At 41.7% G+C, this 477940-nt stretch overlaps 8 protein-coding genes across 40 annotated transcripts; 3 read left to right on the top strand and 5 right to left on the bottom strand.

Annotated features, from left to right (window-relative positions):
• The first annotated feature begins 4336 nt into the window (after positions 1–4336).
• tspan9a (tetraspanin 9a) lies at positions 4337–149200 on the top strand. Of its 3 annotated transcripts, XM_058644313.1 has the most exons (10): positions 4337–4655; positions 18535–18591; positions 43264–43325; positions 87949–88028; positions 129744–129935; positions 132288–132362; positions 141666–141767; positions 141892–142023; positions 143442–143525; positions 147770–149200. In XM_058644313.1, exons 4-10 carry the CDS (start codon positions 87966–87968, stop codon positions 147839–147841), a joined length of 720 nt encoding a protein of 239 aa, XP_058500296.1. In that variant the 5' UTR covers positions 4337–4655; positions 18535–18591; positions 43264–43325; positions 87949–87965; the 3' UTR covers positions 147842–149200. The 3 variants fall into 3 exon arrangements, with proteins under 3 accessions (XP_058500296.1, XP_058500297.1, XP_058500295.1); XM_058644314.1 differs by lacking the exon at positions 18535–18591; XM_058644312.1 differs by lacking the exons at positions 4337–4655; positions 18535–18591; positions 43264–43325 and having other exon boundaries at positions 86917–88028.
• A 7212-nt stretch (positions 149201–156412) lies between these two features.
• tspan33b (tetraspanin 33b) lies at positions 156413–187777 on the top strand. Its single transcript, XM_058646203.1, has 8 exons — positions 156413–156606; positions 162100–162157; positions 162729–162856; positions 163020–163094; positions 182664–182759; positions 183162–183290; positions 184952–185113; positions 187616–187777. The coding sequence occupies exons 1-8, from the start codon at positions 156511–156513 to the stop codon at positions 187682–187684; spliced, it is 813 nt and encodes a 270-aa protein (XP_058502186.1). The 5' UTR covers positions 156413–156510; the 3' UTR covers positions 187685–187777.
• A 96-nt stretch (positions 187778–187873) lies between these two features.
• On the bottom strand, positions 187874–200766 carry ttc38 (tetratricopeptide repeat domain 38). Its single transcript, XM_058646202.1, has 14 exons — positions 200654–200766; positions 198945–199022; positions 198759–198840; positions 197791–197962; positions 196309–196482; positions 194268–194343; positions 193725–193844; positions 193495–193554; positions 193206–193244; positions 192603–192684; positions 191853–192018; positions 189750–189909; positions 188612–188685; positions 187874–188243 (listed from the first exon to the last, which is right to left on the bottom strand). Exons 1-14 carry the CDS (start codon positions 200681–200683, stop codon positions 188156–188158), a joined length of 1401 nt encoding a protein of 466 aa, XP_058502185.1. The 5' UTR covers positions 200684–200766; the 3' UTR covers positions 187874–188155.
• Positions 200767–201366: 600 nt separating this feature from the next.
• Positions 201367–292220, bottom strand: mical3a (microtubule associated monooxygenase, calponin and LIM domain containing 3a). 27 transcript variants are annotated; one of them, XM_058645733.1, is made up of 50 exons: positions 291974–292218; positions 270355–270693; positions 248852–249264; positions 247523–247730; positions 246665–246781; positions 246411–246512; positions 245178–245333; positions 244552–244652; positions 242655–242912; positions 242399–242514; positions 241891–242017; positions 240950–241043; positions 240802–240831; positions 240160–240307; positions 238037–238233; positions 237807–237925; positions 237629–237691; positions 237334–237507; positions 236067–236168; positions 235607–235690; positions 232658–232768; positions 232133–232195; positions 231109–231222; positions 230895–230993; positions 230384–230497; positions 228918–229013; positions 227822–227929; positions 227267–227453; positions 226505–226599; positions 226309–226402; positions 223261–223456; positions 222282–222556; positions 221914–222006; positions 221109–221270; positions 220615–220677; positions 219471–219545; positions 219226–219336; positions 219052–219131; positions 216945–218964; positions 216765–216859; positions 216175–216354; positions 215172–215222; positions 214204–214311; positions 211702–211795; positions 210877–210927; positions 209868–209918; positions 207035–207100; positions 204509–204608; positions 204004–204077; positions 201367–203378 (listed from the first exon to the last, which is right to left on the bottom strand). In XM_058645733.1, the coding sequence occupies exons 3-50, from the start codon at positions 249128–249130 to the stop codon at positions 203194–203196; spliced, it is 7686 nt and encodes a 2561-aa protein (XP_058501716.1). In that variant the 5' UTR covers positions 249131–249264; positions 270355–270693; positions 291974–292218; the 3' UTR covers positions 201367–203193. The 27 variants fall into 27 exon arrangements, with proteins under 27 accessions (XP_058501716.1, XP_058501688.1, XP_058501692.1 ...); XM_058645705.1 differs by lacking the exon at positions 216175–216354 and having other exon boundaries at positions 237629–237694; positions 291974–292216; XM_058645709.1 differs by lacking the exon at positions 216175–216354 and having other exon boundaries at positions 291974–292216.
• A 4157-nt stretch (positions 292221–296377) lies between these two features.
• Positions 296378–327280, bottom strand: si:ch211-1e14.1 (UPF0606 protein KIAA1549). 3 transcript variants are annotated; one of them, XM_058645667.1, is made up of 22 exons: positions 327114–327280; positions 325786–326075; positions 313510–315546; positions 313288–313376; positions 312048–312207; positions 311826–311956; positions 310607–310799; positions 310458–310517; positions 310203–310348; positions 307449–307626; positions 306261–306448; positions 303213–303442; positions 302566–302702; positions 301763–301777; positions 301165–301370; positions 300412–300635; positions 300168–300312; positions 299741–300064; positions 298051–298103; positions 297330–297478; positions 296770–296924; positions 296378–296617 (listed from the first exon to the last, which is right to left on the bottom strand). In XM_058645667.1, the coding sequence occupies exons 2-22, from the start codon at positions 325916–325918 to the stop codon at positions 296378–296380; spliced, it is 5193 nt and encodes a 1730-aa protein (XP_058501650.1). In that variant the 5' UTR covers positions 325919–326075; positions 327114–327280. The 3 variants fall into 3 exon arrangements, with proteins under 3 accessions (XP_058501650.1, XP_058501652.1, XP_058501651.1); XM_058645669.1 differs by having other exon boundaries at positions 296378–296575; XM_058645668.1 differs by lacking the exon at positions 301763–301777.
• Positions 327281–328512: 1232 nt separating this feature from the next.
• Positions 328513–402756, bottom strand: hipk2 (homeodomain interacting protein kinase 2). 3 transcript variants are annotated; one of them, XM_058644765.1, is made up of 15 exons: positions 402368–402756; positions 383777–384953; positions 351728–351851; positions 350924–351043; positions 349012–349098; positions 344871–345055; positions 344609–344771; positions 342395–342620; positions 341096–341217; positions 337775–337905; positions 336638–336820; positions 336198–336518; positions 335663–335910; positions 335377–335537; positions 328513–334573 (listed from the first exon to the last, which is right to left on the bottom strand). In XM_058644765.1, exons 1-15 carry the CDS (start codon positions 402384–402386, stop codon positions 334109–334111), a joined length of 3732 nt encoding a protein of 1243 aa, XP_058500748.1. In that variant the 5' UTR covers positions 402387–402756; the 3' UTR covers positions 328513–334108. The 3 variants fall into 3 exon arrangements, with proteins under 3 accessions (XP_058500748.1, XP_058500749.1, XP_058500750.1); XM_058644766.1 differs by having other exon boundaries at positions 337775–337902; XM_058644767.1 differs by having other exon boundaries at positions 342395–342524.
• Positions 402757–462349: 59593 nt separating this feature from the next.
• tbxas1 (thromboxane A synthase 1 (platelet)) lies at positions 462350–468437 on the top strand. The gene is made up of 14 exons (XM_058646398.1): positions 462350–462411; positions 462914–463064; positions 463208–463301; positions 463456–463508; positions 463644–463740; positions 463867–463983; positions 464157–464245; positions 464338–464486; positions 464741–464871; positions 465516–465866; positions 465964–466052; positions 466137–466274; positions 466664–466826; positions 467577–468437. Exons 2-14 carry the CDS (start codon positions 462964–462966, stop codon positions 467664–467666), a joined length of 1662 nt encoding a protein of 553 aa, XP_058502381.1. The 5' UTR covers positions 462350–462411; positions 462914–462963; the 3' UTR covers positions 467667–468437.
• On the bottom strand, positions 468435–470211 carry LOC131470518 (protein mono-ADP-ribosyltransferase PARP12-like). Its single transcript, XM_058646399.1, has 3 exons — positions 469938–470211; positions 469702–469853; positions 468435–469068 (listed from the first exon to the last, which is right to left on the bottom strand). The coding sequence occupies exons 1-3, from the start codon at positions 470030–470032 to the stop codon at positions 468812–468814; spliced, it is 504 nt and encodes a 167-aa protein (XP_058502382.1). The 5' UTR covers positions 470033–470211; the 3' UTR covers positions 468435–468811.
• Between the last annotated feature and the right edge of the window lie 7729 nt (positions 470212–477940).

The following is a 477940-nucleotide window of genomic DNA, read 5'->3' as shown; positions in this document are numbered from 1 at the left end:
ACTTTCTCACTGTGCCATTACACTTCCCTTGCCTGCAAGGTTTACTAATGTGGGGCTTGTTTTGTTGTTGTTGTTGTTGTTGTTGTTGTTTTAAAAAAAAAAAATGTTTCCACAAGATTGAGCAGTTCTAAAACAGACAAGAAATGCAAAGACCATAACATACCACAAACAACCAGTTCCCTGTACACAGCTGAACTAGAATATACACAAAAACAAAGTAAGCTCTTGAGCCACGCTAGCTGTTTTCCAATATTCCTAAATTCAACAAAGTATATCCACATAAAAGTATAGAGAACAGTATTAAAAACAAAAGACAGTGAAAGGCCAGCATAGATGAGAGATGAGCTTTATTGTACAGAGGCGTTACATGTAGCTTTAACACATAGCTCAAATCAGTCCATCCGTCAGGGATTTCATGCAGCATTTATGCTTTAATGATAATGTCTTTTAAATTTATCTCAGTAACACTCAGTTAATAGCAATGCAATCATGACGGCGGGGGCATCCACAGACACTCATGATGAGTGATGAGCTCAGGTTTCCACACCCAGTGGCATCATTATCATTGACGAGGAATATGAGATGATTAGGGTGACGACGGTCACATGAAGTCTGAAGAAGTTTTTGAAATGAGACGATCTAACTGCACTTAACTCTCCTGAGGGGTATTCCAGAAAGCGGGTTATGTGAGAACTCTGAGTTTGTTAACCCTGAGATGAGGGAAACTCTGAGTTATCCGTTCCAGAAAGAGAGGTAACTTAAACTCTGGGTCTGTTACTGCGGTAACTTACTCTGTGAACATAACCTGCTCGCTGGCAGGTTTACTATAAGAAACCCAGAGTTTCTACCTGTCTTCTCCCACACGAAGAAAGCAGTTAGACATGGATTGCCCATTCATTAGAAATCCAACCGACATCGAAGCCGTATTTATTAGAAATGCATTACGTCGTGCGAGAATCTTCCGGCCCAGATTAGACGTTTTGATTAAAAATAAAAGACAAATTCACATGTGATTTGGTTCTTCTTTATTCTCTAAAAGTACAAAAGCAACAGTCAGGATTTGTAATATAGTTCCAACTATTAACATATTTCACATATTCACCTGTTTCACCATGACAATGCACCCACCTCAACTGGCGTTCAAGTAATAGAATTTACAAGTCTGTTTTTCTGATTTGCCGGTCCAGGTACACCATTTCTTTCTCGTTTTTTTGAATGGTTTTCATTAGGTGCACCCTGTACAACTCTTTTACCGGCAACTCGGGAACATATGGACGTTTAATTTAATTCCTGCAGTTCTACATACAGATTTAACATGGTATTGACCCAAAATCTCACTGTGTCAAGCTGTGCTCTAGAAGTTGATGGACCCTCCTCTTGGTGATGCCCAGCCATGTTCTGTTGAAGGACAAGAATGTGCTAGTTTGTCCATTATCTATGCTCATCACTTCAGTGTACTAACCCTAACCCAAACTCCAAATTCCACTCAAGAATGTAAATGAATATGAATGGGTAGAGCAGTGCCACTAGCTATACATAATATTAAGACACACTTCAGTAGGCCCCTCCGGATCTCTCCCTGTGGCAGCAGACAGCGTCTCCTCCTCCATATACATATATATATATATATATATATATATATATATATGTAAAAGTTTTATTTTAAAAAAAGACAAGTATATATATATAAAAAAGTTTTATTTTAAAAAAAGACAAGTGTATACTTGCATCTGATGTATGCACTTGTGTCCTGGGGGTGACAGGCTCAGATGAGCTTCCCCCAGGGATGCCTTCAGCCACAGGGCGACCGCTGTATTGGCTGAGAGCCAGCTCCTCAGCCTCTGACAGAGGTGGTGGAGGTGGCCCTCCACCCGTTTTTCGGGCCTCTGCCTTCTTTCTGTTGGCAGAGCAGAACTCAATGTTTGCAATCTGAATTAATATTTACGTTACGTTTAATAGCCTTAGTCAATTAAAAATAAAAAAATAAATCAAAGTGAGGTGCAATCATAGCCTAGCAAAATATGCCTTACCTTTTTGAATGATGTTTTTATGTTTCATTTTGAGCTGCTTCCAAGTCCTCCTTTCTCCTGTTGGATTGCACCTAAATGAAAAACTCAGATTTCATTCCTACTTATATTCATAACTATAGGCTATGCTATGATCTTACGGTTAAATGTTACGTCAATGGAATAGTACATTCAAACTTACGCGTTGACTCGGGCAGCAATTTTCTCCCATGCGTCTCTCTCTCCTTCGCTGCTGCAGCTGTGTTGCATTCGCGGCGAAATATGTGCTCATATTCTCCGTAGGCCAGCAAAAGGATCTCCAACTCCTTCGCACTGAAATATGTTGATCTTTTTTTTTTCTCGGTTGTCATGGTGACTCGTGGTATCGGGGCTCCATTGATGATGGCTTTTTTCAGTGGTTGTGCACGCGCGTACCTCGAGGTTAACATACTCAGAGTTGATTGAACTAACTCAGATCAGCTGTTCTGGAACCGGATACTCAGAGTTTCCCGACTCAGAGTAAGTCAACTCAGAGTTCAGGGATAGACTCAGAGTGTGTTGAACCTGCTTTCTGGAATACCCCTCTGGTTTCTGTTCTTGAGCATAAGGACAACTTAAGTGGGACTGCGGTGGCTCAGACTAATGCACGACACACATGAAGATGTAAGCAAGGAAAAGTGCATTTTAATGGATGGGAATTTTAAATAGGGGACATGACTGTTTCCAGATGTGCTGCACCTGTGTGTTTGACGTGTAAATTTTTAATATTTTCCATTTTTAACCCTCTGCTGTGACATACGCTCAAAAAATGAAAACGCCATAACAGATTATGTTTATGTGAGCCTGCTTTTATGCTCCAGTGCAAGCGTCTCTTCAAAGGGAAAAGTTTTGGGCCTACGCACACCATCCTTTCCATCCTTTTTTATTTAATGGAATAATTACCCACATGGCAGTGGAGGCAGAGCTGGATGTCTCGCTGCGTGTTTGCGATCTGGGACACATAAACACTGCATGATCTTAGCATGAAAGCAGTGTTTTCAGCTTTTCATGGACTTAATCAAAAGCGGCACAAGGAGGGAAAAAATACCACATAAAGGTCCGGTGTGTAAGAATTAGTGACATCTCTGGTGAGACTACAGATTGCAACTAATGGAGGACTTCATCTTTATTAGTCAATGGGGGCGGAGCCATTCTTCATTTTGTGCAGGAAGCTTCAGCTTCTAAATATTCTCGGCCTTTGAAAACCAAGCAATATTACTTATATACTTATAAATGTCACTTTATTATCACTTTATTTTAAAATGAACATGCACTGATACAAACATACTTATGGGTATGACAAGGCACCTCACGATGCAATGCAATATGCGATACATGCATGAACCACGATACCAATAATATTGCGGTACAACGATTCTGTGATAATCAACTGAAGAAAACAAAATGTCTGCGAAAAGTGAATCTTTCACAACATGGAGAACAACGTGCATAAAGACTACGTATTGAACGTGGATGGAGTATCTCTTAACGTAGCTTTCTCCGCCATTGTCCCACTGTAAACTCCCTCTTCTTCGGCCAGGTAACTTGCCCCCAAGTTTCCCCTCATTCATTCGAGCGGCGCTGCCACGAGGAGACGGGAAGTAGCGACGCTCGGCAGGGACTGTTTACTTTGGAGCGCCTTCATTTAAAAATTAAAAATTTTTTTATTAATCCCCTTAGGGAAAGTATTCCTCTGCATTTGACCCATCCTAGAATTAGGAGCAGTGGGATGCCACACTGAGTAGCGCCCGGGGAGCAATTGGGGTTTGGTACCTTGCTCAGGGGTACCCCAGCCCTTTTGGCCGGGTGGGGATTTGAACAGCGACCCTCCAGTTACAAGCCAGGTTCCCTTTCCACTTGGCCACGGGCGGCCCATTTGTTCATTAAAATGTATGATATTTTCCCTGCATGCTATATCACCAAATCAATATTTTGACCCACCCCTAATATTTCATTTCTGCTGATAAGCTTTGCACACTGGACCTTTAAACACATCACTGGCAGACTTCACTTCCACATTCAGTCCACATTAGAATAAAACAAACGGATTTATTGATGCAGTGTGAGTCAAGTTCACATTTCTTACCACCTTAATGTGATTTGGCTCATAATATTTACATTTCCATGGCCATGCTGTCAAATCTTACCCTTTATTTTTCATCCACCACGTCATTATAATACAGTTAAACACCTGGGAGTAATCGTAAATCTCAGCTCCAGCCCTCTGTTACTCTCATATGAAGGTCCGAGGCTGTGAAGCGCCCGCAGGAGTCAGTAACAGCCTCTCCGCCCCCCCCCCCTCCTCTTCCTCCTCTTCCTCCTCCAACTCCTCAAAGTTCATTTCCTCCTTGTCCAGCCGAATGACATATCACCCACCACTTCATCACCAAACGGAGAAGTGTAGCGCGGACAGAAAGTTGTCACAGGGAGTTGTGTTGTTGGACGCAGATTAGTGGGTTTGTGTGGCAGCAGCAGCAGCAGCAGCAGCGGGATTAAACACTCCAGTCGAGTGCAGCTGGGGGAAAGTTAGCTGACGGAAGCCGTCGCGCTCAAGTTGCCCGTGAGTGATTTCTCTCTCGTCTGGCTGTCGTGTGGACGGTGAACAGTCAGGTAAGACACTCGTCTGCCTGTCTGACTTTGTTTGTTTATGAGTGTGTTGCTGACTTGTTTTCGGCTCATAACGAGTCAGCGCTGTCCTTTACTGCGTCACTGTGCCTAATATTGTGACCTGCTTGTCTAGTCACGTCAAAGTTTAGTCAAAATGAGAAATAATAACCACAACATGATGTCTCTGGAATGAGTGGGTGAATAATTGGCTGCCAGTTTTAGTGACTTACTGTTGTATAACCGAAAACTGTTTGATATTGTCCTTTATTGACTCCTGTTGAGACTGAACTAATATTATTTTATGACTAAAGCTACTCATTTCTGGCAGGGGGGTCATGGCGTTTGTCACATGCCAAGAAGTTTGAATACCAATCATTTTTAATATTGACATCTTACAAAATGTATGTATATATTCACTCTTCAGTCGATTCAGTTATTTTAAAATGCATTGGCACCTGTCCTGTATAGCACCAGAGCACCTAATTAATGTATTTGTTTTCAGTGAGTTTTCTTTGTGCCTGTCTGGTAAAGACACACAGTGTAAAGTGGCATTATGAGTTTATCTCATGAGCGTGAAGGAATGTGAAGAATGAAATGCACAAATTCAGGGGTGACATCTAAATAAGATAAGAACAACACTTGCTCAGTGATAAATGCCTCACTGACTGTTTGTTATGCCATATGCCACTATCTACCTATCTATCTATCTAGACAGAATTATCAGTCAGGGCCCATTATTTAAATAATATGCTGATTATTACTTTTTTATTATATTTTTAAAATTCAAGAACACTTCAGTGCATACACTAAATGTGTATCAAACTTTTTTTTTTTTTAATCAGATGTAGGGAAAAAGAAAACTGAGCAAACTTTCACCTCCCCCAAAATTGATTATTGGCCATCAGCTGCCCTGATTTCTAAATATAGGCCTGAAGAAACATGAACCTAAAATGGACCTAAAATGTAACCACAATGATTATTTGTGACATAAGCTTAACCAAATGTGGCTTGAAATGTTTATTTTAATCTGATTGCCACCAAGGCGTGAAGCTGTTTTTCCATGCAGACCTCAGCCAGAATCTGTGTTTCCTGGTGTGATGACCGCTGTGTTCGCCCCTGTGTTTAAAAAGCTCCTGTAAAACAGAGTGAGGGATTGAAATTGAGAAGTGAGTGAGGACACGTCAAGTTTATTGAGAAGGCGTTCTTGTCTGATTTCAGCGATGACTTTGTTACTGTAGTCGCACAGTGAGTCTCTATTCTCAGAGAAAAAATGACCCCTGTCTTCATCTATCACATGCTTTTGTTGATGTGCTATATTTCTCACCACCTCAGGGGAAGAGTTGACTTCATAGCGGACATACTTTTGAAAGAAATATTGTTGGCCATTAGACACAGCGCAGAAGTGAAGTGGGGCCATAAGAAAACAGCAGCTCCCTATGGTGGCATGCTGTGGATGTCTATTCTAGTGTGTGAGAGAGGAGCGAGATCTTGCACCGTCTGACCCCACATTCCTGCGCTCCTCATGGCATGTTCATGGGGGTCACCACCAAAGACCCCGCACATACCCTCTTACCCATAACCTGCCGCTGAAAAGAAATACATTTCCTCCTAACCTGACTCTTGTGGCTAATTATTTTTTACAAGCTTAACAAGCTGAGATGGCTCTTTGGCTCTTTTCTTTAAAAACAAGGCTTTGCAGTCGTTCAGATTTTCAAGTGTTGGATTCATTTCCAAGTAGTCACTTCCACTGCTCATACCCATAATCAAAACCACTTAAATGAACGATCTAAAGCCTCAGCTTCCTCTTATTGTGTTCAGCTCTTCACCCAGGCCTTGGTTTATAAAATGGAATCGACACGGCGTCACTGACATCAAAGATTACGTCAACATACGCGGTAACTTTGCGTGTGACTATTTTGAGTCCGTAATAATCAAAACCTTTGTCAGGAGGGTTTCCTCTCAGGACATGCTGGTAAATTCTTTGCAGGGGTAAACAAGAGCAACAATGTGAGCCTCTAATAGTGTTTACTTCCTCAGCTTTCTCTCTGTCCCACACAGTTACCATAGAGCTCAGCTCTATGTCCAGTCCCTTCATGAAAGTTCTTATTCTCTGGGACGAGGGGGCAGGAACGTCCGTGCCGGGCAGATCTCATTCCACTGGGCCTCACAATGGATGTGCTGTGCCGCTGTATCAACATTTATTTCTCTCTTGTAGCCCCCCCCTTTTTCTTTTTCTGCCACTTTAATCACATCCCTCCAGGCCAATCAGCAACAGGAAGAGCAAGGCTGTGTCTGTGTGAGATACTGCTGCTGACCAGTGGGCACCGTGACTCACTCTGAGTTTGCATCTTGTGTCAGGGAATCCTTTTTATTCTAGCCCGAATTTCAGGCCTGCAGGCAAGGCTTCCCACATTTATATGCAGCCCACTGAGGCTGTGCGTTCATGAAATGCAGATCAGATATCTAACTCCCAAATATATATACTCAGTGTGCAGCAGCACATTCTGTGCCTATATTTTGACCACACTGTGTGACTGACATGCAGTTGTTTACCGTCTATTTCCGAGTCGCGGTCCTGCCTGCAAGTGCGGAAGATTTATCAGCTTTTTTTTTCAACCTAAATGAAGGCCCAGTCCACACACAGGCAGGTATTTTCAAGAACATCACCTTCTCTGTGTCTCATACAAACTCAAAGTTTTGGTTTAGGTCTTAGCTCCTGCCAAGGTGAAGATTTCCACAATCTCTGTTCACAGTGCTTGTGTGTTGACAGTGAAATGTGAGTGCAGGCCTGTAAAGTCCCGCTGTGTGCCGTTGTCTCCTCTGCTCTCTCCTCTCTGACATTGCACACCGACGTCATTACAGTTGTTCGCATGAGGTGAGTTGTGTAATGGTGTCAGACGTAGCCAAACTTGCGCTCATATTAGCGTTACTAACAGGACATTTAACTTTATTACACCTATACATACAGTTATTTTGTACCTGAACAAGAAACTACATTTTGTTTATATCTCTTTTGACTTATCAACCAGGGTTTAAAATGATGGTTATTTATCCACCTGTTGACTTGGTATGCTTTCAATAGCACTTCAAAGTCATTCTTTTTTTGTTTTTCTCATGTGGACAAAGATAGTTTTTAGAACTTATAGAGTGTGGTGTAGGATCATTTTCAAAACTGAAGGCTGAGGGCGTGTAGGAAGAAGACGCAGAAGGGAAAACGTCACAAAACGTATTATGTTTCTGTCAGACTGTTGTTTCTCTATAGTTAGCTGCTCGCTATCTGCATTTAAAATATATTATCTCTGCTCAAACATCTCAACCTCTAAGAGGCAATCTGTTAAATCATATGAAGGCAATGTGAATCAATGTAATCGCAGTTCACAGTATATGGGATGCAAGAGTATGCTGTGTTTTCTCATATGTGGCCATTGCATGATGCTGTTGTGTTTCAGTGCCGTGCATGATTTGTAATGTCAGACTTGTTGATTTTAGCTGGCAGAGTTTTCTCTTCTGACGCCCCATGTAGTCACAGCCTGTGCCGTTGCCTTTGTCTGTGTTGTTGTAGACTTTTGTGCAGGAATGTTCCTTGATTTTCAGTCGTCACACTTAACCCCACTTTGCTCCTGACGGCGGTGCTGGCGACGTGTGAATGGGTATGATTGAGTGATAGAAAATGTGCTGCACATAGGTGCACTGTATCAAAGTGTGAGTGAATGGCAAAACTAGTGTAAAGCAGCTTTGAGTGGTCATCAAGACTAGAAAAGCGCTATATAAATACAAACCATTTAACTATTTACCAAGAAGCGCCAATTAAAAGTTTCAGGCGTGGATTCTCCTGCTAAAAAAAAGTAAACTAGACAATTAGTAGGTTTGCACAATCATATCTAAAGTGATCGTGTGATATTGAAACTGTGTGCTCCACCAACAGCACTCAAGTGCTCTGAACAGTTGCCTGATTACATGCTGAGTCATAGCTGCTGCTGTTTCCTTCACCATGCAGCTCCAATAAAGTGCAGTCTGGACAAGTAACGCTACATTTAAAGATGGATTATAGAACACATAACATACTGAGGTGCACACAGCTTTTTTCCTCTTCACTCGCACGCACTGTGTGTTTGTATTTGAAAGAGTGTGTAGACGTGGGGTAAAGAAAACTAGGTCACATACTGCAGAGTCTTTGAGACTGCAGACTGTTTTGGTTTTTACTCTGAAATCAACCGGGGGTTATAGAGGTTCTCTACTGGAACTTTAATGGCCAGCACACAGAGTGTCACTTACAAAGTCCGCTAAAATATAAGCTAGCTCCCTAGCTTCCAGTCAGTTGTCGCTAAGGGGGAACTTGGACTTTGTAAGGCACGTTAGTGATTAAAACTTGTGATATAGCTTTTTATAGCATAGCCACAAAATATTAAAATGTGTGTAGCTCTCTGTGTGTTCTTTGGATTTTTAAACAAAATGTTTTACTTCTGCTTGTGGTGAGCTTTTCTTGCCTGCCTTATCCAATTATCAACTATAAAAGAAGATTGCCAAGGGTGCAACACATTTCTTTCAAACAATTGAACAATTGTGCCTCTCAGATCAATCTCCTCTAACTTTTTCACTTCCCTGTCTTTTTGTGTTACTGAGAGTTGAACGTTTTTTCTGAGAAACAAAATGGAAGAAAGCCAGAGTCTGGTTGCAATTAATGGCAAGTGTGTCATGTTGTACATGTGGTCCTTGTCAATAGGAAATTGTCCTTTCGGACATTGTTTGTGTGACTGGTGAAGCTGCAGCGCTGTGGTGAAAAGACTCCTTTTTAAATGGAAAGGGTTACATTAATGTAGACATGTTTCATGCTTGACTGGCTAGTGCTGATTTCATTGGATTTTTATTCACTAGTTGACTTTTATTGCTTTCATTGCACGATAAATCGTGATTAGTTCATGATTGTAGAGAATCTCATTATCATGCCTCAGACCATTTGACCATTTTATGTGACATATGGCTCCAATGACCATAAACCAAACTTTCATCGTGGAATATTTTATTATATTCAATGTTTTCAGCTTTCTAATAACTGTATAGCCCAACTGGATACTATGTGACACTTTTCTGTGCTGTAGTCTGGAAAAGGTGACCACTCAAACTCAAAACTGTGTATATATACAGTATATTGTATCATATCAGCCTGTACTCTGTTGTTTTTGTAATTAAGTATTCTGCTCTGTTTTACATGCATAGATAAAATGCAGCCATTTCTGGGAATCAAAATCAGATACATGCCCAAGACTTTCCCCTCAGTGCATCATCACACATGGTTTTAGCTAAATCTTATCTCAGACTTTTTTTTTTGGTTTAGCAAGAAACCGCCTGTTGTTGTTTTTACTCATGGAATCCTTACCCAAATTACCAATTTTACATGAGTAAAGTAAATCAACACATATATACTGTGTTTGTGTATATATATATATACATATATATGTATACATTTCCAGTTTCCACTGCTTTATCCTCCACATGAGGGTCACGGGGGGTGCTGTGCCAATCTCAGCTGACTTAGGGCGATGGGCGGGGTCACACCGTGGACAGATCGCCAGTCCATCACAGGGCTACATATAGAAACAAACAACCATCACTCTCACATTCCCACCTACGGTCAATTTAGAGTGTCCAATTTACCTAATCCTCATATTGCATGTTTTTGGACTGTGGGAGGAAGCCGGAGAACACACACCCACACACAAACATGCAATCTTCATGCAGAAAGGACCTTGTTCCGACCTGGTCACAAACCCGAGCTTCTTGCTGCAAAGGCAAGAGTGCTAACCACAACACCAACCGTGTGGCCGCGTAAATCAATCAATGGAATATAATTCCAATGCTGCCAAATTTGCTTGCACATCTTTGGGGAGATGCCCTCCCCTGTTGCTTGTTGGTTCAATAAAAAGAACTACCTTCTTTTAACTTGCTGTGATTAATTGTACACATGGGAGCCTCATTGGCAAAGCAGAGGCAGCTCTCCTCGCAGCACATGCCAATGCTGTATTCAAAATCACCTTTGTGGGTCACAGCAGAGTCCATTGCTTCCCAGACTGAGACCTCACTATGGTAATTGAACTCTTAAAGATGCTCTTTAGATGCTCAGTGACCACTTCACTGGTTACATGCTGCTTTGAAACTTGGCTCTTCCATCAGCAGTGAATCATAATTTAGGGAAGAGGTCAGCAATAATTGACTTGTTGCTTTACATGTTTGGGAATCATTTCGTCTATGCTGCTACACATTACTGCCCTGTCCAAGTGTGATTGATTCTGGGGAGAAAAAAAATTGGAAGAGCCATGAAATGAATAATCGTATGACATTACTTTAGTGTTTATTTATTTATTTAACACCTTAAATTAGACACACTTGGTTTATAAACTTTAACCTTAGACTGAAGAAAACACATCGGTTGATCCTTTTATTGAGAAATCGTGCATCCACAAACCTAAATGAATGTTTTTTTTACTAAATTTCAAAGAACCAATTTACCTTTGTAAATTAAACTGAGGCAAATATTTGTCCGTGCTGTCGAATGTTCTGTTTTATTCATACATTTAAAAACGTCGTACGAAGACAAATTATAGTGGAGTTAGTTATTTCAATGCATCTGAAGCCAAACTGCATTTAAGGCTCCATTTTCTGTGGGTACGCTACACATCACTGAAATGTGGCCTTTTGCCTCTTTGGCTATTTGCTTTTCAGTCTTTCTCTGATTTGTATTCATGTCATGTTATGGCAAGCTGGACATGTGGTGGAATCATTTATGCCTCTTTTTAGTGGTTTACTGCCTGTGACAGTTGAACGCAATCATGCACTGGTTGAGGCTCCGACCCGAGCTTAAACAACCCTTTTTCCTGATGCTTTGTGTTTGTTTTAGCTACTAATTTTGTTACATATAGATGCATACATTTAGAGACAAAACCACCGTCTCTGAAGTCGTATAGTCCCTCCCTCTAGGTCCCTGATAGTCTGTTTGCCACAAACTACAAATTTACACTGTGATGATCCAAAGAGTAAAAAAACAGTTTTCTCAATCTTTTAACATAAAACAAATAAAGATTTTTGTGAAGGTTTGTTAGGTGTAAAATCTTAATCTTGTCATTAAAGTTGTCAAGTTTGACATTCTCTCAAAACCCTCAGGCAAGTAATTCCAAGATAAACTACAGTTTTTATTTATAGTTATTTCAGGGTCAGTAAACGGGGTTTGCATATTAATTTACGTAATAACATAATTCCCCGCGATGTTATTTGTATTTACACAAAAGCAGCTCAAGGGAAGGGTGAAGTGTTATTTCAGTGTTCTACTCTAATAGTCCCAAATAGAACTTGAAAGTTGTGGGTTCGATTCCCAGCTCTGCTAGTGTGCATGCCGATGTACTTTGGGCAAGACACTTAATCCCAACAGCTGTGAATGAGTATGAAAGTGTGAGTGATAAGCAGCTTTGAGTGCTCATCAAGACTACAAAAGTGCTATATAAATACAAACCATTTGCCATTATTTTTCCATTATAGGCATTATTTGACTGGCGTAAAAAAAAAAATCCTGAAAAGAAAATGTATCTCAGTGTCAAATAGATTCACAATAAAATCCTTTATATCTTCTTGCTTAATGCAGACATCAGAGCAAGCTGTAAATAAATATCTGGCATGCGCTTTCGCGTCTGACCTTCTCAATTTAAGAAGCATAGCATGAAATGGAAACAGTTCCATTTTGTGAAGTACTTTGCAGCCTTTTCACTTCCAGGGACTTTTGAGTATTCAGAATGAAGCAGTGGGTAGAAAAGCTCAAAAATCAAATCTCAGAATGTAAATTCTATTTTGGGAGGAAGTGATGCCTGTCTGTTCAGGGCAATAAACCAAAGTGGCGCTTTTGAATAACTGGCACTTTTACAATATGAGATTGTTCAGCCTGGCATGCATCAGTGGGACATACAGAAATTGATATTACACAGCAAATTGCACTTTTAATGCTTGAGGCAGACAAGCTTTCCACCCCTTGTCATGCTGAGGAGAATGGAAATGACTGGCTATTGCTGGATTTGAATTTGTCGGCCGCTTATATGATTTTATTCAGGACATTGTGGTGCTAATGGTAGGTTTGGTTGGTATTATGATGTCTTTAAAGACTTTTTTTTGAATGAGGTGAGAAGAGAAAGTTACTTTTTGCCGTTAGGGTCCTGGTTCTGACACTGGTGGAACTTGTCTTGGAGGCTTTTGTTCTTTCAGATCTGGCCAACAAACTGCTTGGCATTAAGTTGAAAGTGATGCAGTCTGCTTGACCCATGAACCTCCTCCCTCCTTCTCACTTTGCCTTCTCTCTAAGCAGCACTGGAGGGTTGTAACAGGGGACCCTTTTGCCCCTTCACCACCACTTGTTTGACACATGTGTTCACATATTCTGAGAGATCTTGCTTTGCATGCAAATTCAACACATGTATGGTGAACTGGCTTGTGTATTCTAAAAAGAATGGGCTGAAGGACAGCAGTATATAGTAAATGTGCTAATACATTTATTGTGGATTAAAGCTAAACTATTTAGTGACATATCGTAACTGCAATATCATTTTTTGTCAAGCTTTAGGTTTAGATTCAAAACATGACAACATTACATCATCATCAGAATATGAACACTTATAATGTAATGCAAGGATGAGAATTTGAATATATTTATTGTTTCCAAAATGTATTCATTTATTGCATTTTATAAAGACATGAACATAGAAATCAAAACAATAAAACTATTAAATTTAACCTGTCCTATTTGATAATTGCATTGTTGTAAATTTCATTTGAAAACGGCTAAGGGTTCAGTCATTTTGTGAATGTAAATAGACGAGTAACGAGATCTTTGAATGTGCATTCTTTTCAGGAAAGAACACAAGTGTCATGTGTGTTTGAAAGACGTGAATATTGTTCAAAATTAAGACTTTGTTGTCTATTTGTTTCTGAGCAAACTGAACAAATCTCTTCTTAATGCTAACATACACTAAGGAAAGCAAATAATATACACTAAGTAGTCCATTCAGCATCTTTCTTCCACTTTATTTTTTCCATTTTACTCCCAGAAATATTGATTTATAATCCGCTTCATACGTCACTCTGAAGAATCCAGGCTGTTTGCGGCTGTGTTTGAGATTGCCTATTAGCATCAAACTGGCACCATGGCGGACAGGCCTTTCTAATTGTATATTAGCAATATTTGATTTTCATAATGGTTATGAATAGAATAGATAGCATATGCAGGAGTGTGGGCAGTATTTCTGCCTTTGTTACAGCTCAGCTGTCACAAATGAGCCTGCTCTTAATATATCTCTCCAAGTCTCCGAGAGTTTCCATGGTAATTATGTTCCGAGTACGTGCTGATTCCTCCCAAGAAATGACTTAGAAAAAAAAAACAGTTCTTAACTCTTGGCAGACCAATAAGTGTACTTCTTATGAAAAGAAGTATTTATTCTTAGAGATGATACAGATGTTTTATATATCTTCAGCCAATTAATAACACTCGTTTAATGGAGGGACTCTATTCTGAAACATGGGGCTTTAATCAAATTAATTCCCACCAATCTTTGCGATTTCCGTTTGGATAAAGCAAAAGCAGGCTAAATGTGTCACACATCCATCTTCTACCACTTTATTGTCCTGACAAAGGGTGAAAGGCGGGGTATACAGTCCATCACATGGCCACAAAGGCAAAAGGGCTAACCACTACAGCAACCCACATGGCCCACGTGTCATACAGTACAATCAAAAATGAATGAAGTGATCTGAAAATAGCAGCTACTATTTTAGGATGCATGTGATGTTAAAGTGAAATTGTCCAGAGTGTCGTTTGGTTTGTCTTTCCATTAGCTGTAATAGAATTCTCTTTACTTTACTTTCTGCTTCTCTTTACCTTGTTTTAAGATCGGGATTTAGAAATGTAACTGTGCATGTGTACACGTTTGAAAAGCTGTTGTTGAGTCATACAATTGTGTTCCCACTCCACATTATGAACCAATACAATGCTCATACTAACAAAGATGCTGAGAAGGTCAGACAGAGCGGAACGACAGTGGAGTTTGTGGTTTAAATGCTAATCATTTGAGAAATGGTTATTAACCGTTTAAATTCACTTGTTATTCTCAAAGTCCAAGTAGTGTGTGTGTGACTACTAAGTGTGACTATCTTACTGAATACAGGTCTTATGCTCAAGCTCTTCATAAAAACATTGTAATGCTGTAGAGGGCTGAAATGTTTGGGACCAGTAAGGCAGAATATTTTTTCAGCCAGGCCACTTAAATGTCAGCCTGCATTGTAGAGGTCAGCAGTGGCTTCAGGCATCACTGTTCTCCAGTCTGACCTGTGACCCCCATTTTGTGTTGTGTGGGATCCAAAAAGCCACATGTTCTGAGACGAAATTGCAGTGACTAAAGTTTTCACTGTTAGAACTCTCAGCATCATTATCAAGTATTTATGGAAATGAAGTTCCCAGAAATTGATGTTGGGTCACACAGTGTTTGTGTGAACGCTCCAAGCTGCCAGCTAGCTTTCGGAATTGATCACCGCCACATTTTTGTTGGTGTTCATCCAGAGTGTGTCTGTGTCCAAGTCTCCTGCTCTTGTCATTGTGTCCGTAAAATTTTATGTTTTGTTCAACTGCCATTTGAATATTAATCAATGTTTTTTCATTGTGCTCCACCTCGTAGCAGCCCTGAAGTAAGATGAAGCTGTGCGATCATGCTTCACCTATTTCAGATTTGACATTTGTGTCTAAAATACACCGTAGATCATGATGCGACTATATTTGACTATATTTGACAGTCTGATCAGAGAGAAAAATGACTTTTTATCTTCCCTGATTTGGTGTCCTTGCACTGTTTGCAAGGACGACTGATCCTGAGGCTGGAGGGCTTTCTGGCTCAGGTCGACTGCACTGCTGCATGTTCTAAATTTCACTTTTAGAAACTGAGGAGTCAGGCGTGCAGATAGGTAGGTTGATGGGGGGGGGGGGACATAGTGGTCACATAAACTTTTCAGAAACAAAACCACATTACAAAACCAGTACAAGAAAAGGGAATAGTGGTGGTGCACTTAATGTTTTTATTATTGATTAATCTAATCAATTATTTTGAAGGCCTAGTTTAATCTATAAAATTTTAAAAAGCGGTGGTAAGAAATTGGCTTGAATTTGTCAGATATCACTTGTGGTTAGTATTGTGGCCTTAAGGATTCTGGTTCAGCCGGTTTGCCTGAAGGCCTCTCTCTATAAGTGGGTTTTTCTTCAGGTACTCTAATGGCGTATTTCCACCGGCTCTACACACCTTGGCACGGCATGACACAGCACGATTAGGTTGCATCTCCACTACAAAAAAAGTACCTACTTAACGTGGGCAGAGTCATCACTGCATGGCTGAGTGAAACTGCGGTGACTTCGTTTTATACGCGACACACACACATATACGAGTGACTAGTGACTTTACACCAGACTCCTGTAGTTGTTGGAGATTAACCCACGTTTTTAGGATTGTTAAGTAGTTTTAACTGATCTACAGTTCGGCGCTGTTCGGCTTGATTTGTGTGTGGGACGTCTCTTCCTGTGACGGCACTCTGGCCAGTCAGTGGCCGGCAGTCTGACCAATCATAGTTGTTGGTCCCAGCTGGCCTTTCAGGCTCTCAACCTGTCCAGAATGTAAATTGGTAAACACATTTTTAGACTAGCAGAGTCTGGGATCAAACCCCTAACCTCCTGGTTGAACCGTACCTCTTGCCTAATATTGGCTGACATTGGCTCCAGCACTCCTAAGACCGTAGAAATGTTTAGGCAAATGAATATTAAAAGAATGGATGCAGTGACCTGGAGTGGGATAGAAAGACCTCACAGAAAAATACGCTGGTATTCTGTTTCATTCAGATCCTGTTGGCAGATTCCAGTTTCGAGAACTTGAAAAGTAAAAGACTGATAAAAGGGCAGAGCCTAAAAAAAGAAGTTGGTCTTGGGATCTGGAGAGAGAGAAGGGAGAGAGAGGCAGTACTAAGAATAAACTGAAGGAACTTCTCACGCTCCTGCCTTTATCATAAAGCCCAGTGCAGACCTGTCTACTGCAGCCAAGTACTTGTAGAACTATGGTACCTGACCTTCAGAGTGCTGCATCTCACATGTCCAAATATTCAGAAACTGTTAGGACAGGTTCAGACAAATATCAGGCACGGACACCTGGGTGGTTGAGTCAGACGTTCTGGGTGATTTATAGGTGGTGCAATGACATCGAGCTTTCAAAGCACTCACAGTATATCCTTACCATCCGGACTCTTAAACTGTCAAGGTCATTAACCTATCCCACTTTTAAATGTGAACGGCAAACAAACAGTAGTTTCAGTCCAGTTCACACAGCCGTGTGGCAGGTGTTTCTTCTGTTTCCTGTCATTGTGTCTGCTTCAGATATTTGACTTCACACCTGTTTTTTTTTTGACATGTCCTCTGAATTGATACCCAGAGCATGGTGCTATGTACTGGAGGGTCCTGCAAAGTATTAAGATTACTTTGCAGTTTTGCCTCCAAGCCTGTGATGGAAGTAGTTGAATATTATGTGAAATGTCAGTTCCTGGTTCCTTTTTGCTTCTCTGCCACCACATTATAGTTTTGAAGCCAATAAAGAAACTTAGAACTGCAGTGTGTGACTTTTGACTTTGACCAGATGTCTCTTGGAACAGTGCTACTGTGCTACCAGCTGAAAGGTTGGTCCGCTTGACAGAGCCTGATTTCAGATAATAATGTGGCATCATTTCTATTCACAAATGACCAACAACTGAAAATAATCAAAAGTTATGCACTTGAAATACATGCCTTTGTTTTTGGCTGAAGCAGAGGGAAATGATGGTAACTACATGTCAGGTCTGTTTGGTTGTGCCTTTAGCTCTACTTTTTACTTGCCTCCTTTCATCCCATTCTTCCCTTTCTGCTACCTTCCTCTTCAGTTTATTTATTTTTTTAATCTTTCACTAATTCTTTTCAGCCGTCTGTCTGAAAGAGCAGCAGAACCAGACAGTCGCATGTTAAGTGGAGCACCTGCCATGGCATCGTGGTAACTTGTCTTCCTGACCAGAAATTCAATGAGTGTAGCAGTGACGGCACCAAAGGGCCACTGGCTCTGGTTCTGTACTAACTTGACATTGTGAGGCTGAGATTCCCCACATGAAAGCAGAAAGAAATGCTGCCTGGTGCTGCAGAGTCTGTCACAGCAGACAGAGGCCCACGTTCGGTGATTTAGTGTGAGCTCATGGGACAGATTCAGCCTACAGTTTTCCAATAGACACTGACTCACAAGGAACACGACCCTGCTGTGCTCATTATTCATCATCTAATATATGAAACATACTCCGAACATCTTGGATGCTTAAAATAGTTGTACATGACTATGTTTTTTAAGGCAGTTGGGCTATTTGATCTTGTGACAGTTCCTCATAGTGGTCAGAAATAGCATAATTGGGATGGGAGTCATTGGCGTGGGCTGTAATTTTCCTGTCCAATGGCAAAGATTTATCCAGATGCTAGTAGTGACTGCGCTTCGGAGCCTGTATACTGTCGAATACATTTTCCACGGTTTAATGTGTCACTGTGTTTGAAAGATGTGTTTTTAATGGCGACATAATTGTGCACATGTTCAGACAAATGTCCATATCTGCCACTGACAGCTGCTGGTGTTGAGCTGCCTTCACCACTCGCTGCTCTTTTCTCCACATGCTTCCATAGCTGCATACAACTGTGAACATCTGCCTGCTTTTTAGCAGCATGAATCATTATTGCTCTGTGATTTATTTTCTCAATTAGCAGATTATTGTATTAAAGAAATTGTCCTTTTTTTTTTTCCCTTCCTCTGTTTGACAGACTGTCACGGGTGAACCAAAGATCCCACTGCCACAATTTTAGGTCACATTGGACCCGGTAAGAAACTCTTTTAAATTTTAATAAACATAGGTGTAATATAGGGACGTTGAAACAAGTGTTCGAAAAAGTTCTACCAGAGGAAGCCAGCACTCTTCTATAAGAAATAAAGAAAGTATCAGGAATATTTCACACAGTCTTGACCCCAGTATTGTGTAAAAGTGTTTTTTTTTTCTTGGTTTACTCTTGGGTTTTGTAATAGAAAAGACAATATACATTCCAGGAAGTACACACCTGGGAGTGAATTACAGATGGTGCAGGCTGAGGACTGACTCGCTTGCTCTGGTATGGGTGTGCTTCCTCTCAACCTGCCTCCATACTTTAGGGTGGGTGACTACAGGAAATATCCCCCTCCCCCTCCGCTCTCACACAAAGAGCAGAGCCTCTTAAATTTCAATTTCAAGGACTTGACCTGCATGACCTCTAGTATTGCCTATCGGGGACGTAAATAATTTTTGATTGGAGAGACACATGAAATAGAATTATTACACCATCTGTTCACATATTTTAATCATTGTAAAAGTTAGGTAAACAGACTTTTTTGTCTAACACGTGATTTCACTTCCATCACAGTAACACGACAGTTGCTCTGCATTAGTACAACTTCAGTGTGCTGTGTGTGTGTGTGTGTGTCAGTGTTGCTCTACATTCTGACGCACACACACGTGTTGGCCCTGTGAAATCTACAAAGATGACTTACTTCAGCTGTGACTGATCAGTTAACACCAGCTCTGAGCTATAGTGTGCATGCAGACTGCAAACCTCAGTATGCTTGGAAGCACCGCTAGAGGCAGACGGGACAGATATGGTCCTGATTCAGCCATGGACTTTTATTTCTCTGTGTGTGGTTTTGCATTACATTAATATGCACACACTCTTTGCACTGTGGACGCTTTGGACATCCGAAAGCACTACGTCTGTGGGGCTTTTCTCTTACAGTAGCGGCAATTATGTGACTCCATTGCAAGTAATAAAAGGCCATTATTATTCTGTTTGAAAAGGAAAATAATTTTTTTCCTAACGCCTGATTAACGAAGATGAGGCGAATCGAAGATAGCAAATAAAATATTTAGAATATATTAATTCACCCCCGTTTAACAGTGCTACAAAGTAAAAGACCACAGACCTTGGTCAGCGTGAAGCCTTTCATCTCCACACTCTCCAGTTAACATTTCAGCATGAAGTAGAATTTATTGCTGGTATTAGACTAACCCAGTGCAAATGCACACTTGAAATATGAAAGCTAAAAAATGGAAAATGACATGATCCTGGGGCTATGCTAATATGAATGAGGAAGCAATCAGGATTTCCATGTAAAACAGGCACCACCAGGTGTCTGTCGGCACAGTGAGGGAAAGACTGCTGCTGAGGATGAAGCTCCATGTCAGCATCAAGCAGCAGTCAAGCCTCAGAGGACCCTTTCCTTTTAAAAACCCAGAGCCAGGAGTCTGCTAAATGTTCTGATTCCAGGTCAAACTCTTTGATTATATTCAGGTTCAGCGTCTTAAGCTCCAGTTGTTCACTATGGTAGTAGGCTGTGTGGTGTAGCAGTGACATCTGGCAGGCTCTGTGGGTTCTGCAGGCAGTTACCATGACAAATGCCCAGAGAAAGATCATGAATGCCTTTTTAAATTGTTATCTTAGGTAGGCATCATTCATCTATGAATGCTTCAGACAGTTACAGTGGTAGGATATTGCGTTGCGCTATTTTAAATCAGTCACAGCAACATCTGCGCTCTTCGTTAGCCCAGAGTTATAAAGAAGGTGGTCCATGGTCCGTGGAGACCGGTTGGTCTGAACAGGCTTTTTTTCTCTGGAGGGAAAAAAGAGAAATTAATAGCCCAGGGTTGTCACCATAAATCCCTGTGAGACAGGCTGGATACTTTGCCTCGGGAGAAGCTTTTATTTGTCGTGCCGATTCACTTTGCTTTTTTAAATTCTGCTCACCGTTTTCTCCTTTAAGACAGGTCCAACAAGGGCAAGAGTTAATGGTCGGATTTTTGCAATCCATCACACTGCTGTTTAAATTGGCTTGCCTTTTCAACTGGTGCAGTAAGGGAAGTCCTTTTTTTCATCTCCCAATGCAAATTCATGCGTTACTGAAACCATGCATCTGATACTTGAATCTAACATGAACATTGAGTCAATGTTGCAGTTTCTGCTTTTGAAGTGTGGACACAGGTGCTTACATTGCTGGTGGGGAAGCTCATTTCAGGTCCAGTTATTTATTCAAACATTCTGCAAACGAACAACTAGAACAAGGAAACTTGATAATTATGTAAAACTGAAATGCTTTAAAAGGGTTTTTATTTACAGTTTACATGCACAAATGGAAGTGTCTATATTACCGAGCAAATAACATCAGCTATTCGTCTACAGACCTCCTTGCAAAATCCAAAAGGTTCCGCTGTGGTGTATGTTTCTGCAACGCTGTCAATCAAAATCTGGTTCCGCTTTTTCGACAGTTCCTCCACTGCCCACTGCTCCATTGACTCCGAGAGAAGCTGAGCTTCCCTGGAAGTACAAGTACTAGTGACACGTTCTAAACGCGTTCTATCACACGTTTAGTATTGAAATGTCAATACAACACAGTACATATTTGATGACCTTTTAGCAGAAGCTGACCTTCCCTTAGAGCAATCGCCTCTGGTTGGATGTGGTAAAGGTGTTTGTGAAATCCCTCATAAATAAGGCAAAAAAAGCAGTTGGGAGATTTCTCTGACTGGAAAAAAATAATTGTCAGTTGGATCATTGGTAAAGAATTTCCAATTACATTAATCAGTTCATCAGTACAGTATTGAACTGCTGTCTGTCTACATATCCTGTTCTACCGTCATCATTCAGCCTCTCAACCTGAAGCTGGTGTAGCTGCACTTAGTTCGCTTTAGCTGCCCAGTTGGTCTTTGTCGTACTTTTGTAGCTGACGTCCATCAAGTAGCGATTTAGTGACTATATATACAGAACAGAATTATAGCTTAAGTCTAGATCTTATTGAATTCATATTATTGAGCAATTCAGGGCAAAAAGGAAGCTCGAATAAGTGTTTTCACGATGTGTCACTGGACTTCCTCTGACTCCAGCCAAGAGTGGTTTCAGGCAACATTACTCAGTACACAAAAAACATGAGTGTGGTCAGGGGGATTGAGAAAAGGGGAGCATGACGGAAGTGATGGAGAGGATGAAGGCAAGAGAAAAGGGCACTATATTTTACAGCCACAGTTGAGCTCTTTCTGTAAAAAAACCCCAAAAAAATATCAAGGTTTTGCTTCGCTGCACTTCACAGCATGGCTCCCCAGCCTCTGTGTTTGATGGCTTTGTTAGTCGACCACAGCACAACACATTCACTTTGGTACGGTCAGATGAGCTCAATGAGGATCCTGGCCTTTAATCAAACTTTAAGTGATGCTGCTGGATGTTAACTTTTGGTTCCTAAAAGAAATTAGTTTTGTGCAAGTAGCACAAATTAAAATATATGAAATGACATTTTACTTTGATTCTTTGGACGTCCTTGGAATTAGGTAGGACATGTTTGGGTCTGTCGTGTGTCAATGTCAGGAGTGTTTCTGTGTTTTTAAATTGCTTGCCAAATGTAATTATTCAAGGCCTACACAAATGAATCATTTTGGACCTGTTAGAGCTCATACATATTGAGCATGTTGCCCTTGGGAAGAGAGAGGTACCTTTTACTGAAAAAAGCAATTTGTTCTGTATATATAGTGATATTTTCCATTTTTTCCACTTTTTAAACCTTTTTATGGTACTATTTTCATATATTCTTTTCAGGTGATTTATTTGCACGTTCATAGTATTTTTCAAACCTCCTTTGACCTCCTTTGACTCCTTTTGGCTTACTAGTCCTAATACAGTATATAGCAGAAGAAGTCGAAGCAAGTTCCAATAGCTCTCATAGCTTTCTGTGATTTCAGACATTTATATTGGCTGTGTGCCAGCAACTGTACCTAATGATATATTGCAAGTCATATTTCCATATCTTCAATCCTGCCTAATGAGCTCTGAGAATGGACACAGATGAGCAGGTATTAATCTCTCACAACCGCTTCAGCTAATTTTGGTCTTATCAAATGACTGATTATCTTCCTCTGCCTCTGTTACAGAAGCAGAAGCAGAGGAGTGCTTGAAATGCCCACTGTGGATTTGACTCCAAATTGAACAAGTGTTTTAGTTAGGCCTATGTATTTAAATAAAGAAAACAATCAGGTGAAGATAAATTGAATTCATTAAAACTGTTAAAAATGTTCAAGGACGGTTATTCGCCTTGTAGCCGAGTGCCGCTCCGCGCGTTGCATTCTCTAAAACTTCACCTGAACTTTTACATTTGCCGCACACAGCTACATTCACCCCTTGTTCATTCAGTCCTTGTTGAATCAGCCGAGCTGAAAGTGGCACTTCTTTCAAACTCTGCCTCTTGAAACTTTCTCTCACAGCTTGTGTGCCAGTTGCCAGTGGTTGTTCCAAATTTAGGCTCCGTCCCCTGTGCGTGGACCTGAATAGCATATAAAAACCCCAGAGTTGCTGTTGAGTGACGTTTTAGTGGCTGGTGAAGAGCTCTTAACAATACCTTTGAGCATTTCGCTCCAACTTCTTGCGCTCTGTGTCACTCTGTCTCGCTGCAGTGAGAGACTTAGGATTAATATTCACGCTGACTGTGTCACAAGGCCTTCATACTCCCTGTAAATGATAATGGAGAGGTTTTTTTGTTCAGCATAACCTAATGGCTCTGCTCTCTAGTACCATAAGTGTATGATTTTACAGTGAAACCCTTTTGTTTACCACTTACAACACAGTGCTACAGCAGCAGATGAGACGTCGTATATGTTGACATTTATAACTGTTAACATTGTAGCAATCAGTCTTGAATTCCAGTCCTCTCGAGCTGAATTGACATTTGAAAGCATACATTTTAAAAACCGGGGATTGCACCCAGAACACCGTAAAACCAACAGCACGAGTCATGTTACGTATGGATCCTGAAGAAGCACCCTCTCTAATAATCAGAGAGACACACACACACACACACACACACACACACACACACACACACACACACACACACAGTCAAGCAACCTCTAAGACACATCTGTCAAACTGGTGGCCCGGGGGCCACATGTGGCCCTCCAATCGATTACATGTAGCCCGCCCACCACTGTGCAAGGTGATGGAATAGAGACAGAATATAAGACTAACCCTAACCCAATATTTTTATAATAGTAATAGGACATTTGGTTGTAATCATTGCTTTATTAAATGTATTACACTCAACATGAAATTACATATATTTAAGCTGTTTTAATCACAATTACCCTTGTCATTATTTGCTAGATTTTCAATTTAATTCTCTGTTTTTGTGCATCATAAATATGTTTTTATTGTGAACCATTTTATATCAAAACAAGCACTTTTACTTTGCAATTCTGGAGACAGCATTTAACAGTGACAATCTTATATGCCGTTGCTGCCATGTGGATTTTTACCATCACAGTTTGAGGAGGCTGCTTTTGACATATAGTTGCAGGACTTCAGACCTAACTTTGTGCTGGTGATGTTGATGGGGGGGTGGTATTACTGAATGTTGGCCTACTACTAGCACAATTTATGTTGAAGGAACAAAAGCACTGATCATTGTTACCTTGTTGCAGGCGCCATCTAGTGAGTCTTGAACACCATGGCACATATGGATTTGATTCTACATGACTAATGGTTCGCATATTATGTGTCACTGAGTTCTGCATTTACATAATTACTTGCAGCTTTGTTAACATCACGCTATGCTGGTGATTATATCAACATTGTCAACATCACACTACCATGCCGGCATACAATAATAGGATAGGGAAAACTGTTTGCAGAGTTAAATAAAGAAATCCTGAACACATGAACAATGTTTCTGAAGGAAATTCGATTACAGAATCCATGCAGCCCACATAGCTCTCTTAGGTTGCTGTTGTTATAAATATCTCGTAGCTTGCTCAGCACCGAACCTCTAACTTCATTAAACAACACTAAGAGGAGGTCACACTTTGATCGACTGGAAAGAGTGACTCTGAGGTCTGTCAAGGTTTTGCGGTAGGTGTAACCCACAAAATCAATATAGCGTTCAAAAAGAACATTTTCTAAAAGTATCTAAGGAGACAGATGGAGAGCTGAGGAGGGGGAGGGAGGAAAAGAAAGACATAGAGAGGGAGTGAGAGAGAGAGAGAGAGAAAGAGGTGTTCACCGGGGGATAATTGGAAAGCACAGGCTGTGTTTCACTCTGTGTTGAAACAAGCTATTCCCAGTGGCCATTTATCCATATCACCTGAGAGAAACTATACGGGTGTCACTAGCTTAAAATCAATTTTCTGATAAAAAAAAAAAAAAAAAACTTCAAGAACAAATTGTCTTGAATTCATGACCTGCTGTGTTCCTTTTGACACCACTAGAGGTCAGTGTGACCCTGGTGAGAGCACACCAGGGAGCGGGGAGGGTAGGAGTTAGGAGTCTGCAGCTTTCTCTGTGGTCATGTCTGCAGAGTGACTGCATGGCGCAAAGCTTTAGTTGTTTTCTGCTTCAAACTAAATCTCATCCTCTTTGCCTCTTGCTCTGTTTTCTATTTTCTTCCTTCGCTTTCCAGCCTGCGATGGGTTCAACTTGTTTATGCGATTTGCATAAGCTGGCTTCAGAAATCGGTGCTTACCCCAGTGTATTGCACAGTCGGAGTGAGTCGGCTGTTCAGAAGAAAAAAGCTAATGACTCCATTGCCCTCATTGACGCATGTCAGTCTATTTCAGTCTCAGTTACCAGCACTCTCATACATGGCCAAGTGAGAGCTGATGATCTACGTGCTGGATCAGCCGTGCGATGTCAGTCGTCCACTTGGTTAGTCAAGAGAGTGGTTTTCAGCAGGGCAGGGCACTTCATACTCGTGCCTCTGAACCATCAGTGAGGTGTATATTCTACCCTCGTCATGCTGCTGACAGCACTCCACCTAGGGAGGAGACGTTCTGGGATATCAGACATGTGATTTGACCTGATGCTGTATTTCCTCACCCCCTTCCCCCCCATCACTGCTCTGCCCATAACGGGAGTCAGACCCTCAGTCCCTTCTCCTTATTGATCCCTGTTTAGCTGGGGTTCTTTTCCCCCTCTCTCTGTTTCCCACTGCACACCTTCCTAAGGTCATCCACCAAAGAGTTTTGCTGTCAGGATCAGAGGAATGAAGATGGGGAGAGGGCATCAGGGTCAAGCCATACATGGGGTGAGAATGAGTGAGGAAGAGTTGAGATGGAGAGACAGAGAACTTACTGGGCAGCTGAGTATAGACGCACGGCATTAACTGGACTGAGCGTTGAATGCTGGGGCAGGATGGTCATTGCCAGCCGTGGAGGCTTGTGGCCGGCTTTCACATGACTCCCTGTATGCTGGGACGCAGGAGAGTAATAGAATCCCAACGTGTGCTGGGATGCTTAGGAGGAGGGATTAAATTTAGCCACAGCCGCAGGCAGGCAGGCTCTGCAGGGCTGAGGGGGGTTGTGTTCGCAGCTCCTGAGCCTTCTCTGGCTGTCCCTCTCTACCCTTCCGAAAGAATCATGGAGGGCACTGCTGCAATCACAATATGAATCACCTCCTTTCCATACCTTAGCGGGCTTAATGGCCAAATGTGAGATGTATCACATTGCAATGTGATAGCAGTGGGGATATGGCAGGAGACAAGTCAGCCGCACTTTATTTGCAGGCTCTGTTAGAGGAGCAGCAGTTGGCGTGTGCAGCCAGCAATAGACTTTCAAAAGCAATAGTGCATGTCATAAATTGATGTTAAATGATAGAAGGGATTTTTACGTGATAGATGTGCATATGTGTCTCTGCGTGGCATTCACTGGGCGAAGTTAGAATAAAGCCGTTTTTGCTGAGGGGAAGAGAGAGACGTGCCGAGGGATTTAGAACAGCACACGCATCCATTTGCACACGTCTTTTGTGAATCTTTTTTCAAATATCTTGATATCTTAAGCAATATTGGACGAATGTGTCCACGTTTCTAAAAACAAAACTGCATTTTGTTTTTCTCTCCGCATTTACCAAGCAATTCTCGTTTTTCTCCAGTTTCAGTGGAACCATTATGGTGGTTTGACAGTTATTATATTTTTTAGCAGTTTGTCAATGAAAAAGGCTTAATGTGCGTTCCGCTGGTGCGAAAGGGGTAGATATTAATGTTCAAAGGAAACATAATGAAGCTGTTGTTTTTATGTCTAGAGTCAAGCTTTTACAGTAACTAATTATCTAAAGGGGCAACAGGACGAAAGGCTGTTCCCTTTTCTCTTTAAAACCGTTGGGACCTGATTTAGGAGCGATCATAAATATCAATGTCGGCTTGCGATTTATTTTTGAACTGCTCAGTCATTAGGGACGTAAACACTTGTGTAGGTTAAAGGTGACGGGACATGCATCTTGTAAACATTACTAAAGAACTCATAATGAGCATAGAGAAGTCTGTGTCTTACGACTTTGCATTAGCAGCAGAAGTTCAAGTGGAACAGGTTTCCAACCTGCGGTCCAACCCCCCTATCAAGAAGTACTACCAAGCCCTTTGAGCTGATAACCTTTGTGTTCATGCTCTAAAACAGTCAAAAGACTTTCCACTTGTGGTCCCTCATCCTCATAGTATCCATTTTCACAAACGTCTGACAGGCTGCATGGTCGTTGTTTATAACTACGAGGTTTATGGTATACTGTAGCCGTATTATCTCACGAGGGCTGTAGTCCGGAATAACAACGATTGTCCATCTGTGCAGTTTTTCTGGAACTGTAGCACAAATGACTTCGCTGTCCAACATGAGTGATACTTAGGCCATAAAAAGTAATTCAGTGTACACCAAATGTCTCCCGCTTTGCTTTTTGTTCAGACATCTAAGGATTCTGCTATTTTCTGGAATTTTAGATGAAACACAGTGTGTGTATGTGTGTGTCTTATATAAGCCATGTCACACTTAATTTATATGTTCTTTTTTGTTTTTGAGTGTTTGCTTTGTCCTTTGATTTTGGGAATCGTGATCATAGATGTAAATGCAGGCAAATTCCTATAGGAATTAAACAATTATGCTTTGGATGTGGCCTTAATTGGTTAGAAAAAAACTAAACCTGGATTCTGTCTTTAATCAGTTATCACAGCATTCCTCCCATCAGACTACTTGAAAGAAAAGTTGGAGCCTCCACACTTGACAATTGTTGCATTTCCTCCACTACTTAGCCTTCAAACTCATTTAATAGTTTATATAGTTACATTTTAATATTTACTCTTTAATATTTACTGTGGTGAATTTTCTTTCTTATGGCCAAATGCTACAGGAATAAACGGCTAAGAAATATTTTTTTTCTTTTTGAAAAGTCCATTAAATGACTGAGTACTTAAAATGTAGTATGTTGGGTAACTTGTCACATCAAATAAGTAATCAAAGTACCCCAACACTGCCTCCAGTTGACAGTAAACTTGCTCACCAACTGCCTGTGGTACTTTTTTAATGTGTCTTAATGTGTAGCATCAGTTTAATCGTTCAAATAGTTCTTTGTTTGGATCCTTTAATAACTAACAACAAGAAAGGATTTACCCCCACGAGAATCTCTGCGTGCGTCAGTGTTGATGCACTTTTCGCGAGAACAAACAGTGCAATCACTTCGAGAGAAAAATAATGCATTACAGATGTTTTGGAAAACTTGTGTGTCTTAAAGCGTCGTTTCAGCGGACTAGCGTCGGTGTTACATTCTGTTTACAGCTGACAGCTGCGTGGTGATTAAAGGTGTCAATCAAAGCAAGGTCTTCATTGTTAGTCGAGGCAAGGTCGGAGAGATTACAATATTGGACAGAACGTGGAACACTTTCGGCGCATCCAAACCCATTTCTCTCCCAACCCTAAATGTTAAATGAAATGTTGTGCTTTACACCTTTTGTGGCACATGAAACAAGCATGAGACTCATTTGTCAGCACATTAACAGCACATTACTTGTCCATGCGAGCAGCATTGTGTCCATTACTTAATGTTACCTCACCTTGCCTGCCCTTAGCACTTGAGGTTGTTTTATTAATATTTCAATAAATGCTTTCAGGCTTCTTTTTTTTTTTTCCCCATAATGCTTGTCAACATGTGTCTATAATATTCAGTAATGGCCCTTTTACTGTATACATGTGTTTTCAACAAGGACCTGAAGTACTCTTTGACAGTTGTTCTCAAAGCTATTAGTATGTGTTCCTCATTTATTTGAATGAGAGGAGATGTGTATACACACACTGCAGAAAACGATGTGTTTGGGTGACCACACGATGCAATGGAAACATGAACTCGTACTAAAATGATGGCACATCCTACGTAAGTGTGCAGAACTACACTGTTGTAGTTGTTGTTGTTGATCTTTGTAATTTGTACTGTATGCTGGCCATAAACACAGTCGTCATAATAAACAGGTTTCGCCTACAGCAGTATAACACAAGGTCAAAATAAATCAATACAATTTTGAAACATTTGAGGTATAAGGTACATTTGCTTTAAATCTTTATCCTTTGCTATTTTGTTCCAAGAAGTAGCTTGAAGCCATTATTATTATGTTTAATTTTTCACAAGTGTATGATTGTTCTTTATTTCCCCAGAATGAGTCTTGTATATTCATATCAGGAGCCAGGATACATATTTTCTCCAACAGAGGTGAGGGATACTTAGCTGCAACATTCAAATTCATCAATTAATGTTGCTAAATTTTACACACTGTACCTTTTAAGGGTCAATCTCGATATTGATTGTTATCAAAATCCACTGACTTGACCTGAACATTTTTATTGTGATGTCTTTGCCTCATGTGGCTCGGCCATAGTTCATATTAGTGAGAATATTTAACTTGTGGGTCCAGTTGCTTCCGTCCAGATAGAAGTCATCACCTGTAAGCTAGTGTCGAACCTACCAAATTTACACAGCCCATCATGCTCCTGTCTCTACCGTCACACTGTGGGACGGCTAATTCCCCCCCCCCCCCAGTTGCTCTTTGTCTAGACTGAATCATCCAGACTCTGCACTCCAGCCTGAACAGCACTTGAGGCACAGGTGTGGTTGACTTTTGTCTTTAGATCACCAGCGCTGTCAGTTGCCTTGCCACACATGTGTGGTCAGTGCTTGTGTGGTCACTGATGGTCAGTCCGACTCCTGTCTGGTTCACCTGCTACTCTAAATAGACCGACTGATTTCTTCTCTGAAGCTGCAGTGCAGTGCTGTTCAGTATTTCACTGCGGTGCAGAATATGTTTTTAATAGTCACTTGGAAGAAGCCAATGTGCAACATGGAACAAGACCAGTTTGTAGTCAATAATGACCTTCAATGCACTCTCCAGCATTTGTGAACAAAAAATAAATATGACGCTCATGAAAAAGCAAATGAATGCACGAGACTGTAAGATCATTGATAGAAGGTTTGGCCTTTTACAACAAAGTCTTCCACAAAGGACTTTCTTTCATCACAAGGATGCCTGTTCAACGATCATGCACCTGGAGGTTTCCGGGTAACATTTCAAATCTGTTATGCTCTGCTTAAGTGTGAGCGTGTTCTACAGAGACACCAGACTTTTAATGCATACTTATTTCTGAAAGGGTGGACTCCGTCTATGACTCAGTGCCAGACAGTGGATTAATATGCATTAAAGCCAAGCGCTCAGGTGCGGAAAAGAAGTCCTGGCAGCATGCAGAGAGCAGTGTTGAGAAATTGGTCCCTGAATGATGAAGGATAGGACCTTTCCTTATACTTTATTCAGTGTGCATCTTCTGTCTTCATACACCTGCCAATTCGTTCATCTCTGTCATGCGGTGAATGTCATATCCACAACAAATACAGACACACACACACTGCTCTGTACTGTGTGTCTACATCCCACCTGGGGCCACTATTGTATGGTGTTAGAAGATACTCCAACAGGTCACTCCTAGATAAACTCTCTGCCTCTGAGAACATTTATTGGCTCCATAAGTCATCTTTGCATTCACTGCACATTTCATTTACCTTTTTTCTTTTCTTTCTTTTTTTTTTTTAATCGCTCCAAAAGATATTTATTCATGTGTTCTTTCTTTTACGATCACCGGGACATGAGACAGAATGATGAAGGGTTACACTTAGCTGCAGATTGAATGAGAAAAGCGCACACACACACAGAACACACCGAGCACACACACATGCCCTGTGTACTAACATACACATCTGGTTAAAGAATAGCCAACCCCAGTCACAGACATATGATACAGTCCCGCACAGAACGCTGTGTTTGGATCTCCCCTTTAAGAGCCCATGTGGAGCTCAGAGGGGAATTTTGGTCACCCTGACACCTAAAGGACAAACAGTGGCCAGGTGCCAGGGAGACGGCAAGGCGTCTAATTCATCACCACCCATTACTTAGTGACAGATTGGAATGACACTCGCATACAGTATAGTGTGTGGAACCCCGTGCTTCTCTTCCTGTGACACTTCTTTATCCGTCTCTTATTACATAGAATGGCTGGGATGAGACTAACATGGCAATATCATAATTAGCAGCGCACGTTAGAACGAAAGCAGTGAAGCGTGTCATTAAGAACCCCTCGGGCCGCGAGCAACCTCAATCGCTCCGCGTCCGAAAAACGAACGGGCCTCACAGGCTCGTTATGGATTTATCATTTCATCACTTAAATGTGTTTTTCTGGGCCTGTTTTCTTTCAGTCTCTCTCCTGTCCTCCTCTTACGCTGAGATGTTTGAACCAGTCGCTCTGTCAATCCTCAAGGGGAGATCAAAGCAGCAGAAGAAGTCCAACTTAATCTGCATCATGATTTAGCCATTAGAAGAAGAGGAGCCAGACATCTTTGTTCTTAATGACGTCTGTCATTGCGTGTGCTCGTAAATAAGAACCACGGAGAGAGTAGTATGAATGAAGAGGCTTGAAATGTCTCATTTTTGTTTAAATGGCTCGTTCTGGTACTCATTTTGCAAATTGGTAGGGAAAAGTTGCAATGCTGTGAGAACTGGACACTAGAGAACTGGATTTTCCTCAGTCGTGGCACTGCAGCAAACACTGGATGTGTTTTCCCTCGTGGTTTCCATCTGCCTTCTCAACACCCATCATCAAATCTCTGCCACCTAATCTCATGTGGTACTTTTCAGCCAGGCCCGCTGTCGTGACATCTATCTTGGCTCTGTCTCCTCTCCATGTGAAAAGTCACAAGGCAAACAAATTGACACATAATTATTTGGACTTCTTTTTATTATTTTATTTTACAATCGGATTATATCATTTTATTTTGTTGACGTTTTGTTGTCAAACGTCCTCTTCCTTTTTGACTTTGTTGACTGCGAGTACAAAGGACTTCTCTCTTTTGCTTCACTGTCACTTGCTGTATTTCCTGTCTTTGTCGAAGACTTTTCCTTTGAGTCAGTTCCTCGCCTCACTTTCCCTGTGCTTTACACAGTTTTTACCTCTGGTTCCACACCATGCTCTCTCTCTCTCTCTCTCTCTCTCTCTCTCTCTCTCTCTCTCTCTCTCTCTCTCTCTCTCTCTCACTCTGTGTCTCTCCCCTTCATTCAGTCTTGTTTAAATCCTACTCTCTTGTCTGCATGCACTTAATCTTTCCTCTCACATTCTACCATGTCTGCTGACACAGTGCCAAGCGGGTGCCTGACACCTGGGGCTGGCAGCATTTCCTTTCCTGCCCACCACGGCCTGGAGAAACGGGAGAGGAGAGGGCCTCGTGCCCCTGCCTCAGCCAGGAAGGGCCAGTAGGGATTAGTGTAAAATGTACATGCAGTGTATTTCTTCTGCACGTCAAAGGGAGATTATAACAGTTGTTAGATTAAGTAAACAGTGAGTTTATGTAGTCCAGAAGGCTTTCACCTGACAGGACTACACTCAATGTGGGTGAAATAGTGATCAATGTGTATTGTCCTCTCCTCTCAGCACTTTGTTCAGGGCTCTAATGCTGCTGCGAAAGTGTGTGAGAGGTCTTTTTATAGCTATACTCCGTGTACACATAATCCTCTCTCAAGACGTATGGAGCACCGAGAGGAGAAATTGTTGGATTACTTTCGTCTGTTGTATCTGGGTTCGTCCAGAATAGTAGTGCCATGGCAGCCATTTATGTCATTATGTACTCCACGCACATATTTCATCTGCTGTTCACTGTTCCCTGTCTGAGCTTATCATACCCTTATTCTCCGTGTTCATTTGGTCGCTGCGTTAATTCCCAAAGACTGCACCACAAGTTTGTCTGTCACCTTAAAATGAAACTGAAGGATTGAAATTAAACAATAGACGTTTTCTCAGCTGTAATTCTTACGCCGTAGAAGACAGACTCTCTGGGAGAAAACATGATGCGAGCCTAATACCACATCTCAAATCAGAGAATGTGTCTGGCCGTTCTTCAAGAATCATAATCTATTTCCTACTTTTTCTGTGACCCCGTCAGGGATGGGCCGCGTTGGGTTCATTTTCTATCATCTTCCTTTCACATAAAACCGGTTCATGCATTTCATACAAATCCAGTGAGAGAACAGGCTCCATGAGAAGTATAACATTTCATATCCGAGTCAAATGAAATCATCATAACTCGGATGTCTCGCATTTCTGGAATTTCTGGCAACGTTTGAAGTCCTGAGCTCAGTAGAGCGGAAGACTGTGAACTCTGAACCAACTGGTGATGACATGCCTCTGTCCACGGTGAGGTGGATTTTGTAAGGTCACTGGCGCTGACAGCTCACCACAGTAGCACTGCACCAATGTGTTTCCAAAAAAATGTGTGTCTGAGTCGATGGGTGCACAGCTGCACGAGTGTGCCCTAACAGATGCTGTAGCATGTCTGTGTGTGTGTTTGGGGGGGATGTTGGGCACTGCAGATGCCTCCGATTGCACGCTGGATCAGGAAGGAAATTCCTCTTGGACGACGACAGTGAACCACAAGCCCAAAAGTGCTAGTCTAAGTCATGGCCTCTGCGGTGAGCACAGGCAAACAGTATCTACACTGACAACCATAAGTCACCAGGGGCATTGCAACTGGATGCAATCCAAACCTCTGCTGATGCTTGTAAATGATGACTGCTGTTTGTGTACTGACTGAGGTGATAATCTGCTCTCATGGCTGGCTCTGGACTCTAAACCTTCTGTTGTGCACAAGAGTCATGATTGGCCTGGGAATGATGGTATTGCAGGCTTGCAGACTAGAAAACAGATTATTTGTTGAACCAGGGCATTAGGAAAAGGTTGAGAACTTCCCAGCAGACAGAAATCTGCAGTCTGGACTTTGTGCTTGCATTTGGGCGTGAGGATCAGTAAAATGGGCGTTTAGAAGATTGGTTCGACACTTTTTCTTCACTGCAAATGAACTGCAAATGATCTCCCTTAAAGAAGGGACTGACGTTAAAAAATAAATTAATTAGAGGTCAACTGATCGTGTGTTTTCGCATGGCCATTGGCCAATGCTGATTTTTAAAATCAGCCAATTTGTTTTTCTATGACAGATATGTTACTTAATAAAATATAACATTTGTTGCTTAAATTCATCAAACAACACTTCCGTGTGTTAAAATAAATAAATATTATTTTAAATAAAAATAATTTATAAACTAAATATTCAATATCTGAAATATGTCATCAGAAAAAAAACTAAAATTTTTTCAGATATCTTGGATGAAAGAAATTCAAATTTAGCAGATAACAAATATCTGTAAACTCACAATCAGCCTAACCAGTTTATCTGTCTGCCTCTAATTTTTAATCACAAATCCAGTTGTGGTTGTCAGTCATTCACAGAGATTGTTGGTTCATAATGGCAGCTGAAAGCAATGACTGTACTGTACAACTCCCCTGAGGGATACAGATAAAGAAACCACTTTACCTGAAGTTATCTTTACATTGACCACTCGCCCGCAAATCGCTTCACATGCTCTGCAATCCATATTGCACACACATCCTGCACCCAGTATCTCACCAGAACATAAAACAGGTGATGTTCTTGTGAGATTTATGGCGTTGTATACCAACCACCAAAACAGCAGTTGTTTACGACACGTTGGTTGTTTTGTAATGTGTCGACTTTGCTCACTTGTAAGGTTTGCTGCTGTCTGTGTCTGTCAAATCTCTGCAAAATTTGTGAAAGCAGTCTTTATGCCTGGTTTCCCAGGTTTCAGCTACACTTCCCATTTGTCCCTCGCTGGAGGCATTCATCAATGCATTATATGGTCATCCGTACCTGAGCACGGATGAGTCTTGTATATACTGTATGTTTTTTTTTTTACTTGAATTTACGATTGACTTTTGTTGCTTTTAATCATTCTTTAATGAACTTCTGTTATTGCTGTTTGTCACGTGTTAAGTTGCTGCATACTGAAAATGACTGGTACAATTTCGGGAAGGCAGAAGAGGCTCCAGATGTGCAGGAGTTATTTTAAGACGGGATATTTGTGTTTCACATTTGCCATTAAATATATGAAAACAACAGAGAACCGTCGGCCATGCCAGCTAATATTGCGTGGGTTGAATTGGCATTTTTAAACTGGGAAAACTGCCAGTGGGTTGGTGCTAAGAAGGTCAAGAACAGCATATGCAAGTGTAGACAAGCTAACATACAGTAGATGCATTTCTGTTCGGTTTGGAAATCAACAGTGTGCAGAATTGCAAACCTCCCCCGTGGGAGTACATGTCTGTGGTTTTGATATTTATTTGTACAGTTGTTGAATTCATTCAGTAACACTGGGTTGTACACAATACTATGTAGCCGATGAATCGCTTGGAATGAGCATATGGCGCATATACTGTATATTGCATGTGGCATTAACATGCATACATTTCATAAAAATGAACAACAAATTACTCCTGATATGACGTCTCTTTCCCTTTTCATCAGCCTCAATTCTTGGGGTTTAGCTTTTGATTAACTTTGCATGTATTTTGCATTTCGTATCCTTCCTCTGGGCCCATCTGTTTATTTAACTCCCACACACAAACCTGTTTCACACACAAACAAGGAAAACTGTTAGAAAACTGCCTGAAAACAAAAGTCTCTTACATCACACATCCTTATGGGTGATGATGCTTAACTTTTTAAGTGTACATTTTGGTCCTTACCTTTTAAATATAAAGATTCATTATTCTTCTTTTATTCCCATCCCTGTGGACCCACCTACATACATTCAGCATTATCACACACACACAACCATATTAAAATGACCAGCTATTATGTACTTTTATCCGTGGCTCATATGTCCTATCCGTTCAATTTGCAGACCAGTTTATAGCCTTTGTAGTGTAAGTGTTGTCGTGGGTTAACAACCCCCGCACACCCCTGCCCCCCCCCATGCTGTTGTGTCAACTACAAGGCTTTCACAGATAAATGAATCTGTGTGAGTTGAGCGCTGTCATAACTCTTCTATAATAGAACACAGTGAACCTTGGCACACAACTGACCCTCAAACTCTTTCTATAAGTGACAGCCTGCTGTATGTGTGTGTGTGTGTGTGTGTGCATAGTGTGTGTGTGTGTTGGGGCAGTAATTGTCATTTAAAATGTTTATTAAAGATAAGCTGAGAAAAGGAAACAGAGGTTGAATTAAGTACTTGAATGAACCTGTTATAGCTTCTTTTTTTTCATATGCAAAAACTATGAATTCAAATTTGTAGATACCAGGAAGCGTGTTATTACAATCACCTTGAAAGTCCATCCTTGATTTTCTTGCTGTTCTATGTCCAACTGAAGGTGCGCTTTGTACTGTAGCTTTGCTGACAGCTTTTTTCTCTCTCTCACGCTCCACACGTTGAAAGTAATTGCATGGTTAAAGCCGCCCAATGAATTTTTTTTCTGCCTCTTTACAATTGAGCGTCTGCAGGGCCCTCCAGGCTTGTATCTCATCAGTCAGCAATGCCACACAGTCTGGCTCACTGCCAGAGCTCATACTGTAGCTGCCCCGCAGCCCCCCCAACTTAACGTCCGCACACATCAGCCTGCAATCAGTGCATGGCCGAGGCGCCCACTGTTTTAAATTGCACAGCAATTCACTTTGTACCAGTGTCTAAGTAATCTAAATTTGTTCATAAAATCATTGCCTTCCATACTGGAAAGATGGCATCAAAAAACATCAACCTGGATCCCTACTTTTTTCAGTTTCTTGTGCGGCCGCATGTGTTAGATCGAGCACGTTGCTTGTAGACTCCATTAAAAGGGAAGGCTATCTGCTCTGGCTCCATTTCAGCATTCCTACATGGTGGTATCATACCCACCGTGTACTGTATGTCCATCCAACTGTGAGCGAAGAAGCAAAACGGGGTGAAACTAAAGCCTGTTGACAATGTAGAGAAATGGGGGACGATGAGTCTGATCTAGCTGATGCAGCTGTTGTAGATTTGAAAAAGTTAAGGTTTCTTCCCTTCAGTGCTTTAGAGAAGGATTAAGACCTGACAGCACTTACTGTGGAGTGGGTTTGGTTTCCACAATTATTCCCTCCTTGTATTCTCCCCCATGCCCATGACCAGTATTGTTTCTCAAAGTCAGGGAAGGATTCTTCAGCGGCTGAATCTTAAAGATGTTATGTCATCAAACCCAATCAAAAAAAAAACTGCTCCAATGTGCAGGATGCTTGAAATTCTATAGGAGTGAATCCTTGTTTTGCCAAGCATAGAAAAATGGCTAGCGATTGTGGAAGGCTCAATATGCATTAAAATCAAGTATTTTTGGTATCCTCCATAAAGCTCATGAATTTGGCCATTTCCACAGTTAGACAACACTGAATTATAGACATCCAATTGAGTAATGAATGAGGTATGATGGAATTAATAAGGAAGATATGGTAAAATAATAATAATAATCCTTCATATTCATTATTAGTTTCTTTTTTGTGTTTTGGAATTATCTCAATTTCTTCACCATTATCACTAATCGCTCGTGTGGCATTTATTTTATTTGATGTGCAGAAGGTGAAACTTTAACACTTACACAATGGACACTTGCTAGCCTGTTCCATTTTTTTGTTCCCAGAATAATAGGAGGAAGTCTTCTCTGTAGGACCTGACTTGGACGCATCCATTCTACCAAAGAGGGATGCTTGACTTTGACCAACGCCAACGATTTCTCTTGCCCATGACGAGATAAACCTTATTATGAGTGAAAACAGGGAGGGATTGATTAGACAGATATGGAAGGACAGCTGTTGGGGGCAGACGGTTACAGATAATAAAAAAAGAAAAAGAAAAAACAAGGGAAAGTGAGAGATGGAAAGCGGAAGGTGGGGGCGGTATGCAGAGTCATTTATATAGATAATGATCTTTTGGAGTAGCACTTGGACAGCAGAGTCAGCAGTATGGTAACTGTAGATTTTATACACCTACCCCCACACAGATTCAGAGGTGCAGGACTGTGAGGAACTAGTGAGACGTTATTTGAACCTCAAGGCTTAGCCAAGGAACAATCAATAACCTGTCAGTTCTGCAAATGAAGGCGCAATGCCTTCATTTTGTCAGGATGTGCTCCGTTCCACTTCCTGTCATTTCAGTGTTCCTGTCCTCTACCAAAACTGTTTGTGGAACACCGTTAGAGTGTCTCTCCGTTTGTGCAGGAAAACAGGTCGAGTGAAGAATGGACAGCATGTTCCTAGCCCTTACAAGGTCCTAAAACTAGGTTGGCATGATTCATGGAGGCACAGGAGCAGACAAAACAAAGCCTATACCTTGCAGTAATTTTGGTCAATGCATTGCAACTGTACTTTTTGGCTTCTTCTTCCTGGAGATTTGCTGGAAACATTCCAATTAGGCAAGTCTGCAGCAAATCCCCCAGGGCTTTTGTAGACCAATTGTTGTCAATTTCATGACTGACCGATTTCTTTTAATAAAAGCTTTTTTATAAACATTTACTCTCTAATGCTCATACTATCCAAATAATCTGTGCCTCCGGGCTTGTTCGGCAGTCCTGCGTTTCTCGAACACTTATTCACCTTGGTAAGCAGAAAGCCAGTCATTCTCAGCTGACTTGCCGATGTGTGCCGGCCTTGGCCGACACAGCCTCATTCACAGCTGTGTGAGCTCTGCATATGCCACAGCTGCAGGGAGCTGCTCTTTCCCATGAGATAAATGATACCCCATTACCACACACAGCACAGCAGTGACATTGAAAGCCACACTGTTTGCGTTCTTATTAAAACAAAGTTATTTGTTTGTGCTATCTGTCATTGTAGCGGCATATGTTTTTTTTTTTTGTTTTTTTTTAAGAAACCTCTGTCTAAACACCACATAATTCAAATACAGTGGGGGGGATTTACAGTCATGACTATGCCATCTCCTTCTGCCTTACCTCTACATTGGGCATATAGAGAGTCAAGCCCTAAACTCCATTAAGAGACACCAAGCAACTATTTCAAATATCAACACAAGCTTCCACCAACTTCAAAGTCACACAAGAGAATGTCAGAAAGAACAGCTTTGCCTTTGTTGGAAGGTTTTGCACGATGGTGACTGTGCTGATCTGCTGTATCTTTGCACAGCTCTGTCGTTCACACTGGATGTGTCTTCTTCTCACTCCGCACGCACATCCGGTGTGAAACCGTCCGAGAAGAGCGGTTTAATGTATGCAGTCTTAATGATATTCAAGAGATTAGACACAAACATGGTCTGTTGAGTTATGATATGTACAAAAACGATGTCTCACTTATTGTCTTACAAAGAACACGTATGTTAAATATGAAACTTCATGTATTTATTTATGTTTTTTAAAGACCTGACCTGACGATAAAAAAAAAATCAGATTAAGACATAAAAATACGTTCTGATTAAACTAAACTGGCCCAAGACGGAAGCAGCCAGCTCTTCGGAGCAACACTCAGCAGTAATTTATGCCTGAAACACAAGGAAGATGCCTTCAAGGACATAAATATTTTGAATGGGGGAGGACAGGTGGTCTAAAAAGGAGTGAATTAGGCTGCTTTACAGTCCCTTATATCCATCATTATGCAGAACCGTCCTTATCTCATCTTTGCTTATGCACACTGAACCGAACAGACAACATAGCTGCCTATAAACAGGTTGTGGAGAAGAGAAGCCATCCCTCATCAGAGAAGGTAGTCTTCAACTCCACTCAACCCCCCCAGTGTCCTTTCATCCTGTTCCAGTATATTTAACAACCATTCACACTTGGCCTCATGTGACTCCAGCAACTACATCAGCTGTCAGTAACAGGAAAAGACACTAATGAACTTAATGACATCAATGATATTGGCGCTACATCAGAGTCATAGAACTGAAGAAACCTCTTTAATGGAAGGTGAAAAGCTTTTGAGTCAACGCTTCCTGGATAATCATGAACTGGATTTCACACACATGTGTGTATATATATATATATATATATATACACGTACATGTTATGTCGTCTCATTCTTGAGAACCTAAGACTGTGTTGGAATGCCAAGGTCAGCTTCCTCACCCCGTCAGATTTTGAAGCATTGCCCGCAGAGCTGCGAGACTCTCCACAGTGTGAGACAGGTTGTCATGTAGTAAATGTCTCTCAAGAAGAATGATCTATCATCGGGTTGCTGCTGAATCTTACTGAGCTCTTTGACTTGTACACATGTGCTCCACGCGCCGTATACGACAAAAACCAGGTGGGGAACGTATAGATCACAGGATGATCATATCTCAAACTAAATTACAGCCTGTTTATGGCCATAAAAAACATTATTACTGCCGCTGCATGATGCCTGATGACCAGAAACCATCATCCCCTGAGCATGACCTACTGTGGAAATGTTCCAGTGTTCTGCTAAATCAATGCTGACAGCCATCTTGCTTTTTTTTTCTTGGCCACTGCTTCCAGTTGGCTGTCCAGTTGGCTGTCTTCGGTCCCCCAGGGATGAGAAAGAAGGCAAGCTTGTAATGATGAGGAGTAATGATGTAACTTAATTATATTTGTCTTGCTAGTGTGTCAATGGAACCCTAATTAATTCTGTGTGCTAATGAGAGTAACAAGCTGTCTTGTTTTTGCCAACTGTGTCACTCCTTGGTTTGTTCTTCCATTTGTACACGGTTTGCAAATTCTTGCTCTATTGATCCCTCTGTTTCTTCCTCTCTTCTCCTGGTAACATCTCTGTTTGTCTATCACTCCTGCTGCCACACAGACATTATGCCCATTTTCATCTCATAACTAATATTTGTCATCTTTCTCTCTTTCTGTTGTGTCTTCCCACTCAACCACTTTCTCTCCATGTCTGACCTGAGTTTCGTCATTTGGAGTGGCTTCAGGGCTTTTAAAGAAAATGCCACTTCATGCTGTCTTGTCCTCGCATTTAAAACCTTCATATGAGAAATGTGTGTGTGTGTGTGTGTGTGTAATGAAAAGAGTTTTGCAAAAGATGGGAGAACAAAAATGAAAATAGTATTGCAAATTGGACAGGAACAGTAAAGTCCACACTTTGTGCACTCATCGCTCTCTGTCTCGTTCATCTATTCATTCAATTTATATTGCTTTATCCTCCACAAGAGGGTCAAGGGGTGGCTGAAGTCAATCCCAGTGGAAAAGGGTACACCCTGGACAGTTTGCCAGTCCAACATACAGAGACGAACAGCCATTGTCACATTCACACCTACGGTCATCTTGGAGTGTCCAATTGACCTCTGAATGTTTTTGGACTGTGGGAGAAGGTCGGAATACCCGGATACTCCACACAGAAAGGCCCTTGGTTGAACCTCTGACCTTCATGCTTTGAGGCAACAATACCAGCCACTGGGCCATTGTGTGGTCTTCATCTCATTTAATCTGGCTCAAAAGATTTTTAGCAATCACACTTGAATGGACAATGGTATTACAGTGTCATCATCAAGACGTTGCAGGACATGACACTGTCGTGCAGAATTAGCAGTGACATTCACGTTGCAACAGCTTCTACAACAGATAGAGAGAAAGTTTAGCCCCCATACCTTGCAATAAAATGGAAATGAAAGCAGGCCTGTGCCCTCGTAAGTCATTTGGCGGGAAGAAAATTGACCCCTCTTGTAGAATATTGAGGTGCTAAATCAGCCTGCAGACACCTCCCGCTCCTCTCATCTGAAGGTGGTCCTGAAGAACCATCATTCATTGAGCTCTACTTTGATATTCTTTGTACTTGGCCTTGGCTGTGCAGCTTTGTGTGCCCATGAGTTTTTTGTTTTTTTTGTTCGAAATCCGTGTGTTTGATCTCAGTAGTGTTCTTGAGAAAAAAACAAACTGGAAGAAAGAGAATTCCATATTTGCACTGTGACATACTGTAGGTATGGAGAGGATATGGCCATGCATTTGCTTTCAGTTGCCTCTTCACCTCAGTAGGTTTGGACTCTCCTTCCATTGTACTCTGACCTTGGTGCATAATCTAAGGTCACAATAAGTGTTACTTTGTTGTGTTAACTAAGGCTCTGGCTTCATTCACACTTGTTTTTTGTTAGTGCTTGAGGCTGTGAATGCTCTGGATACACCTGCTGTCCATTCTTTTAAAGCGCTGCTAACATCAGCAGTGAATGAAAATCTCTGTTAACATTTACTTTTATTTTGTCATCAGTCTCATTGCAGAAATCCCTGCTCTGACTTTTCACCATTGTAATTTATCATCGGTCTTATGAAGCTGCAGAGGAGAGAATCAGTTTCCTCCTGATACACACTGTCAGATGTGTTGGTATAAGCACTGATTTGTTCTTATTAGGGACCGAACACCTGGTATGAAGGCCCCATTGTATCCACTCTGATAATATTTTTTTTCATCATCATCATCTTTTACTTTTGCTTACTCTTTTTTGAGGAGCTTGACGTACATGAAAACGCACCAAACCATCAGGATCTGCAAAAAGTACCATCTTATAGGGCAAAAACGCATTTTCACATTTTGTGTTCCCACTAGCCACAAAGCAGGTGTTATTTCATTTGCGTGAAGCTGTCAGGGTGTGGTCTACATTTGCTATAATCAGACATAACAAATTATTGGTGGCCTCTCGGGACATGCGATGGCTGTTGCGGTCACTGCAAGGGCCTGTTCAGTGCTTCTTGCAGCGTAGAAATGGAGTAGAAATGCTTGTCTGAAAAAAAGAAATAGACATAGACTTCAGGATGCCAATATTGTGGTAAAAACATATTGAATAGCCAACAGGAGGGAACTCAGCAAAAACAGCTTCATTTGAATAGAAGTCTATGAAAAATTGAGTTCCCACACATTGTTAAATGATGTTCCTGCTTAGAAGAAAATAGATGATAAAGTACAGCTGATATATGAGTGGAGTTTTTGGACTGTGGGAGGAAGCCGGAGAACCCGGAGAGAACCCCCACACACACACAGGGAGAACATGCAAACTCCATGCAGAAAGGCCCTTGTTCCAACCGGGGCTCGAACCCGGGTCTTCTCGCTGCAAGGCGAGAGTGCTAACCACAACACCATCGTGTGGCCCTGGTTGCAGTTGACGTCTGTGAAATTCTGGTATCAAAACTCGACATGGTGCTACCAAATTGTGTTTCTGGAAGCATTAAAACTGAAGTTCAGAATCTTATGGGTGATCTCACAACCGATTTGTCTGCATGCAGACACACTTTAGTTTGAAAACCTAGTATAGCCTCAGACCAAGTGGCTGAATTTCCTTTTTACAGACAAGTTTTCAGTGTCAGCATGACTCAATATCCACCCATTCTGTTTCTACAGACTTGTGACCTTCCTAGCCTGAGGTGCAGTCTCTCATCCCGCCTGTCGCCCTCCTAGAAAAGGTAAGACTTCTTTGTTCATCTGCCACACCACTAGTCCATCTGCTGCAACAACACGACAGCAAAATGAAACCGAGAGCCTCTCCTTACCCAGGAAATTGAAATAGCACTACTCCTTGATCATCTCATGTGTATTGCTCAGTCTTTTCTACAAGCCCTCTTTAGTTGAAAAAGCACCTGAGCTCACGTTACGTTTCTTTAATTTCCCACCATATTGGAGCAAGGATTGTTCTGCATACAGACCTGATTAGGTAACAGATGTACAAAGATGGATAATCTTGTCAATATTTCACTGGGGCTCCATAAATGTAATTCTGGCTCCATCCCCATGAAAGTGTACAGAGCACATTGATACCCCAGTACTCCCTGTTGCATGAGATCCATGCTTCAAAGAGAGCCGCAGCTTAGAGGGTCTAACTAAAATTAGCCGGGCAAAAGATAACCTGTGCCTTGAGATTAAAGTGGAGCTGAAGTGTCGGGCTCTTTGACAGCGCCTGTAGTGGCACACTGTAGAAGGATAAATGAAAAGAAAGGGAACACAGAGAGATGGGCAGAGATTAAGCGAGTCGACAGTGCTGTTCATGCAAAGGGATGAAAGTTAAAGAGGCCCCATATCGAGGTGTAAAGTTCCAGGGCAGGAGATTATTTATGGGTGTTTTGGATTGGAGGTCTCAAGGTCTTGTGTATTGCATGATATGCTCGCACTCCCATGGTGCATCTCTATTTTACAAGAATCCAAGCGTCCTGCACTAGGCTTTGCAATCAGCAGGGTTTCTATGATTTTATGCTTGCTTGTTTTACTGAACAACATAATCTAGCAGTTTATTGTTCTTTATATGTTGGTCATACATTTTTTTTTTTTTTCGGAATTCTGCATTTATAGTCCAAATAAATCTAATAATTATATTATTTTACGATCACTATTTAACCAAAGGGGCTTTCCCTCTCTCTTGGTTACCATACCATGTCAGAGTTTATAGCCTCTGTTCTTTTCAGTGATGCTTTGACTTGTTATCTCCAGTGTCACTATGGCTTTTTTCTCTGTCTGAATCTCTGGAAGCAGAGGCTTCTTTGCTACGGTAAAAGACAGATAGAAAAAGAGTGACATTATTTATTTATTTATTTATTTATTTATTTATTTATTTACCTATCTGTTATCTATACACCGTACTGTGCAAAATTCATAGGCCACTGTTACGACCAGGCCTAGAGGAAAACCTGATCGCAGCAAGAGTATAGAGGCTCTCTGTTCCCAACTCGAACAACAAGAATCCACCAGCAACACATTAAACAAACCATTTTCAAGGTTTATTAAAAACAAGTTCAATATGTCTGCTGGCGGTCTGGCTGTGAGTGGTTCAAGGAGTCTGTAATTGCTATAACAGGGTAATTATTTTCCAATCATTTTATTTAAACACCTCCAAAAATGATGTATGCAGTTTTAAAATAACAAATCTTTCCGAGAGAAAAGCTTCTACAAGTTTAAGTATCAAGTATTTAGTTTGACCAACCCTTCCACTTCAGCAATAGCACAAACCCTGGCTCTATTAAACCTGTAGTCAAATCACAATTCATGTTATTGGTAGAATTTAATTAAAATGCCAATGATCACAGAATGTGAGTATGTGACAGTGCACAGTACTTTTTTATTTGCTGAAATGTGCAATTAATAAAAAAAAAAAAGAACAAAAAAACATTTTTAAGATGTATTGTGTAGCATTTAAAACCTATATGTTACTGTGTGTGTGTGTGACTAAATAAAGTTCTCTTCAACTGACCATATCAGTCATGCTGACAGGCAGGGACACACACAAGCATGTCTCGACCTTTCGGTTTGGGTAACTGCTTCCTCTGGCCTCTCTGCCCATGAGTGGCCGTGTGTGTGTGTGTGTGTACATGCCTTTATTGGGCTGTGAGGACACATTTCTTTGCAAGTTCAAAAGGCCTTATGAGGGTTAAGACTCTGTTTTTAAGTTAGACTTAGTGTTAGGGTGATGGGCTAGGACTTATATCTATGAGTGTCCTCATAGCTAAACAAGAGCGAGTTGTGCCAGCTCAAAGATGTACTGACTTATGCTTTTCCACCAGTGAACCATTTACATATTTATTTCCCAGGCCAAATGGCTCAACATGCACTGGTGGCCACTTGAGACCTCATATGCCTATCTTTAATTGGCTATTGATTGATTCTGCTATGGCGGTGGGAGACAATAAACTACTGCCTGCTCAAGAGAGGGACGTGGCAGACAAGAGTGATGAGAGAGGGGGTGCTGGCAAGTGTCATATCTATGGTTGCATTATTTATACATATCTCATTTTTATTTATGTAGGAAGTATCGGTGATGCAATACGTGATGGAACAATTGCAACATGTGCTTCCTCGGAAGCAGTTTATTAGCATAGGTCAGTGCACATTGGTTTGCTTTTGGAGAAAGACGGTCGAAGCAATTCATTCTCCGACTCTTACAGATCCCATGTGACATGAAATTGGTACCTCTACGATATTCATTGCTGTCTGCATAAATCATGTAACATTTTGTGTCGTGTGCATGTGTGCGTGCTGTTTGCATGTGTGCTTACATGAGTTCAAGGTGGTGATTTTCCCCTCCGAATAAACAGAATTCGAAAATTGAACAACAGCATTTGCATTTCAGTGCAGATGTCTAGTAATAATGCCTGCGCATGACAGTGGTATTAACAAGGGAAAGAGATTTGCAATTTCTTTGCCAGGTGGGTAATTATTCTGCCTTAATGTGCCTGAGTGGAGTCTAGTGTTGAGGAGCTTATCACAGCCTTATTGCTGTAAAAAGTCCACATTTACCTTTCATTCAATGTCAAACCCTTAAACCTTAGTATTAAAAAAACAAAGAAAATCATCTTTTATTAGCTGATAAGAAATTAATGTTTTCAAATAATACAATACAATACAATGAAATGAACTGAATGCTATGTATTTTACATGTTGGGTGTTCAGGCGAATGAAACCTGACTTAAAACTATCACTGCACATTATGATCAATCAATCAATGAGTTGTCACTCACTCACACACAAAATGACCACACACAAACTCTGCCACAGAGGTTAATTGGGCACCTTAGCACACACACACGCACGCACAGACCCTTCACCCTCTCCATTGTCTCTTCAACCTGTTGCTTTGTTCAGTCAGTCAGTCAGGTCGTCTGTCCGTCTCTTCCAAACTGCTTAATTTAACCGTCCGTCGGAGCCAGTGGAATCTGCGCGCAGAATTCCACGGCTCCATCATCCTCCAACCACGCTGCTCCTCTAAGGCCGGGAACTATCCCAGGAATGTCCCCCCCATGCTGGGTCGCAAACATCCAGGTCCTGTTCCGGTAAATGCCAGCTGGCTCGGCCCGGGCTTTGATGCTAGCCTTGCACGTGAATGACAGTATGTGCATGTGCATGTGGGCTGAGCGAGCCAGTTGTGCATGTTTGGGTGAATACTGACAGGCAGCCAGCTTTGGTATTGATCTGTAGCCATTCCGACTGGAGCCCAAAAGGTAGGCTGTATCATCTGTCAGTCTACCCAAAAGGGCATTACGGCCACACTGAGCATAGAACACATATCCCAGTTAGGGAGTGAGGGAGGAGAGGGAGCTAGAAAGGTAGAGAGCAGGGAAAAGATAGAACATGACAAAGGAGTTGTGAAATACAGTGCAGTGTCTAAGAGGAGTGTGTTCGGTGGTAAATGCCCGCCCCCCCTCTCTACCACTGCTGTCTTCGTTGATTGAGACAAACAGATCCTCTTTTAGGACCCGTGGGTGAAGACAACAGTCGGTGCTGACCTTTTTACCTCCATGACCACCCACATTTATCAGCAGCACTTCCCCCCCTTCAGCTCCAGGCTCTGTCTCTGTCTCTCTCAGCAGCTTTTTCCACACCTCACTGACAACACAATTACACAATGCAACACTGATGCACATTAATTACATTTCATGCACATAAAGAGACGCATATATACGAATATGTATTCTACACTCGTGCATAAAGCCTTGGGGGACGAAGAGAAATCATAATCATGTGTGGAACATATTGCAGCTCTTTTAATAATGAGCGTAAAATGAAGTCAAAGGTTACTATATATTATTTATTATATATGTAATATATTATATTACTAAGATAAGGCGCAAATTGAGCTCATTTCAATGCTTTTTGTCATAAGAACTTAAATGCACAGTATGTAATTACTGCCGCGGGAGAGCTTCAGCGGCAGAAAGTGCATCAGGCGGCAATAAGTTGTGACAAATACAATAAAATGAAAACTCAAAAGACAACACTCGGCCTAACTAGAGGGAGTGGATATTCCTTTCTGTCTCAAAGGGAATTGCTCTGAAGGTTATAAGAGAGACAGTTTAGAGAGGATGAAGCCATTAAAAAGTGACCAAAATAAAATGGTCCGTTACCTTGAATAGAAATACAGATCTAAAGAGAGTTGGAAACACGAGTATTTCTTTTTTTATTTAGATATTTAAGACTTCTCTCATAGTTTTTAGTGTCGACATTAAACATATTTTATCATTCAAGTTATTAAGTTACTGCAAGCTGTCCCTCGTTGCTGTTGTTGTTGTTTTAATTCACAGGGAACTGGTGTAGAATCTGTGCATTGCGACCATGACTGGTTTCATTGGTTTGGATTTAGACTCATGTGAAAGGCAAAATTCTGTCAATACAATCAGCTGTGTCTAACAACACTGAGCTTCAGATGGACACAGCTGATTGCATTGACAGATTCCAACATCGCTACAAGTAGCCGTGCTCCTTCACAGTGATTATGCCACGAGTCCAAAAACCTCTGAATCAGTTCCCACTTTAACATGCTGATGGTGGCTTAAGTTTAAATGTTTCATGACACTCACCTCAGAGTGCTGGAGCCGCTGAGACTTATTAATTAGGAGTGTCGATACTGACACAGAGGTTTGTTTGTGTTTGTGTTTGTTTGTTACCTCTTTTTTTTTTTATCCCTTTAATAATCACAGCCTTCAGTGGGCTGGTGATTGTGGTTCTGTTTTGTTGACAAAGAATGATATAATTAATATCCGTAAAGATTTTGATGTGTGATTTAGGACTTCCTGTAACCCCTAACATGTTGAGCCGTAAAGGAAAAGTACACAAATATCAATTGATGTGTTTGCTTTGATACCATGAATAGTGAAACTGTAGGTTCAGTACACTTTCCAATATTTTATACAGTATAAAATATCTATTGTGTTTCAGAAAAATCATTAACTGCCTTAACTATCTTCATTTGCCTGTATTATTTTAGTGTAGCTTGTATTAGAATTCATTTGTATGCTTCAGTTTGTTTTGGGAAACTAAGTTAATATAATATAAGTCATTATTTTCCATTTGTCTCATATGGACAAACACTTACAATGACCTCATTGTATATATTCCCTGCTTTGATAACACTTCATGTTTTTGCAGCTCACATTTTGTTTTTTTAATATTTAGTGTTACTGCCTTCTATTGATATGCAATTTATCCCTAAGTGGTGGTAGTCTATAATTCAAACTGCCATCTGTTGAAGCTAATTATCTAATTAGCTGAGGGTTTTTTTGGGTTTTGTTTTTTCTACTAATAAAGTCTACTAATAAATGTTGTAGATCTTTTTAAAAGCAGACTCAAAAGGAACAAATGGTTACTTCCAGAGGGACGTTGTACATTTTTCACACCAGGTAACTAAGTCAACACCAATCTATTGCAGGGAGGTATCGACTGAAAACAAGTCGTTTGGAAACACCTCACTGGTGATTAATGTTACATATAGTGTTGCTTTTCACATAAGGTACTCGAGGATTAATTAATGTGTAAATTAGAGTCTGGAACTCTATGATATAAACATTATTTTAACCCTAAATCCACTATCATCAACAGCGTGTATTATGGCTAGATGTGGCTACATGCCGTGTGTTCTCTGTTGCATCAGTCCACTCGTGTGTTGACTCTCTTCATGATTGTCACTATTGGATATTTTAAAAAACAATGTCTTCACACTGTTATGACTGATCTACTCATGCATTACGGTCTCCCATGTTTAGATTTATTACACAGGCTTTGGAGGCAAAATAGCAGAGCCCAGTGATGTCTTGTAGCCAAGCATGTCTCAAACATTTCTATCTTCATCTCTCAGTGTGTGTCTGTGTGTGTGTAAGTGACAGAGAGGAGAGGGGTCACGAGTCTGCATGGTGTCTAAACAGATCTTAGTGTTGCCATGGTGAGGTGATAGGGCAGCCGCCACTGAGTTGCTGTGTGCTGTGGGTTTATTTGTTTGTGCGCATGCTGCATGTGTGACATCTTTTAGCCAAGCGTGTCTCAAATATCTCCAAACTTGTCTCTCAGGGTGTGCGTATGTGTGTCTACTTGTGTGTGTGTGTTTGTTTATGTGTGGGCGGAAAGGATGAGTAAGGATTAATGTGAGATTTTAGTTCCAAACGACCCAGGGTATTTTTGTGCCCTCTGTTTAAGTCTAATGAAACCCCCTCTAATGCAGCTAATGCCTGTCCCACAGGAGAGGATTTTCTAATCTGACTTGATTTTAAAAAAACGCGGCTGACCACAGACACAACAGGCTTTGTTTTAATCCTGAGAAAGCACAGACTCGACGATCCAGTCAAGACGCAGGACCACACATGTTTAATCAAACAATTTCCGCGAGGAGATTCCAGGAATTTGGAATCTCACAGAAACCCGAGTGATTTCATGTGACTTCAGAATATAAACAGACGTGGAGGTGGACTGTCTGCGTCTAAACAAAAGTCTGCTACAGCCATTTCCCGGTCAACTCCTTGTCATTGGTTATCGTCATTGAAATCTGTAAAATGTGTCTGTTAACCTCTTATACTACAGGATAATCTGTTCAAATCAGCCTAAAATTGGAACGTACCCAATTATCCTCTAGTGAGGGGCGGGGCTTAACTCCTAAAGGTGATCTGCGGGAGAGTGAAGAACAGTGAGGGGGTGTGGTCTGATGGTGAAATCTGACAAAGAGTTGCAGCTCACACTGTGCTTTGTATAATTTCAGTACTTTGCACTAAACCGTGAAGATTTGCACCTGGATTAACACATGGCATTACCAGATGTCCATATATGCTGTTTTACACCTGAACTAAGTGGTTTACGAGTTTAATTTAGCCCAAGGCATGGCAGCCCTTGGCCAAGAGGGATTGTGTGCACACGCACATTTACTGGCACAGTTAACTGGTTAAGGTTATTTTAAGGTTTAAGGTTAGCCAGGTAGTGGTTTTGTCTTAGGGTTAGATCCAAGAAAATTGATCTAAATATGCATGTGTGTGATAGAAATGTGTTTAAACCTGACGATTTTGGCTTCACTGTACACTCACCTCAGCGTTAATCCTCTGATAATACATTTGCTCTCTGCGCCAAAGCTTATGATGTGCCATCCTGAGGAGGATGTTGACACTGGCGTGATTTGATTTGTAATTTGCTGAAAGTCTTTTGAACAAAGGATTATGTGGTGATATTTGTCTCTGTCTGTGCCTTAATCTCTCACTTGGTTGGAATTGTGTTTGTGTGCTGGGTTAGAAGTGGGGGCTGCTAGATCTGAAACGATCATCCTATGAAATCCCAGAGGTTTGCATATGGACCATGTAAACGGGCAGATGGGTCATTGGCAGTGATGCTCTTGAATATTGCTGCTAATGCCAAGGATCAAAAGAGATCAGAGGCAACCTTTCATTTAAGAGGCAGTCTATGAGTGAAGGAAGCTGACCTGGTTGATAACTCCAGGGGTGAGCAGGAGCTGAACCCTGAAACTCCATGTCAACATGTAAAGCTCTGCATTCCAAAACCAAGACAGATGCACTGATATTTGATGGTTCTGAGTCATAGTCAGTGCCACTGCCACTCAAAAATCGAACGGCTTTTCGATGCACAATGTGTGTAGCAAAGAAAATGAATGCAAAGATGCACACAACTACACAAACGACATTATGTTCATTCTGAAACCTCCTTTATCGTACAACAAGCTGAACATGGATTGGTACAAATGGACTGGTGGTTTAAATTTGCTTCAAATAATTGGTGTTCTTTCTGAGCACGCAATAAAACACTGGGCCTGGACTTCAACTCTGGTCTCCAGCATCACAGTCCGACACGCTCATTAGCCTTCCCACGACCTTCACACCCTTATTTTGTGCACTTGTATTTGTGCCACACTTTCAAAAATGTCTTCATATATTTTCCTCTTTTTAAACAAAAAAAATAAATAAAACCAACTACCACTATTTGCAGTAAATGTATACATTGGTTTCAGATAAGGTAGCAACAGCTGGCATCAGATAGATCACATGGGCTGTGTCATACTTACTACTTGCTATGTTCGGACCGACGCAGAAATGGGCGAATGACGCATTTAACATCACATGGACACTAGCAGACCTCTTGGAAAGTATGACCACCCCTGTATATTAAAAGATGCACAGATACATGATCCAGACAATGAGACTCCCATCATGCACGCCACCCATTAGTGTCTGCCAGTTCCTCTTAACAGATGTACATGCAGTAGTCTATTTTATGAAAGGAGAGATGTTGGCTGTTGTTTCGCATTGCTGCACATGATCTGCTGCACGTGTGTTTGTGCAAGTGTTTTTTTTTTGTGCCGTGTTATTTCAGGGTTGGGGGAACAGCTACCCCCAATCAGAACGGAAGAAGTGAGAACGATGGGTATAAGGTATGCTGGGCTTTGCTTGTCCCTTCTAAGGCCCCCTTTTGTCTGGAGATCAACTTCTATCCCAGCCCTAAGAGGATTATAATGGTATAACATTAAACTGGAAGCACAGTTATCATCTCCTTCTGACGACAAGGCTTCCACCACATTAGCGGACAACAGGCAGCTATGCGTTGCTGAGCACATATATCATACGAGGCGTGTGTTCACAGTCCACCGCCGCCTCATTTTAGCTGCAATTTATTTTGTTATTTTTTTATTTATAATAGATTTCCTTGCTTGACAGTGTCACTCAAGTGTTACCACCACTGCTTATGCATGCAACCCTTCTAAAAAACTGTTTTGTTTTGTTTTTTTAGATTTATGGTGAGCCCCTACTGCTCTGTCTGTCTGGTGCACAGCATACAAAGGGTATTTCATCACCTCCTGGTCTTCTTTGAAGCATCACCTACAACACAGTTGCACTCATATCTGCTTAGAGCTGATGGGAATGGAGATAGAGGGGAGAGATGGATGACAGAGGGACTTGCAGGAATAAAAGTAGGACGAGGAGTGAAAGAGAGGCAGAAGAAGGAAAATCAATTGGCGAGTAACCAACATGTGTTGTGTGTGTGTGTGTGTGTTGGTATGAGCTACCAGACAAATTGGAATCAAAACCCCAGCTGGCAATGACAAATCCATTCTTTTTTTTTTTTTGTAAATTCACATATAATTTATTCAGGCTTGCAGGTGACTTATTATTATCTGCTTTTTATATAAGCCCTCCTCCCCTGTGGCCATTTAAAATTGGGTGTAAAGGCTTGTGGCCTGCTACAGAATGAGATTCTATGAGAGAAAAAGGCTTTGGTATTTCGATAAATAATGGTCTGGCTTCTCCCGGTCAACCTTCGAGGCTGAGTGCCTGGCATATAGCACCTCCTAATGTGTCTTCAGAATTTATCTGGTCCCACACTGAACAATATTCATCACAATGTAAAATGCCGGTCCTCTACAATACATCACAATCTAGCCACAGGGCCACTTTAAATCAAAACTACAATGCCCTTGACGTCTGCATTAGGCCCGTAAAGCACTTTTTTCTCCGTCTTGGCCCAATGGACACAGCGAGACCCTTGTTGACCACAGAAGGCTGTGTGTGCGAGTAAGTGTGCATGTGAAGCTGTAGGCATTTGCGAGGCAAATTATGTGTAGAGTCACAGCAGGTAGAGACTCGATGTCTATGTCTGTCCCTCAACGAGCCGTGATTTATGGACTCTGCTCGGTGGCTTTGGTCCAGGCTCAGTGTGGTCTTTGCTCTCGGTCATAAAGTGTGTTTCTGAATACATTTTTTTTTCCCAGTAAAGGCAGCGCTGATGTATCTGCCTGATGGCCAGTCTGGACACATGGTTGGTGCACACGTGTACAAACCTTGGTGGTCTTAGTGAATATGTAGGAAAAGGTCATAAAAATAGGAACCCAACGTAAAGCGTAATGTTCAAGTTAGCAACTTAAATGAAACTTCTATTTCATTATTTTTTTTTCCCATCTGCCTCTCTCTCCATCTTACCTTGGAGTTGTGACTGCAGCTGCAGTTGCTTGCCTTGGCCATGTGCCTTACAATGTGACCCCACTTCCTGTGAGCATTTATTTCAAATTAAAAGCACTCTGTCATGCAAATGTGACTTAATGACAATGCGGGATGTTCTGTACATACTGCTTTAACATTATGTATATTGTAGAAAAATGACTCATAATGAGAATTATGAGAGAGGCGGGTCTTATTTGCTACAGAGTTACACCAAGCTCTGTTATACTGTATGCGCACACAGTTGTGCACAGTGACAGCCACACCTGCGTATGTAGTAATATGTGCAGCCTTTAAACAGATCAGACGCATGCACAGACACGTGCAAAACCCATTGTGGATATAGCATTAAGGAATAGTTTCTGCAGAAGGCCTTTGTTTTATTAGTACTTAAGACTGAGATGGGAGTGTGTTTGACTTTTAGATTGACCGAGCAGTTAGAAATCAGTGACAGGACTCAGACGTATTCAGCAGGTTTCCACATACTGTATTCATCAACTCGGTCTGCTGCGTGCATCTGAGAGCACTTTTCCATCTCCTGTAGTCTCCTCTATTGATTAAAGATCTTGACCGAAAGTCATGTTTTAGTGTTTTATGGAATTACAGGAAGTAATACCTCCCGTGGAGATTTCTTTTGCTGCCTAGAAACAATGAGCGTGATTCATTCGCAAGAAAATAATCCATAGTCTTATTTGTCCGTGCAACAAGGATACACCTCAGCACAGAACGTGTAAAATGTCATCTTTCAAACCAGCAGTCAAAAATCAGGATAGCAAAGCAAAGCTTGAAAGATAAAGACCATCTTTAGCTGCTGACATGGTTGGTATTGGTTTAATAATTACCCTTATCTGACAAGTTAATCTCCCACAAGCTTTTGATATCTTAAGACTTTTTTGGCTTCAGGTTAGATGAGGAAGTCACCCAAGCACTCAGCAGTACACAGTGTGTGCTATGAATGAGATGGTGCAAAGTAAGTCCTTGATAAGTCTGGTGTAGTTGGGGGAGAAAAAACGAGCAGTGAGGAGGTTGTCTGTTTTCTCGGCATTGGGCAGGCATCAAACTGTAGAGCCTGTTTGTGATAAAAGGAAAAGGTAAATCCAGCTTTGTGACATGGCGTAGACTGCTCAATAGGAAACTCTGCAGTATTTCCACACAATGCTCAATGAGGTGACCTTGTATTGTAGCTTACTGGGTGGGTGAGTATGTGTTTATCATGTGCTAAGGGTGTAAGGGTTTATGTAAGTGGCACCATACCTACTTGCCCCAAAGTCTTAGATACTCCAGGATCGGCCTCTTCCTACTTGGATGATGCATCACACCCCTCAGCTGCTCAGCCTCAGTGAAAGCACAGTTGAACATCTCTGATGTGGTGTTATAGATGGTGTCAGTGATCGTTGAGTGTATAAGCTCCTCTGGAAAGAAGCTGGTCGAGTAACCACCACACCCTGGTCTTCCACTATCATCAGGGGCAGCACAAACCGTTCATTCTCCTACTGACCTTTTGCATGGAGCCACTGTCTCCTATAATATCTCCAGGAAGGAGATCGTCACTTCAGACATTTTGTTGGGGGGGGGGGGGGGGTAATGTCATTGCATTATCAGCTTCCAATTCACACTTCTATTGAGCCAGTTTGACCTCTTAACTTTTAGCACCTTGAATCTTAACACTCTACTGCAGATGAAGAGGGAAAATGATTGGTTATTTGGATATAGCTGCACTTTGCCTGCCCTGCAATTACCTCATCTCAGCACTTCCCTGTGAGCCTTTCAACACCATCTCCCCCTGCAACTTAGATGAAACCTGGTTCCCCACTAAAGTTTGCTGATGGTATGTTTATTACCATCTTTGGGAAATTACATAAAACGTCGACAACACTCCTGTGGCTGTCATTAGCTTGCTCAATTGTTGCAGAGCAGCTGAAAACCTTCTACAAGCTTGGGGTGAAGAAGCTTTGGCAGTGGATTAAATGCATAGCCGTGGGCATATGGAATACAATGCTCTGAATTGATTAGGCCTATGCTGTTTATTCTGCTAATAGCTTTTCAGTAATGTGGGTTCATTGCCTGTGTGCTTAGTGATAGTTCAGGATACCTCCTTTAAGAGGGTAGATTCATTTACTTTAAAGGGCTGTAATATTTATACAGGGTTGTGTAGATGTTGTATTACTTTGAGTGTTTCCAAATAAGTGAAAAAACAAGAACTCTTAGTCAGAGCAGAGAAGTCAGTTTAAGTGTTTTGGAAGAATTATATATATTTATATAGAGAGAGCAGTGGCTCATATTGCGCTGTTGTAAAGAATTACATTTAACACGTTTTGCACAGTTAAGTGTCTCAAACCATTTAACAGGCCTTATTATGCAGCTCTCGTTGTGACAAAACTAGAGGTGCAATAGTTCAACATGAAGTTAGAGGCGAAAAAGATGGACATGACTGAAATGGGAAGTGGTCAATGTGATGTGACAGTCATGGTGATGAATGTGAAAATATTTCTCAGTAGATTTAAGTATTTCGGTGAACATGAGTATCTTGACTAAATGACATGTCAATCCATCCAGCTGTTGAATGACTGACTGATCTGACTCTGTCCTGAATTGACTGGTCCTCTTGTAGATTAGATTTTTTTTAGTTTCCAAGCTTGTAAAATGCAGGGATTTCACAATTCCCCACATTGCAACTCAATGTAATCTGTTTACAGACTGTGCCCTTATGTAAAATAATCTTAAAACCCTTCCCCTCAGATTTATTACGCAGGTTTTCTGTCATTATATTTGAAGTCTCAAGCCTAGTTCAACCCAATGACATCAAAACAATATTACACACCTGTTTTCACAAGCTGAAGTTGTACTCCCAACTGACCTTTGTGTGCAGAATCAGTGCATGCTCCATTAAGATTCATAGCACAGTGTCTTCTCCATTTGAGGAAGACCAACTATCTGTAAAGGATTTGTGTGACAAGTCTGGACTTTGTCTTAAGTATGTGGAAATGAAGGATTACAACAAGGTCTCAGAATTAACCACTTTAAGACAAATGGGGTTGTGAGGCTGATGGTTTTTGTTCCTTTGGAAGGAGGGTATGTGTCCGATTATGTATTTGTCTGCCTGACACATAGACACCAAGCCTTGGTGTTGTTAAGATTCCACTTTATTTTCCTATCTTGACCACCTACCAGCACCACACATTCTCTGAACCCACACACCTGCTCCACTCTGAATGCTCTCAGCAGGCCTTCTGCCAGTTTCCACAGCAGTCAGCCAATCAGTCACTGCTCTGTAGTTTAGATCAGATGGTGCTCCCTTCATTGGCTGACTCAATAGCAGAGAGTCGGGCTTGCGGCAGCATTCTGGGAGAGTGGCTCTTGATTGTTTTGTTGCAGAATCAGACAGCCTGTATTCAGGGCATGGCCATTTCATTAGTTTAATGCCCCACCAGGTTAGAAACTTCATTTGCTAAATGCACTCTTTATTTTTTAATAAGATCAGTAAAATCACATCAGTTGTGCTGCGAGATCTTCTTCTCCACGTCTGTTTCTCACACTCTCCTTTACCCCCCGCCTCTCCCCCACGCGCTCTCTACTATGTCTCTCTGTGTTTGTGTGTTTCATTTTCTCTGTGTTCTCATTTATTCTAATCCACTGCTGCAGACAGTATTTCTCAGAGGATGAACCCCAAGGACAAAATTGAAAAGTCAACAGTCTGAAATGTTTTCAGTGCGAAAGGCAAGAATGACATGTGCTTTTTAAATGGAAAAATAAACTTTTGGGGGTTTTGTTTGGTAATTCTCTCCTAACAACCTCCACAATATCTCATTACACACAGAGAAAGTAGTCGATGCAAGTGCAAAGGAATTTTTAGGGAAATAACTACAAAAATGAGAGAAATTGTTCCAGCGTCAACTAAATATCTGACATCTGACAGGAGGATGAATTGCTCCAGCAGCTGAAGCTCAATTTAGCCTGGCTTTATCTCTTTAATGTGGAGCCCATTGGTATTCTTGAACCTCTGACCTTACTTCTCGTGATCCATGCTTTTCTTTTAACATGCCGCAGCTTTCCTCTTGGGAGATGAAAGTAAACCGATGTCCTGATAGATAAGTTTGTAATGTTGCTGGCTCTTCACTTTTTCCCAAGCAGGGGCGGCTCTGCGAGGCTTCCATCACTTGCCTCTCTGTCTTTGTCGTGCTGCTCAAAGACTCATGATTAGGAGGAGGTTTGCCTCATGTGTGCACACTGTTATTTATTTTTTTTTTTTTTTGCATCTGCAGGGATATGGAGATATTTGCAAGTTGTTATATCCACAAGATCACCATTGCAAGATCTCTCTCAAATCCCCCAAATAATACAGAACCAGATTTCTGGTGATCAGATATTTAAGGTTCTCCCATGCTTAGCTGTTTTTGAGCCTGATGGTTATCCAGAGTAACTGGGTGAGTTTCTACCACACTGTATTTTTGAAAATGTTCTTTTTGTCCATAAAAACCCTTAATGAAAACACAGACACAAGTTTGTTATGCCCGAGGGAGGTGGATAACAGATTGGAAATGGAAACAGATTCTGCAAACAAAGGATGAAGTTTAGAAATTAGTGACTGAAACCTCACTCCAGCTTCTGCATTCAACTGCACTGGGAACAATGAAAAATGGAGGAGGGTCGTGTAGACTGCAGAGGAAACCACAACATGCCTGCACTTAAATCAAGAGGCAAATAATACTATAATAATAGATGAGAAGCAGCAGTACCTGCTAGGGCCCTTCATTAACATCGTCAATTTGCACCTTTTTATTCTCTTTCCTGTGATTTTTAAATTTGAACTGCTTACCTTTTATCTTGGTGAAATAACTCCCAATTTTAACTTAACAGCAGTGGACGGAAACACACACGTTATTGAAACTATGTTAATGATACAAAAGAGAGTGCTTTGTTGGTTTTCAAAATGATTTGGTATAGTTACATATTCACATCTAAGTATCACATCCGGCATAAAAAGTGAGGAAACATGTCCTTCTATTTGCGGAGTGTTTCATTTTTGTATGTGTTCATAAACCTCACATGAGGGCGCCTCCAGAGGAAGAAAGTGATAAATAAGTCATATGAATGAAGCCTCCTTTGCTCTGTGCAGGGCTGGTGAACATGTTTAACTCTGGCCAAGTAGTGCAGCTCAAACGCGAACATTCATCCAGTGGTCATTGAAATCATTTCTTTATAATTTCTTTATTTTGCTAAATAATTAGCAAAATATTAGAGATTTTTTTTTTGTTTTTGCTTTTTTTTTTGTTACATGTGTCTACGTGTGTATGTGTGTTTGCTGCAATCCCATGGCGACTGTGTTGTCCGCTCAACCAATAAAAGGCACATGATCATATGATGTCTAATGACATAATGGTTTAAATGACTGAAGTTACAAAATGCACAACAAATCAACCACAGAAGAGGAAAATAGTAACATTAAGTCTTTAGCAGTCTGATCAGTTTAAATGAACAGACTGGTGCTTCTTGTTTGACAGATAATACGTGCGTCACTTACTCTTAGTTTTGTCAATTTTCTTTTTTTTTTTTCTGATTTATAATTGAGTCTCGAGAGGGTCCAACTTGGCATGAAATGAGCTACTTTCTCGATCTGCTGAAAATATGAAGTACTGCTTTTAACAACATGATTGTGAGGTGTCATGTTTCTCAGGGATTTAATGTCTGGCAGAGACACATTTCGTCCCTGTAGGTGTCAGGTGACTGACAGCAAGCAGGGTGTAATGTAATGCATGCGCTGATGTGAGGCCGCTTCGTTCTGGGAAACCAAAACTTTTGACAAATCTAAATGAAGAATACATGTTTATAACGCTAACTTGTCAAGTTGGCAATTTGCTAGTGTGTGTGTGTGTGTGTGTGTGATGTTTTTCATGCTTTACAAAATGAATGGTGCCAAATGGCCTTAATTGTCATTTTTTGATACAATGACTGGGACCTAAGTATCCGGAAAGTATTGGACCCATTTGAACTCAAATTATTGTGCTTTCTTCTGTGGTAAGTTTTAGGCGACTGGCAACTTGTTGGAGTTATATTGAAGATGTTACACATGTCATCATTCTAGAGGTTTCTTCAGTTCTGGCCCTTATATTTTACCCAAACATCCTAAATAGTTGGTGTCTCAAGAGGAAATGCACACAGGGATGTGGAAAACAGACGAGCTCTACACGGAACATTTGGAACAAGGACTGGCCAAACCATTCTTGATGTGAAGCAGCAGTGCCAACCACTGTACCACTGTGCCTCCCACGTTGTTAAATGTACATTTCACAGAATACTTGAATATGGATCTTTTCATTTTGGTCACCTTTTATCAAGATCGAGAGAACCCTAGTCAGATATAATATTTCTTAACAAGTTCAACTTTACTTGAATCCCATTTGCATTACTCAGCGTGTGGCTCCCATCCAAAAGACAATGACAAGCCCACTTCACCATGGGCTCCAAGTAGTGGATAGAAATCCTGCTTCATACGCTGTGAGGTTAATTTTCAATACAAGACTTTGTTGACATTTCAAGAACCAGGTCACAGCCATTCTCGAGAGCGAAATGGCAGCGGTCATATTATAGCCTTTAATGTGGCCAGAGCTCATCTGGAGAGTTATTTAAATACAGTGACATCAGAGCGGGTCACTCTGAGAAGCACTGTTGGAGCAATGAAGCAGAGCTCATTCTCTTTCATGGCGGTTACCTTTGTATTGCAAGGTTAATCTACCTGCCAATCTGACTTAGTTATTGTGTGTGCAAAGGAAAGGAGCAAGCACTGAAGCTGGCATAATGTTAGATGCTAAAGTCCCCAGTTAGCTTGAGACTGGTCCACGCTGTTGGAGCGAGCATTCATCCTGGATGGGGTCCAGCTATTGGACTGTTCTCGTACAGCATCCCAGCCAGCAGCTTAGCAACTGCCATTGGGACCAGGGCTGCCAGTAGCACTTCCACCATCCAGTACCTCATTAAGAAAAAAACAATACATGAAAGAACAGTGTGACTCTTTAGCCTGAGTATTCGGCACATAATGGTGTGATTGCGATAGTCTTTAAACAATGTCAAACAGCAGCTCCACCGGAAAGAGGCAGTTTGTTTACTCTCTATCTCAATGTCCATTGTGTTATATTTTCTTCTTCATAGATTTGATTATATAGCTGTTAAAAATACAAAAGTGTTCAGTGCACGTTTGTTAAATACACTCTTTAGACTCTTATTCAACTTTAATATTACTGCATCATATGAGCCAGTCACCACAGAAGCAATGGAGACTAACGACCTGCTGAAGTTTAAACGGAGCATCCCAATGGGGAAGGAAGGTGATTTAAGGGATTTTAATGCACAACCCTCGCTAGAGTTTGCAGGGAATGGTCCAAAAAGAGAGAGTATCCAGTGCGGCAGTTCTCTGAGCAAAAAAAGGTCTTGTTGATGCCAGAGGTCAGTGTAGAATGGCCCATACTCCAAATGATAGAAAGGCAGCAGTAACTCAAATTACTTGTTCACTTCACTTGTTTCAACCAAGGCAAACAAAAGACCATCTTTGGCTGCACAACACATCAAACCTTGAAGCAGATGGGCTACTTTATGAGGTACACATAACGCCTACACTAGTGGCTGCTGATAAGGCTGAGATACATATTATGTGGGACGACAGTGGCCCAGTGGTAGAGAGAGCCGTCAAATGGAAGGTTGGGGGTTTGATTCCTGTGCCAACAGCCTGTGAATGGGTAAAGATGTGGAGGATTAAGTGGTAGATAATGGATGGATGGATTTACCATATATATTTTAGCCAAATTGCATATTTGATCAAAGTTCATGCTTTGAAGCACAACAATAAGCAAACATTTGGTGTGTGATCTTATTAGGTTTAGCACCCTGTCCTACTTTTACTACACACATATTGACCTTTTAACGATATAATATACTTTCACATATCACAGTATGGCTGGAAAAATGACTTATGTCACCCCTCACTGGGCAGTAAATTGTGTACACTTAAATGTGAGAGTTGTTGACCACTGTTCGTATATCTTCTGAAGAAGGAACCGGATTAAGAGTCTCCAGTCATTGTAGCAGCGCTGTGAGGCCATACTTTGTGTTGCATCAGCTGAAAAGTGAGGGGATTATTGAAAGACATGTGTCTCTGCCAAGTTGTATGGCAGTTCATGCAAAAGCTCAGGAGGCATTTTACTCAACACCATAAATCTCACACTCAGGAATTCACTTTTATCGTTAGGATTCATCCTCTGGTCAACACTGATTATATATGTACCAAATTTCATGACATTCCATCCAATAGCTGTCATTTCCCACACTTTCCTGAATAGGGAAGACATCAACCTCCAGGGTGAAATGAAATGAGAGAGCTCAGCAAAAGACAGCTGTATTTATTTCAGGGGACTATGGATATCATTTCAAAACATATCAAATAGTAGTTGAGATATTTCAAATGGCACCAAAGGAATGGACAGATGTTCACCATCCATAGAACCTGGAATCAGCAAGGGAAGCTCTGCTTGGTCTAAAATGTCACAAAATAATTGGTCAAATATGTACTGTTTACATTTCATTTCTGAGTGTGCATTAAAATGTGATCAACTCTATGACTAGTTCGTTTGGAGTTTATTACAGGATGTCTGACGCACGTTTTCTTCTCATGCATTCTCGCAACCGCACGGCACATTAAAACCCCAACGACAGCGATGACTTCATGGATTCTAACAGTATCACAATTGAGGGGATTTGTTTTTTGTTTGTGGTGGTTAATACCCAAAATGGCATTCAACGAAAGAAGATAAAACAAGATGGCAAATCCGTAATGAAACACAATTAAACTCTGTGAAAGGTATTCAGACCATTTGGTACAAATCGTCTGCAGACATTAATAGAATGAAGCGAGAGCATGGAGGCAGATGGCTTCTCATCCAAATTAACTTGTAATTAATTCCAGTCATGAATTATTGCCAAGAGTGGATTTCAATAAACAATGTTATCTTCATTTATGTATGAAACATTTTGCCGTTGGTATGCATTAGCGCAAGAGCATACATTAGACAAGTTAGTCAGGCACACAGTCGGAGTCAAGACCATCTATCCATGTTTGTATCCATGTATCATCACCATCTATCCATGTTTATATCCATGTATCATCACCATCTATCTAATGTGGGTTTCATTGCAGGTCTGAAAAAAAGCAGTTTCCTTCACCTGTGTCGTGACTCTTCATGAGCTTAACTGTCTGCTGCTCCTGCTCCTTTTAAGTGAGCTAATATGCTAGTAAGCTATTACTAGCTCCCGTTTCCTCTCCCGTTTGTCTGTTTCTCACAGAAAGTGTGACATTCCATATTTCATATCCCACTGCAAGAGGATATTATTTTCTTGACTGTCGGTTGCCATGGAGCTTGTCAGCACTGACACGCAACAGCGCATATGTGGTTTTTGTTCACCCTGACCGTGACCTGACAGACATTTTGTCATAGAAAAAAAAAAGTATTTGCTCTCATGGCAGTTTTTTTTTTTTTTGTATTGCCAATGCTTGACACCAACTTTTACCACCATCACTACTGCCACATTTCCATACTTAGTACCACTATTATTATTGGGTAGATACACTGTAATAGCTGTATTACTAGGCAAACAAGGATTTGTGAATTTTAAAAGTTAACTCTTTTCATTAGATTTTGTTTTTTCCTGTTCCCTTGAGCTGTGTCAAATGATCTGGTTGCCAGAAATTATTCTCCATCCCTCACTTGGATGTAGTCCTTAACCTTTAATAATTGAATCAAAATCAAGAGATTGTCATCTTTTTCACTTTGTTCCAATTATTGTTCGTGTGACAGCACCTTTTTTTCTTTTCTTTTTTCTTTAGATTTCATGCATTTTTTCTGCTTTGCAGTCTAACTTGTTTAATGAGCCATGTCCCAAGTTTTCTCCAAGGTCTATTTTTATGCTGTCCTCTAGAAGCAATGAATCAGGACTGGAGCAAGGTAGATGTTTGCCCTTTGAACAGTGTCTCACCTTAAAATGAGAGAGTCACTTAGAAGTAAAGTGTGTAGTCAACTGCTTGAAGCCATAAAACTTTCAAAGATTTCCTGACTCCAGGTAAAGGTCCCTCTTGCCATCATCTTTCTTTTCCTGTGATGGAACTATCGTATATTCTTTTCCCTGAGTGTAGCACGCAAAGCGGCTTCATTAACAGGTGATCAAACCGTCCAATGTGATTGCAATTACAAAACATGTGGACTCTGATTTGCCCTGTGTTGCCTCGCTGATAGCGGGGTTTGTTTTACATTGCAGCTCACATCTCTCAGAGTAATGGGCTTACAGATGTGATTTGGCACATTGACAGAATGGTAGTGAATTTATCCGTCCACCCGGCACTGCCCTTTGGAGCATAAAAAACTGTAATGTGAAAGGAGAAGTGGACGAATGTGTAGTGGTGGTGAAAGTGCAGTTCTGTTTCCTGAGACCACAAATCGAAGTTGCTTTACACAATGTGATCCTGCCAGCTGGATTAAAAATGGCTCAGCCCCTGCCCCAAGATGACCACAGAGTTTTAGCACCTCCGCCACCAGGCTTTCCAAAGTTCCACATTCACGCAGTCCCCTTATGACACAAGCTGTCACTTGTTATATGTAAAACCACTTTGCCATCAGGGAGCAAAATCTCACTCCCTGTCAGCCTGAGACTCACTTGACTCCACATGTACTCGGGCATAAATGGATGTGTGCTCCCTGCTTCCAAGTCTCCAAATGAACCTGGACTCCGGTGACCTTTTCCAGCTGATAAGATTCAGGAAGTACATGCTGCATTATATCATGTCTCTTCAACTTTAGATCGCGGTGTCCCGTCAGCCCCGAAGACTCCCGTCACTTGTCATTTGTCACCATCTAAATAAGAACATGATTATCCTTTACACTGACTTTTCCTGGATTATTGACGACCAAGTCTGTCGCTGCCCTTTTATATGCTATGAATAGTAAATCTTATGACAGGCCAGGTGTCATGTTGCCTTTTATCATAGCTTATTACTGTCCTGCACATCCATCTTGGTTTTTCTGAGCTGGGTCAAACGACTCTTCGGTGAGCAGCCATTTTGTTTCTATTTCGGGTGCAATTTTATTTCAATTGAATGGTCCTAAAACATTTGTCATCTGACTTGTTTTTCGATAAAAAGTCAGGGAGAGACAAAGAGGCAGAGGGAAAGAGATATGCGAGTAATCAAGTGGTTGAGTGATCATGCTGATTGCAAAGAGAGCTCAGACTGAAACAGTATTCGCCACTTACGTAATGAAATTCTGTGGTTTAGCCGTGATGTGTTTGGAACCACAGTGAGAGACTGTGTGGATGCTGATTGTAGTCTCATAGGATATAGCTCAGCCTTTAGTGGACACACACACACACACAAGAATGCATGCAGCTATTTAGTGTTACAATAATATTACTATACGCATAATGAATAGACCGGGGGAAGTGGATATAAATGGTAGCAGTCCGTGCAAGGGAGGAGAAAACAGCCATAGGCACTCTCCGTGAATCACCCTGTAGATCCCTGAATGAGTGAGCTTCTCATCTCACCTACATATAAAACGTATTTCTATTTAGAAGATATATGCACGACGTAGCCATTGAGAGATTCAGTTATAGAAATGAAAATATGAGAGAGGGGAAAAAGACGGAGCCTCGGTCATGATTTCCGAACATCTTTTAAAGTTCACGTACATTCATCTCAAGTGTCGTGGAAAGAAAGGGACGAGCACCGATCTTCTGATAATGCTGGATGCTAGTGTGCATACCAAGTATGACAGACAATCATGAGCTGGGGTAATGAGGGCCTGCACTGGTGTGTGGAAACATTTCATGAGTGCACAATTGTCTTTCGTCAAATGAAACGGCAGAATAAAACTTTTAGAATAAAACTCACACTGAGCGTTGAGTAAGTGAAACCACGTAAACGCCGCTTGCTAAATACAAGGATGTCAAGATGATTGTTTTTAAATTAGTCATGACTGGTACCACGTGGAGAATGACACTCATTCTCTCCTCCTTCGAGACATTTCCAATTTGACGCGTTGCCATCGTGGAACGTTTGGACTAATTATGTCCAAATGAGCGAGCACGTCGGCAGGACAAAGTAGTGTCAGCAACACCTTAGAGCAGAGATGGCAGCAGGGATGAGGACAAGGATGCCTCCCTTTATGTTCATCCCCTGTTGTGCACGGAAAGGCAAAAGTACACGGGAGATAAACAGAGTGAGTCTTCTTAATGTGACAGTGTGAGACCTCCCGGGCACAGGCAGACAAAAAAGGGAAAGTCCACATGGATGCATATGCAAATCTGCAGCACACAGTGGTTAAACACAGAGAGTAAAGAAACGCGGGGCACAGAAGGGCTTACGAGCAGGCGCGCATTTCGCACAAACACACACAGTGTGACATACGACTTGTTTAACCAGCGGCTCACTGTGGAATAATTAAACTGAGTGCAGTTATAGCAACACAGAATATGAATCATTAAGTGTCCGCAAGAGAGACTTGAATCTCAAAGTGTGGTACCTCTTACAAGACGTCAGACAGCAGGACCACCGTCTTTCATCTCCAAACACACAGGACACCAACAGAGCTGACTGCAGGGGAGAGAGAGCGATGTCGGGAGAGAGAAATACCTACGCTGAAACCAGTCATGGGAGATGGGAAACAGGCTTGGATTGAGTGATATATTTTCAGGAGGGAAGTGAGATGAAGGAAGAACAATGGGAAATAAAGAAGGAATTAGAAGTGTAGGGCAGGGGCACAGATGGAGGCATGAGAAATGTTCTGTGTACAAACCAATGATTTGTTTGGTTTGCAGCTTGGCCAGCTGAATGGCAGTGGCGGTCGCTGTACTGGTCTCAGTGAACATTTTCTGACAGCCATCCACTTTACTCAGTGACCTGTAACACTGCACGGGGAGGCAGCCAAAATGTCCTTTAATCTGCCCAAAAAAAAAAAAAAAACCCAAAAAGCTGCTCATCCATAGGAGCCCCGCACCTCATTCACCGCACATACGCGTCCCCCTGTTTTTCCGGCAAAAATAGCAGCGTGCCGACTGTAATTACCAGGTCATACCCTTGTTTGACTCATCCCTGAGAGGCAAGCGTGAGGAGACATTTGAATTTGAGCAAAACAACAAAAACAAGAGTGACCGAATCCCAATTTTTCAGCACTTTATTTGTGATTTTCAACCAGTGTGTAGCTTTATATCAAACAATAAAATAATCGGCTGCAGTTGCCAGAGATTGTCAATGGATTTTGATTGAAGACGTTTGATTAAAGGTCGATAAAAGTTACTTTTATCCTTTGCCGTATTGGTGAAAATGCTCTGGTGGTTGTCCTCACCAGAGCATCCATCGCACATTCTCTGTCCTATGTGCGCTGAGGCCATCATAGATTCATGAAGTCCCACTAACATAGCTATACCTCAAATGACCCCATTCCAAGTGTCACACCAGCGCAGGCTCATTGGCAAATGGCAACACAAGTGAGAACACCAGCACTTCAGAAACCCACGGGTCACACAGTGGGAGATCTTAAAATCGTTGTGTTCATCTGAAACACTTATGGAGACATTCTTTTAAGCCGCAGTATGATTCTTTAACCAGCAGTATGATGCTTTATTGAGAGGCCAGCTGAGAGTATGTGGAGAAAAGGAAGAGATGGAGAGCGGCTAAGAGAGCAACTGCATGTAAACTATTGAGCCCCTCTAAAAAAATCTGTATTTTTTTTTCTTCTTTCTTCAATGGTGTTTTTGGAAAGAATGTGTTAAAAATACTATTTGTAAAAGAAAACCATTTGTATTCCAGAAAACGATGAGTAAAATGAAAACTTCGACCACAGTGTGTGATGTCAATGTCACAGCCATGATTTTGTGACCCTATCTTTTAGCACTAAATCCTTTAATTAGACAATACTGATACACAGTTTACAGATGGACAACAGAGCAATTTCTGCTGCATTCCACGTGGGTCTAATTATGTTGGATGATGCTCCAGGAATTAATACTGAGCATTTACAATTCTGTGTGTATGTATGCAAACAAACCGGGGTCACACGTGGTCAATCCATCTTGCAAATGCATTTACCCTTAAGGACCTTCGATGCAGATGAAGGTAACTGTACCATCTGCGCGGTGCTTTGTGATTTTAGCTGCCTGTAACTTATTAGTAATCTGCGACCACACAGACACACCTCGGGGGGAAAAGCGAGGTGATGAAATGTCCACTGGAATGAAGCAACAGCTGCTGCAAATCTACTGCCAAATATCATAATGGTACAGCCCTCAAACAACTATTTAAGAGGTAAATTGTCAAAGAAATTAGGCCAACTCCGGGCAATTTATCCTCCCCATGCGTGACACGGCCCTTTTCACTTTAAGTCGCTGCGACTGAAGAACAGGATTATATATATCATCAGCCGCAGAGTACGAAAAACAACATCATGAAAATCAATTAAAGTGGGGCCTTAAATAGAGAATGTCACTTTCCATTATGTCTGTACTAGTGATTGTGCAGTATTATAAAAAATGTCCAATAGTTTTCAGTGATCGATGTCTAATAAGGACAACGATTTTCATTTCGATGCATCCCTAGTCTTTGTTAATTACCTTAACTAAACAGCACATTGCCATCATTTATTCTAGAGTGCCCCAGTGTAAGGATTGGTTATTATGCAGTGGAAGGCGGGCTGGTGAGGAAATCCAGATGACTGTACTGCGCTACAATGGCACTGAGTTGGGGTACATTATTCTGGCGTCTAGCATTTACTGCTGAAGTTGTCAATACCTGGGCCTTGAAGGGGCCCCATGATCTGCGTGCTGGCTTTGAGTAATGAGTGTCCCTTGGGCCTGGACCTGAGCCAGAGCTTGGAAGTTGTGTTAGCATGGATGCATGGATGAGGAGGGCCAACTAAATGAAGGTGTTGGCAACACGCTGTCGCCCCAACTGTAATCACAACTCTATCTGACTCCGTATGCACAATGTGCTGAGCTCAGATGTCTCGTATCAGGGAAAGGCGTAGTCCAGAGGGCAGCCGGCTTAATCCCATGCATTAATCCTCTCATGTGGATGAATCTCTAGAAAAAACACTTGATGTGAACATGATGTGATCCCTCTTAGTTTGCGGTGATCACTTTTGGCTTACGTCTGGCGTCACCTAATGTTCTCATACTGTAGAAACACTGTGAATATGCTTGATTGTAACATAAAGATGGCGACTCAGATTATGTTAAATTAAGTGAACTGTATTTTCAAACTTGCATTTTGACCTTGTATTTGTTGTAACATTTCATTTAGCGACATAGGATATGAGTCACGAGGGCTGGCAACGCTAGATAATCAACCTTTTTACACACAAAAGTTCTACAAGATTTTGTGTTTCATATATATATATATATATATATATGTATATATATATATAAATACTGAATATCAGATTAAGAATGACCACATTCTAACAAGACTGTGTTGTCGTGTCATATCCCAACACGGTCAAATAAGTTCACACAATGATAGCAACAATAACAGCACCTGCAACTACGTAAACACTTCCTCAATCATAAAGCCCATGTTCAGATGAATGACACACGATTCAAATGACGGTGCACTGAGCCACTAAGCCAGAATAATAACATTATTATTAATCATACAAAAACAAATCACCAAAGTTACGCACAGCAGCTTTAAAATTGTGAAGGGTTTGATCAAAGGATAATACCCTATGCAATTGCCTTTCTGGTCATGGAAACAGGGGGAAAGGCACCATGAAAGCCAATTACAGTATGGGCGCACCTCTCTCTCGGTGAATAATAGCCATTACTCAGCATCTGTATAAATCATACAGGGAAATAAATTGTGTACATGGCTCATGTGTCAGGCAGGAGGGCAATAGCTGTAAGGAGCGAAAACTCCCGTCGTCTTACCTTTTGTTCATGCTTGGTTGCTTTTTTGCATTTTCCCAGTATGAGCTGTATGAAATCAGTGTCACATTGAGCATCATCTACATTTGCTTTACTTAGCAAAATAACAATGCCCTGCAGCTTTGTTAATGCCCACGAAAGCACTGTAAAGTAGAAATCCATGCGCGAAGGAGAAAGAACGCGTACAGCGTGTGCCACAATGATTTTAATTTCAGCCTTCAACGTGATGCAATTTAATTAGCATTATTTTCTGTTTGCACTGGAGCATCAAGCACATTGCAGACGGAGAAGCATGTCAGAGCCTCGCCTGTGTTTCCCCTTTCCCCTCAAAGATAATTTGATCTGTTCGACGTGCTCCTCGATTCAGTCAACGTTGGTAGTGGTGCGACTACGAGCAGAAATGTGGCGCGGGGGGGGCGGGGCGAGAGTCAAGAGGCTGTCGTAATACAAAATGGGAGTGTGGCGCAAAGCTGCCGGCTATGGCGGCTCAGACGGGGACGACCTGTGACCTTTGCTATCCCGACTCACGCATGTTGACAACCTGTGGTTTCAGCTCGTCATTGTCAAACCCTCAATGTCATCTCTGCCTGAAGTGTAGGGTACATCTTCTTTTCTTTGATTTTTTTTTTTTGAACACAAATCAAGAACACATTGTGGAGCTAATGTAATCATGTGGCCCAAAGATCAATCCCTCTATTCCTAGAATTGTCATGAATATGAGCCCAGATAATAGTGTGTTTCCCTCTCTTTGTCTGAGTGTGGAGCCTTTTCATGATTTCTGAAGCTAAGAGAAATCAACAGAGCAACGCAGGCAGAAGGCAAATATGGCACCTGTTAATGAGACTAACTCATGATAGACGAATCATAATTAGAATTCTTGCAGAAGTGCATTCTCCACTGTGGCTTTGACACTATAGTGCTTTCCTGGATTTTCACCTCCATGGGTTAGTGGAGGGGAATACATAAAGTATGTGAAACATTATGTTTACCAGCATGAGCTATTACTGCAGATTAAATTTCATTTAGCTCGGCACATAACCACACGGTGGAATTCATTGTGTTGTGAATATTTTTGCAAACGCTATCCTCCAATGTATGTATGCACGTACTCATCTCTCTCTCTCTCCCTCCCTCCCTCCAGTCACCTTGAGTAACAAAATGGTTGGCTCTAATGAATTGCAGTTGCAGTATGAAATTTGAACAGATATTATGCATATTAATGCAGATGCGGCACAAAGCCAGAGAGTGTGGAGTGACATTTTTGAAACCAGAAAGTCTGCTCTCTGCTCTCCCTATACTGAAAAGTAAGTTTGGATTAAGGGCAGCACAACCCTCAGCTCCTGTTTATTTCTGTTTTTGATTTTTTGTTAGCGACTTATATCATAGAAACTGCACCCTTATGTGTGTGTGTGTGTGTGTGTGTGTGTGTGTGTGAACCACTCAGATGTCTTGCCCACTACTATTTATCAGGAGAACCAAACGACTATGTGTGTGGCACCTCGTGTATTTCCAGCCACTGCACTCGCTGATGGACTCCTCAGCAGTCACAAACTGCCTTTTACTCGTCATTATGTGAGTCGCGGGCTCGTTAAAATGGATGAAGAGTGTGTTTTATGTTGAAAGAGTGAAAATGAAGGACGTGTCCTCTCCTCTTCACCACAACCCCCCCCCCCCCCCTCCCCCCAATGCTTCCCTCTGCTTTAACAGTCTGTGCAATGTGCAGTTGCTCATTGCCTCCACCTGTGATGTGGACAGAATACCACAGTGGAGACGGGCTGGAGCCGAGCAAACTCGGAGGAAGAAATAAAATTCCAGGCTAACTGAATTAGAAACGGCTGACCCACCTCCCCCAGGTTCCGCATTTTTACTCACGGTGCAGATAAGCCCTCATAAAACAGGGACAGGAATGGACTGGCATTACTCTGTCTGTGTGGGCTTTAATTTGACAGGTCAGTTTCTTGGCCACGGTCTGACCCATAAGGTCAGGACGTAATGATAACATTTAAAATTCCACTGTTAAAAGCACAGCAGGTCTCAACTTCCACTTCAAATGTATGATCGTCCAAAAAGGCTTTGATTGGAGCATAAAGATGGTGAATTACATTGTCGGTTCATGTCAAGTAAAGAGCAACACAGTGGCACCAGGTGAAAAACGTGATCTAAAATCACACTGGAAAGCAAGTTAGCCAAGTAAATAATGCTTTTTAATGGCACGACCAATTCTTCCCCTTTATTCTGACCACTTTGTCATGTCCTGTTGAGCCGTGAATGCAGCGTTAATGGCTTTTCCTGGGTTGAGTTACTCACTAGCACTGTGCGTTATGTTGGCTCTTGTCACTAGATGGACAATGTGGATTTTTTTATTATTATTTGTATCCGAATTATGTATAAGTGGAGTAAAAAAAACAAGTTAGTGAGGATGTTTTTCTGTCCAGATGAAGGTCAGTATGAATAGGACATGACAGGGCTTTGGAAATAGAATGTGTGAGTGTGTTTGCGAGAGATGGCTGCATAAAATATACAGTTTTGTGTGTGTGTGTGTGTGTGTGTGTGTGTGTGTGTGTGTATGCACTGAAGAGAAAAGAGATACTGGATTACATGTGGTGAAATTAGACAGACTGTGCCCTAGCCCATATCTGGTTTCATATGTGGCCATATAGAGTTGAAGGTCCTTTCTGTTTCTGCCACGCCGCGTGTGTAACAGTGGAGATGTGTGTGTTGGAAGTGATGTCGTCCTTATATTTTTGTTTTTTTGTACCTGCACTAGTCTTTCAGGGGCCATTATCAGGTGTTGCAAGGCTCGCGCTTGCTTAACAAGCAGCTATTTAAGGTGTCTCAAAGAGGTGATAATGTTGTGAGTAAGGTCATTTGTGCAGGGAACAGGGTGTACTTTCACCAACGCAAGTACATAAAGTCTGAAGATGCTTTTCTCTTGGTTTCAGAAAAAAAAACGAGATGAATTTCTAACCCATAATCTTTGCCCCACATGCTACGGCATAAACAGTTGCCCACAGCGAGCTGTTTGCGATGCAAAAACCTACATGTAATAACGTTCCTGTTTGATGTGTGCAGATTATAATTTCAACACTCGGGAAGAGGAGCCCTTATTACAAGCCGTTGCTACTGGTGATGGGTCAGAGGGAAAACAATTTTTTTTTAGGCCTTAAATCATTTTCCGCGAGACCTTGTGCTCTTGAAAGTGATATATAATTTATGATTGAGTCGCAGAGTGGCTCACATTTCCTTCCCAGTGGCCTCTTTGCCTGTCGAGTTTTGGGGCCATGTCACGGCTAATCTTGTTAGAATTCATATTCTATCATTTCCTTGGAGAAAATACATTAATTCACACCTCTGTTCGCCGAGAGTATTTTGAATAATGTTAAATTTGTTATTGCTGCACAAATTGCTCCCACCGTCTTCATTATTATGTTGTGGGATTTGTGCTGAAACCAAAATTTTTTTCATTTAAGTCATCTTACAGGCAATTTTGTTCCAGTGTCGCGCAGTCAAATGCCTGACTTAGGATGAATATTGAGATCATTTATAATTAACAATCCTCCAAGTGAATTTGCCGAATTTAGAGCCATCAGTCTGAAAGCCAATTTTACCTTGAACTCTTGAGAGACTTATTGTCTTTGTGCTTAATTATGAATATTTGAGCAAATGTTCTTTACTGATATCCAATCATGTATTTTTGGTGAACTCTGAAATGAAATTGTTTGATCACTTCTTTTTTTGTACATCAGGTTGCAGGATGGCTGCTATTTCATATCTTCTGCTTTGGGAACGTATGAAACCATGTGGGATTTCACAGGGCATTTTATCCATGTTGATATTCTTGGTTGGTTGGTGTGTGTGTGCTTGTGCGTGCGTGTGTGTGTGTGTCCATCTGTGCATTTTAGGTTGGGCAATGGTGGAGATTGTATGTGTTTCATTTTTATCTCCATAAAGTGAATAGTGTGCGTTGCACAACGTGATCAGACAAACATGCAGATGGACCTGGTTTTTGCAAAGTAAATTTCACTATTGAATGAGTTGTAAAAATAGTCTCTTTGTGGCTTGCTCCACTCTTTATATGCAGCTTTGGTGCCAGCTTTGGTTTTCACTCATTCAGTCAGCCTTTGTTTTGTGTTGTTCACGTCCATTCGCTCTTGTTTGTTCTCCACTCTGCTGTATCATGTAATAGTCTGTTTAGGCAATACCCTCCCTCCCTCCCTCTCTCTCTCTCTCTGTGATTGCAGCAGGAATACATTGTTTTATTGGAGAGAAAAAAGGGGGGCTGAGCAGACACTGGAATGACTTACAAGTGTTATGATTTTATGTATCATTTGGCTTTATCGATTTCTTCATTAGCAGGTGTTGATTAATATCTGGAGATAAAAGCAAGCACAGTGACGTGGCAGCTGCTTCTTTAGAGGAGGGCGTTAATCCGCGGCAGGGCAGTTCCTGTAAAAGGGAAGGGATCCAGGGCATTTGGCCACAGTCTGCTACCTTTATCGCTCCTCTCCTCTGTGACGTGACATTTTGCTGGTCTGTTGCCCTGGCTCTCTCTGGATGGCAGTGACAGGGCGGCTGCTCATGAATGACCATAACCATATTGACAGTGTCTGTGCCAGGGGCCATTCAGACCCCAGCTCCCTAGTTCAAACACACACACACACACACACACACACACAGAGTCCGGCCTGCCATATTGTTGGGAGGCACCACCCAGCTGGTCAGAATGAAGCTGAACTCTCATGTGCCATTTTTCTCCTCACAGCATGTTTTCATCCTTTTTGGTTTGACCTTTTTGCTTGGTTTGTTATTGTTGTTTTAGATTAAATTTCCTTCCTCGCTCACTTTTATTGGTTTCTGGTTTTTTTTTTCCTCTCTTCTTCTCACTATATGTGGGCATGCAAATCTATATTTTTTTTTTATGGCATTATGTTAATGACAAGATGTATATGTTACAAGCAGCTGAAGGTTGTGCATTGATCAATACCCCCGAGGTGCAAACAGTCTGGGAGATGGAGATGAGGTGCGTTCATTGTGCCCACGGTGGCAAAGCTCCTCAGGCGTCCTGTTGTTTCTTTAATCCATCCTTGCCTTTGAATCCTCACCCGGGAGCCTTATAGCACAGAGTAACATCGATTGCACACAGACAAATATTTTGCCAGGCCGTGCTTCATTTTTCTTCCCACATCTATCTTCCTCTTTGTTTTGTCCAACTCCAGCACTCTCCATCTCCATCTCCATCTCCATCTGGGAACAGCAGTGCAGCTTTCCCTTCCTTTGTTTGCGTTTCAGCAACAGCCAACTACAACATTGATGAACCCCCATCTGACGGTTTATGGCCACGTCAGCACCTTCTTCAACCTTCTATTCAGAGAGGCACTGCGCTCATATGCTTATTGACAGACACTCATGTTGCGACACACTTCACATGACGTGGACATGTGGTGTGTTTGAGCCGCCAGCTGTTTCCCAACCTCTTGTGAGGTATGGGGACGAGAGATGAAACTGTGATATTGACCCAGCTCCCTGCAGAGGGTGACCCTTTAATCCCACTGGATGGTTAGATAGAGATCATACGCTTATTTGAGCTGCTGGGAGGACAACATGCTGTCATACATCATATAGAGCATCAACACATCTGGTAAGCCGGGCCCACACTGGACGCTTGGGTGGTGCATCTGCGACACCGAACCTCTTGCTTTTCTTGAGGGGCACATTTCAAGCGGGGATGTCCTAATACCACTTTTTTGTGTCCGATATCAAAAGACTTGAGTAGCTACCGATATTGTTCCGATACAGTCATTTTAGACCGTTTATGAACTACGAAGCTGTTGTTGATACATTTGTGCTGAGGCATTTCAACGACATAATAGTACTCCCAAAATGAAGAAAGTAAACAGCCCAAACATGACTCAGCTAAAATGGTTTTGCTGATTTTTATTGACTGTTTTACTGTCTGTGCAGAGTGAATATGTAGGATTTTGGGCTTGTATCGGATCCTACATTTGTCCGATATCCGATCTAGTGATTCTGACCAATACCGATTCCCATCCCTAATTTTAAGTGATGAGAGCAGCCACACTGCGCGCATGAGACGAGTGTCTCGGGTGTGTGTGTGTGTGTGTCACGCCTATTTTTTTTTTTACCACCTCAGTTTCACGTGTCACAAACACAACACATCCCATTTCAAAGTGAGAGCAGTCTAGAGTTTCAGTTTCCCGAATCCATTCATTTTGTAAATATTTGGCAGCTTTATTGCAGCGACTCAGTGAAGAACAGAGAAGTGTTTTTTTTTTTTTACCATTTTCAAAAGCAAAACTCTACATAGCAAATGCCCCACAGCAGAAACACTGTCATCACGTACAACACAAACATCCAAGCTGCAACATCTAAGCTGCGTTCTACTAAGCAGAGCAGTTTGGTACAATGCTCAATTATTTTTTTGGATTGTAAACATTTGCAAAGGGCATCAAAGATAAGCAATCTGTGCTGTCCCACTTTCTGGCCCCATGCCTTTGGGGTAACGAGCACAGTGGTCTGGAAAGTGTGGGTGAAGACACACTTTAGTCATTGGTTGACTCAACGTTTTTGGGTGACAACAAACCATGTACCATGATCGCTGACACCACCTGATTTGTGTCACTACATAATTTGCATTGAGCTGGTATGGATCATGGCTTTTATGGACAACTTTTATTTAATAAGGGATATATAGATTTACTGCTACTGTTCTTAATTATTTGTTCAGACATTATGTCTATATTGGTCAGTGGTGCATGTGTTAATTGTTCTAGTATTGTGTGTTATATTGTTAAGCTCTCTGCTTGTTTTTGAGTTCTGCTTTATCGGTTTTAATGTTTCTTTCTTTGAAAAGCCTACCCAAGGACGAGGACTGCAAATAAACTAAGACATCCATCATGGGCTACACGGCATCTTTTACATTTTTTTTTGAAAAGGAAAAATGCTTGTTCCTCACAAATGAATCAGTAAAATCAAAGTCAAGCAAAACAAACTGGAAAATGAAGACGTGAAATTTTTTATTTGAAAAATTAATTAGTTGTTACGTGACTAAAGGAACGTTGTGCGTTATGCTATTTAGAAACATGTTGTTACATTTCTTTATCAAAAATCAGGTCATTTAGGACTTATAGCAGATCTTATATCTACAAAAGGGCAGCAACAAAGACAGAAAGAGTTTCTTTTTTAAAGAATAGCATCAACATGCATTAGTAACGTGAGAGTGTTGCGTGTGTCACGCTGGTATGATGTCATACTGAGCCGAAACCTCTCACCCTTTAGTATGCTATGGACATTTTTGTCTTTCCACCCTTCAGCATGCCCCACAGCCTGTCTCCTTGAAGCACAGGAAGAGATTCCAGTCCATGTTCGATTGCTTATAATGCACCACATGGACACCGCTCACCCAGAGAGCTTTGGGCTTTTAGAGGAAAGAAAGATCCGGCCACCATATATTCTTGTTCCTCCATAGCCCTAAATAGTTTTCATGTCGTGCCAGCGGCATCCACAGGTTATGGAAACCTGAGCTGTGAGTGGCATCACTTCCATTGCGGTTGCCATTTTTTCCATATGACTCGGACTCTCAGTGACAACCGCTTCCTCTTCATCCCGTCTCTCTTTCACTTCCTACAGCAAATAAAATACGCATCACCTGCTTCCCGCTTAAGTCTTGGCCCGTACACTGTTCTGCAAAAGCAGAATGATGATATGTTATCTTAGTTTCGAGTGTTAATTAAACCTCCTTCACTGTGGCAATAGAGATTGTGAATTATGTTAATGTCTTGCACATTTTTCATCTGACACCTTTTATTTTAACTTGTTAACTTCTAAACAAATGCTTTAAGTATAGCCTTCCAATGTGTATTTGGAAGTGACAAGAGCTGCTGAGGTGTCTATAAGTGCAGTGTCAGGTCGAGGACACGCTGCATGTGTTCCATCTGACTGTCTCCTTTTTAATTCCAGTGTCCATGTTAACGGCCGTTCTCTCTACCAAGGTTATAATAGCTTAGGATTTTTCATTGACTTTTGGTATTAGTTTTAATGTTAGTTTTTTTGCCAAGCAAAAAGGTCATCATAAGTATTGTGTGTCATAAAAACCCAACAAAAGATGCGATTTTAAAAATGTATTAGGACAGATGAACAACCATCCCTGAATCAAATATAACAGCCTAAGAGAAATTGCAAAAGTGCAAAATGTGCATCATACTGCTGAGGTTGGATGCAGTTTGTGTGTCAGGTAAAAATCAAATAGCCAACAGACTACGTTCGCTAAACCCAACAGACACACATAAACATAACATAATGATAATAATAATAATAATATAATAATAATAAATAACCCTCATGAGACACATCTACTAACCACATAATGAATGTTATGTTTAATGTGCGTAGCCTTATTTATGTCCCACAAAAACAAATTGAAAACTTTGTATTATAAAGGAAAATACAACCTTTCAAAATTGCCGAACAGAGAAAAAATTAATACACTTCATATGAACCCAGAATATTCATGTAATAAACTAAGCACATTTCCGCTACAATTTTTGTTTTTTTTAGTAAGTTTAGTAAACACACAATTCAGTTCTTTTTGAACTCTTGTTTTTATTTTTATTTTAGGTAACAGAAACGTTTATTCAATTTTAGTATTTGATATTTTGTTAGTTTTCTTTAACTATAATAACCTCTCTACATGAGATATCCATCATATTGATATTTTATCATATTAATAATTCAAGATGCTATATATATAGATATATATACATATGAATCCGGAAGCTCACAAAGAATAAGGTGGGCAAGTAGCAGGTACCTGGAATTATAGGAAAAACACTTGATCTGTTAACTTGATACCACCGTCTATATATATGTACATATATACAGTATACACATATACATATTTCTGGTCCTGATATTGATCTGAGTCTCTTTAACATTCTGAACTGATTCGCCTTGTGCTGTATTTATTGTATACACACATAATGTAGCAGTCTGCAATATTTATAAAATCGGATCCGTCATCACAAACTTAGATCTGGGGATATTCATTTTACTTCAAGACTACTCCAAGACCCCCCCCCCCCAAGTGAAGTGTAATTAAATCAGAACCAGCAAATCAATAGCTGAGCCCTGAATTGACCTGCTCCACACATTCTCTCTGTGCACTGAATATGATTCATATTGCTGACGACTCATCTTTTCACACATTGAGGGTTCTATTAAATATTACATAAACCTGAGGACACCGGTGCACTTAGCTATTCCACTGCTTTGATCAACATTATCAGGACACTTTGTCACCTCTGATTTATCTGCCAGGCTATTCAGGGATTCACATATCATACTGCATTTGACCCCTGTGCGATGGCCTTTATTGAACTGGGCTTTAGTGCACGATGATGCTATGTTGCATTTCAAATGGCAAGAGACACTTTCTGATCTAAATGCTAATGTATTGTTCTCTGGTTTGAGTACACCTGTCGTCTCTATGTCCGCCCGTCTTTCGTGTCCTATCTTATCTTTCCTAGCTTTAATGAGCCTGACTGGAGGAATTCGATTTATATTTGTGGTTTGGCTCCAGGACTTGTTGCTCTGTAGCTTTGAGTGTGTGGCCCTATGTGACTGACTAGTTTTATGGATGTCATTGCTGCTTTTGGTTTTCACTCATGTCCCACATTCTAAGAAGAGCCACACATGTGTAACATGTGTCAGGGGGGGTTTCCAAATTGAGAGGACTAATAAACAAACGGCAAACAGTTGAGCTAGTTTTTGTAGACCCATGAAATGTATCAGGGTGGAACAGTGTGTAGCTTTGTAAGTGACATAGATTTATAAAGTACTCAAGACCTTGAAGTACTCAAAAAGTACTCAAAAAAGTGACTTCAGTAGAAGTTGAAGCGTTCTTTAAGCACCACACTTAAGTGGAAGTACTAAAGTGTTCAACATTTTTTGTACTTAAGTATTGGAAGCAGTTTATTTTAAAATATACTACTTACGTACTGAAAGTAAGCGTAGAAGTATTGTGTTATGTAGTTATTAAAGACAGCAGACAAAAGTTTGAATATCATATTGGGTCAAAAACACCATCCAGCGTGACCTCAACACCACGATCACTTAATGAAGTTGAAGATGTTGAAGGTGGCGTTTCTAGTTCTTCTTCCATCTCGAAACAATCTAACAGGCAACTGAAGTGTTGTCCATGCAGGCAGGCAGCACGGAAGCACGCGCTGTCTTCTTATAGACAGCTGGATCGCTTGATTCGCTCAATGATGAGCCAGCTTCATCAAAAACTGGTGAGAGCCATTTACAGCTCTGGCAGTGATAATGTGGGTTTGGAATGAGTTTTTTCTCATGCCATTTTACTCCTGGATTATTTTGGTTGTGAGTGACACAAGAACAACTGAAGAATAGTTGCACTGGTTTGATCACTGCCTGATATACTATAATTGTTAGTATGTCTATGTTTTCACTGATCAGGAGAAGAAGCCCTCAGCCTCCTTTGAGTGTACAGATAACATTTGGCATGTTGTCCGTGGTGTCTCTTTGTGACCACAGCAACAGACTAGTCCAAATGTTCCAAAGAGGATCTAAGGGTCACTGGCAGTGACATATTATGTGGAAGGAAGCCCTTTGTAGTCGTAATCCTCTCCTTATGCTCAGGCCTTGATCATACATTCACACCATAATCATGTGCTGTTGCATGCCATGCACTATACTGTATGTGCCAGACATGTTGACAGACATCACATATCAAGATATCTCTCTATATCTATTTTAATTTGATGATAATGAAACACGAAGACAACGTGATCTTCATAACTGTGAAGAATACATTTACAGATTACAGGGACATCAAATATGCTGTGATTTTAAACATCACAACAAAGCTGGTGAATTATTTATTTTTTCCAGGAACAGTCAGTAAAATACAAATGATATAAATCAATTACATTACATCATAATTACATTATGGACAAATCATTTTTTTTAAAAAAAGGAACAAAGTGGACTTGCTGAAGCCTAGCCTGAAGTCAACCCCTCCTCCAGGAAACTGGATATCTCCCTGCAGGAATCTCCCTTGATGCCAAAAGGTGATTGTCCTTAAACTGTGTCCATGTCTGGGACAGTTGACCTCTTGTGCTCGTTTTAATTTCGCTGAAGGCTGAACCCGCACTCTGTTGCTCTCCGGACTGGGAATTGAAATTTATCAGCAGCAGTTTACAAGTCAAGGTACATTTCTCCCAGGGACGTGATCAAAAGCCAGAGGCCAAAGATTGCTGAATGTGGCATTTTCTAGGTCCTACAGGTGTTCACTTTTACAGGATGAATCCTGTCACTGTGCTCCAGGAACAGCAGAGACCATGGAGACCCATTAAATGTGACTCCATGGTCAAAGAAAGACTGGTTGTTAATATATTAATATAGGAAGATATATATATACACACTCCTTCCTGTTTGTTTCTCTGTGTGCCTGTAAGCAGTCTTGGCCAGTGGCAGTGTTTTATTTTTGGGATGCTGTCATGTGTGAGATCACCTTGTGACTAAGCCTGTGATTGTCATGATTCGATTACAGACAGTGAATTGTGGGGCATTCACTGGCAGGGCATCAAAGCCAAATAATCTGATGTTTTTCATTTGAAAGCAGTACTTCTGTTAATTTGGATAAAAGGTTGTGTTTTGGATGGATGGATGAGGGATGAATGGATGGATAGATTGCTAGATAGTAGTCTTAACAACACACCTTCACCATTGCTGCTCGTATCAGTCAGGTTCGAAAAAGGAACATCATTTAATCATTTAATAAACCATTAACCGCACGCTAAGCCAAACAGGTACCACCACGCACACATACACGCAAGAATGAGTCCGACACATTAGATAACATTTCACATTTCTGAGCCAGTGTCATCCAAACCAGATTTGCCACAGTAGGCTAAACATTTTCAATCATCACTCATTATTATGATAATGAGTGTTTTCAACCAGTGACATTTTAGGTAAAACAGGTTTCACAGATGAGCAAGCGGTGTTTAATGATTTCATGATAGATGCATCTATCAATTATGTTTTGTTTAATAGACTAATTATTAAGTCATTGGGAGCACTCATGACAGGTACAATCTAACCCAAACTTAATGCCTTCGGAAAGGAGCTCTGACACACACACACACACACACAGGTTTGCACAGCACGCAGACTCTGCTTTAATTCAAAGAAACTGTCTCTTTTTTTCCAGGCTTCACAAATGAAGTGCACCAAGTACACACTTTATCAAAAGAATGTTTCAACTCGTAAAACAAAGCATTCTATAACACAAGTGGGTTTTCAGCCTTCATATCTGTCCTCCTCTCTTGTGCAAACTAGCTGTAAATTATTTGGCTGCACAGAATGGTGTGCAGTGTTAGCACGCCTGTGATTGTATCCTGAGATTGTACGGTTATAGGGTTTCCTTAAAAAGAATGTGCTGTTAAAACACTGGATATTACAATGTAATCGATATCTGTTGGTCGGACTGAACTGTATTTGTTTGGAAACGTTGTAAAGAAATGTCCTCATGGTCCCAGACTTTGCAAATGTATTGTGTAGTTCATCACAGGGTGATGAAGAATAAAAGATGTTGTGCACAAATCTGTGATGTGCATTGCTGAAATTCTCAATGACATGCAGACAGTCTGATCACAAACCCATCCAGAATAATAGTGGAGTTTGAGGTGATTCCATTGGAGAAGAAAAGATAATAGTTTCCATCAACATTATTTATGTCTGACTGAAGGTCGGGTTCGGTCTCATCCCAAATTTGGTTATACAATGGCACCTTCTTACTGTCAACATAGGACATTATGAATCTAGACCCTATGGTTCTACGGTATTTACCAGGGTATGTGATCTGAGTGGAGCTGAAGAAAATGAAACAAAAAAAGAATAATTGAGTCATCTTTTCTCTCGCTCCATCTTAATCTAATTTGGCTATACCAGTGTGTGAAGTATATGTGAGGAGGAGGAGGATGATGAGACAGCAAATTATCTTATTGGGAGTAAATCTGCCTTTTGAACGTTGGTGATAGTGGTGTTACTTCAAGAGCTCAATGTCGGGACATTGTTTGCTTATTTTAACCATAAAAGGGCCAGTGGCCTGTGAGTAAGTGCTTTTGCTCATGTTTCCAGAATAACTTTCAATATCTGGCAGTTATTAACAATTGACTGAATGTTAAAATAGTGTATTAACAATTTCAAATGAAGAAAAACTAAATGTTTTATTAACAAGTAAGAAAAAAAAACACTGTAGAACCAGATTGTGCCTGTTATATTTGAAATTTGAACAGTATAAAACATTTAAAATAACTTTTTTTTTGTCTCAATGTCCAAAACCAGGCCAAAAAATGGAAACTATGTACAAGCATTTTTCCCACTTTTTCCCTTTCTGGTGATAAAGGCACTGATTCGCCGGCTTCCTGCAACAGCGTGAGTGAAATTACCATAATAACCACATGTTGGCAACTTCTCAGCTTTCAGCATAAACCGTTGTGTAATTACAGTAATGCAATGTGCACGTGTCGTCTGCGATATGCTCGGTGTTCAAGGGTTAAAGAAACACTACATATAAATACTAGCAACAATAGCACAGTCAGTTTATTCACAATTTGAATTTGAATGTACAGCCTGCAAATTCTGCTTATGCTTATTGTGTGGAAAAAGGGGGAATAAGTGAAGATGTGTCTTGTGGTTTATGGGGAATCGGTTCCTCAAGCCACATTATCTGCTAACCTGAAGTCTCTGGGGAGGAGCAGGAGGGCAAACATCGGTTTCCAATACCTTTCTAATTTGGATTGCAGTGTCCATTTTAAACTCTAGTTCCATATCTTACATATAGTCCATTTAAGTCTGAAGTGTCCCTGGCAAAGTGAATTCTATGGGCTGTACTTTGTTTTCAGTGTTATTATTCATGTTCATTTACAAGGTGCTTGTAATTCCAGAAAAAAAACACACACGTTGTATCATATTTGCATTTGTTCAGGCCCATTTGCTCATTTCCACATTATGCTTTGAGCGCGGCAGAATAAAGTTAGTTTGATGTGCAGTTGAACACTGGTTGAACACAATAGGCTGTGAGTGTTTTGCTCGAAAACAGCTTTTGTCTCTCACAGAGCCTCCACCTGTGCAACAAGCTGCCACTTTAGCTCTCTGTCACTCACTGACCGGAGCAGACCAAGCGGAAACTGTGCACCGCTCTCTTACAGGCTAATACTGACAACTATCTCCTGGATGAAAGTTAAGGGTCGATCAAAAGGTTAGGAGAATGTTTGCTTGGTGCTTTAATCGAAAAGAAAAGTGGAATAAAATAGATAAATAAATAAAAAAACTCCTCCTTCTTCTGAAAGAGCAATGCCCAGTGGAAAGAAACTGGCATCCCTGACTGGCTGATTATGTGTTCAGGACATTCAGGGATGTTCAAGAATAAAGCTGAATAAAAACACATTCAAGTCATGAGCCATTGTAAATTGATGAATTGATAGAAGATTAGCTCACTCTAAAACCACAAAAAAAGAGAAGATTATTTGTAATATTTTAGAGTAACTTAAAAAAAGTGCTGTGGAATAGGTTGCACTTACAGATTTTTAACCATAATGTTCATCTCCATTAACCACTGAGTGTTATGAAGCATATTTATCAATTTACATATACATATTTTATATATACATATAACACAACCAACAGGACGATTAAGACTGAATCTGGAGTTTAAATAAATTCCACATTTCACTGCAGTAAGGCTACATTATCTTGTTAGACAACAAAATGCAGTTGTTTAACCTTAACTACTGTGTTTCTTATCTTATATACACTGGCTGCATATTGCTCATAGCTATATTATATATTATAATCTTTACTTCTGATAGCTCTCCTGTGTCGTGATTGTTTCAAGGGTCTGACTTTTATCTCTCTTTCTTTACCGCCTCAAACAACGCGGCACAGAGCCACTTTTCTGTGGGTAGATGTCGATGGATGGGAATGGCTCAGATCCTGTGTCCTTCAGGCCACTCGAGGAATCACTGACATGCACAGCAGAGCCCCGCTGAGCTCAAGTCAATGTGTGTAACTCTCAGAGAGAGAGCAGCACTGACACCAATTGTATTAAATCGAGCATCTTTGCAATGTGACAGTCTTAGCAGTTTTTTTTCAAAAAAGCTGATAGAAAAAGCCTCGTCCCTTCTAACTGGTGAGCAGCTCTTTCGCCATATGTCTGTCTTTGGGCGCCAGATTTCATAATAAATATAGCTCAGTCACCGGGAGATACTGTCTTTTATAAACAGAGTTGTCAGTTTAAAAGTCTCCTTCAGTGTGAGAGTTGCCTTAAATTGCTGCAATCTGCTGGTTATTAAAAGCTCTTCAATACCACATAAAAGTCTCACACGCATGGTCAAGATGAAAAACAAGACACCTTTATTAGTTCCCCGAGCATTGGAAATGTAGAAGATGGCACTTAGTATTATACAAAGAGTTATATTTTACCATTTAAATGTCCTTCTCATCACCCAAACATTCAATTGTTGGACATTTTGGTCGACAGGTGTTGGTAAAATGAGATCAGTGTCGCTCTGATTTATGTAATTGCAAGTCTACACCCAGTGGCTGTGGTTGCTGAGCACAAAAAGTGGCCAAAGGGAGAATTGGCTCAGTCTGATGTTAACATGTAAATCCTGTAAAGCTCAATATTGACATTTTATTTGTCATTTGACCGATTGCAAAGTAGTGGTGTAAGAAAATATTGAGATATTTTATGGCATGATACTGCATCGATTCTTTGATTTTTCTTAAATAGACCATTTCCGGGGAATGTCACCCTTGTATTGTGATGCTTATTGTTTCGCCAGATCCTTGCAAAAACACCGTCTTTGTGCAAAAGCAACCAGATCTGGTCTGTGTTGATTAGGCTGTGAACAATCATCTGGTTTGGTTCTTTTTTTAATGACTGCACTCAGTCACAGAATTATCCCACACAAAACTCCGATAATTTCACCCAATATAATGTGTATTTTCTTAATCAGTGAGCATATAAAGGTTCTGGTGGGTGGACTCGATAGCCATGAGAGTGGTACCAACCACTGGCATGTACATGCAAATTAAATTAGAGCTACCGCTGGAACTGTGTGCCAGTATTACTTCATTAAAAAAAGGGTGTTTTTTTTATTTTTTTTATTATCATACCTTGAATTGTGCTGATTGTGTGCGAGCACATGATTTGATGAAAGCTGATTTTAGCATAATTGCTGTAACTATTCTTACTCCATGGTGAAACACAAGAGGGTTGGATTAGGCTGTTGATGCCAATCAGGTATTACAGGATTTACCGTTTAGTTGGAGCTCTCCCTCCGTCTGTCTGAAGGTTGATCCATCACTGGCATTCAGCAGACAGAAGACCATTAAAGACCATTACCCCAGGAGAACAATGAGCAATCTAGTGGTATACCTGTTTTAGCTGCAGGCAAAGGTTCAGGCACATTCACACAAACTGACTGAATATGGCAATACTTATCCTGCTTTATGCATTTTCGCTGCCGCCCTTTTGTTCTCTGGTGTTATGTGCGTGTAGCTATCTCGGGGAGCGAGATAAATTTCAAAGTCGAGGCTTTATGATATCTTGTCAGCTCGGTGTGTGAATCAGCAGGAGTGTTCAGCGTTTGACCCTGGCTTTGCGTTGGGGATTCTTCAACATCTTACGGCCACTATCCCCTTTCCATGCTTCACATGGTGCCATAATTCCAAAGGCCGGATGCTGCCTGTCAGCCGGGTTCCCTTACATGTTTCCGGCGTAGGTCTATATAAAATATAGTGTGTTCAAGGCATTTATATTCACACATGAGCAAACCCCACAAATGGCTTGCACGGTGTAATCTATACATAATAAATACATTTACAAACAAATTAAAACTGCTAGCACATGAGACAGTGCAGTGTCAGCACCTGCAGTCATGGTGGCAGTCAAGGCTCTTTGCAGATAAAAGACCCTGCCTGGGAATTTTAAACAATCTTACACACACAACGCTGCTTTTCACATATGACTCATTACTTCTCTACCTATACCTTTTTTAGCTACTTGTTTTTTTTTGTTTGTTTTTTAATTTTCTTCACTCACCACTGCTCTCCCAATTCCCCTGACAGCACAGATGAAATTGTTGAACATGTATAGTCAAAAGCAAACACAGTGATGGACTTATTAAAGACACACACAGAGCCAGAGAGGAGGGGCTCCAGTCTGGCTGCAGCTGCTGTATTGGCTGCTCGGCAGTGGGGAGGGGCAGAGGGAGCGAGAGAGAGGGAGAGAGAGAGAGAGTTGGGGGATGAGGGCAGTGCTCACGTTGGGAGATAGGGAAAGCCCGTCACTTGTGTCTGCTGATAATAGCATATCAGCCAGAGCACGGCTATCGGGAGAGCAGAGCACAAGGCAGTGCGGAGGACTGAGCTGCTGAGAATGGCACACTAGAAAGACAGGCACACTCAGAGAAACGCACACACACACACACACACACACAGAGAAATAAATCAAGGGAAGACAGAGCGCATCAAGACGCTCACTGAGAAGAGGAGGACAGAGAGGGGAGCCGAGCAGTTGAAAGAAGAGAGGAGAGGAAAGTGAGGAGGAGAGAAAAGTTACCAGGTCAGCAATAGAACGTGGAAGTGGAGCAGCTGGGACTCGCAGGGGTCTCATTCCCACAGGAGCAGTAAGCGGCACAAGAGGAGAGTGATATTACATGAGGGGATAGAGGGAGCACTGCAAGTTGTGTCTTCTGGAGAAAGCAGACCTGTCTTTAGAGGAAGGTAACGCTCCTCACAGGACGTCTCTGCACAGCCACTTCAGAGCGATCACAGCAAGACAGCCGCAGCAGCAAGACACTTGACCCTACTCTCTGGTCCATTTGTGTGCCCAAGTGGATGTAGTTGTGTTTCTCTGAGGGTTTTGCCTTCTTTTTTTTTGTGCTCCAGAGTGAGAAGCAGGGGAGACTTTGGAGAGCGAGTTGTTTTGTCCTGTCATCTCAGAGACTATGGTAGACTGTGCATCAAGGAGTACTTCATCAGCAGCTGCAGCCCTAGAGCATGGAGAAGTCCAGCAGTGAGGAGTCAGCCATTCACCGTAGCCCGTCTGTAGATAGCCAGGACTCAGATTTTGCTCAAGCCTCTACATCTGGCCGCCCATTTGGCGGCCGTGGGTTCACCGCCGGCGCTTTCTACGGCTCCACGGGGCCGGGCAAAAACACACAGCAGGGGCAGGCTGGAGCGGCAGCTGACGCCAACTCAGGAGACAAGTCCACCAACAAGCTGAGCTCGCCCAAGGGCAGCAAATACGTGGTCTTTTACCTGGATCTATCCTTTGTGTTCCTTTTAGAATTCAAGAAGTGCAACATGGCAAGAGGCTGCCTCTGCTGCTTGAAGTATATGATGTTCATCTTCAATCTCATCTTCTGGGTAAGTGGCAGATTGTTTTTGGTCATGTCTTTTCTCTTCATACTTGATCACACAAGTTTTTCTTCGTGCTGGCTGTCAGAGTAATCATGTGTTTCCAATTATTACATCTGTGTGTGTGTGTGTGTGTGTGTGTGCCTGTCCCTTGCTGTGGATGTTGCTATTCCTGAATGCCATGACATCGTCAGTGGCATTAGACCAGGGTTCCCTTTTGTATGTGACTGACTGTTGAGGTGGGGAGCAGTGTGTGTGTGTGTGTGTGTGTGTGTGTGTTAGGTTCATAAGGTTCACTCATTCAGATGGTTACGTGATTTACAGTGAACATGCGGCTGAAATGCCGCGTTTGGTATGCAAGTGAAATAGAATATTCATTTTTACGGTGCAGTTGCATTGATGGGCAGCACAGTATGTTTTCCGAGTACATGTGAGCAGAGGTGGTGGGCAGGTGATTATGAAGGAGGCGATTTGATTTGTGCGCGTGCTTTATTACAAACCCTCTATTTATGGTGTTGAGTAAAAGTAATCAGTGATGTAGAAAATCATCCTAATTGCAGTCCAAGTTAAGTATAGCTCTCTGTGTCTGTGGCTGCTTATTTAGTTTAAGTGTCTGTATTTGATAGTGACATTTACTACAGTAATAATATCTCAACTGAATTGCTTAATGCAACCTGCCCAGCGTGCAGCTTTCTCAGACTGCTCCCCATCCATGGGCATTTATTGGGCATCACTTGATGTGTTTATAGGGCTTGTAGGTTATGGCGCTAAGGCTATTGTGTGCATGCAGTGAAGCATGAATTAAAAAAAAAAAAAAAAAAAAAAAAGAATCCCAACACTGAGGTCTCCACCAACCACAGCCCACCATGTCGCTGTGCTAACTAGGGCACGTTGGAGGCAACAGAGTGGGCATTAACTGGAGCCCAGCTGTGTACTGGTCAGCTCTTTAAAACACTCACACGTACACATGCACCGCACAAAGCGAGATCTATCTCGTCGTCTGCCGCTGTGTATGAAAACGGACAGCCCAACTCGTGCCAGAAGCAGGCAAGGTCTCTGCCGCTTCAGGGCAATATCTATATATCAGCCTCATATCATTATTCAGTTGACAGAGGCAACGGCAGGAGTGATTGGCAGAGACACTGAAACAGCCCAGGGGCTCGAGCACACAGAATAGAATTGTTTGTTTAAGGGAATTAAGTGGATGGACAAGCCTGGCTGATGTTAAATTCATTAATGCAGACTCCGTCCTACCATGATGTGAGTCACTAGATGTGGAATACAAGTAAGTGCTCAGGCCTTGACTTGACATTACTGTTTGAATTGTGATTTGGAAGGCATTTTTTTTTTCCATTTCACTTACCAGCTGTAAAATATGCATACATACATATGCATTGAAACAAACAAATGGGTCATTTTATAACACAAACAGCCAGAGTCTCTGCATTAACACTGCCATCAGTTACCTGTATGTCAGTCCCTGCCATTTTTATTTATTAGTGTTGTTATTATTATTATTATTATTATTATTATTATTATTATTAATAATAATAATAATAATAATAATAATAATAATAATAATAATGATATATAGCTTTTGGTGCATTGGTATAGGTCAATCTTTAGCAGAGGTCATGGGGTTATTATTATTACTATGTGCTGTCTTCTTGAGAGACAGTGGCAGAGGATTTGTGTCAAGGCTTTTACTTCCCAGGTTCTTTCCAAGCTCCATTTGTGTTTAACCCCTCTTCAGTGGCAGACCCTGCCACTAATAACCGGCTGCTGCACACCACTAATAGGGAGGTGGAAAGAGGCTTTGGATTTCAAGGCTGGTGGCCTCTTATTCATGTAGAGTCGCGCTTGTTGGCCATGTATTGCGAGTATACCGAGGCAGAAGCTCTTCCTTTAGTGTGACTTTGAGGACTTTCTCTGTCATCGTGTGTGTGTGTGTGAACAAGTGGTTGTGTGATATGTGTGCATGGGGGGGGGGGGCATTGAAACCTTAAGTGGCTGTGGACGTCCCCAAGTGAAGAACATTTCCTGCTGTGCAATAATTAAATATATACTCTGGTAATGTTCCCTTAATTAACACCCATGCGTATTCCCTTCTATTCCTGCAGATTGATGTCTTTTTCCTCTCCGGCACTAGATCAAATTAATAGTAGTTTAATCAGTGTCCCATGGGAAGAGGGTGGGTTGATGTGTGGGTTATGGTGCACCCTTTTGCCTGGTGGCTCTCAGTCTGTCAGAATGTGACAGCTCGAGGCTCAGTGGCGTCTGTTTTGACTGGCATGCTGGTTTTCTGGGGCAGTGATGTGCCAGGTTGAAGGTTAGAGCAGGGAATAAAGGATTAACTTCTCAGTGAGGGGGGGCTCGGGACAGGGTACCTGAGCTTTCTGAGAAAGATGTAGGTGTAGGGTTAGCGGTATGTTGTATCTTGACACCCATGGGACATGCACCGTGCACCCCTGACACTCCAGGAATCACAAGGTTACTGCAGCTGGTAGGTAGAAGCTTTGGCGTCTCAACTCAAGACTAAAAGGGAGACCGGTCCGCTGCAGTAACCCGACACCAGGTCCAGCAGGGGTCTCCTCTTTCTGTGCACAATTGTCATACATATCCACACATTGTCGACCATCTTTGGTGAGTGCACTCGCCACCCACTCACCATTCACTTCACAGGACTTACAGTGGAAACTTGAAGAAAAGGTAAACAGTGGCAGACACTCCAGGCATCTCCAGGCATGTGCTCATCCTCAGGTTCCCCTGAGCAGTTGTTCATGACCATCTGGCTTCTCTTTCTTATGAGGGATTAGAAAAAAATCTGAGCCATAGTGGGGGTTTCGGGCAGATTAGAGTGGTATTGGGTGTTGTGGTTAAGGATTGAGAACACAGCTCATTCAGACAGCTCTATGCTAAAGCCAACAATCATCAAAGCAAATAGCCTTTGTGCTGCAACAATGTCGAACAAAGTATGTGCTCTGGAAGGGCGAGGGATCTGTTGTGCTCGCACACAAACACTCAGCGACTGTTTGACGAGTCTGATAAGGTGATTGATGTTAAGCCCTATTGCTGTCGGCCTTATGAGGATATCAGTGTTGGAGTTCTTGCTGGAAGCAGGGATTTCAGCTGGGTATCGTCTGCTCGCTGCCTCCTCTGTTAATCTTTTACATTCAAGATTCAATTTATTGTCCACTGTAATTATTTATTTTTGCCCAGGCAATACTGGGCAAGCGACTGTGAAAAATAAAAAAATGGGACTGGAGTCTTGTCTGCCAATTCACCACAGCATCACACACGGGCCGTGTGTGTGTGTCTTCATGAGAAAACCATTTGGAACCAACAGAACCGACCCAGCTGTGCCAAATCAAAACGGCTTGTTTGATATTCTTATTTAAAGGAAAAGTCTCAGCTCAGCAGTCTTATCCTACAATTACAAAGAGGGGTGGTTAGTATCAAAGCCGCTCCTTTTGTAAGAGCGGAGAAAAACAAATGTGTTTAGCCTTCCTGCAATCCCGTGCTTTGACAGCTTGCTGTGGGACTCATAACCTATTTGGTCCAAAGCAACAGAAGAGGTTTAGTTTTTTTTTAATTGATCAATGAATTCATAAGAAGTCTGTGCAGGTAAGCATCTGGGTCTGGCTGAATGGGTTGAACACATTTCACACAGGTTGTGCCTTTCCCATGGGATTTTTCAATCTAAGGTTTTTCAAGCAATTTGCCTGTTTCTCATTCTCTGGATCAGCACATTATTTATGGATCGATGTGAATTACAATGAACGTTTAATTTTTTTTTTTTTTTCCTCCTTCCCCTTTTTCCTTCTTCCTAACAAAGAGCCACAGCTGAACGTCATCAGTCACTGCCAGGTGAAACAAAGTTAAGGGGTGTCGGGGAAACAGATGAGGGTTGAACGCACTCCGTGAAATGATGAAACAAGGTTCGCTTTTGAATTAGCTTTGAGTTTTGTTTTTTTTGTTGTTTTTTTACACAGGGAAGTGCAGCAACATGCCCCCGCCAGCGTGTTCACCTAATTCTTCCTCCTTCAACGATGACGCAACATAGGCATTCCCTGTATTTAATCACCTCAGCTGGACACTTCAGTCCCACTAAATCTCTTTAAAATCGCCCATGTCTACCTCAGGCACAGACTGCTGCCTGTGAGCTTTCCGTCTTTTCTGTTTCTCTGTAGCATTTGCATTCAGAACATCATTATATTTCTTTGCATTTTCATTATAAGTCTTGTAATTAGCATCCCCTCGAGGGCTGCTGGGCCTTGATTCAGATTGGCTGACCTGCTTGGTAAAATATCTCCGCGACTGCCTTTGTCCGGAAACGTCGTCTCCGGAGATCACTGTAATTTACACATCTCTATCCGGCCGCTTCGATTTCCCAACCGTGTTGTGCAGTGCTGCTGAGCTCATTAGCTTATGTTGCAGATCAACAGGAATACGCCGCCGCTGTGTTTCACTCTTGGGGGTCAAGGTAATAGAGCAGTAAAGTGCATGTTTTTTTCGTTTTTTTTTTTTTCATGCTTGGTTGATGCGTGGTGCTTTCGCTTTTGTAAATTAAGACTCCCACCCCATCGTTCATCACCCTCTGAATGGGACAGGCTTCAAAATTGATGAGTTGTTGTTTTTCGCTGTTGGTTTTGTGAAAGGGCGATTATAGCACACATGAGAAGCAGAAAGCTGCAGTGTTTTTACTTCGCTGCGTTAATAACTCGCTTAGGCAGAGATTGACTAAACGCCCTCTCAAAACAACGATATAGTATTTAAATAGTATTATTATTATTAGCCATACAGTAAAAAGCCCTTTGGTGAATAAAGTAAGGTTTGAAGTTTGCTCGTCTGCAAAACGGGCTGCAGGTACAATTTTAACCATGATGTGTAGCAGCGCTGACTTCAAAGACAGACGTCTTGGGAACAAATGCAAAAAAAAAGAAAAAAAAAAGGGGGGGGGCTTCTATAGTTGCACTAATTATGTAAGTCTTTGATATGTGCAATGCAATGCAACCTCTTTTCTCTCTCTTATACACATACACTCAGTATGGATGTGTGATATGACAAAATATCATATCCAAGGAGAGGTCATCTCACATCCAGATCATCATTCACATCTCTTAACACATATTTTTCGGGTGTGTACATTACAGGCGTTATCTTGCGCCGTAATTATGATTTCTTTCCATATGGTGTGAAATGAAAACAAGCGAGAGCCAGAGTTTTTTTTTTTTTTCACATAGAGCATCACAATGAAAACAATACAATTTATTACTGTCACACAATATGCATACATGTCATCCTACCGCACACTGCCATCACGTCTGTGTCCCTTATTGTAGCTGCAGGAGGCACTGATGAAGGATAGGGACGCCTGCGTCTGTCATGAGAAAACAGACATGTGGCACTGTGGCAAAACATTTTTTTCATCATGTCAGATGGCAAATCACATCCAGACGTACTACAAAGTACCTCAGTCTTCAAATTCATCATCTCGTCTTTGCTTCGGCAACTGAAACACAGAGATTGCTCTCGCTTATTCATGATATTTTCTGTGTGGAGAGGATGTGAAAACGAGGGGGAAAGATGAGTGTCATTAGTTCTACATACATAAGCAGATCTTTTGTAATGACCATGTGCCAAATCGTGCACATCGGGCGACAGGAAAGGCAGCATCCATGTTGTCTGATGAGTAATGTGTTTATGTCGCTGGAATGAAAGAAAAAAAAAGGTCTATCACGTTTTTCATTATTAAAAAACACCTCGTCCAATTTATCCTTTATAGTTTCGGTGTATCTGACAAACAAGATCAACTGAGGAATTTCAGTGGCTAATGGAAATGGAAAACGTCCACAAGAACGAGGTTTTCCCCGCAGATTGAAGCTGTTGATTATTTCAAATTTCAAACGTTTAATTTATTTGCACTGCCAAGCGAATGTGCCACAAAAATGCAATTGTCTGGCTAAATCTGCGTTCGAAAACCAGTCCCATTACTGCAGCGTTTCAGTTGCCTTTGAACATTTCACACGTCATGTAGTGACAGTTTATGGCATCTGCGCCAGTAGAGATTCACTATCGCTGCAATAAACTAGACACGCTGTACAGCTCAAACTTTTGAAGGAACGTTGGAAAAAGATCTCTGAATGTTGCACTGGTTTCACACCAATATGCACCATCATCTTGACCTTATTATTTCACTATTCGGTCCACAAATTGATTTGAAACACACACACACTAAACACTAAAACAAACATGTTAGAGCTTATACTCCAACTACATTGTTGTGTCCTTTGTGCTGCAAAAGTGGAAAGAAACTGCTATAGTATCTGTTCTCGCCTTCTCTTTTTACCTTGAGGAGACCAGTCAATGCTAATTTCCACCTAAACAGCAGCTTACTGGTTCAACTGCGCAGCATACACCCAAAGGCAAATTACAGTGAAATCAATGTATCGCAGTGAGCCTCTGCTGCGGAGGCTTAGAGAATATTACACTCTTGGTCTTCTGAGAACAAACAGCATCTGTTTTGTATTACCCCGCTCATGTTTAGTTAACAGTATCAATCAAGCCACCACAAAACCAGTTAACCAGTTTTAATAGTCCGTGTATCAGTATATATGATCAGGATAAGTTGGGCACTATGTAGTTGTTTCAATGGTGCACAGGTTTGGATTTGCTGGTAAAAGAAAACCAGTTTCCTTAGAAATACTGGACGTCTTATTAAGCTGCAGTTCAACCCACCAGAAGACAATCTTCAGTGCCTTAGGTCCAACTTAGTTCTCCAGAGGTTATCTGCTGCGGGCGGATGATGCATCAATGACTCACTCCAAGACATTCAGTATTTCCCCAGACTTACTACCGCAATTGATTCAGGCGGGCCTGTTTTTCCCCACCATGACCCCACTCATTCAGCATGCATAGCCTCCTTGAGAGCTTGTTTCCACTTATTTATCACCAATTCCTCCTCCTTCTAAACAACATTTGCAGGCCCACAGCACACTGTACCCAGTGTGCCCACCGGTCCTCCCTTTATTTGTTTGTTATGACACTACTGTTTCAAACGTCCTGCATCGCTGGATGTACATAGACTAGGCCTACACAGACCAAACACTGAGTCATTATTGTGAGTGACGTGATGCCTGGGAAATACAAGTTTCCAGATATCTGGCTCACCAAAACAAATGGCAAAGACTGTCTTGCCCAAGATCCCAAGGACAATCACTTGTCCAGATGCAGATCGTGCATCTGGACAAGTGACCGCAGCGGTTCTTACAAGTTGCCCTCCCATCTTACGCCGTGTCAGCACATTCTGTCCTTGAATTTGAGGAAAGTGGTCCGTCCTGGAAAGTCCTTTAATAAGACCTTGAATTCGATGTCCTCCGAGGTGTGGGAACCCTGTGTACCACAATACAGTGAAAATAGGGGCGGCGGAGTGACTTTGAATCTGTGTATTTCGAATGTGCCATTTTGAATCTGGGTCAGGGACTTGAGGATTCATCGCCTGAATGATAATAAGCCCAGGACACCTCTCCGGCAGGGCCCCGGCACACGCTGAGGCACACACTTGTCCACAGTGTTAGCCCTGACAAATGAGAGACATATTTATGCCTTAAAAAAAAAAAAAAAAAAGAGCATGTATTGATTTATTTAGCTGAACTGCCACAGATTAAAATTGAACCCGGCCAAAAACTCCGACATACTCTACTGTAGCTTTTATGAAAGGAAATGTGTGAATACGTACTCAAACTCGATGATCGTCTGCATGTGCCTGATGTGTTTTGATTGGTGTTTTAATAGGACAGTGGCATGTCGCACACACACACACCATCAGCTGCTTTATTGGACTGTTTGTTGTGATTTGAAATTGATGCCTGTCTTGTATTCAGAGCAGAAACCCAGATCTTCATCAGAGCAGGTTGTTGCAGTGCTCTCGTTATGTCGGCTCCAATTTGAACGTCACTCTCATTTGATGTGCACGAGGTATGCTCACAACCAGCTCTAATATTCTCCCTGAAGAGGGAAATGCAGCAACTAGTCAAGAGCCGTCACTGCTACGGTGGCAAGATAACTGTCTGCCTGACAGGCTGTGTAAACCTAATAGGGATTATTGCTGGTCTCCCTGCATGCAGATTTATCCTCTCCCTTATTATAGCTAAGTTTTAAACAGCCGCCCTCGACTTTGCACATGTCTTATCACACAGAAAACACAAATTATTCTGAGTGTTTATGCTACACCAATTTGCAATAACCGCCATATTCCAAGATAGGAGGCAGCGTTTGCTTTGTGTATCTGCTCTGTTTCAGAAGATATCAGCGTTTTATGTGTCCTGGAATCGGAAATCTGAAGCCGCCCCGGGTTGCCTGCAGCATGCAAAGTCTTAAAACGGAAGCCCATAAAACCATCCTCTTTCCATCACTTTGGTATTCTATCTGGGCCACAGAGGGATGTTTCACATCTTACTTTTTAGAGAGGACTTGACAGTTTTATTGCACGGTGGGAATGCGAGAGCCGTACCGTAAAGTTGTCAGTAATTGTAGAAATACACCTAAAATGACTAATGTTCCAGAAGAAGGTGTTCGTGTTCACATTATAAATTCCCTCTGTCACAATATATGAGCTGCTTAAATAATACAGTGATCGCACAAACCTGTGCAAGTTTGCCATGAGCCCCCTGTTCATTAATCTTCAAATATTAAAAGATAGAAAAAGATAAATAATAAAAAAAATCCCACTGTTTTGTAGACTTCCACCCATTTCCTGTTATGGATGAAACAAACAAAGACAGACACCGGTGGTAGAGACCCCCCCCCCCCCATTCATCCGTGTGTGGTTTGCAGTCCACATCAGTGATCATTATTTGTGCACAGATGTCTCTCGTTCTCTTATTAAGCCACCCAGGCTTCTGTAATGGCTGACCCAGGATTGCAGTGGAATACAAAGTGTGGATCAGAGTGGGGCTCATGTGTGTGGGCACACCGAGGGCCATGGAAGGGAGGTCAATTTAATAAGTCAATTATGGGGTCACCATCGACCCTCAATGAACATTCTCATTCGCCTGTTGTGAGTTTTTTCCCCTGTATTTGCACTCACAAATCCCCCGTCCCTGTGTTTTCTCTGGTAATGCGGGCGCAGCAGCATGTCCGGGGTCAGCCCATTAATGCCCCCGCCATTTCATAGGAAATGTCCACTACTTCACGGCCAGCTTTTTGTCACTGTAAATCTCTAACATGACAAATGTTTTCAAATCTGGTTGCTCGGTTTGTGAGTTGTGAGGTGTTGGCCAGATTTATCTCCCCCCCCCAGTCCCCTTCTGAGCGGACAGACTGGTAGATCCACAATGGTGTCCCTTCTCCTGGTTAGAAGGAGGTGAAGCGTGAAGGAAGGAGGGGAGGGTGAACACATTGATGTTCGATGACAACTCCCCAAGAGGTGAGTCATTCTGCCACCCCCCCACTCCCTTTTCTCTTTCCCTCCTTGGCTTCCACACCACGTTGCTATTGTGTTTGTTTTGCCGTTTCCCATTTACCAAATAAAATACAATGCGATGCAAGTGGAAAGAGTTATTTAAATAGAAAATAATAGAAAATATAAAAAGATAGCACTGTGTTCCTGTCTTGTCACCATTGCATGAATAGCCATTAGTCCATCATTAATTATGTCAGGTAAGAGCTCCCACTTGATTACAGATCAGCTTCATAATAATAATATGCAGCCCTGTCATAAAGCTTATGACAGGTCACAGGTTTAGTGGCAGTTCGAGTCAACTACTAGTATGTAATGCTACAGCAGCTCTAAAGTGATGAATCATCTGAGCTTTCTGTTCCCCTCCTGCTGGTCAAGTAAGTCTGGCTTATAAAATCAAAGCTGAACTTGACAACAGACCAAACAAATGATATTAATCATATTCAGAAGAGGTATGGTCAGGATGCCTTTTAAAAGTAGAAGTTGTCATCAGTTGTTGACACAATATTGAGTTCCCACTGTACAACGGCCTTAAACGAGTCACTGGGCACACAAGTGTTCGCTTGGTTTCATCCATTCAGGAATCAGATGGAGATTAAAAATGAATGCAGATGTACCTCGTGAGTATCAGTCTGACAGCAAAATTAAAAACTAAACAAAATAACAAACTGCCCACCATTTTTTTTGCTGTGTGGGTAGAGCCCGGCACATTTTTGTTGCATTAGTCATTTAAAATTAATGGACATTAAAAAAAGTCTGCATTGCTGTGCCAGCTCTATGAGAATAATTAGCCAATCTTAAAGGAATTAACAGACCTTCAGTGGTTCATTCTTTATTCCCTGTATGTCCCTGTGCCCACGTGTACATCCAAAACACATCTACATATGCAGAATATTTAATTAATGTGCTGCAGTGTATGGTGTCTACTCCACTTTAAAATGAGAAGCCATGGAATATGTATAGCTGGCCTGCATTTTTATTTTTTATTTTTTCTGTAAGCAGCAGAATCAAACGGCAGTGATTTCAGATCTCTTGCCAGGACATGAATCTAAAATGCAGATGCCGATGATTACGTTAACAACGATTATGTATATCCGTGTAACGCAGGCGACACACAGTTACAGCCTCTCATGCAAATGCTGACGTGCCCATATGTTGCCGTCTGTCAATATTGTTTACGGCACAATAATTGGCACATAAAAGCACAGCGCTCTCTGCCTCAGCTGTAAAGCATTCCTCTATCTTAAGAGACCCGCCCCCTTTCTTTTTTCATTGAAGTGCTTACCGTGCAGAAGAGATGTGAGGGGGGTGGGGAGGGGTTGGGGGTAATATTGTCCAAAAGCATTTTATTCTTTTCTAGTCTGTGGCAGAAATGTCTTTTCTAATTAATATTACGAGGTGAAAACAAACGATCTTCAATTTTTTTATTTTTTTTTTAAACCTTTGAGGTCAAAGTCACACGTGGGCCGTAGGTGTCTGCAGAGTGAATAATCTTCAATCACATATCATGTTAGTCTACATCACTATGGTTTTATTAGCCCGCTGATCCAACACCACCTTAGAAGATAATGGCTGAGGCACCCGGCTGTTCTTCATATTAACTGTGGTGGGCGGTCGGCTTTATCGTCCGTGCAATTCCTCCGCGATCAGCAGTTTCGAGAATATCTTCATTCAAAGACACATTTATTTGCCGAGGATGTGCTCGGCTAAGGAGGGCAAAAACAAAACATCGATATGCCGCCGCTGTGCATCGCTGCTGTTTACAGGGACGCGGGGAGTGCGGCTGCGGCAGTTCAAATACTCATTATGACGGAGTCCGTCTCAGATGCTGGCTGCCGGTTTTGTCCATTGAGATTCACAGCACTGGAGCTGGCAACGGACATGAGAGCGGAGGCTCTGCAGGAGAGTGCATGTGCGGCGTGTGAGCGCAGAGCGACATTTTTGTGTTTCTGCATTATTATCCAGTTGACATGCAGTGTTCTAAGAAAGCAGACAAGGTCAGGGGGAAATGTATCCCATGGCTTGAAATTCAGGTTCATTTAGCTGCTACATATGCTGTCTGTAAAGAATATCCCAGTTAATGGCTTTGCTTTGGTGCTGTCACTCACTGACGAAGCTCACCCACACACCCTCCTCTAACTATACATCTAACTATTTATTATTGTCAGCCGGGTTGCTGATCCCCTGTTGTTCTTTTAAGTGTAGGCTTGACATTACAGCAGCATGCCAAACAATAGCTTCTTTCAGAGAGGATGTGTGACAGGAGGCAGATGGAGCGAAGTGAAGTGCCGTTAGACGCGAGATCTTTGTTCACGGTGCGGTGCATTCTTTATCGTTCGGTTCAGACCTTTGTGTCAGCTCCACTGGTAAGGTGACCTATTCTTCATTGGCACAGGTGTCAAGAAGTGGCAAAAAGTGTGTTTTCTCGTGACAGCACTGACAAAGAAAGAAAGAAAACCACTCATCAGGGTTTTTGAGTTTCTCATTTCTTTTTAAGCAGTCTTGTTATATTCTTTTTGGGAATGTGATTGGAGAGAATTCTAGAGACATTGATTAGTCGCCCATTGCTTAGAACCAGGTCCAAATTAACTGACTAATTAATTAGGGTTATGTGAGTGGATTAGATAAGGTAATGTGAGGTGAAAAAAAAAAGAGGGTAATTTTAATTCATTTTAATTTGATCTCACCAAGACATTTAATTTTCACAAATACAGATCAATACTCAACCCTCGGCTTACTGCTTCGCTCTCATAGTAGCAACACTGAGAAATCTGCTTTGTGGCATCTACAACTGCACATTAATTAACGCAGGTTTTCCCTTGTCAGAAATTCGAACCATTTATACTGCAGATTTCCAGACACATGTAGGTCATGCAGTGCACACTGGGTAACTCATAAGGAACAAATGGCTCCCATCTGCCACTGTCTTAATCACGTTTTCAGATATTAACTCAGACAAATGGAAAACAATCAGGGCCTAATCTGATATGTTCTTTCAGGAACATTTTTTTTATTATTATTTTGTTTTAAATGTAATGGAAAAGTAAGCGCTTCAATATTTCATCCGTGCACGCACTACACATACTGGCACGGGCTCGTCTCCGGCAATCAGCAAACCTCAAATTTAAAAATGGCCTCTGGATACAAGCGATAATGACACGGATCAGCTTTAGCTCGATCCTCTGCCTCATTTGTTCCTGTCAGAGCGAGATAGGCCTCGCTATCAGTTGGCAGCCGTCCTGTGGTGACACGGCGACAATGCGACAGCTCTTTAGAAGCGTCACCTGGGTGGTACACGTGGAGTGAAGCACACTTGTCAGTATACTTTTTTCTTCTTTTTTTTTCTCCCCTATCCCAAACCTCCGGGATGAAGGACAATTAGAGAACAAAGCAGACAGGTGATAGACCTGCTGGAGATGCACGCCAAGACAGCAGTCAGTCACCAAGCACAGTATCGGGGGGGGGGGGCACTTCTGGGGAGACACTTCTGATGTTGTTGCCATCGTTCGACAGGTGGACAGGAAGATATAACACTTTCCGATTGTCCGCGTCTCTTTTTTTGCAATCACAGGGGGAGTAAAAAATATGGAGCAGTGGGTTTTATAGCTGCTGCCTTTCAGCAGTGAGAGCTCTCTAACCACTCAATTTAGCTCGATCCATCTGTGGTGTCCTACTGGAGAGGCACTCCCCGTTGTTTGTTTAAATGTTTATATAATCAACAGACATTCTTTGGTAAACAACCTGCCGAGAAGGAGGCTTGTTCGCATGCTGAAGTAGGGGAACGGGAAGCGTGAGGAGGGAGGAGCGAGACACCTGTTGCAACACCGGCGTGTGTGTGTGTGTGTGTGTGTCTGTGTGTGTGTGTGTACATTTGCTTTGATTTATGGAGGAAAGCAAGTCTCAAGCTCAATTTCTTTCACGCGCCTCCTGAGACTTGAGAGCTTTTCATCTTTCTTTCTCTTTACCGTTTCCTTCTCGTTCACGTTGGCTGTGTGTGTAGTGAGTTCTGCCGAGTGCACATATGACTAAAAGAATTGTGCACCTTCAATGTGTCTGTTCACACTGCTGTATTCCTCGCTCTGTCGTCACTTTGCCGACGCTCAGGCTGTTGTTGAGAATTGCATCGACGGACGAGAACTTTTAACCTGTCACGTCATGCCGAGAACAGCGGCATGACGCTGTACAATCTCGGAATAAGGAAACCCTTGCCATGGATTTTATAGCTATGGCTCAAATTGACTTGTTTGTTATCATGTCACGTTCAGGGGCAATTAATATAATAAGGACAAGGAACGTCTTTGCTGCTCATTTGATCAGCCCCATGTGACTGTACGTCAACCAGAGGAGTAATTCTCCATGTGGAGACTGACGAGAAGAGTTTTTGTGGAGAGATTTGTTTCCTGTTGCCTGTGGGTCCAGCTGGGATCTTTTTGTTTTCCGACCACAGTAATTGGAAAATAGGAGAATGTGCTGTGCTCTAAGAGAGACTCAGCATTATTCTTGGAGTTTCAAACGACGCTTTCTTTGTTTGGTAGGCTCGCTGTTCCAAAGATCGAGGATTAAGCAAACGAAATACAGTATTTGTTAGTTTACTTGTAATAGCACAACAAACAGCCGGTGTTGTTTGTTGTGCTTCCCCTTCTTGTTGACTCGGCAGTTGCTGGATGAGCTCTCTCTCTCGCTCTCTCACCAACATGTTTGTTTGCTGTATGATGGCTTTGTTGCGTGTCATTAAACATTGTTCCGTGGCTGAGATATCAGATTGCACCTGGACAGTTGTCGGATAAAGTTCTGCTTGATTCTAAATAGATGTTACATTTCCAGTACCAGGAGACCGATGTGAACAAACACACACACACACATGCACACACGGGCATACTGAAGAAAAATATAGCCTCCTTTTCTGTTCCCGAGCTCATCATTATCTGGGAAAATGCAATATTCAAATAGCCATCACTTCCATAAGAGAGATGTTTCAATTGAGAACGTATCTAAATGCTAATTTCACCACGGCATTTTATGTCCGCTATAGACTCACGGGGCCATTTTGTTAGGTACACATGGTACACCAAATAAAGTGGCAGGAGTGACACTCGCTGTTTCCTTTCTATCGTTTTTCTCAAAGAGCTGCAGCTCACGCGATGTTTTCTTTTTCACTTCTTGGGACCATTTTCTCATGGTGATGGTTAGAGATGATTGTGCACTTTCTGAAATCCTCAGACCAGCACATCTGGCACCGACACCCTCATGCCACATTCACAGTCAATTAAATCCACTCTCTTTCCCCCGTTCTGATGCTCGTTTTGAACTTCGGCGATTTGTTTCATGCCAAAAGTTGAGTTGCGCTGCGGTAATGTGGAAGTCTGATTAGATGCTGTATACGTGTTAATAAGCAGATGACTATGTGTACCTAGTAAAGTGGCTGGTGAGTGTACAGTATGTTTATTCATAGTGTCCCCCAACCATCATCTCAATCAGTCAATGAAGTGCATAATTGTTCAAGCTCTTGAGTACGGATTATTGAATTAAACAAAAGGCTTCAGAGGGAGAACAAATGTTTGAAATGTAAGTGTGAACGTGGATCTAACCATTTGTAAATCAGTCTCTACTATCAGATTGATTTCTATGAAATTCCATCCAGAAATTCATGGTCATGCAGCGGATGAATTATGAATGACTTTGATGACCCTCCAGCTTTTGTTCTCATGCCACTAATAAGACTGAACTACCTGAGCAACTGCTGGGAGGATTGTCATGGAAATAGACAAACTGTGATGAATTTGGGGAGTGATTTTTCTACTAAGAATACTTATGCATTGTTTTAATAACTGCAAAATAATTTCATCCACCTTCTGCTGCATTTGTAACTTATTAGAAACTGGTAACTCATTCAACAACAGCATGTTCACATGGTCAAAGCATCATTTAGCTCATTGAAAAAAAGTCCCCAGTTGTTCCCTGTGGTTTTGTGGTATCGTACAAATACCATTGTCTGAGGAACTTATTTTTGTTCCTGATTTTGCATTACATGTTGCTTTAAATTGACTGTTTTCTGAAGTTTGCGGTCCAAACCACTAATCAACAAATCGAGAAAATAAGTCATCAGTTGCAGTTGGAGCCGTATCAGCCGTGCAACATTTCCCCCTGCAGAACTTTCTCATCGTAATTATGAATTATACCACAGTAAACAAAGCTTGATTGAAATGAATGAACCTCAAAGCCTGGTGTCACCCTTGACAACTGAAGCTCCAGCCAAAACGTCAGATGTTGTTTACCCAGGTCGGCCACATGAAGCCTGAGATTTTCTCCGCGTCTGAATTGAATATGAGATGTTGCCAGATCTGGAAGCTACTGTCGTGAAGCAGCTCACACGGGATGATGAACTGTCTGTGTTTGAGAGAGCAGTGTATAGTGTAGACAGAAGAGGAGACAGGTGTTTACATTAAAATGAAAAGCAAAAAAAGGGAAACAAAAAAAACGACGTGAGCAGACTTTAAAAAATCTGCCGCCTCTCCCTTGATCAAATCTATAAGCAGTCATTGCTTCCCTGCGTATACCTCTGTAGTTTCTTCCGATGTGCACCACATGGTTAGGTAAACACTGCTGACCTTCCCGTGATGGAGGTGCTAGACTGGAATAGACTCTGCTTGAAAGATATGTTATTTGTTACAGTTATTATTATCACGACCTCCGGGTGACTCTTTCCACTCACATTTGTTTGTCAGATTACAGCTGAGTGATTTCACATAATGGATGGGACAAAAAAAACAATCTAATTTTGTGTTTCAGCATCCAGGCTTCAACTGAGGGCAACATGTGGGCCCGGTGTCATTTTGAAATCAGTTTCCCTGCTATTGCGTGTGAGCCTCTTTTTGATTTACACTTATTTGTCACACATGTGGTTTTCACTTGAAAACATCCTGACGTAGAAATGAAAGACGATGTGATTTCATTTTCTTATTTGCTTTGATGTTCAGAGTAAAACGTTGCTTCTCTTCATTTTACTTGCGGACCTGATAATCAAAGTTTCTTTCGTTCATGAACGATTCACAACCTGACCTGCACATTTTTTTAAACCATAATGATTCTTGCAAAAAACCCTAACCATGTACTATGTATTTATTATTGTAACAACGGTGACAGAGGTCTGTTAGACCCGAGTGAGAATTTAATTGTATAGTCCTTTTCATGTTTTAGTGCTTTAGCTCTATTCTCCATGTGGCAAAGGGCAGAAAATAAAGAATTTCACTGAATAAAACACTTTTTAATACGCTTATAAAACGCTGAGATATGGTGGTGTCAAGGTCTGTCAACATCTTGAACTGCAAACCTTAGCAGTGTAAGGAAAAAAACTTTAAGAGAGTGTATAAATTATACATTAAAGTATTTTTAATTTGGCAGAAATTGAAGATGAAATTATTCTACTTAATATTTAATAAGTGTACAATCACCTACTTTTTGTCTCAGTGTCCAAAAGCAGGCCAAATGTACCACTTTTTCCCTTTCCGACGTCATAGCCACTGATTCGCAGACTTTCTGCAACATTACCAAAATAACATGTCGGCTTTGATGAGCAAGTTCTAATGCGTGTCTTGGAAATTGTAAATTATTTACCATAGAATAGAATATGTTTTATGTTCATTGTACTGTGTAGGTACAACGAAATTGAGGTTGTTCCTGCAGAACAAAAAATTAACAAGAAAAACAAACAAAGGACATCAATAACTTAAAGGAAAAAAATTAAAAATATATTTCAATGACAGGCTATTATTTCCAAAAAATCCTGCTTTATACTGTATGATATCCATTGATCCATAGTCTGATGATAACTAAAAATGTATGACAAATTTGTTAATCCCATTTTCTGTAAAGCCAGAAAGCACAACAGTATAAGGATCAGGTCACAAGCAGCTGTTCCGTCACTGAACCTGGCCTTTGAACTCCCGGCGAGTGACCTATTAGATCACACCATTTCTAATATTTCATAAATGACAATTAACCCTGAAAGTTTGTCTATATCTAGAGTTTCATGAGCCCCTGACATTTCCAAACAGAGACATAGAGTCTGGGTCATGTCCCCAGCTCAAACTTCTTTCTCTCTGACTCAGTCATCCTGTGGTTTTGGCTGACATACCTCGCCCTCCCTGCCTCATAGCAAAATAGTGTTATCACACAGAACAGCCCTCTGTTACTCCGTGACTCTGACACAGATGAATAAAGGCCACATAAGTGGATTCAAAAGATGATGCCTCAAACCAAGTTCATTCAACCTCCTCCAAAATTTGCAATGTCAACCCTTTTGTGAACCGTGAAGTGTCGACACTTTGGCGAATCAAATTGTATCCACAACACATCTGCCTTTCTTTTTTTTTTTAATGAGAAATTAGTATATGTTATTGAGAGTCATAAATATTTAAAGCAGTCCAAAGTATCTGGCATTCCATTTTCCAAAGGGGATTTGCCGACTGCCTAGAATAGAAAATGTGCTCTGACACAGGGATAATTGAATTGACTACCCTCACCACCCACTGCTATCCGCCTTCGCTTCACACCTCCTCTGTGTTGGTGCAACGGATAGTGATTTCTCTGAGCTTCAAAATATTTAAGATGGGAGTGTATCGATCGTTCGTCTTGAAGGCGCAGATTCACAGATCACCGTGTTTTCCGGGGCAGCCGATATTTTTGCACCAGAAGGGACGCTCTTCACATGCAGCCTCTGGTTATCTCTTGCTGAGAGCAGGGGCTGCTAAGAGGCTTTACCTTATCATTGTCCTGAATATAAATCGCCTGATATAAACCCATCCTCTTGTGAATAAACAAAACAGGGAGATATCAGCTACCAGACATTGGCTTCCCTTTTTCTTGCAGCCACATCACTTAGGCCAGGACAAGCATAATGGAATATGATGCGGGAAATGAAGTTTTAAGACAAAACGGTTCATTTGAGGCAGGTTCGGTTTCCTGTTTCCTGTACAGCGGTTGCTATCCCGCAGTGGAATATACCAAGGAAGGGGCAGAGACACACTCATTAATTATTGATATCCATGCAGGCAGATAGCACTGTCGGTGCAAGTGAGATCAGCCAGAGAAGAAGTGGTAAATAGATATTTCTTTCATTCCTCAGCCTCCTTTTGCAGGCACACAGTAAGGTTATTAAAAATGATGATATTAAGATAGGACTGAAATGTGAATGTTTCAGACATTACTTCTATACAATCTATTTCACATAATTCAAGTCAAAGATCTTGACACACGCAGTGTCAGACCTCGGGAACCTGAGAGCATCTAAATGTGTCTGCGCGGTCGTGTTTACTGAGGATAAGTTGTCCTTTTTTCACTCTTAGCACGGCAGTTAGAATGTCATTTAATATCACTTGTAATTTATGTAACGGTCAAAGACATTTGGAAGAGGACGGAGTGCAAAGGTGCCATCCGTACCTTCCTTTTCTGGCCCTTTTCAGCACTTTCTTGATTTAGCTACTACATTCAATGGATTGTAATCGTAATATTTCAGAGAGGTGAGCAGCTGTGCAAGCCTCCCTTTGGGCAGAATATGGAAACCATATGACGTGTCAAAGCAAGTTACTCTTACAGCCCACTAATATGGACTGTGTGTGCGCGTGTGTGTGTGTGAGGGTTTAGTTTGTTTTTCCATTGCAATATACTTCCTCCTCAATGAGGCCGGAGTCATCACTGCACGGCTGGATGAAACTGCCATGACTACACGCGACACACCACAACCTAGTGACTAGTGACCTGTAAAGCAGTTGTTTCCAGTGTACTGAATCATTAGAATCACATGTGTTCAGTACTTCCTCCATGACCGCGGCACAGTCACTGGACTGAAATACAGCGGCAGGATTAGCCCACGTTTCCAGGATTGTAGAGACTTTTTAATTGATCTACAGTTCGGCATTGTTCGCTTTGATTCTTGTGTCGGACGTCTTGCTCATTCCTCTTCCTGCTTGCCAGAGCAGGTACTTAAAAAAGGTACCAGGTGCTATCGCTAATCTGGAAATGCAAAATAGCCGTGCCGAGGCGAGGCGAATGGAAAAGGGGCTTAAGACAAAAACTACCCAAAAAAAACAGGAAATGAGGAACCCAGGCACAAAGAACTAAAAACCTAAGGTTACAGAATAACCCAAAAAATCCAATGACAATTGTCTGCATGAAAAAGAGTCTAGGTAAATCCTGGGTTCATGACAAACCACTTGAGGGTGTTTTCAATTTAATTAGGTCTACCAAATGCATGTCGGGGGAATTGGAAGCTTGTTGATTCTTCAGCTCAAATTTTAATTTTCATCCTTCATGAGTAGTTCTAGCAATTAATTTGCTATATGTCTCCGAGGAAAGGATGTGGTTCTGATCATGGTGGACCTCATCATAACAAAAGTGAGGTAGTGATGAGAAGAACTCACATGAACAGCACTTCATCATCCACTTGTTAGTATTTTAAGCCCAGTTCTTCCCTTCTTTGGCTCTTGCTACAACAGGCTGCTTCATCTTCAATCTCAAATCCAACCTATAATCCAAGTCACATATCAACTCTCAGAAACCTCTTGAGGAATTACCGTCTTAAAACGTCTCAGCCTGGCACAATAACAACATACTGGCGGTGCGGGCCCTTCACCAGAAAACAATTTGTTTTGAAGTCCAGTTTTGTCTAATAGCAGCAGAAACAGGAGGTGTAGCAGAGAGCGGTTATTAAAGTCGGCGAGTGTTCATGTGGCCACCATGTCTGCTCACTGTTTGGCACGCAGGTGGACAGGCAAACTGTTCCGGAGTCCCAGCCTCTCATTATCCAGCAGAATCCTAATGTGCACGCCGCTGCAACACGGGGGCAGAAATAAAACAAGAGCTGGTTCCTACAGTATCACTTAGCCTCAGTCAGTCCTCTCATAATCGAGATAAGGTACACTGCATGTTTTATTCATAACCATAAAGTTTACTTACCACAAAGAGACCTAAAATAGTAACCAAAACGATTCCAAGCAGTCTGTTAATTAACTGGTAGATAAAGTGTGCGTCTGGCCCCAGAGTTGCTGCTGGCTCCAGCACTGCCTTTCCCTCTCTGTCCCTGCTGTACCAAGTCTGAATAGCTCTAATAGGAAGGCTCAATCAAGAGGAAAATTAGATGTGCAAAACAATGGCAAATTAAGTGTTTCGCTCCTTAAAAGACTACACAATTCAAGATGAAGTAACGGTGTTGGCAACTAATGTGACAGTGTTATAGTGGCAAAGCTAATCTATACCGTTATCACCGGCGTGTAGGTTCGTTTTTTAATTGCATTTTAAAAAAAAATCATTTTCATTTCGTTTCTGTTTTGCATTTCATGGCATTGTCGTCAGTTCCAAATGTGAAAAGGATACAGACTGAGACGAAGAAGCCGTAATTTTGATTTGTCACCGATTCACCTTCGTCACAACGAGAACCAAAAGTGGTTCAGCCCTCCAAATTGCCAGCTCACCTGCCTGTCGGGAAGATCAAGGCAAAGAAAGGGAATGCACAGTAATGTGTAGGAGAGCTCCTCAGGTTTCAATTTATCCCCCATCTCTATACTAAGAGTCTTTATTTTTATCAGGGCCTTCATCTTCCCTCGCTGAATCATAATTGCTTCTCCTCCTCCTCCTCCTCCTCTCTAAGCAGCCCATGTACGGCTCTGAACACCAACACCCAGCCTGCGGCGGGAGATGTCATCTCAAATTGGATTTGGCAAAAGGAGAATATCAGGGAATATATTGTTCAGGTGATAAAAAAAAATACTGGAGGATATACATTTATGTGGGTTCACTTAAGGATAGGGCAATGTGAAAAGCTATCTCTCTCTCGTTCTCTCTCTGTACACCCCTTCTCACTCGCACTCGCGTATCCGCTGGGAAACTGACTCTGCACATTTTCAAGCAGCCGGGACAGAGTTGTCTTCATTAATTAAAATACATTAAGATGGTGTAGGAGGATTTTAAAAGGGGAAATTATGCCAGAAACTTATACACAGGTCCCTACAGTGTAGACATTTGTGTTCCCCCCGTTGCTCGGCTGAGCGTTTCCCATGTTGCACGCAGCTTTCACCAGAATTGAGAAGTATAAGTATAAGTATGTCTAAGCTGGGTTTACAGCTGGCTGATTCTTAATGTCAATCCATAAAACATCACTTAAGACCCAGTAGCTCCTCACTCAGTCCACTGTATAATGTAGCTTACTCTGTGGGCATCTTTCAGCTTATAGGCTGTGTGAGCCGCTCTTTTGTGAGGCCACCATTAATTACTGTGCGTCTGAGTGTGTCTAACTATTACTCTTTGTCGTATTAATCAGTGATGTTCAGTTTGAGACTCTCCTGCCTTAAACCTCGGCGTTATTTAATAAAAGCCTCAAGGTGAGCTGCGCACGCTGCAGCTTCTTCTCCGCCTTGACCTGAATCTGGAGCAATATTATGTGTTTTTTTTTCCATCTTATTCATGACTCCCCACTGTGAAGAGCCTTCTTTGTCTCTCTCTAGACTCCTCTTTTTTTTTTGTTAAAGAAAAGAGCTGCTCTCTGCCTTGCTTCCTTATGGGTTTTAATTAAATGAACAGCATGGATCAACAGCCAACTAGACTCTAATGAAGATGAAGATGGAATGGGCAAGTAAATAGACTAGACAGTTCTCGTCAGACAAATGACTGAAATATAGGCATCTCTCTCTCTCTTGCTCTCTCTCTCTCCCTCTGGAAGTCATTTTACTTTCTAATTTTCATCAATATGGTGGCTACCTTATTTCCTTGTTGCTGACTTAATTACCTTCAGATAAATACTGGTTTATCGTATCGCGTGTTTAAAGGCGTCACACGTAACAGGCATTTGGATAAAATGACTGTTTAAAATCTATGAGTTGTTGCACAGCAGGAACGGAAGTCTGTGCCGGGAATCAAAGCAGCTGCTTCTTCTCCTTATTTATGCAACTCATATGTCGGTGCACATGCACACGTGCTGTGAGAGCGTGATGTGGAGAACACCCGGGGACTATAAAAGTGTAGGGCACCGTACCAGCAGTGAAGTAGTAGGGGATAAGGTGGCCATAGATTTGCAGCGTCATGGAAGATGAGAGAGTGAGCGAGAGAGGCTTAGATAGTTGGGGGAGAGCAAGGCATTAATGTCAGCTCGCAAATATAGCTTGTGGGTTGTAGCAGCCCCAGCCACATGGGAGGGATATGGCAGTGTCAGGCCTCTGTGTGCCAGGCCTGATGGATGAGGTGGAGCAGCTCGTCAATCAAGAAGGCTCCCTTTTTTCCCCTAATAGATCAGGCCCCACGTTGGGAGAACCTACCCTCTATCACCGCTGCCACCACCTCTGCCTGATATCCAGTAGGAGGCAAGGAGCCAGTTAACCTGCAGCGTAACGGAAGTGCAATAACCCCCCCCCCCCACCCCCACCTCTAAAAACAACAAGTTGTGACACAGGATCAATATTAGGACTGTCAAGTACTTTTACCAATCACTTTTCAAAGGCTGACCTCTGACCAGTTCTGGTTGCGTTATCAGCCGCAGAGTACAGGTCCATGTCGCTGTAGCATGTGGCACGAAAGCAAAGGCCAGAGCAATTAACCTATTCCCAAAGGGTAATGAGAGTCTGTGTCTTAATGCAGATCAGCTGTCATTTGGTTAGTGTCTGTCCAGTGAATGATACTGGACTCCATATCAGAGGTTAACGCTAGTTCTGCTTTCAAGGCAAATATCACGGCTTGCTTGAAGTCCAACACCGCACACTGACTCCTCCACGTTTATTTATTTATAACACATTATCAGATTCACTCTTTTTTTATTACCTCAAGTGCTAATAGGTATTTTCCAAACCTTTATAGAATAGACTTTTTTTTTTTATCAAAAAGCAAGTGTTGCTTGACATGCTTCCAAAACTTGATTTTTACTCAGTCAAGAGAAAGTGAGAGAGGCACGCATTCAAAAATGTCTGTATTGTCACTTCTTTGTCACTTGTCACTTCTTTGGTGTTGCATACACATATTTTATACAGCATATTTTGTCTCGCAGTCGTTTCATCTTTAACTATTGGACCAAAACATATTTTCCTGGTGGCTCTCTGGATTGTGTCAGCTGACTCACTGACCACCTCATGTTGTCTTTGCAGTAAAATGGAAAAGTGACCTCCATTCAACATCACTTAAGAACCTGCTGGTTCTAAACTCTGGTAGTTGAAGTCACTGACTTTCCTTGTTTTTTGTTTTTTTTTACAAGAAATCTATTTCACTGGCAAAGACAACTCATTTATTGTCACTTTTTCTTCAGCTTGATATCGTTTACAGTTTCTAGTGGTTTCAGTTTGTTTTCAAAGTGGCCTCACGGTGAGACCCAGAAGAGCTCAGTAACTGACAACTCGAGGCAGGGCCCTTACCCTCGAGTGCACCCTCCATACCTGGCAAAAGAGAGCTGTAGTACTCAAAACAGCATCTTCTCTGAGCCAGACTGTGTTGGGTCTCCAAGTAGCCACATCCTGCCTGGTTTGCCCAAGCCGCTGCATTAAGAAGCTCCATCATCTCCACACACACACACCCAAATGCCACAATAATGCCCAGGACATGCAGTAATGGCAGTAATTACTCTACTTTCATTGTATATTCTGTTCAGAACATGATAGTTTGGAGTTAACAAAAATAAAACGTGTCAGGGCGTTAAATATTGACAGTTGCACTGCGGGAATAAGAGAGTTGTGTTCTACATACAGATCTTCTCTTTATGTCCTTTAAATATATTACGTGTTGTCTCATTAGATTCCTGTGGCTTGTTTTTTTATTGAGAAATATGTTATTATTGTTTTATTGGATTTTTTTTGGTGGTCTGTTTTCATTTTGTGATTTTGTTGATTAAACAAACACTGAAAACTGTCCCGTATTGAGCTCATTTAAAGATGATCCTGTGTGACATCGTCATGCACCTCAGGGACAAGCAGAGATTAGGATGCAAGAATAATGGCTTCATAATATTTCCACAACGTTGCTGTTCTAAATTCTCCAGTTCTCTCGCACTGTTTGTCTCCTCAGCTTACTTTGTCCGTCTGTCTCTCTGTCTCTGCAATTTAAAAGCCTTTTTTTTTATTAGTATATACTTTGTGCTAGTATACATGGGTTTAGCGACATGGATTGCATTGAAATAATTTGAAAGGCCTGCGCCAACACAATAGCAGCTCTCTGAAGAGGTGACGCAGGGGATGCAGCCTAACCTTTCAAGGAGGATCATAATGGAGGGCTCTGCGAAATGAAGTGATTATTGCCGTCGGTGTTGTAAGTCTGTGACTTGGGAAAAGGGAAAGCACAGTGCTGGGAAAAAGAATATGAAACCACTCAACTTAATTAGGCATGATTTTTTTTGTATAATTTAGCAAAGAGGTCAAGTGAGTCATTTCCCCTTGTGGTGCAGCCATTTGCCTCCTTTTTTTATTTGTTTTTCACTGATGATGTGAGCAAGTGCGGCAGAAAATGGGTGTTTCTTGGTAATTTCGTAAAATTAGAGCGTTGAGTTTCCGCAAGTGGCTATTTGGCGCGTATAGCTCTCGATTCTTGTAAAAATGTGCATGTTTTATGCCGAACTTACAGTGGCTTAAGTATTTGGATGCACAGTGTCACCCTTTCAGTCACACCACACTGTTCCATAGACCACAGTAACATTGGGTCATGAAATGCAAAAGATCTTTTTCTTTGGTTTGTGAGAAATGTGAGTTTCTGCTACAATTTTAATTAGATTGTTGTCTGTGATTACAAAAATACTCAACAACCTTAAATAAATGAAAGGCTGTGGCCAAGTGTTTTCAAAATCCAGTGAGCACTTCTCTCCCTCCTCTTCCTCTTCCGCTTCTGCATTGAGAATGAACGCTGCTTCTCATTTTTATTCATCCGTCAGCCACATGTGAAACCTTCACAAACATGAAAGGCTTCCTCTTTGCTCTGCATTTTTGGTTATAGAGAAATTCCATCATTTGCCCTCCAGTCCAGCTGGGCTCTTCAAGAGAGAGTCTAATCTACACACTGACCAGTCTGCTCAAAACCTTCAAAAGATTGGAATTAAAAAAAAACAGGTTTACTTTTTTTTACATATATATGTATATGTTTAAATCAAATGTAAAAGGAAACCACGGTCATTAAGAGGCCAGTCTTTCTTAAATCCCAAACTAGATTTAATCTTATGACTGGCTGCCTTGAAAGTCTCCAGCTATCTTAATCTCTTGTATTTGTGCTCAGGTAACAGGGATTACCACTGAAAGCCTGTTTACTAAGATTACTAAGAGCAGCACGGGTGACAGATGTAGCTTACATCAATTAGTCCCTGACTTTTAGAGCGATACACCTCTGCCAGCCGTTGTAGACACGATCCACACACATACGGTATACGCACACATGTAAAGGGTTGTGTGTGTTTGTGGTCGTACACTGCGCTGACGATTTAGTGTCACAGATAGATGATGTCTTTTCATCCCCTGGTGATTTTTGCTTTGCTGTGACCGTAGTGGGGAAAGAAAAAACTCCTGCTGTCTGAAGACATCACTGCAAATGTGCTAATATCTCTTTTTCCCCTCTGTTCCTATTTCCATTTTCTTTTATGAGTCATGCATGGAGCACATACACTTGAGTGAGGAGTGTGTGTGTGTGTGTGTGTGTGTCCAGAGTTGAAGCGCAGGCTCTGTTTTCCACCAATCACAGATTCCCCTTGAGAGGAATGAGATGAGACTGAAACGAAACAAAAACACTTTAAATACAGCACTTATGTCTGTTATTAACCTATGCCATGTAGTCACTTAAAATTGTATTCCTCCACTCACCTGGTTTCACTTGTGCGGCTGCATACTATATTTTTTTTTATTCACAGCAAGACATATTTTCCTTTCTTAATATATTTGATTTTCAAGGTCACTTTTTGTGAAAGTGCTTCCTTCCTTCTCTTAATGCAGAACCTTGAGTTTGCACTTTCAATACATTTTGCATATACTGTACATATCAAGTGACTTGTTTTAGCCGTAAACGAACGATTCATACTTTCGTTCTTTCTCCCAGAATAGTCAACATATTAACAACCTAATATGTAACATTTTTGCATTATATTTAAAAACTACTGAAGTCCATGGAAATATGTGTTTCTATTCAAGGTAACGTAGGATTATTGAAGGAAAAAGTTGGCACTACTAGTCAGCCACTGTGTGTCTTGTCACTAATGGATATCACATACAGTACGCATTGCTATTTGCTGCACGTTCTCCCACCGAAGCTCTCCCTGTAAAGCTTAAACACACACTGATACCAAAAAAGACAACAAAACAGCAATCCCATGATCCCTCGCAGCTTTCTGACATCATCAAACCCGGCTTGTTGCTATTGTTTTGTGGCAGAAATGATTTACTCTGCACTTAACTGTACATATGTAGCTATGAGCTAATAACAACAGTTAGCAAAACAGAAGAACCTATATGAAATGTAACGACATTTCATTCCCTGTTGGGATTGTGATCCAAATAATAACGTTTGTGTGTTGATAACAGCTTGAATGATCGTACTGAATGCACCCCTAAAACCGACCCGAAATGCCGTGTTGCCTCGCCCATAATATTTGTTGTGCCTGTGCTATAGAAAAGTATTATTGCCTCTTTATCTCGATGCTCCTTCTGTGGATCCATAACATCTCATCTTCCTCCGTTTATTTTAGATTGCTTCGCTTATTCTCCCTGACCCATGGGGACACGAACATTGTTCTGGTTTGTGTCATGGAAAAGCGTCTGCTCCATTACACCATTGGCTGATTTTAGATTAAAGATCTTGCAGTAAATCACAGCAGACCTTGTGACAGAGCCCCAGCTTGGTCCCCTGGACCAGTTAGCTTGCCAGCGCCATCTATATATAACCACTGCAATTAGTTCACTGGCTGGTTGGACTTCAACTGACCTTACTATATTATATGGGACAGAGGGACTCGCTGTTTTACTGACCCAGCATGGAGACCTAATGGTCTTTGTCATGAGTGGTAAATAAGGTTCTCAGTGACGGCGGCAAATGTCTAAACACACAGAACAGACATAAATTATGCTTATTGACTCCATTCTATGTTCCTCATACTTTTTTATGACAACCAAAATCAACATTGCCTCCATTTCAATATCTCTAAATCATTATTGTGGCCTTGGTCTTGTTCTTGCTGCTGTACATGGCCCTTACTGAGATCTGAGATGGATTCAGTGTCTGAAATCACTGCAACATCCAATGGGGCAAGGAGGGGAAAAAAGGATTTATGAGCCCCTCTTTTTGTCCTTTGTCTATTGTTTTATATTTTGTATAATTTGGGTATACCATAATCCCAGTAGCATATGTCCCCTCACCCCAGTAATGTTTGAGTCAGTGTAACACTTATGTTATATAGTTTCTATTGGTGCTTTTCCACTATGTAGTCCCAGCACGACTCGGTTTGGTATTGTTTTCCATCGCTGTAGTACCTCCTCAATATGGGCAGAAGAGGTTGTGATGTGGCTCGCGATCTGTTGCTAAATGCACCAGATGCTTCTGTTAAATATTGAGATTTTGCTAAATGTTTGGAGATTAACGCATGTGTTTGGGGTTTTAAGTCTTTTTAACTGATCTATAGTCGCGCTCATGACTCTTCCAGTGCTAACACTCACTGCCAATCAGTGGACAGGAGTCTGTCGACACCACGTTTCAGTATCGGCTCAGCTACTAAAAAAGTACCAGGTACCCGATACTGTATCTCTAGTGCAGTCAAATTTACATAACTGATATATTTGTATAGATTTGTGCTAGAATACTCAAAATAAATGTAGTTCTAAATGTTGAAAGGATTTGTATTAATTGAGGCATCCGCTTTAGTTGATTATCACATACTGCACCAAATGATTACAGTTTTGCTTGGAAAAAAAATGTGCAACTGTATTCATTAGTTTATCATGCGTTCAGGATTTTCATTACAAAATGCAATGTCACTGCACAATGCGGCTTTACCTTAGAAAGTCCACTAAGCTCTGTGCTTTTATGCCTGCGATCATTTAGTTCAGCTTCTTTTAGAACTGTGAATGTTTTTTGGTTGCAAATAGAAAATAGGACACAGTTTCACGTACCACTAAACTTCTGTTCTGAGCAGACTCAACATATGAATCCATCGGCTGTCAACTCCTTCATAAAACCCACAGCATGCAGGTTCTCCTTCTCCCCCATTTGTCTTTCATTTCAATAACTGGGTGTCACTCTAGAAGAAGAATTTAGCCTGACAGGAAGTTACACGGAAAGGTTTTTGCTTACTTGTCATTTCCTTTCCGGGGGGCTGACCTAGCTTAGCCTCCTGACACTGACCTGGATCACAGGCTTGCATGACAGGTCTCTAAATCAGCCCGAGGCCACCATATTCCCACAGGGACACCTTAACAAAAGCAGCCAGAGAGGCATGAAACACACACACACACACACACACACTCGTCACATACACCTCTCTATTCTTGGAAGCAGCAGAGACCAAAATGGATTTTTGCACATTCACATGCACACGTGTGTACATGAAGTAGCCTACAGCATAAACAGAAATTGAATCTGACGATGAGCTGCCTTGTTACGACATGTGAGGTGGAAGTTTAACGTGGCCTCTGCTGTAATATCTCCAACACGAGCCGTCACTGTCTGCAGCTTTACGCCAGCAGTATACAGTAGAGAGGAAGGTGTGAGAACATAAGGAAATACAGCATACTTCACACAGGTTCTGCTCTGCAAGACCGCAAACTGACATGGTTCTCGGTTACAGTGATACTTCCAAGAAACCTACAAATGTAATGCTTTCTATAGGAGTCAAGCGATTCCTCCCTCATACACGGGCACTCGATGGGAAACTGATTGTGGAAGATACAATCGTGACAGGTGTTTGTAAAGGTTATTATATCTGTGCTTGTTACTCTTGTCGTGTTTGTAGAGATACGGTGACTTTTGTCAGCGTGTGTTTAATCGAGGAGAGTTTCCCCGCGTGAAAGACGCTCAGCCTCAATATCAAATGCATCATCACCACATTTTGAAGCTGAGTAAACAAAATCGCCTAATTTCCAAATAATCACGTGACGTCATGCCTCCCCCAAGGATTGAATAATAAACCTTCAACTCATAAACGGGACTTTCTCATGCTTTGCAGTCTTCACTGCTAGTACTGGAAAAAGAGAAACCGTCTGACAAAGGGAGACTGAAACAGTTACATATTTAATGAATTTGATGTTAAAAAGGCCCTGTCCTACATCCGCCTTCCATGTCCCTGCTTAAACTTTTTGGCTGACGTAATTAGAAAATGGTCGCGCTTGAAAGTGGCTCTGTGGTCGTGCAACTTATTTTTGGCACCACTGCAATGTTTGTGTCCAGCTCCAGTGACTATAAAAAAGAAACTGAAAGACTCTTTGAGCACATTTCATAGTTGAAGGTCCTTGATAAAATGTTACACTCTCTGAATGTGATCCCGTGTTTTAGGTCACAACCAAGCTCCTAGCCAATATTGTGGTGTGGAAATCACATACAGAAATTACATACAATACTTTGTTGAAACCGATCCCCCAGTTAGGTTTGTCTTTGAACTTGCGTCTGATGACAAACTGGCCTCAACCCAACTGTTAGAATTCTTCAAGTGATGACTGAGGGGTCACTGGGAAAGGGAAACACATGTAACACGGTGACAGCACAGACACGCACGGCCCCGCGCGCCATTCACCAGTGGCCATTTGCTCTAAGACAGCAAGGGAAGCTCCGCTTCGTCGAAAATGTCGTAAGATATGTACTGTGTTGTATTTACATTCCATACGCAGAGACGTGCGCTAGAATGCAATTAGAACGTGTCACGAGATGACGGATCTATCTTACGTGATTTGAAATGATGAGATCTCAGTGCACTTAACAGCATTTGTCATGTTTCTGAGAACAGAAATAGGCCGAAATATGGAATAATGTAATCGGCAATTGCAGGTTACTAAAAATGCCTGTCAAAAAATATCAGCCATACCAATATATGAATCTACCTTTACCATATACCTAGTGCCACTGTAGGGTGTTTTTCTTTTTTTAAATACTCCAAAGCTCATATTCTTGTTATTCATATTTAAAAGGTTTGCTACTAATTAAATACCTGTTATAGAAAATATATATAGAGTGTAGATACATTTTCATTAAAATTATAAAAGGTTCAGAGAAACTTTAGAGATGAATGGGACGACTGCAAGAAAAAGGAAATTAGAAACTGAACACTGTAAAAGAAGATGAGTTAAGTAGTCATTAAAATGAATGACCGTAATACTTTTCATGCACATATTTGATGTCTCTGCTGGGCATTTTAGAGCCATAACTGGATAAGTGTTATAAAATGTGCACACTTTTGGGGTGTGCGGAGGCAGCTGAATGTGTGTGTGTGTACAATAGAGCAACTGAAACGACTGAAACCCCACCCTGCTCACCACCATGTGACCCAAAAGCTTCTCAGGTTGCCCAATTTTGAAACAGGCCCTCCATCTTGCTCATGTTTATTGGGCAACAGCACACACTATATAATGTTAAAAGGGTTCGTGTGAGCTCATGGCAACTTCTTGGAGTACGGATTATTTGTTTTCTGACAGACTTTAATGTCGATCTAATGAGTATTGATTTATTCCGGCCCTGTTCTCCGAGCCATGCATTGATCCCTATGTTCCTCTGACAGCGCGTCATCCATACTAGTTATCCCGTGCCTTCAAAAACATGAGCGCTGTTTCTACCAAGAAGTTAGGCTGTTCAACCTCATCTTATTGATGCTTTCAACCTTTGTACTTGTAATGTCCTTGTATAATTCCTGACGCTGGCATTTACTCCAGATGTAGAACTGTGGTAGTTGATGACTTAACAGTGGAGGTCACTGACGGATAGAGCGGCAACTAACGATTATTTTGCAACCAATCGATTAGTCTGTCGATTATTTTCTCGATTCGTCGATTAATCGTTTGGTCCATAAAATATCAGAAAACCTTCAAAAATGTTGGTCGGTGTTCGTCAGACCTGGAAATGATGAGGTTCTCCAATGTCTTGTTTTGTCCACAAACTAAAATGATTCACTTTTAATGATTTCTTTGTTATCCAGAGCAAAGAAATAAAGAAAATACTCACATTTAAGAAGCTTAAACAATTGGAAATATTGGTTTAATAATTGAAACTGATGAATCAATTATCAAAATAGTTGTTCATTTAGTCATCGATTAATAATCGATTCATTGTTCAGCAATACTGATGGAGTCGTATTACAGTGTCCTCAATGCAGATGAATGGAGCCTCATTTATCCTCCCTCTGCTGGATATCTTCCTCCTCCTCCTCCTCTCTGTTACAGCGAATACTATGGCTATGGTTATATCACAGCATTAATACAGGAATTGATGTCCTCCCATTATTTAGCCTCTCTTCTGTGCAGGCCAGTGTGCTGAGATGAGAGGCTGATAGGGATGCAGAGGTTGGCTGACCAGAAAAGAGTAGTTACACAGTCCATTTCCCTTCTGTGCTAATTAGTATGTCAACTGTAAAGACACTTCCAATGAGCCATTTAGGGCAAAATAGGAGAGGAGCGGAACACGGGCAGAGCCAGTGAAGGAGGCTTTTCGATGTCATCAAACTGCCACTAATGCATGACCCTTTTCATCAGGGGGGTGGGGATGGGGGCGTAATATTGCAGTTCTCCTCAGACCTACGTGGTTTGCGATAGCGGTGTGTGTGACAGAGAGATTTCACTTCTCTTATATGCTGACTGAAGGTCACTTCCTTTGGAAGCTCTTCCTGAAAACGTTCATATCCTCAATGAGCCAGAGATGCACACCATGCCTCCTAATTCTCGGCCACGTCATCCCACTCAAACTGGATGTGAATGACTATAAAAGAGGCAGTTGGATTCCGTTCGAGAGGAGCCAAACAAAGAGACTTTAAAGACTTGGGCTGCATTAAGCAATAACTGGGGTACGGTGTTTAAGAATCCTTTTGCTTGCGTCAATAGCTTCCTTTCTTTCCATTTTTTTTTTACCTCTCTGTCTTGTCTAGCATAACAATAGGTTTTATGAAAATGATGGATGCGCTTTTTGGCCTTGAGACAAGACTCCAGCTGTGATGCTAAAGATGAAATAGTATGACTTTCCTCCTCTTCGCCTCTGGATGAGGAGCAGATGCAGACGGAGTTCCATCCCACAGAGGCACTGCATCTGTAAGAATACAGATTGACGTTCTACAATGCAAGGTCCCTCCAAGTTCTCTCGCACTCTAAGTTTATCTTCCCCAAACTGAAGTCAGTTGAGGCACACATTCAAAGAATCAGGTGGATTTCCCAGGATTTGTGCTGCTTGTAACCTGTAGAAAGATCTAGAAAGAGGCAGTGTCCTTATTCCAGCTGACCTGAAATGTTCCCAAAGCTTTTTGTAGTGTAATACAGCTTAAATTATGGCATAAATTACAGGATTTTCTGCAACATGCTTGGTTAAAAATGGGTAGGAAAAATGTCGATCCACCTAGAGCAGGAAAGAATCGAGAGGGGGACAAACCGACTGTAAGAGGAGCTAGAAATGGACTAACAGGAAATGTATAGTAATAAAATGCATTATATGGCTTTCATTACTTGATAGCAAATGGTATAACATTAACAAACCTCTTCCTACATCTTCACTTACCACACCTCTAAACGTGTGGTGAGCAAGTTACGATAATGAAGAGAAAGGGGTTATTAAAAATCCTTTTATAAATGCAGTGAAGATGCTGTATACCCCGTGGCATTACATGCACAAGAACTATTGATTATTTGTCTTTCAGTGAAAATATCCCCAGTTCTTTTTCAGCATCCACCTGCTGCTGTAGTTTCCACTTAAGCGGATGTGCATATTTTGTGCCTTCATCTTCCTTTTTGTCTCTCCAGGGATGCCTAATGCCTTGAATTACATAACAAGAGTGTTGCCATTCACAGTACCACCATACATGCATGCTCCGATGTTCTCTATTTTACTCGTATTCATTTATTGAAAATTTGTTCCACTCCTCTACTAACCATCTCAATGCACAAATATGAATAGACGCAGCATGGTTTTTTTTTTTTTTTTTTTTTTTGCACAGTTACAGATTTAGGCTTCACTTTATGCCCTCCTATTTGTTTTGGGTTCCAGCCACTACACCCCGTGGCAAATGAATCCCCTCCTGTTCATTAGGAGTCAGAGTAATAAGCCTTTATGACATTGTGGTAAAGTGCTGCAGGCTATGTGCTTGCCCCCGTGTCCCTAATGGATGTTGTGTTCTAGTCGTAGCAGCAACAGGTCAGACCTTAGTGAGCTGTGCAGGACTCAGACCATCCCTGCAGCAAGGCCACACGCCCACTCCATGTGGTTTCCAAGCGAAATGAGATGATAAATCATCTTATACATATACCACTGCTAAACACACACAGGCACACATATTGCCACTGTGCTTCCCTGATTTGAAACCAGCAGGCTCGTTTTGCAGAAGGGTAAGACAGACTGACCGTCGCAATACGCTTTTGCCCAAGAGCTCTGCTTATTTCCAGGGAGAATTCCCATGGTTCCTTTTCAGCTCAATTTAGACCAATACTTGTTAGACACATGAAATACACGCATAATGACATGTTTTGTTCTTCTGGCAAGTTCAAACGTATAACCAGCCAAGGTCACCCCCATTTCAGCCGGCACAGTCCCTGTGCCCGTTAGTAAGAACAAATGATGCCGTGGTTGTTGATGTTGTCACTACTTATGTTGGTGTTTTTGTTAAAGTGGGGAGAGTGGGTGTATTAAGCATATGGACAGCTCTGTTGGGGGAACTCTCAGGAGCAGATGCCCCCATACACCACCATTTAGCTGCCGCCTTTCACGGTGACCTGGAGTCTTTGGCTCATTTTGATACAGCAAGGCATGAAAAGGAGCAGAGAAAATGTGCTGAGCCCGACACTCTCCCTTTTACTTACAGCTCACTAGCAGCCATGTTGTGCATTAGGGATTCCCCATTTCTTTGAGCCCTTTGGTTGCCACCTGCTCTAGGTACTGTGTGGGGAGCAGGTTGAGTGTCTAACCTGTCTAATATACAAGTCTCCTGCCATCCATAACCTCTGCTGAGGCAGCATAGTCATTAAGCCCTTCAACCGAAACTCAATGGGAGATTGTCCAACCGTCTGCCTGCCTCTAAGGACTTTCAGCATGGCTGCACTGGCGGACCAGAGTGAGATATTTATACCAGCCAAATGTTTGTTTGCCTCCACAGGCTTTGGAGGCAAACATGTCCTCATAAAAGCCTCCACATAAATGGATATTTGATTTTTTTTTTACCTCGAAGATATCCTCATAAGCACCTCAGATGTTAACAGCGAGTGGCAGTATTCACATTTAATGAGCACCTTGTGTGCGAAACTCTCCTTTGTCATAGGCTGTTTGTAAATCTATATCTCAATGTCGTCATTGGAGCATCACTGGCATTATTGCTGTCCTTCATCTCTTGAAAGAACTGTGCACGCTGGGTTTCGGAGCATCCGTTCTAAACTGACGAGAATGAGATGGCACTGAGTCACAGCAGCTGCCATCCTTGCAGCGGCACCACATCCATAACACGAAGAAGTAAATCTTTTCTCTCCCGTGACATTGTTTATTGGAATTTGGACCGGGGCTTTGTCCTCTGGCTCTCTGCTTTAGTACTCTGTGCTTCCCTTGCAGAGCCCATTTTACATCTCTCACTCCATCCACGCTCCTAGTCTCCCTGACTGACTGTGGCAAGAGGAGCTGCCTCCCTTTCAGCTCCAATCATGGGATGACTTTCTCCTTCACAGTGCTCTCATACTTGCTCTCAATGCATAATTGAAGTGCCTCTGGGTTTGCTGGGCTGATGGGAGAGTCTTGCTGGAATGGTAAAGAACTAACCAGAATTAGTCAGGGATGCTTGTTTCCATCATGTGGAATGGTTCGATGGTTCAGTATGGTACCGCTCCATTTTTCGGTACCCTTCCCTTGGGGTACCAGAGAAATGGTACGGTACGAGTGGAGCTAGACCCGAGCACAGCGCGGCACCCCGCTTACCATGTAAAGGTAATGGTCTCGATTGAGCACAAGCCTGACCAAGGGCTTAGCCGTTCCAAATCATACCGTACTGTACCATGATGGAAACACGCCATAATACAGATTTTTTCTACCATTGTGCTTACTATTTGTGTGTGTGTGTCTTGTTCTCTAAAGGGTAGAGGCTGTTTTCACGTGTCCAAGTGTGTGGACGTGTCAGCGCAGACAACAGAATAGCTCTGGACAGGCAAAGAAAGGCTTTTAGCAATCTCTGCCCAAATTGATTTTAAGTCACTTTGTGGCGAAGGGGCCTCTCAGCTCTTCTCGTTAGACCCCCGTGTCATTGACAGGTGTGTCGCTGAAGAACCTTAAATAGGGAAATCTAAGGCTCCTACCTCGGATGCTCTGGTGAGACCCGGTGTTAACATCTGTCCCTGGTGATTTGATCACAAGCGGGTAGCTTTAAGTGCAGGTGTCAACCGTGAACACAACTAAGCCACACTGAGGATCTGATTAGTGCTGTCGCAGAATAGGTTTTTGTCTTAGCACAAAAACTTACCAGTGAAACTAGTCACTAGTCGTGCCGTTGCTTGGTCACTGCTTGTTTTCCCTGGCTTGTGCAGCAGAAATGGCACATATGTAATACCCGGATAGTAAAGTAAATTAAATGATTCATTTAACTGATTAGCTGGCTGCATACCATTTATCGACTTCCTTCATGAAGGAAACAATATCCTTGTTTTTCATACATTGATTTATTTGTTGCTGCCCACACTGAATGTTGTGAATGAGTTGTCACTGGAGCCGCAGAACTGACGTGAGCTGTTCATTTGTGATCTGGTTCCTATGACACAGATGTGAGTGTTTGAAAGTGTACAACAAGCACCGCAGACTCGCACCGTTCTGAATGCTTGTCAGAGTGTTTGTCGGTAGGTGAGAACTCCACACTTGCATCATCTCAGGAGCACAAAAAACGAAAAGGCAGATGCTGAAAGTCAGTTAAGATGTGTGGAGAAATAAAAGATGGGTTGTTGTGTACAAACTCCATATTCAAAGAAAGCTGCGGACTGTGTGATCAGGCTGTCAGGCGGTGTAATTTTCTAGGTAATCTTTCACACTGTGTGAGTCTGCCAGGACCCCACTCGGTGAGTGGAACTTTAACGAGTCGGATATAGTTCTTTAATCTTACACTCCACATCTGTCTCAGCCCTTTGAATTCATGCAGTGTTTATTTTGAGCCTGAAAGCTCAGTTTCCCTGAGCCACCATCGCAGACTCTGTGAATAATTTACTTGTTATACAACTGGCATTGGCTGTGTGCTATCCACTGGGGAATATAGGATGGCCTTAGAAGGCCTGGGGAGACATGGGTAGGGGGTTTCATGAGCTTCATAATGTAATGGTTGAGGATTAGTTTTCTGCCAAATGGGCACTTTAATGTCACTATTACCAAGTCTGTTTCTCATCCTCGATATACTTTTGAAGCAGCGTTTTTGTCCCAAGTGTTGGTTAAGTGGTTATTTTAATATTCAAACTGGTTTATTACCCTGTAAGCTTAAAATGCCTGTAAAAAATTCTAGATTCGGTGGCACTGTGAAATGAAATACTACATAAAACCTCCGTGAAGCACGACTGCAGCTTCCAACTGTAATTGACAAGCACACACACACCATTTGTTATGTTACAAATACGTTATAGAGATGTTTACTTGAATTCAGCAGGCGAGTGAGGATTGGCAGGTTGATTCAAAGAGAAAATGATATAAAATTAAATATACTGTTGTTGTTGTTCTGTGTCACTGGAGCCTCTGTTTATTTTGTGACCACAGAGGACAACAGTAAAAAATATAGCATTTTCTTTTTCTCTGACAGGTACACACACCAGAGAGGTGAAATGGAGAATTTACTTTTAAAATGACTCTTTTTTTTATGATGTGCCTCAAACAGAACCTTTTTGCCGGGCAGAAAATACAGGTCTTTATTTCAGTGTTTCTGTTGTTGCTCGCTATTTGATATTTACAGCTGGCTTGTTAAGCTTATATTTCTGTGCTTCTGTTGGCCTCCCATTTAGTATTTATATCGTAACATAAATCACGGGCTTGTGGGATCACATGCTGAGAAATGAAAATCTTCTTTTGTCTGAGGTGAATATCCTCTGTCTTCATTTCAGAAAAAAATCAATGCTCCATAAGGCAAAGGATTGTGTTGTTGTTTTTTTTTTTATATAATGAGAATGAAGACTGAGGTGGACTAAAGGGCACAGGAGATTATTTAATGATAATGCAGAACCAAAACTTCACAAACACTTTCTCTGGACTATGTTGGACACCCTTGACATGGCAGCAGCCACAGAGCACAGGAGTAATTTGACATTCTTTACAACAGGACACATCGCCACTCTCCCACCCTTTTTCTTTCCGAGAGGTTTCAAGCTTGGTCCAATGTCAGGTTGTTCTGTGTCACTGAACCAGTTACTGCAGAAAATGATAATTCCCTGAGTCAGCGACTCTCTTGGACAGAGGGTCAGCCTCTCTTTTCTCCAACACACACACACACACACACATCACATCTGTGTGTCCAATCTCTCTCTCTTGTCTCTCCCTCTTTCACTCACCTCCACGGTTAACCTCCCTCACCTGTCCCTGCAGTTCAGAAGGGGTCCACACAGTTGCTTCACGGAGTATCATTGCAATTATTTCCACCCCGAGATTGTTACAAGGCCCAAAAAGCAGCATCCCATTCATTCAGCTTGATAGAGCCACCGTCTCATGTCCTCCAATTTCCCCCAACCTGACAGTTAATGTTGCTCTCCTCTGCTGGCCACCATTCTGTCCTCGCTCACAAATGACATTTAGACACTAGACTCCTTTCCACCTTGCCTTGGAGATGCTCTCACAATGTTACCCGACGTGTATGAAAAGGTCACGTTATTTCAGCCTCCTCCCAGCATCCCACTCTGCTGTCAGAGGTGCTGTTAACTTTCTAAACTCAATTCAGAGTTATAAACAGAAAGCAAATGTTTTAATCATCTCCACTGAACAATATGTTCTTATCAGCTTGGAATATAAAGTGAGAAATTGGCAGGAGGCATCTTGACACTGCACATGTAGATGGGAACATGACAACGTCAACAGTCGAATGTACTTTCCAGTCATATGAAATTTAAGAATTGGTGAACTTGTTAACGCTGCGATGGCTGTGGGCCTCGCGACAAGCATGTGTCACCCTCTGCTGCGTCAGCTGCCCTGCGACGTCTCAAACAAGGATCCAGAGGATAACAGCTCAAACACCCATATACTGGCGCTCTCTTTGGATAATTGGTGTAAAATCACACCATGTCCAGTTGTACAGAAATAGATTTTTTTTTGTTAGAATTAACGATCCAGTCAGATCACATGTGTAATTTTAAGGGATGCTCTTTGATCAGAAACAGCCTCGCATGAGTCAGTGTACTGACTGAAGGCCGTGGCACGGAATTGCTAATAACAGGAGTCAGCATGACGCGATGATTAGCTGATTAGGTGTTCAGTGAGCCAAGACTGAAAAGAAAAACAAGCACTTGATAGGTTCAGCATCTTTAGGATTTCAGTCAGACAGTTTGATGATTTAAAGAAGGTTATTAAGGCACAAATCTGGTATGCAAAGGCCACAGGTTAAAGAATAATTACATAAACTGCTATTTTGTCCCTATAAAAGTGGTAAAAGTCCAATTTGTTTCTAACTTAAAAGTAAATCATAACCCCACAGCATCCTCTAAGCTCTGATTGATGTCTTAATGATATAAGCCTTCTCTGTGACTGTTTCCAAACCTCATCAGCGGTTGCGGATCCCTGGATCCTTTCCTGCAGATGGGATATCAAAACATGACCGTCTCAGAATTGAAAGAAAATAAGGAGCTCAGCAGCTGGACTTAGGGTCAAGCCCAGTGGCACATGCCATGGTCAGATAAGATACGAGATCAGAGCTTACAATGGAGGAATTTCCTTTGGCTCTGATTAAAGTGCGTTGTTGCCGTGGCATTAGCAGCAGCAGCAGTAGTAGTAGTAGTAGTAGTAGTAGTAGTGGTAGTAGTAGTAGTGGTGGTAATGCCAATAGCGGTAGGACAGAGATTAGACCACGCTCCAACAGATTGAGTGTGGGCTGGGTGGTTTCGCAGTCACTTAAGGGAGTGACGCAGTTGGACGAGCTCCCTTCACTGGACATTAAGCACAATTACGTGAAGACACTGCATCCCTCTCATACCCCTCGGTCCCCTCACCCCCCGCGCTAGCTATAAATCTACCTGTGCCTCCCAAATTTATAAGTCCTCCTCTGCTTCCTTGAACTCCTCCTCATGCTCTATATAACCTGGGCTTCTGAATAGTGCCAGCTGTGATTCCATACATTAGCCGCTCTGTATGGGGGACGTGACCTTCACGAGCATTTTCAATTGAAGCTTTTGTTTTTCCCGTTTCTAATCAGGGAAGCGCAAATGGCCAGTCAGTGCTTTCGAACGAATACAGCTGCTTCTGAATTATTTAGATGATAGATGATTGGAAGTCTTTCGGGCACTCTCTCTTTCTCTGTCTCTCTCTCACCGGAGTGGCCTAAGACTCCTATATATTCTGGCTTTCGAAACCCTTTTGTTTACTTTATTTACTTTGTTTCTTTACTTCATTTATTTAAAACAAGTGTCCTCTCAAAAGCTGACGGGCTGTGTGTGCTCGCTCTCCCTGATTTTGACCTTGACAGCAGCGCAAACTCTTTGGCAGAACTTTCACAGAATCACACCACGGAATCTGAGCAGTCTTTTATCCATTGGCATCCGTTCACACACACACACACACACAGTCCTGTTTCTTTCTCTCTGTATCCTCACTTATTTACTTCTAGCCACATTTGAGCCTTCCACGAGAGCAAGTGTATCGTTTATCTGCCCGGTGGCGTTGGACCTCAAAAGGACCTCAAAAGGTCACAGGTTAATGAGGGTGAGTCGATGTGACATATGGGGGGGAGGGATGGGGGTTGCTTGAACTTTACATATCCACAGATCCCGGTGGACTCATTAGACCTGCGGCGTCTCTCACCACCTTGTGAGTGTTGCAGTAAAACCCCCGAAAGTTACAGTTACACATCACCTGACATCAATAAGAGCTTCCTTGCAATACAGTAGCCTTGTCGTTAGGTTGTTTGCCCGTGGTGCAACATAGCTGAAAAAGTGTGTTATAATTCAAACTTTAACTACACTTACAATATAGGTAATTGGACTTTTTAAGCACATTTTTTGTTATACTTAATACCTCTTTTTTTTCATCTCAAGAAAATCAATGACATGTGGATTCATTGTTTTATTGTGGTGTGTGTTGTTTGCTTGCACAGTAGGTGCACATTTGGGACTGGCAGAAACAAAGGAGAGGGCAGTGTGGACAAACAGGTAGCGCAGCGGTACAATGATTTAACATGGTGCCTTCCCATATTCTGCTTCATTTAGTTTTTCATGGCAGAATTGCCGTTACTCTTTCATTCTATTAGGTGGAGCCAAAAATGCCGGCACTTTGCTCTCAGACCTATATTTCACTAAGTGGTGGGCATGTTGTATGGCTCTTATCTTTGATAGATGGACTAACACATCAGCGAGTGGACACTCGACTCCACCAATCAAAGCCATAAACACTTTATTGCATTTAAGGATGTACATTGCAGACCTCACACACACACACATCACTAGAGACCTGGCAGGGAGCGAGGGAGGAATCAGGGAATTGCTCCCTTTGGTTAATTCCGACTAGCCTACATGAGGTTTTTGGAAGTTTTCATTATATGAAATGGCAGTAATTACATCTGTTTGTTCTGGATTTACCGTAATCAGCTCAAACGAGCCAAACCATGACGGCCCAAGTCCAATTTTTGCTCTAATCTCATGCAGAGCAGTTATTGGCTTATCATAGTTGTAATTGGTGTGAGCCCTCTTGTCATTTTGAGCAGTGTTGTGTAATGGATGGCTGCATGGGTAAATCCCCAAGGCAGCCAGAATGGAATTGAGCCTGTTGCTGTGTGTTTTCTGAACTAGGATTTGAGTTGTTTTCGACCTATACTACATACATTACTATATCAATGAGGAGGTTTTGTCATCATGAGCCTAATCTGTCAATTGAAAGCTGCATTGACTCTGATCGTTAAGCGCTAACCCTGAAAATATGGTGACTTATGTGTTTTCTCACCTTGTTCATCTTTTGTCTTGCAGTTATGTGGCTGCGGGCTGCTCGGTGTGGGCATCTGGCTCTCTGTGTCTCAAGGCAGCTTCGCCACCTTCTCACCCTCATTCCCCCAACTGTCAGCTGCCAACATGGTAATCGCCATTGGAGCCATTGTCATGGTAACGGGCTTTCTCGGTTGCCTGGGTGCCATCAAGGAGAACAAGTGCCTGCTTCTCAGTGTGAGTAGAATATACATGCCTACACAACGCCCCAGTCTAAATGAGACACACACGAGGGCCACTGTCCAAGCAGAAATACATACGACACTTGGAACTCCTCTCTTTTAAAATGTCTCTCACATGCCCCAACATGACTAATTCAAATATTGACAGAATTGTCGTTTGGAGATAGCATCTTGCATGCGGTTTGTTTGCACACCACACACGCTGGGTACAGGCCAGTGAGAACTCAGCAGCGTATTTCCACTCAGAACCTCGGTGGAGGACTGACAGGAGGAGATCAGTCTGCATTACATTAAACCTCAGGGGCTCACCAAGTAAAATTAAAGCTGAGCGGAGAGGTTCTCCCTCTCTGCAAATTAACACCACACGCATGCATGTCATTTTCATGGCTTTGGTCTCGGCCCTGTCAAAGAACACCAGCAGTCAGGAGTCCTTTTGTTGTGTGCCCGGAGTTGTACAAGTATTTTATCTTAAGCACAAGTTAATTACAAAACTTCACACAGTGAAATGAGGTTTGAATGAACCCACTGCAGGATAACAAAAAAACAACAACTTTAAATGAGAAGAGTAGTTGGAGCGATGGGTACTTAACATCACAAACAGCTCAAATCCTTGAAGCTCTCACATCAGTCAAAAGCCAAACCAAATACTCAATGTTTGGCATGGATTCTTTCACCTGCCCGTCAACTGTGAAGCAGAGAGAGAGAGATGAGCAGAGTGCAGGGAGGGAGGGGTCAGACAGAGGACTGGAATAAAAAAAACAGAGACTTAATGGAGAACCTAGAAGTACTAATGTCTCTCATTAAGTCTCTTGCCACTTCTTGGTGTGGCTGTGTTTTATATTTGGCTCGAATGCTTCTGTTAAGTGTGAATGTGTGAATGTGAATGAGTGACAGGCCTGTCCAAGCACACCCAGGAAAACAGCTGAGAGGTGCTGGTGGTGGTGGTGGTGGTGGGGGGGGCTAGAAAGATTAGAATGAGTTTAGATCGGCTCACGCAATCAGATCTAAGCTTTTACCTCGACATGTTACCTCTGAATTTCCTCTTGTGGATTAGCAGTATGCAAAGACGTCCTCAGGAATACGCTTCGGTTTCTTTTTGCTGCCAAAATTGTTTCCTGAGACAAAATATATATATTTTTTTTTAGAAACAATGGAGGTGTGTCTGCTACCAAATGAGAGCAAACTATAACGGCCCAAAGCTGCATATGCATATACATTCCACACAGAATCTTTATTGCACAACTAATTGACTGCTTATTGAAGCTAGGCCATTTCACGTGGGTATTCGCACAAATGAAGAACTGCCTTCCTCCCGCTTCAGGAATGAGTTTTGAACTAATTGGCTTTTTTCTAAAATCAAGAGCTTTATCAATATAGAGCTGAAGGGTAAGCCAAGAAGGGAGAGGAGAATAGTTTATGAGATGCAAGGCTGTCTTTGAAATTTATATCAGTGTTCACATCAGCCTTATTTTGCAGCATTTATGCCCCTGGTGCAGTTTGTGTGAGTGGGTGAGAACGCAGTTCAATTCCTCTGATGCAAACCAAAAAAAAACAAGTTGTTTTTTTAGGCAATAGTAAGTTTTCCTTTACCTCGTTAAACCTATTTTGAAAGGTATGGTCTCAGGATGCTTGTATGCAAACACTGAAGCAGTTCATCACTGGTGTGAACTCAATCTGCACCAATTACAGGAAGCACTTAGGCATTATTTTCTGTTTTGGTGACTGGATAAGTTAGAAAAATTAACAAAATTAGTGGCAGGGTACCACAAACTTGAGCATCTACTGATACTGATATCAGACCCACACAGTCATTTTAGACTTTTTCAACTATAACACTGTTATCAGCACATCTGTAACAGCCATGTCAACCTATTTCATAGACATAATTATCCAACTGTGTCACAAATATTATTCTTCTCTCATAAAGTAGAAATGAATGACTCATTTTTTACAGTCTGTGCAAAGTGAAGCATATATGGGACATTTGGATTGTGTTGGATCTTACAAAGACTAGTGAAAGACTTTCCTTGACAGTGTCAATGTTGACCTTACACCTACTGAAGAATCTCTCAACGCTCATCGTAAAAGCGACAGCAAATAAACTTATTCCACCAAAGGTTCAATTATCCTTTTTAACCTAAAATGACAGATAGGGAGGAGGGGACAATTCTCTCACGTTAAACATTTGTAATGTATATATTTTACTGCCATGTAATGTTTGTTCCTCACACTCAGTAGAGCTCAGGGACACAAACTTTGAAGCCAGTGTAATTGTCCTGACATGGTGGATTTACTGTACTGCTAGGGCAACTGTTAAAACTGCTCTCTCTCTCTCTCTCTCTGACAGTTCTTCATTGTCCTGCTGATAATTCTCCTAGCAGAGCTGATATTGCTGATCCTCTTCTTTGTCTACTCAGATAAGGTAAGTTCATTATGTTTTGATGTTAGAAATGATGTCTCTTTACTATTTCAGTCAACTTACTTTGTGTGTAGTGCACACGCAGTGTCAGCACTTTAAAAGCCCAACCCTCTCTCTCTCTCACACACACTCATATCACACAAAGCAATAAAAGGTGTTGGTGTGATAAACATGTGTTCCTGTTCCTTCCAGCCCTCAGAGATTAGCCTTTTTACATTTGGCAATTTTTCAGACAGCAGGCTGAATGTCTGCATTCCCGCTTTAACCCTTGCGTCAAAGGTGAGGCCTAAAAGCAATCCAGTCTCCACCAGTTGGCTCCCTGTAATTGGTCCCAAACACATTTCCCATGACCCCGGAGTGAGCCTGAGTCAGGTGCGCGTCTGTTGGGTGGCAGCACATGAGCATATGTTTTGTCCGTGCTAAATCAAGTCGCCCCACAAGTGTTTCCTCCCGCAGTTGACAAATGGTGGGATGAGTAATGAAGTCTTCTATCTGTTTTCAAGGACACAGTCTGATGGATCAGTCTATTTTTGTATCCAAAGTCTCTGTGTGGCGCGGTCCATGGGATGTCAGCTAATTCTCCCTCTTGGTACCGAGGTTGTTGCTCAAACCTTCTTCAGATAAAGGAATTCATTTAGCAGCCAATCCATTCTCAGATTCAGATCAGGAGTAGCAGGCGCAGCCTGTCGGGAGTAAATATGTCTGTTGCCTTATCTCTGTAATATTACTGGCTTAACTCTGAAGAAAAAATAAAACAAATAAAAAAGAATTAAAAAAACTCCAAATGCTTTCCCCACCTCTGCAAGTTAAATAGAGAGCCTCTTGACTTCACAGCAGTGGCCTCACATCACCTGTGGAGAGGGGAAAAGATAACCTAGTAGGGCTTCGTATTTAATGAATGAGATATAAAATGAGTCTGCATTAGTAAACGGGAGCAGGGTATCAGCTGTAGACAACTGCGTCATTCTATTCCGTTACTGTAGCAACTATATTTTATTTTGTTTACCTGGAATATGAATCCACGATAATGCTGCATACTAACAGATACATTTGTCTTTATCGGTCAGCAAATGTCATTGGAAAGAAAGTTATTGGAGTTGGTATTTTCAGACTGTTTCCAAATATGATGTTCTGCAAATATGAGGGATAGGGGATGGCGGGTGTTATCACTCAGTTGGCATTTTATGTTAAAGAACATTCGATTCAGTGGTGGTCGCTGGTCTTTGAGACAAGGGAAGCTCATTTCAGGCCCATTTACTTATACATAAATTCTAACATAAATTCTGCATTCTAACAACTACAACAAGGAAATGCGATAATTATGTTTTTGTTTACAGTGTATATGTACAAACGAAAATAACACAGCAACCAGCTGTGAAAAGATGTCTGTGGACTAAAAGAAGTGAACAAAATATATATTCTGTGCCGTCCCATAGAGAACAGTTGAAGCTGAGCTTTTAATGCGGAGGCTGCTACGGGAATACGAATATCGCGTAAGACAATCCGTCATCTGCAATAAACAGCTGATTCTGAACGAACGGCACATTCTCAGCGCGTTCTAGTGCAAGTTTAGTATTGAAATGTAAATACAACACAGTACAAATTTGACTACATTTTAGAGGAAGCTGAGCTTCCCTTGCTGTCTTAGAGCAATCATCAAGTCAGCGTCCATCACACAAGGCCTTCAGATATTGCTTAATGTTTTCCCTTCTCTTCCCTGGCTTCTCCCCAGTGAGGTCTTGTGTGCTGTGTGCAGATCTCCTCTTCCTCTGTTACAGGCTGTGATCAGAGGAATTGCTAATTCACATCTCCTATTTGATCTCCTAATCACAAGGCATTTATTAACAAGTCTGGAAGACATACAGTAGTTGGCCGCTTTTAAGTGCGAATCAACAGAGAGAGGCCTGCAAAACAGAAAGTTTTACCCTTTCAAATAGATCATCAAAAAGTCACGAGTGGCACCGACGCAGAACTGTGATGCTTTCAGGTGACAAGCTGTTGATAAGAGGCGCGGATGCAACGTGTGTCTGGTTTTGTAGCGGGAACTTATTTTGTCACTGCTTGCATTTTCTGTCTCCTTATATCCAACTGTTAAATCCCTCTTAAGAGGTGCAGCACTAATAGAGCATTTCTTTCTTGCCCATTTCACCCCAGCAGTTTTCCTGCAGGTATGGCTTATGTGTAGGCACTCCCTCTTTGGCTCCACAGCCCAGTGGTGTTAAGCTCTCTGATTAAATGCCAGGTAGAGGCCGTAGTATAACAAAGGTTGGCCCTGCAGTTAGCAACCAGCTGACTACAGCAGATGGCTGGCCCACAAACCAGATTAACGCCATCCGTCTTTAACGCTGTGACCTCATTGTGCCTCCATCGACCCAACACGCCAAGCCGTGCACCACTGAAAGTTTATTAGCTCAGATTGAGGAAGCAGAACCAGGAAAAATAGTGCCGAAACATAATGCACGGGAATGGGGCTGTATCTCTGGATGTCGGGGTGGGAGGTGGAGGTGTGATGGGGGGGGGGCAAAGCAGATGGACAAAGTGGGAGAAAAAGCGCACGTGAGAAATCAAAGCTAGCAAAAATTACCATGCATGTGTTATATTGGGGAAGGTGTCACTGTAGCGTGAGCAATCAAGAGACAGCTCGATTTGAGCTTAAAAAATGGTCCCACATTATCACGTTTAAGTTTTTATGCTTGAGGCAGATAAAAAAAAGTTGGGTCGATGCTAATTAGTGCAGTGCAAATAGACAACAGTTGTTAATGTTAAAGTTGTTGATGTTAAGGCATTTACACTGCACGATGAAAGTGACAACATGGATTCAGATATCGCCCGATCGGTTTCAAGCCTCATTTGTATGTGGCAACAAATCAGATGTGCACGTTTGCATCTGCCGTCTACAATCAGATTTGTCATTTGACATGATCAGACCACACAATCACATGACTCGCTTTAGACCAGTGCAATGGAGTACGAGGGCTCAAGCCACTGGAATCGTGCTGTTTTCAAAATAACACCACTTTAACTCCCATTTCACCAATTCCAGTGCAAATGCAGCCTTAGAAACACGTTTCTCCCACTTCTACATTTTGCTGCGCAGGAAACATGCATACAACGGGCAAGAGTAGGTATGTGCCAATATTACAATATTACTCCAACAATGAGTTAAAGCAAGACCGAAAAGCAATCATAATATTAACATATTATATCCCAGTATTTACCTCACAGCAGATAAATGCACATGTGTTTGCTGCATGTGAAAATTCTGGACAATGGACAATGGACAATATAATGGAGTCACATAACAGTCTCATAACAAACTAGGATGAAGTAGTAAAGCCCGATGGGTGGCACAGCATTTTGTTTGCAGATTTGTGTTCAACCCCTGGTCACGCTTTATCTCTCCAGACCAATTACAGAGTTGTAGTTTGGGGTTTTCCCCTCGCTCTGTCGAGCGCCTTGGCCTCAGGCTGCCTAGCACGGGCTTACAGAGCAACTGAGGGAATTGAGTATCCTGTTTAATGATGTTTTTTTGGGGACCTCTGGCTCCGATGCTGTTCCTCTCCACATCATTTATTACACTTCAAGGGCAGTTAGCAAACACACAGGGTGCCGTGTAATGAGAGCAACAGTAAAACTTAAAAAAAAAAAACGGAAAATGTCTCACACTTTGGGTCACAAGAGTTGAAAGGATATGATGATTAAAGCTCTGACAGTATCCATATGACCCAACAATCATTATCTAGCTGATAACAAGGGCACTAAACACTTCTATAACAGAGTGAAAGTAACACATTGAATGTACAGACTGTTGCAAGTAAACATTTCCTCAGCTGATTAGAGATGAGCCATCAGTGCGTCTGATCTGACAATATAGAGAAATAAAAGGATTCAATTTTAATCTAAACAAACAGTAAAACAAGTTATTTTGTTCTGGGTTGTACAGCTGTTTCAGACACTGGGTTTAGTTGCTCTGGGAATAGTTGAATAACCATGCCGAGACAAAAATTCAGCAGTTATCTAGTACAGCTGGATATGTTCCACAAAATACAATTGATATTCACTATATTCTACCACCATGACAACAACAACAACAACAACAACAACAACAACCTCCTCCAGCTACTGGGCTTTCTGTGTGTTGCCGTCTCTGCAGCCTGTACATACAGGGTTTCTTACCTGATCCGTAACAATAAATACACACTGGAACAATGTTTTCAAAGTAGAAAAACTAGCTTTTGTCACCTGGGCCATTTTAGTACTCATTCATCTTTTGGAACTATATGGCCAGTAAGTACTTTTCCAAACAAAGGTAACACAGTGTTTCACAAGATCCGGCAATTCAAATACAAACGCTATATAGAACTATATAATAAGATAATAATGATACAATAAATCACAAAAGTGGCATGTTGTTGTTTTCACTGACGATGACAACGGATCCGTCAAAGTGAAAGTGAAAATTCAGATGTGTTTTTGTTGATATCTGTGTGAAACATTAGTCTTCTTCCACTGCTGGGTTGATTGTTCCTCCTTCGTAGTGATATGTTAACTGCAACAGCTGCATCATCTGTTTTCCTTTCTAACGAACTTAGGCTATCAAGACTGTTATTCACGTGGAGTTCAACACTAACATTGTTTGGAGATTCTAACTGCTCAAACCGCATTTGGGTAAAAGTGAAAATAACTTGCACCCAATGCACAAATTGCTCTTCTACAAAATCATCAGACCACCCACTGTAAATAAGATTTTTTTTTCTTGTTAAATTAGGGATTCTAAATCCTTCACACGATCCCCAAACGGCCGTCTGTAATAATAATAATAACAACAACTTTTTCTTTTTTTTTAATTGCACCTTTCAAAACAGCCATTACGAAGCACTTCGCAAAGCAGGGCAGATAAAAACAAGACAAACACAACATTAGAGACAACCAATGAAATAATTCAATATATTTTAAAATAAAAGAAAGTAATATAATGCAACATTTAAAATCAGACAGCCAATAAAATTATACAGCGTACATTAACGTGAAGGTTATAAGTTGTGGTAATGGCTCAAAACGATAAAATAAACAATAAAATAAAAGCCTTTCGGTAAACGCGAGTCTCGAGTGTTGATTTAAAAAGAGGCAGTGATGTTGTTTGTTTTTTTTTCTATTACTGAGAGAATATGAGTTTCCTTGGCAGAATTAGCCACAGCTGTGTCTTTGCTGACTTAGCAAGAAAACTGGAACACAGACGAAAAAAGATCAGCTCTGTCTCTGTCACACATTTGGAAACGGAGGCTGTCAGCTTCGCTCAGCTGTGGTTAGGCTTCCTTGAAATGAGTAAGAAGAGTCTCTCAGTGCCTTCCCAGTGACAGGCCCCAGCAAACCTGGTCTCCAAGGTGTTTCCATGTCAACACATCCTGGGCCAAAGTCTGACAGTAACAAGTCCTTGCGATGGAAATATTATTATCACATCACAGTGAATACAGAGATATCCCCCCCGAGTAGATTTCTTTAGAAAATCTGAAAATTGCTAGTATAAAAAACCTGAAATCTGACAAAAATAGATGTAATGTTTCACCCTTCTTATACCACACCATTGTTTCCCAGTATTTCCTGCTTGTTTTATATATTAAGTAAAGGTGTTGGACTAACTTTAGCTTTGATGACACCGTGCTTTCACTGTGGCTTATGCAACATTTATTCCAGTCTTCTCCAGCACAACCCCAAAGATTTTCAACGAGGGCAAGGTCTGGACTCTGTGATGGCCGATCCATGTATGAAAATGATTCTCCCCAAACCATTCTCTCTCAGTCTGAGTCTTATAAATCCTGGCGTTGTTGTCTATGCCCAGACAAACTTGTCATTCAATATATTAAGGTAGTCATCTGACCTCTTTTTTGGGCACATGATATTCCTGAAACGAGGGCTTTCTACATGGAGTTTGGACAGTGGGCTTCCTCCCACTGTCCAAAAACATGCAATATGGGGATTAGGTCAATCGGTCACTCTTGATTGACCATAGGTGTGAGTGTGAGAGTGAATGGTTGTTTGTCTCTATGTGTGGCCCTGCAATGGACTGGAGAACTGTCCAGGGTGTACCCTGCCTATCGCCCTATGTCAGCTGAGACTGGCACAGCTCCCCCGCGACCCTCATGTGGAGGATAAAGCGGTAGAAGATGGATGGATAGATATTCCTGAACATAGACATGACCAATATCACAACCCAACATCACAACCCTGACCCCACAGGCTTGTACAGTTGGCACAAAGAGAACTTTCTGTGGCCAGGCAGTGTATTGCTAATGCTCCAGAGAGTCGACCCTATTCTCTGCTACTATCAGTATCACTGTGCCCACAGTTTGGATGCGAAGGCCACTTTGTCCCCCACGTTATCCACATGTACAGCACACACTATCGCACAGTACTCCCTTCAGCGTTTTTCTCCCTTTCTGAGCTCAAACCCTTTAGGTTTCCGTGATGAATGTGCTGTCCTGAATTGCTGAACGTGGACTTGGTCAGCCCAGAGGAAACCGCTGGCTTATTTATGTAGCAGCAAGTGTGAGCTATGTCTGAGGGCTTTGTCAATGCTCCCCCTCATGAAATATTGCACCAATGCCCGGTGGAAACAGAGAGAAGAGGGGCAAGGTGTTGCCGTAGTATGGCGTAATATAGGCCTTTTTATTCCTACAATTTCCCGTAACCAGCAATGCAATGTGAGGTTCAAGTCAAGAAGCGTGTTTTCCTTATTAGTAAATATAGGCTAATGCAACAAAGGCTGTGTTTGAATCTGCTCCTTTAGCAACAAAAAACTGGGTCAGAGTGTTGCGAGATCAAGTCCCTGTTTATTTTGAAGTCGTTTGTCTGCCTCTTGTTAGCAGTAAAAACGCGATCATTAAGTTTCAATTCGGGCTGTAACAAAGACTTCCACACATGAAATGGACGACACGCAGAGACTTATTGGAGATGGAGGAGACAGCTTTTATTGTAGGAGGAAGGCCCCTGTTCTCCAGTGACTGTGTTCCAGTCATTACCGACTTCTCCAGAGCGAGGAGTCAGTAATGAGCGAGCAGCATCACATGTAGATGGAGAGGAGAGGGTAGGAGATAAAAACAAAGTACGAGGCAGAGATTGATGATGCTGCTTTGTCTCATTTTCCTGCACGAGCACTGATATGGCGGGGCCTGCAGCCCGAGGTGCAACGCACAGATCTGCTTCCCTGCATCAGCAAAGTTAGACTGAGGAAAAAGAAATTATACCAATCTCATTTTCAAAGATTCTAGAGGATGCTCCAAATCGGTTTTGCCTGATTAATAAAAGACTTAATTGCCAAGGAAACTTTAATTACTCAGTTTGACTTTTCTGTGTAATTCTGCAAGTAGACTGCCTGTGCCTTGCAGCTTAGAAAACAAGGGGCGAGGCTGTAAATGACTTTTAAGCAAGAATTAAAATTCTAATTCTGTTTTCCTCACAGTCAGACAATGATTTGGTATGTCTTTTGTATATACTGTACATAAAATGTACTTCATCAAGTTGCATAAAAAAAAAAAATGCTAGTGGTGGTTTCCCTCAGTTGTGAATTTGTATAAATGCAAATGTATTTTTGGATTAATGTTCCTGCTTCTTTTATTTTATTAACTGTGGGATTTGCAGGCAGAACAATATCTTGCTTTACTTCATTCCTTTCACCCTGAGAAATGTGTGTCAGGGAGTCACAGACAGGATGATGCTTCTCTCAGTGGGTGTAGTTTTTTTATTCTAGGGCACAATTTGAGCCCTTCATCCTTAACTATAGAGGCAGGTATGTTCCATTTGTTGTAATATAAGATGTACGTCCTCTGATGCTATATAGGCTGGTTCTGACAGTGCATGTCATTTTTTTTCTCTCCAGTCGTAATTACCCATCATAACTAAAGCATCCCTCAAACTGCACTGGCAAATTGCACATCTCCACAGGCAACTGCGAAAGATCTAAAGCTCTGACTTTATAGCTCAGCACATCAAGTGATGTATTAATCTCCACTGGACAAAACACAACGGTGCGGACATTTTGGGGATTTAGTCAGGAGGAAAGTGATGTGCGACCTCTGTTAAAGGGCGTGTTGAAGCTTTTGTCTCTGTGTGTGCGGCAAAGCAATAACACGAGACGTGTGTCAGGTGTGCACTTATCATGGCGTCGTCCATGTCATTGTAGAAGAGGTAACGCAATTTGTGATGACAAGTGAAAAGGTTGCTTTGTGACCTGTGTCGTCGCTGTCGTTTTCCAGTGTTGTTATTTTTTAGTTTACGCGTGTGCACTCTTTATTATGATTAGTCAGGTCGATGCACAGAATAGACAAGCAATCGATCATAAACACAACCCTTAAAAAGTCAAGCCCTACGTGTTGTCCCTACTAGCATGACATCACAGTGTTAAACAGCGCAATTGGCAAAACACAAAGGCTGCAGTTAAATGTCCCTATTATTCATCGTTCTATGTTTTATACCAATTTAAAAATTGCTATACATTCATTGTTGCATTAGAGTATAGTAGTTTAGATATTTGATTTGACACAGCAAATGTTGTCCAGAAGCTTGGCTTCAACAGTTCTATCACTAATCTAATCACAACTGCAATATGTGTCCGAAAAATCCCAACAAACATGTTTCACCCAAACCTTGAAGCCCTACACCGCACACATTTTTTGGGCTGGAGCTCCCGACCCAGAACACTTTCAATGTCAACTGAAAAAGGAGGCCAGTAGTATTTTTTTTATGGGACTTTAAAAAAAAAAAAAGAAAAGAAAAAAAGAGCACTCAGTATTCCATCTGCACACAGTTTAGGGCGCAATGTACAGCGCAGATAACACTTAAGAGGGAACAGTAAAGAACAGTGTCTTTCCTCGAGGTTTGACGAACATCCCACCCTTCACTGCTCAAACACACCAAAGATGTTTCAATACACATTTAGACCCCGTGGAGTTATACAAAAGAAACATATGCCACATCAAGGACACTCCACTCTCAGAGCCTCCAACTGCACAAACAGTTATCTATCTATCTATCTATCTATCTATCTATCTATCTATCTATCTATCTATCTATCCATCTATCTATCTAGAGTGTAGCATGTTACCCTTTTGTTGAACCCCACTATAATGATAAAGTCTTTCACCATTTCCGTCTTTATATATGTATAAAGAAGCCGCGGAAGCTTTGAAAAGATCAAAATCAAAAATAATGTTATGTGTTCTCAGGCTTCAAATGTCTTCTCCGGTGTAGACACTACATTTTCCCCTTCCTTAACCATGGCTCTGTTGCTGTTTTCTGTCTCACCTTCAGGTGAGTGAGAATGCCAAGCAGGATCTGAAGGACGGCCTCGCTCTCTACAACTCAGACAACAACATAGGCCTGCGAAATGCCTGGAACATCATCCAGGCAGAGGTAGGAAGCACCTCAAATCATGAATCCCATCACATATTCCAAAGTACATTGTGTTCCCATCGGTGTCATCCACTGCCTAATGATAACATCTGTCATACTGAAGTATTAACTCTGTGTGTCACAGTGGAAGTGCTGTGGTGTGATAGCACACACCGACTGGCATGAGGCCCTGAAGGAAAAAGTGGTGCCTGACCGCTGCTGTCAGGAGCATTACCAGAACTGTGGACGCAACTCCACCAACATGTTCTGGAACACGGTGAGTTCACCTTGAATATAATTCAAAAACATACCTGTCTTTATTGGTTTGTTTTGTTGTTGTTGTTGTCATTGTATGAATGTATGTATGTATGTGTGTACACAACCACGGAATGTTTGTTGAATTGGTCCACAGGAAACAAAGCTCCTCTTTCTGTTTGGGCAGTTAATTAAATAACTTCAAAGAGAAAGAACATGTACAAAAGAGAGGAGAAACAGAACGACTACACACACACACACACACACACAAAGCTGACTGTAAGGAAACTCCAAACCACTACAAGGAGATGCAGAATAATCACAAAGAAAAAACCTCTACAAGGACAACTAAAGCCGCTAAATGAATATTGAAAGCCTCAAAAACAGAGCGGGAGAGAGGGGTGCAAAGCTACTGCAAGGAGACACAAAATGGCCACACAAACACAGAACTACTACAAAGAAATATGAAACGCAAAGACGGCACACGTCCAAAAAATGACTCGGACACTTAACATCATACTCAGCTTTGTATTATTAGGCTTTCATGGCTATAAAGATGTGGGACTTTTCTTCCAAGTCCATTATCTTCCCCTTTCATGTCACATTTAGAAATCCTATAATATGTGTTAAAAATGCTAATTATGCTAATTATGTTTCTCCAAGCTGGTATCACAGTAGAACATAGTGCTTAAGGCTTTAGTTCATCTGTGGAGAAGCTGCTTTTCACACATCCCCAGCTGTAGTTATGTAGCTTTAAACTTTCCCTCTATTCCTGCAAAATTATATCTGTCTTTCTCTGTCTTTTCTTTTTCCAAAGCCCTTTGCCGTACATTCACCAGTATCCCCCAATTACAAGCTTACACTGCTGTTGGTCCGGCATGCGGTTTGTTAGCAAGTCCAAAGTAGAGGATTAAGAGCTGTAATATAATGAGATTGAAAATGAGAATAGACCATTAGTGAAGTGGCCCGCAGGGAAGACTCGTGTGTAATCCCGCCCAGAGGAGACTAAGCAACACACTAAGCAAACGTAAAAGTTGCTTTAGCACCTACACTTTAGAGGAGGCACCGCTTTGCATCTGAAGCCGCCATTAAAACCCACACACACCACCTTTCTGCCAGTGGGACGACCTCCGAATGAACCCTGGTGGGAATACATTTAAGGGTTTAAGTGCTCACATCTGCGTCTGTACAGCCCATAAGTCTGCATATAAAAGTCATCGCTCATGGGTAATTCACTTCCTTAATACCTCACCTGGAAATGCATTCATGCAAAGTGTATCTCACATGTAAAATAAATGCATTTCTCTTCTGGGGGAAAAAAAAAAGTGTGAACTGAAGACGTTGTGATGGGTGCTACAGTAGAAGTGACATGACGCCTCAACCGTACAGAAAATACACATTTTTACTTTACTAAAAATAAAGTCTTCTCCTCCTTTACAGGGTTGCTTTGAGAAGGTGGAAGAATGGATGGATGAAAACAAGCATATGCTGGGAACTATAGGCATGGTCATCTTGGTAGTGCAGGTAGGATGTTTTCTCTTTCTTCCTCCCCCTTCCTCACATTTATCTTTTTTTGTGTGTGTGTGTGCTTCCTTTGTGTTGAGTCCGAGGGCATTTGTTTGTGTCTGGCAACATACAGTATTTACGTGCATCCAGTGGCCCCTGTGCCACCATTGTCTGCTGAGAAACTTATGAGGCCGGTGCTTTGTAGGCGTTCAGGGAACCCACACATCTTGAAATATTTAAGTCACTGTCTCCTGAACTATGATCCCGTCTGGGAGAATCAAAGTCACCTGGCTTTGTTCCAAGCAGACGATAGTCATGTACGAGGAGCCATTAGGAGCGAGGGAGCAGGGATACTGAATATGGAGGAGCGGGTATTGATTCACAGATCAAAGTCTTTGTTGTGTCAGATATTCCTCTGGTTGTTACTGTTTCTCTTTTTGTCCTAAACGTTGCTTTACATTAACCTCTCTTCATAGATTTAGTGTCTCACTTTGTCTCACTTTTTTTTTTTTGGCAGTTTTGAGACGTCTTCGGAGTGGAAAAAACACAAAATGCTAATGTTTCCCTCTTGGATTTGAACAAACTGCTGCTGTTAGACTGGGTTTGTAGTCTCCAGAGAGACTGTAAACATTATATTATATTAAGGATATGATCATGATATGTGAGCGTTATTGGAATTGCAGTGGAAAAACACTCGCAATAAGTTGATCGTGGGGAATTTATTTACATTATCAGCATGATTGTGAAAGGGAAACATAGTTAATATTTCATGTGAGTGGTACAGTCCAGTCGTTTCCGGTCATTCAGGGCCTCAGATTTGACAACAGTCTTATTCAAGATTGTTGTTTTTCCTCTTGAAAATGTGAACTCAAAAAGATTTCTCTTAGTAAAATGTTTTTTGTAACATTAGTAGCATCTCCTCCATCAGAAAATATGATAATATTGGTGTGTAAAATTCAAAAGGCACAACATTTCCTGCACAAATTAAAATGGTGCACTTGTGCTTTGTCTAAAACCCTTTTCACATTCAGTCTAAAAACCTTGAATAGTGATGCTCCGTGATCTCCACCATTCTCTGCTGCACTGCATCTCCTCACCAATGAGTAATTAAACGTAAGCACCTACCAAACATTTATGTCTGCACCTCACTATCCCGCGCTTATAATTCACTCAGCCACCTCCTATGGCACAAAGCGCATAAAACCCCTCCGACAGATCTACTGTCATAGTAACTTCCACCTGCTGTTCATAAAAGCTGAAGTTCAAACACTTAAATTCCAGCCACTTGTAAATATTTCCGTTGACGCTCTGTCTCATCTCCCGCACAACACGTCTTCGTATTGACGTTTCATGCTTCCGCCGTTCCCTCTTGGTTTATTTGCCTTAGACTGTCTGTGACGAGCATGACAAGTTGTCAGTTTGCCAATCTGTGAACCCGCGGTTTATTCGGAAGGAGGTGACCTCACCATAAATCCCGGAGGTTTTTAAGACCCTGCACATTTTTAATGTCCTTGGGGGAAGATGATTGGGTGTTAGTTAAAATTCACAGCCACACTAAGGGGAAGTAAGTGTTGAGCCGGATCTTGACTAACTTCAGGTTCATGTGTATTCACGACAAGATTTCATGAAGGCCCTTCATTTAAATTGCTGACTCTTCTTCCTGTCTGATCCAACCACTTCCTGTTCTGATCATTTTGATGTTTAAACACACACACTTTGCTTTATGTTTAGGGTTTTAGCTTCAAAATCAAAATAGCATCTTGTATAACAAGATTTATATATAAAAACAACTATAGAGTTTGTATTTTGTGAAATTTAAGAACTAAAAGAAAAGACCATTTGTGACATTTACTGTAATTGCAGTCCTCTCATCGTTTGTGGAAAGTGAATTAAATACATTATAATCCACTTTGAAATAAGTGTAACTATATTGGGGTGTATACTATTTTCCGCATGACTTCATTTAACACTTTAACACCTAAGCCTCAAAATGTTCGTCTGGACTTTTTTTTTGCTTATTTTAACCATAAAAGGGCTATTTTTTAACTTTCAATATCTGGCAGTTATTTACAATGTACTCCATTTTAAAATAGTGTATTAACTAACTATTAAAATAACATTTGTTTGAGTTTTTTTCTCAATGTCCAAAAATTGACATTTCAAAAAAATGTAAGCTATGTACAGGCGTTTTTCCCACTTTTTCTATTTCTCGTGACAAAGACGCTGATTCGCCGACTTCCTGCAAAAGCACAAGTGAAATTACCGTAATAACCACATGTTGGCTTTGACTTGCAACTTGTGCAACTTTCAGAAACGTCTGAATTTTTTCCAATAGCACAATACGTCACGTAATTACAGGATCGCAGAGTGCACTTGTGTGAACAGGTCGTCTGCGATACGCTCGGTATTAAAGGGTTAAGTGCTGGGAATGAATTTCCATAGTTCAAAAACAACTTTCGTCGGGTTTGGGGAAGTTTTCAATATCACATTTGACGTAGACATAGCACGTGACATATTTTAAATATTAAGATAGATAGATAGATAGATAGATAGATAGATAGATAGATAGATACTTTATTGATCCCACCAAAAAAACACTTTTATCACATTGATTGAAAAACTGGCGAACTGTCCATGGTGTACCCCGCCTATCACCCTATGTCAGCTGAGATTGGCACTGCACCCCCCATGACCCTCATGTGGAGGATAAAGTGGTAGACGATGGATGGATGGATGTTTTTGGTGGTTTTCAAAGCTGTAGGGAGCCAGTGTAGAGAGGCTAGAGCAGCAGGTCTCGGACATCTGACACCAACGCAACCATATAATGCTAAAAGGGAGCATGTAAATGCATGTAAACCTTCAGTCGGACCAGAGTTGAACTCAGCCGGGCCTGGTAGCTGCACCACAGTTCCCACCTCTGGCTTAGATCCAGAGATAACAGGGAAAACACATCACTCAGAAGAAGAAAATAACAGAGTCAAAAACATGGTGACGAAGAGACCGATTTTATGCTCCATCAGCAGCCGTAGCTCAACTTAACGGTGCATGGAAACACACTGACTGACGAATGTCAGCCCTGAATAAAGACCAAAACAGTCTTAGAAACTGCGACTTCAGCTTCCTTTTAATGATCTCTCTCGTGTGTGTGTGTGTGTGTGTGTGTGTGTGTGTGTGTGTGCGTGTGCGTGTGTGTGTACACAGAGAGAGAGATCCAGGTGGCGGTGACAGATCCAGAAACAGACCCTGAGCTGTCAGATTAGCAGACTAATAGACACAGTGAGAATCATGACATCATGATAAGCCACACACAAGTCGGCACTATTACACAAAATCCAGATGCACAGAGGAACAGGCTTATAAAGAAACTTGGGTTTTCGATTTATAAATGATTTAGCTGTGCTGAAAATGTGACATTTGGTAAAAGCCTATGCATGTATGCCGTCCTCCACAGAGGGTTTAGAAATCTCAGCGTATATCATCTGACACAAGCAGGGATGATTGAGCTTTAAAGAGTCCTGCAGGAGCATCTGTCACACCATTGCAGTCAAACTGGATGAAGGAGTGTCAAAGCGGCACAGATGCACCCCAGGTTAATAATTGGGTTAGATTTTGAAACAGTTTTTTTATTATTATTGTTGTTATTCCTAATTCCCTCTTAGCTGGATGCTTACAAAATAAAGCACTTCATGTTTTGATTGACAGCGGCTTAAGGTGTTTTTTTTTTTTCTTTCTTCCAGAAGCAAGCAGAATAAATTAGGTTGAAGGTGAAAGTAACGCAAAGCTAATCACATACCACAGGACGTTATCAGGAAGTTCACCAGAAGAACAGCTTTTTATTAGTGTGCCGTTCCCTCCACTATCCAGACGTTATCCAGATAATGGTTTTCGGATCAGCATCGTGGCCGCGTTTGATGTATCAGCGGTAATGGAAACTTCAAAGACGTGGCTGGCAACTTTGCTTCAGTGGCATCTCAGCTTGCTTTCATTGACTGAATGCTCGCGCACAACAAACACACTTTCCATCACAAAGATTCCCGAGCTCTCGTCTCAACGCCATCTGAGAAAAGGAGGGAACGGGAAATTACGCTCGTGCTCCGCTGCAGGAATTATCATGCATCAAAACACAAACTGGCCCAAGGCTCCGACATCAAAAAGATCACATGGAGACACACACACACACACACACATACTGTACATCGCAACACAAAAAACATATGATACATGCAAGTTCACTCACTCACTCCTTCTCCTCTCCTCCACAGCTCCTGGGCATGGCCTTCTCCATGACGCTGTTCCACCACATCCACAGAACAGGGAAGAAGTACGACGCTTAGCCGTGGGAGAGGAGCCCCACTGCCTGATGGGATAAGACTCTGATTCAAACCCCCCTGCTTGCCTATTCACCCACTTTAGAGCATCCACTGGCCCCGAGTCACATCGTAGACCTTCTGTACAGACTCCAGCTGTGTCCCTGCTCTTCCCTGCTCTCTCCTCTTCACCATTCATTTTGCCAAAGAGTAACACAACTGGACAACAAGGGACATCTACTTTTGGCAAAAAAGAGAATCCCATTGCTTTTCACTCCTCTTGAGTACCTTTTGGTGTGTTTTGTTTTTTTAGCTCAAACTAACAGTTTGCTGGAAGGAACAACAGACTTTAAGACAATGAGGACTTAACTAACGCCCCCCCCCCCCCCCCCCCGGCCCTAGGCAAAGCGAACATATGAAACTGATCACACCCTCCACCGACTATGGAGATGTTTTGTTCCTCCCTCTTTTCATTTGTATATGGAAAAAAAGTTCCAACATGGCATGCTAGTTTTCTACTTCACAGATTTTACCTTTGTCATTGAAATGTCAAAATGTATATCATCATTATTATTTTCCTGTTTTTTGTGGGTGAGTCTTCAGCGCTCCTGTGGGTTGTGAGTGTTGAACAGATCAGACTGTGTGTGTGTGTGTGTGTGTGTGTGTGTGTGTGTGTGTGTGTGGGGTTGGTGTTTGAGGTGGCATTGCTGCAGAGAGGGCACCGACATGTCGCTGCGGTGTCTAATGTAATCCGTGTTTCATACTTTCATTCATTTGGCTGAAGAGATTTGGTTAAAGTGAGCACGAGGAATCACGAGTGGAATTATGTTCATAGAAAATGCGGCAATATCCTCTGAATAATCAACTGTAAACGTAGCCATGACACACACAGACACACACACTTACACACATTGTGCTGCACACAGAGCAGCAGCGTTCCCATTCCCTGTGAGACGATACAAATTGTGTAAAAATGTGCCATTTATTGGGGCTCCAGCAGAACTGTCAAGTGCAGAGGTCTAGTGGGTGATGAAGTTTCCATTTTTAGAATACAGATCAAAATGTGCGCGTGTGCGGGGCTTTGCGCGTGTGTGTGTGTGTTTTATCACACTGTCTCCGCCGTGACAACAAAATAGGACGTATAAATCCTAAGAAGCCGGAGCACAAGGGGCAAAATCCGAGCTTGTGGAGCTGCCGCCATCAACTGTGCAAGCATGTCTTTTCTCTCTCTCCTCCTGTGATCTCGTACGTCTGCGCTGCCCTCCTCGTTTTCCTTTCTTTTCTTTTCCCGTTTTTGTCTCACAGTTCCTCTGGCGACATTCCCGCTCGTCACTGCAAGATTTCGACTTCTCCAATTATTGGCGAGCCTCCTTTTTTCTCCCTCTGCTGCCAGCAGAGGGGGGGGGGGGGGGGGGGCAGGGGGGGCTGGTGGGAGGGAGCGTGGGCCGATCAAAGCTGAGACAGATAGGTATCGCAACAGGCCCTGTAGTTATGTCTGCTTAAGTCTCTTTACCACCACTCCTCTGCAGGGGGCCTGTGCATCAGCCCTCCTCCATGAAACTGGAAACACTGTAGCACGAGCAGAGAAAGTAAATGTCCTCCGCTGTTTGCCGCGGGCTTCAAAATGTCTGCGTACAAGATAAGGAGCGGTGTGGAGGGCTGTGTCGTTGGGGAAGGTTTAATCGTTTGTTTGGTTGCGTTCGCTTCAAAGTAAATGAAGACGGCGGCGACAGCGTCCAGAGCAACATGATCATGTGGTTCACACTCGAGATGTCACTAATTACCTGTGATAACACCGTGTGTGTGTGTGTGTGTGTGTGTGTCTGGTTGAGGTTGAACTACAGAGGCGACATAAACACTTTGTTTTCTCCTGTAGGATTTTTATTTTGAATCTGTTTTCTGTAAACACCTGTACGAACACGTGACCGCTCATGTTTCCATGATTCATTCGTCATTACGACATTTACGTCCACGTCGGCCGTTTCCTTTATGATTTCTGTGTTTAATTAAGCTTGACTTATCTCTACGAACACAGCGGTGTCATTTTCAGTCCGCGCAGATGCGGCGGCAGGTGTTAGCAAGCACTTCACATATTTCATGTGAAGAAATGTTGTTTTGTTTCTGTTGTTTTGTTTTTTTTAAAGCCCTTTATGGCCTGCACAGGTGTTTCCGTCTACTTTGACTGATTAAACCTCCCGTCAGGTTGAAGTTATTTGGCGCTACTCTCTGCCTGGAATCATGAAAATGACGAAACTCTAATAACGGTGATGAAGTGAGCGGCTCGTTCTTAGCAGAGGCAACGAAACCGGCTGCAAAACAAATAACCATAACAGCCTTGTGAAGATCATGTGTACAAGATGCTATTTGTGTTATGTGGGTTCTAACGGCCGCTGCAACCGCATCAATCTCTTTGATTTCTCTTGATATGACTGTGGCTAAAATCTGCCCCTTGTTCACCCACTCACTACAAACTCTACTGACTTTGAGTCTGTTAAAGAAATGAGCCGAGACTTCGAGACATGAACTCTTAGAACTCTTAGATCAGAGCATTTCGGCTGTGATTTTCCAAACATACAGAGGGTATAAGAATGTGTAATATAGAGTGTCTATATTATGTCCTTTTTCAGCACGACCTACAGGCAATCTGATTAAAAAAAACTCTATAAACACACCTGAGAAAAACGTACTCAACATGTTTAAAGTCGGATTGAATTTGAGAAATTTGGAAATACGTCACAGTTCAAAGTTCACTCGTTTTTATGAACAGAGAGAAAAGAAAAACGCTCTATTTTGTGACTTCTGCACAATTGTCGCTACTTTATATCACGACTAAAAATGTGATGTAAAACGAATCATAACTTTGACTCGGCAACACGTAAAGCCTGCATATGTGACCTATAAACACACCCCCCCAGGATGTCCATATAAGGAGTTGTGTATTATTCGCACAACAAGTTACCATGGGTTAATGAATCATTGTTTTTTGCATTAGTGTCCAACTGTTAATGTATAAATTTACTCTTAACGTCGCACAGTTGACAGAAAAAAGGACGTGATGAGATGAGAGGAAATTCCTTTGATTGGGGAAACGGCCTTGATGACAATTTTCAGTAGGTGTAAATAAACAATTAAAAAACTGCCTTGTAGTTGCCAAATCGAAATGTTTAGAATCTGGTGTCCTGCCACGTCACACATGCCAAAACTCCACCATGATGTGAAGGAAACATCTCAGCAGCATTAGAGGTGGTGGTCATTTGTGGTGACCTCACTGGGACCAGAGGTGGCTGCATTCTAACTTTGATGAGTTTAAAGGAAACTCTCAAACACCTCAGACATTGTGCTTTGCTGCTTCATGAGCCAACCAATGACTGCAGAGAATAAATCACCCACCAACCAGATTACTTACCTGAGGTCAGTCTTAGTTTTTCTTTTTTCTTTAATGACTTAATCTGAGACACAGTTAAGGACAAGCAGGTGGGCCGCGGCTTCACGCATCGGGAAGCAACACATTTGGGCCGTGATGTGCAGCGACCCCGCGAGCGACCCCGCTGGCTGCGATTCATGCTTGGACTCTTGTCGCCGCGTCCACAGGGGGAACACGACTGCTGCTGATGTACAGTGACGTGCACGAGCAGTCGCGTCTCCCCGGGGACGGGCTTCCTCCGCAAACAACCCTTATTTACCGCCTCGCTCACCGCAGTGAGACACATGGCTCATGGTTAAAAGGAGGAATAGAGCTCGTGTGTCAGTAAATCAGACGAGAGATAAATATTTTTGTTTTATCTTGCTTTATCTTGTATCAGTTGGAAAAGTGTCAAACGGGCACGTCACAGAAAACGTCCTAAAGCAAATTCTGGTGTCTGTCTCTCAGCCTGACGTCACCCAGACTCTGTGACCCTTTGACCCCGCGCCGTCATTCTGACGTTCTACTTTCCGTGTCGGAGAGAATCAAAGTTTCTCCATGTTTTTTTTTTTCTGAAAGCAGGGATGAATGCCACTTTAACAGAAGCTGTTTAATGATGTTATTTTTGTATTTCGCTTGTCGCCCGTTCCCCCTGTTTTTGTATGTTATGATGTTGTTTTCCTTGTTGTAGAATTTTTCATTATTGTTATTATTATTATTATTATTATTATATTCATGACAGAGGCACCATTGTTGCACATTGTGAGAACATTAAGCTTTCTTTTTTGAGTATTAGTCTTCACGGCGTCTCCTCTACAAGGTGCAAAAACCACCTTTCTGTCTTAACACTGCCACGGGCGGTTGAAGCAATTAAGTCAGAATTGATAGAGATGGAAAAATGTGGCATTCATCATCGGCGGAAGCCCACAAAAGATGTACTGCACGCCTGTCAGCGTGCCTCTCTGTATTAAGATCAAGTTTAATTAAATTAGAACGTGCTGCCATCATTTGCAGTATGTCTTTTAAAACTGCCAGTGTCAGGCCCATTATGTATTTCTAGAGCATGTACTATTAAATGACTGTGCAGCACAGAGCAAATGTTACCGCAGTATATCGCCGCTGTATGTCAGCCCCCGGGTGTAAATATGCTAATTTTCTTCTTTCTTTCTTTTTTCTTTTTTTTTTCCAATTGACGTAACTTACTTTACCTCTGCCATGTCTAATCACATTTACATAGGCTACAGTGTATTTGCCACTTTCTTATTTTAACGACTCACTCACAGACACATGTTCCGCCTGCATCTCGTCCATCTCCTCACGTTTGACACATTCAAGTACAGGAGCGGTGTAAAATGTTGATGTAAAACTGTGTTCTTTTTGACGGTATGGTTATAGTTTTTCATATTTTTATTTGACTACAATTCACATCTCGTAAGTAAGACACGTTTTTTTTTGTCCTGATGTTTTGTTTTTGGAAGCAGTATAAAGTATTTCTAATACGCGGAAGCACTCGCAGTATAAGCCACAGGGATGGTGAAGGAAGAATGCACATGCAGTAATTGGTTTCTGTCTGCTGTGAAGAATTTTACAGACATAGAAACGGCTTCTTCTCTTTTTCTTTTCTTCTTTTTTTTTTTTGCCACACTCAACATATTATTTTTGTAATCTCCTTATAATCCTTCCCACATGCTGAAACTGAGTATCTGAGCAGTGGAAATGTATGCTCAAGAAAATGGTGTGTTTGATGTTGTGTTTGCTGGGTAGCAACAATGATGATACCTGCCAACCTTTGTCCTGTGGAGTTTTCTGCTACATGTGAAAGCACTCTGAATATCTATACTATAGGTGGTGCACTACTTTATCTTTATTCTCTAAATCAACTATTTTTTAAATAAAGCAAAAGTGTGTCTCAAAAATCCCCCACGACACCGAACACTCATTTGCCTTTTATATTTAATGACTCGATCCTTCCGATGTGTTCCTCTCTTTTCTTTTTGAGTGAGTCGCTGTCACGTCACATAGGCGGCGCTTGAACACTTTGGAGTTGGTGAGACATGAATTGGTGTGAATAGCAGAGTGAGGCTTTGTCACAGCAGATCCCACGGTGTATTCGGCAAGAGAGAGAGAGAGAGAGAGAGAGAGAGAGAGAGTGAGTGGCATCACTGCCTTCAAATGGCTCCTTTAAAAGAAAACCTGCAGGAGTTGTTTTTTGTTTGTTTTTTCCTGAAGACACTGATATGAGCTAATGGAAGCCAAGAGTTCCAGAGGAGGTTTTTTTATTTTTATTATTTATTTTTTTAAGTACAAAAAGGAAAATGAAAAGTGGGAACCGTCAACAATTTTTGTCTCGTATTTTTACAGCACGGAGTCAGTGTGTGAGTGTGTGAGTGAGTGAGTGAGTAGCACAGGGTTTTTATGTGACGCTCTGTTCCTTCCTTTTATTTCACCCATGTTGTCAGGAGGCCCCTCTGTGACAGTGAGTGAGATTTTATTATGCCATTCCATCTTGGCCCTTTGTTTTACACCTCTGTTCCTTCTATGCAAAAAATATGACATATTTTAGCCATTGTACAGATTATTTTGTATAAGTAACATGTATTGAAATAAAGTGAACAGAATCAACCATGAATACTTTTTTTTTTATTATTACTGGTAGTTATTATGGCATTTCACATTTATGTTTTGATGATAATGCTTAGTTTGTCCTAGCATGATTATTCACCTTGTTGACTTGCAGAGGAGGCGATTGTTGTGTGTGTGATTGTGATTGTTTTGCTTCCATAAGTAACTCTTAATAGCGCTGCAGAAAGACAATGGGCGGATTGTCAAGCTGTGTTATCCAGTTTACATACAATTTATTCTTTTTTTTTTTAACTGCACTTATGTTGGGTTTAAGCAAGATGCAGGATTTTCCCAGGAATAGGATTTTGGGAAATTAAATCAGAATTAGAATGACTTATTTTTGCACACACATACTAATTAGTGATTTCGCATTTGACCTTTAACCCCTCCTTTCTACACATTAGTAGTTAACACACACAAGCCGGGCTCAGGAGCAGTGAGGGATTCAGTGCTTTGCTCAAGGGCAAGTCAGCCCACGACCATTCTGGGAATGAGAAGAGGCAGTGGAGTGTGGAATGTGCTGTTATGTTAGCCTCATATAACTGCAGTGTAATAGTTTAATAACAATAATAATCACAGTATAATTTCCCTCAACAGTAGGATGGAGTATTAGGGCCAAACTGAAGAGAGAAAAAAAATGTAATCCTTTAAGAATAAAGTTGTAATATTACGAGAATAAAGTCGTAAAATGAAAAAGTCATAGTACGATAAAAAAGTTGTAATATTATGAGAATAATGTTATAATTTTACCAGAATAAAGCTGTCATTTCATGAGAATAAAGTTGTAATATTAAAAAGTCTTAATTTTACGAGAATAAAGTCATAATATAAGAATAAAGTTGTAATTTTATGAGAATAGTCATAATTTTACAAGAATAAAATAGTCATTTTATGATAATAAAATCATATTAAAAAGTCATAATTTTATGAGAATAAAGTCGTAATTTTACGAGAATAAAGTCGCAATTTTACGAGAATAAAGTCATAAATTTACAAGAGTAGTCTGAATATTACGAGAATAAAGTCATCATTTTGCGAGAATAAAGTTGGAATATTAGGAGAATAAAGTTAGTTTTCATTTCATCATTTTCATTATGTGTATTATTATGTATTATTACTTCACCCCACAGAGTTGGAGTGAAGTATTGTTTTTAGTGGCTCTGTGTGTCTGTCTGTCTGTGTTTCCGCACTTGCACTTGCCAAGATGACCTACAGAGGCCGACAGAGGCTTGTTGTCAAGTCTGAGTGTGAGTCTTTCTTCCAAACAAACTCAGTTTCTTTCACATACTGTTTAAAGTCCTGATGCTAAAGATAATGTGGCGCTGATGTGCCGAAAAGATTAAGTATTTGTTTATTTGTCAATCCCAAATCAAAATGTAACTTCACAAAATGCTCTGTGTTTCTCATCTTGGGGCAGGTTTGCAGCTGAACAATATCATTTTTTGCTTGAATAATAATTATGACTTTATTCTCATAATATTATGACTTTATTCTCATAATATTATGACTTTATTCTCTAAAGATTAATAAAGTCTTAAGTTTACCCTTACACTCAGTCATACAACAGAAAGATAGATTAGATAGCAGACGCTTTTATCGCTTTGGATAAAGGCGTCTGCTAAATGACATGTAATGTAATGTAATGTAATATAGATAAAAATATAAAGAATAAGTATGAAAGTTGCTTTAGGCTCTTTTAGAGTTCTTTGTAATAACACAAAATGTTGTTAAACTACACCTTTAAACAACACTACAGACAGTGTTCACGTATCAACAAACCGAGGTAGCTGTGGGAGGCTACGTTCTATCTATCACTCCACAGGAGACACTTGATGTATTGACAAAAATGGGATTAAGTATTCACAAACAAAATCCTCGCTGCCAAGGACAGTTCAGATTATATTTCACTACATTTTTATTGGCAAGCGTTTGAGAGCAGAGGAAGTGGAGATGTTTTTACATAACTCTCAGACTCCTGTGTGGTAATAGAGTATTCCTCTCTGGTCAATCTGACGTATGACAAATGTCCCGTTTTTTCCACCTTAATCTCTTTTTTTCCCTTATAGATGATTCTTTAAGATAAATGTGTATAAGGGTTAGGGTACTTTGTACTTGGACGTTTTCCTTCAAGTACAAAATGGCCTCGGCACAGGAGAGAACATCACAACACTGCCTGATGTCTCATAACTATGTTAGATGTTCTTCTGTCCATGAGTTTCATTGTGCGGACTTTGTCAACAGCCGCTCTGTTTTATCCTCTGCAGGAAATCATCTGACAATAAATGACATTAGATGATGCGGCAAAAAATGCTTTGAGGTCTTTGATACAGGATCGAGGAATTTAGGCGCTAATAGAGAGCAGCAGGTTGACAATACTCCAGTGCTCGTATAAGCCATTCAGTTGCAGTCAGCCAGAGATATTTTTTGTGTAATCTGACTCACTGGGCCACATAGACAGTTCTGGGGCCTCCCAGCATGGCAGGGCAGCATCACGTCACCATGCCCCCTTTTTTTAGACAGCCCTTCACTCACTGCAAATACCAAAAGACCCCCCCTCCCGATCTCCCTCCCTCCAAACAGACCCACGGTTATACAGTAAGTGTGGGCTGGGGCTGGATATGAGGACTGTTTTGAAGTAACACGTTCTCTAGATCTGGATTTAGGACACACTATGGATAGGCAACAGAACCTGAACCGGACGGAGACCTTCTCCTTCGTCAACCCCTGGATCCGATATTTTCTCTTCTTCTTCAGCTTCCTTTTCTGGGTGAGTAGAGCGTTGCACTGGTAAATGATAGTCGTCATCACCCCCCCCCACACACACACACACACACACACACACACACACAGCTGTTCTGCTCTCCTGCCACACAGAGTAATCCTCATATATCACAGCGTACGCGAGCCACCGGCTAACACAGAGTTTAGTTCGCTCCAAATTCAGATTAGTTAGAAGGAGAAGCAAAGCTACAAAAGACAAAAGTAAAAAAAAAAGAAAAAAGCGTATGAATAAAAAATAAGGGTAATAATTCAAACAGTATCGGGAGCTGCATGCAGCGGGGGCACCCATCCTCCCTGCTGCTAGCCATTTTAAATTTACTGCAGTTATATATTATGGACACTGACTACCCATGCATCACCGTAGCAAATGTTGAGCGGTGCACTCAGCTCACTTCTGTCTCACAGTGAACAATAAAACACCGAGTAATCCCGCCAAGCCTGCTGCTATCTGAAGGTCTCGATATATTTTCTGTCAAGTGGTGTTGTTTGAGAGCGGTTGTTGTCTGCACTGTTTTACAACATAACAGCACAAATAATGAGTCCATAACATGAACACCGGCGATTCCCCAACGAGGGGCTACTTTTATTCCAGGAAGTACTTTTTGTTGTTGTTGTGTTAAACAGTTGTTTAGTCGCTATAAGACAATGGGCCCTTTGCACGGCAGCCATGTTGACAGCAGGACAATCCCAGGTGTAACTGAAAACACCTCAAAACAGAGTGAGTCGTCTTGCAAATGGAAGGTTGTGGGTTAGATTCCCGGCTCCACTAGTCTACATGTGGATGTGTCCTTGGGTTCGAGACACTTAACCCCAAATTGCTCCTGACGGCTGTGAGGACATGTGCGAAAGGGTATGAAAGATGTGGGACAGAGAAATGCGATGAACATAGATGCTCTGTATGAATGTGTGGGTGAATGGTTGTGAATGAGTGAATGGTGACACTGTAGTGTAAAGCAGCTTTGAGCGGTCATCAAGACTAGAAAAGTGCTATATAAATACAAATAGTTGATTAACCCTCAGTGCTTACGTGACACAGATCCGTGCCGCAGGTGCACCCCTGGAAAATTGCCATGGGAATAATATACAACTACTTATATGGACATCCTGGGGATGTGTGTGTTTAAAGGCGACATAGAATGCTTGTATCACACATATATGTTAGTTATTGAGGTCTACTTACATATATTAACATGTTTTCATGATTAAAAACCTCCTAATCGCTGCAAACGAGCCGATCAAAATATCTCCTCACTGACGCTCTCGTCAGCCGCGCTGTTTCAGACCAAACAGTTGCTGTGATTGGCCAGCCAACGAGAGCTTTACAACTGTCCTGTGATTGGCCAGGTACCTGGAAGTGACGTAATAGATAGGCCAGCTCTCAGCAGCTACAACGAGACTAGTTCTTCTTCTTCTTCTGCGGTTGAATGTACGCAACCGGATGTGCCCGGACTAGTGCCCGCACCAGGAGGCGCTACGGTGGTGAGAGGAGTGGTGAGGATTTCTGATGATGACATCAAATTAAGGAAGTGCCGATCCGCTTCGCAGAGCCCAGGAAAACAATACAACACTATTTTCTCAGCAGTGGCTGAACTGTTTGTTCTGAAACTTTAGGGTTTCATAAACGAGGTAATGACGCAGATACACACACAAACGCAGCGTTAATTGGAGCTTCCGGTCTATGTCACCTTCAAAGGTCACATACTCAGGCTTTTAAAAAAGTTGTGCAGTCAAAGTTATGATCGCATTTTTCGCTGCGATAATTGTGCAGAAGTCCCAAAATTAGACCGTTTTTATTCGTATCTTTGTTCATAAAGTCGGAGCCAAGTGAACTTTGAACTGTGACGGATTTCCAAATTTCACAAATTTCACAAATTCAATCTGATTTTAAACATTTTGCGGACTTTTTGTTCAAGCGTGTTTATATGAAAATGAAAAAAAAAAGAAAGATCTTGTCTATAGGTTGTGCTGAAAAAAGGATATAAGACACTCTATATTGTACATTCTTATGTTTTAACATAGTAATGGGGAAAAGCAGCCAGGGTTAAAGCTAAATGCTAAGCAGTGGTTACTAAGTTGTAAGTCATAGAACAACGAATGCAACCAAACCAGCATAAACACTGACAGATTGAAACATCACTTCCACTCATGAACGCGTGACATACAGTAACATCCATTTTAAAATCATTTAATATGGAGACTTTTGATCTTTTGTGGCGCAGGAGACAGTAGAGACCAAGGCCTCAAAGGTTTATATCACACAAGCTCCACTAGTGGTTGATATTGTAGTTGTGAAGACACAAGTGGGAAAAGAGATATAAAAGTATATGAGATACTTTGATGCAGCAATTCAACCATCCATTGAGCCCTTTGCCCCTCATCACCTTCATTCACACACACAGACACACAACTCTGACTCTCACTTGACTGACTCTCTGACTGAAAAGGTTCACAAATCTTCATCGTGTCCTTGTTCACCCAGTCCTACACAAACACTCCGGCAGCAGCCGCGGCAGCCACGCGGCTCGGTTTGTGTTGACTTTGTTTTGCTCAGACGCGAACACTGCAGCCCTAATCCATCAGGCCTTTGTTCCCTCGGCTCAGTGCAGCTGGCGCTCACCTCCGCTCACAACCCGCCAGGAGGAGCCTGATTCATTCCTTTGAAAAGCCTAGAAACATAGCTGGAATTCATTCACTGTCTGTCTGTGTGTGTGCACATGTGTGTTGGAATTACATGAGTGTACAAAGTGGCAAACTTGCAAATTAACACACACACAAGTAAAAATACCCTTTAAAGACAGATTTTTTTGCTCTAAAAACCTTAAATAAATCTTAATGGCAGTGCAGAACGGCACTGGGTGGGTGGTTAAACTGTGTTATCCAACTTACATGCAATTTATCCTTCGTTAACAACTGCGCTTTCACGCAAGTGCATTTTGCATCCCCACAATTACGCAAATTCCAGCGGTTTCTGAAAGCTGACAAGTTGCACGTCAAAGTCAACACGTGGTTATAACGTAATTTCACCCGCACGGTTGCAGGAAGCCGGCGAATCAGCAACAGTGCAGGATTTTCTCAGGGATTTGGTGCCTTGCTCAGGGGCAAGGGTGTGGAATATGTGCTTTTATGTTAGCCACAGTATAATAACATAATAACAATAATCACAATGTAATTTCCCTCATCAGAAAGATGGATTAGATTAAAAAAAATACAAAATTAAAAAGTGTATTCAATAAAAAAGAAAGAAATCCCTTTAACGAGAGCTTTGTGTTCTAAAAACCTCTTGTAACAGAGACGTTCCACACAGAATGTGCTTCACCAGCATCTTTTGCTTTTACGACTATTGTCTTGTCAAGGCGTCGTGTCGATTCAAAACTGCGGGAGAGGAAAAACAGAAAGTTTCACTGCAATAATTTACTTTGTCTAGAACACGGAAAAAACTTTCTCAGTTAAGGCACATAAAACAACTAACACCTCTTCCATTGCAAATGTTGTACAGTGGATCATTATGACCTCCACAAATCTGATGCAGGCTCTTCACACAGAAACAAAACAACTCTAGGCTGAACAAAAGGTACACACACACACACACACAGAAAAAGACTAATCAGAAGAGTGTTTGTAAATCTGAAGGCTGAAAATAAAAGCCAAGCCAGGCCAAATTGTTATTCACGGTGGTAAAAACAATCAAGGGAAGGAGGGAAATTGGTGTTGACTATGATATAATCAACAGGAAACTCTAATTCCATCCATGTTCTCTCCTCCTTGCTGCTGAGGTGAACTCACAACACAACAGTCAACAGCTTCACAACACGTCCTCGAGCTATATCATTACTTACAGCGCACACTCGGCCGTCTGTTGTCACTGCTTTGAGACCTCATTACAGGGGGGAGGTCGGCTTCCCTTCATCCACTGCATGCCGCGTGGGCTGTTGCGGGCAACTTTTGAACTCTGTTCAACATTTTACACGGGAGAAACTTTTCTTCGTTTATTGGAAAGGGAAACAAGAGTAGGTCTCAGACAGTTCAACACCCTGAACTCCTCACACACACACACACACACACACACACCGCCAGCCTCTCCATAATTCTTCCTGTGTCTCACCGTCTCTGTTGTACACCGACGAAAAAAAAAAAAGTAATTATCTCTTCAATGGTGAAACTACAAAGCGCTACTCAGTCATGCTCAGGTGGATAATAATCCTGATTTTCTCATCAAGGCCACATTTTACTCAACAGGGACATTAATACAGATGATACTGGGGAAACAGAAAAAATCGGGAGATTTTTTGCTTGAGCCTGCCATCCAAATTAAAGCTGAGATCCATGTGTTTTGTCACATTCCTCTCACCAGCACCCATCTGTCTGTTTATCATAAACAACATAAACTGGCGTAGTCGCCATGGCTACAGGTGCTGTGCATATTTAGCACCTGAGAAAACACTCATCACTGCAAATCTGAACACACCTGTCCTGGAAGACAATGCAAATAATCAAAAAAGTGCAGTTTCCCCACGGAGAAATGAAGAATTTACACATAAATAACCGATGCTTTTCTTGTCGAGAGTTGGCCGAGAAATCGTTCTGTCCTGGAGCCAGGAGACAATTAGTTTAGCATAGCATCAAGATGCAAGAGGAAACAGCTGTAAAACAAAAACAAAACAAAACAAAAAGGAGAGGAGAGGAGAGGAAAAAGGAAAGTATTTTAAGAGCAAGTCTAGCCTAATCCCCTGTCTGCCTTCCTGTGTTATTATTAACCCTTAGAACACAGAGCATTCCGGCTGCTTTTTTGCATTACTATGTTAAAACCTGCAGAGGATGTGAAGAATGTGCAATATAGAGTGACTTATATCCTTATTTTCAGCACAATCTAGGCAATCTGATGAATAAAAATAAGTCATTTTCACCAACTCAAAAACACACCTGAGCAAGGTACTTTAAATGTTTAAAATCGGATTGGAATTTGTGAAATTTGAAAATATGTCAAAGTTCACTTTGGCTCGTTTTTATGAACAAAAACGTCAGAAAAATTGTCTATTTTGCATAAGAAGATGAAAAAAACCCCACATTTTTTAAAGCCTGAATATGTGACCTTTAAAGACACACCGTTTTATATTATTCCCATGTCAATTTACCATGGGACCTGCGGCACAGACATGAGTGTGGTATTTCATGGAGTTTGCATGTTCTCACTGTGTGTGTGCAGGTTTCCCCCGGGTTCTCTGGGTTCTCCGGGTTTCCTCCCACAGTCCAAAAATCTGCAGATTTGGGGATTAGGTCAATTGGACACTCTAAATTGATCGTAGGTATGAATATGAGAGTGAATGGTTGTCTCTCTCTGTGTCCCTGTGATGGACTGGCGACCAGTCCAGGGTGTGACCTCGCCTTTCACCCCATGTCAGCTGGGATTGGCTCCAGTGAGTGAGAATTAGCTCAACATGCTTTATGAACAACATTTTTAAAACTGCTCTCTCTCCCTCAGGTTTTCTCATTGCTGATTGTTGCAATCGGAGTGTATGCAAAAGTCCAGAAAGCTACAGGTGAATGAATATATGACACATGACACACTTCTGTAACATTCAGGTATATCACTCACTCATCAAAATACTAAATATGTAATAGTTCTGTGTGTGTTTTTGTGTATAGAGTAGATTTTTTGATGTATAATTGTGCTTACATAACCCCCGTGTGACACTAAAATCACTGAGTCTATTATCCAGTGTTATAATTACGGGAAGTTTTTCCCTTTTCCTTTTTAATTGTATTGTAATTTTTGTATTTGCACCCGTTGAGCCACCATAAAGCAACAGCTTGTCATGTCTAACGAGTCAACATGCGTTATAATCATTGCCTTCACATCTAATTAGTAAAATACAGGACGTGGTCAAAATAAAGGATTCGTTTTGACACTTCCCACTGGCTCTGTCTCTGTACAGTGTAGAATTCACAGCAGATAATTGTAGAAGGTCAGAAGGAGGTTAATTATAGGTTAGAAATTAAGGGGGAAAGAGATGTGAGGCTTACAAAAAAGGTGCAAAGGATTTAAAAAAAAAAAGGGAGGAATAGACAGACATGTAAACAGAGGCTGTTGTGTTCCTGTCTTTCTGCCAGACACAGTGCGGGACACGTTCCTCATCGACCCAGCTGTCATCCTAATTGTGGTGGGGGTGGTCATGTTCTTCATTACGTTCTGCGGTTGCATCGGGGCCCTCCGAGAGAACATTCACCTCCTCAAGACAGTAATAGACATAACAGACTCTTCTCTAATGCTGGGCCTGTGTTTTGCCTCCAATGTGTTAGATTAAATTACATTTAATCCAAAAGCCAAGTAAGAAGAAATCAGTCACTTACAATTCTGCCTCAGTCAGTCTGTGCTTTCACGTGTGTTGTCTGTGTCCATAGTTCTCCATCAGCTTGACGCTGGTCTTCCTGACACAACTAGCCATCGCAATACTGGGCTTCTTCTACTCTGATCAGGTATCTACCTCTTTGCCGTCAAGTCCATGCAGTAGCTGAGGTATTAGAGAATATAAAGTCGTTATAAGGTCACATTTTGGTCTCAAATTCTCCTCCATAGCGGCAATGACAACAAAATTGACCATCAATGCCCCTGAGCTCTATTCGCTGCCAGCTTTAGGACATTGTGTTCATTTGTACAATGGATAAAAACAGAGGTTTCCAGGTCATCTGAACACTCAGGTGAACCCACTGCCCACACAGAGGGGATGTCTGAGAATGAGTTTTCATCACATGTAACACTAGAACTTACTGTTGTTTATAAATCCTGATCAGATACTGTTATAGAAGAAAAGAGAGCAGACATTTTATTTCTCTCTTGAGGATACACTGGCATACTTATCATTATTATTATTTAATATTAGTATGTAATACATATGTAATAGTGCATATACATAGTTTACATTGGTGTAGTCCCCTTTGGCAGATCATGTGTGTGTAAGGTGTTGCATGCAGTAGCAAAACTGACAAGTAAAATTACACAAAAACAAAATCCTTTAGGCAAACTAAGGCATTCTGGCTTCAGGTAAAATGATATAATGAATTTATAAAGCCATGGCAACGTCATCCAAAGTGACAACATGATCAGATATTTTAATTCTAAGATGTTTAAGGCAGAGTATAACGACCTGTGTATGCACACACTTGTCCTCTGATGCTGCAAAGTGATTTTTTTCAGTCTTGATTTTATGAACGTTTGTATTCAATATGGCAGAATGAGCCTATAATTTCCAGTCGATATAAAATGAAGAATTATGTTTATTGAATTGCGTTTACAATACGCAGTAGCTTCCAAATCTGATAAGGTTTGTGCAAAATAAATAAAAACACATTTGATATCTACTTATAAGCGTCTGATACTTATTATATATCTGATTCGAAATGATAGTTTCTGAATAAGTAGCATCTCTATCCTCCAGAGCCCCATAAATAACCCCAGTGTCTGACTAAGGTCCTACAGGGAAAACAAGGCTTCCCCCGCGTGAGCATCCACTTATCTCCAAAAGTAGCGCTCCACGAGGGGTCCACAGAGAATAAAAACACAACAGCCCGTGGAGGCAGCGTTCCCTGACACTGGAGTCTAGTGGTGATGCGTCTGGTGCCTGATGATACCTCTCCTCTCCCTCGTGTTCTCTGTCAGCACTTGGACTGCCTGCTGCTAAACAGAGACATTTAACAACCCTCCCAGCATCCTTCCTCACTAAATGATTCAAATGCTTCGGCACTTCAAAGCGGAACCAAATGTTCCATTTCAACGGATCCCTTGAAGCAGGCTTTGCCGCTAATGATGTGTGGAGGTGTGGCGATGAGCTGAGGCCCACGAGCATGTACTGTAACATGAGTGAGGGGTGGGGTGAGGGTGAGGGTGAGAATCCTCGCGGAATTGGGGCTATTCTGATACAGCTCGCAGTGTTTATCAACATAACCTGTTCTAGCTCTCTAACACGAGCTGTAACACGGACAATTCACGAAGCCTCCAGCAAACCACGAACAGAAGTTAATTTCAAGCGTAATGAAATTTTAAAGTTCAGCAGCTTATTAGCATACAGTGCTCCCATTGGCATAATTCATCTGAAGTCAGCGTGTGAAACCACGTGTGGACCTCCCTGTTCCCAGAATATTTAATGGATGGAAATTTGCATTGAATATCTTTTCATAACTGTTTATATTGTGTTTGAGGATTAAAATGTGTAGATATTTACAATACGGGGTTTCATAGGAGTCTATAAAGTAATTTTATAGAACAAATATTAAAAAGCCAACACAATAAAGTAGCACAGATGTGTGTTAATAATTTAATCATAAGTAGGGATTTCAGAATATTCAGTAAAATCATTGCACTTCAGTTGTTGTTTTTTTGTTTGTTTTTAGCAAGTGACGCTAATGAGATTTGACACAAGTTTGTGCAACCACTTTTACTTGTCGAGCCATATTTTTAGACACATCCAAAAATGAATCTGTTACACTGGAGAGAAACAGACATGACTCTGCATATCATCATTGATTCCATTTACTCACCTTTTTCTCTCATGTTCTCCATAGTTTTAAACTTAAAATGTAGTTTGAAAAGGAGAAAGTCATGCTTTTGCTTTACACCCACCTTTTTTTTTTTCTGTGTGCTGATTCATGCACTGCCAAAGCGAACACAAGCCATTTCAAAAACATAATGCCCCGGCAGAGTGGCAGACATTTGCAGCCTCTAGTGTTCCTCTTAATAGCCTGTGCTTTGTGAAACATTTACGTTCATTTATGGTTAACAGATTGCATTAAATTTGAGGGTTTTTTTTCATTTCCAAGTCATTCTAAATAGTGCTGGACCATTGCTGAGTCTAAGCATCAGATCAACTGATCCATAACCACGGGTGAAATTTGGGTTAATTGATCTTGAGGAGTAAATGGTTTCATTAGTGCCTGCTGCTCCAAGGCATACTAGTCAGAACTCCCTAGAGTTCTCACTGTCATAGTTTACTATGTCGTCAAAAAAGTCATCAAAATGTCATAGTTTAGTACATCGTCCAAAATGTGACAAAATGTCATAGTTTAGTATGTGGTCCAAAAAGTGACAAAAATGTCATAGTTTAGAATGTGGTCCAAAATGTGACAAAAATGTCATAGTTTAGAATGTGGTCCAAAATGTGACAAAAACGTCATAGTTTAGAATGTGGTCCAAAATGTGACAAAAACGTCATAGTTTAGTATGTGGTCCAAAATGTGACAAAAATGTCATAGTTTAGTATGTGGTCCAAAATGTGACAAAAATTTCATAGTTAATATGTCGTCCAAAATGTGACAAAAATGTCATAGTTTAGTATGTGGTCCAAAATGTGACAAAAACGTCATAGTTTAGTATGTGGTCCAAAATGTGACAAAAATGTCATAGTTTAGTATGTGGTCCAAAATGTGACAAAAACGTCATAGTTTAGAATGTGGTCCAAAATGTGACAAAAACGTCATAGTTTAGTATGTGGTCCAAAATGTGACAAAAATGTCATAGTTTAGTATGTGGTCCAAAATGTGACAAAAATGTCATAGTTTAGTATGTGGTCCAAAATGTGACAAAAATTTCATAGTTTAGTATGTCGTTCAAAATGTGACAAAAATGACATAGTTTAGTATGTGGTCCAAAATGTGACAAAAACGTCATAGTTTAGTATGTGGTCCAAAATGTGACAAAAATGTCATAGTTTAGTATGTGGTCCAAAATGTGACAAAAATGTCATAGTTTAGAATGTGGTCCAAAATGTGACAAAAACGTCATAGTTTAGTATGTGGTCCAAAATGTGACAAAAATGTCATAGTTTAGTATGTGGTCCAAAATGTGACAAAAATGTCATAGTTTAGTATGTGGTCCAAAATGTTACAAAAATTTCATAGTTTAGTATGTCATTCAAAATGTGACAAAAATGACATAGTTTAGTATGTGGTCCAAAATGTGACAAAAACGTCATAGTTTAGTATGTGGTCCAAAATGTGACAAAAATGTCAAAGTTTAGTATGTGGTCCAAAATGTGACAAAAATGTCATAGTTTAGTATGTCGTCCAAAATGTGACAAAAATGTCATAGTTTAGTATGTGGTCCAAAATGTGACAAAAATGTCATAGTTTAGTATGTCGTCCAAAATGTGACAAAAATGTCATAGTTTAGTATGTGGACCAAAATGTGACAAATATGTCATAGTTTAGTAAGTGGTCCAAAATGTGAAAAAAATGTCATAGTTTAGTATGTCGTCCAAAATGTGACAAAAATGTCATGGTTAAGTATGTGGTCCAAAATGTGACAAAAATGTCGTAGTTTAGTATGTGGTCCAAAATGAGACAAAAATGTCATAGTTTAGAATGTCGTCCAAAATGTGACAAAAATGTCATAGTTTAGTATGTCGTCCAAAATGTGACAAAAATGTCATGGTTTAGTATGTCGTCCAAAATGTGACAAAAATGTCATAGTTTAGTATGTGGTCCAAAATGTGACAAAAATGTAATGGTTTAGTATGTGGTCCAAAATGTGACAAAAACATCATAGTTTAGTATGTCGTCCAAAATGTGACAAATATGTCATAGTTTAGTAAGTGGTCCAAAATGTGAAAAAAATTTCATAGTTTAGTATGTGGTCCAAAATGTGACAAAAATGTCATGGTTTAGTATGTGGTCCAAAATGTGACAAAAATGTCATAGTTTAGTATGTGGTCCAAAATGTAACAAAAATGTCATAGTTTAGTATGTCGTTCAAAATGTGACAAAAACGTCATAGTTTAGTATGTGGTCCAAAATGTGACAAAAACGTCATAGTTTAGTATGTCGTCCAAAATGTGACAAAAATGTCATAGTTTAGTAAGTCCAAAATGTGACAAAAATGTCATGGTTTAGTATGTCGTCCAAAATGTGACAAAAATGTCATAGTTTAGTATGTCGTCCAAAATGTGACAACAATGTCATAGTTTAGTATGTCGTCCAAAATGTGACAAAAACGTCATAGTTTAGTTTGTGGTCCAAAATGTGAAAAAAATGTCATAGTTTAGTATGTGGTCCAAACTTTCACAAAAGTGTCATAGTTTAGTATGTGGTCCAAACTTTCAAAAAAGTGTCATAGTTTAGTATGTGGTCCAAACTTTCACAAAAGTGTCATAGTTTAGTATGTGGTCCAAACTTTCACAAAAGTGTCATAGTTTAGTATGTGGTCCAAACTTTCAAAAAAGTGTCATAGTTTAGTATGTGGTCCAAACTTTCACAAAAGTGTCATAGTTTAGTATGTGGTCCAAACTTTCACAAAAGTGTCATAGTTTAGTATGTGGTCCAAACTTTCACAAAAGTGTCATAGTTTAGTATGTGGTCCAAACTTTCACAAAAGTGTCATAGTTTAGTATGTGGTCCAAACTTTCACAAAAGTGTCATAGTTTAGTATGTGGTCCAAAATGTGACAAAAATGTCATAGTTTAGTATGTGGTCCAAAATGTGACAAAAATGTCATAGTTTAGTATGTGGTCCAAAATGTTACAAAAATGTCATAGTTTAGTATGTGGTCCAAAATGTGACAAAAATGTCATAGTTTAGTATGTGGTCCAAACTTTCACAAAAGTGTCATAGTTTAGTATGTGGTCCAAACTTTCACAAAAGTGTCATAGTTTAGTATGTGGTCCAAAATGTGACAAAAATGTCATAGTTTAGTATGTGGTCCAAAATGTGACAAAAATGTCATAGTTTAGTATGTGGTCCAAAATGTTACAAAAATGTCATAGTTTAGTATGTGGTCCAAAATGTTACAAAAATTTCATAGTTTAGTATGTGGTCCAAAATGTTACAAAATTTCATAGTTTAGTTTGTGGTCCAAACTTTCACAAAAGTGTCATAGTTTAGTATGTGGTCCAAAATGTTACAAAAATTTCATAGTTTAGTTTGTGGTCCAAACTTTCACAAAAGTGTCATAGTTTAGTATGTGGTCCAAAATGTGACAAAAATGTCATAGTTTAGTATGTGGTCCAAAAAGACAACAACATGTCATAGTTTAGTATGTGGTCCAAAAAGACACCAAAATGTCATAGTTTAGTATGTGGTCCAAAATGTGACAAAAATGTCATAGTTTAGTATGTGGTCCAAAGTGTGACAAAAATGTCATAGTTTAGTATGTGGTCCAAAAAGTGACAAAAATGTCATAGTTTAGTATGTGGTCCAAAAAGACACTAACATGTCATAGTTTAGTATGTGGTCCAAAAAGACAACAACATGTCATAGTTTAGTATGTGGTCCAAAATGTGACAAAAATGTCATAGTTTAGAATGTGGTCGAAAATGTGACAAAAACGTCATAGTTTAGTATGTGGTCCAAAATGTGACAAAAATGTCATAGTTTAGTATGTGGTCCAAAATGTGACAAAAATGTCATAGTTTAGTATGTGGTCCAAAATGTGACAAAAACGTCATAGTTTAGAATGTGGTCCAAAATGTGACAAAAACGTCATAGTTTAGTATGTGGTCCAAAATGTGACAAAAATGTCATAGTTTAGTATGTGGTCCAAAATGTGACAAAAATGTCATAGTTTAGTATGTGGTCCAAAATGTTACAAAAATTTCATAGTTTAGTATGTCGTTCAAAATGTGACAAAAATGACATAGTTTAGTATGTGGTCCAAAATGTGACAAAAACGTCATAGTTTAGTATGTGGTCTAAAATGTGACAAAAATGTCATAGTTTAGTATGTGGTCCAAAATGTGACAAAAATGTCATAGTTTAGTATGTCGTCCAAAAAGTGACAAAAATGTCATAGTTTAGTATGTCGTCCAAAAAGACACCAAAATGTCATAGTTTAGTATGTCGTCCAAAATGTGACAAAAATGTCATAGTTTAGTATGTCGTCCAAAAAGTGACAAAAATGTCATAGTTTAGTATGTCGTCTAAAATTTGACAAAAATGTCATAGTTTAGTATGTCGTCCAAAATGTGACAAAAATGTCATAGTTTAGTATGTCGTCCAAAATGTGACAAAAATGTCATGGTTTAGTATGTGGTCCAAAATGGGACAAAAATGTCATAGTTTAGTAAGTCGTCAAAATGTGACAAAAATGGCATAGTTTAGTATGTGGTCCAAAATGTGACAAAAATGTCATAGTTTAGTATGTGGTCCAAAATGTGACAAAAATGTCATAGTTTAGTATGTCGTCCAAAAAGTGACAAAAATGTCATAGTTTAGTATGTCGTCCAAAAAGTGACAAAAACGTCATAGTTTAGTATGTGGTCCAAAATGTGACAAAAACGTCATAGTTTAGAATGTGGTCCAAAATGTGACAAAAACGTCATAGTTTAGTATGTGGTCCAAAATGTGACAAAAATGTCATAGTTTAGTATGTGGTCCAAAATGTGACAAAAATGTCATAGTTTAGAATGTGGTCCAAAATGTGACAAAAATGTCATAGTTTAGTAATTCGTCAAAATGTGACAAAAATGGCATAGTTTAGTATGTGGTCCAAAATGTGACAAAAATGGCATAGTTTAGTATGTGGTCCAAAATGTGACAAAAATGTCATAGTTTAGTATGTCGTCCAAAAAGTGACAAAAATGTCATAGTTTAGTATGTCGTCCAAAAAGTGACAAAAACGTCATAGTTTAGTATGTCGTCCAAAATGTGACAAAAATGTCATAGTTTAGTATGTGGTCCAAAAAGTGACAAAAATGGAATAGTTTAGTATGTGGTCCAAAATGTGACAAAAATGTCAGTTTGGTATGTGGTCCAAAATGTGACAAAAATGTCATAGTTTAGTATGTGGTCCAAAATGTGACAAAAATGTCATAGTTTAGTATGTGGTCCAAAATGTGACAAAAAATGGAATAGTTTAGTATGTCGTCCAAAATGTGACAAAAATGGAATAGTTTAGTATGTGGTCCAAATGTGACAAAAATATCATAGTTTAGTATGTGGTCCAAAATGTGACAAAAATGGAATAGTTTAGTATGTCGTCCAAAATGTGACAAAAATGTCATAGTTTAGTATGTGGTCTAAAATGTGACAAAAATGTCATAGTTTAGTATGTCGTCCAAAAAGACACCAAAATGTCATAGTTTAGTATGTGGTCCAAAATGTGACAAAAATGTCATAGTTTAGTATGTGGTCCAAATGTGACAAAAATGTCATAGTTTAGTATGTTGTCCAAAATGTGACAAAAATGTCATGGTTTAGTATGTCGTCCAAAATGTGACAAAAATGTCATAGTTTAGTATGTGGTCCAAATGTGACAAAAATATCATAGTTTAGTATGTCGTCCAAAAAGTGACAAAAATGTCATAGTTTAGTATGTCGTCCAAAATGTGACAAAAACGTCATAGTTTAGAATGTGGTCCAAAATGTGACAAAAACGTCATAGTTTAGTATGTGGTCCAAAATGTGACAAAAATGTCATAGTTTAGTATGTGGTCCAAAATGTGACAAAAATGTCATAGTTTAGTATGTGGTCCAAAATGTTACAAAAATTTCATAGTTTAGTATGTCGTTCAAAATGTGACAAAAATGACATAGTTTAGTATGTGGTCCAAAATGTGACAAAAACGTCATAGTTTAGTATGTGGTCTAAAATGTGACAAAAATGTCATAGTTTAGTATGTGGTCCAAAATGTGACAAAAATGTCATAGTTTAGTATGTCGTCCAAAAAGTGACAAAAATGTCATAGTTTAGTATGTCGTCCAAAAAGACACCAAAATGTCATAGTTTAGTATGTCGTCTAAAATTTGACAAAAATGTCATAGTTTAGTATGTCGTCCAAAATGTGACAAAAATGTCATAGTTTAGTATGTCGTCCAAAATGTGACAAAAATGTCATGGTTTAGTATGTGGTCCAAAATGGGACAAAAATGTCATAGTTTAGTAAGTCGTCAAAATGTGACAAAAATGGCATAGTTTAGTATGTGGTCCAAAATGTGACAAAAATGTCATAGTTTAGTATGTGGTCCAAAATGTGACAAAAATGTCATAGTTTAGTATGTCGTCCAAAAAGTGACAAAAATGTCATAGTTTAGTATGTCGTCCAAAATGTGACAAAAATGTCATAGTTTAGTATGTGGTCCAAAAAGTGACAAAAATGTCATAGTTTAGTATGTGGTCCAAAATGTGACAAAAATGTCATAGTTTAGTATGTCGTCCAAAATGTGACAAAAATGGAATAGTTTAGTATGTGGTCCAAAATGTGACAAAAATGTCAGTTTGGTATGTGGTCCAAAATGTGACAAAAATGTCATAGTTTAGTATGTCGTCCAAAATGTGACAAAAATGTCATAGTTTAGTATGTGGTCCAAAATGTGACAAAAAATGGAATAGTTTAGTATGTGGTCCAAAATGTGACAAAAATGGAATAGTTTAGTATGTGGTCCAAATGTGACAAAAATATCATAGTTTAGTATGTGGTCCAAAATGTGACAAAAATGGAATAGTTTAGTATGTCGTCCAAAATGTGACAAAAATGTCATAGTTTAGTATGTCGTCTAAAATGTGACAAAAATGTCATAGTTTAGTATGTCGTCCAAAAAGACACTAAAATGTCATAGTTTTGTATGTGGTCCAAAATGTGACAAAAATGTCATAGTTTAGTATGTGGTCCAAATGTGACAAAAATGTCATAGTTTAGTATGTTGTCCAAAATGTGACAAAAATGTCATGGTTTAGTATGTCGTCCAAAATGTGACAAAAATGTCATAGTTTAGTATGTGGTCCAAATGTGACAAAAATATCATAGTTTAGTATGTCGTCCAAAAAGTGACAAAAATGTCATAGTTTAGTATGTCGTCCAAAATGTGACAAAAATGGAATAGTTTAGTATGTCGTCCAAAATGTGACAAAAATGTCATAGTTTAGTATGTTGTCCAAAATGTGACAAAAATGGAATAGTTTAGTATGTGGTCCAAAAAGACACCAAAATGTCATAGTTTAGTATGTGGTCCAAATTAACACCAAAGTGTAGTATAGTGTAGTGGTTAGCACCCTCGTCTTTTGGCGAGAAGACCGGGGTTCAAGCCCCGGTTGGAACAAGGCCCTTTCTGCATGTAGTTTGCAAAATGTCATAGTTTAGTATGTGGTCCAAAATGTGACAAAAATGTCATAGTTTAGTATGTCGTCCAAAAAGTGACAAAAATGTCATAGTCTAGTATGTCGTCCAAAATGTGACAAAAATGTCATAGTTTAGTATGTGGTCCAAAATGTGACAAAAATGTCATGGTTTAGTATGTGGTCCAAAATGTGACAAAAATGTCATAGTTTAGTATGTGGTCCAAAATGTGACAAAAATGTCATAGTTTAGTATGTCGTCCAAAAAGACACCAAAATGTCATAGTTTAGTATGTCGTCCAAAATGTGACAAAAATGTCATAGTTTAGTATGTCGTCCAAAAAGTGACAAAAATGTCATAGTTTAGTATGTCGTCTAAAATTTGACAAAAATGTCATAGTTTAGTATGTCGTCCAAAATGTGACAAAAATGTCATAGTTTAGTATGTCGTCCAAAATGTGACAAAAATGTCATGGTTTAGTATGTGGTCCAAAATGGGACAAAAATGTCATAGTTTAGTAAGTCGTCAAAATGTGACAAAAATGGCATAGTTTAGTATGTGGTCCAAAATGTGACAAAAATGTCATGGTTTAGTATGTGGTCCAAAATGTGACAAAAATGTCATAGTTTAGTATGTGGTCCAAAATGTGACAAAAATGTCATAGTTTAGTATGTCGTCCAAAAAGTGACAAAAATGTCATAGTTTAGTATGTCGTCCAAAAAGTGACAAAAATGTCATAGTTTAGTATGTCGTCTAAAATGTGACAAAAATGTCATAGTTTAGTATGTCATCCAAAAAGACACCAAAATGTCATAGTTTAGTATGTGGTCCAAAATGTGACAAAAATGTCATAGTTTAGTATGTGGTCCAAATGTGACAAAAATGTCATAGTTTAGTATGTTGTCCAAAATGTGACAAAAATGGCATGGTTTAGTATGTCGTCCAAAATGTGACAAAAATGTCATAGTTTAGTATGTGGTCCAAATGTGACAAAAATATCATAGTTTAGTATGTCGTCCAAAAAGTGACAAAAATGTCATAGTTTAGTATGTGGTCCAAAATGTGACAAAAATGTCATAGTTTAGTATGTGGTCCAAAATGTTACAAAAATTTCATAGTTTAGTATGTCGCTCAAAATGTGACAAAAGTGACATAGTTTAGTATGTGGTCCAAAATGTGACAAAAACGTCATAGTTTAGTATGTGGTCCAAAATGTGACAAAAATGTCATAGTTTAGTATGTGGTCCAAAATGTGACAAAAATGTCATAGTTTAGTATGTCGTCCAAAAAGTGACAAAAATGTCATAGTTTAGTATGTCGTCCAAAAAGACACCAAAATGTCATAGTTTAGTATGTCGTCCAAAATGTGACAAAAATGTCATAGTTTAGTATGTCGTCCAAAAAGTGACAAAAATTTCATAGTTTAGTATGTCGTCTAAAATTTGACAAAAATGTCATAGTTTAGTATGTGGTCCAAAAAGTGACAAAAATGTCATAGTTTAGTATGTCGTCCAAAATGTGACAAAAATGTCATGGTTTAGTATGTGGTCCAAAATGGGACAAAAATGTCATAGTTTAGTAAGTCGTCAAAATGTGACAAAAATGGCATAGTTTAGTATGTGGTCCAAAATGTGACAAAAATGTCGTAGTTTAGTATGTGGTCCAAAATGTGACAAAAATGTCATAGTTTAGTATGTCGTCCAAAAAGTGACAAAAATGTCATGGTTTAGTATGTCGTCCAAAATGTGACAAAAATGTCATAGTTTAGTATGTGGTCCAAATGTGACAAAAATATCATAGTTTAGTATGTCGTCCAAAAAGTGACAAAAATGTCATAGTTTAGTATGTGGTCCAAAATGTGACAAAAATGTCATAGTTTAGTATGTGGTCCAAAATGTTACAAAAATTTCATAGTTTAGTATGTCGTTCAAAATGTGACAAAAATATCATAGCTTAGTATGTGGTCCAAAATGTGACAAAAATGGAATAGTTTAGTATGTCGTCCAAAAAGTGACAAAAATTTCATAGTTTAGTATGTCGTCTAAAATTTGACAAAAATGTCATAGTTTAGTATGTGGTCCAAAAAGTGACAAAAATGTCATAGTTTAGTATGTCGTCCAAAATGTGACAAAAATGTCATGGTTTAGTATGTGGTCCAAAATGGGACAAAAATGTCATAGTTTAGTAAGTCGTCAAAATGTGACAAAAATGGCATAGTTTAGTATGTGGTCCAAAATGTGACAAAAATGTCATAGTTTAGTATGTGGTCCAAAATGTGACAAAAATGTCATAGTTTAGTATGTCGTCCAAAAAGTGACAAAAATGTCATGGTTTAGTATGTCGTCCAAAATGTGACAAAAATGTCATAGTTTAGTATGTGGTCCAAATGTGACAAAAATATCATAGTTTAGTATGTCGTCCAAAAAGTGACAAAAATGTCATAGTTTAGTATGTGGTCCAAAATGTGACAAAAATGTCATAGTTTAGTATGTGGTCCAAAATGTTACAAAAATTTCATAGTTTAGTATGTCGTCCAAAATGTGACAAAAATGTCATAGTTTAGTATGTGGTCCAAAATGTTACAAAAATTTCATAGTTTAGTATGTCGTCCAAAATGTGACAAAAATGTCATAGTTTAGTATGTCGTCCAAAAAGTGACAAAAATGTCATAGTTTAGTATGTCGTCTAAAATTTGACAAAAATGTCATAGTTTAGTATGTCGTCCAAAATGTGACAAAAATGTCATAGTTTAGTATGTCGTCCAAAATGTGACAAAAATGTCATGGTTTAGTATGTGGTCCAAAATGGGACAAAAATGTCATAGTTTAGTACGTCGTCAAAATGTGACAAAAATGGCATAGTTTAGTATGTGGTCCAAAATGTGACAAAAATGTCATAGTTTAGTATGTGGTCCAAAATGTGACAAAAATGTCATAGTTTAGTATGTCGTCCAAAAAGTGACAAAAATGTCATAGTTTAGTATGTGGTCCAAAAAGACACCAAAATGTCATAGTTTAGTATGTGGTCCAAAATGTGACAAAAATGTCATAGTTTAGTATGTGGTCCAAAATGTGACAAAAATGTCATAGTTTAGTATGTGGTCCAAATGTGACAAAAATGTCATAGTTTAGTATGTTGTCCAAAATGTGACAAAAATGTCATGGTTTAGTATGTCGTCCAAAATGTGACAAAAATGTCATAGTTTAGTATGTGGTCCAAATGTGACAAAAATATCATAGTTTAGTATGTCGTCCAAAAAGTGACAAAAATGTCATAGTTTAGTATGTCGTCCAAAATGTGACAAAAATGGAATAGTTTAGTATGTCGTCCAAAATGTGACAAAAATGTCATAGTTTAGTATGTTGTCCAAAATGTGACAAAAATGTCATAGTTTAGTATGTCGTCCAAAAAGACACCAAAATGTCATAGTTTAGTATGTGGTCCAAAATGTGACAAAAATGTCATAGTTTAGTATGTGGTCCAAATGTGACAAAAATGTCATAGTTTAGTATGTTGTCCAAAATGTGACAAAAATGTCATGGTTTAGTATGTCGTCCAAAATGTGACAAAAATGTCATAGTTTAGTATGTGGTCCAAATGTGACAAAAATATCATAGTTTAGTATGTCGTCCAAAAAGTGACAAAAATGTCATAGTTTAGTACTGTATGTGGTCCAAAATGTGACAAAAATGTCATAGTTTAATGTCGTAGACATGTCGTCCAAAATTAGTTGTGGGAGGAAGCCACAGAAAACCCACACAGAGAGAATGCAAACTACATGCAGAAAGGGCCTTGTTCCAACCGGGGCTTGAACCCCGGTCTTCTCGCTGAAAGACGAGAGTGCTAACCACTACACTATACTACACTTCGGTGTTAACTTTGACCACATACTAAACTATGACATTTTTGTCACATTTTGGACCACATACTAAACTATGACATGTTGGTGTCTTTTTGGACCACATACTAAACTATGACATTTTTGTCACATTTTGGACCACATACTAAACTATGACATTTTGCAAACTACATGCAGAAGGGGCCTTGTTCCAACCCCCGGTCTTCTCGCCGAAAGACGAAAGTGCTAACCACTACACTATACTACACTTTGGTGTTAATTTGGACCACATACTAAACTATGACATTTTTGTGAAGGTTTGGACCACATACTAAACTATGACATTTTTGTCACATTTTGGACCACATACTAAACTATGACATGTTGGTGTCTTTTTGGACCACATACTAAACTATGACATTTTTGTCACATTTTGGACGACATACTAAACTATGACATTTTGGTGTCTTTTTGGATGACATACTAAACTATTACATTTTTGTCACATTTTGGACGACATGCTAAACTATGACATTTTTGTCAAAGTTTGGACGACATACTAAACCATGACGTTTTTGTCACATTTTGGACGACATACTAAACTATGACATTTTTGTCAGATTTTGGACGACATACTAAACTATGACATTTTTGTCACATTTTGGACCACATACTAAACTATGACATTTTTGTCACATTTTGGACCACATACTAAACTATGACATTTTTGTCACATTTTGACGACTTACTAAACTATGACATTTTTGTCACATTTTGGACGACATACTAAACTATGACATTTTTGTCACATTTTAGACGACATACTAAACTATGACATTTTTGTCACTTTTTGGACAACATACTAAACTATGACATTTTTGTCACATTTTGGACGACATACTAAACTATGACATTTTTGTCACTTTTTGGACCACATACTAAACTATGACATTTTTGTCACATTTTGGACCACATACTAAACTATGACATTTTTGTCACATTTTGAACGACATACTAAACTATGACATTTTTGTCACATTTTGGACGACATACTAAACTATGACATTTTTGTCACATTTTGGACCACATACTAAACCATGACATGTTTGTCACATTTTGGACGACATACTAAACTATGACATTTTTGTCACTTTTTGGACGACATACTAAACTATGACATTTTGGTGTCTTTTTGGACGACATACTAAACTATGACATTTTTGTCACATTTTGGACGACATACTAAACTATTCCATTTTTGTCACATTTTGGACGACATACTAAACTATGACATTTTTGTCACATTTTGGACGACATACTAAACTATGACATTTTTGTCACATTTTGGACGACATACTAAACTATTCCATTTTTGTCACATTTTGGACCACATACTAAACTATGACATTTTTGTCACATTTTGGACCACATACTAAACTATGACGTTTTTGTCACATTTTGAACGACATACTAAACTATGACATTTTTGTCACATTTTGGACCACATACTAAACTGACATTTTTGTCACATTTTGGACCACATACTAAACTATTCCATTTTTGTCACATTTTGGACGACATAATAAACTATGACATTTTTGTCACATTTTGGACCACATACTAAACTATGACATTTTTGTCCCATTTTGGACCCCATACTAAACCATGACATTTTTGTCACATTTTGGACGACATACTAAACTATGACATTTTTGTCACATTTTGGACGACATACTAAACTATGACATTTTTGTCAAATTTTAGACGACATACTAAACTATGACATTTTTGTCACTTTTTGGACGACATACTTAACTATGACATTTTTGTCACATTTTGGACGACATACTAAACTATGACATTTTTGTCACTTTTTGGACCACATACTAAACTATGACATTTTTGTCACATTTTGGACCACATACTAAACTATGACGTTTTTGTCACATTTTGAACGACATACTAAACTATGACATTTTTGTCACATTTTGGACGACATACTAAACTATGACATTTTTGTCACATTTTAGACGACATACTAAACTATGACATTTTTGTCACTTTTTGGACGACATACGAAACTATGACATTTTTGTCACTTTTTGGACCACATACTAAACTATGACATTTTTGTCACATTTTGGACCACATACTAAACTATGACGTTTTTGTCACATTTTGAACGACATACTAAACTATGACATTTTTGTCACATTTTGGATGACATACTAAACTATGACATTTTTGTCACATTTTGGACGACATACTAAACTATGACATTTTTGTCACATTTTGGACCACATACTAAACTATGACGTTTTTGTCACATTTTGAACGACATACTAAACTATGACATTTTTGTCACATTTTGGACCACATACTAAACTGACATTTTTGTCACATTTTGGACCACATACTAAACTATTCCATTTTTGTCACATTTTGGACGACATACTAAACTATGACATTTTGTCACATTTTGGACCACATACTAAACTATGACATTTTTGTCCCATTTTGGACCCCATACTAAACCATGACATTTTTGTCACATTTTGGACGACATACTAAACTATGACGTTTTTGTCACATTTTGAACGACATACTAAACTATGACATTTTTGTCACATTTTGGACGACATACTAAACTATGACATTTTTGTCACATTTTAGACGACATACTAAACTATGACATTTTTGTCACTTTTTGGACGACATACGAAACTATGACATTTTTGTCACTTTTTGGACCACATACTAAACTATGACATTTTTGTCACATTTTGGACCACATACTAAACTATGACGTTTTTGTCACATTTTGAACGACATACTAAACTATGACATTTTTGTCACATTTTGGATGACATACTAAACTATGACATTTTTGTCACATTTTGGACGACATACTAAACTATGACATTTTTGTCAAATTTTGGACCACATACTAAACTATGACGTTTTTGTCACATTTTGAACGACATACTAAACTATGACATTTTTGTCACATTTTGGACCACATACTAAACTGACATTTTTGTCACATTTTGGACCACATACTAAACTATTCCATTTTTGTCACATTTTGGACGACATACTAAACTATGACATTTTTGTCACATTGTGGACCACATACTAAACTATGACATTTTTGTCCCATTTTGGACCCCATACTAAACCATGACATTTTTGTCACATTTTGGACGACATACTAAACTATGACATTTTTGTCACATTTTGGACAACATACTAAACTATGACATTTTTGTCAAATTTTAGACGACATACTAAACTATGACATTTTTGTCACTTTTTGGACGACATACTAAACTATGACATTTTTGTCACATTTTGGACGACATACTAAACTATGACATTTTTGTCACTTTTTGGACCACATACTAAACTATGACATTTTTGTCACATTTTGGACCACATACTAAACTATGACGTTTTTGTCACATTTTGAACGACATACTAAACTATGACATTTTTGTCACATTTTGGACCACATACTAAACTATGACATTTTTGTCACATTTTGGACGACATACTAAACTATGACATTTTTGTCACATTTTAGACGACATACTAAACTATGACATTTTTGTCACTTTTTGGACGACATACTAAACTATGACATTTTGTCACTTTTTGGACCACATACTAAACTATGACGTTTTTGTCACATTTTGAACGACATACTAAACTATGACATTTTTGTCACATTTTGGACGACATACTAAACTATGACATTTTTGTCACATTTTGGACGACATACTAAACTATGACATTTTTGTCACATTTTGGACCACATACTAAACCATGACATGTTTGTCACATTTTGGACGACATACTAAACTATGACATTTTTGTCACTTTTTGGACGACATACTAAACTATGACATTTTGGTGTCTTTTTGGACGACATACTAAACTATGACATTTTTGTCACATTTTGGACGACATACTAAACTATGACATTTTTGTCACATTTTGGACGACATACTAAACTATGACATTTTTGTCACATTTTGGACGACATACTAAACTATGACATTTTTGTCACATTTTGGACGACATACTAAACTATGACATTTTTGTCACATTTTGGACCACATACTAAACTATGACGTTTTTGTCACATTTTGAACGACATACTAAACTATGACATTTTTGTCACATTTTGGACCACATACTAAACTGACATTATTGTCACATTTTGGACCACATACTAAACTATTCCATTTTTGTCACATTTTGGACGACATACTAAACTATGACATTTTTGTCACATTTTGGACGACATACTAAACTATGACATTTTTGTCACATTTTAGACGACATACTAAACTATGACATTTTTGTCACTTTTTGGACGACATACTAAACTATGACATTTTTGTCACTTTTTGGACCACATACTAAACTATGACGTTTTTGTCACATTTTGAACGACATACTAAACTATGACATTTTTGTCACATTTTGGACGACATACTAAACTATGACATTTTTGTCACATTTTGGACCACATACTAAACTATGACATTTTTGTCACATTTTGGACCACATACTAAACCATGACATGTTTGTCACATTTTGGACGACATACTAAACTATGACATTTTTGTCACTTTTTGGACGACATACTAAACTATGACATTTTGGTGTCTTTTTGGACGACATACTAAACTATGACATTTTTGTCACATTTTGGACGACATACTAAACTATGACATTTTTGTCACATTTTGGACAACATACTAAACTATGACATTTTTGTCACATTTTGGACGACATACTAAACTATGACATTTTTGTCACATTTTGGACGACATACTAAACTATTCCATTTTTGTCACATTTTGGACCACATACTAAGCTATGATATTTTTGTCACATTTGGACCACATACTAAACTATGACATTTTTGTCACATTTTGGACCACATACTAAACTATGACATTTTTGTCACATTTTGGACCACATACTAAACTATGACGTTTTTGTCACATTTTGAACGACATACTCAACTATGACATTTTTGTCACATTTTGGACCACATACTAAACTGACATTTTTGTCACATTTTGGACCACATATTAACTATTCCATTTTTGTCACATTTTGGACGACATACTAAACTATGACATTTTTGTCACATTTTGGACCACATACTAAACTATGACATTTTTGTCACATTTTGGACCACATACTAAACTATGACATTTTTGTCACATTTTGGACGACATACTAAACTATTCCATTTTTGTCACATTTTGGACGACATACTAAACTATGACATTTTTGTCACTTTTTGGACGACATACTAAACTATGATATTTTTGTCACATTTGGACCACATACTAAACTATGACATTTTTGTCACATTTTGGACGACATACTAAACCATGACATTTTTGTCACATTTTGGACAACATACTAAACTATGACATTTTTGTCACATTTGGACCACATACTAAACTATGACATTTTTGTCACATTTTGGACCACATACTAAACTATGACATTTTGGTGTCTTTTTGGACGACATACTAAACTATGACATTTTTGTCACATTTTGGACGACATACTAAACTACCACATTTTTGTCACATTTTGGACGACATACTAAACTATTCCATTTTTGTCACATTGTGGACCACATACTAAACTATGATATTTTTGTCACATTTGGACCACAAACTAAACTATTCCATTTTTGTCACATTTTGGACGACATACTAAACTATGACATTTTTGTCACATTTTGGACGACATACTAAACTATGACATTTTTGTCACATTTTGGACGACATACTAAACTATGACATTTTTGTCACTTTTTGGACGATATACTAAACTATGACATTTTTGTCACATTTTGGACCACATACTAAACTATGACATTTTTGTCACATTTTGGACCACATACTAAACTATGACATTTTTGTCTTTTCTATACTTCAGATAGCAGTTTGATTGATGCATCACGATCCAATTAATTTGTTCAGGCTGTTCAATATGATTGGATGGTGTTTTTACAGGCTTGTCCGTTCCACAGCTGACTCAAATTTTTTATTTTTGTGTCAATGCTGTTAAAAATGCCAGTTACATAATTACAACTTTTTTAAAAAGCAAATGTAAACGCTGACGCCTCTCTCCTAGACTCGGGAAGCTTTGGGAAAGTTTGCGAAGAAAGCTATCGTGCACTACAGAGACGACCTGGACCTGCAGAACCTGATGGATTACATCCAAAAAGAGGTACTCTGGGGCAATTTCACCCTAGAATGAATGTGATTGTGTGTGTGTGTAGCTGTCCACATTACGTCTTCAAAAGTGATTGCAGCACAGAGTTTATTTAATATATGTGAGCTTTAAAGCAAAAAAAAAAAAACGACAGTCATTGACCCGAGTTGTTTGTCTGATGTTTATTTTGGCCACGGTGAGTGTTATCCACATGACAGGCTACACATAAACACATAGTTCCTGTATCCGTGAGTCTCTCCATGTGATGTTCCTCTTCCATCTGCATACATTGGCAAAATTGTGAGCCTGGGTTTCCCCGTGTGAGAAGCCCAGTCTGGCAGGATGTACAGTTCAAGGCAAGACCGTGTGTCTAAATATATCTTGCTATGTCTCTCTTCTTCTCAACCCTTCATGCAGTTCAAGTGTTGTGGGTGGAACAACTACACAGACTGGTCTTGGAACCTGTACTTTAATTGCACTCATACAAACCCCAGCCATGAGCGCTGCTCTGTTCCCTATTCGTGCTGCACTCCTGTTCCTGGAGAGGTCTGTTGTTTTCTTTCTTCCATTTTTTTTTCTTTAATAAAAACCTAAACAGCTGCGATCAAATCATGTTAATGTGAAACAAGTGATTAATCATTTTAAGCTGCAAACAAGACTTGCATTTGGCTCAACTCCAATTAACAGCATTTGTTAGATCTGCAAAGAGGCTTCTGATGCGATGTATGAGAGCAAATTGTAACTGCTCCGTGCAATAAATCTGCAGATGTATCCATCGGTTGATGAAACTAGGTCTGTTTGTGATGCAAACTGCTTCAGGCTGGAGTTCTGAACCTGAAGGAAATGTTTCATATTCATCGCCTATAGACAAAACTTAAAAATTGCATGGTTTTAACTGAAGGACTCTCCTGGTCCCAGACCTTTCTGATTGCAGATTTATTGAACTCTGCCAGGTTTAATTGTTGCCTGCAAAACAATGAACTAATTAGAGATTAACAGTGTTGACACAGAGGATATCATCTCACTCACTTGCTATATGGCTAATGTGAAAACTGTCAGTGACAGTAGATGACGCCAATGCAGCTGAATATGTGTAAATCAACTGTTTACCATGTTTTTGAATCCCTACATTTACTATGAAACCTGTGAACTGCTCCTCTCACAACACTGCACCAACACTTCAGCCGCTCTCTCATGCTGACAAAGAATGACATCAACAGGAAAGAAACATGACTCACTACTTACTGCTCTACACAAAAGAAATAACCGGGAAACAGGCTAACATGAAAACGATGTTAGAAGTACAGAAAAACACGTCGCAATCTTGACTACTGTTCATTTAAACAGGGAAGAATATTCTAAACATTTCCATTTAACAGTTTATGGATGGAAGAGTTATTATTTTTGACATAGTTGGGTTGGAGGTCCCTAAAACCAGGCTAGTCAATAAAGAGTTACAGTGGTCATTAACTATATAGCATTAACAATACATTGATCATTGATAATATTTGATTTGCAGCCTACAGTTGCAACACCAACCGTTACAGCCGTATTGGCAGTGGTGACTTACAGTATGTCCTTCAAAATTCAAGTCCTCTTTCACGAGATTTATATTTTTGACCTAAAGCCTCCTATACCTGCATACAAACATGCATACATCCACAGTGAAATGGTGCACTTGTGCATAAATACACTAAGTACCACTCACAGAAAACAAATGCCTTCACCCTAATCCCAACACTGTGACTCTCACACCACCATTTACTAATCCTTCTAGACTGTGAGGAGAGGTGTCCATGCGGATCTGTCACACTGTGACTGACTAAACATCATTCTACACAGGTGCTACACACCGTTTGTCTACTACGTGATGGGCAAAGTCTATTAATTGAACATTATTAGAGCTGATGCAGCGCTGCAACCCTCTGTTTACAGTCTGCAACTAGTTGTCATATCAAACGCACGCCGTTGCATCGCACTCTTGTCGTTTCCTTTCTTTAACTCCAAATCTCTGCAATTAGCAGGCGCCTACAAAATGCTCCCCTTGCCACCTCAATGGTTAATTTCTTTGTCAATGGAAACTAACACAAGGTAAAGTCTGCGAAACAGCAGCCTGTGTTTGAGTGTTTTTGTGGAAATCAAGGTAAAAATCTATACGAGTCACACATCCTTTCTCTGACTTTGCCCATTGTCAATCCGTCTCACAGGCAGTGATAAACACCATGTGTGGATTTGGGGTTCAAACCCAGAACTACCTGGAGGCAGACAAGTCGATATACCCAGTCGGTTGTTCGGATCGAGCAGTGACGTGGGTTGAGTCTCATCTGTTGATGGTGGGGGCTCTCGCTCTAGGACTGGCTTTGCCTCAGGTAACTTCAACTGGTAACAGTCTTTTCCAAATAACAGAGATACACGTGATCATTGAAGCTGATAAACTTATTTGACCCTTAACATGAAAGCTCATACTGAGCAGCACATTTAATTTCATGTACATATATACAGTAGATACACTACATACACATAACTATGCAGGACTATTGGAGTTTTTTCCTCATCTATGGTAAATGTGGTCCACTTTGAAATAAATAAATCATCGCGTCAGCCTAATAGCTTAAAAAGGTTAAAGCAATATCTGGATTTCATGTCGTTCATGCTTGAGAAAACCTGCTCAGATAGGAATGTGCATCCAAAACTGGACAGGACTCTATAAACTTCTTCTTGTTCTCTTAAGTGTCCAGAGTGGCAGTCCAGCTTTTAAACAAAAAGTTTGTTAGGTTTGTGGAGCTTTTCAATATTGCTGGACAGGCGTCTACACTGTAGTCTTTCCCTTTGAAAGAAATGTGATTATTTAATATAAATAAAAGTAGCTTGTATGTATTTATTTCCTTATGAAAGGTGCTACTGCAGAGAGGCTGAAGGGCTGCATGCAGCTCCAGAGCAGTGGGTTGCAGATAAGTGGCACCACATTATAATCTGGACTTCTCTCTAACAAGGCCTCCAGAATAGCGATTGTGGCTGGCAACACCACGTTGCCGTTTAATGAATAAACGTTCAGAGGCTTCACCTGCAACTAGGCTTTGGTGCGCCTAATTGTCTATTTTCCTCTAAATGATCATTTAATTTCCAAAACTGACATGTTGTATTGAAGGAGACCTAGAAGTAGTGATTGAGACCATAAACGCCTCAGGAAAATGCTAACTGACGTTATAAATCAGGCGTGAAGTAGGCTCATTTTGCCCATAGACAAGCAGCAACGTCACACCCTGGTGGCTATTTAATTCATTCTTACTTACTGATTCACTTCATTGGGAAAACAGGAAGACTCCGGTCTCTGGTTGGAGACGCCTGGTGAAACTCTGCCTGCCTTAAAGGAATACTTCACTGATTTGCATTTAGCTTTGTATTACTAGAATAGGGGTAGTATTTTTGAAAAATTGTGCTTCCCAACCTTAGTTTCCCCTGAGTTGAGGTATAGGTCACATATTCAGGCTTTAAAAAACTTATGATAAAAATCTTATGATATCGCATTTTTAGTAGTGATATAAATTAGCAATAATTGTGCAGAAGTCACTAAATAGAACATTTTTCTTTTCTTCTTGTTCATAAAAACGAGCCAAGTGAAGTTTAAACTGTGACATATTTCCAAATTTCTCAAATTCAATCTGATTTTAAACATTTTGAGTACTTTTTGCTCAGGTGTGTTTATATAGTTGGTGATTTTTATCTTATTTTTTCCATCAGATTGTCTCGGTTGTGCTGAAAAAAAGGAAATAAGACACTCTACATTCTTATAGCCTCTGTATATACTGTATGTTCTAACATAGTAATGGAAAAAAGCAGCCGAAATGCTCCGTGTTCTCAGGGTTAAATAACAAAGACGTAAACATTATTTGATGAGCCTCCGGCCAACTTCCCTTCACAGCTTCTCCTCACCTCTCACAGCGTGATTTTTGATCTTAAAAAAAACATCCCATGAAAACATATTTTCGGTACAGACACCAGCAGGGTGTCGGGTTAATGTGAGGCCACTGAGATATAACTAATTCAAAACAGAGAGTTATGGGGAAGACGGCAATAACTAGGCACAATGGGCCACTGAAATTTTAACGACACATTATTCATTTATTACACACGGCTCTAGTTCGAAAGTGCAGGTTAATGTGCAACTGAAGCGGAAGCCTGAGTGCGATATTGTGTGATTATGTGTCCAAGAAAGGAAGACACTCTGTACAATATCTGACCCATTTCACGTGGCGCTGCCTGCACACGGCGCCGCAAATCCCAAAGTGCGAATGAATGCTAATAACTTGAGTCACCATGTTAGACTGGCCGTGAAATATCATTAGCGGCAATCAAGAGCTTTATCGAAATAATTAGTCCACTAACCTATCAAAATGATTCAGGTACTGTGACAGAGCATGTGGTTCTGACAGAGGATCTCTAACTTGATCTATCTCACTCTCATATCTGCCTTGATTGGGTCCCCGGTGATTCGGCTGAGACGCGAGCATGTAAATAACCAATGAGTGCTGTCAAAACAATTGTATTAGCATTACAGTTGCTCTGATGTGCAGTAAATCTGCGAGTTACGTTTTGTTTTTTTCCTCCTCGTGCGTTCCCAAAAAAATTTGTCTCACAATCAACTCTGCGGGGAATCACGCCATTAGGAATGATGAGCCTGTAAATCTTAATACGATCATTTTAAGTGACTCTATCCAAACCGTTTCTTCTTGTTCTAAAACATCCCCCCCCCCCCCCTGTGCCAAATGAGCATTACAACCCTCTGAGGGACCTTGAAATGCTCAGCACAGGGGATCCAGTTACCCACAGAGCCCGGTCTGTAATTTACATTGGCAGCTGCTGTCCTCCAGATTGCAGGGATCGTGCTGTCCCAGATCCTGATCTCGCAGATCCGAGATGAGATTACCTCAGTGTTGTGAGAGCAGGCCGACACAGGGGAAGAGGAGGGAAGAAAAGAACTGCGCTCCACTCAGCTCCTCGGGGATGTGCAAGGATATCTTCTTTTCTTTTTTTTCTTCTTCTACATCTCTGCAAATGTTTGAGTGCAATTGTTATTCTTGAGGCGTGGTGCACTTTATTCTGTTACGCAAATGCTCTTTCACATGAAATGTAAGAAGTGTGCATTTATTGGGTTTGATATTGGTTTTTGTAGTGCTGTTGACATGAAGACCTTCTCTCAGAAAAGCATTTCAATGTGCTCTTGATAAAAGTGAGAAAGAAATCAAGTAAAACGATTGTGTAATGTAGCTCATAATAGCAATGTTTAAAAAGCTTTTCATTGAAAACTGTGCTGTGTTGAAGGTTTGAGCTGTTGTGATAACCGAACATCAGCACGACAGATTGAAATGTCACTTCTGCACGGACACTGCTCTGCACAACTTGCACTCCTTCTAGGCATGAAGAGCCAGGGCTTTCTGCATGAGGCGATCAGTCAGAGGAGAGTTTGGCCTCACGGCATCACGCTCCACTAGAAGACATCTGGGAGAACACAAACACAGCGTATGGAGAGGAACACAGATTCAGAGAAAGTACAAGTGGAGAAGCTAACCTGATGAATAATGAAGGCACTACATGCGACACAGACCGAGGCTGTTCGTTACACAGCGAAAGCATATCGTCTGTGTTGTGTGTGTGCGTATGGAAGGACACGGCGGCTGAAGTAACAGGAGTGGGCAGGAGCCCCCAGTTGAGCTGCATCAGTTCTTCAAATAGTGCAAGAACTTTTCCCTTTTTTCGACTTAATCCACCGAGTAGAATCTCCCGTTAAAACGTGGACGACGAAACAGAGAGAAAATGAAATGAAGGAGGACTGAACTAGACGTTTGAAACCCGCAGTAACTGCTCACCTTCCCAGTTTCTGGTGACGCTTGTTCTCTGACTTCATGGCTGCATGTATGAGCATTTGACTGAAGACGTCTCTCTGCAAACAACAGTGAACAAGCTCATTAAGCACAGACCATTCCAGCAGTGTCTTCCATTTTGTGTTACACTTTCTACTGCTACTCTTTAAACTGTTGCACCTTGGGGAAGAGTTTCATGAACAGAAAGAACGCAAAATCCATCAGCATCCATCACAGGGATTCATTATTTATACACTTTGCTCCACATTCTCTAGCATGTTCTTAGACTGAAAGGCTTAAGCTCTCATGTAGAGTGTTCTTCACCTCTGGCCTATTTTCACCCCCCGACAGGGATTTCTGTTTTCCTCAAGAAAACACAAAACAATAAGATCTATGATATCCAGGCAAAAATAAAGCCTCAAGGCATTTAAAGGGTGCATAACAGAACTACAGTTGTGCTTGTTTTGGTCCCCAAAAATAAGAATCCCCCAAAAAATCTCCACACTAGCTTTAGTGTTCATTTTCTTCATTCTTCACTAGGGCTGCTACAATGAATCGATTCATTGATTATTTATCGGCAACTATTTATATTTAAGTGCTATTATTTTTTTCAATAATAAAAAAAACCAACTCTTTTTTATTGTAAATACTTTCTGTTTTCTTTGTTACATATAATAAAGAAATGTATTAAAACAAGACACTGAAGAACATCATTGTCTGACACTCTATGGACCAAACTACTAATCGATTCATTGAGAAAATAATCCACCAATCAATTACAAAAATAGTTTCGTTGAGTCAGACAGATGAAAATAAGGTTTTTGATGACCTTGACATGATGCGACCACTCAGAAGGGTCACATGAGTGTCTTCCTGTTTTATACAGGTTTGTCAGACAGCAGGGGACAACTACGCCCCCTGCTGTCTGATGTCCTGCATTAGTTGTTAGTTGCAGCCTCAGTAGTAAATGCCGGGGGAGATGGACTTACAGTCCTGCACCATTATGAACTACAGAAGCCCAAACAAATCTTCCGAAACCATTCATTTGAATGAACTGATTAAAAGCGATTAATCGTCCAGCCCTATTTTGCTTCATTCTTCTTATTTGCTTTGAGTTGACCAACTCTCCTTGTGTGGAACTTACCTGAGCATCACTGCCGCCGACGTCGACCATGTGGTAGCGTAAAGGGTACAAGAGATCCACGGCTCCACCGTAGTTGCCTTTGTCGTATTCAACGAAAGCCTGACACATGGGAACGCCTACAGTGCCGGCCAGCCGGTGTTGCTGATTGTCTCCCGGCTCCCTGTAGAGAAAGGCGATTGTTTAAAAGGAAGAACATTTCTGAGAACAATTGTTATTATTATTATTACAGTACATATATATATACTGTATTTGTGAAGCAATAAATCTTGGACCACAAATAAAAATAATTGCATACTTCCTTATACGCTACACTAGACCTCACCAAACAGTTTCATCTAGATACGGAGGACAAAAAAGGGTGAGACTATGAATTGGTATCGAAGCAAATAATAATAAAAAAAACCCCACAACACATTATTCATACAGACGTCTGATGTGCCTGATGTATTGCTGCGGTCTGACAACTGTGGCTGAGGATAGTGAATGTGATATTTACCATCTGAGAAAAGAAAATGTGAAGTCTGCCGACATGTTTTGACATGTGGGGGTAAGTGAGAGAGTGAAGCCGGGGCCAGAGTGGGCAAGAGAGAGGAAAACAAACTAAAAACAGCATTGTAGAGTGACTTCACCTGAGCTGAGACCCTCACATCATCACAACAGGCAATCATTCGCCTTTTCCTTACTTTCTGCTTGTTTCCTGCTGTGACTTCCTGCTTCACGTGGGTTAGGGTTAGGGTTTATAATGACTTCTAGCAGTTCAATGCCAGTTTGAAGCAAGAGTTTTTTTACATTTGCAATGGCAACACGTGGCTGTTCATACAGCAGTAAAACACGGTCAAATTAATTCCTTAGCAGCACTTTAAGGCGATCGGAGGAAACTGTAACTTTGCTCATTCACATTTAAATACCTAATCTAAAAAAAGTCAAAACAAAATGATGAAACCATGTATATGTTTTAATTAACATTTTAATTAACAACAAAGTCAGTACATAATTCTGCCTGGACACAATTTATTCGTTTCCTTCTTTTTGAAAATAATGCAAGGGGGGGATTTATATAAATAAAAGTGTCGCAGCTGCTTTAGAGACAATGAATGATGAAGGTGATACAACGCAGACTTTGCTATTAGCGCCGCTTCAGGGGCCAAATATTGACTTGCTGTCGTTTCGTGTAGGTCTGCACAATCTGGGGAAAATATCTGCATCTGACAGACGCTTGTGATTTGATTTACAATAATAATTTAAAGTGGAGCTTCAGCTGTGAAACCGATTCAAAACATGCAGCGTTACCAAATGAGATGCTGTCAGAATATCACCCTACGCTCTCATGTAAGGATGAGAAAATAGTATATGTAATTATTTCATTTTTTGAATAGGCATAAAATAAATGAACAATCATTCATCGTTTGAAATGATTATTATTCAGCTCTATTTCCCATTCATTAAAGCAATATTTGCATGTTAAAATATGAAAAATCAATGAGGTCTACAGAAGAGCTCCAGGTTGGTTTATTTGCACAGACTGACAAAGGTATTACTTATTATTTTTCCAAGGTGTGAGAGGCATGAATATCCGAGCAGAGCCAGATATGCCAAAACACTGTCAGAATTTCATGGATTAACGAACTGACACAGTGTATGTGAGCGACGGAAATTAAACAAATGCAAAGCTTTAACAAGTCTGCAGCCTGCCCGATAACTCAAAGTAGAGCTGTGTGTTTCCTACATAGTTTCCTGTGTAACTTCTTGTTATTTGGGTTACATTATGTCACGGTAAAAAAGCATGAGAATTTAAAGCACGGGTCTTAAATGGCAGCTTTCTGTGGGTTTTTCCTGCCAGACAAAATTGAGAGCACGGGCTGTGAGTGGTTGGCATGCCAGAACACATTATGACCACAGAACTCCACAGAGGCAGCAGCTGCTGGTGCAACATCTGCTGCAGAGAGAAGACCCTGGTCTCAGAGATGGACTGCAGCTCCGTATTCTCCCTCTAACCTCGACCGTCCCGTGCTCAGCTTTACGTAAGACCTGGGTGACTTATGTAACGCTGGCTGTGAGTGTTGAGGTTGTTCGTGAAAGGGAAAGAAATGGTGCGGAACTTACTTGGCCAATTCCTGGAGGCCCTCCAGCAGACGCTGAGAAGTCCTGCTCTCTTTAGCTCCGAGCGACGCCATGAGGAAGTGGAGGTCATTAAATATGGTCACGTGGTCCTCGCTGTGAGGCTGCGTTTTCTGGAACATCTCTCTCCAGCGATCGCTCACGCACACACCTAATCACGCACAGATACAGAGACGACTACTGATTAAAAGCTATATTCAGTCTCTGTTTTACATAGAAAAAAAAAGGAAAAACAAATCTTTCCATTGCGGTTTAAGTTACGACCACACATTTTACTTTATCTTAAAGGTGCAGTGCATAATGTTCGGTGATTGATGATATTATTCTGCCTCTGTTTTGGTCCTGGTGTACTTTTATATGCTGCGTCCTGCATCTGAAAACTGGAGGGTGTGTATACAGCAGCGATTTATCCAACCAAACTACTGTACAACTGGCTCCTTTAGGCCTCAGATTTCACTTCTGAAGCTTTTTCATGGTACATTTCTTTTTTTTTTTCCGGTCATACTCCAACCTATTTGCAGGCATCTTGCTTTATTCGAGCAATGTTGCTGTTGCATTGCAAATCACTTCCCGTGTAAGATCGATTTTAACAGCGAGAAACAGAGAGGTGTATGGAGCTGATTTCACTATGCAACAGACTTTTGTTTACATTTAAAAGTTACAGTTTCAAATACATAGCGGTGTTTTCATCAGGCCAATAAGCTCTACTCTGTGAAATCAACGCATGCATCTTACCCTCCATTTCCAGTCTGCAGAGCATTGAACTGGCATCGACGGTGTCCAACATGGATCCCGAGGCTTTACAGCGTCTGAATACCTAGAAAAACAGGACGTCATTCACATTTAACCCGCACAGAAGTAACATAACATCACAGCCTCCACACACTGACATCTTTCGGAGGAGAAAAATCATAAAGAAGACATGTTCATGTTTTACAGGAGTCCCCCTGGTATGAGCTGGTTAAACATTCATGGCTATCGGCTAAGTTTATGTAAGAATTTTTTTCTGCTGCGTTCAAAACTTGAGGCAAGCCTGAGTAACATTATGAAATGGTCTTGTATAGGTGAAAGACGTCAAAGAGCTTTACTTTCAGACCGTCCCACTCATTTTGAGAGGGAACAGAAAGCGCTTTGGCAGTTGACACTGGAAAAGGACGGTGGGTTTTTTAACTTCCATTGATTCACACTTGCCTTCTTGACTCACAAAAAGAACAACACATTGCTCTTAGCCTTTTGTCCCCTGTGCATTGGGACATACATCACTCTCGAGAGAACTCACAGGGTACTCGGACGGATATACCGTTAAAGTGTTGATGCAAAGTCTCGACACAAACCGACCTGAGAGTCGTATATTTGCAGAGCGGCTTCGTACTGCCCCTGTGGAGGAGGAGGAGGAGGAGGAGGAGGAGGAGGAGGAGGAAGAGGGGGCAAGAAAGACAAGTTTAAATAACTTCAGACTTGAGAGATAGGCCGGGGTTATAGATTGTGTTGACACAAATTAATCTCCCGATATAATCAACTCTCGACTTGAAATTACCCAGGGGAAAGGATATCATAAATACAAGTTCCATAAGCACTCCCACTGCCAACTATTCGGTTGACTGAGAAATCTCATTATAATCTTTACCTTCTCGATGAAGTATAGAGCCCAGTGCCAATAGTTATGACTCGCCAGGGCATCAGATACCTGGAATTAAACAATACATATTTCATTTTTACCTGGAGCTGTGAAAATCTGTAATTTAAATCTGCTGATTTTTGTGGAGAGTAACAAGGTAACTGAATTCGACAAGGTTATAAAAATGTGATTCATTATGAGGGGGAGAAAAAAAACAAAACAATTCCATTGAGTTGTACCTGCCAGTCCTTCTCTTTACTCTCCATAAACTTCAAGCCCTTGTCAATCTCAACCTTCATCTCGTAAACATGGGCTAAAGAGTGGACCGACCAAGCGTCATCTGGAACCAGGCTGAGGCCCTGCACAAGAGCAGCAGCCGCATGGATTAGGATTAGGATGCAATGGTAAGATTACATATCAAAAACAATGGGATTCCTTTTGTTTTTATTCCTGACGTTCCTACATCATTTTACTCCTATGTCGCAGCTGCTTTGTAAGCATTACACATACAGGTGAGAACATCTGGGCTGCTGACGTTTGGATGAGCTGTTTATTATGGCTGGGGGGGGGGGGTCGGCAGTAAATGACTTACAGTACTTTACTGCACTCATGCAATCAGCACAGGCACAGACTTCCTGGACCACAATAAAAGCAACACAGTGTTAAAAAAAAAATAAAAAATAAAAATATATATAATATATATATATATATATATATATATATATATATATATATATATATATATATATATGTGTATACTAAAGAAACAGAGAATATCTCACCTCCATGGCAACTCTTTCAGCCTGGTCATAGAAACGAGTCTCCAGAAGACCAAAGGAATATAATCCTTTCAGATAACTGCCGGCACAAACACAAACACATAAGAACATCATTAAAAACACAGGAATGACAAAACGTTTTATTCACTCACCAATTTTGTTCTTTTTACAGAATGTAATGTAGGTGTTGTAGAATGCAATAACAATGTCTATTAAATGAGCGTACGACAAGGTCTATATCACAATGGAAAGTGACAGTTGGAAAAACAATGCTCTGGTAAAGCAGTTTTTATAACTTCTTGGAATAAAGCATCTATTGTTCCTTAGCCTCGATGCTTTTTTAAAATGCATATCGATCCGCTGTGGTGACCTCTACTGAGGGAGAAGCAAACTCATCTGATACAGTTCAACTTAATCCCTGGGGAAATTCCAGCAAATTTATAAGAAATAAGAAATGCATATTAAATGAAATATATCAGTGACAGTGAGGGGGGGAAAAAATAAATAAATCTAAATCATTTTAACACAGTTGATAACCGCAGTGCGTTACCACCAACTCTCTTCATGCTGATAACTGCAAACTCGTTATTGCTGTGGGGGAGTATTGGATTTTATTTTCCCTTTGGACGGCGAACTGTAGATTTGTCTCCACACAGACAATCGCTTGTTACCATCGAGTGTTAAAATATTAAACGTATTTTGTTTTCGTCTGTCTGGAAATAGCGGAAGAAGGAAGGCTTTGCGGGAAAACAATCATTTATTCCCTTTAAGGGTTCCTCAACCTGAAAGGACACATGCATGACTGCAGGGTGGAGACTGAGGCTTTCCAGAGCAGTACGCCTCATTTACTGTCCTTTCTTCTCACCTCTACCAGCCCACGACCCGCAGCTTTGAAAGACTAAAAGGTATATTAACATATACAGTACGCCACTGGTGTGCCCATGTCCTTGTTAGATTTTGATCATTCTTTAATGAACTTCATATTTTCCATGTCATAATAAAGGGTAAGAGTAATAAATCACCCTTTTTGAGGAGATACATTTGTAGAATTAAAGGTTCAGTCAGCGTAAGAACAACTAGTGACATTCCAATCATGTCAGAGAAGTCATTCATCTGCGCGTGGTGTTGTAGACCTGTGAAAACATGACGGTGGCCTCTCTAAAGCAAGGCACTGTACTGCACATAAGCAAGGCTTATTCTGAGGCTATGGAAGGATTATTCACTTACATACATAGTTAGGGGGAGTATACAGTATTGCTATCAATAAACCCTCGTAATGTCACACACGGGACCTTTAAGTAACAAAACACCATCTCTCTGTAGTTTTTTTATTTTCTCTCTGGAGCTTTCCTCCGCAGCGCCGGCTAACAGTGATCTGTGGTTATGTGACGGTTGGTGCAGAGCAGGTAGCGTATAGCGGGTGTTTAGAGATGTGAGAGCTCATTACATGTGCAGTTTACGAGCGGCTATGAATTATTTTATTTATTAAGGCCCATTAAGTCCAACTGCACTTGTTTAGAAACTCAATTAAAATCCCAACAAGTTCTATATAGCCCAGTGATAATCTGTAATATTATTCGTTCATCATGACTCACACAAAGTCAATATACTATAAATTGTGTGTATCGACGCCTGACACGAGTGTTTTACAGTCCTCATTCCACTCCCATTATATACATTCGGCAATATACGGAGAAGACAAGGTTTGTGTAAGTATACTAGAGCTGCAACTAACGATTATTTTCATAATCAATGAATCTGTCGATTATTTTCTCGAATAATCATTTGGTCCATAAAATATGAGAAAACCTTAAAATGATGCTGTTCCCAAATGTCTTATTTTGTCCACAAACCAAAATGATTAACTTTTAATGATGTCTTTGTTATCCAGAGCAAAGAAATGAAGAAAATACTCACATTTAAGAAGCTGAAACAATCAAAAATCTTGTTTTAATCATGAAAAAAGCTTCAAACCGATTAATCGATTATCAAAATAGCTGTCGATTAATAGTTTCAGCTCTATAGCATACGCTGGTTTGCATACCTGGACAAAGGTATTTGTGGTTTCCAGTGAGGCAGCACTCTGGCCACAGAGTCCCTCATCTGGACTTGGGCTCCCAAGTAGAAGTAGGAGTCATGGGCAAACTTGAGAGCCAGCAAATCAGTGGGGTGATCGACCAGAATGTCTTCCCATGCATCACAGGCCTTGGAAAAGTTCCTAAATGAAACACGAGTCAGTGTTACAGATGCACAATCTTCTATGAAGACGCTAAGGACGAGAAAATGACTCCACAATGAGATTCATAAAGCGAGAATTGGAAACCCTTGACAAATAAATGATCTGCTCAGTATCTACTTATACCCAACTTCCACAGAAAAAGACACGGCAGACACAGAACACAACAAATATTACTTGCTAGACTGTGAGTCACCATACAGATGGATGCTGTGAATCCGAAGCATAATGCCTCCCAAAATGTCACAATGGAAAACATTGATGATGAATGAACAACAACTCTTTTTTAAAGTCTTTTGTTATTCTCATTATAATAATAATAATAATAAAAAAGAAACATTCTTCTTTCCCAGGCAACTTATAAAACAAAGCTGGTCTGATCCCTGCTGAGGCTTATTAATTAAGGTGTTAATCCTGGTGTGAACTGACAAACTGTTTATGCTGTTTACTTAACATTAGATCACGCAAGCCCTGAATAATATCAGGTATGAACAGGACTAGAGGACGCATTAAACACTGCCTGAAAAATTCATGGTTATTTATATATGTGGCTATTGTTGTAATTGCCCTCTGGCTTGTTGCTCTCACTCTCTCTCTCATAAAAGCCTGATTCACTGAGTGATACCGAGATGATTCTCCTATCTCTGCAAAGATATTCTGAAATTCTGTGAAAGGGACCAGAGGGTTTTTCTTCCTCGGACCCACTTTACAGTTAGTGAAACCACTGCACACCTGGGGAACGCTAAAAGCTTTGAAATGGTTCCATACCCTTGCTCAGATCTATGTCTAGCCACAGTTTTGTCACAGATATTCAGGAGTTCCTTACACTTCAGCGCTTGGTTACACCTTGATATGCAGGGGGAATTGTGGGGTCTTATATACACACACACACACACACACACACACACACACACAGAGTCCGTGTGCCTTTCTAAATGGCAATACATTTCCTTTCAAGGTCTATTTCAAAAAGCAAAAATAATGAACTGAAGTTTTTATTTCACTATCAGTCATTGTCATTCTTTTTTATTCACTTTTTTACTTGCACACCTATTGCTTTTTATTTTAGGATTTACTGTACGGCATTAATTTAAGTATTAACCTTCAAATACTTCCTTTTAAACCTACTTTCATATCGAGGAAGCACGTCTGTGCATGTTGTGCACACATCGGGAGAAAAATGTTAGTGAAACTCATGCTAGCCTGACATTTTGCACAAATATCACAAGATCCCCATTGATCCATGAGTTGTAAGTGCATTCCCCGTGGCCATGCAGCTCTGGACCTTACCCATGAGAGAAAAGCTCCATAGCCTTGACATGGAGCCTCTCTCTAGGAGAGATGTCCTGGCCGTTGGCCATCTGCACTGTTCGCCTCACTGCACTGGCAAGACGCTCATTCAGCCGAGTGGAGCTTCCCGTTGCCACCAGCTCAAGTCCTGTACTCATCACGTGGCCCATAACTACAGGGGGAAATGAAACAAACCAAACTTCTCATTGTGACATAGGAAACAGAACGGCCCTTTTCCTTTTTTCTTTTTGAACTGAAGCTGACACAAGCTCCATTCATTTGCATGAACACACTTAAATTTAAAATGCATGGTGCTCAAGCTGAGAGCCATTCATACAGTTGTTGAGTCTGAAGCAGATAAGGATCAACCTCTTGCTTCCTGATCTGTGGTCGGTCAACAGATGACACCTCTGGGTAAATAAATGACAGCACAGAATGTCATACTGTTGCAAAAGTAGTGTCCGAAGTCAGCGTATGTTGCAGTATTATGCAATAAGAGATTTAATCTTGACTTGTCTCAGTGGAGAAAACTCAGGTGTAAGATAAGACAATTGTTCATTTGTCCCATATTAGGGAAATGTATGGACTTGTATGACAATAGTAATGCTATAGTTTGAAGGATCCTGGTAATGGTTCAACTAAAAGGGCTGCAGTTATTAATAATGTTAGTTATAACACTTTCCTTTTCATATTCCATCAAATGTCTGCAGTGTGTTGTTTATCAAGGCTTGATATACGACGACCATCCATTAACGATGGAGTTGAGCAGCGTGTGTCTCATAGGCTGTTCTCCCATCAATTGATGTGCTTAAGATGACTCATTATGTTTCACCCAGTTATACATTTAATGACCTCCAGGCATAGGTTTTTACGACTGCCACTCGAATCTCCAGATACAAACATTCTAATAATAAATCAAATATAAATGAAATACAGGTCTGACGTTTGACCACCTAACTGGCATTTACCAAAGTTAGGATCCGCTGCCTGGATAGCAGAAATGCATCCATCAATTCCTCCCAAGGTTTCATCATTCCTCCACTTCACATACTGAGGGCAAAAAATAACACAGTCATTAAACGTGAATTTTATTTGGGGAGACATTATGCAAAATGACAAGCGTGTGAGGCGTGGGTTCGAGCGCTTGCAGTTACCTGTGTGAGTATGGCGTCATAGAGTTTGCAAGCCTCATTACTGCTGGTGGACAGTGGAAGACCCTCTGCCCTCCACGCCTGTCACAAACACGGTGCAGATATAAACACTGTATGCATATGCGTTCCTTTATGTAGCTGACATAATGCTGCACACCTACAGCACAGCATGTTTGTTAAAATCCAGTGGGCAGAGTAAGGTCAGTTAAGGTAAGCTATTTCCATAAACCAGCCTGCACCGGACACTGTCTCACTGATAACATGGCTGCAGGCAGAGACAGAAGGAAACACAAACATTCAGCCACTAAACAAAAGGCTCACCTAATAAAATTAATATATATATATATACTGTATATATATATATAAATAAAATCCTAAAATCTGCAATATCTTAAGCATATGTCCACAGCTTAATCTCACATAAAAGACAGCCTTTATTACCCGTTCACGCTGAGAACATAATTTTAGCCTGCAGGAACGCAGGACCTGCATTCACGTCCCAACAGTATGCAAACCTGAGCTGTTTAACAGTCAGATGGAGGGGCAAATGTATTCTGAAGATATCATTAACTAGTGCAGGTGTAGGTTTTATTATTGTTAAGTAGATACTGACTGCTGGCACCCATGTTCAGCCGGCATCAGTGTCCAGGTCCCTGGCCGGTTCACAGAAAGAGTGATGTGCTTGGCAGCAGGCTTGAAGAAGTCAAACTCCTCCATCTTTGACCCAGAAGCCCCTCACTTCTTCGATCAACTAGTATGATTACTTCATATCCAGCAATCCTCTAAATCCGTTTATTGGTTTCATTTTCAAATTATGCAGATGTGACCAAAATCTGGCAAAACTTGCATTAATACCAATATTGATATTAATAGTAATACCAGTTGATTTTACAGTTATTGTAACCATCTGCCTCTCTTTTGCATTTATGTTAATTTCCACATTTCTGTGTTTTAGGTTTCCTCTCTTTGTAAATCTGCTGAATTTGTTTCTGTACATGTGACACCTACTGCATGTCTGTCCCTCCTCTGTGGCTCTTCCTATGGTTTCTCCCATTTTTCCCCTGCACAAGGGTCTATGTGGAGTTTTTCCTCACTGGATGTGAGGGTCTAAGGACTGCTTCTCAAAATTCTTCCATTTACTAAATTAAATTGTACATTTCCTTGTCCCGGGAACATATCTGATAAAAAATAATGCCTTGGCAATTATGTATAATGACGGATAATGACCTGATTGTGGCCAAACGGTAAACACAGATATTGTCAATATTGAGATCATGTTTACTTTTATATGATTATTCACAGGCAGGAATAGAGTATTATAATTTCAATGTTAGCTGTTTATGTAAGTGCTGTGCTGCATGATCTGGGTGTGGGCCTCACACATTCTGTTGAATGTCTAAGGATTTCAAACCTCTTAAGTTTGGGAAGCTCTGGACGAATCACAAAAAGGACAAATGTAAGAAAAACTGGCATTAATGAGTAAGTACTTTTACAGCAACCCGCAATAATAGAAGGTGCCAATATGACACGGAGGTTAACACATTATTTTAACCCCACATCGCCATATTTATTTCGCTTACTCTCCTTTTTGCAGAAAAAGCTAATCACAGACCTAGCGCCAAACAAACTTATTTCCTTTCTCATGCAATTATTTATAAGTATTTATAGTTTCAATTGACGTCAGAAATTCATGAACGCATGAAAAGTCTCACCTGACAGTCCCTGAGACTGGCTGCGTTCATGTTTGATGCAGAAGGAGACGACTATGAATAATAAACATAAAACTGGTCGGACATTTGGGACAAGTGTTTACCGGAACCTCACGGTGGTTGGTGAATTTTCAAAGTAAGTGCATGGACAAAATGTATGATTTTATTCCGTACATTGACGACATGTATTTTACATTAAACGTGTTATTTTACGGACCTTTGTGTCTTTTAAAACGCAGTGAGAGTGTTTGGAATGTGCGGAGGGAGGGCAAAAAGAGAAAAGGGATGTATGCAGACTTTATTTCCGCGGTTTATTTTGTTAACCGTGCTCCCACTAATCAGAAGGTACTTGACGGGGACAGGGGCGGCTCCAGCCATTTTAACATCCTGGGCAAGATTAGGATTTGGGGCCCGACACTCACTCAAAACAATGTGAAAGTTTTGGTTTGCAAATTGTCTAAAATGCACAAGCTGTTTTTTTTCCTTTCTTTTTGATGGTTAAAAGAGAAAGGTTAGGATTAGTACATATAAAAATAGTATGTAGCCATTACGATTTACATGGTATGTGGGCAAACTATTTTAATTTCATTGTTATTTGTCCAAAGTCGTGCTACATTCTTGGAAATTTGGGAAAATTTGGCAGTAATTAAAATAAATAATTGAATAAATAATTTCATTTTACCCGAGGATTAAAAATAGATTCCAGTGGACAAACATTTAAAAGAACTGCATTGTTTTATTGCCGTTTCCAGCATACATCCAACACCCCTAAGCATTTTAGCTACATGAAGCATTTACATTTTTGAGTCATGTGTCAACAGAACAGTTTAAAAATTAGAATTCATTTTCTTTACATATAATACAGTTTGCACACATGTTAAACTAAAACACTAAAACAACAACCCTTAAAATTATGTAACACTTTGTTTATTTACAGCTCATACAGAGTCATAAATATAGCCTCTAGTGTTTCTGTGCCATAAAACAGTGACCACCTGGATTTCTTTACAGTTGTCAAAAAAAAAAGGCTGTAAGATTTGACTGCCCCCCAGATAAACCATAATGTTTCTGTCAGATGCAAGTTGCTCATAAAGCACTTTGCTTCAGTGTCCTATTAAAAATCTTTGTTCGCTTGGAGAACTGCTGTAGTGTAAATATTTGAAAAAGAGGGAAAAAAAAAAAACTTGAGTTCCAGTGGGATGCACAGACATGACTACCTCAAAAACATAAATTAAATATGGGTAATTAAAATGAAAAAAGGCATTTTGTTCAAGGGTAAAGGATTAACACTGCCATATACTGATCTACGTGTTATCTAGTGCGTGTGATCCTGCGGTGTACTCCTTAAATATTGCATATCCACCAGCAGAGACAGTCCTGTGGCACAGAATGAGTGACATGAGCTACACCGATCTGCCATTAAATAACAGTGAAATCAGATTCATGAATGATAATAGACATCACAATGTTAAATGAACCCGAAAACAGAGTTCTTCTCATTATAATCCTGTCAACAGTCAATTTAACTCGCTGCTGTTCATCAAAGCAGAAAACCTAAAGAACAAAATCCAATATTGAATAAGGGTGTTTGTCAACAGAAGCAGTCAGTGTGATATATACACTGAGCAGCATCCGACAACAAAGCCCATCATTACCCGAGTCATGTGAAGTGTCTTAATATTCATTTATAGTGTAGATCTGTATTCTGTCTAGCTGTAAAGTTCTCTTTTATGTCTGCAGCCTTCATTCCTGACATGCAGTGGCTAATGGATGCATGAGAGTTTTGCACAAGTGCAAGATAATGGGTTTCTGGGCACTCTGCTGTCAAAAAATCTCCAAAAAGTGTTTATCTGTCAAAAGCTAACAAAACTCCTAAATACATAAAGACGTGTCCATATTTAATGGTTGACTCAAGCGAGTGCCTTTCACATAGTGTCTTTGTGGTTCGTACGGATGCAGAAGTCAGTCCGTCGTCGGGTAGATAGGTAGCTTGGGCGGAGGACGTCCTTCCTACAGACGGACTGAGCAGTTATTCACACCTCGGTTGCCAGTAATGTTCAGAGAGAGGGGGAAAAACCGTCTGCTGAAAATGATCCGACTTGCTCTACACTACTGTACACGGAAAAAAACACAATGCTTTACAATTCCTTTACATCAGCAGGACCAAACTGCACTCTTCCCTTTAGATAGTCAAGAATGAAACAAGTCTTTTAAACGTCCTCCCAAAGGCCCTCACCTGTTTGAGAGGATCCGCTTCAGGCCTGTGATGATAACGTGGAGAATGTACTTGCCTCTCCACCCACAGACAGCGAGCACAAGCAAAACTGCAGGACTGCATTTCAGCGGGAAGTTATGTAAACGTGGCAGGTCGCCTCACTTTCAGAGGCAGCCATTGTGTGTGTGTGTGTGTGTGTGTGTCGGGAAATAATCGTAACACATTCACTGCTGCAGGTGTGACAGTTTCAGAACCAACTGCCAGAGTCCATGTTCAGCAGGCTACTTTGATCAAAGATGATGATATTAAGCTAGTGCTTCACTCCCTTTTAAGCCCAGTTGAGATTGAAGCCTTTTGAGAGCATGACACCCTCTAGGTCCTTGTCTTCCTCCTTCTCCCGAAGCCTCTGCTCCTCCAGGAGGGCCACCAGGGCGTCACGCTGCTCCACCACCTCCAACATCTCATTCAGAATCTGCTTCTCCTGAGCAAGCTCCTTCTCTGTCTTCAGGTGATCTGACAGAGGTAAAGTGGAAGGAGAAATTGGAGAAACAAGAAGAGAGCACATTGATATTGTATTGATAAGATTCAGAGATAGGAGACGGGATTGGTAGTTTAAGTGTATATACTATTATAATTTGAGGGTCTACTATGTTATAAATCACCATACACTGCCTCATCACCTTGTTTCAAACACTGCTGCCTCAGGCTGCTCTACTTAGCCAGTCGGCCAACTCTAATGTGACTGTGCAAACACTTAGAGCCTGAGAGCATGTTTTTGGAAATGTCATGCCCCTTAACTAGAGGCTTCCTGATCAGCTGTAAATACCACCGTTGCCACAATAACAAGAGCGTCTCATCAGTTGGAGTCAATCTCACTTACGTATACTGTGCGCATGTCGCGTGTTATTTACTGACAAGATGCTTTAAGAGAACAAGCCAGGAATGCAAACTTTAAGAGCAGAGTTTTCCCTGGGAGAGCGGGGGATTGCGCTCTGCGACAGACTCTGGCCTTTGTAGCTCTGCAGAAACTCTCACACGTGGACAAAAAAAAAATCAAAAAAAATCGAATGCACCAAAGGAAAGTGGAGACCCCTGAGAAACACAACATATGCCCTTCAATTAACATTCCTCTGTTTACCTTCCACAGCCATCCGTTCCCTGAGTTCCTGCTGCAGTCGGCTCTGTCGGTCCTCCAGCTCCAGCTCTCTAGCACTTGGGGACAAAAGCATAGTTTGGACAGGCTGAGTTTGCAAAGGCAAACACTTTAAGTTCTGAAGGGAAACTAGAGTCAGCATAAAAAAAAAAAAAAAAAGATTAGTTAATCCAAAAAAAGGGTAACAAAAAAAATTAATGACATAACAGTGGGTCATTTAATTACTTGTCAGAAAGTGTAATAAAGGTGTTTAATGGATTGCAAATGTGATCACTTCATATTTCATTTTATTATGTTGCAAAACGATTATGACTTTGCAAAGGGCTAACCGCCTTTTAAAACTAATGATGTAATATGCAGAACGATCACAAAATAAGTAAGCAGTCATTTAGGATGGATTCATCTTAGCTGCAATTCTTTGAAAGGAAAAAATACCTTGAACTAATTAGTTCCCCACTTAGCTTCCCCATGGTCAACGTCACATACTCACAATATCATGAGTTCTGACTCATAGCGGACCAGGGCATTCTTCTCTTGGACGAGCTTGAACCACTCTTGCATTAGTTTAGGGTCGTCCTTCTTGCCCATGCCTGGAGGGTGAGACGGAGCACAGAGGAACGAGTGAGAGACCACTCACTGGTGGGAGAGTCCGACACTGACGTCAGAGACACAGGACTGACACAGGCAGTGCGATGACAGCCAAGCCAGGATGTCCTCAATGAGGGATGGTTGGAGGTGGAGGAATGGACACGACGCCTGCGCGGTCAGTCGTGCGACATGAAAGATGGCGCACAGGCGACGGTGGGGAGCTATTTGGTTGATTTGGCGTCAATGCGCACTTACCAGTCCATGCTCTCCCACACACACACACACACATATACAAACACACACACACACAGACGATACATGTTATTGCAACGTTGAGTGTTACCCAGTTTGGAACTGTGTCAGACGTAGCTGCTCCGGGGAGCAACTACCTCCTCCTTTCTATTTTCCTTTCCCCAGAGAAAGTTCAAACAAACAAACAAACAAACAAACACACCAATCAGTGATTTCAAATCATAAGAGGAAAATGAACCCAAGGACCAATAAACGTTTTCCATCCTCCCCTGCTCACATTATCGATCCACCAACAAAAATAAAATCCCTTTAGACCATTCATGCCGAGCAGCTTGAGGGTATACAAAAATGTTATGAATCACTCCGCCACCCTTACATTTTTGACACGTTTAAATGTTCATGTACGACTCATCACAGCGTACACTCCTCTATTAATGTTGCCCCAGAAAACCACACGTCCGATGTGACTGGCGGCATGTACTGGTTTTTCACAATCGGCACAATAAAGTCTGAGCTCAGAGTAGCTGCAAACCTCCCCTACAGTCCCACTATGGGGGGGGGGGACCAGTCACTGTGGCATGCTTAGAAAGTTCTGCTGCTGTGGCGATGCACACTTTTGTTTATCTGACTGCAGCAGGTGGAGCCGAGGCAGTTTCAATGAAACGCCGAAAGGCAGACAGCGATGCAGCGTGACATACTTAGCTGGTGGGGACGAGGCGGCTCTTGTGAAACGAAAAAAGAAAAAAACGTTGTACACATATGTATTGCATGACTGTGGTCTAACTAATTAAGAGACAAGGGACAGAGAGAGAGGGAGAGGGAGAGGGAGAGAGAGGCAAAGCTGGAGTAAAGCCGCTCACGATGCTGAGGAATGCAATATGTGAAGACAAAGGAGGAACAAAAGGCAAAAGTGAGTTTTCCTACAATGAGTGTGTGGTTTTTTTCTTCTTTCGCTCTCTCTACACCATTTCAACCAAAACGATCCACCGGAACAAAGAAAGATTTGCAAAAACAAAACCAGTTCACCACTTGAAAAAACAAAAGCACACTTCTCTACATGGATTAGAAGAAGTTCGGGCGAAAAGTTCCACTGACAGGTGTTAGATTCAGGAACAAACCAGGTGATCAATTCAGCGTTACAAGGCAACAACACTGATTTACACCATCACACCATGCAAGTTGTCACTCGTTAAAACCGCAAACTTGGCCGAAAGCTAGCCACACCTCACTTATATTAACATTTCCCTGTTACACGACACTGCGGAAAATTCCTGAAACACCTGAAAAACAGATACTGAAAAAGGCGACGCGGCTTTCTAATTCATTTTATCCAGACAGAAAACACATGCTTGTTGACGATTCAGTATATACTGGGCCTGCGTACAACGAAAACCTACAACTTGTCCTATCATCATCACAGTAGCCACATTTTTAAAGGTTTAATTTGTTTTTTTTGTTTTTTTTTTATTATCAAGTATTTTTTTGTCATGAACCTAAACAGTTTTGACCATAAAAAAGTATGTGCCAAGTTAAAGTGTTCAGTTCAGCAGCAATAAATTAAAAAAACATTTGCCTCGACGGTCATCACTTACACTTATCAGCCACGCTGATCCTACTGAACTCTGTACCCTGACTTATCTTAATCTGACTTCTCTAAAGAAGAAGTATGGATTTCTTCATTGCCTCCAATGATTACAGAGTGTACTAAATCATTATGGCCTGCCTAAAAAAAAGTAAAAGACGCCGTGCTTTGCAGCAAACTGCTCGAGGCGGGGGTCACGTCACGGTTCATCTAAGTCGTTCTCTGGTTTTATAAAACTCATAAGTCTAAAAATGACCTGGCCAAATGTGGAACATTAACCACAAGGTAGCTGCTCTTATTTACTAGAGTATATTAGACTTTAGATTAACAATAGCGACACACGACTATCAATTCTAACAGCATGTGTTCTTATCCAGTGGACAAAATGTACATTTTTAATCAACTTTCTTACGATAAACGTCTGTAGTTCAGTGCGTTTTGGGAAGATTCCTGTGGGAAGTCTACTGAGCCCGATAACAACAAGGACAGGACAAGGAGGACACGTGTAGGGGAGAGGGGTAACCCGGATGTCCTTACAGTTGCCATGGTAACCCGCCACAACCGTCAGCCAAAGGCGGCAAAGGGTTACGTTACCTTCAGGGGAACAGCAGAGGCAGAAGGAGAGGGGTCTTCGGCGTGGCATCCCCACAAAGGGCTCAACTTCCACAAGACAGAGGGGGAAAGAGTGTGAGGGGAGTGATGTGAAAGGGTGTGTTGACGAGGGAGAGGGAGAGAGGGAGAGAGAATAATGGACAAAATGCAGGAGGAATAGCAGAGATGTAAGCGAAAGAGTGGAGGACACAGGGTGTGGGAGGACAGGTGAAGGGCAAGAAGGGTAGATGCGTGGGGGGGGGGTGAGGAAGAAAAAAACATTAAGGAGAAAATCAAAGGAGGGCAGGAGCACTGTGATAGGGAGAAGACAAATCACCTAGGGAGAGGAAGGTGGGAGAGATCATCTGTGTGGTGTGAGGGATGAAAAAAGGGTAAACATAGGAAAAGGAAACAACAGAAGGCAGAAAAACTGGGCCCAAAAAGAAAAATAATGCCTCCTTTTTGATCTTCCTTCTATTGTCTTTATTTCATCCAGAACTCTCTATGTCAGGTCCACAGGTAATTTCATCTCATTAAAAAAGCCATTACTGATCAGCGGCAGATTCATCTCTCTTCACACACAGATAATTGCTTCTTCTTTAAAAGACCTTTCAGCCTCTCCTTGTAAACATTACTTGAACATGTTTAGACCACTCGGCACAATTTGTCTCCAGAGTGGTGACTTTTTAAGTGTGTCTCCATTTTGAATTGCAAATGAGTACTTATATGCACCAGCAAAACACAGTTTTATCAAGAGGAGATAGTGGATGCTCCCCTAATAAGCCTCGAAATCAAGACTGTAAAGCAAGTGTAGGATGAAGAATATATTAGTTCAAATGGGGGGGAAAAGAGCTTCAGGGAGATTACGAAAATAATTATAGCAAACAGACCGTAGATAAAAAAAAGACAAATAAAGTATGCATCATTACATGACATTAAAATGAGATGGACACAGAGCGCTTCAATTGGAGCTGGAAGAGTGAAATGCTGCAAGGGACTATCACAGAGAAGAAAAACACAACCACAGCTCGGAATAATACCAGTTTGGGGCAAATCACAGCCCTAATGAAATCACGGCTTCACCAAATCATGCAAATATGGTTGTGAAACGCACCGTAACCACCAAACATTCAATAAATCAAGAACTGGATTATGTAATCGATCGAAGTAGGGGATGGAAATTGAAAGGAGAATCCTGATCTAAGTGTACAGACACACACTGACCCTGGCTATAGTGTTGGTGCCCCCTGCAGGGCTCAAGCACAGCCATGCTGAGACAGCAACTCTGCACCTTAAAAGTATGATGTTCGGTCACAGTGTTACAGTTCCTCATCCCTCGATCGAGCCAGACAGAGAAGACGTGGATGACACCTCGCAACACCGGAGTGAACCAAGTCATCCGCATATTAATATGCACATCAAAGCTCCACACAATCTCCTGTTTGATTAGTGACAACAACCGGCGGCGAAAACCCCACACAGAGACGCACAGGCCCTGATTAAATATGAGGGTACGCCCTTTTTCCTCCTTCACGCTGCAAGTACAATGACAAAGACGCCGTTTTTTTTTATGAAAAGCCTGCAGACATGAGGAGGAGGGAAAAAAAAGACGCCATCGACTCATATTCAAACAAAGCCACAGTCCACAGAGATAACAACGTATACCACGTGACGTCTTACCCAGACACAGCTGACTAATCACAATTAGACAAAGCAGCGGAGGGTCAAGGGATTACACATACGTACACACTACACACACGAGATTATGCGCACACACGCACACACACACACACACACTCATTAATACTCGTGGAGTTGTGCAACTGAGCAGGTATGAGAAAAGTCAAGGAAGCCTTTGCTAAGGGAAAAAGGACAAAACTAAAGCAGCACAGGAGGTCAGCGGGGGAGGCTGCAAGTCAGGCCAGCACTTCAGGGTGTGAGTCCGATCAGGGGCAGGTTATAAAAATACATGCACGGAAGACGTGGGTATTTAGGGCTCTGTGCGAGGAAAGGTGTGTGTGTGAATGTACAGTAGCTTTCCTTACTACAAACATAATACTGAATGAAATGCCAATTTTCCCTGTGACAAAATCATTGCTTGATTGATGGAAAATACAACTAGGTGAGACTTGAAAGTGTCAGATACACATAATCTTAGAGCAGAAATATGAGGCAGATTAACACCTGTTGGTTGATGGTTTTATGTCGTATGTCATTTTTAATTTAAGGGATAAATCACCATTCAAAACCACATTCAATTATCTCATGCTAAAACGTCTAATACTTATTTTTTTTTATAGGTAAAAGGTACACTGGTCTGAAAAAGTCAAGACGTCACAGCCACTTAAATCCTGTGCATGCAGTATTTCACTGAACCGCTCTTCAGCTCATGCGCCTCCTAAAGACGCTGCGGTTTGTGCCTCATCCTGCAGTTTGCACCGAGCAACAAATAAGTTACTCATTAATTTGTTCATTCATCATTCATAAGTTTACAGAGATCAAAGACAATCTAAAGAGGACAGCGTGAGGCCAAGTGTCTGATCTCTGTTTGATGTAAAGAGTGTCTGAACTAAAAAACCCACAGAGGGTGGAGGGATGGGGGGGGGAATTGGGAATGGGAGAAGGGGGAGGAACAAGTATTAAAAACAGAAAAGTATTGCATTGAGGCTACAAGCCAACCAACCAACCAACCAACCAGTCAGTCAGTCAGCATTCAAGGGAGATATGAGGGGTGCAAAGCTCAAGTAGTAAAAAAAAAATAAAAAAAAAAGGGAGGGAGGGGGAGATTGGATTAGCCATTAGGTTAGTTTCAAAGCGACAGATTTGAAATACATACCGCCCAGATGCAAGTCCAGGATTTCACTGTAATTAGAATCTCCCCAATAGTCTACAATGACAGGGATATATTAGAGATAGGAGTTATTTTACACAGCCCCAAACTGGGCACACAAACAAAATTCCTCAGCAAACCATGCATGTTCTTGCAAACACACACACACACACACACTGCAGCAACGATCAGAACAAAGTGAGTCCATCAGTATTCACCACAGTGCATAATATGGTTTGTGTTGTGCAACAGTACATGGCATTTCCCAAAAATGATGACAGGCAGTTACATAGATTTGCTGTCTCGCTGTGTGTTGCACTGGCGTCTGCTTAATTTCACACAATTAGCCGTTTGGCGCTGACAAAGCAGCGCGTGCACGTTTGCTCTTACCAAGTGCATCTGATTTGATTTGAAGTTGCACTGCGCTCAGACAACGAGAAAAGAGTTGAAATTCCACTCACGTACGACCCGATCCACTTTGACCAGGGTTTGATAGCAATGGGAGTCAATACTTTGATATTTTCTATTGATAAAAGAGTGGCTGAGTGTTAAATAAGACCTTCGAGTGCATATTATAGATTATATATTACTATTTATTTATTTTTTTCAAAGTAGAAGATACGATATTGGCAAACATCTGTATCACTCAGCTGTAGCAAATGCTTGCAGAATATTCTGATAAGCGTGATGTCAGACAGTAAACCAATTTTAATTAGATTTTTGATCGCATTTATAGAAAAAAGAAAAAAAACCTAACGTGAACTCTCCTCGTTGAGAGGCAGTGAAAATACATTCAGAATGGAAACACACAAATCTATGTTGGGACACACATTCCCCCGCCGACTGGCATGCAGCTCGGACTGACGGACGATGGCGGACATGTCATGAACAAACAGGGATCGACAACGTTCAGAGATGGAGAACTGTTGCAGTGTGTCATCACAGATGGAGCCATTGTCATTGATTGTTTTTTTTTTTGTTTTTTTAAAAAAGAAAAGAAAACTAAATCTAATACCTGATCTTCTTTTGTGCTGTTTGGGTAACGTATAAGTACCTTTATACAATCCTTTAAGAGAGTAGAGTGGTAAACAAGTTAAAACATAAACAAGTAATTACAGAAACAGCTGATGGGGGGGGGGGAGTAAAACGTTATTTGGTGGGTGAGGAAGTGGTCACATTAGCGGGAACGCTCCGTGTTCATCGCATCTAGATGACTTGCATTCATTTGCATGATACAATTGTTTTTAAATAATTTAGGAAGGAATAAGCTGTCAGGTCTGCAGAGGATAACGTTTCATACTCCCGTGCAAAAATGAAGAGATGTGTTATTGCTACTGAACACTATTTATGCTTCACGTGCTGATAAAACTGTACACAATAATGAACCGCGCTGCTCGCTGTTAAATTATGTATTCTTCATCTCAGAGGTACGTCGTCTGTGATAGTCCCCTGTCAGGAACAATTGGGGCTTATTACTTTGAAGTGACAAACCTGCGTTTGTGCTCGCTTTAGAACAACGGAATAAAATGCAGACGGTGACTTCGGCATTGATCTAAGTGATCGCAAAAGGGCAGCCTTTCTGAGGCAATGCATTTTTATGTTCCATCATCTTAATCTTTGATATAATTAATCCCCGCAGAGCACTAGAGAGGAATGAACTGGCATTATAATAACAATAAAAAATGTGTCTCACAAGGCCACTTACTTCACCCTTTAATTCAGTGGAAATAGGTGTTGGGCTTCTCTGCAGCAGAGGCAGCTGCTACACACTGGATGACCACATTGATTGTTTTCTTTTTTTTTAAAAAGGCATGAAGGTGTAAGTGACAAGTTGTTTTACCTGCTTCTCCTCGCAACGCTTTCTCCACAGCGACGCCCCTCTCCTCCAGCTGCCGCTGCTTCTCCTCCACCTGCTCCAACTGTCTCTGGATAATCTGAGCAGACACAGCGGGGCAGGGTCACATCGTTAATGAAATGCACTCGAGCGCAAAACAAAACAAAACACTGGCACAACGATTTATATAAAAACAACTCATGTTGTCTGACGCCGGCACAGAGAACAATAACATTCACTGGGAATTACAGCTAAACTCGTCCTTAAAAAACCTTCAACAGGAAGCAGCTGCAGAGCCGCAGCGATGCTAAAGTTTTCTTTCGTGAAAGTTCAATACGGGTACAGGTAATTCGACATGCGTTGATGTCTCCGGCCTCCTCCGATTGGCATTAAAAGTATGATTTCACAGATTTCACCAAACGTTCTCTTTCATCTCTCGACTCCCAAGCTCTCACTTCTTATTGGCAGTGACATGGAAGAGGAGGCAGTGATGGAAAGGACAGTTTGACTCAAGTCAGAGACATTTTCTTGCCGAGAGGTGATTTTGCCGCTGAATGATTTGCTCAATCAAAGAGAGGAGAAGAAATTGTAGCTGGATATGGACCATGTCCATGGAGGCAGTCAGGTAAAAAGAAAATCAGGTAGGAAGAAGTAAGAATTCTACGACAAACACTTCTAAGTACTAATGATAAAATATGAACTATGAGCTCTTAAAGTGGCAGGAACATTTTTAAGGCAATTACTATCATTTTAGAATACTTTGGTACCATTACAGTGATGGATTACTACAGTCTGCGCTGCTGCGGGTGCCATTAGATTTCTAATATAGCATAATAAAGGTGAAATAAAGGAAAATGACGTAAATCTAGGTTGAAATGATTCAATAAATTTACCCGTGACTGTGAGAGAGATTTGCTTTTTGCATAACACGTCATATATGGACAGCACGTTACTGTAGAATAATTGGTGGCTGATCAGGTTAAAGAGGTTCACAATGAGCAGAAAGTGCTTAGTTAGAGAAACCCGCTTCCCCCCGACTAGTATCACTCAGGGCTCGACTTTATCAGTGCGATGCAGCAACAGAAATGAGAAGCAGCGGTTGGGGCTCAGTAAATAACTACTAACTGGAGGCAACATTCAAGCCAGCTAAATGCAGCAGCTCCAGGAAAAGCGCTGAGTCAGTGGAGAAGAAGCCTGACTGTGGATTTACAACATCAATCGCAGATGATTTCCTGACCAAAGCATGAATATTATGGACTCATCCCAGGAGGTGAAAGGATTCGCATAGGAGTGGTAGGAAAACGGGAAAACTCACAGTGGCTGCAATAACAACGTCATCTTCCACAAGTTCTAGCAGGCTTACCTCATTGAACATGCATGAATTGAACAGCTGTGGTACTTAGGGATGTCCTGATCCTGACCTCAAGTCTCAGAGCCAACAGATCAACTTTTACCCAATCATTTACAGCAGTGGCGTTATTGTGATCATTTCTTTTGGCATTATTTATTTCATGTAATGGGTGTTTGATCCACTCGTCATGTGTTATTATTACATTATTATCTAGTTTGGATCCACTCCACTACATTATTGTCCAACATTCTGAGTGAGAACACCATTACAACTAAATGCCTAACCCTAACCTGGAACCTAAAACTAAGTCTTTACCCTCAAAAACTCCATAATAGATGTGAGGACCAGCCCAAAATGTCCTCACAAGGTCGGGTTTGAATCAAAACCATCACAACTAAGTGCCAAAACCATATCTTTAACCCCAAAAAAGCCCTTTAAAGATGTGAGGACCAGCCAGTAGGTCCTCACTTTGCTAAAATGACCTCACTCTGTATGGTTTATATGATTTGTTGGTCCTCACAAAGCCACAAATACAACACACAGTGCGTGCTTGTGAGAACACAGCTGTACCTCGAGTTTAAAACAATGACACCAGTATCAAAACCACCTGTTCGGCAAACACGTAGAGAAACAATATATCCACCATTCGGAGTTGCATTAAAATGACATGTTGTACACAAACAGTGTTCGTTTTGCTAAGAGAGAGCTGATGCCTCCACATTCTCTCTCTCTCTCTCGACCACCTCCTCACAACAGCAACAGGAGCAGTGCAGACAGATGACAAACAAGGCTGTTCTCTCTGAACTTCAGTCAGGAATATTATTTATTTTGCCGACAGTGAGTATTTATTTTTTTAAATCTGGGTAAAGTCTTAGTACTTTGACAAGTATCAAATGGAGACTCAATGTCAGCAGATGCTCAAAAGTAAAAAGGTTGGATCAGGATTCGGGGCCAAGAAAGGTGATCAGGACATCGCTAATGATACCGTGTCATATCAACACCCCCCTTTACATGTGCGAAAATCTATTCAGTCCACAACTTGATGACATTAAAATGACCTGGAAGAAGACCAAATATTACCACGGACACTAAAGAACCACGTCATCATGTGGTCTGGGTCTGAGGGAGAGAGTGGAGAGTTGCTGGCGGTCACTTACCTGGGCTCTGTGCAGCCTCTTGAGCTCCTCCTGCTTGGCTTGTCGCCGCGCAGCTTTCTGCACTCGCCGTGTGAGCTTGGCGTTCAGCTCTTCTTCTGTGTAGGTTTTCTGGTAGAACAACAAAAACGTGGATTAAGTAGGCTGGTTTTTTTCTTCTTCTTCTTTTTTTTTTTTTTTTAGGAGCTGCTAATCTGTACAATTGGCTCCGCAGGGCACTGGCCCTCCAGACTAGACTGAATGAGATGAGAGGAGAGGAGAGGAGAGGAGAGGAGAGGAGAGGAGAGGAGAGGAGAGGAGAGGAGAGGAGAGGAGAGGAGAGGAGAGGAGAGGAGAGGAGAGGAGAGGCATCTTCTAGAAAGAGTGGATCCAACATCAACAACACATTTTGTTCTACCTTCCATCTACACACGCTTCGTGAATCATGATTTCAAGGTAGCATAAACATCTTGGAAAAAGCATGTGACACAGACATAAGTCACTGTTATCGTCACACTGAAACCTTCTGTAGTAATAAGTGCGTGAATAAGCGAGAGCAATTCCCCATAAGGCTGGCACAAGTAGAGAGAAAGCGAGAATAGCTCTGAGGGAAATATGCGTGTTATTCCAGTTACCAGACTGGAACAGTGCCACAGCGACAGATTGGCAAGTTAATATCATACCAGTCAGACAGGAACAGTCCCCAATATCAAGAAATGCAGAGGTATCAAAGTCGCCAGAAAGGTGAGCACGGCTGTAAAAAGTCATTGTTTTTAACAGAGAGGGTTTCCAGCAGTGAGTGAGTGAGTGAGTGAGTGAGTGAGCGAGTGAGTGAGCGCCGCAGTCCGACTGTCACATGCATCCAGAGTGGACAGTTACAGGCTGAGGCCTGATGCACATAAAGTGTTATGATTGTAAAGTGGCACATGCGCGGGGGGGTGGGGGAGTGGGGGTGGGGGGTTTGTTATCAATGGGAATGTATGTAATACTACCTTTGTGGCGTATGATCTCTTGAACGCCAGTGCGTGAGGAACATAAACAGACTTGGGGACGACATAAAACATAAAAAAAAAAAAGGGAGGAAAACAAACATGATACAGGTGATATGATTAAAAATGGGTTAATGAATTATGTTAAATTGGTCAAAATAAAACAAACAAACAAACAATAACTTAGCAGGTATGATCACAACAGGCAATGTTAATACACTGTCCCAACATGTCCGTGTTAATTCCGAACGAGTCGAACGAGACGGACAAAAACTAAATCACAAATCACGAGATATGAACCAGACAGTCTAAAAAAACCGGAAGAGAAATCTAGAAAAGCATCATCATCACTGTACTAGACACTAGACTACTCCTCAGGGCTCTTATTGAGTTACACAACACCTGGCAGGCATGAAACACCTTTGACCTTGAGGTTCTGAAGGTGTATTTATCCAAACTCAGATCAATATTTGTGGGGAAAAATGTGCCTTTGTTACACATTGTCAAAATGAAGGAAAGAAAATGGAAACATGTCTGAGATTTGTCCCCCCCCCCGCCCCCCATCCTTCCCTTCATGCCTCTGGATGTGAGCTCTACTGGATCTATCTAAACCACCAGATACACATACACATACACAGAACACGAAGCAGTGGAGATGATCATTTTGAGTTTCCGCCGTCAACACGATCAATGCAAATTCATTCAAATATATGAGCTTATTTTATAGAAATGTGTGTGTGTGTGCTAAATTTCTGCAGAGTCCGTGCTTCCGGCACATTTAATGAATCGCGCCTCGTTTAGTGACTGATGCATATTTAAGGCATCGCAGTGTTCTTTTATTCAAATGCCACGGAATGAGAAAAAGGTTAATTTAATGTATAAATAAACTGTTTTTAGGTCAGTCTCAAAAGCCAAAGGACAAGCTAAGAAAAAAGCTGTGAATATTCACATCTCTAAGTAAGTGTTGAGATGAAATTCAAAATCATTCGCCACCACTGCACAATACCTCCTCGTCGTCTTTCTCCTTCTTTTCGTGATCAACCTCGTTTTCCCGCTCTATCTCTTTATGCCTCTCTTTCACCCTCCTTTTCTCCTTTAACTCTCTCCTTTTCTCCTTGTGCAGTTTCTCCTCCTGAATCGCTCCCTTTTGCATGTCTGACACTAGGTCAAAGATGTCCGTATGTCGCTAGGGGCGGAAGAAATTATTCAAAAGCAAAGTTTGTTCTGTTTGTTTTGTTTTGTTGTTTTTTTTTAAAAAAAGGAAGCAAATCAGAAACAGACATTTTGATTTTAAAACTTGCCAAACCTCGCAAAACCTGTCTGCAAGAGGTTTTGTTTTCATTCACTGTTGCTTGGAAAGGTCATACAGACTAGGAATGAAATTTGGACACTGAAAAGGTTCTGAATCTTTGTGAAAATGATGATTCATCCTTACTAGAGATTCCTTACTGGTTATGCTTTAAAAACCTAGTTTTTACTCAGTGTCAAGAGATGTTTACAAACTAAAAAATCTTATCAGATAGTTAGTTCCACCATCTAGTATGCCAGTCAGCTGGCTTTGCAATGCTTTACATGTCAGTGTTTGTTGTTACTCACGTCTGCCTTTGACTTCTGGGAGGATCTCTCCAGAACGTCATCACAGGAGAGGTCCGAGTCCTCGGAGAAGCTCAAGTTTCTGCGCGTTTTTAAGTCTGAAAACATACAAGAAGTAAAGAAATTCATTTCCACCCTCCGATTTTTATTTCCATCCTTCAAGCACCGGATCTCCTCTCTTACCTGACGATGTCCCAGGAGACGATGCTCTCTTTTTCCCAGAGTCCTGAGTGGTGGAGCTCGAGGACGGCGAACCCGGACACAATTTCTCCCCCTTCTTCTTCTTGTCCTTCTTGTACCCTGAGAACACGGCCTTCCATAAAGACTTGTGTTTGGGCGGCGTCTCTTCCGCACCAGAGAGCCTGCTGCCGTCATTCTTGGCTTTTTTCTCCTTCTTATTCTTGCGTGGCGAGAAGAGGGAGCTCCTTTTCTTGCTCTTGCTTGTAGAGGAGCCGTCAGACGAAACCACCGAGCTGTCGAGGCTCTTGCTGCTGCTGAAGAAGCGCTCTGGCAGAGTCTCCGCCTTCTTCGACTCCAGGGCTTTCACGGCCGATGTCTTGGGTGAGCCGGCTGACTTCTTACTTTTAGTGGCGGTATCTGGGGTCACACTCCATGCTACCTTGGGTATGGCACCCTTGTCGATGTCAGATTCTTTCATTTTGTTGAGCTGCTTGGCCATGGCATCTTTCAGTGCCTGGCTCTTGACAGACTTTTCTCTGGCCCTTATTCTTTCCTCGGCGATCTCCTTGGCCTCGGTGGAGAACTGAGTTGCCCTTTGTTGCTTGATAACGGCATTGCTTGCGATATTGGGTTTGCCGTTTTCCATTGCTAGAGCCAGGTGCAGCGGGGGTTTTTCTCTGCCGGGCCTGCTAGTGGGCGGTGTAACATACCTGTTCATGCTCGTCTCTGGTGTCCGTTCGTCATACGTCTCCTCCACGTCATCAGCAAATGGAATCTCCTCCACGGTATCCACAAAAGACTTCCTCGCCTCCGCCGGTCGAGGCTTCTTCTTCTCCCTCATGACAACCACGGGAGTTGGCTCTGGTTCTGCCTGTGGTGATGAGACTTTCCTTGGTGCAGGCTTGGGCGCAGACACAGGACTCAGCTGGGTCCTTGGAGCAGGGACTGGAGTCTTGGTTTTGGCCGGCTCTTTGGCACGCTCCGATGGACGTTTTTCTGTCCCGTTGCTCCAGGACACTTGGTGTCTCTGCTGTCGGAGCACAGCTGGCGACTGATTAGCAGGCACAGGCGGTGGCGGGCTGGAGGGTGGCGTGAGCATAGTGGAGTCAGACATACTGTAGCTGTCACTGTTCGCTGTCTGGCTGGTGGCCATGCTACCATTCAGGCCCAGGCCAGAGCTGCTGCTGAGGTCCCGCTTATCAGAGCCTTTGCCCTTGGGCTCCACAGGAGCGAGGGGTGTAATGACCTGACCCTCGAGAGTGATGTTCAGTCTGCGAATAACAGTGCGACCAGTAAAGGCAGGCTTCTGCCCCTCCAACATATCAGGAGACTCTGTCTTTACAGGAGTTGGGTCCTGTGTCGGAGCCTTTTCGACACTCTTCTCTAAGATTTTACTACTGCGATCCAAAGGAGTCAAACCAAGGCTCTTTCTTATCTCAGCACTCTTGAGCCAAAACTCCTCAATGATATCTGATTTTTTAGATGAGCTCTCCTCTGTTGAGGAGTCTATAGACTTTGGAGGCTCGGGCGTGCCCTTGTCAGTTTTGTTCATGGGTGTTGAAGTGACCGCGGGAACTGGCTGCGTTCTAACAGGTGAGTCTGAGGTGAGCGGCGACGACGGCTCATGACAAGGCAGAGGCTGGGCACAAAGTGGGGAGAGAGGGTTACCTGTGAGAGGGCAAATAGAGTGGGGGTAAACTGGAGATTTAGGAGTGCAAGCCTCTGGGAGCAGTATGGGCTGGGAGCACATGGGTGAGCCAACGGGAGACTTGACGGTGTAACTGACAGGTGACTTAATTCCTGGCGTGATTGGAGAGGCAGCAGGTGATTTAGTGGGAGAACTGGGTGCCAATGTAGTAAAGTCATTGACGGGAGAAGTGCCCAGAGAAGGAGAAGGGACATGTGAAGGGCACAGGGGGCTCCTAGCAGCTGGAGAAGGCGGCGTCATCCCCTCAGGCTTGGTTTCCTCAGGTATGAAAGGATCTGGGAAAAAGCGGGTGTCAGGAGATATCACAAGAGGTATCTGCAAAAGAAGGAGAGAACATTGATCAGGATTTACTCAAAACTACAATCGAATATCTCCAGCCTGTTAAGTCTGGAGCTATCGCACCTGTGTCTCAGGTTGTGGTGACAGTTTGAAAGGGGAAAGGACGACGTCGTCCTTCTGAATCGGGCCGATGCTGGACGGTTCTGTGTGCGCACAAACGGGAAAAATGTGCCGTGTCATTTTGTGTATTCTTCTAAGACATAAGCAGTTTCAAAGAAAGACAAGTGACCAATGTACCAATGCTGTAAGCTTTCCCCCCACTTTCTGATTTCTCGTCGTCTTCAAGAAGTCCTTCGCCCTGCTCTCGTTGCAAACGAGCCTCAGCCTCCGCATCTGAAGGGATGTCATCTGGTTTAAAAACATGAGAAAATATTTTATCATTATACAGCTTAAAAACTTTAAAACGTCCCTGTAAATCGCCATCACGGGCTCTTTCCGGATCAGAGGTGTTATTGCTCATGCACATTATTGCTCTAGTTTACCTTGATCCATCTCCGTGCCAGGCTCCATTTCCGGGGTGTCTGCCTCTGCTTCAAGGTCTTCGTCCTCACAAGGCTCTGTCGCAAACAAAGACGTGTCAAGGAGTGAGTGGAGAGGGTAAAACACGATGCCTTCAGCCATTAACAGAGTTCGATCCCTTTGAAACATCCTAAGCTCGACAGAACATTTGTGATTGTCTCAAAAGAGCTAAAAGTGAGGGGTTGAGAGAGCGAGAGATGAAAAGGCTTCTCAACTAAAATCTTTTCCTGACTGAGTGATTTAAGGAAAACGCTCTCGCAAATACAAACATGATATCATACAGTATGAATCTGCCTATGAATAAGAACAAAGGATGTGCACATAGTAGCATTAGTAAATGCATGCAGTTATCCATTTGGCGATGGATGCCGTTCAAACCAAGCAAAAGCACAACCAAAAAGTTAATGACATCAGTTGAGTTCTCGCGAGTAAATTTGTTGGAAGAGAGAATAATAAAACCGAAACAGGTCCAATATTCCAATGCATTTGTGATAAATGCTCTACAAAGGCCTTTGTTCAAGTGTGCACACACACACACACACACACACAAGCATGTACTGGAAGAACATGTGTTTCTGGTGAGCTCAAGCTTTTAACCCAGAACAAGTGCTGCCCATGAATCTGAAACAGGGCACTCATTCCATTCATTCAAGCTTTTTACCAGTTAATAAAGTACCAACAGCTTCATTCTCTGAACTTTATCCAAGTGCCATTAACGGGTTAGTCCAGAAATATAACGGTAACAGCTCACATTTTACCCATAATGGAAAGAAAGAATCTGTGGTATCGAGTGCTTAAAAGCCTTAATCGTTTATCTTGTTGTCTGTGGACAACGTGACACAGCAGGACAACACAAGCAAAGAGAAAAAAAACAACCATATTTCTGAGTGGTGAAAAGGATAAGATGAGAGACAGGGTTATGAAAGTTGAAATACAGACGCTCATCTGTTCCCAACTCTCAGGGGTGACAGCCATATAGCATGCATGCTTGTGAGTTTACTGGTCCCCGCACGTGTTTCTGCATGCTCCAGGAAAAGGCCAGCCAATAGACAGATAGAGTGCGAGTCTAAGACGGGATTGCAATGATCCCTTTGAAGTCTGAGCTACCTCCAGACATGGACTCCAACCAGACTCTCACTGCCTCGTGTCGGGCGGATGTGTGGGCAGGTGCTATGTTCAAACCCAAAGATACGGAACGACAGGGGATAGATGGCGGGGAAATAACGGCAAAGTAATTAGACACATGGGGAAGAAAACGGCAGAACACAAAAGAATCAAGCAGAACACAAATCAAAAAAGGAACTGACGAGGGGGTTAAATGGTGCACTGGGATGCGAGCGGAGAACTTTTAAGTTCATCCCAGCAGACCAACAGTGACTCTGAATGACATATGAAAAGGCTGGAACAAAATTAGACATTCCAAGAACACAAAAAGCAATCTGACAAACAACAACAACAACAACAACAAAAAAATACACAACATGTAACAGACACAAATATTACAACAGAACAGCAGCAGCCACACTGAAAATTAGACCCCGATCCTTAACAGTGTGAGGCCCACAACCTCCCCAGGTGTCCAGCTCCTCTGGGTGGGTTACCTGTGGAGGAGGGCTGTGTGAGTTCAGAGGGTTGCGAGAGTTGGGAGGCCGAGGCCAGCTGGCCGTCCTGGTCTCCCTCAGAGGCCCGGTGAGTTCTCACCAGACTCGGAATGGCTTGGGGATCCACCGGCTGCAAGAGCTGCTGAATCTGTAGGTTCCTAGCTAGATGAGCGTGTCACCGTATGTCGCACGGTTGGGTTTTATAGTCGCGATGAGGTTGTGCGAACCATGAAAGAGGACGCAGACGATGGGAGATAAGGGAGTAGTAGAGAAACACAGAGGAAGAGGAATATGAGGGGAAGGAAAAGACAGACATGAGGAAGAGGCAGAGAAACCGTTAGAATTCATTGGTATTAAAAAAAGAAATATCTGAGGCAATGAAGAGGGAGGCTGCATGCACTGGACTGCAAAACAAAGTCAAACCATGGTAGTCAGCTTCAACAATATACAGGGTTTTTAAAAATAAATAAATGTTATCATTCATATGCAGCACCTAGATGGAAAACACAAAAACGGTCTGGTGTTTATCAGTTTAGTATTTTAAAGCCGTGTACAAAATCAAATGTATTAAATAGCAGGTAAAAGTGATACTCGCAGTGAAAAGAAACACTCTTTCTTTCAAAAACACAAGGCAATCAACAAACCAAACCACAAAATATATACAAAATAATAATAATAAAAAGAGAGGGGAAGAAAAAGCCACACTCTTTGTAGATATTCTTTGAAATGAAACCCAAACCAGCCAGGATTAAACCACACACTCAAAGTTACTGCAAACGCATCCACAGGCAGGTTCTGCTGCTACCTTTAAATGTACCAACATCCTCTTCATCTGTGAGGTACTTCTCCAGCCAAAGGCCAGACTGGAGCTCTCTGTCCCAGGGGCAGTAATCTCCCTCTGCCAGCAGGGGGAGACACAGCCCCACCAGACAAAAAAGAAAAGAAAAACAAATGCAGACATGATGGACATGATGGGAGTTGATGAAGAGGGAGAAAGAGGTAGAAAAGGAGGAAGGAAGAGGAGAGTAATGTTTGACACAGTGAAAGTACACATGGAATATATTCTGATAAAAAGTAAGGAGAGTTTGTCCTACAGAGAGCAACAAAAAACACAAAACATACAAACACAAAAACATAGACACAGATAGCACAGAAAGTGAAATACAAATTTACCTTCACTTGACTCCTCATCATCTTCATCATCCTCTTCTTCCTCCTCCTCCTCATCTTCGTCTATTTCACCATCTCTGCTGACTGCGTCACCCAGAGCATCACCCTCCTCCTCCTCGTCACAGGGGTCTCCCCTCAGTTTGGCATGGAGCTCCACCGCCTCCTTCCAGGGAACACCGCCGAGGTCCGAGGGACTATAAAGCTGCTGCTCCACCTCCTCCTGGTCCTGATCCTGATCCTCTTGCTCATCCTCCTCATCCATGTCAGACTCTGAGCTACTGTTAAAAAACAAGGGAGTTTAAATACAGCATTAGAGCAAGTACTTTACAGGCAACAACCATCATCATGCCGTCTGTGTCCAGCACGTTTAGCGCCAAACATATTTCCAATCTGCAAATCGTCTTTTTTTCTGCATGTACTTTTCTAAATGTTTATTTATTTATCTAATTAATTAATTATGCATGCATTTCACCCTTTTTAACCTCTTCCCCAGTGTCTCGTTATCATATTTTCCGATGCTTTTACAACAAAAAGGTGCATTTAATGACTTGCAGTTTAGCATTTTTGACTTGCCCTGCTGTTGAAGTGCACCTTGCTTTGGACCTATATTTTCCATCTTATTATGTACGTACAGATTTTAGACTGTACAGCACTTTGGTGCAACTCTGTTGTTTTAAATGTGCTTTATAAATAAAGTTGGATTGGATGAACGAATTAATAAATCATGAGGAAAGACGCAGCTCCCCTGTGGCGCATTAAAAAGTAAATCACAGGGACTGTATGCTGGTGAACTGGACATGATTTTCAAGTCCCACACGTGAATGTTTGATTGACATTTTTATTCATGCATGATCATCACTATAATAGAAATTCCCTACGATTAACTTGTCGTAAATGCTTTTAATCCCGATAAGTGATAATCCCATATATTGTCCCATCACTAGCATATACATTAGTCTTGTGTGTGCTGTTGTGCTCCTACCTGGAGCCTAAGTCAGCATCTGTGGCCTTGTCCAGCACACTGCTGAGGTTGTGCTCTGCCAGCGTCTCCTCGGGCACCTCCTCCAGCTCCTCCTCCCTCTGCAGGGACAGACGGTAGTTCTCCAGCTCAATGCGCTCCGGCGTTCCCCGCAGTCGTTTAGCCAGGCTCGGCTCCTGCAGTCCATTGATCTCTGCTCCTGAGAAACCCAGGTGAAGGGAAGACGTCAGGGCGGGTCGGAGGTGAGAAGGCAGAGGAGAGAGAACACAAAACACAACTGAGAATCAGGACGGCACAACAGGAGGAGAGGAGCACACACCATCATTGCCTGCAGTGTAGGAGCCGTTTAAGTCTGGAGAAATCAATGTAATTTGTGAAAACTATACAGGAAAACCCCACTCTTTGAGTATAAAAATATATTTGCATTGATTGTGTTGCACTTTCTATGGCTTCTCATTTGCTTCCACCAATACCACAGTCGATTAGTACACTGCCTGGCCAAGAAAAAAGTCGCCACCTGGATTTAACTAAGCAAATAGGTAAGGGGTTGCTGCAGTTGGTCAGGTCTAGGTTCAGCAACATTGTGTGCCCAAAGAACGAGGTCAGCTGACTACCTGAACATAATGAATGACCAGATTATTCCATCAATGCATTTTTTTTCTTCCCTGATGACAATGTCAGGATTCATCAGGCTCAAATTGTGAAAGAGTGGTTCAGGGAGCATGAGACATCATAATCACACATGGATTGGCCACCACAGAGTCCAGACCTTAACCCCATTGAGAATCTTTGGGATGTGCTGGAGAAGGCTTTGCTCAGTGGCCCGACTCTCCCATCATCAGTACAAGATCTTGGTGAAAAATGAATGCAACACTGGACGCAAATAAATCTTGTGACATTGCAGTAGCTTATAGAAACAACGCCACAGTGAATGAGTGCCGTAATCAAAGCTAAAGGCGGTCCAACGATGTGACCCTTTTTTTTTTTAGGTGCCGACTTTTTTTTTGGCCAGGAAGGGTATTTTTAAGGACAAACTGACAACAACACACCAATTTTAGATCTATAGAATTTATTGCATTAGGTTTTCAAAAACACAAGTAAGTCTAACATTTTAAAATACGTCTATGATTCTACAGTTAGAGGTACAAGGTTGGTGCCTTGCCCTTTTCCCATCCTGAGAAGCAAATTTTAAAACTGCGTCTTAAAAAAAAGAATCACTGCAAACTGGCAAATACAAGTGCTTTAAAGTATTATATAAAAGTGCATTGCCTACTCACTTAAGCAGAGATACAGCTGCCCTTCAATTGAAGCAGTCAGAATTTAAATCACTCTACGAAACAAAAACGGTGTGACGGCAGATGTGTGATATTTGACACCGAAGCAGAGTGTGTCTTACTTTGTGAAAAACTGTGGCGTTAGGTCTTTTTTTTTTTTTTTTACTCCACAAGGCAATGTGTCTGAAAATGCACAAACTTGCCATCATCACCAACCAAAACACTTAAGGGCTTAACACAAGCAATTACCTTTTTACTTTCCATTACTTTTATACGTACAAGAAATCCGGTTTTTAACTATTATGGATAAAGGAGTGGAAAAAATAAAGAAATCACCCAGGGATGGGTCCTTAATTACAATATCAGTCAGGTTAGTAGTTCCAGCTAATTAAAATAGATTATGTATTACTACTATCAGGAGATAATCTGGTTATCTTTTGTAATGTAATTCTAAAAATGTATTATTTTTTATATACACATAAAAGCTGCATGTTTATTTTACTTTGTCAGCATCTATGAATAACTTTAACTTGAATTTATAACACTATACTTGCCACACAATGCAGCAGGCCTACATTTCACTTGCTTTAATTCCAATTATGCATTTCCCGTGCTTGTCTATCAGCCTACCCATTCAGCTCTAGTCGATGATATTATTTAACTACAATATGCAAAACGATAAATTCAGAAAACCGCAGCCACTTTTTCTTGGAGTAAAACCAAGGAGGGTTTTTGTCTGGGTGGTAGCTGCACAGTGTAGGGATGCAAGAGGACGGGGCAGCGACAGAGGAGTGAAAAATCACAACAAAACCAATCGCAGGCACTAATTCAAACACTAGTAAAGCTCTCAGTTTCAAACTGCTCTGATAAGGAGGGGGAAAGGTAAAGCTCACAAAAGCAGGCACTTCACCACAGTATGGCATAGAGGGATACAGAGGGCGGCAAACACAGTTTACAGAGAGAAAGAAAGGCATCAAAAAGCAGGCTCTTAAAGAAAAACAAACACATCACTCAGGAGGAGGTTGAGGTAATAAGAGAGCAATCACAGGCTGAACTGAAAGTTACACACACAAAAGAATAAAACTTGGCTCTTCATTAAAACACAGGCAGGCAAAAATTGGGATCAGGAAAACAATCAAACAGGGATATAAAGTTAAATAATAAATATTCAACTTTCACTGATATATCGAGTTCAGAAAGTTACCAATTGAGTAGCAGTGTTAATACTAATACTGCTGAGCAGAGGAGAGTCTGCCACACTCTCCACTGTTTTTCGTTTTTTAATTCCCAAGCCAAGAGAAAACAAATAAAATGTTTTAGATGCAACGTTCATCTCTAAAATGATTCGGCCAGAACATTCCTGAACCGTCTTGGCCATTTGTGGGCCATACAACAGGGACTAACAGAGACAGAAAGAATGCTGCATCTTAAAGAAATAAATCAATTACTGAGACAGAGACAAATTACAAGAGGCGATACAATCAACTACGTCTACACAGTCCACACAGTCAAGTTAGTTGGGCAAGGGTTTAAAATAAGACAAAATAAGAAAGAAGAAAAGAGAGTGCATGCTAGAGGAGGTTGAGCAGGACATTGATGGTGAAACAGCAGAAGAGGTAGATGCAGTAGATACACAGGAAGGGAGAATCTAGGGGGTTGTGTGCCACCTGGTGGCAGATCCACGGGAGTGTGCGGCAGACGGTACGCAAAGGAACTCCCACGACTGTGGCCAGACAGCAGGGTGTTACTGCCACAGCAAGGGAGGAAAGTGGGGTACCTGAGGGCTGGAGCTCAGCTGATGGGGCTGCGGCTGCCATCGCCCTTCCGGGGGCATCTACGGTCGCCACGGGTGTTTGGGGCATGAGGCTCTCCTGCAAAGGGGCGGAGACAGGTGTTCTTATCAATGCACAAAAGCAAGGAAGCTACTCCACTTCCAGAATATTCAGATACCATCAGTCAATAAAAACAGATACCTTAGCTGTGATTGGAGGAGGGGAGGGAGCAGGCCTCTTTCTCTGAGCATAGCCTGAGAGCCGGTAACAGTAGTGGGGCTTGCAGTAAAATTTCCCTGCAGGACAAAGGAGACAGACAAGAGAAAACAAGCAGACACGCTGAATATACCAATATAAACATACGAGTGAGTGTGAATATTCTGCAAATCTACCTCACAGCCTCCATATGCTGCGTCTGCTCTGCAGAAGCAGACTGTGTGGACTGTGACTTAGAATAAATAAATAAATAAATGCAAGAATGACTTGCTTTTTTTTTTTTTGTTTTGTCTTAGACCATCAGTGGGTTTGATGTCCCATGACAAATTCAGACAAACGAGTTATTCTGTCTCATTGAACAATCTGGTGTTTGTCCTTGAGCACAATAAAGACTTCACAGAGGAAGAAAAACTGTGGAATGAGACATGGCTCTCGGGGGCCACTGTGGCATGTCATAAGGTCACAACTGCACATTTAGACCTGCAAGGTGTTGACATTTGGTTTGGTTATTGCACTTAATGACACATTTTGTGCTCATCCTGTTGTTTGTGTGTCAGACGCATGAGTGACGTGGGAGCTTTTGATGTGACCACTCTGGGTTTTCAAGCCATGAACCCGTCAAGTGTGTTGATTGATGTTGTGTGACCGTTAAGCCAAAGACATGTTGATTTTGTCCACGTTTGTCGTGTGAAGTCTCTGACAGATGACATATACTGGATGGGAAAATCACAAGTGCTGCCTTCTTACCGTCCTCCACATCAAAGGCATAGGAGGACAGTCGTAGTGTGGTGCCACAGTAGTCGCACTTAAAGCAGCTGCGATGGAAGAACTTCCCCTCCGCGCTGAGCCTCTCCATCACGTACACGCGCTTCCGACAGAAGAAGCAAACGTCGCTGCCTCCGATGTTGACGGGGAACTCTTTTCGGAGGGAGCCCTATGGAAAGATAAATAATTTAAGCAGCCTTTGGGGGGGGGGGGATAAAAACAGGAACGGGACGGACTGTAAACATCATCAAGCCACAATCTCACCGGGCTACTGTCAAAGTGCGCTGGGTATCGAGCTATTTTATAATCTAATAACAACATCACAGCCAGCCAACGGGTTATTTATCATTCGAGACAATCAAAACTTTCATCACACTCTTCTTCTACGAGCACTAAACTTTTGTCACAAACACACTCGAGAGGTAAAGGGAGATGGTTCAGGGTATATTAGAGTGTATTAATCACAGCTCACTGTACATAACAACACTCTAATCACATGCTGTCCTCCATCCAGCACCGGGACAACAATGTGCTTACCAAATCCCTCTTTTCAGGTACGGGCTTGGGTTCTTCCTGAGACGGAAGCTGACTGGCTATCTGCTCAGCCAGTGAGCTAACTCCCCCAGTGTACATCCTTACATAGCGCTATAAACCAGCATTAGGAGGAAACAAGGAGAGGTGAACAAACATTAGAAAATGAGGGATGAAAAACAAAGAACAACAGGGGAAAAAAAAGGAAAAGGAAAAGTGTGGATTGTGTGAGGTGGTCACAGCGTTGACGAAAGTACACCGACGGGGCCATTAGACACGACGTAGCAATGTTTCCATGCTTGAGTGAAGAACTTGAGGGGAAAAAACAAACATGCTTTGGCCCATAAACAACTCCAGTGTGCTGATGAAATCACTGCTGCCTTCAGGCAAACATGTTATTTAAATGACAACGTGGATGTCAAAAAATAAGATTAACTCTCTGAGTATTTTGAACTACAGAGTGAACAAAACTACTGTATAAAACACATGTTAAACAGATGCCATTTTCATTCACATGCGCGCACACACACACACACACACAACATGCTGGAAAGCACCATTCTGATTTTTATTATCCGACGTACGAGAGTAACAAATGAAACCATTTTTAGTTTAATCCTGCTTTACTCTATACCAGGATTAGATTTAATCACAAAAGAAAAGACAACAAATCAGCTTTCTGATCCACAGCATGACAAGATGCGAGGTCACAAAAGCAAGCCATGAAATCTCCAAATGCAGATGAGATTTGAGCACGATTACGATTTCTTCTTTTTGTTTGGTGCTGTGGTCTCACTGTCTTAGCGAAGAGATTTTCTGCCTCTCACATCCAAAACAACAACTAGGCACTCCCTTGGCAAATATAAAATGGGAATTAGAATTCAGATCAAGCACAACCCATCTGAAAATATAATGACATCAGATCAATTATCACAGGGACTCATCTGCATATTTATCACAGCTACAGTAAAGGATTAACAATCACATTTTAAAGCGGGTCTCTAGTGAGCTCAAGCGGTGTTAAGCACTCTTCACAGTGCAGTGTAGGTGCTGTGTGTTAGCAACCACCGCACGACATTCCCTCCAGGCGTGAAGCGACTACCTGTCTCGAAGTGTCAGAGGAAGAGGGGGAAGAGATGGGGGGAGCTCGGACCAGGTGCCACTGATCCATAAAAAAGCGTGAGGGCTTTTTCTTAGTCTCAACAAAAGAGGAGGAGAGGAGACGAGTTAGAAATGTTGGAAAAGGAAATTGCAAGAGTACATGAAAGAATGTTCAGCTCATTATCAAACATGGATTAGAAAGTAGACTGTAGCAGTTAATTAGAGTTTTAGTAGAGCAGCCTGTTGGTCAGTTTATTTACTTTACCAACTTACTGCATCTGCAAGTTAAGACCTCACCATAACTCCACAACACTCTATATCAACATTCATCCAGAACTGCTGCTGACTTTCACAGGGCCAAGATTATCTGAGATGCACAAGCACAGATCACTGTGGTGCCTTCTAGCCCAAAGAGACCGTTAGGATTTCAAACACAAGCTTCTTCTATTGTAGTGTGGTGCACAAAAGGATGGTACATTAAGGTTTGGGGACAGAGTGGGCTGCCATCCAGACGGATTTTCTTCTGCTCTGTCTTTGAACAAAAGGCAAGCGACTCACCAAAAATCTTCAGATAATTCTTCCAAAAAACATACAGTACGTCTAACAAATGCTGTTCTCCCAAAGCGCTTATTCGATGCCTTAGCTTTCATAGAAAGTATGTTGTTGCAACCAAAATGGGGGCAGCTTATTACAGGAAGAACAGAATCTTTTTACACCAGGTCTTTTAAGGAACAAGTTCCTAACAATTTTGACAACAAGGACTGGACAGCAGTAACACACCACTTGTAAAAATAAATTGTAAAAGCACAATGAAATATTGTACCATTTTCGCTTTCGAGACACCAAGTATTGTGATTATTAGCATTAATTTTTTACAGGCCCTACAAATAAAAATGTAACGTTTTGTCGATCAGCAAATTACATTTCAGTCCACTAGATGGTGCCAAGTGCTCACTCTCACTGCTGTGCGAGTATATCGCAATGTATGATTTCGCAAACACTGCATTTTGCAATATCATGATAATATCATGCCGAGACTTAAATATCGTGATTATATCGTATCGTTGCGTCTCTGGCGATTCCCACCCGTAGTGGTAATAATGTGGTACAATGAGTGTGAGAGATAGTGTTTGGTACTATTAAATGGATATATTAATTCTACTATAATATATGATAAAACACTTCTTGACATGTCCTCCTAAGGGCTTTTATATGCCCAGTTCACCGCAGTCCTGTACTGGGAGGATGGGAATCTTTGCACCTATATTTGCTGTGACTGGCCAACCACTGCTGTCTTTCAATGTTCCAAATGCACAAGGCTGCTCCTAGAGATACACACACGATTATGCAAGCAATCTAAGCAAGTAAAGATGACCAACAGGGCTAGTCCACCAAACACTTCATACTCTTTTATTCATGTGTATAAATACCAGGCAGGCACTAAGCTGTCTGCATAAAAAAATTCACCTGTGGTCCAACTGGTTTGCCCTCAAACTGAGAGGCCAATTGCTCAGCCCTCTCCTGAATACTAAGCACATATAAGGGCATTTGGTCATCAGACTGCAGAGCTCTTGCCGTCTCCTGCAGAGAAATAGATGATTCAATCACCATAGGGATGCACAAGGAGAGAAATGTTTTTATTCTCCGCCTTTTTAGTTCAGAAACAACCTCTCCTTCCAACAAGCCTGTTATTGTGGCGCATACAACAGATGGTTTGTTAGCCATTGTTTGCATAGTTCTCGCTGACAGCCTTTAATTTATGTAGTAATGTAAGCCTGAGTGGGTAAACTATGTAATCAATGCCTTGCAGTTAGTAAGAATATCAAGCAGAAAATACCTAACAAATCAACAGACGACACATTTAGATAAACACGAGCTGAGCAATCCCATGCCTGAATGTAACGTCTTCAGCGCATTTCTCATAATGACAGAGGTTGATGTGTTAGAGAGTCTTAGTCCACAGCACAAGAAACTTAACCTTTCGTGAGGAGTCGGGAGAGGACAGTGGTGACCCAGGACTGACGCCTCGGGAACTGTACCACTGCTCTAAAAAGAAACGGGACGGCTTTTTCTTAGGCTCCATGGGAGAAAAGAAGGATTGTTGAGAGAAGCCGTTAGACTTGAGAGAAAATGTATACACCAAGTGTTTTTAATACGGGACACTATGTTCTACATCCATGCACGGTGTTCACCTTTGGTGGTTTGTCGGGTTTGCCCTTAAACTTTGCAATGAGGCAGTTGGCTCTCTCCTGTATACCAGGTATGTGAATGGCTCCTGGGTCTGTCAGGTGCAGTGGATCCCACTCCTGCCAAGAAAGCTCTACTGAGACTTGTTGCAGAGTGTAGCTAAAAGCCCAGTGCTTTTAATGACAGGACTTTATACTATATATAATATAGAATATTTCCAAACAAATGCTACAACAACTCTAACCAGTATCTTATTTCAAAAAATCCGAACAACAAACAAATGAGACGGCAGCCACAAGCTTAACACATGCCCATGCAACACACTAGGGCTGCACATGTATCGAAAACATGTGCAATATACAGAAATACGTATTGCAAAGAATTCTTGGACAGCTTTTGTTTAGCTAATGACTTTCCATTCAGGTAGTATTCTTCCAATATGGCAGCCTAGCATACTTAAATAGCCTCCTCATATGCCAACTACTTGGTGGGCAAAGAAATTAGAAGAGATTGTTTAGAGTCGAGAAATATCTTAAATAACTATCTGCCCACCAGTGACACTTGAAACTGCAACGCTAATTCCTAACACCTTTTAGACCCACTCGTATGGGGACGGGACCTCATTCCCAGAATGTAAACCATGTCCGCCATCTTTGCTAACAGTTACGCTAACAGGACCAAGTGTCACTGGTGGGAAAGTAACAAAGAAAAGAATGAAGCTATTTCTCAACTCAGGGGAAACTGAGGTTGGGAAGCACAATTTTTCAGAAATACTACCCCTGTTCTAGTAATACAAAGCTAAATGCAAATCTGTGACGTATTCCTTATATTGTTTTCCAGTGTCTGCATAGGCTAACTCCTGTCTGAGTCCATGTTAGCAGCGAACTCAAAGCAGAAATACATTAATACTGTATAATTAATATAGTATCTATTTAATTATCACAAGTCGACATCGCAAGCAACTTTATCACAACCAGTATCACATGTTTTCCTAATATCGTGCAGCCCCAAAGCACACAAACACTTTACCCCGTATTTCAGAGGCCTTTCGTAGTATTCAAGTTCCTCTTCCTCTGGGTTTCCATGTGAATTCTTTAGGGCAGAGACGAACAGACAGATGTGCAGGTATTAACACTAAATCAACAATAGCTAAAAAGCTTATGTTGTTGACTTTCCCTTTGGAGTACAGAGTGTTAGAAAGTCTCACATGAGTTTTAAACTACCCAAGGTTCCCTCAGTCTTTACTTACAAGCTGCCAAAGCATGAAAACAAACAGCTCGTCCAATAATGAAACACTCTCACACTCATGAGGGAGCACAAAAAGATGGGACATCTCTAGAAAATACAAGTGGGAAAACGCGGGCATTTTGTTTTTATTTACACTAATAACTCAGAGGTCAAATCTGAGGCACAGCAGAAATGATCAAGAGGCCTGGATGGGGAGATTAAAAAACGGGGAGTAAGGAGGCAGTGGCACTTTATGGGATTCTCCGTGGAATTATGGGACAGATGGGCAGATGAAAACAGACAGACACGGCAGATTTGGTGCATCACCTCAGTGTGAAGAGAGAGCGAAGAAGTGGAGGCAGAAGAAGGGAGCAGTATGGTTTTCTTTGGGCAACTTCGAGGGCCCGAACTGCACAGCTGGTCTGCACCACTTCTGGCCTTGAGGGATGAAGGACAGGAACAGCAGATTGAGCAGAAGATGACGATGATGATGAGGAGGAGGAGAGTGAAAATAATGAGCTAGTGCAAAGATTCACCCGTTTATTCTCTCTGCTTTTAGTTAACATTGCATAATACCACTTAATAAGCTGTCAACTAGAACAAATAATATCTGTGTAGAACTTTGACACTAAATTAGTAAATGTATTTTATTAAGTTTATAGTTTAGTTTATAGAATTCATGGTGAACTTACCTGGGCAAAGCAAACACATACCCCAACAAAAAAAGCCACCCACAGGGTGTATACAGCAAAATAAACACATTAACATGTCATAGTTAATAATTAGGGATGGGAATCGGTCAGTATCGGTATCGTTCCAATAGTGATCAAAATCACTAGATCGGATATCGGAGAGATTAAAAAACTCCAATACTATCAAAAATCCTAAATATGGCATGTTTCACTATGCACAGACTGTAAATATATAAATAAAAATCAGCAAAAGCATTTTAGCTTAGTCCTGTTTGGGCTGTTTATTTCTTCTTTTGGGGAGAACAACATTTGTTACACAGCTGGAGAATTAGGGCTATGAAATGACTCTAAACAAATGTGTTGTTAACAGCTGCATACGTTCATGCTCTAAAATGACTGTATTGGACTAATATCACTATCGGTAGATACTCGAGTTGGTGATATCGGTATCGGACACATAAAAGTGGTATCGTCCCGTATCGTAATTTATGACATAACGTTGAAAGATGATGTATAGAAACACATTTTACAATAGACTGAATGAGATCCACTAAAAGAAAAGAGAGCAAATTTAATTAAATAGTTGAACACTGGCTTTAAAAACCTCAACCCTTGACGCTGCATTCAGGCAGAATGAAATTTCCTGTGCAGCGAGAGAATATTCAAGAACAGCAGAGAATGAATTCCCTTCAAACAGTTTGAGTCTGAGGCTTTAATCAATGTCTGTGATGTGAATGTTTAATCTGGTGATGAGACAAAGGACAAGCTTTTTAGGCATCAGCAGGAGATAAATGGTTCTGGCACTCAACTGCACCGACTGTAGTATTCACAAGGGAAACAGTAAAGCGGGGGAAGACAAAGTAGGACGGACAGCTACAGCTGGTCCTCTAGTGGGCCGAGAGGAGTGAGAGCAGCACTGGAGCTTATTTCTTTGTGAGCAACACATAATGGATAAAGTGTACCTATGAGAGGGATGTATGGCTACCAAAAATAGCACATTTTCATCATCTTCTAACAAGAAGTGTGAAGGGGAAGGTAGACCTCATACATTAGGATTGTCTGTTCCATCTCTGCATGACTCAACTCACCTTATATTAAATCTGTTCCAGACAGCAGAAATATTAAATATAATCTACACTGTGTTATTGGCTTTTATGCGTCAACATATTTTAGAGAAAATACCTTTACCCACCATTGAACCTCTGCTGATAAAAGCTGCCCCCACACTATACTGTTATAGTGAGATACTATTTTGCATCTCACTCTATATTTTTATGACCATTTTCACAGTTTTACTTTGAACATAAAACAGTCCTCCATCTAAACAACACACAACCAGCCAATTCACTGGCAGTAAATGTCTGTAAATACGAATCTGTGTCTTTGTCACCAGAAAGGTGAGGGGAAAAACACCTGTACATAGTTTCCATTTTTTGGCCTGGTTTTGGACATTGAGACAAAAACTTACATTTGTGTTACTTTAAATATATTTTATACTGTTCAAATTTGTACAACTACAGTGTTGTTGTTTTTTTTTCTTAATAAAAATTATTTTGTTTTTCTTCATTTTAAATTGTTAATGCACTGTTTTAACATGTAGTAAATTATAGATAACTGTCATATACTGAAAGTTATTCTAGAAAAAATGCACTTACTTAAAAACACAGGACATTGTCTGGCCCTTTTATGGTTAAAATAAGCAATAAAAAAAAAAGTCCAGACGGCCTTTTTCAGGCTTAGGTGTTAAAGGGTTAAAGAGATTTTGACAAAAGTTTGTAGTGATGAAACGAGGTAAAGAGCTGAAACAAATACTCAATTAATCGATTACTAAATTGATTGTCCACAATTTTGATCACCGATTAATCGGTTTAAAGCTTTTTTCATTATTAAAACAATATTTCTGATTGTTTTAGCTTCATAAATGTGAGTATTCTCTGGTTTCTTTGGTCCAGATAACAAAGAAATCATTAAAACTGAATCATTTTGGTTTGTGGACAAGAAGACATTTGAGAACATCATCATTTCCAGGTTTGACAAACACTAATCCACATTTGCTAACGTTTTCTGACATCCTATGCACCAAACGATTACTCAATTAAAGAGAAAATAATAGCCAGATTATCATTAGTTGCAGCCCTACTTAAGTGTTTGATCTACTTGAGGCCTTTAGGTTGTTTTAAGTGAATGGTGTCCAGTGTGTCATCGATCTATAAATGCAAGGAACACCAGTCAGTCTTTTATTCGCTTAACTGTCCAATAGGTGGCTCAACAAGCTTCAAACATTGCAGGTGAGTTAATAAGGGCACCATTGTGTGCAGTGCCGACGTTGACATTGTTTGGATAAGAAATGCAACAATAATCTCGCAAAAAGAGTTGCTTTCTCTCCTGCTTACATAGTGCACATATTGAACAGGTACTGCGCTTGTGTAAAAAGATGATGATTGGACTTTGTAAGGCTACCTTCCCTCCTCACTAGCTTCTTAACACCAATCCATGCTCATGCATAAAAAGGAGATCCTGGATTTAAAAAGGATCATGTAAAAAGCAGTAGGGGGATTACTACAACTATGAATATACAGCATACCTGATCCCCTCTGTTGGGCAGTGTCTGACACTTGATCATTTCTTTGTAGCGAATGCTCAGCTGCTCCTGCTGCTGTGTGCGTCTCTGAGCCGGGACAGGGGAAGCAAGGAGAGAGGCCATAATGATGGTGCACGCTAATTATCTTTCTCTTTGACAAGTGCACAGCTGGGAATTTGCATCTCACACACACACACACACACACACACACACACACACTGTTGTTCTGTTAAACACACAACACATGTCCAAGCCCCCTGGACTACTGAGTTAAATCCACCAAATATGAAAGTAGTGATCTGTAGCCTGTTTACAGAGAGGATATGAATGAAGCAGATGACACTGCTGGTCAATACAAAGCAGCTTTGTCCACTATCACACACCAGGGAGACGTATGGTTAGATGGGCAGTCTAAGTGGTTAGGCTCTAAGGGGATTAAGGGTGGAATAGTTCTACTCTTTACCTTTCTCCATGCTGGAACAGGTGCCAGCCACATTGGCTCTTTCACAGGGGGTTTGGGTGGGGACGAGTGTAAAAGGCGGTCCAGATTGGGCAGTGAGTCCGCCTTAACGGCCAAGTAAAGATGAGTGACAGTGTGCGTGGCCAGTGAGAAGGCCAGAATAACCATGCAAGGAAGGCATCATGGTCCATGATGAGAGATGGAAACGAGGAGAGACAAAAAATAAAATGGAAAGAAGGAAGTGAATCAGGCACACAGTGGCTGTAGTGGCTGAATAATAAGGAAATGACAGAGAGTCATGAGACGATGATGCTGGGAAACGTTCTGTAACATTTATAGTAGTCAATTTATAGTGTATAATACAAAATACACACTGATAGTAAGTGAAAAAGAGGAAGTGCACCTATCTTTAGACAAGCAACTGCAACACTAGCCATCTAAAACATCTTCCTAAAAACCTTCAAATTACTAAGTATTAGACGGACAAAATCATACCATCTGTTACTTCCATAGCGGGGCTGTCAATGCATCTCCAAAAACCCATAAAACCCTGTTTGACTTCACAATATACAGCCTGGAGGTAAACCCACCCATTTGAAGTCATTACCATGTGATCCAGCAGAGAGCACTAAGTGCAGCCTGGTGTGTACTGATCCACTTTGGTTCAAATAACTTCAGAGAACAAACATGTCACACAGATTTCATTACAACTTGAGTAATGGGAAAAAAAAAGAAGATGACAGCCCTGAGTCATCCACATCTAAAGTCAAAAGCAACAGGATCATGTGTGCGTGTAATCTTTTTATATAAAAAACATAAGTATCAAAGCGGCTACTTTAAATCACAAAGCAACAAGACATTTTCTTCAGTCGGCTTTTCGTAAACACTGGCCAGTGTTCCTGCAGCCCACACCGTTCTCCCACAGCAACAAAAAGCATGATTTTTCAAACCAGTTCACCGGCAAACCAACTCTCCCTTCATGCTCCGTCAGCACCGAGAGGCTGCCCACATGCCCAGGGAACAATACCCAGCTTGACCAGTATTAGCATAGTGGATCCGAGCTCATTAATGCAGAGGCCTACAGCTTCTGTCATTCACCAGGGAATCTACATGTCCATCAAAAATATTCATTGTAGGAGAAAACAAACCACAAGTTTGCAAAGTATGCAAAAGTGATCTGAACTCCTACAAAGGCTAAACACCATTCCCCTTATGCCTATTCTTCCCCCACAGCGGGAAACTCTTTCCAAACACATGACTTCCTCCATACCTGTCGTTTGAGTCCCGACTGCGCAGGGGCGTTCTCCTCAAATTTGGCAAGTAGCTGGGTGGCCATGACCTTGACTTTGTTGTTGTTGCCTACGGCAGCGGAGTCCATTTTTCTCTCAGAGAGGATAGTGGGGACAGACGTCCTGTCGTCACGGCTCGCCCTAGAAACTTCCTCCTGAGAGGAAAAAAAAAAAAGTGGAAAAGTTTATGTAGGTGTTTTTTTGCCTGCTGCTGTCTGTCTAGGGTATATCTAGAGTTCAGATAGTAATCCCAGGCTCAACATCTGAGATACTCACATCTTCAGACTGACTGGTTTTCCTCCTCTTCCCCAAACTGTCGACATCCTTCTCCTTTTTGTCCTGCTGGTGACATGTCACGAGTTATTTTTTACTATGCGCAAAACAATGAAACAGTGACATGACCTTTAAGAGTTTTGAAAAAAAAAAACAAAAAAAAAAAAATCAAGACTCTAACCTTTGGATTTCGTTTCCTGGATATTGCTATGCTCTGACCAAGTTTGCTCAGGAATGAGATGGGAGACTTGGTGCTGGCTATGAGTGCTGCCTTCTCCTCGGGACTCAGGTTGTGGTTATCTGAGCAGAAATCCACAGAGAAAATGAGAGTTTCATTTAGAGGAGTGATTGTGATTCCCCAGCATCTGTTTGATAGATGACGCTCCTTCCTACTGTGTCTCCCAGTCTCACCTCCAGGTGGCACTGTGTCCCTAAACATCTCATAGAACTGGCTGAGGTACATGACCATAGAGAGTTTATCCGGCTCAACCACAGAAGACATCTCCTTGCCAGTCATGCAGGGCGAGATGCCGAATTCCCTCTCTGCCACGTCAAAGCCCAACTGGTTGTTCTTCTCCTGGTCTCGCTCGTCCAGCGAGTCAAAGTCACTGCAGGCAGGAGGATGGAGAAAGTGAGAGAGAGACAGATCTAAGGATAACGTGAGAATGAGATGGGATACGGGAACGTCAACAGATAAGGAACAAACAGAAAAACAACTAATCTTGACATCCAATTAAGTTGCAATTCTCCTGTTACAACAGTGGAATATGAAAGACACATAGTGAAAAGAGTCCCATGAGTGTTATGCTACAGAACGTATGGTGTACTTTGAGTTTCAACACAAAAATCCAATAAAGAACTATTATGCAGAGACTTGGATATGATGATGGATCAGGTATTAGTAAGAGTTACAAGAGTAACAGGATTCTTGAGAAGAGAATACTAAATATAAAACATCTTTTAAACTGTTCTATATGACGTATTGACTGACACTACACTCAAGTGTTTCTGTACAGCAGGCTACTGTACACAAGATGAGAAGCTTACTGTCAACATCATTACATCAACATTCCACATCAATACGTTTGAACTGCGCATACAGTCAATTGAAGAGCATTAGCGCTGGAACATCACATCAGAGGCGGAGCAAAAGCCTCCACTCAGTCCTCCGGAGCATCCGTCCTCCACGTACATGTGAACGCTGATTTCTCAAAAGGCCCCTCCACCCATCAGCCGCCCTGCCCCACTGCCATCATCGGGCCTCTTAAAGGCAACGGAGCACAACTGCTACAGCACTTGGTAAAGGTCAGACAGGACACAGACGCTAATAGCTTATAATGTTAATAGTCATGCTGCCTCCGGCGGGAAGAAAACTGCATTAGGCGGCATGGATGGAGAATGTGTTTATTCACAAAGTATACATGAGAGTAAAGGGAGTGTCTGTGTGTGTGTGTATACTTGTATTTGTTACCTCTTTAGAACCTTTTCTGGCATATACATTGACCTCGTCAGGACCAGTAGCCCTTATAGAGACCAAAACCTTGTCCTAATAAGGCACAACTGGTTAATTTTAGGGATAAGACTTAAACTGTGGTTAGACTGAGGTTAGAGTGAGGCATTAACTGGTTTGGATTTAAGAAACGGGATAAGGCTTTGTTTTTCTGTCGTGCAAGCCTGCGTGTGTGTGTGTTGTGTGTACAATAAAGGAGTGACGACATTTGCGGTGATGTGCAGCAGTCATTCCCAGAGACTGCCTCAGGACCCACAGAAGAGGTGCCAAATAAACATGCTGATTTTGCTCCCGGGCCTTTTACTTAAGATTTACACAAATATCTCCTGGAAATGGCTGCTAAAAACTATTAAAAATAACATACGGTGTAACAGACATGGCAGTAAAAACGGTCAGAAATGTTATGTTGTGTTTTATTTTGTCAATTTTTTTAATTTAATTCATATTTATTTAAATATTATACAGGAAAGTACCACTGTTAAACTGCCCTGGCTCAGTTAAAACCGCTTTACAACATGTCTTATCGTCTAGTTTAAAAAAAAAAAAAAAAAAGACATTAAAATACAGAATAAACCCCAAATCGAGAAAAATGAAGCGACAAAACAAACAAAAAAACACAGAATACACAGACACTCAAAAGAAGAGGGCTCAGGAGCAAGATGGCACATCACATTGCTGACTGCAAATATAATCCTCCAAGAAATAGGACTTATATGAGTGTAATTATAATTATGGTAGAGGATGTCATTCCAGATTTCAGTGTATACTGTGTATGAAAAACATGAAACATTTGTAGGATGCTACTAGAAGGACTGCAGGAGATAGATAGTCATAAAAAGTGGGTCCCCCATATAAAAAGTTTGGAACAGACTAATATGGAACAGTCCAAACCTGAGGTCCCAGAAATAAACTTCATTAATGACAAAAAAAACTCAGTCTTACAACAATGGGACACATTTGAAATGACTCCTTGAAATCATCTGTGCTCAGTGTGATGTACTGCGTTTTTAGTTCAGATACTCACATGAGATCAGGTCTGTATCGATGAATAAGGGCACACAGGGCCAGGCCGCTCTTCCACGACATGGTAAGGTCTATGACCTTAACATTCCTGTATCCCTCCGTCTGTCTCTGGCACCAGTTGAGCAGTTTACTAGAGCGAGCAACGGATTCTGATTTGACAAGACAGAGAATATTAAAGAATTTAAAAACAATTCAAAATGGCAGGAAGTATTGTTTCTGGAAAAAGACCACACATCTTCTGCTGGGCAATCTCATGGCTGAAAGTAACACTAGAAAGTCTTGTCATCCATGGACTCATCATCCCTGTTAGTACAAGTGTGAACCAGCCAGTGAGGACGCATTGTGTGAACCGTGAGACGTAAAAACGTCTCTGAATTATGCGACGGGAGGTTAGGAAAGGATGCAGAATTTACAGGCAACCTTTTAAACAGCTAGATAAGCACATGATGTGTTGTGTATAATCAGGGAGAGGATCACCGACTTGAGTTAGTGCACACGGGGAAAAAAAAAAAGTAAATTACAGGCTGCAGTCCGTCATTCCATTTCCAGTTCACGTCATTCTTTCATGAATACATGACAGTTAAGTGTTAAAACTATTAGGGGTCCCTGGAAAGCAACACCATGCATTTGGACTTTGTGTTACCTTGCAACTGCTTGTCAAGCAGATAATTGTCTAGAGTGGAAATAGTTCAGTGTTACATTTTGGCAACAGTGATTGCAGCAAAATCCTACACTGATCAATAAGCACACGAAAAAAAAATAAAAATAATAATATTCCAATAGATACAAACCATTCCTGGCCAACTTGGGTGTTGACGAGTTGATTACATTCTCTATTTCAATGCGCATCTCCCTCGACTCCCCCGTGTCGACGAGATGCCGCACCTGCAAAAACACAAACATACAAAATAACGTCACCCAAACTGTGTGATAATTAGTGACGTTCCATGGTGAGACTGCATAGTGCAACAAATGGAGGACTCCTCCGTTCATCCCTTGTCTGGGAACTTTTAAAGTCTCTCTGCCATTTCCTCAGTCTTCACCATTGGTTTCTGAATTTAGTTTAGCATTTCTCCATAATTTGTGAAGTTAGCGTCCTGTTCAAAATGCAAAAAAAAAAAAAAATGTTATTTAAAAGGATCAAGTTAAACTTATCTGAGCACTTTTAATGGCGTAAGTACGCATATTTAATTTCCTTTTAATATTCATTTTAATATTGTTCTCTATTGTCTTCAGTTCACCATCTGTCATCTTTTTTATTTATGTTGTCCATTTTGTGGCAGGACGCGGGAGTGGGAGCCGTGTCATGTGATCTGTGAATCTGAGTGAGAATTGCTGCGTTCAAGTGTCGCCGTTGAAATGGGTTTAAGTTTAAACACAAACATCTTTCTAATTGGCAGGTTAAAAAAAGCCTGAGCCCGACACGAGTCTAAGGTAATGATGTAGTAATCGGGGCTCCGGCGCATGGCTCTAACACAAATGTTCAGACTGCTGTAGAAACGTCCTCGGTAAAGCATGGCCCTTACCTTGTTTTAAAGCTACAAAAACCAAATGATTTCGATTTGGAAGCCGTTATACATACATACGTATGGGTTGTATATTCAATTTCTTCCAATAAACCGTGCTAAATGTAACAGACTGGACCTCTAAGCGTACCAAACAAACAAAGTGAGTCTAATATTAGAGATTCATTCATCTCTGTGTACCAGGTGACACCTGTGATCATTCTTACCTGGCTGGGCTTGAGGAAGTTAAGGCTAATGTTGGGGTAACGTGTGGTCGGATCCACACTGTACTGATTGAAGTTCTTACTGACGTTTTCTGGTGTGGTTTGAGGCAGTAGACGATAAATGCTTTCCCTGAAGAACGGAGAGCAAAACATTTCACTAAACGATAAACACAGTTGTATTCAGTGACTTATCACCAGCGAGACAACATAGAAGTACACTATGGGAGCACATGAAGGAAAATCATATAAGCAATTGTAAACAAAGAGAGTCACATTCCATTCAGTTCCTACGAGAGCCTCTTATCCCATTAGCACAAGAAGAGGTGGGCCTGATGCTTAAAATTGCACACAAGCACATTTTCTCGGAAAGCACTTAGAGATAAAAGGGTGTGTTGGAGGAGAGGGAAAATGCAAGTGTGTGTGTGTGTGTGTTTGCAAGTGTTACGGAGAGTACAGAGCAGAGCGAGTTCACTGTGTATATTCATGGCAGTTTCCACACTCTCTGCCTCACCTCTCAGCAAGCACCTCCAGAGGGGTTTTTCCCTGAGCCCAGCTCTTCACCATCCAGCCGGAGTCCATGGCTGCCAGGAAACCTCGAGCGATGCCAGTGCCCATGGGCCAGAAGGGCTGGAGACAACAGTGAAAAATTACATTCAACAACCAAATATGGCCACAGAAGAACCATGGATGTGGATTTGTATTTATTTTTGTATTATTATTATTTTTTTTAAATGAATCAGACTGTGACTCAAGATCAAATTCCTCACCTCCAACAGACTGTCTCCCACCAGCGCCACCAGCAGCTTGTGGCCATTGCGCTGCCGCACCATGGCGGCGTTCTCGGAGGCGTACATGCAGGTGAAGTCGAACATGGCTACGTCGGGCTGGCCGTAGTGGTTGATGGCGAAGTCCAGCGAGGGCAGCTGGTGGCTGGTGGAGAAATCTGCAGCTTCACGGGCATACGAAAGCAGAGCGACTTGGTCCACGTTAGCTCTGGAGAGCAGCATCTCCGTGTCCGCATAATCCTGCGGGAAAGATCGATAGATAAATAAATAGTGAATAAACAACACTTAACATTGCAGTACAGCAATGATATGGTAATATTGTGGAAATAATATTGTCATGATGATGTAGTATTAGCGTAATACCATCCTATTTACATAAGAGAGGATGAAGTTTGACTTTATAATGTGGTGATTATCAATTTCCCTACCTTATTATTACACTATTTTCACCATGTAAATGTGTGGAAATACCACAGAAAAATACCAAAGAGTCAGCGATTGAAAGAAATCTGCACTTCTAGAACAAGGTTTGTTTGCAGCAGTAGCAGAAATCTTAAGAATATTTAACAAGGTGTAAATAAAATAAAAATGAGATGCAAAGTTTCAGCTGAGGAGATGTTCATAGCATTAAAACCGATGTGTTTTAAGGCAGTTGCCCTTTTATTTATAAGATCATTGCACTAGGTAAACCCCATGTTGTCTGGAGAAAAGGAAGGCAACGTTCAAGGACAACACACGAGGAGTCTGTAAAACAGCTTGGTCAGTCTTTTAGGTTTGTCGGATTTCGCTCATTCTGTCCCAGATTCTTGTGGTAGCAGAGCTTCTGTAAAAATAGCACAGATGCACAAATTCACACAAACCACAAGGAAGACTGTGGTGAGGGGGGGGGGGGGGGGGAGTAAAAAAAGGAGGAGGCAGAGAGGAAGTGAAAGTGAGTGCACCAAACATATTCATGGAGCACTAGTTAAAAAGTTAACAAGAATAACTGTAAATGGAAGCAAATATAGGGACAAAAAAGTTTGTATTGTGATTACCTTGAACTTGAAATAATGTGAATAAATGTAGAATGACCACAGGCTGCTTATCTGGGAGAAGTGATCGTGGTAAAAAGTACTTTGAGAAATGGGTTTGGATACAGAGGCCAAGGCACCGGACTGAACCACACTGTTCACATGTCTCAAAGCAAATCACTGCATGCTTTCAGGGTGACATGTTTTCATAGAGGGTGGCGAGAGGCACATTCCTGCTTCTTCAAGCTTCCCGGTTGTCCTTGCCAGGCCAGGCCAAGCCAGGCTACGCCAAGGCAGGCCAAGCTGGCAGTGATGATAGGTAACAGGAAGGAGGGGGGTGGGACTGAGGGTTGTTTTCTTAAATTGCCTTGAACTGCATGTATCATTTTCATTGCCATAAAAAGCATCCGTCACACACCGGTTCCTGTAAATTGCACGTTTTCATTAAAACGTGCCTGCTGACTCTGAATTCCCTCAAGGCTTTAACAAAAATGTACACAACTATGTCATTTATGCCATCAGCTCACCATGAAAACAAACAGACCTGCACATACCTGATGCTATTTTCATGGAAATGTTTGTAGATAAAGAAAAAATGTAAAATAGGTATTTCCCTTGTTCTGTGGAACGTGGCAAATAAAGGAAAACGACTACTATAATTGACTTGGACTGCCATTCTCTTAACAGTGTTGGCTTTGTTGGCCATTGCCTGATACTATGAAAAGAATAAGACTGAAAAAATCTTATTATTATTATGATAGGTCATCATTCATATAGCCTTTAGGTCTACTACTACAGAGAGACAGTATAAGATCCTTTGTATCTCAAACACACACACACACATTATGCTGTGGTCTTTGATCACTCACATGCAGAATGACTCCTTTCTCCAGCAGACTCTGTTTTTTGGCAGTCATCACAAAGTAGTGCGTGTCGTCCTTGTAGTAGACGATGTTTTCCAGGTCAATACCTTGAAGGCCAACAGAAAGAGGTATTGTTTAATAACAAACGCAATTGTTTCCCTTATTGCCACAGCTGACTGTCGTGTCCCATTTGTGGGACAAGAGAGGCAATTACGCGACTCAGAGCACGGACCCTGAGAGAGCACGGACGTGTCAGCAATAAACTTGATGGACTTGGCATCGAACCTGATGTTAAGCATTTTAATTGGGTGAGCTCACAAATTGTTCCTTTGTCCCATTTACCTTTAATTGGGGTGGTATTTACTAAATCTCTAAAGTTCTTACAATTACCAATGCCAAACAATTTCTTTAATGTTTTAGGCTGAATCTTAAAGGTCTGATGTGTAACATTTACAGTATTCAATACACTCCTCATAGGTATGTTTGCATAGATGTATAATTGCTTTCAAATAAAGACAGATTTTTTTTTTCCATTTTTTTCTGCAATTCTTACACACTGGATATTATAACATATGAAATCCTATTTTAAAGAAAACACACAATCATCATCAACTTGACATAGTGTGACATACCTGTTGCTTCTCTGAGGTCTTGAAAAAACTTCTGGTTGAAGATGAAGGCCACGCCGCTGATCTCCTCGACTTTTGCCTCCGCCGTCGTGTTCCTGTTGATGAAGTTCGCCGTGATGGCAATCGCAAGCTTGCCCCGAAACTCCTTGCGCCGAAACCCTGAGGATTGCGGGGGGGGGACAAGCACAAAAAAGTGTGAGCTGAAGGTCATGACTCAAGGACAGGCTAGGAACAATAACTATAGCGTAAAGAAGTTTCAGGAAACAATTTATTGTGCCCATTTACAGTATACGTCATATATTACATCATAAATGCAGCCAGATGTCCTGTAAAGGAATTCATGTTTGCAGTTTTTCTAGCTGTGTACAGTGTGTATAATTTTCCCATGTTGCATCTCCTCTTTAACCCTTTAACACCTAACCCCCAAAATGTCCGTCTGGACTTTTTTTTGCTGATGTTAACCATAAAAGGGCAAGAAAATCACCTTGCAAAGTTATTTTGCCCATTTTTCCAGAATAATTTTCAATATCTGGCAGTTATTTACTATTTACTGCATGTTAAAATAGTGTATTAACAATTTGAATTGAGAAAAAAAAGAAAAACAAAGAAAAACAAAAAGTTTTATTTAAAAAAAAAAACAGATAGATAGACAGTATACAACATATTTAAAGCAATATTTGTTTGGGTTTTTGTCTAAATGTGCAAAAACAGGAAACTATGTAAAGGTGTTTTTCCAACTCTCTTCTCTCTGGCATCAAAGACGCTGATACGCCGGCTTCCTAAACGGCGCGAGTGAAATTACTGTTATAACCACACGTTGGAATTTTTCCGATAGCACACACCGCCATGTAATTACGGTAATGCAAAGTGCGATCTGTGCTTTTAACTGTGTTAAAAGGTTAAAGCTGAGTTAAAGCCCAAACGGAGAGCCACTTCTCCAACTCCTATTCTGCTGTGCTGGGAGAGCAGATCATCTCTTTAGTGGGACGTAGCCAGACACAAACAAATACACAAACAAAGACGTGTTCAAATGCTCATTCATACGCGAGTAACGGAGTGAGGTCAGGCACCCAGCCACAGCTGTATCCAAATGAGGTCATAATCATTATGACCTCGTGATTGAAGGTCCACGCGATTTAAAGCAACAACTAGTGCAGTTTGCATGTCCCTTGTTTTGTCAAGGAGAATCTGCACTACACTAATTCATTTCTCCCCGGTCTGTACATGCAGACTTGCCTGGTAGCGTGTTTCTCCTGCCATCTGCTCCAATAATGACATCAAACTCCAGCTCACTGGCAGGGTGTGTCCTGGGGTGGACCTCAGCCCTCCAGCCTATCCCTAAGAAAACACAGCATGTGTAATCAGACAGAAATGCATCGGCAGAGTCACGCTTAAAACCTTTTCACAGATTGTTCTCAGACAAAAACACATGTTGGCTTTCCATTCATTTTTCTTCCTGGGCTGGTCTGGCAGCAGCTTGACTCACTTACTCTCAGTCTCTTGATGCTCAGGGGGTTCGATAAGACCCTTGAACTCTACGTTGACATGGATCTCAATGCCCACCAGGAGAGCCACTTTGAGCAGCATCAGCTGAAGCTGACGAATACCTGCAATACACAGACAGAGAGAAACAAAACCTTAGGTAGTTAACAAGTACACAATCATTCAAATCCATCCACCGACACCAAAAACAAAAGGCAAAAATAAATAGACTTTTTAAAAAGGTACAGTGCGTAAAAATTAGGGATACAACAATTATTGCATTCATAAACGGTTACTAAATGAATCGTCAACTATTTTGATAATCCATTATTTGGTTTTAGAGTTTACCAAACTTTCTTATTTTTCAGCTTCTTAAATGTGACTTATTTCTGTTACCGTTGCTCCATTTGACAAAGAAATCATGAAAACTGAAAAATCTTGGTTTGTGGACAAAACAAGACAATTGAGAACATCAATATTTCAGGGTATGGGAACCAAACAAATACTCGATTAATCGGAGATAATGATGGACAGATTCATCGATGATGAAAATAATCGTAAGTTGCAGCTCTAGTAAGAATTTGTGCACAACCCACTGTTTTCCATACACATCAGGAAACTTTACAAATCAGAGATATTATCCTTCTCCATATGTATATTCAGATTCTGCTTCAAAATGCACATTCCTTTTTACCCCTACACAAATAAGAATAAATACAGCACCCCTGAAGGATCCACAGAGCACCTGTGTGTGTGTGTGTGTGTGTGATCACTACAAAGACCTAGCAGCACTTCCACTCTGTTGTACACACCGGGCCTTTAAATAGTAAAAGCAAAGGAGAGCAGCATTTGCCACGTGCACTCACTGATATGATCGATAGCACCAGCACAGAATTTCCCATAGAATTTCTTAGCCCCAAGGCCCCTGAGGTCCTGGATGGTGAAGGGCCAGAGGTGCAGCACATTGTTCCTGGAGAAAGCGTCTCTTTTCTCCAGCAGCACCACTTTGGCCCCCAGGAAAGCCAGCTCGATGGCTGTACGTAAGCCGCATGGCCCCGCACCGATGATCAGACACTAGAGACAAACACGGGCAGATGTTATGACTGAGCTATGGCAACCATTCACATGGAAAAATAAGGCAGGCACAGTCACTGTCCACCACTGACCACATGTTAAAAATCTACTCAGACTTTTTTACTGTCACACTTTCACCTCACATCTCACTCTTAAAGAAGAAAAAGGATGCTGTAATTTCACTTTCAGTCAAACTTTCATATTTAATATTTATATTTAACAGAAATGTTGGGGTTCTATTCTCAACTGTTAGTCTACAATTGGCAGCAATGACACCTGGCATTAAAATGTGTTTTCGGACTGCAATCGGATAGCGCCTGACCTCTTGTAAGTACAGATGTAAATGCACCCGAGGACGGATTGTTATCCGATCTGCGAAACCACTTCAGGAGGTGGTCTGAGGCGCATTGTAAGCAGATTGAACAGAAGTGTGAATGTGATGCGTTTCCAATGCGTCTTTGCTCCACCCACAACAGCCGAGTGGAGCAGGGGTACTGTACTTGGTGGCTCCGAGCACAGCTAACGTGACAGCGGGGAGTCCATTCCATAGTGTGACTTTACGTGCGGGGAAAATTGTTGTTGTTGTTGTTGTTGATATGGCAGCGCACAGGGTGAGGTGGGTGAGGTGACTGTGATTGGACAGTGATCAGATGTTGACGCGGACACCGGAGACACATATTAATACCAGGTGTTAATGCACGTGGTGAAGCGCAATCCGGTCCCTATCTGATCACAGAAAACACATTTTATTGCCAGGTGTAAAGGGAGCCTTTGTGTCGCTGAGCCAGACAGTTAACCACAAATTGCTGCTGAATTCTGTGCTGGCAGCGTGTACGAGGGTATGATAGAATGCATGTATGAATGCTTGTGAATGGGCGAAAGGCAAAAACTGTGGTGTATTGTGTTTAAGTGGTCATCAAGGCGAGGAAAAAAGCTCTATATAAATAAAAAAAAAACCTTTACAATTATGTTTAAATATTTCAAAACGTAAACAATGAACTCAAGAGGGGACGAATGAATATGAAGCACGGACACACCTATATTGAGCATCACATACATGATTCCTTGGTACACAAAATCAAGTTTTCACTGAATGCATCATTTAGTTTGTGCAGGCCTACCTTTGCGTTGGCACAGGCACGACCCTTCTTGTACTCCTTATGGCTGGCCCTCTTGTCTAGCTTGGCCCAGAGCGCCTTGGCCTTCCAGTAGTTGAGTTTGGACTTGAGCTTGTGATAAAAGACCTTGCAGTCCGTGGGTTTGACCTCCAGGTGGTCACACAGCTCCTGGAAGGCCTTGAGCGTGCCCTTAAATGTGGTCGCCTGGACAAATTTGTCGAAAAGGACATGGGACAGGTTGACCCCATTTCCTCCAGCTGCACAAGCCCCTCCATCCCCCATGGTCCAGATTTACACCGGGCTGTGAGGGCCCTTCAACCCCTGAGGTAGGGGTCTCTGGCTCCAGCCCCAGGCCTGGAACACACTCCTTCTGGTGGACTGGAGTGGCTTTAACTCAGGCCTCCGACATCTTCGTTCTGTCAGCGAGAGAGAGACGCATGAAAGTGAGTGAATCAGAAGGTAATTCAACATTCCGCTCCCAAGATTAGTGATGCACAAACATTACAACATTTTGCAAACCCAACACCACAGCTTCCAAATGATTAAATGATATCGACCTGCACAAACCAACAAAACCTGTAACTTAACCTGTAATCCGTAACTCGAGTATATTAACAAAAGACGCAAGGAGAAAATTAACTCTGACAGCTCCCTCATGAAACCACATGTGGCAGTTCAAAGAAGCAATCACAGCAGAAGTTTAGGATTGAAAACCAGATCATTTAAGCTCTTTATGTCATTCTAAAGCAGTGGCATGAGCTCTAACAACCGCTTATCTGTTTAGTAATGAGGTTGCTGGACACAGGACAGACATAGAATCAACATAAAGCCAAACGGGAGGAAACACACAGAGGTTTAGTCTGTATGGTTCACTCCAGAAAGACACAGGAAATAACGAGTTCAAAACACTGACAGAGTAAACACAAACTTATTGATTCAGGGAAATGACCTGCTGTAGTAGTGGTAATAGTCAGAATAAGTCAGATAACACACACAAATCTCTCCACAGTGAACAGTTCCCGGTTTGTTACAGCTTCTTCTGCAAATTCCATGTTGGAGTTGATTTTTGCTGGGGTTTTTTTTTTGTTTTTTACCTCCTCCTAAGTTGCAGTAGTTTTGCTTTATGTGTTCTGTTCTTTAATCCCCGGGGGGACGAGATCATTCATGTCCTCTGGCATCTGTAGCTCAGCTGTAATGACTGGAATGTGTTGATGGGCTCCCTCCAACTCCGGCTGCACTCAGCAGCCTTTTTAAGGTTAAGATTTATTCCACGTCAGAGCCAGTGTAAAGAGAAGATAATAGAGAAGGAAAACAGTGAAAGAAATGACACAAAAGCACATTGTCAAAAGTGGCCAAAAAAAAAAAACTTGATCACTTGATTTGCTAAATAATACATTTCCAATCAAGCAGAGGCTCTGGATTGCATTATCTCCCGGGGGCAACAACACAGAAACTTGTCTTGCTTGTTTGAAATTCACAGGGACTCAGCAAAAAGCAAACACAGCACACTGCAATTCCATATGTACAGAGGATCTCATTAGATATGGAGTAAACAAAATTATAAAGGGGGGGCCTCATATACTGATTTAAATCGCTCTGTGTTTATTCTGAGACTGCATGTTATTCTTCTTTATAAGCCCTTGTTTTGCACAAACCGCCTGTGATGCAGCCTCTCAGATAAACCCCGACTGATACAGACAATATTAGTTCAGACCCTGATAAAAGCGGGATTTCTTTTGATTGGCCAGACTTCTATAAGCTTGTAGAGGGGCGACATAAGTCAGTGCAGGGGATGTGATGAACATGAAGTGTTTTTGTTTTTTTCCAGCAGAATGATACTCACAATCTGTCAACTTGTGGTAGAGAGTAGCCAGTAGTATGCTTTCAATTTGTAGTGAAAAACTACAAATGTCCGACGGCCACTGAACTTTAATTTCCATGGCAACTCGGAGCAACTTCGTCAACCCTAACATCGGCTTCCAAGATGACTGCCACTGTTCAAATGATGCTACTTTGACTGTTTAACGCACCTCTATTGTATTTAATTTCACAGTAAATCAGTCATGCACATAGTTCTGTTCAATTTCTTTCCGTGGACATGTTGCTACGCTGTGTGCGTGCACAAAAAAAACAGAAAGAGTATAGTTCAGTAGCTGTAGATTGCTGGATTTTCTTGAGTTAGGATTAATAAGGATTTTTTTGTTATTTTTATACTTGATTTAGCAATATAAACATATGTTTCCCATGCCAAAAAAGCCCTGAAATTGAAATTGAAATTAAAATTAAAATTGAATTAGATAGGAGGTTTATACCACTATATTCAATTTTTGCAATTATTACAACAGACCTAGTCCACGAGGTAGAAAATATTTGGCTCCACATGAAAACGCAACTCAAATGACTATTTAAAAAGAACAACATTTAAAAATGGAGATTACAACTCCATTTTATTCATTTCAGTTTCACAATTTATTTACCTGTGCAGCTGCACTTGGTAAAAACACTTTACTGGACACAATGAGAAGCGTTGGTCCTCTTTAAAGTAGTATTCAATAATAAGGCATCAACATGATATCACTGATCAAAAGAGGTCAGCCAGTAATACGGAGGTTAAGCATTTTGTCGGGAATGATTCATCACCACTTAACAATGTCGCTCCCTCTCTCTCTCTGAAAGCTCCAGCTTTTGTTTTCAGCGGTCCAGGATACTCCTGGGCTAGTTGATGGAAACCAATGCAGTCCCAGTCCCAGTGGCAACACATCATGAAAGGAAGGCAGGTACAGAGGTCAGCTGGCCTCCTTTTCACACCCTGCCAACTCCTCACTGCAGTGAAAACAGCAGGCTCCGGGGTCTGGCTCGGCCTCAGTCACTCTGAAGGCTGCAGTGCCAGCACTGTAGACGGAAGGGGCCAATTTTTTTGATGACCAGCAACACCGTTTCCTCTGCCCACATGGATGCCACCTTAAAACGTACATGACAGAAAACTGTACGGAGCCCACGTGTACGCCAGCAGCGGTTGTGTAAAGCCTGTGGTCATGTATGTGCACTCACACATAGTCGTAACCAATAAATCATCTGCGACAACCCATTCTAGTATGATGCAGTTACATGACGTCACTGAACAAATAAGGGATGCTCTGATCGATTGGAGTGTCAGTGAGAATTGGCCTGTATTCATTACGAGCGACTCCGTCGATGCTTCATAATTCACCCGTCAATAATAATAATCAAAAGCGGGAATGGCAAATAAATGAATGTCACTCAAGTAGATATGAGCCGGGTGGGGAAAATGCAGCCTGGAGTCACAGTCCATGAGTCATAAGTATTTTTGTGTGTTATTTGTTATTATTAAAAAAAACTACTTATGTTTTTGCTGCAACTAATTCATTATTTCATTTTCCTTATATATTATTTCCTACTTAACTGAAAAAGCATTCCATACAAAGTCACACTTTAGAGAGATAATGTCCATCCTTCTTTACGCGAGCAAACAGTTGGTATATACTGTATTCACATACTCATTATAAATCAAGATTAGAAAAACACACTCACTTTGTGTGTAAAGCTGGAGACACTATTTATTTGCGTTGTAAACGGAAATGGAAAATAATGAAAATAGAGGTCTAAGAGTTTCCTGCTTTTACATGGTCTCCACTTGTTCGCCTCTCAGAAAATCTGTTTGAGTTATTGCCCTGCCCTGCTTGCAAGACTCAGCAGGGATTTCCTCTGTGGGATTTTTATGCAACTGTAAAGATATTACCACCAGTTATGGAGACGCATCAAGGGCCGTGATTGGGAAATGGGACACACTTGTGAGAAAGTCGGCAGTAAACATCTAACGTACTCTGAGGCACCTGAAGGAAATGGGGACGCAGCGACTGACAAGACACGCTGCGTCATAGTCTGCGTTTGTGTGAGCTGGTTCAGATCAGGCAGACTGCAGCTTAATGACAACAATAAACTTGGCCTATAATTTGAATAATAGTAGCCTCCTGCAGAGACACATATGCTCGCACAACAGGGGAGGTTGCAGCATGTTTTTCAGCTGAGGCAGATAGTGGTGACGAGAGAGCACAGAGAGGCCAGTTATTATGAAACAGCACAGGATTAATTCCCGTTCCGTTGCAAAGAGCTAAAATATTTTAATAAAAAGCAGCTTGTTTTCGTGGGTAATAAAAAATAAAATAAAAACAGCTTTGGCTCAGCGGGCAGTCAGACTCCCCTGACATCTGGATAAGCTGCGGGATTTCGCACATTCACTGGATTCACACAAGAATTACACACACACACACACACACACACACACACACACGCACACAGCACGTCTTTAATTCTTGGTTGTATTACATCATTCGCTCTAAAAATAGAGACCGGGATTAGGCCACTAGGCTACACACTCAAAAACACTGCTTTTATACTGTAAACATCAAGCAGCGAGGAAACTCTTGCACACGGTCTTGTCTGAACTTGCAGGAATACCTTCATTGCAGCTGCGACATGCAGATTTTTTTTTGGTTGATTTTTTTTCCTGACAAAAAACAATCTCTCATGCCATGTTTGTTTATTTTTGCCTAAATCTGATTCCGATGCTGCAGCCAGTTCATTCACTGCTGCCACTACATGATGCACATCAGCATCAAAACAAACCCTTAAAGTTACACTGTCACACTTGTCTGTCGGCACTCCCTCTGGACAAAAGCCAACATTCCCTTCACACCAAGGTGTTGCCTATAGCTACATCCACATGAATGTGGATCCAGAGATCATCCACTATGACACACCTGAAAATGCATATCACATGGCTGTTCCCTGGACATGTGCATGCTGGTGTAAACAAAAAAATGTGTTTATTTGCAGTTTGTCGCTAAAATTGCAATTAAGGACGGCTCTCAAATCGAGTGGCAACTGTGTGGCAGACATTTGCAGCCTTCCCTCGCGTCCTTGTCACACGACAGGGGTGATGGAAATCTCTCTTCACATCATCTCGCCTGTATTTATTAAAGCATGTATGTTAGTTATTTTGATTTTTCTTTTTCCCCCAATATCCAATCCAGTGATCCGGGCTAATATTGGACCGACACAGAGCATCATATTGGCTCATCACGAGTTAGAAACACTCCTGTGTTACTTCACTATATGATGGTTAGAAAGAAAAATGTTTAGAATTGTGTCTATAATGTACATATAACCTTTGCAATTACATATAATTGAAAGCAAGTGAACGACAGATAACATTTCATCTTAACCGCAATAAAACAGAACAGAATACTAAGAAGAATCAAACACTGACCCTGCCAGGACCAGCAGACCTAATGATGAGGCAGAACCTAATTTCGGAGGAACTGGTGAAGATTAGGGCTCAGAATTGAATTGAGGTTAGGTTGAGGTTAAGGTTAGGGATGATGCTTTGTTTAGATCTGTCCAAATGAATGAAACTCAGTGTCCTCATGTCCTAAGAAGAATAGCTGCACAAACCTGTGTGTGTATCTGAGTGTGTGTGTGTGTCCTTAAATAGAATTTCGCCCTCCATCAGTCTCAGCTCAGGCATGAAGACTGATGGTCAGAAGACACTCTGGAGATGAAAGTAATGTTCCGACCTATCTTCCCCGCTCATCCATCAGTAAACATGGCAGAGAGCAGGAGGGAGTGCAGGACGTAATGTGATCTTTCTCCATGACCACGAGATATCTTCACAAAAACCGTTATGCATGCATGCAACATTTAGTCGATCGAACATGAAGCTGCCTTATGCCTATGCTTGCATTTCATTTGGTCCATCTTGTTCCTGACACTTAACGACCACCTAAGTAGCCCACTTTTACTGGTAATGATCATCGCTTGGGATAGCTGCGTTACAGTATAACTACAGTTTAATGCTAATGACAGAGCACACCGCAGCAGGTGGGGTCTATTCCTGGGCCGCCTGTGGGCTGTAAATGCATCACGCCGACAACTAAATTTGAGTAATTACTCTTATTGCTCCATTACTTGTTGGTGATTATGTGCACAATATTTAAGATAGCAACCATATTCATCCATAGTATGAAATTAACTTTATTACATAATATGACTACATCCAGTCGTTACAGTAGTTTAAGAAGAACTATGCAGGATTTAACCAGCCTTGCAAGATCATGGACGCCGAGCCGAATTCCTGAGAATCAAGAGGAAAGACAAATTGCTTTATGGCACTACACACGTGCCTCCCAGCCAGGTACAGAGCGGGCGAAAAAAAGAAGCAGAAAAAACAATTGTCGGAGGAAGCGGGGAAGACGAAACCTAAGATCGGCTTTTTCTGAATGGCGAGAACTGAAAAACAGAAGTGTGCAAAACATGTGCACACCTGGCATTTTGGCTGTTGTTTACTGTATTTATGTGTATTTGCACTTCCTCAATGTTTGCTGTGATTGTAAAGGCCTTAATATTACTGGTTTGGTTTTGGTGGGTGCAGGCGAGGTGAGTTCACCTGCTCCGTTAAAAATAAATGCATATGGCCAGGAGAGGGGAAGGTAGGGGGGGGACTGAGAGTCAACGGTGAGTGTTTACAACAGTGATGACAAAGCGGTAGCATTGTAGAGAAAAGTTGCAAAGTTCTGCTTTAATGCCAGTGCTACAGCAATTATTAGACTGAATGGCCCCGTATGCAGAGCAGTTGTAGCACAAGAACCTTCTCCCACCATGACAGGCCAGGGAAAGTTATAAAAAAAGACCCTAGAGGGAGTGCAGAAGTTTCATTCTCTCCCCCAGATCATTTGATTTACATTACACCGAAAGATTATAAAGGAATGGAACCCAAGTAAACTGCATTCAAAATGTGACACTAGAGATAATCAGTTAGTCATTTTCAAATCAAAGTCGGAAATTGACACAATTAGTAAATTGCAAAGGCTGCCATTAAATTGTTCCATTCTGGCAATTTGACAGCATGTGCATAACAATGAAGACAGAATAAAACAACAAGAAGAATTCTGGAGGCTTCAAAATGGTACAGTATGTGGGATTCTTTCAGGTGATGTTCTGACACATGATTAAAAGAACCAGAGTCATTTATTTCTCAGACGTGTCTGTTTGCAAACCATACAACTAAAAAAAGATAAGGGCACATGGTGAAATGTTATGTGACTCTCGTCACATGTGAATCCGACAGCACAGCAGTCGACGATGATAAGATTATCAAAGGTGCGGGGGGGGGGGGGGGTGTTGTTCAAACACCAGTAACATGGAAGTATAATTACCTGAAATGACTGTAATAATAAACAGTCACGACAAACCTTATGACTGGCATAAAGATAACGCACGTGAAGCTAAGTAAGTAAACAGGGTGGATGACTCGCTCTTCTGAGGCTGGGCATTAAAAGTGCATTATGAAGTTCCAGGCTTCTAATCATCATATACACACGCTGGAGCGGAGACAGTTGTGTGTCTGTTCACCTCAAAGATCACAGAGTACACAAACACTACTCGTAGAGTGAAAACTCTACTTTTCTCCTGATGGAAGTCATCTCCAGACCATCTGGTATGTGAATCACTTCTGCTGCGACGTGCAGCTGAGCACTTGATTTTAACCAGCTGATAGATAGATAGATAGATAGATAGATAGATAGATAGATAGATAGATAGATAGATAGATAGAATTACTTCATAATACCATCAGTTATAGATACTGTATGTACCCTTTCAAGCATTGTATTAATAAACTTAACTAATTACTGCTGTCGTTTTCTGGGATACAAGGAATTGTAGGAATAGGATGTGGTGGTAAGATTATGAAAGAATAAATCATGTTATTCCTATAAAACATTTCCCCTCATAGAAAATGGTGTGTAATGTGTTATGCTGGTGTTTGTCAGGAACAAAACCCATAGAGGAATTTATTACATTGTGGTTATCCATTGACGATGCTTTTGAATTTATTGACACTGTGGGAAACTAAGTTCCCTCGGTAGAATGTTGCACTCTCTGTGGTGCCTTCTTTAAAATGATCTTGTTTTTAATCAGGCGGTAAATGCACATTACACATTACCAAGCAAGTAAACATGTAGCATTTTTTTGTGCTCCCAAATGATGCATGGCGGCTCAGGTAGATCCATTTGTATTTGCTCTATGCACTGTAATGATTTCCATCTCAACATGAAGACTATCATCCTTCCATTACAAGAACTTTCCAGGCATCTGGTAAATCTGGACAATATTGGCTTGTTTCCATCATGGTACAGTTCGGTTTGGTACCGCTTGGAACAGTAAAGCCCTCATCAGGCTTGCATTTCGACTGAGAACAGTAACTTTACTTGGTAGGTGATGTAAGCTGTGCCCGATGGCCATGTTGGCGAGATACGCAAGTGTGACATTGTACCAGTGTGTTGACAACGGACAACAACATTGAACGCAACAACGGACAACCACACAATGGACACCAATGGATGACATCCAGCATCTCTTTCTTTCCTGTTTCGTTTGTGGCTGTTTGTTTCAACAAACACTGGTCGTAAGGGAGTGACACTTTTCTGTCGCCCAATCAGCTGACTGTCGTGAGTCTAGTTGTACGTATCGCACCATACCACACCAAGCTGTTCCACTTGGTGGAGACGTGGCTCAAAAGTGCTTTACCATGATGCACATACAATAGAGGAAATGTTTCACCGTCTACATGCTAAAGGTTTATTCAAATTAATATCAACTTTTGATTTTGCCTTAAAATTAGACTTCTGAATCTACTGTACAGACGTTGGTTCAGCCGACGAAAAAAATGTAACCACAATCTCTTAACTACACAGGGGAATATTTTCTGATGACAAAATGTCTCTTCTTTTTTTTACATAATTAATATTTGTAGTGGCTGCGGGAGCGTCTGAGTCTGTGCCCAGGCTGCTTGTTTATGGCTGCCAAAACATAGTTGATTAGAGCCGCCTGCCCGCACTTGCTGAAGCTATTTGATTTCGGAAATCTCTCAAATCCCAACTCCCACTTTACCCACCTCCATACCTTCCAAGTAGAGCAGCCATGGCGGCCATGCAGTCATAAACACAGAGAACCACAAGAGGAGGGAAAAACTGTACAAACACTGTAAAGCACAGCTGTAGCTGTGTGTGTGTTCATTCGTGTCATCAATGGACATTTCTTGTCAAAATCTTCATGGGTTTTCACATTTGGATATCTGTGTTGTTTGTCATTTGCGTACCTCTTCACACTAGAGTGCGCAGTGAGATGTAGGCATGGATTTGGTTACTCATATACGCAGATGCATCCTTCCCTTGGCACTAGGAAGTGTAATCTGAGACCAGCAGGCAAACAGTCAACACAGACTAGTCTCTAAGGCTTAGTCATGACCGGTGTGGAATGGAGACATAAAGGAGAGAAAGAGAGGATGACCGGGTAATGGACCTGATCTTTTCAACTCGCAATGAAAAAACAACCAAGAATGATGTGTTACATTATTATAGTACACGTATCCAACAACATGTACACCGTCAGTTTAAAGTGGTTCTGCTTCTGTCTCGACAAACCAAACATTTAGAATTGATTATTTTTGGTTCTCTGTGTATTAAGACATGAGTGATGATGGACACGCATAGAAACGGCTGAGCCAAGACAAAGAACAAACCTTTGAGGCGTAATAACTTGATATACTTTCAATACACAGGGGTTAACCCACAGTATGTTTCCTATTCTGACAGGCCATGGGAAACTGTAGCGCAGCTCTGTTCACAGTTTTCAGTCATGCTCCTGTGCCTATATTAATTACAGAGATAATGTTTAAAACCTTCAGCCAGCAGGCAGGATGGAAGATTTACAAAGAATGCAGAAACAAACTGATATTGTCATTACAGGCGTCGTGTGGCTGCTGACCAAGGTTTGCCAGAACCGAGGGGATAAAACTGCAGTTATGATGTAATAAGTAGTAAAGGAATAACTCTCTGACATATGATTCTGACACGTAATTTACTGAAACGGCAGCATTATTCTGATGCAAAATGTTCATCTAAACAAGAAATGGAAAAATGAAGAAAAAAATGTATTGTATTTTGCCTACTATGTGGCCATGGACCTTCATATTCCAAAAATGTGAGATGGATTCTTTCCAGATACACAAATATCACTGGATTTCACCTTACTGCACTGTAGAATCCAAAGGCTGCTTGTCCGAGCTTTGATGAAACATGCAAAAGTGTCAGGCAGCCAACACAAGGTCGTAATCCAGTCCACATCCAAACTCTCTGTCTCTAATCTCCATGCGTGGACAATTCACATGGTAAACAAGTTCTGTGGGGATCGCAAGAGGAGGAGAATCAGCAGAGAGAGCAGCCATCAGCTCTCTCTCTCTCTCTCTCTCTCTCTGCAACAAGGCGGACGAGACAGCACTTCTGTTGAGACCTGCAAATGCGTCTCTCTGGCTCAAACATCCTCATATGAGAAATAATGACAGCCTGTCAGAGAAGCCATGAAGCAGCTGCAGCAAACTCGCAAACCCCGGAGGACCCAGTTACTCTAGAGAGGTAGCTTATGTTGACACGGAGTACTTTGACTTGAGTGAAGAGCAGGTCACCTAATAGGGTGGTTGTAAACTGAGGACTGCAGAGAGCAAGTATACAACTATCAGCTGGGCCTACACTTACCCTCTTTGGTATGAGGTTTAGCCAGTCAGTGCATACTACAAAAAAAACACATTATCCAGTGTTGGCTTTCGGCAACAAAATCTCTTGAGTGCACTGCTGCATTCACTCTTCAATTGACATTAAATCCGACTGACAGGTTGCACTTAGGGCTCAACAATTAATCATTCTAAAACCGAAATCGCAATTCAAATCAGTGAAATAAGCAAATCACAAAGGCTACAACTGACTTTTACCATGTTCTCTGACAATTTAAAGTATGTAATACATTATTACTGTAACTCAATTGTGGTCTAATAGTTAGTATTTTTGATGATCTAATTTTCAGTCTATAACAAGGTGCATATTAAACTGAAGCTTGATTATCACAAATCACATCTCAACCAATGCAGTACCTGCTGTGTAAGAGGGGGCGGAAGCAGCTCTTTTAGCTATTTCTAGCAATATCTCTTACAGTTGCACCATGGCAAAGCAGTATCTGTATGAGACTGGATGAAATGGGCACCTTGTTTCTTTCCTGCTCAGTTTGTGGCTTTGTATGAGAATAGACTGCAGTTGAAGAAACACCAGTCACACAATCAGCTGACTCTCAGGGGTCTACGTCCCCCCCGTACCATTACTCTGGTACCCCAAGGGAAGGCTACCAAAAAATGGAACGGTTGGGGCTGGTTATTTTGCTACTATTCCTAATGGAAACTCAAATAAATACGTATTGTGCCGAAGCGTTCAACTCAGTGGAAATGTGCAATAAGTCACCCGCCACGTTTGAAGCCTGTCAAGCGACCTGTCAGACAGTTATGCAACTAACAGACAGTATTCTCGATTTATAGAAAGAGTGAAGCATTTTTCATAAAAGTTGCAATATCTTAAGTGAAGTTATTGACATCTCAAGTCAAACTACATATGCTTCTTTCCCAGCCAATAATAATACAACACAATCATTTTATCTCCCTTGTGCCAGTTGTACTAACAGTACAGGAGCAGAGGAAGCTCAGCCTTCCTGCAGAGCTGCAGGCTCATCCAGTGTGAAGGTAACTGAACACCCACACAGAGCAATGAAGCATGCTGACAGATTTACAGAAGAAAGCATGACAACAGACCCCTACCAAATTACACTTAAACCCCTGTCACATATTACAAGATACAGGCGGCAGTCTGGTTGAGTGTCTGGCAGCTACTGCACAGAATTCTCTTTAACATGACATGAAAGTGTTTGGCTGTAAGTCAGTCATGTTTAAATAAATGAACACAAATCAGGGGTGGGGAGATACATAGATCGACTGGAAACAATGGAGACCATATTGGAGTTCACCTTGAATCCAGTGTGAGAAATACCACGTCCTCAACCAGTAAATGACTGTGGGAAATTTCGAGGCACGTTGTTGTTGTGGAACAAAGAGCAGGGCTACATTAAACAATGTTTTGTTTCATATTTCTCTCATTAAACCCTCAGAGGTTTCCAAGCCCCAAGAAAACAAGTTGCTTCAGAGAGTTACTTGTCTGAAACGTCCCTGAGGCAGCCGTCAGCTAAGCATCAGCATAAACTTAATATCACAGTGATATGACTAGAATGCTGCTTGTCACAGTGTTGCTTACCGAGGATCTGAGAGACATTTAGAAGGAAAACCTTGTGTATGTGCTTTGATGAGGTTGGTAGATTCAAAGGGGCATAAATGTAGACACTGGGGGTGCAAGAAAATATTGAAAACATTTGAATATTTCAGGGCATTTTGGTGCTTTTCCATTATACAGTTCTAGCACTACTTGGCTCTACTCTACACGTAGTACCTCAAGGTAGCCAGGGTCGTCATAGCTCGGTTGTCGTGAAGTTGTTGTTCACGCAACAAAAACACACAACTTTGTGACGAGCAAAGCAGTTCTTTTCGGTGAACGGACTCATTAGAATCACTTAATTAAAACAGATCAGTTCAGTACTTCCTGCATGACTGGAGCGCGGACTCCATCTGACACAGTCACTGGACTAACTGGTACTGGTCTGCCAGAGAAGAAACTGTCTCTTGTCCAGATAAGCAGATAACAAGGCTTGTCCACACACAGAACCTGAGAGTGAATGTGAAATATGATGTGGTCTCAAGAGAAATGAACGGTTTACTGGACTGAAAAGGCCTGGCTTGAAAGAAAGGTTAGCATCTATAGGCCGAGCAGCTGTTAAATGCTTCCTGGAGTCTGGTGGCTGAAAAGGACAAGCTGTTATATAGGTTTCAGAATATACAGCTGTAAGACCTGACTGATAACTGTATCGCTATCAGGCTACGCCAGCCTAGTGCTACTTACAACACCTGTGTGCTATGCTCATTCATGTCTGGGAGCAAGACATAGTCATTTATAATCCTTCATTTAATTCTGTGGCTCCCAGTTTATAGTTTCCAGAATTTAGACCTCATGGCTGAGACATGTGTGTGTGTGCTTCTCTGTGGCTTTTGGACTAGGTTTAAGTACAAAAGGCCAGAAAAAGGCTGACCCTCATGTAATTTGGCACCCATGCATGACTGTTAGCCGTCAGCACAAAGATAGCGGAGACAAATACTAAAGTATGTGAACAAAGGTTATGTTTTATTCTGTATGGCATTTGTCAGTGGTTTCCAAAAATTTACAAATTAATGGTCACAGTCCGCTTATCGTGATTAACATGAGCAATAATCGTTCAATTCGATGCTTGGTCCATAAAATGGCAACAATTGTTGATCGCTGTTTCGCAAACCTCAAAATGACGATGTTCTCAAGTGTCTTGCTCTGTTAAAATTTTAAATAGTGAACTATTAATTTAGTAAATGACTAATGATCAATTAACAAATTACAGAAACACTGGCCTCAGGGAAATATCCTAGCAAGACATCCAGTGTGCTGTGTTTCCCACAACACTGTTGTAAAACCTCTTGCTGAACTTTAACACTATAGGGGCACTTGCAAGTACATATCGTGGTCACTAATGCTTGACGATGGACACAAGGAGAAAATTCGGATTTTCCCAGTGCTACTGCTGTAGTTTTATGGTTCTGCAGGCTGGCAAAATGTAAACAGTCCAACTTGCTTCAGGAATGCATTTGTCATACTGACCTACTGCTGACCTCCAAATAAACAACTAAGAAGTAAGTATTTAATCTGAAGCTGTGAGAAATCACCACAGCACATGGTCCAGGAAACGCAAATAAACTACTACATTACAAGCAGGTACCAGTTTTATCAGTTTGCTTTTCAGTCACATGCTCATCGTCTGTCCCTGGCTTTGCGTACTACTCTTCATATTGACAGAGAGGGAGGTTCATTTGTAAGACCTCAAAGCCCCGGTAAAAAAAGTGAGTTAAACTTTGATACAGGTCTTGAATTTATAGTGTAGAGCTGCAAGATAAACTTAATGATATCTTAATGGCTTCTACCGAAGCTGTTTGCTTTTACAATGTCTGTCTGACTCAACTCTCAGGAATACAGCAGTTATTGTGACCTCATTCAGTAACACAGTTGAAAGGGCAACATGGTAATTGTCCATCAATACAATGATTTCCCTACAGTGTGCACGTGCTACACTTAGCAACATTCCATTAGCATCTGGTAACACACGTCTCCTTTTAAGGACGGACTGCAAACTAGTGCAGTTACAATACACATGGAGGGTGGATGTTAATGGGAACCAACAAGATACTGGTGAGTGAACCACAGAATCCGACCCCTGAGCAAAACCCTGACCGTTCTTTTACATCCACACAGCAGGAGCTGCCTTTTTAGAGGACTTCCTTCCCTCTGCCCTTTTAGCTCCATTACCAAATCCACTGTGCTTTATGAGGTTGTGGAGGTTCAAAGCCTGACAGGAACTTTCTCCGGTCGCCCTGTGTGACAGTCAGTGAGAGGTCACAGTGGCTCAGCCTTGCCCCACCCTTCTGCACATCCATACAACCTTCCACAAATGCAAATACATAAAACATGCTCTGTGTCAAATCTGGTACATGCCGACTGTGACTCATCATGCTGCGTAGTTAGTTTCAGGGTAAATGACTGATGACTGTTCTCATCATCAATAAACGGAAGCGTCCAGATTTTTATTTATATATGTTACAGCAATAATAAACACTTAACTAAATCAGACTAATGGTGCTTTTCCATTATACAGTTCTAGCACTACTCAGCTCTACTCAGTTTGGCATCAGGCACGTAGTTTTCCATTACTGTAGTACCTCCGCAAGGTGGACGGGCACGGCTGCATGAAACTGTCGTGACGTAATTTTATACACAACACAAATACACAAACTAGTGACTAGCAAATAGAGTTGTTCCGATTCCGATACCAGTATCGGAAATGCCTCCGATACTGCCGAAAATGTTGGCGGTATCGGCGAGTACTGGAGTCCATGCACTGATCCGATACCACGTAATTTATTAGAGCTCCGTTAGCTCTGACACGGTTCTTCTTTGCCGCTCTTGAAACAGTTGCCTTGTGCTGTTTTAATGGTGTGAAGAAGAACTGATCACCCGACACCTGTAGACAAGGAGCTACCGTTAGCTCATCACGTCGGTGGTTTGGCAGTATTTACCAGTTAGCTCCGTTAGCGTTGTTAGCTGCGTTAGCTCCGTTAGTGTGCCTACAGTCAAACTGGAGCGGCCCGTTTATTAAACGAAAAGAGCAGCGCTACAACTAACCAGCATACCTGTGTCCTGCGTATGTATGCCTCTGTTTTTAAAGTTTAGCATTACTTCAAAGACTCATTTTAACATTCTGGAGTCATGTAAAAATGATGTTACGCGCGTCCTTTCCCGGTCAGTCGTCATGGAAACATGAAGCTCTGCCAGTGCTGCAGCGTTTGGACCAGAGTCAAAACAAACGTACAAGCTGAAAAACGAAATAACATATCACTGGTAAAAATAAATGGTGTCCATTTTCTGTATTTGTTCATTTACAGAGGGGTTAACCTGAGGCAAACCTTACCACCAATGATAATCATATCACAGCACAAGTATCGGAATCGGTATCGGGAGGGAAAAAATGGTATCGGAACATCTCTACTAGCAAAGCAGTTATTTTCGGTGAACTGAATCATTTAAATCGGTTCATTAAAAAGATTAGTTCATTACTTACAGTCATTGAACTAAAATACAGCAAAAGGGGTTGTGATTCGGCTCACAACCTTTGGCTTTCGGCGGTAATGTCGCTAAATACACACAGACTCCTCTGCTAAATATTGAGATTTTAGAATTTTCCTCGCTAGATGTTTAAGTCTTTATAAACTGTACTCCAGTCTTGGAAATCGCGCTCATGACTCTTCCAGTGATGACACTCTCTGACCAATCAGTGGCCGGCAGTCTGTCGACGTCACATTTTAGTATCTGCTCAGCACGATTGGAACCTCGCCAGAGCAGGTACTAAAAAAAACAGGTACCAGTTACTATCTCTGATGGAAAATAGTCAAGCCGAGCAACTATATAGAGAAAAAGCGCCATAAGAATCAACACTGCCATGAATCAAGCAACTTTGCCACAATTAAGTTATTTCTAAACAAATCTCAATCTACAGTAAAGTGTTGTCATATTACCAAACCAAATTCTTGGTTGTTATGTGTCTTGTCCTCTTGTGTATATGCCCATTAATTTCAAAAGGACATAAAAATGTGAATTTTGAATCAAAGTTCATGGGGGAAGCTGGACCCTAATGCAGGAAAAATTGGGCAACAGTTAAGAGTCTCCCAGTAACCTAACCTTATCTATGAACACACAGAGATGCCATGCAGCCTCTATACATAAAAACCCTCAGTCTAACAGGTATTTGAGGAAGTGACCTTGCTGCGCTACCTCACTAAAGTCTGGCTCTGAAAAAAAATGTGTGGAAAAGGATTCAAGGCATTGTAAATAAACTCCACAGAAACTGCAAAAAATAGAACAGACACCAGACTGTCCTGGCACCTGTGTTAACAAATGCTGCAGACTACAGGTTAAACCTAGCTTCTCTCCAGAAAGCCACATACAGCCTTATTCAGTTGACGTCTGTGCTGAGTCAGCCGCCAAGCAAACATCCTCCTCCTTCACCGCTCCACATCCTGATCCCTAAAGGGAAACTGTGACTTATAATAACATAACTAAGGCAGGGCATCCCAATCAATGTCTCACTGCTTATCATTAGATTGTGACTTTAGGGAGGATGTCCAAAGTCAGGTATTAATTGAGTTACTACAGCCTTAAAAGGAGGTGGATGAAATGCAACAAAAAGGTCAGTACCAACGATCAATACATTAAATGTGCCATCACTCAACTAGGACAGGATAAAAGTCTTTGTCCAAGGGAAACGCCAGTCAGGTCAGGCCCTTACTGCTCCATTTAGCCACAGGCTGACTCTTGTTGCCGTGTGTTGATATACGGCCCAATCTGGGTCATTTGGAGTATTGTTATTATAGTTGAGGTCAATGAGGAGCCAGTCAAAACAAGTGTGCACCCCTCAAGAGTCTTCAAGAAGAAAACATAATCATAAACTGGCCTCTCTTGTTAGCCTTGAACAAACACAATTCACACAATTCTGACTTACACAAGAGTGTGGAAACAAGCTGCTCTTTTTCTCTTCAGCTAAGAAAATAAAAATGAAATGCAAACAGACAGTGTCAAGGTAACTTAGTTTGTCTTTTCAACAGGAGAACAGTAATTCACCTCACAGAGAGCAGCATATAGACATCTGCTGTACATTAGAGGACTCTGACACAACAATGGGACTTCAGTATTTATGTAATATCCACTTATCCATCCATCCATCTTCTACCGCTTCATCCTCTACATGAGGGTCAGAGGAGGTGCTTTTGCCATTCCCAGCTGACATAAGGTGAAAGGCCAGGGGTACACCCTGGACAGGTCGCCAGTCCATCACAGGGCCACAGTATCATGACTCAACAACTATTTGTAAAACATAATGCCTTTCTCAAATAAGTGTTTTATCTTAAATGTTAACCTATATTGTATAGGGATTGACATTACAATATTATCATATATCACAATAAAAAGCAGTCACAATAAGTTGATCAAGACGAATTTTCATTATCAGGATACTTGCGACTCATATCATATCATATCTTACAGTGACTCAGAAATGCTGTCTATCTCACCAACATACACATCTTAGTCATTTATTTGCAGGGTTGCTAGGGTTTAAGTAACCCCAACCCTAACCCAATGCATCTCTTATGCAATGCATAAACACTATCACACTAACACCATGATTTTCAATAATTATATGTTCCTACTGCCCCGCGAGGGACCATGTTGCACCTGTGTTGTTACAAAAACATCACAACTTCAGATCTATGTTAGGTGTTTGAATGAAGAATGTCCTTTTCAATAATAACCTAATAAACATCTGCAAATCTCTTCTGTACTGCACCTCCTGCATATAAACCCACATATCCATATCCTCCACATATGCGCTTGACAACTATTCATACCTTTACTTGTACTTTGATAGATGTATTTTATAGTAGGTGTTTTTCTTTAATCAGCCAGCTTTAATATCAATTAGTACCATGCCTCCTTTATTCTTATTTTCTCATTCTCATCAAGACACTACAGATATTTGCCTATAGGCAAAACATTCACTCTTGTATAAGCTAACGTAGTGAAAGGTCATGGTTGTTCAGTCTAAGTGATCGGGGGGTGAAAATAGCCACCATCCACCACATTCCACAGGCTGCCCCTGTATCTGCTCTGTGACAGGCTGTGAGCTAAACTGCTGCAGCGCCGGGGAGCTGGCAGATGACCGCTGATGAACCATTACAGCAGTGAACATGCACTATGCAGATTAAACTCTGATTTACTTCACCGTCTCGCAGTAAAACCGTAGCAGTTGCTCTATGAAAACCAGCGGACCGTGACATTCCCAAACGTGCACACAGAGAGGTGTAGTCCGCGGATCACAGAGTAACACTTGAAAAATCCACCGTTTGTCAAGCGATCGGGAGGAATATCACTGCTCACCTTTGGATCCAGTGTGTTTATAATCCACTCAGGTGTCGCCGGAATAATCCCATTTTCGTTTGTAGACCCAGATTTCCACGCAATAATCTTGAGAATTGCTCTATTATCTAGTGAGTAATGATTGTTAAGGCCAGAGTAAGGAGCCACACAGCCAAGGAGAAGGCGCAACTTGAAACTGACGGAGAGGGATAGGTCCAAACCATAACGACGACGGGGAGGGAGGAGAGAGCGAGTCTATAAATAACAACACAACAACAAACTGCTGTTTACATATTAGTTTCTACATACGTTCTTTTAAAACGATAGAGAAGCTGAATGTTATACGAATGAGTGAAACTTAAACGGTAACATTATCACGTATCGGACTTTCTCTGACAATGTTCGGAGCGACACCCCCACGACTCCTTAAAGTGAACCTGCTTGAATTAACTCAATTTAATCCCATTGGTCTTTTTCAACGTGACGCAGCAGTGCTGCTGCTGCCTTCACATGGTGTCAGAAAACATTAGGCGGATTCACACAACAGGGAAAGGCGGGCAGGTTTTTACATGATAGCCGAATTGCAGAGTTATTTAAAAGGTATTTTGTACTGTCGAGGTTTTTTACGTACCTGGTGCAGTACTGGACAGACACATTTGTTCAAATGTTGTTTAAAATTAGACGTTTAAGTGGGTAAATATCAACAACTGATTGCCCTGAAGGAGGCCTACTAATAAAATTGTATGAAAACTGTGTCAAGTACATCCCAGCTAACAATTATTGGTTCTCAGAACATTCTGGAAACATTACGTTTTGGTTGAACAGTTGGTTCCCCTAATGTTACTTTTCTACAACCTTCATACAACCTTTAGAGAACGTTCTCTAAAGGTTCCCACAAGGTAAAGCAGCCCAAGTGGACAAATGGGGTAGAGCATGCAATTTATGTCTTTTGTGCATAAGATTATTGTGACATATTTTCTGTCATACAAAGGCCACTGTAGTTCGCTGACACACTTGAGAAAGGGGGGGGGGACTGAGTAGAGACGCCCCCTGTTTCTTTACAGTCTGCAATTTTGCCGTTACATGTCACTCATTCTTACACACTTAACCTTAAAAGTGATGCCACTTATAAACAATGAGTCATATCGGGATCCAACATCCACACAGATGTTGATGTAATGTTTGTGGACCCCTGCTTTATGTGGCCTCTGTACTAGAACATTGAAATAAAGGAGAATTATTGGTTGCAAGACTTAAAGTAAAACATGTAATTTCTCAGCCAAATGAGACTGCTGACTGTGACTGACGGGAATTTACCTTTTTAATCCGTATAAATTAAAAAATACAATTCCCTCTAAATCCTTACGCCAGTTGCTTGTGTTCTAACAAAGCATAGACGTTTTGGATTGCGCCTGAATTGAGATTGCCTCAGTGGAAAACCACTTTGGGAAAATTATATGTTTGAAACAATTGCTTTCAAATGGCAAGACATCACATGGAAAAGAATATAGTGAGTGTTTGGCTGCTAGTTTCCGCAGACAGAAATATGTATCACTGATTCGCTGCTTTGTTCTGTCTCGCTCAAAATCCAAGACAACTCAGCGAACGGAAAAAACCTCCTGAAGCCGACAATGACCCAGTACGTCCAGGCTGCAAATTCCAAATCAGCCATTAAAAGCTGTAATGATTATACTAAGTGTTTGGGATGATTCAAAATAAAGGTCAGTGACATGCAGGCTGTTAGTAAAACCAACTCATCTATGAAAGTCACTGCTGTTTGTAAAAAAAGATAACAGGGTAACAAAAACAGAGCACTTTTAAACTGTGACGATAAAGTTCATGCAGTTTGATTAGAAGCTGGGTTTTATCTTCTGTTTATTTTTAGTGTGTTCAACACCATCAGTACTTCTGTGCTGGGAGGAGTAATCCTTCTGTTGCTATCAGTTTTCTGCAAAATAATCAGCCCGTCTCTCAGCTTTGAGCGTCCAGTAACCTTTCTGCCACTTCCTGTCGCTGAAAATGACTGTTTTTTTAGAGCATGAGGGTACAAGAACAATATAAAGCCTGTGCTACCATGAATATAATTAATTCATCATATAGCATTGGTGTATTGTTACAATGCTATTTGCCTCAAATAAATGTTGTGTAGATATGTAGATATCGCTGTTTCCCATCTTCCATTGTCACAATCTTTTGTTTTGATCCCTATGTGATGCTTTCTTTTACCATTGTTCTGTCTGTATTGTTGCATACTCGGCCACATGATCAGAGTCAGTCATCAAAAAGGCATATATCATATATGGAAACGGAAAGATTTCATCATATTACTCATGCATGTCACTGTGGTGCTAATACAGGGGTTTAAACCTATACGCTAATTTAGAACAGCTTTATTTTGACTGCTCAAGGACTTGCAGCCGGGCAAAAAATACAGCGTGCACCACCACAAGGACATTCCACGTACGAGGTCTCCACTCGGAAAAAAGCTGCCCTAGTTGGATTTTGCACAGATTTGCTAATTAGACAAACCACAGGGGGACACGGGATGTCAACCGCGTCTGCTTGTGTGAAAACGAGACAGAAAGGAGAGAGAAAATGAAAAGCTAGAAACTGCTGCTGGATCACAGGACATCTGAGAGAGTTGCAGCACATGATGATACCACCCCTAGTTGTCCTGAGCACCTCGGTTCCCACCGTTCCTCCGTTCACCGCTGAGTTTTGACATTACCCATTCATTGAGGATCAATAGACGCCAGCTGAAGCACTCACACAAGGGGCTGTCTGCCTAAGGTGAGGCAGGCTGCACACATTCTCAACGTAACAAAGGAATAACACATGATGTCATCCCGGCAACGTTCAAAGAAATCTGCCATAATATCACATCATCAAATATAGATGACAATGGAGCTCGGCGGGATGAAGCTGATGTAGGGAGGATAATAAAGATGAAGTACTTACTGTACTGAGTGCAGACAGCTGACAGGCAGAGGCTGGTGATCCAAGAGGTATCCCTCTGCCTGGGATTTGTTCTCTTCTATTCTCCTGCCTCCCTTTCTTCTTGCCTCTCTGCCTCTCCTCCCGCCTTCTTCTCCTCCCTCTTTCTCACCACAGCAAGATGCTGCCTGGACCACTGCTCGTTGTCATGGTAACCGAGACTTGGGGGGGGGGGGATTCTCACGCGTCACTGGGCACTGATTGGCCAGACGCGGATAACTAAGGAGGGAGTAACGGAGCAGGCTGGTGATGTCACACACCCACAGATTCACAGATGGGAGGGATCCTTCCGTCTGGCCTTGCCTGCACGAACACACACACACAGGGAGACAATGGGATGAGCTGAAGTGGGGCTGTTAGGTGGTTGAGGATGAGTCGACTTAATTGACTGACTTAGTGACATGCTGACTGACTTATAGGGTTTTCTGATCTAAGATATCAGCCTGTCTTCTGGCTCATATGCCCCCCCTCCCCTCCCCACCCCCTCACTGTGTGCTGTTATCAATGCTGCTGCTGTCTCTAAAAATACGTGCTCCATGCACTCGAAACAGGCGGGTCCAGGATTTAGAAAATCCTGCAAGTGTTACGAGACATATGTACCCACATGTGTCAGCCGGACCTGCTGCATGGCCTACCACATTTCAGCCTTTCCTACAGGGTGCTACAATGAGGTTATTTATAGCACAACTAAAACCAAACAGAAGCATAACTGCTGCTGTCTACATGTACACACACACACACAGAGTGATGTTTGTGGTACAAACAGCGGTGACATTTACACAGTCACACAGCTGAACTTTTAGTACCTGACAAACAAAATACAGGGGTGGACTGCTGCTTGATAATACGTGAGTGACCTATTTATAATGTGTACTTTCGATTAACTGTTGTTATATGTGTATTTATCTTGGTGCTTCAGTCACGGGGGTCAAGTTATGGAACGATCTGAATAATGATCTAAAAAGAGAACAGTATATTTCTTACTAACAACTTCCAAAAACTTCAAAATGTTTGTTTAACATTTAAGTTTGAAGGTAAACAGTAACAGTAATACTTTCTTTCTTCTCCTTTCGAACACATGGAGTTCTTACTTTTGCTCTGACATTGCAAATCCTTTGGATTTCCATATAATATTGATTATTCTTACCTTTATTTATACATTCCTTTTCTTTTCACGTCCTAATGAATCCACTCATCCTCTAGTATGTACCTAAATGTGCACAATGTATTCCATTAAAGTCATATTTACCTTAAAGAGTGATAGAAATACAAAACAATAATGGGGCACCAGGGGATTGTGCTGAACAGTCCACGTCATAATTGCGCAAGGATTTAAATGCACACACTTTGAAAGTTGAGGGAAACATTGGCAAAAGAACAGCAGCCGTGAAACCAGCGTTTGCTGTAGCTGTTGAGTGACTACACAAATGTTTTCTGTGTTTATTGAGGCAATAAAGAAAAAAAATCAATTTTACAGCCGTTTTGAAGGAAAATTAGGCCTCTGTCAATTTTACGCTCATTCCAAATGGTGACATGATTAATCGTGGCCCAGGCTTGACGTGCAACACCATTGTGCAACAGTTTGGGATTGGGCCAGTTCTGCCAGAGAGGGGAAATGTTCTTGTTCTCAGAGAATCTAATGTTGGCCTATTTTTTTTAAGCTGATGTCATTCATGTTTTGCCTTTGTAAAATATTGAGCAACTCTGAAATATGTAATCATAATCCTGAGAAGATCAGCCCTCAAAGTTTGCAAGATACTTTCTGTTTGACAATGACTTTTTTGGGGGGCCCATGTTGTTTAAAGGAATCAAGTGTATCAAGAATATATGGAATTCCCAGTAAGAGCACATAGAAAAATCGAATTTCTATAAAGAAATACCATCGTTTTATTCTGAAAAACAACAACTAAAGAGAATATGTAGCATATTCAAATGGCTGGATGCTTCAACAGCGACTGAGGCCATGCATTATGCAGCCGCAGTCTTACTTCTATAACTGGGCAGTGAGCTTTATTAATAAAACATGCACCGCTGTCTCCAGAGCCATTTGTTTCTCAGCAGACAATGCACATATGAAGGCATTATTTGCTGTAATAAAAACGTTTTCTGTTATAAAATTCAGTAATGTCAGACTTTCCAGCGGCCACAAGCTGCAGTGTTTCCTTCAAACTCATGTCCTACATTTGCTGTAAGAAATATTGTTGTATTGTGTTCACTCTGGATTTGTTGTGAATTCTAATGAAATGCAAAGGTGTGTAAGAGGAACTTAATGCAATAGCAGTGCTTGTGTAGAATCTAGGGGGTTTAACACTGACAGACACAAGATGACATTGCATAGGTCACCGTTAATGAATCCATGTGTCCGGCATGGAGAATGACCGCTTTGTCTTCACTTCAGTCAGGTATTATCTCAGCTGCATCTCTTCATCTGTGACCATGAAGATGATGAGAGCAGCGATAATAGGCATTGTCATAATGTTCACTGCCAGCCATCAGAGGAGCCTGTTACAGGCCAGTGAGCGCTGAGCTGCAGAAGACGAAAACTACTGCAGAGCAATGACAACACAATCATTTTTAAAATAAACTCAATGGGGTTCAGATCAAATTGTTGTACATTTATGACAATATATATCCTACATGGATCAAAAAAGATGTTTTACATAATTCAGACAAACTCAAAAAGTAAACATTCTGCCTCACATCACAATTGTGGGAACATGAAGTTATGTTCACCCGGCACATTGTTCAATTCGGATAATACAGATCAGATGGAATGGCTCACATTCAAAAGTGTTTTGCATGTGACGTTCTATTGTTGCTTGGCTTTGATGTGTAATGCTCAGCACGTGCGTATGGAGCGAGAAATGGCTTCTAAATCGACCATTCACACTCGTGTTGCACGGTGACGTATCAGATATATATCTGATCGAGGACCAAACACTGAAGTGACGCAAATCAGAATTGATTTCTGTGTCCACACTGCCTTGAAAAACATGACATAAGTCACTTCAACCTAGTAATCCCAACATAGCCCTTATTTACAATAAAATGCGTCTCTTATCAATGCTGAGGTTTAGCAGGTACATCATTTTAAATCATGGTTCTCCACTGTACATTTCTGGCATGACTCAGCTTGGCACAGCTTGACTCTACACTGTTTGGGCACCGGGCCAATCAGTAGCCAGCAGTCAATGTCACCTTTTAGTATCAGCTCGGCTCACTTGGAACCTCGCCAGAGCAGCTACTAAAAACAGCAACAGGTCCCAGGTAAAATAACAAGTAGAGCTGAGCCGAGTCATGCTAGAGCTGTATAGTGTAGGATCAGATTAACATCCGTACAAAATTTCAAGGCAATTCATCTCTTTTTTGTTTTGTTTTGTTTTTGTCAAACATTTTTTTAGTCATTTTTTTAGTCAAAACATTCAAAAATAATAATGAAAATCAACTTAACAGAGGCGCACAGTACAATAGACATTTTGAATAGGTGAGTAAAAAATACAGAACCAAGCACCATATGTTATATATGTTATATATATATATTGTTTTGCTTTGTCTTAAAGTTTGGAGCCTTGTATTGTTTTTATACCATCCTTTATTCATGTCCTTTAAGCACCCTCAGTTTTGTTGTACCTACACAGTACAATGACAATAAAGGCTATTCTATTCTATTCTAGAATGTCCCATCAGAAGTTGGTGTCTATCTGATTGATCATCTTGTCAGTGAGTGATTACCCTGTTTTCTGCTTAGCCAGATTAGCTCCAGGCATCACAAGATTAAGAGGAATGATGTGAGGGGACTCTTGCACTGACCGACCACATACGGTCACACAAACAACAACTAACAAACAGCAACTAACTTACCTTAACAAATACTCTGAAATAATCCAGTACACTAACCCCGCTTTCATAACAGAGAGTAATTGGTTTGATCCGCACTATATGAAGCCTCTCAGTGCAAACAAATGCTTGTAAAAAGGTTCTTCCACAAGTATTTTAGGCAACATGAATCCAGCCGGCTGGAACTTGAACATTTAATTTCCTCCAGAACGATGAGCACTAACTCTGTGCAAACACAGTTTAAATCAGCTCCAGTCAGCTGTCCCAGAAACATGATGGCTTAGAGGGAGAAATGAAGAGACGGAGTGTGTGTGTGTGTGTGTGTGTGTGTGTGTGTGTGTGTGTGTGAGAGAGAGAGAGTGAGTGGGTAGGGGCTCCAGCAGAGAGTAGACAAAGGTTAGTGAGTGAAAACACCTCAACCAGCAGAGACAGAGGGCAGAGTGAAGGCAGACTGGTCGTGTCTGTGGTTGATGTGAGCCAGTCTAAATTTAACTGTGTCTTTAGGAGACCTCAGACCAGAGCTGTGTGAGGACTGAAACAGCAGCAGTGGTCAGGGTGCGGCTACGCTGGAATTATTCTGACAGTGCTGGACGTTTACTGTGTCATGAATGGCTAGCGTGGTAGACTTATAAAGTTCAACCTACTGAGAAGACAAAAGGGTCAAAGATCACGGTTGTAGCCCTGTGTCTTTGACCCTCTCTGACCCTTAGCAAATCAATATAGGTAACAAATGTATTGAGACATAAAAAGGCTCAATACATTGTGAATCTGTGTTTGTTTGTTCCTGTGTTTTGGAGGGAAGTCTGAAGAAAGGGGCTTGGACAAGCCTGCACGAACAGATTTTTCCAGGATCTCCAACCCTACCTTTAAAAAGCCTTGTCACCCCTCTCTAAGACGTCTTAACCAGAAGAGAAGAAAAATGAGGGTCTGCAGGAGATGCATATGACAGGGGAATGTGGAGAGGAAGCAGAAAGTCTGCAATGACACGCTCCATCTCTCTCATACATGTTGTCAGTGGATGTTATAACGTTTTTATCAGTCTGTTATTGACACCTTGTCATCTCCTCTCATCATGTGCTAATTCTCCAGTGCTTCACTCAAGCAGACACACTTTCAATCACAGCCTGTTGCAGACATGATCAAATTAACCAGATAGGTTCACTCATTCATTATCTAGTGCTTTGTCCTCCACATGAGGATCCAATCCCAGCTAACATAGGGTGTTAGCCCCCCCCTCCCCCAAACAGACCCAAGGTCAGACCAGGTCGTAGACCCAGGTCTTTGTTCTGCAGGGCAACAGAACTAGCCACTAGTCCACCATGTGGCAAATAGGTTCAATGTTTATCGAAATAAAACAGCGCCACATCCCAACATACATTATCTCAAGACACTGTACATAGTATGGTAGAAATCTTTACAATATATAGAGAGAGCTATACACATTACACAGCACTATTGCATAAACACACAATCAGAATGCACACAGCTTTTTTCAAAATGAGGCCCTATGTTCCTTCATTTCTAAGAGTTTTTTTCAAAATTAGACCCTATGTTTCCAAATTTCTAAGAGTTTTTCAAAATTAGACCCTATGTTCCCTCATTTTGAAGAGTTTTTCAAAATTAGACCCTATGTTCCCTCATTTCGAAGAGTTTTTCAAAATTAGACCCTATGTTCCCTCATTTCTAAGAGTTTTTCAAAATTAGGCCCTAGGTTCCCTCATTTCTAAGAGTTTTTTCAAAATTAGACCCTATGTTCCCTCATTTCTAAGAGTTTTTCAAAATTAGACCCTATGTTCCCTCATTTCTAAGAGTTTTTTCAAAATTAGACCCTATGATCCCTCATTTCTAAGAGTTTTTCAAAATTAGGCCCTATGATCCCTCATTTCTAAGAGTTTTTTCAAAATTAGACCCTATGATCCCTCATTTCTAAGAGTTTTTCAAAATTAGACCCTATGTTCCCTCATTTCTAAGAGTTTTTCAAAATTAGGCCCTATGTCCCCTCATTTCTAAGAGTTTTTTCAAAATTAAGGCCCTATGTTCCCTCCTTTCTAAGAGTTTTTTCAAAATTAGGCCCTATGTTCCCTCATTTCTAAAATTTACGTAATCACACAAAGGATGTGTCAAAATGATGCAATGGGGCCTAATATTCAAAACATTCTTAGAAATGTGGGAACATAGGGCTAACCCCCCACTAGCTAGCTTTCTATGTAAGGAAAGAGAAGGAATGGATGATGAAGTTGAGGAGTGCAACATTAAGAATGACATCGTCCTTCTAAACCCAATCACCAGCAAACTTAAGAAACACAAAGGCTGCTTTCTGCACTTCTACACTAAATCAGAGGCAATGTTTTTTCTGAAGCATGTGTAACTTTATGAAAGATTAAGCCAATTCTTGTGACTGCAGAACTCTGACGACTGCCAAGATGCTTCAGACCACTGGCTCAAGTAAGGCTTTCAACATGATCAGTTACCACAGCAACCAATATTTTTCTCCTATGGTCTTGATCAAGGTAAGAAAATAGAACACAAAGCTTAAACATGTCAGATTTCTGTGTGGGAGGAAAGCACAGCTTGGTGGGAAATGACTAAACAAGTGTTACTGTTAATGATATTAAGGCTTGACACTGTTTCTCATTGAAATTCAGTTAAGCTCTTTGTTACACAAAGTGAAGTTAGTGAGTGAACTTGTTCGCTCTGCTCATTATGTGACGGTTGGCAAAGTGAGCTGCTCATACTGATTTCTCTGCCACAGACAATAATCCCATAATCATCTGTCCTGCCTGTTGTACTGAACTGAGTATAATATTGCCGCGTAACATCAGAGCAGACACAGCAGAGCAGGGAAATTGGTAAACGGAACTAAATCCACAGCATTAGATTGTTTAATAAGTTGAGTTATAGTGTATTACAAGGTTGTATTCCATCTGCGAGTTCATGTTTTTTTTTAGGTTATGTTTGTTTCCTTTATCTACAGCACAAAAAAAAACTGTGCAGTATATATGAACCATAAGCTGAGTGGTAACCATGGAAACATTATTACACTTGTTTTAGACATCCAGATATGTAATAATAACTCTTCCCCTAAGCAACATTTATATATTATTCTCATGAGTGAGATATTGTCACATGACTAATAAAGGCCTGTGTGCATTTCTTCATAGAAATGCTTACAACAGAAGAATACAATATATTTTATTTTATGTCTTGATTTTATACTGTTAGAAACTCTAAATATTATGTTTCACACACTGTCCACTATACCTCACTTAACATATTCAGTTTGTGATATACTATATATTCGCCATTTTCTGGTTCCTTTTTTTAAGGTTAGTTTTGAGATTGTACTAAGATTACATTATACTGAACAGAGAAGAAGGTTCCTGGATGTTGTTAAGAAAGACATGACAGAAGAGGACACAAGGGATATAGGACAAGATGGAGGCAAATGATCTGCTGGGGTTACCCCTAAAGGGAGAGGCCGAAAGAAGAAGAAGACCGAGTGATCAGGTAGTGGCATAAGGAAGGCGTTTAATTGTAAAGATAACATGTAGTTTTTTTGGAACGTCTGTGTCTGTCAGATTGTGTCCTGGTCACTTTGCTTCACTTACAGTTGCTGTCTCTCCGACGTGTCACTGTGCCATGCACACGATGCTGGGTCACTTTAAGGTCAAGCTGCACGCGCTCCTTGACTTTGCCACTTTTCTGCAGCAGCATTTTGGTTTGGTGGCTCTTTAGTTCAATAAAAAAAACATCAAAGTATGATTGTTTTAATTCCTTTGACTTACTAAGAGCGCCAGTGTATGTCAGTGTGGTCAAAATGTGACATACTGTACATCACTCAATGAGACAGTCGTGCCAATAGGGAGACAATACGTAAGGCAATGATGTCATGCACATGATGATGAGTCAGCTGAAGCCTGAGATGCAGTTGAAAACACAGTAATGCATGTGTATATATCCATATTCATGTGCACATGTACACACATGCAGTTAAGTCTGTGGGCAGTCCTCTCCCTGTGCTCTCCTCAAAGTATATACTACCACACCATATAAGAAGAGTTAAGGATGACCGTGAAACCCATGCAAATTAACATGTAGATGCATCATTTACATTCAAATATACTACAACTTGTCTGTTGCAGTAAATTGATCATTTTCAATATACTTCATGCAAACTGGATTATATTTGGTTGGATTGTTGAAGCCTGGTATTAAAGAAATGTGAAAGATTAGCAGGAAACATTTGCATTTTTCGCTTTTTTTTGCAATATATATTATTATTAGTTTTTCAGCCAGCCATCATCAAACATATCACAGATTAATTCATTTTTTTCAAGTTTTTAACCCTTAAATTGCCATGTTTTTGTCACAGTGCATGGATTTCAATGAGCACATTTTTGTGCGTAGGAGTGTTAGTGTGAGTATTTTAGTTCTAAAATAAAAAACACATGAAAGACATTGAGAGCACCTTCAAATATGCACAACCTCGCATAGATTATATGCATGAAAAAAAGGGATAAAATATTCTAGACATTAAAAGCCAAAAACACAAAAATGTGTCTCAGTGTGTTTAAGGGTTAATGAGTTGCATTGTGCGGAAATGGAGAAGCTTTTGGAGCCTGGTTTATTATAGGAAACGAAAAAAAAGATTCATCTGACTACACATGTCATGGAGTACCTGAACATCAACACTCATGACCTTTCTCTTTGTGTTGCCAGCATTCTGTCAAGTATCATCAGCGTTACCTTTCCTGGCTGCTTGGAGCATGTGGTTAAGTTTTCCTCTTATCATTCCCAGTACTAACTCTCAAGTGTCTGTGAGCAGAGCAGAATTTTAATTGTGCTCAGCTCAGCCACAGTTTCCCAATTTCTTTTCTCTGTCCTGTGTCCTCTGAATCCTGCACGTCATCCCCCTCCTCCAATAGAAACTATAAAACTATTTCCCCACTAGCAGCCGCTAACTGTATTCAGTATTCAGACTGGTCTCTGACTGATCTTATACACGCAGTAGCAATTTGACTCCCAATTGCATTATCTGAGTGTGTTACTCTGACTTTGTGAAATCTGGTTTTGTATCATTTCAATTCACGACACAGTAAACATGTTAAAAGTCTGCTTTTACTCAGACTAACACAACACATTTTATTCTATTTGTTGTGAAAACTTTTTGAGTTTACCCCATGTTTTCCTCACTGAGCATCAGAAGTGACACGTGCTCTGACCCTGACTTCACCTTGACTCGTGATGTGAAAACGGATCTGGACATTTCAGTACTCACTTTGCATTTTCCATGCAAAGTATACGGGGGCAGATGTTGACTCAGTGATTCCACAATGGACTGAGGTCATGGTTTCAGTCGAATCTTGAACCCGATACAAAGGGTCCATGATGATCGCACTCTGCAGACAGAGTGTGTGCACAAACACTGCCCAAGGACAGAAACCAAGCGCTCCTCTGTGACAGACACACACACACACACACACACGTACGCACACACTTTCATGCCTCAGAAACGCATACACATGCATACACAAAAACACTGTATCCTCCTGTAATTTAGTTCTTTTTCATCCTTCTGTGCTGCATGTCTCATTAAATCGTGTGCACCAGAAATAAAATACACAGAAATTAAAATGAATATAAGGTATTAATCGTGTGCATTTGTAGACCACTCAAAGGAGAAGAGACGTCACATTCCCAGCTCTACTCTGACAGGTGTTGGATAATGTTAGAAGTGAGACGTGACAGTGTTATTGGTGTCTAATCACAACATATTGATCTTTCTACAGTTAGATATGAGTTATACACATTTTCAGATCCTATTATTTTATATCATAATCAGTTTATCTACACTGTAATGTAATGTACTTATTTGTGACATGGTGTATTTTGATTAATGTGTTATCAAAAGAGAAGGACGAGTTGGAAACCTTAAACCTTAAACCAACGTTCTCTCATGCACTCACTCTAAAATTCTCACCCTACAACTTATCGGAGTACATCTCTGTGTCAATGGAGAAGAGCAAACACACACACACACACACACACACACACACACACACACACAACGATCACGTGCAGCTGTTCAAATATTGTGACATGTGATCCCCGGCTGGCACAAAGAGCGCTTGTAATGAACGACTGCGCCACAAAGACCGGGAGAACCGGGAGCTCATCTCTGTGGCCTCTCTCCCCCACCTCTTCACCCAAACACGCAGCATTGTCTTCAGTCGTGGACTTCGCCGCGCACTTTATGTGGCAGTGCTGCTGTCCCTGTCCCCTGAAATGTCTCCACTTCACCATCGACATGCATGTGAGAGAGTGTGAGAACAAAGAGAGAACAAATCGTATTTTGTTCTGCCGTTTGCCAATATTCATTTATTTACACTGTTGCTTTGCAGATTCTCTCACACACATGCATGAGGATGACAAAGTAAGTCCATATACACGTCCCTGATTCCAGCTTCGGTTAATATAGTCAGAAATGACTATTAGGATTGGCCTCACTACACATTTCTCTCTCAGCTTAATATTCGTGTGATCTTTGGATAGTTTTATCTCAAGAAAAACAAGAAGAGTCAGGTGTCAGAAATAAATAAATGAGAGTGCTGGTAATTTTAAACCCTCTTATTGAATTGAGAGCACACAACCAACCCCGAAGCTGCATGACTGACCTTTGTGTGAATGCAAGAGTCATTGTTCACGTAAACAAACAGGAAACTATCAGATAAATGGGATTTAAACACCGCAGTGTGACTACACTCAATCCCAGCCTTTATTCCTTGGTCTTTGTTAACTTTCACTGATGCTGTTTCTGTTTTTATGCTCTATTCTGTGAAGGTCATTTACAGAATTTAGAGGACATTTGGAGACTTGGATGTTAAAGCTGTAGTGTATAACTTTTAAATATAAACACATGTCCATTAGATTTCATCCAGTGTCAGATTAGTTCACGCGATGCTGATTACGGTGATGCTCAGCCCCCACGTGTGTTTCTCAGCGTAGCAGCGTTTCTGTGACATTGCGTCGCCCGGCAGGAAGTGATTCGTTTTCATGTCAAGAGAGACAGAGGCCAAAGCAACATTGCACTACAAAGCAAGGTGGAGTATTACTGATTTTTATTTAACTAGTAATTCAGCGGTTTGACTGAGTCAGTATTTCTTTTTTCCCGTCTGCTCCTGCACTGCCAGTATATACAGACATGCTCTCTCTCATAGTTTCTGTTTTCCAAGACTAGATAGTAGCATCATCCATCAATCCATCCATCCATCTACTGCTTTATCCTCCACATGAGGCTCACGGGGACGACGACAGTCCGTCACAGGGACACATACATGGCCCTTTTCAACTATGGTCGCCTCGACTCGCCACTGCACAACATGTTTTTGGACTGTGGGAGAAAGACGGAGAACCCGGAGAAAACCCACGCACACACGGGGAGAACATGCAAACAACCGTGTGGCCCCTGATAGTCGCATCCTTACTAACAAAAATCCCAAAAAGTTACACACTGCAGCTTTTGTCACTACTTTTCTCTTTACTTGTGTTACACATAAATTAGCTGAAGAGCTTTTGTCCAATGACCATATTTCAAGATGACTCATAGGTGTAGTCGCTGTAATCATGCGTCATATTTCGCTTCATGCTGATGCCAGCGGCTGTTGCAGAAGAGAAGTCATTTCAAATGAGATCTGTCTCAGTTTAGCCAACAGTTAACATTTTGGATTAAACTCTTCTTGTGTGTTATTACGCCGCCATCTGGAAAACATTCCCCTTCCAGGCACAATTTCACAAATAACAGGGGGACGGCGTCCTAACACGAATATGAGGGTGAAATGAGAAGCGATGGCAACCATCTTCTCTCATCATCTACACTGTATCACTCATAATGTAAAGGTCAATTTGATTGCAAGTGGAAAGAAAAACAGAACTTGACATTGGTATGTATCATCTCCATGAGAGATGAGGTTTCTCATGGGCGTTTTCAATCGACAAATATTACTCAGTGTTAAGTTCTATCCAGACACGCTGAAGCAGCCCAAATGGGCCAGAGGCTCCTCCGATCAAAGCCTTATTTCATACCTCTGAGCCTCATGAGGAGCCAAGTCTGCAGGGCCTCATCAGGACAAGAAGAAAAGCGGATATGACACAACGCCATACAAGGCCTCATCAAGTGAGGTCGTACCTCAGCCTTGGGATCAGCGGAATAGCTGGACTCTGATGTCATTCCCCCTCCTCGTGTTTTCTGTAATGGAAAGGCTGCATTTTCTTTTTCGATCTGTTTTTCATTTTACAGTTTGCTGCGTTTGGCTGCGATGATGTTCACAACATGTGTCCCTGACACATTCACCGCACAGACCATTGTTTCAGGGTTAGAGGGTCTACAAGTGGTATGTAGCACTGGGATGTGGTTTTTCGCACACAGGAACAGACAGAGCGGCCACCTCGCACGGGCATTTGAATTGAATGGGCGACAAGTAATAGCAGAAGACCACTGTGAGTTTACACTGCTGCCTCAGTCTTAAATAGCCAACAGGCTTGAGTTTGTAGTAAATTACCAAAGGAGAGCCACATTTTTCTATGGTTGTTTCTACAGCTTGCACATTTCTATGGGTTTTCAGAGAGAAAAAAAGATATACATACACTGTATTGCAGAGATGGGAGTAAATCACACATGTGCAAATCACAAGTCTGAAGTCATTCATGCAAGAATCAAGCAGATTACAAGTCGTATGAATATGGAAGATGAGAATAATTTCCCAGGTATTCCGCATTTAAATATGCTAAAAAAGACTAACAGAAACACTGTATTACAGTAATGTAAGACCTGCTTCATGGTCCCATACAAATGAATTGTTTATAACATATATTTATAGTTATATATGTATATATATATATATATATATAAATGTATACTGACATTGTAATTCCTACATTACACCATGGAAATTGTGTTTAAATTGTGAGGCTAAAAATTGTCACGTTTCAAACGCTAATCATAACCAAGACTAACTAACTAGTGTTACATTAAGATAGCAACTAACTGACTCTTATTGAGGGATTTAAAGTGACAAATTCAATTTCACGTAATGGTGCTTATTCTTAAACACTGGCCCTGTAAGTAAAACTCATTTCTTAAAATTTAGCACAATTTGACATCATATGCAAATAAGCTAAATGAAGACAAATGAGTGCATTCTAATCTTTTTCCTCCAGGAAATCAGCAGTTTAGTAGGTCGCAGTATAATGTCCATGTGTTACAACCCTTCAACCATGATCATATTCAGTTTGCAGATTTCATCAGGTCTGATCTGTGACCTCATGCCTTTGTTGTCTCTTCCCCACTCCCCCCATCATCATCATCATCCTCATCATCTCACGCAGCTTATTATTAAGAGAGGAAAGGAAAGGTCGCAATTATCACCTCTTAAAAACACAACCCTCAGGAACGAGGACCGATTCCACTGAGTCATTTCAACGATTACTGCATTTGAGAGACTGAGATTCTGAAACATTAACAGTTTTCCACTTAGCAAAAAGTTCTCACACCTCACCTACCATGCAGCTGGGTCCAAACGCATGAGAACATAATTACAGTGCGAGCGTCTTGTATACAAGCTGGACGTCACCCAAAGGCACAACATTCATTTCAGACACAGCAAGCATCCCATCATTTTCTCATCCGGTGAGGGTGTGGAGCAGCGACATGTAGAACTGTAAATCCTCCAGTCAGCGTTACTGTGGTGGGATTTAAGGGGTTACCACAGTTAACCGTGGCCCTTTCACACAGCGGCCTCTGTCAGCAGCTCGTCTCTGTGCGAGAGCTTCCACAGGAGCTGTGGACGCACGGCTCTCGTTGCCTGACCCCCAACAAAGTGTGTCCATAATGTGCTGTCAAATTTGAGTGCCTGAGGAGTTCATTTCATCAGTGAAACAATAAGCACGCAGCATCGTGTTTGATTGACGGCCAGAAACAAGGTTTCTGTCGCCAAAGGAGAAGAGAATGGACGAAGGCATGTCAAGAAGATCTAAGAAGACGACCAGTGAAACGTCATATCACGTCATTTTTAAGTCTCAATATGTCCATCTGGACTTTTTCTTACTTATTTTAACCATAAAAGGGCCAGAAAATGTTTTTTTTCCAGAATAACGTTCAATATCTGACAGTTATTTACAATTAACTGCATGCAACACCCGATTTTGTATGAAACATATTTAAAACAACATTTGTTTGACTCTTTGTCTCTGTGTCAAAGGGTTAAAACCGATTTAATAAAATTGGTATCGAACCAAGTATCGTTCGGGAATGTTCAGTAAATCCTCAGCTCTACCTGTGTTATGTGCGCTGGCTACTGTTTCGCTACCATGTCTTCTCCTCTTCTGACCTTCAGCAGTATCCCAGGCAACAAAGACAGTGACGCGGGTGGAGCAAACAGTAGAAACTCGACTGCTACCTCTGCTGACTGTCGTGCTGTAACCTGGAATGAACTCATTCTCCTCTTGCTGAGGGCAGAAAAAAAAAAACACCCACACCACGAGGACCCAACCACACTCGACTCTGGCTTCACGCAGGACGCATCTGGGGGGGAAAAGGTTCTCACAATCCATGTGGCAGGTTGGCTCAGCGCTCGACTGGTTCAAGGAGGCACAGAGACGTGAATGATGAGAATAACAAGGACATTATTCTCAGCACGATTCCCTTCTGTTGCTCATGCTCATGCTCGGCTCTCCCTCTCTCTGTCTGTCAGACCTGCATGAGTGCACCGCTGGAATCTTCACCAAAGCTGTCTTTAATTCAGTTTTTTTTGTTTTGTTTTACATTTACACAACAGCCGTGTCTCCTGCCAAGCTTCTGCATGCAACAATCCATTGTGTCAACATGGGAACTGGTGATTAGAGATAAATATCTGAAAGCAATAGGATTTTTCCTCATTCTTTGAAATAGAAGTGATAGCATATGTAGCGTTCAAAGATCTTGTGTCTAAGAATTGGGGATATCCAATTGTGAGCTTACTCTAAAGGACTGATGCACTCATCGCTCCCTTTCCAAGAGTTTCAGGGAACTACGGTGGCCTTTACCGACCAAAAAGGATGACATTCTTCTTTGCTTTCACTGTAAATGAATGAACGCTGGAGCAGATTTGTTTAGTTTTGGCTGCTGTAAGGCCTTGTCTAAAACACGTACTGTACATACATAAACGTCTATGGAAACTAAACCATTTTGATTTTTAAGTCATTATACTTTTATATAAATATACTTTTGGGTAGTACACAGTAGTTGTGATTTTTGCAGCTGTCGGGCAGGGTTGTAAAAATTCTGTCATAGTCTATTTTTATCCCTCATTTTAAGTTAGATTTTTTAGTATTTTTTTTCATAGTCTATTTAATAGTATTTAAATTTCAGGACGCAAAAATACAGAATTAGACAATTACAATTAGAATGTGAGCAAACTATTTACAAGCCTGCCCTGAGATAACTCGAACCTTCCTCCTGCTCCACTGGGACTTTAATTTAGTACGTGCTTCAGCATAATCATAAACTTAAGCCTGAACAACATCAAGATTGTCATCTTTAACGTTGTTCCACTGCCACACTTGACTGAACGAGGAACAAGGAATCACCAGCGCCCCTCAACAAGAGTTTTAAAGTCAGGGAACATCTCTCCAAAGGGAATGCGATTAAAGTTGGCGAGACTCTCTGAATGTGGGATTTCCTGTTCCCTCCAAGCACTCGCTTCACTGGGAGGAAATCTCGCAGCGTTCACTCTTCCTGTACCACTTGTCACAGACGTGGACACAGACGAGTTCCACGGCCTCCAAGTCTGTAGCTCTTCGCCACGTTGTCAACAACCGGACAGCAGGTCTCATTGAGTGTGCTGTCGTGGTCGGGGATGATGCCCTTTCTTTTCATAGATGCATGTTATCGCCGTGATATACTCCAGACTGCAGGTTGTGCATTCCATTTCCGCCATTATGCCCCCTAAATGTTACATACTGGACCTTTAATTTCTTTGCATTTAACATTAAGGTGCTTAAGTGTTAATGAGTTGACAGGAGCACCTGCTGATCATGTTTACAGTCATGTGATGGCTCCTGCTCAGCTTCCATATTAACCATGTAATAGGGTTAGTGTTGGAAGTGGAGTTAACAAGTTTGTTAGTTCTTGTACTTATTATTTAGGGTTATTATTTACATAGACTTGATCCTATGTGTGTCCATGGTCCTTGGTGTTCAGCAGATACAGTATAGTGAAAATGGAGATTTTTAAATTGCAACTGTTCTTGCAGCTTTTAAAATCTGAGGTGAGGGCGTATATCGGTATTTTACCCATGTCAAAATATGAGAAAGGAGAAGATGTAGACCAGGGGTGTCAAACATACAGCCCGGGGGCCAGAACTGGCCCGCCAGAGAGTCCAACCCGGCCCACAGGATGAATTTGTTAAAATTTCACACTACAATTACAATCTAAACGTAATGTCAGATGCAAAATTTTCCCTTCCAGATACCTGTGACTAAATGTTTGTGCCTTTATAGATCCAGTGTGATGTGTAAATAGTAAATTTAGGCATGATATTGTTGAAATTGCACTTATATTTCTCAAGAAATTTCATGTTTTGTAAAAATATCCTTCATTAAATGTAAAACAAAGATGAAAAAACAAAGGAGATCTTGTTGGTCATAAGTTATTGTGCTATTATTTTACTATTTTTACTGGTTCGGCCCACTTGAGATCAAATTGTGCCACATGTGGCCCCTGAACAAAAATGAGTTTGACACCCCTGGTGTAGACACTGCCAGACTGTGGTGACCTTGACATTATAGATATCAACTAAAATGAGAAGACACTTAACAACAACAACAACAACAACAACAACAACATCACCCTCAAACTACTGAATTTATAACGTGGCGTAAACAAATTCCAGCCAGGAAAACGACTCCAAAACAAATGTTTACAACCTCACAACCTTTCTTTCACAATATTGCAATAAAGTCTGTGCTGCCATTGCGTCTCGATCATTCAGTGAAGTAAAATCACTTTATTACAAGCACGACGAAGATAGTTTCACTGCGGGGTGACTCTTGTGTGACCGACATGCCGACAGTCCGATAGTTGATCTGGGGTGGGATTGGGAAGAAGAACCAGGGAGGACAGCTGTCCAAAACACCAAGTCCAGAGAGGAGGGGCAGCCTCCTCTTTGTGCATGTGTGTGTGTGTGTGTGTGGACATGAATCATACGTCTGAATGTGTGTTGTATCTATTTACGGACGGCTGACCCCGGGCCTCTCTGGCCTAATTCGCACACACGTGCATGTTCACCTGCGAACATACGGAGTGCATGTAGTCCAGTCACACACTGGCAAACATTTGGCTCCCCAGCCGCGAAATACCTCACTATCATCACTAGTTAGTTAACTTTGTCTGTCTGTTATCCAGTGCTGGGTCAGTTATAGCAAAACTTTATTGTTCTGCTTCACCAAAACGTCTTCAGTCACTGAAGACATGTAAGGTTTACTGCAGGCTGTAGTCGCCTCACTCATCACTCTGACCTTCTTTCAGTATACAAAGTTATTCTCACTGGATGACATTGATTAATAAGGCTCTTCTTGGCTTGGTTTGGTCTTATTTATACTCTCCGTTACAGAGACCTAAGAGTCCATTACGCATTACGTTCTCGTGGCATTTATTATTTAATTGTTCCCAGAGTTCGGACCGAATTGGGGAAACAAGCATTAAGTTTTGCTGCCCCCTCTGCCTGGAATACTCTAACCATACACAAACCCAACTAAAAATACCTGAACTCATCAAACTTTTTGTTCCATCTTAAATGTTAGACGACGAGAATCCATTGAGCAGCGCCTGTGTCTTTAAATTGTGACTGTGATCTGAACGGCTGCACTTTGTCTTCACTAGATTGTTTGGAATCCCTAAACTGTTGTTTGTGACCTGTCTTTTTGAACTTGTATTTCTTTTGATGTGCTTGGCTCGCCCTTGTTGAAGAGATCTCGATCTCAATGGGACTTTATTTACTGCTTAAATAAAATAAATAATGATGATAAAACAAAAAAGTGACTGAAAGCAGCTGTCTTTTGACACTTGAACAGGTCAGTTGGAGCCTGTTAAACCAAAACAACGAACGGAATGACATTAAACAACCTTTTACATTCTAATCTCTGTCTCATCAGACGAGAAGAGTTTGTTCACTGATTGTCCCGCACAAGACTCTGTATGAAGTCAATCATGGGTGCTGTTCTTATTGGATGATGTGTCATGAGTAGCAGGCAGCGGGTTTTTAATGTGATCACAGCTCTTAATTAAAGTTTGTTGTTTGTCCTTATTTTTAGACTCGTTTTCCTTCAGCAAATCCTTTACAATTGTCATTTTCTCCAAAGACTAAACATTCATTAGATCAGTGTTTCCTCCTGGACCTGCTGCCCTGCATGTTTTAGATGCTGATGATTGAGAAACACTGCATGAAAGTGTTTAATGGAAGTAAGCAAGGAAAACTACAGTGAGTGACTCTGCTCATTGCTCTGCTGGTGAGTTCATGGACAGAGTTTCATTCATTACTGTCGATTACTGCACAACCAAAATACTCGCAAAAAATTAGGACAATCTGGGTCGTTTTTGTCATAATATTTCTTTACACAATTCGTCATTTTAAGATTCATGTAACTTGAACACGAACAATGTTCGGCGACTGCTAAATTCATTCAACTCCACCGCAAATCTGGCAACCGACAACGACTTTTGGAGTTGCCAGATACTAGAGGAAATAATCTGTTCTCCCCTTTTTTTCCTTTTTGCTTCAAAACCTAAAATCCAATTTTTTTCCTCCTCTGTTCCCCTCCCTTTAAAACTCGTCTTCACTCAGCAGAAACACAGCACACCCCGTCTTTGCTGATGTCTGCAGCTGAACTGCAACTCTCAGCTTAGGGAAGAGCATAAAGGTGAAGCCAGAAACAACCTGCTCAGCTCAATGGATTTAAACCACACACACACACACACACACAGACCTAAGATGATCTACATCAGATCAGAACCAAATGTTCACGCCGTCGTGGAACAGATGAAGTGACCGCAGCTGCACCGTCAGACACCGTCAGACACCGTCAGAAAGAGATGTCATTTACTCCCACAAAACAGCCCAAAGGGAAACAAACTAATTACACCAGTTCATTCTGCTCTCACTGGAGATCAGACGAGATCAGATTGGTCAGACCCTGCAGTGTCCATCTGTTGACCAAAACAAAGCCATTAGAGAAATCACATCTTAACAGGATTATCTGCTGATCATAGTCTGGAGTCTTCGCGGCTAAGACACCATGTCTGAAACTCTTCAAGCCCCAAACTTGACATGTTTGTGTACGTCCATGCAAAATGATTTTGCCTCCCTATGTTGGGACTCCAGCTCTCACTCCCTCCAACATACTTAGTCTGTATTCTGTGTCAGGTTTGCAGTGGTTTCAGACAGTGTGGATCCTGCAGGAGTCCCCTCTCTTCACCTGTGCAATGACTGGTCCTGCCAGAGCTGCATTCTGCTGCTGCTGCTGTTGCTGCTGATACAGAATCTCCTGTAAATCACCACAGGCTGTGGTCTGCGACTCTGCGAGGCCGCAGTGCAGAGGGATACAGTTTCTGTACCGACATGGACTAATGCGGTCTGAGGATCTGCTGCCGTGTGCTGGGAAGCTTTCATTGGGATGTATTCAGTACACCAATTTCATTTCAACTCACGACCTAAATTATTATTATTTTTTAATGTGTATTCAGTTTCATTTTAAGTTGTGATTACTAGGTGTCACATATAACACTTTGTAACTTGTAAATTAAGTGTATTATTGTTATTTATAATAACAACAAAGCAGCTATTCAGATTTACAATCCTGTTAAAGTTCATGTTTTCCTCGTTAAAGGTCTAGTGTGTAACATTTAGGAGAATTTATTGGCAGAAATTGAACGTATAATCCATAGGTCTGTTTTTACAAGTGTATTATCGCCTTAGAATAAAAGTTGCATCATCTTTCAATACATTTCTTATATACATTTTAGACAACAGCCTTGCTTTATGTTGCTACAGCAGCCGGAAAGGAAAAAATGGCCACATGGTTGCATTTTTAAGTGGAAGCTTACCACACAAATGAAGAATAACGACATCTTTTCTAGGATGTAAAGGCCACCACGTTCCCTGACGCATTCTGGAAAGGAAGGGGTGAGTGGAGGAGTCCTCCGAGTCCAATCTGCAGTGTCATCACCATGAGTGTCACTAACTCGTACACACACAGGGCCTTAAAGTGAAGGTTTTTTCCCCCCCTTTGTTGCTCCACATATTTAGCATAATGTATGTTGAATGAGTCAGCCTTTGTTGACGGGGGACAACAGTTTGGCTGTGGCACAAGTGCAGCAGCAGCAGCAGCAGCAGCTGACCACCAGGATCGGTGTCTCGAGTCAGGGGCGGGGGGTGTGGGGGGGGGGGGGGGCAGCTGCCGAGCAAACGGGCAGCCTCGCATGAATGACAGCCATTCACCTCCCCCTTGAACATCACATGAGCGCTGCCTCCCACTCAGCACGGCGTGGCACACAATATCAATCTGTGTCTTCTGATACAGTGTGGCCCGGTGGGGAGAGAGCGGGGAGGTCAGCCTGCGCCGTGACCTTGATGACGGCGAGCGCTACCTGTCTTGTCACAGAACAAGTGTTAGAATGAGAGCAGTTACTTTTAGTTTGCTCTCTCCGTGTCGTGCAGCAGGAAGTAGGGCAGCTGTAGCCACGGGCAAAAAGGGAAGAAAACGTTTCTTTACCCTTCTCTACCCTTCACCTACATTTCCCACAGCTGCTTATTCATCTCTTATGAAAACAGACTCTGCTGGAGGTATTTGCCTCCTCTCTCTATTACAACAGATGTGCCTGCACATGGCGTTCACAGACGTTTCTTCACATCAAACGTGGAAATAAATGTCTTTTAAGTGTTGCCGTGTCAGGAAACACTGGAAGACGTGACCCAGTTACGGAGGAAAGACAGCCATGCACGAGGAGGAGGAGGAGGAGAGTGGTGAGGATGATGAGGCAGGAGCTGTGAGGCCAGAACTGCCCCATCACAATCTCGACACACAACAAGTGAGAGTGAGGGTGAAAACAGTTGACCTTAAGCTTGATGCTGCAGAAGATGCCCGAGCTGCTGCAGTGTCTCCGTTTGCCAAGCAATCCTGCTGCCATTGAGTCACAGGCTGACACTCTAATGCAGTTTGGCAGCAGCAGCAGCAGCAGCAGCAGCAGCAGCATTCAGAGTGTTGCATAATTTAAAAAGAAATAACAACACATGCTGGTAAACAAGAAGGGCGAGGACCACGTCGACCCATAGAAACACCACAACAACAACAACGATGTTTACAGCCGCAATGGACACGCGCCATCCAAGATACTTCATCATCACCATCATCATCATCATCGCACCATGACAGTGTCTGCTTCTGACAGAACAGGAAAAACAATATGTGCGGTAGTAAATAGAGACAACACACAAATACATTCTTCCACCCATGAGAAAACAAACACAATACCGTGGTTACCAACATAAGAAAAAAGGTTAACAACAAAACTGGAAAGACAGTCTGTCTGCGCTTCTAATGTTGAGAAACTGCTCTTACTGCATCCATACATTCCTGAGCTGTGACACTCGCTGTCACACTCACACCCACACAGCACGACACACATGGCCGTCAGAGTTGAGAGGAGTCTACTCACAAGTGCCTCTGGATCCTGTGCTGGGATTAGAGAGAAGGCAAAAAAAATATCCTCTTTTGTCATCTGTGAAAAGGATCTGTTTCACACTTGTCCTCATCCTCCTCTTCCTCCTCCTCCCTGCTCCCTTTTCTTGTCTTTCACCAGCAGGCTAAAAAAGTGAGAGAGTGGCTAAAGAGAGAGAGGTGGTGGGGTGGGGGGGTTTCTGCAGTACTGGAACTCTGTCAGTAGTAAGCTAATGCCTGGATCTGCTCTGCCTCCCTCTGGGTTTTTTCTCCTCCCTCCCCTCCCGTCCTCACAGTTTTCTCCAAGGTCAGTGGGTAGAGAAAGAACAGCCTGCTTGACTCCTCCCTGAGTGGACAGTCGCTCCCCTTCTCAACTGCTCCTACAGACTGGACACCCAGGCAGTAATTACCTTCATGATCCAGATTAACTCCTGGGTGTGTGCTCTCCCTGTTCTTGTTCTCCACTGGGCTGTGGTTGGACTCAGCGCCGGGACGGGACATCTCAGAGAGAGGATTACTGTGGAGAAAGGGGGGCGGTTGGTGGGTTTTGACCCCACAAGGAGGGTCAGAGGTAGCCAGACAGGATGGCACACTCTTAAGCTTTGGAGAACGAGATAAGACACAAGTGACACTAAATACAAGCATGACAAATCTCTGTGTAGTGGGATCAATCCATTTCTTTTAAAGTTAAAGATCAGCTGTGGGATTCTGAATTGATTTGCTTGACTGGAGCACTTTAATCTCCCGTGCTGGAGTCAAACATAGAAGAAGCCAGCGTTAAATAGCTTAGGAGTGACAGCAGATCAGACCCAGAGAGAGACGGGAAGTGTTCAACCATTCTCAGTGTTGGAATGGATACCTGTGTGTGGGTTCTGTCCACATTGCACCTGCTCTATGAACAGTGAAGTGTCTACTGCAGAGTGTGAACTATTTAATACTTGCTGACTTGTGCACAGGCCAATCTGGAGAGTGAAGAGTGACCTCCAGTGGCTTTAGATACTGTGATGAGCTTTAAAGAAGGGAAGCATCTGATGGGATGAGACAGATGTCTGTACGTGAGCACGACATTGCCCCTTCACACATGGAGAAGAGTAAACCCACAAGCCAGCACCGGCATTTGATAGCATTTCATTCATAGTGTGGGGTAAAAGACTGCCTTGTTTCTGGAAACTGTACAAAACTGTTTTTCTTGGTTTCAATAACTCTTTGTGTTTCACAACCTCGGCTGTCAGAGTTGCACAACCATGCATTTACTCTTTCATTACCAGCATGTTCAAGAGAGGATCACACAGAACAAGCTCATTTTCAAAGACCCAAACTACTCACAAAACATCTTTGGGAACTGGTTACATCATCTGCACCAAAGGAGTAAAGCAGATCTCACTTTCTGGCACTGTGCTGCCACCTCGTGGTGATTTGTCGCAAGTACAATCACCTGCAAACAAACTTTTATTTTTATTACGGATGGACGGCATGAGGCGACGTGTGTCGGACATGATTATGATCACTATGGAAACTACTTCAAATTCAAAGACACGTCAAGTGATTGTTTTCCTTTTGTATTTCACAAAATGTAGAACAGCATGCGCACAAACAAACAAAAGATAAAAAACAAACCAACAACTGAACATGCAGCATCGATCAAATGTAACGTTGGGCCAGCCAACAGATCCGTTTCACACAGTATGATAAAGAGAAAAAAGATTTAAAAAAAAACACAAAACAATGAAAAAGTACAATAAAAAGCATGTGAGGATGAAAACAATTAGATGGGCTGTTGTTACAGTACAGAGCCAGTAGGTGGAGGCATACAGTGTGAGAATGGTTACAAAACATGAACAATGAGGTGAGAGGGGGCCACTAGAATCTAACTCAACTCCTCATAAAAGCAAAGATTAATAACAATACTATTTTCTGGGTTACTGTGACCTGGATGTTTCTTCATTTCAGCTAATGACTGTTGTCTTTTAGGCTGTAATTACAACCGTAATGCACTGAATCTGTTCAGGAGATTCTAATAGGCACATGAAACAGTAGCATTTATACTTCATGAGCCACCACATAGCACTGGTAACACAGTCCAAAGACATATTTCCAGGCACTGCCTTTAAAGTCAATAGGTTTCTGTTTTATTTCATCTGGACAAAATATAACTTCAGGCCCCAAAAATGCCACAAAATATCAGGAGAAAAAAAAAGGGAACGGAGATTGATTTCCAAACAAATAAACCAACTGAGGCAAAGAAGGTAAATCCAAATAACATTGAAAAAGAACATAAACGCAACTTGTTGACGTAAACCATCGGAGACAACAAATACAGTACAGCTTTCTGCTTCCTGTGCTGTCCAAGAAAAAGGCAAAGTAAACATTAAATACTGCATGAAATACAGTTGGTAATTTCAGAAAATCATCAATACAGGATGATGTGAAAACAGAATGACTCTTCTCCATAAACATTATCCATCTGTCTTTTTCTTTTTACTGATTTGTCCATTTGCAATCTCTTTTTTTTGAGAGACCTGAGCTATACCAAGTAGTCCGCATACAGTGCATCAAGTACTACCAAATACTGTGTATACATACAGTCCTAACTGTACATAAGTGTCAAGCACATACTGTTAATATTTCTTTAATATTAGGGATGGGCATGAATATTTGATTATTTGCTGGGTTATAAAAAGTCGATCAGTTAATGAGACTATTCTCGAGTATATTATAGAAACATACAAAACTGAAAAACTGCAATAACAACCTAATTGGGTTGGGTGTATCTATTACCACCAGGTGGCAGCAGCAGCAAGCGTGGGAATGAATGTTAGAATTTGTTGTTTTTTTTGCACACACACACACACAAGTAGTGATAGTGAATTTGACCTCTGCATTTAACCCATCTTTTTTTTTTTCTCTCTACTCACTGTTAGTGATCATGTGCCTTGTTCAGGTGCACCCCAGCCCTTGACAAGTCCCAGGATTTGAACAGGCGACCCTCCGGTTACAAGCCCAAATCCTTTCCTCTTTCCATGGGCTGTCCAATGTGTCTTTCCAGACGTGATTCAATTTCAGGGGTTTCTCGAACACAAGTCACTGCTAAAAGTTCAACACACTATGAACCAAACATTTACCAGAGCCTCTGAATGCATTTCGTTAGCTTCTCTATGTTTTAGCTCCACACACCATGTTGACCCTGCATTACTTTCACTCGCTCTCATGCTCTGGAGGTTGTTGATTTTGGTTTTCTTATGTCTGAAACAACGCTTTGTGTCCCCCACCCTTATAAAGACCGCGGTGAAGTTAGTTTGATAAAAGCACATGCTGCTGGATCTGAAAGAGTCAAGGCGTGGAATAGACAGCATGAAACCTTTTGCACATACGGCTCACATATAATTAACTGTCACAAGGAGAGATGAGACATTTCTGACTGCCTGACTTCACTTTTCCAATAGCATTTTTGCTGGAAATGCCCATCCTTATCAAATACTTGTAACACATCACGTGTGTTTGTCTAGCCGTCCGTTAGCTACTGAACATAAATAAAAACAAGGTACAACACAGGACTTCAACATGAAAAAAACAAAACTACAGGTCACAAGGTCCTAAAATATTAACTCTGGTTAACTGTGCTACTGCAGTAAGTAAGTAAGTAAGTAAGGAACGAAAAGGATCATGTTTAGGACAGATATTAGCAGATTCCCCATTGTACCTACTTTCTGAACTGACTCACTGACTGTGAACTTTGACCTCACTCTAGGCTCGTACAGTAGTCTGGGTCGTTGTCAAGGCATGGCATGGCTCATCACGGCAGAAAACATGAAGTAGCACCTGATGGTTAGAAAGAGGTTAAGGGCCAAAACAACACACATGGTACGTAAACCAACACAAAGCAAGAATCTGCTTGTTTGTTTTTCACATGTGGTACATCTGTTAAGTGAAGGCAGCACGGGAGGGAAACCATGACACAGAATACTGAGTCTGAAGAAATGCATCAAAAAAAACAAAAAGAAGAGAACATGTGGATCTACAACAGACAGAGCTTGCTGTGATCCTTCCATGATCCACGGTGAAGCAACAAGGACATGTCCTTTCATCACATCCTAAAAGGTCAAGAATATGGAATACTGTCCATACTGTTCTTCATTTTACAACACTGTTTTTCTCATTTCACACACAGCTGCAGCTGATCCCAGTCCTGCGGTATCAAGATTCCTGTCATTCAGTGTTTTGTCGTGAGGAGGCCTCACGTAGAAATGTCAACAAGCCACTTCCTTTACCTCAGTTTAGCAGGACGACCTCTCTGCTGTACACCTTCAGAGACTTCCATGGGAAGCATTGTCACAATAGGCAAAGCACGCAGGCAGGGACAGTGACATTGACTGTTTGGAGCTACGGAGCGGAGCCCGGGACTTCAGCTGTGATAGCTGGGCATAGCTGCCTGTTTCTGGGAGAGACGCAACAGTTCCTCCCTGATGGCCTTGATCAGGGAGGCAGAAGAGGGAGTAGGAGGAGATATTTCCAGAGGCGGTGGGGCTGACATGTATCCCCCCACTGGGGGATCTAGGTGGGCAGGGGGTGCTGTAGGCTCCCTGATACCACTTCTAGGCATCTGGAAGATATGGGAGGATGAGTAGTCAGGACAGTCCCGGAACTGAGGCAGTAAAGAGAAGAATAAGAGGGAAGGAGGAGAGGGAAAGTGAAAGTGACTAAGGCAGAAGGAACCAAGTGGTAAAGAACCAGGACAGCACAAAAGTAAAAACACATTTTTTTTTTTTTAAATGAATAAATCTATGCTGTACTCACTGCCTCTTTTTCAGCCTCTGCTCTAGAGAAGTTGTCATCATGGTAGTGGCTCCAGCCAATGCCTCCATTCTGGCCTGGAGCAGGCCGGCCCCCCACTGGGTAACCATTCATCCGACTGGACAATCCCACCTGTGTAAGATGATGGAACTGGGCACCTACACACACACACACACACATATATCCTATCAGGGCTACAGTATCTGACACGTTATCCTCAGCAGCCCCTCTAAGGTACATAGATGCAATCATTACAGTGTGAAAATCATTCCGTCTGCGTGCTGCACTCTGTGCGCTAAATGCTAGAATCCATTTCTATTAGTCTTGTTATAACTTTATTATAGAAGCTTCATGCCAGCGCCTTTAATAATTTAAGACAAGACTCTTTTAGTTTGACAGGTTTATGGGATGAAGGTGTGGAGCAATTCTGCGACCCGCATCCAGAAGAGATCTAACATAAACTGTCCATGGACAAACACTGCATCAAGTGCTATTGTTGGAACTGTGTGTTTTTGATTTTCATTTGCAATTTAAAGCGAAATGGATGCAGTTTCCACATGTACCTGCAGTTCCCCCGACTGGTCTCGGTCTTGCCGATGACTGCAGCTCATCGGCGTAAAGGCTCCTGCTGGAGTACAGGCTGTCCGGCTGGAACGGATCGCCGAGGCCTGCTGCTTCGCCTGGTGGCAGGTAGCTGGAGCCAAGACCCTGCCTGAAACACAAACAAAAGAATCATCTGCATTCATTTACAGATGAAAAGACCCTGCACCATCACACCAAAGGTCACTTTGAAATACAGAACCTCTTTCAGAAAGTCTTCTTCAAAAGCAGCGACAACACTGACATCTACAGGATCTTTTTCAGTACAAGCATTCATTTATAGATCAGATTGTTTGACGGCTAATTATGATATTTTATTTGCACTGGGCTATCACTGTGGTGAATGAGCTTCATGAAAAAACTAGTGTGTGTGCTGTGACAAGAGAGCCTGCGTGTGTATGGGTACTTTGGTCTTTTTTGGAGCCAGTTCAGAGACCACAGCTCGTACCTGATCCATTAAACCGATGAAAAAAAGATGACATTTCCTTTCATTATTCATGAGGCCCAATGCACTTGATGCACCTAAAGAAAAAATATTCCCACTGGTGGAGTGGTGGAAATCGGGCTGCGCTGATCAATAAGAAATAATTTTTGGCGTAGGAAGAAGTGAAAGTCAAATGGAGTAAGCGTATTATTTATTAATTTATACATGGTTACTCAATTTTCCTAGACTGCTCTACTGACCTTGGTGTCAGGCCTTGGACTGAAGGAGGAGACATCACCAGCTCAGTGAACCTCTGGGGGAGGATGAGGAAAAATAGACAGTGTTTAGGAGACGGTGACAAAAAACATTCATGGGAAAGAAAAGAAAAGAAACAGACTTTTGATATTTAATCAGCTTAAAAAAACAAAACAAAAAAACTATTGAGAACAGCTTTGAAACTATATCAAGAGGTGATAATGTGTGTGTTTATAAATGCATGGTTATTCTTCTTATTGTACAACCGACCTCTTACAGCATGTTTAAGCACTGAACCTATAAAAGGAGAACCAACAACTGCCTTTTTATGGCTCCACTGCGCATTGTTAAGTATCTCTCTAGCAGGGATGAACATCGTACCTCATGGTAACAGGACAGTAATTGTCTTTACAGCAGTAAAGGGCATTTAAATACCATTTTTTAAATTCTACATTAAATTAGCATAGTCACAGTTCAGCTACAGTAGCGGTCCACGCTACTGTATGTCTGTCCCATAAAACATCTTAATATCAACATGACACCGTGCTTCTAGTTATCCTAATGAGAGAGAGTGGACTGCAGGGTTGTTTTGAACAGTGATGATGCAGTCAGCCTTTGTAAACATCACTGATAATCTCATTTTAAAGATTAAATGGACCACTATCTTTACAGTTTCCTGAACCACCACTATGATCGTTTTTATCTCTAATTATTCCGTGGCTTCTTATGTAATACCCATGGGCACCGAAACCCTTTATTTAACATCAGCTCAGCTCTCTATCCACCTCCATATAAATTTCAAAGCTACGGATATGCTATAGATAACTCATGTCTCTTGACACATGTAAGCTAAAAAAATAAATACAAATGTGAATACCGAGTTTAGTCAACAAACCAGAGCACGTCGACGGCGGAATGTTGTGTGAGACTAGACTACAATGACACGAGCTAATGCAGATCAAAGACAAGCATGCAGGGTTTATTTCTATAGAGTCTTAGGAGTTGTAGATAGCTGACGAGGGTTATAAGGTTGTAGCTCTGGGGGGCTGACAGATGGAGCGACGCTTAGCTGCTTAGTTTGCTAAGAGGAACGCGATTAAAATTGAAGTCATAGCCTTCATGCTGCAAGTGAATGAGTAAAAGGGGAAGAGACAGTGAATGCAATTAAGAGATTTGACATCTGTTTTTGTAAATTTGCACAAGCATAATATTTATGTTGGTGTGTCCACAGATTAGTGAGATAAACAAATGCATAACAGATAAGTTAGTCATGGGTCGAGGATAGAATATGGCAATGCAATTTTATTAATAATAATCATCGCATTGGCCAATTATTATTTAGCTAATTGTTCTGTTGTCATTTATTTGAGTTTACATCATAAATCGTGCGCCTAGTAATTCTGTGTATCATTTGTTATTATTTAACCGTTATATTTTATGAAATGGGTGGGGGACATACTTAAGGACATATATTATTTATCTGCCACTGACTGACTGCCCTGATTTCTCAAAATCAACATTAGCCATGGAAAAACCCATATCAGTTAACCTTTAGTTCAGGGAGAACCCACTCTTTCCCCCCCACACATCATTCTGCTTGGTGCAACATGAAAGCAGTAGGATTTGTGGTTTACTGAATCTTTGTTTGATCAAAATAATGTCAAGTAGACATAAATGCCAGTGATGGTTACTTACACTAGGGAAAGGGCCAAGAGGTTGGTAGGAGGGGCCCCAGGGTCTGGGGCCTCGGCCTGGAGGGCTAGAGCTAGGGGGGTTGCTGTTGACTCCCGGGAGTGTGATTCCTGCTGTGCTGCTCTGAGAGGTGGGCGATACAAGGGCGAAGGCGTCATCCAGCAGGGAGTGCATCTGCTGCCGTGCCTCCTCAATAGAGGGCTGTGGAGGCATGTAGGGCGGTGGGGGAGGGGCATGACCTGGAGGAGAGGAAGTCGGACCGAGGAAGACATCATCAGTGGGGGATGGGCTCCTGTGAGGGGATCCTGGTCCTTGGTCGGGGTCCGACTGGAACAAAAAACACAAATATATAGGCAGTGAGCGAGAGGTCATACAGTTTATTTACCAAATGTGCAAATACTGTATGTCAAAATGCTTCTGCACTACTCACTACGTAAGCCACATTGTTGACCCCAGGACACTTCCTGTAAGCAGCATCGCTGTCGTCAGTGATAAGGTGGTCCTTGTCTGCATCCATTACGCCTCCATTCAGCTGCTCCTTCATCCTCTGTTTGGGTGAGCGCCTCCCTCGACCACTGGGAGACAGATATTTAATCATTTATGAATAAAAGGAAAACACTATCACAGCCATATTTTCTCATCAGGTTTTCCACCACAACGCTGTGAGACCTAACCTTTTCTTGGATTCTATAAAGACGGGGGGCATCTGTGCGTCTGGATCCAGGATCTTATCTATCTGCATCTGTGCTTTCTGATAGATTCTATCCTGGTCCTTAACATCTCCGGGGCCACCGTCATCCATAGCAGGAAAGTCATAGTGGCCCTTCCTCTTCGCCCGCAGACGGATTTTGTTACGATGATGCTCAATTTCTGACTTGTGCCTTAAAGCCACTTGGATCTGAGGAGAAAATATACTTAATTAGAAAAGATAGAGTAAATATGTACATATTATACCCAAAGTAAATGGGTTAAAATAGGATAATAATGTCCATTTAAGTAAATTAGGACCTGCAACACTGTCATCTGCTCCTGTAAAGTATGACATTTATAAACGTAATCAAAGTCTTTGATTCCTTAGCCAATTTGGCTTAAATATCACAAGCTTCTCATATAACAAAGAAAATTCGACAGACGATAACAATGACAATCCAAATGCATTTTTTTTGACAAAATAGATGTGCGCGTGTTTTCACTGTGAAAGCAGGGGTAAAGTGGTCATCTATGTAATACAATCTTGTTTTTCTTTAAACAAAAATTAAGCTACTTTCTCTAGTAGATAAATAGATCCAATCCTGAAACTACAAGGTATCAAGTTGTCTGAAATCACAGCAAAGTCACTCAGCAGAAGGATCTTTTCCCAATCACCAGAACCTGTTTGTATTTTTGGAACAACAGACGAGTGAAGCCAGTTAATTCAAAGTGCAGACCTCTTTGTTAATTTGGTTGGCGTCGGACAGTTTGCTGTTGACAGGCGGGCTGTGCAGTGGTGGGACTGGAATGGGCTGCATGGCGATAAGCTGGACTTTGGTGGGGAGTCTCCTGCTTGCGTCCGTGGCACGAGTCATGCGGTCAACGTGGTCAAAGATGGTGGCTGACGACAGCTGTTCGTGTGCGCTGTTCATCGGCGGAGGACCTGAGGTAATGAGCAAACAAGGAAAACAGAGGTCACATCAAATCAGCACAGAAATTTAAAGGAGGAGTCCAAATATTAATGTTTACTTAAACAAAGGGATGATGGATGACTACAGTTATTACTGGGATGAATATATCTGAAAAATGTAAGCACATATTTCTGGTGATAGCATGAAATGGAAAGTGATGCTTGATTTCAAACATGAGCTTTGCCTTTTATTTGTGAACTTAATTGTTTCTACAAGTGAGTGACAGCTCAGAAGACAGTGATGGATGGTGAGAACAAGCCAAACACAAAGCTACCACAGAAACGCACTGACAACAAACAGACACAGCTGCTGGAGGTCAAGCTTGAGGTCTGGAGACACAGATGGAAAAAGAACAAACTCTTACCAATTCTATTCTTGCCTGCAAACCACAATAGAGAGGAAAGAGAGTTTTATTGAAGAAAAGGCAGTCAAATAAAAACAATCTAACAAGCTAGAAGTGGTTGTGGTGAGTTAATAGTAAAAAATTAAAAAAAGCTTAGCGAATTCAAGTCTGGCCACCAAAAGCACAACTTTGATTTTTAGAAACAAAATTGCAGCAAGGGGAGAAAAGCATAGAAAGAAGCAAAGGCAAGAAAAGGCGATCATTTTCCACAGCTGATAAAAGTTGTTCATTACACAATAATGAGCGTGCCTCATATTCATTCAACTTACAAACATAATGGCGGAGTATATATAGTCTCAGGCTGAGATTTATCACTAACAAAACAGAGACCATTCCTCTGTGGGTGAGTCAGGCTGAAGTCTCTGTGCCTGACTGCGTCTGGCTCCAGCGCGTTGACTCTGAATGGCAGTGCAGGCTTGAATCTATCAACAAGCTGTCAGGACAAACTTAAACTCTTTTCCCTCCTCTTGTTCCCTGCTCACTCCTCTCCCTCTCTCTGGATGTCTTTTGACCACCAAATGGACGTTCCCACCAGGTGTTTCTTTTACTTTCTTTGTTTTTCTGTGTCATTTTTATGTCCCTGCTTTGTTTCCTTCATGAGCTCACAGTTTCTCTTGCTCTCCATCTGACCCTCTTATCGATCAAATCATGCTCTCTCTCTCTTTATTTCAGCTAAATCCCTTTAACTTCCACCTCCTCTTCCCCCACTTGTAATCAGTGCCTTTGTTTGGAGGAGTGATATGAGTGTTGCCAAGGCCACTCACCATTTAAAACATTGATGGGGACCTTGCGGGTCTGCCTGTTGTCGCTGGGCGTGGCGTGCGCTCTCAGGTTCTCCTCAGTTGATTCCTGCTCACTCGAACGGTCACTTACCACCGAGTCAACGTCTGATGGCGAGATCCTACCAGGAAAACGCACAAACACTTACATGAATAATAGAATAATAGAAGCTCTGGAACACACCAATACGTTGAAATGCCAACATGAAAGAGTAGGGCAATCTTCCATTTGAAGCTTATAGATGGAATAATTCTTATTATTATTATTATGTATAATAATAATAATAATAAGTTCATACATGTGTTAAACAGTAACTGCTGAACAATTGTGATAAAAAGTGTGATCAACCGTGTTAACTAACTAACTTAACTAAACAGTTTTAGTACATTACACAGTATTTGTTTAGTATAACACATGTGGTACACACATTTTTCTGTCGTCAAATTAAGCGTTTTGACAATCCATTGGATTACAAAGAAGGAACAATTATTTGTCATCTGGTGACTGGTGACATAACGGAGTAAAACATAAAACAAAAACAGATGGGTAGGTCATGCTTTTTTTTTGGGTTTTGTTATGTCATCTATGAGAGCATATTTCCAATTCTAAATATTTGTTTGGACTCGCTGACCTTTCTCGCCTGCGGTCGCCCCGGGATGCCTTGGTGGGAGAGGCTGAGGTTTTGGTTAAGGGTGTGGGGATCTCGCCATTCTCAGATGGGCTGAAGCCATCTTTAATGGACATGGGGAGGGACCCGGGCCCTGGCGGAACCGTCTCCTGGATCACCATGATTTCATCCTTACTCTGCTGGCCAAGGTGCAGTTTGGCAAAGTCAAAGCCTTTCACAGTGGGAGCTTGCAACTAAGGAGAGGGGGGGGGGGGGGGGGGGGGGCAGAGGAAAAGAGGGATAATAAATTGCTTTGAAATTCTCTCAAGACCACGGGTTGCAGTTGAATAAAGTGACAGAAGGGTGGAAAGATTTTTGAGTTCATGACTGGGCTGCGTGACTGCCGGACAGGATGTCTAGGTGGGAGACGAAGACAGACAGATATGAATGAATACAAAGAAAGGCTGTGGGAAAGAAGAGGGACAGGGAAACATTGAGTTGCTAGCTCTCCTTTGAGGTGGTGGGGGATGGAGACTGGCAAAGGAAGCAGTGAGACTACTTGAGTGTAAAGCCCACGGGACTTTTCAACAGCAAAGGCATAAACAGAGGATGTCTGATCTCAGCGTATGAGAGAGAAACTCTGGTGCTGTGACACTGAAACGGAGCTAAAAGCGCAGAGCCAGGCTCCTGTTAATAAAACGGTTCACACACTCGCTGAGTTTACTGAGGCAAAATGGTGTGGCTTAGAAGTGGCTTGGGAGAAAACTGCTAATAGTCTGATGCTTGCATTCAGTATGAAAGTGCATGTGTGCGTTTGTTCTGAACAACTGCAAAATGACTGCGTTTAAAACACTATCACTATGAAAGCTATTTTTTAGTATAATTAACACTAAGGCTGAGTGAACGTAAACAGACAGCTATAGTGACACAACACTACTCAGTAATTACTACTTTGTGTATTCATTCATTCATTGTCTACCGCTTTATCCTCCACATGAGGGAGCTGAAGCCAATCCCAGCTGACACAGGGCGAAAGACCCTGGAACACAGGTCGCCAGTCCATTGCAGGGCCAACATATAGAGATGAACAACCATCCACTCACACATTCACACACCACACCGTCAATTTACTGTCCAATTAACCTCTGCTTGGTTTTGAAAGGCGCTCACTCGGACTGTGTCGCAAAATCCAGGTCGCCGTATGTCCCTATTAAGTGTATTCTAACAGTAAATTACGGAGTCACACACAAACAGTTGATACAAAATTACATCTATAAATATACTACTTTACAAGATATAAAGACAAAAACACAGAAGCTACATCCACATTTTCTATTTCTCATACTAATTTGGCAAAGCAGGATTCTCGAATACACTAATGCAAACAAGCATGTTGTGTCTATGGCTACTACCAGGTGTACCTCATCTTTGCCTATTCTTCCTTTATAAAACGCTTTAGTTTTCTCTTCTTTCTTCATCCACTCTGTTTTCTTAAGCATTGCTTTGCTCTCTTGTCTTCTTTGCACATCTGGTTTCATTCCTATATATTTTATTGTCTTCTTCTCCTCATGTTCCTCTTCTTCTTCTTCTTCTTCCTCCTCCTCTTCTTCTTCTTCTTCCTCCTCCTCCTCCTCTTCACTGCTCATTCTCTTGTCACCCTTGGAAGGAGCTACTGGTCTCTGATCAGAAGCAATGGTGGAGAGACAGTGAAGATGCTGTCATTTCTGTATCTGACACATCCTCAAAACCCAAAATCTGGACTATGAACTCTAGACTACTGAAAATAAACAATCACCAAAGAACGGCTTCTGTTTACAACAAACACACCAACAAGCAACATCTCCACTACAACTCCTACAAACCACGAGACACTGCTCTGTACCTTCCCCCATTTAACCTCCTCCTCTTCTTCTTCTTCTTCTCCCTCCTCTTCATCTTCATACTCCTGTTCCTCCTCACTAAACTCTATATTCTTTTTAGCCGGAGGGAGTGTGTGCTGAAGAGAGGTCCTTGATTCTCTGAATGACATAGTAGACTAAGAGAAGAACACTGGTGTTAAGTGACACATGATTGAATTAAACAGGCCTGCACATTAGATCCATTGCATTAACCCAAAAGCAGAGTGATTAAAGAATGTATGCGGAGGGGAATGAAAAAAGACCGACATAGAAGGAATGATGAACAATTCAGTCGGACTGTTTTTCATCCATTACACGAGAAATCTATTTTAGGAAAAGGCTTGAGTGGTATTATTACCAACATCAGAGTTTATGATGGCCCAGTAAGTTCACTCCAGGGATTTGAATGCATCTCGAGTAACCACTGATTGCATCTAACTTTCCCACTCAATTCGGAAACACACACATAGATCTATTAATGCTGTTTTTAGCCAGTCTCTCTGTACAGATACGTCTATGTCAATGTGTTTGTGTGCCAGGGAGAGCAAATAGAGAGAAGCAGAGAGAGGGGGAAGTCTGAATGAAAACAGAAATTAGCATATGGTGGTCAATGTTAATATTGTAGCATGTGATTAATAATTAAGTGCCAGTGCTTGCTCTGTGATTCTCTTGCAAATGCAGGGCTGCTGATGCAGAGCATGTAAGAAAACATATATATATATGAAAAAAGAGTTTTATATAAATTAAAACAGCATCATAGTCCCATCTCAAGTAGCATAATGACTTCTAATCGAACAAGTGTCCTGTAATAAGTCTCTCGACTGAGATCATTAAAGTTTAAGCAACTCATCTAAAAGAGGAACTGATTAAAAAGTCAAGATTCTGTGCATTCCTACAGCACAATCACGACATTGACTAATGGACCTCATTAATTAACTAACTCGTTAATTCATTAATTAACAGCACATTCAAATTCAGAGGTGGTCTTTTAACTTTTTTAACTTTTAAACCTTTTAATGCAGAACATATACAATATTTGACAGACAGTTCTTGCATTTATAGATAGAAGTGCTCCACAGGCATGTGGATATATCATATATTTTATGTCCAGAACACACTAGTACAATAAAGCCTTGGTCAGACACTGTACAGTAAATTCCTGATAGGACTCTACCTTCTGTCTCTGCTGCTGCATGGAGGTCATGGCGTCTGGCTGGAATTCCAGCTTGTCCGTCCGACACAGTTTCCAGTACAGGATTGAAATGATGATGACGACGACAAGGAGCGGGATCACCACGCCGATGACGATCCACACGTTGGTGTTCTCGGTGTTTGAGGGTAAAGTTGTCACTTTCTCTACAGCTTTAGGGCAAAGGGGATAGAAAAGTGTCAGTGAACTGACCCTAAAAAGACAGAACTTTGTTGATCACCTGTAAGAAATGACAGTATTGTGACAAAACAAAGGGCTGTTGAGCCTCATTTTACAGGGCTACAACATGTTTTATACTTTCTTTATACACAGCAAAACAATGTGTGAATCATGCTCTAGTTCTCCCTTCTTCAGCTCCAAACAGGCAGTGTGCTGGAGGCTGAAGGAATGTATGTAAAATACTGACTAGACACCCCCCACATCAAAAAACCTGAACTATCCATTTAAGCTTATTTGGAAATGCTTCTGTGGATAGTAAGCTAAACATGCAGTGTTTGTGGAGTGCTAGCGCCCGTCTCATTGTAGTAATCTCCAACGCAGACTTTCATTAGTTTTAATTAAAACTCATTTCGTCTCCTGGGAAAGTACCGTAGGAGAACACAGTCAGCACAGCACAAGAACTCCCTTGAGGTGCACTCATTAGGCCTTCATCTCTTGTTTAGATTCTTAATGAGGATGACAGACTTAAGGTTCCCTGTATAAGGGGAAGTCATTAGCTCAGATGTTACCATAAACACACAAAGGAACACATGGAGCCAGCAGCCTGTTTTTATTCTATTTTCTTCTTGTTGGTACCTGATGAGCATGTTTCATAATATTGTTCTTTCTTCGCTTCTGCTCCAACATGTTTTCCTCTCAACTCAGAAACCTAGAAAAGTGCATCGAACTGCAATGCACACATTCCTTCCATGCAGTACAATGAATTTGAAGTCAGAGTATAGCAGAGTATAGATGCAGTAACAACTGAATCATAGGAAATTAGGGGAACATTATTTCAACTCCTTACCAGCACTCAAGTAAATGGCAGTGACTCAGTGCTTTTCCCACCCTTCAGTAATTTACTTTACACATGTCAAGGACCATCTTCTTAATCACTTCATCATTTGGCTGCCCTTGAATGCCCGTTATCTACGATGCAAGAGAGATACTCACGCTCAGCTAAAATGCCCCGGACACGATATCCCAAGATGATGGCAGCCCGCTGAACATCCAGGTTGTTGAGCAGGCTGGCCGTTTGGACAGCAGGAACTCTCTGACCACTGAGATCCTCCACAAAATACAGCAGCTCCAACGGGTGGTCGTCACCCACGAGCCGGTTCGTACTTACAACCTTGAAGAGGACATTAAGGAAAGAAGGTACTATATGTCACTTGTATAGTACATACAGTACAAACAGTTGAAAAACACAGTTGAAAATACAATTTTTTTAATGACCAAAGTCATTAAAGAGACAACAATTGTGTCCAGGACATGTTCAGGAAACTTAAATCTGGCAAAATATTAGGGGAACACAAGTTGTGACACAGAAACCATTGTCTATGTGGAAAAAGATGTCAAAGCCTCTTCGCCTCGTTATTCAGCTGCACAGAGTGATCAACGTGTGTAATTACTACGGAGAAATGACAGCCTGTGCTGTCCATAATTCTCTTTTAAACTGTTGGCAGACATCATGGCATCTTCCAACATAAACACGTCCAGATGTAGCAAAAAAAAACACTTAATAGACCATATTCATTCTTTGCCCTGCTCAGAGACCCAGGCTTGCAAACTTCAAAGCGTGGCGAATGGTGATGTTTACTAATCATCTCGTTGATAAACTTTTTCCATGACACCACTTTTCCTATTTTTTTCTTTGTCCTCATTTGTTTCTAACTTTGAGAACACAAACACTCCGAGGTTCAGACGAGTGCGAGCGTAACACGAGTCCGTCAAAGTTGAAATGGGTTGTGCAAACTGTTTTAGTTTAGATGTTCCCATTTGTTGTTATGAGTTAGTAAATGTTATTTCCCCGCTGCATTTGTGGCTAACAGCTAGACAGTGCTCAAACAACTTGGAAATGAAACACTTTGGTAAATGAATATGTAGCCTATGAAAGATGTGGCACCACACTCTCTCCATTAAAAATTTAACAACATGGGCCCTAATGAACATAGTGTCAAATTACTTTATAATGGCGAGCATGGCACCTCATGTTCCACGGAATCTAGAAAAATAAATCCTTATTCCGTTTTTGTAACCAAATAAACTAAAATTAACCCATCAACTTCGGCCTCCTCATTTGCCCCATGTTGGACTGAAAGCTACTATACTGTACAAGATTCATATTCTTTGACATATTTTATACTTTATTGCACAGTTCTGTCAAGCAACATGATAATTGTGTTGTGTTATTTACACACACATGCACACATCCGGTATTCTGATTTCCCTGACAAAATATTTATTTTTTCATTATTTTTGCATGTTGCCAAATCATTTCTCTCTATCTCTCTCTGCCTATCTGTGTGTGTGTGTGTGCAGTCTCCCTCTGTGTGCCCTGAGGCATTGCACAGTCTGCTGTCTGCATTACTGGAGAGAGTAAAGCACAGGTCATGCCTGAGCTGACACAGAAAAATGGCTGGGCCAGGCCTCATCGGATCTAATCCGGTCCATGCATGGTTATTAGAGTGGAAGAGTGAAAAGACAGCAGTGCGAATGTGTGTTATTTCATGACCTCAATTCAACCTCCTCTTTCATCTGTCCAGACAAACTCATAAGCTATTCTCATAGGTGATAGCGCCACACTCATACCTTCTGTGTGTGTGTGTGTGTGTTTTCAGTCATTATACTGGATATAATGAGTCGCCACACTCTCAGTATATCCAATAGACACTCAAAGACGTCTTTGTGTCTTTGAAATGTAAAATAAAACACACTAGGCTTCCATAATGATGGTAGCCTATCAAAGCCGAACAAAAGGACATCAATAATATATATATTCCACATATAACACAGTCACAAAATTAAGTAAGAACCTAAAATTAGAGATATAATCTTAGCACAGAGGCAAACATAGAACGTTCATCGAAACTGTATGGTCTGCACATTTTTGCCATTGTGCTGTGGGTTTATGGAGACAATGACATGGGAGGCAGAGAGGTCGGAAATAGTGAGACTGATAATCAGCCAACAATGCCCCCTTGATTAAAGACCACCGTATGAACTCTGACTTTGTGATGTTGGATTAGTTATTCATCCCTCACAACGCCTCACTATTTCAAAGTGTTCTGCTCTCCCCGTTCCATGGAATTCCAATTCTTTTACCAACCCCGTCTCCGTCGCTCCCTGCTCAATGCTCACTGCTCACTCTCAGATATAAACACTGTTATTGCCAAGTTTGTTGATTGCAGGGTCCAGACGGAGAAAGAGAAAATGAATAATTGATCTGCTCTTAGTAGCTCTGCAGCTCACAGGAGCCATCAAGTAACAGGACCAGAGAAATGAGGAAGAGCAGAAAGAACAAGGACCCGTGAGGTTGTCGTCATCGAGTGGCTGGCCCCTGGGCTGAATGGGATGGTGTTGCTATGGTGACAGAACTCTATCCTGTCCCCTTAGAGATGAGCTGAACAGGTGCAGAAGGAGCCCACAAAAGCTCGAGCCTGATTAGTAAAGCAGTGCAGCTTTCACTGGTTACAAACACACATAATGAGCCCTCAGTACTCGGCCAAGGTAGTTAGAACGAGCTCGCATCAGGCAACAATGACATAAATGGTACAAGGAAGGAAGATTTTTCAGGATTTTTCTAAGCAATCCATCAACAAATTTCTACGTTAAGAGTTTTATGAGGTTTTGTCTTGAAAGAAAAACTATTCCACAAATAAATCTAATGTGGTGCATACGGTTTCCAGAGAAAGATAGGTAATGTACCTGTACGCTGCCATTGCCCATGGTGGTGGCTCTCTTAACACGTTTGACTGGTTCCTTTGCCTCCCCAAGTAACATGGCCACCCGACGTTCCATGTTGGCCTGGAAAGTTCTTTCGCCCACTTCCTGGTCAAGCACACCCAGTAACACTATGTAGGCAGAAAACAGAAATGTGTGAAAAACGTTCATCTTATTTATGCTGTCAGACAATATAAGAGCGTTTCCACCTGCCACAGTAAGAAGTGAACTCAGTCATACCTGTTCTAACCCAGGAGGAGCGAAGCAACTTGCTGGTGTTCAACTCTGGGTAATGGAAAGCTATTGTGGGGAAAAGGGGTTAATGACAGGAATGTTGCATAATGTCACATGGACATGACAAAAATATGAGTCAGACTTGTGGTACTTACGTTCAGCAATCTGCAGTACAGGAAAACCCATGTAATAGCTGAACTCTACCATGGTGAGCTTCATCAGAGCATTGCTGACCTCTGACCCTATCAGATAACCTCTTGACCCGCGGACAGTGAAGGTGATGTCCACAGGTTGCCTCAGGACTCGTTGTTCCTGATATTTTGGAATCGCCATTGTGATGTTTATAATCTGGAACACAATTAGACAGAGATGTACTATCCAGCAGATAATCCATCACATCAGACAATATACAAAACATTTTCCCACTCTGCTGTTGATGTAGCTCCAGGGAAAGCTTTTTTATCTCTTAGAGAGTTGCAATAAAGTTCCCAATCTGAAAAGGATTGTTAGTTGTTTATGAAAGATGTTTATGCTGTGACAATCCTCTATTCAATTCTTTATTTTTTTCCACTTAACTACTTTTGCACAGACATCACTGTAATAGGATTACATAAAGCTCAACAGAAGCAAAACGCATAGCCAAATTAGATCTTTATTCACATACAAGTCTTTAAATTTTTTTTAACTACAGCATGAATTGCCTCAAAAACCTGGTGTATTATTGAGATGTGAACACAAGAGGATAAATGCAGTGACCAATGTAAACAGATACAAAAATAAGAAACTTAAGCTGCATTATTTGCTGCATATTGACTGAAATACTAGTTGATGCAGTGATACAGTTGGTCAAAATGAACATCCTCTGCTGGATGTCTGTGCGTTGACGTTCAAAACAGACTTGACATAAAACAGCCTCTCTTCTGTGATGAAGGGACCAGGGAGTGGGTGTCTTACGATAGGATCCGATATCAGAATTTGAGAATGTGGATGGGGAGTGTAATGTCTAGGTTACTATGCTCACGATGTTGATGTTTCCCCTGCCCTCATAAATTATGGAAAAGGCTGGATAGAGTATAGAGCATATGTCTAATTCCATCAAACCCAAGTAGTAATTTAGATCTTCCAGAAAGTGAAACCATTTCTGCCACTGTTCATTTACACAAAATCCTCTAAATTGTGATTCAATTTCACAGCTTCTGGTAGCGAAGCAATAACCCAATTAAAATCAACCAGTGCGACAGCTATCACTGTCATCCATCAGTGAAGTGGGCAACATCTCAGTCAGCTACTTAGTTAGAGCATTACTTCTTCAACCTTGCTGAAACACAGGTGTAACTCTATGCATGCTTTCCCCGCATGATTGATCCCACTCACGTGCACTGTGAAGTTTGTTGACTCCTTTGAGCGACGACGCACTTCGGCAAAGGCCATGGTCAACCCCTTCTCAATGCTTCCACTGAAGTTGCAGTGCCTCACATCTATGTGACTGGGAACAAACTGGAGCACTGCACACAGTACAAAGACTCAGAATTTCAAACTCTTGACACTATAGTAATGCCGCAATACCCAAAAGTCAGATTGTGAAAGGTAATTTACCTGTGTGCACGTGATATTTTCTATCAGGCGTTGTCCAGTTGGGAGACACATACAGGAAGCGCCGCTTCGACCTTCGCAGAGTGTTGACGACAGATATGGCTGTGTACACAACTGGACCAGACACCACCCGAAACACAAACTTTGGTGGAGGGTCCACAACCTTACCGGACAAGAAGTAATACATCAGACAGATGAGGTTGTTTATTCACAGTCACAAAGCTCACTTGTCTTAAATAATCAGCGGTTGCTTTTAGAGTGCCTCGTGTGGTTTGTTTATTGCATGGCCACAAATGCACATCCACGCTATACAGTCTATATAATGTAACAGCCATTACATGACGGTCCATTCACTTCTTTACACTTTAAGTCTCTTATACTGTATATCAAAATGACAAGTCAGGAACTATTATTATTATTATTGTTATTATTATTATTATTATTATTATTATTATTAGGGAATGATTTGGTCCAATTCAATTCAATTGTTTAATAATTGTTGTAATTGTTGGTCTAATGTAGGCACTCCTTTTCAATTACAAACCAGAATAAGTCAAATCTACAGAAGTATCATTGCTTAGACTGAATAGATTTTCATAAAAGACCCAAATCCTATTTATTATTTCCAGATTTATAAGGCATCAAAAAAGGTGAGATGATGTGAATGGTGATGGTGTGAATGAGGGTCGTTAGTGTCACGTGAGAGACACAATTTGCTCGACATATCCCATGAGTGCTGCGATTGAGTTTTGAGCAATAGAGGGAGCGTTGCAGTCGAGTGTATGGAGCATGAGAAGACAGGGACTGGGCATAGTTAACCTTAGCAGAGACAATGTAAGGCACTAATGTGCTAATTCTGTGCCAGTGGGGAGAGATAAATGCCCAGACTCCTCCAGATCAAGCCAAGTGTCTGTGTGCTCATCGTCTGCCAGTCAAAAGTATGAGTGTTAGCCCAGAGTATCTACTGTACATCATCTCCCCTGTTTGAGAGCTAGAGCAGAAAGGTTTAACACCTGTGGAAGTTCGTATTAACTGATTTGAAGACACTGAAGTTTGAACAGCAAAGCAGCTTTATCAAACCGATTCATACCATTAAAAGAGGGGACATGGATTGATAAATGGTGAATTTATATATTCATTCAGTCAAAAGACATCTATATGTTCTTTATTAAAAACAAAAGAACCTGCATGATATTGTCTCACACCACAACATCTTCACATCACAAGAGGAATTTAAATTTACCTGCAGCTCCACTGACTTGTTGAATTCCATTTTCAATATATCTCTGATTTGAGACTTAGCATGTCCAACAGTGGCCCCAGAGGGAAAACCTTCAGAAAGAGAGAATATGCCTTTACAGTTATAGTTTTGCTCCATCGTAAGAAATCTGTCGTATTCCTACATTTCAAACTCATAATTGTGTAGTACATGCGAAGCAGTTGGAAAATGAAATGTCACACTTACCAATTTTTATCAAATAAGCAGAACTGTCAACATTGCAGAGGAACTGTCTTGACGGTGGTGCTGCTGTTGTTGTGGTGGTCATTTCACCGGTGGTAGAGATGACACTGATGTTAGTTGAGGCTTCATTGGTGGCAGTGATAGTTGTAGCTTGATGAGAAGTCGTGGTGGCAGGAGTTGAGGGAAGAGCAGAGTCTGTATCAGCTTCGCTGCTGGTTGGGATCAAGGTCATTGTGGCTGAGATGTCAACTCCTTCTTCAGTCACCCCTTGATCACCCAAAAGGACTGGGGGTCCGAAGGTGACATTAGATGTGATATTTTGAGTTAGTTCAGTTGTGAAAGTAGAGTCTTGGGGATTGAAGTCTGTTGTTTCAGCAGTCGTGTTAATAAAAGGTTCAGTGAAAACAGGAGAGAAGTCTATGGTTGCAGTTAAGACAGGAGTGGTGTGTATGGTACTTTGTTCAAATGGCTCTGTAACAAACCAGTGGACGTCTGTCAAAGAGGATGACATTACATAGTCTGGCAAAGAAGGTGTGACATGTGGTAGTAAAGCTTCTGTTAGTGCAGGACTATCCAGGCCAACAGAAAGAGCAGATGCAGACCAGTCTGTGGTGGATACCTTACCACCCCACATGGAAGAAGTGGGATCAAAGAAGTAACTTGGGACTATTGAAGGATCCAGTAAAGGCTCAGAGACATTGGCCAGTTGAGGAGTCTCCACTGTGGTGAATTCATCATAAGGCTCAAACCCTGACAGATCACTGGAAGACTCTCCCTCAGTCAGTTTGGCATCATCGGTGGAGCTGCTGGTGGGCGTGATGTCTGTAGTTGTAATAGACACGATAGTAATGTTCCCTCTGTGTTCAGCACCAGTGTCCGAACTATTGTTCTCCTTGGTCAACTGAATGGTATAATACTCCAAGCTGTTCATGTCTGGTAAAAGCACGTCTGTTGGTTGGATTGTCACAGTATCAGGCCAATCTATATCTGATGCATCAGGTACATCACTGTGAGCTGTGGCTGTAGGTTCCAGTGTGTTGTGAATTGTTGAGGAAAAAGAGGAAGGGTGGATGGATTTTAGAGGCACAACGGAGGAGTAAGCTGTTATGAGGCTGAGAGACGATTGGATGTGATGAAGATGCAAGGAGGAAGGAGATATGCCCAATCTGGAAGGGAAAGATGTGTCATAGGTTTCTGTATAGTCCTCTCCATCATCAAAATCAGAGGGCACCTTTGTGACCAGAGGGTAGCTGTTTCCATCTGAATCCAAGACTGACATTGTCTCCAAGTAGTCCCCAGAACCCCAGTCCACTTCCATTGTTTTGGTGGGGTAAAAGTCTTCTGGAGTGACCTCAGTGGGTTCAGATAAATGTGATGTCGAGTGGGGGGAGAAGTGGGGCACATTGTAGCCAGGGGCCAGAAATGTTGAGCTGTGTGGGATGTTCATGTCATGAGTCAGTTTATTCTCCTGCAGTGGGGCCCTGCTGGGGCTAAAATGGTTCATATCCAATACTTTACTGTAAGGTTCATCTGATGGTGAGTCAGTAAAAGCCAGATTAGGGAGTTCAATAGGCTGACTGGGTTGTGAGTTAATGACTGTCTGTGTTTGCTTTGACCCAACATTCTGCTGCATGCTGAAAGATGTTAGGGTTGATTTTGGAGCTTTCAGTTCAGAATTAAGATGGAGCTGAGGCGTTGCTGGCCTCACAGTGGAGAGGGTTGAGCGTGTTAAGGATATGTGCGAGTGAGCCTGGAGTTGGGTTTTTGTAAGAGTTGGTGAAGTAGAGGAAGACTGCTTGGCAGAATTTGTCCTGGCCAGCTTCCAGTCTGTTGATAGATTAGCCAGTGCCTCGAATTTTGGGTTAGAGCCCATGACAGCAGTTGTAGCTTCATAGTCAGGTTCACTTAAAGATGGCAGGGCACCAGGATCTAGGTCCTCAAAGGCAGTGTAATGTGCAGTTGGTAAGCCAGATGGTAATGATCCTGTTGAACTCGTATCATCTCCCACGGGGTGGTGTGTTGAGTCTAAAAGCAACTTATCTGAAAAAGAAACATCTTAGTTCAGTCCAGAATAAATGAAATATCTGATGTTAACTGGAGAAAAATGCAATGCAAGCAATACATTTCTGAAATGGCCCAGGCGACCTAAGGAAGTAAGACTCACAGGGTCATACAATGCAACAAGGAATTAATCTCCTGTGCAGGGGTCACAGATGGTGAATGAGACTATCTGACAAAACTGTGGTGGCTTTTTGGATGTTATATGTAACCATGAATTATATATAGAAACAAAAAAATCAATATGATATTGACAGCAACTATTGACACAACTAGAATGAAAAAGTGAGCATGACCAGAAATCAGTAGTGGTGCAGTATGTGAAAAGGGCCCTGATAACATTCATAGCATTGAAGTAGTAACAAAATGGAAACATTAATCTCAAAGAAAAAAACAAAAAGGAATTCTCCAGCTGCTATAGGAAAAAAGACCATGACCAAGTCAACACTGGGGAATCGTGAGAAATGCTGATACAGTATATTCCTCATTTCCAGTTTGCAAGGGAAGATGCTGACAAGCCTGCACTGACCATATGTTCCAAAAATGAATCAGTTCTGGCTCTTTTTTTTTTTTTTGATGGTAATTGACCTCAGAGTGATGGATGCTACAATTTCCAGCTAATCAAGAAGCAACACTGCGGTACCTCTGACACACAACACAGAAATCCGTGCTTTGATTACACAATAAGTTGAAAGTCTAACATGTTTCAGAAAAGCTACTAGACTGATGCGAACGGTACATCATAATTCCTCATCTATTCATGTTAATAGACCTTTTAATGGTTCTGGTTAGCTTCATAACTTTCACTCTTTTATATAATTTGAAATGTGTTTAGATTTTTCATAACAATAGTGTTCCAAAAATGAAGTGGGATGGATGCTGAAATGAAACTTTCACACATGGCTGGCTCCACAGTACTGGAGTGCAGGAGGCAACTGCAGATAAATGGGACAAACAAAGGCGGATGAGTTAATGTGCTCACTTGCGTGAAGATGCTGTGATTCTAAGCTCAATTTAGAATGCGTAACCAGAAATTTCCCTTCAAAGTAGGTCTAAAACAACGCAATAGGTCTCGATATTGCCATTTCCAGAAGCATGCCACCACCAGTAACTTTTACATTATGCAGCAGCTGGTAATGTTGATGCTCTTTGTAGAGAACAAGAGCTGCAGAATAACATACACTTGAAAACATTTACAGATTCAACTAAAGAACAATGCTATTCTTGCTCTTGACACAGGGACCACAGAACAGATCAATGTAACACAATAAAACAACATACTGCTGAAACTTCATCTTAAATCTACTGCATCACTTCAGTCAGACGGCTTCTGGCATGGCCCAGGAAAAAAAACAAACACCCAACTTAATTACAACCTACACAATACCTTAATTGACTCAATATGCTATTATATCAGAGCCAGTAGGTCTTTTTTCTCCGAAGGTTACTGTGTGCTGCACAATCTCCAAACAGCCACTCAGATCTTTGTCTGCTGTGTTTGAACACTGAGGGATGCAGCACACAGCTGGACAGACGCACACACATAAACCCACACCAGACAACATGCGTAACCATTAATAGATGGAAAACTGAAACATGGAAAATGGTGAATAGTCAGTGGAAATATGTGTGTGCAGTTCTCCATCTTAACTTATCGTCGTTCTACGTTTATAGTTCATCAGTTTGACTTTGCATTTGGCTGCCTGTCAATGCACATTTTAAGTGATATACTAAAAACAACTTAACGATATATACCATGTTTGACATAGGAACAAGCTGATTTTTTGGCGACACACTGTGCCACTGTACATGACCTCAAAATGCCACATGATGTCATTACAAACCTACAGTGATGAACTAATTCACTCCTGACCCCATTTAGGACAAACACACTTGCATGAAAGGTTGACACAGCATCCAGCTAATTAAGACAAATACAATCGCTGACAGGTGATTGATGATAACACTGATAACTGTACTGATATGTGATGTGAAGGATGAGGATTTTGGCAGCGGAGAAGAACAACAGCTGAACTGTGTTTGCAGAAATAACAGGCTGGTGATTCTTAACAATTAAGGACGCATGGTTTTATGAGTTGAAGGTTAATCTATGGTAATGAAAGTCAGCATGCAACAGACAGTAGCTAGGAAAAGAGTGAGCGAGAGCAGCTAACACTGGGGCTGACATTACAGTCGGCTAAAACTGACAAAGGCCTTGAAGACGCAGCAGCGCTGCCACCTGTTCCCCCGAAACACGAGTGTGACACACTCGGCTGGCCACTCATTGTTGGGCCCGACTTTGAAACTGAGCACGAAGACCATGGACACCTTCAAATATCAGGTCACAACAGCATAAATGCCAAGCACTTAGCTAATATAGATTAGTATTCCAGTAAAGTTTTATTAATCAACACCTAATTTAACTGTCTTGGGTACAATATAATGGAGAGAAAATCATTCACTAAGCACACAGTGCTTATTACAATGGCTTTGAGGAAGGTAGAAAACCTTGGTAGGAAAAGTACCCTACTGGCTTCTTGCCACTGCTGCATTTTTATGAAAGTGACCAAACAGAAACTGCACATTTCCTTCTGCATCGTCACAAGTTATAATACTCGTACGTGCATTTATGATGTAGCCAAATCCAAAAAATAGTAAGAAAAAAAAGGTTGCTGCACCAATTTTTAGTAATGGGTGCATTTTGGGTAAAACCTGCAATGAACCAATGAGTGTGATCACTAATTACACCTTTGCTTATTGGTTAATTATAAAGCAGAAACATCAAACAGCACTTTTCTACAGAGGAAATGAACTGATTTTGCTTTGGAATGTAAGGAAACTGTGCAGCGCATCTGCGACAACAAGAACAATGTTATGTACTTTGTTTGGCTGTATGTTTGGTGTAAGATAAGACCCCATGTGCCAGTTCCATATAAAATATGAAATATAAAATATGGCTCAATCAAGTCTCAATCTTCAGGCAAAACTGAAGAATTAATGCAGTAAGGATCTCATTAATTCAATAGACGAAGAGCTCCCAGCTAATGAGATTCTATTTCCATTCATCGGGCCGTGATGTGTCTTTTAGCCTACACTTGGATTAATGAATAGCTGCCTTGTACATGGCACTGGACTTATTTGCATCTGACCAATTTTGACAACTCTCTGTGCCCCACACTATATGTGCTTGTAAACAACCTGTTGCGGCATACAGCTGCATTGATTTATTAGATAGCAGCAGAGCGGAAGTATTATATGGGCAGCATACATGTTACTATATATCTTTTACTGTAAACCTATAACATTTAATGTATAAAATAACTGATTTAGTAACAAAAAAACCCTACCTATATAAATGTAAAACAATGCAGAAATAATGTACTGTACATCTTGTGGCTTGTATGGTTTATTTTCTGTATTTGTGTCTTTCTAGATCCAGTTGCATGCTTGGATCACAGCCAGCAATCATGTAAAAAGGATTCTGACAAGAGAGGGATGATTGCTGCTGTTAGCAGATGTGAGGTTCTTTTAGAAAATCCTTATAATGGAATAAAAAGAGATGGAACTGGGTAGAGAGCGACTCTGCCTCTCTCTGGAGACAGACACAAATTTGGTCATTGAAATGGCATTAACCCATTTACCCAGGATGGATATTGGCAGAATCTTATGTGATCACTGACTGGATCATCACTCCTGACTAATCCATGAATGTATGTATTATTTGAATAATGTGCGTCTGAATATGAACAATTTTAATTATGTATATGTAAATTAAGAAGGCACATTTTTCTATGTCAGTGTTACCATCAGAAGGACTTTTACTTGCTTACATTTACTTTTTTTTTTATTGTTAACAGTCTAGTGGCATGGTTTTGAAGTAAAGTCATTGTCTCCTCTATAATATAAATGTTTTGTAAATTTGAAAACAAATCCATCTTTGAAAGGGAAGGAGTAAAACCTATGGAGTAAACTATATACAAAAAAAAAGAGTTCAAACTGAAAACAAAGCACACATATTCTACTCTGTGCACAATGGTCACTGCAACAATAAACACATGTGAAATGTGATTTTGGCCTTACTGTCCTTTCATGACAACTGATCCCAAGGCTGAAACAGAGTTAACCTGATGAAGCCCGTCTGCAGACAGTGCTTTGCTGACGTCTGAAATTAAATCACAGAAAACACGTTCTCCCGGTCTCACTCTGCACTCATATACTGTACAAGGCAAAAGGGAACAATGAAAAACTGTTATAACAGAATCCAATACTGAATAAATATTTGGACAAAACTGTTGGTGAAGCCCAGATATCAATTAGCATGGTGAAAGCATAAGTAGGCTAATTTTTGATAGTGTTTCCATGGTAAAGGCAGCCTCCTGGTCTCAGTGCAAACCAATCACATAAGCAGAAAAACATAAAAGCACCACAAAGATATGACATCCAACTGCACTGTTCAGTAGTCGCTTGGGGACCAACCAGGGCAGATTGGAACACCCTACGTACCAGATTAAAATTACCTCAGCAGGCAAATGACATTTATTGCCCAGGAAACTGTTACCACAACTGCACCACAAACAATAATGTAGACAGCGACATATTATATGTATTTATTCCTATGTTGAGAAACCTGAGATAGCAATTACAGGGCCCTCTGATGATATCATTTCCTGTTCACCAGTCTGTACTGTAAAAAACAGAACTTAATGGTTGTATAATTTGAAAAAAAAAGAGAGAAATGAAGAGAGAAGAGAAGAAAGGGTCTTTTGGCAATAATGCAAGCTAACTGCAACCCCACACATGGTTCTGTTTTCAGCTGAGCCCCTTGCGTGACTGGCTCTTTTCAGTTGGCAGTGGCTGCGTATGCTGAGTGCAGTCCAACAATCAAGATATGGCTGTGTTGACATTTGGTTTATCAAGGAAGCTTTTAAGATGGGAAAGATTCCATTGTTTTTATCAGTTGGGTTCAATTAGATCAAGTGCTCCGTCTTTGAATTTTTTCTTTTTAAATTTATCTTCATAAAGGTTGCATTTATTATACTGTAAAACACCCCCAGCCTTGTTGTTGTACTCAACCTGCATTGGACATTGAATTAAAAGATTAAAGAACAGCTATGAATCAGTAATATTCATGTTATGAATATCAGTTAAATAACTTATCTAGAAAATAAGGTTTTTGCTCTGGTTATTAACATCTAGTGTAAACACATTCATCTGATTTAGATAAAATTAGTATGGGAATGGAGAGAAAACCGAGGTCATGTCTGCCCTTCATCACATACTCGTGTGATACTTGTTTTGTTTTCCTAAGAATACTTTCTATCAGCAAAGGGAGTAAAAGGGGTGAGCAGGATAAGGGGGAGGGGAAAGTAGTACAAGACCTCAATTGAGAAAGCGGAAGAGGGGTAATAGATGGAGTATGAGGGAATCTGAGTTAAAGGTTTAGTTCGCTACAAGGACAATTAACGTCCCCAAACATTTAAGAATAACTTCACAACAGACGCACAGACACACAAGGAATTTCATGGTGTGATCTGTTTTAAAGACTGATCATCATGGGGTAATGCCCTGATGTTATTCTATTCAAAAAAAGAAACCCTGCATGGCACCACATACACACAAATCCAAATATACTCCCTTTTTTCTGCAATGCTGAATTTGGGAGAAAGAAAGGAAAGCAAAAAGCTGTAACCAGAGAGGCCCAGAGGACTGTCACTCAGCAGCCTCCTCTGGTCTGCCTCAGTCCTCCCAAAACAGGCCACTCTCGGGCATTTAGTCCTTGGAGAACAAAAACTCAGTACGTTTACATGACATTAGAAAAGTAATTATTGTTGTGTTAGTCCAACCTAACCATGACTTTTAAAATACTTGTTAACATGTTACTCTGACTAAAATTGTACTCAATCAAATTTCGTCAGATTAACACACCCTAATACAGCTAATACAGGCCTCAAGCTGGCTTGGGTGCTCTGAGCACGCCCCACAGCTTATACCCACAAACAGAGGAATAAGACAACAGCAACACAAATATGGCAACATGCAAGCCAGTAAATTTTTTTAACTGATACAGAGACCGATTTTATGCTCCGTCAAGTTTATAAATGGTAGGAACACTCAGAATGGCACTTGACATGCGAACAACTAGCTGCATGCAGTTGCGTAATACTAGCTGAAATGGTGTGTTTCACCTCCTTGCGAAGCAGAGGCAGTCACACTTCAGGCAATAAATCGTTTCCAAACTTGTGCTTGTATACTGGGACAAGGACAGCAGATCAATTGAATGACATAGTCGAACTACAACTACTTAACTGTGCATGGAAATCTACTGACTGTCCACTTAAGGGTTATAAGGGTTAATTAAAGCCGTTTTGGCAAGAAAATATTCTCAATTTGTCTTCAATGTTACTAAGAGAGTACAAAGTGTAAATATCTTAGTAAGGCAAGCTAAAATTTGTAACTCCACACTAAGGATTGATGAAGGCTCCAGAGAAATTGATGCGGGACGATGCATTTGTTTAGAACATTTCCTTTTGGCGAAATCCAAAAAGCTTTTCCTGTCGTGTTTAGGATATGGCTCCAGGGGTCGTTTTGTAGGTCTTATTCTAGGGGCACCCTTGGTGCACTTGATTGCCGAGCCCTTGCTCATACCCTTATCATAAATTAAGTTTGTTCACCGTTGATGTATGTGCCAACAGCCATTGGACTCTGTCACCTCTGAAGCTCAAGCCTTAAAAAACAATATTTTAAGAGCTAAAGATAAGGAATATGAAGCTAGAGAAACTGTTTCTGTAATTAATGTACCCATTAAGTGATATGCAGTGGATCATACAATGTAAACAAATCAATAATTTCAACTAGTGTTATCATAATTAAATCCAATAATATTATTATGGTGACCCAACAGTGTGGAAAATGCAGGTAATCAATTATAATCATCAGGACTCCAAGTAAATGTTGAGATAAGAACAAAACAACATGAGAAACAACTTAAAAATGCTGTGAGGTGCAGCTAAATAAGACTGCGGTTCTAAACAACATTCATGCTAAGTTTGGACACTTGTAAGCTGCTGAAACTGTAATGGAAAACTTCCTTGGTAAAAACAGAGAAAAGTACACAAAATCACTAACAGATGTGCATTTACCGGCCACCATACCCTCTCTTCACAACTTACCAGAGTGAGATAGGTGACAGCAGGTAAGTGGGAAAAAAATATGTAACATCTAAACTACAATCAACCTCAGAATGGCTGACAAAATAATGACCTTGTTTTATGTATTAATGTAAGAATATTATGGACATTGACTATGGAGGTAGAAGAATAACATTATTACTGATATAACTGACCCACCCTTGACCTGCAGATGAGCTTCCCCCACTATTGCCACAGCCAAATAATGCTGGGACAGGCCAGTCAGACATACAGGTCAACCACGGGCTGCTCCCCAATACATCTGTTTATTGAAGCCAGAGGCATGGAGAGTGCAAAAGTAGCCTACCTAGGGTTTGGCTTTTGATTGGTTCTACCCATTGATCTGCAACTGGCTCCCAGTGCTAATGAATAATGAAAGGCCATATTGTCATCCCACAAAGATCACATTTCACATGGCAGTCGACTGGACTGGTAATTGGCCAGGATGTTGCTGGCCTGCAGCCTGGTGTATTGAACTTGCCAATAACTGCAGTGCAGAGATAGGGATTGTTAAGGCAAACCGCATGGGAACTTTAAGGTATGACATATAAAGTTCACAATTATCCAGTAAAATATGCGATGGTCATTTTAGATCTACAGGGTATACGTGTACAATCATTTCACAGTATTTCAGCAGAGGACAAGAAAGAGCAAGAATGAGAAAAATAACGTATGATGCTCAGTCTGGGGGAGCATCTGACCTAGAAACTACAAAGTGTGGTTTTCTGAGACGAGAGGGGGAAAGCTGTGAAACTGATGGAGTCACTGCTGCTAACACTGTGGAAGCACAGTTGTCATCTCACACATACTATGAACTGTATGGTTGTCAAAAGCTAAAGACAATGAGCATCCATTGTCTTAGAATAACCAAGGCTATTCTTACAGATTCCCACTTTAGAACAATAGGTTTACTATTAGAGTGTTTGTGTTAAATTCACCTCAGTGACTGAGTGGGTCTGACAGTAGGGTTAGGTTAGGGTTATAACACTGTTGTATAACTGCAGTATTGTACAACAGACAGAGCCAATGATATCCACCAAGAGTTTACAGGGCTCTTAACTTAAAATACTGATTCACTGGGACAAATGTCTTTGTTTTACATCACACTGATATATCACAAATGATATATCTTTTACAGCTAAAGTCAAGAGTTTATTAAACGTAATTTTGAGGTGAAAATATAACTTCTAGTGCTCTTGAACATCAAATGACTGCACTTACAAGGTCTAAATAATAATAATGAGGTGCAGAGGCTTAACATACCGAATAGTTCCAACCTGTATTTTAGACAAGCAAGAGACTCGTATTTTGGAGTTTGCAATGTTCAGACTTGTTATTCTTAAATTGAAAGAAAAAAAATACTCAAGGCCCATCCCTTGATTTTCCCATAATGTAGCAATATTGTTCACCCTAATTTGGAGTATTTAACAGAACAACACGCAGTTATTTGAAGTCTGTTCAAACCACAGCTGAAACACATGTGAAACAGTGGTTTGCACTCTGCCAAAAAATAACTGCCTGTGAGATACTCCTTAAGCTTGGTTTCATCACAACAGTGAGGACATATCTAGACATCCAGTCAAAACCAGCCACACTGCTTTGATAAAAGATATCTTCCAAAAACACACAAAACAACCCAGATCAACGCTGTCAGCAAAAAACCTCTGCACGGCACACAGTCTGTAAGACCAGCCCACTTCTTAGTCACCAGCCACATGAACAAGAGACCAGGAAGTCAGTGACACTGGATTCTGGTGAACGTTTAAAATGAAAAATAGAAAAAAAGCAAATCCTTCACAGACTTTGTTGTACAACTGTCATTGTTGCAAAGAGAGAACACAAAACATATCAAAAAAGAATGTGAACTTTAATCCCTGAGTAAAAGCAGCCAGATAAATGTCTTTCTGGTCTCTAGAAATAGAGCTTGAATGCCACAACTGTGCACGAGGCCCAGACAAATGCATTAGCAGTAAAGTATAAAATGTAACCCACATTAGTGGTGATGACAATTTAAAAAAGCTGCAAATTGAGGTGTTTTCATATGAGTTTGAGTTTAAGCTTTAGCAATGCTGATTTCCCGTACGCGGCTTTCATTCTGGCATTTGCTGCGTAATCCGTTTACCACTTAGTATTATAGGTTTTTGGCTGCCATGAAAATAGTTTCTTTCACTTTCTCTAATTAGTTGAAATTGGTTTAAATCCACTTCTGTCTGGGTAGGGAAAGAGATACTTTGCCTCTTCAGGTGAGAAACCTGACACAAAATGCGCTAGTGTGTGTGTCCACAGTGGGAATTTCATAGCTATCCAAGGACAGTTAGCAAGTGCAACCTTGGCTTTTACCATGAATATCAAGAAGAAGTTAATTTATGCTGTTGATTTAGCAAATACGACAAACATCTGTAAAGCTTCAGTAAACAGAAGGGCCACTGGTATGGCAACATGTCATCTACAGATGTATTTCTTCTGATTAAAAGCAAGGACTAGTTTTAAGTGGGAGAGCTGCCAACCGTCTTAAGGTTAGGACAGCAAGCTTATGATTGAAAGGTCACAGGTTAAGTTGACCATAAGCAAGAGACATAATAACCCCAACTGCCAGAGTGTAATTGTTGTGTTGTGACTGCATCTTGTAGATGCGACTGCATGTAATCGGGTCCGGCGTTGCTGAAAGTGTACTTTAATGCACAGTTCATTCAATAGTCAGGGAGGGAAAAGACTACCATTACCATTACTAATCTATCAAAACAGATCTTGACTGTGCCCAGACTGGCTCACATATATTAAGTTTAAGTAGACATATTGAAAAAGTAGAAATGTAAACGAGTATAAAAAAGTACTTACTAAAATGACCCAACATAACTGGGTATTTTTTCCGTCAATTATTCACAGGATCATTTTTGAATCTATGGTGTCCATTACTAGTCAAATATCTTCTTTAACAATTCACAGTACAAGATAATGATCTCTGCTGTTATGTAACACAAAGCACAAACTAGTGGATCACTTTGTGTGAGTCAGCGAAAAGGTGTCATCTTACCTGCAACAGGTGAGTCAGCTGCGATCAGTGTTACCAACACTGTCATCCCCAGGAGCAGTGCATGGTGGCCTTGGATGTTCATAGGAGCCTTGACCATCAGCACCAATCCCACAAAAGAGACTAAACCTGCCATGGTGCGGCAGAGGCAAGGTCAAGGCATTTCATCCAGTCAGAAAGAGCCGATTCATGCCGAAGAAGAGCTAGTGAAAGCTTGGTGTACTGACGGTTGCTTGTTTTGGTCTCCTCTAGTTTAAGGCCCGTCCTTCCAGGTGCTTGCAGTTAATTAATGGCTAAAGGAAAACAAAAGAGCAACAGTGTGACTCTCAAAACAACATAATCACATCTATACTGTTACACGTGCATCAATTTATCAATTATCTATAAAGAGAAGTATACATTAGGCACATGATCCTGTGAAAATAATCAACCTCTGCCTTTATTGGTCAAAATGTGTTGTTTACTTTTAAGTACACAATTTGATTACAGGAAGGAAGCTTAAGGAAAAAAGTTATATCTTGTTGATGATTCAGATACAGAAAGTGAATGGCCTTCGAGGAGGTTTTTAAAAAAAAAAAGAACGTTTAATCTAGGGAGTGTATTGACACTATGGAAAATTGAGCAGCCTTGGCAAATGATAGCACTTATGTTAGATTGATTATATTGATTATGGTATTGTTTCATTTCCAAAGCGCACAGTATTTCTATTTTCCATTTCAGCTTCTGCTGGATTTACATATTGCTTTGTCATTCCAGAAATTACATATTACATGTGTGTATATGCATATATTGTCACGAGATGCATCTTAAACGGCAATTAGATTAAAAAAAAGAACTTGTTCCAACATATGCAAATTAAAAAAAAAAACACCTGGGTAACCTGTGAGCACCGGTGTGTCTATGTATGTACTGTCAAACAAACTTCATGCACATGGCTAGACACGCAACTGTGAGGAAATGCAAAAAATGACGTCACTCAAAACCAGCATAAATGAGGGATTACCATCCCACTGGATGAACAAAACAGCCTTAATTACTCCACACAGGTCAATACGCATGTAGGTAAATGATAAAACGGGACTGTGTGGACATAGAGCCAGCACAGACTAGCTTTCCGTCCCTCTGTCCTACATCCCGTCCCGTTACTTTCACCCTTTAGCGGCCATCTCCCCGACAAGAATCACAGCAACATGGAACCAAAACAGACAGTTAGCTGTACGCTAATATGGAGCAGTGATTGATTTGAGTCCACAGATAACACAATTTTCCCTCTTTTCCCCCCAGACATTCCTGTCAACCAGCTCATGCTGTAGCTGCGCAGTCTGACTTACCCCCCCAAAAAACGGAGCTCAAACTGTGTCAGTTCGACGAGAAAATGTCCACGCGTGATATAAAGAGCTGCCTGGTGCTTCGTCATGAACACTCGTGTGAGCAGCCGCCTGCCTCCGAAGTTTTTTCACTGTGGACGTGATGAGCGCTAGCTAGTAGCTGCTCTTCATTTGACACTCTTTTGGTAATAGTTACCCTCTCTCGTCCTAAGGATTGGGTTAGTCCCGCCTTCTAAAAGATCTGGTTGGTTGCTGGTCTCTCTAGGCTCGCGCCCATTGGCTGCGGCTCTTTTCTGTCCAAGTGGGGTTTTAAAAGTAGGTTGGTCCTCCTCGACTGGCGTCTGCGGCTTCCACGGCAACGTTGCTTCGTGCAGTGATGCTTTCGCCAAGGTGTATTCACTGAAGGACACTGTCAACCTGTTAAGTGGCTGAGCAGCTGTTATGAAATGATTCACTTAATAATAAAAGTTACAAAGTGACAGTTTCTCAGTAAATGTATCAATTATTTTCAGAACATAACCTGCTAATTTCACGTCACTATAAGCCTGTTACGTTCCAGTGTTTGCGACTAGCTACAGTCACTTTCATACCGCATGATTCGTTTCCAGGAGACACATTCTCTAAATTGCAGGTTACATACATGTGATATGATCCATACATGTTGTAAACATAGGACAAGGCACGGTTTTGTGGTTGAAAATAGAGGGAGAGACAAACGGTCTACACATAAGCTCATCACGTCATTGCTGCTTCATGTACATCAACATTTTGGTGCACACCCCCACCTAGTGGCAGTATGAGATATAGTCTGACATGGATTTGAAATCTTTATGGTGTTGCCCTTGCCTAAACACGTTCATATATACCAATAATTTAGAATACACATTAAAAAAACGAGCTGTTAAATACTATTCATGTTATATCTGTACTTTTTAATGCAGGTATTTGCACTTTTATAAGTAACTGGGTTTGAATGTACATGTATATCTACTTTCACTTCACTTCTTTCTCTTAATAGTTTTACCCAGTGTCACTTCAGCAGCGTGTATGCTGTTCAGTGTAAATATGAACATCCAAAGAAGAACAGTCTTATTTAATCTTTTTTTGATGGACATCAAACCAGTATGTGAACAGTATGTGATTACAAAACCTACAATGTAAGAATTTACATTACAGTACAGTAACAATATGGTAATAGCTTATTAATACTTAATTCTATAGTAATTACAAAGTGTGAGACATAAGGGAGAATGGATTACAAATGATGATGTCAATCATCAATTTTGACTCACAAATATCTGAAGTTATTAGACTGATGCATTCTAGAGTAATCTTCATTTCCATGTTATATATAAATAACAATCACACACACACAAATGAGAAGGAAAGAAAAGGACACTGGTGCCGTGACTTAACAGTTTAATGTAAATCCAAGACAAAGTGTGATTACATTTCTACACATATACAATATGCATATGTGAGCATACAAATTCTCATTAATAACTCGATTCACCTCGGAGACCGAAAAAATGATCAAAAGTAACAGTGAATAACAAGCTATAACATAGTTCACCACAACGCGAGCCCCTTCTCACCCTACAGTTAGTAAAGAGGACAATTAAAATAGCTATATTCTTCTATTTTGATGAAGCTGTTTGCCTGTTAAAATTCTCCGGTAAAATTTACAATGCTATCATTAGTTTTTTTTTTCTGAAGCCTAATATAAATCCACTCCATTTTTCTACAACGAAAATGATTAAGAGAAGCACACAACATCATAATGGTAACACAAGCGCTTAGTAGCAAGTACTCAACTTGTTAGGAGGTTTAATTAATCCTTCTTATTGTCGTTACTATATTTATTTAGACATTCTATAAAGCCAGTAAAATATCCATTCTCATAACATACTTAAGAATATTAGGCTAAGGAACGGGGGTTTACATAGACCGCTACATCAACAGATTGAAATAATGAGACATCACACCCCAATAAACAAAAGTAAATAAGAAAAGACAATTAAAAGATTATTATATTAGGAAATACTGCAGCGCACATTAGCTTTATCGACAAAGAATGAAGTTTTACACCATTGAGAAACCATACAGCAATGGACACAAAAGGGGGTCAGGGTTTGATGCACTCTTAGGTCTTTAGAAAAAGAAAATAAACTGGCATATTACTTGTTTAAATGTTGTTGTTGTTGCACTCCAGCTACACTACTTTGCTTGAACAAATTTTGAGGATTACAAAGAGGGATTGTGATGGATATTTTGCAGTGTGTATATCTGTATTAAAACAGCTATGGTCTGCCACCTCCAGGTTCCTTGTATTCAATTTAACACTCTAGAAATAACAGACGTTGGCGAAGATTCTCCGTAAAATTAGGTGGAAATGCAACAGTTTCCCATCATGTAAAGTAGATCCAAATTGAGGTCGGTTCTTAAATTCATATGTCGCAATCACTTGACACCCTTTTTCAGTGATGGCATCAAACCTTGACCACCTCACCCTGAATTCCTCCAAGGAATAGCCAGCAAAAGGAGAGCTCCTTGAGAAAGGTTAAAAGAAAAAGAAAACATAGTCTCGTAAAAAAAAAGAAAAGAAAAAGAAATTGGCTTTGAGAATGCTTTGTGTGGCTATATTATGAATTTTCTGGTGAAACAAAGTACATCAGCATATGATTAATCCACATAAGACCTGCACTTAGTCCTAACCTTTTTGTACTTTGGGAAGCAGCTGTTACTTTGCCAAATGATATTTTTTTTTTTTACTGTATAGAGTGTATTGATTTTTGTCACTTTAGAGTCTGAAGAAGATTAATGTATAGCACTGTGTGTGTGTGTCAAGCTCTCAGGAACGTTTCCTCATGTTTCCATAGCTCCAGGAGGAGCAGGAGCAACACTGGAAGCTTGGGTGTATTCAACAGGCTTCCCAGAGCGCGGATGCTGCCTCATTCCATTTTCACTGATTCAAATGCCACCTTAAAGCTTAAGTGTTATTGTTGTTGTTGTTGTTGTTTAGAAGTTGCTTTACACTCTCCATAAGAACATTTTGGTAATTTAAAGGTCACTCGATCTACATTAATGCTCACATTTCTTATTCCCTCCTTTTTTTTTCTTTTTCTTTTTATAAAACACAAAACATTGGTTATGTGAAACAGTGTGACAGACAATTATATCATACAGGTCAAGTAATTTTCCACGACGTTGCGCATACAGGGCTTCTACTCGTTGGATGTTGCAATTGAGAAAATAGTGATTAATCTATAATCCCTGATCATGAAGACAGTGGTAATTACACGTTGTTTGTCTCATATGGGATTTTGCTGGAGATACGATGTACAATTATTGCATCATGCATGGCCACAAACAGTGTAGAGATCAAATGCATGGTCACCAGCCATGACGATCTAAAGCCATTTCAAATGTCGCAAGGTCACGTTACATTCATTTTGTGCAGGTGACCATGGTTTTAAAGGTATAGTTTTGTTTTGTGTTTTTTTCAAATTCATTTTAACATGTCATTCTATTTCATGGCACACAAATGTAAAACAAACGTTTTTGTTTTCTTTCAACAAACTCATTTTCTTACAACACCGATAAAGCTACGCCATGAACAACATAAAAAAAGAAACAAAAGAAACTGGCTTATCAAACAATTTGGAAAAGGTTGGATAATTATCGATCATCAGCCTAAGACGGGGGCAACGTTTGTGGAGTGATGACAGGAAAACAGAGTGATCCATAAACAGACTGCAGCACTAAGAGATGAATGTATATTCTAAACAAATTTACAACTGAACTGTATGCTCGGTAAATCCTCCCTGTGTACACAAATGCACTAGCTTGGGGGTAAAACAATATGACCAGGAGTTATTATTGCCTATCTGCTCTAGCAATGTTGTAGACGATTGCTTGTACTCTACTACTGTATGCTGTGCTGTAACATGGTCAATTTTGTTTCATTTCTTTGGTGGGGGGGGGGGGGGCGCAAAAAAAGTCAGAAGCGTGACAACACTGTCCATGTAGAGGAGCGAGGACAAGACAGCGTGAGTGACACCAAATTCCCTCAAAACAGTGGAATGTTTCAGTAGTCTGTCTCATAACGGAGGAGCCAAGTGATTCACACGGAAAATCATCTCCCTTATGCACGTGCGTTTAGGCCCCGATGAGCGAGAGGAAATAAAGTAGCACAAATAATAATAACAATAATAATAATAATAGTACAACAAAAAAAAGACAACGACGGATCAGAGAAGATGTAACCAGCAACCTACTATGTAATCACATCATTCAGTGCCCTAATACAGGGCTTGCATGCTGGAGCTGATAGAGAGTGGATACGTTTTTTTTGAGGGGGGGTGACAAGTACCAGGATGAAAGACCACTGTGATGTGTGGCGTCCTCAAACCAAAATACGCATCTATAGGAGCCCCATTGGGTCATCATCAACGCAACACTTACGATCGCCAGTAGTGTTGCGACACTTTACACAGGTGCACCCACCTCCACAGAATACTAAATATTACTGTACATCAATCCCCAGGTTATAAAATAGAAATGAGCCTGACATTTAATAAAAACACACACACACACACACACACGCACACATACAGATAACATCCACAAGAATTATTGCAACAATCTCTAAAAATAAACACAACATGTACTACAGCCATGTCAAAAAAGTTCAACATAGTTTTAAGTTAAAAAAAAAAGAAAGAAAGAAAGAAAACAAAATCACTTCAAATGCAAAGTACTATGGCATACCATGATGGAGAGGGGGAAGGCCTTCACTACAACTTTTCATGTGCCCACGTTCAGGAGGACTAATGAACAAGAGGAGATTGTTTTGAGTCATTGGCTACAAGGAATAAATGGAGTCTGTTAAATAAAGCGTCAAACACACAAAGCGACAGCCCTATTGGTTCTCTAGATGTCTGCGGTGCATCTGGCAACAAAGACAAATGGACAGTGGCAACAAAAAAGTCCACAAGGTGCCCTTCCAGGTGTATACTGTGGCTTTTCCCTTCTGTTCTGTTCTACACCAAACCTCAAACGCAACCAATAACGTCCAATTCTTTTTGCTGAAGAAATACACAGTTTAAAAAAATGAAGGATCCAGGTCGGAATTCTAAGTTTGCTTTCAGGCACGGTTGTGCCTCTGCGGCTCCTACCAACCACCCAGGCTCAGTGTCACTATCAACCTGCTCAGTGCCAACTTGCTACCATTGTAGTCCCATTTAAGATAGAGCGTTTCGCCCTGCCCTCCGCAGTCCCAACCTAAACTGACCTATGCCTTTAACCAGCCCCGCCCCCCCTCTCGTGCCTACACAGTATCTCTCTTTCAAACAACCATCGATATCTGACCTCGCAGAATCACTGTCATGGCAACAATCACTTTCTGTCAGGCCCTTCTTTTCTGACTAGCTCTTAACCTTTTTAAAAAAAAAACAACCTCTGCTGTGTCACAACACCTTGTTATCTGCAACTCATTCCCTGTGCGTGAAAAACTGAGCAAACATCTCTGCCCTGTAATCACACGTGCATGCATTCCCTTGTGCGATTACAAAGAACAAATATAATCCGACCTAAAGCCACGTTTTGGGTTCCACTGTGTGAGGTTTGCAGCTACAGCTTGACTGTACATTTTTTTTATTTACATAAAAATCCCGAGTGAATATGACAAGAATTTATCTATGACTTTGGTGAGTACCCCAAACAAGTTATTTCATGCACACGTCGTAAAATAGCACAACGTGGTACCGACTCTGACATTAATCCCTATTAATCTATGGTCAGCCGTCTTTAGGAACAACAGCAAGGGCTGAGCCTACACCTGGAAGAAAGCTACAACTGTCCAGACGAGAATGTCACACCAGGAAAACATGTCTCTCTACAAATAGCTATAGACTCTTGTGGCTTTCAGGATCCAAGCCAAGTAAACTGTGTTGTAAAATCTGTAAGGCACTACAAGGGAACGATGGTCGAAATCTAAAGACTGGAGAGGGTTTCGAGGAGAGGACTACGCACGCATGGCTGACAGTAGCACACACAGACAATCACGTTGTACATGCCTATGTTATTATAACCACTTTGTGCAATCACATTGAAAAAAAGGGGAACAAATAAATCTATTGGTATCAGGGGGAAAAAAACAAAGAAAAGGAAAAACCTTAAAACAAACAGGTGCTGACTGCTACATTCTAAGAACGGGGCCCAGCTAAGACACCTAGCTAAAACGCAAATATCATCATAAACGTGAAATCAAAATGAAAAAATTCTATAAATGCGCTAAAAAGTTTGTTGTCTTCTGTTGGTTATATTTCCAGAAGCCTCCTCGACTGGAGAAGGTGGAGTGGGGGAAGTTGCCTTTCTTTTTCCCCACACCATGAATGATTTGGAAATACTAAGACAGTTCAAGGCCATCAATATTTTTTTTTCTTTGAAGAGCAGCAGGTTTCCGTATTTCACCTTCTTCCAAATCTCTTGGGATTCCAAACTTCCAGTCAGTAACCCCTGTTCAACAGTCACATCCCAAATTTAAGAGGGGGGGGGGGATAAAAGAAAACAAAACAGGAAATCTCCACTGTCCCAAAAGGCCTCTTTCAAACCTCCCTGTTAAACTACTGAGACAATGCTTTTCACATAAAATAAAGCAAAGAATAGACAAATAAAAGCAAAAAAGAAAACAAAACTGGCCCTTTGAGGAATAAGAAAACAAAAGTGAAAGAAATCATCTTGAACGTACGGTACCCCTCGAAAATTCCTCCATCTTTCCCTTCCAGAGAGAGACTGTGAATCTTTTTTCTCTTTTGTCATTATATCTTCAAGTTATACGTGAAGTTTCATGAGGATTGCATGTTCCTCTGTCTCTGTTTATGTCTGAGGTTGAGGACAGGGTGTTCAGGATGTGGACAGGGTTTGGGGGGGGGGGGCAGGTTCAAGGAAAAGCAGCAGTGCTGGGTCAGGCGCTCCAGTGTCAGTCAGTGTCTTCTCTAGAGGTAAGGGTACTGGTTGACCTTGGTGGGACTCAGCGGGTATCCAGTGTAGACAGTGGAGGCGGGCGAGGCGCTGATGTAGGCCTGATGGGCAAACTGGGCCTGGTACTGACTGTGGTGCAGGGTGGGTGAGGGTAACACCCTGTGGCCCATGCTGACTGGGACCTGGTGGACGATGCTTGGTGGATAGCTTCCATGCTGGACCGCATGGCGCGCCGTGCCTTGTGACGCCACGAGGTGGGCCACTGTGCTGGTCGAACCCAGAGCAGCAGGAGTCGTGTAGGTGTAGAGGTGGGGTTGGCTTGGCAGGTGTGGGCCAGCCAAGTGTGGGTGAATGTTGGCCGTGTGAGAGGGGCTGTTGTGATGGAAGGAGTACGGGGCCTGAGTGGCGATGGTGGGAGTGATGTAAGCCTGCTGACGTCGATGACCCGCGTTTCGCTCTGCTACCATGTGCTGCTGGGCCTGGAAGAGGTAAATAGTAAGAGATTAAGAGGGGGAATACCGTACCTGTACTGCAGGTGAATATCGTATCGAATCACAGCATTAAAACGAGTTAAAAATGCTCCAGATATAGTCGGAAAGATATCAACTGCAACTCATGAAGAAGATCAGTCAAAGAATAAGTAAAATGGAAGATTCATTTGAAAGAAAGTGGAATAAAGTCATCTAAAATACAGTGGACAGTAAACAGATTAAATGTTGATACGTTTTTTCCTCTTTTACTTTTTATTTTGTTAATATTTCAGTGTACTATTTCACATTTTGTGTGCATTGAGGGGCCACACAGTTGGTGTAGTGGTTAGCACTCTTGCCTTTGCAGTAAGAAGACCCAGGTTCTCCCTGTGTGTGCGTGGGTTTTCGCCGGGTTCTCCGGGTTCCTCCCACAGTCCAAAAACATGCAATATGGAGATTAGTTAAAGTGGACACTGTAAATTGACCTAAAGTGTGAGAGTGAATGGTTGTTTGTCTATGTGTGTGTCTCTGTGATGGACTGGCGATCTGTCCAGGGCGTGACCTCGCCTATCGCCTTATGTCAACTGAGATTGGCACAGTGCCCTCCCGCGACCCTCATGTGGAGGATAAAGTGGTAGAAGACGGATGAATGGATGGTGTACATTGAGGAACCATGACTACTGAACCAGGAACTCACTGGAAAGCAGAATGTATGAAACGATACTGAAAAACATAAAGTCTTGAATAAAAATTAGGTTACGATTAGGTTTGGAGACACATTCATACACTTGAGTTTTCACGTTTCTCCTTACCTGGCTGAGATTGAGAGGCTGCTGCTGGAGGGGGTGTGGCCCTGAGCGCTGCTGTCGGTAGGACCCGCCTCCAGTGACAACACCTGGTATGTGATTATTGCCAGATACCACTCCATTGGAGGATTTAAACTTGTAAGCAGAGTTTTGATGGTTCATTACATCTGCAGAGCAAAGGACACACATTGGGTTGATGAGGGAATCAGCAACTTCACTGACAACAACACCTTACACCATCATGGTCAGTAGCTATTGCTTGAGGTTGAGCTTTAAGCTAGAACACCTTTACCTGGCATCAGGCGCTCACAATCTATCGGGATTTCACTGTTCTGGGTTTTGAGAGGGGGGATGATGATGGTGCGGGGGTTCCCATTGTTGTAGTTGTCCAGTATGGTGGTCTTTGTGTCGTAGTTGTTGTTGTTGTTGGTGTGTCTGGACGCCACAGTGTAGGGGCTGTTGTTGATGGAGCAGTCCGAGTCTGGTGAGTCGTGAACGGTCACACAACTGATGACATTCTTCCTCTGCTTTGACGATGAGCTGGAGGAAACGGGAAAAAAGGGAATGAGAAGGAAGAACGTTCATTTGAGTAAGTAAGAAAATCTAATATTACAACATCTAAATTGAGCTCTAAATTCTTTGCCTTGTTTTTGCAAGTTATAAATTCAGTGTTACATTTTGCACTTAACACAGAGAAGCGTTAGTAACAGTAACATGACATGACATCATGTTTGACAAATTCAAAGTCAGCACAGTTAGTGAATGAAAGCTTCATTGTCTTTACACCACACACACATTTCTTCATGCCCCAAACCCCCAGAACTGACCTGTTTTGTTTATGGTCATCGTCCTCATCTGTGTCACTGCTGATGGTGATGATGCTGACTGCGGGGCTGGGCGTGTCGGGGATGATGATGGTCTGTCTGGGGACGTGGTGCTGGTGCTGATGGTCATGAGTGGTGCTGGACGCCTGCTGTGCTTCGTTAGCCCCCCACCCGCCGCCTCCACACGTCTGCGGGGGCGGACAGTTGGAGGCCGAGCTGTTCTGTAGCACGGCACAACGTGGGGGCGTGTTCTCCTTCACCCTCTTGGAGCGCTGTGGGGACAGCACTGCCTGCGAGGATGACACCTCATAGGCTGACATGTTCCTGATAAAAAGAACAGAGACGGGGAGCCTGATGAGGACACGTGCTGAAAGACGTGAAAAACCATGCCATGTCATGGTCTTCTTGTAAAGCCTAGAGCCACAGGACTGTGACAGTGTTACCTGGCAGACATCTGGTGCTGTTTGTTCTTTTTGGAAGAGGAGTTGTTATTGGTCGAGTGCTGCCTCATTACATGTGCCACGCCCACATTAAGCGTCTGATTGGATGGGATTGTGACGTGGCCAGCCAACAAGGCTGGCTGCTGCATGATGGGATTGTAATGGCTGCCATGAGGGTGGGCATTCCTGTAACAAAGCACAGTTAACGTCATTACAATAATGTGAAACCAGTCACTGAGATTTTTCAAGTACGAAATGATGATAACGATCACTAAATCCAATATTGGTGTGGGGGGAATAGGAGGAGGACAGGTTAGTATTTCCCACAGAAACCAGTCGGTGGCAGCAGCTAACTTTTCTAAGACCTTCAAATGAGGAGAGGGAGCGAGCAGGGAGGGAGGGCAGAGGAGCTGACACCAGCAGCTGTGGAGCGATAGCTCTGCAGAGGAAGTGCGACACTTTCCCATCATCTCTCAGAGGACAAGAGAGCTGCCACTGGCCGGGGAAGGGAGGGAAAGTAGGGGAGGGGAGGGTGGTGTCTGGTCACAGATGGACAGCTTTGAATGAATCTGAGAATACATGACCCAAGCAGCCCGCAACACATACACATTACATACCTGCAGCCTCCTTGTCTCCCTACAGATTGCCCTCTCTCATCTACCCATCCATATATTAAGCCTTTTCCATGACAGGCTACACTCGACGTGTCGCTCCATACGGTACATATACATAGTGTCTATCCCTGAGGTAAATCTGCACTTCTACAAGCAGCAGTGTTCACATGGGGACGGTGATTCACCGAACATGAGGGACAAGCTGTCAAGGCGTCCTCGGTCAATCAGTCCGAGAGCACATTTTGACCTATAAAGCCATAAACCATTGAAACCTATTCAAGTGAAAGACTACAGGCTACACACTTACCCCTCTTACTATATTATCGGTTTTACAAAGTGCTGTGATTTTTGAAGCTTTAAAATGACACATATCCACCTCTTGGAATGATTTGTCCAACGAAACGCTGTGTGAAGAAGAGTGCTTTTAAGAACTCGAGGCCAAAATACTCAGACGTGAAGCTGCGTGTTAACGGCGAAGAGTAAAACTGTCTGCACGAACTGAAGCGTGAAAAGCCGAGTTGCTCACCTCCAATTGGCGAGAGGCTGTGTGCTGCTCATGGAGTCCGGGATGACAGTGGCGTGCTGGACTGAGGTGTGGGTGAGCTGCTGCCAGGCGGGAGGCAGCAGAATCTGCTGGGTGCCACTGGGCCAGGCCTGCTGAGGTACAAGAACACAGAGTGAGGTAACGTGGACAAGTATGGAAAAAAAAACAGGACACACACATACAAAAAACAATCAATTACTATGTAATGTTTGTATATTATATGGAATCTTTGCTAAAGTTTTTAATGAACTGCAAAGGTTTCCCCACATCAAATGTTTTTTTAATGATAACCTAAATGTGTGAGAATAAAAAAAAATGAGCTGATTAGTTTGTGGGTGTTGTGATGAATGACTTTATCTTATCAAATGTGCACGAGTGCTGGTTTAAACCAGCTCGCGGGCGTGCAAGATGAACTCCCACCAGCGTCAAGGACACACCCATTGACAAAAGAGATAAGACCCAAGGACTTAATGAAGATGTAGAGCATCTCCTTTCTGTCTGTGTATGAGAGACTGAGCCCGTGTGTTTGTCTCTGTGTGCTAGTTATTTTCATTGTTTGTTTAACTTACATCAAATCAACCTGTGTTCTAATTATTTCATTTATTGAAGCTGCTTTCAGATAAGCTTCTTTGTATGTCTGATGCAGCGCAGGAGGAAAATCAAACGTAATGTGCCCTAAGGTCGGTGTGTGTGTGTGTGTGGGTGTATGCATACCTAGGCAAGCCTGGTGCATTACTGTGTGTAATCCTAATAGTTTAATGCAGGGTTATTGATTGGCACTTTAATGTCAGGGCTAATGAATTGTTCCTTTAATACCATTTGCACATCTATTTACAACAGCATCAGTATGTGCTGCAGCACACGCGTTTAAGCAGAGTTAGATAAAGAGGGCGAAGGAGAGAGCAAGAGAGTAAAAGGACAGCACGCAAAAAAGTAATTTGTGCATAAAGTCTCCTAAGTTTTACTTTCGTTTCATCGTCAGTCGTTATATTCTGAGACATGTGTCCTGTGTCTGTCGTGCCAGCTTGTTGACACTGACTGAAGGTAGGTTGCAAGGTCCAGAACAGCCAGGCTGTTGCCGACGTGCTGCAGGGGGACAGCTGCAGGCCTTGTCTGGGCTCTGATTGACTGACATCTCTAATGGAACATTCTGCGGCTGGAGATGTTCTCTACATGTCAGAACACACCCATGGCCTTTTATCAACATGCCATTAGGAGTCACTAATACGTCCATCCGTCTCCTGCTGCTCCTTCGGCTCAATCTATCGCCATTCCTGGCACTCCACATACCTGTCTTACTGGGTGTCTGTGTTGTGTAACCAGTTTTCGTTCTTCTCCGAGCCCTGCCATCACTATCAACAGCGCACTGCCTCCCACTTTGACCTACACTCCTTGGGTGAAAACCCTTTGTCACCTCGGGGCTTTGAAAGCCTGGGCTCTCACTCCCCAATTGTTTCCACATTTTCTGCATTCCTGCGCCAGATAAAGGTCCTGCTGGTTTCCCTGCCTCCCTGCATGGTGCCTCCTTCACTCTGCTCCCTCTCTGCACACCAAAGGAGCTTGGGGTACACTTGTGCGGGGTACGAGGTGGTGTGAAAGGTGCAGGGAGGGAGACATTGAGCGGTGGGTGGGCAGAGGCACAGGTTCGGGAGAATGTAGCAAAGAGGCAAACAATGCCTCAGCCAAGCCTGGGAGACCTCCCACGGTAAAAGAATAAACACACACACTCGGCTATTAGGTGTGCTGCTCGCTGGTCTATAGAACCATCTGCTCAGGTTAACTACTGCCAGTCTTTGTTTAACGTGTGCGCAGACAGGGGTTGCAGTCAGCACACGACAGACTGGCAGTGGTATATGATCTGCACGTGATATTTTACACACAGATTAGCATGGATGTGCGGAAACCGACCGCTTATGGCATTAAAGCACCTGCCCTTTTGACCTCTGACCAGGTTAAAAGCCCCTTTTTTTTCTTTTTCTAATTCATATAAATTCACATTTTCCTGTCGTGGACCAAAGCATCAAATCAAATAAAAAGTGTGCAGTAATATGTATTTGATTAGTGATAGTGATTCAGTCATTTTGTGGAATAAGGCAGGCCTATTAAACATCTGTATCTGAGTGTATAGTTATTGAAATAATTCATATGTAAGTAAGATCTGCCACTGGAACGGTTTTTTTTTAATGAATAATTGTAAAGGATGTCCTTTGTTTGACTTGAGCCTCTGCCCCCTGAAAGGTCTGAGCACACTACTGCAGATGAGGGCTGCATAATGTGGACTTCAAATCCTATTGTATTTATTCTGACAAATCTTGACTGTCAAAAAAAAATCCCCCCAGAAAACGGATCCAAATCATGATGATTTGACATTTTTGGAAATCTATTAATAAACATATGTTCTTGTTTCTGCATTTCTGTGGCGCTGCTGAATTTCACCATCACGCCGTTTTGTTCATTTTAATCATATAACCGCAGTGCCTTTCAATTTGGATATAGCATTTTGATGATTTCAAAGCCCCGAACACAGATGTTATCTGGTCATGTACAGCCTCATCCAAGCTTCCCTTGACCTTCCACAATTCTCTTAGGCCTGCACTTTGGCGCGACTGATTTGGAACCAGCCCTAATCACCATTTGGTATCTGACAGATTAACTTGCCATAGAAATACAGCCGCCGCATGAACCCGTGCACACACAGAGCTTGCTTCCTGCCTGCCTACTGCATGATTAACTGGAGATAAGGGACCACTTCAAAACTCCATGGATTCTCAGGGATATTTTAAGCCTTCATGGAAATTTCCATAGGGAAAGAGACGTGTGCGTCAATGTCTGCAGCATGTGTGCGCGCAGAGTGAGCGAGAGAGTGATGCACAGTCACTCTCTGTTACTTCCAACAACTGTATATTAGGAGCTAGAGCTCCGGCTACGCTGTGCAGGCTCCGGTGAGGGGCCTTCTCTGTGTGAAAGGCTCCTGCCTTTGTAAGCATCAGACCGAAGCAGCCTCAGCCTCCAGGAGAGCGGAGCGCAGGAGAGAGAGTGAGGAGGAGAGGGAGGCAGGGAGCAAGGCACAGAGGAGCGCTCCGAAAAAAAAAAAAAACAGCTGCCAACAAGGAGCAGGGTCACGAACACTGAGTAATTTCCAACCTCCATCAATAGATACTATTCTTAGTGAAAGCTTATAAATAAGGGATGCAGAGGGCTTTGTTTGAATGTAAGCAGTTCCAAGTTGCACAGGCGAGTTACTGGAAAGACCCCCGCCCCCCCCCGAAGTATTTCTCGCACAGATACTCTAAATCTTCTTACCTGTGTGAGCAGACCAGGCTGGATCTGCAGAGGCTGGGGACCAGGGGCCTGTGTCACTATGGGAACAGCATTCTCCATACGCACTGAGTAACTGGTATGCTTGGAAGGGGACGCCTGCAGCCCTGTGCACAAAAGAAGCACATGCACATAGGAAGTCAATAAATTCAGCAGGAACCTTCACACATGACGTCCATTCTGGAAAAAAACAACCATTGTGCTGTATCTACAAACTTGTGTGAGTGAGAGTTCAGGAAACAGGTCATGGGTAAAAGCTGATTCATCTGCTTTCTGCTATGTTCTATTCAAATATAGCGATGCTGCTATGGAGAAACTAAAACAGTGGTCATGATAATAGCGTAAAATAGTAAGGAACAATACAATAAAATCACCCGTTCTACAGAAAGAATAAATACATTAAATAATGATGCAAACAGAAAGGATACAGCAAGGGGGAACGAGTTTGCATGAGACAAAGATATTTAATTTCCTTTCAAATGCCTGACTGTCTCATCAAGTTATCATTGAATAAAAACTGTGAGTACGGTATGATTGTCACTGCTAAAGAAAGGTGAATTCTGCAAAACCATAAAAAAAAAGAACGGCAGGGCACAGAGAGAGAGTTTATACTCTGTCCTTTTACATGACATTAGAACAAATCTTATTACAGTGCAAGTCAAACTAAAACCTTAGTCTGACAGAAACTGCACTAAATCAAATTTCTCAAAGACAGAATAACACACCCAGATGATGCCATCGGGGGTCGGATTACTATAAATTCAACTGGAACCAAAGTGGCCTTGGCGGCTCTGCGCACATTTTACGATTCCCACCCCCGTGCTTTGTCCAGGAAATAATAGAAGAAGACAACAGCAAGAAAAAAAAAAACAGACCAGTGCATTTTTTTGGACTGATGAGGAGACCAGATTTATGTTTTGTCAGCTTACAGAATAAAATGCTGATTGAGTTCATTGATATAAGAAAGATGGAATGGTTCTCAACTTGCTCAACGATTGGCCGCCAGCTGAAGTTGTTCTGGTTTGTGATGTAATGGGTCAACCAGACATCACCTAATGCAAAAAAGGTGAAAGGGGAGCATAGCACCCCCTAGTGTAGCGGAGTCAGACACACTTCATTCAGCCAATCAATTCCCTGTTGTTCATGGCACCAGACAAATGCTGGAAGCAAAGGCTGGTTGTGAGCGTCGACTAAAATCCCCTCGTACTGTGGCCGCTCTGTTGTTCACAGCCGAGGCCCAAAGTTCTTTGTGCAAATGCATACTGATTTATAGGACCTACTTACCTTGGAAGCCAGGTGGGCAGACAATGAGCGCCTGCTGAAAGGGGTCGGGCCGGGCAGCGCATAGCTGAGGAGCTCCCGGCTGCAGGGGCATGCTCCTCTGGGCCACGGCTGCCATGGAGGCAGCTGAGGGCTGGTAGAGTGCAGATTGGTAGTTTAGTATGGAGACATCGGGACTTGCAAAGGAAAGGGTGGCATTGTTGGTGGAGGAGGGAGCCAGGCTGGTGGCCTAAAGGAATGATGGGACCAAAATAAAAATCATGAGAGTGGAGGTACTGATGGGAGTGACGGGAAAGTGGAAGTGCTCCAACAGGGAGGGGAGGGGTTGAATAGCAGGCAGGGTAAAAACAGAGCGAGAAGACAGAAAACAACAACCGCAGGATGGATAGTGAGGCATCCATCATTGATGAAAGCTGAAGGAAGAATGAGGAAATTGGACGACTGATTTCAATCTTTCTTAAAATATGCGCATTGTTGATTTGATTAATTAAATGGAGAGAAGGGCTGTGAGAGGAGAGAGGCAATCAATGTGATGATCCATAGAATAACTAATCGTCAATGAGCAGAATACCACAAGTGCAAATTTACACCGAGACTCTGATCATTTTATATAATTTACAGGTTGTTTTTTTTTTTTCAGACCCCTAAAGCCTTCAGATCTGAATAATGCACCACATGACAGAAAATGTATTGATTCTTTTTACATCTCCGAGAGCACGATTCGAAAATCATTACACGACGGCAACATGCGCGTTCACCCTTATTATCATAATTAAAAGCAGTGGGAGACACGGGGAGATCATATGATAATATCATGTAAGTGTTTCAAAAAAAAAAAAAAAAACATAATGAGCTGCAGCAAAAACGTGATGTCAGAGTCTCACTACCTAGGCTCCAGATCAATACGTGGGACAGCAGTAATATTTCACAGCCAACAGTCATTCTATAATCATGTCAGCTTAGGTAACTTGGACATGTCTTAGCCATTAAGCAGACACGTGGAATACCAAGTCTTCCTGGGAAACAAACGCTTTTAAGAGGTAGTATTTGCTCCGTGTGACGCCGTCTAAATTTAGCCCTTTCATTAAAGTGTACACGGGGTGGAGGGAAATACGAAAAGATTCGCGCTTTCATTTTTCATTTGCTCTCTTTAGCGTGTTCAATGAACACCAGGGGAGGAAGCATAATCAATATGGCACTGTGGCACTCGTCATAAACAAGCACAGGAGCTGGGAAATACGAGCCAAAGATGCATCCCAGCCACGCAAGTGGAAATCATGCAGAATAAATCACTATCTAAAGCCTGTCTATAATGCCCCGAGAGTCAGGTGCAGCCGAGAGAGAATGCTAATTCATTTAAATCACAGCAAGATGGGAATGTTGTCACTTCGCTACAGTGTGAGCCGGCTTGATAACAGTTGACGACACAAATACAAGCTACAATGGGAGGACAAAATAGCAGCAGTTGGCGCTAAGTGTAATCTTAGCAACCTGATGCTCGGTGATTCCGGCGATAGCCAAAAGTCAGCAGTTTCGATTCACAGAGGCAGTGTGTGTGTGTGTGTGTGTGTGTGTGTGAATGAAGGAGGAAAAGCAACCACAGGCTCAACCCATAGACACGGGAGCACAGAAGAAAACAGACAGGAGAGGACAAGAGGCAGAGGAAGGGAAAAGAGAGGAAGCCTGGTAAAGGGGTTCTCAAGGCCCCGAAAGCTGCAGAATGCAAGGCAAGCAGGAAGTGGGGCTTGTCATGTGTGTAATCAGCACTTTGTGACAATCCCACAGGACCTGGGGCACAGACAGAAGTGCAGGCAGACAGATATAAACTGCATGCACCAAGGCAGGGCGGCAGGCCTGCGAGCATGGAAACGTGCAGACAGGCGGGAGGAGCGGATGGAAAAACATAAAACAAAGGGACAAATAGCTGCTCAAAGGCGGCTCGGACGTTAAACCACTGACATCTGGATGTTTTTGATTAAGACCATGCTGGACTGTCTGTCAGCAAATACAGCGTTATTATTATTTAGGTGGTGTTCAGCTGTAATTATCCATTCTGACATGTTTCACAATGGTGAAGTTATTATCTGTGTGTGTGTGTTTAACATATCACTGTCTGTATCATTATGCTTCACACTGCAGAATTACCACGAACCACAATTAACATAATATGGAGTTCACTATGAGTGTTTGTCTTTGTTTCTTTTTTTTTAGTCGTACCTGGCTGTGCACAGTGTTCAGCTGGTTGTTGAAGGTCATGGTGAGGTTGGTGGAGGTGCTGGGGGCCACATGGGTGATGAAGGGCGTCTTGCTCTGGTTGACGGTGTCGTACATGTTGACGCGGCGCTTGCAGATCTCCATGTTTTGGAAGCACGACTTCACGCTGCATGGAGAAAGTGAGGGAGAGGCTTACGATGGCGGCAGGTGTTACTTAACTGTGGGAAAAGTGGCGACTGTGGCCGCGGGCGTGCCGAACGCTTACTGTGTGCTGTGTGGGAAATCGAGGAGATGTGACATGGTGACAAAGGGGTGGTTGAGCGTTTCGATGGGGGTGACCCTCTTGTCTGCGTCGATGGTCAGCATCTTCGTTAACAAGTCGATGAACTCTCGCCTGTCGGCTTTCTCGGCCAGCATATCGCTCCCCTCCAGATCTGATGTCATGTTCACCTGGGCGCATGAAACAAACACACAAACACAGGATTTGAAACGGCTGATTGAGAATTCAAGGTCTCCGGTGTTTGTACAGACGACAAAAAAATCTTTCCCCGCAGTTCATTCCCATAGAGACCTATTAATACTCACAAGGCTTCATCAGTTAGGGTGTCAGAGTGTGTGTGTGTGTGTGTGTCACAGAGTGCAGTGATAACCTTGCACCTTAGTGACATTACAAACATTTGCACTGGTATTCATAGCACGCTTGAAATGTCTCCTGGCGCCTTCACTAAGATTTGTATCTTTTCCCAAGACGTTAAAGCAAACAGAAAACATGAACCCAGTAAATGCTGCCGTTAGCTCGTCTTAAAAGAACTCTTTCACACGACCAGTCGGAGTGCCTCAGACTTAACCTAAATATGTTCTGAGGGTGCTCTCTCGCTTTTTTTTAATCAGCGTTTAACACGGCAGCGCAGGTTTACTAGGAAAAGCAGCACATACAGTGTCTGTTTTAAAGGTCCAGTGTGTAAAACTGAGGTGAAATTATTCTCCTTTGGCAAATACTGAAGATAAAATATTCATACTTCATTTCTTTTATAAATGTGCGTATGAATTGTTGTTTTTCATAACCTCAGAATGAGCCTTTCATATTTATATCAGGAGCTGTGGCAAGTGATTTGGACCACAGTGTTTTCACAGTAGCCCACAACGGACAAACTTAACATGTTTTGAGTTTTGATAACTGAGAGCTACGTAGGTGAAGTGAGCTATATTCAGCTGTGACGTGCAACTCCACCCATAAATGTTGATAAATGCTACACACCGTACCTTTAATGCAAGTGTACGGCATGTGCAGGAATCAATTGAAGGTCTGGGGTTTACATTTAGATTTTTGTCATGTGGCGTGGGGAAGTGAGGGAAACAGGACAAGGTAAATTTAGACAAACAAGCCCATCTCCAGTTAGTGCAAGGACAGAGACAGGGACAGTGGCAACAAACAGACAGCCTTGTTTATTTTGACTGCCATGCAGAGGCAGCAGGTCTGTTTTTCATAAGGACGCAGCGCTTATCTGTAGGCCTGCTCCAGGTGCTATCAGATGTGCTGCCAGTCAACACCACAAATCTGATTACATTCTCTTTCTCCATGCAGGTTATTCAGACTCTGTAACCATTCCTCTGTGCTTGCCATCTCCGCTGGTCGTGATAAAGAAATAATCTGCAGAATGAGGTGAGAAATAATCACATTGTCCTCTGCTAGTGGAGGAGATGACTTTGGGGAAATGCACACATTTCAGTGGCCCCGTGCACAGCAGAGGCGCGCCACAATAATCACACTGGACAATAAGAAGTCTGTATAGGAGGAGAAACTTTTCATTTAAGTGTCTGGATTTACTAGAGAGACGGGAAATATTCATGTTTCAGGAACGGTCACTCGTTTTCATTACATCCATTTCATTAGCAAAACATGTATATCACCGAAACAGGTGATAATGAAGGGCTTTGTTAATGAACTAAACAATAATATTTGAGATATTTTTGTGTTGCGGTAATGCAGGAAATGAAATAGATAAATTCATGTTTTTAGAGATTCCTGCAACTCTACACATAAATCACAACTAATTATTTGTTTTGCTAAGGTTGCTACATTTTCAAGGAGATTTTTCAAGGAAGTGTTTGGTGGCGTGTGAATAAAAATGTAATGTAGTGTCAATACATGTATTAAGATCAATAGAACCAACTACACAAGACCTTGTTTTTCCTGTTTCAAAGGAAAACCACCTCATTCATGCCAACCCAAAAAAAAACTTTTGAAATCTTTGAAAGCATCATTTCCGGAGAGTGTCTCAGAGTGACAACATGTGACAACATGTGACAGTTCCAAACCTTGATTACAACTAGTCCATAGAAATCACTGGGGCTTCAACTAACACGGTCAACCTTGCGCGTCTCACATCCGTGCTCTTCAGAAGCACTGACACGCTGCTACGGAGTAAAGGCGGGGACAGCGGGTGTCCAGCAGGGGGACAGATAGGGCTGCACCTCAGGAGGTGTGGCGCTAAGCGTGCACGATGCAAGCCCATCACTTGCAACGCATCACAAACATGTGCAGATTCACCCCTGAACAACTTTATTTCCCAGTGGAAGGAGAAGAAGAAGTAGAAGAAAGGAAGAGTGTTTTACTGTGAGTGCATGTAATAAGAGAAAGATTGAGGCGAAGACCATGCTGTCTCACTCCTATCAGCGGAGATAAAAGTGATTTTTTTGCGAGCAGTTCCGGCCTTCCTCTCACCCAAGCCGGGTCTTGAATTTGCTCTAAGTTGGTGTCTGATTTACTCATATGAGACATACTTGTGACCAAAGCCTCCCAACATTTCCCACGACTGAAAGGAGGTTCATTATCTCTCTCTGGCACCCAGCCCCTCTGTCTTGCAGGGCCTTCAGCTACATCATCCATTATACACGCGGAGACAGATGTCCACAAGGCTGACTTGTTTATATGGTCGGGGATAGTGAGATGGGGGCAGAACAGGCCGTTTTCTCCCACATTAAGCCTGTGCCGCTCTGCTGTGTCTCCTCTGTGTTTTTGTAGTAAGCGGAGTCTGGCAGCAACAGTGAGAGGAGGATGGGACACAGAGCTTGAAGCGTAAGAGACAGAGATGACCCAGGGGATATCATACCAGTGTAGGTTGGTTTCATTAAACTCTCTCTCCCTGTTGTGTGTGTGTGTGTGTGTGTGTGTGTGAACCATCAGGGAGTGATATGATCTTCTGCCAGCCAACCGCATGTTATTCCAGACAGGCATGACAGCGGCCCTGGGCACTACTGGACAACCATAATTGTCTCCATCACTTAGGTAGTTCCATGTGTTGCGTGTCCATTTGGACACTTTCCAAACGCTGCTGCTGCTGCTGCTGCTGGTTTTTGTATTAAGATGACCATATTGCAAAATAATTATCCATGCTTATCTCTTGGCTCCGAGGCCAGACCACGGAGCGTGATGACAACAGAGTCCTGTCAGATATCTGACGGGGACCTGGGAAAAACATTGTAATTTTCCATCACCACTGCAATATCCGCCCCGCAGAACCAGTATTTGGCCAAGTGAGGGTGAACAAAACAACACTCACTATTATCTCACAGTCGGACACGTCCTATCAAAATGTCAGGGCTACATGTGAACTTTCCCATCGCGGAGAGATGAATTCCCTCTGAGTCACGGGGGAAGGAAAAAAAAAAGTGACATTAACATTAAGAGTTCAGTGACGGTGCTTCTCTATATATTATCCTGCTATATAAGTCACTTCCTGCGGTGACATGCAGGGCTTACGGGGGAGAGAGGGGCAAACCAGCTGAGTCATGCATGAGGGGAAAAAAATGGTAGCATGCATGTGTGTGTGTGTGGAAAAAAAGAAGAAAAAGGCAGCGAGAACGACATTGTGGACCCTCGCCCTCCAGATACGCTTACATGAACAACAGATGCACAAAGTGAGGACGTCGCCACAACACTCACTCCAGCTTAAGTAAAAAAAAGAAAGAAAGAAGCAAATTCTACTTATCAAACAAGTTAACCCGCCTCACCACATGTTCAGCTCCAATGTCTGTCTGTAACTTATTAAACAGTGGTTGAGTAAAATGAAGAGCAGAGGCAGGACTGAGGAGGGCTCACAGTGAACAGCTGCGTTCACTGCACTCTGCAAAATTCTGCGCAGCAGCAGCAGCAGCAGCAGCAGAGCTACGGCGCATCTGGAGCTCAGGCCTGGCATGGATAAATATTTTAAAACAGCTTCAAATATTTGATAGATAATTCTCTTGAGTGTGATGGATCAAACTGGACGAGGATTAGAATAGTCTCGCCGGGTGGAGGCTTCAAATAAGCGATGTGATTGAAAACCAAAAAAATATAAATCTAATATGTTATTTGTAGGAAGGGAAGAGTCGTGCTTTTGTGATACTAAAAACCCCCTCCGTACCTGCGCCATATCATCCAAGCAGTTAAAGATGTACTTGCGAGCCTCCTTGGACTTGATCCCCGTTTCACCCTCGTGGTCCTCTTGAGTCTGTGGGAGACAAGAAGCAGATGTTCATCTCAAATCCCATCACACTTCCCCTCTGGAAACACACTATTTACATTTGGCTCATTATAGCCTCTTGTTGTTGATGTGCAGCAGGACTCGGCTTGCCCTCTGAGCAACCCTGGGGTAGCGCACAAACACTGATCTAACAGCCAGGCAAGACTGGGGAGACTGCATGTGGAGGCTCACACTGTATCACACGAGAAACCCAGATGTACACCGCGCAGCACGGACTGTGTGCACGCACTACACCAGTTTCCCATGGTCGCGAATGTATTTTAATGTAAAAAAAAAGAGGAAACAGTGTGAATGGATGAATTGAAAACACACTCAAACAGACTCATCTGTGCTGACTACACAAACCTCCCGACTTAACACAAATGTTTTTTAATTACAGTCAGCAAAGCAATACAGCTGCTATTACATGGAAACACATGGCGAAGTCAAATGGATGCTGAGCAATCACTGTTCACAGAGGAAAGACAAGGGTGGTCAGAGCTGAGGTCCACGATGAACTGCTGCTATTTATATAGATACTTATAGAAATTGATAATATGATTAATTTATTTTCACTTTTTAAACATTGAGACAGTGAGAAAGACTAGGGTTTTATATCAGACAGTATTTCTTTCAGTTTTAATGCAGCAGAATCACTCTTCTAAACCCCCAATAAGCAGATATAGAGGTTTTCTATCTATTTGTTCACTACAGAATTGAATTGAAACTACTGTTACAGATACAAAAAAGGGGAAATGAATTGCTGTTATAATAATGCAGGATAATGAAAAACCTTGCTCGTCATCTATGTTGTGGGTGTGGTTTACGATACATACAGTATGTGACAGGCGCACAGTGACAGTGAGCAGATGGTAGGGAAGTTAAACCGCTATTGAATCACAGACCACACTAAATGTAAAGATTAACTGAGCGTGACTGTACATTGAACCAGCAACGGCCCTGGTTCACTCAGCAGCTGAACGAGAGCGAACTGCTCCAAATCTGTTAGCAGTTTCTGCAGCAGCTCTGTGTTATTAACAGCCTCAATTAAAGACCAAACAGGCTATAAATATAAATAAAATGTGTTTCTCCACTCCGACCAACAATCCGTCTCTGCCTGTCCAACAATGCCGCGGTAATCCCTCACAATATGTTTTTAAATGGCCTCATGAGTAACGTATATATCATCATCTATCGTAGCGTTTCACGTAAAAAATGTGAAATCCGTACATTTGAGAAGGCACATGGAGTAAAAGTTGAAAAATCTGACTGGATTGGAGTGTTCCTATGTCTTCATTAAAAGGCCAATCAACACAGTTGTTGTCAATGGGAGTTACAAGATAATGCACTCTTTAAAGCAGGCACGGGCAGAGCTGACGTGGTGCAAAACCATGTACTGGGGTAAATCAGTGTGTGTAATGTGATACAGTCGAGAACTCCTGGTGCAAATTTGTGGCGAGACAAACAAAGTTCAAGTAAATCAGCTTATAAGAGACAGGCGCGGGACCTCCTCGTTGGGCGACCTACATAAAAAGGGACAGTGGAAGAGGGTTAGGGAGCTGGACTCACCAGGCCCCGGGTTTCCATTTGCCAAATCCTTTTTTTGCACAGATGCATTTGTGCTCTGATTATCCCCTCACTTTGTTTATAGCAGCCATAAATCTGAGGCTCAAATAGTGTAACCAGAGTTTCTGGAATATCAAGGTTTTTGCTCATGAAATATGACCTTGTCCTAGAAGGATGTTCTTGTTGCTTCCAGCTGGGAGTGTTTGTGCGTATATATGCGGATGCATCCGGAGCACTGCAGCTGTACCTTAAGTCTCCAGAGAGGATAGGTGGAGTCCGGGTCTCTGTTGAAGAACCTGGTGGTCTTTGTCCCTGCACTCAACAGATACTCCGCAGGCAGACCCTGGGTCTGTGAGATGTACCGGATCTGTAAGACAAAAAAAAAATGCAATTACACCACGTTGCATGATTAAATCATACGTTGCGTGCTAATTATAGCGCAATGTGAATCTTTCCTGTCATAAAAAAAAAAAGAAGCTAAAACTTCAGGAAGGATGTTCTTCTGGCAGTTTGAAAGAAATCCAAACTTATCTGGCTGAAATATGCACAGCGCCCAAACATGACCTCAAGAGCTCCCGAGTCTAAGATTGATTTGAGACTTGCAAATTAGACACTTTGCTAAGTTTTAAAGCCTGTGAAAAAAGGGAGGAAAAATAAATAAAAAATCAGGAAGGCTTGCTCAGTGATGGGGCACAACTTGCTTAAGGTTCCCCCACTGAGCCTCGTCTGACTGATAGGGAGAAGGGAACGCGGCAATGTCTTGCTCTGGAGCACCGGGGCTGCGCTAATTGGACAAGTGGCTCTGTGGCATCTGTTCAGATAAACAGCGAGGCTGTACAAAACTCATAAGGAGTTGTCAGGGGGATGAGATAAGCGTCCCACCCTCCCAAACACCAGTGCGCGCTCGCGGCGAGAGAAGACGCACAAATACATATAGCGTATTTAAACATCACGGCACATGATGAACATTATTGTCAGCTATATATATATAAAAAAAAAAAACATCCGTACAGACCACCGTGAGGGGGACGACTGAGAACTGATGTGTTACCTGATCATACTCGGAGGCTCCAGGGTAGAGGGGCCATCCCAGGAAGAGCTCAGCGATCACACAGCCCAGGGACCACATGTCGATGGCCTCACAGAACGGCAGGCCCAGGATGATCTCTGGAGCCCTGTGGACGGAGACATCAAACAGACACGCACTGTAAACGGAACGCTTTGTTGTATGATTTTATCGTTTGATACAACACTGAAATCGCAACCTTGATAATTTACAGATACCCTTATTATAGACCAATTCCTCTCTTTTTTTTTTAACCTATTTTTAACACCGGAGCTGTTTGCAGCACAGCTGTGCCGGTGCCATAACCAACCATTTTGAAAACATAAATCTCCAACTGTGTCATGAATATTCTGCTTCCATAAAGGAAGAAATAAACAGGCTACGACATGACTCAATTAAATGCTGCTGCTGCTGCTGCTGCTTTTTATTCAAAGTTTTTCCACACAAGTAATTTACACTTTATTTCTTAAAATAAGTATTAACAGCTGACACGATTACTGCAGTACTCACACTCTGGTTACATGACGTGATATTAAGGATTTATAGACGTCTATTCCAGTGATTTTGACCAACGATACCCTCCCTGAGCATCTTAGCGGCTCATTCTTTCATATACTCTCAGCAAATAACTTCAGCTCCACAGTAAGACTGCACATACAGGAGGAAAAATCAGCGGACATGTTTGTTCAGGCAGTAGCAGGGCAACGAAGGGGGTCACAGATTAATGTCTGTGTGAAAGTGAGAGTCTCCGTGTTGAATGGACAAAGAAGCTGTGCTGGTCTTGTTAAATTTTCACAGTGTGAAACACCACTACACTATTTAAGGAAATCACACACTGGAGCAGCCTTATGACAGCTTTGTTAGTTAGTGTACACAGCAACGCACGGGCACATTTGGGGGTATTTTTTTTTTTTTTAAATCGCAAAACAGCAGTTTTTTTCCTTCTGTTTACAAGAGGCTATTGATAACAAGGGAGCACCAATCACTGGGCCCCATTCCTGGTAGTAGTCAACCACAGGGACTGTATAAGGTAGCTGTGCGTACTCTGTTTCACTCTTAAAGCAATGTGGAAGCAATTACGGGCTTTTAGTGGGCCACATTTGAGTTCATAACGGCAGTGCCTAATTCCCAGACTTCGACTCGACACCAGTCATCGCCACAAATGCTTGCGTTGCACCACTTCAGTGGTAAATGCGTGATAAAATACTCACGATTTTTGAAATGTTGTTTCAGTTATTTGAACATCAGCGCGGTTCCAAACAATTCCCACATTTCATTCAGCACACACCGCAGGTCCTGTCAGAAAGACTAACGCACTTCTTGTGAACTCAAGTCTCTGATGGATTTAAAATAAACACGAACACAGTGACTGCTCAGGAACAATCCAAACCACTTGCAGGAGGTTCTCAGGCTGTCGTCACTACAGAATATATTCCTGTTGACATTTAATCGCTTAGTGTAGCTTCAAAACATCTCTGCTGAGTGGAAACAGGTACGACTTCAACTTGAATCTGGATGGAATTAGTGAAACTGAAATCCTCTATCAATTAATAACACATTAACAGCAGGGCACTCTGATCAAAGGGGCTTAAGGCTGATCTTGGAAAGTTTCTTGTTCATAACCAAGTTCACAATCCTGATTACTGTGGCCATGGTAACGAGTCTAACACCCCCCCCCCCCCCCACCAACCTAAGCCTAGAGGGCTCTGACATGGTTTTGGTCACAGGGATAGAAACAGAGGGGGCCTGGCTTTAGGCCTGGAAGCAAGAGGACTAGAGGAATACACAGGGATACTAGCTGAGCCAGAAGAGTTTTCAAACTTGTCCATTTTTGGGACTGATTTCTTTGTGTAATGTGGATGCAGCCGTGGTCTGCTGAGAGGTGAAGAGTTTGAGGATAGCTGGCAGTCTTTGTGGAGGATGAAAGGACATGCATCATTCATATTTAAGAGCCAATCTCAAACTGCTGCCCACTCCAACTTATTCACTTGCTTGCTGACTTGTGGTGAAGTCAAAAGAGGGCACAGGAGATCCATTTGAACACTGAGCTGTGGTTGACATGTGGAGGCAGAAGATACCAAACAGGGCAGGAGGATTAGGAAAATAAAGACCGGAATGAGAGGAAGACAGGGAGAGAGAGAGAGAGAGAGCTAAAGAGAGGCAGAAATAAAGCAAATGAGGGAGAGCCACACTTTGCCCAGTGAAGAGCTCCTGTCACAGAATGTGGTTATTGGGGTCTCAGGGGCAGAAGCAGAACAGACACCAAGACAACACTCTAGCAACAGTATCTTAGGGCACGGCCAATACAAAGACACCTTCACACACAATGAGCCGAGGCGTCTATCACGCTGCTGCCAAGGAAGCATAAAGGCGCCTGCGAGGAGGCGATAGCAGAGGGAACAGTGAGGTCTACTGAAGGTATGGAAAAGAAAAGGACAACAGAACCAGGGTCAGCATGATCCTCTAATAGTGTGTTAGGCAGAGGGAACAATAACACAATAACACGGTATAAAATCACACGGAGAAGAAGGACAGCCCGTCCAGAATGTCACGTCCAAAGCCATAAGAAGTTGCCTCGTGTTCATTTCACCTTATGCACCCAGTCAAAATTGATCCATGAATTTACTTCCAGCTAAAAAAAAAAAAAGGGAGCGCTGTGACAATGTCATCACAACCATCGTGTTTGTTTTACTTATATGCAATATTTTCTTACCCTATAAAGAAATCAACATATTATAGCCTCCCTGCAGTTCTGCAAGGCAATTGCCTTCTAGGAGTCACACATTCCTACACAGAAACAGAAATACATACACCACCTCATTTGCATGACAATGAGATCTACAAAAACAACCTTATGCGACTTCAAGAAAATGTATGTATGAGTTATTGGACGCCGCAAAACAGAGGAGGCTGTTCTCACAACGTGAGGCTGGCTTTTGTTTTGAATCCGCTGCAAGGGAATTTCTCCCCATCAAATTGCATCGTGGAAACGAAAGCCACAGGCAACCCTTTCCTGTGGACACACGTCGTACACGTCGCAGGATCCTGCGCAACACAAATTCCACCATCACTGGCCATCTGCTCAAGTGAAGTTGACGCAGACTAATGCCATGTGAAGACGGCTTTTACAACAGCACAACTTCAATTGAGCCGACTTTCATGGGAGCAAAATTAGAACACTGTTGTGTTTATCTTTAGTGCGGCGTTTCTTTGCATGCGTCGTGGACCTTGCCCTTGCGTGTGATGGAGAGATTTGCTCGTGTTGACGTTACGCTCCTGATCTATTTCAGCCTGAACCTTCCCCGGGTTATGCTCCACTACCCCACTTCAGGGTGTTCTCATGGCCGTGTCTGCAGCGAAAGACCGAGAGTGAAAGAGAGACAGACCGACACAGCAAAGGAAGGAAGACAGAAAGAGGGAGTAACACATCGACGCTCATGATACCAAACCACAAATGCAAATGTGCCCCTACCAGCACACTGCTTCCATCGCATGCAAAGCGCCCCACAGCTGCTGCTGATGCAGGCCTTTCATTGGCAGTGATAAACAGCACACACATCTGTGCAGCTCAAAAACCCTCGCTCCTTTCCTGTCCCCCTTTCCTTCCTAAAGCAGCGAAGCACAAGAGACTGACAATTAATGCAGATAAAACATAAATTATTCAATTCAACTGTGAGTAAAACAAGAACAGAACAAATTACAGGAGCACAAAAGCTTTAGCAAAGTGCATTAATATAAAAAGTGAGCACAGAGAGGGCTGTTTTATTTTCTCTCACTTGCTCAAAGAGTGAAAAACTGCACTCTCGTAAACGGGTGAGCTCCAGAATCAAGGTACTTGGATGCACCGCCTGAGCATGCAACATTTGGGAGACAGTGCCAATGTATCACCTTTTGAGCTGCGCCGCACCTAGCTCATCTCCAGCTGGCATGGCAACCACAGACACTGCCTCTTAAAGGAGTAGGAGGTGAGCTTCTTGTTGCACGCCATGGATGTCAATGCTGGCTAGCCAAAGGCTTTTTTGGGTGTCAGTAGAAACCCGACTGCATGAGAGGCCTCAGTGTTCGGCCTGGAGGCTCCGACAGCACTGGCCCATGACAAAAGAAAGGAGGGTGAAATGGAGAGAGAGGGAGAGAGAGAGTCTGCATACTGACATCCTCCCAGCTGGCCTGGTCATTGATGAGTCCCGCAGAGATGGCACGACTCATGAATGGAGCCTTTCTTCTGCCACCCCAGCCTAACCCTTACACCTCAGCCCCTTTCACTCACCCCCTTTACCAGCCCGGCCAAGCCCTACACCTCACCCTGCTTCCACCTCCACCCCTCTGGCCCCCGCCCCCCCACACACACAACTTACAACCCCACTGCCAGCAAAATCTCCTTTGAAATTGCTAAAACTAGGGCACTGAGGCCAAGCTAGTGCTCCCCTCCCTGCTCACCCATCCGTCCCCTGCCCTGTTCAACTGTGCCCGTGCTTGGCTGGCCTGCCATCTCCCACACACATGTATAAACACACATGCAGACACACACACACACAGATGACAGTGTGGGCGTGTGTGTGCACGTCAGGATGTATCTATCAGGCTGACCTTCCCTTAGCTTGGCTCCAGACGGGAGACTGATGGATCCCTGGAACCCCTCAGTGTGTGAACACACACACACACACACACAGTAAAGTGCAGCATTGCAGAGGTAAATAAGATCTTATATGAGGCTATTTTCAAAGCACTGTTACGACATAGCTCTGGCTAGGGAGCGAGATAGCTGTCCAGTGCAAACAGGAAAAAGCACTTCACAAGAAAAGAGCCTGCCATTAACTTTTCTCCTCCCTATCTCCCTCTCTTTTTTTTCCCCTTATCCTCCCAACTCCTTCCCATTTCCCCGACTCTCCATCCCACGCTTTGCCCTCGCCTAATGTAAAAGGCAGGAGTTGGCACGGTGAATGACTCTCTGCCACCCCCGGGGTATTCATCTACATATTCATTCTCCTCAAAGGCTCCTCCACAGCCTCTTTGAGGATGCACCATAGAGAAACACTTTGCCAGATATATAGCACCGTGGTCGGCGACTGTGAAATCAATGAGTGGAGTGACATCCCCTGCTACACTGCACCTCGTCCACTGCTCCACCACTTGATATTATGTAGCTGCACAGCAAGGGATGCAGTGATCATGTGGTTGTTTAAATTTAGAGCGTGGGTGTTCCAGTTGGTTGAGGGGGTGGAAAAGGGGGAGCAGTGATGTCTGGACACGGCAAAGTTTTCGGCAGCGTCCTTGAGAAAAGTTGTCTCGCTCACGAAGCAGGAGCGACATTCCAAGTGTTCAAGGTCCTGAAAACAGGCCTCTCGTTCCCTTTTTTCCTTTTCCAGTGAAAGCGCTGATGAGGCTGTCCCCGTTTATGTATAAAATAAACCATTCCCCTCGAGGATCTACCATTGGAAAAGAAATGAATGGAAGTTTATGAAAGAAAAAAGGGGGGAGGATGTTTCATACGAGGCAGGTATCCCGTGTGAAAGACTCTCGAAACATTAACCGACATGGACGCTTAATGGCTGACTTAAGTAAAATATTGGTGACAGCTGTTTGCATGCTCACGCTGATTCAACATGAGCTCAAGTACAGTTCAGCTCAGCAAACTCAGACGGACTAAACTGTAACTGAGAGCTAACACGGGCAGCATTTGTACATTCATGAGCGCCCCCTGCTCCCAGGCTCACCATCTCACATTTAATTCCCAACTCCTCTCTGAGCTATTTTATATAATGGAATATCTGGTGGGCAGCGAGCCATCGCTGTCACTGTGGCACATGGAGTCTTCCTGCTGCTGCAGCATGGCACGGTCAATAGTAGCTCACATTATGTGATGCCACATTCTCCCATGGCATCACCTTATGTAGTCACATGCAGACTATGTTCACAGCCGTGGTGTAGATAACGTCGCGTCAGATTTACTGTTAGGTAACATAGATCATCAAACACGGATTATTTTACTGCCCCCCGGCAATGAATTGGCTGCTACGGTGACTTTCTCCAGATTAACACCCCGTTTCCTCACACCCTCGCTTGTTCTTCTCCCTCTGCTTACAAAAGCTCCCATTAGCAATGCTAACGTCTACACAAACCAAACAATGAGCGCGGCTAAGGAGCGGCGCAGTTGTTCATTTAGACATGTACACAGTGCGTCGTCGTTCCCGGCTGGTAATTATCTCTTTGCTGGGGTTAATATCATTCTGCAGCATGCAACCGATCCTATCAGTAACACGTCTCATTTCCACCTGCGCCCAGTGTGGTATCACTGGCTTCCAGCTCCAATCTCTCTACAGCCCCCCCCCCCCCCATCTCTTGGCGCAGGGGTCAAAGGGACAGACCTCCTTCAACGAGGGCTGAGGTGGGAGAAAAAAAAAACCCCAGACAGGTTGTGAGGCAGGGAAATGGGGGAGATGGTGGAATGGGAACAACAATGGAAAATGGAAAGACATGTATCAGCAACCACCCACCTACACACACGCACACACACATGCGCTTGCATGCCCTGCGCCTTCTGCCGCTCCTCTCAAAAGGGGAGAATTGCTGAGAAGGATTTGTGATCGGTAATTGATGGGTATCTGCCATACAGTGACACTCTGTGCACAGACAGCCTGAAGAGAAGATGTAGGGGATGCCAAGAGAGAGAGAGAGAGAGTGAGAGAGAGAGAGAGCCTGGAGTCTCTGCAGCCCTAATAGGGTCGCCGGCTGACAGTCAGACAGTATTAGGCCAGTTTACCAGCCACTGGCCACACTCACAACCCTGCTCTTTTGGACTGGAGTCTCTATAATAATCAGACCAAAGTAGAATCTTTAAATGATCATTTGCATCGAAAAACATCATCAAACATTTGCAACGGATAAGACTTTTCATTTTCCATTGGTGCCATGAGCAGACAGTGTTATTTAACAGGATACAACGATTATGATGGTCTGAAACTGAAGCTTAGAAAATGTGGCCACCAGTGGCTGCCTATCAACTCGTATTTGATCAGTAAGAACAAACTTGGTGCCAAATCAACAGTTGCAAATAAATGATACTGTAATGTTTTATTTTTCTTCTCCACTACATCAGACAACTTCAAAATTGTGTCATCGATATTATAGTTTGACGTGGTACTGAGTATTTTCCTGGGTATCAGTATCAAGTTTGAAAAGTCTAATCTCGTGACAATCCTAGTCGCAAATGTGAACATTCTCATCTCCCCCTGACAGTAAAATGTACGTCCCCTGCTGACCAATGAAAAAATGTGCTTTATCTCTTTTTTTTTATCATTCATAAATGGGCGAAATGTGCATATGCCGCTCTGTTTTGTTTTGTTTTTACTGTTGCATTGCGTTGGCACAAGCCAGTGAGGCGGAATATTTCATTTTCCCGTGCATGTGTACTCAGTGGAATGACAATAAAGTGCATCTCGTTAGTCACTTCACTCTCAATAAGCCCAGAGGAAATATGTGGGTCACACTGAGACGAGAGGTAGCCAGGAGTGAGGGTGAGGCCAGACTGACAGCAGAAATGCAGACAGACAATAACACATTCTCACATGCAGTCACTCAGTCAACCAGCTTAACTAGCTGGCAAGCCTGTCACTGTGGCTGAGACATTCACCGAAGCAGACAGCGAGGCAGCGTAACGGGCGGCGAGATGCGCTGTGCAGATGGGTGAAGGCGGTCAGTCAGGCATATGAGATTGTGAGGGATGATAAAACCCAGGCTTTGATCGTGTATGAGGGATTCAGTGGACTATACTTAAACCTCTCATTCGGCTCCGTCTCAGGGACACAATCAAGTCGGACATGGGGCGAAACATAAAGCAGGGTTCGCCGAAACTGCAAATATGAATATTCCAATTGTTTAAACAGCTTGCTTCACAATCCCACCTGCACAGTGCATCTATCGTTCTTATTTTGGTTGACGGCGCTCCCAGATATTTATTTGAAAATGCAGCAACTGAGAATGTACTATAGCGAGGAGCCACAGGGGCGCCGTAGCGCCATCGTAATGACATACGCCTCGACCTGCCATTCAATACGCACAAACATACGCACGAAATACACCGGCACAGAGATAGTTTCAATCATAAGCGCTGCTCTGGTTGACTAGGTCCTTATTTCTGGGGCACGCGAAAGAGCACATGGGGAGACATTTGCAAGGCAGGCTGAAAAAAAATCTCTCCCCTCCCCACCTCCAATTTACCCCCACCCAGCATGCACTCACATACAGTACATGTACTACATTTCTCTACCTTCACCCTCCCCTCCCCTCCTCTCTTTCACCATCCCTTGTTTGACTACCCTACCCCTCTACCTTCCTCCCACCCAGTCGGGCAGTAATACCATCTCCTGCCTAATCAAATTCTGCTGTGTGTGACATGAATTCTCGGTGCCCAAGGCTGTGCTGCCTCGCGACAAGATACAGGGCCATGGAGAGCTGTAACTAAACCTCACACAGGTCCTATGGAGCGGCTCCCCATCTCTCTCTAAAATTTAACACAGGGAGAGAGAGAGGGAGAGGGAGAGAGAGAGAGAGAGAGAGAGAGAGAGAGAGAGAGAGAGAGAGAGGGAGAGTCCTCCTGGATATGTTTCCCCCGGCTTCTTCCTATCTGCCTATACTTCTCTGCTCACGTCAGTGTTTGTCTGTCTGTCTGTCTGTATATCTGTCTGTCTGTGTGTAAAGTGCTACTCTCTGCTGTGTGATGTATGGTATGTGTGTGTGTGTGTGTGTGTCAGTGAGCCCCTGGAGTGCAGCAGACGCATGCTTAATTAGAGCGTTGGGCAGGATAGACAGACAGGCTGATTGTCACCCAGATGTGGTCAGATCTTATGTAAAAGAACAAAACAAACAAAAAATAAATTCCAATACCACAACCCCCCCCCCCCCCCCCCCCCGCTCTGTCACAATTAAATCATATATGCATGACAGCTATTGCTCTAGCATGCAAGGAAATACCCAGATCCCTAAACACACACATGCATGCACGCACGTACATACACAGACAGCGATAAACCACATGGGGGAAGATTTACAGATGTTTGCAAGCATATCGCGTAAACAACAACTGAGCCAGGTCCATGGGCTGTACATAAAAATGCACATAGGCTTCCTGTTTGAAAAGTAAAGCCCAGGAAATGGAAGTTGGCCACCAGGGGCAACTCTTCTTTAACAGAACATGATGTCAATTTTGAGGAAAATACACAATAAAGCACGGCACATGCGAGTGTGACTGACAGCTGGTATTGTCCAGTAGGTGCCTGGTTTCTATCCACAGCGAGTGTGGATTTCCTGTCACGGTACTGTCAAATTGTGAAATGTGAGGCATCAGAATGGGGGAACATTTTTACATACAGGTACAGCTTATTGAGTCATCAGCGCGTGTCACTAAACTATTTTCAGGTCACGTTCAGGGTCGACCATCTTGTGTCCATGTGAAGCACCATGCATGTTTTTATTTAACGCCATCATTTACCCTGCTCGTGTCTGTAAACAACGCCAACAGTAACCATGGTAACATGCTGCTTCTCAGGGACAGGCGAACGCAAACTCAGCTTTTATTTTCTTTTTTTTTTTTAACTGTTTGGACCACATTAGAGGAAAAGTGCAACCCAAGCTGCTCTCTAACTGAGAGGACCTCCCTTCCTCCCCATCCTCTCAGCTCCTCTCCTTGGTCTGTGATGACCACTGCCGTCCTCTCCACAGGTTTTGTGTATGTAATCAAATTCATACCCGGATCACACCTGCTATTGAGAGGCGGAGGATTTTCACCACAGAGCAGATGTGCACTTTTTTTTTTCATACATACAATGGAATATCTAATCAGTTGATCTTCATGCATCTCTTCCCAAGTTATGGGAAAAAAAAAAGACTCCCTTCTTTCCCCCTCTCATTTCCCATCGATGCATATGTATGAGCAAGAAAAGTGCAGTTCGCCTGTCTGTGCTCCTGCAGCTGCCAGTCTGCAGTTTTTAACCATGCCATGTTTTCAGGTGCACATTGGGATGGATTACCGCCTGAAATGAGCACACACATGTCTCATGTGCCCCATGTAGCTGTGTCTCTGTCGATTCAGAGGACATTACATTACCCTCACCTTAACCATACCTACTACTTTCATAATCCTTACCGTAGCCTTAATCCTACTGGACATTACTCGCTTCAAATTTGATGATTCGATGGGGGCTTTTGAGGGCTTTTTGTTCCCATCAGTGCCCAAAATGTGACCCCGAAAAAACGGCACACAGACAGACACACCCGCCATGTGTCCTTAAGAACCCTCGGCCCGTCGCGAGTCTTCTCCCCTCTCCTCACACTCGTGTCACTGCTGCCTTCACACGCTCCTAACAACGTTCGTTACACTGCATTCTTCCCTGACAAGAATTAAAAATGTCATCACGGAGCGAAACAACAACAGCAGGATTATCAAGGCTTAACAGAGGAATTTTGGACAAATACCCTACTACTCCCCTATAGCTCGAACAAAAGCCAGTCTCTTTTCACGAGACAAATTTTTTTTCCGACTTGTCTATTAGGGCTGTATCAAGATCAGCTGAAGCCACTTATTACACTGCTCAGGCTGAGAAATGACTACTGTTAATTCATAATGAATTGTTCTTTGTATTGTTGTGGCATGCATGCGCAATCTATGGATTTAGAAAGTGAAAGATGTTTATCGTGTTTATTCGATAAGCAATTATGTGTATCACTTGCTATTATAGAAGTGAGATGGAGGGAGGGGCAGGGACATACAGTCTATATTCCCTATATTCCACACTCCTTATAGCAAATATGGTTCTGCGGTAGATCTTGCAGCTGTGCAACACATGAATCATCACAAACACGTCCTTCTTCTGCCTATTCATGTTCAATTTTGTCATCATCAGAAATGTCTTCAAAAACAACCGGTCACAATGACGGGTAATTAATTTGGTCAAGCCATGGTGCCCTGCAGTCATTTGTACATACAGTATAGTCCCAGTTAATCACTTCTCCATGACAACACGCCTGTTCTGTGTTTCCTTCCCCCGGTCACACAGCGAGATCGTTTTTCTCGCGCCCCCTTTTTTACGGCTCGACCACGGAGCCCTTTTCATAATGTCATACACTGATAATAAACCGTCCCTCCACAGCAATAATCAATATGGAATTATCTTTTCCATGTAGCCACAATTGAAGATTGAATTATTACGGACAAAATGAATTTATTATGTTCACTGGTTTTATTCAAGGAGACAGCAGGCAATGAGAATTTCATACAAATTTGATATTTGGATATAAATGAAATCTACTCTGGCTTTTGTATTGCAAGGTAAGCAGAGAGGGACATTTAAGAGGTAATCATATGAAAACGCTGCTTGAATCGGTGCAACAATTTTCATTTCATCTTTGAATAATCTCATTGTTTGGTCTCATGAGATATCTCCACGACAATTACCCAAAGCCCAATGCTTTTGTTGTCAGATGAAGTCTCAAATAATCTTAATCCATCCATTGTCTTTATTCTCCAAATGCGGGGCTGCTGGTGCCAATCCCAGTGAACATGGGGCAAAAGGTGGGGTTGACCCTGCACAGGTCACCAGTTCATCTCAGGTCCAACAACCATTCACTATCACATTCACACCTAAGGGGAATTTTGTGACCGACGCACACGAGAAAGAACATCCGTGCAAACTCCACGCAGAAAGGCGCTTGTTCCGAGCGGGTCGTGAACTCTGGTCTTTTTTTGCTGCAAGGCAACAGTGCTAACCACTACTCCACCTTCATTTGTCACTGGGGTTTAAAACGTGTTTTTCATTTGTGTTGAATTGGTTTGAAACACACACAGATGAAATAATAGGACGACCTGTATTACCTGTTTACGCATGACACAAACACAAGACGGGAAATGAACAGAGATCACTTTGTATTTTTTCCCCGAACACTAGACTTTCTTCTCCAAGTTAAACGTCATTTCCATGAACACACACACACACACACACACACACACACACACACATATTCAGATGCGTGAAAAGGCCATGTTCACAAGCCAAATGATAAAATGTTCAAAAACATGTCAAAACTGACAGCCCCACCTGAGATCAAAGACTGTTGCTTGTGGGAATCTAATGAAAGACAAGCTTGTTCAGCTCTTTCATGGAAGTAGTGAGTGTTTTTCTTTCCATGACAAGATATACCAGACATATGCTGTCATAATGTGTGTGTGTGTGTGTGTGTGGGATAAAAACATTCCACTTAGATTTGCACGTCCTGTGACAGATACAGATAACTGATAGTTGGCTTCCTTAACCAGGTGTTTTCCTGTCTAAGCTTACCTTGCCCAGAGGAAAGACCGTCCCCTCTTACTGAACACACACACACACACACACACACCAAACAAATGAACGCAGCGCTGACCTCCCAGGCACCCTAACACGGCCAATCAGATCACTGCTCCTCACCACACAGTGCACCGTGATTGGCTGGTGAGCGGGAAATATGAGGAGTGGAAATTCCAGTGGCGGGAAACAGAGGGGGGGGGGGGGGACGAAGGGAGGGGTCCTACACATGGCTCCTGTGCTGCACTGCATTCAAACCTTTACCCCGCAATAGGACAGGAAATCTCCGGAACAAAAGTAAGCAGTGATGCTGGTTCTGATTCCGCCTCACTCAGAACAAAGCCGACTGGCAGAGTGACATATCCTTGAAGGAGGTGTCTTGTTGTTGTAATCTGGTCCTGTCTCACGTTCCAGACTTCTCCATGTGAGGCGAGAAGAGCGCTCCTCACTCAGGAAATGAGTCCGAAGGTTGTTCTTTGGGCCTCACCTGTAGCCAACATAAGGTCGCTATCAACGCCGCATGTGTGACACACATGCTTATGAGCCATAAGGCAGACAGAGTCAGTAACATGCGTGCATCCACACAACCTACAGTACCTCCCTTATTTCTTTCTTTCTTTCTTTCTTTGAACAAGTAGGAACGGACATGCACACATCCTCCTCCTCCCAAACACCACAGCTCACAGCTGCGTGCCCCAGGCCTTTGCTATCTCCAGCCCAAATGCAGACTCACATCAGCGACATTCCACAGCCTCCCCCAAACCCCAGGGGCAGCTCCACAGCTGGGCACGGAGCTGGGCTGTTCACTGCCTTGACTATCACCCATCAGCGTTCCCACCTCCCGCCCTCTGATTACCATCACACACACACACACACTCCAATAAAGAACATATTCTTCTTTCACCATCGCGTCTGCGTTTCACATGGCGATATTGTCCTGCTCTTGCTTCCATCGGCTCATTCTTTCATCTTTATTATCTCCTTCTGTGGCAGTGTTTTTTTTTTGTTTGTTTTTTTTGACATATGTCATGCTGACAGATGGAAATTACAAGTCAACAAACAGACTTCATACTCTGATAAATTCATCTGACTGCGAGGCTATCTTGTTGCCAGTGATCAACAACAGCAGGATATATATATATATATATATATATATATAAAAACAAAAAAGCAGCTCAGTGTAATGAATAAATGAATGTGACAAGTTGCGAAGCCTGACAGAAACCTGAGTTCACCAACGTGGCGCTGCTCTCCATCTTTCTCTACCAGTCTCGAGAATGACACGACTGCGAGAGACTGGCTGCTGCACGTATCATCACAGTAACAATCAGTGGTGACGATGAGTTGACTGACTGATGATTGAAAAAACAATATCAGAGCACAGTTTCACACAAAAGACCCAACGTCAGCGCTGTGCAGGGGGACAAGGCTGCAGTTTGGAAAAAAACGTCTTTGTTTGTTTAGGCCCCTCCCCCCCCCAAAAAGAAACGATTCCACACACACCTGTTTAGTGAAACTGGGTTTACTACAACTGCATGTGTGCAATCTTTACTGTTCATGCACGCGTGTGTGTCTGTAAACAGTTGAGTTGGGGCTCTGCTCCATCATTTCAGTAAATGCCACGCTGTATATCAGTCCAACTGCATTTACCTCGGGCCATTTCCATATCTGTAATAGAGAAAGCCCATCTCCAATCAGAGCTGCTCCTCCACAGTGCTCAGCCAGCACATTAACACACACACACACAGACGTCTCTGTACAAATGTACACACACACACACACACCGCATCTCTGATGAGCTGACACAGAAAACTAGATTTATTAAGGGGAGGGATGGAAGAGGAGACGCGTGGAGAGTGTGTGGGGGGGGGGTGTAATTTCAGTGCTGGGCACAGGTTGTTGGAGACAAAAACACAACATCACTCGCACAAAAAAAACAAAAAACAACCCCCGTAAAAGTGGCCGTAAAGTGCATCACTCTCCTCTAAGAGACCCTGTTTATATCAGACCTGTGACAAAAGCCACAGGCTTATCTCTCCACATCCCTTGAAACGCGGCGCAGCCCCCAAAAGAGCTCCCCGGCGCTCCACATGCCACTTTCAATTAGTTCCACAAAAAGAGTCTTCTACTACCACAAGGAAGATGGGAGCTCATTACTGAATTCTTCTCTCCTCTCAGCATTGAAATATAGATCAGGAGGCCTACGTCTAACTGCTAAGGCCCCCTGGATGTGCCACTCGCCAGCGATGCCACACCAGTCCAGGACGGATGAGCACAGAGCGCCGTCTCATGGATTAGCCACTCCTCAGGTTTAACAGCCCCTGCAGCTCACACTCTATCTCACCATTAGCTCTTTGCCTGTCCCTCTATCTCTCATTTCTTTTCTCTCTCTCGCTCTCTCTGCTCCGTCTTTCTACCACTCTCTGCTAAACAGGCTCCATGAAGCCACAGCTCTTTGCACTAAACCCACAAATGGGGAAACACCAGTGCCAATAATCTGATGAGAGCAGGGGAGAGAAGCCGTGGAGGCAGTGCAGTGTGGATATCATATCACACTGTGGTACTATTACAGTGGGCGTATAGACACAGAGACAGGTTGATAAGGCATGGCAAATTCATTCAGGTATTCTAATGAAACTTAATGCAGCAGACAGGCTTTTTATGGAAATTAGCCACTGTATAGAGTTGCACTTAGAGTTAGGCTGAACGCATACAAACAACACAAGTACTCACTGATAACACATATGAAGTGACTCCGGATAGAGAAATCCATGCCTGTTGTGAATTATTTGGACACATGGTAACAATAGTTTCATGTAGCTGTATCCAGTCCGAGATTAAACAGTCAGGTGGGATCTATTTCTTATCTGGCCCGGGCAGAAAACACAGGAGCTGCCGTGATGCTGCAATTCCAATAAATGTTTTCCCCCTTAGGTCCGAAAAAAAGCAGCACGCTCACCATCATCATCTCGCTGTTTACTCTGTGACTGATAATCTCATTAACTACACATAGGCCTCTGCGCTACTGCGACCGCATTCATGAACGCAGCTGTGTGTGGCCGGCGCGCACCAGAACTGGTGCGACACCTCCGTCGACGAACACAATGTTTATACCTTCAATTAACAACATCCATTAGCGCCGTCCTCGGTGGAAAAGCACCAGCTAGGTTACAAAACAGTTCATTAGAAGCCAGTGGCGGAAACGAGAGGATGACCATTAGGGATCGTGTAACGAATAAACATGTGACCCCGACGACACGTGTTTTGTCTCGGAGAAACAAAATAAAGTCATTGTGATATGCCCTCCAGTTAGCCGGTTCCTGCGCTGTCAATCAGTCACCAACAGGCAGAGGTAACAGACACTGGAGGTTCGGTTGCTAGGCCACTGATAGATATTCAGTGAAGCAGTGGGAACAGAGGGAGGGAGTGAAGGGAAAGAGGTAGGAAGGGAGGAGTGGGTGGCAGTAATGGCAGCGAGAGAAGAGGGGTATAGGGTCTTGATAGTCTCCCTGATTTCGCTCTCTATGCAAATCACAACAATCACAGGAAATGCCTGGGCCTTAGCTCCAGCTAATTGCCACAGCAATAACAAAGAAGGGCTTCCTTTGAGCAGAGAGGAAAATTAAACATTAGTTTAGAGTTTTCTTGGAGACCGAGGGATGTTATAATTACCCAGAAACCAACACATCAGCACTTTGCACGCCACGCATCCCACTCTCAAACGCCTGGTGGAGGAAAACAAACGTAGCTCATATTCTGGGAGAGAGGCTTTTGGAAAGTGGGAGGGAAGAGGTTAAAGACGGCGCGGCGTGAGTGTTTGAGGGGGTGTAGGAGGGAAAATAGCGAAGGGCATGGAGCGGGATAAGAGCAGGGGACGGGGGAGGACAGAGATGGAGAGAGACACCGTAGATAATGAGGGGAAAGGAGGTGGAGAATGATAGCCCATCTCTCCAAACCCCTCCATGCTGGTACTGAGGCATCTAAATGTACACCCACTATTAGCATATTGACCCCGCCCCTCTCCTCTGGCCTTCTTCTCCCTCATTATCATCAGGCGTGGTGCACGGGACGGTGGGAGACACACAGACCAAGTTAATTTCCCCGAAATGCCACCATGCAGCGACGAAACGAGAACGCGGAGCAAATGGCGTGTCTGTGCCGTGCAGACGAGCACCAGTGCGGCCACCCAGGGGTTAAGTCTGCGAGCACTTCATCAACGTGGTTCGGCGCGGCAGAGCATGTTGCGCACGAAACAAACAAGGCTGAATCGAATCAACGTCCTTGGATCTCCTTCCCTTTGGGGGAGGGGGGGCGGGCGGGGAAGTGCTCCTCCTGTCCCAGTCAGGAGGAGCACTGACACTCCGAGCCTTGAGCAATGTGATGTGTCCTGGATGGCTGGTTCACTGTTCGATCTCTGTCTGCGGGCAGTGGCACAGTCTAACATGTTCGCCCACTCTGTCTAACCTAAATGCTCACTCAAAGGCTCTGCATCACCCTGTGGCTGCAGACCCTGTCCTTGCTGTCAGTCCGTGGGTCTATCTGTCTATTCATCGTCAGTCTGGAAATTCGACCCACTTCTACGCCGTACTCTAATGCATGATCGGATATCATAAATACAGTATGTGTGAAATGTGTTTTCTTATCATCTACTCCACTTCTGTCTGTCCTGGAAGAGGTGGCTCTTCCTGATGCTTCTTCCATCTTTATTTGTTTGCTTAATTATATTCATGCTTGTACTTTTTATTGAAAAATCTACAAGTAAAGTTCCGTGTGACAGTGTTTTAACTGCTTCTAAATATTTTTGGCTGAAATGAGGAAATGGGGGGCGATTAGGTCAGGCTTAGGCACAATAAGCACCTGGTTAGGGCTACAAAAAGATCATGTTTTTTTCCCTGTCAACAATCAATACAAATAAAAAATGCAGCATTAAAACACACTGGAAGGACACTTTGACCTTAGGTCTCCAGCTGGGATGTGCTGCTCTCCAGACGTCGCACTAACTCACTTTCTTACACACTTATGCGCCACCACGGTCCCCAAAAATGTATGTTTTTATGTTGGATTCTTTATCTGCACGTGTCCTGGAAGCACTGTGACATTTTGCTTTCAGATGAAAAGTGCATTAAGAATGCGTCACTAGAATTATTGCTGTTATTTATTGTCGAGGCGAACATTCAAACTGTTTTATTTTGCACTTGATCTACGGCACGAACGCAGCGTTTCCCATGGTCTGTGGAGAAGTGGAATAGCAGCGTTTTCCTGGGAGACCAGGCCGCTGTCGTTCCGTGCGGATCCATCAGAATTTATCATGTGCGTATATATATATCTATATATATATATATAGATATATATATATTTGTCTGTCTGACTGTTTACAGGTCAGCTCCGCTCGCCAGGAAGTCTGCCTTTATTCCAAACGTACGGATGAACAAAGTCATACGAGCCACTAACCATGCGCTGCAAATCAAATCATCCAGCTCAGCTGGACGTTTGTTTGTTTGTGTTGCTGCACACAGATGTGCATACAACCAGTCATGTCCCACCCAGCTATAACAAAGGTTGTTTTTTTTAAGTATATGGCCCTGGCTGAAATGTGTGCTTGTTTGTTGCAGCAGTCACACAATGCTAAACCCACAAACAAACAAACAAACAAACTTGCCTGCATCGCACCCAGTGTCACAACCACTAACCTTAACCATAATTAAATGTTAAACTCAGACAAAAAAAATTCTATAGAATTAAACAGCAGCTTCTGTCTCTGAGATGATCACTTTTCCCCAGTGTATTCAGGTTGATGTTCCATGTCCATACTAGTCCATTTTCATGTAAAAATCACATCACTTCTGCTCAGGATACACCTGCTGTACACATTAGCCACGGAGAGTTGTCGGAGTCTCAACAACAGAGAGGCGTGAGAACACTGCTGGTGTTGTCGTCTGGACGGGCAGAAATGGGGACGTTTGGAAGCGATGACCAGGTTACACAAATTTCCTCCCTGATTAGTTCCACAATTCAACAATCAGCTGCAAATGAAAAGCTCTGACTTTTAGACTTGAGTTCCACCTTATCCTCAAGCCTCATCAAAGACAAATTCCTGCTCTGGCTTTTCACAGACTTGTGCTTTCACAAAGTGAGTGCAGTGGTGAGAACTTCCCCTTGTTTACACCAGCATGTGCATGCCCAGCGTACCCGAACGGTCAACCCGTATGCGTTTCCACGCGCCTTAGTATGGCTGCAGATTACGTCTGAAACATCCATCTGACTGTTGTTGTTTGGAAACGCTCTCCCCAAAAGAAGAGAAGAGAGCGCGAGCAGCAGAAGCACACAGTCAGCAACACAAACTCATAAAACTCTAATTGGCATGTTGTGATTTTGCAAGCTCCTGTAATAAAAGCAACCTTTTTTTTTTCCCCTACCAAGTTACTCCTCCATGTTTTTGTAATGGGGCTTGTTATTTTCAGATTTTTAATATCCCCCCCACACCCCACACCCCACACCCCTCTAATACGACTGTAAGCTTTGTAAATAACAGCCTTAATAGAGCACAGGTCCTTGAGGATTTGTTGCTTTAAAGGGAAATCAGGGTTGCAGTGGTGCAGTTTTTGCAAAGCAGTCCAGAGTGGTGACATCAGTTCATTACAGGGACTCGGAGACGGATTGGTCCAGGCATGAGAGAGGTTATGACACAAGGGCAGACTGAACGGCTGAAAGGACGCAGCCAAGTGTCTCTGACACTAGTGTTCAGCGAGAGAAGGAATTACATCACTGTGTTTGTGTTAGGTAAAACACTGGGGTTCCTGTAAGACTCAAACCCACCTCTGAGGGAAAAAAAAAATACACTTAAGGAGACCCTTAAAGGGCTGTATTCTGTATTAATTTAATTCACATTCTAAGTTGTATTAAGTTTGACCAGTTTTTTTTTTAGTTTTTTTTATTTTTAACTCATAAATAAAATGTGTTATAATGGACAGAAACACAGTGAAGAGCAGTGTAGGGCTTTTATTCTTTTTGAAGGAAGTGACTCTGACGTCAAATGTGTCTTTCTATCCCTATACTTCCGCTGCTGTCGTGGGAATGAGACGTGCGTCTCAGATCCACTGTCTGGTGATCGAATAACGTCCGATATATTTTTACGGGTGAAGTGGCCCTTTCTGAGCAGCGAGTGTGAACCTCTACAAGCGAATGAATCCAGTAAAAGCTCTAAACGTCGCTTCCAAGAAACATATTCCACTGACACCCAGGCTAAAGACATGCTCTGTGAGGTCAACGAGAGAGCCGGGGACGAAAGGGGGTGTGAGATCACCGTCGACTCATCAGTGCACTTAAAGACTCTCCCATATATCCTCAGAAACCCTGAGGGAGGATCAAAGCCTCACCCCCAGCCTCCTCTCCCACTGCAGGGCCTCCTGTTGCAGAGCGGGCAACAGGGAGACACGAGGCAACACAAAGCGCTGACCCTGCCCCGTCTATGCGTGGCACGCTGCCTTGCAGGATCTTTAGCACAAATTTAATTTCCCTCTCCTGCGAGCACATTTACATTCCCCCCACTTTGCATTGCATTCATTTCCATTTCGCCACACTCGCACGTTTCCACTGGCAAACGCGAGCCGTCACGAGCTGCAGACGACGCACTCGCACACAAAAGAGAATCCCAGAGTCACAGAGCCTACCATCACACAGATGAGTTGAATCTCTCTCTCTCTCTTTTTTTTTTTTACTCAGGCATTGTTCTCACTTGAGGCAAATCATTTTAGTCACAGCAGCAGATCCAATTGGTATTTTCATTTCAACATTTATTTCATATTAAATAAAAATGGAAATAGCAGCCGTGTGCTTCCTGCTGTCCCTAGTTCATTGTCCACCTTGTTATAAACTGATTTAACATCAGCGCTTCCTCCCCCCATGTGCTGCAGGAGTTAAAGCGGGGAGACAGGCACTATTGGACCCTTTTTTTTTTCCTTCCCTCAGTGGAAAGGCATTTCAACAGGCCTGCTATTGACCACATCCACCAGGGGAGGGAGTATGTCAATGCAACAGAGAGCAGGGGACCATTCTGGACCACTTAACTATAATCACTAAATGCACCCCGGTCGCAATTAGAGCAGGGCCACCCCGAGAGTGTTCGTTTTTGCTCACAGCTCTGTCTGCGTTTTAATTTCTGCTCCGCAGGAATCTTGAAATGCAAACAGAAGTCCTCACACCCTGTTCAACGGGGAAGGGAGGTCGGGCGGTGTGCCGTAGTCTTTACACGGCGGTGGTTGTTGCGCGAACATAGTTGTGTGTTTCAGTCTTTTGTGTGTCCGATTAATCCTCAGACGTTTTCATGCGCCGCTCTCACTAAAAGCCACAGCTTACCTCGCTGCAGAGCGAGCGTTCGGAAACTGGGCTCGTGCGGCGAGACCAAGCGATGGGGTCATCATCTGTTGTGCACAGGCTCAACAGTCATGACCGATGATTTGCTCTGGCTCCAGGGTCAGGCCCGCTTCAGCTGTCTGCAGTATATCTCAAATGCTCTGTTATGACTTGTCCTCAGATGCCTCAGTGGCAGGATTTACGCCATTCGCCCCACAAAATGGCTTCTTTTCATAAATCAAGACATAGGAGAGATTGTGTGTGTGTGAGTGTGTGAGAGAGAGAGAGAAAAGAGAGGCTTTTGTAGGCTGAAAACAATGAGGAGACAGAAATGTGACAGGTATCACTGGTGCTATCACACTGAGCCTCTCCATCGCGCCGACACACTCCCCAACTCATTTATGATTCAATACACTTAGTCATCCATTCTTCTCCTGCTGCTCCGCTGAAGAAAAAGCCAAAGTCAACTGACAAATAAACATTTAAACTCATGTTTTTTAGAACGGGGTCTGAAACGAGCTGCAGTGCAGCACAAAGACGCGAGCGCACGTGGTTCCAGGAGTGTGTTAAATTCTCTCCTCCTTACATTTGACTGAGGGATGCTTGTGGCTACAGATACTTTACTGGACGACACCTGTTAGCACGCACGCACATACACAAACATACAGGAAGCCTCTGACCGGCTTTTCTCTTCACCATTTAGTTTATGGTGCTAAAGGGAAAGAGGAATGTCCATCAAAACTCACTATCTTGTCTACAATAAATCATAATCGGTGAGTTATTTCTCATTCTTTATTTTTCTGTCCTTGGCGTTCAATGCGTCTAACAGCCCCGAGGTTTGTCGTATACGCTGCTCACGCGTATATAGATATTGAAACTTACAGCCGTCGTGGCCAGCTGCGAGCCATGAGGCTTTGTGATCCCATCATCCCTATGGATGTGATGATTGAAATGCCAGGCAGATTTGCGTGAGGGACAGAGGTCAGGATAAAGGAAATGGAGAAAGGGAGAGGGGGAGATGGCAGCGAGAGGACATGTGAGGGAGGGAGGGAGGTAAAGCGGGGATGACGAAGGATGGAAAGATGTAGAAGGGGGGGGGGGGGGAGGAAGGAGACATGGGGCAGAGATCACTAATGAATGTTCCCTGCTGTTTTCTCAGCTGTTCTTCTCCGTGCCCTCAGCAGTACTGTATACAGGGCCAAAAAACTGGGTACACTAAATGGGCCGTCTCTTCCTTTTCTCCGCCTGACACACACACACACACACACACACACACACACACACACACACACACACACACACACACACACACACACAGGCAATAGTGAATGAACACACCTCCAAATTCTGATCTGACACAAAGTCTCATGTCAAGGACTCGGCACACACTTTGACTTTTGTCCTTCCTGCCTTAAAACCTGTCGAGATGGGACCAGCCACTGATAACAGCTTAACAAGGGTATGGCAAACACTTTTTTGTTTGTTTTTTAAAAGACATTTAAATTGAACAGTTGTGAGAGGAGAGAAGAGCTATATGACTCAAGCCCAATAACAATAACATTGTCACAGGTAAAAATCTATACTTGCTCTGCACAGACAGCAGCACAGGCACACAATGTACACAGCTGGTGGGAGGCTGCAGATGAAAGCCAATTTGGGTTTCTTTGTGTAACAGAGAGCTTCAGTTGGACCACAGGTCCCCGCGGAACAAAGACAGAGAGATGGGAGAGTGAGAGAGAAAGAGGAAGCATGAGAGAGGGAACAAGGTAGAGAGAGGGCGAGCGGGGCAGAGTGAAAGCGAGGGGGGGGGGGGGCATGCATGTGTAGAGTCCTCCTGGCCCACCTGGGCAAACAATAGCAGCGAGATGAGAGTGTGGCTCAAGGGCCCTTCCTCCCTGCCTGTCCCTAAAGTACACAGCTGTCGGCCGGGACAGGCAGGCAGATCAAAACAGCCCCAGTTCAGGTGTTGCACCTTCACAAGCAAACCGACCATTTGGGAACAAGAAACCCACGGTTGCCATGGAGACGGACAGCAACAGAGACCCGTTTTGGAACTCGTGTGAAATGACGCGTGTTAATGTTCCTCATTTGTTTTGACAAAAGCCCGGGACAAAGAGCGAGCGGAGGAGAGACGTGTTTACACTCGGCAAAGACACAAGGACATTTCGCTTAAATCGCCGAGAGTAAATAAATGTATTTCGCTCTTCAATGGGTTTATCGCCCTGTGGTTAATTTGTGTCGTGAAAGCAGGGCTTTGAGTTTAACGGATATGCATACGTCTCGGGTGGTGAGCGCACGGAGCCTTGATTTCTTCTTAGCGTGTTCAGTGTAACGCATACCCACAATTTCCTATACCCACTTCAACGCACAATTCAGCCACTCTTAATTAGTGTGAGAAATAAAAGCACAGTATTGGTGAATAATTACAGAGTGTTTCAAGGATGGTATGTTGATGACGGCAGTGTGTGTGTGTGTGGGTGTGGAAATGCCATCAAAAAAGGGAGTACATATACAGTAATTCCCGTTTGCAAGGACGAAAACTGTCTTTGTTTAAAGAGAAGCCATCTGTTTATATATATATATATTCATGTAGTGTATAAAGCTTAGATTCTGGCTGTCATTGAACACGGTGTGGTGGAGCTCCTGCCTCGCTGACATCCCTGCTGTGTTTAAAAAGGTGATGTGAGAGTTATGTCCAGTTTCATGCTGATAACACACACTGAGACGCTATGATCTGTTCGGTGGTTGTGAACACTGAGCAGGTTGCGTAGTCGAGTGACAGAGCATAACCTCTGTGTTAAGTCAGGCACACGAAACACACACACACACGCGCGCGCGCGCACACACACACACACAGCACCCATAGCGAATTGCCTCATACGGTTGAGCGGCTACTGCTCACATTAATCATGATTAATTTTCCACTTGTACTTTTGTTTTTTTCCCCCTCCTTCGTTTGTTTTTTTTATCGGAGGTATTTCTGCATTTTCTGTTATCTACAATCTCCCTGGAACATTTTTGTTGTTGTTGTTGTTGTTTTTTTCCTCTATAGGCTGATATACAGTGTCTTTATTCTCTTTGGTGCCTCAGTATCCAGCTGAACTCCACAGACACTCCTTACTCATAAAACACTGGGATTAGTCTTTGAAGTTTAGCGGGCGAGCGCACAGAGAGAGTTCACAAGTTTTTTTCGTCAGGTTTTTTTTCCCCTTCTCAAACAAAATGCAGCGATGCCACTTGAATTGACCAATAAAGTGCGTCTGTTTCTCTCCTTTGTGGCAGTTTCAGCTGCAGACTGAAACGCCTTGTATGCCGCCCCATTCTTAATGCTAACTCTTTTAATATTTAACCAGAATGCAATATAGGAGTAATTATTTTTCCAAACAAATTACGCCTCGAGCCAAACCCACTGCAATCCGATACGCCACAGCGATATATTCTCTGTCACAAGGTGCTATTAGTCATTTTAAATTATTTATCACGCTCCGCTTCAGACCCAGTCTTATGACTGGCACACTGCTTCGACAGAATCTTGAGTGGCCTTCATACACACACACACACACACACATATGTATATATCTATATATATAAATAAAGCTCAACTGGCCTTAAAGGTCTCTGAAATGTCCATACGTGATAAGTTGACTGAGGCACAAGGTCGTTAGAAGATTGATGATGCTCATGGACGACATCTAAACAAGATTGCTATGCAAGACTTAAGCCCAGACTCCTCCTCAGCGCCAGCAGATGGCTTCATCAGATCCCCTGCGCTGATAAACGTCATAAACCTCCCTTACCCTTTCGTTGACCCATAAATTGCTGATGTGGTAAAACAAACACTTCCTATAAACCCTGCCTCTGTGATGCATCGTCAAAATGTAACAAAAAAAACAAACAAAAAAAAAACTTTCCACATTAATTGGAAAAAAAAGTAGTAAAGTGTGGCGATACGAACTGGGATCTGGAAAAAAAGACATTATGAGCCGTGCTGAAAATAGCCTGTGTGGTAAGAACATAGCCTCATTTAATTCTGCCATCTGTAATGAAAAATAGCTACTTTTTTTTTATAGAGCAACAACTGTCACCATGAATATGAGCTACGCTTAACTGAGCCGTCGAACGTCCTCTGTCAGACGTGATCAACACATTTCAAACGGGAGGGAGACGTGGGACATCAAAGCGAGTGAATACATTTATCAGAATGGTAGTAAGGAGGAAATCGAGTTATTGTGTTAAGCCTGGAGTGATACTAAATGAAGAGAAAGAGAGAGAGGGATCAATGTACATACAGGGGGGCCCTAGCTGGCTGGCTGAGCGACAGAGCGCTCTGCCCACTTGCCTGCTGCAAATTAGCCAAACTATTTACCCTTGTATATGCACATTAGCAAATTCCTGCAGCTGAGAGAACAAATGTATCTGTTGAAAACCTTACAGAAGCCTGCAGGGGCCTCTGCACACCGGGCATTCTCTGTCACCACGGGTCTCAGTCGAGTCCCCTCAGTTTACCCCGCTGCAGAGACACAGTCCCTCTTGTCGTCTGTCTCTCTCCTTCTGATTAGAGCAGCACGATATGGTAAAAAAGAAAGAAAAATCATACTGCGGACACTGCAGTTGCGATAATAGATTCATAATTTGTACAATTGGTTTTTGTGGGGGGGGGGGGAACAAATAACAAATTCATTAATTTTTGGAATCTGAGTTTCATCATAATGCTGTTTTGTGCCCTTGACTCTTCTTAAAATAACGGCTGTGTCTTTCAATTTGGATTTTGCACTTTGTCGTAATGGGATTTTGATTCATTTGCTATTAATTGTGTTGTTGTTGGGTTGCAGTCTCTGTTTTTAACTTTTATGTCTCACTCTCTCTCGCTCTCTGAGTTTCATCAGTCCTAAAAATGAACACATCTCTCTCTCTCTCTCTCTTGCACTGTGTTCTTCCCTGTCCTTGCTGCATATTTTCCCATCCTGGTGTTAGCTTTTAAATATTCATGTAAGTGGATGGAAGAGGTGAAGGGGGGGTGAAGAGAAGGTGAGGGTGGGAAAGAAGAGAAAAAGAAAAGAGGGCAGGAAAGAGCATGCACCGGTGGGGGCCATCCCCCCCCCCCCTTTTCTGGTGCTCCCCACGGCAGGATGGAGGGCATGTGGGAACGGTGGAGCGGCATGAAGGGGGGGGATCAGCAGGAGGCCTTATAATTTATTTAGACCTGGGGGCACCTCTGCCAGTCAGCCACTGATGGCAGCCATCACCCTGCCGTCCCACCGGTGCTTGAATTCAGGAAAGAAAGACAAATCTGTGGCATGCTGGAAAATTAATATGTGACGACTGCTGTAAGAAATTTCACCTGTACAGTTAATGATTTTCCGACTGGAGATATGAAGAAAATCCCATTGTTCTGTGGTCGTAACCCTTCAGTCAAGTCTGGCCATTTTAATGACTTCTTTTGTGTGTGTGTGTGTGTGTCTGTGTGTGTGTAGTTGGCCTGCGGTGTTGTGCAGTAACTCGACAAACACCTGTACAGTTTAACAAGTTCCTACTTGTTGCTGCCAAAATTTGCTCACCACCCCAAGAGCCTGGGTGAGGAAAAACCCTAAGCCCTGTCGATAAAGTGTAAAACAGAACGGCTGCAGCCTTACTGAGCATGATGAGGGGGTTTTATCAAGACAGCTTCATTTCTGTTTCTGTTTAATATCCTGGGAAATGTGTGGAAACTCAACTATGAGGGAGAACAAACACAAGTAGGTCGGATGCAAAGATGCTCACATGCCTGGACCACCTGATGCATTATCCATCAGATGAATGACAGTTTTCCTTAAGCGTTAAACGACTCTTGTTCATTATTCTCATTATAATGGCTGTGCAGCCAGCGACTCTATATGTTCATATAGGCATATAAACTACCGCTAGTTAATTAGCTTAGCTGCTACATGTCTCCTGCTTGCCTCCTCTGTGGAGACACATGGAGGAGCTGCCTAGAGGCAAACTATAAATGAGAAATGAGTTATTAGGATTCTGTCATGCATACTAAGATGGCCTGACTGTCATAAAAGGCAAAGTAAAGAATACAAGGAGTCATAATTAGAATTTTAAGGGCCTTTCTTTAACACGTCAGGTCCCGGTAACAGCCGACGATTCCGGCACTTAAAGTCGACAACAACAGAACGGCCCTGGCCCTGTCTGGTCACAAGCTGGGGAAAAATAAGGCTTAATGAAAAATAACAAGCAACACAAGGAAGTCAGCAACAAAAAAAAAAGAGAAAGGAACAACATGCCAAAGCCACCCATTCAGCCTGAACCTAATGAGAGCTCATCTGCATTAGTAATAATCTGACACTGCTTGAGGGAAAGAGAGTGCTGTTCCAGGAACGGACAAGGAATGCAAAACAGCAACCTTATTCACACTCCTCGCGCCTCTGTGCCTCTACCCTCTTCTACGTACTTCCCATTCATAATACTTTCTCGAGGATCTTCCCATAAAAACAACACCTGCACTGTTAACGGCACCATGGCCGACGAGCAAATCTGTCCTTCCTGTCTTTTTCTAGTTCATCTTTTTTTTTCCCCGCGTATAGCAACCTGATCCCGGTGTTTACCCACCTTTTCTCTCTCTCTCTCTCTCTCTCTGCCGTCTCTGGCACATACACTTTAACCCACGCTTCATAGAACAGTAACTAATGGCAACCTCATTCATTAAAACACCCCTTGATGTTTCGCACGGAGGCGCGGTAAATGTGCTGGAACGCCTGCCCTGTCTGTCTGGTTGTGTGATGCTAACAACAGATAGGGAGACCGATAGACAGGTGTGGGGGCAAGAGGCTCGTCTTACACCCGTGCACACCTCAGCACTGGCTGCGCCATCCTTGATGAGGACAGATACACATCTCATCAGTTATTAAGGCTACGACACGGGCCCCGGGGGGTGGTGGGTGTTGTCAGGGATCCGACCGTAGCATTAGCGGCACACATCTTCACTGCCAGCATGAGTTCCACAATATGAGCCTTTTATGAAGTTTCCAAATGGATGCATTAATATCTCGTGTGCCACAGGCTTTTAGCTTCACAGTGATATGGCTAATAGTAGACAGGCACTGGCCACTTCAGATTACTGGTGACATCAACGCGCTCCATTCCTACTTCTCAGATACCATTGACTCACTTTCCTTGCACCCGTCATGCCTCACAGGCTGATTCCTCGGGATCCACTGCAGAGGGATGTCTTAGGTCTCTGATGTACTCTACTCTGTGTCGCTCACGCATGTGTAACATGTTGAGTTACCGGCAGACTCTGGCAGGTGCTGACATGTGTGTGTGTGTATAGTACAGCTTCAGGCCTCTGAGTTTTTAATATCGCGATGTTTAATTACAAGAGGAAACGGCGCAGGCTCGGCTCCTGTGTCTTGTGGCAGTTGAGTGAGCAACAGCTACATCCACAGGGTAAAAGAAAGGGAGGGTGCTTTAAAAATAGGAGCTACGGAAATGTCGGAACATAAAAGTGTTTATGGCTGGTCTGGGCAGCTGCATTTACAGGTGGAGTGAAGAGAGACAGGCGAGGCATTTTTGATTAACTCGTTGGGAGATAACGGGAAGCACTTTCACACAGACTCGCCTGGAGTGAATTTATACGTTTTTACACTAATGTGAGCGACGGAAAAGTGTGAATAAAAATAGCTTTAAGAGAGCATCTGACAAACTCCTTCTCGTGGGGTGCACTGTCCCATTAAGAGCATGTCTAGACGTTCTGTGATGGGGACACCATGAGCATGTTCGGGCAACAACTGACAGTTTTTAAATATTTATGGCTGAGATATCTGCCTCCATCTCCATCAGAAGCCAACAACTTCTTTAAACTAAGGACAGACTCCTGATGAAAAGCTTAAACATTGTGTTTCATGTCCCCATCAAAGGCATAGCATGGAAATGAAATGGAGTTACTAATCTCATCCAGTGATATATTATAAACATGTGGGGCAGGAAATGTATCTACTTGACTTAAAATGGTTTGCCAAACTTAGAATCATTGGCCCTGCGATGGACTAGCGGTCCAGGGTGTACCCCACATTCCCCCCTGTGTCAGATGGGATTGGCACCAGCAGTAGCGGTAACAATGGATGGATGGATAGTCTCCGTGCAGCGTGATAAGACCTGCAATAGATAAAGTGACAAAGCAGTCCTTGTGGAGACACATAAAGTAACCCCATTCTTAAATGTGAAGGCCTTTGAATATTCCAGCAGACACTTATATAGTTTAAGAGCATGTCCTCCTAACATCCGTCTCTGTCTGTAAACTACACCTCCCTTTCGCTAGCAGCAGCCACCACAGGCCCAGCTCCTTCCTGCTGCTCTGCCTCAGGAAACATAGCATACATTTAAACAATGTCTTACTGCATTCCACCCATTTCATCGGCTTTTACCCGATGGGGATAAAAAGGACAAATATTCCAAGCTGGGACGAGACAATAATCCTTTTATCTGGCACAGGGGTAAGCTTGACTAGCCAGCTTACCTGTGACATAATTAGCTATATGGAAGAGGAGAGAGCAGGAGGAAAGAAGGATAAAACAATTAGGACCACGGATAGGCCACAGGTTGATGTAATCAGGGCGTCAACACCGCAGAGTAATTAATAAAAAAAGACAGAGATACCGTAGTGGACGGAAGAGAGATTAAGGTAATACATTTAAATAATTGTGGGAGGACTGGCTGTAGTCAAGCCGCACCAAGTGCTACAGCCAGGCCTATTTGACAAAGATGGATGAGCTCAGCTACATGAGCCTGTATTCGCTCGGCACTGAAGCGAACAAAGTTGAGACTCTAAGCACCCTGAGAGCTGTTCTTGCACATAGCACACCACTTGTTTACCTTGAACACTGGTGTTTTATTTGCATGAGTTAACCTTGTGTAAAATCCATAACTCATTTGCAAGGCTCTTACAACGACGTCAATGACGTGGCTACGATGTCCAAACATCCACCGGCCGTTGGTGTGGGGTATAAAATTCCCACTTTGAGGTTGTAAGAAAGAGGTAGTAACAATGGCTTTGTAGGTATATAACAAAGCCTTTGTAGGTCTGCCTTTCTTCATTTTTATTTATAGGAAAAAGATTGGAAAAGAGGAAAGACATAACATGGGCAAATAAGTCCTCCTTAGCAGTCTCTTGTAATTTCAGCACATCAGTCAAAAACAGCAGTTGTCGAGGAAAAAGCGAAGTGTGCAAGACATAAATATTTAATTGAACACGAATCAAAGGAGACGGCGGTTGCGTTTTAGCTATTGTGGGGGATATGGAGTGACACTGACTCAGGCAGTTAGAGCTAGCACATCACTAATCTCTACCCAGTAAAAGGTACTGTGTGCAGCAGGAACTGTCCTTTCTTTCCGTCTGAAATCATCAAAGATGGTTTGATGTTCTCTTCTAAGCTTTTGAACTCGCCATGAACTGTGCCCACAGCTTAAGTTTGTTTGCTGCCCAAACGGCATGTGATGTTAAGGCACCCGTAGTGCTCATGTCTCATGAGTTCCTTCTCTGGATTGAATAGGAAGACTTCTTGCCTTGTTTCATCCTGGTAAAGCACACAGTGTCACACTGTGGATACGTGACAGGAACACTCTGTGACACACACACACACACACACACACCACGCACAATGTATTAAACAAAGGTCATTAAGTCCCGGGTTTAAGTTTTGGTGGCTGGTTCTGTGATTTTCTGCACAATGTCAGCCTTTCTTTCCCCCTCCTCCACGACTGAGAGGAAATGAAGGGATGAGCTCTCCTCTACTTGTCACTCCCCAAGAAAACAAACAGGAAGATTTTATAGCCTGCTTGTTGACCTACCGCTCAGGAGCAACGACATCAGGCTACCGGGGGTGTGTACATCAAGATGAGCTACTTAATCTGATATAATAGCACTCTGTTGACATGTACTATTAAATTCCTGCAAAGCGATCTTTCAATAGGTGTTGGAACCAGTTAGGGAGGAGTGTATAACATACAGTTCAAAAGGATAAAGCTCAAATGAAATAATGAATCTGGGAGATGTGATAGAACACTCTAATGCAGTGAAAACAGCAGTATGAAGCCCATCGCTGTCTGCTCTACGTTCTCTCAACTGTACGCCTTTAAAAAAAACATTTAAAAAAGCCAATGATTAACTGTAAAGATAACAAAACCAAATCCTGTCGCAACGGAACACACTAAATGGGGATCACAAACGTCTCTTGACAGAATCTTCAGTTGCAGATTCACCACCTGGCATATGTGCGTGTGTGTTGCGTTTGGGTTATTTACATGTGTGGTACCGCTGCTGTCACACAACACACATACACACACCTGTTCCTCCCTCAGCCCTGGCTGCGGCACCAGGCCTGAGCCCTAAACAAAGCGCCTCTCTGTACGGACATGGACACTGTTTGATTCCTCACACACAGTTCTCCCAGCGCTGCCTCTTCTGAGACGTCAACACACTTGTGCCATGTTTGAGAAGTTCTGGAGGAAGAAAGGAAGAAAAAAAAAAAAGGTCTTCCCAGAGAGTCATCTGGTTCTAATGCAGGGCCCGCTGGTGTGGATTACAGGCACATATTACAGGAGAACTCAGGCTGACCCCTCATCTCTATCCTGGGGGAAATGGGAGCCAGCCATGGTGATGGGGGGCTAAGGATCTGGGGGCCTGGGGAGCAGAAGGGTGAATAGATGCCTGTGAGGAAAGTTGCCACCCGACATGATTGGTGCCCTTCTCCAAATTAGATCTTTTCAAAAAACCTTCTGTTGAATGCAAGTAAAAAAAAAAAAACTTTCCTTCCCTACGCCTCGCAATGTGACTCAAAAGGATGTCATTGCTTGAAATATTTGCTGTGGTCTGTGTGTGCCTCTACCAGAGCAGCAGCAGGCTGTGAAAGTAACTAAACAGGCCTCGAAAATGATTAAAGTTTCAGTAAAACATGCTTGTTTCATCACATTAAATGCAATAAGCAGCAGACTATTCAGCAAGCACTTGGGTTTTACTGTCCTCTCCCTCACTGGAAAAGGGAGGAGGAGGGGGATAAACACACTAACAGGAAAGGCAGAATTGTGTGAGTGAAGAGAGATGACTTCAACAGCAGCTCATAAGGTTGGCAGCAAATTTGGCTCTTTGGCCAAATAATAGGCTCGACTATAAAAACATTCCTAATAAAGCAGTGATAAATCAAACAAGATGTCGAGAGGACTATGATCATCCAAACGGAACAAATAGAAACAAACAATGGGACTTTCTTTTTTTCTAGATGTGCCATTTCCTCTTTGCACTGCTGCATAAAATACCTACATGAAAAATGTCTGTCATGTTACTTCAATTCAATTCAAAACATTATCTTACCTGTAGTATCTGGACTGTAGATAAGTGGAGCACACCGCTTTGGACACATGGCTTGCTGAGCCAAAGTCAATGACTTTGACCCTGTAGGGCTGTCGAGACGGGTCCACGAGCATGATGTTCTCTGGCTTCAGGTCAGCGTGGATCAGCCCCAGGCTCTTCAGTTTCATCAGTGCTGTGGCCACCTGCTGAAGCACGGGTCTGATGTATTTGAGTGGCAGAGGGCTGAACTTGTTCTGCTTGAGGAAGTCGTACAGGTTCTGCTCCAGCATCTCAAACACCAGGCACGTGTGGTTCTTGTGCTGGAAGCACTCGTAGGCCCTCACAAAGTTGTAGTCGTCTGCACTCTCCGTGCTGAGACGTGCCAGGATGCTGACCTCGATCTGGCCCTGCCGTGCATAAGACGGGTGGTTTTTCAAGATCTTTATTGCCACAATCTCGTTGGTGCCCCTCTTCCAGCACTTAACCACCTGTCCAAAGGTCCCCCGTCCCAAAAATTCCAGGACCTCATAGGTGTTGGTCATGGAGCAGAGCACCTCATGTTGCACCAGCTGGTAGTCCCCCTCATTGTTGGAGCCACTGTTCTTGGATGTTGCCGTGGACGTGGCAGTGGCTACCGTAGCCACCGTGGCTCCACTGGCTGCTCCGTTCTGGATCATCAGTGGACCGTGCTCCTCAATGATGTGCACACTGCTGTTGTTATCAAGCTCCTCACTCTTACGCTTAAGCCCGCATCGCTGGTAGGTATCGAGCAGGCTGACCGTACTGCGGCGTGTCAGGTTGTGAATGCCGACCAAGCCACCCACACCACTTCCGCCACCACCTCCACCACCACTGCTGTTGCTGTTGCTTCCTCCACCCCCGCTGCCCAGCAGAGACCCCAAGGGCCCCGAAGTGCTGCTGGCTGAGGTGACCACAATGTGGCTTGCACTGGCTGGGAAGATGAGCGTCTGCTCGTAGGGCAGGGTGGAGCTGGCAACCTGCAGGGAGCTGTTAATGCCTAGGGGGCCAGTGGTGGCGGACACGTTCTTGCTGCTGTTGTGGCTGTAGACTTTGCTATGTGTGCCGTACCCTGTCATATCCCAGTTACAGCTCTGCTCCACCTTCAGTTTCTTCACGCTAAAGAAGGCACTTGACTGGAGAGTGTGAGGGGAGAACACTTGCACTTGCGAGGCCATACCTGTGACAAGAGGGGAACAGAGGGGAGGGGAATGAAAGTGAGAAGTTAGGAATTTGAGAGTGTCTGAAACACGAGTGGTCGCTACAAGCTTTAAATAAAGACAGCTTGGGTCAAAGCAGGTCATTAAAAACACCCAGTGTATATTCTGATGTGTCAGCACATTGACCTCTTGAACTCTTTAACACCATTGTAAATAAAAGTAATTTAATGACATTGTAAATGTCATAAAGTATTTACTACTTTGATATAAACGGTTTCTGAGAAGTACCATAAAGTATTTTGTAAGACACTACTCAAACTGCTGGGAAAAGTAATATCATTTTTAAAAAACATTGTTATGTAACATTAATAAAAGCCAGCATGTTAAACAGATTTTGATTGAGCAGTGTTTATGCAAGCCACTGGTTCATGCAGAGGAAATACAATATCCCAACTGTTCCAATGTGCAGCAGAGTAAGGGGCCAGAATGAGATTTGGAGAATCCACAAAACTTTTGTATCACATCAGCATTTTATCAAAACAGAACCAACATTTTTGGAGTCCTGACGCTATTTTTGGCAAACAGGTCTCAGAATGAAAAAGAATCTCATAATGCCACCCATGCACAACTGGGAAAACAAAGATGTCATAGCCCCACCTCTCTCTTGCTCCTGTATTCTCTGTCGCTATCATAGTCGTTGCTGTCTTCTTGTGTTTGGAGATTGTTAGCTCTATTCGCTTTATGAGAACTTTTATTTTCTTTCCTTACTCTGGCATGATTCATTGTGTCTCTGCTGTACACATTGTAATGTATTAGGGGGGAATCACAGTGTACCTCATGATATGATACAATACGGGATACATGGTCCAGGATACCAGTATCAAGATACAATGATTTTATGATAATCAGTACACTGGAAGACAATCATATAGTGATACGATCACAATCTCTGTCAACTGAAGAAAAGGTCTGTGAAAAGTTAAAAGTGCAGGATTTCTCTGTGCATAAAGTCGATGTATTGTTTTTGTCCTGGCATATTAATTATCATATTGGCGAGGAAGGACAACGATATATCACCAAATATTTTCTCCCACCCCTATAATATATACTTGCATCTCCCTGCCCAATTTTGATGCATTTATGCAGCGTTAAAGCATTTGGATAAAGACAATTCTTGAAAAGATGCCATGTTTACGGAAACCTTATTAAGAACATAAAGGAAAACGATCCCATAGGGAATTGTGTTTCCGTGTGGACTAGGTCTAAATAGGCTAAGTGAATACTAAAAGAATGTCTTTTCATTGGACACTCCAAGGAGGCCCGAGGTGCAACACAAGAACCTACACAAAAACAGGACCAGAAAAAGGTCTAAAGGAATGATCGCAATTTCCTTCCCTGCTACACAAGCCACCCCTTGCATTTATTGGTACACAATTACTCATTTCAGGGAAGGTGGTAGAAGACGTTTCGCTCTATGAGACTATGGAAATTGGAGAGGGGCACTGAACTCCTTCTCAACCGCGGTTCCCAAAGACAACAACACAAAAGCAAAACTGCAGCGAGGCTGTACTCTGAACTCCTGGGAACAAGCAGCCTCAGAATAAGCAAACGCTTCTCCAAGCAAACAACTGCCCCAAAAATAGTCCCTTTCTTTTATCTCTCTCTCTCTCTCTCTTTTGCAAACAGGCTTGTTTGTGACAGTGAACTGATCATTACAGCACGAGGCAGATTATATGAGACGTGTAGTAATGCTATGTTTAAATAGTTTCCAATAAACCCAAAATGAGTTCACTTTTAACAACGTAAGAGCTTCCACCTGGCTGTGCTGACGCCCACACACACACACACACACACACAATTGGACCTCGCTGTTGACCGACTGATGCGTGATTCAAAGAATGTTATGGTCACAGCATGCATGTTAACGCTAACAAAACCCCTGAATACAAACAGCCTTCACACTTTGTTTGCTGCTGGAAAACGTCTGTTTGTGTGGTTAATAGACATCTTTTTCTTTTTTAAAAAAAAAAAGACAATTACAGGACAATTTCCCTCCCAAGACGGGAGGAGGGTTCCTTCCTATGGACAGACAGCAGCGAGGAGGGGACATGCCTGGTCACTTTGTCATTATTAGCCCCCTTAAGTGGTGATGATGATTAATTCAGTAGGAAGCTCTCTGGCAGTTCTCCAGTATACTCTGCTTTACTAGGACCTCACTTTTATTTTTATTTTTTTTCTAATTTTTAGTTCTTTTCCGTAGCTTGGACTTACTAGTCATGTTCGAGTTCATCTGGTCTTAGCCCTAATGCTGCAGGATTGGAGATGCAGTGCGCATTAGAGGGCTCACTGTAAGATTGGTGGGTGCTGTAAAGTGTAGCAGATGTAACACAGCACATCCGTGCTTCTTGTTCTTACTAAAGCGCCATTTGTGATATCTATATACGCTCTGAAAAATGATTCATTTTTGGTTTTGTTTGTTTTCCTTTGAACGCACACACCTAGTCACTTCATGCCTGGTGCATTTGGCATGAGAGTTAATGAGAAACGTCCGCTAGGCTATTAGGGACAAGGCGGTCTGCTAATCACATAAGCCCTGAAGGCCAGATGTCACTCCTTGGATTACCAATTCCTGCGCCTGGACTTTACACTAAAAATAATTTAAATGATGGGTTGCGTCACAGAGCAGCCTCAACAGTGTGTGATTGAGAGCCTGACAGGATAATCACAGGCACAGACTGATGGACACAAAGATGGATGGACGGACACAGGGGCCGGCCTGTCCTCTTGTGGAAAATTCCATCATCACGTTCCGTATCTGGCAGCATGACTGCAAATAGCTCTGGTTTTATGAGGGCAGATTGAGGCTAGCAGCTCTTTGCATTAGCATCACATGAATTCCTCATCAACCCCCCAATCAAAGTCACTCATTGACTCTCTTGTCAGTTCTAACCCTGAGGTCAAAGAGTTCACTTCAACATGGCCTGCATGGTATAATGAACCAGAGGACACACACACACACACACACACACACATACACACACGCTCTCCCCCCCCCCCAAAAAAACTGTGACAAGCTCTGAAGTGCAACTGGCGAAAAGCTTTAGATGGAAATACAGATGTTCAGCGTTGACGTTTCTGCACGACTGGTTCTGCCGCAAGAACTATACGCTGTACAAACGCCCTCACAGTTCAGAGCCCCATGCAGAACACAGATAAGTGATTACACGAACCACAAGTAAGAGGTCAAATGGCTGGAATGTTATCTCATGACAACATACACAGGCAACAATGTGACCAATTATACTTCATCGAGAAAGCGGTTCCAGTTCCTCATGAATCACTCTTCACCCAAACTGAAGTACAAACATGTTTATGATGCAGCGCACCAACAAACAAACCCTCTATACTGTTCTCCTGAAAAAGAAAATGTCCCCTTGAAGTTTTATTTGAATTTCTAAACTCGACACCATGTGCGAATCTGTAAAGGATCCATTGTTGTGCATTTACAATGTTGGAATGCCTTCAGTGTATGGCTTCCCGTTTAGCATACCTAAAGGAGCAGTGTGTGTCCCACACACTGCAATTAAGCATACCAGAGAGGTATTTTCCACTGTTCAGAGGCAGCATGTTGAAATGGTAATAGTCAATGTTTTCAGAGAGATTACTTCTCTGTCAGGGGTTTGTTAATCTTCTTTTTGGGAGGATCGGGGCCGTTCTGCATGCCATGTGAGCGGGTAAGAGACAGACTGAAAAGGAGGGATGGAGGACAGAGCGCAGCGAGCGGGGACATGAGTGGCCCTCACATTCTCGCCTGTGACCTGCTTCTGTTTGCTCCCTTTTATTAAACCCGTCATTTATACTCGGCTGACAACATAACAGAGAGTATTGATGAGGATGCCTTTAGGCACCACCAAACCTGCCAAGCAGTCTTTTGTAACCACAAACAGCTTTTTCATATAAAACCCGCTTGTCATTCAACCAATCCACGCCGCTACTCGACGTCCCCTTCATAATGTCAGACGATTAATATTTTCAACACATAAAAATCCAGCTCCTACGTTTAAAAACGTAACAAATCGATATCGACCATGCTCAGCGTGCACCCAAAGGCCTGAGTGGACTGGATCAGTACTTAGACCACAGCTGTCACCTAGGAGACTACATAGAGTCAGCAGGACTGTCTGGTCGATGTCCCCAAGACTGGATATATTTGGATTACTTCCTCAGGCCTAATGGCTACAGACACCAGTATGATGACCCTGTCTCCCTGCTGGACGTCTGCAGGACTGGACTGTGTGTGTGTGTGTGTGTGTGTGTGTGTGTGTGTGTGTGTGTGTGTGTGTGTGTGTGTGTGTGTGTGTGTGTGTGTGTGTGTGTGTGTGGAGCGCCACAAAATGAGAAGACTAATGAAAAAACTTCTGGCTGTCTAGACAAAGCATTATCTCACCCTTTGCTGCCGTGCGTGCTCGCCATTTGCACTGCTTTCATCCTTCTCCGAACACCTGGGACATAAATGTGTCCTATTTACATTATTAGTGCCTCTTGAGATCAAAGATCAAAGCCGTCCCTCATAATATTCACGGGGTATATTCTTCTTCTTCCATCGCCCCGTAGCTTTGAGAGAACGCCCACAGACCACACATCAAAACATGCAGTTCGACTCTGGAATGGTGAGCTTTGGCTTTTCTGAGCTTTCCAAAAAAACACTGTGAATTACTATTATTTTTAGGAATATGATTTTTTTTTTATCAAGGTCATGAGTTGTGCACCAATAATCAAAATATCTACTCTTATTTTCATTATTTCTATAGCCATTAATAGTTTCAAAGCCACCAGAATAATTGCATAGATTCTCCAAGTCTCTGTTATATGTTCATGTTCTTCAATTAGACCCTAAAACCTGTTAATTGGCATTTTTTAATCAACTCCTTTTCTTTTATATTCGTCGCCGGTCCATTTTCTAGCACGGTAAATGACAACAACAGAGCCACTGGTGGAAAAACCTACAGTGGGGCACATTGGCTTAAACTAAATAACACCACCGAATTGAACCACTCGGCAGACGAGTCTCGTGTTCCTGCCTCCTGAGTGAGTTCTACCCTCAGTGGGGGGGGGGGGGGGAGCTGGAGCCCAACACTGAATGGTCTCTCTCTCACCCACGGTCACTATTGACCATCCTGTCTGCTTTTTTAGCTCTCTCATCCCGGTTTATTTATAGAATAATGCATCAGACAAGCACACGGGGTGATACTGTCATGCAGGCTGCTGCTCCATCAGTCCTTATGCTCATCCTCCTGACCACAGTGCTTTGAACAGTTGGAATAGCCTCGCCATTCTCTAGCCACTCGCTTAAAAACACACACACACAAAAGTAAAAAACTTCCATCAGGTATATTAATAGCCAAAAAGGCAAACATGAATGTTGTTTGACAGACACACTACGCGGAACTTCTGAGCTCATAAATCAGCAGCATGCCTGCTGTACTGGTGACACTCCCTCAAACTCAACTCTCCCCTTCCTGGAAACAAACAGCCAAGATATAGTATGTTGTGTTAGCTGTGAGATAACATGTTTGTTCAGCGCGGGTTTTTTTCTCTCTCACTTAGAAGCATACGTTAGGACAGACACGTGAATAAAGAGGCGTGTGCCGCTCAAACATTACTCGGAATATGATAGTGACTTATCAAGATGATGATGTGGGTAAATGTGTAATGATAGCAGGACCTATCGATGGTAAAGTGGACAAACCTGGCTCCCGAGGGAAACCGTCAGTAGATAAGGAGGTTCTGCTATTCACGTTGTAACTGTGGTCATAAAACGGCCGGCGTGAGGGAAAAAACATGTTCCTTGTTTATAGTGCCAGGTCAGCCTGACCAGACCACTGAACCAACACACTGGGTGAGGAGCAAGGAGATGAGGCAGAGGAGGAGGAGGAGGAGGGAAGGAGGCAGAGTGGCTCTGCTTGAGCTGGATGTCTTATTAATCAAATCACGAGTGTAGCAAGTGTACAAAGCCCAGCACCCTACTTCCTCCCCAGTTGAGAGAGAAGGGAGAAGCTGCACTTCCACTGACATCCACTGTGTCCATCGAGCTGCTCGTCTCTGACTAACGACTACAGTCGCAAACGCAGAGGCCACACACCTGATAAGCAGCCGCTCCAGAGAATCCTTATCATTAACAAGCAGTTAAAAAAAAAGACCCCACCGCAATTCACACTTCCTCTGATGTCATATGGATCAACAATGACAGCCAGAAACAATGTAACACAATAGATAAACATATGAGAACTGCAGGCGAGAAAAACAGCAGCACGACAGGAGAATAGAAATAACAGGAGAGGAGGGTGTTGTTCAGTGGGTAACTGGACTGTTGTGTGCTGATTATATTGTGCTATAGGCTTAGGAGGCCTTGAAATGTTCACACAAATGTAAGTTTTAAACGGATAAACACGTCAACGCTACATGTCATACACACAGAAAACAGGAACACAATCCTGTGGACACTGAGAACCAGGATCTCCTCAGCTCTTTTAGTCATTATTCCACCTAGTTTTGAGATGATTAAAGTCCCAATGGGAAATGAGGTTTGTAAAGAAACCTTTCAGTGAGCTAACATCTTTATAGTCAACTAAATATCATGATGTCTCAGACAAAAATGAAAAACTACCACAGAAAAACATGGAATTTTAAAAGAAATAATCCATGTTTTTCACTTTGTGTGATCCCTGGGTATTTGTGCATGGATCACTTCACATTTTTGGCACTATTTTCATTCATTTCATTATTGATTAGACCTGAAAGCAAAGACAGAGGTACAGTCCGAGGGGAAAAGATGTCACATGGAGGGAGCACAGCCTTGGATGGTGTCCCACCCTGACATTCATGGGATGAACTAAAAAGTAAAAAAGTATTGTTTTGGGTGTGTTCTCAAACTCAAAAGGTCAACGTCTGTTCAGGCATTATTAGCAAAGACAACTGGAATACTGCCTGCATCACTCCACACACGCTCACCTTGACAAAGGCTGCACAAGACAGCACACACACACACACACACACACACACACACACACAGCCTCCAGCGCGCTGCAGTGTGTGCGATAGGCGTGTAACCACAGACATACTTCTACACGTGTGTTTTGTGGGCATATCTCTGCTGCTTTGCAGAACTTCCTCAGCTATTTGTCAGTGCATTAACATCTCAGCTATGTAACAACATGCACAAGGCCAACGGCCCAACACACGCACACACACACACACACCCAGAAGGATCGATCCAAAGCTCCACCCCTTTACAAGCAGCGATGAACCCCGACAACGGACGAACCAGTCCACCCTGACTATGCAATTAACGGATTATCTCGAGCAGAACGGGCCATCACTTCCTGTTCCTGAAACAAAGCTGTACTCAAGCAGAGAACACACTTTAAAGTAGACAGGGAAATGTTTGGATTATCATTTAGTTTTCTTTGTGTCAGGATTAACAGGTTACACATGACAGCTGCTCCTTCCACCAACCCTGGCTTGTTATACAAATTTAAATAAAGAAAATGCTCATTTATTCTAAGTCTAGGTCACCGCAGAAGAAAGATAAGAAGACACAGCTTTATGACAGAAGTGAGGTGATGTTTCCTCTACACCTAATGCATTTACTTTTTATTTAATTATCTGCCACATTTGGAGGAAACTTTTGAGGAATATCTCTTTATTTGATCATTTTCGGTTTGCATTCAGGTTTTCTGTGCCCAAATTGAAAATGTGCATACAAATAGGCTGATGGAAACCCACTTGATGTGGGCACAGGATGTTTCTAAATGCCTTCCTGATGACAGAAAGCAACGAACAAATTCTACCCGTCTCACGTAAGGGCTCTTCAAGATCCCTTAACAAAATGTGGCTGGCCTTCTGGTGCCATCGCCCGCTGACTACTCCACCGCCCTGTGCTCTACCCGCTATCAAATACAAGCTGGAGATGGTGCACATGCCTCCCCAGGCGACAAGAGTGTGTGATATTTCAGTGGGGTGTGTGAAGCTGCTGCTCTGGCCCTTTCAGAGCCATAGATCAGATGCCTTTTTCTCACTTCACTGAAATGCCTCACCCCCGCGCTCCTGCCTTCGTACTGCAGGTGACTCGTCCTTATCCATGTTTGATAAATCATTTTAGTCTCTTAATCTCTATTTATCGTCTTTTTAACCCGCTCTTCTTTTTTATAGCTTCTCTCTATATATTCCAACAGCTTTTTAAAAGATGATCTTAGAAACAAGCGCTCGGATACAAATTTTGGAAGACGAAGTGTATGTGTCCTTATTTCAAGTGACGGTGTGTCATAAACATGTTCTGGCCACAGACTTGAGATAATAAATACGGGGAGCCAGCTCAGCCCTCTGTGTCTGAATCAGTGTGAAAATCCTGGCTTCAGTCGCTTATATTTACAGTGTCCTCAGAGTCACAAATAGCGACCGAAATGAGGCAGGAAATTCTGACCGTGAATTCGGCACCCACGTGCTCAGTGACCCTGTCTGCAATTTAAACTGAGAGCTGTTGGTTTTACAGTTTTACAATATCTGCAGAGTTCAGCATCTGACAGATGCATTTACTTCTAAATTTAATTTCTAAAGATATTCAGGTCTTTGTGCATATTTCTGTGTCCGGGGCTACTGGAATGTTACTGAGATGAATGTCAATTATTTCCGTGTTTACACACAAATATCTTCAAGAGTGCAGAACTCAAACAATGTTCCCGTCTCACACAAACCTAATTAGGGAAAAAGGAAAAAAAAGAAAAAGGAAAACAGGGCCAGACGTGGATTGCTCTCGAGCTGGGAGGGGAGGAGAACAGATCCTCGCAACTAAAGGTCAACTTTAGCCCTTTTTTTTTTTTTTTTTCTTGGGCTACTTCTTAGAATGTGATAGAGGGGTGGCAGCGTGTTTGTGTGTGATAGCAGTTGCTGGGCTTTATCAGGGGAGAGGAGGAGAGACGGGTGCCTCACTGAACACCACTCATGCCAGATATAAGCAGAGGACAAGTTGAAGAAGGCGAGAGGTGATGGCTCCGACCCCCAACAACACCACCACCACCACCACCACCACCTCTGAAATCCCGCTTAACCCAGTAACCCCCTCCCACATGTAACTGCCACAGATCCCCCACCCAAACACAAGCACCCCCTGACCTCTGGCAGTGCCCCTGAGGCCCATGGGCCTCCAGGAGAAGGTATTCATCTTTGCCCCCAGTTTCACTGCCTGCCTCCCTCCTATTTCTGCTTTACTTTAGCAGTCTCTGTCATTCCCTGTTCCTGTGCCATTCTCCCTCTCCGGCTCACAGGCTGAATGGAGGGGTCAGTTCAAAAGGTAGCCACAGAGAGATGCTGGCTGGCCATGATGTGCCTCAGGCTTTGAAGTCAGGAGTGGATCTAAAAGGTGTACAGTCTGTTTTTATCATGCTGTAATGCATTCGGACCAAGGAAAAAAAAACATGTAACCCTGAATTATATTTATATATATGTATATATATATATATATATATATATATACATATATAATATTCAGGCACTCTATTTCATGAGCTGAATAATATAAAACTACATACTTGCATTGAGAAGCATTTGAGGAACACTTCTTCACACTGAAGCAAACAGTGCACACCACAATCATCTAAAAATAAGATCTCTCCGAATAAAACGGTTCAACTTTTTGTTTACTTTCTGAAGAGCCACGCTATTTCCTTTTTGGCCCACACTGTCATTAAAACGATGAACGCCGCCGAACGTCGTCAGCTTCGTCGCCTTGAGGGAGAAATTCATTAAGCCGGAAAAACAATTGGCATTTTGTGATGTTTTTCATTAAATCAATCAATACTTCTCCCTGCATATATGAATATTAAACAAGAGACAATGGTAATACATTCTAATTCATTTAACCTCTGCAAGTTGCTCATCACCTCCCATCTATTTCTATCGTCGCGCTTCGTCACTTGAACTGTGTAGATTCTTGTTTTACTGAAACAGGGAGGCAGTTAGTTTTGTTGTGGCAAATTATAAAAAGAAAAGAAAAGAAAGAACCTGAGAGGTAGGTGTCCTCACAACTGCTTTCAAGCTAACGGAACAAAGAGAATCACAGCATGTGTAGGAAAACAGGAGATTAAGAAAATGAGTAGACTGTGAAGTATATAGAAAATCTGAAGCAAAGAAAGGTATAGAGGAGAGGAGAAAAGGACTAAAGGCTGCACATTTCCATGCCTGTAGACTCTTTTGACTAACCCAGTCCTTGTCCTTGTCCTGCCTTCTTTCTCTGCTCTGTGCCTTTTGCCTCTCGGCTCTGGACAGAGAGCACGTCTGAGCTTTGAAGTTTTTGGTTATCAGCCAAGCATGGAGCTGTACCTGCAGCCATCTGTGAAGAGGCCGCCAGCAGCCGCCCATCGCTCCACTTCCCCTTCCATGAACGAGAGCAGCCGCGGCCAGGAGAGGCGACGGGGCTGGCAGCGGTGCGTAATCCGCGTCGGCTGGCCACAAATGGCACAGTTAGGTCTGCGGTGTATATACCCTAAAACCTCACTGCCCTAATCTTGCTTCTCTGCTCATTTTAATCTGTCTTATTTCCAACCCCTAAGAAGAGAAGTAAAACTGGGGAATCCGCACTTCATGTTTTAAGTTATTTTGTTTAAATAAACTGGCGGTGAGACTTCACATCAGTCATTCCTATAGAGACGGCGTTAGGACGCACAGATGGGACATTTTTCCGGGTTTCCAGAAAAGTCTGCTGAATGTTTTACAGCGGTTTGCGTACGTCTTAACTTATGTTAAAGATGGCATCGGTGATTGTTTTTGTATCATGTTCAGAGACGTCTGTTAAACTTTTTTTGATCGCTGTACATAAACAAGTGCTGCATGACGCATGATGTTAAAAGGCGCATGAAAGAGTGCAATGTCAAATAGGCAGTGACATAATCATCAACAATGGGATTAAGACCTGGGACAATGTGTGCCGAAAAACAAGCCTGTGGTTTGGTTTGGGGGGGGGGGGGTTAATAAGACATGTTGAGAGGGGGGGAGGGGGGTGGCATCTAAGTTAAGCGGGAAGTGATGGGGGAGGCCGAGTGCGTTTGAATGGGGGGTCATGATTAGCGAGAACAAAAAATGCTACGGTAGCCAGACCTCTTTTCATCCTCCAATTACACAAACACACACACACTCACAGACACGCACACGCACACACACACACTCACAGACACATACATGGGGCTTCCAATCTGGCCATCAGGCTGTTGCTGAAGTGTCACATGGACACCATGGGTGCTGGCCAATGGCCTCTCGGCTTATCAACAAACAGAGCGGGATGAAAGGACAGATAAGAGATAGATGTGGGGGGTGGGGCGGGGGACGCGCGTGTGGGAGTGGGGATCTGTGGGGAGTCATTGGCGGGGTGATGAGATTGCAAAGTGAGCATGCAATTTATGACATGTGGGGGAAATGCATATGATTATGCTTGCGCTGTGCAATATTATTCAAATATTTAGGAAGAAAAGCCAATTTGACGCCCTCGGCGTAGAAAGTGCCCTTTATGCTTGAGGAGTTCCTGTGTAATAACATAGTTGAACAGGCCCAAGTTAACAAAAGGCCACATTCACCCTGTGCTGTGTGGAAAAGTAAAATGTGAACCTTTGTTTGAAGCACACCAGATCAAAGTAATGGATGTGTCACAAAGTACCGAAGCGTTGTAGCAACTCACAGCGTCGTACTTGAACAGATGCTATGATCATCCTCACTGTAGAGCATTTACTACATTACCTTTTAGCAAGATGGGTTATTTAAATGTAGAAGGGACGTTTATCTATTTTTTCTTTTTTTTTTTTACTCTCTTTGGAATATGAGGTGATAATGTGCCAACCCAGTGAGAGCCAGAAAATAGTTTCTAAAAAAAGGCAACAATCCATTGCGAAAAGTATTCACCGCTCCGGACTGAATGTGTTCTGAGCGTTAATTTCAGCAAACATACTGTACTTTAAAGTCTGGCCGGAACACTGTCGCTCTTTTTTTCTAAAATCTGAGAAAGTGTGCTTAATATGTATTATGTTTTATTTTCACACGCTTAGTCGAACGGCTCGTGGAGGAAAGACTCTATGGACTTTTGTATGCGGCAGTGGTGCGATGTGTGTGTGTCTGTGCTGTGGGGAGGGCTGAATATAGAGCTGAAACTATTATTAATCGATTACTAAATTAACTAACTTACTAAATTAACTATTTTGATAATCGATTCAAAGCTTTTTTCATGATTAAAACAAGATTTCGGATTGTTTAAGCTTCTTAAATGTGAGTGTGTTCTTCATTTCTTTGCTCTGGATAACAAAGAAATCATTAAAAGTTCATCATTTTGGTTTGTGGACAAAACAAGACATTTGAGAACATCATCATTACCAGGTTTGACGCACACTGATCGATATTTTTTAAGATTTTCTGATATTTTATAGACCAAACGATTAATTGATTAATCGAGAAAATAATCGACAGATTAATCGATTATGAAAATATTCGTTGGTTGCAGCTCTAGCTGAATATTGGACAAAAATTGTCTGTCCCTGAATACAAAAAAAGAAAAGAATACAAACTCAGTTCAGCACCACATCATGACAATGACGAGATCACTGATAGCACTGCTACAATGAAAGGTCAGTGTTTGACCTGTAGACGACAAACTCATCTAAATGAATCAGTCTGTGTCACCGTGCAAGTGTGTTTTTTATAAAAAGAGACGTATCAGACATCTCCTATGGGTGTCAAACTCAAGGCCAGCGGGCCACATCCGGCTCGCCATACAACTGTATTCAGGCCGCAAGATAATATATAAAGTCTTTCCTGCTCCTCCATTGACACACTTATTAGTGCCGCACATAAAGTTACCTTAAATTAAAAAATACAAGAAATAAACGAATTAAATGTGGACTTTGAAAACACAGAACTGGAACCAGAGGGGGGTTTCTAAGGGGGCTCAGGCCTTCATTTATATTTTGGTCCGTCTCTTTTGGCTTTAAAGAATACGAGTACAGCAAATGACTGGATATGTTCTTTTCTGAGTGTATAGGACTTAGAAACATATTTGGAAATATTGAGCCCTTCTGATGCTACTCTGTGGATTAATCAATTAATTTCACTTTATGAAAGATGTATCTTCAAATACATCTTCACATCTTTAATTTTGAATTTGATCTTGCACTTGCTCTGCCCTTTTAATCTACAAGTTTGCTTTAGATTAATCGAGTAATCGAGTCACTCGCGCAGTGACAGCGAAGGCCGCGCACAGTGCAGTAGGACGCACAGCGATCCTACATCTCTGAAAGTCAACAGAGCCAGGAGTCATTACACTGCTGGTCAGAGCAAGAGGCAGCTGTTCCACACAAGCTGACACCAAACTCAGTGTGAAACAACAGTGGAGTGGAAAAAAAAAGAAGCATGACAACCAGCACGGAAATGCCTTATGTAAGCAGTCGCCTGAGCTGAGGCTCCGTCCCAGCCAGCCTCCCGCTTCCCTTTCAATTAAAAACAACTAATGTCAGCAACTGATGTGGTCTGCCTCTTCAAAGTCTGGCTTTCAGAGTTGTTTCCGAGTGAGGTTTTAAACATATGGCAGACGCACTGACACTGAAGAGAATGTGATCCGCAAGGCTGTTCTTACATTGCGACTGGATTTCTTCCACGCAAAAAGCCAACAGAAGAATGATGTGCTGGGGCACTGAAGGCAAGTTTACTCCAGAGAAAATAGTATATGAAAAGTTGAGCCTGCTGAAATAGCCAGAAGAATTCCTCTTGCATTCAAGGCTGGGCCTCCTGTGTCAGACTGGCCTCTGCTAACCTGTCATTTCAGTTCAGCCTGACGCTCCCCTCCCTCTCCTCCCCATCTGTTTCCAAAACCCTCAGATCACACCTGTGAACTATTTCAGCACATCAGAGAGCTCACATATTCCTGTCATCCCTCAGAGAGCTCCACACACACACACACACACCTCGTCTCACATAAAACTCACATTCTATCTCCCTCCAAAGCCTCTGCTTTTTCTGCTAAATGCTTCAACAAATCAATAGCACAAAGAATTCTCCAACACGGGATTTCACTCTCTCTTCAGATAGGAAGCTCTGAATAATGCAAAGGCGATACTTGTAAAGACAGCTTATCCATTTTCATTACCTTTTCTGAGCAAACTGTCTTCCTCACAAGTCATAAGGTGACGCGGCAAGTCAACAAACATGGAATGAGAGTGAAAAACAAGACAGAAACACTCACATCGGTATCCGCAAAGGATCTTTCTTTCCTGTGCAGCTATTTAACCTCCTCTCACCTCCTCTCTTGCCAACTGTTCAGCTCTCCCGCCTCCACAGGTCTTTCTAAAGACGCGAGCCTGTTTGTCCCACCCGGCCAGGAAGAGCGACCCTCCTCAGTTCCTATGACTCTGCCATGGGGTGTGGACCTGTCATGGCCCCCAAAAGGCCACCGGGTTTCTTCCTGCAATTCTAATCAAAGTTTAAAAAGCTGCGACCTTGGACTCAAAGCCTGGGTCGTGGCCTCTGAGGAAGATATCAATCAAGCAGCTCCAAACAAGCTTGAGGGGAGGAAGGCGGGTGACATGGAGATTTGAGGCTAGTTTCTTAAAAAAGTCCCTCTTTGTCTCTCTGTCAAATCTGTCTTTCCTTCAGCCCTCAGAGGAGTAACTTCCCCTCAACAAGGACAGAGTGTGTGTCGTCCCCCCCCCCCCATACCTGGGGAAAGCACAAGTTAGACCACATGATAAGTCAAAGTCACATTAACTCATAATGGCTGCGTGGATGGATAAAACATTAATCTCCCTGTGATGCTGCCGCGCCTGTCACCACCACCACCATCATCATCAGTAGCAGTAGCTTCTGAGTCATACTCTGTCCATTTTTCCGGGCAGGCAGGAATGAATGAATGAATGAATGAATGAATGAATCCTCTCTGGAATAATTCCGCTTGACCTGTGAGGGGACGCCTGCAAATGAAGTTGCCTTCCTGCCCGTTTCTGCAGATGTCTTGTCCTCCCCTCCGTCCTGCCCCTACAGATGGGTGATGGCGCACTAACTCACAGAGACACATGCACATGCATGCATGAGCACACCATAGCACCCATATCTAGCAGAGCAAAAGGGCAGGCATACAAGTCCCTCTCTCTGAATATTAGCTTTGCCACATGCAGCTGGGGGGGGGGGGGGGGGCTGCTGGACCTGCTCCGTTCATCACAAATCCATCAAGGTGTCAGTTTGGGTTATGAGCCCAGGCTCCCGGGGTGATCAGTCTGCTGCCCTGCCTGCCAACGGGCCCTTTCCTCATGTCCTTCTGTCTGGGCCAAGAAGGACCAAAGGCAAATATCAATAAAGAATGTGGGGGGGGGGGGGGATGCGGGAAGACCAAACCCCGCAAGAAAACGTCCTCAAAGTGACATAATGACTATCATCACACGACCTGGGAGTCTTAGTGCTCAGAGAAATTGTAAATAAAGAAATAATTATGAAGTTCTCAGCCAAAGTCTCCCCGACAAACTCAAATCAAGTAGATAATCATAGATGTCTTAGTTATTAGTTACCTTGGGGCCAAGCATGAGCAATCACCATAATAACCGGTGTCATTCTTCATGAAGGGCCCCCCCCCCACCCCCACCCCTCCGTCCACAAGCCTATTTTCCATTCGAAATGGTCATTTCCATGACTGCTCCACATAACAGCCCTCACCAATGGTGAGGAGGACAGGCAAGGTAATTAATTTCCCCCGCCGCCTCTTTCTCTTCCCTTCTCCTCCTTCTCCTCTTTCTCCGTGATGAAGGGAAAAGCCAGAGAATGTAATTTACACTAATTACCTTTTGCATTGGAGTCTCATTTTATCTTTCCTTTTCATGTTGAAACATGGGAGTCTTGAGCTATGCCTCAAAGCCTCCACAACCCCTAATGAAAATCACTCCAATATTCCTTCAGGAGACATATGAACACTCAGGGATGGGTTTGTTGTCACCTCATTGTACTGGATACTGTATATTCCATAGTATGTTATTAAAAGCCCTTATTAGGGTCACTTATTGAGGCGTGCTTTTCAGTAACTCTTTTCTTGGTCATTTCCAGTCTAAAAATAAGAATGGCTTCCCTTTTAGTGCCAGCAGAGGGACTAGGGAGCAGAAAGGGAAGATATTAAACATGAGGCTGCTCAAAAAATAAATATTGGAAGCATCAAGCACCAGTGTTTACTTTGTTTAAGTTGCAGGCTGCAGAGGCGTCAGGTCACCAGTTCAATACGTGTTTACTTGACACTTATTACGTGTGCCACAAGGACATGACATGATATACAGTGCGCAGCCTACATCTGAATGGAACCACACTACAACAAATGCATGCAGCGCACGAGTGGTAACCCCGACTGTAATGTATATATATATCACACACTATTCAGCCTATTATTGGCAGCCTAGAATAGTGTAGTGTGGTGTAGTTGCAATCGGGACCATGCGCAGGCATTGATCATGCACAGATCATGATGCATAATGCATTGTTTTAAATATTGCAGCGACAATATGAAGCAAAAAAAAACAACATAACACATGATTCCCTCTTTCCGCCTCACAGAACGAATAAACCTACAGGGCAGCAGACAGCACAGAGATATGTGCATATGTATATATACATATATATATATATATATATATATATATAGTGTGTGTGTGTGTACAACAGCCTGCTCTCAATTGGATTAGTCACAGGCACAATGCTGCAGCGATAGCGAATAATGCTGGAGAACATTTACGCGTTGCCTTTCGTTTCCGGGAGAAAGAAAACAAGACATAAAGGAAGTAATCAGTGCACACATGCAGAGAAAACATGTTAAAGTGCAGTCAGATTGTGTGTGTGTGTGTGTGTGTGTGTGTATATATACTGCTGTGAAATAACAGGGGAATGAGAGAGTGAATGGAGACGAGACTCGAGCCCCGAATCCGTCTCCGACCTTCTTTCATTCCTCCCTCTATATTTCCTCGGGCAGGAGGACGAGACTGTTCCTTTACAGCCGCGTCTGTGTGTTTACATTCACACTCGTACACACACACACACACACACACACAGAGCAGACGACTGTGTTTTCAACACAAGCTTTTGTGTTTGACCTTATACCCGGGAGGGTTCCCATGCACGCAGCCTCATCAGCGCGATTTTAACGGACGCACGGCTCCACAATCTACAGCCACACAGAGCTGCGCGCGGGTGGAATATAAGATGTATAATGTATGTAAAGTATGATGTTAATGTCTACTGTACGTGCTGTGGGGTTGTGACAGAAAGAGGAGAAAGGCTGCATCTGTTTTCCCCCCGCGGAGCTGCAGTTCAATGGTACCACTGTTGATATACAGTAAGAGGCTGAAAACACAACAGCACACATGCGAAAACAGCTTACCTTCGTATACAGGGGCCATCGGTGCAAGGATTCCTGTTATACATGGCCACAAATAAAGCGGTGTTTCTGTTCAAAACTCAATAAAAATCTGCCATCTTGTGATGCGAGAGTCGCCGTAGTCTCCTGCATTACTGGCCCAGTTCATTAGTGGCTAAAACGCTCATAATTCATATCCAGTCGTTGTCAAAAAGGTTTAAGGTCCGACAGCGAGGCAGGCGACGGAGGAGAGGCCGTGTGCTTGAAGAAAATCCCCGCACAGGCAGCGGTGTGTCTGCGGAGGCTCCCAGGATGAGCCACGATGACAGGTTTACTTCAGCTATTGTGCGACATGACTGTGGAGTGAGGAGTCTCTGCAAAAGTTGCAGTGGTCAGAGCGGAGCGCAGCGAGTTTGGTGTCAAGTGAGCGAGTCGAGCGACGATGGAGTCGATGGGGAGGCGGCGAGGAGGTGCATCATCATCATCATCACTGTGACATGCAGGCTCCTGCTGCTGCTGCTGCTGCTGCAGAGACGAGCGTCTGTCTGTGATGACACTAACCATCGAGAAAGAAAGAAAGAAAGAAAGAAAGAAAGAAAGAAAGAACAAAGAACAGCCATGATATCCATCCATCTTCTACTGTTTACTTCTACACTCAGTAATTACATTGTACTATTTTATTTATTTGTCTTAATTTAAATTTACTGTTGGCTTGTTTTGTTTCTATATACTTTATTAATTCCATAGGGGTAATTCTTTATCTGCATTTAACCCATCTTCTTCTTTCCTGTGCCCGGGGAGCAATGGCGGTTGGGTACCTAGCTCAGGGGTACCCCAGTCCTTTAACCTGGACTCGAACAGGCAACCCTCCGGTTACAAGCAAAGTTCCCTTTCCACCCCCATATTGCAGTTTTATTGCTTTTTTGTTTTGTTTTGTTTTGTTTTGTTCTGTTAAATGTCATTGGGTGTTCCGAAAGGCGTTTATAAAATAAATAAAATAAATTATTATTATCACCACTTTATCCTCCACATGAGGTTTTGCTGGTGCCAATCACAGCTGACATCACAGGGCCACATGAGGCAAACAACCATCCATTCTCACGCTCACATCTACCGTCAATTTAGAGTGTCCAATTTGCCTAACCCCTAAATCTGCATGTTTTTGGATTGTGGGAGGAAACTGGAGAAAACCCCCACACACACATGCAAACTTTATGCAGAAAGGCCCTTGTTCTGATCGAAATTTGTTTTTATACAAACAGCTACAGTATATTTGAGACTGCCCTGTACTGAGCCACGTAAAAGATGATTTTCTATTATTCATTCAATGACTTTCCACTGCTTTAACTCCACACTGGAGCCAATTGCAGATGACACAGGGGGCGCTAGGCGGAGTACACCCTGGACAGGTCGCCGGTCCTCCTTGACAGAGACAAACAACCATTCACTCTCACAGTCACACATTAAGAGTGTCCTATTAACCTCGGTATGTTTTTGGACTGTGGGAGGAAAGAGAAAACCCACACACACACACACACACATGCAGAAGAGACCAATTTCTATTATGACAGACACTAAGGTTTTCTGATTCTGACACTAATCATCGTCCTCATTCTTAACAAAATGAAAGAAAAAAAGAGTGTACAAACCTCCACCAATGCAAATATTACCGGCACCAAGGTTAAGATAAGAAATAAAGCAGCACTTAAAACAATATTAAAAAGCAATATTAACTTACATCCCCGGCTGCTGGTGGTTTTGGACAATTTTGGGCCCTAATATGGGATAAAACAGCAGAGAGTGTCAATCAGTGACATATCACAGGATAGCAAGGAAAAATGTGTATATTTCTTTGAATTGCTTTGTCATTGAATGTAAATTGTGTCATATTTTACTCTAAATGTGTCTTGTTACATACTATAAATGCAATAAACTTTACAATTTTTTTAAATCATAATCTAATCACATATTAAACACAATGAAGGATTTTTGTGTACATTTTAGAAAAATACTAAAATGTAATTGTTGAACAGATATTATTGCAAATGATTGCAGTGACGTTGTGATATTTTGAGAGGAAGTTCATCAAGAAGGTCATCAATAAAATCAGCAATGTGACGTTAAAGAAAGCATACATATACATGCTGATTTATTCATATAAAACGACCACAGCAACAATAACAAAAACATCCATCCTCAAAACAAACTGCAAAGGTAATAAACAGATGAAGAATAAGTGGCCACACAGATGAATTATAGCTTCCTGGTGTATGTATGATGTGATGTGACTTGGGGCTGTAGCGCCACACTGCTGTTAAACAGCTGCCTGTTATGCACAGCCGTGCAAAGTGCATGTTAAAGTGCGTTGAATTGGCTCTGCGTGCGTTTGCTCATGTCTGTGTGGAGCCGGAGCGCTCGCGCTGTACTGTAGGCTGGAGCGAGAGTGTGACGACATGAGATTTGCTCAGAACGAAGTGGAGCGGAATCGGATTACAGAGACTCACACAAATGTGAGTAATCTGTCATTTAGCAGCGAGACTAAAAAAAATGCACTCACAGCAAATGTGGCCATCGACCTCGAGATCAAACATGCGACGTCTGTTCATACAGAGCAGAGCACTTTGGACCGATAGACTTTATACCAATACCAAGGTATCTATAATCATAAAAAATAAAAATACACACGTTGTAATTAAGATGCCTCTGCTGAAAAAGAAATAAGTGATAATCTGTCATCGATTTTCTTTAAAAAAAACAAAACATTTTAAGCCATTCAGATTTGCATTAGTATGGAAGCCCGTTTCTGCCACTTTAAAATAAAAATATATATACATTAGTAAGTCATAATTATGGGATAAGTAGCATCTCATGATTATGTGACAGTAAGTCATTATGAGAGAGTAAGTCATAATTATGAGATATTAAGTTATGACATATTTTTGAACTTTCTCACAATTATGTAAGGATAAGATAGTAAGTCAATTATGTGACCATTCTCATAATTTATTTTATTTTTATTTTTTTGCAGAAACATACTGTATCACTTAAAATAATCTAAAAATGATTATGATTGGGACATGCGAAGGAAAGGTATTATATGAAAACCTCTCCCATGAAGACATACATCAAAGACCATATTTGTTGCAAACAAACACAAAATTAAATGATAACAAGAATAGAAGAAAATCAATCAACTAAGTGTTCATACAGTAAATATAAGGAGGGGAAAAAATAAATGAAAAAAACATGAATGATTAATGTAAGACAATAAAGATACATTCATCAATGGAAAGCTAAGACAATAGATAAACAACATAACATAGATGACTTGATTGATTGATAGTTTGACTTTTGAGAGCCTTTTTAAATGATGCTAAATAATTTAAATAATTGACATAGTCGTGTAGTTGAAATGATGACTTAGTATCACATAATTACTGTATGGGTATGTATTCTTTTTTCCCCCCATGGGGCAGAAACAGGTTTCCATACATTTGTTTAATGTCACACCGGCAGCAGCGTGTGCAGCTGCAGACACACCACACAGAGCTGACCACTGCACGTCTGCCATGTGATGCTGGAACTGCAGGGGGAAAAAGAAGCAGTTCTCGGAGATCCACAGGGTTTGCTGACTTACATTTGCTAAGCACTAAAACTCAATATAGTGCAATTCTCCAATCAGCAGTGCATTGTTTATTCATGCTATACCTCCTCAACAACAACCACCAGAGTGTTCCTGAAGGGACTTTATACTGTATATACTGAGCTATGCAACATTGGAAGTACAGCCAATGTAAGGCATAATCACACTGTATGCGGGGGCATATTCAATATTGAGAATTAAACATAGTGTGCAGTCTTGGAAATCTTTATAGTTTCCCCATAAGAGAGTAGTAAGAGGATAATTAAGAAGAAAGATAAATCTCCTTTATTCACTGCATTCTGATTATTCAGTGTTTTCCCGAATATTTGTTTCAGCAGCTGTGTTATTGAGGCTCCACGACCATAAGGATGCAATGGCTGTGTTTGTTAAGTCAAAATTGTTTTAAAGCTGCAGTGTGTAACTTCTGTCGCTTACTGCAGAGCTTTCTGAATGGACAACTGCCGGTCCATATTCTAACCGTTCTCATACCCAGCTCTGCAAGGTCGCCTGCTACCTATTCAACATGAGTCTGAGTCTGGAGAATGTCCCCACGTTGTGGAAGACTTCTTGTGTGGTCCCCGTCCCCAAGATACCGCACCCCGTGGAGCTCAACCACTTCAGACCTGTGGCCCTGACATCACACCTGATGAAGGCACTGGAGAGGATAATCCTCAATCACCTCTGCCCTCTGGTGAGCCAAAGCATGGACCCTCTGCAGTTTGCGTACCAGCCTGGCATCGGGGTGGATGATGCCATCATCTACCTACTGCAGAGATCCCTGTCCCACCTGGAGGGCACTGGAAACAGCGTGAGGATTACTTTCTTTGACTTTTCCAGTGCCTTTAATACCATACAACCATCACTACTCAGGGTGAAGATGGAGAGAGCAGGTGTCAGCGACCGGCTGGTTGCATGGATCATCAATTACCTCACAGATAGACCCCAATTTGTGAGGCTGCAGGACTGTGTGTCCGACATGGTGGTCTGCAGTACGGGAGCCCACCAAGGCCCAGTGCTCTCCCCCTACCTCTTCACCCTGTACACCTCGGACTTCAGGTACTCCACAGACAGTTGCCACCTCCAAAAGTTCTCAGACGACACCGCTATCGTGGGGCGTGTGTCGGGGGGGGGGGGGGGGTGAGTCTGCGGAGACTGCGTTCCTTTGGGGTGTGCAGGAAACTACTGATAGTACACCGTACACCCTGGATAGTTCCCCAGCCCATCGCAGGGCCACACATAGAGACAAACAACCATTCACTCTCACACCTATGGTCAATTCAGAGAGACCAATCCTACCTAATCCCCATATTGCATGTTTTTGGACTGTGGGAGGAAGCCAGAGAACCCGGAGAAAGCCACGCAGAAAGGCCCTTGTTCTGACCAGGGCTCGAACTCAGGTCTTCTTGCTGCAAAGGCAAGAGTGCTAACCACTACACCTACTGTGTGGCTGGGAGGGCTGGCCACAAGTTGCCGTACTTTAAACAGAACTAACAGGCATTTCTTTTCACCATCAACCAATGCATTGTTGCGCTGTCTGTTGTGGAAACGTCTGCAGAGAAGAAACCGTCTTCTTGTGTTGTTTCAGAACATCACACAGTGCCAGACGTATGGAGCTCGCCATGCGAAAGTATCGCTCTCGTTAATTCGAAGGTGAAACGTTGTCGGCACGTTGTGTGGCTCCGTATTGTGTTTTGCGAAACCTCTCAAGATGACGGTTTCTTCTCTGCAGATGTTTCCACAAGAGATAGTCCTGTAGATATCAATAGATAGAAGTGCCGTACAGCTCCGAGTGTCCACACACAAAAACAACAAATTCTCCTGAGCGGCGTCATTGGGAGAATCAATGGGACGCAATTTGTGTCGCGTTGTAGACACAGCATTATGCTTCCGCCCTCCCTCCGTCAGTGGGGATGCGAAATGTGTCACTCTGTGTCACCACAGACACAAAAGCAAAACACGGCTATACACAGAGAGAGTCATGAGGAGCTGAGAGGCCTAATCAGCACAGTGTGAACTCATTAGACAATGGTTTAAATGTTGAAAAGTTACTTGGCGTCTTGTTTTTTGTGCTCACTTTAGCATTAGTAGCACATTGATATTAATGACCGTGTGAAGTTTTAGCCGCAGTGCTCAATACAGTTATTTACATCAAACTTCCACTGTGTACAAGTGCAGTGTTTTTGTGTTTGTTTTGATGTAAACAGGTTGAGAGGGGATTACAAAATAAAGCGGAGGAGTCGATGTTCTCTTTTTAACTACTGGTTTAACAACATGGATGGAAAAGTTTCTCATTAAAGGGTGTGCTGTGTGTGTGTGTGTGTGTGGTATATCAGTGCACTTACACACTTCCTTGAGTCTCCCTCGGGACAAACAGCAAGCTTGAAAATTCTAAAAGAGAGATGAGATTTAAATCACCCCTCTGTTTCCTGCACATTTGCTCAGAAACGTCAAATTATTGTTTATGGCAGAATAAATGCTGTAGTCCTTGTTAAGTGGTCTTTCAGTTTAAAACGGAGCAGGGAGACAAATCCTTACCCTCTTCAATCCACTTATCCTCATCTAATTTTTAAGATTTACGGTCATTTCTGTTTCCACTTTTATTAACGCGGCGAACGAGCTTTCAAGTGGATTTAAAAAACAGATTTTGAGGTTAAAACCACGATCGCGGTCAGAACGGATTCACAGAAGACGCACACACAAGGCCAAAGTGGAAAAGGGCTATCATTTAAATATTCAAATGCACCTTTTATTTCCCTGCAAACTGGGAAGCCGTACAAACTCAGTCAATCCTTTTCTTAATGGACATCTGTTACTGGGTGGAATAATACCCGAAAGTACAAGAAACAACAACAACAACAACAACAAAATAAATCCTGCAAAAGAAAATTGTGACAAACACATTGACAGCCAGAAGGACAGTGTGACAAGTGGATGTGGGTTTTTATTTTTTGGGAAAAAAATGGCTGAGCTTTTTGTTTTCACCACGTTGACACCAAACTGTGTAAAAAAAACCGCTATTACGCGATACTTTGTTATGAACTCATATTATTTATTTATTTATTTGTTGAAACAACAGCCTCCGGATGACATTCTGCTCTCAGCCTATTATATGATACAATATTTTCTGGCAAGTACGGAATATAAACTGTCATTACGTATAAAAGAACACATTCAGCAGATAGAATAACCCCCCTCCCCCCCGTAATTACAGAGACTTACAGTGTGTATTTACTCACTGACAGAGTTCTACTGAGTATTTACGCGCTGGTTTGTGTTGACACAGGATGAAGCGCAGCCTGCAGACACACGCACGCACTCAACCACATGGTGTTAGTTAAACCCGAGGTTCAAACACAATGTGAAAGTAAACGGTGTGCACAATAAATGCATAATGAGAAAGAAATTAAAAAGTACATACACAGTGTTTAACAGATTTCAGCTCTGTGATCATTCACCGCTTGCCTGTATTTGCACTTGAGGTCACTCCTCTTTCATGATCCTCTTTTTCCCTATATCTGTTGTTCAGGAATAACATGGATTGATTTTTTTCACTCATGTGTTTGCATAGGCCGTATGTGCTATTGACGTTACTTTTCAGGGGAATTCAAGAAGTCTGTTTTCTTCTTCCTCTGCCTCTCTCACCTCTGTATAAGGTATATAAATGTATGTGTGTGTGTGTGCAATGCACCTTATCTGGCATACACACTTGTGGACCATGGAGATCAAAACCTTGTCCTAATGAGGCAGAACCTCTTTTCTGCAGAACTGGTTAAGTTTAGGGCTAAGATATGAATTGTGGTGAGGTTAAGGTTTTGTTTACGCGGTCCAAGTGAATGGAAGTCAATGCAGTGTCCTAAGAAGAATAGCTGTGCAAACCTGTGTGTGTGTGTGTGTGTGTTCTGTCGTACTGTTTTAGTCCCACAGGTCTAATTAGTATTTCACACGCATCAGAATCAGGGTCATTTCTTGGTTCACTGACATGGGTGACATCACCAAAACTTTTAAATGGACATTTCCATGGGAAAGACACTTTCTTTTTTACCCAGTGCTAGTTTGGGGGAAAAAACCATACCAGAATAAGAGCTGAGTGATGCAGTGATGCAGTGGTGCAACCCATCTGTTGTGCCACATGATTTTAAACATTTATGTTTTGTCATATTTCATTTGATTAAAGACTAAAACCACCACTTTTGGAATCTTTCGATTAATCACTGCATCTTCTCTTGGCGCGCTCCACATCACACGTTCACATGTTGTGTGAGGGGACTATAGTTTCAGCTGTAGTACTTTAGTGGCTCTCATGACAAATTCATTTTGTGGAACCGGTGAAAGGAAAAAGTGGTATCTATACAAAAAGAGGAAATATAAAGCTGTGGCTGTGAAACCATGTCGGTCTAAAGCTGTGTTTTCCGTGGTGTGTGCTCTGTCGTGTCTGTGAGAACTAAAAGGTTCAATCGGCACCTGAGTGAGAGGAATTTTAATTTGTATGAGAATTATTTGGGGTTTGACTACATTTGTGCAAACGAGCTGCATAAATTACAGCTCATAGCTGTAAAGGATGATCCCATATGCTTCACACGCACCAATACGTTTGCCGTCCCGTTTTCACCAGCCGAGCAATTCGCCATGCCTCTTTTAAAAAGCTTCTCTTTCTATTTTTTCTAATGTCTTTTTTGAGCATTCAGCAGAATGTTGTTCGTTTTTTTTCAAAATGCCTCTAATGTGTTGCAACATCCTGTCTCCTTGTATACTGTTATTTTTTTGCTTTTTCTAGTGCTGCTTGTCCTTGTGATCGTCTTTGGATGTTCCTGAAGTTTCTCTCTAACATCATTTTTACAGACAAAGGGTCAGACACGGCCTCCTGGGCCACATCATGGGCAAGGAGCGAGAGCTCCACCAGGCCTCGGACAAAGCTGCTGGAACAAATAATTGAAAGGTTGCCTTGGAAACCAACCAGCTAATCTGCATGAGACAAATCAGGCCTCTTAGCGCGGTCCAATTCCAAATAGTAGCAGGTTGCTTGCTCGATCTGGTATGACTAATAATCTTCAAATATAATAACTGAGTCATCGCATAATCGCTGTCGAGTCATCTGTGAAAATGTTGACACATCCGGAATGAGCAGCTCTGTCTTTCTTCTGCCATATGACCTTCCATCTTGACTTGATGAAGTGTGCATGACGAAGGGTTGATTCTTCCATCAGCAAAGCTGTAATTCATCTCTAAATATGTTCCGTGTCGAAAGTCGGCGACTTTTTTCCGCTCTGAGTCAAACGCAAAATTCATATTTCGTGCTCTTTCTACTGGTGCCGACTAAACACAGTATGTTCTATTTGTGACAGTGATGATCTGACTCAGCTGGCAGATCGTGGCAGACTGGACAATGTTTATCCTATACTGGTCATTAAATAAACAAGGTTGTTTAAAGTGGGGCCAGTATATCTTTGACCTACCCCTGTAGATCAGGATGAAGATAATTGCTTGCTTGTGTTTTGCCAGTGATATGATCAAACATCAACAGTACAGTCTGATGATCAGCAGGAGAAACAGATGTAAAGTCAGTACAAACGGACATAAGCCGACGCATATACAAGACCGAGACTATAAAGTAGCAGGGAGACTGATTTTCATTGATCAGAAGTGTACAGCGAAAACTCGAGCACAGTGTTTCCCAATCCTGGTCCTCGGGGACCCACTGCCCTGCGTGTCTTAGACGTTCCCCTGCTCCAACACACCTGATTCAAATAGTCGGCTCATCAACAAGCTCTACAGAAACTCTGATATTGTGTGTTGTATGGAAACACTGCTTGAGAATAAGTATAGTATAGTAATAAGAAAGTGCACACATGAATGAAGCAGTGGGTGTCACTCGTGCTCATATGGCGGTGTTTCATTGCCGCTTCAGTACATCATTGTAAGGAATATTGTGGTTTCCTGTTGCGTCCACACAAATCCCCATCTGCCATTACCAGCCCAGTGAAATGCAGAAGTAGGAGGGACATTTCAGCCAAGTGATTTCTAAACATCTTCTTTTATTTCATTGCACTCATTCACATCTACCTTTTATTGATATCCGGAGCAGCAATCGTAAAAAAAAACAAAAAAAAACGTTATAGTGATACTTTCAAGACTCCTTTAAATTTGATGTGTTTCTATTCAGGTGTTTTGATGCACTAATCAAAAAATGTGCAATAAAACATGCTGATGGAAAAATCCACCCATAGTCTTATTTCCTTACTTCCTGCTTTCATGGCCTCACAAGCATGCACAGTCACTTCACTGGCACATGTCAGTGCTACCATCAGCTGCAACGTGTCTAACCTGCTGTCTCTTTATCCCGTGTTTGTCTTGCTCTGCTGTCGTGTGCTACCTCCACCTCCCCGCTAGTCTTCATAGTCTCATCTCATCCATCATTCTTCATACTTCAGTCTCACCAAGTCACCAACCGTCATCACCACCACCTTTATCTGGACCTCAGGGTATTTCCCTAATTACTGCTCAGGTGCAGATGTCCTCAGCTCAGATATCTCCTTCCTTGTGTCGAGGCAACAAAGACTCATTACGGTCTATCAACGCGTTATTCTATTCAGCACATTTGTTTGACCTACAATAAATCAATTCCCATGCCTTAGTCTCTCCTGATTGAATTACTTTTACAGCGACTGTTTACCCATCATAGGGGAGAACCACTCTGTGGATTGAAGCTCTGGATGACGCGTTCTCAGAATCTGAGAAAAAAACAACGCTGATAATGTCATTAGCGTCTCATTGACAAGCTAGAGTCAGCAACAAGTTGTAGTTGAGCCTGTGTTATAAACTGGGAATGTGGAGTGTGAAAGATTATATTAAGTTATATGTAGTTTCTTTGCCTCTGCTCTCTCTTGTGATATAGAAACAAGAATGAATCAGGAATGCCTGAATTTGAAATATATGATTTGAAGCTAAATAACTGTCACTTAGCGAAGGGTCTTCTGTCTGCAGCGAGACAGGACAGGGCCCAATGAACAGGTAACAAGCTCTTAGTCTGTCCCGTCACCTCACTGTCCCATCTGCCTGTCTTGTTTAAACACAGGCCATTAAAAAGTGCAGAAATCACATCTGCCCTGTTTCTTTTCCACAAACACGCTCCATATTTGCTGCACACACATTGTTGTGTTTGTTTATCTTTACGGTGCAACGCTCTTTTGCTTTCACGAGAACCTGAAAGGGAACTTAAAGCTACTGTTCATGAGAGCAGGGCTTTCACACAAAGCTTTCAAGTCCTAAAGCTTAGTTTCAGAACACATTAAGCAGAATTTTTCCTTCAGGCTTTCAGTGATTGATCAGACGGGTGAAAGAAGACAAAGAAGCAGAGGTGGCTCTTCCTTTTACTTTGAGAAGTGTTTAATGCTAATAGTAGAAAAAGCATTGAGAGAGCGCAGCCATCTACCAAGGCTGTTCAGTTTACAGTTTTGCCAATACACTCTCCAATCTAGCAAGGTGAACAATTGTTTAAAGAAACTATACTAATCCAGATCTGTATCACTATCAAGTATTTCTTCCTTGGGGCCTGATCTATTGGTGTGCTGTACTGGTACAACTTTGGAAGTTGGAATTTCCAACTTGAAACATGTGGAATACAAAGACTGCAACATTTACCTTTAAAAGCATTTCTGTCGTATTTGTTTCACAATCATGTGCTCTTTAAAACTTTCTAGCCTAAAATATATCTTCTCATTTGGAACAGGGTTGAACTCTGGGGTGACTCACTCCCAGTTTTGACTTCTGAGTTCCAACATTAATGGAGCGCAGCATATATCCCCCAGAAATGTCCCTTTCCAAAAATCAATTCTTCATGTTGGCAAAACCTTTGCAAACACAGAGCAAAGCTCCTTTATGACGCACTGAAAAAAGAACCTTTTACTTTGAAAAATGATTTCACCTGGTAAACCTAACTAAAGTAAGCCAGTTTCTTTCATATGGTAAATGGTTTGTATTTATATAGCGCTTTTCTAGTCGTGATGACCACTCAGAGCTGCCTTACATGACAGTTTTGCCATTCCCCCATTCACTCCCATTCACTCACACGTTCATGTATGTGCAGCACATGTTCTAGCACACATCTTTTCATGCCCATTTACACGCTGCTGGCACAGCCGTCAGGAGCAACGTGGGGTTAATGTCTTGGACGCATCGGCATGTAGACGAGCCGAGTCGAACCCACAGCGAACCCACAACCCTTCAGGTTGAAAGACGACAATTTAAGTCATGTTTTGTAATTGTATTGCAGCCCCTTCTTCAACCTACCAAACACTAGGTGAGGTGCTTTTGATATGATGCAACATTTGCCTTTTGCAATTTTAATGTTGCATGTCTACATGTTGGCACACACATGCAGACACACACACACACACACACACAGAGAAAACCGTATCCAGACCAGAAAATGTAACTTCATGTCTGGTGCAGAGCTGCAGCTGCAGAGAAAGTATGGGAGTAAACCGGCTGTTTACATGAATAAAGCTTCACACGCCATAAAATGTACGAGTTCTTATGCTTCTTAGACCACGTTGTATAAAAGCAGCTGTGCCACCGAGTTTAAAAAAAGACAGGGTTCACGGAAGCCGGCGTCTTAAGACAAATAGAGAATTACACCCACACTTTCAACTTCAACAAAACAAACTTAAGGTTGTGTCCTTGAAACACAACCTGTCAGTGGTTTCTCGAGTGCTGGAGGTCTGTGTGTCACCATTTCTTGCCTGTTGAACATACTGAATAGGAAAAGGCTGTGCATGGCCCGGGTAAAATCAAAAAGCTTCCCTTGTTTTTTGTTAATAGAAAGAATGTTTTTCCTCTTGAGATGAATGCTCTCACGGCCTTCATGCCAAAGCCATCAAAGAGCGTTAATGATTATTATCTGAAACTGGCTTTAATGCTCGGCTAATATGGTTTAACGCACAAACACAAACTTCTTTTTTGTGCACACGAAGAAAACATTTCCTCCCCCGGGGGCTCTTGGGTTGAACAATCCGGTGTGTGGCAGACAGACTGAGTTTCACACTCCTCTGCTGGGCAGGGTTGAACCTCCGGTGAACTCTTCTGTGGTGAACGCAGAGCAATGACTGACTGATTGATGCACTGACAGACAGACTGACCCCTCCTCTTGTACCCAACACAGTCCCAACCAGGCTCAGCCTGACTGTGTGTGTACTGGAGATCATATTTGAGAGTGAAAACTATCATATGGACATGAATGGAAGATTTTAACGGCAGCTGTTTACATTTGAGCTATGAGCAAAGAAAACGTACTGTTTGTGGGGCCCTGTTTGCACTATTTGCCGGAGACTAATGAGCCAGCGGCCCCCAGATAACCTTATATATACACTACAAATCCTGTTTTACCAAGAGGAACAGGCATTTGTTGCTCTGGAAATATAAAAGGGAAAGGGAGGTATAGCTTATACAGCTCAAGGCAATCTAGGGTTTGGCCAGCATGCCACATGTGTCTTCCCGCAGCAAGTCCTTATAATAAGGAAGCTGATAGCATGATGAATGTTGTCTGAAATACAATGCCCAATGGCCTAGTGACTACCCCTGTAATCCTCTCCTCTCCTCTCCTCTCCTCTCCTCTCCTCTCCTCTCCTCTCCTCTGTTTCAGTGGTAACTAATAAGTTAAACGCTGCAGTGACTAACGTCGGGTCCATTCCGGGTCCCAAGTGGAACCAATGACATATTCTCAGATGAGTTCTCAACGACTGAACTTTGAACTGTTTTGCTAATCCGAGGCATTCATGGACAGAGTGACTCATCACGGAGTAGAAGGACAAAGGTAACGCTGGGAATAACTTCAATTAAATACTATTAAGGTGTTAAGAAAAGTGACGGTGAGGAATATTCCACTTTGCAGTGTGTTGCCTACAGTATGTGACAAAGTGTTTCCATGTATGATTAAGTTTAGGTTTCATGACTTCACAGTAGCGACTTACAAGAGGTCTATTCCTGTTTTTCCAGATAGGATGCTTATCCTGCTGGGAACAAGCAGCTGGAAGCCTCCGCAGTCAAACTGCTTAGTCCTTGGTGGTGATAAAATGCTCAATGTCCTGTCCAGATTGTTCAGGAATGTTGGAGAGAGAGAGAGAGAGAGAGAGAGAGAGAGAGAGAGAGAGAGAGAGAGTTCAGTGATCCATATGTTCTTTCCACATGGCGCAGCTATCTGGATTCTTTAGATCACATCCAAACCAATGTGTTTCATTAGAGCTGGCTGTACATGCTGCCTGTGGGGAATGAAATCAATAAATCATGGATGAGTTGGTTATTCAAATCAGCAGTGGGCTTGTGCAAAGACATTCACCCGCAAATCTGAACTGACTGATTACAGACGCGTGTAGTTGTGAAAGTTTACCGGTCAGCTCTGAAGTGTTTCGTTGATGTGGACGGCGGTTTGCTCTCTTTCTCTCACTCAGTTCAAACTAAAAGTGTCATTCACTTTCAATTAAACGTCATATCAGATCTGTGTAGAGGGCAGAACAGAAGCAGTGTTGGTTAATAGTCTATGGATTGATAATTATCTCTGTAATAACATTGAGGCAATTGCTAAATTGCAACTTGGTCTTAATCGTTTACTTCTTGCTGTGTTAATGGTTAATTTAATAATGGTTCATAGCTAGGAGTAATTTGTGATAATGCACAGGCCAAATCGGGACAAAGTGATGCAGATACAGTGGCATTTATTCTTTATTAGTCAATTGAATTGCCTCTGTTGTTGTTTTCGGAGCCCTATGGTCAAATTTCTTTTACATGCCTTTGCTTCATGGCTGCAAATGACTGGTTCAAGCCACTGGATTCAGGTTCTGATCCTGTAATAAGTTAAATAATAAAAACATCAGTGGGATTGGATAGGCTTGCAGTGCTTCGGGGCAGAAAGAAAAGGCAACATTCACTGTAGTGTCAGCATTTGTGCTGAAAGTGTTGAATACGAATCAGTAATTCAGATCAGTCCTTGTATCAGAGTTGCACATGTTCTGCTTGGCCTTTTATAGCTACAGAGCAGTGTGCTGGTCACCAGGGGATCTTTTTTTTGTTAAAAAAAACAATGGGGCAAACCTTTATCCACTGTTTCTTTGCATTAACAATATTGTTTTCTGATACGGTTACGATAATGATCAGAAGAAAAATATTGACCTGTTGAGTATTTTTTTTAACCCTTTTTCTTGTTTGCTTTGAACACAGCCTATGGAACATAATACCTCCACCCTTTACATGTGACCTCATTGTCGCATACCGCGTGCATACTGACAGTGCCCTAAGTGTGCTAAAGAGGAGGAGCTGTTGCCTTTACAGCTCCTGTAAGGGTGAGGATTTGTCTCTGCACACAATGGTTGACACGCAGCTTCTGCTAAAGTGTCAAAAGACTGCTCTCATAAAGCTGCTTAACACTATAGGGATCACCATGATGGCGGACAGTTGACAAATGTGCAGACTCGGCAGGTCCATTGCCCTTCTACTCTGTATGTGCAGATTGAATCATGTTGTTACTGGCTGACCTGGCGAGTGCTTGGTTTGTTTGTTTTTTCACTGGGGCTCAGTGGATGCGTCATGTGTCATCATCAATGTTTTTCCTATTAACCTTAAGCGTAATGGTCAGTAAATGCCACCGAGGACACTGATCCAGCTATGAAAAACAATGTGATGCCACATGTGGAAGTTTAAATAAAATCTAAAAAAATGTGATGTTGCTGGCTTTTCAGTTCTTGCTATAGAACCGTAAATGGTTCAGGGTGTAAAGGAATAGAATGACTGATATCTAGTGGCGAGACTGCAGATTGTAACAAACTCACCCTTACCTTTCCCATGCATGCCAGGGAGGGAACTACTGATTTTCTGATTCGAATAGATCCGAGAGCGATTCATAAAATCCTCAGATTGATCTTTTAATATATTCCATTTCCTGTATTTTCAGTCACACTCAACTCGCCTCTTGACAGCCTTGCACGACTGTCTGTGAACTGTTCGACAGCTAAGCTACCAGCTGAGTCTGCAGAATTGTTTGGTACATTGCTATCTATCCATGGTGTAGAACCAGACATACATCCATTGTCATCTTCTAGCATGGATGCAGGATAAGCTGTGCTCACAGCACCCTGTGTTGGACGACTTGGTAATTACTTCAACCGGTCTGATGCACTTCTAAGCTGTATATTTTGAACTTTAACTGGTTTTTAAGGTCTGAATTAGAACTATCATTTACGACTGCATGTGTGGTCACATTAAATAAAAAGTACAGTAATGTAACCAATTTGGTGTCAAATTTTGATGTAAATATTGATTGATGAATGGTGCACCAGGTTAGAGAGATCTAAATTTTGCACAACTTTCCGCATCAGTTTGGTGAAAACCTCTTTCAAATATTTTCAATGAATAAATATAGAATCTAATTGGACATTTGAATTGAATTGAGACTTTGTGAATAAGAATCAAATCAATTCAGGAAATCAGCAGTGATGCCCAGCACCTAGTAGCTCATTAAATATCGGCCAATAAAACCTATTACACATTCATTGTAATTATTGTAATTACACATTGCTGGTGTGGCTTTAATGGTATAGATTATTCATTATCAGATACACCTTTAATGACAGAAAGAACAATTCTCTCCGGTAACGTGAACCTGTAAAGATTTGTCTGACCCGACAGTGAACAGTCTATTATCAGCCCACGCTATTTCTGTCTTTCTCCATCCCCGTTTCTAAATATTTCTCTTTTCTGAAGACACTGACATCCATCAAAAGATGAGACTCCTAGAGCCTCCATAGCAACAGGAAGAGGTTCTGCCCCCCCTCAGAGATCTTCTGTTAATCTCTAGCCTTGTCTCTGCCTTTACGACTGTGCTGACGTCAAAGGCCAGACCTCTGTTATTGTTACTCGAGGACTGAAGTGCCTCACATGTGGGATTCACACCAGTGTAGTGCTTCCTGTTGAAGTCTAGAATAGCTGTCCTCTCACTCAGGCTGGCAGCGATCGTTGCAATCACCCAGAGCGGCGTATGTCAGTGTATGTGCCGAGAGGGTCTGCTTCGTGACAAGAAACCTGGCCACACGGGGTGTGGGGTGTGGGGGGGTGGGGGGGTTGCTGGGACCTGGCTGTAAATATTGCAGTTGTTGTTGAGGTGGATAATGTGCTCTGCAGGGAAGAGACGTGTGTGTGTGTGTGTGTGTACGCTTGTGGACAAAGGCATCAGAGATGGCACAGGTAGGGGGGGGATCCATGTGATTCACAGCAAGTGGAAAAGGCTATGGATTAAGGGCAACACACATCTTTTGTGCTGCTATAGGAAGGATAATGCAGTATATATGGCGTGTCTTTCTATTTTCCCTCACAGGACTGATGACACGTTTGCCTCCTGCGTGGCTGCGTCTGACATATGACTTAATGAATCACGGGCATAACCATTTTTCACACAATTTCTCCAGTTCTACTTTTCTACGGACTCCCTCGGTACGCTCCTCCCTCACCACTGTGCTCTGTCATTCCGCTTCTCTCTTTTAGGAGGAAAAACATTCCCTCTTTTCTCTTGCCTCAGTGGTTCATTTCTGTCTTGCATTGTTTGTGGAGGCTCAATGGAGCGTCACTTACTGGCCCCTTGACAGATACCAGACTACACACTGCAGCTGTGGCTATAGAATAGACGTTAGGGCTGGCACCGCATGGATCCAAATTACTTGCTCTGCTTTCAGTGTTTAAATAATGGTCTCAGCACAGAGTTAATGGCAATAGTAGGAGGCCAAGTGATGAACACACTGTTTTGAGAGCAAAGTCTTCCAGCTAGTGCACGCTCAGGATGCCCTGGGTCCCGGGGTTAATAGGGACTGGGGAGTGATATGTTGTTTTAATGGAAATGAAGGCTGCTTGAGGGAGGACATTACTGTGATTCCTCCATGTGTGATGTTTTGAAGGAGTGATTGTGGCCATTATTTTCTGTCATTGCTTTCTGCTGTTGCATTTTAAGGGGGGGATGGGAGTTGAAATGAATGGGTTACAGTCAGCCTTTTGTTGACAGCGTCAGCTTACATGCAGAAAGACAAAAAGCGACACATCGATCACTGTTCGTATATGTTCCTTTCTTTCAGCTCTTCCCTTTACTTTACCGCTCGTTGTCGTTGTGCACATTGGAAAGACAGGACGAGACAAAGTGTGGACACTCCTGTTGTCATACATGCTCTTTTCTTTTTTTCCCCCCTGCACTTCCAGGCCAGTGTTGTGCTACAGATTGTTTCATTAGGAGAATATTTATGGTTGAGGGGGGGGTGCACGCTCAGTTATTGATGCAGCTCATTGGCTTTTTGTGAGGCACAATGGGTTCCCTAGATTGATTGTTCTCGTGAACCGATGATGTGACACAGAGAAATGTGAGACATGAGGTACTGTATAGTGCATGCACTCCCTCTCTCTCTCTCTCTCTCTCTCTCTCTCAAACACACATTCACACACACATACGTGCACATAAGCACACTGTGATGGTAATGAACAACATCTAGTCCTTTATGGTTCCAAAATTGGGCCTTGTTCGGGTAAAGCAATTAGTATTCATGCTTGGCTGGCAGTTGAATAATAGCTGAGGTTCTCACTGGATAACCAGTAGGTTTTGATGATAAAGGAAAGGTTGTGGGTGAGCTGGTTTTGGCTCCCAATGTTTAACGCCGGGTTTGCCAAGCTCATCTCAACTGATCTGCTTTCCCAAAAGTTCACCCGGACTAAAGTCATCTTCAATTCATGAGGCCTAAGATCAATGCTCTGTGTGTGTGTGGTTGCGCTGCTCAGTTTTGGAGGAATATCACAGCCTGCATCTCACCAGATTTGGTTGGAGAGGGTTTTTTTTTTTTTTTTTTTGCCTTGTGACTCTGCAATGCCATAGCTTATTAGTCAGAGACGTATTCTGCTCGGTGTGATAAGCCTGGTGGTGCAACTGTGTGGCCAGGGTGAGGAAACCATGGCTGAGCTAACACAGACAGAGCAAACACTGAGTCTCGCACAGATTTGTTCACTCTGTGGCGAGAGGGTACGTGAGCACCGTGCGCCTTTCTCCCATCTCTTTTACCACCTTACCCATCTGTATCCATTTATTCATCCTTGTGTCTCTGTGGGCTGGTGTGGGGGTCTGAGGCAGATCTGATGCTTGGCATCCTCTTGTCCCCCCCCCCCCCTCACTGTGTGTGTGTGTACAACATGAATGTTCATCATCTCATCTGCGCAGCTTACCCGGCTGTGCACAAATCAATGGTCATGTATCGATGCCATTTTTATGAGGCACTTAACAATAAAAAAGCAATAAGCTATGACATGGATAATCCGGTGGGGCATCACAGGCATTGCAAAGCAATTATAACAGCTCTGCTCCCCTCTGTATGATTTACAGACATGCCTGTAGTCTTAGAAATCTCTTTGATACAAACAACATTTCCAAGAAGTGAAAGCAGGATTTATAGAAGTCTTTGCCTCGCTCGTCCTGTTCTGCCTTGTATCCATTTTCACGGCTCTAAATGATATTGAGCTGAAGTGATATCATTAATAAATGGAGGTGACTCTGCTTCTCCCCGGAGCCTGAAGTGCATTACACTCTGCCAGTGGGTGCGTAGGTGTTTTTAAATCGTCACATATCGCTCTCCACAGTCCATCACAGCGGATATACTGTATACTCTGTTCACCCCTAATATTATAAAACCCAATGATTGCATGTGGGTTGGAAATACTGTATGTGGAATTGCCTACAGCTTGCCTAACCACCCATTCTAATGCCGGATTATTCATGAAGTAAGACCCAAGGGAATTACTGTGAACGGAATGTAATTAAACAGTACCTCGATATGGCCTTATGTGGGTGACAGTGCTACTCAAAACTCACCTACAGTAACAGTAACTACCCTTAACAACAACAAAACCCCATTTAATTTAAATGTTTTCATAATGTTTACGAGGACATCCATTTTCAGTCTCGGCATTGCTGCATTTATAACGTTCTGGTATTTTTTAAAAAGCATAATGTTCATCCTAAGTATTTCCAAAATGCACTGACATCAATAGGCATTGATTAGGCGTTGCATTTTTAATTTTATGATTCAGTGATTTTAAGCTGATTTTTCCTCAAAATCAATATGTCGTTGCCGTGTCGCGACATCATGACATGTTTGGCCGCAGTCATTGGTCAGTCGGCGTTAGCACAATCTGACTCCGTTGTTGGAAGATGAACGGCCAATTAAGTGCTGTCTATATGTCATATGGTGTTTTGTCCACGTAGCTGCTACATGTGCATTTCAAACATTAACCCTTAGTGCTCACGCAGGTGCACCCATGGTCATTTGCCGTGGGAATAAAACACAACTCCTTATCCTGGGGGGTGTGTGTTTATAGGTCACATATTCAGGCTTTAAAAAAATGTGTTTGTTGAATCATTTTATATCAAGTTTTCAGTAGTGATATAAAGTAGCAATAACTGTGCAGAAGTCACAAAATTAGACAATTTTTCTTTTCTTTTTGTTCATAAAAACGAGCCAAGTGAACTGTGACATATTTACAAATTTCACCAATTCAATCAGATTTTAAACATTTTGAGTTGTTTCTAGAGTTGTTGAAAATGACTTTTTTCTCCATCAGATTGCCTAGGTTGAAAATAAATCCAGATATAAGACACTGTATATTGCACATTCTAATAACCTCTGTATATACTGTACATTTTAACATAGTAATGGAAAAAAGCAACCAAAATGAGCTGCGTTCGTTCGAAAGGCAGTGTTTCCCCAATCCTGGTACCCGGGGACCTCTTCCCTCCAGGTTTCAGTTTGCACTTCATATTCTTCATCTTCGATTATCAGCTCATTTATCAGCTACCACATGGAGTTTTGTGGTCACTTTTTACACATATCTCTGTTTTTTACAAAACTGTTTTTTTTTATAAAAACCAGCCACTTTCTATATGCGGCGCTCTGCCGTTCATATTTAAAGGTGTGTGTGAAGCTGCGACATCGTCTGTGAATGAGACAATGATGTTGCAGCCATACCACTTCATGTCCTGCCCTCCATCGCCTCACCTTCCCTCCGTCATCCTTCCTTTGTTACCGCTCAGTCTTGCACTTTTCGCACTTTTTTATCACTTCACACAATTTCAACACCCTCTCATTTGTTATTTTTATGATGCAGCCTACTTCACTGGTGCGGTATTTAAAAAGGAGGCAAGTTGCAGCCACTGGTTAAATATGATAACGTCATTATATGTAACCACAGTGAATGTATAACCAGGGTTAAACCAGAGTCTAACTAGTCCTATCAATGAATGGTTATTTAGCAGAAATGTAATATACTAGCCATGTGTGTATACGAGCATAACTGCTTTGAAATAAAGTTGTTTTTCATAGACTCAGAATAAGCCTCTTATATGCACTTTAGAGGACCTTGCTTATGAAGGCTGCATATAGCAGGGCCGTTACTGACAACAGGCCTTCAAGAGCTTGTTTTATGCATTTGTTTGTAAGCTAAAGCAGGCTGACGCACACTCTCCTACGTGCATACGATCAAGATCTGTCCCAGCCTTGAACTACATGGGCAGCGGTGTCTGATTCAGTTCTTCCTGAGTCATTTTGCACCTCAGATAGGTTGGCAATGTAAGATTCGAAAAAACCAAACACATCTGGTCTGAAATCCTTCCCTTTTTCACTGTTAGAAAAAGGGATTTTTGGAGTAACTTTTCTGTAAACTATACTTGGATTATCTGCAAAATCTGAAAGCTAATTCCCAGGAATGATGGACATGCAGTACATACATGATGGACTGCCAAAAGTCTCTTAACCTAATGAAAATGTATTGTGCCCAAGGAGTCGATGAAGAGGCTGCTTTCCCATTTCTCTCCCTCAGTCCCTCCCCCCCCACACCTCCTCTCCTCCTGCTTTGTGCAACTGGAAGGGATGTATCTCCCTGAGAGGTCTCCCCTCTCTCTCTCTCTCTCTCTGTCTCTGTCTCTCTCCCTCTCTAGTAAGTGAAGAAAACCTCCCTCTCTCTCTCTCTCTCTCTTGCTCACTCTCACTAATTCCTTCTCGCTGTGTTCCCCCAAATATCCCAATATTCCTCCTTAGTCTCTCTACCCCCCACCCCTGTTGCCTTGTTTTGAGAGAGAGGGAGAGAGAGAATGACAGAGAGGGAGAGAGAGGGAGAGAGAGGGAGAGAGGGAGACAGAGGCTGGCTCCCAGAGGCAGACTGCTCATCCCTCAATAACTCCAGCTGGCTCCCTGCGGTGCTGAGCCCTGTCCTCTACCACTCAATTACTTCCTCCATAAAGATGTACAGATGGGCTGGGGTGCATACATGCATGCACACACACCCACAAGCGCACACACAGTCAAAAGAGCACACATCTGTTTGTGCACATGTGAATCAATACACACACACACACGCACACAGACTAATCACCCATCTTTCAGGTTGTTCAGTGTCCTTCCTCCTCCCACATTTCACCAGTGGGACGACAGACATTGTTTCCTTTTCTTATTACCAATTCTCTCTCATATGTTTTGTAGTGTGTCTTTTTCTCTTTTTCCTCCTCTTGTTCTTCCCTCGATCACTGTGCATCCACAGGCGGTTCATCAGAGCAGAGCACAGACTGGCTCACCTGCCTGCCTCCCTGTCTGTGTTCAGCAGCAAAAAAAAACAAAAAAGAAAAAAAAACACGCCTCATTGTCTGAGAATGACTCACACCCAGGACATCAAAATCACCAATAAAGCCTGTGAAATAGACGACACAGGAGGAGCACTCTCTTTTTATTTTCGTTTTTCAGTCCGTCCAAGGTTACATTAGCATTTGATGATATTTTGCGTTGAACTCCATTAGAGACGTTCATTAAAAGGTGAATTATTATTTTGAATAAGAGAATTTTTATTTTTTTTTTATATTAAAAATCTCCATTGTCTTATAAACCCACGAGGGGAAAAAAACAATTTCTTAATCCCCATTAATATGAAAAATGAATTATTTTGACGACGTTAACCAAACAAACAAATCAAATCCTCCACACCTCTGTCTGTGGGTGTAAATCCAGTGTAGCGACATTTTCTGTCTCAACCACATGCTGCACTGAATTCTCCACTGAGACAGACGTGACTACAACACTAACACCATCTGTTCCGATCAACCTGAAATGCAGTCAAGCACATATTACTGGTCTCTCAAACATTACCAGTCTCTACTCTACTCTACTTTTTTTTTATTGCCTCACTATACTGAGTGTGTGTTTGTGTGTGAGGTGTGTGTATGTTTGTCACAATATAACATAATGTGCATTTTGACCTTAAGAGACTGAAGTAACAACTCAATTTTTACCACGGGTCGGCTCGGGGGGGAGCTGGAGCCAAAACCAGCTGACACAGCACGGCTCGACTCTACACGGTTTGGTTTTCCATTAGTGTAGTACCTCCTCAATGTGGGCGGAGTCATCATAGCACAGCTGCATGAAAGGTTTGATATGCGACGCACACAAACTAGTGACTTGTGACTTGTACAGCAGCTGTTTTCAGTGTAACTGAATCATTGGACTCAGTTCGATAAAAAGATTTGTTCACAGAATCGTTCAGTACTGTCGGGATCACGGCTTTTGCCAGTGTTGTCGCTAAATACACCAGATTTTAGTGACTACACTCTCTGACCAATCAGTGGCCGGCACTAGAACTGGGTAGTGGAAAAGCTCCAATCAGTGATCTTGAGAAAGGCAGGGTCTCTGGACAGGTCACCAGTCAGAGAGTCCAATTCACCTCTGCATGTTTTTGGACTGAGGAAACCGGGACAACATGCAAACTCCACACAGAAAAGGTCCTCAGTCAAACCAGGAACCGAAACTGGTGACCCCGCTTGCTGTGAGGTAACAATGACAGCCGCTGCTGTGCCGCGTGAGCCCGAGGCCACAGCTCATAATCTACTGAGCTGCTTGTTTCTTAGTCTCTTTGTTTGCAATTGATATTTTCATGTCGCACACAAAATCGGGTTTGTTTGTTTTTTAACTGTAGCCGTTTGTTCTGCCTCGTGTTTGTTCATTTACTCAAATCCAAGTCAAGCATGGCACATGTGTCCTATCTGAATAAAGGCTCGCTCTCTCCCTCCCTCTCTCTCTCTCTCTCTCTTTCATACACACACACATACACAGACCTCTTTGCCACGGCAACAAGGGAAACAAACATCGTTTCTCACCCATTCTGCAGCGCTCACATTCACTCCAGACGCCAACCACTGTGTCACTCAAAGCCAGAGAATATATTCTATCGCGCACAATAGCATCTTAGTGTCAGACACAACAGCAAACTGTGTACCCTATATTATAGCAACGCTGGGTTTTACAGCTTCACGATGTGCAATCCTGTTCATAATATCCTACATTATACTTAAATATCAGCTCCGCATTCTTCATATTTTTCTGTTTACATTAGTGAGGCCCCTGTTTCTGGGGGGTTATTTGTAGCAGCGAGTAGAGACGCAGAAAAACAGAAAACAAGCAGTTTTATAATAATAATGTGTGTGTGTGTGTGTGTTTGTGTGCAGCCAACAAGTAAAGACACACGAGGAGACACACTGCTACCGCTTGAATAAAAAAAACACCCCAAAGTGAACTTAAGAATTAAAATCTGCCATCAATGGCATCTACATCACGCTCTTCTCCACTTGTTCTGACACATCGGCTCTTGTCTCAGTGCCAGCACACAGGTGAATAAGCCAGGTTCTTCTTAATACTCCGGTCTATTTATAATGCAGCTGATGAAGGCCAACGCCTATACATGACACAAGAAGAAAACTCTGTGTGTGTGTGTGTGTGATGCATGCAGGAGCCCTGTCTGTCAATTCTGACACAAGCAGTTATAATTATCACGCGGTCATTAAAGTGACTCAGAGTGAGTGCCTGGCAGGCTGCTTTATTGCCGGGCTTAATCTATGACCGGTTCACATCTCATTATTAATATGGTAATGGATCTCCTTGAAGAGATTAAGCGATGGAGTGGTTGCCGATGACAGTAAAAGCTATTTTAGATTTTAGAACCAGAGAGGACTTGGGAGTGAGGGATATGTTGATACTGCTGCAGATGAGCGCTGGTGTTTCATGTAGAGTGCTGTGCTTTATTTTTGTAAAGGTAATAGGACGTGTGCCACTATTTTTATGAACATGATCCAATATTTTTGCAGCTGTGTGATGTCATGCACAGGCTGGTGTCTGTACCTTGAGTCCAACAGCTTTATTTACATGAACGTGCTGCTCGTCCCTGCCACTGCTGCTTCTTTCTGGGTGTTTTTTTTTTCCCTTTCTTTTTGTGGGATTCGCAAGAAAGCTGCAGAGCAGACAGCAGACAGTCAAGGCGTATTGACTGAATAATGTCCTGCCACGTCCCATAATGCCTCTTAAAGCATGTCCTGCACAGAAGTCCTTCCTTCGCGTCCAAGGACTTGCATATCAGCACAATTTGTGCTGAACTGCACGTTCGAGACCAACGCATGGCAGAGGTTTTAGGGGAGGAGTGTTGGGTAAGTAGCGGTGGAGGCCACCATCGTCTTTCTTTAGGCAACACATTCTTGTTCCTGCAGGTAGGATTTAGACTCGGGAAGGTTTGAAATAATCTCTAACATCTGCTGTTCATTTGCAGCCAACTTTTCCATCCAAGTTTTTCTGCTGGCTGTCTTCTCTTTTGTCTTCAGCAAAGCTTTTCATCTATGTAGTCTATGACACACACACACACACACATGCATATCACCCCCCAAGGTGAGAAAAATCGAGCTACCAACATATTAATGCACTTCATTAGATTTGTTCATTAAAGAAGGCTCACGAGTAATGACTTTTTTCCCGGCACGTGACCGCGGTGAAAAATAGATTATGTGCAAAAAGATTACACTATTGATAATTGCATTAGTTTTACGATGAATATGTTAAAAAGTGGGGAAAAAGAGTGTGGGCGTGTTTAATATCACAGAATTAATAACGTTTGGTTTTGTCTCAGCCTCAGTTCCATCACAGTGTCAGAGTCAGATTTTCTTTTTCTTAAGGGATTATCAGCTCGGATATAGAAAAATATAGCTGCACCGGATGAATAATATCCAGGCTTTTATCACAGCGGCGATGAGAGAAAGCAATATCAGAGGACGATAAGCAGATGAGAAGGATATAGACTCTAATAAATATGCATACACTGCATAGCTTTAAGTGCCACTGGATTTGATGGCATGTGGCTCTGTCTCTGCAAAGCAAAGCCTGATGTGATTGGGAAATCAATACTCACTGGGCCGGACAGAGTGGACGCCATCCTGCCTATCGCTCTAGTGCAGACACTTTAACCAACTTGGTTGTGACACCCATAAATCTTCCTCCTCACCCTTGGCTCCTCCACACACTCATTTCTGTTTCAGTATGCTTTGTTGGCACGACGCGTAACATTTGTGTTACATTTAAATTTGGAAAGAACGCGGTGTAATGAGGTTCTCGGCTGAAATAACTTCAACGTTATCTTTCGATTTACACTTTGTCAGAGTGAGGGCGAGTATAAAAAAATGCAACGTACTATAGAATATGAAATACAATTTCATAATGTTCTGTTTTGAAGTGTGAAACTTTGTCTTTGTCTGAGTCTGACTGTGTGTCAGCATAACAAAGAGAGATGAAGGCTGTCTCGGAGTCGGTGCTCCCTGCCTGCACTGCTCTCTCTCATCACAAAAGTAAAGACAAACATCAATGAGAACAAACCATTTATCTGCCTTAACCGTGCCTTTTTTCACACAACACCCGAGCCAAAGGGAACACATTTCCTAATGCGCGCTCAGTATCACAACCTGTGCCGGCACCTACGTGGAAGATGTTTGCTTTTGTTTCTGCAGCATTCCTCTGCAAACACACATACAAATAGAAACCCTAAATAAGAAGCTGTGGCCTGGAGTGGAGAACAAACCGAAGAAAAGGCAAGAAACGAACAGGCTCTATTGGCAGGGGTTGTGGCATAACACAGCAGCGGGGCCCACATGCTGTGCGATGGCAAGGGAAAGCTGTGGCTCTGACAGACTGAGAAGGTGTTACTGCTGCTCCTCTACAATTCCTAAAGTCTATCACTCAGCTCACATGCTTCGCAAATGGAGGGGAATTTTGTATGAGGATTCATGTTCAAAGGAAACAGGGACGACCAAACGCACTCATTTGACCGAGGCCGGACTTTTTTTCAAATGCAAATGAAGCAGCATCAGCATCAAGAGCATTTCATGTCATTTCAGGTAAATCTCCGTGAAAAAACAAGCACATTTAGCAGAAAAATCATTACAGCACTCAATGGCCCTTTTTTTGTGTGTTTTGTCTTTGTTTTTTGCAGTGTGGGTTCACGCAGCCTTTAAATGACTACCACCCCCTCTGTTCCCTGAATACCCAGCAGTACATTAGCTGGAGAGCTACTATTACAGTGTTCTAGTTCCACAGAGCAGCGATGGAAAGCTGAGTGTTATAGTAAGCCCCTACAGGTTTAATGGTGCGGACCTTTTTCACCACTTCACCGGTTCATAGCCAGCTCTCCCCAGGAGCACCAAGGTCACATTAAAACAGAGGACACAACATTGCCCGTGTGGGTGTGTTAGTGCGTGCTTGTGCATTCGTGTGTCTGTGCACCTCCGACGACAAAGCCAAAGGAGAGTCATTAGCAGATAAACTGCAAAAAAAGAAAAAAGCTCCTCTCCTCTCCTCTCCTGTTGTATCTCCCCCTGAATATGGCTGAGAGTCAGGTCTCGCCATCCTCAAACAGAAATGGAAGTGTCTAATTCCCCTCGGTAAAAAGAATTCCAATAGGACAAACTTCAGATCATTCTGTGTTGCACAGAGTCAAGAGTGCCGTATTGATTGGCTCTGTCTGTGATGAATCCACAATTAGAGGCATGGCAGGCCGCTGGGGAGTCTGTCCTCTGTTTGATTGAGCCTGCCCTCTTTGCCTTCATGGCTACAGTATGTGGATGAAACATTAAGCAGGACAAAAAGAGCTGTAAGTGTGTGTGTATTTGTATTTATATCTTTGTGAGGTCCAAAAAGCATACAAACCTATCTGTGGGCACATTTTGACCTTTGGGGGACATTTTTGTCTAAGGCCCCACAACTATACTTAGAGAGCTTTTTTAGGGTTAGGACCTGGTTTTAGGGTTAGGATTATAACTGGATTTAGATTAGGGTCAGGGGAAGGGTTTGGCTTTAGGCACTTAGTTGTGCTGTTTAACGTTAGGGTAAGGGGCTAGGGGAGGTAGTATGTCAATGATGTGTCCTCACTAAAATATGAAAACAAGTTTTTGTGTGTGTGTGAGAGAGAGTTTTACAAGTTTGTGTCACCTCTTTAGGACCTTTTCTTGTATAAACACTGAACATGTCACGACCAGTAGCTCACACTGGGATTAAAAAAAAAAATATTGGTCCCATTGAGGGAGAACCTTCTTTCTGAGAAACTAGTTAAGGTTTCAAGGTAAGATGTTTATTGTAGCTTGGTTAAGGTTAGGATTTGAGTAGAGTTAGGCTACTCAAGTCCTAATGAGAATAGCTGTGCAAACGTGTGTGTGTGCGTGACTGAGCGTGTGTGTGCATTCATGTGTCTCCACAACTTTAAATGGCTTTGTGAGGATTTTTAGGGTCAGGCAAATAGTTGAGATGGTTGGGGTAAGACTCTCGGGAATGCATTATGTCCATGAATGTCTATGAAGCATAAAGAGACCTGTGTGTGTAGTGTGTGTCTTTAGGGTCATTTTGTGGCATAAACATTGGCCTTGTAATTACCAGTAGTCCTCATGGAGATCTAAACCTGGCAGAACCTCATTTCTGAGGAACTGGTTGAGTTTATGGCTAAAACTGGTTAGGCTAGGGTTAGGCATTAGCTGGCTATGGTTAAGGTTAGGGATATAGGTGTGTGTGTGTGTGTGTGTGTGCGTGCGCTATGGCAAAGGACAACAGTAAAAAAAAAAAAGGAAGGAGTCCTATATGAAGGAGAATTAATTCAGGTAGAGCAGATGCATTTCCAAGATGCTCAGTGACATTACAGCTCAGGGGTCAAGCTAAACAACAAGGAAAAAGAAGAAATTTCACCGATGTAGTGCTATTTCAGCAGTGGTTGCACATCTCACGGGCAAATTGAAGGGAAAGGAAAATAGAGAATGCAGAGACTCGAGGGTAAATAGGGATCCTTACAAAGCAAATAGAGAGAAGCATCATTTTGGGCGATGTAGTGCTACAATATGAAGTTATTTGGGACTGTAAGTGCACAACACTTTGTGAATAGAGGATGAGGTGGTTAAGGGGTTCAGCCTGTAGGAATGCTGCTCAGCAGTACGGGGGACAGACGGGGGGGCATCCTGCCAACTGTGTCTGCAGCTTAATTAACTCTAAAGCATGCGAGCTGTGGGTTGCCCCGTTGCCTTGCATATCAACGACCTGAGCGCTTTCTAAGCACCTTAACAGACAAGCGCTCCTTTGTGAGTCGCAGTCTATTCAGCCAGGACTGGTGGAGCCCAAGGAGCTCCTCTCCTCGTCTGATGGGCATGTACTTGTTTCTCCACATAAATATTTGAATGGAGCAGTGGTTCTGCTCTATGGAGAGCTGGGGCCCGATTGAGAGCCGTTGGAGACATGTTTTTAAGTATCTTGTTTGTGGCCAAAAATACCCTTATATACAATTTAGAGATTGTGTGAATTAATTATAGAGAGGATTTTGCTTCTGGTCTGGTTTTTAAATTTGAGATTTTACAGCCACAGTGGGTGATCTGTCCTTTGCCGATCTGCTGTTATCTTTCAGAGAGTCAATGTCTCCTCAGACAAAGATTTCTCTAACGACAGGCCTGTTCATTGGCACCGGCGGCATCAGCTTGACTTACCACTGACCTCTAGTGGCCTTAAACTGAATCGGTCACAGATCTAAATCTAATTAAACCTTTTTTTAATTAGGTAGAAAATCAAGGTGATGGTCAAGGAGGCTCAAGATCAGCAGGTTTGATAGTCACTGGGCCATTATCATTAAAGGTACATACAGTTATGTCCTTCATTCTCTATTATGTCTAATGAGGAAAATAGTGTAAAGTCAGGCCACCAGTGTGGTGAATGGTTGTGTGTTTTCACTGCCTGTATCGTGCATGTGTTTGTATCCCAGAGATGCTGCCTAATTACACGATGCACAAAAACATAATCACACAGAAACACACACGTCGAGCAGCAGTGCAGAGGTCAGACCTGATATATTTGGCTGAGAGCTCACCGTGCATGATCTGTGATGAGAGCAAGTGGGATGATTCAATTTGGACCTGCTCACTCCTTCAGGCTGCTTTGCTGGCTGACCTTGAGTTACTGGCTGGAGGCTAACACAATAAAAGGACTGGGTTTGTGGTGCTTTACCAGTCAACGGACTTATTGACTGCATGCATGTCTGCCGGGAGGTCTGTCAGGCTGGCAGGATGCCTGTTTGCCGACTGACTGACTGCTTCCAACACACCTTTATTGCCATTAAGAGACTTGTGTCATGTGCACTAATAGACAAAACTCTATTGTTCGTCTTATTTTAACAAACACGTCTCACCTAAATCACTTCCCACTCAATCTTTCATTTCTTTTGAATCGCAACTACTGTATCTTGCACAGTGGTGCAAATAACAATAAATAAACGCTGAACCTTGACCTCACAGATTTCACTGATCTTGAAGCTTGAACTCAGAAGATCAGTGCCTAAGATCAAATAATCCATTGTTCTTTTGCTTTCTTTTTTCTAAGTTGTTTGATGCTGAGAAGAACAGGTAGGCTGGGAGAAAATAAAAGAGGAGCTTCCTTTGGCGCAGTTGGATTGACAAAAAAGAGCAAAAACAATCCCACAACATACTATATGCAAACCTAGCTGCAGTGTGTAACATATTTGTAATTGGTGAAGTTCTTATTCTGCCTCCGTTTAGTCTTCACAATCAGAAACAATGCAACATATCTGTATGCTGCCTCATTTATCTGAAAAATAGCTTCTGTCAAGCAAAACTACTGACTGGGGGGAGGGCTTGTGTGTATACACACTCAATATAAAGCAGTATTTATCCTGTCAAACGACTGAACAACCAGGATGAAAACTGCACATGATCGGTTTTAAAAATTGTAAAAAGTTGACTTGTGGCCCTTAATATGTTTAGAAACCCGTTTTGTGACAGTGACTTTTGAGGCTGGTGACCCCTACTGGTCTGGAGGCACACATGTGAACATGGCTTTACAGTAAATTCTGAAATAGGCTAAATGGAACTCAGCCATCATTGATTTGATTATATGTGATTCAAGATGGCTGCTGTGCAAAGGGTCCATATCAGTTTATTTTGCAATAAACAATTTACATTTAATTGTAAACAAAACTCAAGAATCTAAGATGTGACTATGACTTTACATAGCCTTCTGTTTGCTCTCAGAATACTTAGGTATCAGAGTCTATCATGCCTCCAGGAGGGGGGGGGGGGACGTCGGTATTAAAGTGCCACATTTTTCTCGGATGCTTTGCCTGATCAGTCCTGAGCTGATAAGGAGTGCTTATGAAAGGCTGATTTCTTCCTTAAGAAAACATCAAAGCAGCCAGGCCCACACATTTCCTCCCTCCACACTCTGCAGAGGTTGAAGAAAGAGAACAAGAACCAAAGCAAGGTTGGGAGGAATAAGCACAGCAAATTGGGTTTGCCATGGCTGGATGTGATGCCAAGACCGGGCAAACTAAGTTAGAATCCAGGGATATATGCCAAAAGAAATCATTACAGCTTTCACTGAGTGTAATCCACCACTAAAGTGTGTACTTCCTTTTCTTTTTGCTGTACGAGAGGCTACTGGCATTATTATTGAATTTCTGCTATCTGTGAGCATCCGCAGTATCAGCTTTTAAAGCATGAAGTATACTGCACTCTTCTAACAACTCTTGTAAGATAGTTTATTCCTCTTTTCAACAGTTAGGTAGCTGTCATTTAAATAAAGTCACTCAACTAAACAGACAGGGGAGCAGAAGTGCAGAACGAGAAAATCCAGTTAGTCCAAGCTAAAACAACCTGTCACTGAGATTTGTTCCTGTAAAGACAGTAAATGGCCCGACGACAATTAGCTATTATGAGCAGGAATGTGATGCTTTTAATCATAAACAGCTGCACTGTAGCCTGGCATAATGTTTAATAAAAGCACAATTCCTTAGAATCTCATTACTGCCTTTATCAAAAGCCCAACTCTCAAGCGCAGAGCAAACCCCAGGCAACGTTGTGTGCACAAGACCTAAAAGAATAACCTGTAAATGTAATGTGAGCTCTCTGAGAACTGTCAGCTCTGTGGAGCTTCTGATTCATAATTTGTGTGTGTGTGTGTGTGTGTGTGGCCCACCACCCGCAGTGAGAGGGCAGTGGCTGCAGGAGGCCTGTGGATGAGCATGGGTGTGTAAATCAGAACCGACAGCCTCACTGCTCCTCTGCAAGCGTGAATATGAAATCAGCCGGCAGCTATATATCGGCTTAGAATTCATTTCTGAGCAACTCCTCGAATCATTCTCTAAAATCTCTTAAAAGTATAGTCAATTTCACATCTTTATGCAGCAGCTATGAAAATATAGCTATTTAACCTCCCCATGCTCAATTGTTGCTCAGTTTAATACTTGGTTGATGGCCTGTCCATAGTAACTGTGTCTCTAAATCAACAGATAGATTGGCTCCACCTTCCAGCGACCATCAAATGATATCACTAATGAAAGTTTGGATGAATTTTATATCAGATTATAGTTTGAAAAATAAAACATTTTAGATGACCTACAGTAACTTCTACATTCTCACCATTCGTCTATGTAGCTTGTTCCTCTTTTGCAAGTCGTTTTGGATAAATGCTTAAATGTAAATGCCTTGACGATGGGAGAGTTCTCTTTCATATTTAATTTCAGAATCTCACTATGGTCTGGAGAGCCTCACTCAGGTTCCAGAGAACCTATGTTAACTTCTTAACCTAAATCCATGGCAGCAGAAAGCGCAGCAAAGGGCAATGATTAGTCGTGATCCACCTATACATCCATCTTCTACCACTTTATCCTCCACATCCCAGCTGACACAGGGTGAAAAGCAGGTGAAAAGCTGTATTCAGGGTGTATCCCTGAATACAGTCCAACATATAGAGACAAACAACCATCCACTCTCACATCTGAGTGTCCAATTTGTCTCATTCCCAAATCTGCATGTTTTTGGACTGTGGGAGGAAACCGGAGAACCCTGAGAAATCCCACCCACACACAGGGAGAGGAGAAAAAACCACAACAATTACTAGTAATATGGATCATTGTAATAAATAATAAAAAGAATTATAATTTCCTTCCTCATGCTGACATTCCATGATGGTCTGTAGAATGTACAGCACATGTGGTTAGAGTGGGTGACATCATTAAAAGGTGACTAAAATGAAATGGTACATTACCTTGAAAAGAAGTATGGCTACATATGGATTTACTTAGTGTTGGAAAGGTTTTGGCAGATGAAAAGTGCACCACTCTCACCATTTTTTGATATTTCAATGCAAAAATGTTGCATGCTATATATTTAAAATGACTACACAGTTTAGCGATGCATCGAGAGCGATGTTCAGAACTGGGAATAAAAACCTAAACATGCCATATAGGGTCCGACATTAAATTCAAACGCTGCAAGAATGTATCTCTCTGAGAAATGCATTATTCTCAAAAGCCTTGAAACAAATAAGAATCCCTGCCTTGTTTTCTCATAAAATCCCCAGTGAAACCCTCCTCTTTTTCCATCAAAGCCAGGAATGGTCTGTCTGTCTGTCTGTGTGTGTGTGCGTGTGCGTATTGTGAAAGAATGATGTGTGTTTTCTGTAAGTTCATGCTCAGTGATTTCAGAACAGCCTTTTGAGCTTTGGTGTCCTCATCCTCGTCTCCCACAGCTGAACCCTATAGGGGAGCAGAGTACAGAGGGAAGAGGGCAGGGAGAAAAAGAGAGCAGGAAGAGGAGGGGCAAGGTGGAGGAAAAAGCAGTGTGTGAGTATAAGTCACACAATAAAGTGAGAAATGAAAAAGTGTAGGTGATAATATACACAAAGAGGAGAGGAGGTAACACTCTAGTGAGAGGAAAATGCAGAACAGAGGAAAGATCACAATAGATCCGTATCCCAGGATGCCACATGCACAGCTAATGATAGGCTGAGACGCACATCAGACATGGGGTCAGAGGTCACAAGGCCACGCTGGCTTTCATCGTGGTGTATATTGGCTCTGGGCTGTACAGTGTCTGTGAAATGTCAAACAGGGGGTTGAAGCAGGCTGGAGGAAAAATCAATTCACTTTGGAAACACTGCTGGCTCCTGCACTTTGTTTTCAGTCCACACAAAATCAGCCTCACACACACAAGAGCCTGACAAAGACTTGTTTTGACATTTTACCTGAAATGAATCGCTTTGAACTGTGCTTTTAGCTGGTACTGTGGGAGGACATCATCAGCTTTAATTTGTTTTAAATGAAACACTCCAGGAGCTGGAGGCTGCAGGGGTGGATTTCCTTGAAGACTGCAGTTACTTTGGGCTTCTCTCTTCTAATTGTGTGGAGTAGAAGTACGCACAGATCTCTCTTCAACAAAGCGTCAGATTCATATTTGGTTAAAATGTATGTTGTGTAAAGGATGCTTGGTGCACACATAGGCAGTGTGAGCGGGATAACACAATTAAGTTGTGTTTGTAAAAAACAAAACATGGCTCGTCCGTCCTTTCCTTCCACAGCTGTCGGATTCAACTTGAGTTACACAGACGGCAAACAAATTGCTTTATTTGATTCTCTGCTGTTAACGGCCTCCACCGTGTATTTTTTCTGTGTTTCTCAGAGAAGTCATTTTTAAACTTTACTGGTGTCATGCTGCTAGTAAGAGTGCACAGTAGGCAGTAATATTCAGAGTAATTTACTGCCAAAATGAAGCAAAGAAAATTTCCGCAGCGATAACTCTACACTTGCTTTCACACGAGAATCCTCGAGTGTAATCCTGGTTTTGATAATAGGGAACAAAATATCTCATGGAAACAACTCTGGTTATCTCCATTTTGTAACTGTGGTTATTCACATCCTGTCAGCGACACTCGTGTTCACTCCCATCTGTCGTACTTTATCACCTTTTTTTTTTCCTCCACACGGGACAAACATTCACGAAAGTGACATCATGCTCCTCAGAGCTCCGGATGTCACGTGACTCCTTTAGTTCACACTGCTATGGGAGCAGGGAAATCTGTAATCTTCTGTAAAAATGAACAGCGCCAGTGCTATAAATCCAGGGAGATACGGCAAAACTGTTGCAGAACTCTTCCGACTGATTATGACTAAACCTTACAATGTCCCCGCAGGACTTCATGAGTGTGGAAAAGCCAGAGACGACCCTTTTCTAGACCTGCAATTTTTTTTCCTGACATCTTCAAATTTCTGATTAACTTTCCCTCAGTCTCTTGTGATGAATGCTCACGAGCAAAAAACAGTCTGTAAAGGGGGGGATTAAGTGATCCCTACACAAGGACAATCCACAGCCTGTTGGTTTCCATCACACAGTCTTCTATGCGCCCCCTTGTGGCTACTTAACATATGTATCTTCCTATTTAGCTTCAGGATGATTCTCTGACCTGGAAAATATCAGTATTTGTTTTGCTTTTTTATTACCGGTATGTTGTCATGTCAGTATTAGTAGTAGTATTTACAGTTCATTATCCAGAATAATCCAACATTTGTGTCTGAAAAGACAGACTGGTTTCTCACTTAAGTGTTATGCAAACATGTAGATATGTGTAACTGGGATCTCATAGCCTGGATACCAGTGTGTTTGTAAACACAGCTGTCATTGTAATTATCATTATTATTATAATAATAATAACAGTATTAATGCATTTTATTTATGTAGCGCTTTACATGAACTCACTGTAGTCACTTCATATTAAGGGGGAGTTCCACATGGAGGGGGCTGCAGGGGAGAAGACTGTCTCACCAGATTTTGTGCTTGGTCCTGGGTGGTTGCAGGATGGTGCGTAGGGGTGGAGCAGTTCCGTGAGGTAAGAGTGGGCCTGGTCATGAAGGGCTTGAAGGGATTGAAGATTTAGCATTGATGAGAGTCTCTGGACTGGGCAGGAATAACACAACAGAGCAGCCTCTCTGATTCCTGCATCTATTGACCGCATGATCTGACTGTCTGGGGCGTTGGAGGCATAGAATGCTATTATGAGCCCCGATAACTCCCGGTGGAGGATGGGGTTGACAAAGGGGTCAGCAGAGGTGTAACGTGTGGGTAGAGATGTGGAAGTGTCCTGCAAAAAAAATGGCACTATTTCTTTGCGCCTCACTTTCATCTCGTCATTTTCTAACCTCTCTCACTTTCTTCTTTACATCCTTGATCTTCATCCAGACTCTTTTTTTCTCGCTCTCTCTCTCTCTCGTCTCCTCTGCTCTCCCTTTAAATCCTCTGTATTCATTGCTTTCATCTGCTTCAGCTCATGTGACAACCATAAATATTCATCCTGCGACTATTTATTTTAATAATGTGCCTCTTGCATGCATGTCCACAGTCACATGCTCATTATGCTCATCTGTCATGTTCATTTACATCCCGGCCAGCTGTTTTCCTTCACTGGTCATGCTTTGATTGTGTCCCACACATGATGTGTTGCTTCCTGATTCAGGATTTTACATTAAGCAGCGAAGGAGGTCAACTCATAAGTCTTTCCCTCTCCGCCTCGACATATGGACTGTTGGTACAAGTAGAATAGCCTTGCAATAGTATTCCAAGTTATTCAGTCTTTTGGGTCAGTTTTGTTTAATGGTATAAAAATGTATCCAAAAATCGTTGTTGTCATTTAATAGTTGTTGTTTTTTTTATTAACACAGCTTCAACCGTGTTCCCTTCCTGTGTCAGTGACCGCAGATGTCACTCACTAACCCATCCAAAGAAGAAGAAGCCACTATGTGGCTCCACACCCACCATATCTAAAGATCAAATATCTCCCTTAACAAGTTGTCAGATGATCCCGGTCGACGAGAGTGTGTTGTTTGTGAGTGGATAACAAAACGTCAATCACAACAGCTTATACTTTCAGTAAATGGATAGAAAATGGCCTCAAATCAGCAATGTAGAGGAGATTGGACTGAAAAAAATCATTAAAATGACATCGGGAGACACATCTCACTCCCTTATATAGTGTGATGAGCTTAAGCGAGCACAGGTCATAGCTCTATTTGTGATTAAAAACAAATAACAATATGAATTGTTTTCTTCTACATGGTTTTAATGCGTGTACATGCAGATAGAATCTGTAAATTGGTAAATTGCTGTGGGAATAATATACACATCTCCTTATATGACTATTCTGGGGGTGTGTGTTTATAGGTGACATCCTCATGCTTCACAAAATGTTTTTTTCGTCTTCTTATGTGTTGTTGAGTCAACGTTACGATTAATTTGATTTCACATATTAATAAAAGAAAAAAAACATGATTGCAAAAGTGATTTCAAAAATGATTTCTTAAAAATGAGCCAAGCGAACATTGCTGTTTATATCAAATTATAGTTTGAAAAATAAAACATGATTGCTAATTTCCCAATTTACTAGGGTACTTTTGGTTGGTGAAAAAGAAAAAAGAAAATTGTCGGATTGCCTATAGCATGTGCTGAAAAAAAGAATATAAGACATTCTATATTGCACATTCTTATAGCCTCTGTATATACGTTTTAACATAGTAATGGGGGAAAAAAGCAGCCTAAATGCTCTGTGTTCTAAGAATAGATTTTGTTACTATATATCTGAATTCAACTATGTGATTTTACATTCAAACATTATTATAACATTCTTTTTATGATGAAAAGACACAACTAATCACAGCAACTCATAGACTGCCCATCAAATAGTCCAATATCAGCTTCGCTGTGACATCATTATTATATGAAGATATTTTCTGGCCCATTATTTAACACAATAACTCAGAAACACGAGACGTTTGTGAGCACATTTCCTGCAACCTGACTTGTTGGAGGTATTCAACCGTGAGGTCGTAATTTAAGTTTAACTGATGCTGTCTTTTCTTTGTTTTTTTTTACATCCAGTGCACATGAACCACAAAGCAGTGATTTCCTTTGCCACTTGTTTGTGTTTTACTCACTGTCACACGCACTCGCTGCCTCTCTCCTTGACTGCTGTATGTGTTCTGACACAAAGACAGAGTGTTAGTTGACAAGACTGGAACACAAGAGCGAGGGTTTATTACTTTCCGCGCTTTTGTGACACTCGTAGACTTTCCTCTCCTCAGGTTTTATTTTACACTTTCTCTGGCCTTCTGCAATTATCAGAAGTGGCAGTGACAGCTCACACCTTCGTAACTCAGCCTTCTCAGGTCGAACAAACTGCATTTAACAGTTTAAAAGACAGCCCTGTGTTAATATACTGTAGTGCAGCCCTCTTTGTCTCGCAGTCTTCTGCTGCTTAAACCTTAGAACACAGAGCATTTCGGGTTTTTTTCAATTTTTTTTCCATTACTATGTTAAAATGTACAGTATATACAAGAATGTGCAATACAGCGTTTCTTAAATCCCTTTTTTCAGCACACCCTAGGCAATCTGATGAAAAATGTCTTTCCCTTTCACCAACACACATGAGCAAAAAGTACTAAATATGTTTAAAGTCAGATTGAATTTGTGAAATTTGGAAATGTGTCACAGTTCAAAGTTCACTTGGCTCGTTTTTATCAACAAACAGGAAAGAAAAACAGTCTATTTTGTGACTTTTGCATTAAAAATACGATATAAAATTAATCATAACTTTGACTCAACAAAAACGCATTTTTGAAGCCTGAATATGTGACCTACAGTATAAACACACACACACACACACACAGAATGTTCATATAAGGAGTTGTGTACTATTCCCACGGCAATCCACCATGAGTGCACCTGCGGCGCAGATCTGTGCCACGTAAGCACTAAGGGTTGAGTGAAAAAGGAAGCTGTTGCTATGACTCCTGTCCAGTTCATTGTGATTTTAATCCTGATAATGACTTTTCCCAGAACTGGAATGTCATAAAACAGCAAACAGGTAACCTCAAATTGAATCATTCTTTTCTTTTAGGGCCTCTGTTGTTTCTGAACAGAATTATGTAGCTGTAAATACAAAGAGGCCAACCACTGTGCTTGGGTGAGCTGAGCTGAAGTCTATAATTACCCAGGAGATGCAGGGGGAAGAGAGGGAGAGAGAGAGAGAGAGGTGGTCATTTAGATGGGATATTAATTGTAATTACCATTCTGGTGGGACGTCACCATAGCAACCTTAGCCACCGTTGGTCTCAGCCTGACCATGGATGCTGTGAGAGACACAAGGCAGACAGAGAGATTCATTGGTTCATATACTAGCCGTACCTTTAAAGTGTGTCTCCACCACCCATCTCTGTCTTCCTGCTCCTTTTGCCCTTTCCCTCATGCTGCTCCTTCACCTCTTTCCTCCATCCATCCATTTCTTGCCTTCTCCCCTCGACATACCTCCCTCACGCACGCTGACCAGCTGTTTTGCTTCCCCGCTCCGCTGCTTCCTCCTCTCATCTCGGCCATTAATCATACTCAAGCAGTTCACGGACTCAGTGAACTAACTTTGTTTCTGTTGACTCCCCGTCAACCAAACTATTATCCACATTCACCACATAGCTGTGTGTGTGTGTTTGAACTTGTATTTATTATCTCTTTATGAGCTTTTCTGGCATAAATGCTGACCTTCCCAGGAGCAGTAGTACTCATGGGGACCAACCTCTGGTCATAAAGAGGCAAACCTCATTTTTTGAGGAACTCGTTAAGTGCACGGATAAGATTTGAACTGTGCTTAGGTTAAGGTTAGAGTAAGGCATTAACTGGTCATGGGTACGTTTAGAGATAAAGCCTTGTTTAGGCAGTCAAAATGAACAAAGTTCAATCCAGTGTCCTGGAAAGAATAGCTGCACAAACATGTGTGTGAGTGTGTGTCTGTGTGTGGTCTTGTATTTATATCATTGTGAGGTCAAAAAATGACATACAAACCTATCTTTTTCAGGACATTTTGACCTTGTGGGGACATTTTGTCTGGGCCCCACAACTTTGAAGGTGACATAGACCGGAAGCTCCAATTAACGCTGCGTTTGTGTGTGTATCTGCGTCATTACCTCGTTTATGAAACCCTAAAGTTTCAGAACAAACAGTTCAGCCACTGCTGAGAAAATAGTGTTGTATTGTTTTCCTGGGCTCTGCGAAGCGGATCGACACTTCCTTAATTTGATGTCGTCATCAGAAATCCTCACCACTCCTCTCACCACCGTAGCGCCTCCTGGTGCGGGCACTAGTCCGGGCACATCCGGTTGCGTACATTCAACCGCAGAAGAAGAAGAAGAACTAGTCTCGTTGTAGCTGCTGAGATGCAGAGCATCCACCGTGCCAGAGGGGGAGCTGTGTATCTGAGAGCTGGCCTATCTATTACGTCACTTCCAGGTACCTGGCCAATCACAGGACAGTAGGAAAGCTCTCGTTGGCTGGCCAATCACAGCAACTGTTTGGTCTGAAACAGCGCGGCTGACGAGAGCGTCAGTGAGGAGATATTTTGATCGGCTCGTTTGCAGCGATTAGGAGGTTTTTAATCATGAAAACAAGTTAATATATGTAAGTAGACCTCCATAACTAACATATATGTGTGATACAAGCATTCTATGTCACCTTTAAAGGGCTTTTTCAGGGTTAAGACCTGGTTTTAGGATTAGGGTTAGAATTGGGATTAGGTCAGGGTAAGGTTAAAGGTTAAGGTTAGGCACTTAGATGTGATGGTTAAGGTTAAGGTAAGGGGCTAGGGAAGGCATTATGCCTATGGTGTGTCCTGACTAAGATATAAAAACCGGTTTGTGTGTGTGTACCTGGTATTCCTTATGTATTGGGGACCTAAATCTGTTTAAACAGTCACATTATGGAGACATGTCTTCACTATGGGGACAAAACCAAGTATCCAAAACTTAAATGACTACAGTTTAAGGTGAAGGTTGGGGTCAGGATTAGTAGTAATTATGGTTACGGTTAGAGTAAGTCTCCAGGAAAGTAATGTAAGTCAATGCAATGTCCTCTGAAGTCATGGAAACCAGTGTGTGTGTGTGTGTGCACAGCTGAGGTCTGTACCTGTGATTCATACCGCACAAAAATAGCTCATAAAGGAAACAAGGCAGTCCGAAAGCTGAGTTCAATAAGAGTAAATCACTCCTGACAAAGTGTAATTTGCATGAATGATTTTACATTTCTTTGTTGCATAAACATATTCTGCACTGGCCTGACATTTGAGGTCAGTGAGCACAACAGCGTTTTCTTTCCCTTTTCTTGATTTTCCACTTTGCACTCCTGTCCTGTGTATTAATGACACCATCAATTACAAGTTTTGTCTGTGACAGCACACGTTTAGACCGGGAGTGACGCACATCCTGCCGCCGCCGTCCCACCCCATCACAAACACTTCCACCACCACATACACACACACACACACACACACGCACAAACCAAGTTTTAACATGGGAGAGTGATTTCATCGTGGTCATAAAGCATCTTTAAACGCAGACCCTGCCAAATAAACATGTTTGACTCACACGTGTTATCTCAGCGCACAGCAGAGGTTCTGTTTACTGCCGTGTTTGCTGTGTGAGATGAAGCCGCCGGTGGTTAGCGCTGCTTGGAGCTACAGTGTATACTCACTGGGTAATCTTGCCTTTGAGGTTTTCGGGGACAAACATATTTGTAGCTTTGCTACTATAGGGGATCTGTGCCACTGTGTTTGTACGATTAAGCAACAAGATTAAAAGAAACCAATGAAGTATCACCAGTGTTTCCCACACATTTTATATGGGAAGTCACTTTTTTTAAAGATGACTATTATGACCCAATTTATGATATAAATACTGACGGGAGTACATTTGTGTTTCCGGACTATTACTGCCATTTCTGTTAGATCTAATATTATGGTATTTCCTAAAGATATGATTTATACATGCATCACAACTTGAATTTATGCATGTTATTTAAAACAAGTCAATCTTACAGTCGGTGCCAGAAAAGAACATGCAGATTTGGAGATTAAAATTGGACACTTTAAGTTGACTGTAGGTGTGAGTGCGAGAGCAGATGGTTGTTACCTTTCCCCACAGAGTGGGAGTGAAGTATTGTTTTTAGTGGCTCTGTCTGTCTGTTTGTTTGTTTGTTTTTCCGCGCTTGCCAATATGACCAACAGAGGCCGCCAGAGGCTTGTAGCATGAATGGGGAGAAGTCTTCCATCTCTGATTGTACAAAAACATGCAATATGGGGATTAGGTAATTTGGACACTCTAAATTGTCCGCAGGTGTGAGAGAGAGAGAGAGTGTGTGGCCCTGTGATGGACTGGCTATCTGACCCCGCCTTTCTCCCTATGGCAGCCCCCTGCGGCCCTCACGTGAAGGATAAAGCTGGAGGTAATGGATGGATGGTAAGAGTGGTCTTATATATTAAGTCGAGTACTTAATAGTGTAGTGAGTGAATACTAGTGAGATGTAGTGTAATGTAATATGTAAATCCATATTTCTATACAAGGTAATGGACCGTTTCATTGTAGTCCCTTTTTAATGATGTCATCCGCTCTACTTGTCTCTGCTGTAATTTCTACACACCATCATGGAACGTCAGAACGAGGAAGGAAATTATCATTTTTGATTATTTATTTATTAATTGTGTTTTTATGTGTGTTTTTATGTTCTCCTCGTGTGTGGGTGGGTTTTCTCTGAGCTCGCCGCTTTAACAGTCTAAAAACATGCAGATTTGGGGAAAGGGGACAGGTGTGCGTGTGAGAGTGGATGGTTGTTTGTCTCTATATGTGGCCCTGCGATGGACTGGCGACCTGTCAGCTGGGATCACCCCCCCCCCCGCGACCCACATGTGGAGGACAAAGTGGTAGTCCTGCGACCCATCTGTGAGTCCCATCTGACTGACTTAGTCAATCCAAATGCAGGATTACAGTTTAATGTGAACTCACACAGTGTCCTAAATTACAATATTACAGTGAGGGTAAAGGACAGGGTGTCAAAAAAAAATCCATGTGTGTAAGCACATGTTATACATTATAAAACAAAAAAAAAACCCTATTCCCCAACCTAATTAATTACTCGAGTAAAGCAGATGGATAAATTAAGATGACCTCCATGGTCTGCTGGGTTATACAAACTGAGTGATAAAAGCCTTAATGACAGAGCAGGTACTCTGCTGTAATCTAAACGTGTGCTGATGAATGTGCGGCCTGCTAACAAACAGCAATCGGGACAGCTATTAGAAGAAGGGCAACGACCTAAAACAACATTAGCTTATCTTATTCCCCATGCAGCCATAACTGATTGCCGGGTTAATCAGGCATATCTAGTCTAGAAAAGTGCACAAGCAAGAGCAGAAATAAAAGGACCAGCTCACTTATAATTACTGTATTAAATTAACACCAATAAACTGTAGTTGCGGAAACTACTGTAGAGTGCTGCGACTACTGTACTGTGCGGCTGGAGCTTTTCTAACAACAAATTAAAAAATGAGCACAGTTTAGCAGCACTTGTACATGTCACCATTCTTGCAGCTGAAGAGATTCCTGGGAACACAATATTGCAGCGCAACCAATGGAATAAGAGGAGATGTCACTTCTTATAGCCAGATTAAAGAAACTCCTTGTACAACAGTGGTGGCAGTGCTGATTCTAACTGTCTGCAAAAAAGCAGACTGCATTTGTCTTCAGATTTGTAGAATGAAGCTGTGATTCATTTATCAAATATGCTGTACAGTTTTATCTCTTGGGAATTATTGATTTACATATTCAAATTGTTCTAAAAATGACAGTAGAAATAGCCTGATATGTTATATTATGCACATATTTGGAGAATTTTCTTCTTTTTTTATCTCCCTTTTATCAAACAGCAATCTCTCTACTACTATAACGTAATCCATTTATCATTACATACAGCACTAATGGTCCGCCACCATTTGACTGACCAGCGGTTTCTTGTACTGTCGCCCGTGAAGGTCTAGCGCGAGCGTCACGCCACGTGGATTTTCATTTGGGGCCGTCAGCACTGCAGAGGAGGAGGACACTGCTCCTGTCACGTTCAATCCGCTCACCTGTTCCTCTTCATCTAAGCTGCCTTTGTGTCTGCCACTGCTCATGACCTGGCCTCCACTCCACACCCGGCTGCACTCGAACCACCATCTCGGCTTAACTTTGAAACAAATCCTACTTGATATCGCGGAATGTTGTCGTTACAAATCGGCAGCGGTTGAGGACATGACTGTGGCCTGTACAGACTCCTGAAGTAAACACCGTATTGCACTGATGTAAGCTCCTCATCTTGCATTTGATCCAGCATATATTGATTGCCAGGTTGTGCTGGGGAAGACGGGGGCTGTGATCTTTACTCACAGCCACCTACACACACATAGGGTGAAAGTACACATCTACAATCACATACATAAACTCTTTTGTCCTTGTTTTATTCCCCCAACACATACAACGCCTGTCCTCCATCCCCACATCTCCAGGCTGCGGAAAACAACACAGCATGTCACACATCTGTCATTTCCCCCGGCCTCTGGTCCCTGAGCCATCTGAGCAGCAATCGATATCCAGTGCTAATGTCTGCTGCTTCCTAATCACAGCTCCACTCTAGTGGGAGATAAAGCAGAGAAACAGACTGAGAAACTCCTCCTCCTCCTCTTTTTGCCTGCTTTTCCGGTCGTGCATGCTTATTGTGACCCATCATCTTTGCCATTGTCCTCTCTGCTTGACTTGCAACCACACTGACATCTAGTGAGTGAATGTGTGTGTGTGTGTGTGTGTAACCTCGCAAAAAGCAGCTGTCCTTTCTGCTGCTCGAAGACGTCGACGTGTTTTAAGCTCCTTTTGAAAAACTGCCAGCACCCTACACTTGCAATAAGTTGCCTTTGATGTTGTCACATTTCATATTCATATTTTCCGTCTTATGTCAAGTTTTGATGTTTCTGCTGAAACGCTGCACTTTATGTCACGCTTTCATGTGCGCTGTGTGTTAATGAATAAATGAATTAATTAGATCTTGCTTGATCCACCATCATCAGGCGACTCCCTCCCCCTTAGTAATGACCTCAATAAGGGTGCTGACTTTAATGGGATTTTAATTGATTTGGTTGCTTCAGATTTCTGGTGTGTGTGTGTGTGTGTGTGTGTGTGTGTGTGTGTGTCCCACGCTCCTCTGCCAGAGGAAGAGCAAATGAGCTGATCCTTAACAGCTCAAAACGTTGTCTGTCATGTCCTTCTCCCCGCCATTATGAGGCTGTTACAAACAAAACACCGAATCAAAGTAAACTACATCAACCTTTTTTAATAGAAGCACAGAACTGCACTACAAAGTTATTACTCTTTTGATCGCTTACATGACTGTCAGGCCGAAAATATACTGTATTTCATACAGTTTTACATGAAAGTGTTTTGATCTCAACCTTTCTTTACACAAATCATTTAATTTACTATTAATAGCTCACTTTAACTCAATGTTACTTTGACAATCATTATTAAGGAGTGATTAACAACCACCAGGGGGCAGGATTTCACATGCATGGGCAGATCTAAAACTGGAATCAAAAATTCTGAATTTTTGCTGATGGGATTCATCACTAAAACCTGCTGTTGATGAGCTTCACCTGGAGCAGAAAACTATTAACTTTCTCATTATAGTCTCAATCTTGTTTTTCATTATTGCCCGTGACAGTTCCGTGGCTGTTGTGTCCGTGTGTCATTAGGCGCCTCCGCTGATAAGCTTCTGAGAGCAAATAGGCCGTAATGTTCCAGCGACGGTCATAAATAAAGTTCATTACCACTGCTGCTGCACTGTGATAACTTCCTCTCTGCTGCTGACCATGAAGGCACAGACTGTGTGTGTGTGTGTGTGTGTTTAACATGTGTAAAGCAGAACATTATGCATTTTTCTTGATGTGTCATCCAGGAGAATACTCATTATAAATCTGTCTCCCATCCCTCAATCTGACGTTTGAATGACAATAATAGCAATTACATTTCAGACATGCCATGTGAAGTGGCTGAAGTGGCTCACAGCTGATGTCAACTGTGTGCTTCATTAAAAACTATTTATGTTTTGTGAGTTTCATGGTGAACCGTGTTTTCACAAATGAAATAATGCATAAAAAGTGATTCCCAGACCCATAATATTAAACAAAAGACTAATATCGATGTACATCAGTAATCCTCATCTGTTCCTCTTGGTTATTGGTATAGATTAGATAATAGATAATAGATTAGATACTCGATAGTTTAGTTAGTTGTGAGCAATAGATTAGATTGTGATTCTATATTTAATTGGGAATATACCTTATCATAGTGTATAGTGTGGAGTAAAACGATGGATGATGTCTTTATTAATAAAATGTTGTGCATTGTACTGGGGATTTTTTTCTATTATGGTTAATAAGGAGCTTTTCAAAAGCTCTGTGAAACTGCATTAGTTTGGCGTGCTCGCTTGGCTAACAGCAACTAAATGGACAGTCTTTTGGGCGGCGTGGGTCACATGACGAAGGGGTGTGCCCCATCCATCGTCCAACACCGATTGGCACCTCCACATTTTTGTGTCCTACGATTGGGGCGTCCCCTGGGATAGCTTTACATCCTCCAAGGCATTAGACATATAGATTGTAATTATTTAGTTGAGTTCTCTTGCTGTCCTAGTTCTACAGGTACCTGTGACTCCAGGGCTGCAGGATCCAGATCATTATTGTTGTAATATGATGAAAATTATAATTTTTTTGCTTATTGTGTGAACTGTTGTGTTTCTCTTCTCTCGTTTCTATAATATTGTACATTGTTTAAATGATGCATGTTATTTGATTTGATCATAACAACACTTGAGCGACGGCATATTTCTGTGTGTGCATGCACCTTTTCTAAATATGTTTATATCTCATAAGACAGCCACTCTCCTCAATGACCATGCCCCGACCACAGCCTTGCTTTGGCTATTTTCTTTTTAGACTGCCAGATGACAGGAAGACATGATCAAACACAGAAGGAGGAGATCTTAGTGACTGGACTCAGATGCTCTTTCATCTCCTCTCCGCCATGCCAGCACACACTCTTACTGCTTCATTTTCCCTACACACAACGGGGGGGGGGGGGGGGGCGGTCTCCTCAAAGACTGCTTCCTGAGCACACTCTCTGTGTTTGTCTCTGTTTTTCGTTTCCAATTCTGCTTTAAAGGATTCATCCCTGATTGAAATACAGATGGAAATAAACTTTATATGCACCTCTATTTTAAATGCACCTCCTTTCCCTGATGGGTAAGAGTAAATATGTGTGTTTATTTTCTCTCATGAGAGTTCAGAGTTCTTGCAGAGTGCAATAATGTAATAAAAGGTTAGTCTAAGTATTGCTGTGTGAGGAAACAGGGGCTATAGTTATTTCTTTGTCTCCATATTTACACCAGGAGGCTTTGAAAATTAAATAATATTAATGAGAAATCTTTTTCTCTGTTTTGACATTAGACTTTTGATTCACTACACATGATGCTGGTGTGTGATAAATTGCATATTGTTATTGCTGCTGAGATTCCCCAAGATTAACAAGAGAAAACTCCGACTGTGCAGATCCTGATCCATTGTCAACATGACGCAGATATCATTCATTTACATTCAATGCATTTATATCACACCAACAAGACGAAAGAAGTCCAGGATATCACACACACATTTAGCCTGAGCCCATATTCAGATCTGCAGACATGCAGGATTTAACTATGCTGAATTGGCAGCCTTGAAAAAAGATGTGTTCAATTTGAATATTCTCATTAGCAAAGAAAAAGGAAAAGCATTTTTCAGCAAGAGGAAGGGAAACGAGAGGATAAATGGTTCGCACAGAGGGAGAGCGGGAGAGACTTTGTGATTACATGGCAACTGCACAGCTACAGTAAAGCTAACCTATTCTGTTTGAATTATGTATTCATATGTTGACAGGCTACAGCAGGGGAGAGCCCATGGGACTCTCGTTGATATCCCTTCACACAACACAAATACGACAACTTTGTAAACCTACAGTGAATCTGGCAGGATGAAAAGCACCGTCTGCACATATGAAAAAGTGTATATAAAAATGGACATAATCCTCATGGTTTATAAAGTGGAATCCAAAAGGTGTGATGGAATTAGTGGCTGGAATTGAAGTTTCAAGTACTTGTCACTTGATTTTTAACACTGGTGAACATTTTACAGAACTTCAGGTCGTCTTCATTTAAACATAATGCCAATTTTGTAAATGATGTTCCAATTTAGTACAGGGAATATACTAAAGTGTCTCACATATGAGCAGAAGAGTGGAAAGTGCCACGGATAACCTGCTGAAGGAGAATGTCGTGTAACGTCACGTGTCGGTCATTACGTACGTACGCCGCTACATGAGCGTGTGGATAGTTACGTTGTCGCCAGTTTGTACTAAAACATTCATGGCATAAGTTCCATACAAAAGACCAGAAAAGGAGTTTGTATTGTGCCTTCAGTGAATGCTATGATATGATTTAAAAATGATCAATTTGTGTTATTACTACACTCTCAAGAGTTACTTTCAAATACTCAATCAAAAATGCACGTAAGAAAAGAAAGACACACTGTGAAGTCGGCAAAGGGTTAGGCTCGGCCTTCGCCTGGTAATCCTTGATTTGGCACTTTTGACTCTTCATACTATAGTGGACATTAGTGTGACTGACAGATAGTTATCATTCTATAGTTGCCATGGTTTGTTTGGCAACCAGAAGACGACTTCCATTCCAGTCTTTGCCTCTGCACCAGTTCTTGACCACTGACCTGCACCTGTGCTCTGCTTCTTCCTGGTTTGTAACATTACATTGTGAAACATCCATAAATTAGATAATCCTATGACTTGTTATGCATCTCACAATAAGTTGGGAGTCAATTTATGCTGTAGCTGTGCCCAGGCCTTAGACTTCATATAAATACATACATGATATGTTCTTCAATCAAGCAACAATCCATGAATGGTTCTGTTAAGCTAAAGCTGACTGGCCGGCTGCACTGGAGACTGGCTCCTCAAAAGAAGACTGATTTGTTTGCTGACCAGCTCGTTTGTATGCCGGTATTGTCCATGTGGTTGGCAGAGTGACTCTGTAATGTGATTCCAGGCCTGCTGCACTGTATCTGACAGAGTGCAGGGATTGATATAGAGGGACGAAGAAGAGACTCTCTCTCTCTCTCTCTCTGGGTTTTCCCTGCGAACAGCCAGAATAAGAGCGATGCAGAACCCAACACTGACACTTTGGCCTTAAAATGCTATTAGACTGAACTGTACTATCTTCAATACGCCCGAGTTAAGAATCTCAGTGCTGCATCACTGAGTGGGTAGGGGAGTTATCTGTGCCGGGGGGGGGGGGGGGGGGGGGGGGGGGGTTGGTTGTGTTCAACCATAAATCATAGGTTTCCAAAGCCATGCTGACACTTATTCAGAAAATCACCCATGTTTTCATTCATCCATCATACAAAGTCTTGATTCTCTGTTTTTGAGTGTACAAACCAGCAGGAAGGTCACCCAGTTAATTGAGATTTAGGTTTACAGTTATTTACAGCCTGCATTGATTGAAAAAAAAAAGAAAAACACTTTCCCATCCAAGGTCTCGCTTTTTTATCCACTCCCTGGGGTTCACAGATGCCTGTCACATCACCATGAAAAGACAAGAGCGAGGCAGAGCGTGACACAGAGACGCCCCCTGACAGAGATGGCCGGATTGAGAGGTGGAGCTGATCCCTGAGAAGCACTGCAAGCTTTCTATCCTCCCGGTATCCTGGTACTCTGAGGCTCACAGCTGACGTCAGTTTTATTTCTGTCCATCCCTTGGTCAGGGAGGGGGTCATTGTCTCTGATGCATTATTCACACACACACACACACACACACACACGCTGCAGAGAGACGGATGTTATCTTGACAGGGCAAAGCAACTATCACCTCTGGCTCAGTGGCTGAATAAACACGAGAAGCCTACACAGCAATAGCTGTGGCTTCCGTTCAGCCTCGTGGATTATTGCTGCTGATTTGTCCTTGAGTATGATTTTGAAAAAACAACAACACTGTGTTCCAGTCAGAAAAACAAACTTCCTTTCAGTCTTTAAATAGATTTCATAAATGTAGCATTTCTGTCTTTTTCGGTGTTTTCGGCATCTTTTCTCCTATTATTCGCTTTAATAAAAGGCAGACTTTGTTTTCACTGTGCAAGGGAAGCTGCTGAGGGAAATAGGAACAGGTGTGTTGGTTGTTGGGGCAGGTCTGTTGATTAAAGGATTGTGAACAGGGGCCTCGATTTGGAAAAAAATAATACATCATAGCTGATTTAGCTCAAAAGTTACATTTTTGAGTTGAAAAAAAACAACCAAAATGAATATAAATTGCAAAATGGTGCAGCAGGACTAAATCACAACATACATTATCTCTATTGGTTTGTATTTATACAGTGCTTTTTGAGTATTGTATTCAGTATAGAGTACTGTAAGATGTTTCTGTCACTCATCTTTCATACTGCCCGTACACCCATCAGGAGCAGAAGTATCCTAGACTAGCGGATCCAGGAACCAAACCCACAACGTTCGAAAGACGTTGTCGTCCTTTTATAGGTTATAGGATAGGCTTCTCTACCATATTATAGAACCGTCATTTTAACAGGATGAATTCTGTCTGAGAGGATATGAATCCAAGTAAATTAGTTGTCAGCGTTAAAACTAAGGCTGCCAGGGTTTGTCCTGGCTGACATCAGCCGCCACTTCTATATCAAAGTTCAACAAATAAATAAACATCAGCAAGACCTTTGCATAGACGAAACACAACCAACCAACCAAAAGAAAAATCACCGGAAATCTAAATGTAAATGAACACTAACAATAGCTTCAAGCATGAAATGATTAACTTTTCTTACAGCTGAATGTTAATAGGTTTAGTCACACTATTACCCATTCCCCACGTTTCCTGTGTTGGTTTACGACCTTCTGATTGAATGCTGAAAAGGCAGATGTGTGCTTTTTAAAATGAGGCTTTATAAATAGCCTACGATGAAGAGTCAGCTCTTAGAACAGCACTAAAAAGGATGGTCTCGGTCAAGATATTAGAAATGTATTGTGGAGATTTTTTCTGGGTAACAGAACATGAATATCAATACATGTAACCTTTAGCAGCTCGTATCAGTGAGTCAACAGCTTGTTTATGCAGGAAGTTGACACTGGAACAATGTAACCCTTCATTTGGAAGCGTGTTTCGGGGCCACCTGAGGAATCCTACTCAAATATCTGCTCGTATTTTTCCACCAGTAAAATAGTCGGCTGTGTTGTTGACCGCGTGCTGTTTATGAGCTGAGAGGATTATAGGTTTTTAGAGCTTTTTAAGACAAAAACATCTTCCTGCTGTGCCTGAAAACAGTGCACATCAAAAAAGTGAATTAAAACAGCTAAGTGCAAGGCTAAAAAAGCCAAAGAAGATTCTAAAAGCTGAGGATTTTGACAAAAGCCATCAGGAAAATTATGAAAAAAAGCTTTTAAATCCTGGCTTTTCTTGCACACTCTTTCCTTTGTCTTTTTTAATCTGTCTATGACTTTGCAAACAATTATTTGTTTCCTGCTGGTCCGCTGCAAATCTGGTAGGGCAAACCATGAAGTCCATGAAATTTTTCTTAGAGCCAACAGTAGAAGTTTGTGATTGTTGGTCTTTATTTTTTACTTTATTTTACAGTTCAGTTTCACATGATTTTTCGAGGTCTAACCTAATACGTGCTTTATTACAGTATCATTTCATCATGCACACAAACTGTCAACGGGTTTCAAAACCACACTGCATTCAAATATTATTCAAAAGTAAACTATTTACAAATATCTGGTTCTATGCTCCCACGATGTTTATGTTCTGTGCAAAACACCATGTTTATTCATTATCAATGTTAGCGCTGCCTTAAATCTTTCCCATGATCCAGGGTTTTAGTATATATAAATATAAATATGGGTTTGAGAAGAAAGGCCACTGATGGGATGTGCTGTATGTACCACAGCCATCAGCTGCCAGCGCTAACACAGTAATTGAAATGCTAATTTTTCAGATAGAGGACAATGACCTGGGCACAGCCAGAAATCCAAGGCATTACTAGGTAATGAAGGAGGAGAGAATTTTCCCCAAAACACACACAGCAGAAGAAGGAGAGCTGTGGTGTTAGACACACAATATGTATGTTTTGTTCTCTCTGGCCACACCTATGGTCAATTTAGAGTGTCCACTTAACCTAATCACCAAACTGACTGTGGGAGGAGGCTGGAGACAGAGCAACGTACATGGGGAGAACAAGCAAACATCACCAAGAAAGGAGCAAGGATTCAAACTGGTGACCTTTTTGCCGAGAGGCAACAATGCCAGCCACTGCCCTGCCATGTGTCCCTTAACCCCTATATTGAACCCGTTGCTCAGAAATAAGGAACTGCCTCATTAGTAACGGTTTAGGTCTCCATGAGGACTAATGGTCCTGATAAGGTCAGTGTTCATGCCGGGAAAAAGGTCCTAAAGAGGTAACAAATACAAGAACACACACACACACACACACACACACAAACACATGCTTGCACTTAATTTAGAGTGAGGACACTCATAAACCCTAACCCAACCCTAACTCTTACCTTAACTATCAGAATGTAATACCTTTATCCTAAGCCTGATACCAGGTCCCCCCAAAACCCCTCAAAAAGTGAGGACCAGCTAAAATGTCCTCACTCATATGGTTTATACGATTTTTGGTCCTCACAAAGCCACACATACAAGAACACATACAATTGCAGCCGAGCCACATACAGTATAGAGACAAACAACTATCTACTCTCACACCTTTGGCCAATTTAGAGTGTCCAATTAATCCCTAAATCTGCATGTCTTTGGACTGTGGGAGGAAACCAGAGAAACACACACACACACGCGCGCACACACACACAGGAAGAACACTGGAACAATTTCCCTAAATAATGCAGGGTGATAATGACATAAAACAGTGTTTGTGACTGTCTGGCTTAGAAAGTTAAACCCTTCAGTCATCACAACAGTTTCTTTATTATTTAATAACAAAAGCTTTTGTGTGCTGCTTGTACATATATATATATATATAAAAAAAGCAGTTCATGTAGAGTAGAGCATAAAGGTATTATATCATTGTGAGTGATTGTGGAGCTATGAGGTTCACTTGGTTTTCAAAGTGCTGATATAGAGCTGCTGCCCCTCACATTATCAGACAGGCTGTTCCATGTCGCTGATTTGTAGCTGGTACAGAGAAAACTGATTGCCCCGATGCAGTGCAGCAAAATATTATAGCACAGTCTCTTATAGAGGTATCCTGAGCTTCGAACCAAATTCACTGAGCCAATGCACACCTTGTCACATACAGCCGAAGAGGGGAGAAATCCTTAAAAAAGAATGTATGAATCAGGCCAAAATATTAAAATATTCTCAAATTCTCAAAGCTCAGTCAATTGCATTTGTCCAGTTCCATATAGTGATGGAAATGCACTTGCTCTAATGTGTTTGTATAAGGACCCAAGAGCTCACCAGGATGCCTACAACATAATGGAATATGCATGGATGCAGAATCATGCCAATGCATTCAAGATCGGTCATAGATCATAGACACTGTCAGACCTGCATTGTGTTTCTGGTAACCGGACAAAGTCCAATATTCTTTAGGTTCCCCCTCTCTTATAGCTGCTAATTATTCCACTATGAGCTGCTAAGGCTTTGTATACACTGTAGACAGATAACTCGACAGCCTCCGTCCCTCTGTGCGTCTCCGTCAAACAGGAGGCAGTGACTGGACATGAGGCCGGACAAAAAGGAACATACAGCCCAAACACAACGTCAAATCAGGCATGAAAGGGAGGGCCACCACCACAGTATTTCCACAGTAATTGGCTGTTTTCGTCTCCGTCAAATGGGGCCTTATAATGAACGGATTGGATAAAAAATAGAAATAGGGTGCACCACGGCTCTTTTCTTCTTCTTCTTCTTTTTAAATACCGTCATTACTAATACTCATTTCACAGAAGAGAGGTTAACCTGAGCAGCCTTTTCAGTCTGCTGTCATGGCTTTACTTGGAATGTCCCTTAATGTTTTTGAGGTCCTTCTTTGAAGAGCACAAACTTGCATTTGCATTTCGAGCTGCTGGTCATTTCGCCACATTGACTCGTGGTGCTTAATTCTTACTTAAAAAGGTAATTGCCTCTGACGGCCGGGTAGTAGGGATTTCATTATTTCTCTTGCCCCCCCGTCTCACAGTAAACATTTTACCTGGACTAATTAAGCATCAGACACATCAGAGACACGTTCCACCAGCATCCAGACTATATGCCAAGGTCTGCCCTCTCTAAATAACCTGCCAAAGCTGAGCGCCTCATCTCTCTAGTGCCCTGTAGTTTCCCTCTGCCTTTGGAGGATGCACATTTAAAGCAAGTATTAATGAGCAGGATGCAGCAAAGTCAAAAGTTGAAATGTTTGGGGTTTTTTATCCATCAAGAAGGAAGTCAAGCATAAGGATTTATCTTTGGGACTCTTTAATACTGATCTGACAAAAAGTTAAGGCATTTGTGACCTTTGACCCATTTTGATAGATACATTAGTTAACATGTTTTTTATTTTGTCAGCACTTTAATTTGTAAAGGTTTGCCTTTAATTAAAAACATGTTAATGTGAGAGTTGCGTCCTCTTGTCCTTTGTGCACGACACAAGAAAGAACCCCAACATTGGTATAAAAGTAACATTTATAGTACATTTTAAGCAAGCTATTTTTTTACTTTTACTTGAGTACATTTTTAAGCCAGTACTTTTACTTGCACTTAAGTAACATTTTAATCAAATTAGAGGTACTTTTATTTGAGTAAAATATTTCAGTACTATTTCCACCTGGCTTATTCCCAGTATATATACTAAGCTGGAAATACACAATATATTACATTTAGTGAGGTGTTTGGTACACATAAGTAAAATGAACATGACAAATACTTGTTTTCTTGACTATTCTGCGCATAGGCAGCACTATGCATCGTATGAAGTGTAATTGCCTATTTGAATTTAAGTTTTCATCCTTAGTTGCCCTGGTCAGGTCCTGGATCAAAACCTTATGTCCAGTACATCCAGATTAACTGCACAGGAAGACACTCCCATATAAAATAAATAACATAAAGATGTTAATTATCTTTCCACATAAGGTAAAAATCCAAATTTCACAGCAGCACAAAGGGTAGCAGCATAAGGGAAAATGAAATTAAGGATGAAACGAGAGAAATCACTTAGAGAGCGCAAACCTCTAACAGGATACAACACATCAAGATCACCACCAATATCTAAGAATTTCTCCCATGGGTCATTAGTTACACTCCCACACAATCTCACTCAAATCCACCTTTAGCTTTTTGAGTTGAGCTGCTCACAGACAGACAGATGTGTCCACAAGCACAATAACAGTTGTTTTTCTTTCTACACCCAACCCTCATTGAACACATAGCCAAAGAAGAAGCACAACAACATGCACAATGTTCACAAATGATCCTACCTTTGCTGTTTTATCCTAATAATGCTCATGTTTAGTTGCTGTCTCTGCAACATCCAGCTAATCCAAAGGTTTTTGTGTTACTTTGAGATGATTCTGGGCTGTTTCCACCGCCTTTGACTTCCTGGTCATGGTTGAGCTCTGCAATTGGCCTCCCACTGAGAGTGTGCACCTGTGCACTTCTCCATGTGGGAGATGAACCAATAGCATTGTTTGGAGGGATGTCCTTTCTCTTTTTGTTGCTCTAATGCTTCTAATGAGTCATTCAAATTGACCAATGAGCAGGTGAGATACTGTTCCAGGACATTATGCACAGGGGGATAGAGGTTTGTACAAAGATTTATCTGAAAATAAAAGGATTTATGATTTCAGATAGAATTCACACTTATAGTATGTAATTAGTAATATGTGAATGAAATTACACTCAGCTAAACCGTTTTGGCACAGATTGTGCCATTTGGAGATTCTGAATGAACCTTTCCCTAATAAACTGTAACTTTGTTCTGTGTCACTTTATTAGCATCATACTTAGTAGGTTTGCGTTTATCTTCATGATTTTATATTTAACATTCACCCTAAAAGTGGGACCTTTTTAGGCAGAAGTAAAACCTGCAAAGTTTTGTGTCATTTACCTTTTCATAGGCACCAATATTACAGAAATCAGAGATATACTGGGGCTTTTTAAATTGTGAATGTTATATGAATTTCCTTTAAGAGACAAGAAAAGAAGGATAAAAGAAAGTCTAGCAGCATAATTAATGTGTTTTAAGTGTATGAAAAAGCTGCATTTGCCTGCATGCACCACTAACTGCTTCACGGCAAGAATGTATTAACACCACATGCTGTAAATTAAAGTTTAAATTATGATACCCAGGGGGCCTTTGGCAGTCTATGGAAGTGGATTTGCATGATGAGGGTAGTGGGAGCTTCATCCTGTTTCATTTTAGCCTCATATAATGGCCTGTGGCAGCTCTCAGACTGGAGGATGTTCAACTAACTTTTTTATTCTGGCTCCCATCATTCTTACCTGACTGCACAAGGGTTGTTCTCTGTCTATCAGGCCAGAAATATTGTGCATCTCTGCGTTGGGTTAATGGAGAGAAAGACCTCACTGAATCCAAATGTTCTCCACTTGTTTTCAAGAACTGTATTTATTTAATAAACCACAGGTCTCTTTAAAAAGGTCTCACTTTTGTCACACGACACAACACATTGCAGAAGCTGCGTTCAAAATAGCATGTATTCAGTTGTCAAAATAAACACATGAGGTACAGAATTCAGTGTATAAATCATATGAACCGCTGACTGATACATGCTCTCACATACATTAACATACACTAAACTTGTAAAGTCAACTTTGTTGAACACATCAAAGGATTGGTATAAGTCCCTGTCAGTCTATCTGCATAATTCCTTGCTATCTGAATTCAAATTCCCCATTTGCTTATCTATCTGTCGTTTTTCCGCAGAGGTTGGGCTCATGAGAATGACCACTCATCACCATTATCTTTCTGCTGTCTTTATGTATTACTTTTTTTGTCTTCATATGAGGAGAAACCTCAGCTGAAGATGAATAAAAAAACACCTCAGTGACTATTGCTCTAGTGGGAACAATAGTCCACCCTTTCTCAGTGGCAGTCTTGTCATCTTGTGTGAGGGGTTGAGCAGAGAGTCACACACATGCAGGAGAAAATAAAACTGATTTAAGGGACTGATACTATTGAAAAAAAAAGGTGTTTACAATGAAATAATGAAATAAATCAAAAACACTCCTGTTAATGTGTCCTGTTTTGTGCTGCACAGTAAAGGGAATGAAAAGCACATTTTTATGAGCGACATAAAACACTTTATTACCTGTAATCTCTCCAAAATATAACTTTATATTGATATTGATGGGCTGTTTCAGTTACTGTTACTATTAAAGCTGCTATGTTGGTCTCTGACACTTTCATACGTAGACTTTTCAATGACACTGGGTTGTGAGGCACGTTGTAAATAGAGTTACTGTGATATGTTTGTGTGGACTGTATGAGCATCAGGACATAGATGGTATATTACGGTATGTCAGCGCCCTCTACAGGCAGTAAGTGGAACTGCAGATAGAAGGCAAGTTCGGTTTTTAGGCCTTTTCCACTGGATGAATGATTCATAAGATGGAATGCAGCCAAGGCAACAGGTAAAAATAGAAGGTGTCTTCTTTTTTTTCTTTATCTAGAAGTTGATGCTCTACAGTCAATAATTGTCAAATCTGTGAGGGAAGAGAAATAAAGTACGATAATGTTGCACTTTCAGTGATGCAACTTCATCATTTACCATCTTTAAATAACCCCCAACAAGAATGAAAATAGTCTGCAGTTACTTTTGTACCCGTTTCTTTTATGTACTTAAGTAAACAACAATATGCATTTTAAACAAAAATAATAAACCACACTCAACACAAAAGATTACAAAAGGGGAGAAGAATATTTATACAATTACAAAACCCAACGTGGGACAAAAGAATAACAATTTGGTGAGGACAAAGAACACGAGCAGTACAGTAGGCTATCAATGAGCTGAGACAAGTGTGACACACACACACGCACAGCCTCTCCTCAGGCTCCACTTCTTCTCTCAAGTGGTTAATTAGTTTGCTTCACATGAATAAAAAAAGCAAGGTACAGGAATATAAAGCATTGGGGAACAGAGAGATAAACAAAGCACATCATCCTCTGCAGGCGCACGTAGAAAGCAGCGCAGAAAGGATTAGATTTTGTGTGGTGATTAGGATTAAGATATAGATTCTGGATTTAAAACAACAACAACAGTATTGACACTGTGGGAAACGGAGCAGCTTTGATTTGATATCAGTCAGCTGTTTCCACAAATCTCATGACTAATGCTAACGACTGAATTTGCCAACATCACTGAGCCACTAATGTGCAAAGACTCACAGTATCATGTGTCATTGTCTGGGGTTGTTTCTTAAATGTATAGTTGTGAACTAAAAGTGAGCAGGAGGCTACGTACCTCTGTTAATATGCAATAGCTCATACTAAATTATACAGTATATAAAACACAAATATGCACAAGGTTACACTGATTGACACAAAACTACTTTTTTATGTTGCATTTTCAAATGAGGTTAACAGGAAGTACAAAGGTTAATTCATTGACTGTTGTTTGCTCTGGTACAGTAGGTGGTGGACACGTTTGCGCTCTACTGGGTCTAGAGCACGCATGTCCAAAGTATGGCCCGTGGGCCAATCACAGCCCTCAGTGAGATTTTGTGCAGCCCACAGCTTTGGTTTTATAGGGACTTGGACAAATGAAATGAAAATGAAAATAAAATGTTTATAAAACAGGGCATTTGTATGTAAATGTAACTGTAAAAGAAATGTGTTTGTTTCTAAAGGAGTGACTTTGTAGTGGAGAAAAGTGATGCTGTGTCCTATAAGAAGCCTTTGAAACTTCATTTCCTATGTGAGCCCTTCCAATCAGAAAGGGTGCTGTTGTGAAGTTCCCTACTGCTGCTACATATGTGTACCAAAGTGTGTCCTTAGAGGAAATATGTTATATTATATTATATTATGTTATATTATATTATGTTATATTATATTATATTATATTATGTTATATTATATTATATAATGATATTCAGGGCTGTATAGAAAGTGTCCATCGCTGTGATAGAAATTAATGAAACAATAATGTGTGGAGGTCCACATGACATTCAGTTCCCAGGGCCGTATTTTGGACACGCCTACCATTTAAGCGCAGTAGGTGCCCTTTTAATTTTTGCCCCTCCCCTTCCAAATGTCTGTGCATCCCACTGCGTTACACTAATATTGAGGTAAACACCTTACAGTGCATTGTAACGGTGCGTCCAATCTGTCCGTCTGTCACTTTATAAGTCGTATATCTGTGCTGTGCCTTCTGGTCTGGGATTGTGGGATTATAAAACACCATCTTTTACAAAAATTCATCTTCCGCTACAACATACTGTATATTAAAGTAAAATATTAAATTACATACAGTGCTTAAGAAATGTATTAGACCAACGGTTATTAAAATTAAAAAAACATTTTAGAAGTCTTTCAAAAGGAAAATATTATTGTTATTTATTTGGCAAATAAGAAACAAATGAATCAAGCATAACATTCAACCACTAAAACTAATGTTTCGCTTCAGGAATGAAAGTAAATAACTTTGACATCTTAATCAAGAAATAAGGTGCTTTACTATTTTTTTCAGTTTTTTGTAAAACAGTACATTTAAAAATTAATAGATAACAACAGTAATTATTATATTTTAGCATTAAAAATATAATGTTAGTTACAGAGCTTCTACATAATGGTGTATGAAACATTACAGAAACATACAAAATTATGTTGGTCATTATTATTATTATTATTATTATTATTATTATTATTATTATTATTATAATAATAATAATAATTTAGGGCAGCTGTGGCATAAACCTTACACTGAGTTGTGGTTTAATACTTTGTTTATCACTGTACATACAAAATAACATAATAAAACAACAAACATACAATTCATAAATGACCTTATATGGTACTCTCCTCATCCCATGTCCTTCTTTGTGCATCATCCATACTTAAAATATCAATATTTGCTTTAATGCGACCAAACAAAGTCTTCTGAAATTCCTGTGTCCCGATCCTCACTCCTGTCCAGTGAGTGGCAGTAATGGGCATTTAAGTCGACAATGAACCTGAACAGAAGAAGAAGAAGAAGAAGAAGAAGAAAACGAAGAAGAAGAAGAGCTCCAATATTGACTTTTCCTAAGGTAAGTTGATGACACACACGTACATTTAGCTTTAATTAACCGGACTTTCTCCAGCTGTACGAACGGTGCTGTCATTTAACACGCAAGTGTATTCATGTATTAATGTATTTATTACCATGTTTCATATTCATGCATTAAGACAAGACGTGCGAGTATGCTGCTGTGATTTGTTAGCTTCCTGATCGCATTGCATGTGTAATGTGACACAGGAAGTCTGGATATTGGTGTTAAAGGGTGTTTTTTTTTTAATTTAATTGTGGAATATTATCGGATTCTGTGTGAAGTATTTAATTGTACCGAAAGAAAGTGAGTAATAACGCTGTTATAGACATGAGCTGGTTTAAAATGCAGGTGAAAAGTGAGCTCTGTTAAGCAAACAAATTATTAACACGTCAACAAGTCAGTCCAAGGTCTACTCTAGATCTACTGGCATATGTTACCATTTGATGGTGTTCCCTGCATCTATTACACTGAGCTCATCTGTCAGTGTCCACCTTTCCAGGCACATTGACCTAATGCTTTAAGGGAAGACCTGAAAAGTGCTCTCTCACCATGGAGGCGGTCGTTAGCCTCCTAAATGTTTTCCACAGTGAGGACGGAGGATTTCCTGTGACACTCGGCCTCTTTCTCATCTTTCTATGTCTTCTCTACTGGTGAGTTAATGTGTATATATAAGCATCCTCTGTTTAGGATGTAGTGTGTGGCTGCAGAGGAAATGAAATCATCTTCTAGTAACAGAAAGCAAGTGAATTTTCATGAATTCCCAATCAAGACAACACTGTGCTCTGTTTTCCAGGTATTCAGTGTACCCGTTCTCAGTTCTCTCTCGATGTGGCATCAAACATCCAGACACAGTGCCTTTCTTTGGCAACCTATTCATGTTTCGCCAGGTAAGACATGGATGCAGCTTCCGTCACATTGTGTTTCAAGTTTTGGATTTAAGATTAAAAAAAGTCATCTTTTAATTTGAAAGAGTTGGAATAAAACCAAAAATGAGCCATTTCCTGCTATGTTTTTTATTGTTATTTAACGTGTTTTTTTCAGGGTTTCTTTGGCCCGATATCTGATCTCATAAGGACTCATGGCAGGGTTTGTGGGTAAATACATGTTTGTTTGTTTTTATCTACATGGGTAAAGTTTGGACATTTTTTTAAATTTGTGAAATGAGACATGTCGTATTCAAACAGTGACATACATTAGCAACATTGATTGAGACTCTTTGCTGTTGATAGGTACTATTTGGGACGCAGACCGGTGGTGGTGATAGCCGACCCTGACATGCTTCAACAAGTGATGGTCAGAGACTTTAGCAGTTTCCCAAACAGAATGGTGAGGACATCAGCTCAAGAAACACACACACACACACACACACGGTTTCTCACAATTCACACAGACTCGTTTTGATAACAAACGTGGTTTTTTTTCCCCTGTTCTCATTCTGTCCTTTTGATAAAGGCTTTTCGCTTTGCCACCAAACCCATCAGTGACTGTCTCCTCATGCTGAGGAATGAACACTGGAAAAGAGTGCGGAGCATCCTGACCCCGTCCTTCAGTGCTGCCAAGATGAAAGAGGTGAGATAAGAGTGCTTGGACTGTTTACTTGTACTTGATATTTGTGTACTTAATGGGAAGTTGTGTGGGGGGGAAATGTGGACAGGGTTGGTTTTGAGGGGTTATTTAAAGATGACCTGGTATATTTCTGATCATTATCAGCAGAAACAAATGTCTCTTCTTTTTTCTTGTAGATGGTTCCACTCATTAACACAGCCACTGATGCCCTAATGAACAACCTGAATGTGTATGCAGAGTCTGGAGAGGCCTTTGACATCCACAAGTAACTACATGAAGTTGAACTAAAACAAACAAAAGTCATCTTATGGTGTCTTTTGTGTCGCGTCTCATTTTTATTTGTGTCTGTTTTTTCAGATATTTTGGCTGGTTCACCATGGACGTTATTGCCAGTGTGGCATTTGGAACGCAAGTGGACTCTCAGAAAAACCAAGACGATCCATTCGTCCGCTACGCTCAGATGTTCTTTTCTTTCACTTTCTTCAGGCCGATGTTGCTGTTTTTCAGTCAGTTCAAGTCTATTTGTGCTACTACCATTTATATAACTTAAGTATTACAGTGGGGATAAAAAAACCCTAACTAAATTATACCGAGGACTAGAAACTGGAGGGCTTATAGATACAAGTTTTTCCTACATAATCCATGACTGCATGTTAACAAAGAAAACAAACATATTTTCTTCTGTGTGCTGTGTATAGGACTAAATGTTGTGTACGACACAAACAACGTTTAGTTTAAATGTGTTTTTTTGCGTGTACAGTGGCTTTTCCTCTCATCATGACTCCACTTGCGGGACTCCTCCCCAATAAAAGACGGGACCAGATGAATAATTTCTTTATCAACACTATTAAGCAAATCATCAAGCAGAGAGAGGAACAGCCTCCGGAACAGGTGTGATTTTTGTTATCCCAAAAAGTGCATCCAGTGTTTCAAATGTTCCGTCCTTAAAGGAGCTTGTGTTCTTGCTGACATTTGTCTGTTTGCCTGCCTACCTCAAAAGATTCATGCATTTTAATTACGTGTTTTGTCGAGATATAGGTCATGGCCGAAGAAAGAAATGATGTCCCAGATTTCAAACATGTTAAAGAAATACTAGAATAGGGGTAGTATTCTTGAATAATTGTGCTTCCCCTCATTTTTCTCGAGTCGAGAACTATCTTCATTTTTTTTTTTTGTTATGTGTCCACCAGTGACACTTGGTCCAAGGCTTGAAACTGCAACACACTTTTTAGAGCCACTCGTAGGGGGACGGGAACTCATTCCCAGAATGTAAACAGTGTCCGCCATCTTTGGTAACAGTGACACTAACAGGACCAAGTGTTAGTGTCACTGGTGGGCACGTAACAAAGAAAAGAATGAAGATATTTCTCAACTCAGGGGAAACTGAGGTTGGGAAGCACAATTTTTCAAAAATACTACCCATATTCTAATAATACAATGCTAAATTATATAAAGTATTCCTTTAACCTCTATGACTCTCTGGGTGTTTAATGGCAAATCATTTTTATGTATTTATTTTATTTATTTGCTTGTAGAGACGCAGAGACTTCCTTCAGCTGATGCTGGACGCTCGCACCAGCAAAGAGACTGTGTCTGTGGAACATTTCGATACACTGAACCACACCGATGACCTCAGTCACAGGAACCAGCAAGCACAGCCGTCGGCCCCGGATCACAACAGTCCTCACGCACAGGGGCCGCACACCAGAGGGCCTCAGAGAAAGATGATAACCGAGGATGAGATTGTGGGTCAGGCTTTAATCTTCCTCCTGGCAGGCTATGAAACCACCAGCAACACGCTGGCTTTCACCTGCTACCTCCTGGCTCTGCACCCTGACTGTCAACACAGACTCCAGGAAGAAGTGGACGAGTTTTTCACTAAATATGCAAGTATTAACGAGCCGTTTGTTCTGATCATGTTTGCTTAATCTAGTTATGACAAAACTTCACAGTGGTGGGTTGATCTTGTGCGACCTGTTGTAGGAGTCACCAGATTACGCAAATGTTCAGGAGTTGAAGTACCTGGACATGGTTATATGTGAGGCCTTGCGTCTCTACCCTCCTGGATTCAGGTAAAGGAAGTAGCCAAATATAAAATATGATATAAAGATAAATTATGTCCAATAAACATGCTGGATTTTTTTTTTTTTTTACAGGTTTGCACGAGAAATCGACCATGATTGTGTGGTGAGTGGCCAGTTCCTCCCTAAAGGGGCCACGCTGGAGATCCCTGCAGGTTTTCTCCATCATGACCCAGAGCATTGGCCAGAACCTGAAAGGTTCATCCCTGAGAGGTAAGTAACGTTGCATTTTCAGTTTCCTAATGTGTCTAATAGACATCTGTGACTAATTAAACCTGGAGTAACACTTCCAAGTCACGTGCAACAGTCAAATCAAGCAACTGTAACACTGTGCTTGGAGTTGTCCTATCAGAAAGTTATTTTATTAACCGTCTGCCTCTGAGAACACCAGAGTGCAGATATTTTGTACACTCCTCCAGTTATCTATGTGGATTCCTAACACATTATTGGGTCCTATGAATGCTGCAAAACAGCAAAGATAATGGTATTATAAATATTTAGTAGACTCAGGTTTTTACTCTATGAACTGTGTGTGTGTGTGTGTGTGTGTGTGTGTGTGTATGTTTTAAGCTGTACATGTAATTTAAGTTATTGCTCCCCAGATTCACACCTGAGGCCAAGGCCAGTCGACATCCATTTGTGTACCTGCCGTTTGGGGCCGGCCCCCGAAACTGTGTGGGAATGAGACTCGCTCAGCTGGAGTTAAAAATGGTGTTCGTTCGTCTGTTTCACAAATACAACATTGTGGCCTGCACTGAGACCGAGGTGAGTTTGACTGGTTAAACACTAAAGACAATAATGTTTTAATTATCAAAAAAAGGAACAGCTGACTAGACTCATATGATTGAAGCAGGTAGGTTTACTGTGACTTCATGGAATAAACAGATTTCAAACATTTGTTGTGGAGTTGGTGTGAATGGAAGAGGAATGGTGATGATTTTCCTGGGTATGGTAACTTATCATTCAGTGCATTGCCATGCAGACCGGATACTAATCATAAAATAACTGTAAATAAATAACTCACCTTAGTAAAAGCATCCACTTGAGCCAAATCTGTTTGTCTTAGGTTTCCCCACAGTAAGTAAATGGCTCCAATTTTTTGGCTCCAATAGCTTAACTTGGAACACAACAAATGAATGATGTTGATGGTGCACAATGAAAAGATGAAATATAAAGTATATTATTGGCTTAAACCAACCAACTTAGTGGTGGCAGCACGGTGTTCAAACAAAGGGTATATGGCTGCTTCTTCTTCTTCTTTTGGCTTTGTGGCAGGCTGGATGCTTTAAGGACATACTGCCTCTTTCAGGTTTACACTGGGACTACATATTTACTTTAATACTGCCATAGCCACTTGATGATCTATAGATCCAGCTAAATACCTGATGGAAATTGTTTGAATGCACAAATGTATTGTTTAAGCAAAGATAGTAAGAACATGACTGAGCACAAGTAACCTCCCTTCACAGAAGCAATGTTTCACGTTTGGCTTTTCTTTTCCTTTTCTTTGTGCAGGTTCCTCTTGAGCTGAAGTCAACAAGCACTCTCGGACCGAAAAACGGCATCTTTGTGAAAATCACCAGGAGAGACGTGGACGGCAATTAACTTCACATCCAGATGATTTAAAAACTCACTTTGTAGGGATTCACTTCAAATGTGTGAGCAGTTTTCTCATTTAGAAATACTTGAATCTTATTAAATATATAACTTAGACTTTGGTTGTTGTGCTCATCTAGTGGCTCATCGCGTCATGATAAATGGGACGTGCAAAGAGTGTCAGGTTCGAGAAGAAGGGAAAAAACAGTACTGTGATCTGCTGTCGTGCATAGCAATCCTGGATAATGTGCAGCTTGTATTAAGAACAGTGTGAGAGCCACTCAAAGTAATTTTGTAGCGTTAAGTTTAGTATATGTAATACATTGTTAATATATTCAAGTTTATGGTGAGTGGGAAACTGATTTGTGTTGGATAAAAGCATGTTATATTTGAGCTTTACGACAGTTAGGGGAGGTTTTAAGGCAGTTTGGTGTGAGGGTATGGAGGATTTTGCACGTGTGGATGTATAACAGGCTAAAACACTCTTGTGAAAATAACCATTTCTATATATTTTCTATTTCACCAGGAGCAGACTATAACAGATGTACAGTGTGCTTCTTTATGATTATCCTGTTTTTTAAATATTATGATGATTGATGACAGTGAATTCATGTTTCTGTGAAACAATGTAACTCGGTGGCTAAAATGATAAAAGTTGAATAAAGCGAGCTGCTGTGCTACCCTTAAAATGAGTTTATCAACCGTGAGTTTAACACCTCTGATAATGCCGTACCATTAAAATAAACAGATGGAATAAGTACATGCGTACACAATCCATAACATTTGAAAACTTGTTTATTGTATAACCTGGCATTCTTCTCTTAACAAAATAGACACCAGCAACCGTGGAAAAGTATTACTGTAAGTTCGTATACATTGACCAAACTTAGATTCTGTCTTGTATTGTGTATAAACAAAGAATCACACCGGGTTTTTTCTGTTTTCATATTTTCCTACAGAGGAAATATCGATATCAGCTCATAGATTTAACTGCTTTCAAACCACTAACCACCTTTAGCATAACTCCATAACTTTACGGGTTTGGGGGGAAGGGATTGTTTATTCTGCTGTTAATTCCGCTTGCCAAAGTAAAAAGCATCCCATAACCGTGTTTATCCCCTGACTTAAGTAAAGGAAACATCCGCAATTAGGATTTAGGAGTAGTTGATAAGGTACTCTGGATAAATCTGATGTTTTTCAAAGATAACAAAGATGCTGGGGTTGCGTTCGCAGTTCACACAACTATCGTAGAGGTTTCCGCTGGTTCCTTTTGAAGGGGGTCTGACCAAGCTGCTCGTTCCCTTGCAGTACTCTCCCACCAAGACCAGAGCCACAAACATGACCTTGTTCAGGTTTTTTTTGGCCACAGCATAGTTGTCTGAGTAGGACGAATCTTTGGCAAAGTAGCTCCCTAACAAATGAAGACGTTAGTGTTAGCACAGTCTACAGGGACATTTGTGACATAGCTTCTTTTTTCTGAAAGCCTTTGGGTGAATCCCAAAAGTCCATAGAATTATCTCCTAAATTTCCTTCTAATCACTTTTCCTTAATGGGAAATGCCCCCTTGGTCCAGGAAATGTGAAAAAGACTTCTTAAAAGACAAACTTGGTGAGTTGGTGTTCAGAGAATTTAAACTGCACTGACATCGATGACACAGAAGACACGGAGGCAATGAAGCTCTTCTCCTAAGCGTTTTTAAGAATTACAAATTAAGAATTTACGTCTGGGTTGCATTGCTAAGTTAAGGAACCTTCCTAAGCAAATTTGACTACTTGAATTCACCCTAAAAAAAGATTAATATAGAAACCATACAGGAAATAAACAAACAGTAATCTAATTATTATTTTTTTTTTTTCATAATTATTCTCCCATTATTCTCTAACATATTTTAGATGATGTGATATTTGTGCACATCAGTGAGGAACAAGTGTGTTTTCTTCAGTCTGTAGAGTATGACGTGTATAGGTCAGGACAATATTTAATGAATCTGAAATTATTAATTGACACACGTGTTCGATGAATTGATGCAGCTGCTTTACTGTACCTTTGCCATAGGCCACACCGTGGACACCACACATCCTCCAGTCAAAGTTCTGCTCACAGATGGCACCGACCAGGGACTCGTCTGTCCCGTGGAACAAATACTGCTGATTGACAGGTTTTCCTTTATTTCTCCCTGTCATCTGTGCCTTCTGCCTGAATTTGCACCCAAAAAAAACAACTGTATTTTACACAGTGCATTCATTATGAGTGAATGAGTAAAGGAGGGGTGGAAATTACCATTGAAAGACTGTCCACAGTGAGGGGTTCTGAATCCTCTGGATGCTGGTAACCTTTCTCAGAGGCATAGTGTTATTAAATAACTTCACAATCATCGCATAGTCCTTTGCAGATTTGGAGAGAGCGACAAGCTGTAAAACAAGAGTAGATTACAGATTAACAGGTCATAAATTTGAAATTCAATGATGAAAAACATTTTACCTGGACTAATTAAGCATCAGACATGACACATCAGAGACGCTGTTCCACCAGCATCCAGACTATATGCCAAGGTCTGCCCTCTCTTAATAACCTGCCAAAGCTGAGCGCCTCATCTCTCTAGTGCCCTGTAGTTTCCCTCTGCCTTTGGAGGATGCACATTTAAAGCAAGTATTAATGAGCAGGATGCAGCAAAGTCAAAAGTTGAAATGTTTGGGGTTTTTTATCCACCAAGAATGAAGTCAAACATTAAGGATTTTTCTTTGGGACTCTTTAATACTGATCTGACAAAAAGTTAAGGCATTTGTGACCTTTGACCCATTTTGATAGATACATTAGTTAACATGTTTTTTATTTTGTCAGCACTTTAATTTGTAAAGGTTTGCCTTTAATTAAAAACATGTTAATGTGAGAGTTGCGTCCTCTTGTCCTTTGTGCACGACGCAAGAAAGAACCCCAACATTGGTATAAAAGTAACATTTATAGTACATTTTAAGCAAGCTATTTTTTTACTTTAACTTGAGTACATTTTTAAGCCAGTACTTTTACTTGCACTTAAGTAACATTTTAATCAAATTAGAGGTACTTTTATTTGAGGAAAATATTTCGGTACTCTTTCCACCTCTGGCCTATTCCCAGTACTAAACTGGAAATACACAATATATTACATTTAGTGAGGTGTTTGGTACACATAAGTAAAATGAACATGACAAATACTTGTTTTCTTGACTATTCTGCGCATAGGCAGCACTATGCATCGTATGAAGTGTAATTGCCTATTTGAATTTAAGTTTTCATCCTTAGTTGCCCTGGTCAGGTCCTGGATCAAAACCTTATGTCCAGTACATCCAGATTAACTGCACAGGAAGACACTCCCATATAAGATAAATAACATAAAGATGTTAATTATCTTTCCACATAAGGTAAAAATCTAAATCATGGGTCATTACTTACACTCCCACACAATGTCACTCAAATCCACCTTTAGCTTTTTGAGTTGAGCTGCTCACAGACAGACACATGGGTCCACAAGCACAATAACAGTTGTTTTTCATTCTACACCCAACCCTCATTGAACACATAGCCAAAGAAGAAGCACAACAACATGCACAATGTTCATAAATGATCCTACCTTTGCTGTTTTATCCTAATAATGCTCATGTTTAGTTGCTGTCTCTGCAACATCCAGCTAATCCAAAGGTTTTTGTGTTACTTTGAGATGATTCTGGGCTGTTTCCACCGCCTTTGACTTCCTGGTCATGGTTGAGCTCTGCAATTGGCCTCCCACTGAGAGTGTGCACCTGTGCACTTCTCCATGTGGGAGATGAACCAATAGCATTGTTTGGAGGGATGTCCTTTCTCTTTTTGTTGCTCTAATGCTTCTAATGAGTCATTCAAATTGACCAATGAGCAGGTGAGATACTGTTCCAGGACATTATGCACAGGGGGATAGAGGTTTGTACAAAGATGTATCTGAAAATAAAAGGATTTATGATTTCAGATAGAATTCACACTTATAGTATGTAATTAGTAATATGTGAATGAAATTACACTCAGCTAAACCGTTTTGGCACAGATTGTGCCATTTGGAGATTCTGAATGAACCTTTCCCTGCTACACTTTGTTCTGTGTCACTTTATTAGCATCATACTTAGTAGGTTTGCGTTTATCTTCATGATTTTATATTCAACATTCACCCTAAAAGTGGGACCTTTTTAGGCAGAAGTAAAACCTGCAAAGTTTTGTGTCATTTACCTTTTCATAGGCACCAATATTACAGAAATCAGAGATATACTGGGGCTTTTTGAATTGTGAATGTTATATGAATTCCCTTTAAGAGACAAGAAAAGAAGGATAAAAGAAAGTCTAGCAGCATAATTAAAAGTTCTTTTTGTTTTTTAAGTGTATGAAAAAGCTGCATTTGCCTGCATGCACCACTAACTGCTTCACGGCAAGAATGTATTCACACCACATGCTGTAAATTAAAGTTTAAATTATGATACCCATGGGCCTTTGGCAGTCTATGGAAGTGGATTTGCATGATGAGGGTAGCAGGAGCTTCATCCTGTGTCATTTTAGCCTCATATAATGGCCTATGGCAGCCCTCAGACTGGAGGATATTCAACTAACTTTTTTATTCTGTACATTAACAGTGCTGCACTGGCTCCCATCATTCTTAATTGACTGCACAAGGGTTGTTCTCTGTCTATCAGGCCAGAAATATTGTGCATCTCTGCTTTGGGTTAATGGAGAGAAAGACCTCACTGAATCCAAATGTTCTCCACTTGTTTTCAAGAACTGTATTTATTTAATAAACCACAGGTCTCTTTAAAAAGGTCTCACTTTTGTCACACACACGACACATTGCAGAAGCTGCGTTCAAAATAGCATGTATTCAGTTGTCAAAATAAACACATGAGGTACAGAATTCAGTGTATAAATCATATGAACCGCTGACTGATACATGCTCTCACATACATTAACATACACTAAACTTGTAAAGTCAACTTTGTTGAACACATCAAAGGATTGGTATAAGTCCCTGTCAGTCTATCTGCATAATTCCTTGCTATCTGAATTGAAATTCCCTATTTGCTTATCTATCCGTCGTTTTTCCGCAGAGGTTGGGCTCATGAGAATGACCACTCATCACCATTATCTTTCTGCTGTCTTTATGTATTACTTTTTTTGTCTTCATATGAGGAGAAACCTCAGCTGAAGATGAATAAAAAAACACCTCAGTGACTATTGCTCTAGTGGGAACAATAGTCCACCCTTTCTCAGTGGCAGTCTTGTCATCTTGTGTGAGGGGTTGAGCAGAGAGTCACACACATGCAGGAGAAAATTAAACTGATTTAAGGGACTGATACTATTGAAGAAAAAAAGGTGTTTACAATGAAATAATGAAATAAATCAAAAACACTCCTGTTAATCTGTCCTGTTTTGTGCTGCACAGTAAAGGGAATGAAAAGCACATTTTTATGAGCGACATGAAACACTTTATTACCTGTAATCTCTCCAAAATATAACTTTATGTTGATATTGATGGGCTGTTTCAGTTACTGTTACTATTAAAGCTGCTATGTTGGTCTCTGACACTTTCATACGTAGACTTTTCAATGACACTGGGTTGTGAGGCACGTTGTAAATAGAGTTACTGTGATACGTTTGTGTGGACTGTATGAGCATCAGGACATAGATGGTATATTACGGTATGTCAGCGCCCTCTACAGGCAGTAAGTGGAACTGCAGATCAAGAATCAAGAATCAATCAAGAATCAAGAAGTCTTATTGTCATTATGAGGACATAATGAAATTTTTGCAGAGACTCCCGGCTTGAGGTACACAATAAAATGAGAAAAAATAACGAACGAAGGACTTGACATTTAAATAGACATAACGAAAGGCATTTAAATAAGACACAACAAGAGACTTAACACTTAACACTTAATGAGACACAACAAAATGTAAGACCCAACAAAATAAAAAAACATAAAAGTACAGTGTGTGCAAGTGTGTGCAAAGTAAAGTATATAAAAGTTTAGTGCAACATGGTCCAGTTTTATGGAGAGTTGAGCAGGTTTGGGGGGGGGGGGGGTCAGCAGGGGTGTGTTTGGGAGGGTTGGTGTGTGTGTGGCTGCTTGTGTGTGTGTTGGGGGGGGGGGGGGTGTATAGAAGGGATGCAAATTGTTTTCACTGTGGGGGGGCGATTGCTTTCACAGCTCTGGGGAAGAAGCTGTCCCTGAGTCTATTGTTCTTTGCTTTGATGTTTCTGTACCGCTTTCCTGATGGAAGCGGTACAAACAGTGCATAGCCCGGGTGTGTGGAATCTGTTGCTATGCGTCTGGCCCTTCTCCAGACTCGGGCAGTGTAAACTGAGTCCAGATCAGGTAGACGGCATCCCACAATCCCCTGTGCTGTCCTCACCACCCGGGCTAGGTTCTTCCTGTCCTGCGCTGTGCAGTTGCCATACCACACTGTCATGCTGAGACACAGGATGCTCTCTACAGTGGCACTGTAGAAGTTTATGAGCAGTTGGGAAGAGAGCCCAGACCTCTTCAACTTCCTGAGAAAGAAGAGCCGTTGTTGAGCCTTCTTCACCAGGTGTGAAGTGTTCACAGACCAGGAGAGGTCGGAGGAAATGTGGATGCCCAGGAACTTTATGCTGTCTACACGCTACACCTCCTTTCCATGTATGCTGAGTGGAGCGTGTACAGTCTTCCTGGACCTCCTGTAGTCCACTATGACCTCCTTGGTCTTGTTGGTGTTTAGAACAAGGTTGTTCCCGGAGCACCACTGGGTCAGGTTCTGGACCTCTCCTCAGTAGTGGGTCTCGTCGTTGTTGGAGATGAGACCCACTATGGTGGTGTCATCTGCAAACTTCACAACCATGTTTGTGGAGTGGATGGCAGAGCAGTCGTGTGTGAAGAGGGTGAAGAGGACAGGGCTGAGCACAGATAGAAGGCAAGTTCGGTTTTTAGGCCTTTTCCACTGGATGAATGATTCATAAGATGGAATGCAGCCAAGGCAACAGGTAAAAATAGAAGGTGTCTTCTTTTTTTTCTTTATCTAGAAGTTGATGCTCTACAGTCAATAATTGTCAAATCTGTGAGGGAAGAGAAATAAAGTACGATAATGTTGCACTTTCAGTGATGCAACTTCATCATTTACCATCTTTAAATAACCCCCAACAAGAATGAAAATAGTCTGCAGTTACTTTTGTACCCGTTTCTTTTATGTACTTAAGTAAACAACAATATGCATTTTAAACAAAAATAATAAACCACACTCAACACAAAAGATTACAAAAGGGGAGAAGAATATTTATACAATAACAAAACCCAACGTGGGACAAAAGAATAACAATTTGGTGAGGACAAAGAACACGAGCAGTACAGTAGGCTATCAATGAGCTGAGACAAGTGTGACACACACACACGCAGCCTCTCCTCAGGCTCCACTTCTTCTCTCAAGTGGTTAATTAGTTTGCTTCACATGAATAAAAAAAGCAAGGTACAGGAATATAAAGCATTGGGGAACAGAGAGATAAACAAAGCACATCATCCTCTGCATGCGCACGTAGAAAGCAGCGCAGAAAGGATTAGATTTTGTGTGGTGATTAGGATTAAGATATAGATTCTGGATTTAAAACAACAACAACAGTATTGACACTGTGGGAAACGGAGCAGCTTTGATTTGATATCAGTCAGCTGTTTCCACAAATCTCATGACTAATGCTAACGACTGAATTTGCCAACATCACTGAGCCACTAATGTGCAAAGACTCACAGTAGCGTGTGTCATTGTCTGGGGTTGTTTCTTAAATGTATAGTTGTGAACTAAAAGTGAGCAGGAGGCTACGTACCTCTGTTAATATGCAATAGCTCATACTAAATTATACAGTATATAAAACACAAATATGCACAAGGTTACACTGATTGACACAAAACTACTTTTTTATGTTGCATTTTCAAATGAGGTTAACAGGAAGTACAAAGGTTAATTCATTGACTGTTGTTTGCTCTGGTACAGTAGGTGGTGGACACACGTTTGCGCTCTACTGGGTCTAGAGCACGCATGTCCAAAGTATGGCCCGTGGGCCAATCACAGCCCTCAGTGAGATTTTGTGCAGCCCACAGCTTTGGTTTTATAGGGACTTGGACAAATGAAATGAAAATGAAAATAAAATGTTTATAAAACAGGGCATTTGTATGTAAATGTAACTGTAAAAAAAAAAAAAAAAAAAAGTCTGAAGTGACCATTGGCCCCTGGAAATCGCCCCCTTGTTTAGACACCCCTAGTCTAGTGCAAATCAAAACTGAGGGAAGCCTTTACACCAATGCCCTTAAAAATGCAGCGTACTAAAATACTCACGTGTGTCACAAGACGCACACAAAAGTACCCTCTAGGGTGGTAAAAACACGAGGACGCTGCCATTCATAAGTGGCCTCTAAAGCAAAATATGAATTAAAAATGTGTTTCTAAAGGAGTGACTTTGTAGTGGAGAAAAGTGATGCTGTGTCCTATAAGAAGCCGTTGAAACTTCATTTCCTATGTGAGCCCTTCCAATCAGAAAGGGTGCTGTTGTGAAGTTCCCTACTGCTGCTACATATGTGTACCAAAGGGTGTCCTTAGAGGAAATATATTATACTATATTATATTATATTTTATTATATTATATTATACTATGATATTCAGGGCTGTATAGAAAGTGTCCATCACTGTGATAGAAATTAATGAAACAATAATGTGTGGAGGTCCACATGACATTCAGTTCCCAGGGCCGTACTTTGGACACGCCTACCATTTAAGCGCAGAAGGTGCCCATTTAATTTTTGCACCTCCCCTTCCAAATGTCTGTGTACGCCACTGCGTTACACTAATATTGAGGTAAACACCTTACAGTGCATTGTTATGGTGCGTCCAATCTGTCCGTCTGTCACTTTATAAGTCGTATATCTGTGCTGTGCCTTCTGGTCTGGGATTGTGGGATTATAAAACACCATCTTTTACAAAAATTGATCTTCCGCTACAACATAGTGTATGTTAAAATTAAATGTTAAAATACAGTGCTTAAGAAATGTATTAGACCAACTGTTATTAAAATTAAAAAAAACATTTTAGAAGTCTTTCAAAAGGAAAATATTATTGTTATTTATTTGGCAAATAAGAAACAAATGAATCAAGCATAACATTCAACCACTAAAACTAATGTTTCTGTTCAGGAATGAAAGTAAATAACTTTGACATCTTAATCAAGAAATAACGTGCTTTACTATTTTTTTCTGTTTTTTGTAAAACAGTACATTTGAAAATTAATAGATAACAACAGTAATTATTATATTTTAGCATTAAAAATATAATGTTGGTTACAGAGCTTCTACATAATGGTGTATGAACCATTACAGAAACATACAACATTATGTTGATCATTATTAGTCATTATTATAATTATTATTATCATTCTTCTTCTTCTTCTTCTTCTTCTTCTTCTTCTTCTTCTTATTATTATTATTATTATTATTATTATCATCATCATCATCATCCTCCGCTTATCCGGGGCCGGGTCGCGGGGGCAGCAGTTTCAGCAAGGGACCCCAAACTTCCTTTTCCTGAGCCGCATCGACCAGCTCCGACTGAGGGATCCCGAGGCGTTCCCAGGCCAGAGTGGAGATGTAATCTCTCCACCTTGTCCTAGGTCTACCCCGAGGCCTCCTCCCAGCTGGACGTGCCTGATATACCTCCCTCGGGAGGCGCCCAGGAGGCATCCTCACCAGATGCCCAAACCACCTCAACTGGCTCCTTTCAATGTGAAGGAGCAGCGGTTCTACTCCGAGCTCCCCCCGGATGACCGAGCTTCTCACCCTATCTCTAAGGGAAAAGCCAGCCACTCTCCTGAGGAATCCCATTTCGGCCGCTTGTACCCGCAATCTCGTTCTTTCGGTCATGACCCAACCTTCATGACCATAGGTGAGGATAGGAACGAAGACTGATCGGTAGATCGAGAGCTTTGCCTTCCGGCTCAGCTCCCTTTTTCGTCACAACCGTGCGGTAAAGCGAATGCAGTACCGCACCAGCCGCTCCGATTCTCCGGCCCATCTCCGGCTCCCTCGTCCCCTCACTCGTGAACAAGACCCCGAGATACTTGAACTCCTTCACCTGGGGCAAGGAGTTATTCCCTACCCGGAGAAGGCAATCCACCGGTTTCCTGCTAAGAGCCATGGCCTCAGACTTAGAGGTGCTGATCCTCATCCCGACCGCTTCACACTCGGCCACGAACCGATCCAGTGAGCGCTGAAGGTCGC

The sequence above is a fragment of the Solea solea genome, chromosome 12 (genome assembly GCF_958295425.1).
Source record: "Solea solea chromosome 12, fSolSol10.1, whole genome shotgun sequence".
NCBI classification, from domain to species: Eukaryota; Metazoa; Chordata; class Actinopteri; order Pleuronectiformes; family Soleidae; genus Solea; species Solea solea.
This window is presented reverse-complemented; position numbering and strand designations above follow the sequence as displayed.

What these genes read in the sequence shown, in the direction of transcription:
- tspan9a (XM_058644312.1), top strand. Translation starts at nt 87,660, where the DNA reads ATGGAGAAGTCCAGCAGTGAGGAGTCAGCCATTCACCGTAGCCCGTCT. An exon ending in TCTTTGTCTACTCAGATAAG is followed by an intron (nt 132,363 to 141,665) that starts GTAAGTTCATTA and finishes TCTCACCTTCAG; the next exon opens with GTGAGTGAGAATGCCAAGCA. An exon ending in GGAACATCATCCAGGCAGAG is followed by an intron (nt 141,768 to 141,891) that starts GTAGGAAGCACC and finishes TGTGTGTCACAG; the next exon opens with TGGAAGTGCTGTGGTGTGAT.
- tspan33b (XM_058646203.1), top strand. Translation starts at nt 156,511, where the DNA reads ATGGATAGGCAACAGAACCTGAACCGGACGGAGACCTTCTCCTTCGTC. An exon ending in ACATTCACCTCCTCAAGACA is followed by an intron (nt 162,857 to 163,019) that starts GTAATAGACATA and finishes CTGTGTCCATAG; the next exon opens with TTCTCCATCAGCTTGACGCT. An exon ending in GCTTCTTCTACTCTGATCAG is followed by an intron (nt 163,095 to 182,663) that starts GTATCTACCTCT and finishes CCTCTCTCCTAG; the next exon opens with ACTCGGGAAGCTTTGGGAAA.
- ttc38 (XM_058646202.1), bottom strand. Translation starts at nt 200,683, where the DNA reads ATGAACGCAGCCAGTCTCAGGGACTGTCAG. An exon ending in TGCAAATATACGACTCTCAG is followed by an intron (nt 192,685 to 193,205) that starts GTCGGTTTGTGT and finishes CTGTTTTTCTAG; the next exon opens with GTATTCAGACGCTGTAAAGC. An exon ending in GGCCTCCAGGAATTGGCCAA is followed by an intron (nt 189,910 to 191,852) that starts GTAAGTTCCGCA and finishes CTTTCTCTACAG; the next exon opens with GGAGCCGGGAGACAATCAGC.
- mical3a (XM_058645733.1), bottom strand. Translation starts at nt 249,130, where the DNA reads ATGGGGGATGGAGGGGCTTGTGCAGCTGGAGGAAATGGGGTCAACCTG. An exon ending in AGGAGAAAGACGACGAGGAG is followed by an intron (nt 215,223 to 216,174) that starts GTATTGTGCAGT and finishes GTCGTCCCCAAG; the next exon opens with TCTGTTTATGTTCCTCACGC. An exon ending in GGAACGGATGGCTGTGGAAG is followed by an intron (nt 203,379 to 204,003) that starts GTAAACAGAGGA and finishes TACCTCTGTCAG; the next exon opens with ATCACCTGAAGACAGAGAAG.
- si:ch211-1e14.1 (XM_058645667.1), bottom strand. Translation starts at nt 325,918, where the DNA reads ATGGCAGGTTTAGTCTCTTTTGTGGGATTGGTGCTGATGGTCAAGGCT. An exon ending in TGGGCAATGGCAGCGTACAG is followed by an intron (nt 307,627 to 310,202) that starts GTACATTACCTA and finishes GTCCTCTTCAAG; the next exon opens with GTTGTAAGTACGAACCGGCT. An exon ending in GGCGACCGCAGGCGAGAAAG is followed by an intron (nt 302,703 to 303,212) that starts GTCAGCGAGTCC and finishes TTTTCCTGGTAG; the next exon opens with GATCTCGCCATCAGACGTTG.
- hipk2 (XM_058644765.1), bottom strand. An exon ending in TTGTGAGCGCCTGATGCCAG is followed by an intron (nt 335,538 to 335,662) that starts GTAAAGGTGTTC and finishes TTTGCTCTGCAG; the next exon opens with ATGTAATGAACCATCAAAAC. An exon ending in AGCCTCTCAATCTCAGCCAG is followed by an intron (nt 334,574 to 335,376) that starts GTAAGGAGAAAC and finishes TACCTCTTCCAG; the next exon opens with GCCCAGCAGCACATGGTAGC.
- tbxas1 (XM_058646398.1), top strand. Translation starts at nt 462,964, where the DNA reads ATGGAGGCGGTCGTTAGCCTCCTAAATGTTTTCCACAGTGAGGACGGA. An exon ending in ACTCATGGCAGGGTTTGTGG is followed by an intron (nt 463,509 to 463,643) that starts GTAAATACATGT and finishes TGCTGTTGATAG; the next exon opens with GTACTATTTGGGACGCAGAC. An exon ending in GCAGTTTCCCAAACAGAATG is followed by an intron (nt 463,741 to 463,866) that starts GTGAGGACATCA and finishes CTTTTGATAAAG; the next exon opens with GCTTTTCGCTTTGCCACCAA.
- LOC131470518 (XM_058646399.1), bottom strand. Translation starts at nt 470,032, where the DNA reads ATGATTGTGAAGTTATTTAATAACACTATGCCTCTGAGAAAGGTTACC. An exon ending in CTGTGGACAGTCTTTCAATG is followed by an intron (nt 469,854 to 469,937) that starts GTAATTTCCACC and finishes GTGCAAATTCAG; the next exon opens with GCAGAAGGCACAGATGACAG. An exon ending in CGGTGTGGCCTATGGCAAAG is followed by an intron (nt 469,069 to 469,701) that starts GTACAGTAAAGC and finishes TTCATTTGTTAG; the next exon opens with GGAGCTACTTTGCCAAAGAT.